Source organism: Ischnura elegans, chromosome 3, assembly GCF_921293095.1.
Source record: "Ischnura elegans chromosome 3, ioIscEleg1.1, whole genome shotgun sequence".
NCBI lineage: Eukaryota > Metazoa > Arthropoda > Insecta > Odonata > Coenagrionidae > Ischnura > Ischnura elegans.
The window spans coordinates 19,500,692-20,077,407 of NC_060248.1; the positions used below are offsets into that span (position 1 = coordinate 19,500,692).

At 41.5% G+C, this 576,716-nt stretch overlaps 2 protein-coding genes and 1 non-coding gene across 3 annotated transcripts in view; 1 reads left to right on the forward strand and 2 right to left on the reverse strand.

Moving 5' to 3' along the window:
* Positions 1–314: 314 nt before the first annotated feature.
* On the reverse strand, positions 315–371,466 carry LOC124154924. The gene is made up of 20 exons (XM_046528699.1): positions 370,221–371,466; positions 367,537–369,133; positions 175,482–175,824; positions 143,491–143,792; positions 141,326–141,695; positions 106,411–106,584; positions 105,130–105,237; positions 104,462–104,518; positions 101,605–101,657; positions 100,825–101,131; positions 98,815–99,635; positions 84,169–84,272; positions 11,878–12,055; positions 11,673–11,788; positions 10,735–11,060; positions 10,122–10,338; positions 8,369–8,559; positions 7,162–7,980; positions 6,122–6,562; positions 315–5,400 (listed from the first exon to the last, which is right to left on the reverse strand). Exons 2-20 carry the CDS (start codon positions 367,629–367,631, stop codon positions 1,657–1,659), a joined length of 8,766 nt encoding a protein of 2,921 aa, XP_046384655.1. The 5' UTR covers positions 367,632–369,133; positions 370,221–371,466; the 3' UTR covers positions 315–1,656.
* A 178,688-nt stretch (positions 371,467–550,154) lies between these two features.
* Positions 550,155–550,227, reverse strand: Trnar-ccu. The gene has a single exon. It is a non-coding gene; the product is annotated as a tRNA-Arg (tRNA).
* Positions 550,228–574,081: 23,854 nt separating this feature from the next.
* LOC124154976 (transcription factor Adf-1-like) overlaps positions 574,082–576,716 on the forward strand; it is a 3,595-nt gene continuing 960 nt past the window's right edge. Inside the window, exon 1 of the mRNA XM_046528723.1 lies at positions 574,082–574,857. Coding sequence (XP_046384679.1) covers positions 574,710–574,857 — 148 coding nt within the window. The 5' untranslated portion in view covers positions 574,082–574,709. The remainder of the gene's footprint in view (positions 574,858–576,716) is intronic.

A 576,716-nucleotide genomic window follows, 5' to 3' on the forward strand; every position in this document is an offset into this window, starting at 1 on the left:
TGATAGAGACTTGGATCCCATGAGGACAAGTGTACACAAAATATTAAGAAAAAAATTAATCACTGTCGTTCATCATGTATTCAGCATTAAGGTGTGGTTAAAAATTTACTATGGCACATATATTTTCTGATGAATACCAAACATGGCATCACCTGACGTTGAACGGCGTAGACTGTTCCTCATGAAAGTATGAAACACCCAGCAGAGTTAGGCCTTCATTGCTATGAGTTTTTCAATTTTGTACCCAAGTAAGAGCACACTAACTAATTCATAAGGTTGAAAATCAAAGACTAATAAATGACAAGGTAAGGGTATCTGATTTCAAAGAGATTTTTATTTTTAACGGACACTTCTTTTATTTTCAACAAAAATAACAATTTTTTAATACACCAAAGTTCACTACATATCTTTTTCAACCTATTATCCTAGACGCTCTTGGGATTTTGCCGGATAGGGCGTAGCAAAAGCCCCTCCCACCATTATTTGCAAAGGAGGAGGGTAACGAGGGTCAGATGTCAAGGGAAGTTTTAAGGTTGCAGGAAAAGGGTTATGGAGCAAGATGGCCACATGAGGTGGGCTCTTGCCCAAATATCTTTCACTCACTCATACCCAAACAGCTCGGCACGCAACAACAACTCACTCTTTTGCAGTAAATTTCACCAAATATGTAGCCAGCAACCCATACCGATGGGTATATATATGTTTTGGGAACATGGCAGGCAATATAGATCAAGCGCATCCATGGTGAAGCAAGACTTCACAGGCTTCCGTGAGAGTCTTTTCGCCAAGTCTCTAGTCATTGAAAAACACCAGGTTATTAAAAAAAAATGTAATGGGCATAGTGTCCCTATTCCTTAGTATGCACAGGTCAGAGCAATTTAATTGTTTGGAAGAAGGATCTGGTGGGCAGGAGGCAGGAATGGGGCTTCTTAAAAACCATTTCCGGCATGTCAGCACAGAATCACATCACAAATCACATCAAAGAGTGTATTTTTTTACACCTGAGTTTAAAAAAGTTTCTTCATGTATTCGTCCTTCCCACCAACCCTGCCAAAATAAACAACTCCCCCACACAGCATCACACCAGTTAGTAAGTTTGTTCACATTACCAAAAAAAACAAAACAAATATTTGACACATCCACTCATAGAAAAGATTTTATCCACATTCAAGGAGAAACAAAAATTAAACAAGTCTGAAGCCCTCCTTTACCACATACATTCCCCAATTCCACTTCTCAGGACTGAGACATTACGATCACATTGATCAAGTTCTTTCTTCACTTGACACACAAAGGGTACCTGGTCCACCAACTTTTTTGTTTATATTTTCCCAGGACAAAACATGGATGTTCCAGCCATTTTTTTAAAAAATACAAAAGATTCTAAACAAAATGTGTGGAAGAAAAATTCGTATCTTAAAATCTAATTTTCACTTGGTAAGCGTGTGTATTCACGTTTTTTCCTTCCAACATTTAAAATCATGTTGCATCACACAACAGTCAACAGAATCTAAAGAGCCTGAGGCTCAGATCCATGCTAAGTAGCACATTGTCCTATTAGTGTTTGTCCAAAGAGTTTTTCCTTCCCCCATCCACTCGGCGACGTTCCCAACCCACCGAGGGTGCGAACGCTATCACCGAGCGAGGGGGCCCGTTTCAGTCTTCATCCGAGAGAGGCTCGTACTGCGCCGAGAGCAGAGGGGCCGGTTCCTGCCCTCGGACCACGGGAGCATCCCGGGGAGATCCCGTCCGGCTCGGGGGTCTCCGGGATATAGGGGACGGCTGCGGTGGTGCCGGAGAGGGGACTGGACCTGCCCCTTGGGGCGGTGCGGGGGACGCTCCTGGGGAGGCAGATGGAGAAGATGCAGGTATGGCCCTGACACTCAGGGCGGAGTAGGGGTAATAGGGGGGCGCCGAGGGGAAGGTGGATGCCGTTGCTGGAGAGGGCGTGGGTGGCGACGACCTAGTGTACGGCTGGAAGACCCCTCCCCCTGTGGATGGACTACCCGAGGTGGGGACTCCCTCCCTGCCCGTATCCGCAGGGGACACTGTGTCCGGACGCGATGAAGGGGGAGCAGAGTCAGCCCCAGGGGCTCCGCCAGAAGCCGCAGATGACGCTCGTCCCTCGTCTATCACCATATCCCCCGATTGGGGACTGTCAACAGTCTCAGCTGCCCTCTCACCTCCCCCACCCTCGCCACTCTCCCCACACTTCCCATCCACTTGGCATTCAGGGTCCCCAGAAGGGCTCACTTCATCTGTCCTCGGCCTCTTTCCCCCACTGCCATCCTCCCTCTCTTCCCCCCTCTGGCTCATGCGCTTGTAGTGCCTTGCACCAACTTCTTGCCTTGTACCATCACCACCACCCTCGTCCGATGTTCTCATCACCTCCACAATCCTATTTTTCACATAGTCCAGGGGAGAGAGGTGGGATTGCGACTGCTGCGTCTGTTTGGTTCGTATCTGATCAGCAGCCTGAGATCTCCTGTCAGCAGGAGATGCTTCCTGATAGAAACGCCTAGAGAGGAATGCTATATGGTCCCCACCCAGACCACCTCCTTGCATCCAATGATTGCCACCACCACCAGACTGAGCTCCGTGACCATCATTTCCCCCTGATCCCGGTGGTGACGTCGACCTAACACGATGGGTTGCATTTGCTCCTGCAGATGGAGGTGTCTTTCTTCCAGCTGGCTGTGCAATACGGATTATCTGCCGCTCGTCCAAAGCTAGTCCTTGAGCTTTTCCATCTGCAGCCATTCTCTCCTTCATTTCCATTTCCTTCTGCAGCGCCCTCCTCAGCTTCCAACTGTGGTGCTCAGCTGCCGCTCCATCAGGCGTACCATCTGAGATCGGAGGTGGCGTTGACTGGTGCCTAGGAGGGGTGGGTCCTCTGCCAGGAGGGGGTGGTGGGGCCAAGTTATGGTGTGGATGGTGCTGGTAGGGAGCTGGGCGCACTGAGGGAGGGTAACCACTGCTACCCGACTCAACAGCCATGTCTTTTGTTATGATTGATGCTATGTGTTCTCCAAGCGTCTTCTCCCGACTTCCCTCACGATTCTCAGGCCCATCTTCCTCAATGGCAACTGCGGGAGAAGATGTCGGAGGGTTACCTCTCTCAGTGGGTCTCAAAGGAGAGGCCTTACCATTTGACTCCGGGCCAACTGATTGAACTTGCATAGGCTGTGAAGTAGGCACACCACCCCCACCACCCCTATGAGAATGATGAGGATTGTGATCTCTATGAAATCCTTGGAATAGTCTATCACCGGGACGAGGGGCACTGGGCCCACCTGGTTGCAGATTGCCACTATCTTGGTCTGAACCCTGGTTGATTTGTCTGGTGATTATAGCATCAATTAAGCTAGCAGCAGTCAGAGTTGAATCACGAGATCCTCGTGAGTCCACGCCTCCAGCACCATGGCGAGGTCGCACATCCCTGGGAAAGCTACCGACCAGCATCCTTGTGGCCTCACGCTCAAGAATTTCTGCATTGCTATTCTGCCTACTATCCTGGGAACCGCCACCATCTCGAGACATCTGCTGGGGAGGCACAGACCTTTCTCGTGCCTCTCTTTCGCCAGCCATGTGGGCATAATGCGACTGTTCTCGATACGCCGCTGCAGCCATGTGCCTCTGCCTATCCTGCTCTGCCATCCGAGCAGCTTGCTGCTGTTGCTGTTGTTGTTGCTGCTGCTGTTGGTGCTGAACCTGCTGCTGCTGATGGTGCTGCTGCTGTTGCACATGCTGAGACTGTTGGTGCTGTAAATGCTGCTGGTGGTGAGACTGCTGCACATGCTGTTGTTGCTGCTGTTGTTGTTGTTGCTGCTGTTGCTGTTGTTGCTGCTGTGCATGCTGCTGTTGCTGCCTATGGATATGCTCCCTCTCTCTCTGCTCCCTCATCTGCTGTTGCTGCATTTGCTGATGCAACTGCACCTGGTGGTGGTGATGCAGCTGCATCTGTTGCTGCTGGTGGTGGTGGGCTATACTGTGTGCCATGCGCTCCCTTTCTTGCTGCTGTTGTTGTTGTTGCTGCTGTTGCTGCTGCTGTTGTTGTTGCTGCTGTAGGCTTTGTTGCTGCTGTCTCATGTGGTGCTGGTGCAGGTGATCGACCCTACCACCGCCACCCACCATGGAGTCTGCCATGCTTTTCCCTAGGCCCTCATGCTGGGGACCAGGGCCCTGCTGCACTTGGTGGTGCCTGTGTGAGGGATGGATGGGACCTGGAGTGGCTGGTCGCCTCTTCTCATCTTTCGGGACAGGCAGGCTGGGTTGCTGTACCGCCAAGTCAACCAAGGAGGAGAGGGCCTCGTGGCCTGGAGGGTATCCGCCATGGTGTTGGTGAGACCTCGGAGAGCCAGCAACTGAGAGGTGGTGCTGCTGGTGTTGGGGCATCTGTCCAACCCCTTGCTGCTGCTGAGCTTGGGGAGACTGACTGCTTCCTGGTGATTGATATCTTTCAGGTGGAGACGCTGGAGCACCCTGCTGGATGACCACCCCGCTCAAAGGCTTGCCACTTCGACTTGTGGGGGTGTGATGCCTCTGGATCACTCCTTGTCTGGGAGGGGGAGGTGGCGGTGGAGGTGGTGTTCTTGAGGGAGGCGGTTCAGGAGCAGCAGGTGAAGGGTGGCGTGAATGTCTCATGTCAGCGGTTAGGTAGACTCCACCAGGAGTGGGTGCAGGTGACGTTCCAGGAGAAGGGTAGTAAAGGGACGCGGAGCCATGGTGAGGAGGGGCTGCATTACCCGGAGATAGACGGGCATCCTTTTCCCCTGCTGATGGTGGTGCAACGCCTCCACTGCTTCCTCTCCTTCCATGCATCTGCTGCGATGTGATATAATCACTAATGATCTGGCGAGAGCTCAATTGCTGTTCAAGGGCGTACGGTGGTCTGGCAGCATATGGGAACCCAGATGTTGCATTACCGTATGGGTGATAAGCATCGGTGGTGGTAGGAGGAGGTGGGGGAGGTGGATGGTGACCCTGCACCCCACCCGGACCTCCTGATGACGGTCTCCCATAGTACGGATCATACGGAACAGCTGGAGGGGCCACTAGTGAAACTCCTCGGGAGTCATAAGCCTGCGGCCTAGAGTCCTTCCCCCTTGACTGCTTGGGGTCGTGATGAACTGGAGTCCCTTGAGTGATCGAACCTTCCTTGGGCTGAGCAGGCTGCGTCGATATCTGCTGAGGAGGAGTAGGCTGACGAGAAAGACCGTCATAACGGGGTGATGCATGCTGGGGAGGTGGAGGCGCTGCCGGTGAGACAGGCGTACCATGCGTAATGGACCCAGTCTTGGAGATCATTGGCTTGGGTGATATGGAGCCCATCTTGGATGTAGGAATAGGGTGAGGCCCCTGTGAACGGACAATAGGCACATCCTCAGCATTCCACGGAAACTTTGGTTGAGAGGATGAAAAGAAAGAGAAAAGGTACAGATAAAAAATGGGAACACATCAACTGACTACCACTCGACTCTGAGGCAATAAGTGCCCATTTTTTTTCACCAAAAGGTTCATTAACTCTCAAAGGTATGCTAAACAAGCATGTAAAATTTACATTCTAGAAACAAAAAGCAGTTAGCAATTTTCTAGACATCAAAAAGCAGAATTTTGCTCTTTAACAAATAATAAGCACTGATAAATTATCTCTAATGCTAGGAGACCAACGAAAGCACTATTTGTGCTACTGAAATTTTAAGGAAATGCTCCTTCTTTAAGATATCAAGAAATTGATGCATGCAAACATGGAATGAATAAGTGACAAACAACTTAGCTAAATGGCAAGATTCACCAAATCTCTACATTAAGTTGACAAGATTCTACCTGCAAACGCATTAATGTGGAGGAAAATCAATAGTATCCCTTTCTGTTGTATTATTTAAGTCACAATTAAGCCAGAGTTCTGTATTTTTAATTCCTATTCTCATTTTTTTCCTCAAAATGCAATGCTACTTTTACTTCAAAATGCATAAAGTAACCTTTCCATAAAATCATTTTTAAATAGGAGTTCTACCACATGAGGCAATCTTTGACCAAAATGCTAGTTAGAACCTGTCAAAAAATGCAGTGAAATGTAAAGATGCTAATTCAAATAGGCTAAATATAAACCAAAACTCACTTTTGGAGCCTTAGGTGTAGGATTGACTGATGTTATCTGTGCTGATGGAGGCAAGGTGGTCCCTCGACTTGCAGGACTCATCACGAGGTGAGGAGAACGCCCATCAGGCACATACAGAGAGGGAGATTTGTTGCGAGACTGCTCGGGTGGGGGAGGAGCAGAAATTGGCTGCGGCGACTGGTGATGATGGAGATGATAATACGGAGAAGGAGAGTCTCTATACACAACCGGTGGAGGAACTTCTCGAATCATCACCTCAGGGAGCCTCAAAGGTGGTGCTTTAGAATGCGCTGGTGGTGGGTGCAGGAGATGAGGGTGGGAATCGCGAGTGCCTTGACTCGATGGAACACTAGTAGGTGGACTGTCATCTCGCTTTTTCAAGCTCAGGTCAAGAGTCACGGCTTCCGGCTCTCTCCCGCTCTCCCTCAATGCTTGCTGTACCTAACGGTCAAATAAAGAAAACAATAAAACAAATAATCCAACAACGATGCAACACCAATTTCTCTCCAACTGCTAAACTGTAATATATTTTATGTAAGGTGAAACATTTCTTGACTTCAGAAACTGGCAACCCATTACTCACTCCAAGAAATATAGTGGAATAAGTTAAGATTGAGAAACAGTCAATTAAAATGGACCACAATCAAAATCAGCTGATGGTTACAAAATAAAAAGTCACTAAAATCAGCACTAACACACTTGTGAAATGAATCAACTTCTGATTACATCCTCTAAGTATAAATATTTCATGAACCTCTTCATATTAAAAAAAATTATCAATCATCCTTCTTCAGCTAGTTCCAGTTTCTCATAAAGTGATAAGTTTCCACATATTAACAAAACTAGAATTATGATCAACAGGAAACCAAACCAATCAAAGAATATAAAACGATTCTTAGATCTTGGATCAAATCAGCCATAATCACAGAAAAGACTTCTATAAAACTTGGATAATGAAGATTCTTCCGTAAAACACTAACTCAAAAATTAATCTGAAATCCTAAATGAGCAACCTTGAATTGAGAGATGAGAAAACATACCTGAACGACTACTAGTCCTTCCTTGGGTAGATCAGCTCTTCCAGGTGCTGGAGCAGGCACCATCATTGTACTTCCCCCTGGTAGTGACATGGGAGCCAGATGGTGTTGCATGTGATGAGTTGGAATTGAGGAGGGCTGACTGTGATGCTGTGGCAAGTGATGAGAGCTCACGTTGTGGATGGTTGGGGGAGGAAGCACAGACAGCTGCGAGTGAGGAGTAGTTCTGTGGCCATCGGAAGGTTGTACTGGAGGAGTCCGACCCCTCTGATGCATTGCCGGGCCCACGTCTTGGGAGGAAGCAACCTGTCGCCTTGAGTTTGGAGGATGCTGCTGCTGTTGCGATGCCTCAGGCTGCGAAATCCTGCTAATGGTCGAGCTGTTCTTTGCATCACGGAAATCCCTTCCGTATGACATGTCTGGTCGCTCGGTAGACTTGAGAATGGATGAGATGGTTGGTGATGGCTGGTGCTGAGAGGAGTGAACGGACGTCATGTGGCCAGGGTGCGCCGACTGCCCCTGTGGTCCATGGGGAGTTTTCTTCAGCTGCATCTCAATCACGCCACACATCAAGTCCTTCACCGTTAAAACCTCCTGCGTTGTATTGTCACCACCAGTATCTCTTTCTCGATCACTCGCACCATTGGCTTCCGGTGCACTACCATGACTTCTGTGGACCTGATCAGGAGGCCGTTGCGTTGTAACAGTCGTTGTCTGCTGCTGGTGTTGGGGTAACTGCTGGATGGCTGCATAATTTTTAGGTGACCCTCTAGCACCTGCTCCATCAGCCTCAGAACCACCCTGACCTTCATCGGCAGTCTCCTGAAGGAAATAAAAATAAATATGATTCACCTCACCAACTGAACATTGGGCTTGATTCATAGAAAAGTTGGTAATTTTGCATAGCATTTGATTTAACCATACCTGAACCATGTTAAACATTAATTTAACATGAACATAACAGGTCTCTTTGGTAATAAATCTTAAAAAAACTAAAAACTATCTTTAGTTGAACACGATATAGAAGAAGCAGTTAACTTCAGTCAGTAAAACCAATTGAAAATGACTCTGAAGCTTAATTTCATATGTTTATTTGAAAAGTAGAACACATTTTACAGCACTTTGCTTTAGCTGAGTATGTTTTTTTTAACTTTCAGTTTTCATAGCTCCACAGCGTAATTGTAAACCTATAACACGCAAAAATACATACCGTAGCAGAACTGTCATAATCCTCCTTGGTAGATGATGGTGGAGCAGTGGAAACTCCAGGCATGGGCACAGTAGAATTTTGCCTCTGATTATCTATTGATTGAGGGCTTTGAGTCGCCATGCGCTCTTCTTCAACAACAGTAATTAGTGATTTGTCTGCTTCTGCATCTAATGACTCAGAATTTTTCCCAGCTGAAAAAAATTGAAATTAATATGAAAATCAAAAAATAAAAGTACAAGTGCATATAATTAAATACCACACAGAGAATAATCAAGCATAAAAGGTGCATTAATGTAAAAGAAATGCTTCAGTTCTGCTATTTTATTACCATCTATAATTATAAATTTATAAATTCAAGAGTGCAGAAAGAGAATTGGATGAAAATTAAGTTCTTGTTCATGATTAATATATCATTGAAAATTTAGCACATGCATTGCTTATAGGCAAGTGAAGCCATCACAACAACACATGCAATGAGGAAGCACTCAGCAATAATTAATACAGTTGAATTTAATTTTGTCTCGCAGAAGAAGAAAGAGTGACTGAAAAATTATAATGTGGCTAATTAAGTGTAGGATGAGTCATATTTTAGACAAACAAAGCCAATTAATCAACTTTGACCAATCCCAAAATCATCAATTATAATCATATTTAATATTTCAGGACAGCATTTATTAATTGAATGAAGGCAAAGCAGGCATTATTTATTAATTAATTTATGGGAAATACATCACAAGCACTTAAATTAATGGCAACCAAGAGGGCAATTTTATGTCACACCATTGGAATTAAAAATTTCTGATCCAATCATTATTAATATCAATGGATAAACAGGAATGTTAAATGTCAAAGTCAATGCATGACCCTCTCGTTCTGCCTCCCTCCCTCCCTCCCCAAAACCGAGTTGGAATAAAAACGACCAAACTCAGTGAATGAATTTCGTAACTGATGCACAGCCCAGGCCCTCCTCCCCTCCCCATCCAATACACCCCTCTCCCATACACACACCCTCACAAACAGTTTGGTGTATTTATTTGGATAAGCTTGCATCAATCTCCAAAATTGGGAGAGAAAAAAGTAGTTTTAGTCTCCACTATATTCAATTACCAAAGATGGATCAATATGATGAGTTGGAAGAGGGTGGGGGGGCAGGGATGGGGGGGAGGGGTGGGGTGGGAGGAAAGGAGAGGGGGGAGAGGAAGCGTGAGAGCAAGCAAGTGAGAGCGAGAGGGACAAGTAGGCTCAACATATTTGTCAAATGAGATTATTACTACCACCCGGCAGAAATCAATTGGCTAATCCTGTTGCAATGTTTGGCGCAGCTTCAAAAAGGGAATGACAAAGAGGACTCGAACACACGGAATTTCAAATGAAGGCACTTCGTTACAAATTCAATTATGATGAGCAACTTAATACCGGACAAATATTTGAAGTAAACGCGGAATCAAAAAGAGACGCATATATTCAATTTAATCTTTCAATTGAAAACTACATATAGACCAGTTTATTTACGATCAAATTCTATGAATATGTATGCAAAAACGTGTCTTCCCCAAGAACAGTTAAATTGAGCATGGTAATACATTTATTTCCCCTCGTGAAATTTACCTCACAAAAGGCATGACATGTAATAATGTGAATGACCACACATTTCTGTTGTGTCATCCGCACAACCTACCCACAACAATTCCAGAGGAGATCCCTTCATTTATTTCAGTGCCATTAATTGGCATATTATTTTAGGGTTACTCACCTATATGGTCATTTATAGCACGGTTTTCTGTTGTGGGAGTTGCCGAGGCATTAGTCGGTGGGTTTGGTGAGGCTGCACTGGCAGTATCACTGCTATCTGGTGCCATTCCCGCTTCATCACAGCTCGACGTACTTGACCCGGATTCCTCTTCATCGGTCACTGTAGGAGGAGCACCATCACCCCCACCCTTGCTTCGACCCTCTTCCCCTAAGTGGGTCTAAAGAAAGTATGCATGCTCATAAATGATCATGGCCTCAATGGGATGGCTGACAAATAAAATCATAGGCAACTAACAGTACACAACAATGAGAAATGTTTTACGTGAAGAATGGAAATCAAACAAATGTATAAACAATGAGGTATTTTCATGATTTAGAACATCAACCATCTGTTATCGATCCAAAATAAATCAGAATACAAAGTATAAAGAGGAGGTGAGACAATCTAATTTTCACAACAAAATTACTAGATCAACTTCTGGCAACTATGATATTATGCATCAAAATTCTCAAAATTTTATAGGATAAGTCAAAAGGTAATACTATATAGAATAATTTGGAACTTCAAAAAATGAAAGAGTGAATGGAAGGATAAATAGCTCATTTTTACGTACCGCATTGTATTCTCTAATTATGGCATCCAAGCCAAGCTTTTTACGATAGTTGAAATAGAAGTTCTTGCACTGATGCTCTGACTTGGTACCAACACGCTCTGAAATTTTAGCCCAGTGGCCCAACCCGAACTCTCCCAGTGCTCTCCTTGCCAAGTCTATTTCTTCGTCTGTCCATCTTGATTGATCAGCTGCAGCTACAGCAGTGGCTGCTGCAACAGCAGCAGAAGATCCCGAGCCATCATCGCCAGCACCATCATTGGGGGACAATCGACGAGAAATACGATTGAAGCATGCAGAGCAGCATTTAGTCACTGATGAAGGGATTTCTGGAAAAACAGAACATAGTATAAAAAACAGGAAGTCTCATGTTATTTTTCTAATATCTACACCATCATCATATAATCCAACAAGAACACACTATTGCAACTGGTACCATAAAAAGATCCCCAAATAATAAAAGCACCATATTAATGTAAAATTATATGTAAAGAGTAATGGATAAAAATGACTTCAACCACATCATTACAGTTTACCAGCTCAGGTAAGTGTAGGTACATATTTTGTAACCCATCCAAGCCAGTCTTCACCCCAAAACAAAATTTCCTTCTTCCATTTGAAATATGTAATGTCAAAGGCCCTTCTTTAAATCCATGAAATCTGTTTCTCCTTCCCCATCCCTAACTCAAGCAATATTTTTACCTCTTTCAGAGATATGATAAGGAAATTAATTATTAAAGCCAAGTGGATATGCCTGTGATCCATCACAACACCCTTAAAACCTTTCTATCTTCTCAAGCGACAAAAAATTCTGCCCTCTATCAAAATTTTGACAAGAAAGAAAAGGACATACCAGAACAATTCCCACGGTGATAAGAATATATGGTAACAGATCATTATTTCATGTATAGGAGTAGCTTATTTCAGTATGAAATACTTACGAAATTCTGCAATTATAGGATCTTTAATCTCTGGTGGTAAATCAGCCCATTTTCCTGGCAGGGGGCGCAAGCGTTTTGCTCTGCCCTTGGCAGTAGGACACGTGGGAATGGGACACCTGAAAAAATCAAATCGTGGATTACTGACGGCTCAAGTATTGACTACATTTGGGAAAAGAGAGTGAAAAGTTTGTTTTGGTCCACTTACTGAGTGTATCGACTGCGGACGGACTTGCAGCGGCAGGAGTTACAGACACGAGCACCCGGGGGCACGTCCTCGTCTCGGAGACCATACTGCGCTGCATGGTTTCGTGACAGCGCTCGAGAGAGGGGATACTGCTCCACTGTCACTTTGCACACCACGCACGGATGAGGACCTCCTTTTTCTGAAAAGATAAAAGAGAATATTTTCAAATAACAGTCTTTGTTGGACGAATGAATAAGTGGCATCAGAGCCAGGATTTCCATGAGTTCAATGCAGTTTTTTCCATGCTAATTACTCTCTACAGCTAGCATTGGCCAGAAATAAGAAGAGAAACACTAATCAATTGATATATATATTAGTGAAGAAATTAGCGAGATTTGAAAGCTCAAATTAGCCCCAGCTAATTGTACAGACAATAAACATAAAAATGAGTGCCAGCATAGGATGTTAAAACTTGGCTCAGATTGGTTTTAAAATATACACAATTTTATGACGAATGCACACAGCTCATTCATATATGCACCCAATGCATCTGGCGAAATTCATACAGTTCTCTTTCAAAACCAGACATGAAAGTATGACGACACATCATGGAAGTTGTAATTTAGAATCATAACTATTTCAAAAAATGTTTTACTTGACATCACTTTTATTTACTTTTAAATGCACAACCCGTTTCTGGTGTAGTAGTTGGAGTAGTCCACAAATTAAATTAAGTTTAATAGAGTTAAATTTGGTGAAATGCGTTGTACAAGTAATAAACATGTGTATAGACAATTTTTTAAATTGACGTTTTATTCGCTATGAACGCAAAATTGTTAATAGTTCTACGTGAGTAACTCCTTCGAAAGGATGACTGCATTAAGTTGCCGCACCTGGCGACACCAACCCTATGTGACACCACTGGTGGGATACCCTTGACTGTCCCCGCGACCATAAAATCCGCGGCTAGCGTCCACACACATGGGTCATGAAAAATGGGGATCGCGGGGATAGATGTCGCGCGAGCAACTGACGTGAAGAATAACAAACGAGAGGAGGAACGCGCCAAGGGAACCGCCGGAAGGGTGACACTCGCCACCACTCTGGATTACGACTACAGCGCGAGGGATCCCGCTACTTCACACTTCTTCGATCGCCGCTCTTCAATTATGCGCCGCGTTCCCGTTTCTGTCGAGGAGATCGCCTGCTTGAGCGAAACAAATGGAAGCGAATTACTCGGACGGAGAGTGACGGGAACGACCAAGAGCCAAAACCCTTCAGCCACCCGTTTGTCACAAGGAGGACTTTCCGACGGCTGCATCAACGGCTCATGACACATAGAAGTTGAAGGCACCCTTCCCGAATCTTCCAGAGCAAGGCGCAGTGGCGTAGCCAGGAATTTCGTTCAGGGGGGGTGCAAAATCATAGGGGAAAATGTTTGAAAAAAAGGGTACAAAGTAATGGTTTTTAAACTAATTTTAACACTTTTAATAATCGAAAAAACTTCATTTGTTAAAGAAATATTTTCTTTAATTCATGATTTTTCAATATTTCGTTTCGTTTAATGAAGGGAAACATTTGCGTTTTTATATTTCGGGGGGTTTCGGACCCCTTGGACCTCCCGCCTGGCTACGCCACTGGCAAACGAAGTTATGACACCGCGAAAAAAATGTACCACGCTTGTTAAATTCTAGCTTGCATTCTCTAGACTGGTATGGTAGATAATCGTCACAGAGGGTTGCAACCCATAGGTTGGTTTGGTTAGGCGAGGGTAGAGCTCAACCCAGACTTAACAATAGCCGATCACGCAGGGTAGTAGTAGTTGTTCTTTTCCCTGGCCCACCTTCGCACCGTGAGGATTTTCATTTGAGGACTTTCAACCGCTTCGCCCAGATTATTTTCTGGGTCCCTTCAATGAGTAGCCATACGCCCGACTCACAAGAAAACCATATACCGATAGGTTTTAATTTCGACTAACCCTAAGACGATTAGGAGAGAAGAGGAGCCTGGTGAAGGCCGTCATCACCGTGGCCAGTCCCGGTATACTTAAATTCCTTCATAGGAAAACGTAAAAAACTTTATTGACCATATAAATGAGGCATGAATGATGCCCGATGAAGACAATCATGGAGGAATAAGTGGATGGCAAGAACGGAAACGGAATACCTCGAATAAAATATATTGACCAGTTGATCGAGGATGATAGAGCGGAGTGAAAATATAAGTAGATAAGAAAATGGGGAGGAGAGCTGCATCAAACCAATGTCTGCAATGCTGACCAGTGATGATGATACCATGGAGGAGAGGAATTGCGCATTAATACTCCACAAAAAAATCAGAATTTTTCTTTAAGTACGCATATTTTTAAAGATCTCCAAATCAAAATATGTGTCTCCGGTCTCTTGTCTTCCTCCACGCATCTCTTCATATAATTGGCATCACATAAATGTAACGCTCGGCACCAAATTCGAGAGCATTGCCGAATCCGTCGACCCTCCAATTGTCCGCGCAAAATGCAAATTCAGACAAGGGACAACCTCACCCCCTCTTCCCATTACATGCATGGATGATCTCGAGGCAAGGTAAGGCGAAGAGAAAACGACATGTACAAGGCAGGGAGGATTGGAGCAGCAAGACGAAGAAGACCCGCGGCACGGGAAACCAAATCAACAACTCACAGGAATGACTCCCTTTCGGAAAGCACACACAATAGTCTCGGGCAGCGGCGCGGATAGCGGCCACCCCTCGGGGGGCGGGAAAGGAGAGGGGGAGGGGGCGGGAAGGGAGAGTGGGGGACGGGAGAGCCCCCCCACCCCTCCCTTCCCACACACATATACACAGTGTGGAGGTCCCGCTTGAATAATTGATACTTTCATCAGGTGCACAAACAATTAGACGTGAAGGACGGGCGGGATGCTGGGATGGGATGGGCAGGTAGCCACTGACGGGCATGCATCCACGTCGGACGGGAGAGATGAGCCGCGATGAGCGGCGGGCTCCAACCGCTCAAATATGCACCCATCGGCGGGGGAAGGGGAGGGGAGGAAGGAAGTTTCCCGATCAGACCGAAATGTGACCCCGCGGCGGTTCCCGATAACGGGCACGCGGCAAAGTTTAAATAATGGAAATAAATACGGGGAACAAACGAAAAGAGGCGCTCGGGGAAGAGACGGAGGACGAGATACTGGAGGAGGCGACGCAGAAGGGATGCGGACGGCGTTGGTCTTGGAGCTGCACATATAGCATACCAGCGGACGGCGTGAGATGGTGCTACTGTGTGGCCCTTCGATCATCCGAGGTTACATATAAAAAAAAAACATTGCTTCCAAAAAACACTTTGGGAATCACATCCGTTTCACGTGGAACTTGACTCCAATCATGGGCGTCACACTTTTACATAAGCCAGAATCGTATTAGCGCTATATGGGGCGCATGCGGGAGTACGAGCCCCAATGTGCCAAGGATGCACAACAAAAAACGTCAAAACATTATACCCAAATTACCTCATCCATGGTAACGTCAGTATTGTTAAGTCAATGAAGACATGATTTTGACGAAATTGTTTGAGTGCAGTAATGACGGTACTTTCGACGACAGCTTAAGAGAATGGTAATACAAATATATTGCACTACAAATAGAGAAAATAACAATATCAATGTTGAGAATGTTTCTGTCAACTAGTTAACAAAAACAGAAAAGGAAAAGAATCGATAAAATGTTTTCCGACTCGATACAAGGAGTGGCGATTCTATAATAACGCCGCGTGATAAATAACTACATCTACACAGCACCCGTGTGATGTGCAAGGTACTGGCTGATTTTGGCACGATTGTGAACCACGGTGAAGGATACTCGCGGGCGCATCTATTAATGCACATGATCGAAGGTGTGTGCGATATCGGGCGATGGACGGATGAGGCATTGCGGGCGGAGCACACTCGCTTGTTTGCAGAAATGCGAGGGAAAGGGAAAAAAACTCGGGACGGGAGGAGCCCCTTGGGGGGGGGGGGGGATGCCCGCCTCCCAGCCGAGCCTCGGATACACGGCTCCGTTCTCCCGAATGTATAACGGTGCGAAAGCGAGCAAACAAATGAGCGAGAGCGGCCAGGAATGCGTTCTTTAGCGTCCATTTTGAGGAGGGCGATTGTGTAACCAAATGCCGCTGACGATACACAACTTGGGGCGCTCAATTCGGCGACGGTCGCCCTTCCAAAGAAACGAACAACGAACATCCCAAATAAAACTCTCCGTGAATCATTAATGACGACACGACTGCCATATTTGTCCTCATTTCGCGTTCATTTTGACCCATCTCCCCGTACTACGGATTGATTTCAATAGGCAATTTACGTATACAATTTTTTTTCATAATGATTTCTATTGCGCAGCTATTGTGCACCGATTTCGATATTTCTGCATTATGAACACTTTTCTGTGCATGAACTTGCTTTGATGCTAAGATATTTTTGTATTTCAGTGCTTCCACAAGTATGGGATGGCAATCCCACAAAAGAGTGTTCCTCTGCGGTGCCTGATTTAATTTTACCATAGCTGATGCATATTACATGCAGTGAATTATTTAAATAAATGAAATAAAGTCGTATATTATTATGATTACAAACCTCACCAGAAATTTCAGGAAAACTGCTAAAATAACGAGGACACAGCATTAATACTTATATCAACGATTGTATTATTTCACACCCCCCTCTCTCTTCTATTTTTCTAGCTAACTAAGGCATCTGTTATCATACCTGTGAATCACGTGCCGATTCAATTAAGCTAACGCAGAATTAGACATTAACATTTAAATAATCTTAGCCTAACAAGTGAAAATACTAATCAATACAGTCTCTATTCCGACACGAAGGCTAAATATTTAGCGATAAAACCTAAAAATGGAGGAAATTATCATTTATAATTTCAGTTTCCTTTTCAAAGGTTGCGTACGATAAATTCTATGAAAGGCGAAAATGACAGAAATTCACTTGAAATCAAAATACACAACCTTGGTAACTTTTCACTGGAAAAATATTTATTGGTACGACGCGTTTCGACGCTGAGGAGTCATTATCAGGTACACTCTGTATAATATCGGCAATCCAATATATACCCAAATTCACTTCATTCCCCAGGTCGCCCGAATACAATCTTAATTTGAATATACTCTCATTCAGCGATCAATTTGCCGATAGATTTACAGAAATTCGCCATTCATCGCGTCTGTCTTCCTTCCAATGTTTATTTTTAGTCAATATATTTTGATTACTAAATACATAACTAAAAACGGCATGAATATTCATGTATCCATGAAAAATACGTAACTGCAAGGAATAATTTGCGACAGGCAACTTCCTTAGAAATATTCTCATCAACAATGGTGTCTAATTAGCGACGAAAAGTGAGATTCACACAAAAAGAATTCTTAGGTACCTCCGTCAGCTCATTCTGTACGCCGAGTGTCCAGACTAACAGCAGAGGTGCTAAAGCCCGGCTATAATCGCAAGGATCCGTCCGCGTGTGTGCAGAGGACGGCGGGAGGTCTCGGAAGTGACAGTTGGGAGGATTTGATGCGATTTAATCGTGCGCATCTTGGCCGTCGGCGGCCGATGTCGACTCCCGGTGGGAGGCCGACTCATTCCCGTCACCCGAGCTAACCGGCGGGCGACACGGGCGGAGAAGGATACTGAGTACGCAGCAGCTCATCAGATGAGAGCAGTTCTACATCAATGGATCCTAAAAATATTGGGAGATATTCCAGGATGGCACTATATACTGGAATACACTGGAAATTAATGCACATTTAAAAAAATCGTATCCGTTTATCATGGAATTCTAACATAACTGAAAATCATATAGATATATACCAATTTTTTATGCATTAAAAAATCCACTAGAATTCGAATTTGAAAAATTTTCACTTTTAAAATGAATTAATCGAGCTTGAGGTCTTTCCCAAATCTATGGTTGACATACCGACACTCATTATTAAAATTTTTGTCTTATCGTGTGACAGAAGAATATAACGGGTTAATTACACTGAAAATTTGTAGAATAAGCAAGCACCAAAATAAACTGCATAGGGCTGAGTATAGACTCATATCGACCGGTAGCAATAAATAAAAGCACACTGTCGAAAAAAGAGGAAGGAATGAACGTGTTTCCTACCTCCACAAAAAGACCACGGCAAGGATATAAATGCTTGCCATGGAAACCTACATAAATCAGTAAATACTTTCAATTATAACTAATCTTAAGGACAGGTTACTAATTGCGATTCAATCGTCGAGAACTTGCAACAAAATAATTTACTTCTTAAGTCGAGTGCATTAGCGATGGAACAAAACAGCTATGCTTTTCCGTAGGCAACTACTCCAACAGCGTTTTATTTTTCGATCGAGCTAGAGTTCTCAAAACAACGAAGTGCTCAAGCACCAAGTAGCTTCTAGTAGTATCGGTCGAGCGAGGACTGTGACATTGCCGAGTGAAGTCTACGTGAAACTAAGCGCGTTCTCCACATCCGTGATCAGAAAACCGTGACCGGAGTGATCCGACTGAAACGACAATATCGAGTGGCGTCCCTTCTGGGGAATCGGTGGCCTCGACATGCCGCTAAAGTCACTCGACGCGGGAGAGCGCATGATTAGGAGCGCACATCAAAACTAGCGGCTGAAAAGGCTGCTAGGCGAGCGGATGAGAGGCGGATTGACAACGGCGTCTAGGCGAGCGAGACAAATGACGGCGAATTAAGCGCTTCGAAAATAAAAGCCGCATTCCTCGCGCACTCCAAACATCCTTCTCTTTTCCGTCCTCGAGTGCCCACTCTTTCCGCCCCGAAGCCATCTCTCTCTCTCTCTCTCTGCAGCCGTGCGCTTCCGATGAATGCCCATCCACTCGTGCGCCGAGGCATGATGAATCACAAAACCGATCAATCCCTTCGATTCCACCTAATGCAGGTGCCTCTCGAGCAAAAAAAAAAAGATTATAAGAGGGAGTGCTGTCCGATGGCTTGCACGACGCCCTCGAACCCTCCCATCCACCCACGCCGTGGTAAGCGCGGAGCAAAGCTAGCGTTCAGATGACCTCGACCGGCCACAGACACTACAGGAGTCTCCCGCATCACCGGCCGCAGAATGACATCGAATCATTGGGGCAAGGGACGGAAAGTAAGTGGGGGAACATATCACCGAGAGCTGATCTCGAAATCAAGACATATTGGCATAAAAAAATACCACGAAGGAAGAACTCAAAAGGAGGTAATAACTCCAGGGACAAGGAAGGTAAACCAATATAACGACCGCACTTGGGCCGTGGACCACAGATCAGTGCAATAAAATCATTAGAAAAAGCGCATTGCGTCTGCAGCGTGGATAAAGATAGCGAGTGGTTTCGAAGTGAAATGTCTCCGGCAGGACGTGAGAAAGGGCAAGACAAATTGTATCCCTAGATAGCCAAGCAACCCGCCTGCTACAGATAGCAACATTGTCTCTAGAAATGGGCCCGGATGGTAGATAAAATACTCTCTGTGGTGTGCCACAACATGAATCGTCGCATCATCGCCCGTAAATCGGTAACGAGTCGTGAGGGCAGCAAGTGGAGGGGGTAGTGACGGCGGGTTGTAGGGTGGGGGATGGCATAAGGATTAGCAGGGCACGACCAAGTGGTCATCGAGAGCTTTACCAATCACAGCGTGGTTTTGATTCAGAGGAGATAAGAGGAGGAATGAGGTGGAGGAGCAGCCCGACTCATTCAAAAAACGCCAGAACATCTAAGATGAAATCAAATAACTAGAGCTACTATTGTCCAAAATCTTACACATTTAAAAATACTTCTTTCACCAAAGCCGTCAAGCAAGAACAGTTTTGGCAATAATTATTTGTTGAAATGCAAAATCTGCTTTCTATTTCATACGACATGGGGACACATCTGATTTAGTTGAAGTCTTTTGGTAAAGATATGTTATTTCTTTTTTTTGACTACCCAAATCACTAGTTTTTACTTACTCAGCGAAGGTTTGGTCAGACTTATTTTTTATTCATTTGGAGACAAATTTTCTCCTTTTTCTTCAGGGATTAAAAAATACAAGCAGCTGATAAATTACGAGACATTAGAAACATTAGATATTCCTCCATGAACGCAATTATACATAGTTACATTATATATACTTCGATATTAATTTTAAAGCGTGCTAACAGCCTTAGGCAACGAGAAAATTTATATTTAAGAAACTTCATTCATTAGAAATTTTGGAAACCCAAGGTTACACAATCGCGAAAAAGAAATTACCTGAAGTTTCCCAGGCAAAAATAGCCACTTTCCCTGACACTTTCCTCAAGTATTTTGGCGTCCAGAAAACATTTCTAGATCGCAAGCAAGTGAAATAAGACGTATCAACATAATTTTTAGTCAATCAACATCATTGGCAACTTTACGAAACGTGTACAAGTCGAACAGTCTTTTCTCATGGGTGAAGATCGTCGGTCATATACCGGTGCATTGCCCTGAGCCTATCCATTTTTTTCACCGGCAAGTCGACGATTTTACTTGACGTTTCCCTGAGTTCCCGGAGACCGACTACAGAGACATACAACCCCGCAAGTCGCCTCAATAGGCGTGTGACGGGTGTGGTGAGACACCAACCGTTAGCTAATAAAAAGGAAACTCTCTAACGAATATCCGCCTAGCATTTATTATAGTCCTTTATTGTTCGTGGGAAAAATGAATTAAGTCGTATGATCCATACCAGTGGGCGAGCCCGAGTGTTGACGTCACCGGGGGAGTGGGAGAGGAGGAAGGGGGGGCTCGACCGACGGTGTGCTTTGCGGTCAGAGAGGAGTGAAGTTTGTTGGCAATCGGGCATGTTGCGACAATTGCGGGAGAAATCATCCGCGGCTGAAAAAACTAAGGGAGTGGGGGGGGGGGGGGGGAGAGAGAAGGGAAGGAGAGGTATAGGAGTCATGGCCAACCGCCCGTAAGAGAGATTGGCATAGGTCAAGGGGTCGCCTCCTCCCACATACCCGTCCATAACCTCTCATAACTCGTGGACTCTATAATCCTCCGTCCCTCCCACCACTTGAGCCGCAAACTGTCCGCGGCGATGCATGTCAACGAGAGCCGATTTCCTTTTTTATTATTTCCGATCAGGTGGAGATTATCGAGAGGGGTGGGAAGCCAAAGTCGCTACATTCGCCCGCTTGGAAATGGACGTATCGGGGAGGTGATGCCCTGTCTCGAGCGAGAGAGATTTCGCTCAAACAAGGGTAATTTGAACGGAAATATTATTTATTTAACACGAATTGCTCCAAGTAGACTATCGCCTGATGCTAACATGAGAGTTATTATTAATGAATGATAATTCGACCTACCTAACAGCGAAGGAAAGGAACAGAAAATGCACCTTGAGGACACAAAAAATACACTAATACGACTGCCATACAATTAATAAAAAAGACATTTGAACCTAATAACCCATTTCTAACGCTCCCTAATGAATCACAACGACATCAACCAAGAATCGAGGAACGCTTACTCTTAAATATTTTAATATTTCAGGGGAAGATCTAAAAATTTCCTTCATGTAGGTCATTCCGCTCCTTTATTCTTCCAGTCAAGAAGGATTTCTTCAAAATGTCTGTTTTCTACTTCATGAACTTAATTTTGAATTTGTGATCGTTCCTTCCTATGCTTTCTCAGATTTTGTCCCCATAAGAATAGTGTTCAAGCGATAACTTCAGCTCTATCATCTCACAAAAACGAATGAATAATATCCACACCAACCGATAATACAATGAGGGGCAGGCCAGGCATTCGAATTTTTACATAGAACAAGACCTACCAACCTACAGAGAGAGATTCCTGTTTTCACTTTAAGGTAAAATAACCAGTAATTTAATTTTAAAATTAAAACCAGTAAACTTACTTCCCGATGGAATTTAATATATCATTAATGGTAATCATGGCCTGTTTCTTGTATCGTTCGTCGTTATGTCCTTCATATCGATGGAAAACTCATTCCTTGTTCCAAAAACTTCCCTCATCCAGTTCATCTCACATCTTTAACCATAGATTTCAGTATCACACCACACGTACAACACATTTTTCATCCACACCCTACGTCTCCTCCACTCCTCGCTGAGAAGTGCCCGAACCATGCCAAAGTTTTGAGCGTTCTTTTGTCCCTTTTCCTCTTCCGCAGCCAGCAGAGAATACAATAATGGCCTTCGCCCTTTCTCATCTATTATTCGAATGACCCTAGCACTAGCACTACGCAAAGGAGCACTTCAAATATGAGTTTATACAAAGATTATCAATCATGAGTCTTCGTATGATTCCACGACAAATTCTTATCCAATGTTATGTACCTCCTTTAACAGCTCTACCTTTCCTTTACAGCAATAGCAGGCACGATCATTTTAATTCGACTCACATTGAAAATGGCACAATCGATCTAATTCCTTTCGTTTGAGATCCTCAACCCCTATAATGAACTACGTATCCCTTGGTAGGAGGCCATGCGACTTCAATTCCCTCTCGTCTGATTCCATTCCGACGATTTCACATTGGGAGGATGGCTCAACCACGCGGAGTCGGAATATGTATTCAGGGGATTGGAGCCATGATGTACGTCACACAGGGGAATCGTCCTCCCTGGCACGGGGAGGGTAGAGGATAGAGACGGAGATTTTGATCGACACACGCCAAATGGACACCTCCCATTACGACAACGTGCCTCACATCCCGAGAGCTGCTCCGAAAATTTAATCAATTACCGGCGGCGTCGCGACAAATAAACTCGGGAAAGGGGTGATATCTCAGGGAATGGGCCAGAGGCAGCGGGGGGTCAAATCCTAAAAATCCGCCGATCCTCTTAATTCCCACGCTCGACCGGGCCGCTTCAAAAAGAGCCACTGCACTCCTCCCGATGGCTTCGGCGATCGAGTGGGCGAAACGGAATCAGATTCGGGGAGCAGCGAAAAGTGGGGGTGGGGGGATAAAAAACGCGAAAAGGGATACGAAAAGATGACGGCAGGCATTTGTTTTGTCGGCGGCGGGGGGAGTGGTTGGGGGAGGAGTAAAGGGGGCAGGGTTAATTACTTACGCTACGTGCGAACTCAGGGCGGGAGAAGGGTTCATATTGGGGAGGGGTTACCAATCCATCCGATCCTCTCAATAAAACCGACATCCAACTCGCAAACTTCAAAAATGGGCGAGGAGAATGAGGGGAGAGGGGGCAGAGCGCAAGACTTGTGATCCACTGATGCAGATAACTGGTCCATGCAACGCAGCAACCTCAGTCTGCTCGAAGCCACAGCAGTGTGACAGTCAAACTAATAAAACCACAATATCATGGTTTGCACCATTCCAATTTCATTAATAAGTGAATATCAAATCAATGGTTTACGAGTTCACCTCGTGTAATGTAAATAAGTTTATTTATGAATCTATAGACTAAGTCAATATGATTCAACATACTGAGGTATAATCCGCACTAAATTACAATACAACCCCTACAATTCACTAGGAGATAAAGTAAAGAAAACTAGGTTGATAGGGGTTGGAGGGAAATACTGCACTGATGAATCCTGGTTAAATAATGCAGTAAAACCTTGTACTCAGCAAATAAATGTCTCCACTGGATACCTTTCCATTTCCTTCAAAGGAATTCCACCAAGTATCCTCACCCATTAATTTATCACCGAAATTCACCAAAATGCTGTATAAATTATCAATATTTTATTTTCGTTTTGCACTTCTCTACCCGATGAGTTCATCATTTAGTTAAGGGTGCCCAATGCGCTCTGCAGTCATTATGGGCGTAAGGGCCGCCGACAACAAATACTATTGTCCGGGGACACGTCTACGCGGATGGCCCTTTCCTTGATAAACTTTTGGTTTCCACGTTTGGAAGAGAGCGAGGTGGGGGATTTGAGAGGGGGGGAGTCCACTGATCAAGCGGTGGGGAGGGGGGACGTGGCACAACAATCGCTCTAAGTGCCCCCCCGCCCCCAATCCGTCATCATCCGCCGGTGGGCAATCATTCGAGGGAGGGCGGCGGCGAAGGCCGAGGACGTCCCCAGGGGAGAGGGCGACCCCTTCTCCCCATTCCCCAAAGGGATGGACGAGGGGCACCCCAATTCAGACGCGAAAACAACGGCGCGAGCGGATTGTGCCGCCACTAACCGTCACGTGGCGGAGGGGGAAATTAAAGGAAATCGACTCGGAAATCCAGTGACACAAACCAAATCCACCGATTTTTGAAAGACATCGCAATTATGAATGAACTGGCTCGATGTCTGGAGCAAAATCTCTAGATCATCCTTCTCTTAAGTTGGACTTCCCTTCCTTTGAGAACATCATGCCATTATACATGAAGAGACTGTTTGAAATTGAAAAGAGTGTTAGATGGTATATTACTGGGTAAACGAGGGAGCGGAAGGAAGTGAAAACAATTTTTAGCTAGAATTAAACGGAGAAGGCCTTTTTGTGAATTTAGGAGAGAGATCTATGAAGAGAGGGGAGACTTCGAGAATACTTTTTAAATACTCCAAGGAAGCCTACCTTAATCGGTAAAATATTTAAATAAAACAAATTAGTCACTTCGCGTTTGTTTCCAAAATAGCCCACCTAAGCTCCATTTGCATGCAGCTTGAGGCCGAGAATACCGTTTCTATGGCGGTAAAGCAAGCGATCCATCCCCTGCATCGCAACCTTTACCAGACCAGTAGTGGATACACATGGGGGGCGTAGGGGGAGCGCCCCCCCCCCTTGAGGGGCCGCCCGTATTGCCAAAATTTGCAGAACCACAATTTTAACTTTTTTATTCCATAAAATGGCATTGTCTTGTATTTTTACGTAATCACTTTAACTAAAACCTTCTTAAACTTTGAATATGACTTGATTATTTTTTATGACGATACAATTAAAGGTAACTCAAGGTATATTTTGCGCCCCCACCCTTTGAGTTCATTCTGTATCCGCTACTGTTGTTCCAGACGCGGCCGCCGATACAAAAGGTGGTCCCAGTGACGGTTACGTTCCTCGCGGCCTTTCCCGCGGATTCTCGTCCACTCGGGGGAAGCGCGGCAAAAACCAACCGCGGCGTCGCGGGGCGGCCGAAGACGCCTGATTGGATTCTGTGACGCGGGAGGACGGGACGAGAGAGCGCGGCTCATGCATTGCACATAAGAAGGAAGGGGGGCGGGGACGCACAGCAAGGCTTGCAGGGTGGCGGTAATTGGATTAGATTCGGCCGCCGCGGGGGGGCGGTGGGGCCCAAAGGTTTGGGGGACTTGTGGGGTGGCGGAGGCCCTGAGGAGGCGTCGACGGGGGCGAAGGTTCGCCCCACCCCGTACCCCCGCCCTACTGGGACGGAGGCGTCCCACCGCAGGAAACATCGCAAGGGGTGGGTAGAGGGGATGAAAGGCATGGAATTTCGCTTACATTAGAGATAACTAACGTTAAGGAAAATACTAAAAACCATAATATAAGTCTTCAAAACTTAAAATACAACAAAAAGGTGTGAAATTAGGCGATTCCAAAAATGATCATTTATTTATTCCTGTATCACCGGAAAATGCAACATTGGCCTTTTCCGTTTATAACTTAACAATTAAACATACACGAACATCCATACCGTGGATAGAGGCAACCTACCCAGGCGGAATTCGAATCTATTACCTCTTGTGCGGCAGGCAAGGACTTCATCCCGCCACAACTGAGGACGGTAGTTACAAGTATTTCTTCAATTTCGAGACCTAGTTATTTTCTGATGTCTTTGAGGGAAGAGGGAATACTCGCGAAAAATTGCATGATAGAGATGAAGATGCATTAGGACATAAAATGAAGAAACGACAATAACTTCTGACTGAATAATAATTGATTGAAGGGGAAAATGTCAATACATCACAGGGAGGATCCGAATGCTACTATTCCAAAAATTTTACCCGTAAACTTTCGTACTAGGCCTGACCAGACGAAGGGCGCAAATACTCAAGGAAGTAATTGTCGATCCATGAAATAAATAGAGAAAAATCAAGCTCTATGATACTCAGTACAGACGCATTCTTGAAAAAATAAAAATCAATACCCGAGTACAACAAAATATACAGTAATACCTAGATTATTATTATTATAGTGTTCTACCGATGAAGGTAGGTTTCCATGGAGTGTTCAAGAAGTGATCTGGAAGCCTCCCTTTCCTTCCAGCACTGCCTTCTTTAATTCACTGTAAGGCCTAATCCCTTTCAACCTATCTAAAAATCCTATTCTTTTCCTTCCCCTACCTCGTTTCCCTAACATTCTACCCTCGAACACCATTTTCAACATCCCCTCCCCGCTAAGCACTAACTCCATCCATACCTTCTGTCTCCTCCGTATCTAATGGAGTGTAAAAAAACTACGTAGCTAGGAGCATAATAATATTCAGAAGAGAAAACGAATCAAACTTAACGGCGTCTATACGGACAAACATACCTATTGCAATGCACACGCGAGTCGGCATACCAGCGTATATTATGCTTGACAGAATAGAGTGGATGCAAACAAATATACAGCTCGTGGTACGATTCAAACTCAATAATCCTCAAATGCTGCCGAAGAAGTCGGCACCTCGGGCACTGCTTTCCCCGAGGTGGTGGCGTCATGTGGTGGAGGAGGGGCGCGCACATCCCTAGCAGCGATGAACGAGTGGAGAGGAACCCAAGAATCCACACGGGCCGCATGCATATTCTACCAAACCGGCACTCTCCCTCGGCAGCAATCTTCATCCTAGAAAACCACACTTGTTCGGGGGAGAGGGAGGGGGAACTGGATCCACGACCCCACCCCCCTCCTTTTACACTCCCACATCCACACACTGTTCCGTGTTGACTCTATCATTTGCGAAATTAATCCACGCATTTCCTGAGGGAGTCCGCCGGCAGGGCGCGGGAGGTTAGAGACGTCGGCAGGGATTGGGGGGGGGGGGGGGGCGGAGGGGTGCGGGGGAGCGGGCGTTCCGGTGCACAAGGTTCCTTCCTTGCTTGAGCGGCGCAGTGGTGCGGGAGGAGACGCCGGGATACATAACCAGAGTTTGGTCAGTATGTTGCAACATTTACCGAAGATATTTAGTGCTATTTGGTAAATTCCCCGTCGAAAATTATCATTATGTTATTGGTTTGGCCGTGGATATTATTAAACCCATGCGATAGGGTGACTTGATGAAGATATTAGTTGAAAAGTAAGTGGGTGGCAAGAACGGAAAGGAAGACCTCGAATGAAATATGAAAGGTGATGAAGAATATGAAAGAGAAGAAACCAAGCAAGAATAAAAATATTTACTAATAGGTGAATTCAGAGGAAAGCTGCGCCAAGCCAATCTCAGGATCGTATATCGGTGGTGATTAATCAATTCAGTAGTAGAATGATAAATGAAGCAAGAAGAACGATGAATAAGGCATGGACGACGGAACAAATAATAAGGAATTTTTATGAAGACAATCTAAGACATGCCGGTCGCAGACGGTGATGATGACGAGAGAGACTTTGCATGATGAATTGCACTTGGAATAACATTTTTTATGCATATCTTTATAGAAGATGGCATTTGAAAAGTGCTCGAGCCTTGCCTAAGCCAGAAGAATTAATATTTTAAAATACATTTTCACCAAACATTTAATTTTCAACAGAGTTTATATGAAAACTTTTTCTCATAAATCCAACCTTCAAAATATTGTATACAAGCATTTTTTATGAATAAATACTTGTAAAGATTACTGCGCTTTAATTCAAAACATTAACCGTCAAAATTGTACACTTCATAATATTTTTCTGCGCCGAGTAATAACAACAATAAATATCAAAGCCATACGGGAGAAATCCCTAATCTATACGGAAAGCATCGCCGCACGATTCCCCCAGGATACATTCAGATGACCCCTATTTGTCGATCTTGGCAAGGGCAATAATATGAAGGGACGCTATCAATGAATGTTTATCACGGAAAAGCCCTGGCGAAACACTTTATCGGGCGATGGGTGTTGACAACTGAGAAATTAGTTTGTGTAACGGAGCCATTTGTTCAATTAGAAATTACGGACGACTATAATGGGGACGACAAAGATGGAAATGATATAGGGACTCTCCTCATTTCCCCAAAGGGATGTCATCGGGACGGCTCAGAAACGGATTGTATTTGTGGGTAAAATCGATTACATTTGTGGCAAAATCAGCTCACCAAGAACAAAAAAATGGGAAGAGATCATATATCGTCATGAGGAGACTCTTGAAAAGTAATTCAAAACCTCAAGCAACAGACATGTGTCAAAATTCTATAGCTCAGCCCGATAAAAAAAGATTGAACCAAGTGCAAACCTGAAGTTCGCTAAATCAAGGTTATTGACTCCAAGAAAATCTGAACAATTGATTCAGCGTTATGAATGATCAATCTTCATGGGTTTGATTATATATACATATATACCCCTGCAATGAGGATATTACTATGAATTAATTAAAGCGCCCGTATTATGCATTAGAATGTGTTTGCATCCATCTGAGAAAATATACAGGTGTGCTGTAAGTGTTGAGAATGACGATGACTTTTCTTTCGTTTTGAGCTTGTATTCTAATTTATTCAAATAAATGAAATCCCGCGAATCGCCGAACAAGTTGACTTTGTAAAAGCGTTCCGTAAACACCCTAATAGCCGGGTCTACACATCAGGTCTTGTGAGAAAAAAGGTTTGTAAAACTTGTGTCCTGCATGGGTGTGGTACGGGCAAAAAGACTTTTCCTATAGGTGCACATCAGCGTTCTTCTGTATGAGTTTGTGAACTTAAAATTGCATCATCCTCGGGGAGGTGACGCAGTAGGACGAATATTACTCCACGGACAAACGGACCATCGCAAGACGCGGACGAGGCGACGCGCAAGGATCGCCCGACGCGGCAGCGACTCTTTCGGGGCGATTAATCACGCGAGCATCGAAAGTTTGCCCGGCTCACTGAAAGACTGGACGAGGAGGGAGCGGATATGAAGGGGAGGGGGGAATTTTAAATACAGGGGGAGCGCGGAGGACGAGAGGGTGCGGTGCAATAGCCGCACCACCTCGAGTGGCCTCCCACCGCAAGCGACCACACACGACGAGCGGGCCAGCCCACATCCAACACAGCCACCGCAAATAGCCTGTCCCCCTTCAGCATGCCAAACCCCAACCAACATCACCGCGCCCCCTGGCAATGGACCATTTTTCAGTCCGATAGCGGGAAGCGCGACAACTCTTCGGAAATTATGAAAAATAGTCGAGATCTAGAAAGCGTTTGGGCCGAGGAATATCCTTCCAGTGCCTTACCAACCCTTCGCAAAAAAGATACTCCTTCCGCGCAAGATAGAAACGCTTTTTAATTCTGATTAATGAATTTTCTGGCCGAACGAAATGGATCCCCATGAGGCTTACTCCTTAAAAAAAAAATTCTCCCAGTCCTCTCGATGATTAAAAACGGTGCCCATCCTCCATTAAGGAGTACATGGAAGCGAAAAAATTATTTCATATTCTTCGGGAGGTAATGAATGAAACCTTTAATATTTTCAGGCCTTCTAATTAATTTACAGGTATTAAATTTTACTACCTCAACGTTTTGGCCTTCATAACTGAGGACGCAGTCACAATACGGAGAAAATTGAAGAAGTAGTAAAATATGTTTCGCATTAAAAATATTTGAGTCAAATTTTCAGAGCGAAGTTATTGGCTTTAAAATTGCAGACAACCCCTTTGGCAAAATTATGTAAGTAGATACTCGTCCCACCATTGCAAAGATATGCTCCTCGTGTTTGTGTTATCTCTTCCGTATATGATATGTTTCGGCAGCTTACTCTACAACCATCTTCAGAGGTGACGTAATTATACATCCCTGAAGTAGGAAGTAGAGTAGGCAGCCAAATACATCACTGCCCCAGATGAGAAGCAACGACCCCCATCAACATTCCATCCACTCGGAAAGTATTTTCTTGTGACAACTTTCGTTGAAACGGCATTGGGATCCGACTCAGAGACGACTCAAGGATGGATATAAAATCGCGGAGAAAATTTGAGTAAATCAAACCAAAGAATCGATCATAGTTGCTTCAAGAATGACGATAAGAAATTCCCTAACGCTTCCCTAACAAATTCCGAAAACACACCATTGTAAATGTTATCTACCGAATTGGAACTATGAAAACGAATGAAAAAGTAACAGAATTAGTGATTATCCTTATGCTGGGGTGCAAAGGTAAATGCTCAGTTAACCATTGTCCTAATCATAACTTACCCCGATAGCTCAAAAACTATTCCTGACATTTCTCAGAAGGGTTTTTGATCCCCCACATTTCCCAGATATTCCTGACTTCTGACATCCTTGTCGATTCAAAGTAGCAGATTAGCAGCGAAGCAAACCTCAAGTTGATCGCATTCCCAACTCGTCGGGAGGAAGCTATTTCCATCACCGCCCGTGGGATAGGAAACCCTCCCACTTAAATATTCAGAGATTGAACGGCAGTTGGAGGGGGGTTGAAAAGAGAGGGTGAGAGCATGGGGAGGAATGGAACTTGTGCCCACCCCTTATCGCACCGACCACCAGTCGGCAGCTTTGGGACCGCTTCACCCATGACTAACCGCAAGACGCTTTAGAAGTATACCATCGGATCCAAACCGTCTGCAATCGGAAATATTCTCAGTTAATTTCAGCATTAAGTTTGATAAATATGGCGTCTTCATTTCAATACTAATCATTTATTGTAAACTGGATTGAAAAACATAACAAGGGATTCCCTGGATGCAAAAAAAAACTTCCTTCAGGCAAGAAATCGAAGTTGTGAATGGATTGTCAGATCGAATGGCAGAAGAGAAACAAAATTAATAGTTTAGTCCCATAGTTCATACTACCGTGGTCCATATGCCATCGAAACCGACTAAAAGTTGCATCCCAAGCAGTTACATATAATATTCAAAAGAAATCAATCACAAGTTTCATAAGAGGGAATTCATTTTAATGTGAATACATCTGTAAACTGAACATGCTCGGAGGTAAAAAGGAGAGATTACTTAGAAGAGAAACGCACACTGAACGAGCAAAAAAAATCCAAACGGATACCATAAAATGATTTGCTCTCAGCAGCGTAGGTACCGACTCGTGGCTGCTCTTCACGAAAAAAGTAAACCAAATTTTTAGTAGGTACAAGTGTCGAGAGCGTTGGCCACACACTTCGGCATACCTTTGAGCCAAGCACCCATGGATTTTTCAACCGAAGGATTTCTGAAGTGTTTTTCAGCGAATAATTAATTTCAAGATATATATTAATCAGCAGAGTGAGAGCAACTTTTTTTTTACCAGAGCTGCTCTCCGCAGACGAACTCACTTCAGGAATTTGTTTTCAAAACGCGGCACTCGGTAGAGTAAGGAGGGGGCAATCCGCCATTTTTCTGAATTTTTTCCACATGCGAAGTTGCACGTGATTACTTTAATTAATTTTCCGGCGATTCACTCTCATGAATTAGTTAAATTGTAACGGCCATGGGCCGACTCCACGATTTTTTCCGCCCAGAGATGAGAAAGCTGTATTTGTTCGAACAATATTATCTCGTCAAAATATTTGAATCTCGAACTTGTTTGCGTTACAAAATACATTACTTAATTTGTAACCGAGTGGTATTCGCATGAAAATAGAATCATTCTCTGATTTCGCTTCCACGGAGAGGATTTCGTAAAAAAGCATTCTAAAGGAAATTAGAATTAAGTGCAATGCATTAAGAATTGAATGAAAAACGAAAAAATTGCCGAATAGTACACTTAATATCTCATACGCCACCTTTTTAAGTACATACATCGGTATAAGGCATTTCAATTAATATCTCCCTTTAACTTTAAAACAATAGAAAATATTGAACCCTCTGGTTACGGAAAAACAGTATCAGGTCGAATTGAAAGAAGCCTGAAACCTCAGCAATGTGACTTGGCCAGATTTTCGACTAGAGAAGTTCTTCCTTTCTTTGGATAAGCAACTATGGGCCATTTTCATAACACCACGCATTTAGCATCTCAAACACTGCATTTAACAACAAATCTGGGTAGATTTTATGATTACGAGGTCTCCTTCGTTCTCGACAACAGATTATCAACTTAATAGTGAACAATAAAAAAAAAATCCGATGATACAGTATCATCCGAAAACAAAGAATATGATGCGACACAAAATCTACAGCGCATAAGACGGATCACCGAATTTTTAATGCAACCTGAAAAACTTCACTCATGGCTACGATTCGCAAAGAAGGTGAAGATTCTTAAAATAACAAAGAGGAATTGCTCCTTGGCAAAAACAGTACTAAAGGAAATACACATGATAAACACTGGGAAAATACAGTAAATCAATTCAAGACTTAGTTGTAACACGGATGCACGCTATACACGTGAGAGAAGCAGGAGCACAAGAGCGATCACGCGGGAAAATGGACAAGGCAAGGTATTACCTTTCTGAATAAGGAAGCAGCTAATAGCACACGAAGCTCATCCCGAATTATTTAAATCAATGTCGCGCACAAAGGATTAACGGAGACAACAGCTGAAAGGAATAATTGAAAGCGGTAAAGCGTATTAAATGATTAAAAATATGAGCCGATCGCCGAGTGATTAAAAATAAGGGCAGAGATCCGGGCTTCCGCGGGGTCGCATTGGCCATTCATCCCAATTGCAGGGGCCTTTGTGCGCCATAAACGGAATCAGTGAGAGCCCAAGTGGAGGAGCATCAATTATTCCCGTCCAGTACACCTCAACAATGCGCGCGACAAACACGAAAAGGGACGAATGGAATGGCATGGCCTCCCGAATTTTGCAAATTCTTTCGTCGACTTCCTCCCTCTACCATCGCGTGGATCTAATCCCCAAGTTCCCTGAGCTCACGGAAGGTAAAAAAAATAACGTAAAAAATGTTCGAAACAAGAGAAAACGACCGTGGCAAAAAAAAAAAAAAAGGAAAGCGGGTGGATTCCGAAGTTCACCGATTCTGTTCCCGATTCTCTCTTTTCGACCACTTTTCAATTCGCCATCGACTCCCGAAGGACCTAATATATATCCTATTCTTTGAAATCAACGCGTGAGCGAATAAAGCTATCACTCAGTGCAAAACTCTGCCCAAACAAAGTATTTTTCCCAGAAAAAAAGGACCAACAAACGCGCGTACTTAGAGAACAGCCTCGTAAAAAAGTAATATAGCCTTAAAAGTCAAACATTTGAATCAAACAATTGGCAATAATGCCTAGTAAACTCAGCTTCGAGCTTTCAAACGAAATGTATGGCGACTGAAAGAGGTTGGTATTGATCTAACGAGAAATGTTACGAAAACATGAGTGATCTCTGGGAGCTCATATGAGTAAGAGCTCATGGTTTCAAGCGTTAGCGGCGTGGAGATCGATGTTTCAATCTCTGAAGTTCTCAATTCATACTCCGATTCCAGGCCTCCATCGAAGAATCGTGGAACTGACAAATCGTGTCGACCCATCCCTAATAAAAAGGAAAGGTGGGTGGGAGTGAGGGAGGAAATTTTTGAAAAAAGCAGGCTCGGGAAGGGCTTGAGGGAAACAAAAAAAATAAGATATCGCTTCTCATTTACTTTTCCGTTGGAATGAAAGAGATGGCATAGCATCTCGCGCGCTCCCTTGCCGGTCCGCTAATGAATTACTTGGACGGGGTGGACGTGGGGGAGGGGGCGGCCCCCCGTTTCGGTTACATCGCCCGAAAAGTGTGTCCGCGGCGTCCGACAAATGGCGTTGAAAGAGACAAGAGTCATTTCACTAATCGGCGTAATTACCGCACTTCGAAATAAATCGAACGAGAGTGGGACTTTGAGAAGCGGGATGAACCCGTGGGCCGTAGACTATAACGGGGAAGCGGAAACGGATTTGGAACGAAACATTCCTCTTGAACCAACCACCTCCGATACACTCATCAAATCATCCTTCACGCGCACCAACTAGAACGATCTCCTCTACAACGCTGGGTGACGTGGAAATATCCCTCGCGTTGTCAATTAGATTTTTCGGGCACGTGTAAAGCGAAATGTGGGGGTTTCGAAAGACCCCAACCTGTACTTGAATTGAAGATGAGGCTATGATGTAGTAATCATATTTTAAGCAATACCTTCCCGGAAAACCGATTTTATCTTTAAACCTAGCGAGAAAAATAGGAACTAATAATCTACTGGTAATAATTTTTTGTCGTTTTGTTGAAGATTAGTTTTTACTACGATTTTTTGAAGATTTTTGTCGTATTTTTTCAAGTTTTTAATTATGGAGTTTTTTGTCGTGCTACAAGTAAATCCACTCATTCCAGCACTCCATTCGTTCTCGGTATTTAGGTAGGTGATATAGCAAGAAATCCTTTGTTTATACACGATAATTGATGCTTGACTTCATTTATCATTAATACAAACGCTACATGAAATCATATTTTTTTAAATCTCAAGATCAGCATGGTATTAGTCAGATCCCTGTCAAGCAACACGTAACATTTACCCAAACTGCCTCTAATCTACAGAGCAAATAAAAATTGAACTTCAGAGAGAAGGAAGGCATTACGAATTATATCCGCACGTCGCAGGAGCATTAACGGCCTCATAGGAGTCGACTGAAATCTTAAAACAAACATTTTCAGACGTCACAATGTGATCACGGTGTGATCTTCGAGTTGTTAAACTAATGAACGGTTTCAGTCGCGAGGAAAAAAAGAAAGCTATAAGCAGAGCTAATCTTGCCCGTCTCTCTCCTCGATTACATCAAGCGAGCAAATCCGATGGAATCGTCGGAAAGGGCTTAAGCCCACTCCACTCACTCGTCCACCAAGGATCCTTTTATTCCTTTCCTCGCGAATTAAGCCGAAATCGATGACGTAATTGAGACGCTTGACGGAACATGACCAAATGAATCCCTGTTTAAGCAAGCAAACCTTGACGCAGTTAAAGAAGATGCGAGAAACAAGTCCATAATAATCCCTTTCGTCCACACGACCGACCTCCTTCCAGTTGATCCCAAGGGGGTGGGGGGAGAGAGAGAGGAAAAAGAGAGAGAGAGAGAGGAAAAAAGGGAAGGGGCCGAAAAAAACCCGTCGTTCGGAAAACCACCGCGCGGACACGAGGAGGTGGGAAGGAGGGAAAGATTCAATTAAAAATTCTCCGGCGACGGGAAGGAACAAGGGAGTTGAGAGCACTCTTTCTCTCCCCGCACCCTCCTGGTGGGAATAAATCGTGGGCACACAAAGACGACGAGTTCAGAAGAATGGCGAGGGGATGAAAAGGAAGGCGGGGAAACAGGTGGTGATACATTGGAAGGAAAAATGAGGAATGGAAGGTAACGAACCCCATCGGCCACGTATGACATTACTCTAGAGAGTTGTTCCATCTTTTAAGCCTCATTTTTCATTTCATTATTCATTCATTTAGCCTTAAAAAAAATCTTTAGAACTTCCTTGGAAGCAAAATACATATTTCCCATTCCTAACATAACTATCAAATAGCAGTTGAAAAGGAAATTAAGGCAATACTCACTTCAAGCGAGTAAAATGGCTATTTGAATGTCATGCTTTTCAAATATAATTTCAAATAGCAATTCACCGCTTTACACGACGCAATTTTGACTGCGCCTTCGTACAAACGTCAGAATGCGCAATGACGTGCCCCGTGTAAAACGGCGTTGAAGCGCGAAGCGCATTTTTTTTTAAAAGTATTCGCTACAAATTAATGAATCAGGTTTCAAAACTACCATGATTTTTAGGCAAAATTTCCGGGAATTATTTTGCGCCGAGCGATTGCATTCACAGGCGTATTCAACCTATCAGATGCTTAACTTCGAGTGTACTTGGGAGTGCGGAAATGGGCTTAAGTCACGCACGGAAAAAAGGTTTTTACGACTTTTAACTCATTTCACAAGGTCGACCCTAGTTTCGAAAAGAGTTACCAAAGTTATCCTGACATTGATAACGATACGCTTAACAGGGAAGGAAATAGAGTCCTCACAGAAAAGGTTGATTTCAGGAGTTATATGTTGAAAATCACCATTAAAATAATATTGGCAATACGCAAAGATATTAACTATATAATATACACCATCAAGTTCCCCCCGACACAAACCTATTGATGCGGCTTGCGGAGTAGCATGTACATGAGGTCCGGTTAGGTCAACTGATGATGATGTAGTACATCGAAACTGCTTGTCACTTTAGTTCACATTCGGGGAAAAATGCCAATATTCTTTTATTTTGTACCACCCACTTATCCTCATGAGGCCGACCCAAGGTTCAAGACAGGTTATGTCAATACCAAGGAATTAAAAACCTTAATATTGACATTCGGTGTGTACAAACTTGTATAGAAATAAGTGGAGAGTACATAAGTGCTTTTCTTTGTGACTATGTTACCTTTTAGATGTCCGAGGCACGAGTTGGAGGGGGAAATGTGAAGGAGGAAGGGTAGACACGGAGAAGGAGGGTTCCCGTGGGAGCGGAGGGGTGGTATCTCAAAAAATTGCTCGCATATTTTGAAAGATGGCGAGGAAAAACGAATGGTCCGGGAGGCAACAAAAAAGAGAAGAAGCTGGTGGGAGAGTACGAGGGGTTGGGAGAGTGAAAGAGGGGGGGGGGAAGAATGATTTAAGCCATTTATGATATTTGCCATGCAGCCGAGGGCCGAAAGCGGCGAGGAACCGATTCTCTGAAGAAGCCCAGGGGGGTGGAGGGCGGGGAGGCAGCACATCAGGTTGAGTGTGTGGACAGAAGGCCAATTAGAACGTCAAAGCGGAAAAATAAATGCTTCTTAGTCCGGCGGGAGAGAAAAGAAGGCGAGGGGTGAGGGAGGCTGAGTCAGGGGTAGGCTAAAGGGAGGGAGGGGGGTATGATGGGAGGGGCGAAAGGAGATCGCACTCGTCTCGAAGGGAATCCACCAAAACGGCATCTCAGCGCACTCCTGTATCTATCGAACGCATGCAGACGACATTCCAAGCAGTGCGAGCGAATGAACTCCTTCAATCAACAGCACGGAGCACAAAGGCCGTTTTACACGGGGCACGGAATTGCGCAGGTTAGAACTGCATTAATTTCGTGGCATCGCATTAATGGCGTGGAATTGCGCGAATGCATGAACGAAATTAGAACAGGGGCTATTTTGCCATCTCACGTCCTTGCATTCAGGCATGTGTTCTAGCAATTCACCGCTTTACACGACGCAGTTTTGACTGCCCCTTCGTACACACGTCAGATTGTGCAAGTACGTGTTCCGTGTAAAACGGCCTTAAGATGTTCCAAGATAACCATTCCCTAAGAAAACATATTTTAAAGGTATAAGTGGCTTTATCACGGTTTTTCATGGTAATCGGGTAGATAGGAGAATGAGTTGGGTAGATACGAGAATGCCTCACCTCTAATCAAGGGCGTACCCAGGATCAAAACTAGAGGGGGGAGGCAGCCGTGGTCGTTCAAGTTGCAACATAGGAAAGGCTAAGGAAACTAAAATTTCAAGAATATATAGCAGCGCATTATTAGTTCTTAAAATGATTTCCTCGAAAAAAAATGCTTTCGATTTGAATTAAATTTCCTTTTGCTTATACAGGGGCAGCTGCCCCTTGCTGAGTGCGCCAAGGCCTATGGAAATATCGTTGAATGCCCGGAAAATTTAGTGATTCATAGTCAATCCGTGAAATCATGTTATCTGCTATGCATACTCCTGGTTGTTCTAAACACCTAATACATAATAAAAACAATACACTAAGTAAATACAACAGTGGCATCGGATACCCTACATTATCCTGAGGAATACATACATTTTGAAATGATTGTAGTTTTGGTCTCCCAGGTATTGCATTTAATGCAATCATTCTAGCCAATGGTTATGTTAACGACGATAAAGAAAGTTATTCCAAGGTTAACCATATAAATTGCACGAAAAGTTCCGCTTGAAAGAAAGGTAAAAACTGGAACTGTTGATTTTTATGAAATATTAGACGTGGCGAGAACTTTTATGCATTTTTAGTGCCATTTTGCTGTCAAAGACATAGAATGCGGTTGCCTTTGATACTTGTAACAATTTTAACAAGAAGTTCAGCCGGCGAACACAATATCTCCTTGTTCGTTTAACAGTGGAAAATGGCGTTTCTAACATTATTTCAACTACCAAGCTGACGTCTTTTTCACTTACGCTTCGAATCCATTATCTTCACCCACGACTTGTACAGGCCAATGTCATTTTTGGATGAAATCATCTTTCCTATATTATTAGTGGCGCACGGTTTGGCAGGGGGCCATAGGTTTCGCAGCCGAAAAAATATACACACATCCTCCATTAACCGAATACTCAAACGCTCTCTTCAACTTTAATTCGAGAACACGGAAAAACCAAGGAATAGGTGCCGTAGATTAAGAAAACACTAAGTAAGCAAAAGGATTATCCACGTAATTATGAGCACAAGCATTAGCTGTGATGTTTAATTACACGTTGGTTGGGAAGAGGAAATTAAAAGTCAACGATATGTAGGCAAGGAAGTGGGAGAACAAACGCATTACTTCACGGTTGAAGCAATGAACAACTCTTGAAACTTGAAGGACATTAGTGAAATAAAGAACATTGCTTCCTAAAAGCTTCTGCACGGAAATTAAAACCTAAAAGCTCTCCCGAGTCGAACGATTTCTCAAAAACAGAGATAGGGAAACGATTCACTCGAGCCTAGACCAACACGGGGAGTCGGTTGGGAAAACGAACGAATCTCCGTAATTAACTCGTTAGCGGCGGCGACGAAGCGGACGGCGAAGGCACCGCAGACGACGCGGGCGAGGCGCGAAGACGCAGCCAGCCAACGCATGAGATCACCGCGGCCGCCACGACGACGCGGAGAATACACACACACACATCGCGGTCGGAAAACCATCGCGGCACGGAGAGCAAACAAGACGGGAGGACGATTTGCCGACGATTCGCGCGCGCCTGACGGCGATGTCGCGAGGGGGTGCACCGCGAAGATGAGGAGAGAACAAGCGGAGCATGCGAGCGGGGTCGAGGGAGCCAGTGAGAATCACGAGGAGCAATTCATTTCTTCAAGAGAAAATAGGAAACACGTTAAGGATGAGATTGATTAAGAAGCTGTCCGTTTGAGTTTCTTTTCACGTTGTTTTTTCGTAATGCTAAAAGATAAGTATCGGATTATTTTCACTTTTGTTCTTCAGGGCAAACAGAAGGATGGGGAAAACTGAAGTTTTTGAAATGAATTGAACTTAATTATTTCCAAGATTAAAAACCTATTTTTACCGACCCAAATTCTAATTACTTATTACTATCAAGCCTTTAGCTAGACTTCAACTCCTAGAGTCATTATTAAGACCATTGTCGTTAACCTGGATGGGAAAAATAAAAAATATATGGCACTTACTTAAAGTATTGTCTTTAAAATGATATTTTACAATGTTATGCCAAACGGCACAGGCTCTATCCGAAACAAGTACATCTACCACATATGCTTTGATTAGTTATGAAAAGATAAAATGGTTTTTAAAGTACACATAACAAAACCTTGAGTTTAAGTTGAGATTGGATCAACATAAACAGAGACTTGAGTTAACGGATGCGTTCATATTTAAACCTTAGAATGAAGATGACTCCTACGGTTGGAATTGAGCCTTGATTGGAGCGCAAAGTGTGAAATTATCAAAACCACACGTGGCAAGGGCGACAGTAGGTAATGAATTAAGTGATTAACAAGACCTTTGCTCTAATGTTGACTTCTTCACACAGCCGAGAGATAACTTTCGGGATGGAATCATCTGCAAGCAAACATAATATTCTCGGTTAAGAGCATACATCCGAAGAAGTTCCAACTGCGGAACACCTCTTTCGTCACTTCTAACTCTCCAGCCAACGGGTACCCTTGTGTTGAATCAGCCTCGAAGACGGGAGCGACTCAATCCCCCAGAAACGAAGCGCTGCTAATTAAAATAGCGAATATTCTTCGACAAGACCGACACAATATCCGAAATCCTACCTCCGAAGGGTAAATCCTTAACTTTACATTTCCGAAGTAACGAATTTCAACACGTTTATCGTCGAGTGTGAAAAGAGCGAAGAATTACGAAATCACCACTGCGGAATCCAGGAAAAAACTTAAAATTTCCCTAGTGATATCCAAAACCGAAAATAATGGAAAAGTTTTGTTAGACAAACAATATCGTTGGCGAACAATATGAATGTCCTTATTAAGCGAACGATATGAAATTCGCAACTCACGGTAAAATGACACAGGGCCAAAATAAGTAACTGCAATACGACATTAAAATAGACAATTACTTAAGCATAGTAAGCGCAGAGTGACATTGAAGGCCTGATTCTTAGGTACAACAATAAAGTCTAAACTCCCTACTTGATATAATTAAAGCAAGGACTTCGTACGCTCGCAGAAGATCATTACAAGTAATCTGAGTGAACAATTCAGGAAAATATTTTAAGGGAAAAATAAGCTATGAGCACCCGATCCATAGACGTCAATGATATGCACAATACGTAATAATCGGCCCTAGAAAGAGGTATTAGCACACTATCAAATTTTTTCGCATGCTTTCCGTTTTCGACTCTCCAAAGCTGTCGATGATAATTATTTTGAGGACAGTGAACGACAGGTTGAATTTATAGTAATAAATCAAGTAAATATCTAATACAATTCTCAATTCCTAATAACAATTTTAAGAGTAAAGCGGCAGACACATGACAAACTGGATAAAAGAAATCAACGGGGTTACGGATGAAAAAAATAATAAAAAGAGGAAAGGAGAGGGGGGTGGAAATGAAAGAAAAACTTGACGGCCATTGCGAAGAGACGGCGCCACGGAGTGAAGGGCAAAAGGAAAGAAGACACCTCGCCACGGAAGCATTATCGACGAGAGCGACCACGGAGAGGGGGCGAAGGGTTGTGTCCAGCCTTTAAGGCGGTTGTGAAGGGCGGAAGATGCAGGAGGGGGAAATATGAAGTGGCGACGAGGAGAGACTGATAAGATTGGTAGGCGACACGGATGAACACAAGGGGAGGTGGAGAAGGGCCAACGGATACCGTTTGTCGAAGGAGGAAAAAAGAAACGATGGTCAAAAGGCGAAAAAAACGAGGAAATACACGGCGGGAGAAAAGATGAAGAGGTTTTTAGGGCCGGAAAACTCTTAGGTGGAGTGAGTGCAGTGGTATGAGGGGAGGGAGTTGGAAGGGGAGGCTGAGATTCCCACCAAACCGCCTCTCCCCCCCGAACCTTGCTTGTTATCCGAGAACAGCCCAAGGTAAACAATGGCATGGATGGAGTCCCCCTCCCCAAGGTCCTTACCCTCCTTCCCCCCTCCTCCTCCTACTACTCCGCAGCACTGTTTACTCCCGACTAATTAGCGTGAGATGATTAAATCCCTCCCGCCCCTTCTCATCTCTCTAATTCCTCCTCCGCCTCCGAAATCCGCAGCAGACAGACGCACGGCCAGGAGCCGTTCTCAAGACGCGAGAGCGAGCCCAGAAGTTTTCGCGCGCAGACGGCCGCGTCCACTCCCGCGGGGCACGCGCCCTTCTTCCTGGGGGGGCGGCGCGAGATAGAAGCATCGTTGGCGGCCACGCCGAGGCACACGTCGACTCGCAACACTCGAGGGAAACGGCAATCGCGGGGATCGCACGGAGAGCCCAAAGCAATTCCCGGAGAGCGGAAACTTCGCGTGAACTTCGCTGGAGTTATAATAGATGACTATACAGTTAACATTCACTTATAAGAAGTTGGCGCTACCTGTACTTAAGAATAATAAGCTGGATATAATTTAAATTATATTTTCATTAGAGGAGAGGACCTGAACAGATCCAAAGAACTGGAGTAAGTTCTCATCAAATGTCCCATGAGGCTCTTATTCATTACATAGCTATTATTTTTCGTTGGCTTGAATTTAGTTTTTCTAGTATGTATTATATTGCCATTGTACTAACACAGATGGTTTATCACCCATTAATAAATATATTATCATTATATATTATTACCAATGAGGATTTTTCATGCACCCAAAAATCTATCAAACCAAGGAAGCCGAGAAACTTTTAAACCAGAGCATATCATAATTGCATGAGACTATTTCACTATAGACTAGTAAATAAATAGAATGATATATAAGGATCGAATTGTTATGAAATCGACCGGGACCATCAAAACTGGCATTCGACCTAGATGAAGGACTGGTTGAAAGAGTTAATATCGAACGTCCATTCTGGATCGACCACACTTAATGTCAAGAGGAACCAAAGCTCCATCAACAACAGTTGAAGCTCGAGCTCATGGGACGTGAATATTTGCAGCCAACAAATTAATATTCAATTGAAATAACAAAAAATTAATACCAAATAAAGTAACTCAATGGCTTAAAATCATTACAACTCACTACAATTAAAATAAAGAAAGATGGATCCAAAAGAACCCATCATGAATGACAAAAGGCAATTACGAATAATTAAGTGAACTTAACTATGTAGAGAGAGAAGTTGACTATTGATCAAAAGGATCTGGGCTCAAACCTCGAGCGAAGTCCTTGGTAACCATTAACAAAACCCTCGCGGTTGGGATGATCCAGAGAAAGGAACTGTACTCTCGAACCAGAATGTCCGAATATCATATATTTCTTTAGTAACTATACCTATTAAGGTAGGTAAACAAATCCATGTACCAACTATACGAATCAACCTACCCCGACGGTTCCGATCATATTGAATTCTGTCCTTGAAGTTAGGCATGAAGACGACTCACTATATTTATTTCCATTCATATTTTCCCTTCCTACGATTCGTCGCTGATTCAATTATTCTTCAAGATCACATTTTCAGAATGTCTTTGGTCTTCATTACACTAGCTATCCATACTCTCCGTCTACTTATTTTCGCTTTATCAAGTGCACTGGTATCAGGAAGTTTTCATTGCTCTTCTCATCCAAAGATTCGATCTTCTCCAAGCTCACATAAAAAAACTCATACCTCAAATATAAAATGATTTCCGAAATTTCACTCCGCAACATGTAATGCATTTTACGGGATTGGGGAGCAATATAATTACGCTCTTACCTTAGCTGAAACTTCGGATGGACTACTAACTACAAAATTCCGACTCCATTATGAACTGAACGAATTGAGATCGGCATAATTAATCACTAGGGACGTTCAAACGATCACGACCGCTTAATTAAACCGAGAGTAGTTGTGCGACGGAAAATGAGGGAATGGGCGTAATTAGATCTCGGCAGGAAATGGACCGAATCACGGAGGAAATGCAGCGGAGTTGAGGAGGGCGCGATGCACTTCCTCCGCGCGAGTGAGTCGGCAGCGCCCCCAGGGGGCCCTACCCGCCGCCACGCCACCGTATTATGCGGGTAATTAGCAGCGCGGGTCACAGGCATTCGTGCCTAGCCGACGAGAGACTGCGAATTTACCTAGCTCTCCTTGTGGCCTCCGTCCCACAAGGCAACGATCAAAGGAACACTCCTATTCCTGGATCACATTTCCTCGGCTTTTCAAGCGGGTGGATACGGGGAGTAATACTTTCTGCGGAGGAAACCTCGACGCTGCTGGTGGGAGGAAAAATAATAGGGCGATAGATGTTTGAGATGAAGTGACGTCGGAGAACGGAGAAGATAGACGGGGAGGAAGAGGAAAGAGGAATGCCAAGAATGGTTGGTGAGCTGAGGAAACTACAACTGGAGTCGGAGGGCATAGGTGGAGCGATTGCTGATGGAAAAGGGTATTTAAAGATACCACACCCCGCGAATACATACATTGACTGAATATGACCCTACTTACACGCAGCAGAGAATTTTCAACTCAAACGCCGAAACATTTATTTGTCAAAATGAACCGAAATCAATCTGAATAAATTTGAGACGAGGCAGCAGAGAAAAGCAGTAGACGGATTTTAAGATTCTGAATGGGCTGAAGGGAAAAGAGAGCTATGTCACATTGAAGACAATGGCTTGGGACGGGAAATGGGGGAATGGAAATGTCAAGGACATATGGTGGTGATGATCCTTCGCAACTACCAGAAAATCATCCCTTTCTAGAGAGTCCTCCGTGCTATTCAATCGCACGGATGAACAGAAGATTGGCATCTCCAATTAGCAAACTTCTCTTCCTATAGGACGAGCGAGAATAAGGAGCAATGTGATAACGACCGAGTCGCATCGGCACCTCGGGCCGCTCGTAGATCAACGCATCTCTCGCCTTCCAACGCACCCCACACATCCCGGGGCGGCCAGATTCCCACCCGAGCCAGCGAGACGGAATTTATGTTTATGCATATAACAGAATCCGACGTTTGAAAACTTCATTTTCATCACGCTGATGAAGACCGCGAGCTCCGCAATTAATTCAATACTCACCGCGATTAATTACGTAAAAAACCACCACGGCCAGCACGCCGCCACCACCACCCACCCACTACAACTTCCCCCACCCTCCCGTCGCATGCCTCTCCACGGCCACCCCACCCCACCTCCCCCGTTACCGCCCCCCCTCCTACTCACTCATACGTCCGCTCATATTTATTCGCGTAAAGAGCGGTGAGGGAGGGTTGCGGGGTGGAGACCCTCCCCTCCTCCGCCCCCGAGGCGAGCGGGGGGCGGAGGGGGGAAGGGGCGTCGGCCAATCCCGCGGCGGGTCGGCCCCCGCGGGAGGGGCGGGAGGTCATGAAATCGACGAGTGAAGCGAGCGATTACTGTAATTGAGGTGCGCGCGGGAGGGGAAGGCCGAGACGCGAAGATCTGCACACTCTCTCTCTCTCTTCGCTCGAGTCCTCGAGCAATTGCCTCCACAGTGTACTACTCGCGCCTTCCACATACTCGATTCTCACTACGAGGCAAACGATGGAGTACTTCTGATCGCCGCGCGACTGAAATCAATTCCGATTGTCATTACTTAAAAAAATACGTACGAGATGTGTTCCGAAGACAGGAGGAATTTTAGTTTTCTGAAAACAATATTTATTCGTCCACATTAATTTTTCCGCCTTCAAAATATGCACTTATTCGTTATATATTATGGAATTGTACCAGCGTTTCTTCCAATCTTCGAAACACTTCTCCAACTCGATCTATGGGATAGCATTTATCTCTACCAGCGATTCGATTTTAATTCTTCTGTGCTTGTAAAACGACAAGCCTTTAAAATTCCCTTTGTTCTTGGACATGGTAAAAAGTCACAAGGAGCCATGTCTGGAGCATACGGAGGCTGGGGCATCGTTACAGTATTGTTTTTGGCCAATAATTTACGAACAAGCAATGAATTAAGATCCGAAAATTGTCGAGCTCATAAAAACATGTCTAGCGTTAGAGGGTGCAACAGACAAAGTAAACAATGAATGCAGGAGATAATTTTATCACACTTCAGGGGCATATATATCAATCATACCAACTTCATAAAAAATTGAAAATCAAACACTCCAAAATCGCAAAAAATAAGGTGTAATCTACCCAGGCGGGACTTGAACCCGCGTCCGTTTGTTAGGCGAGGACTGTACCCCGCCGCAACTGAGGCATGCTAGTTATGCATGGCAACCAGGAGCCAGCTGACGAGTATTTTTCGAGGGTGAGATTTTCTCATAATGATACAGGATACATACACACCGCCTTGGACACTATTACACACATACGGCCGTATTCATAGTTTCCTTAGTAAGCTACTAACGCCTAAGTAGCGTTCTAAGTAGTAGCATACTAGCAAAATGGTATTCATAGATCGTTAGTAAGGGCTACTAAGCCTAGTATGCTACTATCTTAGTAGCTGGTTCTTAGTCGCCCTCCGGCCTTGTTTAAGGGAGCTACTAAATATGGCGGACCGTTGTGGATGATCGAACTCCGGTTTTATTTGTATACTGTCATAGAGTTTTTATGCATTTGTGCCAAAATGGAATACGAGAATCCATTCTTTAAGCAAGGCAGGCAACGTATGTAGTGTAATTGTTGACAGGAATTGAAAGTTTTTCGTAGCTGCGAGGAAGCTACGACTTGCAGTGAACTTGTGCCTCTAGTGTAAGTGAACACAATTTGTACATTCAATGCGACCCTAAGTGAATTGATTGCATATAGACGATGAAGTAAAGAGTGAAGCGACAAGTGAAGTGATTTGTGAGTGTATGAGCTTCGACAAAATGATTTATTTCTTTCATACTGGTTTAACCATTTCGATCAAAGGTATCTACTAGCTGTTGCGAAGGGGATATGTTTTATATTTAAAGCAGTTGTTCTTTAGGGAATCAGGAAACGCTTATAAATTTTCATTCGTTTGTACGCTTATAATTTGTGTTTGATTATATTACTTATTCTAGTCACTTTATCGTGAGCTTTCGGCAGTATTTACATTTCGCGTATTTCGTTGCGCTGTTGTTTTTGTTTTGGTTACGGTACGAGTGATAGCGGAGAGTGAGATTGGAAGTATGTTGATGTTACAATTTCTGGTTTAAAAATTTGTTTCAGCATATTTATTTCATTGTCCACGTAATGGTAATGTGAAATAACATCAACTGATTCTAAATCATTAGTGATGAGTGGGAAGTGAGATGTGAAGAATTCTTTCGAAAGTCAACGAGTGCAAATTCTTTTGGTGTGTGCAGAGTGATTGGAAAACTGATTATCATTGTTTACTAGAGTCACGTTAAAGTGTTTTAAATTATGTGTGAGTCAAGCTTTTCATTGAACCAGTTCATTCAGAATGTACGGATTATAAGTGTCATAAAGACAGCTCGTGAAATGTTAAGTGAAATGTTGTGTGCGTTGTAGTCCTATTTGTGATATGATCAGCAATAAATAAGTAAAACAAGTTACGTTAATTATGCTTTGTTTTTTACATTAACCACCTCTAGTAAACTATATGCCGTATATTTCCACACGCTGTCAATGTTTGAAATATTTAAATGTAGCGAAGCAGATTGTTGTTTCCTTGACTAACACTTTAGGAGTTGCAAACATATGTTACTAATTGCTCGCACGTAGGTGTTTGTAACGTAATAAATGTGTGTCATTCACACATTTATCTCAACGTTATTTTCTTAACGTTTCATTTCTGCATTGCAAAAGTTTTCGTTTCTACTCCGACATTGAGGTGTATTTCTGCTTTCCGAATACAGATATGTATAATACTGACGATGCTAGTTATGTTTTTCCATACTAATCACGCATACACTAATGGAAACAAATATCGGAAGTGCAAGCAATACGCAATTTATATGATCAATAAATATACGGCCGTTTGTAAAGCAATAACTGCATCTCAAACATACAAATGCTTCGGTATTACTCATAAATCTACCCTTTCCCAAAGGTATTGCATAATTTTTGAGTACAGCAATAAAAAAATATATCTGAGATGCGATATCACATCGAATTATCCATTATGAAGTAAAAATTTCAATGCACTTTGCTGAATCAATTTCTTTTGTTTGATAGTGTTACGAATTTTCCGCGCCGCGGAGGAGTCAGATGCAATGTTGTCAAGCTTAGCCTAGCGGGTTGAACCCAAATCGCTACCGAGTATCGGCTGCCGAGCTGGCTAGTAGCATACTAAGTTTCTTAGTAGCTCACGTAATACAATCCATGAATACCATATCTTAGTAGGCGACTAAAAGGTCTTAGTAGCCGACTAAGTTAGTCGCCCTACTAGCGTGTTTTAGCGGAAATCTATGAATACGGCCGATAGTCTCGGGAATTATAACACAGATCGACATGAACGCGCAAGAACCTAGGGTTCGATTTTCTGCACCGCATCTCGCAACCCTCACTAGGGATGTCGACCTCCCTCCCATTATCGTTTACACCGGCGCCATCACGATCCGACGCGTCTCATAAATTCGCCTCCACAATATTCCCACTACAACGCCTTCCCAACTCGCTACGAGCTAAATGATCATGGCATTGCCATTGCTACGCAATAGAGAAATACGGACGACTAATTAAACTTTCGACTCATTTTCCAGATGTTAACGGAAGTTTGCAGCAACGACCAGGAGGAAGGGCGAAAGACTTAGAAAGATGAAAACTGCATGATTAACACACAAATGGTAATTTCCACACTATTTTATTAAACACTTAACGACCGACCACGGTTTCGACACTTTGTATCATTTTCAAGGGTTTGTGATATTTTATACGAAAACTGCATGATTTCAAGTTATTAACAGACGAGATAAATTCCAATTGCAATTTCTTACAAATATATAATAATAATGAGCTTTTCACGGGTGGAAATGCATAAAATCTCCAAGAAAAATGTACAGCTACATTAGATACAAATACATTTACAGGTACGAAGAACTGGAGTCGGCTCTCATCAATAAAGTTTCCTTGATCCCAATTGCTATCAAACAATGGAAGCCGGAGAATTTTTAAGCTTAAGCAGATCATGATTACGTGACCAGTTAACTGTAGAATTGTATACAGGTAGTATGAGATATATAATGATCAAGTAGTTATGAAATCGACCGGGACCATCAAAACTGGCGTTCGACCTAGACGAAGGCCTGGCTGAACGGGTACATCTCGATCGTCCATTCTGGGTCGACCACACCGAATTTCAAGAGAGATCAAAGCGCCATTATCAACGCCCGAGCATTTAATGAAACATGAATACATGCAGTCAACGAATAAATATTAAATTGAAATTTCAAAAATCAATACCAATTAAGGCAATTCGATGGCTTAAAATCTTTACCACCCATTCCAATTTAAATGAAAAAAGACGAATTCAATATTAACTTTCATGACTCACAATAGGCACTTACAACCCAATACACCTCAGGAAGAGAATCCTCTATATTATTTCTACTGTATACATACCCTTTTCTCAACTTATACGCAACCAAACTCTACAAATGAGGTACCAAAATGCACAAAATTTATCAGATAACATGCGACGGCATATCTTACTTCCTAAATATTGCTATTGTTTCCTAAAATTGGGTTTTAAAATTTTTAAAAAATCGATAAAAAAATAATCGATTCCAGCAAGATTGTCCTCATCCCAAGAATACCGTTAACGCCGTCGGATCCCTCCATGCCTTTTAATTTGACTCTCAGACAATTTCCCATTAAGGTTTCCTATGCGATGACTATTAACAAGGCTCAGATTGAGACTTAGCAAAGAGCTGGCTTATTCCTGCCTGACCCTGTATTCTCTCATGGCCAACTTTACATAGCATTTTCTAGGGTAAGATCTTTTCAAAATATTTTTGTAAATATTAAGGAAAACACTAAACAAGTATTAACAGAGGATAGTGTAATTACTTCCAATGTTGTGTTTAAAGAGGTCCTTTCACCTCAATTTGTACATGAACATTCCAATTAAATTTGTACATACGACCCTGCCTTTTTTCCTACATTTTAAAATTAGAAATGCGCCAATCCCTCTGTGGACCTGCATTGAAAAGAGCGGGGGAAGCCCGCTGGGAGCGGGCGCATCACGCTCGTTTATGAAATATTTTAGAACAATCCAGGTTCATTCGAGGAGTGCGTTTCGACGGACGACGGCTGCGAGGATGGCTCGTTGCGTTTGCGGCCCATCACCGTTCACGGATCGCCAGGCCCAATGGATGGACGGCACGGGCAAACTCAAAAGGCGAGGCCTCCCACTCCCTTCTCCGCTCTCTTCCCGCGCTCGTGATACGTGCGTGCGTGCTCATTGACCCCTCTCCATCTCGGCTGCTGCCGCCACGTTTTAATAATTCACCATTTTTCGGGCGGTTTAATTCATCGAGTGCCTTTTGGCGGTGGGATGGGAACGCCACTCGAGTCCGCGCGGTGCGATATATGTACCGCGGGTGGGTGTCATTCGCCGTGTCCATCGCATGCCAACGGCACCGGCAAGAGATGTTCTCGCGGCCCTGACGTTTAGCGTATCCGTGATCAAAGCGGTCGGTTTCGGGGGGGAGGGGGGGTTGGTTTGATCACAACCGCTCCTCCCTCCCCACGCGACCGTGCTCTTGGGTCAACCCTTTTCGACCCCCCCCCCCCTCCCTTTCACCAATCACTTTGATTCTCCACCATATCTCTCCTTGTGAAGCCACAGTTTGCGGACTCTTTTTTTTTCCTACGGTTCTCAAATGTTCGGCGGGGAGGATTGGGACTCCTCCAAGAGTGGTTGTGTGGGTAGGGGCGGTCAGCCCTTTCCTTCTTTCTTCCTTCGCTGGCGAGTTCATTCCCACTAGCTGGAATAAGGTAATTAAACCCTTTTCAGCTCTTTAGTAAAACTCATGACCAAAGCTTCTTGAGACCAGTGCAGTCATTTTACACGCAGTCAAAACCTCTTGGATACTTTTTTTTATCATCATGTAAAATAAAAGGTAATTATTATATTAACATCCATATCAAAGGCGAAAAGAATTGTTGGATTGGATTCAAAACTGTACATTGTAATACATCGGCTAGTGAATGTCTGGATATTTTTAATGAATTGAAGTATCACAGCTGGTCTATTCCACATTACGAGATAAAATATTTTTTCCAAGCAAACATTTTTATAAATTTCCTGTAATGATATCGTATCCATAAAATAGATGGCAATAACTTTGCTCGTGTGATACTTTCATAATCATTGTCAAGTATTTTTTAGATACAACATCATAACATGACAGTTGTTTAAATTTTGTGAGGGTATTTTTAAGGACTTGAAAATTTTGTTATAGCACTCATGTAATTGTTTTTACTATTAAAGGTATTTCATCGTATAGGGTAAGTTAGCTAAGTACCCAATGTGTCATGCATGGTGTGTGGCACGAACTTCCACCACATATCATACGAGATACTCTAGGTAAACTTACCCTATCCGGTGGAATACCTTTGATAGTTAAAAAAAAGAGAATCGGGTGCGGGGGAGAGGAATTCCTCCGAGTGTGTCTGTGTAAGTAAAGACGGCCGATTCAGCGCTTCTCTCTCCTCCCCTCTCCTGCCCCCCCCCCCTCACCCTCTCCTTAAAAGTGACCGAGTCATCATGATCATGATCGATTGGGCCGGCCGCCACGCCGTGTAAGTGTATGTGTGAGCGAGATAGAGAGAGAGGGGAAGGGTCGAGGGCCAGGGTCGCCGCCGTGTGTTGGGAGGCTGCGAGAGGAGCCCGGCCGCCCGCTTGCCGCCCAATTGGATAGCGACCACGCAAATAAAGTGAATAATTGCAGCTGTGCAGTCGTCGAAAGGAACACGCGGTGTGCGGGTGGAGAGGTATCATTTCGGAGTGGGGTGGAAGGTAGGGGGGGGGGGGTTTGGCGCCCCCTCGGTAGCCTTCCCCCTTCCTCCCTAATTAGCGCACTACCCCTCCCCCCACCCCCGGGATGCCCAGACTCCACTCAATTTGCAAACGCGCGCTAATCATCGTCAAATACGGAGTCATCAGAACTCGATTGTTGCGCACAAACTGCTTCTTCCCCCCATTTCCCTCCGCCCCAGCAGCCCAAAGGACTCGGCGGTCTGAGCATGTGTTTGCGGCCTTTAAGCGACGCGCGGACGACCGACGATTACGGGGCCCCCAAAGCGGCGTTTGTCTTTCGCCGTCCACTCCGTCTCTTTTTTTTTCACGAATTATTCCGATAATTCCTCTTTTGCGAACGAGAGATGAGCTTCCAGACCTGTGGGCACGTCATCGCTTACCAATGATTTCTGGTCATCGATTGCACGTTTACTCATCGACGGGATCTTAAAAAAATTAATTCATTGCATAATAGTCTCAGATACCCACTCCTCTTTTGAGAAGCTTCGTTATCCGATGTTTCTCACCCACTGAGTCATCGTTTTCTGTCGTCAAACAGATTAATCACTCGTAGGTTGTTCAGGTGCTTTGGATTGAGAGGCGGTATAGCTACGCTTGGAGTCGCGAAACATCCAAATATCCATGTAATGAATTGGTCAAGCAAATGTCCTTTCTATCATTAACGTAGGAATCTAGGTAATGGAGTCGATTCGCATTTGAGTGAAGGTAGAAAAGACTTCGCTGGTGGGCAATACCTCAGCTTGCAATAATCGGGGCTGGCTTCTATATTATACGTTATCAAGGATTACGTATGGGTGAATTTGCAATTGTTCTCGCTGCGTGGGAAATAAAATATTTCTTTTTTTGCAATCACTGCACTTTAGGGGTAGATTCAGCACAGTGCACTATGGATATTTGTACACGCAACAGAATAAAATTGAAGGATATCATTTCCATTAACTAGAATGAAATGAATTTAGTTTCTGAAAGCGTTAGAGGCACTCACGGGTGGAAGTCTATTTTTTGCCTTCAGGTGATACTGGATATTAGCCAAGCGAATAGATAATTGAGCGAGCTTAGCATGAATGAATCCTTCGCTGAAAAATAAATCCCTAGTACTATCCACAGCGTCTGGTGATCGGTTATTCTAACTTTTGGTATGTTCTTAAAAAATTTGCAGGGTTTTAAAAGGTCGTAAGGAATGCATTAAGTATGATAAAATGAGAGCATAAATGGAATTCTAAAATATAAGAGCGTCATTCTGTATGATTGAGAATGTAAACAAATGGTTTAGCAAGCTCTCAAAAGGTAAAAAATTGGAGAAAAATCTCCCACTTTGGCCCATCCTGCTTACTCCAGATTGCAAATTATTCTGGCCTCTAAAACCTTTTTCCATTTGAACCAACTGCCGCATCATGTTCATTTTAGGCATATTTTAGCTATAATTACAGCACTGAGTAATCATCGGTAAAAAAATAGTAAATCATGTACCAACATTTTATGAGTCATTGTAACTCTTTAGTGATTTTCACTACTTCAGGCATTGTCAAACGCGATCGGTTAACCCTCTATTAGTAGTAATATCCCTGCAACTAACTAAACTAAACTTATTATCCTTGCAACATTATGGGCAAAAATGTATTCAAAGATAAATACTTCGCCATAGAAGTTGATTGCGGAATAGATTAGCTCATTTGGAGCATAAAAACAACCGTTTGAAATGGAATGAATCCCACACGCTGATCAGACGGGGAGAAAAGAGGCCTTTTCATCTCCGCCGACCCAACACCTTCTTCCAAACTACCCCATTTAAGAATCGGAAAGGAGGAGAGAGAGCCAAGTATAAGTTTGAAGCAGGGGGAGCGGAGTATAGCACCGTCACGACGATGAGGAAGACGAGGTGCGGAGAAGAAAAGGAAGTGGTAAGGGTTGTTAGAGCCGAGGGTGTTGCTTGGGGGAGGGGCTCGGGAAACTCGCGACGTGGGAATGAAAAAAAAAGTTTGTGAAAAGAAACAGCGAAAAAGTGAATGCCATTTGCGATTCGCAGGGAAGACTCCTTCCTTCCCCACCCACGACTCTGTCACGCATTCTTCTACCTCTCGCCACCGCTTAAACGCCACGCCTCGAGTGCATTAGCGATCCACACAGCATTCTGGAGAGAATTGAGACGGAGAAAAAAATGCGCGAAACAATATCGACGGAAATGCGCCACTCGTCCGAAGAATATGAAGGAAGGGTTACAAAGGCGCTGGAATCGCGGCGGGGGTGAGGGGGAAGGAGGACGAAACTGACAGGAGAGGGGACAAAAGGGACCAGCGAAATGGGTGGGGAACAAAGCCCCCCTCCCCCAGCAAGGGTAACGGCAACGGCAATGGCGAATTTTCCGGAGCAGGAGAGGCAAACAGCATCAAGCTAATTACAGCCTAAGTTAGTAAATAAAAACACTTTCATAAAAACGGCACCCGAAACGCAATAAGAAATGCATCAACGGTGAAAAGAAGAGAAACCGTGGAAGGTAAATACGTTGCAAGAGTGAAACAAATACTCCGGAAAGACGAGTGCGCAAAAGGATCTTCACCATGGGGATGAAAAAAACTAATGAGCGAAATTCCCATTCTCGACATTAAATGGGATGGCTGCGAGAGAATCCACAGTTTTCACATCTTTCCTGCAGCACTCGAGAGAGAGAGAGAAAAGATTATAACGGGTGATTGTAGTTGTGAAAAAATTTCTCGCGGAATCGCCGCTGAAAACAACCCACGAGTTGATTAAAAATACAAGTTGAAAAGACTGATGACGCGCGAAATTCTCGGAGGGAAAGAGTGGCACACAAGTGGAGCTTTTTGTGCGCGGACAACACACGCCACAAGAGTCGTCGTTCGACGAATGGACGGCGCGAATCGAGGGCGCGCGAGCAAACAGGGCCTGCATCCGCACTCGCAGAGTCGACGGATGAATGCGTGAGGGGCTGATGGGAAAAAAACGGGGAGGAGTCAAGATGCTACCGCTGTGGAAAATTGAAGACAATGCAGAGGTAATGACGGTGGAGGTCGATGGATATAATTGAACCACAACGTCCAATGAAGCATTCAGAGGCCGCATCAAAAACAATACTAACGACACATAATGGTAAAAAGTACTTACCTATCCAACTGACGCCTACGATAACCTATCCCTAAAATGATATCTCAGCAGGAAAATCAGATTTGTAGTGCGGAAATGACTGAAATTTCAATAATCTGCAGAGATAAGGACAGGAAAAATACATTCATTGGTTCGCTTTATTTCAGATGAAGATGTTTGCTGAAAAAGGAATAAGCATATAGGACGGCTTAAACTGATTACTGAGTAATTCATGGCATAAAATTTTAATGAGAATTAAAGACGTTCAAATTAAAAAATTAATTTAGTTTGCTCGCAAACTTAACATCCTACCTTGCTAGAAAAAATATTTCCAACAGAAAGTTATATTTCTTCCAAAAACAGTATTTCCTTACAAGAAAAGTACTTAACATTCCATATGGCAACGAATTATTAGGACATAATCGTCCACTAGCGTGGTCCTGTCTCCATCAAAGCCCCGGTTACGTTGCGAAATAAATACGATGCAGACTGACGCGGCCTTCTCGAACCCCATGCGACATTAGTCTTATTTAAAGAACAAGAGAAACCGAAGGGTATGGGAGTGAGGTGGACAGTTGTCAGTCGTGAGTTCGCGATGATCCACCACATCACCCGCAGTGGCCACCACACGAATCCCCCAAACGGCGGGGAGGCAGTGACAGCGCGGGATTAAGTCGATCGCCTTCCAGAGATGGGCGACGGCAGAGCGGAATTTAGTCAGCGCTGCATGCACATGTGACGAGGATGGTTTAGCGGAAGGGTCGAGCGGCCGTTTTGGCGCGTCGGCGGGCAGGGAGGCACGGGCGGTTAACGAGAAATGACGGCACGACCACCAGGAGAAAACTCCAATTCGCCATGACGCGCGCCTCTCACTTCTACGACTAGGGGGATTCGCCAATGGAGCACGACAGCTGGCGAATTCTCCCGCGGCGGAAACCGGGGGACAAAGCATTAACATCCCTTTTCTGACTAGCAAACCGGTATCAATTTTCAGTGTTACGACTGAATGCCGCATAAATTCTATACTATTCCTCAATGCATTTCCACGCACGTTCATTTTCAAGGCCACACTAACGCGATTAATAAAATGAAAAAACCTAACGCTATTAAATCATAGATTTATCATCCCCATCCTATTAGACCTACCAGTATTAATAAGGTCCAAAGGCATATAAGTGCAGGAGGTTAAAACGGATGGCGTTTATCAAAAATCGAAACACAGCACAAATTGCTGAGCTGCAGAACGGCGAGATGATTACAATGAAGAATAGAATAACAACAGGCTAATGAAGAGAAAAAAGTTAGGTAACTATTCGGAAATTAAGTGGAAGCCATTATCAAGGTAAACTATTTTTTTAAATGCCTTAAAATTTCCCTGAAAAACGAAGGTTGTGCGACAAAAAAAAAACAAGGGATACGAAGAGAGAAAGGACAGAGAAATACGAAGCGAAGATTTGAAGATTTTCGTGGAGCACCAAAAACAGGGAAAATAACCATCCACAGTTTCATTTGCGAAAGCATTCACTCGAGTTTCATTCACGGAGAATAAGCCGAAGAACATTGCGCCCGAAAATTCTGGGTCTCAAATGTAGACGCATTTCGTCATAAAATGGCAAAAAAAATAACACGGGAAAGGAGGCACAAAACCATTACAAGCGAATAACGGCAATGAGCGAGGATACGCTGATTAATTACTACCATCACGTTCGCTAAAATCTCACCAGCCTACCTTTCTCCCTCTTTCTCATCTCGTTGGAACTGGGTCTAAAAACAGTACGCCACGCTTTATTTAAAACGAACGCAAGCAAGTTTCATGTATCATTGTCCGATGGCTAATCCCCATTACGTGGATCGGAGGAAAACAAAAATTCGTGCTACACACTTCTGTGGTATAAACGAGATTCAGAGTTCCTCACCTGAAACATTTGATTTTTGAAAAAAAAAACGACAAAAATCACGGGCCTTTTCACATGATAGTAAAAGCAATACATTGCTTTAAAAGTAATTTAAGGTATTTTATATGCTATGAGAACAATCCTACTTTTCCGCTTTAATTTAACCAAGAATATACAATTTTATGGGCGAAAAGGCCCAGAAAACTCCTTTAGCCACAAATGGTCTTTTCAAATAATCACCCTCGTAATTGGAGCTTATTTTGCATTACGTAATAATCAACGGATAAAGCAACTGAATTTTGCATCAATATTATATTGGCCATAAAAACAATACAAATGTCTTCTCCTTTAACAGGCCGTTTCCTAGCAAGTTCATTATAATTTGGCTATAGCGAAGGCCGCTGATGCATGTCAAGTTCACTGGTACGGTTAGGTACCGTTAGGTGGATGGCGAATGATTTTTTTAATAGAAAGACAATGCGAATTAAACAAAAAAATAATTTACTTTACCATTAACATCTGCATGCGATTGTTCTAAAATTGTTTTGATTCGTGTCCTCCATGTTTATTTTTTAAGCTGCTGCTAACACAAGACAGATAAATGAACACTGACTACATATAATACAATGAACTTATTGTATTATTGACTGGATGGTTGGCGGGAACAAGATTCACCGGGATATCTTTGAACGAGCCTCCGGTGGGACAAATAATGAGAAAGAATGATGATCAGACCTTTTCTCCCATAACAATTTAATTTCACGAGCACATTTCGAAATCGCGAGAAATACTCGCCGGCCTAAAATTTCACCAGCCTACCCCGGCGTGGCAATACAGGAGGAAATAAATTTCGGGGGAGAATCGCTGGCGTTTCGACCTCCACGGATCCTTCACGAGGGCACCTCTGCACCCGCGCGCGCGAGAGAGAGAGAGCCGTCGAGGGCGCTAAGTGCATTACACGGCGCGGCGCCCAAGATGAGAGATCATCTCCCATCAATGCACACGGCGCCACACGGATACCACCGATTCCCACACGCCCCGACATATCCCCACAGGAGGGGAGCACGGGAAATTATTACCAATAAATGCAAGTCAATCGCATAACGACATAAACCGGGCAGCCGGGGCAACGCGACGTAACTCGATATATGGCTCGGGCACCGATATGCACTCCCATGAATAATCGATGGGCGAAGGAAATGCGAAACGTTTTTTTATTCACCTCCCCACGCGTTCGTTTTGTACATTTCGATAAAATAAAATGACAGGAGGAGGACGCGAGAGGCATGCACGGACGACTCGACGTTCTGTGTTCTCTCTCTGTTTTTTTTTAATCCTTTTGCAAAACCCTCTCTCTCGCAATGTGAATAAACAACGGGCTGCACGCTTTCATGAATGCATGGCAGAAAGGTGAGGGCGGGCGGGGGGGGGGGAAGGGGGCAAGGGAGGGAGCTGCTCTAAGAACACCCCATCAGCCATTCTCGCGAATGAACACACCCGCGGATCATATTTAACCGCAACTTGGGAGGATTTAATATTTAGCGAGCGCACTCCGCCATCATTGCACGGCACGCTCAATACGGCGCCGAAAATTAACGGAAGGACAAAGTTATTCAACAACGCCGGGCGGATGATTCACCGGTACAAAAAGGGACGATTGAAATATTCAGAACAATCACGTATTCAACGTCCAAACAAGCTCGTGTTCTCTCGAACTGCTCACGGCGGTATCCTTCCTTTCTTGCCTCTAATTCGCCCAATGACGAGGGGAAAAACGATTGTGTATCTATCCTCCCGCTATAAACACGCATATACATTCATATTCCTGGGTATAACGCATTTTTCGTTTATAAAACCGCCCATTCAAGGGTGAAAAGCAATGAATGGAGCATATCAATTCATTTTCCGACTGTAACATCAGTGGGTACCACGCATAGATAAACCCACACGGACGTATCTGAAGCTGATAACTTTGTTTTTGCCTTCCCCAGCATCCCTGCGACAGTGAAGATTCACTGCAACATGAACATCCACTCCAACGAATTCCAACATCGCCATTCGCTACTTTCCGCGGATCGGGAGGATTCAATTTTTCCGGCAGATGCTTCTTTATCTCGAGCTCCAACTGGGGAGGCAAACTCCAATCACTCAGACAACTGTTTGCGCTCCATTGGAATCCTAGAATCAGATATGTACTTCCCCGACCCTATTCCCCCACGCGCACGCGGAACGAGATCGGCGATCAAAATTATCCACGACGAGCAAACAATTCGCGACTTGACTCGCAATATTCCTTTCCAGAACAACCGTAACATACCTAATGCCGCGAGGACAAGAGGAAGGCAAGGGAAGGTTGAACTTGTGTCCTACTTGTCGGACGAAGCTTGTTCCGCTGTCTCCACACTAGTCGGCGCGGATACTCCAGGGGTCGGAGTGAATGCAAGCGAGCAGATGATTAGCACGCCCCGAAGGGTGCGTAACTTCGAAAAAAAAAAGTGTACACCTCATTTCCCCATCTTCCATTTCCGAAAAATTCCCGTCCCATTCTATTTACATCAATTTATTTCATTTAAAAACTATTCCATTCTAGTCTAAATCCGTAAAATTCCGACGTTATTACCAATTTCTATTTACTTCTCCCATTTCCAAGCCATTTTCTTCCTCCTCCGTCGCAACCATGAATATTACAAAAGGGGATCCCCAAGTCAGCCTCTAAATGTGTTGCCAACCACCGTGTATTTAAATGGGTTTACAGAAGTCGCCACTCGCGTCGCTGACGGACAAATTGATCCGAGTTTCACGAGCAAGTAAGGTAGAATTAGGGATGCCAACCGAAGTTTACATTCATGAGGGATTGATTTTATGAAATTCATATTTCTTCAACGCCATTTCTCGCATTTGCAAAGACAATACTTAAAATATTGGAAAAAGTGGATCGCATTGCACTCATCACCGCGCGGCGGACATTTTTGAAAGCCGATTAAAATGCGACCGAGGTGGCAACAGAAATGAACCATCTATTGAATGGAATCGGGCCTCCTCTATTCTGGTCGCAACGCAAAGGAAATTTTGCTACCTGTGTGTTCAGTTATTTTTCAAGATGTTCAGCTGTCGCTAGTAATAGTAACGTGGCGTGAAACTTGTATTATGGCGGTAGTAAGTTATTTGGCTATTTTCGGTGCATTATTGTTTAAGATGCGTTGTTGCCGTTTTCGATCTATTGTATCTGAAGAGTGGATTTTCGCTGTAATTCCTACGTGGTTCTCCTAGCATTTTTGTTTTGTGTAGAAATTGTTCGAATGATTTAGCTATTTCGTTCCGATATTATGTATGTGGTATAATTTTTCAGGTTTTTCAGTACGTACGTGTTGCGCAAGAACCATAGATTGCCCCTAATGTCTTGTTCTGGATTAATGTCAGTCTGCGTAAGGGGGAATTCACTATTGAGTCCCAGGTCAATTTCTACCAACCTATGAATACATTGCCTTCCATGGCTATTTCACGGGATTTCCTCCATTTCGTGACCACTTCTCCACTGTACTCCAACAAGCGCCCACCATATCTGAGACACTCACTCCCCTGGGCATACAACCTTTTGACCCCACGTTTCCCTCTACCCACCACCCAGACGACTGAAAAGGCACCTCCTTACCGCGACGGCTCTCTTTCTGAAGCCCCTGACACTGGCTGGGAGAGGAAAACATTCAAAGACCCCATATGCATAACGGGGAAAATGCTATCCTTTCTGCCCCGGTCTCTCTTTTTCCCCGAGGGCGATATCCCACCCCGGAGGGGCAACAGCCCAGAGCCCCACAACCGGATTATCGCAATTTTTCACACTCGTCCCCCCGCCTTTAACGCATTATTTACATCATCGCGGAACTCTCCCCTCCCTTCCCACTTTAGGGGGTGGAGGGAAGAGGGGCGGTGATCCTCCTCACCTCCACAGGCCCATCCCCCACAGACACATACACACACACACCAAATGATTACTGCTAAAAATCACAATATCACTCCGGCCTCATATTTCAGTCCCTTTCATACGCACTGGACGGCAAGAGCACGCAAACACGCCAATCGCCCGTTCCCACCCACGGACACGCACACACACCGGGCATCTCCCTCTTCATTCCGACAATTGGTGGGCTAATCCAAAGGAATCCACCGCCGCTGACGCCAAAGCAAGCGACCCCCCAATCCACACCCCACTCCCCTCCCTCACCTAAACTACGAGAAGGGTCTGAGAGCAATAGGAGAACTTTTTAACTCTTAAAAATGAAAAAAAAAGTGGTGCACTATCTCTACCAACACGACACCCAAATTGGATGGTAGCATGTCCGCTCGCGAATCGTACGTTAATAATAGGATACGTCAGGTCAACTCTTTCAAACGTTCACGGAATAGTATTGGAAAAATAAACAATGAGAAATAAAAATACTCGATAATGATTTTTTTGACATACAAAACACTAATATCAGATTTCGTCAAAGACGATTGACGGCGCTTACTTTACTTGCGTTTTAATTTTCAATGATAAGTCTGACAACGATAAATGAAATTCCTATAACCAATGAACTGGATATACCTCCACGAGGATTTTCACGATTATCTTTGAGGAAGTGAAAAAACAATTGAAATGCTACACGAAAAGTAAATAGAAAGTGCCACGAGAAGAGATACCGTCGAATTCTTCACACTAACGACAACTTTTAAGTTCATCTTCGTATTTTTCAACCCCACCTCTCCTTCAGAATATTAAATTTATTTAACTTCTATTTTATTCTTGCCAAGGAAACATGAGTTACTATACCTATTTCATGGACTCAATGGCCAATGGGCAAATGTCGCCACCCGCTCGGTCGCGCCCCTAGGCTACCGAGATGAGCTTAAACCACCCCACCTCGTCACCTGTCTCCTGGCGAGACAGCCGAAAGGATTTGAGAAGCGCCGAACACGACACAAACTCAGTGGTCGCGTGTCAAGCCGAACACATCAAAGGGAGAACATGTTAGCGCGCAAGGGTCTACATCCCTGAGAGATCCCAGCAGGGCCACCGAAAAATCTTCACTCCAAGAAATAAAACGAGAACGACGGGCTCAGCGGAGAGCAGGACCTCAAAAGGCAATCAAAGGTTTAGAAAGATCAATATGGCCTGAAAAGGTAGTTCAGCCAAGGTAACTTATAGCAATCGAATGATTAGCGGAGGGCGAAACTCTGCATTTGCAGAAAAATTTACGATAACTACAGTTTTCTTAAGAATTAAGTCATCAAACCACAATCAAGAAGACGAAATTCGTAAAAACACATGGAAGCATGCTAAGAACATAAAATGAGAACTTATCATCAAGCAACATTAATGTTGAGGTTTCATTACAATTATTTTCTTTTAGTTTGACATTGATTTTATTAGACAGTGACAATGATGACTATAATCAAGACATCCACTTACAATTGACGACACTCATAAGTTCTGGATAGCGCTCACCACACGTATAAAGGAGTCATCATAAGGTCAATCACACTTATCCGCTGGAAGCCAATAATATCTCCTACATCCACTTATATTTGCCAAATGCAGGATTTACTAGCAAGTTCGCAGAAAATGCAGTTTTAAGATGTCACTTCAATCGCGTATAAACACGAGGTGACAATCTAAGCAATGCTAATAGACGCAGGAGAATCGAAAGAGAATAATACCTTTTCCTAATGATAGGAGGCAATTAGTCGAAATTACCGCCATCACGAAATAGAATTTTATCCCTCGCTTCAGACTGGTCAAGCACTATTACGCCCGACACGATCAAAACGTAAAAAAAGGGATTACATAGCCAAAATAGAAATAGATGGAAATAAGTTAATATTCAACATGCAGGACCAAGTGATTGAACGAGTCATTAATATATTCACGATCACCAGAAAAAATTCACTGCTGACGTTAGCGCGAGTTTAAACGAGGCGAAAAAAGGCTCCCGCGGCGGAATATAATAAGCACTCAATTCCAATGAGAGAAAAAAATTACCATATGGAAAACAGTCGAGAACAATTAACAGCGAGTACGAGTCAATAACTAAAATTCATGCGTCATCAAAATGAGTGCACACGGCTTTTTAAACGCAAATTTTCAAACAAAGGACGTTCAGGAGATGCCATCATTCCCAATGCCGTCAACCTCGGAAGCGAAAAACGTCCGACGCATCGCGGTCCAGGCGTTTCTTTTTTCAATCTTCTGGCATCCTCGGATGGACAGGTCCAGTGGCTCTATCCCATACACAACGGCAAACATAGAAGTAACCAATCAATCAATCAGCGAGGAAAGAGTCCGCGCAAAAGCCATGTTTGATCCCGAAAGCGTTAATAGTACCGACTGAAAAGTCAATCCAATCCAAAGGGTAAAAGAGGAGTATAACCCACATTCGAGTTCAAAAGCGTGAGGACGCTCGACTTCCAAACCGGACGGTGGACGGGGAAATAAAAGACGCGGGGGCCTACGCAATGAAATGAAAAGATTTTAGAGGGAAAACATAACGGCTAGGACCAGGAGGGACTCGAACCGGCCCGAGGACTATAGAGGAACGCGTGTTAAGCCACGGGACCTCCGGAAGGGCCGGCATTAATCTAATGAGAAACGTCGCGGGATGGAGAGGTAGAGGAGGGGATGCTGGGAAGAGCGTGTGGAGGCGAAAAAGAGGGGAGTGTGGTTTGTATGTGAAGGCGCATGCATTAAACATGGGCTCGGCACGCTAAACAGATAGAGAGAAGAGGGGCAGGCCATGTGCCTCATCTCGTATTCCGTTGCAGAGAGAGACCTCCCGGCCGACAGCGCGGCGAAAACCTCACGCAATGAGCGTCTGTATCTGAGTGCATGTGAGTTCAATGGAGGGAGATATGCGAGAGGAGGATGGGGGAAGAGGGTGGGGGAGTGGAGGACCGTATAAAGGCCGGGAGAGGATGAAAATGCGACAAAGGACCCTTCATTAGACTGATAGAAGCGATTAGGATCCATCAAGCGAGTTCGAATTTCCTCGGCTATCGGCGGAGAGCGATGCGTTTCCGCGGGAGGCCCTCGAGGGGTTTGGTTGCCGGATGAGCTACCTGCCGTCCCTCGACAGAGGGACTCGATGTTCCCGTGCCGTCTCAAAGCCTCCGATGATTTATCCCTCTTCAACTCACCATTCAACGCTTTGGGATATAAAAGGGAATTTCTATCAGAGATGAAAAAAGCAAGGAAGCAATTTCCCTGAGGAGAAATAACTTCGACGACGTTTTTTTTACAAAGTGAGATGGGACAGACCAAATGAATATGGTAAATATTTAATACAAATCAGTAGTAATAATTTTCTGCACTGAAATTAAAGCTAATTTTCTCTGACCCACATTGAATTCGACATTTGCTCCAGCAAAATAAATATTAAACTATTTGGACGAAAAATAAAATGCTAGAGATTACTTGAACACAAAGAACGTTATCTACATTACCTATAAAAGAGAAAATGGCTGATTCTTGTAGAGAAGGCCAATATAATTACTCCATGACGCTAAATGATGATATAATCACGCGGAAATGAATACGCATCAGTTGAGCACATTTTTATAATCCTCTCCCTGTGGACCAAAAGGAGGTAACTTCAAGTACTCGGAGACTTCAACGGTCGATAGGAAATTTCGAAGGAATAATTGTGACAACTCAAAACGACGACGCATTAAAAGTATGTGGAAATTCGAGATTGAGCGCGCACGATCGAAGGGAAGCGAGTGTGTAAGAGTGGCGCAGAGGCCCATATTAGAATGATTCCATGAATGTTGGAAATGGAAGCCGAAATGTAAATGCAGCAGCAGCAGGTCTCGAGGCGCTACTCAACAGCGCCGCGGCCGCAGCGGAGTCGTCGGTCGGGAGGCGATCCCCACGGGAGGAGGCGAACGATCGGAGCGCTTTGCGAGTCATCGGCTGATAGATGACGAGGCCACACAATGCGGCGGCACATCGAGAGCGACTACGGACGAATGGAAAAAACAAACCAAAACGATACTTCACTCCCACAAGGAATTCGCTCCGTAAGTAAATCCATTCAGTCGATAACACTACAAAAGTTTACCCATTCGGACGAAAAAATAATTTTCCAATTGGAGCTATTGAGAGGCTTTCATTCCATGCCAATTTTGCGTGGATTTATTCCTTTCGCCATCCCTTGCGTAGTTTTACAAATCGGTGGCGTGCCAAGAAAGGCGTTTTCCAATTATTATTCGAGAAACAAAATAATTTTGAACTTCAACATGGGTTAAATAGTTTAATGCTACACTTAAATATTTAACTCGCCCATATTTTATTAGCTACATTTCTCTTCTTTATCGCTTCTTTTCTGACTACACCATGGGGTTTTCCCGCATAGCTTATGAATAAGCTCCCAACGGTTTTTCACCTTGTTCACTGAAAAAACTTGAATTTATTCAACTCATCTTCTTCACTCTGCTGCATTTTTGGAACAAATATTTTAGGTCAGAGAAAGATTTAAAAGGCTTAAAACCTCACCCGAGAATAGAGATACTTAACCGGTGATGAAAACTATGGCTACAGAAACTTTCTATGACCGCTTCAGTGGCGTAAGGCATTAACCTTACCCTGGTAATGATTAAAAATTTGAGGATATAAATTATACGTGTTATAATTATGCGCAGAAAACCCGGTCAAAATCAGCCACAGCGTTTCTTAAAATCTAGTACCCAGCCCGTTTCTAAAGCAAGGCATAGAGAGAAATGACGTACAGCGGCAAGCCGCAGTTCACAAGCAATATCGCCGCCGAAGTTCCCCTTCCACGCACAGAATGCTTGCTCTCCGAAGACAACCTCACGGACAAATTGGCCCCGCGGAAGCCCCCAGTGAACGAATTCAATGCGGGAAGGAAGACATAGGAACCCCTTCCGCCCACAAATACATACAAAAACCAATCCGTCCCCCGAGAAAGCGACGGGGGAGTGATGTAAAAGGGAGCAGAGATGGCCGCCACAAAGGGTGGGTTGAAGCATGAGGAAAATAATAAAACGCGAATCGTCCCAGGGTCGTGGATAATGGAGTGGGTATTGGGGAGCTAGAGGGGACAATTCGTGGCGCTCATGTTAATGGCTAATAAGGGAGGCCAATTAGAGGGGAGTGATCGACGGGGGGGCGCGGTGGGAGGGGGGGAGGGCCGTGAATAGGCCGGCACGCGTGAATGGCACGGCGAACCAAGGGGGGCACACAAATATTATGAGGGGGGAGAGGGGTATTCGTACTAGGAGAGGGTTAGGGATCCACGTCGGATATATATCCGGTGGTTCGACGACCCTCAATCCTCATGCCAACTTTAATGAACCGACGGTGCATTTTGCGGGGAATGCAACCCCGGTATCACTCGCGTGATTAAAAAGAATGACCCCAGCCGAAAATTAAATCAAACGTAACACTTCACCCTTTCCACTCCCCTAAACTTTTGCAACGTCGACTCAAAATTTAATGATTTCCTCTCAAAATAATGAAATACTCGCCCGGTGTCAACTTATTCAGGAACCATTACCGATAAATAACCATTACTTCCAGTGCACCGAGAGCAAATCAGGCCAATATAAAAATTTGACGGGCTCCGAGACAATGACTTCTGGTACCCAGAGTATGACTAAACTTGTTAGGTTGAGAGTTAAATAGTTATTAAACAGTAGCAAATGCTAAGTAAACACGCAACAGCGGCTGGCAATAGAATTACTGATAGAACCCGAGCATTTGGACACTTTCTCCTTATACAAGTCACTGTCCCCTTGGATGTATGCAGCCACTACTGATATGCGTCACACATAACTTTCAGGATAAGGAAAGAGCTGAGGAACAGATGTGAGGTTACGCTTGGGGGACAGAAACTCGAATTCCTACTTCAACCGGGTGGAGAACATTGCACAAGTACTTGATAAAACGTATTCCGTAAAAAAAATTAGGATCACCCCATATTTAGCAAATTATAATTACAATCCCCATCGAAGGTATGCATTACGCTTTCGATTGGCAGAAATCGCTATAAAAATTGTTTTTCAACAAGAAATAGACTAAATAAAACAGAAAATAAATGTTTTACTAAAATAATCACCGCTAACCCAAAAGAAAAGTCTCTCCCAGCGATTAATTTTATATTTCGTCTGATTAAAAACGGCCCATGCATCGCGGAATCGGTCCCGGTCAATCGAGAAACACCAATTTGGAAATGGATTGCCGTTTTCAAATCAAAAAGTTTCACCGAGGCAAAAAAATGAATGAGCGCAGTCCCAAATTGAAATAGAAGAATGGAAAAAATGGCTTGACGATACTAATTCCCATTCGAAAAGCCACGACCACATCTCATCGCAGCGTCTCCATCACTCACGATTGAAGTCGTCACCACAGGGAGAAGGCAGTGGGAAGGGTGGGTGAGGCAGTATTCGAGCCCCTCCCACAACAGGGGCGCCTCCTACCAGCTAAACCAAGACTCGTACTGCTCATACCTCCGACTCCTCTCCCACCCACCCACCCTCCCCCAACCTCCACCCAACCGGTTGCCTTTCCGAACCACAGCAAAGGCGTCCCATGAGAAATATCATTCCAGTCATCCCGAGCCATCTTTTCCGGATCCACTCTCATCACTCAGCTCCCCACATTGTTCTTTCAATAACAATAATGAAGAGCGGTTCAAAGAAAACAGTTCGCGAAGAAATACGTAAATAAAAAAAAGCTCTGAGTCGGACGGCCGGGAGGATGAACGGAGAAGGGAATCGAGGAAAAGGAAGAGACGAAAGGATATACTGGAGTAGGAGAGCGCGAGAAACAGAGAGTAAAGAGGAGGAGGCCGCAAGACAATTGGAACGGGGACGAGGGAGGGGGTGGGGGGCGGAGGGAAAAGTGGGCGGGCTGTGGGATGAGGAGGGTTAGGGGGAGAGGGGGAGAAAAAGAAATTATCGCGGCCCGGAAACGAGGTAATGAGCGCAAACAAATTCTTCAGCTCTTTTGCCACTTCAAAAGAGAAATATTCTTCCTAAAAGATCGCCATTATAAATGCAAGGTTATGAAAAAAAAGGAAAACGTTAACGCATGCACGGTCTGAAAACCAGTCCAAAGGAGAGAGCGAATTATTGCGGGTGAGCCATTAAATATTTATCCGCCAGTTAATGGCAAAGAAATCAAACAGTGCGAAGGGGTTACAGAACTAATATTCCAAGGAAATTGCTCTGAAAATTGGAAAAGATGAAAGGACAAATGTACAAAATTGGGAAATGACCACGTCCCTACAGAAAACGCGACGACTGTCATGGCTACTTACAAAAATAGCGGTTCTTGTGCGATTATGGTATTCTTTAATTATAATTTAAACAAATGAATCAAAATAAGCTTCAGTGTGTTAATTTGGATAAGTTATTTTCCACTTTAACATGCAGATACGCATCCCTACACCCATGGATGTCACTGGCCTATTTTTTAATGAAAAATGCGCATTTCCAGGTTCCAGTATGTATTTATATTAAATAACTTCTTTCATCCATAGAAGAATTTCTTCCAGCATTCGAGGGAGTTTCCTGCTAAGTGGTGCACAAATATGCTCTATTTATAAACGTGTGATAAATGTACGAGAATAAATGTAAGGAACGAACTAGTACTATTTAAGTGACGGGATCCATTTCCGTAAAGGCAAAAATGGCAAGTACATACGTAGTTTCCAGAAGATACCATTCAGATATATTAATACGCATAAAAATGCCACAAGCCGAAACTTTCATTGACGTGCGATGAGTCGGCTTGTTATGATTCCTTTTCTTTCATTTCTGCCATTAAAAGCTCTCCGTCACATCAGGTTTACAGGACAGATTTGACAGGATAAATTTTTGCTATTAACCCCCATCTTCCCGTCCCCACCTCGGAAATAACCTTATTCAGCTCGGCGTATTGCTCTTCATTTTATCCATAAAACCTGTTTAATTGAATGAGCATATCTGAACGAACACTTGCGCAGTGAAAGGTCAGTAAGTGAAGGAGACATCAAATAATTAAACGCTACGTATTTTCCACAAGGTTTTACAGTAAACCAATTGGTTAGCGTACCGACTCCTTTTTGATCTATCAAAGGAACAAAGACTTCCCTCGGTTAGAGAATAAGGGATCCTTTTGAAAATGGCATTGAAGTTTTGAATCAGGCTGAGTAAAATAAAAGTTGTGGAATAATAATCAGTATTTAATTACTAGAAGTAATGATGTTCCGTCAAGCATAAGGTAAAACAGTGTAACATGGGGGAAGGGTAGGTCGCACGTGTAGCAAAGACGTCAGGGAAAAAGAGGTCCGCGAACGTGTGTGGCATTTGAGCTGTGCCGAAGACGAGGCAACGAGAGAGGAGCGCTGCCCACCTGCGACCTCAGAGAGGGCAACAACCACTCACTCTCTCGCAAGAGGAGAAGACGGCAACGCAAGGAAAGCAAAGAAGAGGACGATTCTATTTCGCTTTTTCGCTCCCTTTGCACTTTTGGGGGATGCCTACCGCGAGGTAATTATGCGATTCATTTTTTGGCTCGAGGGCTGTTCAAATAACATCTGGCGGCCGGGCAAAAGGGGGGGGGACGGTCGATGGACCCCCAAGGGGGAACGGGAGGTGGGGGGAGGGAGAAGACGGGGGAAAGGAGAGGGGAGGGGGCAGAAGGAGATGGTTCCCCGCTTGAGGAGGAGCGGACAGCGGAGAGGAAAGGGGAACGTGCTGAAATTGGGATTTTTATCGGGCGAATTTCAGAGCGCGTACCGATATTCCACCTTTGAATATGTTTCCAGGGATACCAGAAGGGCTGAGAGTTCCACAGAGAGAGAGAGACGGAGCTCTTCACGCGGCCGAAAGTCCGATAAACCTTCTCAAACGCTGCGCACTGGTAAAACCTGTGATAATTCATAACAGATCCCATCATCAAATGTCAGAGGCGATGTTATTGCATGGTATTTGGAGGAAGCGACCGACAGCCAGATCCTTTACGCCGTGAGGGAAGGGTAGATGAGGATGGGTGGAGAGAAACCAGGCGTCGACATTAGCCTACTCTGTTTAACGAATCAAGCTGGGAGCCGCTGGAGACTCGGGGGCAACGCGCTAGGCTTAAATTGCTTAAGTAAACGAGAATAGGTATCTCATGTAAGAACCCTACTACATTTCCAGGCCCGACAGAGACGTTGAATTAAAAGAGATATTTTGCCGAACACATATGTTATGGAATTCGTTCTTCCCCCGAACAATAAAGGAATTTTATACATCTTATCCGGAACATTCTCAGAGCATTTCCTTTTCACTTGCTAACGGCTGATGTCGGAATACCCCCATCCAAATGCCAATTGAGGCGGCTTGCGGTCTTTCCTTTCTTTAGGAAGAGAAAAAAATCCTGTTTCGCAAGTGGTAGTTCGCACCGCCTTAATGACGGCGCGAGATTCTTCAACCCTTTCCTTCCCTCTCGCCCTTGGGCGTCGTCAGGATAATCAACGCAGCGGCGCTTATTCCCTTTAAACAATTCCCTCCTGGAGGTGTAAAAGAGAAAATACTCAGAACTGTCGACCAGGTCTGAGGGAAGTAACTCCGCTAAGTTTTAGTACTTCTTCACATCTGTAGACAGTGAGGTCACGCGTGCCTGTGTCCTCGGTAGGACCTACCATCGACTCGAGTCTCTCTGTAAACTTAGTGAATGAGGCGTTTATTTGAATCGATTCAGATTGTTTCTGGGAGCTATAACTGCAAAAAAAAAATGCCTCGAAGGGTTCCATTAAAAGTAAGAGACGGAAAAATTCTTAGCTCTTTAATTTTTGTGCATCTCTATAATTATGATGCATTTAATCTTCAAGAAGAGCAGGCGAAATTAATACGGGATGTCGGCATTTGAGTTCAAACGGCTGGGAAAAGAAATTACAAGGGAGAAAGAGAGTTTCCCAATTTGTTAATGCAAACACGCTTCTTCCCTCGGAAAGAATCCGCTCCGGGCCCATCCCCTCCCTCCCGCCCTTGAAAGCCACCCCTTCCCCGCATTGATATTCACTAATTCTTTTCCGGCGCCGTTTTTCGTAATCGCTTCCCACTTCTTCCTCACTTCCAACGACGACTTCCTCCCCACAAAGGCTTTTCCGTCTCCACTATTCGTTTCCTTACGCCGCCCCTTTCTCCCTCCTCCCCCTATCTGCCACTTGCGGCCTCCTCCCCACCCACCCCTCCCACCACCACTCATTCCAGTTTCCCTTTGATTCGGCACATCCCGTGGGTTGGCGAGGAGTCTCCCGAGCGACGGCTGCTGGGAACCAGGAGGAGGCGGGCTTGTGTGTGTGCGTGTGTTCAGTGTGTGTGCCGTGACGTATACGAGAGGATTGGAGGCGGGTTAAGTGCGGGGAAGAGCAGTGGGGGCAGAATCAAAGGAGGAGGAGGGGGGAGAAAAGAGAGGCGACTCCCACCTCGTCTTCTGGCCAATTAAGCAGCCGCCCGCGTTGAAAATAAAGCGCATGAAATATAAATCGCAATTACCGACGGACTTTTCCCGTTCGCCGGTCGGGAGGAGGGGTCGGAGCGGAGAGAGCAAAGGAAGCCGGAGGTACTTTTTCCTCCTTTTGGACTTGGAAGACCAGGCCCCGTGTGGAAGAGAGAGAAGGTGGAAGAGTAGTGTGGAGGGTAGCGGCCTGGCGGAGGAGGCGGGAGGTTTTTAATGTATAAATGTGCCGAGAGGTGGGCGGCATAGATACGAGTGTGGCGCGGAAAAGAGAAGGACCCCTAAGGTTTACTCAAGAATAGATGCAATTTAAATAAAAGGTTCGCCGTCAGAGAGCGCGCGCGAGTTCTCCTACTTTGCTCTCCGCGTGTGTTCGTCTGTGGGAGTCTCAGGAGAGGGGGGGGGCAGGGGGAAGAACGGGCGGGGAGTATGCATGAGGGAATAGTCTCACGGGAGTCCGTTTTAGTTGCGATGGAGGACTTAGTTGGGCGAATGCGGGGTGCGAGACCCTCGTCTTTTTTCTAGTTCGATTTTTGCCTAAAAAAGGGTAAGTCCAGAGGAGCATTCGCGTCGCCTGGGAGAGATATGATGTGGAATGTGGAGAAATCGGGTACATTTTGACGAAGATATATGGAACAGACGTAGAGGCTGCGGGTACGAGTATATTCCGCATTAATTTCCGACCCCTGTGCCATGAGAACGTGCAGAACGTGTAAGGATAATAGAAAATATAAGATTGCGTACTTGAAATATGTAATTCAAATGAGTATGTGCGGTAGGTATCTGGGAATAGAGATATGTGATAAAATCACAAGCTGTAGCTAAGGAAGCCATCTGCGCCAATAATTACTTCTCATAGACAGATCACCAGGCGGGTAAATTAATACAGAGACGTAGTTCATCCCACTACAATTAATTTAAGAGAAACTGCGCTACTTTGGTTACACCTGCCCTATCTTGAGATCGAGTCATCTTTATTTTGCAACGGTTGCACGTTTATCCGCAGCCAGCTAACTACAAAGTAGGTACACTGTTTGAATTTTTTTAAGGTAACAAGAAAAAGGTCAGCCCACTGAAGTAGGCCGATCATGACAATGGAACTCGAAGAATATCCGAATCACAGAACACACAGTCAGAAGAGAGAATTACCTAGATAACTCCATGGAACTGGGAACGAGAAATACCAGCAAACTGTTTTAGAAAAGTCAACATTTGAAACTATACCGAAATCATGACCCAGGTGATGTATAATGATTGATAAGCGCAGAGCAGGAGGAACGACAAGGCGCCCCTCCCAGGAGAGAAGGAACGGCACTCCAAGTCCCAGAATGAAGCGATCCGCTCCAACTGGCCAGTGGGTCCACCCACTGCCTCTTTCCCCTTTCACCGTCACTCACGCACGGGACACCAATCATCAGACGAACGATAAAATTAAAGATCGAGGAGTATCGAAAGGTCAGCGGAGGAAGGAGAGTGGCATTCATCAAAAGGAAAAACGGGGTCTACCCTCATTCGACTAAGGGCAGTAACCGAAGAGATGGAAATTATGAGACTACAAAAAAGTAAAGATTTATTTATACATGAAATTGGCCAATGAAAGGTTTGGTTCCGGAGTGAATGAAAAATCTAGTCAGATGATTTGTCGAGATGAACTGAAGAGTAACATGCAAGGATAATAGACGAAGATAGAATTGATGATTTCGAAATGTATAATTCGAGAAAAATGACGAGACACCATGAATAATACAGAGATGAACGCATACCCTAACCAAAATTAAAGAGTGGTGACAACGATGGATCACGTGTACTTTCTAAGCGAAGGCAAGGGAAGGTCTAATATCTATTATTGGAAAAATTAAGAGACTATAAGGTAGGAATGGGACAGTAGCGAGAGGAGAGGACGGAACTGCAACTCGGCAGAATTCCAAATGATGATGAATTGATTTAGAGCTCTCAGAGAAAACAATGTAAGAAACATTCTCGGACGATCTGAGGCATTGATGCAGAATAAACAGAACGAGTAATCAGTCTTAAAAGAACGGTGTACCAAGAAAAACTTCCCCAATGACAGCGAAAGAAAATATCTTGAATGGGCGCCATTCTGAGGGCAAGGAATGATTTAAAGAAATAGTTTCTTGAAAGAGAAAAATGTAACGATCCCGAGTAAAAAAAATTGATTATACGGCTCCATAAATGGATCGTGCACATCTTTTCCGACGATACAATAAGGATTTTCCGCCTCCGCTGAAGTGGATGAGGTCGCTAAGGTAGTTTAATAATTCATTTGTTTGCCAAGCATAATGAAATGTCAACAGCAGGATACCTGCTATGAAATTCAATTCCCTGCGATTTATTTGAAAGTTGGCTTAAATATTTCTTTGCTTCACAGGGTCCACCGATGCAAACGAAAAATACTTGAATCTTCTTCCCTCTCTGGGGAACACACCGGTAAGTTCTTCTCCGAAAATAAATCGAGTATTTGTCCCAGGCCATGTTTCGTCATCTTCTATCACAACGCTCATTCAACTCTTCCAATTACCAGAGAGACCTTAAGAGAGGAAAAAAGCACGAGTATCGAGAAACCTCCCTTGGAGCTCATTACGAGACCATTACCCGCAGAAATAGAAAATTATTTATACGCAACAATTATTTAAACGAGTTCACATCGGTGAAAGATATTGAAAGAAATGAGGCCTCCGGTTTCAATTTTGAGCACAACATTACCAGATATTCGAGGCGATAAACTGCATAATCATCCACAGATCATCACGCCAGTTAGGTGGGAAAAAATACCTGCCGTGTGACGTCGTTTAAATAGCATTTTCGATACTAATGACTGACATTCTAGAATCCAATTAAAGCATAACTGGCGAGGGAACTGTTGAACGAAACCGCCAAAAGAATAACCTCGAGAAACCATTCGGTTAGAGCATTAATAAAACGCATTGAAACGTGTAATGTCTGCTGTCCCGTGCCCACGGTAACATGAAGTTCGTCCTCTCGTTTTACGTTCACAAATCCAGTCTAATGGGTCACGCCGACTCTTGTTTCAGCCTTTGACGTACACTTTTCATGACAAGCCCAGACAATTGGGCAGTCCCACCTACATTACCACTTATAAATTCCCGACCTAATTGACACCCGTTGAACGTGGAAATAATGAAATGACACGATCAGGTTGAGAGGATGCTGATATCGGTATATGCGGAAGAATACAAGTTGGCTACACAGACGATTAAGAGACTAGGATTTATGAATAAGATGGGGAAGAACTGATTCGGGCGTATGCCCAGACATGAATGAGGTAGGTTTCCCTGCTTTCATTTCTGAACTACATCATATAAATGATAATATTTATATTTAATCGATTCCTCAAATCTTTCCCTCCTTCAGTCAAATTCCTTCGATCGAATCAGGACTTTATGACTTGAAGATGACCGGAGGATACCCAGTGACGCTGTTGTCAACATATCATTATAATAATTTAACCCGGTGAGAATTCCGAGAAGAATTTACCAACATGCCAACATGTACGCGGTGGCAACCCGAAAGTTGGACCCCCATCATTCAAGTCTCGAGGAAGCCTACGCCAAAATATTTATTCACTTCTTTCCATAATAAACCCATAAAACAGCTCGCAATAGCCCTTACATCGAGGATCCCAACAAATAACAAGCACGAACAACCATTCCCTGGATAGACCTAACTTACTCAGGCGGGACTCGACCCCGCGATCTTATTATTTGGCATCAGCAGGCATATCATAACTTAAAATTTGCAGATTATTCTGGGGTCAATGGCGGGAAAATGATTTTTATAAAGAAGATGCTTATTTCCTGGATCGTTTACTCTCGTGTGATAAACACTACTGAGTCCGTAAAACAGCAAGGCAGATGGCCGTCCCCTGAGAGGGTTGTGGGGGGAGTGCACACTGGAGCCCACGATAGGGGGTTGGGTGGATAAGGGTTCGGTCAGTGAAGAGTAGATAAAATAGGAGCCTTAAACCCCTCTGCTGACCAGGGAAAGAGACCACAGCGATAACCACATACAGTGCAGTGCAGTGTGGACCGCTAAATCTCACATAAAAATATAAATCTATCTACAACCTTATGCAACTCAATACTTTTTGGATTGTTTCATAAATTGGTATGGGAATGTAGAAGCAACTATTCCCATTTGTAAGAAAAAAACTCGCAATAGTGACAAGTAAAATAACCAAACCAGAAGGCTGAGGGGATGAAACCGCACCGGATCACACCGACATGCAAATTAATGCTGTCAATGCCTAAAAGGCCTGTGCACGGCCCAAGTGGCGAACGCGGCCGCGTAGGGTGAAAAATGAAACGATCCAATAGGGTGGAAACATATTTTCACCCTAACGAGGGACAGTTAACAGATGAGAGTGATAAACTAACCTCTGACGCCATCATTATTTATTTATTGCGGGTTTTAAGGAAGAAATCCCGTACTACTACTCTGGAGCAATAGTATAGACGAGGCGGGGCGTAATATTCCTCGTTTCTATACGAAAATGCCAAGAAATTGGCCTGCGTATATCCATCTAAGTCACCATTATTTGCCTTGGTTCAGCCCAGAAATGAATTACATAGCAATACCTGATCTCTTAGTAATAAACATAGGAAAGTTCGATAGTTTTGACCGCATTTTAATTCCTCCAGAAAGGTGACACTGGTCTCGCGCGGGTTACACTAAAAGTAACCACAGTGGGAGAGACCAACCCTAGTGATTCATATTCTTCGTTTACCGTCGAACAAATGTAGACGTGATCACAAGAAGAAAATTAAGGAAAGATACTGCAAAAGAGAGATTTAAAATGTCATTCTTTCCTCGTAAAATTAAGGATAGCATCGTTGCCTAGATTAATAAAAATTACTGGCGTCACTCGCTCGGACGTCTCGTTGCATATTTATTTTTCCATTGTTATAACCTCACATGGATTTGCTAGGAATTACTAATAGTAGGCAAGTTTTGCCTCTGCATGAATGTAGACTTATATTCTGCTATTATGCATAACATTTTTATCACCGAGTGGTGTGCATTTGGGTTATCCTCTCATACACATAATGGTGATTGATCACGCCCTGCCGAGCACCCTAGAGGTGGCTCACGTAGACGTGGATGTGATTCCATTGGCGACCGCATTCCTGCCTCTACGGATGGTTCGCAGGGGAAGGGGCTCCGTCGCTTCAAAGGGACTGATGGCAGCGAGAGGCCCCAAACGACGACGACGATGACGGAGGATCCAGGGTGCATATACAAACGGCGAAGGGATATCAGAGAGAGGGGGCTCCCAGAGGAGCGGTGAATGTGGTTGATGAGCTCGATTGACCGCGAAGGGTAAACAAATGAGGATCGGGCGGTAACGTGGCCCGACCGCTTTGGCACATCGGCGGGAAGGGTAAATTGGCGGGGAGCGAACGGGCACGAAGGAGAGGATGATGAAGAAGGAAGAGAGGGTGAAGAAGATGTGATGGTGACGATGAAGGCTCTTTCACCGGGGGAGAAGGGGGCTCTGCTATTACACAAGGAGAGGGGAGTAGATTTTAGCACGATTTTCTTACCTTATGCCTTTTCAGATGATTTGTTACTATAACATATTTTGTAACGAAAAGGTTAATATAATGCTCGCGTTTTCCGTCGCCTTCTTGTAAATAATGTTGGCATAAAATAAAACGCTTTACTATGTGGAAATTCAGGATGCCCACGATAGTTTCAGCACATAGTGTCTTCTCGTTATCTTGCTAATGACACTATGTCATGATACCATGATCGGTGTTTAATAAACGTTCAGCTTGGAATTTGACCAGCTTTCTCATTTTAATACGGATAATGTTCAATAATGTTCAACCACGAAAATTTCTATCATTGACCAATTTTTACGGATAGATGATATTCAAGATGATTTTCTGATGCAGAACATTTAAAAATGATAAACATCTGAAAACTGTTAGAAACCACTCCAATCCAAGCAGAAATATTGAAATATTAGTCACAATTCAGCCATTAATTTTTGGACGACGCTTCAAAGAAACTTTTTTCTAATTCACCTTATCCCCAAGAAAAACTTTTCGCAGTTATTTGCGTCATAGAGTTTTTCTTTGAGATTGTCTCATTATGATTTATTTAAAATGCCATCGGTACCATGGGAAAACGAAATATTCTTTGACTTTTTCACAGAAAAATGTCTAAATAATAAAACATCTCAAAGGCATCTGTATTTAAATATTGTGGATAAAAATCTGTACTATTTCCCTGCGTATACGACATTTTATCTTTCAGCGGCTCTTAGTTGGGAGGTTCCCCACAAACTACGAAAGGGAGCGTTGATAGAACTTGCCTCCTTGCTCGTCCCGCGACGAAGCAGAGAAAAGCAAACAAGCGGGAGAGATCACTCCATTTTTTTACCACAGCCCAGGATTCGCAACTAACGGGAGGAAATTGAGAATCATCACATTCCATTTAACGGACAAATACGCTAAGAAAAGATGTTGACTCAGGAATTTAAGCAATAAGGTATCCCATATATTTTTAAAAAAAGGAGACATTTAAGTGTTATGTAAAAGGGAGGAGATTCTTTCGCCAGAAAGCATGGTATTCAACCGAGGATCCAAAGATGAAGGTAACAATATTTACAGCTCTAGTTTATGCTGGAAATGGAACGTTAATTTCCATAAACTTGAGAAACATTTATAAACAGGGGTGGACTGTAAGAATATGTTTACTATTGAGACAACGACTGATACTGAAAAATAGAAGCCTATTTCCTCACCGAGGAAGTTTTGACATGATCCTTGCGACTGATATGACCCCAAGGTAGGTACATACGATATAACCCCAAAGCAAGGATAACGATCTCTTCCGACTGAAGGTAGAACGTTACAGCGACATTTCGGCAAGTAATTGTACTGTGCACCAGCATTCGACCATTTTGCCTGGATAATAATCAGCAGCGTCTGCAAAAATGCACTGTCCCACCCAATGGCATCTCTGTGTTCTGATGCTTCATGAGGCCAACATAATGCTATAATATATACAGTATTCCAACGATTAACGTAGGTTTCCATGAAGTATTCAAGAAGTGATCTGGAAGCCTCCCTTTCCTCCCAGCACTGCCTTCTTTAACAAAATTTAGGTAAAAAAATAAATTGAAATTTCTAAAAACCAGTTTGCAGTCGACAATACCGGAGCATAAAATTTGGAGATTTTTTTCTTTTCACAATATTGCCATATGAACTAGCTAATTTTTTAATGGATATTGAGAAAAATTTACTGTGAGCAACAATATCAACAACGGTATTTTCACAATATTTTCTTATAAACAGGCTAATTTTAAAAAATGGATTCCAACAAACATTTACTGTGAGCAACAATATTAACAACGGTATTTCACGGGGACTGGCCCCGCTGCCCGTCTGGCGGGGGTGTCGGGCGAGAGGTCTTGAGGGAGGTGTTTCGGGCGGCCGCCGCGGGGGCGTGGAAGCGAGCGGAGGCCGCGCCTGCGCCCCGGGAGTGGGGGTGCGGCCCCACCCCTCGGAGCCGCGAATGAATGGAAGAGGGGAGGGTGCAAGGCGAGGGAGAGGGTGGGGCGAGAGACTACGCTGCCGCCACGCGGTCGCACGCGGAAACAGGGGAGGACACCAAGACGCTCGAGCGAGGTCCCATCAGAGGAGTGGAAAATTCGCCAAATGCACAGTCGGCTATGAAAGGAAGGGCACTGTGGAGCACCTAAGAAGAACAAGGTGGCTTGGCGACGTCACGGGACAAAACACTCACGTGGGGCGCACCACAGGCAACCTGAAGTCTAAGGCGTGTTGACGAGAAACATTTTATTAATTACCCCGGCCATTCCCCACTCGCACGTTTAACTTCAGTCACTGATTCGGCTAAAGACTTATTACTCCCCATTCTACCCATGAACCGATGGTAATCATCCCCTACCGTTCATGAACAACCAGCATCTTTCCATTCCATCATGTACTTATCCGAGCTCACTAACGGAGGGAAAAATTGAAGGGAGTGCCCCTTGAGACAGGCCAGTTTACAGGGAAATAAATAAAGATACGGGAATGAAGAACAATACGGAATTGGCATGGGATAATTCCTGCAGCATATATCCGCTTAGCCTAGGATTGTAATATTATTTCAAAAATACACGTACGCGGTCGAAAATAAAGAGCGATCATAAATGGTTAGAGACGTAGGTCAAGTAATATTTCGAATACAACATCATATCCGTACACGAGTAACTTGGGACGTCATTTAATGTCAAATGGTTCATTTACTCCGTCAGAGCAAACGCCGAGGAGAAAAACGTTCATAAAATGGAAGTCGACATTTTTAAAAATTATGTACACAAAGACACCTAAAGCACTTTCCGATTATGAAAATGAAAGTTACCGATGGCTTTAGAAGTTTGACCAGATAAAAAAACCTTAACACTAAAATTTAAAAGACAGAAAAACAAGCAAGCCCAAAACCAGGCCATGTAAGAACACTGACGCATAAAAACGGACTCGGGTATAGAAGTAAACAAAACCTCGAGACCAATTACAATACATACAAGGGAGGCAACCTCGTAATGCAGCGAATCAGCAAGATTCCGAATTCCGATTCCACCATAACACCGACACACTGATCCCCGAGGATTAATGTGTCACGACAGCTCATGCAACAACACATTCAAATTTGAATAGCGAATCGCCACTTAAAGGCAATTAATTCCTTTCACAGGCAGTTGGTCCTGCGAATTTTCCAGTTTAACTTGCCATTCACCCCATTAATCATTTAGACCACATTAAATCTTTAGCAAACGAGAGAAGATTAATATCAATAGTTCATGAAGTGAGTTCTTTTCTAAAACCTCTGGAAAATATCTTTTCGTGATTCACAGAAAAAAATTGTTTGATATGCTAAGTTCCTGACAAAATAATTCGAAACATTATATTGATTTTTTGCTTGTCCAATGTCATTAACGTGAATTCAAAATCATATCACAAAAGTTTCATTTAGACGCGCTACTATGTACCTCATACACTGTCCAGAAAAAATTAATTGAGGAGGGAAATATTGAAAATTACTTTGTAACAGGGATTATAATACATCCAAACATCAAAGATGAGAGAGGTTAAATCGTTAAAATCGAACTGACTTCACAAACTCGCAATTACTCCAGAAGGTAAATCCTCGTTCTTAATACCCGATTCAATATTATGTAATTAAATGAGCAAGCAAGTTACAAATCATTAATACAAGATTCGGCAACATAATGCGAATACGAGAACAACAGTCGAAATACAATACTGACTTTAAAAATAGAACATAAAAATTATTATTTCCCTCGCTCCACGTAATTTCGTCGGATGAAATGAAGTAGCACACTGAATACACAATTGGATGGAAAAATATAACCAAATAAACGCGTTTAATAAAAGGTAAGTAGCCAATTAATACAGCTGTCACTCCGACCCAGCTCATGATATTCCTAAAATCGCACATTCCGCATCACCGAGTACTGGGTCAATTGGCAATTTTCAAAAGTAAAATATATATTGACACTGGAGGGCAAATACTGTCAAATAACGTATAATAAAATTTTAATTTAATTGAAGGTACAACCAAAACTTTCTTACTGGAAATTAAAATTAAACCTGGAAAGCTAATAATGTAGTATAGATTAAAAACAGCAATTCCTTTACCCACACGCGGCATGAGGCGAGAGAGCACAGATATATATATTGTATACATGGAAAACGCAGACGCATGAGACACTCTCCGTTAAATAGTGGCGGACTCAGAGGAAACTAAGGCGTTATATGAGATACTCTGCACTATTTCAAAAGATTACGAATTTCAGAGATTGAAAGGGGCGAGATGACACCCAGGAGACATGATGCACACCACCCAACGAGGAATATCATAGAAGAGAATCAGGGATGTTACAACCTGATGAAGCTATGAAAGAGACGAGGCAAAACGCTTCTGGAATCCAGGGTTGTACGTGAAAGGCATCTGGCTTACGAGCCTGGAGAATCGTGCTTGAGATCATGAGGGAGGAAGGCAGTAAGACGAGGCTAATGATGGCCCTCATGAGTTTGGGAGTCGTCTAGAGTGAGCACAAAGGAAATCGCGAGTCACAACGGTCAACAGCGGGTGCGCGGATGCTAATTCCCCATTCGAGACAGAGGCCCGTACCAACCCAGGCAACTCGCACATACGCCTCCGCATTCTCGTACACACATTGCCCGCCCGCCGGCATTCCTCCATCAGGGCATATTTCCCCGCGGACCACGGCACGGCGAGTTGGGTGCGGGAGGGAGGACCCCTGACTCATCCCCACGCTTCACATACCCTTTTTCTTCGCGCGAGAACCCCCCCAAAAGGATGAACCCGCGTAGAGGGGGAGCGAGCGAGAAGGGGGCCAATGAGAAGCGCCGGGGATCGTGACGCGCCGTTCCGACGGGCCAATGAGCGCGGCGAGTGCGGTGCCGGGGTGGAAGTGGCGGGAACGGCTCCGTCGCGGGAGAAGGGATATGCGGGTGTGGGAGGGGAGAGTAGGGGTGCGGGTGGGAAAGGGTTCGGCGCGCGGAGGGCGCGGTAGAGAAGGGAGCACTCTGCTGCAGGGAGTGCAGGGCGACGGGCGTCAAGAGTATTCCGAAGATCACCCCGTGGTCTAAACGAGGGAACAACAGCGGCAGTTCATCCATCTTACATCCTTCGGACAAAATACCTACGAGTCTCTGCAGTGTTAGTGTCAAGATAAATATCTATTTAGTGTGACTGTTAGCGGAGTGCAAATGTTACAACTGGATGATGTCTCTAGTGATGAGAAAGCTGCAGTCTTCGATATAACCACTAACATCGAAAAAACATAAATGATCGACGATAAAACTATCCATAACGGAAAACATACCCACAACCAATTAATTTCGGGTATATCATACGCGATTACTCCTCAAAATTTCGTCACTTGGATCCGCAGTAGACAAATCAGCTTTTAAGAATAAAATAGTTAATTAGAACTTTTCAATGGCAGACAAGCGAAATTTGCTAAAAACTTGATGAGTGCTCCAGTTTTAGTTCAAATCGTAGGAAACAGGGAATAGCCTCGCCCCCGAAGACCCATCCACGAGAGAATGCAGCACGCCTTGTCCCATTTAGGGAGCCCGGCGGGCCCGGGCGTGGGCACGAGCGGCGCTGCGGCCACGGCCGCGGCCGCCGCAGCCGCAGCGGCAGCCGCATGCTGGCTGCCCCCGGCCGACGTCGTCCTGAGCGTGGGGGGCCGGCCATTCGCTGCGCACCGCGCCGTTCTCTCCGCGCACAGCGGCTACCTCAAGGCCTTGCTGGTGGCTTCAGACGCCTCCGCGTCCACAATTTCAGTGCCCAACGTGAGCCCAGAGTCCTTCGCCCCACTCCTCGCCTTCATGTACTCCGGCTTCCTCGACCTCGGCCCCGACAACATCTACGGCGTGCTACTCGCCGCGCACCTCCTCCACATGCCCCGCGCCCTAGCCTTCTGCCGCGCCTTTCTGCTGCACCAGCAGCAACGGAGGACGGCGCTGGCTGCGGCCCTCGCCTCCACGGGACACCACCTTCCCCCGCCGCCTCCACCACCACCGCCTCCGCCTTCCACGCCCCCAAAGCCCATCCTCAAACCCATCCCGAGCCGCAAGATGCTTCCGGTGCTGGTGCCGCCGCGATGGCCGCCGTCCCACCGCCCATCGCCCCACTCCCCGCCGCACCTTCTCCACACGCCAGATGCGAGTCCCTTCCGGGCCGTCATCTCCACGTCCTCCTCGTCGGGGGCGGTGCCCCAAGGGCTGTCGCCTCTGCCGCCCCCGCTGCCGCCGCCCGTCCCGCCGCCAATCCTCCACGTCCCGTTCCACCCGGAGAGGCCCTATTCGCCACCGCCCGGCCTCCATGCGGACCCCGGGCCTTCAAGCACCCGCACTCCATCCTCTCTCTCCCCCTGCCCCTCGTCTGCGCCGTCCTCAAACTCCCCGTCGCCCGTCACCTCCTCGCCCTCGCTCTCCATGGCCTCCAACTCGAGGACCCCGCCTCCTCCCACCTCCCAGCAGAATAGCCATCCGATGTGCAACGCCGCCACCTCCGGGAAAGCGCCCTCCGCGAAGACCGGCAGTAAGGGCGGCGAGGGCAGCGTTTCCGTGCCCGCCTCCTCTTCTTCCTCCTCGACCGTGTCCTCCACCAATTCGACGGCGGGGCCCAAGGTAGTGCTGGACGTGGCGTGCTGCGACGGCCCCGTCCGATTCCATCGCGTTCTCAACGACAACTACGGCCTAGAACTGGGACAACTGCTGGGGGAGAGCGCGGCGGACGGGGATGGCGGGTCGGAGACTTTAACGGTGGTGGGAGAAAGGCCCGTCCTGCTCGCTCCAGCGGCCGACAAAGGGCCAGTCGAGAGGCCATCCATGGGCCAGGACGTGGGCGAAGCAGCGGGAGGGGTGGAGGGCGCCAGCCGGGATGACTCGTCCTCCGTGGACGTCGATTCCATTAGTTCGGACGCCTCCAAGTCCAGGACCTCAACTACGAATACCACCACCGAGCCTCTGTACCGATGTCTATACTGCAACCACACCTTCAAGAGCCACTACTGCTATCAGAAGCACACCAGACGGCACATCAATCCCGTGGCCCTGGAGCTGGGCACCGCCGGGGCTCCTGGCTGCGGCGTGGCGGGGAAGCTGAAAGCTCAGGTGGTGGTCAAAGAGGTCAAGCTCCTCGATATGAACGTCCAGTACTACCCGTGCAAAACGTGCGGCTCCAAGTTCCCCTCATACTACTTCGTGCACAAGCACCGCAAGATGTGTCACGCGGGGGAGACCGGCGAGGGTGGGATGCAGAACCAAACGCCTTCGCAACAACAGCAATCGCAGTCGGCGCCGCAGGAGAGCTCTTCGCAAGCGTCGCAAGAGGGAACGGCGGCCTCGCAGGGCGGAAAGTCGGAAGGAGGCGAAGGGGAGGCCCAGGGGGGCGAGAAGGCCTACCCCCCAACGTCGGAGGCCTCGTCTTCGGCCGCAGAATGCCAGCCCAATGTTCCGGACTTCAGCCCCGTGTTCAAGGCTGAGTCGGGAGGAGGGAAGTGGTGACAGGGCTGGCCACACGCGAATAATCAACACGATAGCGCTTAACGACCAAAGACAATTGAAATAAAATACCACTAACTTTTCGAACTATTTCATGAGAACGAAACTATCTTGCCTCTAATGAAGAAGGCGATCGGCATTATTCCCATGTTCAATGTATAGAGCAGTTAAGTGACAGTGTGACCAATGAAGACGATGGCAATAAAATTCGTTTAACCGATGCTCCCCTCCACGATTAATTACAGACCCGAGTGATTGACGAGTATCGCATAAGTTAGTTCTCTGTGAAAATAAGTGCACCCATTTCGTAGTGCAAAACGCATAGGGAAGTGCAAACCGATTTGGAAGGTTTTCGGGTGGCCTACGAGAATGAAGAGGAAGACAAGTGGTACTCCCGGGAAAAATCCGTGAAAGGCAGTGAAGTGAAATGAGTGGTACTCACCCTGGTTGTCGACACACTCTTCGTCGCTGCTGTCGACTTCCTCCTTCTTTTTCTTCTTCTTCTCCTCTTTCCTCCTCTCCTTTTTGGTCTCCAGCTTCCCTTCACTGCGGGGACGAAAGACAAGACCACTCAAATACATCGAAATGACAAATGTGTGCAATGCTGTCGCTTAACCTCGTTTTATTCGGATGGATCGATTAGTTGTTCATCGAGACAAAATTTACCGCTTAAGATTTCACCGTAGGTCATAGACGGAGTTCTCTCAGATAGCTTTGCAACTACCGTGAAAATGAACAAAATTTATCAAATTAGTGAATCATGTTAAACTGTTATGGATATTTACGCCTCTCATACATGGAATTCAACACGTGTTGTAAATATATTCTGTTCTGAAAACATCATTATGCCTTTCATTTACTACAACTTTAAGTGTTCAACCACATCCAACCACCTCAATTTTTCACCGTCCATTTTCTCATCGTGAGTACCTACCATTATGAACTAGCGTCTCTCACAATTTACATTGGGTTGCCGCTGCTCAAAAAGCATAAAAATTTCTTATCAAGAGCCAACTTCTGATCCATTTAACGATCACATTAATTCATTTACATTACCTAAAAACAGAGTAACTGGATGGTATTCTCCATGCTCAATTCTTCTTGCTTCCTTCAAACAGAAGAAAAATAATTTTTCCAAAATTTTCATTCCTCTAAAGCAAGCCAAACAATAAGCTGCAAGTCTAATCTTGCCCAATTGGATATAAAGGTGCAAAATCCATCATCACTGCCTGAATCAAGGCAGAGTAATTCAATCAAGGATATGGTAACTATCCTCTCTTCATCCTGCTGATTCTACCAAGCATCAGCGGATGAAGTTTAGAAGGATGAGAGCGAGCCATGCATTTGCATACCAATCTCGTAAATGGAGAAAATTTGAATTTCATCACTTCGCAGAAAGTAAAACTTCCTCAAAAGAGTTTCATCGAAAATCTCTCGGCGATACCCTTAAGAATCATTCAATTACTGAAAAACGAATGTTTCAATTAGGGAGCATCTTAAAATGAAAAACTTGTAAATTTAACCATTCCCAACTTCATAAGAATACTGAGAAAAATTTCCCCTTCAAAGTAATCAAACGATCGTTTTTCAATCAGGAATGATAATATGACTACTCACTATATGAATACTTTTATGAGTACTCAGATGACAGGCAAAATTTCAAATCTATTTCCACCTAAGAATTCGCTCTTACCGGCTACTTTGTAATTTCAAATAACTGATAAAAATAAAATTACAATTATTCCCGATGAAGTGAAAAATAGTTAACTTCGCATGCGAAAAAATTCAAATAACACATGCATAAGAAAGACAGCACACTAGATTCCACAAACTGACAACAAATCCGGCGGCACGAACGGCGTAGATAGGGTTACAGTTACCGCCCGGAAAATATAGACATGTGAACATTTTTTTTCGCAAACATTCTAGAAGTAGAAAATAGAACTTCGTATCTTGATCAACATCGAACGTAATCTCGTGGGTAAAGAAACGCACATCCGAATTTCAAAAGGTTATGCGGGAAGTGCAAGAATGCATAATCCATCAAATCAGCTCACACGGGAGATTTGATTAAGATTTTCAAGCAAAATAAAGCATAAAATGAAAGTAAATCGTATTTCTGTCGCTGGAAATATCATATCAATTTTTAGTAACGAAGTCTGAAGTTACACATACCCCCTGAATGGGACAGAAAGATATCCCAAAAGGGAGACCATTTCATAGCTCCAAAATAGGAGGGACTCGTACGAATTAGCGCGTAAGTAAATTACCGAAAAATTAACCACAGTTTTTTTCTGTCCAATAAGGAGTTCCCAATCGTCTTGGTGCAGCCCAGGGAGTTTTAATTGATCATTTAAAGAACAAAAAATCTAGCAACGAGCAGTATTACAAAAATTAAGAGTTAATTAGACAACTAGAGACGTCATTTTGCTTTACGTACATTTACTTATTTTCCCTTTCGATGCGAGTAATTTGAACGTAAATACGGAAAAATCACTTGATCGAATGAAATAATTGTCCTGTTGAGAGTTGTGTATTTAAATTATTTTAAAAACCAATGAATTGTAGACAATTGCCTACAGAAAAATTTTCGACTCCTACCTCCCACATCAGAAATTAAATACATCGTCATCTCCTACGGGTGGAAGTGCTCGAGATGAAAAGCTGAAGCAGCCCTCGGCGTCCTCTATTTTCATCGAAGCATCACTTCATTCTCCCTATCTTACATTCTTGCCGGTGCCAAATTTTCGATGAATTAAATTCCATCATAACAAGTGTGCATGATATAATAAAAATACCCCACAAAACGCCCAGTTGGGTAGTCGAAAACAACAGCATCCCATTACCACACAAGATACGCATCATAAAAATAATCCAGTGAGTTATTACCCTTAGGATACCACAATTAGGGCTGGCCTCGGATTAAAGCAAGCAATAAGAATTGGATCGCATGAAATTTGGTAACACAGGGTGCTTTTTTAAGAGACCCAATAAAGAACAAATCAATCTATTTTCTTACCCTTCGTTTATGTAATGTTACCCAAGGATGCCACAAGTTAATTCTTAAACATTTTAAAAGGAAATAAGGCAAATGGTCACTCAAATAATACAGATTTACCTTTAATTAGAAATTAAGGCTCTAGAAAAGCTAAATCTGCATACGTAGGTACATCATGAATCGGATTTCTATGCACGAATAGAAGTTTTGAAATTTGAAATGCAAAAAGTAGTGGAATAACATACGTAGCAGAGGAGTTTCCCACTGCATGTGGCATATTATTTTAAGTATTTATAGAAATAATACATGATAAGAGGGCTAATGGGCACAATGTTGAGACCAACAAGGCATTCAGATAATAGACTACAAAATATTGTAAAATATACAATTTAATCGCATGCACATTGGTGGTTTCGGTGAAGTAGAAAAATAATAACTGAATAATATCTTTATACTAAACATTGCAATATATGACATGGGATTTGTTCATTGGAAAGGGAGCAGATCCATTGGCTCAAGAATGTGGGTAGTCAACCTTGGAATTAATACCATAAGCATGATCCAAACAAAATAAAGAATAATTCCATCAACATATCATCTTGTGAAGCATAAAATTTTATGATATCAGTTGAATTATGCAACTAAAAGCAATGATAATCTGCTTAAGTCAATGCAGTATTTACAGAGTGCATTATAGACAAGAGCTTTTCATTAAAATCTGAGTTAGCTACAAAAATTGAGAATCCCTGGGCAGAAGTTAAATGGCTTCAACAGGTCTACTAAAATAAATCATTCTCGGAGGGATGTGCAATACGTAAAATTAATGCATATTAATTACAATGGACTATTGAGCCAGATAATTTAGGATGGCAAGTCGCCAGTAACCACTTCTGTCCTACAAAATGGATATCATTCAAACTGATGATTTGAAAAAATATATAAAAACTGAGGTGTACAATAATTCTACCTGCTTTTCCAATAGTGATAAAATAGGCTGCATATAGAAGAAGCAGGGGCACAGCTAAGAATTAAGGCTAGGAGGGGTTTGAGGTGCAACTAATACTGAGGGATCTGAGGGGGGTATGGAAAATCCACCAGGGTAAGCGAGAGGTACAGAGGCCCTCTCCAAGAAATTTTTTAGATATTTCGCTCAAAAAGGTGAGTTTTTACAGCTTCCTGAGGGATATTTTATTATTTATCATACTATTGTGTAAGTAATACTAATACAATTAAGTAAAATGTTCTTAAAAACTTAGAAATTTCTCTGAGCTCAGGGAGGGGGTTTTATCCCCCAAAACACCTCCCCCTCCTCACTGCACCACTGTGAAGAAGGACGTATCAAATATGTTCCACATTACCACGAGTAATTAGGGCTAATTAAAATGCAAGCTCATTGAAAATGAACAGATAAAACTGAACAAAATCAAATTTCAATTAACTATTATTACTGGGTTAGGGTACAAGTAGAATCCTGAAGGGAGAACCTTAATTAACACAGTCAACCCATTGTCATGAAAGTCGTCAGAATCGGCCGTTAAAATAAGAAAGAAAAATAGAGAGAGGTTTCGTGCCATAACTTCCGTTCAAATACTGCTATTTACTAACAGTACACACGGTTCAAAAGAGGGAAGTTTGCTGAAGGCCATACACACAATCAGAAGACTCGGAAGTGGATATTATTCACGTACGGAGGAGGAGAAAGGGCTGCCAGCCCAACCGGCAGAGCATGTCAATTGACGTGCTCTGTACTGAATGTGTTAATCCATCACACAGAAAATTGAAGGATTTTGTCAGAAGAAGCAACAAATAAAAGGCTATGCATGTGTCGTGACATAGAGATAGTGTGTTTTGAAATAGCTCTATGAAGTTGGCATATAATCAAAGAAATGGCTTGGGGAGATGAATAAAATACACAAAATTCCCGTTTCTAGCAAATCAATGGTGTTTCACTCAATAAATTTTCAAGAATCTATAGATTTAATATAATCTAATACTGAACATTAACTCAATACACCACAAATAGTATACCATTATAAATAAAATTTTAAAAGCTCAGGCTTCTGAAATAGTCAATCACTCTACTCAGTCTCTCTGCCTAAGCTTAGCATGAAAGATGTGCGAGGAGCTCACAGGGAAAAATGCCACCGGCATGTGAAACTCACACATTCAGACCCTCTTACCCTGAGCTATCGGAAATTTCTTAACTCTTCAACGCCCATTTAATTAAAGTTGGTATTTTTTTTACAGCAAAATAGGATAGTTTTCCAAAAGGAGACGGGAAGAGAGGTCTTGGCCAGAGGATTTGTTGAAAACCACACAACTTCCATAGCTGAATAAGAAAAAAGCAGTGTGACACGAGGATTAACGGTTATACACTTCCCTACACTAGCTTCAAAAGTACCTCTCAGGGCTATAAATCAATTAATTGAAACAAATGTTACTAGTACTCGAACAGTAACCAGTTCTGACAGAAAATTTAACATGCAATAGAAGTAATGAGGAATAAGGTTGGAGACAAGACTGTACCAAGTTGCCTTTGGTGTTTAATGAATATAGAGAGGGAGCAGCAAGGGATATGTTGGAAAAGCTATATGTATTGGAGGTGATGTAAGTTATGTGTTATGGGGATGATGCTAATGTCAGCTGGATTAGCAAATAATGGGACACTGATTAGCCTCTGTTAATCTGAAATATGAGTAATGGAACCTTAAAGAGAGTGCAGAAATTTATTGCATGAATGGATGAAGTCAAAACAATCGTGTGGGTAGTGGCTGGGTTGGCTGAACATTCTGAAACTTAGAAAACAGGAGAAGGTGACCACACAGGAATTGAAGCTTCAAGACCTGGTACTGGCGACAGATTCTGAAGACCTTATGGACCAACAAGGGTAAGAAACTAAGTGTGCCGAAGAATTAGAGAAGAAAAGGAATTAAGGAGCACCATAACCCAGGGAAGGATCATGTGGATAGGTCATGTCTAGAAACATAGCAATTAGGTATGCAAGGAATGTAACAGAGGGAAAAATTGAAGAATAAGTCCCCTGAGGAAGACCTAGGTCAGATGAAGAAGAATACAAGGAAGCAGAACATCAGAGGACTGAAGGAACTAGCTTTGGAAAAGAAAAAATGCAGGGCTGCCATGAACCAATCTTAGGATTGTTTTACCATGATACTATGACAGATGAATTTTTGGCCCCAATAGATACAGACACACACAAAGGGTTTGAAAGACATGGAATTATCCAATGAGAATTAGCTAAGGACTTCATTAGAAATAGTAATAGGAAGTGGGTGAGGTTATGCTTATGGTAACAGTAATGGAACATTTAAAATGTCAATTCTAATAAGCCTTTGGAAGGGTGAGTGGGTGGGTGGGTGGAGGAGCTCACACATTGTATGAATGACATCTAAAAAGCAGAAGTAAGGAAACTCAAGTGCATTAGGCTAATACAAAAAAGCCTTGAGAAGTCAAAGAAAAAAATGGTGCCTTAGTACTGAAATAAGAAATATGAGCTGGTATTTAGATGCTGAATTCAAGAAAATAAGCACCCACTCTTTTGACAAAAATTCTAATCAATTCCTCGATTTATTTCTAAAATATGAGGAAACTCAATTCATAAGACATGACTGACTGAAGAATACAATCACAAACGATTAATTGCAGAGGAAATTAAAATGGAAGGCTCAGTATTAGATGTTGATATGGAAAGATAAACTAATAAGATATTTGAGTAGAGAGATTCATTAAACCGAAGATAGTGATGAGGAAAAATCAGATAAAATGTATTCTTAAGCTGAGATAAATAACATTTTCTACTTAATTACTACACCACCAGCACCACCAAAGAGGTTCAAAGGTAGTGACTAGAGGAAGGGTTATCCTTGTGATAGTCATGTAAATGACACAGATTAAATAAACTTGGGAGAAAACCAACTATCAGTCACAAAATGATTTCTGAGCCAAGGAAAAACATCTAAGAGATCATACCATAAATGGTAAATGCCGAAAAAGTGCAAGAGGCTATAAGAGAGGCTTAGTACTCCTTACATTTATTATACAAATTCCTACACACAGACTTAAAAAATTATACAAAATCCTTCTCAGAGACTTATTGGCATCCAGGAGAGTTAGGAAGAAACCAAGAATAGGAAAGCAGTTTTGTTACTAATAGCAACATTGAATGTAGGTGGGCGAGTGAAATTACAAACAGGAAATATACAATTAGAATAAAATGACAGAACAGAAAGCAATGATATGGAAGGAGAATCGGTACAAATGTTGGGGCAGTGCAAAAACAGATGAAAGGGAGTTGGGTGCAACCGGAGAGGTCCAAGTCAGGTGACATTTACAGCACCAGATACAGGGGTAACATGTAGAAATTAGCTTTGGCTTGGATGGAAAACTGAGTAAGAAGATATCAGCCACAGATAAGGAGAGAAACAAAATAGGTGGTGTAAATAGAAGCACAACCCAATGTGGTGGAACAAGGGTACAATCAATCATAAGAAAGAGGATTTAAATACAGTTTGAGCAGCTAAATGAAATAATTGGGGAAACCTCAGGTCAGAGGTAATGGAGAAAGGAAATAATGCAGAAAGAAATGGATGAATATCAAAACACAGAACATGGACTGAGAGTAAGAAACGACAACAGGGAGAATATAAAAGCTTCTGCAATGAGATATGAACTTATTATCACGAATGCTTGTTTTGAACATCATTTATATGCAGCCATAACCGTAAAAGTCCAGTAGGAAAATTAAAAACTGAGGTGACTCACAATGGGCAATATCTTTCTCGAGCTGAGTTACCCCAGGTGTAAACAGAAAGTAGCTTTTAAATAAAAGGAAATAGCCTTAAGCTATTTGAAGTACAGAAGGCACTGGAAATCGTGAACTAAACTGTACTTGAAGAGCTCAAAATATCCACCATGTTTCTTCAGTAAGGCTTGTACAGCTCCTACGAATGCCTTCAGCTGTGCCAATACACTTTGTTTTGGTCGTTAAGTTCACCACAATTTGAAAAATGTGACACCACTTTCAGAAACGGAAAATTTATGTACCCCTAATATACCCCAAAGTGGATTGGGATTCGGCCATAGTCATTATATTGAACCAGCTGAGATATAAATTCTCTTGTCATAGGGATTTTAAAAAATCAAAAAGAGAAATAATGCACCTTAGCTAAGTCACTGTTGTACACCGTAACTGGCAGATACAGGATAGTGACAAGGGGGGGATAAGTAGGGGTTAAAATTCCAGCAGTAGCGCGGAAAAAAATGCTATCTAGTGTAAATTGGATATACAATGGGGAGTTATATCTCCCTTAGTCACCCCCCCCCCCATTGATCCACCACTGTACACCGTTAGCATATAAAAATTTAAGAGGTCACTACTAATCAACCCCTTGGCTGACAATGAGATCTCAGTGATAGTTTCTCAAGGTAATGGGGATTTGCCTGAAATATGCGTAAAGTAAACACCCTACAGGATGAAAGGGAATAAACCAGAGATATAACAAAAGGGTAAGACATATTTTGAGGAACAAAGTGATAAAATCTCCCAGTCTCCCAGCAGCAAATGCATCCTTGGACCACCATCTTATAATAATAAAATCCAAAGTCAGATTTGATGGGTTTGTAAAGTGAGAGAGATTTGAAGAAAAAGAGAGTCTGAGTAAAGCTCTGCAAGGGTTGAAGAGAAAAGAATAGCAGAAAATGGCAAAAGAATAGTATATATGTAAAAGGTAGGCAACGTGGAGACCATAGAGGACTAGCAGAAGGGAGAAATAACAGGAATGGGCACACCAATTTCATTTTACTATCAGTTTTGTTCAAAATTAAAAAGTAAAGAGACCTGCATTTTTATGCTTTCCAATCTATCGCCTACTTCTCAAGCTAATCACAACAAAAAATGAATGAATTTATCCTTTAATAGATAAGTTGATGACAACACGAGCTAACACTGAGTGGGCCACTGCATCTCAGATATTCCTTGGCCTTTTTCATCCGGGCATCATGTGGTTTACTGATGTTTACGATCTTATAAATGATACCTTCCCTCAATTCCTTCCTGAATGAGTATATGAACTAGTACATTGATGACATATATAAAAGAATATATAAGTTGATGCATAAGCTTATTTTTTACCATGTCTTATTCTTCCCGTTTAATTTATTGAACTCATTATGTGAACTGTAATTTCTGATCTCAGAGAAAGACCCAATTTTAAAAGTGGCAAAGATAATTGGATACACAGAGAGGTAAAGAAACCATTGATTCACAAAAGAACTTAAAACAGAAATGTAGAAGAAAAGAATCTGGAAAAATGTATACTTAGATATTGCAGGAGATGGTAGAGAGAAATAAATGAACTTCAACAGGAAGCAAATAGGGATAGATTAGCCTGATGGAACAATATCACAAAAGGGATTAGCCATAGGAGGGAGAGGTAAGGGTTTGGTAAACCAAGGTGAAAACATAACCAGATGGTAAATGGGGTCGAGCAAATTCAAATTTAAGAGCATAAGGTTAATATGCTCAGCAAGTTGAAATAACCATCAGAATACTAACAGAAGAAGGATAGGCTTTGACGGAAGAAGGAAAATTTTAAAGATCTTTATCATAGGATTGACAAAAGAATCAGACAGTACGATTAAAAATAGAGGAAGGAAGTTCAGAGAATAATATTCTCACACTTAGAATTCTCAACACCTTTTGGGATATGAAAGCTAAAAAGCAGACAGGATAGGCAAAATCCCACCTGACCTTTTTTAGAATTTTCAAAGTTTGGGAGACTGAGTTTTTCAACTCATCAACAGGAAAGTCCACGAAGTCTGGGACTGGCCAGAAGATTTTGTGAAAAATGCTTATGTCACTTCCAGAGCAAAAGAAAGCCAAGGATTGTGCAGAGTATAAAATTATCTGCATACGTTTTAATTTGGAAAAATTAATGCTGAAAATTTACATAGACAGATGGAGGCAAGGACTATCAATTAACAGCCTGATGAACAGATCAGGTTTAAAGGGAGGAGGTCAACCTATGATTGGATAGATGCCATGAAGATTCCAAAATAAGGATGGAAGAACAAATTATATTTATATTTTCTATATGGACAGGACTGCAATAGTGAGGGTAGATGATATAGAATCAGACTTCCCTTGGTCACCCAAGCTGTTTATCATGTATACCTAAGAGATTTAAAAGATGCCTGAGAAGAGTTAAAAGGCATATGTGGTCATCCTGATGTAAGATATGCTGATCACCACACACTGGCTCATTTTGCATCAGGTTAGCGAGTGCTGGAGGATGCATTAGAAAGAGTTAAACAAGATTTGAAAATGCAAAATATTTGCCAAAAATGTGTTGCTGGTATTGATTGAAGTCTCATACAAGACAGAATGGTACAAAAATAATGAAAACATGTTTAATCTCTAAAACCAAGTGAGAATAAGGACATGGAGGCATTGAATAAGAATAGTGTTGTAGAAGGCCATTTGAGTGATTAAAATTGAATGGGAGGGTACACACTACATCGTAATCCAAAAGGGAACAAATGAGGTTATGGGTATGACATAAGAGGGATGATTCTAGAAAAATATTGGATTATAAAACAAGAGGTCCAAAAAAGGAACACTAAAATTCAGTCCCATCAGTCACAGACTACAATAAAAATAGATCAGTCAAAATATTATCATGCCTTTGTTGACATGATCTTATCTAAGGGTGTATTTTATCAGTTTTACAAGATGAGATACATAATGAATATACATACAATTTAATCAGATTTTTCAAACAATACATTGACCATTGAGATATGAGACAAATTTGTCTTTATAAAGAACCAGATAATAAAAAAAGTTAGATGATATTACAGGCGTAACTTAATTCTCACTAACTCTGATAGCTTATTGGATGATAAATATAATATGAAGAAATGGTACCGACTTCATCTGCATAATTTAATGCAACATAAATTGCTTTATTATGCAGAGTATGCATTGTCATGTTTACAAAGCTCTTTAGAATAACTTTCCCACAAATTAGATACCTAATTTGGGTAGGACTCAAAGTTACAAACCTACTAGCAGTGTGTTATAATTGAAGCCCAACAGAGTGTCTTTCATACTCAGCTTGAAACTGCCTGCTGGTTAAGAGTCATAATGAATGCTATCTTGACAAGAGAAAAAATTGGAAAACCTTCACCCTGACAGAGGGGTTTCCTAGTCCCTGGAGATTCTCTCCAAGAACCAGCTACTGTAAAAGCTGATTTATCTGATGTGTTAACTGGTTTAGTGAGCATATACCCATTAAGCAAAGAAGAAGGGCTTCAGCGAAATGGTGAAAAGCTGATAGATCAAGTGGAAAATATAATGCTTTCAAGATAAAATAGTTTAATAAATCAAAAATCCTTGAAAGGAATAGAATCTCAAATGGCAAAAGTGCCTGGGTGAATCCTAAAATGAATGGATCAACAGAAAAATACACCCTGTGCAAGGCATCACAAAGAGAGGATAAAATGAGAGAGGAGATGGACGGAGTGGGTATTCGACAAAAGAGGCAAAGGTGGGCCTCGCTCAAGCACTGATCATCAATATGTTCTGAAGTCTTCTTGAGTTTGTTTGAGTGATATTGATCAATAAATTCAATTTTCCGTGCGTTAAAATTTTTATTAGTGTTTAGCAATAGCTTTTAGGAACAGCAAAACAGTTCAAAACCTATGGAGCCAACAGTGAATTTGTGTGGATGAAGGGAGGAGACTACCCAAGGAGGAAGGAAAGTCAAAATGACATCACTTTGACCTCACCATGACCACGAATGAAAGTCACAATTAAGTCATGACTGTGAAGGTGACTTTTTGTGGGTCATTCAGAGGTCAAAGTGATATCATTTTGACTTTGAATTTATTTTTAAAAGTTTTCACTGTAAGAAGAACCTATAAAAAAATTTTATCAGTTCAGATATTGTCAACACTACTGACTCCCTCAATGCTTCAACATGGAGATTGGTTTGGAAAGGTGAGGGTAGAGCTCACCCCAAACCCTTCACACAACCAGGCATGCGAAGGGAGAGGGGCCAGTTCCTATTCCCTTTCCCTAGCTCTACAGATGATTATTAACCCTCTAAGTGCTATCCTTATTTTTGGTGTACTGGCGATAAATGCGGAGGATATTTTAATAAAATGTAGCAACTAGGAAAAAAAACAATACAAAGCTATTTTATTACATCTGCAGTCATTTTAAATCGACGAGGTTAAACTGGTTAATTTTGGCACAATATACCTTTACTGAAATATAAATCTTTTTAATTCAATGTCATAATATTAAACAAAATTTTCTTAACAATAATTTTAGAGCCGAATATATCGGCCTGCCGCACTAACTGCCGCACTAAAAGGGTTAATATTGAGGAGTCCTAAGTTTCACCCCAGATTTTAACCTGGGACCCTTGGGCCAACAGCCAGTTGCTACATCCATTAGGCCACTCAGTGGCATAGCCAGGTTTTAGGTTTAAATTTACAAGGTGGCGTCCCCTGAAATATCCACTCCTACCCCCACCCCCATTGGTATTCCAAGACGTCACTTCATTGCATCCTACAGAAAGGAACTGGTACCTCAATTGTAAATTAGGAAATTTGTAATTTCAAAAAGCACAGGGTGGGCTATATTACAATACACAGAGAAAGCTCATTTTAGTTAGCATGGCATATAATGAGAATGTCATTAAAACGAACAATTGACAGTGTAGTATCAAAACGCCTAAGATTTACATTTTTAAAAGCATGGATTCATGGAGATTTATTGATTTTACTCCCTACCAAGGTTTGCACTAGGTATTACAAGGTACATATACCTCTTAAGAATGGTGCGTAAATAGATAACTTAAAATTGAACGAGGGCACCAATTTTACTTGTAAAAGTGAAAATTGTAACACCAAAAACAGGTGTGTGATGTTTATTTTGACAGATAATCAACGTATACACATCAAAAATAAAATTCAAGCAATGATACAGATGAAATTGCTAAGAAAAACTCATCTGGAAGACTACCAGCAGCTTGGAGTCTAAACGAAAGAGCTACAACATGATGGCCAGCATAGCTTCATGTAGGAAGAAGACTCTAGTCTACACACCAGGCTGCCTGTCATTGATCAGGGGCATCGTAGAGAGCTGGCATAGGCCATGTGCCGGACTTATCGGTACAATGTCAGTGTGATCAATGCCGCACCAGAACTGGGTAGAGATCTCTCGAAAAACTAGGGTGTTTTCTAGGTGTATTGTTAGTAAGTTAGACCGCTAAGTTTTGTAGCTCCTTTTCTTCAAAACACAAATGACAAATGTGTAGGTGACATCTCTATGTGTGAACTGATTTCTGAATAAGTTGTTTTCCTTCCAGACTTTTTAGGTCATTCACTTGCAGAGTGAAAAGAAAATTTGAGCAACACCAATTGATGAAAATGACAATGAGCAATGGCTAACTCACCTACGAAAATATCTGCTGCCTCAAGCGCCTGTATCCAATAATATGTGTCTATGGATACATGATGGAATCGTTGATATCTGAATTTAGGTGGAAGGGAAGGAGCCTCATAAAAGCCATCTGGAGCCATTGCAAAGAAAAGTGAAATCACGGAAAAAGAGGATTTTTTTTAAAGCAAGTAAATTCCGATTTCAAAAATTACTTGATTGGCTTGACTGGATGTGCTACTGTAAATAACCTGTATTTTGGATTGCTATTCTTCTCATTATGAAATAGTATAACATAGATTATTTGAGGGGAATTCTCAATTTCTAGTAACAAACCAGATCAATTACAACTTCATGGAATGTCACTTATTTAAAGAGACAACTAAATCCTCATTTCAAGGCTATCTATCCTGGGACACATTCTAAAATTTTCAAGGCATCACTCATAATGCAGCAAAATATTTAGGCCTATTTTATCATATTGTGGCATGCATAACCATAGGTTCTCATTGCTAGGTTATACAATTAGAAATAAGAAATTAACAGTTCCTTACACTCCCAATAAACATAGAGCTGGGTACTATTGGTTATGCATTCAATGAGTCAAAGTGTTTTATTATTCTGCAAAGGTTGATGCCAAGACAAAAAGTTTTCTACTAATGAGAGGATTTTAGTGATAATTTGACAATATCTTTCAGCTCCTCTCATTTTCATTCTGCAGCCATTTTGCTCCATTGCTGCCTGTTCCACTTTGGAATTCAAGTCTAACGTTTTTCAGCCATCAAATGGAAGATTAAGAAAAAAGAATTGGACAAGGTACTACATGCAATTCATCAATACAAAGGATGGACTGACAACACTGATACATTGGCTCTTCATTTTTCACCAACATGAATCAGCAGTAGAGAAATCAAGGGTGAAGTCATTCAAAATGTGGTGCCATGGAGGATTAACGAAAATCAAATGGACAAATTAAGTGAGCAATAAGGAATTTCTAAGAAGAGTAGTAGAGAAGAGATACCTTATAATTGCCTTCATATTAAAGGGGAATAACGTAATTGGCTATATCTTAAGGCCTCATGAAGACAGTCAACAAGGGAAAAGTGAATGGCAAGAATAGAAAAGGATGACAACTCAACCTTGGATAAAATATGTATGGAGCCAGTAAAAGAATTTGTGAAAGACAAGAAACATGCAAATGTGAAAAGGCTATCCAAAAGGATAATTGAGTGGAGAGCTGCGTCAAACCAACCTTGGGATTGTTGACAAGTGATGATGATTTATAACTGTGCACATCTAATGGATTCTTGATATAAAGGGTATAGCCTAGATAAGTAAGTACTCCATTCATGAAGGGTTCAGTTAATAACTTAATATTACAGGAGGTCCTCGACTTTCGTACAATTCACACTTTCGTATGTTCCAAATTGAAACCTATTATTCGTTTTTATGTCACATATTGCACCTAGTGAGCATTATCATAAAACATGTAATTACTACCAAAATCTGCTCCCAATCACTTTGAACACTTGGGTAATGCAATAAAAGTTCAACAGAAAAAATGCAACCTTCTTAATATTCAATGCAACTAGACAGCAATTGAAAATAAAAAGAGTAGCACTCACCTTCCACTTTTGTTTTCCTTATCCATTTCCTTGTCAGCAACCCCTTCCTTCATCACAGAACAGAGACTATTTGCAGGCTGTGCCCCAGATGAATTAGATGGCGAGAGTATTCCTGAGCCACCAGTCGAACAAGGCGGCATTGCACCACTAATCGACACCATCGTCGAACTACCTGCCGATGGAGCCACTGTGGTCGTGCTACTACCCTCCGTGCTCGATTGCGACACAGACACTCCGGTGGAGGGGACTGGAGAGGGCTCACGGGATACAATGGAATTTGAAATGCTATCAGAGATGCTATGGTCACGCTCCCTTTCCTGCTGTTGTCTCTGTTCACGCAACTCACGCTGCTGCTGTTCCCGCTGCAGTGCAGCCACAGACTGTCTGGTTGTGACTCCGGTCGTTCCCGGGTCTCCCGCGCCACCGGCAGCCCCGGCCAGCCCTGCACCCGCCCCCCCACTACCTGCAGCCGTGGGCTTTTGAGGGTTCCTTGACGCTCTAGTCCTTTGTCTAGATTTTCTGAGCAGCTGCCTGTAACCCTCTGTTTTCTTCGAGAGGTAGTAATGCTGGACACAATCGCACACACTTTTACGCTCGAGGTAAGAAGCAACAAGACCAAAGTTCTTCGGATGCTGGAGGTATTTTTCACGAAATACCTCCCGCTCCTGATCGGTCCAAACGTTGAGCAGCTGTCGCTCCTTATATTCCGCTACAAAGTCCTCTATAAGTCCATTGTTATTCAGGTAAGTCAACTTCCGCTGTTTGGCATCCAAGAGTATGGGAGGTATGACTGCATACGATCGCATTTTCTTATCCTCCATCTAAAAAAAATCATGAAAGGCAAAATTAGAAAAAAGAAATATGTACATATCACATCCATAAGAACACTCGAATTGGATTGTAATGATAGGCTCTCGAGAATAAAAATTTTAACTATCAGAGAGCAGCAATATAATCTCATAATGTTGAGTAGAATGTATATAATTCAATAAACAATTCATAATTTTCCAAGATAACAATTTTTGGTAGAATTTCAGCAAAAAGTCCCTTCTGAGATAAGTGAAAAGTAGATTTTTTTCAATTATTGAAAATCCCACCAAATATGCAGCAGTGGAATGTGGGCAGTAAAAAATTGAAGCACACAGATTACCAGTAAAATTCCATTTTTTCAAACACTAGAGTCAGGTCAACACTTTAAGGATTATAAACATCAGATATTATTGATTGAGAAAATTCAAATGCTACTTCATATTTCAAGTTAATGATTCGTGCATTGTGCACCCATTGAAGTCAACTCCGAAACGCAACTCGATGAATCTGTACTGATCAGCAACATTTCCTTCATGGAAACGTACGTGGCACTGGATAGAATCAGACTTACAGGAGTCAAGTCTCAACAAAAGAGATGCTATTTTCTTGCTTCAAGATAAATATGAACAGGTATGCAAGAAAGATGATTTTCCAAATTAATTAGTGAAGGAAATGTTAGGGGTATATAAAGAGTTCCCTATAGAGCACTAAGCAAGAAACAAACTACAGTGAATGTGTGTTCCGTATAAACAGACATTATTAGGTGACACTGAAACAATTAAAGGTAGAGGGGGAATGCAGAAAAGATAATAGGAGTGAGCTACCACATTTAATACAATGACTTTACGTATGCACAATTTAAAATACTCACAATTATGTCCCAAATACGAAGTTGACACAAAAAATTTCTCAATGCTTACGTAAGATAGCAAGCAATAATGATGCATACTTTCTAAAATGTTCATACTTTTCCAACATACAGTACCTCCATATTGCGATTAGTGAGAGCACAGGGGGGATACTTTGACAATAATATAGTACTGCATACGATGAGAAAATACTATGCCGACTATCAACTACCTTCTGATTCCAAAAGTAAAGCCAAAATTATATGCTACCAGTGATTCGACAATAAAAGCCTGCAGTTCAGCATAATATCAGTAGTAAAATGTAGTTCGATGATAATTTTCTGAACCTTACCTCTTGTTCCTGTAAACCATCCATTATTTCCTCAAGGTCTGCCTCACTCTTGATCCTGGCTCCTACCCTGTTGAACCTCTCTTTGTCTTCCCGCTGCTTCCGTAACTCAGGGAACACCTTTTCAAAGAATTCTCTGCTTTTAGCTTCCTTCGCTTTCCGCTTTGCAGAGGATTCAATCTTCTCAACCTTCCTGAGCCACTCCTGCATTAGCCGAGAGTACGTTGCTGTCATATACTTCTCTCTGCTCTCCCTTTCACTATGCTTACGTTTGAAATGCTCCATGAGCCGCTTTTTGAAAGTAATGTGCCTGAAAAGTTGAAAAAATCAAAATATTTTTAACAAACAGTTCATCAAAATAACTGGATAGGATTGATTTCAAGAATATGATAAGAAAAATGATACATCCTCAACTAGCATTTATCATGACTAAAAACAGCAATTAAAAACAAATGAACTAACATAGAATAACTTATCCTTGGATATAGATTATTCAATGGAGAAAAACACTCCCTTCCCCAAACAATGAATGGGCAATAAATCTTTCCTCAAAATAATAAAAAATTGTCTTTCCCAAGAAAATTTCATATATGTAAATAGGCCCAAAAGCCTAACTTACACTGGTATTTTTCAACTGATGTAAATCATAGGGTCAAGGTGAGCTTGCTATTAGTTAGAATGATAAATATATTAAAGTTGTGAAAGTATAAGAACAAACTTTGTCACTCCTATCTGAGTTACACAGCTAAAGATGAAGAAATGTGGGGGCCAGAATATAATTACCTTCTTTTGTTTTCATGGTAAACAGGGGTATCTGATGGCTGATTGTAGAGTGGCTGAAATTGAAAAATAAAAAGCTTCTTTCAATCAGACAGCTGACCAAAAATAAACTAAGAGGATAAGGTAGATTAATACAACACTAAATTGCAATGCACAAATAGAACTTGACTGCACCTTTCATTGACAAGAAAAAAGTGTCCGTCCAGTGTCTAAAGTTGCAGTCACATACACATATTATCCACAAAGTTTCACCCAAAAGTCATAACTGACAATAATTACTATATTAAATTTGTAAAATACATGTACCATCTTCATTCATTGCAGGTGGCTACACCCATCTACCATGTTAATACATGCTTTTAATAATGAGAATTGACCTTAAATAGGTATCTAATTTCAAAACCAGTGCTGACTAATTAAAAATGGTATGTATATGGGCACTTGAAAACATAAAAGCTTATCTACATTCGCAATATTAAAATCTTAACTCAAATGCACAGATAATTTTACACCTAATCACAAAATCACTCATTAGCAATTTAAAAATCGCAGCAAAAATCATACACTAGTTTTCATTGTAATTATTCATGATACCAGCAATTTTATTCTGATTTTCACTCTTCTTGAATATGTCTTAATAATTACCAAATGAATAGCAATTTTGATCAGAAGTATAACAATTCACAAACAATTTTAACTTCTCTGCTACCTATGATTTACTCACACCGTAAAGAATGTATTACCCTTGAATCATCCCCTTATGAAGACCATTAAAATCCTATTTGATAATGATTGAAAAGTGGCATGGAGCAGTTCGAAGTTGCTGACTACAGTATTCCAAAGGAAATAATGTTCGAATTACAAGAGAAAAACAAAATTTGTATAATTACACCAGCACAGTGCAGTACCCCTGTCTAAGACTTCATGAAACTTTCCTAGTTGGGAATAACTTCTGCTCTGTGGTAGGGCCAAGTCCCGCCCTGGATGTCAAGTCATGTCAAAATAGAATTGGCAGCACATGTAGCAGTTTCTGAATGGGCAATCAAGTTTCATAGGAGTAACGGTGAATCCTATCGTCTTCATGCGCAACAGGGAGAATTTTTGTTAAGAATGGGAAACAATTTCAGCAGATGAAGGCGAATGAATTTATTCCACCAGAAATTACCTTTCCTGCAAAGCACGCCTAGGAAGAATTGCCAGATTTAGGGTGTTCCTGGATTAGGATTTCAGATTAGGTAGTCAAAAGAGTATTTTTGCATTTTTCTGAATTGTAAATGCAAAAGTATGTTTACAGTAGTAAAATGGCTAACAACATAACCTTTGTGAGTGATTTTTCAAATATCTTCCTAAGAAATTCTCCCTCTCAGGTAAATTTTAAGGAAAGGCCCCAAATTATGGAAGAATTGCTAAGTACAATATCCTCATTCAAACTTTTGACATGACTCTAGGACGACTTTACACATCGCGAAATGGTTAAAACTTGTGTTGTTCATGACATACAGCAATACGATATGATACACACCAACATTGGTATTCATTTTAAAACTATGATGCCGGTTTACCCAAAAGAACATCGCAAATATAATAAAGGTCTGAATATATTTGCATGACACAAACATGATCTCCTTGTTTGTCTTATTAGGAAGGAATGTTTTTACTGCATAAGGGTCTGATTATAAATCATGCACAAAGTATTTACTGGTTGTGAGGGAATGCATTTTTTGTGCTTCAGTCAAAAGATGAGCATAATATGTACCTACAAATATTTGTATTATGCCCAGGTGTGAAGCCCCTTTTTATAGGAAAAGCTGTGCATGATAACAAGAGCAGCTACAAAAAAATAAGTTTGTAGAAATTGTAACTGGATTTTAATTAAAGATGACTAATTTATGATACATTAAAAGCTAAAATATTCTACCATTACAATGGATAGCCACCTGTAATTTAGGATTGAAGACAAAATTTCCTTCCAAAAATATCACACAGCTACACTTTTTGATTGAAAGGAGTCGAACTACAATTTAAAAATTTTATGCCAGGATCATCATCTCAACGAGGAAACCCTCACCTACGCAGCTAAATATTCTTGACCAGGAGACTAAAATGACACAAAATCGTACCACTGGAAGAATACTGGAGTGCAAACTATAACAGGTGACACCATCATACCAGTGAGTAAAGTAAAGTTGCCGTTAATACTTAGATGTGAAATGGCTATTGAATTATTGTCAAATATTTATAGATTAACCTGCCGTTTAAATAAAAATTCTCTGTTTTGTCAGCTACTAATTCAAAATTTCCTTATAGTTTTCGGTGAATTATAGCTCCTATTAAGGTATGAGGGGGTGATGTCATCAACCATTACACAGAGTGACACCAACATTAGTGCTGCTACTGATAAAACAACATAATTTTTAAAGCTGAATGATTATATCAAATGTTTCTGCATTGGCAGCACATAATTAACTATCACAATTAACATTTTAAATATCCACAATGGCAGAAATAAGTTAAGCTACATAAGTGGCATAAATGCATTGAAACATCACTGGTTCAAAATACCATGATATACCACAAATATTTACTCATCAACTTCTCATTATCTTATTACATTACATACTATGGCACTGCCAGATTTATAACATGGTAATCTACCACAATCACTGTTAATATTAAATATCATCATTTGATATGCTTGGGAACTACAGAGGTCCTTCCTAACTCTGATTTAATTTCAAAGTATTTACTAAGTAAATTTTAAATAATATGATATACTTTAGGTTATCATTGGCTAACTAGGCTGGAATTCCAACAACATAATCATCAATTTTAATGTACTTCACCACAACTATATACTAACCAGATCAACTTTTGGTCCCAGCTTGTCAAGCAGGCTGTGAGCTTCCTGAGCCCTTTTCTGAAAAAACAAATAGAAAAAATTATAAACCATCAGTGAGAATTTACTATGGAATGCATAGCATTGAAATACAAAGAGGCATAAAATTATTGACCGAGGAGTGAAATAGAAATTTAAACATGAATTTCACAAGTTTTTACTCTCGTCTCAAAAATAACTTTTTAATATGTAAAAAATGTGGCATTGAAAGTAAAACAAAATTCTGATTTGAAAAAATTTACAAGATCTTGATATATAAGTCTCAGACTCAAAGAGATGAAAATTTTATTTGAAATATGCTTTCTTAAACAGAAGCAAAAAAATTTATCAATAAGATCAAGTGTCCAAATAAGGGTGCAGAGGAATCACTCACTCACTCAGTGATTCAAACCCACAGAATGGATTGGAGGAGAATTTAGACTAAATAACATCATCCATTTTTTTAGAACATCATACAGTTCAGCTTATCATTAAGAAAAAGTGATATCACATAAGGAAATTTAAAGATCACCACAGATAGCTGATAACTTAAACCAATTCACGTCAATTCACTGGGAACTTTACATCTGAAGAATCAAAAAAACAAATATAAAGAAAAACTGACAACTCAATGTTCCAAGACCATTACATACCCTATTATCAGCATAAATTTTCTGAGCTAAACTTTGATGCTTGGGCTGGGCTATTTCTTCCTCTTCTTTCTTGATTGCTGGCTTGCTAGCAACCTCCTCCAGTTCTTGCTGAAAATTGAACCCACAGTTGAGTGTTCGATAGCAGTGTTAACGCATAGGAGTAAAAATATCTTTTAGATGTCGACCTGATTGCTGAGGGCTCTTCAAAAATAATACCTTCTCAGTTACTAGGATTTCATTTGATAAATTTCTACTGTGTTTGCCTTGTGGCGAAAAAAGACCAAAGAACAAACTCAGCTGTGGCACCAACCAATTCAAAATTTGGCACATGAGCTGAAAAACCAACTGTTTTCTTGATTTTTAAAGATCACAGCACAAAAACAGCAATTACACCAAAGATATATGTTCTCTTCTTTTATGGTAATATGTACTAATGCCAATTTAAAAATGACTCTTTCTCTACCATTAATCCAATGACATACTCCAAAACAAATAGTATTTCAAGTGCTTTTCAGTTAAACAGATTCGACCAACAGAAAACCAAAACTGTACTCTGAGATAGCAAGAGTTAATTGATTTGGATCTATTACACAAGGATAAAAAGTTGTGTGCATCTGCAAGATCACGAAGTGTAACTACAAATACGTAATATGGAGCATATTAGCATATGAATTTTACCAAATTATGCATCGACAATTGAATCCAGATTACCAAGAATAACCGGATTTATAAAGATTTTATCTGTCACCACGAGGAAAAATAACAAATGAGAAGGTAGGGAAAAAGAAATTAAAATATGGAATAAAGCGAGCAGTATGAAAGAAGGTGGCTAAGTAGAAAGATTTTAAGGGGGCATGGAAAAAGAAATTAAGCCAATGAGAAGGAGCAAAAAGAGATGTTTTTGGTACTGGGGTATTGCCTTCAATAGAGATCATTTTGGTCTCAAATGAATCTGCATGTAAACACATGGGATCCAACGAAACTGTTGATTTAATAGTTGAGATACTGAGGGAGGTATGTCTTTGTGTGCCTACTTTGAATCAAAAAAATTACTTTGCAGAATTTTTTCTTTACCCAAATGGATAAAACAAGTCATCAACATCGAATCTAATTTGGAAACAATCAGTTATATCGTGAAATATGCAGTGTGATTCAAGGTTCACCCATGAAATGTGAAATGATATAAAATCCAAGTAAAGGATAAAGAATCACTCACACTTCCTCATGCATGATTTAAAGAAAGAAGGACGTATGGATGCTTGAGAGTAGTCTCACACTCACCTGTTTCTTTTTGAGCTTCTGGATCTGGGATTCTGCCTTGGCAATCTCGCGATCCACCTTCGCAATCTGCTGCAGGAGGTCATCCTTGGTGGAACGAAATGTCGAGTCCTCCTGGAGGGAATCTGGGGGCAATGTTGGGGAAATGGCCTCCACCTGTGGTGTATACGCTGGCTCCTGAAACAAGGGAACTCACTCATAAACCCGGCCAAAAGTCAGAGGAAATAAATTTAAAGTGAACTATAGAACCACTTCTTTCATGGAAAAAATATAGAACAGAGTACAGAAACATCTGAAATATATTAATTGTAATCTTGGGACTTTCATCAAGACTGCTGTCTGTGCAGCTGAAACAGGCAAGATTTGATGGAACGTATCAACATTAAAGTTATGCTTTCGAAATGGTATAGCAAAAGGATAATATGAGAGAAGCTTGCAACACCACATTTATAGGTTTCTCATTTGTGTCAGTCAATCACCCACTAATTATGTGCCCATTATTTTGATACTTGACCAAGTTGAAGGCCAGCGGATTAGTGCAAGAATTACTTAAAGCAAGACTCACAAATATACAAGGATATCTGAATCATAAGTGATTATTATGAATAATGGCTGAGCTTAAGCTATTTATTTCCTAATGGAACTAAGATGTATGATCTTCAACGATTTGAGTACCATGAATTGGGGAATACACCAGATCCAAAACTAAAAATGAAGAGATACAAATCCTATTCACCCAACAAAAGAATCTGAATAGATGAAATATCTCACTGCAATAAAAAAAAATAGGTAGGTTCGAAAATTCTCCATGTCAATATGACACAGTATCAGCTGCGCAGAGTGAGAATGCTAATGAATGCACTAGATGCAGATCTCCACATAGTTTACTAGTGACCTATATGTTATGTGTACAATATAATATAATATCATCCTCAATGTGAAAATACCCAATACTTACGAACAAATTCTCTATATCCACCTGATTCAGACTAAATTCATACGTTCTGAGAAAGTAAAAAATAACTGAGTGAACATCTGTTAGTGTTTGTGATATTTTCCAACCAGTGTTTCCCACCGTTACGTTAACAGTTCGTATTCAATTTTTCAAAAAGCTGAGTCAATTTCCATGTTTATCTACAAACTGGGAGGGAGGACAGTTAAGAAATCCAGAAGTCCAGAGCCAAACATGGCAATCTTCAACCAACTTCATAGTAGACTCGCACCTTGAATAAAATGAGCAGTAGTTGGTAGCAATGGAGTGATGTCATAAGAGAGAGGGCGAGGGGAAGGAGGCGGAGTGGGCGGCGTGGTGGGCAGACGAGGCGGCGGTGCACGGCCGGTCATCGTCCCAGAAAGCAGCGGTGGGGGAGGGGGTTGAAAGCCACTGCACCGAGGCGGGGGAGGGAGGATAAAGGCGGCCGAACGTCTTTTTCAAGTGACGCTCGCTGCCTTCTTCACTACACAGCACCCGAGTAACACCAAACACGCGCCTCAGTACCTAAATGGATTGATTTTAAAGTCGCACGTGAAATCAAGCCCTACGCCTGAACCAGCTGTACACTTATTTTGATAGGAGGAATTCTCTCAAAAGAGGGTTCCAACACAACAGCTCGTTTCAAAACAAATAATGATAACATGAAGTTGAAGATCGACTACAATTTTCCCATGTTCAATTTCATTTATTACTACCCAACCATCGTTACAACCTATGTTAGGACGCACATTAATTCAGCATTGAGTCAAAACGACACATATTCGCCTCAATCTAAAATGTTATAAGCATTGAAAAGGCCAAGCAATTCGAGCCAAGAGGAATTAAAGGTTTTCTTCAAACACAAGACATGGAAGGCGAATATTTTTTAGCGCCACAATCATTAACTTTCAATAAAATGATACTTCGTACTTCATGTGACCAATCGAATCTAGAGAAAATACACCTTCTACAATTTTCGATAATTTTAAAACACTTAGAGAGGGTATTTTCAACCCATAATCAAACCTGTTGGCACAAATTTTTGCCCTTTCGGAGCCGATTTTAAACATATTTTTAACCTATTAAGTGACTCAGGGGTGCGTATAAGATGTCTCGTTTTGCTACTTTTTTCTCGTGGCGAGTTTTAATATCCTGGAAGTAATTCAGGTGGGATATTATATTTCTAGAGACTTTGTTTTTTCCCGTTTTTTTTAATTTTTATTTTATTTTTTATTTGAGTTGAGTTTTATTGAGCGATGCACGCCAGGTGGGATCCCAATTAGTTCACATATACATATTTCCACGCACATAAAATGCTTTTTCCACAGCCATTAAGTCGCATATCGGTACATATAATTTACTGCCTATCGGTGGACACTCAACCTTTACAGACACCCTTACGTTCCTCATGGTCCCATGAAGATGAGATTCAGCACTTGTTAATGATCAAGGTAATAAATGCTATGCATGAACACGGTGTGTTTCACAGAAGAGTACATAAGGAGGATGCAGTCTCCTCCTCCCAAAAATGAGGAAAATAAAGCAAAAAATGAAGTACCGTCGCCTGCATTTGTTGAGTAAATCATTCGCGAGGCCATGGTCGTGGTATTAAATGACAATCCTCCATGTTTAATATTACCCGCATACATTTAAACATCATCGGGCGAATTATATACATGGACCGTGAGTGCTCGCACAATTCCCCCGAAATGAGGATCTGTGAACTCCACCGGTGATTATGCATCCTCATTTTGGAGGAGTCCTCACGAAGGTAGGCATAACCCCCAACCAAACATCCTCAAAGTGTCTCGCAGGGTGCAACGCTGATGAAGATTTACGCTACGTCACGCTGAAATTTCGCGGACTTAGATTGCAGCTCAAATTCCCAGCTGATTTAGCTGTCTACTAAGAAGTTCTGGACTTTTGATGGTTTCTAGCGTTTTATTTTCGCGGTGTGATCGTGGCATAGTGTCGTAGGCTAGATTAAGTGGGGGTGGGCATGTGGGAGGGGATAAGGGCAGTCTTGGGGACTTTGTGCTTGGCGTATGGTGATGTGGTATAATCCTAAAGAGTTGTTGGGAGTTCATTTTTCGTGGCAGGGAAGGATTTATCGGAACGGGGAAGGTATGATTCCAAAACCAGATTAAGATTTAAACGAGATTCAAGAATTGCTCATTACTTATGTAATATAAGTTACAAGTAATTTGGTGCCTACAGCCACAATGCCAGGGGTGTGGAGGGCAACCACCAGCCATGCTGTCTCGTCCTCTCCCGGCCACCCCGTCCCCTATTCCCCGCCCCCACCTCCCTCTCCCCAAGCGGCAATCGTTCTTTCTCACCTGCAGCAAGAGGGTCAGCGAGGCGACGTTGCCGCATCGCCCGCGTACCGAAAAGAACTCGCACACTGAGAGAAACCGCGAGAGGCAACGTCGGCTGGCGACGGGCAATGAAACCAAAAGGGCTCGCGTGTAGAATTGCGGAGGGTGGAGGGGAGGCTGGAATGATGGAGGGTGGGGGGAGGAGGGGTGGCAAGGAGTTGGCGTAAAAGAGAAGGCCAAGTACATACATAACACACGCAGACACGAACGTTTGCCATGAAAGAAAATGCACGACAGGACGATGAGGAAGAGGGAGAACGAGTCCAACCTTCGATGAGTATGTCGGTGAAACGATAGGGGGGGGAAACAGACCGGGGATCGAGAACAGCAGATTATGGTCCATGTTTTCATTCCTGATTCCTACAATAAAGAAAATAATTTTTTTAAATATATTTTCCTAAAGCCATATTGATTTCATAGTGTATTTCAAAGAAATTTTATCGGTATAATGGGGAAAACAAAAAGCTACAATCATTTGAGTACGACCGTAAACCCTTTAAAACTGGAAACATTTCTATGATTAAGTAAACTGCATGTTCACCGTGTTCGGAAGGTAATTTCCAACGATCAATGCACACACAGCAAAGGTAAGACGAAGAAAATTATGGTCCGAAATCTGCCACAATCTCCGTGTCTAAATGATGAAAAAACCTGAGTCATACCCATGGAGGCTAAACAGGAAGACAAAAGGCAAATGTGTCCACAAACATATGCGTAGGGAATGCGTATACTCGCAAGGAACGGGGCGGGGAAAAGACATCTCGACCACGCCACTCGGACGAGAGTTTAAACATTCTCCCGAGGGAGGCAGGCGTACGATGGAAAGAGTAAAAGGAACTTCAATCCCCAGTCATTTGTTCTCCTTGCTGACAGATTTCATTTCCATACTTTGCGGCATGCGTCGAGGTTCGCCGAACGCAGGGAGAAGTATAGCCGCAGTCGCGTCGCCCATGAGGTAAGTGAGAAGAATGTGGAAACAAGAGACTAGAAATGAGCGTTCAGCGTACGGCAGGGGGTGACCAATAACCAGCATGCAGTATGTTCCCTACAGGCATACTCATCAAAAGAAGTCAATGTTCCTAAGATTGGTTAGACGCAGCTCTCCTATCAGCTAACCTTTTCATAGAGACGTATTTCCACCCTTTTAAATCTTTTATAACCTATTCTATGCAACTCATTCCAGGCCGTCTCTTGCCCTTCTTCCCTTCCATCTGTCCTTCCGTTCATCAGGCCATCATGTCTCACAATGTGGCCAACTAAGTTGTCCCATCTTCCCCTGAAGGTTTTTAGAAGACTTCTCTTTCATCTCATTTTCTTCGGACTTCCTCATTACTTACTCTGTCGATCCATTTTATCTTCATCATTCTTCGGTAGCACCACAATTCGAAAGTTTCCACTCTTGACATCACTCCACCAGTTGAAGTACAAGCCTCGCTCCCATTGTGAAACAAATTAACACATTTCAACTCTCATACTCGATTCGAAATATCATATTAGCAGATGGCATAGAAAAGATGGTTTTCCAATTTAATCACTGACTCCACCATGAGTCAATCAGAGATTCCACCCGAAGGTTGATTTGGTTAGATTAGGGTAGAGCTCACCCGGACTAGGCCACAGGCGCGTGAATTTTACATATTCCTTTCCTGGGGCTAACTCGCACTTCGAGGATTTTCGCCGGCCTCGGTGGGGTTCGAGTCCCGCCTGGGTAGGTTTCCCCGGTCCAGGGCATGGTCGTTTGTGTACGTTTACTTGTTACATTTGTTGAACACCCCGGTGTAAAATGGCCAACAAGAGCTGTATCCGGTGGTTTGAGAATAAAATAAAATAAATAAATAAATTTTGTTCGAGAGTATCCAAAGGCTTCACCCAGGATTCCATTCAATGAGAGGATACAAATCGCTGACGTATACTGTGCACGAATATCCATCAAACGTATACTAGTATAAAGCATTCATTTTTCCAATGAAACGGAGAGAGGGAAAATGCGGAATTTGTCGGCGGAAGTTTGCCAGTTGGATGCGGACGATTTTGTACAGCAGGGAAGGGAGCAGTAAGGACGTTGGCACCACCGCCGAAAAGATCAAGGGATATAGAGGCTGCCAGCAGGCAAGTTGTTGGCTTTGGACTGCATTAATTCGCTATCGAAATAGCCCGCGGTTCAAGTCGCGCTGTTGCCAATGTTACGAGTTTCCTGCACACAATTCTTTTTTCTTCCACTAGACTCCTTATCTCCCTCAGTGGAATATTTATTTTTCTTTTTAACTGGCCGAGTCGCCGACAATTCTCCAAATCAAAGCGAAACCAAAAGGTGACACCACCACACTCACAGTTTTAAGGTGCGAGGAACGAAGTAAACGTCGTCTTCATGATAAAGACATTTTTTCCGAAGTAAAGTCTACTGTTAGTACAGGCCCTTTCGAATGAATAATAAAAATATAGCTTACTGCTATATATGTCATGAAAATCGCATTTGAAACCCATTTTAATGCACGTCTTAATAGAGATACTTGTCCGAGCTTAAGATTAATTATTAGCATAGTCGATTTTATTTGCAATACATATGTCATTTTGACAAAGAAACTGATACCAGATGAGCCATAGCATAAAAATTATGATTTAAAATAAGAAGTGGAGACGTCACTGCACTACTGTTCGTGAGCAATTTAAAAAAAATTCTATAAATAAAGTCAAAGTACGAAAATTGAACGAAAACGGCACCATAACAGAATCATAAGCCAGAAAAAATGCGCAAATAATTACATACACATGCTTCGCATTTTTCAAATTCTCATCACCCTAATTTTGCCGATCAGCATCGGAGGACATTTTTCGACAATGTACGAGAAATGCAATCGTCAGGATTTTGGCAGTCCATAGATTTAACTCCTTAAAAAGCAAGACAGGCACGGCTCAATTTTTTTATGCCGCATAAATACGCGATTCCACGAAATTCCTACCGAGACGAGTAAAAAAATAACAAACGAGCAAGAAAAATGAATGCTACCGGATGGGGGAGGGCACCGCGGAAGGAAGATCTGAATTCTCATGCGCGCACGCGGCAAGAGGTCATGCAAAGATCTAAGCTCTCTCTCTGCCACTAGACCCAAGGGGAAAATAAAGAGGAGGGGGGGGAGGAGATAGCAGCCGCGGATGTGGCCTTGCCCGACAAAATGCTTCAGCTTTGACATTAACCTTCCGAGAAGGCCTCGAAAGTGAGTGAGGAAGGCCGTCGACTGGAGTTAACTGAAGGGGGGGAAACAGTAAAAAAAATTGAATTCGAATAAGAGGGCATGGTTTAAATGGATTCACACTGGTCGTAAACCCAGCTAGATGAACCGAAGAGTCATCTCTTCGTCTTCTTATCTTCAATGACACTGATAGTCTTCCGCGCACTGACGCAATTCTGAGGAGGAAACGGACAATAAGCTTCAATACTGTACGCAGTCTACATAGGCAACATTCCAAGAGAGGTCGCAGTTTTTATAATTATGGTGTCCGAAAAACGTGAAAAAAATTAAAATATATTTATCTTACGACAAACGGGTTCCACCTGAAACTGCACGTAATGACAAGCTGAATAATACGGATGACCCAAGCTTAAGGGCTTCCTCAGGCAGAAGCTGAAAATCACGAGGTTCAAAGGTAGCTTGAGAGCGAAACAGCTAAGCCCACTGCAAACGATAACCGTGGAACACAGGAGTAGAAACTTCGGGTTTGAATAGGTGACTACCATGGAGAAGCCAGTTCTCCTTTGCATACAAATATTTTAGCAAAAAAAAAATAAGATACGAGATAACCCATGGCAATGGAAGAAATAGCCTGGAGATAAATTGAAGCTCAGAGTCTCACTGCGTCTCATACACGGTTATTATTTTCCAGTATGACGCTTTATTTCGCTATGGCGATGACGATGATGATTTTAAATCGCCACCATGCGATACAGGCTGAATTATTAGTCGAGTATTCGTTCATCACCACCTCCATTCATCACTATTTATACATTTTTGAGGTGCTTCACACGGCCCAATATTTTTCATCGAATTCTGTTTCACACCTTATGACGAGTTTTCTACATTTTGGCGTATTTTATCCTCCTCGGGATATTTTACCCTATGATGAGAGTTGCTCACCAAAACGAAGGACCTATAGGAGACATCACCGAGAGAATAATACAGGGGGTCCATCACGCAAGGCAGGCTTGTTTCAGGAGAGGAGGAAAACGAACGCAAGAATTACAGAGAATGGGAGAGGGAGGCTGATGGCTGATGAGAAGGAGGAGGGGGCAGGCGGGTGATGTTGCCGATGACTTCAGAGTGACGAGGGAGAGGGGGGAAAGCGGAGAAGCACGAGGATGGCGGGACCCACTCAGAGCGTTTCTCCGCGGCAGAGGACACTCAAGGTCAGCCCTGTCACGGCGAGACGTGACGGCAGCCGTCAGGAGGAGAAGGCCGAGGAAGGAGAGGCCCCGCCCGCTCACAGACGAGGGCCAAGAAAGGAAGAATGCAAAAGTGGGGAAGGAGAAGTTGATGCACGAAAGAAGAAGAAGGATGCCCTTTCTCCCGCCCACTTCCACGCAAGCGAGAGTCTAAACAGATTGCCACTCCTCCCCTCGCGAAGTTTCGGCTCCGCACTGCCGTCGCACACATCTTCGTGACAAGCATTTCTTTTGTTTCACCCCCTTCCCTCGACCACCTTCCCCCCCCCTCCCCAGCGCCATCGTGGCAACGTTCCCAGCAGGTAGAGTATTCTTCGGAGGTCCGTGAACCTAAAATCCAAGCGGGAGTGTCCGAAGGCACTAAATCCCACAGTGATTTTCAAGGCAGCATGACACGATTATTAAAAAAAATAGGGTTTCCAACAATTAGGGTGAAGGAGTTCGAGGGAAACAACGTTTCGATGGAGTGGTCTATCGTTGTTATCAGGGTTGAAAATTAATAATCAACCCTGATGACAATTGGAAGATCATCGAAACGTAGGTGGCTAGAAATACCACTCCTCGGGTGGAAACCAGCGAATCTTTCACAATCACAATACGCCGGCAAAACCAAAAACCTTTTTTTCGTACGCTTTTTTTTAAATCTCTCTCAAACGACAGTACTGAATTTATATATGAATTTTCCTGGAATAGTGGCAAGCAACGTGGGGAAAAATTATTTCTAACTATCACCAATCATGGCAAACGCATATCCTGCGATTGCCGGAAAAACTTCATGGGTCATGGAAAAAGTGACGTCTTAAAATTTAAATTCTCTGCGAGATAAAAGGAGAATCAAGGTGTGCATTCGTGCCTTCATTTGTTAACAATAGTGTAATTAAATTAATCATCTATCTACGAAAACCTGGACCAGAAAACGGGAGGGCGACACGAATTACATATCACAGAATATGAAATTTGATGTGTGTGGGTTCAATATTTGTATGTGTTTGATGTGTACAGGTTTTACCATTGCATAGGGATGTATACCAACAAAATACCTAGGCTGAATATATTGAAAATAACCCAAAAACAACACAAAAACCAGATAGAGAATACCACTACCGTCGAAAAGGCGTCGAGCAACGCCGACGTTTGACGTGACATTAGTCTTGAGTAAAGAGAAGATTGATAGAGCGACTCATACGGAGAATGAAGTTGCAAGGTGCAGAAGACGAGCAGGGATGATGAGAATACGCTCCAGGCATTCGAGATGTGGTTAGAGGAGAGAATGGAGTAGGTGAGATGGACGGAATGGAGGACGACTGCGGAGGTTCTTGACATTCTGGGTGGGGAGAGGCAACTGCTGGGCGAGATAAGGTGAAGACAAAAGGTGTTGACATATGTATGTACCACAAAGACGGCATAGTCGAGGGGACACCATGATGGCGGCAAGGTAAATGGGGGAAATGGAAGGAAGATAACAGGGTTCATGGATAGGATGAAGAGACGCAGGCCGTATGACGGTATGTTGAATCAGAAAGGAAGCTACAAGAGAACGTGAAACTAGGGATACGAATACCAAAATGCTTGCTTGAGATTTGGGCTAAACTCAACCCATGGATTATCTCCAGTGAGGTGGAATCTGAATAATTCATCATTCTCAATTCAAGTCTCACTAGCCCACTAGCGGTACTTTTTATTTATAGTTGGACTCGAATATTTTACGAAGAGTCGAACAATCAGGGTGTCCACAACACTCAAGCTTAATATCAGATTTTCAAGGTTAATTTTAATGGCCTTTAATTTTATAATACCACGGATGCTATTACTGAAGTACTCTACAGATTAAGGTTGGTTTGCATGGAGTACCAAGCATGCCAAGGTAATACTTTACCAAGCATGATGATTTTCCGAACTAAACCCATAGAATTATAAAAATTAGTTAATCTATTATTTAGAATAAGTGAGAAAACAGAGTAATCGAATATGTAGTCCTTTGTGACAGTGAGACTTACAATTCAATGATCCAAAATAAGAAAAGGTGTTCAATTTTCGCATTTACTCACATCTACTGTAATTCCATTACATGATGCAAAGTTAATATGTAACAGAAACAACTCGGTCTCGTTCACTAAATACTTTTTTAATAATGCGGTGATAGTTTGGAATTTAACCGGAAAAAATAGCCAAAAATGTAGAAATAAATCGAGAAAATTTTCCGGAACTGGAAAATTCACCACTGAATCACGAATTTTCCTGCTTCCCCTGAGCCTGTGGACACCCAGAACAAAAACTTGAATATCGAACAAAGAGGTAAATATTTTTATGTGTGAATAAAATATAAGTGGACGAGGAAATGTCCCGGGAGGGCACCAAGGGGTAAAAAGAAGGAGAGGGGAGAGGGTTGTGCGAGGCCTTCCTTTTGGGGCGCGGGACGGAGGGGGTGGGGGGCAGGAAGAAGAGGTGCGTGGACGCAAGTCACAATGGCCACCGAGGAGGGTGTGTTTGTGTCATGGGGGAGCGTGGGAGGGGCATTGTTGCGAGCCGGACAATGGAGGCTCCGCATTCTGCCTTGGAGAGCGCCACGTCGGAATGAAGTGGGGGGAGGGGTGACTATTTGAAGAGGGAGGGGGGTATATGAGGGAGGAAGATGACCAAACAAGCGGCCCTTAGCTGAGAGCGAGGCGTCTCCATCACCAGGGAGTTTCCAGCGCACGACTCCATACCTCGTCATGACTCGATTACGAGTAGAAGATTTTATTTTTCATCATTGTTCCACAGGTTCAAGTGGTTTTATATGGGGCACAAAACCCATCAATCTGGACTGTTGTCACCCTCGCACAGAATTTCCCCCTTGCAATTAGACCTGTTCCATTCCATGCTTTCCATGAAGCCTGATACCTTATTCTTTCTCCACAGTTAAGTTAGCCTTAAATTCACCTCTCTAGCACGGGTTGCACTATCTGTTTCCAGTTCGATACAGCACCACTCCCCGAGAAAAAGATATTCACCTAAGAAGGCGAATTTAGCTCGGAGTAGCAACTCTAGCGAAAGCCAAAGATAACTTCAGTTAACAGCTTTCCAAAAAAAAAACCTTCAGAGCAATCACTCAAAAGCAATTTCTTCACCCTAAGTGGTGAAATATTTAGAACCCCATATAATCCATTCCATGAGGCAAGCCAGTGAGGTATACACTGTATAAACTGAGGTATACTATACAGTAGTAGCATGAACGAGAGAGAAGTGAGGAATTTAACAAGTGGAATCACAGTTGAGGACATATCCAACTAGGATGGGTTTCGACGATGAGGAGATGCAGCTTTTAGGGCGACACCCGGGTACAGAATCTCCGAATACCCTGAGGAGGCCCATGAGTTACTGAAGCGCCACCACCGGACGCACAAGGGAGTTTGTCCGCCCGGAGACTTGAAGGATGCCGTCGCCAAACACGAATGGAAAATGACCGCCGACTCAACTTGCCTCAAACGACAAATGCGGCGGACAAAGGAACGCAGTGAATGACTTCCCAGCCCTTCCTCCCCGTCTTTATTTGCAGTCCCATGCAAACGCACACCGTATTTCCCAACCGGGGCGGCCGCTATGCTGAGCTCATCAGGGGGATACGAGATGATACGGACATGAAAAATATCAGAGGGGCACGTAAAAAGTTAAATTACTCACACTCTGGCCAAACTGAAACGGATACAAAATTCCGATACATTAATCCCTTACTGGGAATATGAAACTCAATTATTTCCAATTAGCCTTTTGAAAAACTGATGAAAGAGCATCAAAATGTATTAACAGTCGCCACGTACTTAAACGTTTGGAGATACCAATGTGCATCATTTTCGGAAATAAATACCTACAAAGGAAATGATTCCATCTTATTCTTCGGAAATAAAGACAATAATTCTATCTGACGAGAAAAATATTTTCAAAATAGATTCTTAAATATTTTATGCCCCTCTGCGAAGAATAAGGATGATTAGAGGAACTCATGCGCTGATATGATAATTACTATGACAAGCAATAGCAGTTTATGGTAACTTAACATCGTACACTAAACACGAGTTCCCCAAATATCTCGCCTGTCCCTTTGCCCACGCTTCAACTCGGCACCTGAAACTTCTTCCTTTCCACGAACCCCGTTCTCTTCCTCCTCTATCGCTCACCCAACATCAATCACGATTTTCAGCATCCTATCACCTAATTCATTAATTCATAAATTAAAACGCATACTCTCCGCAATAACTCCAGAAGATCTGAGTCTATTTAGATATAGGATCGGAGTATTTGTAAGCATGAGATTTCTATAAAAGATACAGTGTCCGGCGTGATACGATGGAAATCTTTGATATTCAGCTTATTAAAACCACTTGTCTGTTTCCACACACTTTTATTTTCACCGACCATGGTTTCGGCAACTTGTGCCATTATCAAGCCATTCAAGCAATCTTGTGCCATTACCTTGATAATGGCACAAGTTGCCGAAACCATGGTCGGTGAAAATATAAGTGTGTGGAAACAGACAAGTGGTTTTAATAAGATGAGATTTCTACTTGAATTATCAGCAACTGAAAACTGCGACCAACACTGAACCACTCCACAACGGAATTAAGTCGACAATTATTATGGTATCGCGTCGGACATAGATTTTCAAATTCAGATTCCTCTTAATCTCCCAGAGTCCTATATTTCATGAACAAAATATCTCTCGAAATATTCTCGCCACTTACATCACAATGATTCTATTCATATAAGCAGCCGATCAGCGGTCTCTCCAGTCACGGAAGCCTCATGGCATTTCGGTTGATGACGAAGGCCGAGGCCACGGTCTTTCATAATTTCAACCGCTAGCGTTCGACCTAAAATCGCTCTCTTGTAGCCTTTCACAAAGGGGGGAGTAAGTATCGTAATCTTAAAACACTGTGAACCATTCGCAGACATTGCGGTCGAATGGATGGAGAGTAAGAGAGATCCCGAAATAGCGAAGAGAGCGCGGAACTCCAGCGCGGGGGGAATGGATGCGGCGCGCGTCGGGCACTGCACCCGGCGAAGGCTTTCGACGTCTGGAGGATGTTTCCTCGACTGAGGGCCACTCCGCCTCTTGAGTGCGCGCCTCGGCGGCGTCGGGGGCCTTTCATGCAAAATCAAGCAGATATGCGGGGGCTGAACGCAATGGCGCCACACAGTACAAGGGGGGGGGGCTCTTCATCACATCCATGCAGTGGCGTAGGCAGGAATTTCATTCGGGAAGGGGGGGTCAAAAATTAGGGGGAAATTTTCGAAAAACAGGGCACTAAATAAGAGGGATTTAAACTAATTTTAAAACTTTTCATAATAAAAAAAATCTTCATTGCTCAAGAAATCTTTTGTAAAATCATGATTTTTCAATATTTTTTCTTTTATGAAGAAAAGTAATTGCGTTTTTATATTTCGTGGGGGGGGGGTCCGGAGGTGAAGAACTGAGCGATTGTTACTCATTGAACCATAGCAACAATAAATTAAACGACGTCCCGAAAAGAGAGGATAATCTTGACCAGACGAACTTCATAACAAATAATAAGTAAAAATATTCACTTAGTTCTATTCATTGGTATTTTTCGTGTAAATCCCTCGTTTCCATCAAAATCCCAATCGAAAATATAAGGAGAGGAAGTCTACGATGAATGGCAAATCAGGCAACCGAGTGAGCGAGGGCCTAAATTTAAAAGCACGGGCGACACCCTCCTCCGATTCGGCAACACTGGAGAGGCCTTGGGGCGAGGGGGCAGGGTTCAAGGGGTGAGGCAGACGACCCTGCTTTTTACGTCTCCCCCGACACCTCCTCCTCCTCGCTACACATTTCGGGGACAAAAGGGGTGAGGATCCATCGTGATGAACGGAAAAGGGGTCCCCCCCCTTCCCAGCTCCTGGAGGGAGTAAAAAAAAAAAAACTCCCAGCTCTGTGAAAGGCCGCACCCCCACCCCCAAATGGGACAGGCGGCACGGGCCTCCCCACTCTCTTCGAGAGCTGTCACCGAGAGGTGTGAAGGGCAAGACGGAAAGAATGGAGAGCTGCAGGGTCGCTCCCACCCCAGCCAACACCTCCCCCCCTAGGGCAAAGATACAAAAGGGAACGAGTCCACTCGGGTCCATCGGGGGAGCCTGGGGGAAAGGTGGGTTTCCTAGGAGGGCAAGGCCCCTCTGGGTGCGGAAGGGCCTAGGGGTAAAGTATGCATAGGTCGGTTGTAACTTAGGACCGTTGTAAACGGAACACTTTAATGTGCACTCTGATCATAGCAGTCACTTGCGCAGCCAAAAACTCACGAAAAAATTCAAACACGCACAAGGGCGTACCCAGGATCATAACTAGGGCGGGCAAGCCATTTTCTAGGGGGAGCAAGCCAAGTTGTGACATCTTAGCATAGAAAAGGCGAATGAAACCAACATTTTAAATAAACTATAACAGAGATTTATTAGTTTATGAGATTATTTCCTTTAAAAAATAGTTTTATTTTAGTTACATTCTTATACAAATACAATCATTTTTCGTGGGTTTAAAGAAAATTTGTTGAATACTTTCGTTTCAATTCAGTACTGATTTTGCTTAAAGACTTTTGCGATTTTTGCTTCTAGGGGGTGGGGGCAGCTGCACTCCCGTGCCCCTCGCTGTGTACGCCCATGAACACGCACTCATCTCAATCATGCGCTTGTGCATTCTTTTCTATATATTTCAATAAATCCCGAAAAAAATCTCGCAATTGCATTTACATCGAGGATTCCAACAATCAACTACTTTGCAAGCGCGAAAACCGTTTCCACGATTCAATTACTCTGCGCCTCATCACTCACATCCAAATTTATGTACTTACGTTAAGATAGTCGACGTGAAACCGCCAAGAGATCAAGGATAGCACACTGCGGTCAAATACGTATCACAGCTTGAGAAGATAAGGATGTGAGGCCTTGGCGACATATAATTTACACGAATCTACTCCTGCCCATATGCCTGTAAAGCGTTATAAGAGGTAAGAGGTGTATCTCGTCATCGAAGCATGATTAGTGAAAAAGTCAGCAGAAATTAAGACAATGACACGACGGCGATCCCGAATAAAATTTACCATCTTGCTTGCAATTCGACGATTTTGATGTATTCAAATGGGGGAGATAAAAATTGGAATACCTGAAAGCTAGGGAAAAACGAATATAAGTAGGAAGCGGGATATAAACACGGGAATCATAAACACGAGCTCCGCCAAAGAGGGAAAACTGATTTTCTTCACTTACCCAATTCTTTTCATTTTAAATTCAGAAAAATTGAGCACCACAGCCATTAACCTCCAAGCGCTTCGGAAAGAATATAGATTTCGGAAAAAAAAACTATAGCAGGAAAAAAACACTGCCAAAGTCTGCAAATAATCCAACATAGGGAGATAAAAAATAGCGTACCAAGTTGTTACCTTCAGCACAAGGGGTTCAATACATTCCTCGTCCACGTCTTATGACGTCAATGACGTCCGTTTCCATCGGCTAAGTTTACGAAGCATGCTCGACCGTGAGTTCTTTCCCGGCCAGGATCTCAACTGGGACGCATTCGAAGATTATGCAGGCTAGACAATGCTGCGAAGTCTGGGGTGGGGGAGTACGTGCTGAATTATTTCATTAACGATTCTAAGAAAATTACTTCCTGCTATACACCATTTGCCATGAATATTCAGGGGGACTTCCTTGCCAGCAGACTGATACGCAGTGGCGTGTGACTAATGAACCAACTCCCCGAAGCGTTAATCCATTAATAGCCGCTATGGAAATTACTTCACACGCTTTCACGCCGCATATTACTTCGGTCATCGGCAAGTTATAAACGTTTTAACGCGGACACGAAGAGAACGGGATGTGGCCTCGATCCATCCACGCGTTAATGGATCACAATTACGAAACCTTTCAACTTGTCACAGGACATCAGCTAAGCCCATGGTAAAATAAAAATATGAGATTTCCACACATTTTTTTCTTTTAATCCATACAAGTGAATGGTTTTATTCATTTATGCCTCCTTTTTTCCCTAGGTTCCATTCGATTGAGAAGAGACATGGAAGGCAAATAGTCCATTACATTACATGATGTCTCTATTTCAACCAGTGAAAATTCCCAGGTGACGAAAAGGCGACGAAGCGTTCATTATGTGAAAAATATTAAAATCCAGTTAAGTATTATAAAATCCTAATACTCGAAGAACTATTCAATGATCTGAATAACTTAAATACCGTGTAAAGGAGGGACAACCTCAAGAAATAAATTAATAAATACGAAACTTCGTCCACTAAGTACCTGACATTGCAATAATTTCAAGGAAATCAGGTGAAATATTCCAACGTTTTATTTAACATATATTTATGACTTTCACCACATCGTGCCACACATCACTCCAGATATTTACCTGACGATGAGGATAAATCGTTGAAACCAGGGCTCAATTTCTAAAACTTTAGCAGGTTTGCCATATATTTGTATCATCACCTTTCTTAAAATTCATAAGTTCACGTGAAGCTGTAGTCACCGGAACGTATACTAACACATTTAATCCACACGATTTTCAAACATAAGCACTCCTAAAACTTCCGATTGTTATTAACTCGTTATAAAAGTTAAAATGAGGAATCGTGTATCACCAAATATAAAAAAAGGTTTAACTTATATGACATGACCCTATGTTCCCTATGAGGTGGCGTTCCGCCCGAAATTAAGCATTGGTTGAAACTCATGCGGCTTTGTCTTTCTTCAATATGGCTTTCAAAAAATTTTATTTTATAATTAAAATCGTTGACATTGTAGTGCCATTCGACGTTAGTACATTAATTACATCGTCATGAGGCACCGCTATAGCAATTGGTGCGATTGCGCTCAATCTGGTCCAGCCACGATAGCAAATGCTCCCAAGGATGTCGTTCGCGGGACGTTCTTAGAGTCACGCCCGACCGTGACACGCCCCTTCCGAGTCCCCCTCTTCCCCCCGCCGTGGGCACCCCTCAGGCGATCCTTCCCACGCCGAGAAACTCGACCTCCGAGCCACGAGACCACGACCCACACAAACGGGCGACAACCCAGCGCACCTACGTCGACTACCACCACCGCGACGTCAGTACACCACCACCTTCACAGTTGGGTCCACGGATACAATCAGTCGCTTGTCTCTGATGATTATAAACAATTTATATGATACACCATGAAGCTAGAATACAGGAGTAGTACGCCACCGAAAAGGAAAGGAAATTAAAGGAAATTTTTTTGATTCTCCGAACACTGTAATACTACTGGGAAAGTAAAACTCTCAGAGGCCCCTTACTCATCCATGAAATTTATTGGGGAAATGAGTAAAGGAGACTACATACTAAAATTAGAATTTTATAAAGCGCTGATGGACTAAAATAATAAATTAAAGGACCAAAGTTAGATGAAATCACAGCGGAATTACTAAACTACTGTGTAGGCAAAGCACTGGAAACAATGTACAAAATGATATGTAACACAAATGAAACTGCAGTAGTGTCTCCCGATTTTAGGTGCATAATAATTCCAATCCTAAAGCAAGCTAGGGCACAAACTTGTGACCAATTTAGAGCAAATAGTTTAACATCCCATGAATCTAAAATTCTTACACGTATTACCTTCTGAAGAATGGAGAGAATTCTTGACGATCGTATAAAAAAACGACCAGTTTGGATTGAGGTGGGGCAAATAATTGAAAAAAAGGCAAGGAAAGACAGCATAAATAACATTTGTGAACTGAAGAAGATTAAAAGAGAGATAAGATGAGCATAAAATGCCAGTGTTCGGTAAATATAACATTGACAATCTGACCTGCACGCAATGACACAACAAATACATTTTTTTAAATTAGTACCAGTGTCCCTAGGGTCGAACTATACTTATGAGCATTGAATATTCGTCTTTCGTTTAATTAAGAAGACCCCGCTCGCAGGCTAGGGCGTTGTTCAGCCGCTGCGAATCCACAAGGCAGCATGAGGTAATAGTCGAAGAGAAATTTGAATTATGAGGATTACAATTATTTTTAAGGTGGGGTCTTGCAGCGAGGAGCGACAGCAAATTCGAATTCATGAGACCGGGATGACCTGAAGGGCAAAAATGTTATAGCAAAAGGGAAACTGAGAACATAGGGTTCCACCCAGTGTTCACCAGCATTGAGTAGAGGAGCGGCTAGGGACGGGGAGGAACGGAGCTAGGCTTAATGGGTTGGTTGACCGGATGCCGAAACATGATCGGCCCGCAAATGGCCCCTCTCTCTCTCGAGAGAGAGAGAGAGAGAAAGAGACGGCTCGAGGGCAACGGTGAAGGGCATCTCGGAATAAAATTACTCCGCGAAACACGCAATCCTGCCCGCGAGATTATTTACTCTCCGTGTAAGCGCCCGTGGACGGGGCCAGTCACGAGGGAGGGAGAGAGAGAGAGCTCAACGCGATCACGTCACCTCAAGGGCGACGCTAACCACTGGGTGGGCCACGAAAACACCACCTCACCAAAACTCTTCACCCCTCGCTGTGCCAGATTAGACCCGATTCACGTTTTCGGCTCACGTCAACGGCATATTATACAAACCCAATACGCGACAAGGTACAAAACCAAAAAAATATTGAAAGAGGTATACTTATGTCGGACACTTAAGGACAGTTTTATAATGTGTTATTACCTTTTTCGGAGCAAAAAAAGCAGAGTTTAGCTTGTCTTCCATTTATGGCCACATGTTAAGTCAATCTCTCTGATGAAATATTTCCAAGTAATTTTTTTTCAAGCAAAGGTTACGACGGTGTCATGTTCCGGTTAACAATAACTAGACATTATAAAACCGGCTATAAATAATTAGGTTGCACTTCAAAGGTTCCATAATCAACAGCGTCCCTACCAAGTACAAGGTCATCCACTTCTATAACCGTTGGGTATTACTTTAACATCGACCAATCTTTAAGAACGGAGGGAAGTTGGCAACGTAATATCCATTGTATTTACTTTAAAAGTCTTCCAAAAATATTTTAACAAACATATTCATTTCAGTATCATACCAATATTAAATGAGTAGTGAAACTGAACCAAACTTATCGATTTGAATTTCGGTTTAATCAATTTGATTGCTTTGGGTATGATTAGATTTATACCTTGTTAACAATTTTAGGTAACTTTTATTCACCTAATATGTCCCAGGATTGATTATAGGAGGGTTAAAATGATATTTATGAACATAGCAATATACTTTTTGTCCATATTCAATTTTAAAGAAAGACCTGGCGATTCGCGGCTCCTCCTAATACAATGTATGGGAGTCCGTGAACGACAGTGATGGTAGAGGTGGAAGGAGGGCTGTTGGGAGGGGGGGGGAAAGCAGTTGAGGGGAAGTGGCCGGATAGGGGGCGGAGGGGCGTATCGCGTGTCTCACCCGTTCTCCCCCCCTCCCAAAACCCCGCAGGGAGGTGCCAAGGAATGTCGCCGGTGTCATTCTCACGGCCGAAGGCGCCACTTGAGCCGTCCCCGAGGGGGAGCAGCTGAGATCATTGTCTCCCCCCCACGTCTCCTCGCTTCCTTGGGATGCTCCGCACGCAGGGATGGGTGCTACAGTGGACCCTTCCGGCAAGAGTACGGGTCGGGGACCCGGGAGAGGTCGGGCTTGCGAGAAAATCATAGTGGACCGACGCTACAGTCAGAGACAGGTGCGTAATGAAAGAAAAAAAATCCCAGGAGGACTAAGCTATGCGATAAGTAAGTGGGTAAAATATTAGCTTCTTACCAATGAGCTTTAACGCATCTACACGGGCAGTGATACACGTTATGTATCCCACTTAAGTCATTGATTTTTCCATTGATACGTAGCCCTCCGGAAACGTCAATTCGAAGATCTTTTCCATCGGGATTTAAAACAGGGTATTAATAGACGACCATGCACACTAATGCGATGGATAGGAAAAAACTACCCCAATGAGATTTTAACCTGAGACTTTGGCATGACCAGGCATGGATACCCTTATTGCCGAAAGGATGAATATGGGGATTCGGACATCCTGACTATCAATGCGAGGCATCCCGATTGGCCAACTGACTCCTTCCCTCCCCAAAACACACAGCGCAAGCTGCATGCGATTACTCATTAACTTTTTAACATTCACAATGATATGCCGACACAAGTAGGCAAGATGTTGGCAAAGAAGAACCTTTAATTTTTTCGCACATAACCGTTAACGTTTACTCCTATAAGAAAAGTATTGATTCTGGTCGCGGTGTTGCCGATTTGGTTTTGAAATTTTTATGTGGCCACGCCACACGGGATCTTCGCCGCGACCACAGATGAGTCAGCAGCCGGGGAGTGCCACTCGCGGACGCGAACCGTTCCGAGAGAGAGAGAGAAAGAGCCGAATCATCGCTTCTCGCATTCAGCAATCATCCTTCATCCCACCACCACCCCATCATCACGCCGAGCCGCTTTCTCCCGTTGGAATGCGAGGGTTATTTTTTTAATCTTAATTGAACAATCGGTTAAGACTTGACAGATAGGGGAACATTGTTGACGCCCAAGCAAAAGCTATTTCTGGAAGCGCCCAAGTCGCAAGCCCAAAAAGCATTTCAAATATAGTTAGGAATTTTGATTTGTCTCCTAAACACGGCGCGTTTCTTGGTTGACATAGCATTAATTCATCTGCATCTAAATATTACTCCGCATGCCGCCTAAAAGGCGAGTGGCGAGGAATGTTAGGGCACCAGCCGTTCACATATAAAAATGACATGCGTAAACGAAATAACGGCTAGCATTTGTTAAAGCCATTTATTTTTCATTGGTAAAACTAATTCCCATACCTACTCGTTCGGCATAATACCTCTCTTGATTTATCGTTTTTGTCGGAACTGTAAGTACTGTGAGGTTCTCTATATGATGTTCTCCGCGTCGCTCTGAAAGATATCTATTCTCAATTGCTCAAGTAATCTAAGCCGAGAGCGCAGCCACTTAGTCTCTAGCGGCTCCCAACCTAATTCGTTTAACATCTGTGTAAGGCTTTCCAAACGATCGTGAATTTGATACTTGATAATAACACTTGAAATTTTAGCAACGCTTTAGTTTTATTAACAAAAAATCTCAAACGCATAGGAAATCGAAGCACCCGTGGAAAATGTAAGTGTTTTGGTATCGCATTATTCATATCCACTATTGATTTACTCTAATCGTATATCATCATATCTGCCTTGATATTACCCCTAACCATCCTCATCTCCATGAATTTGTCATCTGCGACTCTTTTGGTAGAACATCAGGGTTTTCCCCGTCTCCATTCGGTTCCTCATTTCGTCATCCAGGGAAAGAATGGCGACCATTAAACGCGATCATTCTTAAAAAAGCCGTGTGAGATTTCGCGAGACGATTATGACCCGCTTCCGTATCCCTTCACACATGACGAGAATTTACAAAGCTGACGACGGTTGGCTCGTCTTTCAAATGATATTCGCTAATGAAGTTATTCCCCGCGCAGTCTCCACGAGAGGTGCTTCGGACGCATGAGGGGCGAACGCGAACGTAATAATGTCCACATTATTACGTCCGCGTTTACGTCACCCGTCCACGACCACATTGAACGACCCCGCGGGCTAAATGAAGAGCGGCGATCGATGCACGATGCTGCCGACCGACTCATTGCCGCGGGTTTGACCTCGGCGTCGAGCACAAATACCCCCGCTAATTGGAGGGAACCACTAATTCAATTACCGCGCGCCCAACACTCTCTAGCCCACCTCGGGAAATTGAACGGGTTGGCGACGATCACGAAAGCACGGAGATGCGCCGAGGCACGAGTCTCCATCTCACTGATTTAGGTTGGATTCTCGAAGTCCATCGTCGAATCCCGAAACCATTCGTAAGAAGCATTGGCATGGCAAGTGTATTCCACGGCGATAGCTACGATGCCAATATGGTACGAAAAGTGGCTGATGGTCGAGTTTTATCGAATGACCAATTTTTGTCGGATTTTCACCAAATTCAGAATTTTTGCACTTATTTTACTTTCTAAATATTGCTAGCCATGGACGAAATCGCTGCGACCACGTTTGTATTATTGGTAGATATGTACTTATCTTAATAAGGGAATAATACATCGTTTACATTGGCTTCCTTAACGACAACAGACGGTCGAATCAACAAGCGTATCTGCGATATGAAAGAAAGTAATAGCAAATGTGCACTTTACGGCACCGTCGGACGAAAATAATTTAACTTGAACTGAAAAAATAATTTTTCGATTGTACACTTTGGACCGATGAGAAAATACCGTCCTTTATGCAAAAATTACGATTTTGGCCAGCACTCTGAATTTGAAGTAAAATCACCCGCCGAATACCACTTTCCATATTGAGTAATGCGACGAAGAGTTCGATCAATTGCTCTCAGCATTTATTGTTGATTCGATCGTCTGTTGTCATATTTTATCGACGCCGATGTAAAAGATATGCCATTCCCTCATTACGATAAGTACCCTGAATACAATTAATTTAATTGTTGACGCTGCGCTATCGCCTATCGCTTTCGCCTAGGATTGTTTTGAAACTCGACTGTTACCAAAAAGTGAGCGCCGTGGGTATTTATGCATACCTATTCCACACCTTTAAAAGTCCACTGATTATTTTTTCTATCCTTACCAACCTTTGGGTTGAATCACTGAGGGAGGTGGCGTGACATCCAAGACTCAGACAAGCTCCTCATGAAATGGATGTAAGGATGAGATAAATATTTCAACGTAGAAACGGGACAATCCTTGAATGGAAGAAGCGCCGCAATCGAAGGGGGTGGGACCGGAGGCGGGCGCACGTGGAGATATTATTGCCTAGCGACCGGCGAGGCGAGACAAAAGAGCGCGTTTCCATTTCGTTGCCATGGCGACCGACGCACTTCGTGCCGCGAAGCTCACAATAGGGAGGGTGAGTGTGCAAGAGAAAACAGAGGACGGTAATAAACAAGAGAACGGTAATTTCGAAGCTCCATTATTTTCACCTTTTCAAGGAGTTGATAAAAAATACTTCTCCTCAGAGAAAAACACGAACAATTGCTCGAGGCTACATGGAAAAAATGAACTATCGACCACGCCACGCCGTAGAATAAGCTTCTCGACTCCGGCGCCACAAGGAAAGGTCGAGGGGGCAGCACCCTTAAGGGCATTTGCAATAACACGGGGGGCGAGCGGGGTGGTGAGGGAGAACGTTTCAGAAGGGTGACACACACATGAGAGAAGCAAGTGACAGAGGATGAGAGACGACAGTGGTAAGGTACAATCTGCGCACGCCAGCAGCCCTTGAAACTTCCAAGTATAAGTAGTTCGATTCTACGCGTGATGTGAGATATTGATTACAAAATACATCGAACCCGAAGGATTTAGATAGATGTCTCACGGGGAAGGGGATGTTTCATTTACGAGAAGTTGTAATTAGTATTTATGGATCCAGAAATCGGACCGGGCACTAAACTTAAAAGTTTCGTACCGGATCACATCCCTGGTAAGTCGTTTGGTAGAAACAAATGGTAAAATAAATTATCTCCATGGGTACAAAATCTGAAGATTGTTTTGATATAGCTCTCCAATGTGCTCTCACATCAACTAATCTTATTGTGGGGAGAAGATATTGAGGAATTAAGGCATGGTGAATAATAAAAACAAAGACAATTCCGAAGAATTTTTGATGCGATAAAACTGATGATAACAAATTTCTGGACATTCACTGGAGTCGAGCCAAACTGAGGAGTCTGTGCACAGAAAAAAATTTTGATTTTCCACCATTCGGTTTGAAGGGAGTAGCCGCAGCGGACCTAATTTAGACCGAGCAAAGAAAATTAAAGAGCTGGATGAGGCGAGATACGGCGCACGCGATTCGCTGGATGGTTGGGGGGACGGGAGGAAAGAGGAGAGACCGCTAAACCCGGATTAAAATGGCAGAGGAGAGAGAGGAAAAAAGGGAAGAGGAATTGAAAAAAATGGGAGGGAAAAATACCTCGAGCCCTGCTCGGATCGCTTTATCCCGCTCCACCCGCACAGTACGCAATCCCTCTCCCCCCCAGGGCAACTCGCCACCCCCCCCCTTACCGCCAATTGCCACCAACACTAGCAATTCCTTCCGCCCCATCACCCGGCCCACATCTCGCGCATATAAAAGGGAGAGTGAATAGTGTTTCTTTTTTTTCCCCCCCTCCGTAGTAATCGCCGATCCGCTAAATGGCGCGGATGCCTCCGGAGGAATGGCCCAAATGAGACGACAAAAGCCGCCCGAGAAGAATGAACCTGATGAGTCCGAAGGCTTTTCGCACAATCCCCGCGTTCGGGCGTCGGGGAAATAAAAAAAAGAAGAAGCGAGGAATAAAAACGGGCGAAGCGGAGAGAAAAGACACGTGGCAATGCCAATCCATCTCCGCATCGCGTTTTTTTTCCTTTCGCATGGGGGGGGGGGGGGAGGGGAGGGCGTCGCCCGGAGGATTGACGACCACGCGTGAGCGTGAATACGCAGGATTATGAATCTCAGCTAATAACAATCACCGAAGTAACAATTCTGACTTCAACAGGAAACCCTCGCATAGACGCGAATAACAAAACTCAGATTAAAGTAATGTATTCAGCTCTCGGGCCACTTTGTAAAAACCGTTGTTGAAGGGGGACAAAAACTTTCTAAATGATTGCATTTAATAGTAAAAAAAATGCATTTTAGGAAAAAATAATAAATTGAATTACATAAAAACAATAAATATGACTTAAATAATGGCCGATTCACGATACTTCACGTTTTAAGTAGTTCATACCTATCCGCTCAGCAAAATATCTCTCTTAATTTATCGCATCTGTCGGACCGAGAAGTGTAATGGGGTTCCAATATGACTCTCCCCGTGTCGCTATGAAAGATATACAGGGCCAGAGAAGAAAATTGAAACAAACCGCATCAACCATAATAGCGTGTACCTACGATGATCGAGTGCATTTGCGGGACAATCTTTTGGGAAAATAAGATGCGAATCTCCGGCCGCGCAATGGATGGAAATATAGGTTTACCAAGATTTTATCTCAAAGGATCATAAAAAAAATTGGGAGTGAACAAAGAATAACAGTACTTCCAATATGAAAACAATCCAATGCCTCAAGAACCTCCTCGAGAAAATCAGCGTGCAGTGTGACTGAAGGATACAGGGTAATTCAGCCACAGTGGGAGTTCGGAATACAACAATGGCTGGGCCGACTTACACGCTTCAGGTTTGCATTACTTTGAATCCCGATGGGAGAGGAGATTTCTCAGAGGAAATCACTTCCCCCTTCGCTATCCACCGAGAATGTAAGTGACCGTCCGTAGAATGAGATATTACTCCGTTGACCACGGGTCTTACTCATAACGTAAAGCACATGGACCCTCACCATCTCCCTATTAATAGCAAATGACTTTAAAAAGCTAATTAAATTACTTCAGAACTAGAAAATACCGTACACATAAACATCCTCTTTCTGGATCTCAACTTTTCGGCTGATCATCCCGATCTATGTTGCCTAATGTATGAACACTGATTTGAAATTCAAGTAAGATCAAAGTGCCAATACACCAGCGAGGGCCATGGACGCCTATCAAAGGACGGATTCATCACAAAAATAAGGTAGGCAACAGCAATTTTATGTCGCACTCAAATTATAACTTTGCCAAAAATAGAAAATTATCTGAAGGAGGCAAAAAGATAAATTTAACCAACCTCTAATGCCAACTCAGAACGGAGAGGGCAGCAATATTATTAAGAGGAAACATTTCTGATACGGTCACTGACGACGGAGGCTATTCGCTCGAGATTACTAGTTATTATTAAAAGGGATTAAATGAAAGTTACCAAAATATTGCTAATTACATCGTTGGATCCGAAAAAAACACTCCCCCAAAATACTTAATCTGTCAAGACAATTATTAATTAAGTGTCGCATTACGTCGCAAAATATCAATATATATGTACATATTGTTTCGTTTACCCTTTTCATCCATAAAAAATCCTCTGATTTCAGAACTCAATTAAAATAAAAAGCTATCGTTCGGTTAAACTAATAAAAAAACTTAACACAACATTTGATATTAAAGTCTGGCAAGTATATCATAGCAGCAAAAGGGAAAAAAGCATCGCCGCAAAGCGCCCTCGATACCCAAGGACCAAAATTACGAAATCAACGACTGCGGACTGCCGTCTCATCCATCTCCCACCCGGAAGCGAAGGGCTCAAGCGAGAGGCGAGGGAGGGATGGGGGGAAGGGTGGGTGGGGCGAGCCAGGGGGCCTCAGAGGGGGCTGCGGGGGCGTGTGGTGCTGGTGAGACGCCCGTTTCGGGGGGAGGGGGGAAGGTGCGTGTATGGGGGGGGGAAGGGGAGGTTGGGAGGACACGGAGGAGAAGTCGGCAGCGGCCTCAAGGGCAGGGCCAAGGAAAATTAGGAAAACGGGAAAATTGTTGGAAGGGGGAGGCGAGCGAAATGTAGGCCAGCGGGAAGATGACGGGTAATTTACGACCGGGAGGGAGGGCGAGTCGTAGGCGGAGGGGGAGGAAAACACCCTTAGCGAGCGCAACCCTCGCTCGGAGATGCAACAAAGCTATCTCTCGAGCCTTCTTCCACAATCGACGACGAAACGACTCAAAAATCACGTACCTACGTGATCTCGTCGATGCGAGAGAATAACGGTGAATGCTTACGGAATAATTGTGAGAATTAACTAGTATCTCGCGTCCCACTCGCAATGTAAAAGCCATTCCCGCGTCCACCGTCTCCCGACATTAATAGCAAATGCATTTAATGTGCTCATTTAACTACTTCAGAACAAGATAATACCAATCTCGAGTAACACGCCACGTAATAAGACTCGTTGCCGTAAACTGAACTAAAGTTACTTTCATCGACTATTTTCGTCTTTCGAGTGTATATGAAAAAAAATATCTCTGCTCATATTCCATAGTTTATAATCAGTTATAAGCGCCAAGTACATTTTTGAATGAATTGATTACGCTTTAAAACGGTTAATTCATTATTTTACAGCAATATTTTGTAAAATAATTTACTCGTTTTTCGACTCAGAAGAACATTTAAGCGAGATAAATGTTTTTGGAATATTGCAGTATTATCAGGCAGGCATTTTTAAAACTGGCACGTACGATACACAATTAATCAGACATTTATTTTTAATTTTAAAAGTGCATTTTCTCAATTTATTTTTCTCCGGCGGATTAGACAAAGTACCACACTAAAACAATAAACTGTAAAATTAAAACGTATACCCAAATGCATACAGGAGTCTTTCTTCTGAAGTAGCTTTAATAAACATTATCTTCCTCACATTACAAAAGTGCGAGAAAAATGAACCTAAAGAGAAATTCCCAGCACCAAAGTCATCCGAGACATTATTTTACTTAACCACTCGCCCCAAGCTACACACAATATGATCACACGTCGCATTCCAGGAAGGGCATTCCAGGTAAATACGATACAAAACTCAAACGAAGAGAGCAGTGGATTTTGGTTTCATTCAATATTGATGCCTTTGAAATGTCTTAATCTACGTAAATTATACCATAAAACACGTCAAAATATTTTTATTTTCCGTGCCCTTCATTGAATTTGTCAGTCCAAATGAAAAATACAGTGCAAATAAAATTATTTGTAGAGTAAATACTGAAACCTGACAATTTTTCTTGGGAGTCACTTTTAAAGAATATGCTTCCGTTGAAAAAAAATTAAAAGTTAATATTTATGTGGTTACCACCATTTTAAGGCTGAAAAATATTGCAAAGCTTGAAACTGTATTAAAATGAATGCCACTTTTAAATTTTAATTTCTCTGTTTCGTTGAATTATTTTTCATAGACCACGGCAAGCCCAAACATAATGACTATTTTGGTGCCAAATATTTAGAAGGCTATTTTGTTGCAAAATATCCAAACGGTTATGTATTTCCAATGCTTAAGTAAGAAAATCATGGACCAAAGCTTCCACCTCGCCGTGTGCTGGGGGATGAGAGAAGGGGCGGTACACGAAGAAGACAAAGACCTGTGAGTGAGTCACGCTGCGGGCACAACGCACCTCAGCCCTCGGAAAAAAGCGCCGCTCGCGAAGCGCAGCCCCGCCCGCGAGGAAATTCCGCGTCACTTGAAACGCGCCAACCCGCCCTTATCACACGAAGCTTGTCGGCGAACAACGCGTGGAGACTTGATGGGGATATTCGTCAGCCTACTCTATCGTGCATCCTTCACGCAGCATCGTGCAGGGAGTGCGCGATACCTCCTTATTTTGAGGAATTTTACCACAGAGTAACCCACTGATTTTATTTTGATACAACCGGTTTCAGCGATAGCGCCATCATCGGAAGCATACACATATATTCATCCGATCACCGGCATCATCAGGAGCATTCATCACATACCGCCTACCGCCACACATCGCCTAACGTCCAAAACTGGTCGCAAAATTAAACCTTTGGCCTTACACAAACCTGTATATCTACAATATTAAAATAAAAGACATTTCTATTCACACTAGGAGGTAATTTACTCTTTCAAAAACTGAAATAGCACGCAAAAGTGAAAAATAAAGAGCAATAAAAACTCCCTACTTCACTATTGCATTTCTCTCACCATCAAAATATTTCAAAAATAAAAAAATACATTCCTAATCGCTGATCACGAATTCAAGTACTATTACCTCCCGCGCCTGTCTATTGTGCGTGCACACGATAGGGTATGCAAAAAATGACAAATCTGAAAAAGTTATGAGGGAATGCAAAGAAATCATAACGGCATCATCACTTTCCCGACTAAGCATTGAGGGAAAGGTAATACATGCCCAGAAGCAATCACAACATACACTTAACAATGCGATCATGAAGACACTCGCGATATAATATTTTCATTAATGATACCATAGAATAGATGTGAGTGAATGAATATGTAAATGTAGCCAAGAAGGGACGTTGCGAGGCCAGAAAAATGCTATTCTATAGTGCCCAAAATTGACCAACTATGACTAACTGCGAATTATTCTAATTTGGATAACAACTCCATGACTTGTTTCTAATTTCTGAGGCATGAATGAGCCTGCATTTTAATGCATTCACCGAAATCAAATTCAGAAAAAAAACGAGCTGTTACGTCGCTGGGGTCGGTGTCACCCATTGCGATAACTCCGGCTAACTCACTGGGATAACACCTTTATCATTGGAATTTTAATACACACAGCACCATAGCACGCTTTTGCGTTAATGAATAACAGTTAAGAGACATTTCGACACTCAAAGGGTATGCTTTCGGATTCTCATATCACAGAAGAATAATACATATCAAATAGATAGACAGTGTGAATAATGTGTAAGTATTGAAAAGTAGGAGAGAAGAGCCTAACAAGATCCGTTGAAGGACAGGTGGAAGGAAAGAACGCCAGAGAAAGGTCTCACATGAAGTGCATAGAGTAGATGATTAAGGTGATATCTAGAGAATAATGTAACTGCTTTAGACTAGCTGATATAAGCATCAAGCGGCAAGCCTACTTTCAGATTGCCAGCTGATAACGATTTCATTTGCCGGGCTAAAAATGCTACGCAATGATATCATAGAGTGACTGAATATCACAGGCATGTTTGTGTCACCCGACACTGTATGAAGGTATCACTCGGAGAGGTACTCAGCGACTCCACTGACGATATGGTAACGTTTATAACCCCAGGCAATCATAGAGTAACCGTCCGCGTGGCAAGACAACTATCGGCAATAAGCAACGACGCGAAGCCCGCGGCAACACCCAGCAAACCCTCCGGATTAACTTAAGACGATGTTGCAACGCCGCCCTCCGCTGCAGTTCATCGCTCACGTGCCCACGGCAGGCACGCCCCTCACTTCTCTCTCTTTATCTCCCCTGCCGGATTCATATCCATTGCACCGCCCATATCTGCCATACGTCCGAGGACTCCACTCCATCGGGGCCCTGGGGGAGCGTGGGGTGGGGTGAGAGTGGGCGTGGGATGCAGGAACATCTGCCTCGATCGCCTCTTCTCAGACAGTAAACATACATTATCGTTCAAACAATATGACCCAATTTTTGAGACAGAGATATTCCCAGTAATCCCACTAGGGTTTTGAACGGTGAAAAAGAACTCCTTTTACTGAGTCACTCGCTTTACTTTACATCGTTACTGAACCATCGGTGCCAAAGACTATCAGGGATCGGCTGTCTACAATACCCAGGAATAATTGGCGTGATATCATTATTGAATCATGGGAACAAAGACTACCGAGGATCGGCATTCTAGAATACCAGGAATTTTCTGTATTAATCAATTGATTATGAAATGGAGGAGTGTCAAACACAGGGGTAGGCAAACACGAGGCAATTTTGAAGTGACAACGGCCGCTCCTTGCCATCCCCAAATAACACCTCTGCACCGAGGCCAGCATGTTTTAATTCCGCTGTTTGTCCATGAACTTTACGAGCAACTGCCGGGAATCATGGCATTTTTTAGACAATACATGAAAGTTTAAACGCTATTCCACGGACAATATAGCAATTCCAAAACACACAGGAAAATGAAGTAATTATAAATAATGTATCTCTTGAAGATTACCGTGGTCGCAGAGAACTCTCTTGCAATTGTCTCGATGGGATTCTCAAGACTGCATTTTTGTAATATTCTAGTCTGCTTAGAGAGGTACTTCAAACACTGGGAAGAGGGAACAAAGGCAAAGAGCGATCGGAGGCCGGAGGATGAATTCCCGCATCGGGCGAACAAGACCGTATTTGTCCGATGGTAATATTTACGCGAGTTGCGGTCTCTCTTTGGTGCTAGGCCTCCTACATGCCTGATCCACGAAACATCCGATCTCTGATGAACACCACAGCAGGCTTCGGAAGTCTCCTGATCGGACAGCGGTCTACACTCTATTTCGATTGATCTGCGGGTCGAATGCTTTACAGTGAAAAGGGGCGACCTATCGGTTTAACGGAAACAATGGAACAAAGCCTGAAGTGCGTGGAGCCATCGACAGACAAGATATTCGAGGCCGCGGAAACTATCACAAATGAGTATCCACAACGCTAACAATTACGATTGTGATCAACGGTTGACTCATTCCCAGGAATGCCACCGTATCAAGACGTGCATCCATGCCAACAGTAATGTGAACTTCACATATGATTCAAGGATAATAAATTCGCTGCCACCGCTGAGACAGTCAAAGACAGTAACTACTAACAAATATTAGGGAAAAAATGGAAAAATCAACGAGTAACTTTACTACCTGACAAATACCAGGTTTTGAAATCCTGGTAAAATTTGTTGTTATCAATTATCGGACACGGTAAAAATGAATTTTCATTCCTACGTTCTCGAATTTACTTCCCTACTTCCTGTGATCATCATTTACATTCTACCGTGGGTAGAATCTACCTAAATTTTTCCAACCGAAGAATCGTATGAAACGAGCAAATTTGTACACAAGCCTTTGACGCCACCTAAAAATATTTCACCTAGCTAATTACAAATATGACATGATTTAAACGGCAGTCAGGCAGTAGTGCCTACTGAAATAGCAGCTGTGATAGATTCATGACGATTATTAAATGATGTGAACCTCATTTTCGTATCCGCAGTGACTCCGGACTTCGGAGCAGAAGAAATGAGGCACCCAGTACGGTGGACGGAAGTAAACGGAAGCCCCATCTCCCCAGCTCCGCCTCCTTAAAGCGGATGTCCCCTTCGCCCAAGCGCTCCATTGATTTTCGGCGCGTCTCGCCGCCCACGGAAGCGATGTTGTGAGAGGAGAGGCACCGGGGAGGGAGGTGGGGATGGCGGTGGGGGTGAAGACGCACCCCCAACCAAAAAGACGGACCACGCACGGGCAGGAGAGGCCACAACAAGCACCTCCGTGATTAGAGGATGCAAGAGCAGGGCGAAAATATTCACCCTTGCATTCACAACACAACTTATTAGATATGAGCCAAACAGCGACGGCTGTTTCAAGCCATTACCAATGGATACTCCCATGATGACCACACGAAAGTAGCGCAACCGGTAACGTATAGGACACTGTCAAGGAATACCACCACGGAACACGGTTATTCCAATAAAAATCCATGAAAAAAATCGTTCACATTTTTACGGCGGCGACATGTCATAAGTCACCCGAGTGATCTTATATGCTCTTAAGGCCGTTTTACACGGGGCACGGAATTGCGCAGGTTAGAGCTGCATTTATTTCTAAAGTGGCGTGGAATTGCGCGAATGCATGAACGAAATTAGAATAGGGGCTATTTTGCCGTCTCGCATCCACGCATTCTCGCATGTGTTCTAGCAATTACCCGCTTTACACGACGCAATTTTGATTGCGCCTTCGCACGTACATCAGATTGCGCAATTCCGTGTGCCGCGTAAAACGGCCTTTAAACACAGATCATTTGCCACGCGTAAGAAAATTTTCAAGATGATCGTATTGTTTTAAGGACAAAATTTGCAAATAAAAAAATCGTACATTCCAGTATCTCTAAAATAGCTGAAGATGCAGTGTTTTGCAAAAGAAATACCTATGGAAATAAACACTTCAAAGTCTAAGTGCTTTCCTTATCCTAAATCGACTGACATACATAAAAAAAGCCAATTTACATGATCAGGTTGATAATAAGTCGCCGGGGAATATGAGAGTGCACTATTACAAACATCGCTTCCTATCAATATTGTCTACAGAACCAACGTTCAACATTACACACAAATCGTCTTAGGATTTATTGTACAACAAGCTCAATAATCATCGCATCATTTCTTTAAAAACGCAATCAAGTGCTTACGGCTTCCTGTGCCCCGCGCTTAATGGTTCATCAATTACCCCAAGATAATATTTTCCAACTTGTATGTATTCAGGCCAACTGAAAGTAATGAGTAACACCTTTGGCGGAGCAAGAGACACCAAGAAACAGCAAGAAACTCTCATCTGACGACATAAAAGTATTAAGTATATAGCCAAGTCCTCCCAATAAAAAAGGTCACAAGCAGATACATCAGAAAAATCAAAATAAAACCTGGCTCCGACTAATAGGAAAATGTATGACCCGTGCTTTTAAGTCAACGATGGCAGTGCTTAAGAAGACGCATACCTCCCGCTCGACTAGTTTCTTTTTTGTCGACCGATTACTAAATTGAAAACCACGATATCATCTTGACATTAACAGGATACTTTAGCAGACCCTGGGGTCAACATTTTTCCATCACAAATTGTGAACTCAAACCTTAAACTTCAATATTTTACCCCATTATGCCTTGATCTGCATTTTATTTATATTTGAGAAACGAGCAATCGTTGAAAAATGTCTACACCATATGGTCTGAAAATTTCAACATGATAGTGTAATTGAATAAAATAAAATAACTTTGTTTTATTCTATTCAATAATGACGCAATTCCACAAAATTACGCCTGAGACCGTGTCTTATATGATAGTGTAAGTTTGAAAGGCGAAATTCGTCCCAAAAAAAAAAGAAAAAAAGCAGCGTCGGGAGAGAGGAATGTGTCCTCTTAACAAATTTCATCCGAGGTACTCGGAAAATTTTCCAGCACTTCACAGCACCGGGCAGGAAACGCAATCACAAATTGAGCCGAGAGAAATGGAATTTGCGACTGGAAGAAGATAAGTAATCAGACTCATTCGAGAACGAGGGTGCACATGTGTTCTCGCGGTTGAGTGGAGTGGCCACTTGAGAGTCGGGTGGGGGCGGAGGGAGAGGTGTCAAGGGGTGGCATTTCGCGGTGGCACGTCGAGCGATTCTATTCGCCTCGCGGTGGTCGCGGAGTTAATTAAAGCGGTCGCCAAGGCGAGGAGGGTGTGGTCGGGGCGGTACATTCTCGGCGGGGCCGAATGAATATTCATGCGACACCAGATTAGAAAATCCGCTTCATTGGATATCAAAGTCGAAAATTAACAGCAGGCCTCTTCCCACGCTCGCATAGGCCGTCGAGAAGACTCTCCTTGGATGCGAGGCACAAGACATGGGCTTCCGACCCACGTCATCACAAAGTGAGCTGCGACGAAATTTGAAAACAAGTCAAACGGTGCCTATATAGAAGAGTGTTATCTACAAGAAATGCTAGAAAGTAGCCGGGACAGTGAGCAAATTTATATACACCAAGAATGAAATTCGCCATTCGTGTACATAACTCTGTACACGTGCGCATGGCTACCTACTAAGATAATTTTATCGTCTAGTGCTTAGGATGCTAGGTTATTTATAGTGAATGGGAAGCCTTAACCGTTCACCAACTAATTAACGAAATAAATGAGATGAGTTCTCTGAGTTGAGGACTACATTACAACTACATAAAGTCTCATAAATTATTATTGTCTAATCATCGCCATCAGGGTGGCTAGTTACATGTACGTATAGAGATGAAATTCCCAGTCTTTTCTCGACTTTCAGGACTATTTCCATAACTTGACAGAAGGCATCACAACAGATATCTTCCGAAAAATTAAAGACTTTAGAGATGTAAAATATTGCCAGGTGGTGTTAACGACAAACACTAAAATAATACAAAGAGTACAATTGAGAAAATAAATTAATTTTTATAAATTACGGATCGCAAGACAGAGCAGACATTCTAACATTTAATGACTTAATTGACAAGCACTAAACCATCGTAAGAAACGCCAGTCCCATTCCGAGTGAGACTTGAGTCTGGCTATATGATAACTTGACCTAATATGGATTTTAAATTACCAACAATAGGTAATAAGATTATCTGATTTTCCAGGCATTCACCGTTTAACTCTTGCGGCTATGCGTCGTAAAACAGAGTCGTAAGAAAATAAAACTCACCGAGTAAGTTCCACATTGACACTTATCAACAACCATGCATCCTCCACCGATAAGTTCACCTTGATTATTACTTAACAGGGTCGAACCCATGGTCAGTACTAAGGTGTTTTTGTGGCACGAACAAAGTGAATTTTAACGTTTTTCTTAACAGTTTTCCAAGATGAGGGGCTACCAAAGAGAGATTCATGATCGGAGACCTAGCGTAAATATGGATCTGGTGTGAGGGGCATATGCAAGTCGAAAGAAGGCTCTCCCCGTGGGTGCAGAGAGAGAGTTACTCACCCGCGTGTCAATTCGTAGCGGCTGCTGCAGGTCTGGGGGCGCGGCGGAGGCCGTGGTGGGTGCCGTCGCCGTCGTCGAGATGCCGCCGATGGGGGCGGCGGCGCCTCCGCCCCCAGCCGCCCCCGCCTTCGCCTCGCTGCCGCCGCCACCCGCCGCCGCGGCCGCCGCCGACGACCCCAGGCGGATCTTCTTGAAGGGCGGGCCCAGGTCCAGCTGGGCGGCCGCCGCCGCGGACGCCGCCCCCGCCGCCGCGGAGCCCGCGGGGGCCGGAGGCGGTGGGGGAGGCGGGGGAGGAGGGGGCTGCTGCACCACGGCGGACACCATCGGGTCCCGGTACGCGGGGTCCGTCCTGAAAGAGTAGAGCGCCCTGCTGCGGCATAACGACATTACTTTAGTCTCTCGAGGTGGAAAGTGGTTCAGAAAAGAAATCAAAAAGAAAGCAACCGAAAGCCATCGCCTCAAGCACCACCTCTCCTTGCATGCAGTACGCCGGCTTCGCGCGCGGCGAGAACATTTTTTTCGCTTTCATCGAGACATATACCCAGAGCGGAAGCACCGCAAGTCAATTATGAATTATTCTCTCCCCGTGACTAGAAACCAAAAGAGTACATTTCTCTTGGGATGTGAGGATTCGATGTTTTTTGCGTATTTTTTTAGACTCGACGAAGATAAACAAATAAATGTTATCATAATAACTCCCACTGTTTTCACCACATATTTCTTCGCGGATTTGGAGGGTGCCGGGAATGGAGGACGCTTTGAATGGACTTCATACCCAGTGCCACTCCAAATATAGCACCGAGAAATGGACTTCATGCTTCAATGTCAACAATAATGAATATCAAACTTTCGGGCTGAGTCCTTTGCATAAAATAATGTACGGTCTATAAAGTTTTCCTAATACTTCCACGAAGCCAAATAAATACTCTGGAAGTTTACGTACTACACTCCAGCAGGGATGGATATGGAAGACTTACTGTTTCAACGTTCGAATCAGAGAATGCAATCAGCAAGCCAACAACCCACACAGAATATTCCAAAGGCAATAAATTTCACTACGCAAAGAGCCGCAAGCCATTTGAGGCTCCAAAACATGGAGCTACTCACACACCCTTCAATTAAAAAATCGCATATCCCCATACGCTATCCACACATGCGGTAATTTTCAAAGTTTCAATTTATGACGTTTGGCATTTATTATCCACATTAATGACACCAGAGTAATGAACTTGGCCATAAAATGCATCAAAATTGCCGATAAAATGTTGACTCCTTTCCACGCTTGCGAGCTAAAATCACCAACGAAATACACATTGATAATTTTTTTAGCAAAAGCCATTCATGCAACCACCAACTCAATGGTCAGTAATATGGGGATGGTATACTCAATACGTTCATGACAAATATGATTCATGAAATAATACAACCAATTATTAATAGCTACGTGTTAAAAATACAGAATGAATTCATGACGTCCATAATATATCAACAAAATAATAATACAGATACGCTTTCAAAAATACAGCACCTAATTAAAATCCTTAAACTCAATCAACTGTATCCAATTTACTATCAGTTACTAGCATTCATTGTGTGCCGAAGACTAGAACGTGAACAGCAGCAATTGCTTTCACAGACAGCTCATTCGGCGAAATCATAAAAACATCCTGATTGAGAGGAAACGTATGATTTGAAAGGTATGGGTTCACACAAACATAGAAATGTAAGCAACCAGCGAGAATATTGAAATTATTGAGGGCACCGCTGAGAAGATACATTGCCTAGAGTATCTCAGGTACGGTAGATTAGGTACAACAAGGAGCAAAGAAGCGGATTCAAAGGGCTGTACCAACCACTCAGCAGTAAATCATGAAGGACCTCATTGGCCGGGTTGGAGACATAAAAATAATTTTCCGAGGAAAAGTTTTTCTTTGCTTTTAACACGTATTTTGACTAGGTTATATTGCTGGGTAGATTCCCTGGGAGCTGAGCTTGAATCTCTCCAGAGTAATTCCGATACGTAACGAGGGACTCACCCAATGACAAAGTAATGACCGTTCGGGATTATCTCGCACCGAATCGTCGAATCGAATATTAAATCTCGAATGATTCAAATAGACCCCTCTCCCTCGATTGGAAATAGGATGGTAGGGGAAGGTGCTTACGACTGTATCCGGTTCCTGGGCAGTTGGGTGAGGTACTCGGGAGCGGGTTGCAGCAAGGATATCCTCGGCCTCATCTGCGGTTGGTGAGGCTGCTGGCTCTGGCTGTGAGAGGGAGGCTGAGGGGGCTGTTGTTGTTGCGACGGTTGCTGCTGCTGCTGTTGTTGTTGCTGCTGCTGCTGTTGCTGCTGCTGGTGGGGGTGCTGCTGGGAGGAGGGAGGCGGTGGGGGCGGCGGGGGCGGAGGGGCAGGCGGAGGCGGCGGCGGAGGACCTTCGCGGACGAACTCGACCACCGCCCGGTCACCCTGCACAAGACACAAGAGAAAGAGAGAGAAACGTTAGATTGATCGGCCGCGACAACTGTGCCTCACTTACTTTAAGGCAAGGGATTATATCATATAAGTAAACAAGTTATTGAATTTACTCCCGTTTTTTCAATTATTGCAGGTGAATTCATACGCGGCAATGCGGCATCCAAGAATATAATACCTTCATGATTCATAATTCCTGCTGTTAGTCCCCCCCCCCTTTGCAAATGTGCATGGCAACTATCTTTACAATGGCAAATAGCATGCCATTTATATCCCAACATTTTACAATAAGATTACATCCTGTTCCATTTGAAATAAAATTTATGACCTCCAACGAACTCTGTTCAACACAGTCCCATCCAGTAAGTACTGGGCTTTTTGAGAAGTGCCCAAAATGTTATGCATAGATTGAAAAAATCTTATCAGGAGAAACATTCATACACTACATAGATTATTAATTAGAGATTCGCATTGGCTGGCGACCAATGTGACAATGTGACCGAGTACACATCCAGTAAGATGGCGCCAACGGTTCCACGGCAGTGTCTTCCTGGTAGGTAACCTATCCGTTTTTAAGGCGCACTCTTCGATTATGAAAGGCATACATTATTCCTCCACAAGGGGGCAGAAAACGGAAATTGGGTCTGACATTTCGGTTGTCGAGGGGAGAGAGCAGAGGGAAGAGGATCAGGTCGCATCAACATCATTCGCCTCGTCGGTCGCTCTAGCAACAACGGGCAGAGGACGGAGGGACACATTACGGGAGGAGAGAGGGGAGTCGCCGCCGTCGCTGACGTCCCACCCCCAGTGACGACCAAAGCGACTCGACAAGGTGCCGTCATGGCGACTCGGAAGCAATCGATTAACATGAGAGCCCTCAATGGGAGAAAACAGGGAGGTACCAGTATGTTGAACGAAAAACAGAAATGAAGTATCGCCTACGAATTACAGATTTCATCGAAAGAATTCGATTGAACCTAAAAGACACCGTTAAATCGTAGAGGTGGGATTTTATTTTCAAATAAAAAAGAACGGTTAAAAACACCTTCATAAACGACTAAAAAATTCTGTAAACAGTGGTGAAAGAAACTCATGGACACAAGAGACATATTATTCATTACATAAGAAACCACTCGAACACACTGAAATGATTTACAAACAAAACTGGAATAAGAATTCAATGCCCATCTCACCTAATTGACATTTCATTATAATAATCCTCCTGCGAGCCTTTTAATAGAGGCACTCCTTCACATTCTTAATGATTATGTCCCATGGGACTCATTCGAGGCCGACCTCTTGCCTAGCACGAATTTGATAAAGGAGTTTTTAACCGTTGGCAAGAACTTCGCATGAAAGTGGATACATAGTTTATTATGCGATGGTGGATATATATTTTTATCTATATGTAGATGTAGATAAATTTTTCTGTCCATATGGGGATCCTCCCACATGATGAATGCTAGTTACTGATCAACCACTGTTAAACACCTTAAGGCCTGTTTACACGGTACATTAACACGTACGGATTAATGTCTAAATTTATGAATGCGAGAATGAACGCCAAAATGCACCGTGTAACCGCCCAACTTGTGCAAATGCATCCACAGAAAATAGAACCAGTTCTAACTTGGTTCATGCATTCGTACATATCCCGTTCCGGTCCACAAAAACCATTCATGCAAACGGACATTAACTCGTACGTGTTCATGTATCGTGTAAACAGGCCTTTATATGCTGCTCGCGGGGTAATATGTAGATGTCGATATTTTATTTTCACATCAACGGCTGAACAAGAATCTTTAAAAAAAAAAAAATAATCTCCGAACACGGGTGGCTCCGGAGCCCCTTTTCCCGGTCTTATCAAGAGCCAAGCACGTTTTTCCCGGAAAGAGGAATCTCTCGGCGAGTGGGATGGGGAGGCGACGGCCCTGAACGCTCTTTCGCCACGCGCCAATGACCTGAGGGCCCCACGTCTGCAACACCACGCATTGTTCCTCCCCCTCCACCGGCATCCCCAAATGGGATTATTTTTCTCCGAGACGCAGCGGTGTTTTCCGACATCTAACAACCCACTTGTTTCGACCTCAACACTCTCCACGCTGGCCGACCCCGCTGGACCACGCAATTACTCTCCTTTTAATCAAGCGGACCCACGGGCACAAATCAATGGAGCGGCGTTGCACGCGAGAATTCGAAGAAAAACAAAAATAAAAACTAACGTCGAGACAAGGAAGGGAGTGGGGCCACACAAAAAAATGAGGCAAACGAGGCACAACTGATGCGGGAAAACATGAAAAATTGGATGGGCATAATGAACGCGCGGCGGGGCGTCACTGTGACGAGGTGGAGACGGAGTTGAGGCGTGGGAGGGAAAGATGAAGAAAGATTGCCCTCCGGATGTGGAGTAGGATAGGGAAACGCACACAAAAGAGCACTTTCCCGAGGAAAACAAATTCTACCGATGGACCAGAAGGGATGAGGGTGGACATACGAGGAGTGGAGGAAATAACAGAAAGGAGGGAGGGGAGGGGGGGGTTGGAGATTTACGGGAGGTCCAAAGGAGGTACAAATTGGGAAGATAACGAACCATTTGCGGAGGGGAGAGGGCCAATTTGCGGAATGAAAGCAGACGAGTGATTACGAGCCCGTGTAACCCAAACCGAATGGTCCATCTCCCCGCCGTGATTACACGGTGGCGCGGAGCAAGGAGATCGGATTTTATATAAAAGACGAGGAGAAGAAGGAAAAGCGATCCGCGCACCCACGCTCCGGTCGGCCCGAAACGCCCGCCGCCTTCGACGCGGAAATAGGAGCCCACTGCGCCGAAATGAGAGCCTGGGGGCAAGCACGCCGTTCGGCGCAGGAACCTCTTACAATGTCTCTCATAGAATGGGTGCGTACACTCAAACCCGAAATCGCAGTTCATTCTAAGAGTCAGGAAGGGAAATATAATTTATGGAGAAAAAAAAATGTTCTCCTTTCAGCCACTCTCTCTTAAGTTTAAACTAAGAAAACGTGAAAATTGCCCCAATTTCCATGAGTTGGTGAAGTCGGTAGAGTTGTCGATCGTTTACTCGTTCAAGGAGAGCCTCCTTATTAGTGAAGATATATCTGAAAGGAGTAAAAACTACAAGGAACCATAAAGAGGGATAAGGAGTAGCGGGAAAGTGGACACGCGCTCGGCACGAGTTCATGATGTCATCAACCTATCTGCAAACGAGTAAAGGCTGTCAATTTTTCGTCGCGAATATCTTGAGAAGTGGGAATTCTAATTCAATACCGAAAAATGCGAACGCTACTAAGGATAAGTTTCAGTTTTCTACAAAGCCTCGCCTCACACGATTGAATTTGTTCGCTAAAGTCGATCCATTAATTCAACTTTATGTCGGCAACCACCAGAAAAATTCACTTATGGTATCTTATTTCACCTCACCACAGGCCGTTTTCCAGAAAATTACGGAACTACAAAACAAAAAGCAAATTTTTCTCTACAAAACGTCAGCACCGAAGTGGACTAGTGACAGCTCTTAAGGTGAATTGAAGCGCCATCATCATCCTCAAGATCTGGTTCCACAAATAATCGGAATCGGAAAAAAAGTTAGCAAATGAGATCTGACCACTAAGCCTATAGTCCCATATTCAGGCAGCCCAGAATAACAAAGAACGAAGGCTTACGTGCTACGTGTAAAATTTGGAGATATAGAATTCCTTCTAGACCATTCATTTGTCAGAGTTAGTAGGCGGTGAGCCTTATCTAGGAGAAAGGTAGAATGACTGAATCAATTTATCGACCAACGTTTCCTGGTCCACCAATTTTATCGCCGACATTGAAGACGGAAGGGAAAGGCGAAAATGTAATTCGCGCAAGCATGCCACGATCCAAGCCGGATTGACCAAAATCATTTGTTTTTCTCACATCCCTCTCTTTGCCTTTTATTCCTATGTTATGGGGAAACACGAAAGAAAAGCATTTACAGACAAATCCATTTGAAAAAGGTCCGCCGCCTTCCTCCAAACGCGAAAAGAAGCTGTAAAGTTCAGGTGGAAACTTCTCCCATTTGGAACTTGTACCGAAGAAGGATCGACGTTCTTTTACACATAAAGAGAGAACGAAGTCTTCCATACATCAATTCTGGGTAATAAAACCTTAGTTTCCAATGTTACGGCAAAGCCACCTATGACATAAACTGCAAGCTTGATTAATCACATTTTCATTCAGCACGGGAAGATATAAATTACACGAAATAGAAGAAGTTCTCTATTATTCTCGTAAATGAGTGAACACATCTTTACGATAATTTTGAGGATAAAGTATTTAATCTTCATTGCTAAACTTTTATTTACCAAACAAAAGAATAATTGAACTGAAAACGGATCTTAAGATGGGCCTCACCCATACTCTATCCATGACCGTTAACAGCAATGGCACACTACAAGAAGATAAGTTCCAAAACCACGGAGGAGAAATTAATGCGAAGGTAGAAAGTCCCAAAGTAATACGGTGCATGTAACATAAATAATAAAGACGTCACGACACCGATGCTGATAAATCAGATGGGGAACTATTAGAAATCACATAAAAGAGGCGTTATAATTGAGGGATGCGACAACAGCGACGTCCATTTGCGCGATGAAGCAAGCAAGGATGAACGGAAACCCGCTGTCATCAAAAGCCAGCTCTCAGCGATGGTGGCGTAGGGGATGTCTTACTGTTACATCCAGAGAACGGGGTGCTGGGCTAAAATTGCTCTCCACACAACATGCAAGGACACCCGATCAGCTCACACTCTAACCACTACACTAACCCCATCACCTACTTTTAAGTACCCAGAATTATTATTATTATTATTATAGTATTCTACCGATTAAGGTAGGTTTCCATGGAGTATTCAAGAAGTGGTCTGGGAGCCTCCCTTTCCTTCCAGCACTACCTTCTTTAATTCACTGTAAGGCCTACTTCCTTTCAATCTATCTAAAAATCCTATTCTTTTCCTTCCCCTCCCTCGTTTCTCTAACATTCTACCCTCTAACACCATTTTCAACATCCCCTTCCCGCTAAGTACTAACTCCATACCTTCTGTCTCCTCCGTATCCGATCTAAAAGCTGCCTCTCCTCACCCACCAAGTCCAGAACTTCGTCGTTCCTTTTCCTCTCCGTCCATTTCACCCTCTCCATTCTTTTCCATACCCACATCTCGAATGCCTCCAATCTTCTCTCGTCTTCTTTCCTCGAGGTCCACGTTTCCGCAACGAAGAGCGCTACACTCCAATTCAAACTCTTCACTAACCTTTTCTTTAAACTCTTACTCCAATTACGTCAATACACAAGGTTCTTAAGAGAGAGGAAAAACATTGAAAATTATTGGAGCCTAGATTTCAGAAGGTCGATTCTCAACCGGAGCGAGACAACAGAGTGAGGGCTGATGATAAAAGAAGTACTGGCTGAAAGATAGAAAATTTCCTTTCTGCAGACGAAGGAAGAATGACTCTCCTTGGATACGATGCAGGATGGGAGATTGGAATGGGGACGAAGAGGAGGAGGCGAGGGAAGCGGGGACTTCTGAGAAGAAAGAGCAGAGGCATCCTCATCAGCCCCCTCTTTGTTTCTATCGTCCCTCAGGAGGAATGGAAAGAATCGGGGAACTTTGGCCAAGGAAAACATCCCGGCTCCACCCTTGTTATTGTTTGCCTCGGAAAGCTTTAGGAGATCTTCCGTAACAGGTAATCCACAAGACGATAAGGTAGGGAACATTCCAGGCGAGAGTTGAACTTCAAGAGCAGGGGAGAGAGAGAGAGAGAGAACGAGCTTGAGTTACGGAGATGGATTGGATTACATATATTCTCCGGGGACTGAGCGTAAGCATTACTCCGTTGCGGTTCCGCACAAAAATTCGAGGCATTCATCAACACGCTAATACCTTCCAGAAATTTATATCATTACCAACCTGATATCAGTTACCACATAAAAGCTGCGTATGTGATCTCCAAGGGGAAAAATTCCGAAATCCTAGAATAAACAAAAGTTCTTTGAAAGGGGATCGCTACGTTGCGATAACAGAGATGGAGTCACTGAAAACAAAATGTATTTACGCCCGATTTGCGTTGCCCTGCTGGAACTCGGATGGAGTACTTGAATTTATATGAACTAAACATGATCAGTGAGGTGTAAATTGAGCCACACAAAACTTTCAAGTGAAGAAGATAAATTGGTGGCTCAACTGGTGGAGCAACTAGATAGATTCGGGACAGATTTGGTGATCCTCACTCGAATCAAGGCCAAGGTAAATGAATTCTTCCGTGGAATTTGCGCGTATGAAAAGTAATCTCATTCAGAAGATTACAAAGAGGATAACATACGGATATTAGGAGTTTACTTCCAAACATTTTCGGACTGTTTACTCATAAAATGCATGCTAAAAACAAATTCGAATATAATTAATGAACTCGTACAAGAATTCACAGAGGAGATGAAAATGCCTCTATCAGCGTCAATGGTGTAATACCCTATATACACCATTGGAGAGAAGACGATTACATAGGAGAGCGGATGGAGAGCTCTGTTAAACCAATCTTAGGATAGTTGACTTATAATGATGATGAAAGTAATCTACCAGTTAGGATGTGTTACATGAGGCGTTTTGCGAGACACCCCGGCCTATGATCCCTCTGGAATCGTGCTACTCTCTAAAATTCACAATAACGCCTGCTCCCATTAATTGAATTAATGTATCCTATTCTCTTCCTTTCCCTCCCTCCCTTACCTAACATTCATCCCTGCGCTTCAGTAAAAAGCCTGCAGATGTACAGAGCATCGATAATCGCAGCGTTTGCGAAGGTTCTTTACATCAAACTTCTGCAGACAAAGTGTCGGGGATGGCAGTTGCGACGCAGCTAAGGCCTGGGCACCGCAGCCGCGCGCCAGGCACCCGATTGCCCCCCGACGGGGACCCATTCACCCGCCGCGACACATTGTCCCCAATCGGCTCCATTCCGCCAGCCACTGGATGGAGACCCCTCCATCTCTCCCCGCTCAATGAGAGGGCACCATAGCGCGAGCACCACCCACACACCCATCCCGCACCCGCTCATTGTCCATTTCCTACGCCCAGCCACTCAAAACGGTGCTTCCTCCCGCGCCTTTGTCCGCACCGCCACACAAAACGCTCTCTCCCGGCGCAAAGAGACATCTCGATTCGCCGATGACGACCGCTTTTTTCCCCTTCTTGTGTCGCCAATGAATGCCGCTCGCACTCCGCTGCCTTTGACGATGAGCCAAAGGCCCACGTGAGCAAAGGACGGAATCGTTTGCACGCCCTCGGGCGGCCACACTCGAAGCTCCTCTGTGGCACAAACCACCCACGCAATTTCGTCCTATAGCAACATAGGAAAATAAAATTCACACGGAAGAAGATAATGAGTGTCGTCACCACGGTAGGAAATTAAGTGTCATTGCGGATCGTACCAAGTGAAATTTATTTCCCTATTTCGTGGTTCCGCAAAGTAAAGCTGAAACGACAACAGGAAAATCCCAAACCATCCGAAATATAATTTCTATAAATCAGTTGATCAGCCTCGTAATTGGAGCATTCGTGTTCTATCATTTTAAAATCATCTTTTAAGATATCCTGAAATATTTTTATAATATTTTGCTAAATGCAAGGGTGAAGGAACTCATTATCCCCCAAACAATAAATGAATAAATGCAGGTGCGAGTCAGTAGTCCAGTTACTCCAATGCGCACCTTTCCTTTTCATTTTATGGAAACGGCCGGAGGCCTAACAATCTCCGCTCCGCCACATTGTGCCGGCTTGCGGGGTAGCATGAAGATTCCATGGACATCATCCTACTCTACAGTCAACGAGATGGGACGTGGAAGTCCAAAGTACCAGCCAACAAGTCACGGGAGATGAATGGAAGCATCTTCGCTAGACTTCCACCTTGCACAACTAGCTCAGCCGCGGGAATCAAGGTGGCCGACGCACAACCCCAGTCACCCAACCACCCCCTCGCAACACGATATAAAAAAGAAAAACAGCGGAAAGGTGCTCCCGCGCCAACGAGCAATCCTGAAGGCCGCCATAATTCAATGCCGAGGCGGAATTAATGGCGTCGTTTAAGCGGGCAGGATATTACCGAAAAGGAGGAAGATAAAAGGGTGGGCGGTGCTGAGGATCTCCTTCGCCTGAGGGGGCCGCCGGTTCGATCCCTTTCCCAACCCCTGGGATAAGTCCGGGGGCGGAGCAGGGCAGAGATGAAGAAGAAGTTAGGGGCTTCCGAGGGGCAAAGGAGAGGAAGGGAGCTGAGCAGTTTATTTCCTGCCTCGCAGTCACCCGAAGTACGGACGACCCGCCCGGAGAAGAAGTTTTATTTTATTGCCAGCGGCACGGGGATAAAATGATAACGGGATAAATCACCGAATACGGCAACCAGACACTCATTCGAACATCAAAAAAGAGTGAAAATAAAATACCGACCACTCTTAATAAAAAAAGTACTAGACGATCGAAAAACACAAAAGGGTTCCCTTGGAACTAACGAGCTCCACATTGCTTAGGGTAGTCGAGGGCTGTATTTCACGATTTTACGGCGATCCCTGAAATTTAGGCCCGGAGTAAAACAGAATCCCGTGATACCGAAAAAATACAGGACGTGGAAACCATCCAGGCTCTTGTTCTCTCACTAGTGAGGCACAATCATCAGTAAAAGGCTACCAAAAATAAGGAAGATAAAATATTTTTCCATTGAAAATATGTATACGTACGTATGATATCAAGAAAATGTCAGAAGGTACCACTCAATTTGCTAACACACAATACACGAATTCATGCGTATAGAATGAGTTTGAACTACAACTAGGGGCGAATACATTGATGAATACGATATAGAAAGCTTTTTTTCTTTGCATTGTCATCTGGCTTTTGCCTTAATTGCGCATTTCCATCTGGCTGCCTGACGTAAATCAAATCTATTTCTTCGTTCAATTGTTATGACCTGGATGAATCCGCGAAGAACAATGACAGATATTTTTATTTCATCAGCACTCAGCTTCTGAACAAAAAGATAATTGATGACTAACTACCGGAACGCGCGAAGGAAATTATTACTGCGCCTTGAAAGTCCTCCCGAGGAGAAAGGTTGAACATTTTAGCGCTTAATTTCTCGTTCAAATGCAAGTGCAATGAGCTCGCTCTAGCGACACACTAAATTTCCATTTTCCACGAATACAATTGACTGAACATGGGGGTCAGATTACAAAAATTTTTATGAAAGCAATAAGTCACGCAGGGAAACTGAAACGTCGCGCATCCCAGTAAAAATCTTCACCACGGTACTGCTGTAAGATAGACCTCTACAAATCACGTTAGCTACTAATTTTTAAAAAAAACAGGCCTTCCAAGTACATTCTGGCACCATATGGATCATCATTTGAGCCAAGAATGTCGCAGAAATGCCCATCTACTGACTGACTATGATTATTTACTACGAAATAAGTTGACTTCATTTTAGAAATATGCACTATGCACTTACCCTTTCCAAACACGAACGTTAACGAAAAAAAATCACACTCATGTCTGAGACGACTCTGGCTCTAAGCAGGAAAGCGTAGCCATTTTATAGACGGAATTCAAGCACGAAATCATTCACTCCATGCGAAGAATTCCTTGTGCATACGAGTACTTTCATGAGAAATACTACGATGTTTACCCGTTCAAGAACGGCCTTCCACGAAGTACAGCATGAAAACGCTCTACCGCGAAGCACGTTTCGACGAAACTGCTAAGAAAACCATTTGCTCAGTAATTACTCACAGAAAGTACACAGAGAAAATGCGTGAACACACAAGAGTGCTCTTTCCAAGTCTTCCAATCCAACACTAAATGCCTCGGCATGGAAAATATTTGTTTTTCCTAGTACTGATGCCACATGAAAAATCATTGTTTACAGACAGAATCACCATCTCCATTAGTTTAACTTCCCAGAAAATACATGCTGTCACACGGTTACTTAACCAAAGACAACAGTAAACATAAAAGATTTGCGCCTCGAACGACGGGTAAAGACTAAATAGGGGGACGACCACATTTTCATCTTTAGAAAACCCAGTGAAATTCAAGAGAAACTCAACGTGGAAAAAAGAACTCAACCTTTAACAGCGATAACGACGTTCCAGAAGTCAAATTCCACACTGTCGTTTTGAAATAACACGAGATATAACAGGAAATGGCCAGAGGAAATACAACCGATAGCATTAGGTTAAGAGATTAATTGACGTGAAGTTGGCATAACTTCACGGCGAAAAGCTTGTTTAACAAGCTAATACTGTAGCCTTGCTCGCTGAACACATTGAAGAGAAAACAAGCAGTGGAAGCGCTAACCCTCAACTGGAAGTGCGTAAGGTGGAGAGACCCTAATGAATGAAAAACACAACGGAAACGTGTGACTGGAAGTGCACTCTGGCAGAAGGATGGGATGAATTCACGCAGACGGCATTCACGATGAATGCAGCGATGGTCGAGGGGTTGGACCAAGTGGGTACCAACGGAGAAAGAGGGTTGCCATGAATTCAAAGCTTCCTTTTTCGCCAGCACTACTAGCCTGCCAGACATCAAACTGACTTTCCAGACAAAAACTCAGGATTTTCCACCGACTTCTAGATATCCTCTCACTTTCAGAAAATGCCCGACATGACAAGAATTACGGTACAAGATAGCAATTATTACTGAAACCACGACGAATTTCATGGTGAGTACCGACCAAATTTTCACACTACCGTTCAATCATGAAAATAGACATCTAAGGGATTTAAACATTCTCCTTTTCCGAATCACGAAACATGCACCCAAACACCTGCGAAACTGTCGTCACCAACAGATACCCAGAGACCATGTAGACAATTGCGTTCGTAACAATTTAAAGGTTAATATTTAATTGTTAACAGCCTATTAACTGCTATAACTGTCACGGGCAATTTACAAATATATTAAAAATATGAGATAAAAAGAGCGCCCTATTATTCCCTCAAAGCGTTTTACCTATTCATGACGATAGGTAACCAGTATTGGAGGTGCGGAGACGGCAGCGATCTTTAGGGAGACGAGAAACAAGTTCCCCTTTAATGTCCTTCTCGCACATACGCGCCCCCTTCCCCCACCCCCCATCGCACACTCTCCGTTTCTTCGCGACCAACTCCCCCTCCCACCACCCCACCCCACCGCCCGTCCCGAGCGCCACCCGCGCCTGCGCCCTATCCTCTCCTCCCCCGCCCCCAACATAGAGCCACATCTCTCCCCCCGCCAACTCCCGCGCCAGACCCCGGAAATGCCAGCTTCCATCCCCCGGCAGTCGGCCCGAGGAGGAGCCAGGGTGCAGGTCGGACCCCCAACCCCCGGGAGAACGGCCGCAGCGGAGGACCGAGGGTTTGGGGCCCCCGATTCCGGGACGGATGTGCGGCGGGGGTACCGCCCCCCCCCTCCCCCACCCACGCCACTCTGGGCGGACAATGGACACCATTACCACGCCCCCACATGGGATGCGCCACTATGCTCCTCATATAAAGGACCATCTCCCGTTACTGGCGGCGCGCGGGAGAGCTAGGAACTGCGGCCCTGGTGTATGAAAGGAAATAAAAAAAGGAGGACCGCAGACGCAATTTCGCCGCGATCGCCGAGCGGGGAATTGTAATAGTCGCCGGGAGGACTGCTAAGGATGCGATAAAAGTGCTTGGGCTACGGGGCCGTAGGGTTGGGGAGGGGGGAAATCCATACATTGGCGATGCGATATTAAGAGCCCTACGCTGAGCGGCGGATCCGCTGGGGAAGGAAAATGGGGAAATTTTAACCTCAAACTTACGAAAAAAAAACGTTTCTCACCGAAGCCATTAATTTAAACTTTGAAACCGAGTGACATCTTTAAATGGCATGCCAAGTTTCTACCCGGCCCGAGAATCATAAAATAAGAGGGAATCTCCCGAAGCCTCGATAGTTTTAAATCACTGCCTTTCCATTTTACGGTCACAGGCTCCCTTATCGATTCAAAAACGCATAGCAGCATACAAATAGATTGAAAATAAATTTCAAGCCAGCACATGATAAATTTTTACCGAGGACATTACAGTTTAGTACCTAATTCCAGGTGCACCAAGCTCTGTAAGATTCACACAAGTCCTCAAGCTTAAATTTATTCTTGAATCAACCGCCCCCGCTGCTTCTCTCACCATTCTATTCCAGCCGTTTCAGAGGCATTTCCGAAACGTTCCCTGAGTGAATTGTTTCACTCCACCAATTGATCTATCTCCTTGGTTATCATCCACGAAAATGTTAGCAACAAGAAAAACGGGTGGACGAGAGACAGGGGTCTCCGCCACATGGGCAGTGCGGAACTGCCGAGATGCCGGGGACATTTGGGTCTCCAGGCCTCCCATTTGCATATATTTCGGTCGGCGGAAGAGATAACGAAACGATACGCGCGGAGAAGTATCATTTTGACTCAAGCATTGGAATGACCCTCCGAATTTCCTTCCAACTATCAACAAAAACAGACCGTTCGGCGAAAGACCTTTCACGCATCAAAGAGCGTAATTAAATTAATGGGATGACGAAAGTACCAACGCCCACTGTCACTTCCCGATTCCACAATAAAAAGGGTTAATCAATACGCAGGAGATGAAATCAACAGCCATCGGACAGTACCTAATTACGAATTCCTTAACCATAATGTGCGCTAGAGACCAGGTATTTTAATCCGTATACAAATGAGGAACGGAACATAGTGGAATTGTTTCATTAACTAGCTCACATTTCCTCTTAAAGGAGTAGAGGCAAGGCATCAAGGAGAAGAATTCCATCCACACGGCAGACGCGCAGCGAAAAAATCCCGCCACAATCATAAGCGCGAAAGCGTTTTCCCATTAAGCTGCAAGACGTCGGCGGGGGAAGAGAGGGACGGGGCCATAAAGGCCGTAATTAAACCCATTCACAACCCCACGTCCTCTCCCTCATCCGTGCGAGGCACTAAAATGCTGCCCACGACTCAACTTCCTCGACTGCGACACAAAGACATCTTGCGGAGAGGAGGGAATCACGCGGCGAAAGGAGACCGTATCACGGAGACGGCATTCCAGATATAGGTATCTCATATCCGTCGCCGCTCTCCCGAGCAACGGGTCCCCATGGCAACGCCTCTTTTCCTGGGAAACCCAATCTCCCCCTAAGACACTTCCCTCGCAACCCCCGAACGATATCTGGCCAGGGGCGGAAGAAGACTGTCGCCAGAACTTGAGACAGCCGCACCGGAGGATTTCAGGGACGCCTCTATCTCTCCCTCTCCCTCAACTCAAGTCTGCCGCTCTCTCACAGCAATAACAATGCTCGCAACATTGATACCTCAAACCTTCCCATCAAGAACATCCTTCCGTCGGCTACGGTTACGAACTGTCTATCAAACAAGTCGCATGCTACTCCGCAAACCGCCTCAATAGGCATGTGGCGGAGTGCGCTAGAACACCAGCCGTTAACAAATAAAATAGAAATCCTCTAACGAAGTTCCGCCTAGCACTTTGTGGTCCGGCGGAAAAACGAATTCCAATATTTCTCCGTTCGGTAAAACTTACTTCGGTACTTCGGTAAAACTCTTACTTTATTGTTTCTGTCGGACCTGGAATTATAGTGAGGTTCGCAATATGATGCTCTCGGTGTCGCTCAGCAAGCTATCAATTCTCAATGTCTCATGTAATTTAATGTTCAAGCAAGAGTTGTTATAAGAAGTGGAGCAGCGAGGGGGGGTTTTGGGGGATAACCCCCCCCCCCCAAGAGCTCAGAGTTATATTTAAGTTCAATCTATTTTACTTAATTGGATTAGGATTACTTACAGAATAGTGTTAGGATTAATCAAATATCCCTCAGAAAGCCGTAAAACTCGCCATTTTGAACCATTAATCTTAAAATTTTTCTGGAAGAGGGCCCCCGCTTACCCTGGCGGGTACACAATACCCCCACACTCCTAAGTAGTAGTTGCGCCTAAAACCCCCCCTGCCCTTAATTCGTAGCTGCGCCCCTGGTTATAAGCCCTTTAGCAGATACTATACTCAATCAAAACCGAAGAATAAAATAGATCGATACGCATGTAGCTTTTTAGCAAGTCGTTGGTAGATCTGGGTCTAGATTCTTCAGAAGCGGAATAAGTAATGCATCAGAGCCGTAAATCTTTGCACAAATGTGAACGTTTCATTATATTTGCACATAAAACTATGAAAATCATAGCGTAGAGTATATTGGGTAAAACACTTTGCCTAACTTACGATGCCTGAAAACTTAGAAGGCACTCGCGGAGCATAATTTATGTAACTATTGCCAATCACAAGATAATAACTGTACCCTTTCCAGCCTGTGAACAGCGTGTAGTGATTTCGATAACATTTTCTGGCGTGCAATCAACTGCAATGACGTTAAGCAATGCTACCAAGTGTAGATCCAGAGAAGCCTTCGCAAGTGCCTATCATTATGCGTATGTCATAAAGCATTGAGCAAAGATCCTCCTACAGACATACAGGCGCAGTCACAAATGGAAAGAAACGTTTTACATCGCTTAGATATTTAAATTATGGGCTTTGAATAGACAAAAAAAGGCAAAATATTCATTCCACTACTTCTAAATTTCAGTTCTTCGTCCAAAAAGGGCGAATGCAGCTGAGTACTGACATTCAAAATGTTTTGAATGCACTTTGAATAACCAGCACAATCAAAATCATGGACAAGATTTTTAACGCTGCTTTCAGGTAGAAATGTCAAGGGAACAATTTTCAAGATAGAAGGTTTGTCCAACCTCACGAGAAAAAAAGAATTCTCTTCCAAACTGACAACCCATAAACACTATGGTTACTTAGCAATAAAATCATAATGAAATCATAATATCAATGATAATATAATCAATAACATAATATCATTATATGATATTATATAATTATATGATATCATTGATTATATAATGATATCATATAATCAATGATATCATAATAAATCATAATGTATTCCATTATCGTCTCCGAAATTTGCGAGACTATCGCGAAATAATTCGACAAATTCGATGAGACACCCTTTCTTGGGTAGATTGGGTAGACTTTCCTTGGGTAGTTATGCAACCCGAGCGGTTTCCCGCGTTTCGGGTGGTCGGCCCAACAGGCGCCAACCAAACGTTGACCATGAAAAAGGAGGTCTTCCTTGAAGTAATAAAATTTTCTACAAATAAGAGGTGAATGTATAGATATCTATGCACGGGACAAAACAGTGCAACATTGCCGTTCACGGCTCAAAATATATATTTGAATATTAAATGGAGATCCAGTCAAATGAAAACCTACAGCATCATATGTACTTCGTCATCTTCCTTACGAATAGAAAGCGAAATGGAGGATAAACGAGGAATTTAGCTTCGTGAGATGAACATAACTATCCGCTAAACACATCACTGCAGTCATCAGAAAAGGAACGACAGCAAATACGCGGTTCAATACAAAGTATTAGACCATCAAGGGATTGGTGACAGTTTCACATAAGACTATGGAATGAAGAAGTATTTGCGCGTAGAAGTAAATAAGATGTGAACTACACCAGGGCGGTCTGTCTAAATTAGAATCGAAATAGCAGAAGAAAAAAATTACTATGTTCTCTGCCATGAAAAACATTGAGTTGAGGACCCCGTTACGCATACATAAAAAGCAATCATTAACGTAGTTATCTAACACATGTTTCTTTTTCACCCACACAATACATACTATGAGATTCGTGTCTATTTCATTTTCTAAGGAGACTCTCCTCAACTCATTTCATGAGATGCATAGCATACCCAAATAAATTAACCCTATCAAAAACGAAGACCTCAATTCACCCCTGGGTTATCGCCCATATGATGGCTAAAGGTGCAACTTTCAAAACGATAGGATACTCAATTCCAGCGAGAACCGACGTATTATTGGACGAGATGAGCGGAGAAACTCCCTGGCCGGCGAGCATCTGGCCTCCTCATAGCAATGTTATTACTTGAGTTTCCTCAGTTCCAGTTACCACCGGCCTCACAGACTTAATAAGGCAAGGGCGAATGGGGGACGCGAGCAATTCGGCAGCGGAGGGCAACCACACGCCTAGCAGTAGATCCAGCAGAAGGGTTCAGGGGTAACGGGTAAGGGCAGCGACTACTCATCACGTGACCTTTCAAAACGCCAATCTTCTATTCCCCGCATACCCATCAAACAGCCACACCACTCCAGCGCAAGAGAAGGCCGGGAGCACTAGAATCATCCACTCAAGACCCTCTCCTGAATAACCAGGCTCCTTCGTAGGTGAGCGAAGACCCACGCTGCCTGCACCATTCCCCCCGTCATCACACCAAATCTTACGCCCATCCGCCATCAAACCATCAAACAACTAGCACAAGATCCACAACCGAATATCAGGACGCAGAAGTGCGACCACCCTATATTCTAACGGCCGGCACGAAAATCATAAGCTTCCTACCTGAATATTTAATAGACTGCTCGCTCCATTTATTTCCGAATATCTTCTTACTATGAAATCAAGACAATTCCCTTTTTGTTTTCTATGTACGAGGGATACGTAAATTTTACAAATCTTTTCTTACGTTTTCGTGACTTTATGCCATTTGTACATTCAGAACTAAATAATAGTTAATTATGTTCTGTTACAATAGGGTAGCTGAAACCGCGTCTACTATACTTGCTCATTCTTATTTTAATCATTTTTACACATCAGCACCCCATTCCACCCAATAACATATCACGTCCACTATATATCCTATTTCCAATATGATTGGACCAATCTAAATATTACACCTAAATATTTATTCGACTCGTTAATACCAGGATAAGGACAGTGTCCCACTGTATTTTCATTTAAATAATCCGTCCATCAATTTACGAATCAAATCAGTACAAAATAACGATCCCCATCCGGCCCTTTTCCTTACACCTCCTGGGATTTTTCCCATGAAAAATGCGCCCTGCGACTCGCCTTCCCCGGCCAACTTTCTCGCTAACGCTAGACACGCCAAGGGGGGGGGGATGAACCTTTTATGGAGTAGCAAGAGAAGGTGACGGCGTCACCTGCGGCAACGGTAAGAGGCGCCCATGGCCCTCGCTGACACACGCCGCCCACCACTCCCAGGATCCGCCTCTCGCAAAAGGTCGCTTAATTTGAAGGTCAACATCAACCATTGTGACGAGAGGTGGGCCGCCGCTCCTAATCAGATCCAGCCCATTCATGTCGAAATGACATCTCTCCCAGGAAGACACAGCGGGTCGTTATGCAGGATCACCCTCTTGTTTGCATTCATAATTTTCTTTCGTCTATTTCATCTAAATAACATCCAAACATACGCGTCAAATTGCTATACCTACATGTGCACCGACGTGCTACTCAGCAAGCCACCAAAATAGGCGTGTGGCTGGGAGCGTTACGTCACTAGCCGTTACTCAAGTATAGATTATACTTCAACTGTAACATAGTAAGATTGCATTGGACGCGTTCCGATTATATTCTAATTTTCACTAAGACCGTTTATTATTCGCGGTAAAAAAAACTCTATACCAATCCGTTCGACAAAGCATCCCTCTCATTCTACTGCTTCATTCAGACGTCATCCACTCTTATTAAATCGTTTCTATCGGACCTCTCATATTGGAATGGTAACAAAATAATATCCTCCGAGTCAAACGGAAAGATATTGGTTCTTAACAGCTCATAATTAAAACGTGACGCTTCTTTATGCTATTACGTAGGGCTCCGCGCCAGGGGCTTATTTCCTTGATCGGTATAAAAAGCCCACAAGAGATCCGAATTAACAACAACAATGGATTTACGAGTTTTACTTCCTAGATCTTTCTCACGGTAGACAGTATGGAAAACAGGCATGTGACACTATGAGACACCCATGTTCACGACATGTGGAAAATCGTAATGGATATATTTCAGCGGCTACAAAACATGAAAAAATTAATTTAGTTTAAGTTCCATGGAATGAAAATGAAAAACGGTAGTGTATTTCCACACATTTTTACCTAATTTTACCGACCCGGTTTAGACACCTTCTGTCATTATCAAGTTATATGTAGCTTCTTTTAAACCTATATTTATACCGGGACGGTCAAAATCAAAATTGTTTGGAAATTTAAAGCTGTCTTTCATTCTCATTCAATGGATATTAGGAATTTCCACTAAATTCCAACGGATACTCTTACATACTTTAGTTTAAGTTGTTTAATACAGTTGAGGAGACCGAATTCCATCGCGACTCTAGGCTAACGCAAACACAAAGATAAAACTCGCAAGCCCCTTAAAGCGTGGACCCAAAACTGCGCCGGCAAGAACACTTGGAGCACCAAATGGCCTTCTCAAGAGTTTCCACGATAGCGCCAACAGGAACCCCCAACTGTCAGCCTAAGTTGAAGTTTCCTGGGAGCAGTATCATCCTCCGCCAACGGAGCAAACTACGCTCTCCGGGATCTCCGGTCGCAACGCAAACTGTGCCATCAAGGGTGGAATTACTTACTCACCCCGCACACACCGTCACCCGTGGAACGGCATTTCATCCTGCCTCCATCCCATATCCACGCCTTCGTTACTTCCGGGGTAAAACGCCGAGGCGAGAGCACTTCCCTCGCCCGAGGACCCACTCTCTCCACGGCGACGACACACGAGGCAAGACAATGACGGGAAAGGGGAGGGTCCCAACAACCCTTCTTGGTCCCCCCCTCCCTCCGCTCACTTCATTGCGATATCTAGTACGTATAGCCCAAAAAGACTAGCAAAAAAAAACATAATATTCAACACCACGAAGGATATCGCCATCGCAACCATAAAAAACAATGGAGCTTCCATGAAAAATTGGCTCTCTGATTAAGTTCCTATTTTGATATTCTCTGAGTTAAATGATTCTGTTTGTAAACTGTTCAACATAACAAACGACTTTTTTTCAATGCTTTTTAATAAAAAATATCTATTATTATCATGTACATGCTCCTCCGTCAATTTCGTTGATATGATGGTAGCCAGATGGCTAATTAAATGGGTGATATGTATATGCTGTGGAGAAATGAAGAGAGTCAAACACTTGGCAATAACCCCGCATATGCCCCTAAGGCTCTTGAGCCGCGTTAAATTGCTCGATGGAACTCTGTCCCTCAAGAGAGGGTAATGCAGGGGTCTAACAACACCCAGCCACTCCAGAGGGTCCACACGGGATGACGACGAGAGTTAACCCCATTACTACAGCAAACATTCAACGCGTTCCGCGTGAACATGGCACAACTGACGATCCAATTAGTATCGCACCGGAAAAATATCAAGTCGTCACCATATTGAAATGATCCATCACTCACTGAAATTTCAGGTTTGTTATGTAATTTGCACGTGAATTATCCTTTGGATATTCAATTTTTAAAAATGAAAATAATCTTTATTATCCAATACGGCGTGAAAATTCGCCTTCTCTGGTTTCACCCATTGAGGGCACGATACAGAGAAATTTATATGACCTGATAGCACCCCCACGGTATCCATTACTTTATGTAAGACACTAACAATCCATTTTAAGCTGCACCATTTGATATAGTTGCAGGTCAGAATCATCGTTTACAAATCAAGCAATAAAGCTTCTTTTTAAGGTTCAATCATGACGCTACTTCCCGTTTGTTTACGGATTGAAAAAAAAAAACACTTGGCACTTTCGGAAACGGCCTTCGTAGAGGTTACGACGCAAGCGGAGACCGAGGAAAAGAGATGGAAGCGAGGGATGTTTTGAATCATACGCAAAACGTGGAAAACCCACACGGAGAGAGAACGTGGCGGAGCTGACTCGGCGGCCGCTACGACACCTAAGGAGGAGGCTGAAGAGAGGAAAGGAGGAGACGCAGCAGACGGGACGGGCGAGGGACCCTCCGGGAAATGGAAGGCGCACCACGCTGGCCTCCTTTCGGGAAGTGTCGCCCGCGCGGCATTCCTCCTCCTCCTCTCGTAAAACGCTTCCCTTAAACTCACTCACCGCCTCCCCCTTGCGCCCATCAGAATTCCACGCACCACGTCTCCTCCCGCACCCTCCCGAAATATGCAAACCGCCACTCGCTTTCACGCCCGGGCAATTCATCATCTCCTTCCCGCGCGCCCACTCCCTCATATGCCGGAGAAGGACGAGCATCAAGCGGGCGAGGGTCGGCGAAGTACTGCTCCTCCGAGGAATGGAATATATTCTTACTCCACACTTTTACGCCGACGACGTCCTCGGCCCGAGGCAAAAATTGCCGGCGAGGGAAAGGAAGAGAAGGAACTGATCTGACGAGAGGGGTCGGGCCTCTGGCCGCAGTTTGCACCGACGACACTCACCCAGAAAAATATCTTTCAATTTCAAGACGATGATGCCCTAAACGTAAAGATGTTTGCCTTGAAGGAGACACTCGGTGGAGGTACATAAGACCAGAATAATCTAATGAATTATTGATAAATAATACGGACGTGAAATAATTTTTTTACGCTTCACGGAATGAGGTGATGATGAGTGTGATTAAAAACACACAGTAATTCTATTAATATACATATCAGATTCTACCGCAGTTTATTAAACTGAAAATATGCTCAGGACGGTGGAAAAGAAGTGAATTTCGGAATTATTCACATGCCTTAAAAAAATTCCATGAGCAATATACTCGTAGTATTTGTAACATAAATTTAACCAACATCAAGGTTTAAAGGCATTTCTTTGTCGCGATATTCACAGGACCCTGTTGGTCGCCTTTTCCTTCCGCTGGACGTATTATCTCATGTTCCATATTCTTTTTCAACATCTCGATCGAATGCTTTGTTTTCTTGCCCAACACTTTGCCTTTGAATAAGTTCGCTAGGGAAGGATATTGCCTCACCCCTCCAAATTCACTCGACATAATCTGTATAAATAAATTAACAAGGAACAGACTAAATGAGTGATAATCACTCACGAGCCACAAAAGCACTCATGATTTCTTATTCAAAATAAATATAATTGCCATTTTCCACAATTATTTTAATGCGTACAACGCGTTTCGGCTCTCAGAGACAGATGATCACGGCTCTTTGAGCCGAAAAGCGTATTACACATAAAAACAATTGTGTAAAGGAGCAATTACATTTTAATTTAATAATCGAACGTCTACTACAGCACGTCTGAATCGGTTGAATTTACTCATGATTTCGCCTCTCCAAAATCTCCAGAAAAGATTTCTTGGGGAAATGTGAATCCAAACATGCCGGCGAAAAAAAATCCACTTCGTTCTCAGCGGATTAAAGACTGCGAAGGGAGCAAGAAACGAAGTCTGGTGAAGCGAGACGCAGGAGGGCAAGGGGGAAGACGAAGGTTGGACTGGAAATGAAACTGAAGGGGGATTAAAAGGAGGCGAGGGGGATATAAAAGAAAATGGAAAGTTTCCACACACAGACAGAGCAAGGTTTGTTCGAGGAACAAGCGGTGGCCAATTTTCTGGAAATGCCCGTCAGATGCGATGGGGCGAAAGGGGTTTCAAAGGAGAGTGAAAGCTCGATAATCGCTTCGATTGAAGGAAATGACAGGCTTCGCTGGCGAAGAGGAGGAAAATAAATCTCCGCCCGCAGGTGGGTCGGGCGGGGGAAGGAGGGCAATTGGGCGACCCATAAGTCGCGTTTCCTAAGGGTCAAAAATCATCCAAAACTGGTGAATACTCTGGAAATTCAGCGCTCGCCTCAATGGCATAAAGAACTCAAGAGACCAGTATTGTGTCCAACTTACGATATCGCAATTCGGAAGCACTAACGGCAACGTATTGATGTTTTACAATCATTATATTTTTGGGGAATTAGATTTCCCCTGAAAACTTAAGAACTTTAATGAATGCTGGGTGGTTCTTCGTAAGAGCATTTCCTTCTTATTTATTTTTATTTTATATTTATAACGTCTGGTGTACTAACTCCCCACGCCACAAGACTGTCGAGACGGCTTACGGGGTAAAACGTAAATGTTCCTATCTTTCACGATTAAACTCGCAAAGAAGTAAGAAAGAACACAAAATTACTTGGTACATGACAAAAACATACCTGTCGATGGATTTTGCGACTCGAGTCCACCGTTTCCAAAATTTACCTTGGACTCCCTCACAGTATTCCATCATCGTAACGACTAGGCAAAGCCTTGCCACATACTACCTTCTCAAAATGCTCATCCAGGCAATGATGTTGTGATACGTTCAACCCACCAAACAGAAAATAATGGAAGTACCCCACCGGAACTTGTTTTACCCCCGAACAAGAAAACCTTCCCGATAGCCGCAGAGATTGTTTCACACACGCCTTATGAAGACCGGCTTGGCTCGCTCCCAGTAACACCGGGTGAGCATCGTTGCATTATTAAAGTGACGAGAATAGGACGCCACAGAGATATGAGACCGCCTCGCTGTATTCGTTATCATCTCCCACATGCGTCATACGTACCAGTGGCCAGCCTAGAGCACGAAAACAAAAGGAAAAAAAATATATATGGGAGGATGAGGGTGACCAGCTGACAGACTGGCGACCTAGCCTTGTTACCAGCCTTTTCTTTTTTAAATGGCGCTCCCGATTATGCGCAGGACCGAACCTACTTCAGCAGCGGAAAACACACAGAGATCCCACGAATACAAATGCTGCATCTTCGTTAAAAGAGGGCGCTGCAGTGTTCCATGCCATCCACATCTCGAGAGCTGCTAAAGGCGTAATCTGGTGGAATTCTAACGTATTTTCAAATACACAATAAAAAGTTACGCTACTTTTTCACACAATTTATTTAAGACGACCGGTTTCGTCGCAGAGGCGACATCTTCAGGTACAGAAATCCTTATTTTTATAATTATTTTGTCTGCGACGAAATCGGTCGTCTTAAATAAATTTTGTGAAAAAGTACCACAACTTTTTATTGTGTACAATAGATTTTCACAAAGTTAAGACTGAAACAATCGAGTATTTTCAAATTCTAATTTACCGGCAATTTTCCAAAAATAATATAATTTCACTCACATGAAGAATTTTATAAATAAATTGGCAGTTTACGTACAGCCATGGGATAAAATTGAAGCATTTGAAAGGTAAGTTTCGTGATGAAAGAGGGACAGACGACGGACATCTAGTACACGGGAGAGAATAACGTAATACTGCACGGATTTTCAATAGGAATTACTGATAGTTGGAAAGTTTTGACTTTGCATGAATAATGACGGAGGTAAGCGACAACTTTCCCCATTGGCCCCTAATGGAAAGTGAGGGAGGAAAGAAACCCGGCGTCGGAATTGGCCTCCTCTACACAACAGGCGCGAATGGGTTATGGCTTCATGTCCCTTCTGTCAAACACAGCTAAACCTAAGGTACCTAAACATCACCTAACTAACGATCAGGCTAGACTGAAAAATCTACACTGGCGCAGGGGTTAAAACTACGGACATGGGACCTACGTGGAGTGAATCCAATTCCTTCGCCACCAAACCACCCCAATCCTCGGAGGCTTCTTGCTTGTAGATTGCTTGAACAGGGGAGAACACATGGACTTACCCAGCGAGGGGCAGGGGGGGAGGGCAGCTGCCCCCCTAGAAGCAAACATTGCAAAGGTCTTTAAGAAAAATCAGTACTGAATTGAAACGAAAGTATTCAACAAATTTTCTTTAAACCCACGAAAAATGGTATGTATTAGTATAAGATATGTAACTAAAATAAAACTTATTTATCAAGGAAATAATCTCATAAATCAATGTCACAACTAGGCTTTCCCCCCTCCCTAGACCATGGATTGCCCCCCCCCCCCCCCTAGTTATGATCCTGTGTACGCCCTTGGGAGTACATATATCTTTCAGAGCGACGCGGATAAAATCATCTTAAAGCCTCAATTTGCTAAAAGGTCTATAAGCCATAAATATTTCTTTTTGCATCGGACGACAAATGCTAGGTGAGACTCGATAGTCAAAATCAATCCAATTTGCACCTTCTCACCTCTTCTTTGAAGACGGATGGAGGCCTAAAGCATCCCCCGCCACTCATTTTCTGAAGCGGCCCGCGGGGTAGCATGTAGATGTAGATATATTCGTGGCCGAGCCCTTTCGGGGAACGGACGACGACGTCTGGACGGGCTCGAAACGAGGACGGGGGCGTCTTTAATTCAGTCTCCTCAGTCACCCGAGCTCATGCATTGGATTAGCCATTCACCAGGCTAGATCCTAAGTCCCGACCGAGAAAAGGCACGGGGAAGGAGAAGCAGGGGGGAGAAAAAGGCTGAGGGGGAGCAATTTGTGATTGAGATGCGTCGAAGGTGGGAAGAAGAGGGCGGGACGATTATTATGCCGCAAACAGGGGAACGGGAGACGGGAGTTTGAGGGTTGGCTGCGGGTCCGGCGTTGCCAACTGCCGATGTAAATATATATAGATGTATACCACACGCGACGATGGCACGGCCGGATATTAATCGAAATGTCCACCGGAGGCGTGCATCCGGCGACGTCCGTTTTGTTTATCCCGGATGCCTGGGATGTCCCCCATGACGACCCGATCCCTAAGAGAGTTATTTTTTTTTTTCCCCGAGGAAAAGCGGAAATTGAAAAAAAAACACACCTGCCTTCCAAGCTTTTCCTCCGGATCGATGATCCACACGCACTATATCTCAGCCCCGGTACATCTAATAAGAGAGGACCATACCCCAATTTCATTATTTTTAATTAGCAAAAAAACTCCTTTCTAAGCGAAACTGCGGGGTCTGAAACTTTTAATTGAACTCGTTCGATTAATTACGCTCCGGTTCCTCAGATAATTCTATCGAGGTGACTTGTGCCGTGAAGAACATTTTTTTACTCCCGCTTAGATAAGGTACGTACCTATTAATCGCTTAAAACCGATAAGGGCTTTCACTAAACAGAATTTATTTTTATTGAAGCAAGGACATATCGTGAGGCGACATTCTTATTCACATATCGATGAGGACAGGCTGATCTTGAATAAAGTACCCACAAAGATGAGAAACCTTACACAGTCATATCCGCAAATTATCGTGATTTTCGGGAAATCTCGCAACCACACTCATTTAGATAGCTTTGCTGTTAATATCCCTCTCTTTTACCTACGCTCCCATTTCTTGTGTAGAAAATAATAAACCATTAGGAATTATTAACTCCGTGATGGATAATTGTCTACGGTAGTAAATTGCATTGCTGCGCATGATAATATCCATCTTCACACTATTTTCAGATGAAAACGGAAGGATGAACTTAAAAAAAGCAATATCATCTGGTATTTTTCCATTTATTCTGATTCGCTAACAATAAGCAGCTCGAGTCCACTATTTAGCTCTTTCATTATCATGTCATCTCCATGGGATAAATAAAATGGTAAGCTTTCGGCTGTTATTTTGTAGAATTAAAACATACCCAATTTTATTCGCCTATAACGAAATATTCAGAATGATAACTTAAAGATTTCTGGATCACAAGATGCAAGTCTCACGAGGTCCTTATAGTGTGTATCAAATACAATTAAGTCTTCATCCGCCGTCGTTTGCCAGTTATATGCAAATTCCTTGAAAAAAATCGATCCCAGTTAATTTTCTGATCACTTTCTGGGGCACGATCTCGGCGAGGCTTGTTTTGGCAGGGCGGGAGAGGGGTCGAGGTGGCATTAGAGTGATTCGAATGCATGAAACCAACCACTCGAGGTGGAAAAACAGGAAGAGGCGGCGGCACGCTCCAATATGCACGCCCGTCACTCACTCACTCACCAACAGACTACACTCCCGAGCCTCGCTCGCGCTTGACGCCATTAGCATTCCGTGTTTATGCGACGAGATCGCCCCACGCATCATCAAGTATGATGATACGAGGTCAAGGAATCGGCAGTTTCAAAACCCCAGACGTTTCCTTCCGAACGGAAGAAATGAGGCACGCGAGAGAAGCGTAAAACGGCCGTGGACCAACCCTCAAAGTACATGCATGCCCTTCCTTTCCAGATGCTAGAGAGCGTTACACGTTTGCGAAGCATCTTTCTCTCTACCCGAGGCACGTAACACGTGATGTAATTTGCTATTACGTGTCACTTATAACTCACTCACATGAAATGCTCAAGGATAACAAAAAATCTGAGCATACGTAAAAAGCAAATACAACAACACCAACGTCAATTCCTCACCGTACATGTTAGGTAACGGTCAGACTGTAACGGTCGCTAAATTCATATTCGGAGGACGAGAGGCGTTCGAGAAGTGGGTCAGGAGAAGAATGGAGAAGGTGAAATTAACGGAGAGGAGGAGGAATGACAAAGTCCTGGATAAAGTGGGTGAGGAGAGGCGAAGATGATGAGATACGAAGGAGTCAGAAGGAATGGATGATGCGAGTACTGAGCGGGGATGTGATGTTGAAAACAGTGAAAACAGAGGGTAGATTTCAGGGTAAATGAAGCGGAGAAGGTAAGAGAATGCGTTTTTCAGATAGAATGAAAGGGGAGTAGGCCTTATTGTGAATTAAAAAGGGACGTCCATGAAAGGATGGAAGACAGCCAGAATACTTCTTAAATTCTCCATAGAAACCTACCTTAATCGGTGAAATACTTTAATATTAATTTTTAAAATCAGCCAGTATCTTCGAAATAAAATCGACATGTTCACAGGACACAAGTGCGTATACAGGATCTGTCACTGCCTAAATTGCTGGGTAGGGAAAGATGCCGCAAAAATGAAGTCATTCTAAGCATTAGGTGAACTTCTCGATAGAATTTGAGAGAAATTTATAGCAATGAAACAATGAAAACGTAGTTTTGTCTTTGATATAAATAATTATAAGAGCAAAAACATCAAATAGCTCATGAAAATCATTTTTTTTCGGAAAGGAAGAATTAGAAAAGTGGAAAGGGCTCGAAAGAAACGTATTTGGCCGCACGTCGGGGACGAATTAGACCTCAGCTGCGTGAGAGGCGCAAATAATCAAACCGAGAGAAAAAGATACCAGCGTAATAACGAAGCTGCCGACGTAAATGAACCTCCTACCGGCACAGCCACGATAGCAAGAGCTTAAAAACCATCCGACGCTAGGCAAAAACGGTAGGACGAAATAAAACGGAGACGACAGTTTCCTTATGGTCTCTCTTATAAGTAGGAGGAGATGGGAGACGGGTGCGCGGACGGTGGTAAATAGGAAAACCATTGCGCACACAGTGGACGGCATTCGCAATGGCGGGGGGGGGGGGGGGGGGAAGGGGGGACCAAAAAAAAACGAGCGATAATGATCCAGGGATGCTGCATCCATCGCCTTCCATTTGGACTGACCCATGTGCGTTTATTTTTTTGTCCGCAGAGAGTAGAGGGAGGACAGGAAAAAGAGCCCTTCCTAATTAGAGCGGGACACAGCGGGGACGAGAAGTGGTAATAGGGCCCCGATGCAAGGAAGAAGCCGGGCGAGGCCTTCCTCCCTCCCACCCTCAACACACGTAAGGACATGGGCCGACGGGCAAAGAGGGATGGAAACGCTGCAGCCACGACGGGAGGACGAGGTGGAGTACGATGAGTGAGTGTGCGGTCGCCAGTGCAGGAGAGTCTGCGGACAACGGGAGGAGGCAAGTGGTTGCGGGGAAACGTTTATTTATTATTATAGTATTCTACCGATTAAGGTAGGTTTCCATGGAGTGTTCAAGAAGTGATCTGGAAGCCTCCCTTTCCTTCCATCACTGCCTTCTTCAATTCACTGTAAGGCCTAATCCCTTTCAATCTATCTAAAAATCCTATTATTTTCCTTCCCCTCCCTCGTTTCCCTAACATTCTACCCTCTAACACCATTTTCGACATCCCCTCCCCGCTAAGCACTAACTCCATCCATACCTTCTGTCTCCTCCGTATCTCATCTAAAAGCTGCCTCTCCTCACCCACCATGTCCAGCACTTCGTCGTTCCTTTTCCTCTCCGTCCATTTCACCCTCTCCATTCTTCTCCATACCCACATCTCGAATGCCTCCAATCTTCTCTCGTCTTACGTACGAGCAAAATAGACCGATAGATCTATATCGCTCTGGAGAACGCTTTCACTTACCCCCCAGCCATCAAAACTGTCATTGCACGATTACGAGATAACGAAAGAGAACCCCGATCAAAGAGTGCGTAGTATAACAACTAAGATTTTTGTCACGCCGCTCAACTTTTAACTCGTCCATTTTTTAAGCGTCTCCGCCGTATTTGCGGGCCTCTGCAGAATTCATGTCGAAGTCTGAAATTGACCGATAGAAGAGAGCCGAAACCTAAGTCAATATGGTGACGTGAAACGGAGAGAAAATTCTTCAGATTTGAGTACCCAGTGCCAACGAGTCGTTGATGATATAAGATAAGTCACACTTAAAACTTCAAGAGAGCAAACGTTTGGATTTTTGCGGTGAGAGGAGAACGAAGAACCAACAAAAAAAAGCCAAACAAGCAAGGAGAGAAATGTACTCCATTGACGAACTTAAATCATCGTTGTAGCCTACGGCTAATTAAATACAGCAAAAATCAAAATAAACGCTGAATTTATTATTGATTTTTTTCAAATCAAGTGGCGCGGCACTTGCTTTCAAAATATTTTATTTCATTAACACACCTTAGACATCGTATAGGGAAAATTCCTAGAAGGTTTATCCTGAAACATAGGGTACGGAGTTATTGCTTTCTTTCGGGAGTCATTTTTGGAGACAGAAAACCAAGAAATTGCAGCCAGAGGTCACAAAAACCAGCAGTATTAATTCAGGCGTCCGTCGAAAGTTAATTTCTTGTACCAATAATTTTCTGACAAGGCGAAACGCGCTAGAGAATTTTGTGGACCGTACCTTTTTCCACCCCAAAAACATCTAAAGCGATTCTTTATTTGCACATGAAAACGGGAGAAAGGCGACGAAGCGATGAAATTACGGGTAGAGCGAGAAAAGGTTAAAGATAGAGAGAGAGAGATGATGATAGAGTTCAGTAGGGAGGGAGTGGGCGCTAGGGACGAGAGGGAGGGCAGACTCCGCGGGTAAAAAAAAATACAATGAAGTTTTCGTCTTCGGGAGGAGGAGAGGAAATTACGGCTCTTTACGAGAAAAGTCTCTCTCCTTTGGACATTTTTTATGCCACACTTCCCGAGCCGAGGGGAAGTTGCCGGATGGGGGACGAAAACTTCCATCCATTCGCCCTTCCGCCCGCCCCGGAGAGAGAGACCACGCGGACGTCGACGGGGCGCCAATATGGGGCGGCGCGCAAAAAATATACTGGATGGGCTCACCACCCCAAACTCATCCCCCTCTGAACTATCCATCCTCCCAGTCTGAAACGAAGGAGGCCCCTGCTCCCGAAAGTTGCAAGGAGATACGCCGCCTCGGGAGGAGAGAAAGATAGCTTCGCAGACCATGCTTCCTATGAGAGGGCTGCGGATCCAGGCACTGCTTCCCAGCACGGTGAACCTCTCTTGGGAGTGGAGTGAAATTTTACCTTCAAGGTGCTTTACGCATTATTTTTCAATTATATCCGAGCGTTATTTTAGAAGAAAGAATACGTAAAATAAAACTTCGACCAAAATGAAGAGCAGCTGATAAAATTCGGCAATTTCGGCGCCGGATTTAGGGTTCAGTCTCGAAGGGGTTGCCTTTCTGGAGGCCCGCCACTTCCTTGATGCAAACATTTCTCCGCATTAGTTAAAATGATGCATTCTGACTTCACTCTTTCAAATTCTGACCGTTAACCACGCTGAGGAAATGAGGAAAAACTCAGTTCAAACCCACACATTTTATTTACTACCCAAATATTTTATTTACTTCCGATCCATTTCATCGACCTTTCGTCCTTCACTCGAAAATGTTCTTGGAATAAATAAGGCCTACTCCCTGACATTATGACCAAACATGCAATCATCATACGCTCAATCCCGAGACTGTACAAATTCTCTCCACCATAAGACGATCCTAACAAACATCAGGAAGGCCGAGACTAGCTTCAGGGAGCAAGCAACTCGCCATTGCCAATCTTCGCCAGGAATCCGCTTCTTCCACTCCCCCAGCATATACCAAGCGAGCCCTACCCTGGCGCTTCCCCCAGACCCCTGATAACTCCGCCCCGCCCACATTTCTCGAAGGAAAAATTAATTGCTATCCCACTACAAGCGCACCACCTCTTTCAGCACTCCAGTCCCCCCCCCCGTACACGACCACCGCAAGGCTTCGCCCTGCCCAACCGCAATCCCTTTCCCATTCCACAAATCCCTTGGGATGCGGGGGAGCCACGCTTTCAGGCAGCCATACGCGTGGATTACACGTAATAATGTTCATGGAGCCATGTCATATGCTTAGGATAGGATACTTCGAATCAAATTTTTTTAACGAAAATAGGCTTATCGGGTTTGCGTCTCGCTGAGTGCACAAATCTGACGGCAGCGCTAATGCTGCATCATTTACGCTTCCCCATCACTTAATTCTTTTAATTTATTTTCTTTTGGGAATACTCCATCTTCAATATATTGCATTACGTCCAAGAATTCCAACATTCAACCGTAAACTCAGAACACATGAAATCAGTGATTTCTTTACAATATGACACACTCCAACACCAATCCATTAAACGGTATCGACGCCACGTGAAAAAAAATTTGATGAAATCTATTCAGCATTCGTCTCCCAGCACTGAGCCCGTCAACCCTGAAGAGGGAAGCGTAGTACCCTGCCGATGCACGTCGGAGAAAACTAAATTCACCACAAAGCAAACCAGAAATATCACTTATGCCCCCTGGGTCACTACCCATCTGCAGCCTATCTTACTTACTCCTCCATCTCGTCCAACAGTACCATTTATTCACCTCATAGCTTCTTAATTCATATAAATTGCACATATTACCTACGCAACCACCCTCTAGTACCACCACAGGCTACAGTGATTAGTACACATACATATAAACACTGAATAACACAGAAAAATGAACTATTCGCCCGGCGTTTACAATTCCCTATTACCCTAAAAAACTAAACATTCATTTGAATAACCTGTCCAAAGTATGCCTTCAAATCACATAAAAGAGAGTAAGTACAATTCTTAAGATCCACGAAACAGATCATTACCGCATCATTCGGGTTCCAATAAATGGCAACAAGGAGAGTTTCAATCTATCATAATAACATGGACAAGAGAGAATCCAACGAATCGAGGACGAGAGAAATGACTCTACAAACACTCTCAAAAGGTTAAAAACTCTGAGCGTACGAATCATCTCACTGGCGAAGCTTTAAAATGTTGCTCTCTTTGGAAACACAGACATTTAATGTAGGCTCATCGATTCATCTCACGGATTAGCGGCTGGATATCTTCAAACAGTTCGACAACTGATCTATTATGGAACTCTAAGGAGTCCTGCATGTTCCTCAGGGTGTATTTCTTAACAACGTTCACTATGAGGATGATAACAGAGTTAAGCAGTCGAAACGTTGGGTTAAACTTAACCACGGACCCTTTGGGAAACGTTAGTGGCCATCATCGTTCCACTAATTCACCCGATGAGCCAGAAATAATTCATCACGCAGCAGGTCACGTTACTGAAGGGCTGTTGATAAAATGGACAGAGGGGGGCGTCACGTTACTGAAGGGCTGTTGATAAAATGGACAAGTTCAGGAAAGATAGGAAGAGAGTACTTACCCTGGGCACGGAGTATATGCTCTCTCGGTACGGTAGAGAAGCGGCGTAAGGTGGTTGCGATGGGGGCGGTGGGTGGGGCGGCGGCGGAGGCGGTGGGGGCGGGTGTCCGTAGCGTAGGGAGGTCGCCTCGCCCCCGCCACGGGGTTGCTGCGAGGAGAGACCGTAAATGGGCCCGCCCCCACCTCCCCCGCCCCCTCCCGCCCCCGGCGGGGGCGGATAATGTTGCGGTGGGGGCTGCTGTCGTCCTCCGACCACGGTGGCTGCCCCGCCGGGAGACAGGGGCGCGGGAGCCGGGGGCTGTCGCTGGGGCTTGTACGGCGAAACTTCCCCCGGTTGCGAGGACCTGCGGAGGAGAAAAAGACGATTAGCAACTCATCTGGAAATGAAGAAAATACTACCATCTAGAAGTGTGCCAAACATATTCGAATACATGTAAGGCAATACCCAAACACAGTCGAGTACACTTGTACACATCCTAATAGGTGGTTTCCGTACCCTCTCGGCACCTCTCCCTAATATTCACCCAATGATACTTAAATTAATGCGAATATCATCATATATTCTCGCGTAATTTATTTGGTTCAGACCCGGTATTTCACTTTCTCTCTATTTTACGTATTTCCTGCCCCCATTTTTGCATGTACGCCCCTGCACAGAGAGGTATTGGAGTAGGTATCCAAACAGGTGTCCACCTATCCATGAATACGTCTGGGTACTCGAATTTCCAGACGAGTACATGAATACCCACGCGATTAGACAAAAGCCTCCAAATTTTATGGGTATATATGAATTCCTCCATGAACACTTAAGTTACCACACAAAACTCAAAGTGGACGTCCTCTTGAATACCGCCATTCAAACATGCGTTCGTCTGATTATTTAAGCCTCCAGGCCATTAAATGGGTACTGAAGTACATCTTTAGCAACACGAGTATGTATCCCTTTCGGTGAACGAATATCATCCGGGTAACTTTCAAGTGGAGTAAATCAGAAATACTTAAAAAGTTAACCACCGAATCGTCCTCATTCGCAAGCATGGATAATATAAGGTATTATGACCGTACCCGTTGCGGGCAACGTAAGCGTCCACACAAATTAAGGCAGGGTTACTCCAACGATTGTGTACAATAGCAGAGGCGTGGCCACAAGGTTTGGAGCGTGAAGTAAATTAAGAATAACAATTTATATGATGCATAAATAATAAGCATAATAATCTCGGCAGTAGCTCTCGAACACGCCCAAAACAAAATCTTCGGAGTGCGAGGTGGCCTAGGGTAAGGAACTGGCTCCCCTACCCATAATTTGTAAAATGCACAACCCGGAGGCCTAGCCCGGGTTGAACTCTACCCTTAGCAATCCGAACTAAAATTCCGGTCACTGAGCGAGTGAGTGAAGTATAAATAATTATAATATACACGCAAGCCATATAAGTAAACAATTAATGATATAAATATACTTAGTAAATATATAAATGATAATATAATGATTGAGATGGGTTAGTAGGGATAGGGTGTATTCCCTAGGACGGCAGTCCCAAAACATACCATGTGCATAAAAACAGTAGTAAAACTTCGATTTGTAGATCTAAGCTAGGGGTAGGTAAATGAGGAGGGTCTCTCTCGCTATGGCAGGTACGGTTTATCACCTCAGCGGAGGATGACTAATATCAAGTTAATCTTTTGTTTTTATGGGGGTAATGTCACCAAATATTGTTAGCAGCGAGCTTATAATTGTTTTCGCAGTCAGGAAATGTTTGTGTGGGACATAATTAAGATAAGAGCAATGTGATTGTATTACTTAATTTGAAAACTGATAAAAAATTTGCAAAAACACATGGAAAAGGAGCAGCATCAGGCCATAGGAAGAAAGTAAAAAAAATTACGACTACAAACACTAGAGATTCCACCCTATCTCATCTTAGAAGTTATTCATACCAGTGAAATATGTTCAAGTAAAACTATCAAAAATATACGATTGAAAACACCACCAATATTTAGAATCGGCGATACAAAGAGATGTTAACTCCCCATAAGGATACTGCAGGCAGACGCAACACTTCCCCAAACGTCAAAAACAAACGTAAATGCGAACGATAAAGAGGTCCTGGAAACTTTTTAAGTGAGACGACGTTCCGCGGCAGCCGATTTTATTCTGCCAACCCAGCGGATAGGACGAAAAACCATGCACGACTACCCTCGGGCAGATATCCGATTCCTGGCGCTTAAGCGAGCTAAACGGCTGCTCCGTTCAGGGACGCGAGGAAAAAGCGATACGTGTCCGACACACACGAGCGATCGGGAGCGGAGACAAAAGCGTAGCGCAAGAGCGCATCCCAGAAGGGAGTGGAGGTTTTCGGTATGGGCCCGATGCAATGCGAGGAACAAGGGGTTGGGTCAGGGATAGGTTTACAGGCTGTCGTGCGTGCTTTTGACATTCCCGTTGCCGGGGGAACGTCGAAACAACACCAAAACACTCTCGGCGGTACAAAAAAAAGCTCCGTTCTCTTCATTCGCTAATGACCGGTGAAGGGGGGGGGGGGCGCGGAGTTAGGGAAGAGGGAGTGGACGGAGGGGAGTAGCAGGGGCATGTTCCGCGAATATATATGCGTCCTCGGAGAACAGAATGGCACACGCATAGTCGAGAAAAACAAAATAATGCCCTTTCCTCCAAATCTTGTTTTCCTGCGCTCTTATGCGTAAGTTCCACTTAAAATAGGACGGTTCTGAAACCCGTGCCCTTTACATGACCAAAACATGTGCGTGAACCTACCCGTCTCGTTTGAAACCACCCAAATTCTGCCACATTTTCTACAGTACTGCGAATTCTCAGAGATGTGTACCCAACGGGCACAGTTTCAAACAAGTCAACGGTCGGAATGACACGAGACATGACCTCTGAGGAATTACATTATGTGATTCGTACATTCATCATCATCATTAGTCAACGATCCCAAGATTGGTTTGACGCAGGTCTCCATTCCTCTCTACGATCCGCTAGACTTTTCATACCGACTTATTTCTTCTCTTTAACACCCTTTAAAACCTGTCCTATGTAACTCATTCGGGGCCGTCCCTTGCCCTTCTTCCCTTTCACCATTTATCGTATCAAAGGAAAATGTGGCTCGTGTGCCGGAGAATGTGGCTCGAGTTCTCGTGGATTTATTTTGTAACTCAGCTTGATATAGCTTTTATCATCAAAATAAGGCTAGTGCCCTTTTTTTTCTAGGATACAACATGTATCTTCGACTTATTTACAAGAGGATGTAAAGTGGCACCTGCTCCTTCGATAAGTAGCAATGAGCGAAATCCACCTCCCTTTCCTCGTGCCTTCTATTTTGTTCCTTACTATCTTATGCCTGAGCTCTTTGTTCAGATTTTTTATGCTAAAATTTCATGTTTGTTACTGCGTATCTATAGAGAAATTCTGCATGTGAGCAACTCCTTAAATAGATAAATAAATAAATAAATAAATTTCGCCCGGGTAGAACAATAAAAAATACACCCACTAAGTAAACAGTAAATCCTGCAAAGAGGAATGGAACGAATGCGTGAAAATTATGTAGATAGATTGTAGTTTGAGCAAAGGCAGCACAATATGAAATAACAACCGTATTCCAGTTCATTTCGAAGGACAATGACCTCGCCGAATAAAAAACTACTCGCAAAAGCGTCCGACGTGAGGGAAGGGGCCCATAGATGAGCCTTGACTCGGAATGGAATGTCTTCATGGCCGCGCCCTCCGTTGGGCATGCGACATGGCGACAAAGGCGTGGCGAATATCATGTACCAACGAAACGGACTAATTGATTTCACAGTGTTCTCAATAAATGACAAAGAGGTGGTTATAGGGGGCGCTGAGGGCACCCTCGAAATTTCTGGGAGGGGGATGGACCCGTGAAAAAGTAACTTAGAGAGCAGAATAAAATACATAATACATTTCCGAATAAAATGAGGGGCCATAGAAGAATCATACATTACAAAATTATGCCAACAGCAACCCGCTATGTTAAGAATTTTACCTCATTAAATGAAGTTTAAACGAGAAATTGGTTTTAAGACCCACGTAAGGTTAGTCACGAGAAAAGGAGAGGTTTATATGCAGAATATTTAAGATAATAACACATTTAAGACTGAAAAAAGAAGGTAACTGCAAATTTGCATATAACTAGAGGCCAAGAAAAAAGTCTAAACTACTTTGGCGCCGAGTTCGATAGCAAAATTCAAACAAAGTTCCTATGAGCCAATCTTCTTGAACAGTCAATACTGCACACGATAAGTTCACACTAAATTGGAATTGGGGAAAAAAACCTCGTATTCAAGCAAAATGTAGGATAATGAGTTGGATTTCGCTCTGCAACATGCAGCATTAAGCCATTAAGTTTTATCTTTCGCACCCACTAATATGCAAAATATTGAACCTAAAATGGTCAAAGGTACATTCTATGAACTGCGTGGAATAAGTAATCGCTTCAAGTGAGAATGGATCGAAGGTTTCGTGCCGAGAAATTTCTGCTTAATCCATGACCTCACCGTCAAGGAAGACAAGAAATAAGTCATACGGATGGATTAGCGGTTCTCACGGAACTTTCCAGAAAGTCATCACCTGCGCCCGCAAAGTACATTACTCACAGCGAATTCCATACTTCACAGGGTGGGCATCACAGAAAAGCTCGATCAGTCAGTTACGGCGTCGTATCATGCCGACAAAAACCTCGGCATAACGTGACTAGTTCTAAGAAGACAATTCAGGGCTGTTTTGTCGATACCGTTTGTCTTTATGTTGTATATTTAGATTGTAAATTTCATTTTCATTGAATTTAACTATCACGAAGGAGGAGAGATATTAGAGTTCGAAAAAAATCAATGAATGAGCATTTAATTTCCTACATCTCCGCATACCCCTAAGTAATAACGGAATCGGGATTTATTTGAGCGTCCCATGGATTATATCCGAAGTTGCCACAAAAAATACAAAACAAGTCCCGGTGATGCTTCAGTGGTTTGAAAATTGATGCTGGAATTATTGACCAAATATTTCTTTATCATTCTTACCCATTGAAAATCCATTACATTTTAAGTAAATTTTAAAATTCGTAAATACATATATCACTGAGAGTAAAACTCCACATTGGCCATTTCCGAAATGGAATTGGTTGCAGAGATTTCTTCCCGATAGGTTTTTGTCTCCAAATCCAGCGTATTCAGAAATCAGAGTATTCGCTAGCGTAAAATCAAATTATTCGCCAACATTTAAACTTTCGGACTCGGGAAGCAGGGGCAAAATAAATTACACTAACAGCAGAGAAGGGATTGATGAAAAATTAGATTCAACCACATCTGTGCAACTATCTTAATCCGCTGCATCTCAATCACACGGGCAAATTTCCACAAGGAAAGGGAGGGGCGTTGGAAAATATTATGCTTTCGTTGACATAAAAACCGCTGCACAGTGGTATGAAATCGGAAAAAGTCGGACAAAAGTCCAAAATGGCTTTGAGATAGAGACTTAAAACTTAGCATATATACTCAAAAATTATGGCTGACTATGGATATGTATGCCATTTTACATACATTTGATCCGTTGCTGAGATACAGCAGCTCAAACATGACCGATTTTTAAAAAACGCGCGCGACCTCTTTTTTTACGAAAATCTTTGAACTTAAGCAGGTGGTGTTGTAGTTGTACGATTTTTATGGAATAAAAAACACACTATTCCTTTGAAAAGATGCTTCGGCTATATTTTTCATGATTTTTGAAGATTTTGTTTCACATCTGCATGGTTTGACAACACAAAATGGCGCACCCATTTTTCGCGCCGGACGAATCCATCAAAGGTTTCTGTGAGCCCTACACGCGCGTGTACTTCGAAACCGCCAACCCTTGAGAACACCAGCCGGCAAATAAATGCGGACTCGGGCTGTATCTCAGCCTTGCTAAAAAGCAAGGCCCCTGGGGGAGGAGGTTGGGCGAAGAGGAGTCGCTGTGACCTCGGCGTGAGCCTCATGAAAGTCCGAGGAGGCGCAGCATCCGCAGATAAGGAGTGGGCGTGGTCCGGAGATATAGGGGCCGCTTTCATTACAGCTCCCTTTTCCTCATCCGCGGGCGCACGTTGCAAAGGTGCTTCGCCAGGGATCATGTAAGCTGATGCCTTATTCCAGGTCCCCAGACAGGGTCGCGTGGAGGTTCATGAATTCAGTTTCCCTTACATTTATTTCCCTGACAGAAATATTCTCTTCTCCGGATATTTATCACTCGCTTGATTCAGTCATTTTACAACATTTTTAAAGAGTAATAAAAAACACGATACGATACGAACTTATTCTTGATCTTTAAATATGTATTTCTTTGAAACAGGCACAAAAAAAAGAAACTTATAAATTTAATTTCAGCGAACAAAAGTAAAAATTTTGTCAAATTGTTGATAGCAAAATCGATACATTGAACACAAATCTCCACGATGAATAGGCAAAAAATAGAATTTCTTATTATAGAATTAAATTTCTATCTACACTACAGTCGAGAAGGAATTGGTAGATCAACAAAAACGCAAACCCAGAGCGAGCCGATAAACACTGCAGTTCTTTGAATAGGCGCGTCAAGGCAAATTCTCCATGACACCATGATGACAGACATAGACGAGACTCCGTGGCATTTACCCGTTATCTCTAAGTTCGTGTAACAACCCTGCCAGAGATGCCACGTAAAATCAATAATAAGGAGGCTTTCGATGGCGGTACATTCATAACACAGTGGGAGTCATTAGATATAACTTCACATAAACATAAAAATGGATTTAAAACGAGGATCAACGGAATAATATTGAGAAAGAAACTCACACTGAGAATGATGCAAGAGCAGTCAAGTCCAGGAAACAATCGCCTCATTGATAATATCAATAAATACCTAAAACACAATAAAACGTTACCAATCTAACAGAGTTACCTCTATTACCGTAACCGTAGTTGGTGATACTATGTGGAATCAACCTATGCCAATTTGATAACCCATATTGATGGAAACCTTGAAGTGAACAATGAGAAAATGAAATTTTGGGTTCTTATTTCTGCATCACACGGTAATTTAAGCAGTTCCTCTTTACATCAACTTTCGCTGTAGAACAAGTTTAAAAATACCAATCCTTTGGAAGGCAAACGCGAGGTTACAATCGCTATCGTGAACTTTTGATCAAGAATGTCTGTCCAGCTCTACAACGTCTTGTTAATAATTTGCTGAGAAAAAAAAACTACGCAAAAAATTCTTCCAAAGACTGTCGTGCCGAGCCATGTTGCTCTCCTTTCACTTTCCAAAGTTCTCTTTTCAAGGTAACTTTTATTAATTGAAATCATTTTTAGCATACAGCCGTAACGCCAATTTAAAGTGAAAAAAACACAAAAAATGAAATAAAATACAATACAAAGTCAAACAAAGAATAAACAATAGAATTAAGGAAACATTCATTTAGCTAACAGCTATGAAAGTAAACGCTTGGCTGGGGAAATCCTGCAAATATGCAGATGGAAGTAGGGAGAGCCAGCGGGTTGATCGAGGTGGTATTAGAATAGTCCACATAGACAAGAGTTCGGGGCAGTCGAGTTTAGGGTATTATGAAGTAATTTTGAATCCATTTTAAATCCTAGATTCAAGAGAAAAGGAGAAAGAGGACACAACAACATCAGAGGACACATTGGGTAAATATGATTATACATGCCAGATTATTTAGGCAACTATTACCATCAGCATTTTACTATCGGTACCAATAATCATATCATATTTAAAAAATTGAAATTTTCGAGTCGTTGGGACTTATTAGACTCATGGAGGAAGAGTTCTTGGGTTTCCAGCCGGGTCCAAGGGTTTTTTCAGCACCGACGTTTCGAAGGCAAAGTCTGCCATCGTCTTCACCCTGGAACTCGGCTGGAAACCCGAGAACTCTTCCTCCAGTCCATTCGCCGGGAAAACCTTAGATCCTTCATTATTAGACTCATGACTTTAGTAAGCATTGTGCCTACATCTCCAAGGGAAGATCGTGTGATTCCCGCTTTAGCTGCAGATATTCAGCGGCGGGTCTCCAAGGGCTTTTGCTCTCCCGGCGTGGCAAGAGTGGTCCGCGAACACGTGGTGCACGGTAATATGAGAGTGCTGGTCGTAGTATACGCGGCAGGCACCCAGGTGTACGAGGGGCGGGGGAGGGAGGACACACCGCACAGACCACTCCGCAGCACGGGGGTCTGGATCCCTCCCCTCATCCCACCCACACACACCCCCCTCCTGCCGCCGCCTTTTAAAGCTCAAAAATCGCGCATCCCCAACCCACCCGTACTACACGTCGTCTGTGGGAAACATTCCCGCTCGCCACTTTCACCATCTTGGGAAGAAATTCGCTCAAGGTCATGCGGGAAGGGGGGGAGGAAGGATTGTGGGTGGGTGGGTGGGCGGGCGGGTGGTACAGCAGCCGGCGGCACTGCTGCCGCAAGAATGGAGAGGCTTGGCAACGCAGCATCCAGACGGAGAAGCACGAGGGAAGAGAATGAAGCGAAAGAGAAAGAGAGAACCGGCGATCATCACCATGGATATGGAGTTGGGAGGGTGGAGGGGAGGGGGATCGCATTTGGCACTGACCGCGTGTCCGTTGATGGGATGTGGGGGAGGCGGAGGGGGGGTGCTATATTCCCGCGGTTCGCACTGCGGAGGCGACTGGCAACAGCGCAGACAGTTCGCTAATCCAATTTTCTCCCAGCAACCGGAGGAAGATCCAGACATTAATTTTGCTGTGGAAACTACCTGGTAACATAAGCAACATGAAATACGTGCTACTTACGGATTTCCTTCCATGAAAACCTACTATTCTTAGATATGAACTTCCTCCACTCCAAAGGATGACTTAATTTTATTATTGGTCCTGTATTTCACCGAGGGGAGCGCGGTGGCCCAGAGGCTAAATCGTTGGGCTGAAGGAGCCTGGGTTCATTTTCATGGCGAAGATACCCCCGAACAAAAATCCTCGCAGTTAGGTGACCCAGGAATAGTAATTGGATTCCCTGAGCTGAGTACATGGATTTCATGCACCGATGCCTTAGCCCGTGTGATCTCTACCCTCAGTTATGAAAAATAACACTGAATGAGAGATATTTCCACCTTTGCATGATGCTAAACCTCAATAAGCTAATTTTAATAACAAACCCCGACTCATTCAATAAATTCCGATATAAATGTATTCTAATGGTTTTCCTGTGTTGCATGAATAGATGTAGGCTTGTTGGGGGCTCACACCGCCGGCATACATGTCTGCCTATTATTTGCACAAGTAGTGCATTGAATGCTGAATTATGGTGAATATTCATCCCCAGCCAAACATCATTGCGATGGCACGCAAGGCATTATGTAGATTTGGGGAGAATATGTTTCTCTCCCCAATGATATAATAATCTACAAAATGAAATATATTTATAAAACAAGGCCCCCTGAATTTCTATTCAATAAAATCCTCTTAATTCAGACCCGAAAACCGTTCACCACATAGAACAACGTAATAACACCCGAATGCTATTCCTTACTTCACGTACTAGAAACTAACTACTCTAAACGTCGGAAGTAAACCAAAGTGCAAGGGAGATAGAAATATCATAATATAAAATAACGATCACATAATACAAGCATCGAATTTTATATCGAAAAACCAATTAAAGGTTTAAAGATAATCTCTACCCATTTCTTCAAGGACGAGATGATAAAATTTGCTGATAAGGAAAAGGAACTCATTCTATTTCCAGCGTTAAAAACTTGTACGTACAGCCATTGACGTCAAGACACACAGCTCACCGAAGTCGCACATTTCAACATTTTCCGTTCATTTCCTTGAATGGCTTCCAACGAATGCGTATGAGGTTAGGTTCGCACACATGAGCTCCTTTCCCTACCGACCATACTTCCACTGGATTATTATTTCCCCCTGGCCCCTCGCTGGCCACTTCGAGTGAAGTCAATACGCGAGAGACAATCTTTCAAGACGTGCAGTCTGCATCACACGATCATTTATTCGTCCCTCAGAGTCGCGATAGCTTTTCAGGGTCCAAAAAGTGATCTCTCGAGCCATTATTTTCTGGCATGTCTTACGATATCTGCGGTAACACCAGAGTTATTTTCATAAATAACGTATTTGGACATTTAATACTTAATTATCGATTCATTTATAAGTACGGGTGGAATTGTCAAACTATGTCATGCACAGTGAAATAGTTTTGAATGACGTTCAATTAAGAACATTTAGCGGAGTTCATTTAGAGAATATCCTGAAAAAACATAATTTCCGTCATTTCTGGGGAGAACTTCCAAAAAATAAACTCCGAACAAATAAATGCATGGCGATGAGAAAGAAAGCGCCCGAGTCCTACGACAGCTCTGGAGATGAGAATGGTCGTCAAAGCGATGGTTGACATAACTACGATAGCCACGGGGGTGGGCAATTGTGGGTGGGGGCGGAGGTCACGAGGAGGAGACCATGAGCGTGCAGGCGAGGGTAGGGCGGGAGGCAGAGGCGTTTCGGGGGGGGGGAGGGGGAGGGAAGGGGTGCGTCACGCCCGCTCACGCGAGTCCCCATGGCAACAACAACAGTGATTGCATCCGGCGACCGACGTCTGCGAGGCGGGACGACGGACGCGACGCGAGTCGACCCCACGGACAGAACGCGACAAAAACTATGGTCGGAGGGAAAAAAAAATCAGCCCCTTTGAACCACCCATTTGAGGATCTTCTCAGCATAAAACGCGTGCGGAAACCAGACCACATCAAATTTTACTGCAACAAAAAATTATTTACATCATAAATGCTGCGTTGCTTGCAGCTATGCATGCTTGGTGGGAGCTTACACCTCCTCCATTTTCTCCCATTTTTTATGTAAAGACGAAGTGCACATGTGATACACAGCATGCTGGATGTAGGTGAAAACTTAGCCACTGCCAAACACCCTTGAGATGAGATCTTGTGCTTTCCCGTCGAATAAACTGAATTAGTTGTCTTAGGTTTCCACAAGGGTAAGTGTCCATGTTAATCAACGTTTCGAGATCCGACACATAGAAGAAAACACATTATATAGATTCACTCACCCGGCTGGAAACCGAAAAAACATTATTCACCTTTGAGGTGGTTTGCATGGTATACTGCGAATTCAACATGCCGCACCCATTTAAGGCTTTACACATCGGTGTACTATGGTTTGTTACAAATAAGTACAGTGGAATTTTCCCGAACATAAATTCGAATTCAACTGGTCCTCAAATCGAAACCCAGGTCCTATGAGGAAGTCAAATTCTTCACTTTTTACTCGGTATCTGCACGAGGTGTAATGGAAGTTTTGTTAAAAGATCATTCTTTAAAAAATCGAACCGAATTCTAAAACCATCAAAGCGGACCGTAAGTGTAGCCCCACGTTCGGGGAGAAGTTCGCTCTACAAAATGTCGCACCTTTTCCTCATACATGAAAATCATGCTGAGTCGGAAAAATCCAAAAATTCACTGTTGTTAACAGCTCTCCAAGACAAACTACGAATTACAGTAAATCCGCCATCAATAATACGTGCTACTATCATGAAAGGACTTCGTCACTCATGAGCGAAAACACTTCCTACATTTTTATCTAGCCTTCATATGAAAGACAGACGAATTCCAGTTATCACAGGATTTTTGCATAGCATATCGATGAGCAAAGAAATCGCAGCAGAGAGAATATACTTGGAAAGTACACATATACACTTACACGGTGGAAATTTGATGGATAATGTATTTATTTATTTATTGCCATACCACCACTTCATAGGTCTTTACCTCAGGATTTTCATAATGTGCTTTTAAAAATTTAACGTACACGAACATCCCTGCCCTAGGTGCAAGCAACCTACCCAGGCGGGACCAGAACCAGGGATCTTCGGTGTGGCAGGCGAGGACTGTACCCCGCCGCCACTGAGGAAGAAGGTATTTGAAAAAAAGGTGACTCGACATTAGAACAACATTCGATGCAATTAACCAACTCTGCCTCTTTGTCTTACAATTAGTAATACCTACACAAGCCACTACCCTCTCTTATTCAGTGATCGGCGACACTCAAATATTGCAAAGGGAAGATGAATGCTAAGGTCGTCGCTCTGAAATCACACGATTTAGACAGTCTATTTACCAGATCATTTCACCAATATGCATTTTCCGAAGTTAAATAGATGACTCTTTACTCATCAGTAATAGAAGATCCTCAGTTTCACAAATACATCTACATCTACAAATTACCCTGCGAGCCACCTCTAGGGTGTTTGGCAGGGGGTGATCAATCACCAGCATGCAGCATGCATTTGGACTCCCACATGCACACCACACCGTCCAAGAAACGTCCCGTATAATAACAAACTATACTACTATATGCAGTTAGAAATAGAATATAGAATAGAAATTCAGAAACATGCATTAAGTTTTACATAGGTTAGTAGGCTACACTACAAGTCATGCAATCTATTTACGCGTTCTATTGCTGCCGTTATAATCTCTTATTGATCGTGGAAAAAATGACATTCGGAATCTGTCTGTTCTGCAATATATCTCTCTTATTTTATTTATATGATCTGATCTTCCGTAGTACGTTGGCGTCCGCAAGATATGGTTAACTTCGTCAGAAAAGACACTGCTCTTGAATTTATCTAAAAGGTTTAGTCTATTTTTCAATCTACGGTCCGACAGAGATTCCCATCCGAGTTTATCTAAGAGGTCAGTTACACTAACAAGACTATCGTAACGACCTTTCACATACCTGGCAGCTCTTCTTTGCACGCGTTCTAACTCTGTTATTAAGCCTTTTTCATGAGGGTCCCAAACACTGGCAGCGTATTCCAAATGTGGTCTAACGAGGGAAAAGTAGCTAATTTCTCTCACTTTGTCGTCGCACTTTCCTAATATTCTTTTAACAAAACCCATTTTACGATTAGCTTGACAAATACGTGACGAAGGCACGGATTCCACACATAGTTTCCATAAAAACATTCTACTGCACGCAAGATTCACGCTGAATCGAAGCAAAAAAAAAAACTTCCTCGCCCCCCCTTGTGTCCAAAATGGAACAAATGAGGTTCGGTAGCCACAGGACTGGTGCGCCCAACAGGGGCTTCCTGCGCTACTCCGGCAACAATCGCTCAGTCCCACGGCGACTAATGCCACAACACTGACTGGTAAGCTGATGGTTAGAATTCCATGTGGACGGAAACGTTTTAAGATCAGTAGCTGGTAATCCGTAGCACCCAAGCGGAACTAAAAAAAAATATTGAGCTGCCCATTCCACTTATCTTATTTATTTCAGTATTTTTACAGGATGCCAACAAACAAAATTTAGCGCATCGATTATTTATTAAAAGAAATTCCTTGGAAGTAACCCGGTATCTGTGCCTAACGTAGAAAGGCCATAATGAGTGTCAGACACGCAGCACGCAGCCACTACAAGGCTGTAGTGTACTACAACAGGCGAATAAATTCACCAATGACTTCTCATCGCATAGCAGTATTCTTCACAAGTCTTCATCAAGTCGTTTATCTCTACAGGGATGCTTTAAATACTTTTTTAAATAATTTGCATGTTGGATTTTCATGACATCTTTTATAATTTGTGCGTTTTTTATTCAAATTACTTGTATTACTTTCACCGTACTTTGGCCACGTGTCCTTTTTGGTCATTCCTCACGAGTCGAAACCCTTCTTGATACGATTCCAGCGAAGAAATGAGCTGTGACGGGTCGCAGATGTCCAAACCAAAAATAAAACGTAATATACGCCCGTAAGAGCTTCCAATAGTCATTTTGAGCCGCGAAATTTTTAATCAAGAAAATTCTCGCCGCACGTCACCAAAGTTCTCGACGCATGGAAGCGGTGATATTAACCGCGGTCGGGGACGTCCACCCTCATATCCCTACGGTCACAGGCTCTCTCCAGCCCCATTCCCCCACAGGAAATCCGCGCATCCGCCAAGGGAAAAAGCTCAATCCATCAGCCTCGCCACACCCATCAGGAGCTCTCACGCGGCTCATAATTCATTTAAAAGGATCTCACCGCCTCCCTCGGCAGGCATTTTGAGTCCCTTACCCGAGCCCCTCTCAGCGAACGATGCCGACATCACTGCGTCATCGCTGACTGAGAGATATTCGCGACCCTTGCGGGAGGGAAGGGGGTGGAGGGGCGGTAGAGAAATGGGGAGGGCGCAGATGGAATCCCGCCGCTGAAAATTTAACTGGCACCCGCCCACGAAACCCCCCCCCCCCCCCTTCGCCCCCCAACACACAGGAATTTCTCCAGAAACTGCCGTCTTTCTTCGTAATCGCAGTGGAATCTTGAAATTTTAATTCATGGAACCAGTCCTACCACGTCCTTTGACCCCGCGGGGGTGGAATACTTCATCTTCGGCGCTCTCTTTTTTTTTTTCGAGAAATTTTCCCATAAATAGTCGGGTGTCCAAAATAAGATTTTTTTGGCAAAAGTTCTCCTCTCTTACAAATTATGGGAACATGTGATGCCACTAGCAAGCCCGTGAGTTCATTTTGCGCATGAAAACTGAATGCTCGTCGAAATGCAAAGGGTTAATACTTTAGAACGTGGAGTGATGCAAGCAATGTAGGCCACTTGGTAGACCTTGTAGTGGGTTGATAAATAAAGGAGTAAATTCATATTTTCAGCAATAAAAGCTCCTCCATTATTCGGAATAGAGTATCAGAAAGAAAAAACATTGTCTCAGTCTGAGCATCTTGCGCCCTTGGCCTGTGTCCGGCGAACAAGCGCGTTTCTAATTACGGCTGGGATGAGTGCAGCATGCCTGATGTGGAACCACCACGTGCCACACACCCTGGACGTAGATTGCACAGTACCTCATTGATGTAGATGAATTAGGCATCCAGGAAAAAGTGGTGCCCAAGACAAAATTACCGACTGAATTTCTAGAACCAACTTCACATGGAAAATTAGAATGATAGGATTTTATAAACCCCTAGTTATTAAGGTAACATACAATTATTCTGAGTCCAGCCCACAAAATTAACTTATCAACGGTGCATACCATAAAAGCACAGAGAAATTAATCATAGGAAATCGACCCATAAGGATAAATAAATAATAAATATATTTTATTCCGTGACACACAGAGCTATGAATCGCTAGGAACTACAAGAATATAACATTCCCGGACAGGGTAAGGTCTCATCAATATATTCCTCGACCAGGTTACACATCCCCCATTGCGATTCCAGCCTGAATCATTACCCCGTACTAAAAACTTCCTCAGATCCTTCATGAAAAATCGATCACTTGCCTCCGAATATTTAGGGCCGTATTCTCAGTGGACCCTGTTGGGCCAACCGATCCTGGATACGTCATCAACCCCTAAATAAACCGAATTCGCCCAATATACGCCACATCAAGCCCTACACATGGCCGTTTTTGGAATTAAACGAGCCTTACTTGATGTAGGGAACCTGAACCAGCCCTACACCCCACAAAAACATGGCGCCCAAATTACGTCTCCTGATCACTTCGATTAAAGAATCTACGTTATAATGCATATTAAGGGAGACGAGCTCACACGAACCACTTTAAAATATACAGAAACACAGCAGAAAGTTAATAATACTGCCAAATTATACCCATCAAGTGAAATAAATACATGTAGTATACATGTAGTATAATTGGCTGAAGGATAATATAATTCATCACCTTGTTTCTGCGAGTACATATATATGTATTAATATTTTTCACGTTTGGCGCTTGGTACACTTTAAAAAATCAATACTTCGTTCAAGTATAGGCATAGAAAACATATTTTCATGCCGCTATTAGCCACATAATAAACTTACCTACGGAAGGTAAAAGCGAATGACGAACCTTGATTATGCAACGGAAGTTCCCACGTCAATGATCATATTTGCCCCGTACTTATCACTATCTTGAACAGGTCGCTTTTGAAGAAATTTGAAGACAATATGGTTCTAATTTTGGCTCGATATGAGAGTATTTTAGCGATAATAAACGTAGCGACATGACATGGCGGAAGACACCAATTGTTTATTAACCTTGAGCCGTTGCCCTAATGCGCTGTCTTTGGTGGATATGATGTATCGCCAGTGAGGTGTTGGATTTAATTGCTCTACGCTCCTTCTTCCTTTCCTGTGTCTCTCCAGTCCTAGAATACTGCAGTCAAATCTGGTCTACGGCCCCACCTTCTTCATTAAAGCTCCTGGAACGTCCGATGAATTTCTTCCTCTCTATTGTCCGCTACCGCCACTTGCCTTTTCGTAACTTTTCCCTCAATAAGATTAGATCCTCTCTTGGCATTGCAACTTCAGCTGATCGCCGTATCCTAAATGACCGGAGACTTCTTAAATATCATCAATGGCAACAACAGATCATCTGACCTTTCTTTTTTTCCGCTTCGTGTTCCTTCGCGCACGACGAGGTCGAGTGACCTATTTAATTGTTTCACCCCCCGCCTTTCTGTCTCTAAACGTTGTTTTCTTTTCAGACTTCCTTCTTCCATTAACTCCTATGCCAAATGTGTTCCAAATTTTGATCCTTTTTTTCATCCCTCATCCATCTTGCACCATCACTATCGTAATTTCCCTCTATTCCTCGCACCACCCGATGAAATTTACTATTCTTTTTTTTATTTGTAAATGCTGTTGAATATTTTTTGTTAATTATTGGTTAAGTTGCTTAATATTATTAAATTGTTTCTCCTGTTATTGTGAGTCCTCTGTAATTGTTCTCGTGCTGTTTTTGGACTGGATTAAATAAATAAATAACAATACGCCCGAAAATTATCGGACGTCTTTTCTTTGTTTCATAGTTAGGTCCCATTACGCAACCATCAAACACATTTTTGATTACAACTACCATATCTTTTTTTCAGGTTCAAAAAAGTCTCTATTCACACGTCCGCACAAATGAATTCCGCTAACATCACCCCTCTACATCGAGAAAGGCTATTCAACCCTAACACGACAAAATGTTCTCAAACGCGAGTATTCGAAGAAAATATCCACCTCGCCACCAAAGAAATATTTGCTTAAAAATTGTTGACATTTCGAATTACTTGCGCAATCATTTTCCACGCTTCTCGTCCCATTATCGATGCATAAAAAGGCAGGCACGGTGAAAAATGAGAAGCTACAATGCCTGCTGCTTGGTCATTATTTGTTCAGCCAGCGCGTTACGAAATGAACCAACCTCACCATGCGTCCTTCGCCACCGGATGAAACATGTGGCAAACGCGGAGATTAACTGCACACTGACGCCTATTCTTGGATCTCTTCGTTCTCTGTGTATGCACTGCCAATGTAATAACAAGGCAGCTAAATTAATGCCATAGCCTATGGCCAAAAGGTCGAAGGAAGTCGACTTCTTGAACATGAAAGCCAAGAAAGGACTCGCATTCTCAGCTTGGCCTCGTCAGCGAGAACGAGTCAGCTCCCTTCCAACGCCGAGCTTCACACCACAACGATTAATGGCCGTAGGGAATCAAGCACCGGTTCTCGAGGCAGACATAATGCCGGTTTTCATAATTCTAACATTCTAATGAACACCCGCGAGATATCCGCAGTGAAGTTAATCGCTACGCCCATTAGCCTGTACTATCCAGCATGTACAGAGGAAATAAACATAAAATGATTCAGAGTCCGGCCGATGTAACATTCAGGAAATAATGTACGCTTCATGAACCATGCTAAGTATCAAGCCAAATAACAAATTAAATTACGTATATGAATCGTCGTAGCATCAGAATTTACATTCTTAGTGGGTGAAAAGAACCATCCATTTGTTACAAAAAAATGTCTCAAGCATTTCGACAAAACAACTATCCATAACGTTTCCAAAAATATACATAAAAACAAACAACAGCATACACCCATAGCAAAACAAAATGGAAAATAAATAAATGCCGAATTCACAAAATCACGACCACAAGCACTTGAATACCGAACATGAAAAAGGAGCCCGCTTGAAGAGGTCCATTCAAATTAGAGAGAAAAGAATCAATATGCGATGTGATAATTATTAAATCAAAAACGAATATATTTTACATTGTCTGAATAATCAACTTTAAATGGTTCATCTGGATCAATAAATTATTTGTTATATATGTTAGATTAATAAATATTATTTGTTAGTATGCGTGACGTTTTTTGTACTGTGTGGTGTGCATGTGGGAGTCCAATTGCATGCTGCATGCTGGTGATTGATCACCCCCCGCCAAACACCCTAAAGGTGGCTCGCAGGGTATTATGTAGATGTAGATGAATAAGTTACTGACGTGCTAGAGATAAGCAGAGAACGCATACGCCCCCATGACTCAGATCATAGTAACACTAATTTCGATAGGTACGATATGTCAAGTGTCAATGATGAAGGTCATCCCCGCCGATTCTCTTCTAAGGTAAACTTAACCTGTGTCGAATCATCCTTACAATGCAATGTCTTTCGTGCCCAAAGCAGTAATACTGGCGACACAGACTGACTCTGTTTTACTCATGAATTGAATCTCACTTTTTTTTCCAAAACAAACGGCTCCGAATTCGAGGTCTCCGCTACGATTTTCGCTTCTGCGGCGCATCAACTCCCGCCCATAACAACTCCCATCAGCTTAAAAGTGGACGGGGTATGAGCAATGCGGAGATTCAGGGAATGCACGACGGAAAGATAAGGATACTCCTCCTCCCTCGTGGGCGGGGGGGGGGGGGGGGAGAAAGCTCATAAAGAAGAGACGAACCCGGAAATCTCCCTCTCGCTCGCCGCTGTTTTATTTTCTTTCATAAACCCGGCGTGACTCACTCTCTCGGGTTGAGTAATCGCAGCCGAAGACGGCACAACCTTTCCCATTTCTCCCTACTCCTCCTCTCCCCCCTCTCCAACACCTCCCTTCCCGGCGACCCGCAGCGGCTATCCGAGGGAGTGGGGAGGAGCACGCCCAACACTCGCCCTTTTCAAGAGCACCACGGACAGAGATGGGGCTTCCGTAGAAAGAGCACTGATAACTGCTTGCGGCTAGGATCCGAGTCAAACTTCCGTAAAAAAATCTATCAATAGGCGAATAAGGTTTTCTCGGGAATCGGCAGGATGAATGCATCGATTGAAAATGGACACAATAACCAGGCTGGACACCCGAAAAACCCTAATTCAGTCTCTTCATCGGTAGAGCAACAGAACTTTCTTCCATCAATATTTGGTTGAATTTTCTTACGATAATTTTTGTGAACTATAATCAGGGTTTCAAAATACATAAATTCTGCTGCTTGGACGTGGATGAGTTTTATTTTCACGGAACATACACACCTCCCCCGATCACGCTAAGGAAAATATGGGCCTTCTAGTGCAAATAATAGCTATTAATATTACTTCTACATCTACATAATACCCTGCGAGCCACCTCTAGGGTGTTTGGCAGGGGGAAAGCACTTAGCAGCACGTGACTTACCGCATTCCTAAACTAACCGCAAGTACACTTATAACGTGAAAGAACTACCCTTCAACGTCAACCAGATACCTGTTCAGACAAACAACTTGTAACTTTATCTTACTCATTATTTTCAAAGCTTAGCTTTAGCTCAAACCTATTAACTTTTCTAGTAACGAAAATAAAGGAAAAAGACTGCAAAACACAGAGATTTAAATTTTCATTCTTTCTTCGTACTATCAGGGAGAGCAACGGTCTCTCATCAACGACTCACAGCATGTTTATCTTTTTTTACATTGTTCAAAAATGGCATAGATTTACACAAGAAATTACTAGCCTCTGACAAGTTCTGCATTTGCATGTATGTGCAAGTACTTTTTGTTATTACGCGTAATATTTTTATGACCACGCGGAGCGCATGAGGGGATCCTCTTGCATGCTGCATGATGGCGATTGGTCTCCCCCTGCCAAACACCCTAGATTATCAATAACAGACACTTTGCTGCTTCAACAATTTTTTTTTTTTAATCGATGAACGGTTTCGGCTATGACACCATTATCAAATACAGAAAATATCTTAATACTTTATACAATATATATTTTCTTTAAGTATTTGATTTTGGCGCAATAGCCGAAGCCGATCATGGAAATTTTTATAAATATTTTGTGGAAGAAACAACGAGTCTGTTGTTGATAATATGGAGCCCTTCCACCAAGTCCAAGTTTCAAGTTTCGATTTAAACATCCCACAGATGGCTAGCAGGGTATTACGTAGACGTAGATCTTATGCGAGTGAGTCTGACTGACCCCGCATGTCCTCTCGCGGAGGAAGTCCTATCGCTAGCTCACCACCGCCGCTCCTCCCAATCCTCTGGACACAAGACTGCAAGGGGAGCAGGTGCAGATTTGGGAGGTGATGGGACTACGATCCGCGGAGATGGATGAGGCGGCAGCCGCGGAGGATGAGGATCAAGCGACTCACACCGACCTGACGCAAGCTCCCTCGTGACTTACGGCGGTGGACGTTGCGTCATCCACTTTCTTTATGACGAATAGAGATTTCAAGACCAAGCGGTAAAACGGAAACAAAAAAATAATAACAATGTCCCACTCCCTATGCCTCCGCCTGAGGTCATGGCTAGCTCAATCGAGAGAGCACATCAGTCATCTGGTATGTGTTCTCCGCAGTAATGTAGAAGCATAGAATAAGTATAATATAGTAATATACTTACTATATGGTAGAAGCTATAGCATAGCTTCTAAATTACTTCTACTTCGTGTGTACTTAATAACTTATTTGCATTTATATTAGTAATAACTAGCTATCTCGATAATTTTTGGCATGTCATAATTAACCCATGATAGTGATAGCGTGGTAAGTGATTCATGGGTGATAATTATCGTTGTTCTATTACTAAGAAGTAGTTAAAGTTTTATACCTTGCGGATAAGTTTTATATCTTGCAGATATAGAAGTAGCTTAGGCAAGCTTGACCATAGAATTACGCCACCCCCAAGAAAAAAAATTCCAATATTGTGCATGAGATGCGCAGAAGTGTCATCATGACATACATTAAATGTTTCGAAAAACAAGGGTAATAAATACACCCAGAAAGAGAGATCCAAGTTATGACAACCAGGAATTCAAGGTAAGGAACGTCCTCATTTCACTACAATTTAATGCCGAAAAGAAGAAATATTTTTTTATTTGAGTTTTTACGAGGAAGGCTACTCCGCTTCAGCTTCATAGTGTTTTTAAAGGATTCTGAAGTTCACCGCACTGGAGATATGCTGTCTATTGACATGCATACTTGCTACACAAGTTAGCTATTTCATCAGAAACTCCTTTCCAACGAAGGTATTACGCACAAAATTTTCAAGTGCCTTTTAAATCAATAAATACCGCCTTATGTGTGCAAAACAGGAAAACTTGAACTAACGCACATGAAAAGAATTATACAACGTTTCGTTTTCCTTGTCGAGCAATTTACGTAATATCGTGAGTCTTATACGATCACTTTCTTGGAAGAATAGGAAAAGACTTCACAGATATAATCACCGATGTCAAAATTATGACCAGTGAACATATCAGCCGTGCTAGTCTCCACAAAATAAAAGAGGTAACGCAACCAATTTGTAGAAGCTTATTATTAGGTCAAATATGAGAGAGTTCTATACAATATTTTCTGGTGTAATTAATGAAAATGACGCAAGGTTAAAGAAATTGATGGAAAATAATGGATAATTTCCAAAAGTTATTCTCTTTCATTTCACCACAAACCCCTTATAGATATGCTAAACATATTAAATTTGGCCAGCATAAAAACTGAATTTTCTGTAAATTACACTAGAAGCCAAACATCACGTGATTTAATCCATATTTTCATGTTATAAAAAACTATTGCACACTGATTCGCCACCACTGTAAGATATACTGTGCAACGTACCTACTTTAGAAGAGAAAAATACGCAAGCTCCTTGAAACCGAGTAAGAAATGTTCCTATACGTTTACTTTCCCAATAATGACTAAAGAAGTGGCTAAAATACAGCAGAAAATACACGATTTTCTTTGATTTCTACTATGTGCCCGTACTTTTGATATAACTTGTTCACATTGTGATTGGATTTCGCTCAATATGATCTCTGAAAATGAAATAGTTACTCAAGACCTACTCGTAAAAACTTCATCCACCAAAAAATAGATTAGGCAACGATTAGATTAGTTTGACGTGTATAGAGGGAAGGTAACTTAACTAAAACATTTCCATGTCTTTTATTTTCCACTCAATTATATAAGATTTCTTTGTTTACAAAAACTTGCAGCTATTTTCGATTAAATAATTCTATTACACTTCCAACGCAAAAAAATTATCCTCTACTTATACGGCTTGAGCAGCGAAAAATGTGACGGTGACAAAGCGAGTACCGCCATTTCTAGTCGATAGTAATTTCTGCATGCACGAGGTCCTTCATCAATTCCCACCAGATCCCCACTGACGTCAGACACGCGCTGATGGATTGTTGTCGCCGGTCGATTCCAAACATGGCCGCGGCATGATGTGAGCCTACAACGAGATAGGCAAACCGAAGAACAGGACATTAGCGATAGCGTTTGGACCGGGTTGTGGACGTAAATCGATTTCAAGAGTGAGGTCGCAGACGAAATAAAATGCAGGAGATTCGACGGAGAAACGCTTTTCTCCATAGTTTCATATTATGACGTTATAACCATATCGACCGTCGTTCAAAAAATTGGTTTTCTATTCCATGTATTTTGGTAGCTTCACAAAAAAATCAGCTAATTTCTGCAGACAGCAAATGTCCACGATTGTTGGCGATTGAAAATGTGGATTAGTCCTAGGGTTTAAGCTTTCATGGTCAAACGGAAATCAATTTCTCGATACACATTCGAAGCTGTCACATAAATCGACTTAATGCAGTATTCAAAACTATTATTCGAAAGTTCAAACCGTAGAAATGCATTCCTCCATTGCTAATAAAATCCTTCGATGAAAGACACAGAAACGTAGGTCGTCGGAAGGACGCGTACATTTACAAGCATTATACAAAGAAAAATAAAGCTCATTATCCGCGAGTTCCACATTAATAGTCAATCATCTACAAAATCTTCTTTAGCATTTATTAACCTTCTAGTAAAGAGTAAAGTTGCACTGTAAAACAAGCAAAAATATTACCGATAAACAACTATTCCAATAAGTAGGTACGTTCCCACAACAGTAAACAGAAACGCAGAAAAGGATTACGAGAAAATACAGAAGAATTGACGAATCTAATAGCTTTTTAGACTAAATGAAAAAATTGCCTCTTATATAGTAATTTAACACTTTCTCCAAAGTATCCAAATCCTAGAGATTAATATTTTGAACATAACGTCCCTCGTTTCGTCATAAATCGCTATTTCACCAAGGAGGAAGACGGTTAGGTTCATTATCGCAGAATCCTTCTCTCACTCAATGGGGATTGCTTCGACTCGCGCACTCGTAAAAATTCCTCGACTACCGACGAAACGAAAAGCATCGTCCGCACGAATGGACCTTGCGCCGAAGTAACTCCTCCGTTCGGCTAAATCCGATTCCCCGCTGCTTTGGGCAAAGGGGAGACAGGAGAGGAAATGGCTCCCTTCGAGCGATGGAAAATCGCAGAATTAACCCGAATAAAAGCGCCGGATTACAGGGGAAAATCATTACTATGGCCACCGCCGAAAGGGTTGGGGGAACCAGGGACCAACCGTCGGCAAAATGCGCAGTGAAATCGCGATGGGAGGAAGGGGCTTAACTCATCCACTCGCGACCTGAAAAAACAACATCGCCCCGAGTTCCAAGCGGCCGAGGTGGAGAACAGACCAAAAAAAAAAAAGAAGAGACGAGAGCGCAAGCAGATGGCGAAAGTCGGTAGTTTGAACGACAAAAGCCGGAAGGATTGCCTCCCACACATTGCCTCCACGGCACCGAGGAGACTCCTTTCACGTTTTTACTGCGCCTTGTCCCCCCCCCCCCCCTCTCCAACCTTCCGGCCGCTCCCCGCGTTTTGCTTTTACGGCGCCTGTTAAATGGACTCGGCCGTAAACAAACGCAAAAGCTCCCAGAGATCACCGAGACGAGCAAAAGGCTTCGAAAGGGGGGGGGGGGGGGGGAAGAGTATTTTCCATTCCACTCGGAGCGGACTGATTGAGCGTTCATCGATGCGGGGGCAATGAGCTGGGTAAACAGCGGACTGAAGTGGGCGAGGCCAAGGGGATGCGAAAAACCCCCGCCCCACGAGCCCACTTCCGACATTATTTACGTCGTAGCGCTCGCTGCTAATTCAGATAGGATGGAGGGATAGACGGCATGGAGTAAAATCATTAAGAATGACCACACGACGCACCCTAGCCAATTCCTGCAACTAACATCGAATGAAGGATCGGGGAAAACCGAAATCTCCGCTCCGCACTTCATTTAGCGCATTCCTTTTTGCCGGAAATAAGGTGGCTTATACCTGCGAATTTAAAATCCCACAAGGCCGACGCAAGAAAAAGATTCAGATATATTTCACTAGGATGGAGTAAACATAAGACAGCATCTTCCCAGAATTTTGGGGGAGCTGACTCCGAAGTCTTGACCATACCCCGCCGCGGCTATCTATGGCCTTTCCACGAGGAGGAATTTTCGAGGACGTAGCGCCACATCCTAAAGCTGAATTTAGAAGACTAGGGTGTTACATTCACCCTATAAAATAAATGTAGCAAACCGTGTAAAAGCAATCACAGGATCTTTTGCGGAATCATCCGCTATAGTATAGAACTAGTGAATTTAACGTCCATGGTCATCCGTTTCGACAAATAACGGATGACCACGGACGAATCTGCCGCTCACTGTATGGTGGGAAGTAGTGAATGACAGTTAATTGAGCGATAGCGGTTTGGTGGTCGAATCAGGCTGCCATCCAGACAATTAAAAGAGCATATCGCAGAAATTTTCGCTACAAGATAAGGCTCACAAACAGTGGGTATCAATCTCATTAAAATACGAAAGAAATCGTGAGGAGTTCAAGTTGATAGCAGTCACCGATTCAGTCGATACTCGGTGGAATACAATGGCATATGAATTAAACGCCTGGTAATGATTCGCAATAACTGTATTCTCCCCGAACCGGTTTCAAAACAAACACGCCATAATCAAGGGGACTCAAAATAACTGTGGAGTATAGCTTAAAATTTTAAGTGCACATGGCTTTTCAAAAAAAAGATTGATGATTTCAGATTATACTATTAATGGACCAGTAATGAAAGAATTTTTTCCATCTATGACCATTTTTATTTACCCATCACCAAAGAATTAAAACCGACTCGACTGTATTACTTCGTCTGTTCCGTGAAACTACCACATTGTAACAAATAAGACAGATTACACTTAAACTACAGAAAGGTAAGCTAAATTCTGTGCCTAAGGTATTGTTTTCGCCATCCCTTGAACTCAAAAACTATAACCTCGGAAAGCAGCAGAGGAATTTACAAATCAATGACACTCGCTCATTGTGAGAGTTCATTCGTATTTCCTAAACATCACATCATTCTCTTAACATTCGCGTTGAATTCGGAATTTAAAGGCTAAAAGCGAAATTTGGACTCAATACGGGGAGAAACTAGATCAAAGTTAGATATTCCCCAACATACCCTATAAAGCCCAATGAATGGAATAATTCAATTCGTATTAATTCATTTCAAAGCTTCTGCCAATTTTATTTGAGACCGGGTCAGTGGGTAAAAAAATGTGGAATGTCAATAAGAGAATCGTTTTCTCACTACTACTTTGCTTCATTGAGCGTAGCCGTCGTCAGTTCAATTTGTTCCGTTTTGTTAACGCTGCAAATTTTTGTTTAAATATTCAATTTGAAGGCCAAATTCGGCTGTTTTTTACTTAAAATGTCGTTCACGCAAATTTCGAGGATGAAACACAGCCATGCCAAACGAACTACAAGGATTTGTCTTTCATCCATAATTGATCCATACCCAACAGAAAGATACATATAACCGTAAGCAATGTCATTTTTTTCAAGTACCATTTTTAAGATGTAAGCGTTTTCTTGTTAACTGATTACAAAAAGGGAAGTTGAGGTTATTGCTGAATATAAAAAGTTCCCAAAACGAGTTAGGATGTCTTTTCTAATTGTAGGAAAAAATCAAGTAATACACTCGATGTTTAAAATGCATAAGGTGCGTCATAGGTAATTCTGAACTAAATCTATAGACATAGCAAAGGGTTTCAGTGACGAATAATCTCGCATTTGAAAGGTTATAGGCCAAAACAGCCAAGATAGAATTGCAAACAAAGCATTTAATTATGATTAACAGCTCAAAGCTAAAACCACGATAGAACTGAGGGAGAAAATATGCGCATGCGACAACATCATTAAACTGCAGCAATCAAAGGAACAGAATGAAGGAAGCGGAGCGACCACGCACTGATGACCCTTCAAATAACACCTTGACCACGATGCAGAAAATAACAACGGATAGCACCAAGCCACAGACCACAGACGATACTATCGCATATCCAACTATCCCCATGCCATCCTGAAAAAAAACACGCCCATAGTCTTTACGGTGGGTGGTTGTATTTCATTATAGACACATACTACAATCTTCCTATTTTCCTCTTTTTCTGTTAACACAACTTGCATATTTCTAGGAAGTTATAACGTAAGAGAATGCAATCGCATACGATTCGGGCGATGAACGGGATAGAAGCAATAAATATAAATACATACAGCAGGTTGTATACAATTCTCTGTTGTTCATTATTCATACGAAACTCGAAGTATCAGGCCAATTTTTTTCTATTTGTGTTCTTTGTTATTTTTGCATTTTTTCTTACATTATCATTTTTAGTTATCGTTTTACCTTCATTTATTTACTTTTCCTCCTTTGTTTTATCAACCTTTGTATATATGCACTAAATTTAACAACAGACTGTTAGCAAATTTTAGAATTCCATGCAAGTGTATTTCTATTAGAGTCATGCGTAGCATGAAGCAATGCACACTTGGTGGGAGCTCACATACATGCACGTAATTTTTTACGTTTTGATCATAACATACATATGTATGATAACTGGTAGCATGACATGTACCTAATGCATGCTGGATGGTGATGATTAGTCACCTCCTGCCAAAGACGCAGGAGATTTTTTCCAGGGTACTGTGCAGATTTAGAAATCAGTGGATCTTGAGGACTCAGAGAAAAAAACAAGACGCGATTTGCATATTCTTCTCTACTATCATTAAGTCTGGATGGCAAGAGGTGATTGTGTGTCAATAATACATCTGGAAGCATAGCGTTCAATCTAGGCATAACTAACTTCAATTTATATCTATATTCAAGAGCGGTTTGTATGAAAAACTGCTGCTTTCCACCCAAATTTACTTTCCGCTTCCATCTGGACCCTAAGGATAGCAAATTGTGCTAAATCTAGATCGTTCTGGGATTAGAAGAAAAGCTACATATTTCAATATTAATATCCAAGCACATAAAACCAGGTGGGTGACGCAGTCCATGTTGAGTGAAAACGCTCCAATTTTCACGGAACCGCTACTAGGGTATCACGCAGGTGTCAACGAAAGGAATATATGGACATATATCTAAATTGACACCCTTCATGTAAATGTGAATAACTCAATCCAGCCAAAGAATCCAACGCCAAGGAGGATGGCTTGTGATTATATTTCGCGCACACTTGATGCAGTGGTACCTAATTTCCCAACCAACCAGAGTGAAGAGGCCTTCCTTCGAACGTTGGACCGGAGGTAAGGAAACAGTATATCAGACGGTACCATGCACCAACCGGAGCGAATGCACTACAATACATGAGGAATGTTGGGCGACCCGCCAAAGGCAAATAACAACAGTATACTCTTTAATCGAAATAAAACCCAAAGAGTGCTGCGTAAAGCCCATTGCTGACGGTAAATATCAAATTAATTACATTGGAGAAATACCTCGTTTTCCTTGATATATAATGCAATATTACAATCCTTGTATTATTATTTTTTATGAAAATAAAGTCGAGAATTTCTCCAAAGTAAAAAAGGCAAGCATTGGAAGGGCATCACAATTCAATAAAAATATTGTACTTCGGCGTCCAAATAAATACTCTTCACTAGAAGGCCGATGAAAAGGAGGAATTTTACACAAACCTTTTCAGTTATAAAGTTGGTCAACATCAGAGTGAGATATCGAGAATGCACAAAATACTGTTTCCTGCATTCTTACATGCCTACATTTCATGAGGGTGCATCACGAAAGCGCGCAGTGGCATTTCGCGATTGTAACGGAAAATCGCCTATTCCACTCGCGACGGACAATGCAAACTGGCAACGTCGCTCCGGCGAAACGACAAATCCCCCTCCCCCAATTTCGCCTCCCTCCCACGCCACCCCCTCTTGTCCCTCACGAGGCGCGACCCCCCCCCCCCCAATCTCCATCCCCTTCCCTCGGATATCAGAGCTTCCGGTACACGCAGGCGAATGCATTATAGAGGCGGAGGCGCTCGGCAACACACACAGCTGTCGGCCGGTGACACTCGCAGGGTCCCCACTTCGAAACCCTCCCTTCCGTCCGTTCGGCAACATGCTTATTAACGCGGTCGAAACTCGGAATTGATCACGCCTTTCCTTGCATGGATGTACAGATATTCTTCACTAACCTTATCCCTCTACCTCTTTTCTTTTTCCTACAGGTACTGGGTGACATTTCCTCATAATTTATTGTATTTGTAGATAGGTTTACATTAGCTCTCTCAGTAGGTTTTCGTAGATTTTTCACGCCCCCCTTCTTTTTTGGGCGTTTTCCTGCAGTGGGTTTTTCCAATGAGGACGATAGTCAATATCCTTAGGTTTTTCCCACGTTTGCAAACATCTTTTTACACTTGGTAACTGGTAACCTTTTCAACTTATAATCTTATTTGTTGATTGAAAATGGAACCTCTATGTCTCTTTATGTAATTTCTCTGCATGTACTTTCATGAGTAACTTAACAATGCATTTAACTGCATATATTTCATGTTAGATGGAAGATAGGACTATCTAGTTCCAATCTCGCCCAATAAAGACATTGTATTAATATTATTATTATTATTATTACCCCTCTATGCCTAATTTGCAAAAAGAGCAGATGGGACGGTCTTACTAGTGACAAGACACGTGATATCTGAGTTAATTTCAAGTGTATTTTCCTTTTATTCACTATTATATTTAACCCTTTGTTTATAAATCCAAAGTAAAGTCTCCCTGACTGTTCGTGGTTCTGACGAAAAAAAATGAACGCTAGAAAAGTAAAGCTTTACATGAAAACGTATTTGTAACCTAGTCTCGGGTGCATGGATGCGATGCACGCTTCGTAGGAGCACCACCAGGAAAAATATGTACCTGATATTTTGGCTATCGCATATTTTTTTACCGTGTCGCGTGCATGTGGCGAATCGAGAGCAGGCCGGTGATTGGCTCATGCCAAACAACTTAGAAAGGTGACTCGCATGATATTATGTAGATGCCATCACATATTAAATCGGAAAGCATAGGGCCCGTTTAAGGAATCGATTTTACTATTAACACATCCTGAGAGAGAAGTAAATACGACCATTTTTTGAAATCCCTTAAACGAGCAATTAAAATTATGCAGGATGATAAGAGTTCCAATGTAAAAGCAGAGGCGGCGGTAAAAAAATATCATAAAGGCGAGTTCCAAATAGCTTCCAGAAATTTATTTTATTTATTTTAATTTATTTATTTCCATTACCCCATAAACAGCACATTTTACGGCCTTTGCAATGGGGAATTAACAGTTAACAATGAAGGACATTTACACACGCTCATATTTCATACAGAAAGTTATCCCGCAAATAGGTAATAGTAATGCTTGATTCTGCCACAAAGAAAAGGCGTAGCTTATTTGAGTTGGGTAGTTAGGCGAATGACCGCACAGCAGCACAACGCAATGAAGTCAGTATCGCTTAAGCAGAGGCTCCGAGGGATCGAACTCGATGAAGCCCAGAATTAGTTAACTGATATCAGCATTTCAATTCAGAGCATACCTAGGCATGGAGTGGACCGCAACGTTCATCCTAATCTGCGATAGTGAAGCACCAGGATATCTTGAATCGGGCTTGGTAAAGTAGGCTCTGCATGTGTAATTAAAATTATATATCCATGACTAAGTTCTAACAACACGTATCTCAAAAATTGCAACTTTTCAGGAGAGCAAAAAAAACGATTATTCTTTCTAATTGTGCGCCAAAATTAAAAACCAAAAATTCATAAAAGTGAAGAAGAAGCATACACTAGCCAACAAAGAGTTTTTTTTGCTTGAATTCTATTTTTTAATGCTATCACACTTTGATTAAGATACCTGTGTCAAACCGGCCAAATTTTGAGATACGTGTTGTTAGAGCTTAGCCATCGATATAATACTTGTAAAAACTAACTATGTGCATGAAAATTTTATCACTTTCAAAATCATTCATGATTCACTTACTAAGCTGGCTTTTAGATTTTTTTAAATTAAAAATTGATAGTTTTATTTTCATGAAAGAATGTTCACGTCCCTAGCACTTTCCCAGTTTCTTGTCTGACCATGATGAGTCGTCGTCCTCAGTGCTTGGTCTGTGTCCGGCGAACGAGCGCGTTTCCGATTAAGGCTAGCATGAGTGCTGCATGTCCGCCGTTAAATCATCCAGTGGCACACACCCGGGTGACGCCGTACCTCATAGATGCAGACGAATACCCAACCAAAAGCTTTGGAGAGGCGCATGTCCCGAACTCCGGCGGCAGCGGCGAATCCACCGATCCATTCGGGCCGGAAGAATATTCAGTTGCGACGAGGAAAAGAAGAATAATGGGGCATGGAATGAGGGTGGGTGTCCTCCGTGAAGGACAGGTGCGTGAGGGCGAAAGGCAGGTATTGCACGGAGAGAACAGAGGGAGTTCAAGATGACCACGCAAGGGAGCAGGCGGTCGAGTACACTCACAAGGAACAATAAGGTCGGAGAACGAAAGGCACTTGTCAATTTCATCACTTTGATCGTGAACTTATTCAGCTCTGAACTTCACTTTTATGCCCCGGAATACTGCTATATTAAAGAATCCAGGAGATAAATAGTACTTTAATAACGTGTTCTCAGGCTAAGCGGTGGAATCATGCTTTACTGAGGGGCCATTTAATGAAATTTAGAAAATGAGATATCTATGGAAATAGTTGTTATCGTGTATCTCAACGTTTATGCAATCCAAGCTCACCACAGATATTTTAGGAGGCTTACTGCATCATCCAAACTCCATGATTATGCTGGGAAGGATCCACAACTAAATTAGTTTACATAAGAGAGCCAGGAATTGGGCAGAAGTATGTCCTGTGCCTTCTCGATAGCCTAATTTCTCACAAATAAAACCCGCTGTTGAGTTGAAGTAAAAGGAAGTTGATGGTAAGAATGTTGACTGCATTAATAATGGAATAAAGATCATGAGGGCAGAGAATTAATCGATGACGTCACACCATAGTACTCATATTACAGCGCTTCAACGCAAATCATCTGATATGGCATTGAGAACAGGCATGTTACTCCCGCCAAAAAACGGAGGGAAATGCACCAGCATCTTTAAAAAAATAACGGAAATACAATGCCATAGAAATAAAAAATGGATGCGTATAACAATATGCTAATCGAAATCACATCAAATACTTAGCCCCACAACAGATAAAAGTGACGCTTAACGGTGGGATACACACATGACATTGAACCAAATTAGCAAACATAATGACACCGCAGTTGTAAACCCAAGAGTGAATTCAAAACCTCTACAAAACTGATATTTCTTTATTTCAATGTCTCAAAGAGCTCATAAAATTTCTCTTAATAGTTTAATTTCCCCATGGCAAATATCGGCGACAGAAATCTCATTACCTTTTCAAATTTTCTCAGTAACGATGGTGGACAAAACACCAGTGGCCGGGCCAAATTCTTGGGTAGGATAAAGAGCCACTAGTAGCAAATTCCTTGGTGGCTAGCAGGGTAACATGCAGGATGTGTAACTCTGTAGTTACATGAGGCCTGATTGAATACGAATGGCGAACGAGGCTATTACGCATGAATAACACAAATTGAAAAATACAATAAAACCACAATAGCGTAGAATTCATAAATCGCACGCATTCAGTGAAATCACTCAAACGAAAGACAACTGGATTTAAAACAGTTTCCGCACCTTGAAGCCTACGAGGGACGAATAGCTCAGCTAACAAAATGGCGGTCGCGAGATCCGTGTATGAGACCATCGACGAATGTGCCGAAATGCCGACGGCTAAAGATGTACGAAAAGAAAAACGAACGAGGACGCAAATATTGCGAGAAAAATCAAGTACATCGCATCAGGAAACGTTAATGTGTACGATAAAAGCCTCAAACTTCCAAGCTTTGAAGGGGATGTACTGAAACGAAACGGAGCTTCTCTGCGGTTGAATCCAAGTTCGTTTGCACAAAACAAGAAAAAAAATCCCTGATTTTTAATTAGCATTGAACTCATAACGCGAAAAAACAGAAATAATAAAGGGAATATTAAAATTTAATTGCCTCCATATCCTCAATGCATGGAGTCAAAGGGGCAAACGATCCATTGATTCCACGCACCACTCATTTTCAAACACATCGAAAGTAGTAATTATTTGAACGGCAAATTGCTAACCTCAACCGTGATAGAGGGCGTAAAACAAGGATAAACCCGAAGAGCAGATGAAGCAATATGACTTCCATGAAGCAGAAGGATAAAAAGCCATTCCTTAAATGCACGCCAGCAAGCAAGGAAAACAGAGGTAAAAAACATATCACGATACCACATCACCAACGTCTCGCAGTTGACTACGTATTAACGCACAATTATAATGAACTATATACGCAACAACCCCTATCTTCATCGCATCGGCAGCGAAAAAAATAAGCAATTTACTTGATCGATACTTCCTTAGATAAAAGGGGAATATTACTTATATTAGATACAAGTTAGAATAGTTATAATTGTCATGATAACCGTCATTAAAATACATTTCCCATAGAACACAGAAATTGGGGAAGAGATGGAAAATTTATTTGGATAATCTAGTTGACAGCAACAATTCTGCTGCAAGGAAGAGATAATTGGCTTTGAAAAATATATAGCTACTCACCCACTTATTTTAATATTACATACTTCCAATATCTTGATTTCATGCCATGTGTTATGAAAAACTGATCTTTTGTAACGTTACCGAATTTAATCCGTTCCGTCAGTGTAATAACAATTTTGAATGGTGCTGACGTTCATGTTATCCCTGATTATTAATGGCTGTTGTTCGTTCCTTCTGGTTATTTTTTGCGTAGCCCTAATGATGGAAGAGATCAAAGTCGCAAACATTGGAAGGGGATAAGTTTTTTTAATTAGATTTAAACTCTAGATATTAGTGTTATTGACGAATATATTTCAAAATTGACGATAGTTTGCAACGGTGTATATGCATCTTCGGCTTTATTCACGACGAGAACTTGCGTATCTAAGTGTGGTGGAGTATCGACCACGAACGGATCGTCGGAGCAGTTCCCCTTTAAATGGAAACATTTATATCCAGCCGACGTAGAGGGTGGGGCGGGCAGGAGGAGGTCATTTGACATACGCGCGCCCCCAACTGGCAAGAGAGGCAACTGCATGCAAGTCCACATTCGCAATGAAAAACTTCTCTTTCATGCCCACTACCACCTCCTGGGTGGAAGCTAGGGGTTCTACATTTTTTTGTCCGCAAAAATAACGCCATTACGAGATACAGCACTTCTCTTTCTCTCCCGGGCCAAGTTTAATGAGAACTCGGGCTGTTTCACAAGAAGCAGAGGGGAGAAGCCAATCTTAAGCATAGGCAAAACATCCCGTATACACTATACAGCCCCTGCAGCGCCATCTGTGGGAAGAAGAAACCTCACTACTAATATTTCGAAACAGATCCTCCTCCCGACAACAGCAAAAACATTTTAGGAGATGTTGGCAGCCTTACTGCGGAAGATATAACTATCTCCCTGAGCAGAGGAACAAAACACAAGATAGGAGAGTTCATCAAAGTTCATCTTCCCGAGAATTTCAACGGTTCGATCGCTTTCGCCGCGATCTTGAACCAGGCCGCTTGTCGGGCCGCGCTGCACATAAGCCATTTTTTTGAAGCCAAAACGATATGCCCACTTCATGAAACGGCACAATGTGTGAGACCCCTATGTGTAAATATGGATTAAGATGATAATTCACAATTCTATCACGTTTCTAAGCAGCGGTAAAATGTTGAGTCAATTTACATCTCAATCAATCTGACGACAAATCCAAGTTAGAGCCAGTAGTAGCCACACAGTAACCCACTGTGCATTACAATTAGTAGGCTAATAAATAAAATGGTGACTATCGAACTAAGAGGAATCAAAAAATCGTGCTGAACCGACAATAAAAACTTCCACACTATTAAATTATTACATAAACATGGTTTCGACGAACAAGTCCGGTCAACCTGAAGTGAAATAGAATAACCCTGTCGAAGAGCGCAACAACGTCTTTCTTGTTGATTGAACATGATAGGGCAAAAACCTAGGTATGCCCCATGCCAATGATTTCTTTCCATTCTAAGATTAAGGTATGACACTTCTTCCGAATGGTTTATCTTCCAAAACTTTCCCATACACTCGGAGACATAGTGATAAAATTCAACTTCAAAAACCACCTCAATTTAACATATTACCCTCAAAGCTCTCTCGTAGGTGATATTCGCGGATACATATCCATCGTCATGCAAAAGAAGTACGTGCAGTGTTACTTATGGTATCGAAAATTAACGAAATCAACACCTCCTATGCAAATTTCCCAATATTTTGAGCATTTTAAAATGGATAAAATCGGTAAGAGGAGGGTAGAGGAGCTTTTTTTGGGTTGAGGCCTGAAGCAGTTGACAGGGCAGTATCCTAGACGGCCCGGAGAAAGTCACACTTCAAATGGTTGTAGCCTCGTCCGCGGTAAATTGGCTTATTATAGCCTAGATCGACAAGTACACCCTTCTGAAAGTCAATCATGGTATCGATTCAACAGAACTTCCTACATAAAGATATATAAAGGATTCCTACAGTAGGATGGACAATGGTTACCTCATTGTAGAAGGTAGAACGTATTTATTTCATTCATTTTCATCCCCCCGAAAACAGCTCATTTAAGGCCTTTACATGAAACATCGACCATCAAACACAACCACGCCCTAGGTAGGGGCAACCTTCCCGGGCGGGACTTGAACCCGCGACCTTCGATTTGGCAGGCGAAGACTTTCGATTTATTCCACTAATAATTTGTTCGGAACAACACTTACGTTCCCATAACCAAAGTCGGGGGAAGCGAACCCGTTGCGAGGGAGGCTTCAAACTTGTATCACCCCCTCATAAGCGGGGGGCCGCACTCGGCATATGTGAAAAGGATTATGGGAGTGCGCCTAGCGGAGTACTGTGCTGATGAAAATGGCATGGGTGAGGGAGATGGAAGACTCGCTCTAAAACAATTGCACGCACGCAAGCGCACACTTGACGCATCTACATGCACGGGCGGCCTCGCTCGTCCAGTGCTCCGAACCACCGTCCGCCGCGGAATGAGTCTACTCCGCGATCGACCGCGAGTCGCGGCACTTCCCCATCCCCCTATCTACCGGTCGCTGCAGGGCGCATGCCCACGTTTCATCCTCCACGTCAGCCGTCGTCCCATTGGTCGAGCGTTGCGCGCCACGTCTCATTATGAGACGCGGCAAGCCGACGCAAAACGAGCCCTCGACCAATGGGATGAGCCCTGCGCGAAAAGATGTGCGCAGGAGAGGAAGCAACATCGCCCGCCCCCACTACTTCCATCATGGAACGTTGTTACCTTCCCCTCCCGCCCTCGTGAAAATACTTCAACTTTTTTCTCCTTTTTATACATTTATTTCTCGCGCAGAGGTTTCCTATTGCATTCAACCTTTGCGCAGTCGCCCCCAGAGTGAGGAAGGAGGGTGGACAATCATTTACGGTATTACAACGTATGCCAAACGCTATTTAACTGGGGATAAATTGCAGTGAAAATGAAATAACTTCCTTCAAAACATATCATTTTCAATTAAAACAAAAAAAACCAACCCCCAAGAAAATGTCACAACCACGCACCGATGCCTTCTGGGAAAAGGTAACCGTGCGATGTCAGTGATACGAGGTGACTCGTATAAGCCGAAGACGCATCACGACAACTACCCGACACCGTTATGTTGAAACACTGTTTGAGCATGTCTTGACGCAATCTGTAAAGAAGGAATGCATCGCGGAACTGACAATCAGTCATTTCAAAATCAGGAAAAACGCAATGAAACGAGAAACACGACGCCCTTGCAAATTTCTCCGCGGTATTCACTTATCATTAATTTAAGAAAATTCGCCTTCGCACACACGTCCCTGTGTCACTGCTAATTAGTAACGGAGACCATTTTAGAATTCGTCTCAGGTGAAATTCGCGTATTTTGTCTATCTTCATTACAAAACACTATGTAAACGCCACACTTCTTTTATTGTAAACCGACCCGGGTTGGTGGTACAAGAACAAAGATACCATTAGTTATGTTACTTGTAAGTTTGACTTTTTTGCATGTAATTTATTAGCCCTTTCAGTGAATAAGGTGCAGAAATCATGAAATCAAAGCAACATGAACAAAGGGCAGAGAATATTCACATCCCATGTCAATTACAACACTGAATACCACAAATCTACGGTGATAGTTCATACACATACAATGAGATGGACAAATTGGATTTATTCTTCACAATTACCCTCTGCTATGACTCCATAGATACATCAGGGTCCAAAATGACAAATTGAAAAACAAGAGGAAGAAAACTAATGATATTCATTTCAAAATCATTTACCAACAGGAGTGAAACTGGAAAATTAACTATTTCCCCACCTAAAGATTGTGACTCTTATACGTCTGGGTTAAGCCACAGTAGTACAAAATAGGATGAATAGTTCTTCCTAAGACAGTCTTAAACCCTGTCACGTACAATTGTGGCAACATTCGAAGTACGTGAGAGTGGGGAGAAATACCTCTTGCCATTGACTCCTGTGGTGGACCGCGGGGAAACACGTAAATTTACAACATCAGAACTGCGGAAGAATGTGAACTAAAATCGAAGCAGAGCAATCAATATTAGAAATGATTTTGATTTTATCAAATCGAATAAATACACGACATTAGTAGATAATCCGCAAAGAACTGACAATTCGCCCAAATGGCCGGAGAATGAAAAGTGAGATGTGCACTAAGATTATCGATCTAATGTATTCTCCGACATCACTCTCATTTATGAGCGTAATTTCGGGAGCGAAATCCTTAGATTATCTACCTTCCCAAACAATGCTAAGGAAAACAACGCTGGGACATAAGCATTACTTGTATGAACAAAGGCACAAGACCAGCCAGCTGAAACAAGTGTTACCGCTGTTATCAATGCCCCTAGATACGAAATATCACAAAAACAGCAAATTTTTCGCTCGTATCGTACGGACACACGGAATTGAGACGGATATTTGAACAGAAAATATAGTACTGAAGTGGGAAATGAGTGCGCCACGAATGGTATGGGATACGATGCTTATATCAAAATCAAACTCCTTAACTTCAAACAGGCTAACTCGATTGCGTTTCAACGGTAAAAATTGATATAGCAACACGAACCCACATGCCGACGGAAAGCATTGACGAAGACTAAACAACATATGGTCATTTACACATTAGCCCTCCGCATTTATAGCCAAATGTGCGGCATGATCCATCAGGGCATCGCTTCAAAATCGACTAGTTTTAAATGATTAAGCATATTTAACAATTGCATGCTTGTCTTATAGCATTTCAGTAACGTAAAAGAATACCAAATGAAAACAGCTTGTACATGGAGCATTTTTCATTAAATATCCTGCTGTAAACTCACATGGCTTCCTCCTGAGGCATTGAAACGAGATGCTATAAACACAACAAATAAAAGCTATTTATGCATAACGCCGATTACCTACAATAAACATTACTGATCCTATTATCGTCGTAGTTAAAACGACCACTTCCCTAAGAGATAATTTCCCCAACTTGGCAACAGCGCAGCAAACGGGAAAACCGCGCCATGGCGGAGTAGGGAAGGGGGGGGGAGGAAGGGGACAAGGATGGATAAATAGGAGGAGGGGGAGGAATGACTCGACAGCATTGGGATGAGAGCGGTAGAAGGAGACGGGGGGGAGGGGGGGGGGGCGGGGGGAAGCTGCATTAAAAAACAGAAAGAATACGGACGAGGAGGAACTTTGTTGCCAGACTGCGCGCAAGATTCCCACCCGATGCGTCGAGTGCGTAGTTGCAGGGGATACTCGGAGTACGTGTTAGTGTGAGTTAGTGCGTGAGGAAGGGGGTGAGTGGAAAGAGGGGAGGGGAGACGGGGTCGTTTGAGGGGCGGAAGAGAACGTAGGAAAAAAAAGAAAACGTTCAGAGGGGAGGTAAGTCTGAAAGGGGCGGGGGTAGTAGGGGAGGCGAGGCCTGAATGGCTGAAAGCCCGGCGCCACCCACTGCCTCCCTTCCCCCCCCCCCTCATTACTTCCCCTGAAATCCCCATCCTCTCCCAGGCAGCCCCATCGCACGAACCCAAATTCCCCCGCCCGTGGCCTTGGGGCTCGGGAGGCCCTCCGACCCCACCCCACCCGCCGCCTCCGCCACACAAGCGCCCCCGTCCCCGCTTCCCCACGTCCCTCACGGCGCTGGAAAACACCCTTCCCGCAACCCCCTCCCCTCATATTCTGTCGATCCCACTCACCCACGCCTAGGCCTCCGCCACGCACAAACCAACTCCCATCATAGGCTTCACGCGGCCCGCGAGGAAGGGTCTCTGTCTGTGCCGAACCATACTTGACAGCCAGCCCATTTCAGCCGTTCATTTACAACCAGCTTCCTCGTGATATTTACTGCACGAATGATGGAGGCATACTAAGACCAGGATGAAGGATCGACCATAAATCTCTGAAGTACTGGTCACATCTAGCAGTGATAATCTCTATCACCAAGTGTCAATTGGGAGGGAGCATTGACGAACAAGCACTGTGTACATATATTAATAAAAATTCTATAATTTCTCTTGCCAACAGCGTAATCTGCTGCCGAAGTGTTGGCAGCATTGAAAAAAAACAAACTGCCAGCAAGTTACATCGAGAAATCACAGCCAATTGATCATCACATAGGCAATAATAAACAACTTAAAAGTTGCCTGAGAAGTTTTAACAGCATGAGAATTATTCAGCTTACTGCACAAAACGGCCCAAAGAGGAACAAAGAATCTAAGGAATAAGAGTAACTACAGCTGTATTTCACGCATCGACAGGGAGAGAGATCTACATCTACATACCCTGCGAGCCACCTCTAGGGTGTTTGGCAGGGGGTAACCGAGAGAGACAATCCGGTATGAATTACCTGAACTACCGCTCGTTTATATTACATGGATAGAACAACCTGCAATGCTTACACATACACCTTATCCATACGCTCACCTGTAATTACCTATTGTATGTGGAATGAATATTAAGACGGAGGTATAAAATATTCAAGCTGGAATTCCATAGTGCCTAAGCAATTTAAGACCGTCATGTTCAATAGTATGACCCGATTGAAAGTCAAGAAAAACATGAATAAACCCAAAATTTAAACCATGGTTGCGGATAATACAACAATGATGACCACAAAAAGAGAAACAGTGGCTCATATTGTTACTGTATGGTGACTGAACATGAAGGTTGGCAAACGGGGGAACAAGCCTAATCAGGTGACCGAAATAACAGCCAAAATAAGATACCATAGAATAAGATTTAACAACACTTAATGAAAAGAACACGTAACAAACATAAGAAATATACGCTGGAATTTCGAGGAGAGTGACCACAGTGGTAAAAGAGGAAGATCATAGGGGATAACTTTCAGTTTCACTAGTCCATGCAGGTAGTAATACACCTGCATTCAGACTAATATAACTTGAGAACAGATATCACATTTATATATTCCAACGACGAAACTATCGGTAACCATAAGCAATACAGTACGGATCGGTTCGAACTTACATAATAGACGACATAATTATTACCAAGGGTAGGTTGTCTATGAGTACTAACACTTCATTAATTTGATATGGGTACCTTAACTAAATAACATCATTTTTCGGCTCAACACCTATACAAGGCTTTTATACATACACCCATTTTTCTCATAATTATCTATTAAAAGGGAACATATCTGGCTTCCGTACGAAGTGCACAGAGATAAATACTTTATTCTATCAACCATCTATCAACATAGACTGATAATCAGCCATGGACATGGGCCAACATTGAATTTAAAATGCGTCATTAACACGCGTAGAGGAGTAGAACGACGCACAATTCTAATAAACTGATTCAATCAGTGGAGTACTAGAGCGTCTCCTTCAATACGATAAAGAAAGCCCGGGGTTATTGCACATACAAGCTGATAATTGAGTAGCTCTTATTTAGAATAAAGCCGAAGAACGTTGATGACTTCGCCATAACTTCATTATTCCCATACACAAATACGAATTTTTAATAAGGACAAAGTTCAATTGCTGTGCGCCCAAATCCATACCTACGACAGTACGGAAGAAACGAAGGATTGGTGAACGACCCAATAATTGAAGGAAGTAGGGCGTAAAAATGGCCCATAGGTCATCGCAACGGCAATACGTACGTTCAATCATTAGATATGACCATAACATTTTCGCATCTGACATCGTCACATCTTCTTCGTCACATTCTCTAAAAGAAATTCAATTTCTTTCCTCGAAAATATAATGCTCCAATTATTACCAGTACTATTAACGCCACATGAGAAACCTCACTATCTCCAGCAGACTGAAGTAGATCATCTATCATGTTTCAAGTCTAACCGAACTTATTCTTGTCTGGTCTATTCAATAACCTCACACTACCCACACTTCTTTCAGTCAATATATTAATATTTTCCCGCTCCAATATAAAGTGCATGATACTCCACCACCCTCGAGATGAATCACGTGATTCCATGCAGACACTAATAATTTTAACACATTCACGGGAACAAAAGCCTGTCATGCAATTAAAATTTGCTGATGGATTATTAATTTAAATAAAGGTAGTAAACAAAATAACGCCGCGAATGGGGGAAATTCATCTTTGAACAACAACGAGAAAAATCATCCGGATTATTTCAGGGAAAACTGATGAGAAACGAGACAGACTGAGGACAATTGACTGTCTGCCGTGGGGTATATGTCGGCATTGATACGAAATGATAGGACTATAACTGGAATTCCATGTGTCTCATGTGAAAAACCATTACTTTCATGAATCTTAGGCCTGATTCTAAGGTCTCAAGCCTGTGCCTCTCCTCGAAATACATCTCTCCCCTGGCTTCCCCAACCAATTCCTGCCACTCACTCCTGCTTTCCCCGATCCCTCCCGACCACATGATTTCAAAATAGCGTTCGTATCTATTTCTGAGGGGCCCCTGCCTCCTTCCCCGCCCTTCCTTCGTATCCCGAGCGGAGTGGAAGGGGGGGGGGGGGCGAAACTAGCGCAATGCCTCGGAGAGACCATCATCCCCCATTACACCGCCGCTCCCATTCCGCACAAATAACACAAGGCAGGCCGATGCGTCTCCCAAGAAAGCCAACGACCACGTGCACTTTCAAGCCTCTGAATCTCAACATCAGTTTTTCCGTCCCTCATAGATTCCATCGATAGGGTTTATCTGGGACCAAAAGACTGACCGCTCGAGCCATCGTTTCCGAATCACACATTAGAACGCGTGCAAAGAAGAGCTGCCGGGTATGTTAAAGGTCGTTACGATAGTCTTGTTAGAGTAAGTGATCTCTTAGATAAACTCGGATGGAAATCTCTGTCAGACCGTAGATTGAAAAATAGACTAAACCTTTTAGATAAATTCAAGAGCAGTGCTATTCTAACCAAGTTAGCAATATCTTACGAACGCCAACATACTTCGGAAGATCAGATCATATAAATAAAATAAGAGAGATAGACTATAGAACAGACATATTCAAAATGTCTTTTTTTCCACGATCAATAGAGATTATAACGACAGCGATAGAACTCATAAATAGATTAGATGACTTGTAGTGTAGCCTACTAACCTATGTAAAACTTAATGCATTTTTCTCAATTTTATTTTCATTTTCATTTCTTAAAGCATATGGTAGTAAAATTTGTTGGTATGCGTAACGTTTTTTGGACGGTGTGGTGTGCATGTGGGAGTCCAATGCATGTTGCATGCTGGTGATTGATCACCCCCTGCCAAACACCCTAGAGGTGGCTCGCAGGTTATTATGTAGATGTATAGATTCATTTCCAACTTTTTCCATTGCCTATTCCATCACCTTAGGTACTTACAACTATCATTCCATCTAAGGGCAACCTTGGCTTCACAATCGCCGTCAGCGGCCGAATTAATATTATTTGGTGACTTCATTGAAGTCTTCCCTTTCTTTTACAAATCCTTTAATTCACGTCATGGGGTGTTTTCACTTGATACAATTTTGCAGCACCCGCGCTAAACGTTGAACACAAAATAAAAATATTAACAAGATCTGCCAAGCCGTGAAATCGAGTGCACAGAAAGGTACAGACATGTGCGGAATTGAGAGGGTTATGCAAAAAGCTTGCATTAGTAGCTTTTTGCAGAGTTTCGATACTCATGAAAATGGGCGCATTCAGAGGGAGTGAGCGCTCAGAGCGCTTACAACGCAGCAGAAAGAATTTATTCCTCGATGCGACCGCTACGTAGTAGCTCAGAGTGAGCGCTCAGTCATTTCGCGGAGCGGAATCTTCGGTGGCTACTTGTCTGATGAATGGCGGGAGCTCAAATATCAGCCGTTAGCGGCCAATGGTGTGTTGCTAGATGATCAAAAAGTTCCTACCTATGTAGCGCCCGCTATTTCTTTTCCATTCAGAGAGGCTGAGAATGTGCTGCGTAGCGGTCCGCTGCAGTGGTGAGTGAGAGCTCTGATCGCTCACTCCCCCTGTATGCGACCAACAACAGCTAATAGTAATAAGTATTAAGTTTTCACCAGGAGACAATTCAGGAGAATATACAGCAAATGGAAGAGTTGAACCCGAGGTCTGCGAAAATAGGCACCCCATTTCGCAATGATTTCACGGAACGACTACAATTTCCCCAGATTAACGCCAAAAACTCGAAATACTTCTTGTTCAATGGTTGAAATCCACACTGTAAAATGCAAGTAATGAGAATTCCTCGCTTTATACACGTTAAAATCTGCATGAAATCGATACACTTCCCCGAAAATATCATGTCCCAAAATGGGACATATTTCTTGCAGCGAGAATGATAACTAAAGCCGTTATAAATCGATGCCGGCATAGCACTGCGATCCTAACATTGGTATACTGCAGCACTCCACTTCTCCCTATCCCAAGCTAGATTTTACATCATCTTCAAGCCCTTCTTAGCTGAATGGTCGTATTCGGACGTAGCCTCCCAGCCGTCATATCTTCTCAACAAATAAGCGATGTATAGTAAAATCAAAAACGTAAACAGGATTCAACTATAGACTTGAACATGTTCTGGAAGTTATTCTTGGGAGGAAAATAGGAAGGTACAAATAGGGCAGCGGATATGCCACAATAAATATAGATTAGGCTATGCTCAATTAAAAAAATCTCATTTTCGGCCATAACCTAGAAGGGCAAGACCACAAAAATCTTGGTAGAGCATAAGGGAGCACTTTACACGTGGGGGATCGAGGCCTCGAATGAACATGGTACTCACAGCCACCACCAGTGCATGGCGTGATCCGTTTCAATGCACATCCAGCTCAGTCGAAAGGATTGGATCACTCACCTGAAAGGAAGAAAAAAAACATCAGTCAATGCGAACGTGAGTGAAGAGGCAAAGAATAAAATATTCTACGAGTGAATATTACAGTAAGATTCATAATAATAGATACACAATTAGCCTCAATTCAGAATTGCATTGGGAGTCCAAAGCAAAGCCATGACAAAATGAACGAAGCCATGAGGAAAACCATGGATTCCTCTCGGCGGCGGAAAAGGATATGAGGGAAGGAACTGTCATACTTCATGAACGACCACATCACGCCCACAGGCAAAATGCCATCTTGGAAGTATTTTATGACAGTCCACGTCAATTGATCATTTCGTAGAGCAATCCAAGTTATGAATGACATATTAAGGACAGCATTCAAGCAAAGCATCTAGGAAAGAAGAAACATTCAAAGGACTGGCACCATCAACTACATGGTATGACTAATTCTCAAAGTAGTTTTCAAGAGGATTTGTGACTTAAACTTAGGTTGCCATACTCATAACATAGAGTAGAAGGTATGTATATACCGTGGTTGAGGATTCAATGAGTATGCAAACAGTTCAAAACACAAGTATCATGAGTACCATAGCACAGCTTGAGTCAACAAGAAGCGAAAAAACATCGTAGAATCACTGGGGCTTTGTATAAATACCGATATACACGCAAGTGGTTGTTGAAACACGTCAGTTTCTATCTAAAAAAAAAATTTCTGTGGTAATTAAGAGTGGGTACTACTTCATTATTCCAGCGTTTCAACGTTGAAAATGCCACCTCAAAGACTATAAACGAACTTTACGTTACGTCGGCTATTTAGGAATATAGGCAGTTGAGCGGTCCAAACAATAATGTAAACACGCAAGGCGAGTGAGCCTGAGAATAAAAAACATCCTAGAAAAGTCATTCCAACGTTTCCAATAGAAATTACATATGCAGCACAAAAAAGTTAGAGGGAGACAGACCCTTAGCCCCAAACAGGATCAGAGGGGGAGGGGGGGGAAATTCGTGAGGGAAGGGGAGACAAGGAAAGAGATTGTACGTGGCTGGGGGGGGGGGGGGGGTGGAGGGGAGGATGGTGTACATCCGTCTGGTATTGATCATTCCACTCCAGGGTGTGAGATGCTCAGGGGAGGGTGAGGAGGGGTGGATGGGGGAGGTGGGGGTGGCCGGGATGTATATTGTCCTTTCTCCCTCTGGGGGATGGAGGAGGGGGTGGGGGCGGGAGATGAAAGTAGCGTTGTCCGGGAGATTTTCCTTGCTCCACATTCTGGGTTCCTCTCTCGAACAGCTGATGACCCTCCCCTCCACACCTCCCCCCCCCCCCCCCCCGCTTCTTTCAATACCATCCCGCAACTGCCTCGCTGCTCTCGGCATCAACAACACAGTGACGAGGGGGTTGGGGGGCGGGGGGTAGAGGAAAGGGGGAACACCACACGACGACAAAGGCAGAGAGAGAGAGAGAGAGGATGTATACATGCAGCAGCTAGACACGGCCGTCTCACGTGCAGAGAAGCGTGCGCTGCAGGCACGGATGCACCGCCGTCGTGCACAGAGCTAACTACGCAGAAGACACGAACAATGCGTGCCCCGAAGGTGACGACACGCAAACGAGCACAGAGCTCTTCGAGGACACCGTATATGAAATTAATTAATTATGGAGGAAGCCGGGAAATTCACATTAGTTTGCCGTACCTCTGATACGACGACAATTTCAAGTCCAAGATACCCAATATATATTGTAAAATGAACACAATTAATTACATTCCGAGCCACAGACGTACCCAGCGGGGGGTATGGGGGGTAGCTAGAAGCGAAAATAAATTAAGTTCAAAATAAGAGTTTTGAACAAATTTTCTTTTGAAGAAAAATATTATAAGTATAAGACAGGGATCTAAAATAAAAATCATTATCCAAGCGAATGATAGTAATAAAAACTAATAAATTGCTGTCATAATTTCCTTAAAATTTTAGTCTCATTAACCTTTTCTGTGCTAAAATGTGACAACTTGTACGACCACGGCTTCTCCCCCTCCTAGTTTTGAACCTAGGTACGCCCTAGTTCCAGGCATTGGTAGTTCTCATTGGTGCTGGATAAAACAGTAATGCTGTGCAGGCCGTTGTTTCCGGCCTCCAACGGTACACAACTTTCAACGGTTCATCAATTTATGGCCAATACGTAGGCGCTCTCAGCGTTAACTCCAGTTACATCGTCGCAGAAGGTTACCTGTAGCAAATATTAGTAGCCATAATGTGATAATGTAACAACTGCAGAGAGAATCACTTTTTCTTTCCTTCAGAATTAGAATTTCTCCGTTAACTTGAGTTAGGATAATCACCAGAAAAATCAACCAGATTTGCGTGCTGCATACTGCCCAATCAGTTTACTGATACGGTAAAAGTAATCACAATACACACTCATCATTAGTTATTCCATGTCATCCCTCACATTCTTCGATTAGCTATCGCATCCAATGGATGCAGAGCACAATGGATAGGTGTAACTTGGTAAGAGGATACCATGAAGAATACAACCACCCAAATTTATCTTAAATATTCGGTTTCGGCACACCTGACTAGTGAATCTAATATTAATGTAAATAATATGAAGTGCTTATTGTGCAAAATGATTTGCCTTTCGTTTTTAATTCAAACGAAAAACATAATGTATTTTAATTATATCAAGGACTATTTGTCATTAAATGCATTGTGTCATGTAGATCAATTCTTTAAAGAATGCAAAATGTCAGTCATTATTTTGTCAATCAGCAGTATATATCTACACTTTTAAATTTTTTGTATCCAATGGTTTTTTTAATGGCCGACTACATTTTGTGTATAATTTTGATGTGTCCTGTATTTTCATCTGCAAATCGTTGAACAAATAAAATTATAATCAATAATAAATAAAAATACATGGTAAATATAAAAGAATGGTGTGGTTTCTGTGAGGTTCAATAATTCATAGGAAGAAGGTCCACTCTTTAGAGAGTAACTGTCAAAGTATGATGGGGAAAAGAATAGACAATCGAAACCTCTAGTTTACTATATTCATTATAGAGACCGGAATACATCCCATGTATCAAACCAAATTCTCTGTTCTGTTCATTCCCTTTTTTGCTTAATGATAGTCTTAAATTCAACATCTCCTTCCCCTCTGAACCTCCCTAATCTCTTCCTCCAAATTAATCTTATCCACCATTTACTTCTGTCACTTCCCAACATAAATGCATCTCTCACCACTCTCCTACACTCCCTCATCATAGATACAACGCTACACAAAAGAGAATACTCGTCAATTGCATTCCCTTCTCACTCAAGAGCTCGTGGATCAAGTATCTACTGACAATGAGTGTAAAAGTAACCATGTCCGGCGAATGGTAGAACGTCTCATGAACCAACAGCAAGTACGCGCAAGTAAAAAGTTAATCCACTTGTTCCACATCGCGGCGACCCCATTAATCAAAAACACGAAGTTCATAGTACGTGCACAAAATTAAAAAATCGCGATGGCTTTCGTCTTGTAGCTACCCATTGTAGACACTGTCATGGTGGTTGGCTGGATATCTTGTAGAAGTAGATATATTAATTGCGTTTTGTATATCCACTGACAATTCTCCAGTTTCGAGCTTTCGAGCTCTGCGTAGAAACGTTGGCGGTGATGGGAGAGCTCACCCGGAGTAGAGCCCGAGAGAATCTAATCCGCCGCATGTGCCGGGAATGCACTAGATACAATACGAATACACTTACTACTACAATGGGTAGAGCTTATAATTTGCCGCAGTGGGAGTAGATGCGGAACGTCTTCCCATCTGAGTTCATAACACACACATACCAGCTAGCTTCTGTTTCTCCCCCCTTCGCCCTCCACCCGCGGGCGCCCCCACCCACCCCCCGTCCTCCTTCCACCACGGCCTGACGATTCCCGCGACATTCGCGACAAGGTCATTCCACTTCCGCCACACAATGTTCAACCATATTGTTCCTTCGATTGCGGCGGTGTCGCCCGCCCGCCCACCAGAGCATCCGACAATGCGATAGGGACGACCACGGAAGTGCGGCCAGACTCGCAGACGCCAATGTTTTGAATACGACCGCGTCTGATATCCACTCCACACAAACAACGACCCGGATTCGGCCAAGGCAAAAAAATGCCAACAACGTGAATCATCCACCAACATGCCTGCGAAATAGTTCTGACTCCTTCCTTTTCTTGCGTTTCGAATGGGTTATACGGTCAAACCTGAGTTGCTGAATCGCTGTCCCATGCTTCACTCAAGTAAATTAGAAATACTATTGAAAAAAATTACATAAACTACATTAAATTAAAAATTCCATACATTGAAAAAAAAATTACAGAAAAAAATCAAATAATAATCTTTTTTACCCCCTCGATTGAAAATATAAAAAGAATATGGAAAAATCTTGTCCACCAACTGTCAACTTCAAAGCAAACCGCCTCCAAGCTGTATTTCAGTTGTGTATTCCTACCGAAAAATGCGCTTGTTGAAGACTCGGCGAAATATCTAGAGCCAGCAACCAAACCATACTGTGTCTTCGGCTAGAGAATAAGATTCAAGATAATCATACTAATTCCTACGAAACACATAACACCTAAATCGTTAGCTTTAATATTATCATCGCCTGTGGATGAACATAACATAGTTATGCATATGTAAATTGATACAAATAATATCGTTCTGATGACAATGAATATTTATTCAAAAGAACATTTAATATTACCACGGGAGAAGCCTACGGCCGCCCCAAAACGTTTAATCTTCGAAGTGCGATATGGCACAGTGAATGGAACTAACCCCCTTCCCTGAATGTGTGGTATCACACGCCTGTGGGATATTCCAGGGTGATCTCTACCCTAACCTCCTAACTAAAACAAGCTTCGGATTGAATCACCAAACGAGTGAGTGAGAATTATAATTACGATCAAATTCCGAGAGCAAGAAATAAAGAGGGTTGGCGTCAGACGGCACCGGATGTATTTACAATACAGAACAGGTGGACAAGGTCGTTCAGAAGAGGACCAAACACAAATGGATGAGAAAACTGGAGGAGAGAGACATCCCCAGTACAGCTATTTCCAACGAATCGCATACCACGCTTTCCATCGTCTGACCCAGAAGAGAATAGCAGCATAGGATTTCATTGAAAATATGTCCACAATCAACTGGAGTCATGCATACTCAGAGTTTATGACATGATTATGAAAATAAAATAAAAGAAATAGACTGCAAAACAGAGAGACTTAAAATGTAATTCTTCCCTCGTACTATTAAGGATAGCAACGTTGTCTCAATTGATAGGATTAATGGCGTCATTCGCTAGGATGCCTCATTGCATGTTTTTTTCCATAGTTCTAACCTGCATGTATTTGCTCTAGGAATTACAAACCATTAACAACTAAAAAAAATGAATATGCATGTATATTTTGCTAATATGCGTAATATTTCTATGACCGTGCGGTGTGCATGTGGCGGTCCTCTTGCATGCTGCATGTTGGTGATTCGTCACCCCCTGCCAAACACCCTAGAGGTGGCTCGCTGGGAATTATGTAGATCATAGACGAGTGTCGTGCATGGACAATTACCAGGGAGACAAGAATAACAAGCAGCTCTTGGGGACATAAAAATCTATTATATGTACTTATTTCCCACGGAATGAATGACATTCGAAAGATAAATAACACAACTGACTCCCATAATAAATAGAAATCACAGCAGATGGTTGACCTTTCCACGCTAATTACCGAAATCATCCTCTGTGTTTATGCATAGCACATGTTACCACAAGCCGTTGTTCACTACATACTGATAACCGAACCATGTTACAAATACTATTTCTCTGATTGAGAGGCAAGGAGAAATCATGAATTCTACCAATACGCCAGTTATTCCACTGTTATTTCAAAGAAATATTAAAAAAATAACGATTAAATTGGCCGAAGGGTGAGCATTTCTCAAAGTAACCCTATAGCCAGGCACACAAAAAAAACATTCACTCATTCCAAAATCCGAAACCCGTCTTTCAGGATCGCATCGAAGTTGACATGGCTTTCTATAAATATGACGATCATAATTGGCACTTGCCTCGACCAAAATGCAAAACGGTAACTATTAACTTCGCATGGCAAATTTAGTCCACCTGATATAAAGTAAGCGTACCACCTTGCAAAGAATCGTTGAGTTAAGGTCAACAACCCAGAGCACGGAAGCGGCTACTCATGAGCGCGGGACTCATTTCCTCGGCTCGTTTGTCCCTCGAACGGGTATTGGGGGGAGGGGAGAGAGAAGTGGGGTGAGGGGGGCTCGGCCTCTTTAGAAAGTAAACCCTCGTTCGCAATGACACATTTTAAATGTGGGCAAGCCAGCTCTATTTCAGACGGATGGGTTTCCCCAGCATTTGGAATATAAAGTTATACTTAGTGTCACAAGAAAGTTAAGAAGACTCAGCAGTTGACACCTGATCCACCTACATGGCCAAACGTCTTGCGACCACGTGCGAAGCTAACGACAATCGAGAAGTCATAAGGTGGGATTGCAATAATGAAGAATGCCAGATGAGATTGTAGAAGTTCAACTACGACTAATCTCAATACGGCAAAACATGGCTAAATAATACATACTTTATGAAATGTTGCATGTTGCAACAAATCCCATTGCTGGATTTCAAGCCACGTCTAGAGATTGAAATAGTGTTTCCATTGGCTACTTATCATAATTTTTAAGAGGAGCTATCTTCCAAGTCGTCGTGTTACTAATGTAAGTGACACTCACACTGATAATGATGAAGTCAATACATTGCACCCAAAATGCATTAGCACTTATTGTTAGTAAAGGGGTCAACTGACATGAAAACTAAATTAATACCGCGAGTTTGACGCTCGTATTTTAAGCTGGCGATGTACTCGTATCCTCCAGATCTCATACTTCGAAATAGAGTGAAACGCGAACTTGGGAGAGAAGTTATCTTACGTGGCAATAAACTTTAATCTAAAGCAGTGGCTTCCCAATACATTACCTTCGAGCGTGAATTTTGAAAGCGCTTCAAATTGAATTGACGTAAAAACCAAGATTAGAAGAGCTTGCAGAAGGCTACACCGACTGTAGGGAAACGCAGGATCCCACGGCATACGGAGAAAGTGAGAAGCACGCTTCGCTACTGCGCATTCAGAGGGAAAGACGGATCGAATGGAAGGGATCAATGACACCACCGCATATGCTCGCGTCGATCACCTTGAAACGACGAAATTAATGAAACGAGCCAGCATTCGGTCGCAGCACCGCACTCGAAAAACGACGCAGAACCACAAATAGCGGGATCCAAGTCCACGCTGGCAGTCTTCAAAATTACAGATAGCTGAGAATGAATTGGTTCACCTATGGCTAGAATAGGCAATATAAAGGAGGGGGTCACCGTGGACAAGCAAACACTCACACTAGATCCATTCCACCCATTGGTTTCTGGAGGGCATTCCTCGTGGTGGCGAAAGCAATCCGATAAAAATACACATCCCGATGACATCACATCACTGACACAAACACACAGACACTCACTAAATCACTTGAACACTGGCACCACTGATGCACTGTCCTTCGTGATAATACTCTTCGTACGGACACGATTAAGGCCAGAGCCACGGCGCACAAGACAGGCACGAACTCGACTTGGCTCGATCCGAAATGATTGCGTGACGCACTAACGGTAGTTCCTCGGCCGAGAGAGCGAGCGGCTGCCGAAGGGGGCTGGCTGATGGTGGAATATCCCGGGAGATGGCCCCACCGAATGGGCCTGCCTCGAGCCGTGAAGTCCCTGCAGCAGGGAAACAGGGGCAGCACGGAGAAAGGGGGGGGAGAACCGCCGTGGGAGGGGGTGAGAGGATGAGAAAGTCGCAGCCGACAGGTCAAAGCGGTCCTCAGCTTGCCCGTCGCCTCCTCTAGAGCCATCGGAGACCGCTTTCCGGCAGCTCGCAAGAGCTTAGCAGTCTCTCCTGACGCGCACCATATGTTCAAAACACGCTAGTCATCGCAGTTATTGTATCACAGGAGTACACAAACATGCTGGTTGAGAGACGGCAGCAGGATAGGGCAGAGAAAGACGAACAGAGTACCCTGTAAACGATGCAACTACAATAACAATCAGCAGCTAATCACAGGGAATTGCTGGATATACAGCGCTAAACGGAGGGTGTATTAGGCGACGCTGAAACATGAAAAGTAATGGCAAACATTGCAGACATCCTCCATGGTATCAGAGCTGAAAACTAAGATGGTTGGTTTCCTGTGATGATTTTGTTGGATGGCATATATAGAACATAGAAACAACAATAGATAGTACATCAATCTTCGGAAATTCTTAACAGCATCTGAGAATTTATTATTATTGCAAGAAAAATTGCGTGAATTAATGAATATTACAGTTACCACGTAAGACAGTTCTAGACGAAATTATAGTAATCCACTAATTCACCATCACACCGGGCTATATTTACAATTGGTCTGGAAGTATATTCCTACGAAGTTTCTGAATACAACATCAACATTCCGGAGCCAATACTCTAAAATAAATATGGATAAAATCTTCTCACACACTGCATCTGTGCATTTGGTTCTCCATATAATTCGCCAATCAAAAACATTAAATGCAGCATACATTTTTTATTCGTAATCAAACTTGTGTTCAAAGCACTTTCCGCTCCCTCGCGGAGCAGATTCTATCTCCGAGGATAATTATGATCATAGTACCCAATCCTCATAACTTCAGTGATCATGCGATCATGGGAATACCACGCAAAAATTGTATTTCCTACCACACTTGAGGTAGCCTCGTGAAAGAAAGCAGTACCGAGAACATGAAAGAATACAACCCCTTCGATGAGAATGAAAGATGAAACAGCCAGAGAATCGAGGATTTGGTAATATGTACACAGTTAGGTAATCAATATGAAGATATTACAAATATTTCAGTGGAGCCTAAGCTTCGAGATTAATTAGGTTTTTGCCGCAAAAATAAAGGATATGATCCAGGCATCTTCCTCAAAATTGTGTAGTCAAAACATTCAAAATCGGAGACACATCGCATATGAAATTAAATAAGCTAGCCATCAGGATTTTCCCAAAAAGAAAACGATCAATAAGTCCTCCGACTAAATCCTGATCTACCGTTGAAGTCAGTCCAGCAACTTTACACGGGGAATCCATTCAAAGAGTTAGAACATATAACGAAAGATACGTTTTGTAAAAGAAAACTGGGACAAACATGAGAGGAGCGAAACGTATGTAACGTGATTGTTTCCGGACTTCATTTGTTGATGACCCATACTGAGGGTGTTTCCCTCAAACACGAGAGATATCTAACGGCAGATCAGGGTTAGGGTTTTCAATTGACTTAAGGGTGACTAGATAAAAATGATTATAATGCTTGAAAATAGAATTTAACACAAGACAAAAAAAGGAAATATATTATCTAATAACGCCACATACAGCCGGTAAGAAAAATTAGTAATCTTTTTTACAAAATAAGTACCAGCATTGTTTCAGGGTAGCGTCGTTTAAGGTTAGTCATCCTCAAACGAATTATTTCAAGGCCCATTATTTAGTGACGGCTGTTCAGAGCAAATATCACGGTCATACCAATCTCCAATAAGAACTTTATCAATTTATTCCCATATTACCTACCACCGAAATTCGTCAAGCTATGTCTCCTGTTGGAGAATATCACAAAATTTTTTTATGAATAAGCATCTATGTGTTGCTAGTATGCGTAATATTTCTATGACCGTGCGGTATGCATGTGGCGGTCCTCTTGCATGCTGCATGTTGGTGGTTTGTCACCCCCTACCAAACACCCTAGAGGTGGCTCGCAGGGTATTACGTGGATGTAGAAAACATGAGCAAAAACATTCAAACAATGAGCAACTACTCTTTCCTTAGATTCGCCCCGTAAGGCCTCTAAAAATGAAAGTGACAGGCACAAAAACAAGAGGGAAAAGCAAATTTTGTTAATTAAGTTGCCGCTACCGTTGCTAAAATATCACCCGACCCAGGGAGATTGAAAGAGGTAAAGTGGAACCTGTAAAGTTCATTACCGAGCAACACGCCAACCAACCACCGAGTGATCTCGTAACACGTTGCCCAAGAGGCCAGCCAGAAGTTAAAATAGGATTGCGAAGGAGAGAATCTAGACATGGCTGCCCGTTTTATGCAACGACGAGCGATCGCGGACATCCGACATTTACTCACTAACACAGTCCTGGGCTGACACTACAGAGCTATGCTGATATAAATATCTTGTCTCCTGACAGTGACTGTCGTTCCTCAAATTCACACGGAGATAAAGTATTCCTCAGGTGACACAGGACCCGAAGGATAGAAAACAATGATAGATACTAGTGGAAGGATGATGAATGACCACACGACATGTTGCTTGCGATGTTTTATATAACCATTCAATATAAAACATAACAATGCGATCAGATAAATACAGAACGTGGCTGCAAGACTTTCATCAGGGAGAGCATGTATTTCGTTCACAGTCTCGTCTTATGGCCTAATAATGTTCTCAATATCGACTTACAAATCGTCATATACGGAAATAGTTTTCTTTCACGTCCAAAGTCCCACCACAAATGTAAACGAGTCTTCGCGGTAGCAACTTTAACAGTATAACACGTAGCTTAGAAGAGCACTACGCACAATAACTCACCCACTGCCGGATAATTTGATTCGCCGGTTTGAATAGTGTAATTAGCAAGTCTAGCAATGCATTTTTTTAAGCAAGCAGTGCAGTTGTTCTAGGTCAGCCTACTTTGGTAACGGGATGAACGATACAGACTTGTAAGTGCAGCTGGCATAATGACAAAAAAACGTTAGATAAAGGTAGAAACAAATGGTGCACAGAATTTTATTAACTGACCCAGTTTTTGACAACTTTCATCATTGATATTATATCACTCTTAAGTTCGTTGTTAAGAGCACACCTCCACCACAATTGTAAGGGAGTCATCGCTGTAGAAACCAAAACAATATAGCCTGGAAGATTTAGGAGAATATATCTCCCCCTCCTAATAACGTTGGGGCTGTTTGCAGTGTATAATGAATTTTTAGATTATGAAGTGAGAGGAAAATAACATTAAGATGCAAATGAAAAAAAATTCTGCATGGTCAAAAGGCCGTTAACTTAGTCATACAATAAATAATGTACACCACTCAATGTGGTCGTTCAAGGCGGCATTCAGAGTAAGGAATGAGGAGATCAGTCCGTCAACACAACAGTGTGAGAAACATGAAGCGCCACAGATAAGACAAACTGCTATCGAACAACGCTCCCTTTCATTGCTAGTGATAACGAGAGAGAGAGACGGGAGGAGGAGGAGGGTTTCACAAGACGCATAGACACACCTACAAATCGGTCGTGTCTCTTCTTCTGCCGATGCGGCAACGTCGCCTCCACCGCCCCCGACCGCCCCGCCGTCAGTCCCCCAGTTCCTGTCTCCTCCCACCCCCAGCGAACAAATACAGGGAAGGGAAAGGCCATACCCTACATTTCCACTCGTATTTTCAAAAGCTCCTACCCTCCCCCGGACTGCACACACCACCGCAAGCACCACCCCTGGACTCGTATTCCCCCTTCAATCCCCGCAGAGCACCTTTGCAGGGAGACCCGGCCGGCCGCCGTCGGCAGGACTTCGCCGTCGCAGCTGGCAAGCCGCAAGGGATGGGAAAAAGAGATTTTCGTGCAGAGGGAACTTGGGATGACTGGTCCATCCAACAACTAGACCCGTAGGGAGGCTGTGCGTGGGTGGAGGACGGCACGAGTGTGGAAAGTCCATCGTAAAAAGCACTTTGGAAATCAGTCACAGCCTCACGAAGGGACGCAAATTCGAAAATCACGCGAAGGCTTACACTAAGCCTTCTGATTTAATACCGGTATTTTGTTCTGCGTTTATCGATTTAAGAATAGTATACCTTTCGCACGTGTAACAGCGAGATTATTCCTGTCAATTGTGTCATGAACGAATTCAAACAAAACTCGTGTTTTTCAAAAATGACTCACCGGGAGATTCGTAAGGACTTCTCCGCTCGTATATTTTTTCCTGTTCTGTTCGCAGCTATTATTTATCACTTCACTAGCCTTTTCCTATAACTCTTACATAACGTTAGAGGAAAAACCCGAAGAGAATGCCGTAGACCCATTTTTGTTCCTTTTTTACATTAATTATCTATATTACCACCGCGATCAAGAGCAAAATCTGCCTCTTGGAAGATGATGTACAGAGGAATGGATATGCATGTACAGATAGATAGATTTGCATTCGAAAAGGATCTCGGTGCCATTAATGAATGGTGCAGTACTTGGTGGTGGAGTTAGAATTAAATCCGTTAAAGTGTACTGAGGTGAATTTAGGGGAAAAGGATATCTCTTTAGGATGAAGTTACAACGCGAAGGGGATTCAACTATCGAATGCCGAGTTGGTGAAATACCTGGAGGTCACGATTAATCGGGATCTTTCGTGGAGTAAATGTAAACACTAAATATACGGGAAAGCTAATCGTAAGCTGGAAATTGTGAAAATAATTCTCGGTAAATGCCAAAGAAAGATGAAAGAGATAAGATGTGTAGCTGAATGTAGTTAGGCCTCACTTGGAGTATGCTGCTGGCGTTTGGGACCCTTATGAAGTAGGACTGATAGCTGAAATTTAGAGTACAATATCGCAGGGCGGCCAGATTCGTGATGAGTTTCTAAGATAAAAAGAGCAGCGTTCCCAATACCTTGGGAGAGTTGGGATGGGAAACTTAACAGGAGCGTAGAGCGCAGTGTCAGCTAAATTTACAAGAAGAAAATAATGGAAATAGAATCAAAAACAGATTTAGATGGTCACTCTTTCCTCGTGCTAGTACTGATAACAACGGTGTCTCGATTTAAAAAAATAATGGCGTTAATAGTACAATAAACTTCCATAACATAATGTAACCCAACCATAATTTATTTACAGCTATATTGATGGCTATTCAAATAAATAGTCTGCAACATTTGCACGATACCACCCCTGTCATGTAACTATGGTAACAAAAGTCTTATAGTTTACCACGAATGAAAATATTAACAACTACTACATGAGACCTTCCGCGTAACCTCTGAGTAAGTAGAGCAAGGAGTACTTTTCTTCAAGATGCACTACATGTAGGCGCTCATCATTCACGTGAGTTAAAAATCCGGAGATTGGTACGATGCAACTTTCCACTCCCTCTAATGCTAGCTAACCCTTTCATAATCACGTAATTCTTCTCGTTCAAACCCTGCATAATGGCAAGTGAATACTGCTCTTAAATTGGGTTCCGAGAGAAAATCCAACCTTTTTAAGGCACTTACTACTACTACTCTAAAGACACAAACCTAAGCATAAAAAGAAAAAAATGAATACAAGTACAACAAAAGACGACATAAATAGCAGAACATAAAAGACTTTTCTTTTCACGTGCAGCATAAGTCAAACTTTTCAAGTGCTGCAACACAATGCACACGTAAGTTTTGAATTATTTCGATGCTTCATACATTTCAAATGCCTTCCTCTTGCATGCAGCATGATGACTGGTCAATCATTGTTATTATTCGTAATATATTTATGATCATGTGGTATGTATGTTGCACGCTGGCGATCGATCACCCTCTACCAAACACCCTACCGGAGGCTCGTGGGGTACCATGTGGATGTAGATAGATGTACATTTGTGCCATATTTCTCCGCTAAATTGAGCGATGATAGCTTGATGAGAGTTCACACAGCTCCTACATGCATGTGCACGTCTTACGGATTATATGTTACGACACCATCAACCTATTATACGCTGCACTTGATTGAAAAATAGACTAAACCTTATAGATAAATTCAAAAGCAGTGTCTTTTCTAACGAAGTTCTTACGGACGCCAACAAACTACGGAATATCTGATCACATAAATAAAATAAGAGAGATAGACTGTAGAACATACAGATTCAGAATGTCTTTTTTCCACGATCAATAAGAGATTATAACGGCAGCGATAGAACTCATAAATAGATTAGATGATTTGTAGTTGGCCTACTAACTTATGTATACTACATGGCATGTTTCTCAATTTTATTTTTATTAATAACAGCATATGGTAGTACAAATTTGTTAGTGTGCGTGACTTAGTTGGACCGTGTGGTGTGCATGTGGGAGTCCAATTGCATGCTGCATGCAGGTGATTGATCACCCCCTGCCAAACACCTTGGAGGTGGCTCGTAGGGAATTTTGTAGATATACTATAGATGCACGTAGGCGCTTGGTAACAACTCCCTAGAGGTGGCTGAGAAGGAATTGTGTAATCATCAAAAGGACTCATCTATTTCGCAAATGACTTCGAGAAATGAAGCGTCGACCTTTGGTGCATGAATTTAAAAACGAAATAATCACGAATCCCGTGCCACTTAACTTAAAGATCAATAAATTGCAGAAGTCAGTTTAAACTTCTTCCAATCGTTACAAGTGCAAAAACAAAAAGTATATACCGTTAAAAATAACGAAGTTGAGGTATTAGCCTGCATGGTCACGGGCGGAATATAAATAGCATAAAAAATAAAGCGATTCCAATACCTCTTACGATATTCAATGCTCTAAGTGTCTCTATCCTCCTCCTACATATTAATAATTATCAGTAAAAATTAACCTAATTTCCACTCCAGGGATCCTCAGCCACGATCTCTGAGCCTGCTATAAGAACAAATCTAAGAATAATTTTTACCGTGATAAGTTGCTGTGTATTTGTAACAGTTTTTAAAATTTTAAAACTTCACTTCATTTAAAAAAACGATATCTTTCTATAATAACATTAATAATAAAAATGCAAATACGTTGGGGGAACACCACTACTCTGTAAGGTTTAAGAAAGCAATTTAAATAATTGAAAAATAATGAAGATAACGTAACTTTGAATGGAAAGATAAATATTATTATCGAAAATGACGTTACTTAAATCATAAAATAATAAAAACTGGGAAATTACAACGGAGAATTTTCGGAAAAAGCTGACAACTATTAGACCGTCCCATTAAACAAGTACTCACTATCTTCTCACCGCCGGGTCACAAATAAAAACTCATTTACGGAGATAAATAGATGAGTCACATTTATGGCGTATCTACGAAACAAAAATACCAGACAAGTAGTAAGTCATAAACGGGAAATGGAAAAAAAAACTGCCAGCGTGCTGATACGTAACTACGGGGCCCCATTTAACTCGTTACCAACTTAACAGCAACAAAACAGTGCCTCACCTCTTCCGCGTTGTAAATATCCCTTCTCCCCCGGACAGTGGAGCGAAAGAAAACACAATCGGGTCTCCTCGTCACCGGACTATACCGGAACAACCCGAACGATTTTATTCTAAACGGAGGAGTAATCCCGACATCTGGAACTAGAAATAACCAGTTTTCTTGGGCCGGGGTACGAACTATAGCACACCATGATGGAAAGAAAACTGTTGTGGCGCCGGGTAGGTCTGCGTTCCAACACCACCTCCTCCTCCCTCCTAAACAGACCCCTCTCTCCCTTCCCTAATGCCAAGTCCTTCCCCCACCCTTCACGACCCTCCTCCCCGTTCCCTTACACGGCCAGCAACCCCTCCCACGGCTTTACACAGCCCCTCATTCCCTCGGCTCGCCCCTTCCCCCCTGTGAGTGCGTGGACTGAGGGGCAGTGAAGGGGAATGCAGGAGAGGGTGGGGAGGAGGGCGAGATGGGGTTGGGGGTGAAGGCAACGCGAGGGAAGGGGTCGGTTGGGCGGGCACAGGTTGCCGAACTGGCAGACGTGCTTTTCGCATACCTACGCCAAGAGCTCCGCTCCTTTGCGACGTTGCCAAGCCTTCGGTCTTCGGCCGCGCCGCCGCTCGGCTTGTCCCTCGTCCACGCAGCCACGATTTCCTCGTTTTTAGCACCCTTTCAAGGCTTTACTTCCAAATATATTAAGCCCATTTCAGATTTGGAACCAACAAGGATTGCGTCACTACAATTAAAGAATATAGTGCGACGCACGATAAACCGGCAACGAGTATGAGCGTGCTCCATGGTATCAGGGCAAGACATAAAACTTGGAATAAGTCAGTGACCATTTCACTCCGCCTTATTTCCAATATTATAAATCCATTTAGGTTTTTGAGTCCTAAAAAAAGAATAACGGCGATTAAAGAGTAGCATTCGGCGCATGAATACTCACATTATGTAGATGTAGATGTCACCTTACATGCTCTCCAGCAAGGTATCAATTCACCGATGTAATTTTCAAAATACGTTGCGTGTGTAGAGAAATTTAAAGATAACATTCATCTTCATCATTACATGCGAGCCACCTCTAGCGTGTTTGGCAGTGTGATCAATCACCAACATGCAGCCTACCTGCAACTTTATTAGCGTCCTCGAAAACGCATACATACGCAAATGACAGAACACAATTCAATTGAACGCTAATTTTTAACTAATATAATATAAGCTAACCTCGTTTTTCTATTTAAAAAGCAGATTTCTTTCATGACCCGACGAGGACTTCACAGCCTCTGAGATGAATACAATTCCCACATGCACATATACACAGTAAGGAAGGATTCTTAATGCAGAGCAAACCTTTAATTTAAAATAAATAAAAAACACTATCCAGTTTCATCATAATTAATTAGCAGAGAATGTTGAAACGGCTCTGCCTACAAAATAGCAAGGTCGAGGAACGTTGGCTAGCGAACAGTGCTGGATTGTTCCCATTGGATATCACTCGATTGAAAACAAACTCCTACAGCTAGATGCAGTCGGTACCTCAGTGGATACGGGACACGCGGTGAATGCAGAAAAAATCAAGAAATTCATTAATAAGACTACGGCTCGAGTAATTACATTGATGGTTGTACAATATGGAAAGCATGGTGGGAGCGTCAGTAAGTCGCGATTCTAGACAATGGTGATAATCGTATGAGAGGAATAAAAAGTCTTCTCGTTACCACCTTAATGCAGTAAAACTGCTTCAGTGAACAATCGAGAGAAGTGGAGCTCCCATGGTTTGCCTTAAAACTAATTATTTACACGAAGATATACATACGGATGAATGGCACCTTAAATTAAAGATCGATGAATATCATACACAATTCGGTACAATGTTAAAGAATACAAAACCTTATAAGAACTGTTAACCATCGGTCTCAATGGAAAGACATGTCAGTCGAGGAAGAATCATTCAACGAGATCATAATTTGACTGTACCTAAAGAACGATTACAGAAGAGATGCCAATAAAAGGAATACATTCTGAAACTTAAAATTGAATGAAACGAGGCGAGCCACTAGGGCAACGTCCACCGGTGAAGTCGAAACGAGTGTCCCGAGAAACAAAACAGGTGAACAGTCAGATTTGAGTTACCTACCTAAATAATAACTCCTTCAACACTCCTAGGCAAGTTCTAACCGTGGACGGGCGGCAAGTGTTTTAATAGACTGTTTTCATGCCCACGCAAACGATATGGGAAAGTAAAAAGTTCAATATATTGAATATTGAAAATGTCTGCATTATTCAAATTCAATGAGTCACGATCAATCGCTTAACTCTCATTTATCACTAAAATATAGCATTAAAACGATTCAGAAAAAAAGACTTTAAAATTGTACATACCTAAAGACCTAGGTCGCTAGAATCCCTTCTATCATGTCACCAAAACAAGAAAATATTTTGTATTTTCAATGCTGTAAAGCAGCTACTTCGGGCCAATTATTTCATAATTGTCACAATAAAATTATCCAACAATAACCTTACTGCTGATACGCTTCTAGAAGCGTACATTTCCACAATTATTTACTGTCAAGTCCTGGCACACAAACGAAGATTGTTTGCCATACCTACTAATCACCCGGAAAACCAGTCCAATGACGATAGATTTCGAAAGCATTTCCGATTGAATGCACTCACATTAGCTCATTAAATTGTCTCAACGCTGACTATACATGACAATATTTCTCATGCTTTCCTGTAATGGGTATTGTAATGGTTGATACTGTAAGCATATCTTAAAGTGGACATGTAGTTTAACTTAATCCACTCGATGCGTCTAGATTTGATGGAAATGTCTGGTAGTTGCAGACCTCCGCTCATGATGAGGTGTCACGATGTCATGAATAACAGTAATATTATCCCGATCGGTACTTTCAAGCCTATGAAATCATAAATATCGATGATGCATGGTAGCACTAGATGGCCACCCCTTTCTTGGTTGACCTGGGAAAGGAAAGGTCATCGTGACGCGAAAGCCCACTGGCATTAATGATAAGATTGAATAAACTGGGAAATAATCTCCGTAAATATAACATCTCCATAAAAATTCCGTAATCTACTCTACTGCCTGTCCCTCCATCCTGAAAATTCTCGAACGCCCTGTTATTTTCCTTTGATTTCAGTAGTCCGACACCGTGTTCCTCTCCTCCGTAATTCTTCTCACTCTGAAGTAATGTCTGCCCTATCATTGGTACCACCATCCACTCGTAGGAATATTCATGATCTTTCCTTCATTTACAATGCCTTAAATGGCAAGTTCTGATCCTCAGAAATACACCCTTTATTTTCACTCCACATTCCCACCAGCTCCTTTTGCAATAATTACCTACCTTAATTAAATAACTAAATAAAAACAACAACATAAATTCCACCTTTCTCTCTCCCAGAGATCACTTTTTTTTACAGACTCCCTACCTCTTTCAATACCATTTCGACTACTCACCCTTCCCTGGATCTTTCAATGCCCATTAGATCATTCAAGAGGCTGCTTCGAAAAGCCATCTTCAATTTTTTTTAATGTTTACATTTCTGAAATCAGCAGAGTTTTAGTTTTCTTTTCAATGTAAGGGCCGTTTCCGCTGTTTTTGAATGATTAAATAAATAAAAAATAAACCATCATAGCAATGAAGTGGCACAACCCAGAGAATGAACTGGTTTATCGATTCAAAAATTTCACGCCGATAAATGTGGAAAAAAAACAGGAATAGCAGGAATTTCAAGAGCACCGCGATACTGTGAAGGTCTATTCCAAATGACCTGAAGAATTCTTAAATTTGAATAAAAGCAAAATTATCAATACGGATAAGTTATCTGCCAAAGCGGCTGTAATATTAGGTCACCATTTCTTACGACAAATTTAAATAATTTATCCCTAAAAGCATTATTGCAAAAAGCAGTGGTGGATTGCCTTTTCTGAATAGGTAAAACAATTAATGATAGTTATAGCTACTTAACAGTGGGAAATAACGACGGAATGACGTAGAACAAACTAAAAATTTAGATAAAAAAAACAATGAAGCTAAATTAGCATGTTTACTCCTCGTCTACCGATTTCTTTCACCGGAGGAAGCACATTTTGACCAATAATCAACAACTACATTGGTTGGATCAAATTTGTCAGTGTCTACTAATATAAAAAACAAATTAAACATAATGCAAAATTTTATTTAAATATTTAGATTTTCCACGAAATCACGCCTGATTCGGTCAAATTAATTATTAAAATGAGACATTGCAATATTTCCACATATAATTTTATTCTTACACAACGCGTTTCGTCGTTACAAACGGCATTATCAAGTGTTTGTAACGACAAAACGCGTTGTGTAAAAATAAAATTATATGTGGAAATATTGCAATGTCTCGTTTTAATAATATTACGAACTTCCACCACATCGTGCCTAACATCATACAAGATATACGGTCAAATTTAATCTAATAAATAATGCAGTCAGGAATCCACATCGCTGTCATTAGTTTCTACGAAAAATATTATGTTAGGTGGTTGGAAGACCGAAGAGTTCGGTCTCAAACCTGAAATTGGTGGGGATCGTCAAAAATTTCTCTTTCAATTATGATATACATTCCTCATATGAAGTAATAAAGAGCTTAAAATTCGTCCTAAGCTCTCTTACAATCACTTTCGTTGAAACGCTGGCTTGAAACACGCTTTAACGGGTGAAAAAAAGGCATTCGGTAGAATGTAGGAACACGTGAATAATTACTCGACACATTTAAACGGTGGGAGACAGAAAAAAGATCGAGTCAGTGAATGAGACTCTTCAGCATATCTTCATTCATAAACACTTTCTTTCAATTAAGACGCAGAACTGCTGAAGATGCGAATTTACAAAAAAATAGTCTCTCAATGCGATGCTCCATTGTGAAACGTTGTGAAATAAAACGTACCATTGCGTATAACCACAACTAAAACGATAACCTAGTCTTTCCATTAAAGAGGTGCCCACAATTTCTTCCATGAAATAACAGTTCTTATAACTTAAGATATGGAGATGAATTATAACGACAAAATATTTTTCCGTCGGAAAACTTGAATACACACACTTCCTAAGTAGGCAACGATTTGTGCTACCCTTTCGCTTTTATATACCTTTTCTTAATCCTTTCAAGAGGTAAAAAGAACTTCATACGTTCGTTCTGCGAATTTCTGTATCGCATACCAAAACAAATGCACTTTCGAAATGGACATTATTATCTGTTTATTTATATAATGTGTTTATTTATATAATGTGGTGTATGTCCATATAATGTGAAAATGTAGAACCAATGAAGACAATGACAAGGCTTTTTTAAATCCCAATTAAAGATCTATTTTAACAAAACTCAATAGCATTACATGCATGGTACTGCATGAACATAAAATGTACTTTGCATGGAAAATTTACGACAAAATTTTATCCCTATAAGGCAGTAATAAAGGTTGATAAAGGAAATTCCTGTCTTATCGTAGAAGCAGGCCATCGTAAGATAAGGTTAAAAGAACCAGCTCTGTAATCAGGATTGATACACATTTCCACTTTTTGTTCTCTTTCGTGACTAATACAAAAACAGAGATTTTTTCCCCGACTTTTATACAAAAAATCGTTTAGAGAAAACTAACGACGTGATGAGAAGCATATATTTATTTTATTACCACGTTATGAAGAATTTCGTAGCGGCAGGCTAACGGTGCGGGTACAGATACAATTGCTCGACCTTTATCACAATTTTGTCGAACCGACTCGAACCTCAGCATGATATATGATCCCTGAAGTAAAACGAGTCATATGCTAATTAGCATGAATTCCTGGCTTTCTCCGAGCTTCTATTAGAAGGCGTACCAACTTTAGCAATTGATACCCTAAAAATGGTGTATCGAGAACAGATTCCGTGAAGGGTGGTAATTCAGGGGCTTCACAACATTGCCTTCAAATGCATTGCATAGTTATGAACGTCTTTTAGCTCTGCCGGTTTATGTCCTCAATAATAATAGAAATCGGCATTTTAGCCAGCCACCATTCGAAGATGGATTCGAAATTCGCTCATAGCACCTAAATAAGGCAAAGCGGTTAACCATTAAGATATGCTTCACCAGGTTATATAATGTGACTGTTCACTACATAATATTTCGCTGGGATTATCATTACAGTGAACTTCGCCTCCAGATTCTTTAACCGTTAGGTAGAATAATGTCCGCAGATAGAAATCATCACAATCACAACTATTTAATTCACCTGAGTCTACATTGGAGCACATATAATGGGAGTCGCAGGAAACAATTTATACACAGTACCTTAAAAAGCCATTCGCTCTATCGATCCACGGTTGGAAGTAAAATGAGGCAACGGTGCAGGATGAGTTGTAAATAATTGTGCCGCAGATAAATATATAATTTTGGGATTAAATAACTCGTTGCGACGACAGACCAGAATGGCTATTATGGCTACAAGCCCTTCTCCGCCATCTTTTTCATTGGCTGATCTACTGAAAGTTGCGGAGTTATGATTATGCAAGTAATGCTCCAAAGTGTGACGCAAGATATGAAAATCTTCATGCCTATTATTGATATTAGTTTGTGACAAGATCTGGCTGCGCATTTAAAAACTCCAGTAGTGTCCACGAGACAATAGAACAAATTATAAGTAGTTTTACAATAAAAGTATAGAAGGTATTATTTACAGAAAAAAATTAGTAATATTCTTTGACAATTTTCTAATGTATTGGATTCTTTTTGAAGAATCGCTTTTTCCATCTGTAATCAATTTTACATTTAAGGTTCTTTTTCTCACAAACACCACGTTAAACCCACAACAGTACCCATGCGATATTTTTTCATATGTATAATTGTAAAATGGCTGGTTGGGGTGAGCCAAGGGACAGAAGAAACTTCGCCCCTTCGGCGCAATCATATCGCGAGATAAAATTTAGGCATAATTTGATTTTCTCGAAATTAATTAAAATCACCCAGAATGTCAAAGATGAGGGTGGTCGCAGGGTATTAAGCAGATGAGCATGTGTGGAGCCGAAGTGAACATCCACATATCAGGAATCGCTTTCCTTTCGGTCTTTACCCTGAAAAGGAAAACTGGAACTTCCTCGAAAAATTTAAGTCGATGCGCACTCAAGCAGAACAACGCGGGAGAAAACCCGACCGAGGACTATCTAGCTTCCAGAGAGCTACGAGACTGATACGGGGGGGGGAGGAGGAAGGGGCCCGTGGCACATGTTCCTCCGGCCGCATGACAATCCTTGATTAACGCCCCCTTCTTAATTCGCTTCCTCGGAAAACTGACGCATTCTCCGGCGGTTTCCCCGCGCGCTCCACGGACAGCGCCCCCTACGGATCTCCCCTCCTCCCTCCCTCTACATAGAGAGAGAGAGAGAGAGAGAGAGAATTCGCGTCGACCGGGGGCGCCTGTTTTCACACTCGGATGCAAATGCAGCGAGGAGATATGGCCGTCAAGCGCGAATGGGGAAAACGAGGTTAGTGAACCCGCGGGACGGCCGAGAGCGTGAAGACGGAGAAGAAGGCGGGGGAGTGGGGTGGGGGGGGGATGGAAGGGGGCGGAAGGATGACAAAGAGGAAGGGGAAGAGTGAAGGGACCGTGACTCGGCCTCTGCAGGGGGGGGAGGAGGGAGGGGTACGTAGGAAGGGGTAGGGGGAAAGGAGAGAGGGTGGGGGGGGGGAAAGGAGAGAGGGTGGGGGGGGGGGGGAAAGGAGAGAGAAAAAGTCGAACGGACTGCCGAATGCAGCAAGATACGCGCCCCCCCGGAGGATTTCGTAAAAAAAAATAAGCATCGGAACGAAAAACCCCTCGTGAATTCCCCAAAAATTTTTCCGGAAATGTAGTGGAGGGGAAAAAAATACGTTCCGCCGGGGGATCGAGTTAATACGACGGACCTTCCTGGAAACAAAGTCGATGGAAACTTTCCAAGGATAAATAAAAAAAGAGCCCACACACTGATCACATTGAGGGTATGTAGGGCATCCGCTCCGCACGGAGTCCACATTTTCCTCCGCTCTGTACGAGTTGTAACTTTTCGAGGGGTTCCTCTATCGAATCCGAGCCGCCAAACTCAGAAGACAGGACGATCCAAATCGCAGGATGTGATCCAAAGCATGGAGGTTTACAGCAAGGAGAAGGATAGCTGGATGAAACGTCCACCATTTTATGAACACTGCACCCTCTCATCAATTTTCAACTCAATGCCGTTGCCATGAATACTAAGATAAGTATATTTGTGACAAGACACAATCAGGAGACTTTCAATTTTTATTTCAAATGGTTTGCCATCCACGAGATAACAAGTCATCGGTCGCATCAAAAACAATTTGAGAGAGAAACAGCAAATACAATATCTTCAACAAATCCACCAACGGCGCATTAACTTCCAAATCCTTAAAAGAGCAGATAAAAGCGTTATAACTACTATCAATAAATATGAAGTAAATTATGCGTATCACTACAAACTAAATAATATTATCCTGAGCAACGACACTTCACGAGATAAATATAACTCTCTACATATTTTATCATGAAAACAATTGGCATCACTCTGGTAATAAAATTTCGGATAACTACAGAGAATCAGGAGACATTTAAATTTTTGTCATAATAAGGACATGGTAAGTAAACTGACATTTCTGCAATACGTATACCTCACATCTTACTATTTCCGACTACATTGCAAATTTAAAAATTTTGAAAACGGAATTTATAAAAAGGCAGCGATTAGTCAAGTATATAAATATTTTATACGGCGGAAAACATGTGTTTGCTTTCCCGGTTCCACTGAATGAACCCTGAATAGCTATTACGTATAGAATTAGAAACTTCGTTCAATTATACGATAGTATTATGAGTCTAACGCATCAGAATATAATACTTACCACGCAATTACCTTAATTGTCAATCTTTGGCAAACAGAGGGATATTCACGTTTTCATACAATGCTTCCATTCGATGACAGAAGCATGAATGACACGAAAAAGTTGGGTTTCGAGCGCATTGCACGCCCCGCGAGCGGATTCCACTCTCCGATCCCGGGGACTTTCACCGAAAACATGGGAGAGTGAAAACAAAAATAGAGGTGGCAAAAAAAAAACGCGCTAATCGGTGGAACTCCTCCACTAACCCACGACTACACGGGAGAGTGGGGGTGGGGCGGAGAGAGACTTACGAGACACGTACGAGGTCAAGGTCGACCGATGGAAATCAATTTGGACAGAGGAGGAGGAAGAGAGAGAGGAATCGGGAAGAGAGGGACGGGGGGGGAATGAGGAGATAATGCAGAGGGGCCAGAGATTGGCGCGTAGGCGGGAGGAGAAGGAACCAGGAATGAACCACGGGGGGGGGGGGGGGTGAGCAGAAGGGAGAGGGGGAAGGGGACACCCAAACGGAAGATCAAGATGAGAAAGGAAAAATTCAATTACCCACTCCGATGTCGTACAGTTGTAAATTGCGGTGGAGCTGCTGATACTGCAACATGACCTCAAGTTGCTTCTGAATGAAGCACTGAGTGAGTTAGCCAATACATCAACACGCTGGCCGGACGAATCACAAGTAAGCACTCGCTACGATCTGGGTAGATCATGATTAGGATGTCACTACACTCAAAGAAACCCAAAAGTGCTGGTAGTCTGCTCTCATTCTCAAATTCCGGTACAAGTTTCCAAGTCGAATTATAGTATTACGACGTGATCCTTAGCAAGGGACCACTCCCTTAGGATTTCACACTACTGCTTGCGAGTGAAGATGTTTGGAAAAACAGCGTAATTGAAAATGCTCATGCACTATCTCTTTTCCTACTTCTTCCAACTGAGAAAGTTCTTTAGGATCTACTTACAATTAACTCCTGATCAATCCTCCAAATTTAACAAAAAGGAAAGGCGAACGGTAGATTGCTATGTAAAGGTTAAACACGACAACGAATAAAGAAACAATAAACACAAATCAATTGAGTGACACTCCATGCACAAAGATTCCTTACAGAGTACAATTTATTACTGCCTCATAATGGGGATTATATCATCGTCTTTTATTATTATTCCAGTATTCTTCCAATTAAGGTAGGTTTCCATGGAATGCTTAAGAAGAATTTCGTGAGCCTCCCTTTCCATCATGCACTTCCCTCTTCTATGCACCATAATAGCAACTCCCTATCATAATCAATAACATGAGTAAAAAGTGACCTTTATGAGAGATACAAGACTTTACTCTAGATGGGTGGAACCGAAAAAATATCTGTTCTAAAACCTTGGCGTACAAGTGCCCTTACATGTACGTTTGCGATCTTCTCCTTGTTTTTTAAGATAGTTGTTCGATCGTTTTTCCAAGACTATAGTTAGAAGCAATAGCGACAGTATTGACGAAATACTGCAGCCTTAAAAATTCGTGAGACAGACTTACCTGTGATACATGGCCATTCCTCAAATTATTGTATCCCGTAAATACTATCCAAACATGGTTTATAAGAGAGCCGTAAACCCTTGGGCCATCGAGGGAAACACAGGCGTCCAAGATCTGAAAAACAACCGCGAAATAGAAACGAAAGCCGTTAATGATGCTTATCTAAATCGAACTAATATTCGGTCGATTCGTTCAGAGTCGCAAACCACTGATACTGATTGATATGAGTTAAGAAACATAAAAATACACTATCCCTCAAAAGAGCTACTCCGGCGAAACAAAGAAAACCGGTGTAAATGTGGGAATTGCTATGATTAACAGACTACAGTCCGAATATTACAGCTCTGAGAGAGGATTTCCAATGAAATTTGGTTTAACAAATGAGAGAAACTTTAGGAAATTAGATTTTTTTAAACTTAACCACTACTCGTTTTTATATGTTATACACACTTTTAGGTCTTAAGCGTTAAATTCGTAAATTATTTCAAAAACACTATAAAGTGCAAACTTGCTCCCACTTCCACATCATCGTGATGACAGACGATTGAGGGAAATGACAAGCGATGGATAAAAGATACCACACCTTAATCACTGCTACTTCTCCAGATTTGATCCCGGTCTTTCCGAAGTCGTCGTCAGTAACGTTGAACGACGAGGAGAATCATACAGGTTATGGCAATGAAACCAACTTCTTTGAAAAACACCAAAACATCGAGCCTTCTTGTAATCACAGGCGAAAACCAAATGCACGAAGAAAGGAGAACACAGAGAAGCATAAGGGGTGTTTGCACACACGCCAAGGTACACAAACTGAGAGAAGGCACGAACGAACCACTGGCGAAATAAATCATTTTTCACAGCTGCCCACAAAATGTACTAAAACTCAGAGAACTCATACTGACAGAGAGTTGGGGGATCGAATTCTGAAAATAGGACGGAGAAGCAGGAAGCCAATGTCACCTGAATCACTACCAAAATTGCCCACCATAAATGCAGGCATGAGTGCAATGCAGCGAAAAATGAAACGTGGAGCAAGGCTTGATGGAACAGCAGAAAATTTGAATGTACTGAGCGAGTATATAGATAGCCCTGAATTTTCAAGGCTGGCCAATTCCCACACAACATTCCGCAACTTCCCATTCAAATGACACAAATTTACACCCTCGCGATAGCTACAACACCGATCAGAGACTAAAATTAGCAGCCGCAGAATTTAATGCTTAATTGAACTTCAGAATCCCAAAAGTATGCTTAATATTCAACTGATGGCTTCTTAGCTGCTAAAAAAAAGGTTGTTTTAACAAATTGCGTGAGGTGGGAAAAGCAGGGAGAGTAGAGGAGAGTGGAGCCATCTACAAGAAGTAGAAATTTGGAAACCAACCCCTCACCACACGCAGTGCCATCTTCCGATAAACACTTGGCATTTATATTCGTGATTCTGAGAAATGATGTAACATACAGGTTTCACGAGGTCGTCAAACTTTTTACTGATCACGTAGGTGCCGAAATCGTGCCAGAGTAGTTAACGCATCCACTTGACACTGTGCTAGGGAAACCAATACACGAACAATTTTAAGAAGATAACATCCAAGGATATCATTGACATTCGCTTACAGCTATCCCCTCCAAATGCTATACGAAAGTTGAATATCCTTAGGATCAAAACTTTAATCACGCGTAGTTTTTCAGTTTCAGTTCACGTTTTGTCAAGAAAAATACCACAAGACGTCCGAGTCATTCTGATAATTGTAATGAATTATCTAGGTAATTATTTATGTGCTAAACTTATAGAGAATCTAAACATACCTGAAAAGTGTCACACTCCTCAAGGTAAGCGACAATCATCACTATTAAAGCAAATTTTTCAGTCTACATGAAACAAGCGCAGCCAGTATAATGAGAATTTTTCATGAATGGGTCAGAATATTCAGGGCTCCGCAAAAGAAGGGAAGATAATGATGAGGGAGGGAAAATAACTTCTAAATACCTGGCAGGGTATACAAATTTGAAAATATGAAAAATCGGCACTTGAATATGTTTTTCAAGAAGCCTCCATAGAGAGAGCTCAAACAAACACTAAGTATACATTGTGATGGTGGAAGTCTCTCAGGATTTAGTAAACATTCATTTCATGTCAACATATGCCTGTGACGATCCACACACGCAATGAGAACCCTGCGAGATGTACATTAACAATATCACTGCGCGATGGAAGCTACCACTAGCACAATTTTGCTCCAATTTGGAAGTCATCAACACGAAATTTACCATCGCGAAGATAGAAGAAACCGATGGGAAAGATGACCAACATACAGAGAATAGATAACCCAAATCAAAGGCTTCTTTTCTGAAGAAGAAATCCGTCCAGCGGAAAGGAAGGACAGTTGCTGCCGGGTTTCGATCCCCCAGCTCAGGTCCCAGAAGACAGAAAGATACGAGCCACGGTGGAAGCCAGGGGGGGAGGAAAGAGATGGGCAGTGTTGGACGAAAGAAAGGAGCTCTCACAAAAGGAAGAGGCGAAGAAAGAAGAGAATGGGGAGGAGAGACGGAAAGAGAAAGAGGGAATTGCAGCGGTGGACTAAAAGAGGACAAAAGAAAGAGAAAGAAAGAGAGGGGGGGGGGTCGCAGCGGAGATAAAGACAAGAGAGGAAAGATGGACCAGGACGATGAAAGGGCGGAAGCTGGACCCAAGAGCTGCGGGCACAAAAATATGGCGACGGAGCGGAGGAGGAGACGAAGATTTTACTCGGACGAAGCGAGCACAAACACGCCAATCCCCCTCTAACACACGAGCGCATGGAGAGTGATGGCCGGGTGGGGGAGGCGTCACCAACCCTTTGTGTGTGCAACCCTTTCGACATGGCCAACCCCCCCTCGATTCTCCAACCCCCCCCCACCACCAATACGCTCGCTCCAAGGGAGATCTCCGCACTTGTTAACCACAACAATGAGCCTCTTTTCCCCCAAATAAAACCCCCGCGACGAAGCGGGTGAAACGGTCGTCGGGAATAAATGGGAGAGGTCGAGGGGGGGAGGAAGGGGCGTATCGGAATCAAAAGAATCGCAGCCACATTCCCTCCCGCATCGCAACCACCCACCCACACTCCGACCGCCGGCAGCCCATTCAATCCCGCCCGGTCGCGGATGCAGGGAAGGACTCTGAACGTGGGTGGTCTCCCGACGGAACAGAGGTTCGACTCTTGCCGGCACCTTTGCAAAGGGGCGAACCGGCAGAAGCGTAAGTCTTCAAAGGCAGCTTTTTTTCAAAAGAGATTTAAAAAAGTTGTACAAAAACACAAACGAAGTGAGGCGGTTATGCTTTTGAATTTACGGTTAAAAACAAATATTATGTCTACTTAAGATTACTGTCGCATATATGACAACTTCATTTGACAGAAAGTAATATTTGGGCAAAGGCAATGCGCAAAAATCAACGAATCTGTGTTTAAATGAGAACTTATCAAACATTTTTAGCCGGTCGCAGGAACATTTTTCTTTCATATTTACTTACAGCTACCATAAGTTCAGAAATATAATTTTAGGAATAAAATGGCAGGTTATGATAAACAAAAACACACTATAAGTAAATATATAAAAAAAACTTGTCTAGGACAACAAAATTGCTTCATCACATTAATCATTGCAAATTTGATAACAAATAGGTTTTGTTTGACTACATCAGGTTACAATTTGTGGAAGTTAATTGAATTCATAATTATATATTCGTACTTTTCCAAAAAAATTTAATATTTGTACTACATGTTACACCGTTAAATAAATTAAAGGCTAAATAAATACCTTATGATGCAGCCTAGCGGTGAAACTTGTTGCACAGGTATTATAACTTATATAGGTAAAGTAAGAATATATAATTATGACTACGAACTGGATTCATAAATAAACATCGCAATTCCAAGGGGTAAAGAAAAACAAAGTTGTTTGGATGTAAATGAAAGTATGTACGTCAAATGCCGGGAGCTTCCTTAGTCTGTCTCTGATCTCCAGACTTGCGTCGTATTTCCAGCGTACAAGCAACCTTCAAACCATAATTCATCGCAGGCAATTGCGCAAAAATCACACGACGTGGCTACGAATTAATGCCGCGGCAAAGCCAATCGGGAAACGAGCAGATCCCGACGACTGTCGAACGATCGAGCGACCTCGGAGGATGAAAGACCACTGAAAAAAGCCAGTGGTTCGTGATTCATCTGCGGTCTGAGCGGAAGGGAGCGCACCGCAACGTTGCCGTCTACACTACTGCGCTCACCTTGTCTGCCAATAATGTAGCGGAAGAATAGAGAAGTCATCCCAGTTATACCTGCAATAACGCTAAAACAAATGGATGGGACAGGGATTCGGAGAGCACCCAAAATTTTGATAATAGAATCGATGGCATTGGTTTAAAGATAGAACACCATCAGGTGCGGATTAAGCATCAAATTTGGGAGGGAGGTCATGATCTGGGTCGAGGGAGTATGTAATACCCCCTGTTCTCCCGCGTAAACTTTTTAAAATAACAATGTTTAACGCATCTGGGAGCCTGAAATGTCATTTTTATTCTTAACAATAGATAAGATTGAACACTTTTAGACATTTAAGAATACCAAAGCTCAGTCGTCGTGTAATGATACCAAACGTCGTGCGGTGATATCCACCAAAAGGATGTAAAAATATTAAACTAAAAAAAATTAAAACTTTTTGATAAAATTTGGGAAGGGTATGACCCCTATGATACCCATGAATCCTTGAAGGAAGCAATATTTATAATAATCTTCTGGCAAAAGGAGATATGAATGAAATGAAAATATGGAGACTTTCGATCATGTTTCTTGGAATCGTTGGAAATAACTAAAGTAATATTCGGGTTGGACATTCAAAGAAATCACCTAAATTCCTTTAGAATGTTGTTGCATCAACGAAACGCGACGTACTAAAATAAATTAGGTCGAAATATTACAGTCTTATTTAAAAAACAATTAGAGGAGTTTCAATAACATGTATTAATAGTGATAGTAAATGTACTTCTTTGGAATACTTCATCGAACCCAAATGACTCGATTTAGCGGCAGTTCCCTGTCTCCATTTGCAGCGCTCAGCTATATTGATAAAGTTAAAGATCACGAGTAGCATTTAAGAAGTCGAAAAAAAAATGTTTAGGGTGGAAAAGTAAGCAAGGATGAAGATAGTTCTTAAGCGAGTGACTCCGAAATTTAATAACAAACAAATATTGCCATTTTTTTATAAATTAGCATCACGACTCCTCACAATAGCAAAAGAACCCCCTGCCAAACACCCTACAGCTGGCCCGCAGGGTAATACATAGATGTAATATACGACAGCAATTTTAGCTATTATCTAACATTCCGCAGTCGCACGCCGATTCTGGAGAGCTGGCACAGGGTTGGGAGGAGGGATACACCAAAATTGAGCACTATATATCGATCCTCTTTCATTTTACTAAGTGGGTCAACAGCAAGCAAAACAACGCCATTCCCACATACATGATGCTTTGGGTAGCAAGGCCGCAAGCCCCGTTTGAAAAGGAACAAGCGGCCCTCAGAGGCCGTTCTGCCATAGCCATGCATGAAAGTAATGGAAAACGATGAAGGCTTATATTTTCCGGCTTTTCTCAGGATTCCTATGGGCACACGTGATTCTATAGCTCCGAAGCAATCACGCAGTCGGCCCAATTCGACATTCGGAAATCGCCAGCCGGGATTAGGCTCGGCCATTAGGGACGAATCACTACGGCAGATGGCGCAGTGCGTCACCGCTCCCTCCCTTGGCCCCGCCTCGCTCCAGAGAAATGCATACACACACACGAGTGGGCTTTTGTTTGAAAACGAGAGCGGAAGGAGTTGATAAGTCACTGTGCACATCGCTTCCTCGTCGGATTTTTCCACGCTCCCGACATCCGATGAAAAAATTATCTCTTCATGAGGGTACCTACTATCAAATTTGCCCAATGGGTAGAATTTGAAACCGAAGCAGATCCCATGGATGCCTTGACATGCATTATCGCGAACGACAAGTAAAATAGTCAATTTCTGTCGTAACAACGGTGGCTAATTCCCAACCACCGCTTATAAATTACTTCAGGGGCGGTTATTTTGGTTCTTTCATCGCTGAGTGTTCGATGTAGCAAACATTAACAAGCCACAAGAAGATGATACAACAAAATGTAGTACAATTTTCCCTTTTCATTCCTAACTTAACTAATAATAAACACGATAAACGGGCAAGCTGAGGACATATCATGCCATTCGTCATAAAAAGTTTAATTGGCAAATAAAACAATCAATAAGCACAATGATATAAAGAATAATAAGTTAATTAATAAATTCGATGTTAGAGAAAATAAAGATTATAAGTAAATTCGGAAAAGATTTTTTCTCGAACGACGCGAAAAAATCCTTCGTTTACCGTCGTACTGCGGTAGACGTGGTCACGAACATAAAAATAAAATAGACTGAAAAACAGAGAGATTTAAAATGTCATTCTTCCCTCGCAGTACTAAGGATAGCAACGGTATCTGGATTAATAAAATTTATGATTCACTCGTCACTCGCAAGGTCGAATCATTGCATGTTTATCTTTTTTTTTTACATTGTTCTAACACTGCATGGATTTACTGTAGTAATTACAAACCAACAAGTTATCCCTTTCCACGCATGTGCACGTATATTTTGTTAGTATGGGTAATATTTTAATGACCGTGAGATGTGCTCGTGAGTGATTGCACGGTGGTGATTCGTCACCCCCTGCTTGAGGTGTCTCGCAAGGGAGATATAGATGAATAAACAATGAGAGAATTAGTTTTAGACAGACGAAGAGGAAGGGTCTTTCAGCCATGCCACTCATTGACCTTCAGACAACGGGCAACTCGCCAAGCGACGCCCACTCACCAAGGCGCTTGAGGGAAGCGACGGCTAATATCGAATGGGGGACGACAATCGTTCGGCGGGGGAGTGATGTGGGTGACGTCTCGGATGTGGGACCATCACACAGCATGCCGGAAGCGCGGAATCGTTCGAACTCCCTGTTAATTTTATTCCGGTCGCGGGGGGAGGGAGGGAGATAATAGGCTATGATGCGGGCGGGACTCGACGCCCGCCGCCGCCGCCGCGGCGCCTCTCTGCCGGAGCAGCGCCGGCGGCGTCCTCGCTATCGAGGTGAACGCGCGTGGTAGGGCTGCTAACTTCGCTCACATTGATTTGGCTCTTTATTAGTAAATTTGGACACTGAGTTTTATTTTAACACTATGCGTTTCGTTGTTACAAACAGCATTATATAAGCGTTTGTAACAACGAAACGCGTAGTGTCAAAATTAAAACTCATTGGAAATATTGCAATGTCCAATTTTACTAATATTAAGGACTTTCACAACATCGTGCCTCACATCATACAAGCTATTGATTTGGCTCGTTCGCCCATTGTTAATTTCTGCCGATTGTAATTTAGTTTGAAAAAAAACGAGGATCGCATATTTCCACATTTCGATTCGTCTCCTGTTTCTCGAGCTATTCGCGGTTTTAACCCTCTCCCAAATAATTAGATTAAGTAGGATGACGTACACAGTTTCTCGTAACCCCCAGTCCTCGAGTATTGGCATTTCGTGGTTCGCTGTTGTTTACCCTCTTGCGGGCGAATAATTACCTCGATGAGCAGTCACCCTGGAACGATATATTTTTTGTCACAAATCATTTTCCCCTTCTCTTTCATTTATTTTATTATTTATTTATACATTTATTATTATATTTATATGTGTATTCGGATCGAAACAACCCCATTCCGGACAAGTCTCGGAGGCGAAAATATTTCCGGTACCATATTCCTCAGCTCATAATTTTCACAGAAAGAAAATGATAGGCATTCAGAAAATAAGGGAATTTACGACTGGCTTAGACTGCAGACAGACGACTTCACTCAAGAAACTACTCATTATTCATAGGAACAATCTAATGCTCCGAAAAATTCAAGGAATATATATGAAATATCTCACAATGCCTGAGAAAGCGCCGTTCACAATGAGGCAATTCCTCTTCCCCGATAAAGACAACAGTCCCGGAAAATTATAAGCGTTTGGCAACCCTAATGAGTGAGCAGCTGGGGGGGAGGCTTCCTTCTTCAGAACTGCAGAGGGAAAGTGCAACAAACTAGGCGTGAATGCTAATGCCCTCTGCGCTACCAATGGTTGCAGCAGATAAGGCCGGCAGGAGGTGGGGTGACGGGGGAGTGCACGGGTATGATGATCCCCCACGGGGTCGCTCGTCAACACCGCTCTACGGGCTGCGTGCATCAACCACCAATCCATCATTGAACTGTCTGCACCCCTACCATGGAAACACGACTCCGCTCCATCTCTCACACGCATGAAAGTGCAACGCAATCTTTTTTTTCTTCAAATTATCTCACCTATGAACCATAATATCGCCAAGGGAGCGAATTTAATAAATTGAAGCGTAACCTACGTGAAAATAGGGGTGGCACATGAAATTTTTTTTTTTCTACGAATCACGATTAAAATACAAGACGAAAACCATGATCTAAAAAGAACAAAACCGTCCTACACAGATATGGATATTTTTTCTGCGACTTAAAGAAAAGGTTAAATAAGAGTCTGATCTGGAGAAGAAATAATGTCCCAAGTGAATACTGAATAATTTATGCGAAGTAATGAATGATGGTCTCATCAATGAAAGCATTGAAAATTCATATTTGTCGCAGTAGTATTGTGTAAGGAGATGGTTAAACCCATAAAAACTATATTACCCACAGCCCGAACTACGTGTTGAAGAAGAAGCATACAAACTTTTATATCAAAAAGGAATAATTATTTCTACGCACAAAATTTCACGTAACAACTCGAAAAAAATGGAATCTCAAACGTCAATATAGCAGCGAATATAATCCCAGCACGGGAAGCAATAAGTGGAACCAACTGCGAAGGGAAATACGATGACGAGGAGTTGCCTGTGAGAAGGTGGGGTGGGGTGGATGAGGGTGGGGTGAGGGGGCAATTGATTTGACCCGCATGCATTAGCGAGGGGAGGCGAGGTTTGTGACCCTTGCGGCGAGGACGCAGGTGAGGAGGCGGGTGTGGGCGGGAAGGGTGCGGTGGGGCGAGCGCCTACGACCGCGCTCTCGATCGCTGCACAGCGGAGAGAAAGTGAAGGGCGCAATGGCATGAGAACCGCGATGTGCTCGCCACGATTAGGAGAGGTCGTGTTTTCGGCTCCATCCCACTCCGTAACATCTTTCCTTGGCTGAACCTCTCAATAAATATACATATACAATAGAATCAAATCAACAGATTTCGGCGTTACTTGACGCAACGACGTAATCTTCATGCTAGAGCAATGCAAAAGGACTGTTCCACAAATAATTTAAACAGCGTCATTATCAAGACGAAAAGAGAAAGACCGCATGCAATATTGAACCTTAGGCATCCAACAACGGGAGGAGGATGACTGATTGAGGTAAAGGGGGTTTTAAGGAGGTGGGTCAAAGATTATAAGCATGACAGAGGGGAGGGGAGGCCTAATTTAGTGGCTATTTTGCAGCTGATCTGGCAGGATTGCGTTGTAGGGAAAGCAAGTGCAAGTTCCACGCAAAGGCGCATAAATATTTTTTTTCTGAATGTAGACCGCTGAATGGCTTTACGGACAAAAGCCAGCCATCCAGAAAGATTTGATAATATCACTGGAATTAAGTTACTCAATTTAAAGTTTATCTGAGTGCTGGCTGGCTATTTTGGTAGCAACTAAAACTATTTATCATGTTTCGCAGAGTATAATACGAGAGAAATCGTCAACCAGGAGCCGAAAAGCATATAGGAGGCTTGCAGGGTATAATGTGCATGTAGATATATTCCATTCCCGATTCAAAACTACAGCACGACATGCAAGCAATCATAAAGAAATTGCGTGATGCTACAAGGAAGGCGAACGAAATGGAGTCCTTCCAGCATTACTAAACTTATGCTTCCTTTCAACTATTCTCACATGAGGCGATAAATTATAAGCTCATAACCAATTACTGACCAATTTGGCATTGACAAAGATAGTGACTGGAAGGAAAGCTCAAGGTAATGCCATAACCATTCTTGGAATCTTGGCTGGAAAACCGAAAGGGCATTCAAGACAGATCAATGAATTATTTCAAACCATAGGTCTGCACGACTTTAAAGATTATACGGAAACAACCACAGGCGATAGTTAACATTCACATTCCTTTAAGTGGCGTATGTCAACTCACAATGAAAGAGCTGGGTTATATTTTTTTCCTGCAAACACGCATACACTAACAATTCATGGACAGTCGCTAACGCATAAACCTCATAGTATGCATAGTTGTTACCAAAATTTCGCAACAAAAAGCCATTGACATTTACATACGATAACTGTTTATGTATATCAGACTTTGGCTCATGCACGATGACAGCGTAAAATTAATTGCCACTCAAAAAACGTAATGGTTAAATACATACACATTCCTTTCTCAACCGTCTTAAAAAAGAAAAAAAATCTGTCACTGCCATAAAATTCCATAGCAATTGATACTAACATTTCTTAAATCTTCGATGGTTTTATTAACTGATTAGTTGAAAACAGTAGCAATTTCTGCAGTCCCTCGCTTTTGTCCCACAAATCGTGCTCTGAACCATCACTGTGAACCTGAAATGTCACATTTGATTCAAAAATTGTTTATCAAAAATATGAAGGAGTTCCTTCAAGAAATAAGTTGAAAAAAAGCTAAATTTGTTAATACCACCTATTCATTTGAAAAAAAAACTAATATTAATTTTGTGAATCTTGAACTTCAAGCGCGAATTGAATCAAGTTTCCGAAAAAAAGGACCATTGTATCATCTACGTTATTATGAGTGAGACCCGACTTCTCTTCAGGCACATGAAGATATTCTATGCCGGAGCACTGAATGTTCCTCGGGCTTCCGTTCGGGATAAAAACTCGATCCCACGTTTCGAAGACCGCATGGCCGGAGAAGATAAGCAACGCGCTCTTCGATACGATGGAGTTATTAACCCGAGCATTAAGCCCGAGAAACATTCAGTGCAATACCCCTGGAGACCCTTCCATTCCCGCAATATTTGGTGACGCAATAGGTAAACACATTTAAGACCCGAAACTTATACGGCGGCACATGGACTGCTATTAGACGAAGAAATGCGTCACAGTCACTTCAATAGACGACGATTTCAAAATAATCCGAAATTTCATAACACGCAGCCCTCCCTTCGCTCGCCCCTCTCACGCACTCGCTCACACGGGACGCACGCACACACACACACGGCACAGTGGACGGGGAGAGCGGCGGAGTGCCCTTGGCACAATGTCAACGACCCACATAGTTCGAACGCACTGCGGCGGCGGCTGTGAAAACCGTGTTTACATCTCAATCAATAGCGGGAGAGAGAGAGAGATTGGGACGCGCTGAAAATAAATGCGAGCGTGGAGGGATGGAGGGGATATATATCAGATGTGGTGAGGGGCGGAGGGGGGGGGGGCGTGACCCCCCTCCTCCCCACTTCCCCCTTACACGTGGTCACGAATCGATTCCCGCGAGGACCTATCTTTGAGCGAAAATTAGAAGAGGGAGGATGACGTCACTAACTTAGTCCCTAGATACTTAAGAGCGTATCAATGGTTAGTGGTACGGAGTAATGTTGTAAGGGAATAAAATAATTCGAAATAATCAAAATAAACAGCATATAAACAAACGTTATCGTCGGAATAATGCTATAAGACACATCACATGACCTCAGAGGAAGGCATTTTAATCTTGTTAACATATTATAGTAGGAGTAGTAGTAGGGGGGAGTCGTCACTACTTTAGTCCCTACATACATCCAATGGTAACGTGACGTTGAGTCATGTGACTTGCATACGACCAGCGAATGGTTACATTGCGTTGCTAACTATTGCAGTGCATTTGGGTGCCAAGAAAAATCACCCAAGGGAAGCTCAGTGACATTTCATAGGTCAGTTAAGTTTATCATATTTTAATACGTAGTATTTCTTTTTGATCTGCTTAATTTTCCTTCCCAGGCTCATCGACGTTTAAATTTCCCACGTCACGTGACACATTTGATGGGTACTGGTGTTTACCGAAGAGGTTGCTGGCCTTCCGCCCTTAATCCCCACTCTAAGGAACCTATCCCCACCCCTCCCAGCACGAATACTTCTCACCCCAACTTACCAGGTCGTGTACGTCTTTTAACCGGGGGCATTACTTTGAGTACATACGGTGAAGTGCCGCTTTCGTGAATATTCGCAGATCGAGGATCGTAGTGAACTTGTCAGAGGAAATCTATTTTTTGCCACAAAATACCATTCCATTAGATATACCCGTCTTCATAATAAATAATTATCTCAGGAACATTTTTTCTTCAGTGCTTCAAAAGTAAATAATATATTTTTATAATTCACCATTGATGATTCCTAATTTATTAAAAAACCAGTTGTCACACACCAGAAATACAAAAATTGACTCAAGAATTAGCAGTAAAATCAAGTAGGCTTAATGAACTCATTTCCTACAAAAATCGAATTGGTTTCTTTCCATTACCATGCATGACTGGTGTGACCACTCGCTTCTTCCCGCGGGGTTTCAAAATACATACACATCCTGGCCGCAAAAACGGAAACGACTAGGAACTTTTCAGAAAATAACATCCGCCAGAGGAATTAAAAGCGGCCATGGAAGAATGCGGCAGCCAAGTCTGCTGCAGGGTGGCGGGTGCACTGCTTTCCAAAACGATGCATCAAAGCCGTTCGAAAGCAAACAATGGCTATTCTTGGAGCGCACACGGACATCTGAAACACTACAAACGAGCCACACATTGCGGCGATTGAATCACGGTGGACAGGTGAGCCATTCCGAAGACGCTTCCACACACGAGCAAGTCGTTAGTTCTCATCGTAAAAGCGACCCTGTGTCTACCGCAGTGCGTTTTACAAGAAACATAATGCGATCAGAAATTGAAAAATAATCCATTAAACTTCGCAGGTTAATGGCGCAATCAATTTCCGAAGAAAGAACATATGAATGGGTGAGAAGCCAAGGGGTAAAAGTGATTTCTTTTTTCTATACAGAGTTAGGTACAGAAATTAGGTACATAAAACAAACGAGATCAATTAGACGTTTGGCAGGGCATTTGATTTTACACTCGATGGCAGCACAAAACAGAGCGATACCTCCACTGCAGAAAACGCTCAACAAACGCCCACCGAATCAAATCCGCTCATCTAGTAGCCCAACAATACGAATCCGCTCAGCTGGCAGTGTCCGGAGCATAAACGCTCACCTCCAAGCTAGGAGAATAGGAGATGAGCGTTTATGCTCCGGACACTGCCAGCTGAGAGGATTCGTATTGTTGGGCTATTAGATAAGCGGATTTGATTCGGTGGGCGATTGTTGAGCGTTTTTGCAGTGGAGGTATCGAGATACTCACTTGTATGCCTTGGCAACAACGTTTTTGTGTATTTCTTGTAAGAATTAACATTAGGTACCGGACTCAGTTGAGAAAAAAATCACGTGTACCCCTTGGCTTCTCGCTTCCTCATTTGCTTGCAGTAAACCCTTATGATGCAAATACTAAAAGAATCGTGAAATGATTATTATGAATTGATGATCACCTTAATGACTTGAAGTGAGCATCGGAATCACTCCAAATACGAGAAATCACCTTTTCGCTCTAAAAATCACTCGGGCCACCGATTCCTCACCCGAGGAATAAGTGGAAACTTGCGCGATACGGAAAGAAAAACACACAAAATACCTCGATCTTTTATTTCAAATACCATGGTTTGTAAATTTTAATCATGATTCTCGTGCCCACAGTCGCCTATAAATGTAAATATCTTAGCTAAGACTCACTTGGGTGTGATGCACAAGAAAAATATTCTATGGAAATGTGAAGTAAGATGTTATTATGAAGACTGTCATACGAAGTTAAGGTTTAGGGATTAAATTTTGGTTAAAACATTTGATATTTTTATCGCCATAGGAATATCTTAGCTAACTATAACAAAAGTAAAAGGATCAACTCAAAACTCATTAATACCCAAGTATTCAAAACTTTAATTATTCATAGAAACTTTTGTTTACACAAAATTTCTCGATATTAATTACGAAAATACTAAAGGGAATTGCTTTCTTTGAAATGCAAAATCTTGTGGGTCATACGTCAATCATGAAAGATACCACAGGTTAATAAAATTTAGCAGCGAAAAGCCGAGTCAAGGGAGAAAGGGGACCCACTTTATGTCTTCCCAATGCAGGAACGGAAGAATAGGAAAATTAAAGGCTGATGGCAGATGGTATGCAACGCATGCCAACCAGTGAAGGCCGCTCAAGCATATGGCTTCAAAGACCTGACACGAAAACGACCACAAGAGGCCGCTCGGCCAAATCATTCATTGGAGCAGAGCAGAACCTGAAGGAGCTTAACGCCAGCTGCCCCTAGGCACAACAGGGTTGTCGATGATGTAGAACTCGCACACATTTACTCATCCCTCCGAGGACTTCTTCAGTCATAAAATTTGTAGCTCAGCGAATTCTAGGAAGAAAAACAGGAGCTGGCTCAAGGGTACTATGTACATCAAATCTTTTCTTATCTCTGGTTGCAATCTCTGGATTTCCCTGCTGTTATATTTAAAAAAAATTCCTCTTCTCTGTCTACTAAAAATATTCCATTATTACCTAAGATAGCTGTTACGTCAATAAAATAAATTTATGTTTATGGCATGCTATGACAAACTATCCAGAAAAATTTTGCCTGTTTTTTTTCCTTCTGGTTATCACTGTATATTCCCATTATGTACTTGTTCGACATTTCTTCGGGATAATATTTTTGCTTATTATTATCGCCACGAGAATGACGCCAGGTAAATTCTGACTGCTCGAGCAGAAATTTTTATATGCATTTGATCTTAAGGGGAAACACAGAGCATAAATAAACTTCATTCATTCCTTCACTTCCTCATAAAGAATACGAAAACAGAAATAGAATGAATGAATTCCGAGTCAAAATATCCGCACCATATAGTGATTTTATCTAGTTGAAAACACCGCAGGCAAAATAGAAAATCTAATTTAAAAATTCACCGAAGAGATATTGTTTAATGGACATAAAAGTTTCGGTAATATACATAGATAAAGAGTAATTTTCTAAGATTTCCTGAAAGACCCAAAATGCAACAAGAAATTGTACCTCAATGAAGTGTCAGGAGGGTGAACTCTACTAGGTAACGTGGGGTGATCATTCGAATCGTAGTACCTGTAAAGACAAAACATGAGAATTAGCCAAAAAGATAACTGAGGAAACAAATAAACATTAAATTTTTCTTCGATTTAACGTTTCCATATATTCAATTTAAATTATTGATAATACAAGCCATAGCTATCTGCTGACAACTATGCCAACATTTTAATGAAGAAATGGACTTATTAAAAAAAACGGGAGGCTTCTTCGTAATTAATTATTCAAACTATCACAAAATAGCTTTCTCAATGACGGCTTACTGCACTCATTTGACTAGAGAGATAATTAAGATATTTTCACAGAAAAAAATCGTTGGAGAGCAATTAAAAATAAAATGACACTAACCATTAGATTAATTTTTGATTTACAAACTCTTATTCAACGAAATCCATGGTTATTTTTCTAACTACTAGAAGCGAACAGGTAAGTTTTTCGCGGACTTGCCTTCCACAATTGCATACCGTATCATTACAACTGAATCAGAGATAGCGAGCACAAAGAGCATATCGAAATCAGCATTCCCAACTAAGATCAAGGAGATGCCATAGGTGCTTGAATGTCTCAGACTTCGGTCCAGTGAATTAGTTGAGAAAGAGGTGGATACTGGGTGAAGAGCTAGGGAAAACTTAGATTATTTGTTTCCTTTCGTCGCTAATCTTATCCTTTGGGCTCATTTCGCCGTTACGCTCACTTGAACAGCCTTTCAAGATATGCTGCAGAGTAGACACGTGGAGGCCAGCAGCGCGCAACCCTTACAATCAGTCAAAAACTGGTCCCAGTTATGCCAGCTCCTCGGATTCCAAGTTCCCCCGCTTAAAGAGATGAGAACTGGAGCAGGTTTTCAATCAGGAGGAATAATTGTACTCGTGTAACCTTCCTTGCGCAATCTTGAAAGCATACGATTTTCCGTCGAGCGTTTATTTTAAGGCCTTCGCTGTTCGGGGGGAAAAACGAATTCGTACACCAATCAGTTCGGAAAAATATCCCTATGAATTTATCGTTTTTGTCTGATCTGTTGAAGATATGAATTTCGCAAATGCCCCGATTAAATACTTCGCTCCACTCAATCGCCACAATAATTGGGTCAAGTTCCGTTAATATGACCTTTCCCATCAGATAACTGAGCAGATCATGTTCGTCGGGATTCGAACCTCGTCCAGTAAGTGCTCGCTAACCGACACTACCACTCACAATCAACATATGAGTTCTCACGGTTCGTAAATTCTAGAGATGTTCCCAGTTGTACACGAGGCTACACTCAGGTCAATGCACCTACAGACGTTACAATTCACGCAATTGGTGAGAGCAATTGATTCACAAGCTAAACCGCGATAGACATCGAAATTGAATTGACAGCCGACACAGAAAAATAATGAGTTTAACCTGATCTACTAAAATGAAGTGAGAGTGAATTGTAAATAGTAAATATTTTAATCTTGATCAACCCATCTGTAACTTCATTGATTTTTCTAGAGATAAGGTCCCCCAAAAAAATTAAAACTCTCGCTTGTAAGCATTGAGCCATGACAAAGGGTATATCTTAACCGCTATAGTTAAATATATTGCAGCATTATTAATTTTCACACCGATGAGAGTTACAAAAAGGAGAAGGCGGCCTACAACGGGGAAATGGAAAAGGGAAAAATGCAAAAGGATTGTGGACGGGAGAATGAAAGCGGTTATTGGGTAAAATTATATTTATGGGCTTTACTCCAAGCATGGGGCTAATGCATGATCACATCACAGTTCGCTTTTCCGTCGAAATTCAGCCATCACACTCAGCAAAACTGATCAAAATATAATCAATGACAGTAATCGCAAATACCCAAAATCTCTAAAAAATCTCTGGATACATTTGGCGGGAGGGCTGGTGGAGGGAGATTTCCAGTGGCGTGTTGACAAAGGAAATGATCACAGGGGGGTTCGTGGTTGCGTGGAAGAGATGAGATTTCAACGGAATGGAGTATTGGAAGGCGACCTCGATTCCTCCAAACATCTACAAATGCTTAAATTGACTATCTCTCTCTATGGGAAGCGAGACCCTTTCTTCAGCACCGACGAGAAGGGTAAGAGCGAACAAATGCTAAACTCGGAATAACCAAGATTAATAGTTACAGGAGAAGAAAGGGGGAGGGGGAGGTGGGAAGGGGAGGTATGGAAGTGGAAGGGGGAGGAGAAAGTGGGCTCCGAGGAAGAAGGGGTGGGGAAGGAGGGGCGCATGCGCCGAGATTCGTATCCCTAGCGACCCTTAATATCCCCCTGCACTCTTTTATCAAGCCCAATCCCTACCTCCACCCCCCCCCCCCCCCACGACACGCCCCTGCTTCGCATTCTCCAGGGACGAAAATAAATGAATCGCCAGCCCCGCACCAGGGGCGGGCCAGAGAGAGCACTTGAGCACCCAGGCCTCAACACCATGAAAATGAAGCCCGAACGCTGTCGAAGCAGTCCCAATATATGTGCAAATTTTCCGCTCGATATTTCGTGAACTCTCATCAAATCGCAATTTATGGAGTGACTAATTTAACACCATCTCCACCACCGTCATTTAGCCTTTTAATTACCTATAGCATCGCTACTAAGCAGCGATACCCTCTAGCCGAAGTGAAAGTCACTTATATTGCATGCAGATTTTTCAATTCAGTACTAAATAATATTTTTACCAGATTGAAACGTCGGGACTCTATTTTGAACTTCCATGACCTGAAGTGATACCACGTAGCTAGAGCACGAAGAATAACGGGGGCTTGTCGAGAATACCAAGGGAGGACGTATAGGTATGGTCTAATTCTCCACAGATCGTCAGAGAGTCAGTAAATGTTCCTGATATAAACATTAAAAAGTAAAAATTATACATAAAAATAAAACAGTGATTATTATCGGAATTTCGACATTAAAAAGAGGGCGAAAAAATATATAATTGTGAGACAGGGTAAGCGCAGAAGAGTGATTTCCTAAGAAGGCAGGAATACTCGGTACATCAATTTAATTTAGAACTGGGGGAATGAAGCATGTCATTTATTTGATAAGCGTGATTCAAGAATAGCATTGTGACACTGACGTTACACAGGGAAATCAGATGAGAGGCCGCGGGCCAAAAAGAAATCACAAAATGTCAATATTACACAACCGACTAACTCCACCAATATTGCATGCATCACCAATCTGACCAAATCAATGCTAAGGACCGGGAATCCAGGCAAATAATATTCGATTAGTGTCGCCCAGTCCCACTATGGGGTCTAACTTTTCCTCGCAGTAACAATGTCCCCCTCCCAGGAAGGAGCTTAATTCCCCTAGAGAGAAACAAATTAAGGAAGGCTCGTACATCCTTCCAAACATGTCGAGTTATTTCTAAAAAAAAAGCGAGCACACCACAGCCTCAAACTTCCATGACCCTAATTGCGACCCAAGAAGCGTTATTGGATGTCGTAATTAACTAAGTTCACATAGCCTTTAAGAGCCAAGTTCCCAGGGGATTCGTAACTCCGTTCCTTCGTAGGTCCTCTGTGTGAAAGGCCTCTTTCAACCGAACAGTTTCCGATACGTACGCCCGGGAATATTCGCCTCCCGGGGGCCTGCGGGTCGATTTGGCAGCAGTTGGCCCCCTCTCCCCCCACCTGAACCTTTTTCCCTCCCACCTTCTCATCCAACGAAGGATCCTCGTGCAAGGGCACCGGAGAAACATCGCTTCTGGACAAAGTTCATGGCTACAACCCTAACCAAACTTGCGTTCACACAACATTGGGATGATCAGAATGGCACAATGCTGCCGCAAGCTAGACGTGCGAGGACACAAGCTACTAGCTACTCAATTATAAGCAACAAATTCATACATGAATGTCCATTTACAAATTTTATCCAGGTAATAAAATAAGGATGACAACGCTGTTCATTCAGTTTGCCCTACTTTTCTCATTGGCGGAAGCGGAAGTGAATACTATTACTATACTAGCAGTTACCATCGTACCATGTTTTAATTCTGGGAATTCCTAGGGGCAAAGAAATTCACACGACGAATTCGCCCTACAGCAGTAAGGGCACTCGCTTTTTAGATACCAACGTAGCCTGAAGCGGATAGTAAAGAGAGAGAGAGAAAGAGAATGTATCGGTGCGAAGGGACCGAGCGAGGGGATGGAACCTCTCTAAATTTCACCAGTGTCAAGTGAAGGGGGGGGGGGGAGTGGAAGGGGTGGGTGAGGATGCGTGAGGGTGGCGATATGCAGAGGGAGGGGGGGAGAGGGAGGGGGGCCCGAGTGCGTACGCAGGCAGGAGGGGATTTCTCCATTCATGCCCGACCACCGCCGCCGCCGCCACGGTTTGGCCCGGGAGAAAGGACGCACGGTGGGGGATGGCCGACAGGGTGGGGGGAAAACAGATGCGGTGGAGAAGGAAGGACCGCCACCCGAATGAACGGCTTACGAGTTATGTGCAATAATATCAGTGAGGGAATTCTAACGGATGAAGGCAGGCTTACGTGGAGAATTTTGCGAATCAAACCGGCTGGTAGCCCCTCCTATTTTCAACTTCCCTCCTCAATTCTTGCGAGAGCCCATATATATGCTGTGGATGCTGCCAACATAAATGCGACGGATGAAGTGAAGTATCAGGGAGTTACAATAACTTCGAACCTATCGCGGGGAAAACAAGTAAAAAATATTTCTGGCAGAGGCCTGAAGATGCTAGGTATCGTCGAGCGCGTTGTGGGAAGATTTTCGGATGAAAAAGTGAAAAGGAGGTGAGTGAAAGAGAGGAACTATTCCGCACTCGTCCGGCCACACCTTCAATAGGCAATGAGCATATGGGAACCGGTGTAGAAAGACTTAACGTAACAAAATACAAACAGACGCTGCGAGATTCGTGAAAAAACTGCTACGGGCGTAAAGAAAGCGTTACACAGATTTTATACGAATTACGCTGGGAGCCGTTAGAGACTCCGATGATGCGCGTTAGACTTAGATTTATTTTCTTTTTTAAGCATACCGGGGCTAACCACGGTGATATCTTTACGGAGTCACCCGCAATGCACAAATTGTGCGAAAAATCCACAGAGAAAAAATCATTCGCCTAGACCAGGATGACGCCTCGGTAGCGTAGTTAACTGGCTAAAGTACACGACCGGAAATCGGGGGATCCTGATCAAAGCGAATGATTTTTTCTCTGCGGATTTTTCACACAAAGGCTTAGATTGCTTGAGCAATTGGGAATAAGTACATATCTTTCATAGCTACACGGAGAACATCGTTTTCGAACTCCATTTTTACATTCAGGTAAGACAGAAACGATAAATTAAGGGGGACACTTTTCCGAACGAATAGGTATGAAAATTCGTTTTCCTCCGAATACTAAAGGACATTAATAAATATTATGCGGGACTTCGTTGAAGCATTTCCTTTTTATTTTGTATAACGGCTGGCGTCCGAACACCCCCCTCACATCCCTGTTGAAGCGGCTAGCGGGGTAGTATGTTAATGCACCCGTCGAGGAAGTTGAGTTATAATGTAGCTCATTGTATCTATATAATTTTTGGTGGAATTGCTTCAGAATGGAAATTACGGGCATATATAATTATTTGTTCCAATTTGGAACAACTAGTGCCTTTGCTCATTTTATCCATTGTGAAACTGAGACATCTTACATCAGGATATATAGGATACTATTCAGCGAGGACTGCGTTTAGGGCATACAAATAGACTCTGGTTAATGTTACCTACCCATTCTTGAATCAGAATTAGTTTTGAGGTAGAATTCGAGGTCCAAACATTAAGTACGATGGCCAAGGATTCAAAATAACTTTCAAAGTGTTGGTTCAAAAAGTATAATGATACACGAGGCATCAAATTTTAAAATATCACTCCCTATTTGCGCGAGTTATTCGTATAATGCGTATACTTTATGGGGCATCGCCCTTAGCTATGGAAGAGTGGGGATGACGAATTTAAAACCAATTCCTACCCTGCCTAGTCCCTGGCCACAAGTGATAGGATGATCTGATTCCACCAAGCGATGAACCACACTCGATATAGCTAAAATTTAATTATCTGCATATGAATTGTGTTATTATTTAGCCTTCTACAACACGTAATCTAGAGTGGTTTTACATTTTGATTAATGTTCGTCAATATTAGCGGCATCGTAAAGCAATTTTATTTGCATGGAGGTGAGAAAAGGAACTCATTTCAAACAAAAAAGAACCCATAAATATGTTAATATAGAACACTGCCACGGAAGACCACTAACAACGTCGTCAACGATTACACATGCTGCGTGTGCATATTAGCTTTCCTCCGGGAACAACTTCAATTTATCGAGAAGGGGTATTATTCAAGCTCACCACATTTCATGAGAAACGACTTTTTCATGCATATTCAATGGACGTTTCATTGAATATGGAAAACGAGACAGCAGAGATTGCCACACCAATAAAATGTATGCTAATAAGTCACGCGGTATTTTTATCCAAGTTTGTCGCCCATAAAATCACCATCATGTTTCCAGCTAGTATTTTCACGTATGAGAATATTCACAAACTAAAAGTGTCGTGCTTCAAATAATGATAATTTTATAAAGACCGTTAATCTATGTTGTTGAAATTCCAGAATCACGTTTCTAGCACGAAATAGACACATGATCACCGTGTTTTGTAATTTTAAGGACAAAATACACTGTAAATAGGCATAAAACAACAATCCAATTTGATCAACTTCCGAAGCAGGGTATTATTTGGAAAAAAATACCTTCTTCCAAGGCTTGAAAGTTTGGAAGTTTGAAATACATGGTTCGAACCCAGAGAAAACATTTCTAACATCGTAATGCGGTTGCACCGCGGCACCCTTTAGCTAACGGCAGACGAATAATCAGCGCTATTGCAGTCACGGGCATGAAAAAAAGCACATCGATAAGCAACACGGCTTTATAAACTTGAACAAAAACGGAATGCTCCGAAACAACCATAATTTCAGAAAGAAACACAGAAAACCTCGCAACCCAACGGCATATCATTTATTACTTCGATTCAGGACGAACGATATCCAGTCAGCCTATTCTTTCACACCCGATGGTGACACGAGAAACCACAGCGGAAATGGAAAAAAAGGAACGTTGGAGGGAAAGGCATAAAAAAGCGCTATAAATGAGGAATAAAGGAGGGCGGGGAGTGATAATTACGCAAGCGAAGGCAACCGGTCGTTGCAGTGCGCGCAAAGGCCCGGAAGCACCGGCCGAAACGCCTCGTCTTTGTCCAGGCACGATGGACACGAATTATTGCCAACGGATCCGGACCATATTCAGAAGGCCGCTGTTATTTCACGAGGCACGCCCGCACACATCCCTACCATAAATAAACTAAAGCTTCCAAAAATTCCCTGAAAAGATGCTCACAACTAAGCGATTGTTTTTATGTCAGGGTCAACAGTCGCATCGAATATGCTCGCAAAGGCGAGGTGCTGCCAGGAGGTGGTAGTTAGAAGACTGGACGAGACGTCGGCGACCTTGGAGGAGAAAGCGTAGGCGCACGGCTCTTTGGTTTGGAGGTCCCTTCCCTCGTCTAACAGAGAGAGAAAAAATCAAAGGGAGGGGTGGAGGATGGGCGTGAAAGGAGGAGATGGATGTGACTCCATTGTCTCCTCCAGTTTCCGTCTCTTTTTTTTTTCTTCCCGAGACTGAAAGAGAATGGTGGGATTCGAGTGCTATGATTAATATGCACCGCGTTTGTAGTCGTGATCTAAACTGGAACCGCTCCGGGCACTAAACTATGAACGGCTGGAGGGCATTCACAGCAAAGCGGAGCGAAATTTATTCATTTTGGTATTTAATTATTCAAAAACAGACGATTTGGCATTTGCATTGAATATAAAACTTATAATCTGCAGCTTCAAAAAATATGAAATACATAAAAACCATAACCAGGATAAAAAATTAATATTCAGGATCTTACTCTTGAATGAAGGATCTAAGGTTTTCTCAGCGAATAGACTGGAGGAAGAGTTCTCGCGTTTCCAGCCGGGTCCAAGGGTTTTTTTAGCACCGACGTTTCAAGGGCTAAGTCTGCCATCGCCTTTACTCTTGAATGTTCCGAAGTGCGTTGCTCAGGAAAATGCAAGGGAACGCTAAAATTCTAATCAAGACAGAATATACGTGGCATGGCCCCCTGTTACCCTCTATTTGCACTCCATACCATGGCGAGGTGGCAGAGCATGAGCAGAGTGTTTGGCTGCAAACAGGAATTTTGGATTATTACTCGTCATTTTACGATGAAGGTAGACTTAAATGGGACAGGACAATCAATACATCTTCTCGAATTCGCCATCGCCACGCCTGTCCCAACTGTAGTCTGGATTTGTTTTCTTCAAGACGGTTAGGGCCTCTTCATCTTCAATTTCACTATGGCTCCAGCTTCCTCTCTCTTCTCTACATATCCAACACCAAGATCAAACTCTTCTACATCCTTTCTAGACAATCACCATGCTCTCATTATAGCCATCTCTTCGCATGGCCATCCTTCGTGGTTTCCTTCTCCCTATGTCCGCTTTCTTTGCATGCTCCCTAATGGTTAAGCTGTTCAACCTGTTTTTATTCACTGCCATTCACCTCGGTTCAATTCGAACATATCTCTCACAACTCTCGACGTGCAATTATACAAATACCGGATCTCGGAGGTGGCACTAAGAAAGGAAATGGGCTTCCTCGCCTGAAGGAATGGGCAAACGGTTATATGCAATACCGTCACTGTTAGAACCTCAAGCCAATTAACATGAGACTACCACTAAAAACTCTGTAAATGTGGACTCTTCAGGATTGCATACGTTCTACCTCACGTCGCTTCCAATAAGAAACTTTATTCCTCCTCTCATACATTCCAAGAAACATCGAACGTTCCAGCATCGCATCTGAATTCCATGATTACTTCCTCCATTCCATTATCTCCCCTAAAGGTTGTCTCCTTTCTTCAGCAGCTATCAGCACTTCCTCTGTTTCTTTCTGTCCGCTGCTTATTCACCATTCTCCTCCTTAATAGCATACGGAGACATTCACCTTATTCTCCGCATACATCCTCAAGATAATACGCATTTCCCTCCAAAGCGACACGGAAAGCATGGAGTACAAATATCGTGAACAACTCACAAGCACTGGCAAATATAGTTAACAACTCCGCATCCGTTTTTCAGAGTTTTTTTATGAGTAACAGTTATTCCGCGGTCCTTCATATATTCTCACGGCTTGTTTTTGCTCGGGCGAACGGTGTATTTTAGTCCAGATTCAAAATTCGAGGAGAGCGGCAAATAGGAAGCAAAAAAATGAAAATTAATGACCGGAGGAGCATCGATGATAAATTACCCTCCCTTATTTCCAATGGAACACAAAAAAAAAGATAGTCGAGGGACAGCCGCAGTGTCGGGAGCGTGAGGATCAAATGAAAAGTGAGGAAGAAGAAACGGTCGGAGGCGTCGCCGATTCCAACACCACTGCCTCACCTTCTACCGCGCCCCGAGAGAGCGGGTGGGGAACGGCCAACCCCCGCAAAAGGTGCTCCGTACACTTCGAGTCGTCGCATCTAGAGCGACACACGCTGAGGCGAGCGATGAATGGAGGAAAGACAAAGATGGATGGAGAGCGACGGAGGGGAGATTTCTAGCGCCTTGCATGAAGTAAAATCGATGCTTTTTTCTGATTTATCCGTGTGACCATGCGAAGCCACGTCAACGCTGCACTTTGAGTCATCAATTACGGGGAGAACAATAATCCGTCGCGTAGTCCCATCACATGGAGACAGGAGACGTGGTGCGAATACAACAGGAGAAAACTGTGAAGTGTTTGTAACGTTTGAAATTCCATTCAATTCTTTATGCATATTCAATAAGGCCTCCGTTTTAAATATAATTTAATTTATTTCCAACTGGAAATATTTTGATGATTTCGGAAAAGTTATGGTTGAGAGGCAATGTTGTGCTAGGAGAAAAATAAAGACAGCAAAAGAAGAAAGGGAGAAGAAATTATCCAATGAAAAAAGCGAGCAGTGTAAAAGATTTAAATATAAAACGCGACAGTTTACTAGCCTATTGTTAAAATTCTCCACAGATACTTTGCTTACACGACCGGTTCCAATACATTCCTTACTACTTATCGTCAGAAATGTATTGAAACCGTTCGTGTGAATAAAGGTATCGTGGAAAATTGCTAGTAAGTTCTACTTTACAATATGTTCATTTCCAAAAGATTAAGCTGAATCAACTCTCGAAAGTTAGAAGCAAGAACCTTCTATGTCTTCGTGCATACCCACTGGAAAGGCAGTGCCCCCCTTCCACGGATGTGCGGAATTGAAACGTCAGTGGTAATTCCTACGTGAGCTCGACCCCCACCACTTTAAGAAATCTTCAGATTTAAGCGCTGAGTGAGTGCGGGAAGGCTACGGAGAGAAGACTGGAAAGGGCAAATCAAGGTGATTACGGATAAGGGATAAGTGAGGTGAGTGGACAAGTTCTCAGAATATTTAGCTGCTCCCCAAAGCCAACAACCAACGCAGAGGACTCTTGAAACAAAAGAACATTCTTACCTTCATTACGAGGGATAGCTCAAGCGATACATTTTAACCCATGATTCAAATGATAGTTAAGAGCTATCATTTTCAAGATCACAAGGTTATTATCTCTACCCCTTTTTCCATCGGTTGCGAAGTCATGTCAATGTTTTCTCGGCATAGCAATCACTCGTTGCGATATTCGAGCTCGACTACAGCCTAAAACATACGACCATTTCTCCGCTATTTGCAGTCTACGATTTGAGTTACCCTACAAAATCACAAGAGAAATATTAGCAGAAAATATTTACATCACATAAGCATCTTTGCCACAACTGGGTTCATCGTGCAAACCGGCGACTTAAAATACCTATATTATATCTTTATTAACAGGAGCCAGCACAGCAAGGCGTTGTAAATATAACGTCCAATATTTTTAGCACATACTTAGCATCAGTTTTCAGGGACGGAAAACTCGAAGGTGTGAATGATGTTGAAAACGGAATAGCTCTTTCATTTCGACTATCGCTGAAAATGATGTTTTGATAGGGATATCACTAGACCGCTATCCCTGAACTTGTTCGAGTAAACTGATCAGGTGATTTAGAATTAAATGACGTCTGAGGGCAAACAGAAAAACTGACATTCGCGACGGTGCAAAAATCGATCGGTTAAAGATTAATAAGTGGTCATTGTCAAGCGATGGTTCGAGCAAACCTTGGCGCTATCCCTCGCAAGACACGGAAAAAGAGACGATCGTTCGAACTCAGGTTTAAAACGTTGGTTCTGGGAACTTCGGGCAGGCCCTGGGTGGGAGGAGAGTCGCGGAGGAAGGGGAAGAGCATTAGGGTCCCATCGGATGACTCACCGGAATATTTCTCCCGCAAAGAAATGAATAAGAGGCACGAAGCCCGCCTGAGTGTTGGGGAGGGTGGGGTGCGGGTGGTGCTGACAGGTGGAGAGGGAAGCAGGTGAGCGCGGGAGCAAAAAAAAGAGGGCTTGGAGATAATGAGGGCGTGGTGGGTGGAGGGACTCACCGGCAAGGTGACTCGCGACTGGCGAGAGGAAACGCAAGCTCCCCTCCCGACCACCGAGAGCTGTATAGCCGCTTTTCTTACTCCATTCTACACAAGAATTACGACAAAAAGAAGAAAAAAAACACACACTACTACACTAAAAAGGGTAGACACAAGCTTCTCCCGTTCTCTCTCAACGTAGAAATCAGTGATAGGAAACGACGCCGGAGGAAGTTGTAATTCCATAAGGAGCAATAAAATAATTTAGTTTAACGATTTAGCATTGAGAGAAGAGTAGAATTGTTTTTTTTTCTGGAGGAGAGATGATTGAATTGCGCGACAAAAAAGATGTCGTTGAGGAAGTAATATCGTGTTTCAGCTTCACAATAAATATTTTTGCCAACTACATTTCGTTTCTATGGCTTGGGGGCTGAGGGTTCGGCCTCACTCGTCAGCTCCCATTGACTCCAGGAAGTTCAGGAAGGGAACTATTCGGATAGCAATAACAATTATTAACGAGCGTGATGCGTCCGCTCCCAGCGGGCTTCCCCCGCTCTTTTCAATGCAGGTCCACAGAGGGATAGGCGCGTTTCTAATTTTAAAATGTAGAAAAAAAAAAGGCAGGGACTTATGTACAAATTTAATTGGAATGTTCATGTACAAATTGAGGTCAGAGGGCCTCTTTAAACACAACATTGGAAGTAATTACACTATCATATGTTAATACTTGTTTAGCGTTTTCCTTAATATTTACAAAAATATTTTGAAAAGATCTTACCCTAGAGAATGCTACATAAAGTTGGCCATGAGAGAATACAGGGTCAGGCAGGAATAAGCCAGCTCTTTGCAAAGTCTGACCCCGAGCCTTGTTAATAGTCATCGCCTAGGAAACCTTAATGGGAAATTGTCTGCGAGTCAAATTAAAAGGCATGGTGGGATACGACGGCGTTAACTGTATTCTTGGGATGAGGACAATCTTGCCGGAATCGATTATTTTTTTTTACCAATTTCAGGAAACAAGAGCAATATATGCCGTCGCATGTTCTCTGATAAATTCTGTGCATTTTGGTACCTCATTTGTAGAGTTTGGTTGCGTATAAGTTGAGAAAAAGGAGTAGAAATAACATAGAGGATGCTGCTACCTCGTTCCATCCTGAGAGGGTCAACGACGTTCGGCGAGAAAAGCCACGCGATATGAAATTCACATTTGCCGGATTCTAATACTGGACTGTTTCACTATGCCACCAATCGCGTAGTAAAATGTGCACGGTTTGAAGCTTACCTTGGTAGAAATCAAAGCAATTATTTTTAGTTGAAACGATGCATGTATTGTCAAGCTCTTAAAAGCATCACCAGGGAATTATAACGAAACAAACGAAAATAAAGATATTTACCAAAGACAACTTTACGGTCATTACAAAAACTTTGTACAGCACCTGAAGTTACAGCGCCCATGCATTCTACCCCACTAGAAAACTGGAAGAAATAGATAGCATTACATTTTACGCAGTAAATACGTTCTCGCCTCAGGCAACAATATTATATTCTTCTTCCTTCTATAACTTCTGACCGTCATAAAAACATTTTACCGCCATAAACACGTTTAACGTTTAGCTGCACGCGAGAGCACTCTCTAGAATCAAAAGAAGATTTATACTGCGATAGAAGAAATTACACTCACAATTCAATACGACTGGCTAGCGTCATTACAAGGAATGCATTTGTGCAGAGTCATCCTTGTTTCAATTATTCATAAGCATTTTAACTCTTAAATGCGTGATTTGAAAACTTTGTTCACCAGCAGGTCGCCATTTATGACTGAAGAGGTCAAAATGAAAGGGATGAATGATTCAAATTCCTAGAAGTAAGATCTTATATCACGTTAATCACGTTACAAGGAATGTTGTGGAGTCATGAGTCCATAATGCTCAGTGAAAAACGTGAATCCGATCGAGTAGATGATGAAGAATGGGTATTTCTACGTTAGCAAGTACGTTACACACAAATCAAAAATTAAAGAAGGCTTTCCTGGATTTCCTTAATTTTACCTGTGTTTTGAGGTATTCTGTTCAATTTGCTTAACTTTATAAGATGGAATAATAAAGCAGCAATATGTAACATGTCACGTCAACAATAATTACGTAATTTACGAGGAAAAATTAAAGACATCACAAAAAGTGTACACTAAGGACATCATGTGGTCAGTGCGACTCTCCTGACTTTGATCGTGAAAGCTTAATTAGAACACAAGCGCTTTGTTTCCCGGAAATAGAGAAAAAATCAAAATGACCTACAACTCTATTCAATTCCACCAGGATGGAAAAACAAGAAAACTTATCCTCAACCGAACACAACGAAAACAAAACCTAGAGGCGTCCGGAACAGGTGACTCAGGCCTGCACAAAGGATGATAGCCCTGAGGATTTTATCGGTGCTTTCAAATACTTCCCAAGCGATAAGTTGTCTCAAGCCACGAGCGTAGAATGTGGGATAATGAAAGCACAGCGTAACGCGAGAGACCTACATTAGCAGGCCTCTGAACAAAAAACGGAAAGGGGACCAATATTGTCTGCTATCCCCAGGTGACAGAATGTAGCATTCAGAAATGCTACACTCACAAATGCCACCTAAACACGTTGCAACATAGCAGCAAAATCCGGTTCGAGGAATGGTAAAAATCTAAATAATGCGGAATCACAATCCACGCTACATTTTCATTACAAGTAATTACTTATTTATTTACTTAGTATTATAATTGCCATATATTTCATTTAGAGCCCACATTAAACTACGCCCATATATGCTCAGAAATGTGTATCAGTCACCAAAGGAAAATAATTGCAAGATTTAGGTCCCATTTAAGCATGCGTAGGCGAAAAGATTGCCCACCTTCGTTATATCATTAAAGAAATGCCAGCATTTCACTTTCATTTTCCCCCAGCCGTCTATTTTTTATTTACTCCAGCTCGCCAACGCGATGACTCTCTAGAACAGCTACGAAAGAGGATGGGGTCGCGGGAGCACAATAGGGGCACAGGCAATGGACAGGGCGCAGAGGGGAAGAAGGGAGCGGGAGGCCGATCACCCGCGCCCTTCTCCACTTGCGGCGCCAACCGTCCACACACACATACACATGAAAACAGACACCGACACCTGGTCCTTTTGGAACGGGAATCAAGGTCTCCTATACTGAATGATTCTGTCCGATACTTCAGGTATATTAATACGTTTTATATTCCCTCATGGTTCCCATAGAGAAAGAAACATGTTCCATATCTAGCATGTTTCTCTAAGGGAGCGAGTCTTGGACGTTGACAGGTGCAGGGAAGTCAACAGTGGAAGTGGCATTCGAAATGTGGTGCAACCGAAGGAAGAAAACGGTCTATCCATAACACCCTTCGCCGAGAAGAACACTCTATGTTGACCTAAAACTACTGTAAGTATATTGGAGGGAAAACTAAGGAATAAGTCGCACTTGAAACAATTGAAGAATGATACAGGGCGAAAAGAAGAATCACAGGATACTCAAAAACCTAGCATGAGGCATAGAGAAATGAAGGGGTGCAATGAGTCAAGTATTTTGACAATTTGTATGTAAACGATACTTCGCTCCACAATTGTTTTAAGGCACAAAAAGAATTTGTTTCATCGAATGATAGGACAAATCTTCGCTTGACACCATTCAACCCTCCTCCCCGACTGATCAAACGACACTGAATATATGCCTGAATAGGGGTTTAACGAATTCCAAAATCATGAATGAATGCGTACCCATCGCCGAAGAAAAAGGAGGTTCAGACAGCTGAGCAAAATGAAAACGGGATCATTATTCAAAGTAACATATAAAGAAATTACCCACAGCATGGAATTATATAATATTCGAATTGCCTAATTATACAACAGCGTCCGATTCTTAAACTCGCAGCAAAGCCAACAAAAGAAAGAAATACCTGATTAAGTCAGTTTAAAATGAAAGCTATCTCCCTCTACAGTAACTGACTACAAACGGTTCTCATCCCCATTGACTAAATATTCGATGAGAGACGACGACGGCAGTGCCAGGAACGAAAGCTTATTTCCGCGAAAGCTCCATTTAAGAGACGGATGAGGGATGGGGATTTCCCGTGAATGTCGTGAATACCGCGTCCGGAGTTTTCACTGACTGATAATGTTGATGGCTACCGAAGCGCCAAGACGTTTCACGGCCGCACCCGTCGCATAAGAGCTGCCAACCTCGATTTGAAATTTATTCTTGAGCCATCCCGGATGACAAGTCAGCCTTATTCACATCAACCTAAATTGGCGCAGCTTGACTCACTTTAAATCTACCCGAGTAATATATATTACACCAATTACACATTAGACAACGCATCATTCATTAAATCGATTATCATCAACGTGATACCTTGACATATAAGATACTACACTGCACCTGTCAGCCATTTCAATACAGATAGGTAGGGGATAGGGGCAGGGGATTTTAGAGGACTTCGTTTAAAGACCAAATTACGACAACAAGGTAAAATACGATTCACTTGATATCAATTAGGATTAAGACAGAACTCATCTTTGATCGACTAATAGTAACGCCAGCTTACTTCAAATTGAGCAGTCGCGAACGTCCGCATCCATGTTGTGGCAAAACTTTACAACGGTTAGTAATTCCTGGAGAAAATCCATGCAAGATTAGAACAATGAAAATATAAAACATGCTATGTGTCGTCCTAGCCAGTGACGCCATTAATTTTACTAGTCGAGACACCGCTGGTGTCCTTAATTGCACGAGACAAGAATGACGTTCGTAACCTGGTTTGCAGTCTAATTTCCTTTGTGTTCCCTAAGAGATCATTTGTATCCCAGTAAGACGGTAAACTAAGTATATGTTTCACGTCGTTTAAGGAGTTAATTTACCATTAACTTAGCTCTACGCTCCTGTAAAGATTATAAAGCAGGGTTGGCAACACTGGCGTGGCGGGTGCGGGGAGAGCGACGGCGCCAGGTGATACGACGAGTGCGGACTTCACGGGGGCTTTTGAGTAATCAAAGACTGTAAGGGGGAGCAGCAGACAGAGGGGGATGCGAGGATAAGGGGCAAGGGTTGGCCGTCTGCATTACTGAGAGTGACAAGGAGGGTGGCGTGCCAAATGAGAGAGCCCTTCAAACCATCAGCCAGCGTGATCAAACCAGCCAGTGCTGATTACTGGCAGAAAATGTTCCCTGGGAATTCTGGCCACTGCGCGAGTTGAGAAGGATGCGGTATGAGTGCCCCACGACATGTTACAGGTAGTGCAAAAGTTTTGCTCCGATTTATAATTGTAAGAGTAATGCAACAACTTCGTAAACATAATCATCATCACACAGCGATTCAACCCGAAGGTTAGTTTAGATGTGAGTAGTGCTCACCTAGAACTACGCCAAAGGGGTGAGAATTTTACACATTCAGAGTACTTAGCGGGGGTAGTTTCCCTAGTACACCTCGCACTTCAAGAATTTAGTTTGGGTGATATAAGATACGGTCTCAGATGTTATTTTGTGGAATTGCTTCATTATAGAATAAAATAAATAACTTTGTTTTATTCCACACTTTATTTTAAATAGCACGACCCGGGTTTCAACAACTAGTGTTATCATCAGGTGATCATAACCTGATGATAACACTAGTTGTTGAATGGGTCGTGCTATTTAAAATAAAATGTGGAATAAAACAAAGTTATTTATTTTATTCTATAGTTTGGGTGAGTCCAAGGGCTTAACCGGGGACTTGAACTCGGGACCCCTATATCAGCAGCAATACGCTATACCCACTAGGGTATAACGCTCCCCACATAGTTCTATAATATCACATAGTTTATTCAACCGACCATAGTTATGACATTAAAAACGTCACCATCACGTATAAAAGTCTTAAGTAGCATACACACATGTACATACCTGTGCATTTATTACATCGTCTTTATACCTAATGATTACGATGTAGGTCGAACCCGTGGTCGGTAAAATATATTATGTGGAATTGAAGAGTCGTTGCTTTTCGATCATAATTATTATCAAATTCCACGAAGGCATACTAGAGACAAGTGTTTCCGATTTATAATCTATTTAAAATATCTAGGGAGATAAAAGGCAGTCAAAAATCTACAGTTTTACTCTGATTTATGGAATTTTTCACCTTGCGAGTAGGGAAGAAGGCCTATTTATTTTCTGGGAGATGGGGTCGGACGGAAGAGAAAGATATTCCACATGTGGATTTATCAAAGCCAACTGCGATGCTGCAGGCTTGCGACGCGTCGCAACGGTGAGAATTCTTCCTGGATTTCTACATCTACATCTACAAATTACCCTGCGAGCCACCTCTAGGGTGTTTGGCAGGGGGTGATCAATCACCAGCATGCAGCATGCATTTGGACTCCCACATGCACACCACACCGTCCAAGAAACGTCCCGTATAATAACAAACTATACTACTATATGCTGTTAGAAATAGAATATAGAATAGAAATTCAGAAACATGCTTTAAGTTTTACATAGGTTAGTAGGCCACACTACAAGTCATGCAATCTATTTACGCGTTCTATTGCTGCCGTTATAATCTCTTATTGATCGTGGAAAAAATGACATTCGGAATCTGTCTGTTCTGCTATCTATCTCTCTTATTTTATTTATATGATCTGATCTTCCGTAGTACGTTGGCGTCCGCAAGATATGGTTAACTTCGTCAGAAAAGACACTGCTCTTGAATTTATCTAAAAGGTTTAGTCTATTTTTCAATCTACGGTCCGACAGAGATTCCCATCCGAGTTTATGTAAGAGGTCAGTTACACTAACAAGACTATCGTAACGACCTTTCACATACCTGGCAGCTCTTCTTTGCACGCGTTCTAACTCTGTTATTAAGCCTTTTTCATGAGGGTCCCAAACACTGGCAGCGTATTCCAAATGTGGATTTCCATGAGAACAAATCCCAACAAATAATCGAAGCACCTCAGGAGCCCCTAGATTTCGAAAAAAAATTAATTGTGCTCTTGATGATAAGCTAATTGGATTCAAGTGAAGATTTTCTAACAACGGAACATTCCGAAAGTCAATCAAAATAGTAAATAAAATCACCAAACTTCCGGCTTTCCGCATGATCATACTTCCAATTTGAATTGGCTTAATGATTATTCGTTTCCTCAGTGAAATTTCTCACATATCTGCTACTTAATGGTCAACAAAAATACGTGTTGAGTAACAAACGATGAACCCAGGGGGTACGCAAGAAGAATTCGCTAATCACTGCAGCCGATGTAAGACCTCGTGCGTTCTCGGAGTGTGAACAAATTGAATTTTTCCGGCTTTTTTCATCATGTGAGTGAGCCCGTAATTACAAAAATTTATGGGCCCTGATGAATGGGGTGAATACGATCATAAAAATATCGTAAATATGAAGTTTTTAAATATGCAATAATGAATTTACTTATATTTTTACTTATTTACTTTAATTTCTCACTTGTTCATTCGTGGAGAACTCTGAGATGGTTGCGGGACGTAGCAGAGCAGCCCAAAAGTTTTCACACTCCTGACGTGACTAAATTAAAAATTTAGAAGCTATGAATTTTGATAACTATACCATTTTGCATGTGAATTCACAATATTTGGTTGCCAATGAGCCCGAGAAATTATGATTACTGATAAACTTTCTTATGCCACGTTTCTCTTACTATTGCCTTACTTAGCTTATATGTAACAAAACTTTGGCGATAATGGACAGTCCTTCCCACTCTCCTCGTCCAATGCTTGCCCACCCAGATTCTCCGTCCGGTACCCTCAACTCGCACCGCTTTGCAGAATGAGTTGACTTTCCTTTTTTGAAACCAAACTGATCTTCGCCCTAATTCTGTGAATAACCAAATAAAAGCATCAGTGCGCCTCGCGTTCAGCTTCCCGCTTAGCAAGGTCGACCGCCCCCACCCACCCAGGGCGGGATCCTAAGAGCCCAAGGCGGCGGATTCTCAAGTCACGTAACACGGCGCTTGCTTAGCGCCACGGCCGCTCGGCCGTCGGTTGGCTAATTGGGCATGCCTATGCTGCTCAGAACAGTGCTCTCGAGACGGGAAAACCCGAGCAGCCGCTACTTCTCTGCTCGACCGGAGCGACAACTGGTTATGCAGACATCCGGAAATAGAGGTGACCAATTTAAAAACGGATACCGGGGAGGAGGAAGGGTGTACGCGAGAGGGTGGCCAACCCTGACGAAATGGTAAGGGGGGAAGGAATGGCGCACAAGGCATAAGGAAAGAGTAAATGGGAGGAGCCAAGGAAGTTGAGTTCAAACAGACTGAGGAGAAGACGGCGACTGGGAAAGCGATGTCCAAAAACTCTGATCCGAAAAAACAAAGCCTTTTCAGCACTAACTGCGTGAAAATCACTCAAATACTTTTTTATTCATTCTACAACAATTAGAATATGTATCCTGTATTACGTTCATATTTTTTGCCACTTCTCAGCCTAAAATTACCGTAACCTAGTAGACACAATGCTCCAGGGAGAAAACTTCACGACAGTTTTTTTTTCGCATATTCAAACAAAGCATTCTCACAAATTATTACACTTGCACAGAGAAGATTGAAGCAATAATTTTCGGAGGAAGTAAAGAAGGAATAAGATATTCACAAAATAAAGTGTCTTCACCAGCCTAAAGAAAGATGTGTTGTTTTGGGCAAGTGTTTAGCAATATTTCTATTTCTTGAGTAGAGGTATTTTAGGTACCAAAATTTATAAAATTCTAGAGGCACAATTTCCACGTGAATATCAGAGGCAAATAATACATAACTGATTATCATTATCTTTCTCAATATTTGTGAGTAATGAATACGGTAATATACAAAATGGACTAGCTTTCTTATCAGAGCGCACATATTTTTGAAAGCATACCGGTTCAAGCGAGGTTAAAAACATTGGTGAAGAACTTTCCCGCGAATGATAAAGTTTATGAGCACGGTCGGAAATAATTGTCGGAAATAATGGTGATGGATTGTTGGGTTTTACGTGGAGGGTCTGGACATTAAAGGCTTCCCAAGAGAGACGGAATGGGCGAAATTCCCAAAACTTCCAGAAGATTCTACGAAGGCAGAGATCCATAGAGACATTTCCAAGAAATCAGGAAATGAAAGATTAATGCGATAACATGGAGACAGAGCAATGGCTGGGTTAAGTAAACGCCATCAATAAGGTACGAGAACGAGAAAGTACAATTATACATCTTTAAGTATGTTCATCCTCCTTGGGTAAGTATGAATTGCATGAATTTACAGGTAAGTGCTCCAAATATGCCGTTATTTTTCACCTCATGCTTACACATCCCACGACTGGTATTTTCCCCGTACGCTAAAAAGTGAAAAAAATATCATATATAAATTGGTTGAACCGATGAGAATCCAGAAAAAAATATAGAAGTTATTGGTTCTTTGAAAGTTATTAAGCTGGCAGCGAAGTCAACATTAGAAATTAAAATAAATCGCAACATGAAGTCGTTGCAAGAGTGCCCACTTAAGAGACACTGACAGAGAAAAGGATCCTCAAATAAAAATATTCTTTATTATTAGGGAAATAGAAGTCTTAAAGTCTTACCGAAATAAAATGAAGGAAGTAATCCTTGAGCCCTTTACGAGACATATTCACGCAATCTCGTCTCTAACATTAACTGAAAGGTATGTTTCGCATCCATAACGCAAATCTGCATTCTGACGTCTCCCATGCACACTGATGTTGATATGACCTTAAAAAAACAAATACGAGCCATCTAAATTAAATATGCGAAATCGAGCTCAGTACGCCAGGAATCCAGCATTGGAAAGTAGAAACTCGAAAGGGATAAGGATTGACGGTAAATGCGAGAGAAATGAAATGGCGCCAATGGCTCTTAGGCAACTGGAAAATGTTAAACGAAGGTACTGTAAAGCTTGGAAGAACTAAAACATATTCTAAGTTTCTAAAGAGCGAGTCATTTTTTTTGCGAGGTTTTTGCCACGCAGCTGTTTTCGACACGATTAGGAGCCTGTGTGCGACGTCAAAATAATAAAGATTTGATTCACGAAACAATACGATGAGAACAAAAAAAAGTATTTCCCGACAACCTTAGCCTGAATAACAGGATCATTCCCAACTTACTTTTGAGGAATTGCGCCAACAGAAGCTTGAATAATCCCTTAAAATTTGCCGTTTTTCCGGCCTCAGTGGCAACGGGGTACTGTCCTCGCCTGCTAAATTGAAGGTCGTGGGTTAGAGTCCCTCCTGGTTGGGCTACTCTTATCCAACACATGGGTTTTTACGATTGACTATTGTTAGTGGTCGTGGCCTCCCAATATTAAGGTGACCGACATCTAGGCGTGACGAAATGATGTGACTGGATTCTCGTTCGGCATGACGAAAATAAATAAATTAATTAAAATGACTGCTTGAGCATAACGATTTCAAGAATTGTTTTAAACCGTTAGGATCCCCTTCGCTAAACGTGTCCCTTCGTGTTAACTCCAATCAGAAAATCAGGCCTTAAAAGCGATTGTAACGCCGAGTTCATATTTTAATCGAATATAGTTGAAAAGATTGAGGAGATACCGAAAAAGATGGAAAGAGCAACGGCCAATACGATAGTGCGTTCAAAACACTACATAGAACCATAACTTTCGCAAATACTAGAACGTTATCACTGGTAATCATTGCACAGAAATAGTAATTGTGTGATTCAGGCTGAAACGATCCAGAATGTACCTGGGTCAACGCAACATTTCTGCGAAGAATGGAGCTTAATCTCACTTCACTCCAACATCTACGACCGCACACCAGAATAAATATTTTTTTATTCTGTATGCGCGCGTACCCATGCTATCGCAAATGCTATGCTGGAGGGCATACGCAGTCTCCCACCCGTTGAGCCGGGAATCGCCTCTCCTTCCTCCTCGTTGACCTGTCCGACCCAGGTGACCTCGAGAGAAACCTCGCTCCAAACCAGGAAACGCACATGTCATGTTGCTTTCCCACGGCCTCATGCCGCCGCTCACCTGAACATTTTCCAAAGGAAAGTTCACCCCGTATTCTTTCATGAAGCTCCGATGCCCAAAATGCAAACCGGCGGAAAGTTCAATGATAATATGCCATATATTTCTCGAGGATTTTTTACTTCAAGAACGCTTTGTACTCCGCCACTTTTAGGTAGATGGGACAATGGATTCCTCACACATGAGAATACAGCAAAAATATTGAATTTGATAAACCAACGATTTCTGGCAGCGAAATCGATATTAGGAATTAAAAAGCATCACAAAGTGAAGCCATCATTCGAAGAGCGCCTAATTAAGAGATACTGAGAGAAAACGATATCCACAAAAATATCCTTTAATATTAGATGAGGGAATAGACGTGTTATCAAACTAAAATGTTATAAGAATCCCTCGAGTTCCATCCCAAACCTACTCACGCAATCTCTTCAAACATTTGGACAGAAAGGTATGACGGAGCATCGTATGAAGATCAATTGGATCGACCGAGTAGCGAGTGTTGTGCGAAGAAGTAAGAAACGAGAGGTCTCTAAAAAATAACGAGAATAAAACGGGATGAATCAATCGACAATCGTCGAAGGATAAGTGGACGAGGAGTTTGGCAAAGAAAACCTGTGGATGATGCCTCTAACTTGGTGCTTGTACTTGGAAAATATCTATAATCATCAGTGACATTGTAAGTAACATAATTATTAACAGAGCTTTCACTCATTAACACTTGCAATGCACATTCAGATTTACGAAATTACGGAAACTTACTACGGTACACAATAGACCGATCCCTCGTGGATCAGATTCACTTCATTGCACTTTTGTCACGAGGAATTACAATAACTGAAAATGAAAATACGCATTAAAATGGACGAGGGATACATATATCCATCACTGTAATTCGCGTTAAGGAATGGATGACACTTCACAGTAGAATTAATTTTCAATATGGTCTTCACGAAATACAGTACAATGCGCATAAAATATTATATAACTATTTTTAACTAAAATTTTTGATACGGGAATCACTAACGCAAAATTCAAAGGTCATTCCAAACAAGCTCGTGAATAGATAGGAAAAAATAATGCCACACATGCCATAAAATCAATCATTACCATTGCTATTAACGAGGAATATTGGTTCATTTTTTTCTGAGATTCCCAGAGGTACTTAAAAAATTTCATACGCAAGAGTGGAGATATTGACTGATGTGCCATATTTACGCTTTGTATTACACTTTAATCATCCAGTCACATCCGCAATTCTAAACATATACGAGGCCAGACTTTCATTTGTTTCTATCTTGCTCGGGCTTATGAACGCGATGCGAAAAAAACAACAGATTATTAAGCTATCACCGTCTCTTACCATAGTACACAGAGAAAATCGAACACGGAACTACTCCAGTGATCCCTATCACCATGCAAGGGGTAACGCCAGAACTGAGCACTACAAAACAAACACTCCATTCCAAACCTTCTTAAATATAGAAAAATATTTGAATAAAAATAATACGACTGATTTGACATTGGGCATTCTCAAATAATAAAATTGACAGCATGATTTATACATTATACAAACAATGACTTTAAATTTACACTGATTCCAGCAGCTTAAATCGAATGCGGCGTTCTTTACATCCAAATTTGCAACATATTTGAACTTACGTTACTCCCTATAAACTCCGGAAGTAGAAAAATGAGATGTCGGTTCATTATGAATTTTAAACATGAAGCAACTTTACCACCGCCTTAGTTTCTAAATTTCACCTAATTATGTTCTATTTGTAGCCATCATTTTTAGTAAGCATACGTTTCGTGTTGGGGTAAGGACCGATATGCATTTCAGATTTGTATTCAATCTCCATAAAATAAAAAAATACAATAATGTACAGAGCATAATATAAAAAAGGTCTGAAATAATAATATAGATTAGGCAGTCATCCTCTGCGGACTCTCAAAAGCCGTCTTTCCATATCAATCCAATTCATCTCCTTCAAGCTCTTTCTCACTGGCTGGCCCTTGTGCGCAAGGCTGGGAGCCGGTAGGCCTAGAATGCTCGAGAAATTGAAAACAGATATCTTGCAGAGCATAGTATTAGAACCCAACTATATTTCCAGTTCCGACAAAAACTATTTATTTACTTCTACTATAAATTTAGAGATATTTTGCCGAACGGAAAGGTAAGGGAATTCGTTTTCCCCCGAACAATAAAAACTTAAATAAATTCTAGGCGCAAACTCGTTATAGTATTTCCATTTTTATTTGCCAACGCCTTGTGTCCTAACACGCCTGTTGAGGCGGCTAGCTAAGGGTAACATGTAGATGTAGATCACTTGTTCATCTATTTTATGATGGGTCTCCCTTGACCGCAATTACTATTTATTGTACAATGAGGGAATATTCATAAATCTCACGAAAATAATATTCACTGCGGTTAAGCGCTGACACCTTCGAAAGGGAGAGGGTTAGGCCGATCGGTCGAGGAGTCTGCAGACGGAAGGAAAGGACCGCGTGGAAGCGAGCACAAGGGCCACTCCTCCGGATTGCAGACCGAGAGCGAGGAAATCGAGTCAGAGGCGAGATAAGAATACAAAAACCTTTTTCAAGATACACACACATGGCGCCCTGACGTCAAAGACGGGGGAGAGGAGGGGTGGGGGAAGGCCGCGCTTCCGCCCGCAATCCCCACTCGCAATGCCGCGCTCTCGATAGGGAGGAGGGGTGGGTGGCAGGGGAGAGGGTGGGGGATGAAAGAGAAACAGCCGCTCTATTTCGCACCGATATGGAGAGCTCAGTAGCGAGAATCGGAAATTAGTCATCATTATCATTATTGACCTTTTCTTTCTCAGTTCGTTCACACCACCTTGGGAATATTCACCTATCCTAAAGGTAAATTAGGACTACGCTGGGATGTTACGGAAGACAAAACACCCTATTCTACTTTTTCCGACCATATCTGGCACATTACTTGATACTTCTGTTCTCTTCCTTCACATATCCCGCAAAATCCTTTCATCCATCAATGACTCGGAGTCTCCCCGCTCCTGAACACCTCTTAAAATGTTCTGTGCCTCCTCTTTATTCCTTGCAATGCATATACCTCAACTCGCCAATCACATTAAGTACTTCCTCACCAGTTTTCCTTATCGCTCATTGCACAAACTACAATCTCTTTCAAACAGCATATCGTAAGACGATTCCCATCTCCTTGATAAGAGACTAACGACTTAAAATGATAGCGTATTTTTACTGCAGGATCACGAAGGGTGCCCCCTCATCAATCTATCTTGTTGTTAAACGGCTTGGATGTCATTAATTCGTGAACTAAGAAATAGAGAAACGAGAGTTCGCAAGGGGAATAGGTGGAGCCAAAGAGATCACAGAAAACCTAAAATACCCCGTGAGCTCAATTCAAGCTACACATAGACGAGATTTATCTAGAGAAGTGGCATTACACTTGACGAAGAGTTAGAGAGAAACTGGTGAAAGGTGATCAAATAAAATCGTACAAACTTTGGGAAATTAAACTCGCTCACGCCTTCAAAGCCAAATACTTCGAATGAAACAACTTAAACGTCCCAGTTACCAAATCCGCTAAAGTAATATGAAATGGGCATCCCGTGTCAAGCGACCCCGGGGAATCCAGAGCTTCAGCATATTTTGATCGGAAACTGAATACACAACACAGCCGATGGCTAGAGGCACCTAATTTACGCAAAGAGCGAAATCTCCGAATCCAGTTAAACGATTTGTGTTTACATGGCTGTGATATAGACAACATGTTAATCATAATCTGTAGACATTTGTAAGTTTTAAAATTACGGGAATGAATAATTCTGAAATAAACTCTACTTAAAATTACTCTTCCCGAAAATTCAGAGCCTTTACGGATGACTTGTAAAGCCTTGACATGCTCCCTCTATCATTGTTACTGCCACGTAATAGCTGTTCAAATATTCAATGTAAACGCTTATATACCAACATGTAAACATTAGATAATCCATTATATCTAAGTATATTCCAATAATTCCATGCATTAAAATTCTAAATACATAGTTGATATGACATTAAAAATGTCAACCGACAAGGAAAAATAAACCGACAGGCAGTTGGGAAGAAAAAAATTTAAATTGATGCGCGGGAAGAATTGAAAGGAAGCAATTCCTCCCTTCTATTAAACAACCTACGGTACGGTAATATTGGAAGCGGAATATTGGAATATTATATACGGTATTCTATACATGGAGCATGGAAAGTCAAAATCCCACGTCGATGAGTAGTATCGATTCTTCCCAAGACAGTATTACTTCACAATCGAAGGGGATTCGCAGATTTCATTAATGTAGCGCATCTCTGAACTTCATTCCAGACTTCGTGGACGACGTAAAAATACCAGCTCTCTCTGTTGAGGGACGATGAACTCGTGACGGTCACGAGAACAAAATTCAAAATGCTCAAGCAGAAGGAAATGACTGTCCTTGAGCACAATTATCTTAATTTAAACGAGATTGTAAGCAACGATGACGGCGCTTGGTGTGAGAACTAATCCTAATCTATACCTCGCATCTCCCCGAATGTAAGCCTGGCACTTCCGTTCGCTCCTCGACAGTAATAAGTTATCCCACAAGGAGCTCATTGTGACGCGGGAAGGAAACCACGGAGCTTATTCGAAGAGCTTTGGGGATGAGGGAACTAGTTCGGAGCTCGCAATTTTGAGGAATAAAAACCGTAGGAACGTATAAGAACTGGCATGGGATAAGGAAATATTGAAGGCTCACTTGTTGTTCATTGTTTTGATTTTGTTTCTGGTTTTTAAGATCTTTCAGTGGTGATTGTAATTCGGCTATTGAGATATTATAAGATTTCTTGGACAGTGAGCTTTTACTTATACCACTACTTTGGTAGTGGTATATTCTTATAATGAAATACCACAAGCTTAAGAAGGAGTAAGTGAATTTTATTGAGATATTCCTTGAAAAAATTCTTTGCTCATAGTGCGAACAGTTACAAAACCGCTATCCACCACAATATTCTAGGTGGCTATCCCACAGAAAATTAGTAAAAGCTTCATTTTTATTATTTAAACATTTTATCTCTTGCGTTTAAAGTTGAGTTCAGCTGTTTTCTTTAATAATTAGTCTATGGAGAGTAACTGTCCCACAATAACGCACTTGTCCCAGTAATGAATTTTTGCAATTTTGGAAAAGTACCTTATACGCTGATTTTTTTTGTTTCGCTCGGTATAATTTTCATAATAGAAATAAATAGTGAACAGGCATTTACGGACATCATCATATATTTAAATGCAGCAGTAAGTTCTAGGTATTAATTTATTTTTTATTATTATTAATTAATTATTTATTATTTATTTTGATGGCATGTGCTCTTCGGATGTTGTTATTTAATGAAATGGTCATACGGTCAATGATGGTAATTACCACAACTATTATTTAAATTGTATGTGTTAGAACCAGCCTGATCCAGCTGTAGAAGTTGAAGGAATGAAAAATTTAGTATTTTCCCATGGTGTTTTATTCTTTCCGACCATGGTTTCGTTACAGAGTAACATTATGAAGGTGATAATAATACATTTTACTTCAGCTATAACAATTACGATATAAAAAATTGATAATATTACTCCTTAACAAAAACATTGCTAGGAAAGAATAAAACACCGCGTTGAAACAGCAACGTTTCAGCAAAAGGACTTCCACCAAGTCACGCCCGCTACAACTACTCACTGGTTCAGAAGATAACTTACAATAATAACTAAAATCACTAATGTCGTCATCACATTGTGGAGAATCCACGTTTCCGTATGACGACATACAGCCGATATGGTGGTTTCGGCGGAGGAAAACTGCCCCAAAATTCCTGGAACTGAAGAGCCGTCACTGGGGCGGCATCCTCGATTCGGTGGGGGTGCAGCCGGCACGCCCTTCTTCCCCCGCGATGAATTCAACTCTGGGAGAGAGAGGTAAGTGTGCCACGTGCACGAAAGGCGTGCCTTGCCGATGCCGGAGGTGGATTTTAGGGGGGGTGGAGGGGTTCGTTTCGACGAAACAAGAAGACGACGGAAGTTGAGTGTACGTCCCGTTCGTTTTCTCCCCCGATAGAGGGAGAGGGGAGAATTAAAAAATTGAGGGAGACTCCCCACGCGGCAACCCTTTACACCTGTGTCCGTGCCCACGGCTGAGGAGGGGTGCGTAAGCGTCTACGACAGGGTTGCCAAATTTGTAAACCCATTGTTGGGCTAATGGTGACGAGGAAGTATTACGTAATCTATTATTTTTCATCTAAAATACAATGTTTGAAAAATAAATAAGATAAAATATAATTACATTTCCTGACTCATATAAATTTTGATGCTTAAACTTATTATCTCGCCATCAAGTATTATTCTGCCGAAAGGAAGTTCTTAAAAATGCAAGCCGTCCGCAATTCCTTTATCCCAGGGATTCACCCCTATTTTTCTCACACTTCCCTTATCTACACACAGTCTTATTCTTCCTCGTCTCCAGTCTCCTTACACGACCACGTTGGCAAATTAATGGATAACATAATTTTCTTCCCTCGTAAAATACGTCCGTTAGTTTCCCTTCCTCCTATTATGGTATTTTCAGTACTTATTTTCCCTCTAACTCTCACCAGTACCTCCCTAAATGAATATCTATCCACCGATTTCAGTCTCCCTAATCTCATTCACAACCACATACCTATATTACCGCGTTCTCTCATTTTCCATTAAATCAAGCATGAAATAACGAACTATGGGGTACATATTTTAAAATATTAAGATCGTTTCATTTACAAGTTTTCAATAGCTTCAAATGGGTGGTGACTGTTCGTCCCAAAGTTATAACCCACCCACTTCTGAAATTGGCTAATTTTAGTCGCAACTGGCATCCTGATCTCCAGGCCTGTTCACTCGGCTAGCGCCATCCAAGGGAGGCGGAGGGAACGGAAATGCCGACCGAGTCAGCCGACGCTCAGCTCCCTCGTTCTCTGAGATTTCCGGCTTCAAGGGAATTGTGTACACAAACGATGGGAGGATGGAGAGGAAAGAGAGTGACGAGCAAAGCTCTACAAAAGCACTATAATACCCTTCCATTATTAGCCAGAATGCAGGAGGTTTCACACCACCAACCTGCCAAAGTAGAATCCAACATAGAATGGCATGCATGTGTACGTGATCCCAGGGTGGTGTACGGAATATCATAGAAAAGTGATAATTGTAAGCAGTGGAAATAAAAAATGCAAAGCTCGACACAGGGTTTAAAATTAAGTAGAGAGAGCACCGATTTCAATATTTCCAACTTTTCATTTATGAACTTCGCCTCGCGTCGTTGGAGGAAGAGGATAGTAAAGATTAAGAGGCTATATAAGTTATATTAACATTTATATATCTTTTCATTGTATTTGAAAAAAAAATACATGCACTAGGATTGTGCAATGACAAGTTTCCTTTCACACAACCTTAAGATTAAGGGGTAGTTAGAATCTGTAATTCGGCAGTCTGGTAGATGGACAGGCATTGCCGTTAATAAGGCCACGTTCGGCGTGTGAAGATGTTGCGATGTTGAAATGATGCGATAGAAATCAAGACGAGACCAATCAATGGCGCGAGATACACAGAGCAGATTACCACAAACATGTCATTTTGGAATACAGGGCAGTTTTAGCTAAGTGACCACAACAAATATGGACTGTAAAAGGGACTTGTTCAGCTGCAGCAACAAAAACATTGTTATGAAATTCGGTCCGTCATCCACCTCAGTCGTAACAACGAATTGAATCGAGGCAATTCCTCGTACATTAGGAGGACTACGTGACTATGTAACGACAACGACGTATCTTGAAGGTGGCTAAAAAAAACACTGAATCTGGTCGCCGATGTGTGAACTGGCCACCATGAAGAAATCCAAGGTTGATTCTTACTGCCACCGTCGAGGACAAGGCAGTTATGTGGTGGCACCAACTCCCAAAAATCTCTCCTTGAGTCCGTCTTTACCGCCCCTTTATTTTCAACGGCATGGAAATAAATAACTCCGCAGCACTTAAACGATTCGGTCACACCCGGCGGCACACAAAGATAATATCTGCGGCCAATTCCATTCTTTTGTTTTTCACGAGAACGCGCGAAAGTTCTGACCTTGGACCGTCGGCACGCAAAAAGATTTCAAAAACGAGTCCGCAAAAGTTCACCCACCTCCTCGGCGACAATCGATAGCGCATCAGCCGGACGAAGCCAGTGAAATTTCCGAAGGGGATTGCTGCGAGAAGCACTATCGAATTCCAACCATATCTCCGTCCGAGACACACGGGGCGGACACATGCAGAATTAAACGTTACGTCACAGCTTGGGGTAAGGAAACGTACTAATCGGAAAGATACACCTTTTTAGACGCAAAAGTACGCCCTAAGTTTCAAAGAAAGATCTAATTCTCTGCCGCATCATCATACTTCTTTCGCCAGCTGTCACGGACTACTTTCTTAGATGAACGAAATTCACATTTTTCTCAATGATCATACGAATATGATTACATGAGATGGAGTTGTGAAAGAGTAAACTTGATTGAGTTAGAAATGACAATTACTAACATTAGGGATGGTCGGATCGGATACCTCGGATCCAAATATCCACGGATATTGCCCTTCATCGGATACAAAGTCGCGGAAGACATCGGATCTGAATCCGAAATTTTGAATAATAGCTTCAGTGAATGCAACGCGCAATAAGGGTGGAAATAGTTCCGATTCTATCTTCAAATGCTCCGTCGCATGCGATTCTTGTCCTACTCATGTAGAGTTTGAAAGCTCTCGCAGAGGTTACGTTGGAGAATTTCAGCCGTGGAAATTAAAAATAGCAAAATACGACTGGCACATAGTGTGACTCTTTCCAAGAGATTGAAAATCATCGGGGGAATCTCAGCGACAGGAATTTGAAAATGCATTTGGATCCGAAAATATCCGATCCGAAAGATCCGGCTCCGAAAATCAAGGATCCGATCCGAATCCGGATCCGATAAAAATCCTGGATCCGTCCATCCCTAATTAGCATGATGGAATTCGAAAAAGATATAGTCGACGAGGTAAAAAGGAAGCAACTACTCTGGTTCGGCCGAGTGAATAGCATGCATGACATAAGATGGCCGAAGCAAATATTGGATTGGAAACCCCCAGGAAATCTGAAGAGAGAAATACCAAGCGTGAATCGGAGAGAGAGGGAATACAGAGAGCAATGGAAACAAAGAGGAATTGGGGACGAGGAGTGTCGTGACAGAGAGGAATGGAAGCTGAGAGCCGGAAGATGACGACAGTCGTAAACAACCTGCTATATGCATGTATCATATGAATAAATATGTATGACCCGGACGATGTACGCCGAGTCGGTTAAGAGAGAATAGAGCTCACCGCAGACTACGCTACAGGCATTTGAATTTCACGTGTGCAAGGAAAAAAACCGCGGACTGGAAACCGGTACATCTTTACAGAATTTGAAATTCGAAATTAGGAGTACCAGGGCCAGTCAACACCATAATCTAGATGATGTTGGTCCACTGTCTTTCCACGAGCGAGAATGAACCACAAAGATTTTTGTTCGGGGCACACTAAGACTTTACACAGGATCTGAACCAAGAACCCTTCGTTCAGTAGCAAAATGCTGCACCCACTGGCAGCCACGCTCACCTGGTGTTAAAACTTTTATGATGACTTGAGAGGCATTAACAATTGTGAGTGAATAAGCAATTACAACTTCTCAAGAAAATTCCCGGAGAACAAAACCCGGACGAAAATATTACGGTTCAGTCACTTATCATGACGAATTCATCCAAGAACTGGCCGAACGGAAGTGGGAGTACAATGGAGGGACTTGAATAAGAACGGAACAGCTATGAATCGAAGTAGAGAGAAGGAAGTGGGTGAGTATTGAAGGTCTCCACCCACACAATGCAATAAAAATAAAGCTACACTGCCCCGACGCTAAAATGGAAGAGGAGATGCATTCTCAAACACGGTTGAAGGACAAACGTCTCAAAAATAATTTTTCGCAAAACTTATCAATGATGACTTAACCGAACCTCATTGGGTTAACAGATTTTAACTATATATGAACGACTACAATGATTTTAAAAGTGAAAGTGAAGTAACGTCTAACGTCGTCTAATTAAAATCAATAATAAGAAACTAAGGAATGAGCAAGAATGAAGAAACGAACGCTCAAATTAAGTAATATATTAAAAGCCTTTCAATGAGTGACGAAAAAGTGAATATGGTAGCAACGTAGGCTAACATAACAAAAGGACACCAGTCATCCGGAATATTTACTACACTCACCCAGATTGAACGATATCGAATTTCTTAGGTGTCTATAGTTCCACAACTCGGGCGTTATAGATGTACGTATCAGCCAAGAGTGATTTCATAAACATGAATCACGGTATTTACAAGTTCGATGCCAAGAACATGGATATAAAGCGCGATAAAAACGATAATTCCGCGGAAAAAAATCAAACTAATCTGGATTTCTCGAGAGACAAATTTCATCTCTTTGAAGCCCTGGCATCTTGAACTGTTGGACTTGTATTATACCACTAGCACCACTCAAGTGCGCAGTCAGCCAGCGACTTGAATGCCAGGGGAAGAAATTAGCATGCTGGAATTCACGATGGCAGGCGAGTTGGGCGGCGAGATACGGATCGGAAGCGGAGGGAACGGCATCAAACGAAAAGGATTCGATTCTTGGCAATGGCGCGAGGGAATTCTGAAAGCGAAAGGGCAATGAGGCAGGGAAGGAAGGCCATCGCCAGTAGAGATGAGCTAGATAGGCACGAGGAAGTATTTGAGAGAAGACTTCACGGCGCAAACAAAAACCCACGCGGACCAAGGGAAGACTGCCAATGCCATGCTTCAAATTGTGATCAACTACGCGGCCTCACTTTCGAAATCCCTCCAATGAAGTCATTAACACGCAAAAGGGGGAATAATATCTACGTGAAATTACCCACGGACCATTTTAATCATAAGCATAAAACTTCTTCCCTAGCCAATTGAAGGTAATTCTTCTTTATGATAAGTTCATGACACAAGATACTTCATTGGGGAAAATAATCCAAGTATCAAAGTACCAAGTATCCAAGACTCTTAGGCTACTACTTATCTTTAAGTGGGTAGATAAGTACGGCTGAGAGAAAACCTACTTAGATCACTTACGCACAATCCAGCCACTTCAGAGGGATGAAGATATTTATATTCCTGCAGCGTATGCTCCAACTCCAAGGTTGATTGCGGACTTCGCCGTCTAAATGTAGTCAGTTACTTGCATCCAGGGGCGGATCCAGGATTTCCTTCTTGAGGGGGGGACACAATCAAGGCCGTATCCAGGATTTTGTTCTGAGGGGGGGGGGGGCACAAGGATACCACGTGATACAAAACGAACGCAATGATAGTGGGAACGTATTAAAAATCTTGCATATTTTTTAAGGGTCTGGGGGGGCACGGAGCCCCCCCTAGATCCGCCTATGCTTGCATCCGTGCCACCCAATAAGGAACCCCAAAACTCCTCCAGTGAACAAAACGCAGGGAAAACTTATTGCTTAATAAATGCAACTGTCTACATAGTTTGCATTGTAAAAATATTAACTCCAGGACTTAAAAAATGGAAAAAATTGGCAACGCTGCCCCAGCTCGTCCCCCACCGCACTCCCAGACAAACGTAACCCCTTCTGCTGCACATGCTCTTCAATGGAATGGCCTTGGGCAAGGATGAGGGGCGGGATGCATTGGGAGGCGGGGGAGGAGGGGCAGGGAGGCGGCGACCCATGGGGGGCGGAGATGATGAGACAAGAGGAAGAGGTGGATGATACCGACGCACAAAGGCCACGGGTGACTTATCCGCTCCGCGGCTACGCACCGTGGATACCATGAATGCCGGCTAGAATATTAATTTAAAATTCGCCACTCATTTGCATACGCCACCAATGCCTGATATCCTCATGTGGAAGGCTTGGTCGCAAAGCCAAAATTGCGTGCGCAGAAGATTAAACCTGAATAACATGATGATTTTTTTCCCGTCCATTCCGAGCAATAGCATCATTGATGGCGAAAGAATGACCGTTCCACGCAATCATTTTTCGCAACCCCTATGAAAAAATTGTATAAACCTGTTTCAAAATTTTATACAATCTTATACATTGCCATGGCAATTGTATAAATTGTATAAAATTTTGAAACAGGTTTATACAATTTTTTCATAGGGGAATGGATCCAAGAATGGAAATTCCATACCTTTTTCCGTCACTGCCTTCAAGCCAACCAAAAACGCGCAGACGCTAACCGCGATTGTAAACGCCACGCTTGGCTTTTTATTGCACGACAGCTGTAAGTAGGGAAAGATACGGGATAAGCAAAGGAAAAACAGACGGTGGGGATGATCGTATGATTCACAAAATGATGGGCGATCACACTTCTGGTCCTTGAAAACCTATCGCTGTAGTTATAACTCTGAGGGCGGGAATAATTGATCGCATGATTCAGGCTTTAATAAAGTAGGACCGAAGAACGATACAGTGCCATGATTATTCTCGAGACTCGGAAGACACATCTTTGATATCTATGATGATAACACGCCATCAGTAACTCCGATTTCACCATTTCAAGAAGTTACGAGACGTAGTCTTATCGCAAAGATTATCACAAAACCAGTTAAACTCCTATTAAACTGTACCATATGTACACCATAAGAGATGGGAACCTCTGGTGAATATTATTTCTTCGAGATACCTTTCGTGATGTCTAATATTAAGGGCGGATACTAGAACTGATGGCATGCAGTCATAATATCGATCGCAAAAACTTAATGCGGAAGAATAATCAGAGGCAATCATCTATATGGGAGTTACAACAAATTTTCATTGGACAAAATATTCCTCAGCACTTCTCTTTTCCCCAGGCGAAAATTATTTCAATTCGTATGTTACGAGAATAAGATTTTGGGTTATTTTTACTGACAGGTCAAGTTCAAATAACGTCTCGCCACCGGTATTAAAACACCAAGAAAGTATTTGAAATCTCCAACAAAATGTGTAAACCTTCAATTCACTACTGCACTGAAAATAGAACTTACTGATTAGAGCTGGATTTTCAGAGAGGTACACTCCAACAATAGAATTCCGAGAAGGTAACTAATAGTACCATGTTTGCTCAAAATGAGGCAAACACCTTGCCAAACACCTCAGCTGACCAAAAATATTATGACTGACTGGTACAATAGGAACTTCTTCATAGAGGCTATGGGAGGATCCTCAAGGTTGTGCCTCCATCCTGACAACACTATGATCACCATCGACTCACTTACCTGAAAAGAGAAAAATTCGATTCATTAGAAAAAAATAACGAAAGCTAGAATCAAAATAGTAAAATATAGCATCATAGAATATCAAGAAAATATTTCAGCAATCAATTTCTCTAATGCTCGATTACATCAATAGCAATTTATACATACATAAGAGCCACTAAATCATTATTTCATACGGCATCTCATGAAAGACAATATACTGTGACTATATTATTTATATTTTAATGCAATATCGAACGAAAACATTAAGATCACACCATTAGCAATCAATTGTATGCCACACATGATTATAACCTAAAATTCTCAAAAGCAATTGCCAGTTAATACTATCGAAACATTAAACGTTCTCTTTCAGTAAGTTATTTTTGGGTATCTGGTTAATTCTTAGGTTTGTCTTTATAATGAGTAACATAAACCAATTTTCATAAGTTCTTGGATTCGCTTTCCTAAATACGCATGAAATAATGACGTGGGAAAAACAATAATGAATACACGTGGGCTAAGTATAAATAACTTTCTGAAAATGATTAGGTCCAGGTAAGGGAAACAGTAATAAAAAGAGCTAGAACGAAAACACGATAAATCTCACCTACAAAATTACTCTTTTTTACGATCTACTTCTCTTCCCACGAGGTCTCTGAAGTAGCAGCAAACGAGAAAGAGGCAATAGGGTTTCCAGTTCAAACGCATTAACTCTTGGAATTCGTTCATACCTACAAAAAATACATAGTTGGGATATAAAAAGCGAGTTTTTTTGCGTTCCCTCGACCAAAGAGATTTATTTTTCGATCATTTACCAGCAGCGAGAATTCATCCGGTGGAATTATAACGGTTACGAAAGAGCTAAGGGAAAATAAGAACTTGAAAAATGCTAATCCTACACTTCAAATAAGAGCAAAAGAAGACTGACCACATACATCAAAATGATGAGTCGAGCTCAATTCCCATGGAGAGATATTTAAAGGGTTTTTAATTTCGGAGAATACCACTAGCAAAAAGAATATAGCAAGGCATTAGATAGGAAGTTAAAGGTGCAAGCAATACAAAGACGCACAACATCAATTCGAGAGCTCAATTTTTTACTAATTTCTAGTGAAAACAAGCTACCATGTTGTTCGTTAAAATATTTTAAAATTACCAATGGTAGTGAGGAGGCAAGAATAGTAGTGAGGGACGCGGAAAAGAAATACACAAGGGGAGTGGTGGGTTGAGAGAGTTACTTATAAGACGTGTTTTATAAGATCGGCAGAATAAGAAAAAAAGAGAGGACGCAAAGAAAAAGGAGGCGCCCACAAGTGAGAGAGAACCGATAGAAGGACGCGTGAATAAAAAAAAGGGTGGAGAAAGATCGAGAGAGGGATCGTGGAGGAAGATATCAGGCAGAGAGTGGAGTTGTGGAGTACTGTGCCATCCGGCAGTGTTTGAGTGGAGACGCGAGCAGTGAACCCGATAAGTAGACTTGAATGGTTATTATAAATACACAAGGGGAAGAGTTAAAAGCCCATTGGAATATAAATGGAAGTTTTGCAATCTGTTTGTTATAATGATCGATTGTAAACTGGGCCCAATTAGTCTTACTTCATGATATTCTGAATAGTGTAAAAGTGATATTTTGTGCATGATATTTCATAATTAAGTGTGTTTCTATACCCTAAGATAACACGAAACCAAATAAATAGGAGGTGAGTAGTGTTACATTAATTGGTAGTGTTACACTAGAAATCAGCAAAAACTAATTCGCTGTTAAGAAGTTAGCTAATAGATACGCAGATTTTACTAGGGCTGACAGGGCTCTCTAAGTTCTAACTGTAGTCCTTCTCTAAAAAGGTGACATTTCTTCACCGTTTCAAAGAAAATTCGTCAAGCCGTGGCTTGGATACATATTCCTCTCTCATAACTCATTTCCGTCGGATACATTTTTCTTCGTTGTACACCAATTTTTTTCATGCGGAGAAAAAATGCTACTACGAGTAGTCCTTAGGAAAGCATTTGCTATTGAGTGGGAGGGGTGTACACCACAGAGAGCCTTTCTCGAAGGCGAGAATAGAAAAAGAAATAGGAAAGGATAAAATCGGGCATTACCGCCGAAAAAACTACGACGCCCGATGACCAGCTTAAAGAGGGGAAAGAGGAGAGAGATTTCGAGGGATCGTTAGCAAGAAAGAGTGGAGTGGGGAGGGGAGTAATCTCGCCTTTCATTGTCGAGGGTGGTCGTTCGTTGGGGCGACCACCCTGCGCGAGAATTAAATAATACGTACAATAAAAAAATACGAAATATAACACTGGCATGATTATTTTGACCACTTACTCCGCTGCGCTGTTCCTATGGCTCACTAACCACTCTCTCTACATCAGCCATTCAATCTCTTGTGATATTTATTCACGGATGGATCTAGGCTAATGCCCCCACGGTATTTAGAATTACGTCACTTTCAAGAAAAGACATTCTATAAGGAAGTTTTCAAACAAAGACGTTCGTGATCTCAGAACACTTATCACAGCAAAATATTTACAGAACTTACCAAGGCACAACTTATTTTCAGAATCGTAAAAGATAATTGAGGAAATGTAATATACAGCTTCGAAAATAATAAAGTAGAAAATAAATGGTGGTGGTGCTACGATACATTGCAGAAAGATGGCACTCTTATCAATGTTATGTTGTATCGTACATCAGAATTAGTCCATATAAAAATACGATTTGCTAATTTATGTCACAAGTTTTGGCTTCTGCAGAAGAAAGTCAGTTAATAATAATTGGAGTTAACTACTTAAATAAGATTAGATTACAGAATGAATAGCAAAATTTATCACCCTAAAATTTACGTTAACATGGAAAATCATTATCGCACATGGCATACTGTAAAAACGAATAAATAAGTATTATTTTTATCCGATTTTTGAGAAAGATTCCATCTATTACTTAAAAACATTACTAAATAAAAAGTAAAAATTCGCAATCGACTGGCAGCAATAAATGCCGCTTGAACTGAGATTGCGGATATTTTCCTTCATGCTGTTCGCAACAACGAAGTCTTTAAATACAATTTATTACCCACATTAAAATTTTAATCAAAATATAAATCAATGTCCGTCAATTCACACGGAGGAGACAGAAGGTACGGATGGAGAGAGTACTTAGCGGGGAGGGGATGCTGAAAATGGTGTTAGAGGGTAGAATGTTAGGGAAGCGAGGGAGGGGAAGGAAAAGAATTGAATTTTTAGATAGATTAAAAGGGAGTAGGCCTTACAGTGAATTAAAGAAGGCAGTGCTGGAAGGAAAGGGAGGCTACCAGATATCTTCTTGAATACTCCATGGAAACCTACCTCAATCGGTAGAATACCTACTATAATAATAATACTAGAAAATACTAAACAGGCGTCAGGCAAGTTCTCTGGCAACGCTGCACCTTCCGCAGATGCCTTGAGTGAAGTCCCCCCCCCCCCTCCTTCCCCATACTCCAGCGGCACATTGACCGCCCCCACCTCTCTGGCTTCGGTCAATTCCTCTCGCATTAAAGGAGAAGGGCCGACACATTCTCCTCGAGCGCCGACAGAGCCACCGATCGCCAGGGGCCGGCGGGAAGGGGATCGCGCACACAACGTGACTTCGCTAGAAATGGAAAATGGGGGCAAGCCAGGGGTCCGAGGGAGGCAGGGGTGGCCGCAGAGAGGGAGGGGGGAATAGGGATACACGACCCACAGAGAGAGATATTGAGAGAGAGGGCCGACGCTGGGTGGCGGCTGGGAGGATTCGTGAATCGATGCAAAATAAAAATAAAAACAAAACACAGGTAGATTCCGCGAGGATTTCGCTCGGCGTGAGGCGAAGGATGCACGAGTCACGTTTTCAGTCGATATAAATTCGATCGATTTTTATTTCGCTTCGACCATCCTCCGAATTGGAAAAATAGGGTGCCATTCCCTCCGTTTGCATAAGATACGATCACGAAATCATCAGATGCCAAATCGTCTTGCGACGTATCTTCAAACCCAGAGCAGCCGAAGCGTATGCAGATGTGAAGAAGTAAATGCTGCTTCAGTCCGCTTTGAACCGCGCTTAAAGGCGAATTGCTTAAATGATGGATCGATATCATTGATGTCAATAAAAAAATTAGTCTTCCAAAAAGCTGTATACTAACGACGCATTTATTCACAATATTACGTCTTCATTTCATTCAAGTGATAAAACAGGCTGACGACATTGCCCATTAGGCTCAGGTAGGATGTTTTCATGTCGAAATCAATATTTTTCATTCTCTCTCTCACATGAAGTAGTTTTGGAATCTTTGAAGCTTTATAATGAGGAAAAGATGCCATGAAAGGTTGTGGTACATAAAACGATACTTTCTAATACACGAAATCTAAAATGCAAAGCATTTTACACCAGAGAAGAATATGGATACTCTGATAAAGCTATTCTATACCCCCCGCGTGTGTAAAGATCATTTGCAGCTAGTGTATATTCAAATAACAGTTGTGATCTAGAGAGTATTGCTGAAGTATTTCAGCAACAATAAAAATTGCAATGCTTAAAAAAAATTATAAAATTCAGTTTCTTCCTTCTCGACCCCTCGATTAAAAAATATCGAGTGTAGGTCCTCAGATTAGATGATTTAAAAAATCATTCTTTGCCAAAGTTTCGGAATTAATTAATCCCATCTTCAGGGATACATAGAATCATATGATGGTACAATGCCTGCAGCTCATGACTAATTAAGTAAAAATTGGTTCTTTTTTAAGAGGAATAATTTCCTTAAAATTTCTGTTTTACACTCTTTGCAGCCCTGAAGATGGAGTTCATTAAATTCCGGAAGGTTGGCAAATAATGATTTTTAACCACCCAAACTGAAGATATTCCCGTTATTAATCTTGACACCGATATACGATCAACATACATCTACATAATGTCCTGCGAGCCACCTCTATGGTGTTTGGCATTATTTAATGGATATATGTTTAATGGATAAATTATAAAATCATAAAAAAATGCGGATCTTTTTCCACCTGCTTCATGTGAATATTCCCTCACGGAGGTTACCACGATGACTTCTTCATGCCACCACGCCAGTCCCGAAAGTGAGCCGAGCTGACGCTCACGTTCGGAATAGCTACGCATCGACCGCGAAAGGAGCGCGAGGCACTGCGGCACGGAGGCAGCGGCGCCTCGAACATCCATCCATCCATCAATCGATATGTATGGCCCAATGGGTCCACCGAACATGACTCACAATCCTCTCTTTCTCTCGGGGAACTCAGAAAGGTCTGCATTTTCAAACCCTAAATATAAAGTTCCAAGATCTCGAGGATGAAATAAAAAACTTTTTACAGTTAAGAGACTACTCAAATTGATGATTCTCACATATCCGTCAAAATAACGTTTAAGAAGAGGGAATGATTCCTGGAATCAATCGAGTACAGCGCAATACGGCTAGATTCGTAATTTTACCATAAAAAGAGCCGCGTTTCCATTATGCTGGGTGAGTTAGTATGGGAATATTCACGGCTGAAGCAAAGTCTAGTCTCAGCCGACGCGTGAAGTATCCTATGTTTACCGTCGTATACTATGGTAAACGCGAATACGAGAAGAAAATAAAGAAAATAGACTGCAAAATATTGAGGGATGGAACATGTCATTCTTTTCACGTACCATTAAGGATGGCAACGGTGTCTCGATCAATACAATTAATAGCGTCACTCGCTACGACGACTCAGACCTTAATTTTTCCAATGTGCTAACCTTCAATGGATTTACTTTAGGAATGAATAACCGTTGTTAAGTTTTGCCTTCGCAAGAATTTCTACGTATTTTTTACTATTATGCGCCACATTTTTATTGTGTCATGAGACGATTCACCTGCATGCTGGTGATTGGTAACTCCCAGCATCAAACCCTAGAGGTGGCTTGCAGTGTATTATGTAGATGTAGAAAACAGTGAATTGGTTGATGCTGAAAGATGACACCGTAACCTTTCACATTTTTTTGCTAAGATTGCGGCACTCGTACATCCTCTGACTGCACTTAAAAGAGGTCTTGCTGATACTAAGTCCTCTCAGATGCCAAGTCACCGTAGAGGACGCTAGATCTAATGACGCTCTGAGTGTGTTTCACAGAAAAAAAACGATTGTCATTTTTGTACAACAATACCTTCAAAAACATGATGCATCATACGGCTCCACCTCAATTTAACACATAATTTATTGCATTTTAGGTTTATAGCTACGTAACATGTTACCAGGAGTGATTACGAGAAAACAATAATGAGGAACAGCCATAGTAGCCTACAAGGCACATCGAAAATTGGCTTGGGGAGCGCATTCCAACAACATCACGCTGAAGCAAAAGTCTCCGCGCGGAGTCCGTTGGGTTGGCAGCAATGACGACGGATCGTGGTGGGGGACAAGATGGCCGACCATGCTACTAAAAAGTCATCACATGAAAGGAAGATGGAGGAGTCGGGAGGAGAGGAGGGAGGGGGGGTGGATTGCTGACTGCGGTAGGGGAGGCTGTGGTAGGAGGGAAGGGGATCGGAGGAGAGGTGATGGAAAAGAGTTGGGTGGGAGAGAGGAGGATGACGGGAAGGAAGGGGTAGGGCGCGCGAGAGAAGAGACGGAGAACCATTTCAGTGAACGCCGAGAGCGCGGCACGAGGGGTATGAGAGGAGCGCCCGGCTCCACTGACCTGGAATCATCGCTAAAAGAATGAACTAGATACACTACCATGTGTACCTGTATGAAAAAGGCGGATGGGATGGTTGGTCCCTGTACGGCTGCGGTGGAGGAAGACCCTTACCAACTACTCGCATTCATCCCACCCCATCGCCTCACACTAGGTCCCAGTGCGGGGTGAAGCTTATGAGTCTAATGTGCAAAAACATTTGACTGGGGATAGAGGAGTAAAGAAGACGATTTGGTGGCTAAAGAGATAAGTATAACTAAGATTAATCCCATGTTATGTAGAAATTTCATTCAAAGACCCAATTATCAGGTTTCCCTTCTTCCAGTACTACTCTCACGTAAAATCCTACTAGAAATTTAATCGCAAAATCTTGTTAATCTCGTCAATCGCGGTTTAAATTTCTAAATTTTCATAAAATTCTTCCCGACCAACGCATATTACGCCAACTGCAGCCTTATCATTAAAAAAGATATCTATTTAAAAAATGGAGAAATGAGCTTCGAAAAGCAATGTATGGCGTTTAGATATATCGAAGAGAAATCGATAAGGAATTTTTTCGATAAAAGCTCTTTTTAAAAAATTCGACTGTATGAACCTTAGCATCCATTCCCTGATAAAATGATCACGCTTAAAGTTATTATTGCACCGTTGTAGGCAAATTACTGTTGATCAACTTCTAATACGTACTAATACCGGCGTTGTTGAAGTAACATACAGATTGAAGTTCTGTAAACCGCAGTATGTTTCGAGAAACCAGATTTGAATAGTAATGAAGCACATATTTGTTCGGTAGAAATCTGAGTAAATGTCAAGGAGAACGCCCAAGGGGTATACGCAGAGACCTTTGACCATCATTGAAACCCCCAACTTAACGGGCTGAGAAAAAAAATGTTGGCACATGAAATACTAATACAGAGATTTTATAAAATATCCTGTTTCTTCTGTGTCTTCGTCATATGATGAATGAAAAACAATTGATCCAAATGAACATGAAAACAAAAGCAATCTTCGGAATCAGTTAGGCAGACCCAAGTGGGATCACGCGACCTGAAATTTTGCCGTTTCAACCTTGCCCGATAAGAGAATAATTGTTCCTTTTTATATTTACTTTAAGGTAAAACCGCACAAAGCGAGGAAAGGGATTCTCGAAATGGTGAAATAGCTCAACAATGGAATCTTGGCTTTTAGCAGCAGTGAACCACCCCCCCTTCCGACCCACTGTGCACCATCTCTCTTTATTTCCTCCAGTTTAGCAACGGCAACGGACGTGAGGAGAGTCACGGGCGAATCGTGAATCACCGAGGGGCATGCAGGGTCGTGGGTGGGGAATGGTTGGTCGGTAAAGGGGAATGCGCGGTACAGACGGGGGGCGGCAGCGATCGGAGGAAGGAAGCACGCGCGGCGCAGAAAAAAAGCAGCATATAATCCGATGAGGCCGGCACGTGACTTTCAACATATAACTGGAATTACGACGCGTCGACGCACTTAAATGCGTGCGTCACAAACACGGATAGCAAATTAAACCCGGGGAAGAGACATGAGGCAACTCTGTTTACTTCAACGCCCGCGAGCTTAATTTTATACAGATGGCGGGTTCCGTGATATTTTCGATTCGCGGAGGCTTCGATGTATCCCCAGAATTAGTCGGAGACGATAACGAGGAATTTCCCAACCGCCACTTTCAACATGAGAGGGATAACAGCGATGCGGTGCCCTTGAAAACATCAGTAACTCTCTCAAAGACTAAATCTTTGCATGAAAGAATCGATTTTCATTGGAAATCGATTGATAATCGGCATATGAAACAGTGCAGCACCTTGCATAACATATAACTCTTCTCATAATACTTTCTCCCGCCCTCCCCAAAAAAACAATAGACGTTTCTCCATCCACACTTACAAAGTAAAACTAAAATAAATATCCAAAACTCGGGTTCTTTCCCTTCAATTTGAATGCGGAAATTGCAAAATATAGCTCTCAAAATACATTAACTTGCGACGGCCAATTTTACCTAAGTTATACCATAGAGTAAGGATATGGTTACTCTATGGTTATACATATGGAAATACGCTTATTCTTGAAGAACAGATAGGTGATACATACACGCTGAGCAGAGAATTCTTTCTATACAAAATCATACACTGAATGGCCGATGCAAGTTATCAGTTTGAGCGAATGAGTGGTCGGAGGGAGAATGCAACCTCCATTCTCCAACGACAGCGTCTCCCTTCACTCTGCCCTCGAAGGGTGCATGAGGACCGAAGACAAAAGAGGAAGAAAGTGAAGCATAGAACACACTTATTAAAACTGGCGTGCGTTCGTAATGATACCCCCGCACTGTCCAAGCAGTTCGCCTCATAAACACAAGCTACGGAGGCCTTGTCCTTTCGAAATTCCGACCCAAGCCGCTCTTTCCGAAAACCGACAACAAAAGCAAAACGAGACGCGAGATATAATTGAAGATTATGCCGGCCGAACGGAGAGAAAAACACGAGGGCGAAAAAGGAGAGACTGCGAAAAAAAGGTATGCTGGGAGAAGGACGACGTCCGAAGGCCAGCCGGCCGGCGAGGGCGATATTCGCCTGCCGCGCGGCGGCGGCGCCTTCCCCGGCCTCGGCGGCGCGGCGCGGCGGTCGACTGGGACGAACGCGAGCGTTTAACGCAATCGCACCCAGAAATATTGAAAGTGCACTAAAAATTAAATAGATAATAAAAGAAGCGTCACGTACGATTAAATAAAAAGTAGCCGGTCTAGTTACCTTACCTAGTATCTACAGCCAAATTTCTCATAAAATTTTTCTAGAATTTATAAAGAGGTTTTATGAACTATACGCACGCTTTGGAAGCAAATATTCAAATAATTATAATAATAATAATATTTTTATAATAACGACTCCCAACACTTACAGTTTACGTACAATTTTTAAAAATACCTATACTTTCAAAATATAATAAATATGTGGAGGTTACAACGATTATAACACATTGTAATAAATATAAATGGTCCGTGAAAACCTCAGGAGTGATCAGAAGAAAAAAATAAAGTAACCTTTCGATGGGGACCTTGAAAGCTATTAGCGTTGAACGAGATGGGGTATATATTGAACTATTAATAATGTGTTATTTATAGAACTTTACCTCAAGAAATATATTTGCCAATTCATTGCACAGAGGTCAAGCACACTCAGCCATTTATTTTTCTAAATAATGTTTTACTGAGGGGGCCAGACGGCTTGTCCGCAACTGGTTTAATTTCAGAAAAATGTGACCCGCAGGCAAATACAAATTCGTAATGTTTGATTCTGGAAACGAAGAAGATACATCTTGAGGGGAAAACAAGAAATAAAAATATCTTCTTAGTTTCACTTGGTTTGTAAATGTTTCCACATATACCGTGCGGCAAATTACTCAAGTGGTCCGCCTACAGTGTCGCAATACCAAAAATAAAGGCATTTCCACCTTCGGCCTAAAGGATCTGCCTGAGGAAATGTAGGCAGGATGGAAAACAGGAATTCCGACCAACGAAAAAGAGCCACGTATTCTGATAGATACCGGACATCTCTGAGTCTTATTTTGGGCCATGACACACGTGGTTTCGATGCGACACACAAGGTGAAGATTCACGAAGGTTGCGACATTCCTCCGTTCTCTTATGTACAATCACGAATTCCTTCCACCTCAACGGAAAAATATTCTTAAGAATCCGGGAAAAGAAAGTTTTCCCCTACGCAGTCAAGCAAAGAAGGGTCTCCTCAAAAATCTTAAGCATAACAAGGGCGATTAAAATTAAGAACGTAACTTCGACGAAGAAAAAAAGAGGATAAGAAGATTATTTTAGAATTAAAGAGGTGGTGGGTACCAAAGTAAATAATTTAGAGGTACCGGTACCCCGGAAAAAGAAGTGAGGAAGAGTAAAAAGTAAGTGGAAGAAATGACAAAAATATGACGCACATTGAGCCGGAGGATGAAATCGTGTAATGTGTTGAGATCGACTGCAAACTTCAACCAAGAAGTACCTTCACTCATAAATCACTTTCACAAACAATGCCTGAATAGAGCATTTACGCCACAACTATTGCGAAACACTCATGTATATTTTTAATGGAATACCCATATTGATGAAATATACAACCAGAAAACCAGACAAAGTGTGGAGGAGAAGCTGAATTAAATATAGAGGCGGGATAATTTACAATTCAAACGATAACAAACCCGATAACATTGTAAATTTAACCACCAAATAAAGGAAAAATATCGATTTAAATGCAATCATAAGGCTATCCCTAGCGTAGCTATAAGCCCATGGTACGGATACGAGGCAAAATGAAAGACCGCAAAGAGCGCGAATAAGGAAGGGGGGGCGGCATAAAATGGACGCAAGAACTCGACATGGCCATTAAAAAAATCAAAGAAGAAAAACGATGGCCGCAGAAAACCGGATAGCCGAATTATACAAGTGGCTGCAATAAATCGAAAACAGCTTCAAACGTTAAGTATCCTAACACGCGAAAAAAGCCAGCGGTGCTTCTGGAGGGCGAATCAAGGACGAGGTCGAGGACCTTAGGAATACCTCAAGGGCTGATGGTCCTTTTACTTTCTTGGTGCAAACAACGCAACGCACCGACAAATAATAATAGCACAGTGAACACGGCCCTTTTATAACTGCGGTCTATTCTCCTCCTACTTCCCCCATGAACACTCAGCGATAATGTATCCAGGATTTGTATCACAATTACAATATCCAATGAGATCTCACTTTGGCCGTTTATACGCACCTGTTAGTGAGAGATTTTCAATGACAGAAGACCAACACATCACTCAGCACAAATTATTCAACCGTACCACTATTTAAAGGCTTTTAGGCTGACATAAAGCGTGATGTTAGGAATTATTATGGTAGATGGCTCATGCAAGCCACCGAGGTACTGGAATGTTTTTCAGGCGTGCAAGATCTAGTGAATTTAATCTCGTTTGGAAAGAGCTGAATCATACGATTCCCGTTTGTTACATAAAACACAAAGACCGTTCGGCAGATTTCCCACAGTAGGCTATTTACGAGTCCTGGGTTTGGGAGAGGAATTCATATTGCGGCTGATCTGATTGCCATATGCAGCACAGATTGTAAATGAAACTTATACAGTAGAGGATTAGGATTTTCTTGAATAGACTCGCAACAATATCAACTACTCTCGGAACGATACAAGATCTTGGTTAGTAACACCGTAAGCGTGATGATATACGTGATTAAGTAACCTGCAGTATGGATGCCGTTCAATTACAACAGCTTAAGCCCTTCATAGACGAAGAACGCCTAATTTGCACTATTCAAAATGTGAGAATTGTTTCATTTGTTTGTTTTATTTATATTAATCACCATGAAAATAGGACTATTAGGCCTTAACCACAGCGGGCTACAACAAATAACAGTGGACTGTCGCAAACATCCATTCCCTGGATATGGACAAGCTGACCTGTCGCGACTGGAACCCGCGATCGTCGGTTCGGTGAGCAAGAATTGTACCGACACCTAGGCCAACAATTTTTCAAAATAACAGAATACATAGAACGCAGGTATTGGAAAGGAAGTTCCTGAAACTAGGTTTTCGGAAGAACGTACTTCCCAGAATACTTTGAGAGCAGCAAAGAATGCGAGGCAGGAGAAGTGAGGGATAAACCTAACAGACAGCGACATCCACCGAGCAGGGAACTGTGCGGGCGACCCGTGCGACAGAGAAAAAAAACGTGGAGAGACCAGGTCGTTACACCGGTCCAAACCTGCTGCGGACGGCAAAACACGTCACGAACAAAAAATGAGGCAAAAAAATGCGGCGTCCCCAGTGTAGTCGGATCTTAGCAGAGGGGGAAGGGGAATGGAGAGGGGAGGAAATTGGGAGGGGGTGATCAAGAAGGAGGCATCTCCAACAATTCCATTCCCACTTGACGAGCTGACGGTTTAAAAAAACCTGATTGTGAGTCACGGTAAAACCAACGATAGTCCTAACCTCAGTGATGGTCTCGCATTTAACTTCGATTTCACCTGTATCCACGATTAAATAATAATATTCCCACTTCGTTGGTAAGCCATGGTACAAGAGAAAGTCGATTCCATCTCGAGACTGAATAATAAAGAATATATCAATCACACTTTGCGCCCATACACAAGAACAAAGTAACCACTCGAATAAGTAACAAACAACATTGCCTAATGTTGTTACCAGAGCCGAACCAAACAATCGACATTGTCGGTATACAACTTTTCAAAAATAATTTACCGTTCCTGCCTCACAAACATGGACCAATCTATCGACACCAACCATAGATTCTTCATCCCAGCAAAAAAATTGTACTTATTCCTAACTAGTCCGACCTAATTACTATCTATCAGTTGCATAATCATATATGCATGCTCTACATTGCTGTTGTACATATTTCTTGTTAAAAATTTCAAATAATCACTACACAAAGACATTAAACAGAATGCTGATCTTTTAACTGTTTGAAACTAACGTTCCAGTAGGATTTAACAATCTGAGAACAATAAATTATGTTATTATTATTATTATTATAAAGAGGTTATTTTTCGATGGTAGAAATATTTTAAATGAACTAGCATAATAAAATACACCGTGCCCCCCATAATTTCGTATTTTGCCTGTAACGTTCCATACAGTTCCATTTTTCTACCGTCAGCAGTTAGTTGTCACAATTTGGAGTTGTAAACTGCAAAAAGCGGGACACTAGGCGCATGCTTAAAAAACCTACACATTTTTCCAAATTAATTCAATGAAACAAATCCATGTTCCATCGAAATTGCTTCATTTCGCAACCCAAACCATCCTTTCGCAGTCTCCTTACTATCCACATCAATAAAGTAGGAACGAATTGTTCAAGCAAAATACGTTAGCAGGCCTCTAAAGATATACTAAAGATAATGAAATAATAACGCTGATGGTCAGGAATGATTCGGAACTCGCAACTTCGATTATCATCAACAACCGAACAGTGATGCAAAGCCGAGAAAATTAACTATACCGTCGATACCTCAAATTTCAAAACCATTAGGCCTCAAATGCTTTCAGCAAACAGCTGGACTTAAGTATGATCTTAGGTTTTACCGGCGCATCAGTTTCAGAAAAATTTCTCGGGTTTTCCACCGGTTGATGTCGTCCATGTCTCCCGACGTTTCGATCCACGACTTCCTGATCGACTCAGGGAATCTTACGAATGCCGTTCTTCGAAAATTTTCCAGTATATATGCACTCCATCCGAGGTCAGGTGTAACATGATTGGTTCACGCTTGCTGAGGTTTTCCCGCCATTTTTGTTGTATATAATGGACTTCATTATAGGTCTCCAAGCATTGCTGATTTGGAAGCCAGTGTCCCTGTTGAAGTTGTTGCGGTTGATGCGCATCTGAATGGCTTCCTTGACAAGGCGGTCCCAGTAGACATCAACCGGTCCCATGGACGACATCAACCAGTGGAAAACCCGAGAAACTTTTCTGCAGCTGGACTTAAATTGCGCGTTTCCGTGGGGCAAGGTGGGGAGTGGAGTGGAGGGTTCTCAAGTATGACTCAATTCCTAAATACCATACCACTAACCGCTGCATAAAAAAGAGACGATAGATATAATAAGGGGGGTCCTTGTCGGGGGGGTCGTTCTTAGGCTTACGCCCTCTCGGGTTGGAGTGGCGGCGCGGTCGAGAAAACGAAGTAGGGCTGCGGGGGCGGGGACATGTGCGTGGGAGGGGGCTGCAGCAGAGGGGAGAAATTCGCCAAGGACGCGTCTAGACCTCTTGCATTTCGAGAGAGCCTAATTACAATGCCAGAAACGATCATATCGATACGATTAGGGAGATAGATTGCAAAACCGATAGATTTAAGATGTCGTTTTTACGCGTACAATAAGATGCCATAATACTTGCGATAGTTTACTTCTAGAATCGCTTGACTAAGTTAAATAGACTCTGCGTGTTTATTTAATAGATTATTACCATTGTAAATACTAATTGTTTGCCTGGACTTTTTGGCATATTATAACTCATCCACGAATAATTCATTACGCTAACTTTTCGTGTTTCTAGGACTAACTAGTAGTTTTATTTGCATGGTGGTAAGTACGTGTACTTTGGATTCTCCTAGTTTCTCGTCTGACCGCGTGTCGTCCTGACTGCTTGGCTTGTGTCCGACGAACGAGCGTGTTTCTGATTGAGGTTTGTATGAGTGCTGCATGCCTCGTGTGAAATCAACCCATGCCTTGGCTTGCACGGTACCTCGAGAATGTAGATGTAAACCAAATGTACAACACTACGTATTGTATTGCTTTACACGTAATCATAAGTGTGTGTGGGAAGCCAAGGGGTACAAGTGATTTCTTTTTTCTATGCAGTATCAGGTACAGAAAACAAACCAGATCAATTAGATATTTAGTAATGCATTTGATTTTTCACTCACTGTCAGCACAGGACAGATACTCACTCGGTTCCCATGGCAACAATGTTTTTTAGTATTTCTTCTAACAATTAACTTTACCCAACCATGTTGAGAAATATATCGCTTGTGCCACTTGGCTTCTCACCCTCTCAATAAAGAAGGGCATAATATGAAATTAAATGCAAGCTGGTTAAATATTACCCCCATCTAAACACCCTTGCTATGGATTTCAGGGAAAATTGCAGTCGTAGTTTATACATGCTAGGCGAAATCATGAACGTGTAATGTAATACAGACAACGTTCAAACAGAGGATTTAAACGGGAAAATTGTTTTAGAAACACAACCGCCATCATTAATCATCAGATAATATGTTACGCACATAGTATAATTTCACATGATATTCCAAATCATTGCATGTTTTCATTTTTCCATTGTTATAACCTTGCATGGATTTACTTGAGGTATTAATAACCGTTGGTAAGTTGTACCTTTGCATGAATGTGGACGTATTTTTTGTTACCTTATGTAATATTTTTATGACAGTGTGGTGCGCATAGTGCGATTGTCTTGCATGCAACAAGCTGGTGATTTGTCACTCCCGACCAAACACCCTAGAGGTGGCTCGCAGGGTATCATGTAGATAGGCCCTAGCAACTGAATTCACGGTAATTCCAAAAACCGTACCACCGCAGCAAAAAAATGGAAAGCTAGATGGCTGGTGGAGCGACCGCCCTTCCGCTTACGTTAGTCCCCGAGGGTCGGAGAGCGAAACAGGGGTTTGGAGGGGTGGAAAAATGTGTGTGGGGTGGGGGGCAATTCGCCAAGGACGCTTCCTGCACCCCTCTCAGCGTCCCGACGCTCCTCAGACGCCCGGTGACTATCTCCCACACTCGCCCTCCCTCCCGAGAGAGACCTCTTGCCACCCCTGCCTGCTCAGCCCCCCCTCAATTCACTCCTCCTCCTCCCCCCCCCCTAAGAGAGTCCTCCCTCTCCGTGAGCGCAAAAGGACGCCGAGGGGAGCACGGCGCCCCCGCCACCCCCGCACGCAGCATCCCGTGTTCCCATGGCAACAGAGGGAGAGAGAGCACAAGCCACGTGTGCAAGTGCAGCAGACGTCTCTTCGCCACCCCCCCCCCCCCTCCACCAAGTACTCCGTTCCTCGTGGCATGTCAGTATCACGCGATACTTCATCCAGCACAATAATTCGCAATTCCTAGATATTGCTATAAATTATTATTCAACTGTTTTACTAAATAAGGTAGGTTTCAATCGAGCGTTTCGCGAGTTAGCCTGATATGTCACCCCTCCCTAGTTGGAATCTTCTTTTAAATTCATAACTCATAATAAGGCCCCTCTTTAGTTCTATCTATAAATCCTACTCCCTTCCCTCCACCCCTTTGCCTACCAAACATTCTACTCTGAAACATTATGCTTAACATCCCTACCCTGCTCAGTACTTCCTCCAACCTATCTTTCTGCCCCCTCACTATCCCAGCATGCCCAGCACTTTCTATCTTTCTCATAATCTTCTCCTTTCGTCTCTCATATACGTATCAAACGTCTCGATGTTAGAACATAATTACAAGTTGTAATTTATAACTACTCCCATCATCAGTAGGTGTTTCATTAACTTGTATTACTCAATCACTAGAGACTTCCATAAGCTATGAACATCGAATTCAGTATTGAGCCATAGGTGCTAAGTTATGTTCCGTATTGTGTGAGGCATTTTCGCATATACTAACTCACTATTAAAGGCGGCTTGCGGGTAATTACAGAGATGCGATACCATCCCCAGCGTAATCGCATGCCGGTCCAGGCCCCCGCTCCTTCGACAATCCTTCTGAGTCGCATACTACGATGTGCGATGGGAAGACAATCACAAAAGGAGTGGGGCAATAGCAACGCGACTTCGGTTAGGGAAGGCGCATTAAATCCCCGCACACCCCCAGGGGTTCGACTTCGTCTTGCTCTCACCTTTGCGGCGGGGGAGGGGGACGCTGGCCCCGATTTCGAACGATTATACGAGGGGGAGGGCACCCCAATCCAATGCGAGCAGGCTTCCCTCAAGACGCCCAAACCCGGTCACAACATCCGCAGCATCCTTCAAAGAACGAATAAATCGGCAAACGGTGCCACTTTGAATGAAATTCAGGCATCAACGTCTACCTAGCGGACCATTTTACCTCAACATTTCAACAGTACTACATGCATTGTACACGCAATGACGAGAGCACTTAAAGGTAACGAAGACTGGAGTACCATGAGCTAAATTTCGAGAACAAATGCGCCAAATTACTACGCGAGGCACTAAAAAAATAGCCCTTGATCAAATTCACCCCATACACGATGAACTCGGCAATTGCTGATTCATCAGAATGATGAGTCCCGAGTCTCAAGTTAGCGACCGACCACACGAACGTCTATCTTTATATGGCGTAACGAATTAAACTGGCGAGTCTACGGGCACTGTTGATCCATACTGCGTCATCATGGTTGACTCTTTCAAAATTTCAACGGCAAAATAAAATATGAACGCAAGGGAAGTGAATTGCCACAATGGCGCTACAATATTTCGAACTTTACAAATAATCATAATTGAAAAATATTGGAGGTATAATTTTCGTAAGGCGGTGAAATTATCAGCGAATGTTACTTAATAGAAAGACATAAATATGCTACTCAAACACGCACCAAATGCTGGACGCGTTTTGGGTAAATGGAGAAAATATCCCAATTGAAAGGAAATAGGAAAATTTTAATAAGACTAAACACATTAGATCCTTTCTCCCTCGGACATAATTTACAATCAAATATGTGATGTTCATTAAAATAATCGCTTTTCATCTTAGGATGATTGAACCGCGAATTAACGTTACTACGACGCAATTAACATAAGCTATAGATTTATTGATATAACTAATAATCGATGCAGTTAATAATCTCGATTTTTCTGTAAAAGTTTTCATCGTTCAAAAGATTTTCTATGGCTCAAAACAATCCCGTTATGTCCGAGTAGCAGAACTAAAAAAAATGACCCGTTCTGCATAATACAGGTCGGGTACATTAATTCCCCTCGAAAGCAAAACCGTATGCCGCATAACGTGCACGAAGGTGCAATGGAGAATCAGTGAACTTCATGAGCAACCATCATCCAGTTCACTTCGCTTCGAATCCTCACAGAGCTAAATGGAGAGAGCTTCGGAGTGCACAAAAGCGCAGAGAGAACAAGGAGTGGTAACGTACGTATCGATAATCGATATTAGCGTCTGAACCAGCTCCGCGCGACTCCCGAGGCTGCAGCGCGGACAACGAACGATGGAGAGAGAGAAAGAGCTGGTATGAGGGGAGGGGAGAGAGGTATAGAAACGGAAGGAGTACATTCCAGGCCACGCAATGAAAGGGATGCACCAGCCAGCATGGGATGCACATCGCGCTGCACGTAACATTTTCAACAGCCCACGGCCGTTATTCCAATACTGATGTTACAAACGACCGGCCAGAAACATTAAGTTTAATAGATAATGATTGATAGGGCACACAAGGAACAGTGAGAGGGAGAGATGTCTTTTTAAACTGCCAGTTTCTCAATGAAACATAATCTTTATCCTTGGTATGGCCATTTTAGCCTCCTTAACTGTCACTTCTCCAACCACGTCCATATTCATTCATGCCGTCTACCACCTACTTTAAGTCAACGGAAATAATGAATCCTCATAATTGACAGAACGATGGTTTAAGTTAATTTAATAACCATCATCAAGACTATGGCGTGGTTCAGATCAATATAAAATGTCATATATTGGCCTGGCCCTCGGCCACATCAATCGACATCGCTATTTTAGGCGAGATAGAAATTCAAAATAAAACGATGGGATGTCACTCCAGGAACAGATGGAGTGTCTGAGCATAACGACGTCCATCGAGCAGAAATGAATTTCCAGAAAAGTTAAGCCCCGAGTCACTGAGGAGGAGGTGTGGGGCAGTGTTCCGGTGTGGGAGGAGAGAGACGAAGACACGATGCATGAAAAGAGCGAAAGAACTTTTTCCCACTTTCCGCGCGGTGGAGGGTGGGGATAATAACGGAGAGGAAATAAATTGTGCCTCGAGTGAGGGTAGGCGGGCGCAAGGGGTCACGAGGGCTGCAAGTGGCCACTCGAGAAAAATGCAAAGGCGAGGAGAGTGCATCGGAAGAGGAAGAAGGATTAAGGAGACGCTTGAGGTGGGGGAGGCGCGCCAAAGGGAGGGGGGGACCGAAAGGACACCAGCGAGAGGTAGAGGGAAAAAATAGAAGGAGACGAAGATGAAAACACGAGGGCAACGCCGGACCAAGTCCTCTCACTCCGTTTATCGATTTTCGGCATTCCAACGCTCGGAGAAATATTATACTGTAGAAATATTTAAATCCATGGGATATGAAGTGAAATACTTAGCACTTTCCACATAAAAATTTTTTTGGAAAGTGCAAAGTGTTTCACTTCATATCTCATAATGGATCTCCACAAAGTATCTGCCTCGTCCATCCAATTCATTAAATCTACGGGTTAGCACGTAAGCATCGTTGGATATTTACTCACTACATCCACTCACAATTGTCATCATCATAATTCAATAATCCTAAGATTTGTTTGACGCTGATCTCTAATCCCCTTCTCCTATCAGCTAGCCCATTCGTAGCGACGTATTTTTTCTATTTACAAACTGCCCTTTTATACCTGTCCTCTGTAAGTCATTTGGGGCGGTCCTTTCTTTTCTACCCGTCCACCTGTCCTTCTGCACTTTTTTTAATCGAAAAGGCAGAAAAAGGCGGTAGACATATCCGAAAAACAGAATGCCACAGGATTGCTCCACCAAAATTCTCAATTGAAAAATATGAATTATCCAAATGATTCTAGGAGAATTACTATCTCGAAATAGGTTGGTCAGATACAAGTGGAGCCAAGGGTACACGGGCACAGACACACTTCCGCGTGCGGAGACATGCGTCCACTTCACATTCCCGCCAATGCCTAAAAGGAGGGTGGCGGGTGAGATAAGGGTGGCGGTGTGGAGGGGGAGCGGCGTTTTATGAAGATCTCGAGGTAAACACTCGCGCTTGAGCCACCCGACCCCGACCTCTCCCACCGACACCCCATCGCTTCACCCCCACAACGGCACAGTCCACTGGCAAAAGGGGGAGGGAGGCGCAACGCTAAGCTCAGCGTTACCCAGATGTTAGGCGAATTGGGCTGGGAGCCGCTGGAGACTCAGAGGCTGCGCGCTAGGCTCAGATTGCTTGAACAATTGAGAAGGGGTATCTTCAAGAGCGACACAGAGAACATAATATTAGAGCCACACTATATTTCCAGGTCTGATAGAAGCGATAAATTAAGAGAGATGTTTTGCCGAACGGACAGATATAGGAAATCGTTTTCCCCCGAACCATAAAGGGCTTTAATAAACGTTAGTCCCAATTTCGTTAGAGCACTTCATTTTTTTAATGTGTAAACGGCTGGTGTCCTAACACCTCCCCACCACACGCCATTTAGGCGGCTTGTGGGGTATTATGCAGAAGATGTAGATTTAAGCTAATAGCACCGGACGGTTTTTTTCCAAGAGAGGTGAGTCCTGAAAAGCACGGGGGCGGGATTCAAAACGCGTTCTTCTTAGGAGGGACACTCAGGTGGATGTGGGTCACTAGCAATCATGATTGATACAGACTTCCTCAGAGGAATCATAACATGATAACAAGTCAACAATCCTAAAATTTGAAAACGGGCTATGCGCATTTAACCTTTCAGAGCGACAGAAGAACATCATCTAAGTAACCCATTATATTTCCAGATCCGACAAAAACGATCAAATGAGAGATATTTTGCTGAACGGAAAGTCAATGTCAGAACGGATAGTAAATTCGAAGAAGATATTTTCTCAGACGACGTGTATCATATCCTTCGTTTACCGTCGCACTATGATAGACGTGATCATGAGAAGAAAATAAAAGAAATAGACTGCAAAACAGAGAGATTTAAAACGTCATTCTTCCCTTGCACTATTAAGGATAGCAACGCTGCCTCAATTAATAGGATTAATGGCGTCACTCGCTAGGATGACTAATTGCTTCTTTTTTCCATGGCTCTAACCTTGCATGTATTTTCTACAAGAATTACTAACCATTAGCAAGTTTTTTTTATGAAAAAGCATGTACATTTTGCTAGTATGCGTAATATTTTTATGACCGTGTGGTGTGCATGTGGCAGTCTTCTTGCATGCTGCATGTTGGTGACTGGTCACCCCCTGTAAAACACCCTAGATGTAGTCATGGGAGATCGTTTTTACACCGAAAAATGGCGAACCTTTTATAAATGTTAGGCGGAACTTCGTGCGCGCATTTATTTCGTATTTCTAAACGGCTGGTGTCCTAACACACCTCCGCCACATGCCTATTGAGGCAGCAAGGGAGGTTCGTATATATGGACGTAGAACGTATTTCCACTAAACCCAAAATACACGCCATGCATTCGAAAAAAGCGGAGGAAAAAATACACTGACGCCACTGCACACCCTCCAATCGAGGAGCAGGGAACGAGAGATTCAAGGTCTGAATCGTGAGCAGAGAGAGCTCCAAGACAAGTACCGGAATCGACCCTCAGAACCTGCACGAAACCCGTTTTCCCTCATTTCCTTCGCCAGCGACGGAAACCTCGAGACCTGTCTCTCCATGGGCTGGGAAAAAGAAGTTACACTCCGACCTGTTTCGTATACCTAACCCTGGTTTTCGTGAAGAGATCGAAGATGTCACATGAAACAGAATCGCCACGAGTTTTCCTGGTTTGCACAGAAAAGTCGAACTGCGCCACTAAGCAATATTTAGTGGGCATAGCGAGACTTGATTGCTGTCGCCGTTCCAACGATAGACCTTGGGAAAGATTCAGAGGAAAGGTTTGCGGGACAGGCACCGCGTGGGTTCATTTTTGTATCACAGAGATGGACACACATGGTGCATATCCCGTAAATATCTCCGCTGGACTAGTATAATGAATACCAAAACACGCTTCAATACAGTTCCCTTAATTCTTGGAATCGTTTTCCAAAAAGCAAACTAAAATGTAACACAAAATACAAGGAATGACAAAAATAGGACGCATATTAAGCCGGAGGAAGAAATGGTGTAAAGTGTTGAGATCGACTGCAAACTTCAACCAAGAATTACCTTTACTCATAATTTATATCATTAAATTCAAATATAATTTTTCAGTATAAAACCAATATTTTATCCACAATCTAATCAAGTCCAGGACTGGTGGCATACATAAACGGCAGATGAGAGATCCAAGTTGCATGGACAAAAACTAACAGCAAACGTCAACCTCGGTGAACGTTGCTCTGCGCATGGAAAGCGGATCACAAATTATGTCGAAATGGAGAACATCAAAACTCAACAGACGCGACAATAACTTAAGTTACGAAGACTTCGAAATCCATACGGTGAAATAAGTATGACCAAGCAAAACAACATAACTATATTCAAAATACTGTAATTGTATACTTCATTAAGAGAAGCTTGCATAAATATGAACGTGCGGCTTTAAGAGAAGGAAGTAAAACAGAAGAATCATTGGGACAATGACAAAAATCTTCCTGCTTCCCTTTATGTTCGTCATTCCACCAACCTAGGCAACATCCCTAATGATATAAAACGGGTTGGTCGTATACCTAACTAACAATCGGGAGATTCCGGCTTGAATCCAGACAAAGCTAACTAATTACTTCATGGAGAATTTCATCTATGGTGTACTTATATTAAACGGTCTTTAAGAATGGATCAAGGAATAGGAGTTACTAAGGTACTAAATATTTTGTTGATAGAAAGGTGACTTCATTCACTACGTCCAAGATGTCATCCAGACAATCCATTTTAAGATCAGTTCCATAATAACTCGCACTCCACTAGGAGGCATTAGGCATGAACTACCGACTGCATATTGCATTGCGCATCAACTGCAAATTTACATCCTTTCTCAGGACACGAATGAAGTGTTCTCGGTCTCTTGTAGCCCATATGAGGAAATCAGAGGATGTCCCCTTAATGCCAGCACGAGCTTATGCACAAACTCCTTGGTTGGTGAAGTGTATAGGTGGATTTTAGACACTGAAATGAAATACTTCATTCCTCTCCATCTTCATTCATCTCCATCAAGGGGGTTGAACCTCTTTCAACTACTGCTCGTTATTCGGCAGATGACGTGCGATAACTGAAACAGATTAGTTCTTATGTATAAGCTTACGGCGAATCTTTGTGTTAATGTCTCATTTTTACGTGATGAGAATAAAAGGCAATAGTGAATTTCCATAAAATTTTAATGTCGAATGACCCGGTTCCGACATTGTATCATTCTCTTTTGCTGCTCGCAAAGCACATGTTATTCTCTAAGCAAAATAAAAAAATGATATAATATAATTTTAAAAATTTGTTAAAATATTTCACGACCTTTCCTTTTCCACAGAAACAATCATTTACACCGACAACGATACACATGCGCCCATTTTAATTTTTTTCTTTGTAAACTGGCTGGTTGTGGTGCGTTTTGTTCTCACCGGTACAGCAAAAGGATACGCGCCTACGGCGCTGACAATTAGTGACTTCCAAAAACATGAACTGTTTGAAGTGCGAGAGGACTTTCCTCACAGCGTACGTGACGAGGGAATCGGATCCTAATATCTCAAGGTCGGCAAGTGATTTGAGGCAAAACTGCTGGTTTCGAGGAAAATTCCGGGTTCCGAGAACAGTCCTCCGCAAAGCGGATACCTGAGGTGAGCTAATCCAATAGAGGATGAGTGGCGGATGGGTGGGTGGGTGGATGGAGAGAGAGAGAGGGAGAGTGGAGTGGCAGACGACCCGAAGCCCCATGCGGCGAGACCGCGAAAGGGGGAAAGATCAGATGGGTAGAGTCACGAGCCGAGGGAGCGAGCGAGGAAGCCTTGGGATCGCCGGGCACACTGAGATGCATGCGCGTCCCGCGACCGCGGATTCCGAGAGAGGCAGCCCCCAAAGGGGGAAGGGGTGCCGTTTCATAACCGGCATCGGTGGGGAGGGGGTGGACGGTGGCGTCCCCGCAGTACAGTCGTGAGGCGGAGGAGAAAGGTAGGAAGCGAGCGACCACGTTGAGTATCAAAATAGAAGAACAAGGATGGGGAGGAGGAAAAAAAATCCGGAGAGGTGATCCGAGGAGATGACGGAGAACATCACGAAAGGGTCCACGTATAAGTCGTAATGTTCATTGGCTACCTTGATCGTGCGTCCAGAGCTTAATTTTCTAATATTCTTCGTCATTGCTCATTCAGAGACCCTTCGCGAATCACGGCATAAGGTAACAAAACGCAGAGGAAAAGCACAGAAAAAATTACAAAGGCACCGCGCGCACTCGAAAATTTTCACGATAATTTAAAACAGACCAAAATACACGACTCCATTTTTCCGTTAATTACACCCGATCCTTAGTTACTTTTTCTATAGCCATCGCTTTTGACCTTGGAGCACAGTAACCTCACGATTAGTGATCCCCGATTTTATTTTGCCTACATACCCGCTTTAACGTCACGTAGCAAATTTTAATTTTGATTCTGTCCTTGCAGAACAATGTCTGTATCTCCATGTTCACTAATATTCAGAAAACTGAAAAAAAAAATCTCTGGTCACTACTGGTCATACAAGTGGACAGCACCTTCCATACTGTTCTTCCTCGAATAATTACATCAGAGGAAACATTGGAGGTTACATGGCCAAAGATTCCATATTAAGGGTACATCACGAGAAACATTGAAAAGGGAAACCCTATCATACAGGCAGTTATCAATGATAAGGTGCGAACCAATTTGGTAATATGTAAACTATAGCGTACTCAAAGCATAGTCAAATATAAAACCTGATTTCGATGGCACTTTGAACGCGGCTTTCTAATATCAACATCCAATTCTAATGTTTATAAGATTAAAGATTCCCTAACTATGACCTTTACCACCAGACACTCATTACCATCAAACTTCATCCGACCACAAGAGAAAAATGAAACTATCGGAACGGATTGCTACTCAACGGAAGATGGTGAGACATCACGGAGTTGTCATTTCAAAATGACGACCAACAAATCAACCTTGGGGTGGAACGAATCATTGCGTCTGAGAAATAGAAAGGAATATCTCAGGCCCGATCATATTCTACAGTCGATCAATAAAACTATTGGGAAAAATATTTTATCAGGAATACGGCAGTGCCACATTAGTGGAGACACAAAAGAGAGAAGCCAAGTGAGCAGCCGGCTAGTTTGGTCGGCGTGGAACCGTCTATTTGCGGCTCGCGCCTCTATTCCCGTCTCGCACCGAATGCCCGCCCACAAAGGCCCCCCATGCGCCTATATTTACCCCCGGTCGCCGATGAGAGGAACCGCCGAAAGATGGAGACGGACGAGACTGCGCCGAACCCGGAACACGAGAGTGGGGGGATGGGACCCGAAAGCGAGGGCCACTCTCGGGCAACCATTGGGATCACAACCTGCCAGCATCTCACTCCTTACTGCGACTCATCATCCGCCGTGGACCAGTCGAGGCGAAGCCCAGGGAGAGAGAGACGAACACCAACGCTCACCCAGCGCAACTCAGAAGGGTTATGAAGAATGCGACGGATTTCAAAAAAATTAGGGCCACAATCATAGACGTATCCTATGACGAATCCAGCCCCTAGCGTGCCTCTAGAGCCAATGATGAACTTAAACGTAAATTTGGACCGTCACGGCATCGGGACCAGTAGGATTCGAGACAAATCCGAGTGGAAAAACATAGTGACTTTGATTGCTTTAACCTGAAGAGCTATGGATGATTATAAAATAAACGGGATAATTCACTGTGAAACATTATATAATGAAATTGCAATTTCAAATGGGACATTTTCCTCAGCTAATCACAATATACTCTAAACAAGGAGGACAACTCTTCAAATTTCCCATTTCATCCACATATTTAGTATTTAAAAAAAGGGGTATGCATAGTACTCCTGTATATGTTTTTGAGTCGTTCAGTCGGTGCCATTATGAAATGCATGGTCAGAAATGCGTAGTAAAACTATTTCAGAGAACTGGCACCTCAAACACTTTCTTGGCATTTATTTCTACTTCGGGAGAAACTTTTCGGGTCTGAACCAATTATTATTAAAGTATTCTACCGATTACTGTAGGTACTTCAGAATAATTCAATGACGGACTTAATAAGTATTCTTGCACAATTCTCTTCCTTCATGGACTTCTCTCTACAATTCACAGTAAGACAGGCCTTCTCCCTTTCATTCTACATAAAAGTCCTATTATCTTCTTTCCTCTCCCTCGTTTACCCAACATTCTACCCTCTAACACTGTTTTCCACATCCCCTACCCCGCTGAATACTCACTCCATCTCTACCTTCTGTCTCCTCCGTATCTCATCGAGAATAAACTACGAGTCATAAAAATACTAACCATATCTAATGGCGTAGATAAACTTGAAAAAAAAAACTGCGAACGAACGGCCATAGAAAGGATAAGGGCTGGGTAAGATGAGACAACTGGGATAACAGAGTCTGCGTTGAATGCTCGAGGGAGGAAGGGTTTGCAGGCTAGAGCGAGAGAGTAGGACTAGAGGCGCAGAGAGGTGTACGGGGGGGGGGGCAGGGGGTTGGAATGGGAGGAGGAGGAGGAGGGTGGGGGGGCCGGGGAGAGCCACAGGCCATTTTAAGGCACCGCCGCTCGCCCCGCTCGCAGCATCCGATATCTGCGCCTGGGGACGCCTCCGCCCCGATCACTCTTCCCTCCACCGCATCCAGCCACGAGCAGCGAATCTGGGGCGATGCGCCTTTCAATGTAACAAACACGGGCGTACTGAACGTTTCTCGGGCTTCCGCTCGGGTTTAAAAACTCCATCGTCGCTCACGTTTCGAAGAGAGCGTAGCTCATCGACTTCAGGGCAGTCTGATGTAGAGATCGAACAATTATTATGCAATTTCCCAGGAGTCAAGCTGGATGTGATTTGCCAGTAAGGGCGTGGATCCCCAGGAAAAGGACGATAATGCAAAGGAGTGAATGTATTCCTATTTACGCCTTTCTGCAATACTTTCTTCGCCCTTTGATTGGAAGTTCACTGATCGCGTTACTACGGCCACTGCGGAACTGCAACGGGAGAAAGACACGGAAAATCAGCAAAAGAAATTCGCCCTATTACAAGGCCCAACTAATGGAGGTTTCAGGGTGGACCAGAGCAGGTTTTTCTTTTAATTTGGTGTTTTTGACTCGAGCGGAAGCCCGAGAAACATCCGGTGCTCCCTTACGCTTAGAAAGAGTCACTACGTACATCAAACATACCTAGGCGTGCTAAGGATTTTTTTCGCATGAGCTCCAAGAGCAACCCCAGCTAAATTTAGCCTCACACATGACATTATGAACCAAGTGTCTTAGTCGATATAAAACAGGTAATAAAAAAATAAATCAAGAAGTTAAGCTTTTGGCTATTTCTCATCTTGGATTTTCAATGATTAGAATTCAAAATTTAGATGCGATTTCTCGGATTTTAATTAAACTTTGGCGCTCCAAGATCGCATATGGGTGCTTTGGGACCAACTGAGCTGGCCTGACTACCCTTCTCTTCAATACACTTTACCTCTCCTGTATATCCCCCTGAACATTATAAAAACGCTTAAAAGACTCGGAAAACGAATCCCCCCTTCACCTACTATAAGGAAAAACTTGATTCAGCCACCGAATATTCACTCACGAAAATATGATCGGGTGATTTCCGTCGACTTTTAAATGTTTGCCCTATCACGAGCGCGTGAACCCCACTCCACCCCTCTCCTCCTCCCCTCCGTCGTAAAGGATGTTCCGTCATGAACATGTGTCTCAAAACAAATAATCATGCCCATCATTTCGTAAATATTATTCCTGAGATATTGCTTCCACGCGACACATCCTCCGATGAAAACAGCAACTTACGCATATAGATGCACATTAGTCAATGAATATATTTTTACAATCACACTTGTTCCTGCTACAAGAGTAAATAGCAGACTCATTTTTTACCTCAGTTACATCATAAATTAGTTTATGCGTCCACAAATGGTACTATGGAGTACTTTTTTAATTATTTTTTACCATAAATCTTACGCTCCCGCATCATGTTCCATGTTTTGCGAAAGCTCCTCCACAAATATAATCTTCTCTTTCCTCGTAGGCTAAATATTTCCATAACAGAATGCATAAAATTGCAACTTTTAAAAGTAGATTCTAAAAAAAATTACCTTAGAAAGTCAATTCTTTCGATCAACGCTCAATAAAGCATTAGTAGAAGCGCATGCCCCGATATTTTCTTAAACATGACATCACATTCCTTTCTTAGAGAAAATCTTGGTCCAGTATCTTCTGCGCCCATTGGCAGCGCAGCAGCGGCGAAAGAGGAGAGGCGGAGGGAGGAGTGGGAGAGAAAAGTCCGGAGGAAGTTCCGCCGAAGAACTCTCTGCTTTCCCGCCTTTGAGGCACGTGCTCCCAAAGGCCGTCAGACGGAGACTCGAAGCTAGGCAGGCAGAAGACGTCCACGCCATATGGCGTGACACCAAACTTTATGGAAAGCTGAAAAGCCTTCCATAACGGATTACGGAGGAATATTTTGATGCTTGGTAATATCGCAATGCCGCCATCGTGAAGGAGTTGAAGACCTAGTAGCCGCGGAGTCGAATATCTGAGTCCCGCATCCCCAGATCTGAGCATCGAGAAAATAGGTTTCATTGGGAGTGCGAGTCCCCACAGCAATGAGAACATAGTCATCCACACGGTTCCGCAGCATCTACCTCCAAAATAATTGACAAGGGGTGTGCTTCAACGTAATATCCACCACAGTAGATTTAATATAACATAGCTTCTCGTGCAGGGGGTAAGCATGAGAGACGAGGTGAATACACACGGCAGGCTGGGGGAAATTTTTTGAAGCCATCAAGGGACTTCCGAGTTTCAATAGTCACGCCGCGCGTGAAGCGATGGGCTGGAGTGGGGGGGACGGGGGCAATGCGTACGGCTATTGGCGTCTGGTTTGGGGGGGAGCGATAGTGGGACTTTGATGAGGAAGGAGGGGCGATGCAGAGAATGAAATGGATTCAAAAATAGATCCGGCCCCACGCTTTGGGATGCACCGACGAGCATTCTAAAATCGTCTCGCCCGCTTCCACTCTCCACCGAGCGAGTCCACGGTCATCACACAAACAACGGCGGAAAGGTTGAGTGGCGTGGGAGGAGGAGGAAAGGGGGGAGGGGGATTTTTTGTGTCGGGAAAGGTGGAGAGAGAGAGGCCATTGTGAAAGAGTGGAATAATGAAAGGGGGGAGGGAGGCGTCTCAGACGAGAGGGGGCACGGCCGGGGATAGGGCGGAAATAGGTGCGATAGCGCGGCGGGGAGGATCAAGTGAAGCGGGGGCACAATGGAGAGGGAACCACGTGGAACGGAGCCGTCGCCGCCGCAAAATCCGCCGTTGCCGCCGTGCCAGTCTCCGCCCCGCGAACAGTGCCCGCCACTCCCCCCCACACACTGACTACTCCAACCCACCCACCCACTGCGTCTATCCACTTCCAACAACCTCGCCCCCCCCCCCCCACAAATAGCTAGTATTCCCACCCAACGTCTATGATGGCAATCGAGGCCAATGCACGAAGACAAAACAACAGAAACAATCAAGACAAGTATTTCTGCTTTACTCTAATTGCAAAGTTCAAATTGTGATTTAAGCCTGACTAGAGGGTGGCCTAGTGGCCAGAGAGCTTCTGATAAAGGGTTCCAGGTTCAAATCCCGGAAGAAACCTTTGGATATCCCAAGATAAAATCCTGGAAGTGCAAAGTGGCCTAGGGAGGGGATTTGGCTGTTCCACACAGATTGTGTGATATTGACACGCTAATTACCTAGCTGGGAGTTGGTTAAATAACATATTTCACCAGACCCCAATTATAAGTTACCAACCGTGAAGAAGCGAGGGTGGGTACAACACACACACATACTCATTATCTATCCACTCTCTATTAGGCCTACCACGCCACCAACAATTTCCATTCCCATATAAATTGCAATAACGTCCTATTACGGTAACTGAAGCCAATGCAAGATGAAATACACCATAACTAAGTAGAAAGAAAAAATAATGGTATGAAAAAAAACTAGGTGGTAATTGGCCTTGGAGCCCAACAGGGCGTGAAGTTGAAACCAATCCCCTAGAAGATGGGAAAGCTAGCAATTGCCCACACAAAAAAAAAGTTTATTTAAAAAAATACTTTTAAATATTATTTGGACACAATAAAGTTAGTGTTTTCTTCAGTAGACTTTCGTTTCATTTCGCTCGTATTTCTCGAGTATTCTTAAATATCCAAATCAATTATCAGAATTCTCAATTCTGCAAGGACATTAAGCCGTCCAAGTCACAGGGAGACTTTCGTCAAGAGCTAATGCCGCCGAGTTTCTCTCCACCCTTCCTTCCCTCACAGCACGTGTGACCAAAGCTGTCGCTCACTTCCTCCAAATATATAATACCTATCTGCAGAAATTTTCTCGGCGACTTGCTGATCATCCTCAGGGGATCTTCCGATCTTCGGATGACCCCTTGAGGACGATGAGCAAGTCGCCGCTCGAAACGTTGGGAGGCATGGACGACATCAACCGGTGGAAAACCCGAGAAACATTTCTGCAACTGATACGCCAGGAAAACCTGAGATCATACATCTACCAATCCAATGACCGTGAATCATGGCAATGACTTCACCTCTTTCTCGATTAACTTAGAGATGCATCCACAGTCGCAAGCCCTTGAGCTCATGGAAAGTGTTCCAGGAAAATTTCATTAACGGAATGGATGTGTCTCAAAATTACTCTAGGGTTTGGACGGAGTGAATACTGGGCGTAGAGGGGAGGTTAACAGTGCTAGATGTAAGAATGCTTGGTAGGCGGGGTCAGTTGCGCAGCGAGGGGGGTGTTTTGGAGGATAACCCCCCCGCCCCACAGTTCAGAGAAATAGTTTAATCCATTTTACTAAATTGGATAAGTAATACTTATAAAATAGTGTTAGGATTAATCACATATCCCTCAGAAGGACGTAAAACTCGCCATTTTGAACTATTTTTCTTCAAACTTTTCTGGAGGAGGGCCCCCGCAACTCCTCCTTACCCTGGCGGGTATGCAGTACCCCACACCCCCAAGTATTATTTGCGCCTTAAACCCCCCCTAGCCATAATTCTTACCTGCGCCCCTGAAAAAGGAGGAGACTGCCTGGTTAATATTTTGTAAATACTTCATGCAAACCTATTTCAACCGGTAGAATACTTAAATGATAATTTAGCAGGAATCCGCACACGGTAAAACATTACATAATCACTCCAAATTCACTATCACCACTGCAAGCACAGTCCAACGAAGGGCTACGACCTTTTAAACATGTTGCAACTTAGGGCCTGACATCACGAAGCCTGGTCACCTCGGTAACGTCATTAGGCGAGAAAAATTGGGTGAATCAATTTCCATTAACCATAAAATCGAAGTTAATTTCTCCTTCCACGTTGAGGTAAATGCCCAAAAAAGGTGAAAGAAATAAGCTACCTGACCCTAGTGAGGCCTCACTTAGAATATTCTACTAGCGCATGGGACCCTTACGAAGTAGGACTAATAGCTGAAATCAATCGAGTACAGCGCAGGGCGGCCAGATATGTGATGAGTTGTTAAGACAAAAAGTGCAGCGTTTCCAGTATGTTACACGAGTTAGGATGGGAATCTTTACAGGAGCGTAGATCGAAGTACAGTCTTAACTCACTTAGGAAATTCGAATAAGATATTTTCTCAGACGATGTGAATCATATCCTTCGTTTACCATCGTACTATATTAGACGTGATCATGAGAATAAAATAAAAGAAAACGACTGCAAAACAGAGTGATTTAAAAATGCCATTCTTCCCTCCTACTATTAAGGATATCAACGTTGTCTCAATTGATAGGATTAATGGCGTCGCTCGCTAGGATCACTCATTGCTTTTTTTTCATAGTTCTAACCTTGCATGTATTTGCGCTAGGAATTACTAACCATTAGCAAGTTTTTTTTAATGAATAAGCATGTACATTTTGCTAGTATGCGTAATATTTCTATGACCGTGCGGTGTGCATGTGGCGGTCCTCTTGCATGCTGCAGGTTGGTGATTTGTCACCCTCTGCCAAACACCCTAGAGGTGGCTCGCAGGGTATTATGTAGATGTAAGGTCTGGAAGCCGCGCACAATGTTTTGCATCTCCATTGAGTGCACGTTAAGAAGTATCCGCGCACGCCACCCCCAGCAGAAGTGATGAGAAATGGAGTATAAGGATATATTATCTCTCTCTCTCGCGCCGACTGAGCTAAATATTTCCGCACTCCTTATCGCCGCACGCAGGACTCTCCCCCCCCCCCCCCTTCCACCCACCCGACCCATCCCCACTCCCTGATAAACAAACACAGTGAGTCCTTTTATTGTGGTTTGAGGTCGCCTCGTGACCTTCAACGGGGCGATTCGACCCTTTCATATCTTTTATTACAAATGCGAGTCTCGGCTTACGCTGCATTCTCCCGACATTCCCCTTCCACTTCCTCGCTCTCCAAGCCAACCACTTCCACGTCGCTCACACACGCCTTATCAACAGGGCTGCCACCATAAAGGCATCATAGAGTAAGCACTACCACCCCCGAAAGAAGTGAGAAGTCGTGGGGAAATATGAAAACGATTTTCTATTTTTCTTTATGAGATTCTTACAAGAACAGAAAAAAATGAATTTCCGGTTTACAGCAAAAGGTGCTGTTCTAATTGCACATTATTGAGGTTAGACGTAAATATCGTCATTTCCGCAATTTATTTTATGAAACTTACATTTAGGATTCCAAAACATTCCGTGGAGTCTTACGGCTATGCCTGTCTAAGCATGAGGAAAATGCTGGTAAAAAATATAAAGACAATATTGTTCAGACAAAACACTGAATTTTGATGCATTATAGTAAACGAGTGATAGTAAAATAAAACTCAATGAAGAGCGAAGAATGCTGGGAGAAATGGAAGTCTTATTAAAACTAAAAGAAGGCGGAAAAGGACAAGTAGGCAGTCCTCACAAAGATACATGTTTTGATGAAGATAAAAAAAAGGGCAAGTGAAATTGGGGACCACAATGAAAGGGCTAGTATGAGATATATAAAAGATAGTTGATGGACGATGTAAAAATAATGACAGAATAGAATACGGAAAAGGATGACCGATCGAAGATATAAGTCTAACCAATCTTATGACGGTTGTGAAGCAATAGGGTGGTTTCCTTCACCAAAGAAAACGAAAGGCATTGATTGCGATTCGTTACCCACCATTAGTGTATTCATAATATACAAATTATTTTGTTTTAGAAATACCGGGTTAGACGAATGGCAATGGTCCATTTTTATCCTCATTTGAAAAGGGCCAGATTGGCGCCCATGCGATGCCACTCCACGTGACGTCACAGGGACCTAGTTTCTATACGAGAAGATAGGAGTTATACGTCGTCTGAGGTTACCATTGCATGCATGAGGCGCAGAGCTCAGGGAAACATGTCTTAACAATCACTTATTAAAACTGGCTAAGGTCGGAAAGTTTTCCTCGCTTGATTAGTTATTAATAATCCTTATTTAAGCCAAGCGCTACCAGACATCAGGGTACTAGGCTAGCCGCTAGCAGCCTGCGTCGTATCAGCGTTAAGCCTCGCCTCAAGGTCACCTCGCAGGGCGGGAGGGGGAACCAGAAATACGTCACGCGGGGAGACTTCCCGACATTCATACTTAAGCGTCGCGTTTTCGCGCGCTTGAAAATTTTCACTTTTCATTTAATCGGGAAAAATAGATATCGTCATTTAAAAATCTAAAAGCGTGAAATACGTACTCCAGGAGTAATAATCTTTCGATTTAGGGAATAAAAAAATAATAGGAAACCACCCTATTAGGCGACTTCCTCTAATTTCAGGGAGGGAAGCGGTCTAAACCAGCAGGGTATAGAGTCATCGATCCTAACTACTCATCCTGGCTACACCCCGATATCGGTGTTTAGGATTTTTTCGCGTGGTTTCCTCATGGTTCACCCAATAAATTTAGTCTCCAACGCTAATGACTGTTAAGCGTCCTGATGAATATCCAATAAAATTTTGATTTAAGACAGATTTTACGGAATTTTAACCTTTAGAATCTTATTTAAAACGTATATTTTATGATGGAAAGTTCTGCCTTTGCTCGAATGTGCACGTCTCTTTTGCTATTATGGGTAAATATATTTTTATGACCATGTGGTGTGCATGTGGGGATTCTTTTGCATGCAGTGCGCTGGTAGGATAATGATTGTTCACTCACTCCCAGATATCCTAGAGGTGGCTTGCAGGGTATTATGTAATAGGGTGGCTTCCTATTTTATTAAATTGCCTAAATCGAAAGATTACTATACCTGGAGTATGTAGATTTTTAGATGACAATAACTATTTTTCATGATTAAATGAAAAGTGAAAAATATTAAGCGCGCGAAAACGCGACGGCTAAGTATGAATGCTGGGAAAAGCCCATGTGACGTCGTTCTGGTTCCAGCTGTCGCCGTGTGAGGCCATCTTGGTGCGAGCCTATAGCGCCGCTACGATACAGGCTGCTAGCAGGTAGCAGAGTACCTTGCTAATAGGTAGCGCTTGGCTAAAATAAGGATTATTAATACCCTATCAAACGAACGAAACTTTCCGACCATAGGCAAGTTTAATAGGTGATTATGAAGACATGTTTCCCTGAGCTCTGTGCCACATGCATGCATTGGTAATCTCAGACGATGTAAAACTCCCGACTACTCGTATAGCATCTAGGTCCCTGTGACGTCACGTGGAGTGGCATCGCATGTGCGCCAATCTGGCCTATTTCAAATGAGGTTAAAATTGACCATTAACTGGGATTTCGAAAACAAAATAATTTGTATTATATGAGTACACTAATGGTGGGTAACGAATCAAAATCAGTTCCTATCGTTTTCTTTGATGAAGGAGGAAACTACCCCATTGCAGGCGTAGGCGACCGCTAACCGACTGAAGAGACCACTCTTCGCTCCCATGAACGCCCGCCCATTGCTCGGATTAGAGGGATCGATGTACGCCGATAAGACGATCACATGAGCCGGCGCCCGATAGACACTTGGATGTTGGACTGGTCAAGATGACCAGCAGAGGTGACCACGCGTGCTCCCCGTAGCTGAGACTACTCGTGACGCTCGTTGAGATTATGAGGCCTGAATCGTCATTGTCCACACACTGAAGAAGCCACAATCAAAGAAAATGACAACTTTCAACAAACATTTAAGAGTTCACAACTCTCAATCGACTATTATCGAGAAAGGGATTAATTATTCTGACAGAACACTCACACGACCCAAAGCTAATCATATACAACAGGCCAATATTGAGCCCTTTTAGCACTCATTCTATGGAAGTCCGGATCAGGCCATGGCTACCATTCATGCACCCATACAACATTTTAGCTATTATCAAACGAAAAAATGGTGATATTTACTTTGAGACAAATGCTTACTCAAAATATCAAACTCACTCACTCAATGGCAAAACCCAAATTTTGTTTTAAATAGGTGAAGATAGAGCTCACCCAAGACTAAGCCACAAGCGTATGAATTTCCCAGACTCAGAGTATATGTGGGCCAGTTCCAATCCCTGAGCCACCTCGCACAACGAGAATCTTTTGTTTTGGGGTGTCCGAAGGCTTGATCCAAGATTTGAACCCAGGGCCCCCTGATCAGCAATCAAGCGCTCTTACCACTATGCTACCACACTCCCCCAAAATGTTAAAAAGCAAGAAATTTAAATCAGGAAATGAATGCTTAAATAATCCCAAAAGTCTTAAGGCGCAGAAAATTGCATCATCCACAGGAGATAATGCGAGACGTCATTCAAGATTACCGAAAAAGAGCGAGGGAACACAGACCGAATGCGATACGGAAATGCGATCTGTTTTTCAGGAGATCCCATGGCTTCTGACTTTCTCTCCAACACAATTCCTTAGACGATGAAAGCAGCATTTCTCTCCTGCCCGGCTTGTGGTCTTCCTATCTCGGCTCGCAGTGCACTCAACTCGTCAGCCGTCGCGGCAGCCTTGCCCTTCGTCACTTGGCTTCGGTTTTCGTCATCCCATTCCACTCATTTCGAATGACGTGCTGCCGGGACGGCCGCCGCGCCACTGGCTGTCGCAAGAGCTGGGAGGGATATCACATGATACGGGAGGTCAGACGCGTTGACTCTGTTTCACTCTTTCTCTCACGCCTCCGAGACCGACTGGACTAAATGAGATCAATAGCGACGGCTCAGTTTTTCGACCTTCTCTTCACCAATACTCACTCCCACCAGAGCATCAACCTGCATTTTTGGCATGCAATAACTCATGCACGAATCACTTACAACGCTAAATTTTTGTTTTTTATGACTAACTAGCGGTTTTATTTGCATGTTATTGCCCTTAGGACTCTCCTACTTAATTATTTGACCGCTTGTCGTTGTCCTGAGAGCTTGGCCTGTGTCCGGCGAACGAGGCGAGGATGAGTGCATGCATGCCTGGTGTGGATTCACCCTGCTGGTGGCTTGCGCGGTACCTCGTACAAGTAGATAAAGGTACGTTTGGATCTAGATAAGGATATAGCGTATTCCAGACTCTTGCGGAGAGAACAAACGATGATATATTTCTAAATTACTTTCCTGTTCAAAATTGCAGGCGAAACAGAACCATTGATCATAGGTGTGCCCACAGTGGCAGAAGTGGGTCCACAGACTCCCTCGTTCGATCTCCAAGCGGTGCCAAAATATGCTTGAAGCTACAACAATGTGGTAAATAAAGCTCTAACATTATTCGAGTAAACACAAAATAGAAAAATTGTTAGAGGTGTTACTTCAAAAAAATGGGAATAGAAATCTTAAGCACTCCATAACTCAGAATCTGAAGTAAATAAAGCCTTCAATTCTTAAGCAACAAGTTTAAAAAATTGCCCATTTTTATTTTATATTCAATAACGCACTTATTTCATGAACGTTAAATTAAAAGGCTAAATTTATAGTGGGTCTGCTCTTAGGCACACTAGGAACACAAACGAAAAAATAATCCTGAGCATGCCACTACCACCGCTTGCAAGCAAAGGAATTCGTCGATATCGTGGATAAAGATGCTCCCAAATATTCGTACCTTCATTTCATGAAAACTCACTATTTTTTTCAAAATTTAACCTAGTATTTTGACCAAGTTCCTATCGGCGTAAAAAAATGAGGGAACGTTCAATGTTGTGGCAATTATGTCATGAACTTGAACATAAAAGTCACTTTCGGTGAATAATATCCATTTTCATACCCTCTAGGAATTTAAGACGAGCTAATGGGAAAAAAATGAAACGTAAACAGAAAAAAAAACAGGTCTTCATAGGCTTGCGCGGACGAAGAAAAATACGGCAAAAATCGAGATGCAAAAAAAAGAAGAATCGACCGAGGGGAAGGAGCAGAACGAGGTGATTGGCGACTGTGTGGGTGGGGTCGAATGGATGATCTGAACCCGGAGATGAAGACGAGGAAACAACGGACGAGGATGACTCCTCTTGGACGTGAAAACGAAAGGCTGCGTGGGAGTTGTAAAAGGAGGTGAAGTATCCCACGGACCACGCCAGAAGCGATCGTTGGAGGCGGACGCAACGCGAAGGCCGAGTCGGCGCGGGGATGGGGCGTGGAATAAATAAGTGCTGACGCGTAGGCATTGGGGAGAGGTGGTAAAGTCATTGCCTCGCAGAAGAAGGACTTGTCCATTGGCTGGCCTCCATCCGCACCTTGCTCGTCCCCAACTCTTTCAACCGGACGAACCGGAATGGACGATTGTTGTCCCGAGACGCCCGGGGAAATGAAAACAATCGGACAGGGCCGAGGGTGGTTCTACGCATCCAGATTCAACTGACCACCCCCCATCCCGCCTTCCCTCCCCTCCTGGAATATAAATACTGGATCTTTTTCGAGAGAGGGCGCTCTTTCGGAGGGACTCACGCACAAACTTCCACCTCGTGTAGATAGCTCCGAAGTTTTCCCGGCAAACTCATGCCCTTCTCGCAATTTGCCGAAGCAGGTTTTACACGTTAGATTATGAACCCATGGGGGAATAGAAAAATTAATACAAGCGGTGCGAAAGAAATTATATTAATTACCGAATTATCTTAAGTATGAATATACTAATATATACTTATGATATAGAAGATTTAAGCTTTTCAACAGAAACACAGGTATGGTAGCTATCAACGTTACATATCATCGTTTCCAACAAATCGGGCCAGACTAAACAAACCTTATTTATTTTATTCCACGTTTGAGGAAAAAGTAAAATTACTATATTAATTTCAAAATTAAAGACGCTGACATGAATGTGAAAAAACACAATTACATATTTTGACTGCAGCTCATGCCTGTATTGAAAATAAATCACATTCATTGTCAGAAAAATGGGCTGCTGAGAACGCTATAAAAACAAGATTTCTACGAATTTCTGAATATTATAAAACACTTACAACCCGTATATTTAAAATGATTTCTCAGAGGACACAACGCCTTCATATCGGCGATACAGAAAAAACTACCAGTCGGTGACCTTCATATTTGGGGTACGGGTTCTATCACAGATTGAAGATTAGAGTCTAAATACTCATACAAGGCTAATCGGCTATTTTACGGTGACTTTTAAAGCCGTGAGAAAACCTCCTTGAACTACTTGTCGTACGTCAGAGCGAAATGTCTCGATCTACTGTCCGCCATCTTGACGGCGACGACCCCTACGAGGCAAGCACGACAAGCACGATTCGACGCCCTCGACTTCCTCCATCCAAACTATTTTTCCGCCGACAATACTTTTATTCCCAGCCTTCAAGGTCCTCCGATATCTCTGGGAAGGTGAGCTACGTTTCAAATCGGAACCGAGTTACGCAACTGCTGGTGAACGATTCTCGCAACCTTTACCTCGTCTTCGATTTTATTCCCTCCCTCCCAGCTATCACAGATGGTGTCTTTTGTGAAGTACACTGATGGGGACGCGTCAGACTTACGATTAGTCCGAAACCACTTCAATTGATTACAAATAAGCATTAGTTGAGAAATTTTTCTCTTCTGAGTAGCCACTGGCAAGGAAGGTATTAAAGTCCATTGGCAATTATAAGAACTATCAAAAATTCTCCATCTCATGTTTGATACACATTCTGAGCTGCAATAGATGGCATATTTCTCACGTAGGTCTGGATGAAGATAGGTTAAACTTGCAGCGAATGGGGCTCTGAGAGAGAGCATGAAGCTTCCCAGTTAAATAATAAGCTTTCTTGTCGGCTTGTTCGATCGAAACAAAAATTTTAAGGCAAAGCTCAATTTAACATTCCGTTGAAGAAGAACGGGGAAATATGAGTGACCAGATGCGGATTCGAAACGGCTCAACATGAAATAGAAAATCGCAACACCAAATTCAATGGGTTCATCGGGAGTCACCAAAACAATAGGGAGTTCAAAAGGATTGAAATACGTCCATACTCATAATTCACTGCAATTTTGATCGCAGTCACTTCCATGGATTGATAATATATGAAGCTGGGATTAGGGAAGGCGTACCTTGAGGGACACTGGCACACATGGGACCGTAAATTTTGCATTTGGGCAAATGGTGCAATTATCCGCAGGAAATGCGACAGGTCGTAAGACGGAGGTCTAGCTGGTGCGCTTGAAACTAATGTTTCTTTCGACGAAATGAAAAAAATATATAATTCGGAAGATGGAATTAAAGGAAAAACCTAAATCATACTAGATTACGAGTACATGATCCGCGAATAAGAATATATATGAGGAGAAGGAATAAACTGACATAGTTTTCGTACCTAAACCTACTGTCGGTGATGCAGTAAATTTTCCCATTGTATATTTCTTCGAAGCAGCGCAAAGAATTCTCTACCATTAACTATTTCTACGGAATAAATCAATCTTCACAGCTTTCACGATGCTATCAATTTATATATTAACGAATGAAATAGCAAGATAGCATGCACTTACAGAAGGTAATACTACCCCGAAGCATTTTAGCCATGGAAAGGCCTTTAAGGCACACAATATGTGCAACGAAGTCAATCAGTTCATTCCTGGCGAAATAATCAGACCAAGGAATGTGTTACAACGGCTACGCATGAGGGTAACAATCAGAAACCACACTGGTACCCGAGAAGAAGATGAAATTCCTACATTGCTTAGGATGCAGGGGTACAAGGACTAATTCTCAGAACAGGTGCCACAGTCGGGCGGTTAACAATAGGAGCGGCATTCTTCCGTCCCACTCCCCTCTCCGTACAATCCCCCCCTCCCGCCCCTACCCCTCTAATTCCCCTCCTTGCCGATCCAAAACGGTTGTGCCTCCCCTCAACTTCCTCCCCACGCCCCCATTCCATTCCGTGGGCTGGCAGCCTCGCTCTCTGCCGGGAAGGTAGGTAGCAGCCAGAGCAGAGGGGCCTCGCGTTAGGTTCTCGCAGCACACGTTGAAAGGGCAGTATTTGCTCCTATAAGTAAGTTTCCGTAGTCGAAGTACCACGGAGAAACGATGCAAACGTCTTCATCACGAAATTTCAAACGTACGATCTTCTATTAATATCTAATTGAAGTTAGAGTTTAAAAGTGCCTTCCATGATATACTGTTGGACACTTCAATTTATAAAAATTCGTAAAAGTAAAGTAAGTAAATTGCAAAAGTACATACAAACAATATTTTTAACCAACTCCAGAAGCACCACCACACCGCTTACTATTTCTCTACTCTTGTCAATTAAGAAAAGTAATGGCAAACAGAAATTCTTCGTTTCTTCTTGCAATTTCATCATTAGCTGCCAAAATCCGTTAAGTATACTGAGGAAAGGCATCGCAAGAATTTCGAAAAACATTATAAGAGAGCAAATTTAAGACATGTGTGTGTTGTAATTGAAGTTCTTGAAAAATCGACAGGACACGCTCCACAGTTGAGTTTTTAATCGCCATACCTTCATGGAAAATCGATAGGGCACAGTTTCACACGTCGTCCCAATCCCTGGGTAATGAGATAAAACACGATCGCGTACTAAATGAAGTGCACCATTCCAACTCGGAGAGAAATTCACACGATCACCAATCCACCTTCTGAACGTACCCTTCCAAGAACACCATACTTTCCGATCGCCACCAATAGAATACATTAAAAAGACTTCGAGAGATATTGAGCCCATTTAGAGCCTTTTAAAAAACTTTCCGTCACAAAATTGCCGTAAATTACGAAGGACTATTTTTATGCTATTCCATATAACAACTGCTTTTCAAACGTCATTCTCTATGATTGCTATTAACTTCCGGACTTATCTCTCTGTACAGTTAAAACAGAAAGGCTCCAGAAATGCAAGTTTCAAATATATAATAACCATGACTCAGCTCAGAGCAATATAAAGCTACGCGTACTCATTAATTTACACCCTTCATATTGTTATCATCGCTAAAATTCAAACATAGTTTCCTTGCATTTCCTCTTTATGTTTTGCTTAACAACCATTATCTCTTCGTTTTCATGGATTAGTATTTTCGTGAGCATAACGCCAGTATGTAAAAGAAATTTGCTCCAAGGGTGACAACCAGAGTATAGTGAATTTATATTCCATTCTAAATTATCCGTTACCTCACGAAATGTCCAGCAAGCTCTCAATGCGAACATTTAAATGTAATACAGGAAGCCGACACGATATTTTTCCAAATAAAACCCAGGAATTCCAATTATTAAGTCACACCTCAACGCCAACCTTTATGGATGAAATATGTACTCCCAAGCAGATTTTATCCTGCATAAGGTAACACTTCTCCTATTCCACCACGTCTGGCAACATAATTATCCAAATTGAATGGCTCAATGCTGAAAGAACCCCTTAAACCGGAGTCCGTTGCCATATGGTAATCAACAAGGAATACTTATACTATTATCAAGAGTTATTTAAAATAAGGTCGCATCACTCTCATCCATCTCCTCGGGCATAGAATCCCAAGGCAACGTATTTGTATACCTACTTAAATGATCTCCATTTTCCGCATTATCAAACTAAATCCTACGACATTTCGGAAAATGAAAAAGGATAAACTTTTTTTCATTTTCATAATGATTCGCTTTGACAAAGTTACGCCTCAAACCATCAATCCTACGACATTTATTTCAATGCATGGACTTCGGCAAATAGCTTTTCACGGAAGATATCGAAAAATAACACTAAAAATGCATTTACAGCGAAGTATATCATAAAAAGAAACACATTTAATATCAAGAGTTCGTCAAATTAATATTTTTTCGAGGAAAAAAAACTAGAGTACCGTGCATATTAGATACATTTTGCGCAAGGATTCATGAAACTGGTGGGATATAATATGGGCACTAGTTCATTACTTTCCGGCTGGATATGGAGAAAAATATCTCTTCTAATTCTTCTAGGGCAGAGTCATTGAAAGCAATAGCGCCGTACGCACGGCCGAGAGCAAACGCATCGATTTTCCTTAAAAGGATTGATTGATTTCCTTTGAAAGATTGATTTTGCCGTGGTCGGAGGCGGAGAGGTAAAGTCCTCTCCTGCAAACCGAAGGTCGCGGGTTCGAGTTCTGCTCCTATGCAGGACATGGGAGTTTTCGATATTAAATTGTTATTGATTGCTAGAATTTTCAGTTGTAAACGTTTCAAATGTGATGTTTTCGTGGAGGTGAAGATAGCAGGAGCAAGAGGGTTTGTATCTTTTCAATCTCTTCAGCCTCGCTGCACTCTTTCCCCAGGGTGATGATGGTGGAAAGAAAGAAGACTTTCGTTCCTCAACGCGCAGCGGAACGGCTCGATCGCTAGCCTGCTTCTCCCTCGGCTTTCCCGGACGAACTTCATTTCCAAGCACACGCTCGTATCAAGCGAGATGATCCGAAGGAAATATCGCAGATAAGACGGATCGGGCACTGTACTTGGAAATAGGTTTTCCCATCGGCATGAGTTCTTTTTTTTCTTTTCGGTGAGATAGAAGGATAGCACCGGCTTGTTATAAGCGACTGCCAACGCGACGTAGCATATCTCCTCGGCAAGATGGCCGCCACGCGAGGAAGACCGATGCAGTAGGGAGGTATACATACATCAGGGCCGAAGACGATAATTAGGAGAGAGGCCAAAATGGAAGAGGAATGGTTCAAATGTCGCAGTATTATCTCAAAGTTAAACATATAGCTACAAATTATTATTAGCGAGGCAGAAACCAACAGCCGACACCTTCGACTTGAAGACGCTGGCAAGATAGCCAGCGAAACTGTTGTCTACAAACAAGCTGACGCGGAAGAAAACCCTGAAGAAATGCAGAGATCAAACCATCGCCGCGGAAACTACGTTCTAACAAATTATAATTCTCATTTTTTTCACCTGCACTTTTTCCTTGAGTTTCTACCACTTGACTTTCTACACTTGATCTATCACGGATAAACCTGTTTTCATGACTAAACATCGGTGAGCATTCCATCTTATAATAAAAGCATAACTGCCTTGTAGCCATACGAAATGAATGGAATTTAGGAGGACTTCACATTTTAAGTACGCAAAACTGCACACGTTATGGAATGATTTTTTTTGGTAACCAAGGAAGTGTAATGGATGTCGGTAATAACTCATTCCATGGCACACGCCTGACTTGGTAGGTAGTTATTATGTGGATGCAAAATGATGGAAGAATTTACGGCGTCAATGGGGCCAATAGTAGATATTCTCGCAAGGACCATGAATCCACCTCTTCGGCGAGAAATTATGAAATATTTTTAATTTGAGGTATAGACAAGGGAGATTGCCATTACTTATAATGGAGAACTAATTTGATGTGATAAGACTGAAGTTTATTACTACCTCAAACAGATTGTAGTAATTAATATTCAATTACTCCACGAAAATAATATCACGAGCTCAGGTTTTCATCAGATGGTAACACACTGAAGGTTACCTGATCCTGAAAACAATCATTCACTTTTCTACCTAAGACATAATGAAGGTCGACATGCAAACATATACATATATCTGTTCCAACATATCTCTGCCAAGTGCCAACAAAGCGAGAATGTCCAAGAGGACAACAGGGATGTGAGGTGACATGGCAGAGGTGTGGGAAGCATGCATTTATAGGGGATGGTTTTCCCGAAGGAGAGCGGGATGCGGTTGAGGTATCAGCAGGTGGCGATTGGCAGAGAGAGTTTTGCTGCTGGCGGTAACTTAAACCCACCACAGCTAACCCCAGGCGGGAATCGAACCGGCGGGACTGCGTGGGGAGAAATCGCATAGCCGTGAGCAGTTGGGAGGAACGTCCACGGGAGAAGATCGCGTACGGCGTTGCCGGTTTTACAGTCGAGCCGACACAGGGCAGCCAGCGGTGGGTGCTTCCTTCTCTTTCACAAGCGCAGGATACCCGCTTTTCCTTGTGGTAACACATAGCCCGTGACTTACAAAAAGAGTGTTTTCAGGCATTATCCGGTGGAAGTCTAACATAATCGTAAAACTAACCAGCAATTTTCCACAAGCTATAAAACATTTTGTGGAAAATTGCCAGTTATTTTAATTAAATTAAAGTGATGTTTGGCCACCGATAAATGAGTAGAAGTCACACACCTGAAGCTAAGTTTTCAAGTTTTGTAAGTACCCCGAAGACGATAGAAATTTTAAAAGAGAAGGAGAGGGGTAAAGATGAGAGGAAAATTTTGATTTTCACCGTGACTAAGGCATCTCAAAAATACGTATGCAATCACAAAGCGACTATTGCTGTACTCGTCGAGAAAAAAGCGAAATTTCTGTGGAAATAAAACCCCCGAAGCAGCCTTGAACTCTTTGAAGTATTACGGATATTTATATCATTATAATCATTAAACTAATTCTTAAAAGTCAACCATAGTAACATAGTAGGTAATAACAGTAGTATTAGGTAGTAACATAGAGGACAAGAATATATAAGGTCCAAAATATAAAATGCCAAATACAAATAAAAAATAATTCAATTTTTTCAGCCTCGTCATAAAAAATCCGAGAATTAATAGGAAAGGGCTCCAATATTTCCTCGAAAAAACAATTCCAGTCTTCTATCCCCCGATGAAGAAAATTTTTTTTAAATGTATTTGAAAAGTTTAGCGGATGCCGCCAACAGAAATGGCTCTAAGTCAAGATGGAAGAAAGATAAAAACGTTTCCCCCTGATTACCCAACCATCGGCGAATAAAATAGCCAAGCGATGGAACCAAAATGGCCTAGGGCAAGTCGAGAACATCATTTCCCGGAAATATCAGTGGGGATGGGAAAAATCTGAGTGATATCACCCGAAACCGCAGCAGACGGACATTCCGTCCTTTCCACGCCTCAGGCCACCCCATCCACTGTCTACCACGCTCACCGTGCAAATATCAGTTGTATTGGAACTCCGGCATCATCCACATCGACGCACTCCCCAATTTTCCCCTCTTCAAAGAAGGAGCCCTATTATTACAGTGGTCATCAAGTATACATACACCAATGACGTTTGCTCACACACTTCGGCGATAAACTTGGACAATGAAGTAACTGAGAAGGAATAAGTACCTTACGTTAGCACAAATCTGCGGGCCGCCATTAGGGTGTATTCCTAACTTCGATGCAATAGTATTATGAATTTTCCTCAGATTTAAAAACCTGATGAGTTGTTTCATGATAACCGGCGCTTAGAGAAACAAACTCGATCCTCCTCATCAGGGTAAATTCGACGACAACGAGTCTGTGCGTTCATACAAATTGAGGAAAATGAGAGCTAGTTCTTAGCGACAAGAGGTAGACGAATAATTCACCGCCTGTTAGAAATGTATCGACCCCAAGATGATAAATTTCCGGCTTTAATGATTTTCCTTACGAAATTATATTAGCTCATACCTATTCAGTATAGCTAAAACATGATTTTGCCCTTGCAAAAAACTGGCCAATCCAAACCACCATATCTCCAAACCTTTTCCCCGATGATTACCACTCAACAGTTCGTCGAAAGATCATGAAATTTCTAATCTCCGCGGTCAGCCTCGGTGCTGGCGAGGTGACGTCCGCGCCTGCCAAACAAGAGGTGGCGGGTTCGAGTCCACCTGAGTAGCTTTCATCTATACAGGGCATGATTGTTCGTGCACGTATAATTGTTGAATTTGTTGAACACCCCGACATAAAATGGCCAATGTGAACTGTATTCGGTGGTTTGGGATTAAAATAAATAAAATAATCGATGAGGAACGATTCGACTTCTAACCTTTGGTCAATATGTGAAAACACAACCACATGTATACACGAAGAAAATAAATCATTCGGTTAAGACACCGGGAATGTTAGAGATTTTTCATCGTTTACCCCACATAATTCTCCGAAATGGAAAATTGGGAATCATGATAGCATTCACCTTGCAGTCAGCCGATGAAAAAATCGTCTTCCGAGAGTCCTCATCCGCCTGGTCGTTTCCCGAAGGCACGGAACTCACAACTATTGACCTTCACCGCGACCCGATGTAGACCCCCTTCCCCATACCTTCTTTCTATCTCAATACTAGTCTCTCTCTCTCTCTCTCCCCAATCGCCCAACCTGCGCTTTAAAACCCCCGCCAACCGAGAGTAACGGTAATCGTCACCCCCTTCTCGGCCCAGCAGCCTGCCCACATCCCCCCCCTGAGTCTCCTGTCGTAGAAAAAAAATCTCCTCCCCCTTCCAAAGGAAGAGAGGGCATCAGGATGGGGAGAATTTTCTGAGACGGCATTCCAGAGGGAGGCGGTGGGGTGGGAACGCCGTGATTGCGACATAAAGAGCAGGCTGGCCCCTGCAGACGATGGTTTCGCCCCCGACTGCACCTGCAGCATCAGCTACATCATGGAGCAGTGTGCATCCGAGCAAATTGAGTTCTCGAGGGACAACAATGAGAGAGACCCATCCATACAAAAATTTTATGGCTTGATATCAAAAATTAAAAAATAGCATTTTCCGAGGACGTAGTCAGGAGAAAATTTCGGAGGAAGAGGGTATCATTTGTAGGTAGGGTTCAGGGCGCGATTGTTTAGCTTTAGCTTAAGTCAGAGTAGATAAAATAAATAGGCTCTGCAGTTATTTTTTGAGCGTATTTCAAACCTTGGCTTCGGCTTTGACTTTATCCAATATAGCTCTATTTGTCCATACTATTGTTAGCTTGGGAATGCATGGTTCATGCTCAGTGAGAGCTATCCACACTGCCTAATTACAAGTGCAATTGCAGTAGCAACTATATGTGGGTGGTGCATGCTGGGGAGGAATATTCCCTTCCACATACCCCAGAGGATCGTCACCACGAATTATGTAGAATAGATGTAGATGCCTTTTTATACTTCTGCCTGAGAGTCTATACAATCCTTCTCCCATAACCTGACACTCGTTGTCAGCAAATTTATATTACATTTCTATATTATCACATAACGACAGCGGCGAATATAAGATGAACATAGGGCAAAAAAAACATTCAATGAAAGACGAGGATGAATGTCCATTGCAACCGGATCGTGCAAATAATCGGTGACGCAAAGGTTATTTACAATGAAAAAATGTAATACTTCCAATAGCAAGTTCCGATGTAATCTCTATCATATAACATTCGACAATATTAAACAAGAGCCCACTTGGGGAAGGGTATTTTTTCCATTCTTCTGTGTTACCCTGCGGATTTCCGTCCCTACCGCCCCCACACCAACAGACCCTGCTCGACAACCTGCCACGATAATCCCTACTAATGTCGCGGGCAATCACACATGAATCACGTACTGAGGGAAAAATTTAGAGGGACAACTTTAAATATATCATTCCTTTACCGCCTTGCTATGGTAGACATAATCACGAGAGGTCTGCAAAACAGAGATGTTTAAAATGTCATTCTTTCCTCGTACCTACTATTTAGGATAGAAATAGTGTCTCGATTAACAAAATTAATGGCGAAAATGAAAGGGAGACTTCGTTGACTTCCACAGATTTATTTCGTCCGTACGACATGTTTCGAACCATAGAGGTCATTATCAAGTACCTTGAGCCTAATACCATTGAACGAAAAATTAATGGCGTCACTCGTTAGGACGACTCATTGCATGTTTCTATATTACCATTGCTCTAATCCTGCATTGATTTACTGTAGGAATTACAAACCGTTGGCAATTGTTATCTTTGCATTTATGTACATGCATTTTTTGTTCCTATGCGTAATATTTTTATGACCACGTGGTGTGCATCTGGGGAACTTTTGCAAACTGCATGCTAATGATTGGTCAAACATCAGCAAAACACCCTAGGGGTGGCTCGAAGGGCATATTGTAGATGTAGGCCACCTGGGATGGACACGGGAAGATGTACACAGAGCCGGTCACAGATCGAGTTCCCATAGAACATGTCAAGCTCACTCAAGTAGAATTGATAAGAAAATGCAAATCAATATCCAAGTCCTTGGCTACAGAGCGTTCCACACTTCTTCAGGTGGGGAAGGGCGGAAAAACATTAACAGCCGCGGAACTAAATCGTTTAAAAATCATCGACAGAATTGGCTCTTTTGACGATACAACGACCTTTCGCAGAGCAGACAGAAAACTCTGGTTTCGCAGCAGCAGTCCCAGCGCAGCTGTTTCCCGAGGAAGATTAGATTTGTGAGGCACGGGGAGGGGGTACAATACGTATAGGAGGGGCGGGAGACGCAGGGAGGGACGGATAGAAGGGGGAGAGTGGGTGATGGGCGGCTGGAAAGATACGTTAGAGGTCGTTCCTGGTAGTGGGGGTCGCAGCGGCGCTGCCAACTTGTGAAGTTCAAAATACAAAACACGAGATTACACCATATCTTTTCCTTCCCTAAAAAAAGGAAACTAACGAATTCCACACTATAGCAACGGTGAGATAAGCGCGAGTAATAATGTGTAATATTTCTAACCCTGCCGCGTGAACGGCGGTGAAATATACCATGAGAATAAATTCCCCTGTACCGGGAATCGAACGGACCTTTGGCTTTCCGGGCCATTGCGCAGACCACTATGCTATTCAGGTTATTTAATTCCCATGGCAATTATACCGAAGCTCATGGTATCTCATGGTAGAGGCTCCCGAGGTTAGGAATCATGAGGTTCGGTTCAATTAGTGTAGATATATCTACATACCAATAGGATATACATGCATATATGCTTTACCAGGACGTGCATCTACATAATACCCTGAGAGCCACCTATTGGGTGTTTGTCAGGGGAGTCCTTCACGTAAATCGATGACATAGGCTCTTCTGTTAGCATTTAGAAAATAACCACCTAGTACCATATAGCGTACCATGTCATACTAAATAGCAAGGCTGGCACATACAGCTACGTCAGTTCACTGACGTGAAACAGTAAAACTGACCATGAGGGACGTCATTTCTCGAAATATAGAGTGACATAATGGGAGTGAAAATCCAGTTAAAATCGCGATTTTTCCGATAATAGAGAACGTAGTATTAATAATTCGAAGGTTACAATACGTCATGATTACAGCGAAATGATGGCATATAAAATGTATTACATGACCAATCCATGCATAGGTTGTGATCAGGAAGGCGTAAAACCGATGAAAACGTAATATTATAAACAGTTTGTAAATAATCTGAACAGCGACCGTTGAAAAACGAACACGAGTTATTATATTTAACGAAAACGACAAAAGAATTCGCAAAATCGACTACCATTATCTCAACCCAATTATATCAACTGCTCGGATTATAACATTACCCACGACATTTATTTTTATCAAGTATTTCTACATCTACATAATTCCCTTCAAGGCAGCTCTAGGGTGTTTGGCAGGAGGCAGTAATGTCGGTACCCCTGATATAAAAAAGTCATGAATAATAAAGCAGAGACAGGAGACATACAAAAACAGAAGGATATTAGTTGAATAGTATTTACGAGGTACCTAGTATGGCTTGTAAACTTCGAAACGAAGTAGCAGAATGGCGAATGAGAGAGGAGGTCATGATCGGCCGTACAATGACGAGTAAGGACCCCTTACGTAGAGAGGGATTCTATTTTCTAGTCTCCACAATAACTGTGGGGTCATGACTTCAGTTATTGTGGTTAGTAAGTTTTAAATGTAAGACGGGAGAGAGTAAGGGAAAGTTGGAATCTTTCGTGCATCGACTGAGCGAGGGAATACATGAAGAAGGGGAGAAAGGTGCAGTTAGGGTTCACGTGGTGCAACCCCCACACAACACCCTGGAGGTCACAGCCCTCAGGTCTCACGAATTCCCCCCCATCCCCCTCTGCTTTTCCTCTAAAAGAACCGAGGCAGTGTTGCCATCTAGCAGGTTCACCCTTTCATCACTTACTGCATCACCGTAATGAGTTACATCACTAATCACAGCCAAATATACTGTTGTTTTTGGCTCTGCGCATAAATCATCGGTGACCATTGTGAAACCAAATCCCTTTTAAATTTACACTTCGTCTCTGCGATTCGACTGCGTAGAAGTAATTATTGGCATTTCAGTACGAAATTAGTGAATGTTCAGTGGAAACCTAATTTAGATTAAAAAAAAGCATTTGCTAATAATTAACAGGAAGTAGGTTTGCTCTCCGTGCTCTTTCATCAAGAATTAACATTTGCCCAATCGCCGAAAACGCCCAACTTGGTTATCTGAGCACGATATGAATATCGATAGCTTTCTCAGATCATCGGAAGCATTAAGACCAACATTCTGTCAACTCGCCTTCCGTCGAACACCCTCAAATTTGTCTGTTCTATTAAAAAGAATGAATATATCGTAAGGATTCCAAATATAAGGTATCACTAGATAATAACTTGAAATGGTATGATCCCTCGTTAGACCCCATTTAGAATACGCTGCCAGTGTTTGGGACCCTCATGAAAAAGGCTTAATAACAGTTGGAACGCGTGCAAATAAGATATTCCAGGTATGTGAAAAGTCGTTACGATAGTCTTGTTAGTGTAACTGACCTCTTAGATAAACTCGGATGGGAATCTCTGTCAAACCGTAGATTGAAAAATAGACTAAACCTTTTAGATAAATTCAAGAGCAGTGTCTTTTCTGACGAAGTTAGCCATATCTTACGGACGCCAACATACTGCGGAAGATCTGATCATATAAATAAAATAAGAGAAATAGACTGTAGTACAGACAGATTCAGAATGTCTTTTTTTCCACGATCAATAAGAGATAATAACGGCAGCTATAGAACTCACTAATAGATTAGATGACTTGATGTGTAGCCTACTAACTTATGTAAAACTTAATGCATGTTTCTTAATTTTATTATTATTTCTGCCGACATATGGTAGTATAATTTGTTAGTATTCGTGACGCTTTTTGGACTGTGTGGAGTGCATGTGGGAGTCCAATTGCATGCTGCATGCTGGTGATTGATCACCCACTGCCAAACAACCTAGAGGTGGCCCGCAGGGTGTTATGTATATGTAGATGATGAAAATTCATAATTATGGAGTAATTATGGTAAGTATGCAACGAGACCTCAGGTAATTTATGTCTAGCCACTGGAGGGGTCCTGAATGTTTGGATGCGCACAATAATCTTCAAACACAGAGGTATGAAAAGTTTAAATAGTGTAAACATACGGTTTGGAACAATGAATTTTACACTTACAACATACTCCTTAAGTTCATGGATTCAGACGCAACTGGGTGGAAAACTCGATAATATTGTCAAATGAAAACGGTACTTAATTGATCCCAAAAAAACTCAACTCTGACCACTCTCCGGCAGAATTTACAATAACCCTATAATATATTGAGATGCATCATGATATGCAATCGAAATGAAAACCACCAAATGAGATTTATGGACTATGGAGTAAGGTAAAGCACTTCTTAATCTATAAAAAAAACAACGTCCATATATACGAACTACGCTGGCGTTGGCCAATAAACACTCCTGAGACAAAATAGTGTAATGCCCGAGGGAAATTGGTTCCATAAATAATGATTAGAGCCGTTGAAATCAGCCCAAAAAACCTCTAATACTTTAAAAAGAATACCAACACAATCACAGCGAAAGGTTGTTGTTGTTAAAACGTTTGTTGTTAAATTGAATAAGGTTGACGAAAATTGACTAAAAGATTGGAAATAGCACTAAAAGAGGTTATCCAAAACACGTCTTGAGGCGAGATTTCATACAGACGGCTGGAGTGGAGTGACTCAATTTTATGGGTCTGTCCGGTTGATTCGGGTTTCAGAGTCATTTCCAGGAAAACGACGCCATGAGCGGACGTTGGTGTTTACTAGAGATAACGAAGGAAAAAACACACCACATATCCAGGAATTATTTGTCTTTTTGGCGCGTAAAAGCTGTAAATTAAGGCTGAATGAGCGATCATTCACTTTTAAGGTAGAATGACCACCAGCGTTAGATCCCAATGGAATACGCAATATTTTCAAACTCCAAATGACTTTTTCCATAATAATATCCGGCAACAGATAAAAATGCAATTCTTGGAATTCCATAATCGTAATGCCATAATACATAAATACAAACACGACAACACTCAGAATCCGCTATGAATGCAAATACCGCTCCTGCTAATCCACATCAATTTTGCCAAAAGGTAGTGATTCACTCACTTCAGCTATAAATAGAAATCTCAAAATCGTGGAAATTTTTTAAGCCGGGATCACTACAAACAGAAGCGCATGCAAATGTGAGTAATTAAACAAAACAAAGCTGGGAGCGGGAGTCGCGCTAATACATGGTGTAGTATTTCCGGCTTCGTAATAAAATTCGCCCAGAATATCTCGGATGCACAACCACTTATGAAGAAGTGTATACATACGAAGCAGCTGTGTCCAATCATGATTGTCAAAACTAAGACGGATAAAACCTACAAAAATCCGCGGTAAAGTTATAAAAAAAAAGAAATTCTACCAGCTATTAGCATCTTATCTACTTCCAGGTAGGACATCGCTCTGACAAATCTTAATATTCCAATTTTATCACCACTTTGAAAATATTTTTCGAGAAAGACTCTCCTAAACTTTATACTCTCCGAGGGCTATTTCATAACCTAGTGCCCCGAGTTCAAAATCGAAATTTATCCACGGTAGACACACACATGTATTCTACATGAATTGAAAGATTATAAATAACTGGGCGAATTCGCCGCTTAAAGCAGCGGCATAATCCTTCGTATATACTGATGACATGGATCAAGGCATTGCTTCAAATTAAACTTCGGCATCGAGAAAAATATAATGCGATGTCGCAGTAGAAAGGAAACTGAGAATAATGAGACAGGACGAGAGAGCAGGCGACATAAAGAAAGGACGGCAAAATCAACGGACAGCAGGATGAGAGGAAAAAAGTCAGCTCCAACGTGAAGGAAGAAGCAGGGGAAGAGGAGAACTCCGAGAGGTAGACGTTGGGGACGTGGGGGGCGAGGGGAGAAGTTGGAAGGCAAGAGCAACCAACCGACAGAGGAGAATGCGGCCGCCATTTTGTGAACGCTGGCACTGAAACGACAGTGCTGCCGGTGCGGAGGGCAACACTACTCCGCTCCTCGTCTCACATGAAACTGAGCTAAGAACGTATCTAAATCAACGAGGTACCGAGCAAGCCACCACTAGGGTGCAAAGGAACGGTCTCACACATCAACAGAGAAATCACATCATAAGCTCCTCTTATAAAAATCAAGACGGCGATAATGGTACCTGACCGCCAATAACATCGACAAATTTCATGAGACAACACTCACATTCACCTATTGCAAAGCATGGAACTGCGACGAGCTACCCTGCGAACCACATTAAGGGTATTTAATGGTGACGGAGGGGGTTAACATCAACATGCAATGAGGACTTCATGGATGTAAAAAAATGTGATCAATAACACGAAAATGCTGTTGAAGTGCTCTCCCGTCAGCCATACATCGCTCTATACTAAACGACATACACTTTACGTACAGCCTGAAGGGGTTATAATTTGATATGGAAAGCTATTATGCCGACACAGGATAAATAAAAGTGATCAAAAGTACTAAGTGATTACAAAAAAACTAAAAACTGCTAACAAATAGAAACGCAATTGAGCATATTTGGGGCGCCATCCCCATACATGTCTTCGTGACGCTCTAAAAATTAAAGACAAAATATAAGGCCTTACATAATCAGGGAATACGCTCACTAACGCACACCGAAGGCCATCATAAATATCTAGTACTGAGCCTATGAAGACAATTTCGAGGAGAATCAATCAACTTCAACTCTAAATCCATTGCCTAAATCTTTGACGTGGTTATCAATTTATGCCGAGAGGCATAAAATGAAACACGTATCGTGGCTGGATCATAAAGTGTACCGAAAGCAGAGAAATTTGGTGCCTTTTGACAGAAGGCGCCTTGAATAGATCAGATACATGATAATTTGCACTACGTTCTATTAAGAATCGATTAAGCGATCACTAATCAGTGTTATCGCCATAAAATGACAAGATATCTTTATCTAAGACTTTTCGATACGAAGAAGGGAGATGATATTACCTAATGAACAGGATTTGCACGACACATCCATCGTGCGGACGAAATTCAAGGGCATTAATATCAATGATGACCACATACATCTTACTTCCTATTTTCCACTAGAAGTGATCAGCTAAGCTGACGACGTAAAAATATTGCAGGAAAATAAAGTAAAAGGGAAGTAATAGTTCCAAATTTCCCAAGGATTAAGTACTGGAAAAGAAAACAAAAAAATGTTTCTGATAACTACATATTGCGATAGAACTGATATGTTGAAGTCTCAATAATACGATTTAAGTTCAACATGACTTGTACAAAAAAGCTATACGCTCTGGGCCAATAAATACAACTCACACCAATTTCAAACTAGTATAATCGCAGGTGCAGCGAACCCTAGCCCAATTCTACGCGTTGGGAAGCATACGATCGTAAATTTTCACCCCCTTTTATACACCTAGCACGTTACGCCGTGAAAGTCGATTACCATCACTGAGAGGAACACCCGGCGATTTCAACAGCGATATAAATAAAATTAGAATTCCAAGAATATTCAACGGTCAAACGAATTATGAAACAAAAATGCATGTGTTTGTAATACCTACCGGAAACTGTTATGAAATACTACGAAGAGTATGATGACCATGATTTTAGTGAGTTCGTTTGAGTCTGGTGTCTTGCGTTATCAACAGAAGTTAAACTAGCCCCTCAGTGGTACCTCGGTGGTGGCAACTCGCTGGGAGAGCCTGAGGTATGAGACCATTAGGAGCAGACGTACAAACCCTGGACCTAGTAAAAATATTGCCCGATAAATGCCTAGGCCGACATTATGTCGGCATCACGATAAAAAAATCCCCAAACAGCCTGAAATCCAAACTGCAAAAGCAGTATATCCACTCCAAAATGCATTTCTAGGTACCAAGACTCATGGCAGTTGAAGCTCATTGTTATATAAGCTTAAAACGGATAAAATAAACAAAATAACGAGTGAAATCAGTTTGAACGCAGAAGTGAAGCAATACTATTTTTTGCGACGCAAATAAATTTCTGACGGTAAATAAATTTCTGCTCAACACCATAATAATGACTGACTGTGAGAAAGTAGTGAGCAAGAACTGATAGAACGCAGTACACATTCAAACCCTCGTATTACATTTGCAATGCTTTCACTGCTCAACTAAGTGGATCCAAAGATCCCACTCAGCCTATGGCTGGCTGCTTGGAAACCGTCCTCTAAACCTCCTACACGGCCCCCTCCCTACGCTCCCATTCCACTTCTACTCACTCCAATGGCTCCCCCTCTACATCGTGAGAGATAAAGAGAGCCACCCCTCCATCTTCCCTCCGCCCCCCTCGCCGTGTATTTGTATGGGAAAGTTGACAAGGCAGGTTCGGGAAAAGCAGCAGAGCACAGCAGAGCACAGCAGAGAGGCAGCGTTGCCGCCCTTCCCGCTCGCTTCCTCGATGAGCGTTCCCCCCCACTACACGACCTCCTCACACTCCAGTCCTCACGATTCCCCGTACATCTGGCACCGTCGCCCGACCGCAAGATTGCCGCTTCTTGCAGCAGAGTTTCCTCCAGCCACTCGGGACTGCGACGTTGCCGCCTCGCGCGACCTCCCCCCGCAACGCCGCAACGATTTCCCTCCCCCTCGCCCTTCCACCTCGGTCGAACCTCCGCGACCCTCCAACTCCGCAACCAGCGCACCCAGAGATACCGCGTCAACAGGAACAAAGACCGGTTTGGTCAGGGTGGAAGGAAAAAGAAGAAAGAGGGATAGAAGAGAGCAAGATAGAGTGTGTAGAATGAAAATGCGAAAAAGAGGTTGGCGGAGCTGAGGAAGATCTCGGAGTCCTCATGGGAGCGGAGAAGCATAGACAAATGCCAAGCTCCCAATACTGATTTCATATTCATGGTAACTCAAAACCAGTGTTTCACGAGCGGGAACGATCGTAAAAGCTAGTCTTGACTGGATTTCCAAAGCAAGCACCGCTAAAAGAGTAACTTACGCACCTCAGTTACATTTTGTAGCCGATATAATCCACGGCCGAATCTTAATAAGTTGGATTTATGAGAAAACGGTTACGTAGATCTTTGCTTTCACTCCAAAAAAATCATAGATACTCCGATAGTTTGCGTGAGTACAAATTACTTATGCTCATTATGGCAACAAAACAACTCCGCTTAGATTGCAATTATGGTATAATCGCGTTAACGTTTATTATCGTGTGTTTCTGTTTACATTTTTAAGTCTTACAGTTCATAACTGTACGCAGGATAAGATGCAAGTTGATACCTTTGATCACCTGCCATCTTATCCGAAATGCATGAAACTTTGACCACTACTTCGTCAAAAAAAGGCGAGTTACGACGATTGAAGAAAGCTAGCTTGAAGATTTGGAATGCCGGCTCGGTCATCGAGAAAATCCAACCAAGTTTCAACGATAACGGTGAGGGAGCCAAACGTACCAACAATGTAAGGATCAAAGTAACGTTCCCAAAACCGCGAGTGAGACAAGGCTTATCCTTGAAGACAATGGAGAGAGAAGCAAGAAGTGGAGGTCTTGCGCGTTCTTTGATGGGCCCTTAACTACAGTCGAGGGACCCGCATGCTATGGCTGACCGGACATGAAGGTAGGGAAATGCTGGAGAGGAGCGGGGGTTGAGGGACCACAGAAGCTTAGTATAGTTTAATGAGAGAATGAAGGTCAGATTCTAAGACGCTTGGGTTAACACGAGGATGTCTCATTGTCAGAATAGCTCAGGAGGTACATGGCTAGTATCGACATCTTGGGCACAAAGGGTGAATTTTGTGCAAGTACACGGCCACTCACATAAGGTGCGATGCAATTCTATAATTACTGAATACCGAGTTTGTACAATATGTAGGGGTCACTATTACTCAGGATTTCTCGTGGGGTAATCACATACGCGAAATATGCGGGGAAGCCAACCGGAAACTGAGATTTCTAAAAAGAATTTTCGGTAACTGCCATAGGAAGGTGAAAGAGATAAGCTACTCCGGTAAGGCCCCTTTTGTAGTACGCTGCTAGCATTTAGGACCCTTGTGAAGCCGGACTGATAGATGAAATCAATAGAAAACAGAGCAGGGCAACCTGATTCGTGATGAGTTGTTAGCGATCAAATGAGCAGTGTTTCCCAATATGCCAGGTGAGTCGGAATAGGAATCTTTACAGGGGCGTATATCAAAGTATAGGATACATTAATAGGAACATTCGGAGATTTCTCTCACGCGACGTAAAAAATATCATTCGTTCAACGCCAAAGAAACTGACTCGGAGGTCGTAACTGCCCACGGCTGTATTGGGGGGTTAGCTTCATCCAATAGTCACAGCGTTTGATATTAACCGAAAATTATAGCCTTAAGTAAGTTTATTTTAACATATTTTCTACGTTTTCTCGATCGCCGTTCCTGCCCTTGTTACATAGTTTAGCGAAAAATACGAATAAATAAGACCCGGGGCTGATCCAGGATTTTTTCTGGGGGGGGAAGGGGGGGATTTTTTTCACAAGGGTCTAACTGACAAACGATCTTATCATACTTGAGATTAAAAACAACATACAACAAGTACTGTGCGAAATATTCTCTTAATTTTAACATGAAAGATAAAAATATGAAATTAAATGATTGAGTCTTCGTGATACATTAAAAAAAGACGGGCGTAATGAAAGCAGTATAAAAAATGTTGTCAGTATTTCTATGCACCTGGGGGGCACGTGCCCCCGCCCCCACCTAAATCCGCCTATGAAGAAGACATTAATAATAATTTTTGGAATATTAGAATAGTTAATACCTCCACACTGGATGTAAGTAATGCTGAGGCGTCACTTTGGGCGTTGTTCAAGAAAACACTTCGAAGTTCATCGATTAAATTGAATAAAATTTGCTATAACAACTACCGCGAACATAGTCCATCAGCAGAATCACTGATAGTGTATATCAAGTATCTCTAAAAAGAAATTATTGAAACATTAAAAAATATTCTCGGGAGATTGTATCGCACGGTGGATTTTAGGGTAGTAAAATGACTTTAAAAAAGGCTCGAGAGAAACTAATCGCATTTAACAATGACTCGAGAGAAATCAATCGCACTCAACACAGGGCAAGAGAAGTAAGAAGGCGAGGCAACACGCATGACTATTGCCATTAGGTGCGTATCAGCAGAAGAGGCAGATATAAAGAAATAACTCTGAAGACGAGATAAACGATAGGATGGAGTGCACCTGGCGCTTGACTCCCTCAAAAAAAAGGATAAGATAATTCTGACGATAAGGGAGATAGATTCTAGAGGGTAAAATCCCCTCCAGTAAATAAATGTTTACGCTAATACCCAATCAGAGAATTACGGGCGATCGGATACGGTGAGAGCATAGGCCACAATGTCCTCTGCGAATAAATGAAAAAATCTCAACCACGACCGCCGAAACAAAATCTTTCAATTGATGAAGGGCTATCGCGATAATTTTCAACGGAAAAATGTCCATTTTAAGACCAGTTTCACCGAAAATGGCAAGGGAAATTGCATTAAGAGTTGGTGCGTGGTGTGCTGGGATAGCTGCCATTTTGTGGCCGACCGGTTTGAGATAAGCCGCCGTAGTATTCGTATCACACGATGCAATTCTCTAACCAAGTTTAATACGCCGTTGAATACAACCCGACCTATATGACAGGACTTAATGCTACCTTTAGTGGAGATATACAAAATTACGACAAAAAAACTGGATTAGTCATCTTAAAGCACAAGGATTTAAATATCAAAGTATTCCAAATTAGGTCAATGGAAAATGCCATGGATGAAAAGAAATACGCCACGTGCTACATTATCTTGAAATTAACTCTCAAAGATTCATACCGAATAAAAAAGGCAATTCATCAGGATTATATACACGATTAATTAATTGCAAGAAAAAGCAAGCTACCTAATGAATGTCTTACATTAGTGGATGATTTTCTTCAACATGCACCAAGAGCACTATGATTCCGAATCTACTGTAACAAACCACGGATATCGGTGACTATGGTCATACAATCATCAAACATTCTAAAATTAATGCGACAGACATAGATGCAATATCATTCGGACCCTTACGCTAGAACTAAAAAAAGTTACGAATGGGCGAACCACCTTCCTAGAATGTGAATCTAATTCTTAGCGCAATGCATATAAAAGCACCGGATGTATATTCACATGAATGCATTAAAATCTCGCGTAAGATGGTATACCGATGCTAGTTCTCTGACAGTACCCAAGTACGACAAACGAGAAGAATATTTTTTCCATGTCATAAATACATAAATCACGACCATTTTTAAGAGCTTTAATCCAAGTCTGATACGTATACTATGGCTAGAGTAGAGAGAGACTATAAAACATTAATTAAACGATCTCAATCGTTTTGAAATATAAAACAACACTCATAAATAATAATTGAAAACGAGCTAAAACGATTGGACAAAAAGAATTACCAAAGAAGTTTTAATCATTCAAATACCTTCCATGAACTGTACTAGCGCAGTCGGTTAACAAGGAATACATCTCTAGCATGGGACGTAATTGTGCGATTATCCACTCCTATATTACACCCTGCAAGCCGTCATAGGAGAGTAAGCACAGAATGAGCATTCTATAGCTTGCAGCAATGGATATGATCAATTTCTGAGCAAAGAACTATGAACATTTATTTTACATGGGAAAGCTTAAAACAAGCTAAGTAGGAATATCATCCCTGCAATGGAGCCGGGATCCAACCATAAATTTGCTTTATTAATGAAAATATTGTCGAAATAGGCATATATGGAGACCGAATGCAATCTACGTCATGAAGATGGCCACTAAGTCAGACTTAACCAAAGAGATTCCAAAACGGGACAGCATCAAATGCCGAAATAAAAGTTCTTCCAAAATATCTGAATTACAGAATCGACTGAGTATGGGTAAGTTGCTTACATCACTTCAGTCTTAAAATATAGCAACGCTGAAAGCAGATGACTTCGGCAGGAAGTGAGTTCACACCGCCATGCAATATGCGAAATTCATGGCTAAAAGAAACAAGATTTTAAGAACATTTAAACATACTTATGGTGATGCAAGCTAAGGTCAAGCATGTCTATACCTTTACGCCACTTAAAACTACCTAAATATCCTGACCACTACCACAAATATATTAAGCGAGTTATAATGGGAATGTTTACAGGACCGTATGGCAAGGGATAAGCTAAATTGGACTTAGTAAAGTAGAAGTAGATATTTTATCAGACGACGTGATCTCGAGAAGAAAATGAAGGCAATAGACTGCGAAACAGAGAGATTTTAAAATGCCATTCTTTCCTCGTTCTATCAACGTACAATAAAAGTAATGGCGTCTCTTGCTAGGACGACTTTTTGCCTGTTCATCCTCTTCCATTGTTCTAACCTTACATGGAATTACCAAACGAATTTTAGCTGTTGGCAAGTCTTGGCTTTGCATGAATGCTCACGTATTTTATGTTATAATGCGCAATATTTTTATGACTGCATGTGGGGATTCTCTTGCATGCTGGTGATTGGTCATCCCCTGCCAAACACACCAGGGGTGGCCCGAATGTCATTGCGTATATGTAAATTCCTATTCCAAACATATTAGAGGTAAACTACGTACAATTTCCTCCACCAATATGGCTATCTAAAACCGATTCGTAATATATGCGCCACCGAAATTAATCTTTTGCAATTATAGCTTGAGATTAGATAAGAATGAAACGATGAGTCAGCCTTGGCGAATACTTAACAAAATTTCGACACGGTAACTGTTTTGCGGCCAATGAAATTACGGATCGAGCCCTGCGCGACGCCGAAAACACCTTCATCGACAAGAAGTACGCTTGGGATTCTCCCTGAACATCATCTAAATTGCCCGGATTCAACCCCATAAACTAAAATATTAATGACAACTCCAAAATTATTAATGAATTATCTCGTATAAGTTGTGCTCTAAAAACAACGAAAACTCACAGACTATAGATCTAAATTCCCACTTATTACCTCAACTGCAACGGCGATATTTTTTAATTGATGGTTTCGAAACAATTTTCGTAGCAAAACAATAACCGTTAGAGAACAGCGTTTATATATTTAATATAGGAAGACTGATGCACATTAAAATTTTAATGAAACCGTCTGAAACATTTCATTTACTAACAAGACTGAGTGCATGGGACTAAGAAGCTTATGAAGTCACACCTCACATCGCATAGTACGGCAGGAAGGACACAACTAATCTTACTAGGTTTTAAGGTTATACATAGATATTAATACGTGGGTAGCATAAATTTTACTTCCCAATTAGGGGGTATCCATTTTGAACTCCTAAACATAAAAAATAATAACTATACATATACCTTGCATTGTTGGTGATGGTTCTAGAGCGATATCTTCTCAAATATATCGAGTTCGAAATGATAACACATTGAAATACACGACCACATTCCTATTTCATTGCAACTGATATAATATCGTGCGACGGCAAATACGAAAACCTGACATAAATCGATGCCCTGAGTCAGCCATTTTCGCCCGGGGATATAAAAGCTGACTGAGTCACATTTCTTCGGACCTGCGCCCTTCTACAGCAAGATTGAAGAATGGCTGATAAAACCAATTTCTTTGAAAAAAACTGCATACAAATAATGCATGAAATTTATGCCAACCTAAAATGTTAACTCGCGGGCTGAACAGTGATAGAACGCACAATAAAGGCTCAAACGCTTACTATTACCACAAATAGAGTTGTCAGAGCAATAACAAATAATACGCTATAAAGGTTTTAAAATGCAAAGTTTAACGTAATAACTGTAGTATTGTGTCATAAAGTAACGACATCAAAACTTAGGAGAAATTAACGGAGAATATTAGTTTTTCTAAAGTTAAATGACCTTACAAGGTTGGGAAAATTAGGAGATTAATTAATATCCATGACCAATTCATTCAGCACAACATCTTTCACATACTTTCTTATTCAAAGAACAAAACTCACGAAAATTTTGGGTTATTGACTATTCTTCAGCTAAGTACGGTGAATTACGTCACTACAGCAGGCGACACCACCCATTAACGTGAGCACTTGATCGACTAAAGTAACAATATGACAGTATCTTTCGCTTGGCCAGCATTTGAGACTTTTTTAAAAACTCCAATTGCCTTCTAAACTATTTAGACGCGAATAACTGATGGAGGGAAAAATATTTTCAGACGACGATTCCGCCAATGGATAAATTCTAAATCACCAGGTATAAGGTAAATGGAACTGAATCGATTTGTAAATCGTCATGTTCTACTAACTACCTGGATTCGAATTTTAACCAAACAACACGGGGAAATGATCAAACATGACCGAAAGCACTCGACAAAGCAGTAAAGAATTATTTGGAATATAAAAAAACCAACGGCATTCGACGTCTCTGATGTGATAGAAAAGTTTTCGCAAAGCTCAAAATGAAAACGGAAGTTATTTTTAGGTATTTACAGCTGTATCTTCAATGGTTTCAAAACTTTAAAACTTGAAGGAAAAAAATGAAGAAAAAGGCTAAAAGCAACGAATTTATCCACACAATGCATGGGCAATGCGTTTCTTTGCGTCCTTACTAAATGGTCATTTAACTCTATGAAAATGAAGGTAAGTAAAGATAAACAAGCACTGATCAGAAGTTTTCGAGAATGCAAATGAAATGAAGGTGAAAGTCTCGTTGAATCCTCAGTCCAAGGTAGCCATATTTTTTCAAACAAAAATGAATTCTTGAAACGCTCTTCAGCCATCGCCAGCTAAGTTCACCATTAAGGTTAGAGTATGAACATATGCTCGAGATAGACAACTACTTTGCTAAAACGATGACCTAACGCAAGCTTAAAAACTTAGGAGGTCATTTTCACACTCACCACGACGGTAAATGAGATTCACTGTGGCATTAGATACGTACAGAATAGTAATTAGCTTTTGCTGCTTGCAGAGGCCCAACTAATCCTTTGGGCAAGAATAGCAATCTGAACCAATCCAGAGTAAAATTAGAGAAAATACAACATTATAGGAGAGCAAGATATTCTGTTATTTGCTTTCTCGTTGAGCTCATTCAGGGTCCCAAAAAGTCTATAAACGCAACAAAATACTTCATAAATTTGGTTCAATACGATTTAAAAAATCGTTAGCTTCTTGCCAGCACGGAAAATTATTCGGATTATCTAAAAATGACCGTTGAAACAATACCCAACTTAAAACATCCTGTTAGACCTTGAGAAGTTTCATAAAAATAAGAATTAACGCCAACAAAATCAGAACAAATCAAATGCAAAAAGGAAATGGAGCCAAAGTCCAATCAATTCAGCACCTTGCTAGAGTAAAATGGGCACCGATCAACCACTGCGAAGAATTCATGTATAATTATCAGGAATAGGCGATCAATTTTATAACAACAAAGATTATATAGGTATGACACTGAAATAGGGTCAGAACATAGATGGGAAGTGCAATGAAATGTTTTACACAACAATAAGTTGTTAAGAGTTGAGAGATCTTCTCATCCATTAATGCATTGCATTTACGAATTCCGCTTATATGGGATAATTTTTAAAAAATCACAAGAAAAATGTCACGTACATTCGTCGGAGTCCTACAAGAAAGACAAGGCCAGATCCTACGCCATGCGACTAATATGTTCCATTTACAGATTTGCATCGCCATGCACCATAGGCTCCAAATAAGCAACACTGTTACTGAAACTGTGAGCACTGGTCGACCTCCATCATAATCATCCTCATTTTAAAAATATGTAGCTTTTTCACGGCGAAATTAAACACATGGTACAATATCAACGCACAGCCAAAGTAAAAAAACTCAATTAGAGGCTAGGTCCAAACCACGTAGTTGAAATACCACGAAACAACATAATGCTCAAGATAAGAACGAATACACTTACGATAAATAATTTCCACGATGGTCAAACGCAATAGTTGTAAAAATTCATGAGGATACCGCAGTCCACTGATAACAATTTATCCAAATACGCTTAACCATTCCTTTTATGTGAGCGGTTGTTTTAAATGCCGCGTATTAAATTCATTATCCAATGCCTAAGAGAAACATATATCCTCCAGCAAGATTTCTGGTATCTGCTGTAATGAAGTTATGTACTTTCAATCTTCAGTCAGAAATACACCTCATGATGGTTGCTAAGCAGCACTGTGTGAACTTGACCGATGTCAATAACATTAGTTGCCATAGCAACGCTGTGTTCGAGTTAAGAGAAAGGACATTAATTAGTGACTTCGGATGCCATAAGAAACGGCAACACAATCTGGATGCGAGAATTGAGAAAGAGAGAAGCATTGAAAATGTGGATATAAATATATACCCACCATTGATTGTGGCTGTAGATCAATTATTTGGGGGCAAAAAGGTTATGCCGGGGAAAATTTATTTGTTAATGATCATATAAGAACTCGCTCAGAGCCGGATACCGGAGTGTATAAGAAACCTAACCTTCCAATTTCAAGTCTTTCAATAGATTTAACAAATATTCCCTCATTCCATACCTTTCTCTCTTCTTAAACTTGTCTACATTCATCCGCGTCAAATTAGAATACCGTAAAATTGAGAAAAATCCACTCAAAACGCTACCCTAATACATAAACTTTACTGAGGTATTTAATTATTACATCAGAGGGAGTCCAAATGCATGCTGCATGCTGGTGATTGATCACCCCCTGCCAAACACCCTGGAGGTGGCTCGCAGGGTATTATGCAGATGTAGATGTAGAGGGGTATATTGGCACTGGAATGATCATTTTAGATTTTCGGACCCCACAGTGGTGATAGTAACAATTTTAAATCAATGACCCACATCAATATGCAAAAGTTGTCAAATTAACGATTGAAGGCACGTTTTTATGAATAATTTTTAAATTTTACAAGGTTTTTCTAACACGATAGATCACTGATTTTGCCTTTAGTTTATCCTAGCATTACATGGTAAGTGTAATACCAACTTGAAGCCAAAAACTATTATCTTCGATTACAGTTACTTTTCCCGTAGCCTCATGAAATGGGTGATCACACCCTCATTAGCCATATAATGCTTTTACCATTACAAAAATTGCGGTCATATTGTATTGAAGGCTTGTGGCCTCAACACCTTAACCACCCCATAGCCGGCAAAAAGAGTGATAAATGGACGAACATATTCGTGAAAAAGTCGTTAAGTTTCGTTATCTTGGAATAAGACATCCAATAATTCATACTCCGAGGGAGTGTGATAAGTCATCCCTTCAGAATTATTTCCCACTCAAGTATGGTTAAATAAGGGCCAGTTTTATGACGTATAAGTAATATTTTGGGGATAAGAAAACCGAAATTAGAGTATACTTTTACATGAGGTTAATTGTTTAGCTGACCGTTGCTCTTAACTATTTTCCTTCAACGCAAATTTCAACTGTTTTCAAGTTAAGGTTACTACACTTACATGTCACAGTTAACGATAATTACTAGACAGGCCCGAAGCCTTTTTAGGATAATGACTCGAGAAAACTTTCTCGTCATGATGCATGACCTTAAGCTACGGTATATCCCAGCAATATGGCCACTAGAACCAACAGAAATATGCGTATATACTAGGTTTCTGCATGTCTGTAGTCGCAAAAATTGAATAAACTATTCACCACCTGACATGAATATCTATGCAAAGTACTGATTAGGAGTAACCACTCCTTTTCTTTATGAAAACACAATAATTAACATAGACGAACTATCAAAAACATAGTTTCGTAAATAAGACAGCATAAAACTGATTCCGAAGTAATTTCAAATGGCCTAATTACCCGGATGAAAAAAGGAACCACGCCTAAATTTGACGCCTTCGCAACTTTGCTAGCCTAAACCTAATGGAAAGCTATTAACATTCATTTTCAATAAGCAAACATTAAAGAAGGATGCGTGAATAATTTGGCACTAACGAATGTAACAAAAATAGCTGCATGCTAACTTATCTCGCGCTCTCCAAACGGTAACAAAAATTCTCGTTGGCTCAACTGCAGCGATCGAAGTGTGGAATTGAGGCATGGAGCATATGGCAAACTATTTCATATCAATATAAACATATTTCAAAATCAATATAAATTCCTATGATGCAAAAAGGAAGGGGGAAGGCACGTCGCAACTAAGATTGAGGAGTCGAAATATGATCAGCTTTCAGCACAAGTTAGTGGTCGTACAGTATAGGAATACGGACTGGCCCTACTTGGTGAATTTAGTGACTTCTTTAAAACATATCCAAATTAGGAGTTTCAAATATAATTTTATATTAACATTAATTTAATGAATCACTTATGATTCACGCTGAATCTTTCTTACAAAAACCAGATTCAACAAGGAACTAACTAAATGGCCCCTCAAAATCCTCAGCCGTAAAATAGATTAGGTTTGACAACTTAAAAGCATGACTTTAGAAGGTATACAGGGAATCTACAACATCCCAAGGCATCATTATGTGCTCAAATACTAGGCTTATGCATCCGAAATGTAAATAAAAAGTGTTGACACACAATTATCAAGCAGGCGAAGGCTGAAGCGCATGTTTTATGATTGTTTTATAGCTGTGGAACAAATGAGATAAAACGAATATATAGGGGAAGAGCAGAGAATTGTAACAGGATGCGTTAAAGTCATACGTAATTATTAGACAACAGTAATGAGTCTACCTTATACACGGAAAAGGAAATCTATCGCACCATCCTGTCGTTTATATTTATAGTCTATGAATAAGATTTCAACTAGATATATCACCAATACCGTGGATATCATCTTAAAATACTTAGCTAACTATAGTATATGGGACGGTAACCCAGTAATAGATGGCAAATAAGAAAATTTAACAGAGTCATTTTTCCACGAGCATGAAAAGTCACATGTAGGTTTTTTTTAAACTCAGTTCCCTCGTCAGGTTGTAAATCAATGCACTAGACGGCTTCGACACCGACTGTCACTAAAATGACCAGCAGCAGAAGCATGCAAGCAGTCTTCCTTAAAATGAATGCAGGAAGGGGTATAAAAACTTCACATTGCTTCAATAGTCAATATCCTTTCTGCAACGCATGAGAATATTTTATGAAAACAGTAAAATGTGTCTTTCGAGCACAGGTTTCCCTAAGGCTTTTGCACCGGTTTACTTTGTCGCGCAGTATGTATAGGATGCTAAATATGGTTCCGAGCGTGAAGTAGCTTCTTTGTAGACAGTTCATACATACATAGTTCAAAAGAAAGTAAAAATCTACGTGTCTTCCCCTAGGTAATTGCATGCTAGGACGACTCTATACGCAATAACTTAAGATAAAATGCTGAACACTCAGGTAGACCAGAAGGCTTTCTTTCCTCAGAAATCAAGTTTCAGCAGAACAATTTAAGACTATAAATACGATGATAATATTGATTCCAAGTTGCAAAAAAACAGCTGCAAAAATCAGGTTTTTCTGTCTTCTAACAAATATGACGTGACAATCTGAAACCAATACTATTTACTGATTAGTCTAGTCAAAATATGAAGCAGGTAAAAATGATAAATCACTTTAAAAAGATACGAAGGTCGTTCCTCTTCGAAAGAATGCTTCTTTGATAACGGCAAACGAAAACTCAAAAATTCAACACAATGGTCAACATCTTATCAGAAACACGCCTTCCGAGCCGAAATTTTAAGGAATTTACAACGTATTTGCTCAATTTAGCTACGAGTATTGATGGCATATGAAGTGGCATGTGGCCTAGAGTAGTTCCACGGCCTCTTCGAGAAAGAAAACGGAATTGCTGCCTAATTGTAAGAGTATTTGCGGGGGGGTAAAGGACGCAATTGGCATTTTTAAGCATAACACACGTAAAAATGTATCCATAGAATCATCAAAACTTGTTCAAAAGTTATTCGACTCTTGAACATTCATAACCTATACATAACCCTAAACTCCTCACAACCAACGGCAAATTCTATTAAATGCACTACATGCCACAATCGAAACACGAGAAAATACGAAAACATCTTCTTCTGCCACCACCGCAAGCGCAGAGGAAATATAAATGCTTCCCTGAAAATGTTCGCCCGTCTGAACTGTAGACAAAGAACAATAGCATAAAGCAAAGCATACAACAAAACAGATTTTAGTGGCACATGATGAACAACTACTTAAAGACACTTCCCATTTTCCAACGTTTGTTTCCATCATAAGAAAATTGAACCTTGGAATTGTCAGGATTTGGAAGAAGCAGTCAAGCAGAACACAGCCAGGCATCGGCGAGCAAGGAAAATTATGGTGGAGGCGACCGAAAATTTCATCCCAGAGAGTAGGTGTGCTGGACGGAATCAAAATGGCAATGCGACTTATAATTCCCTGCCACATGCGATGCAATTTTAGCTAATTGTACAAAAGTAAATGCCACGATGCAAATATTGTTATCCATCACGAACACCCGATAAAATTTTCCATCCCATTTCATAGCATAGCATACTCGAGGATAATTCTGCTCGAACGACAGAAATTTCCACAGCTCGCGAAATCGAGGCAATGAAAGATGTCGACTCGCTATCGCACGAGACGACGAAGCACGGAACACTGATTCCGATTGCTCAACTGACTGTACAAACTGGCACCCATTTCGAAGGGTTACTACTGCCTCATGCAATACAGTACACGTTCATCCATAAGTATATGCGAGATAGATTACAATTGCAGCGAAGAATCTATGAGACAATTGGGTCCTCTCTGATTTCGTCTGATCTTAGCTTCCCAAGAATTTCATAAAGAAGCTCGTTGAACCATTGCAAGTATAGGAGTGATATCGGTGGGTCTTACTTACATTTTACTTCTCTAATTACGATGACCAATTGCTTCGTGAACCACGTCTAAAGCTGGATTTCTAGAATAATTGTCGAAATTAACTCAGCTGCTTACACAATCTGATGTGTCAAAATAATTTTGAGTACCTACTCCTGAAGTAGATATATTTCAAGAAAACTCGACTTTCTAGAAAAAAATGTCGAAACAGTATAGAAAACTAATTTTCGTGATGCATTATACTCCATGAGACAGAAAAAATAATATACAGAGAGAAAGTAGCTAAGTCTGCTTGCAAAACGAAAATTTTAAACTTCATTAGTCCATGCGTGAAGGCAATGGGTCCTTCGCCCGTACGTTGCAAAGCATCCCGACCTCTAATCTACATTGCATTCATACAAGACACCGCAACAAAATTCATTGGAGGACGTACGTACCAATAAATTGAAAAATAAATTAAACGAAAAACTATATTTTACTACGCTGCCGAGTGGCGAATTCCTGCGTCAACTGTCAGCACAACGATTCAACCATTTCCGAAGCTCATACTGCTCAGCCCATAAAAATGCGTCCATTCTCTTGAAAATCACAAAAGTATACACGTTCGGCATCATGAGCTATAAGCCATAGGTAAAAATTCAATCTTTCACAAGGTTTAGCCTCGAAAATTTCATACATACATTCGTAAATGGAAACCTAGCCTTGCTGATTCCCAACAACTAGCCGATGCGTTGATATTCTTACAATCGAAATCACTTTGAGAAAACAACGTAAATTGAACAGATTTCAACATCGATGTCCATAACTAGAATCTTATCTTCCATCGTTCGCCTGAAAAACGACAGTTAATCTAAGTCGAAGAGGCAGATAAAAACGACACTGATGCTTTCCAAAAGAAGTTAAAAGTATTCAAATAAATACTTAACAGGAACGAATTGCCTAACGATAAAAACTCATTATTTTATGAAGAACCTCGATTTTAAATAACATACACGGAAACGAGAAGAAAAACATTCTCAGAATGAAAGAGGCCAATGTTTCCTAGATCATCCTAGCAACGTGAACTGCGGCATTGGAAGTACTGAGAATGGACATTCCCCACTATACTGGCCTGAATATAACAACAACGCGAGCTTATGCAGGGAGAAAAACCGTGGAGACTACTGAATGAGCAAAATTAGCATAGTATCACCACGGAAATTTAATTTTTTTTTTTTATCTCATCCGAAAAAATTACCTCTTCACAAAGACTGGTGCATAAAAAACAAGAAGAAAAATTGATACGAATAGGGGTGCTGAGTAAAACGAATTGACATGGCAACAACGATACGTTTCGAAGTCACGTCGTTATTCGAACAATAAGCACCGTTTCACACTGTGTGGCAGATATAAAAACCATCTGACTAGTGGCACTATATTTCTTGACTGTAAACTCATTATCTCGGGAAAATGACAGAACTTCATGAGGTGGGATGTGTGCAATTGACATTAAAAATTAAAATCTCACAATCTCACCAAACTTGGTGACCTTTGGTGCCAAGAAGGCGATGAATTTACCTGTGCAAAGCGGTGGGCCGTTGTGAGTACGCCATCTGGGACTGGGGAGCCATGCTCCCGTGGTCAAGGTGGCCAACAGCCTGGACGGTCTCCATTTTCTACGCCAACACCTAAGAAACACCTTCAATCCCGTCTTCTCCTTGCCCGGTGTCTTTCTTCTTCTCCAGGATTTTTCAAACGCACAAACTTCTCAACCTATGCGAATTCTTTCGACGTGCTCCCTTGTTATGGACGTCGGCATCGCCAACACATCGAAGGCACCAAAGTGGAAGCTTAATTACAATATGCAAGGTCTTTCCAAGCAACCTTTTTCTACTCGAATCCTAGATTTAAGAAGTGAACTGTTTCCGATGATTCGGGTCTTCCTAATCTACAAAATGCCTTTCCGTATTAACTATTCCCTAAAAACTCACTTGATGAGCATTTTCATGATTTTATTCTTGAAGGGAAAAATGATTGGGAAGTAAAATGAACTCCGAGCTTCACATCCCAAATTTCAGACCAAAAACTATTGATTAATTGGCCTTAATCTCCATTCCTATTACCACACATATTCCACACGCACGGATAGTCGTAGTAGTGTAAAAAATTATAAAAAAATAAGCAACTAGGTAAAAAAAAAGTTTGAACACACGCTCTAGATTCCCCTGTAGAACGAAGACACTTTAAAAACACAAGAAACACTAAGATGAAGTAGACTCAGCAGTAGCACATCCTTGTTTTCTCTATTTTGCCAAATGATACGCCTGGTGTATACTACATTCGTAGGTGTAAGGAGGAGAATGGAGGAGAAATTTGACAATAAAGCTATGGCAAATCCAGATACGTAAGGAGCAAAGTTGATTAAAACTTTAAAAGGCAAAGGACGCATTCATGCAACAGCAATGCAATGATTTCCTACTTTTTTGAATAAAAGATGCAATAAAGCATCAAACGTTTTTATTAAAGTAGACGGAAGGCAATGGGGTGTCGCAAACGAGGATAAAATAGTCTTTCCTCAGAATATCCTCGCCGTTACACGGTTTGTTCACAGTATCTACCATACCATCAGATTACATATCCTTCATATTCTCTTGATATCCATGTAACTCGAAATTTATTCCTAAGAAGATTCCGTCACGTCACCAAAGGATACTAAGGGCCAAGAGGGAGCCCTTCCACGGATTAGGAGGTTGCAAAAAGGGTATCGTGAATATTTTAAGAAATTAAGGGGTTTCTGGAACCCCTCTCCTGCCCCCCTAACCCTATCGAAGTCTTCTTCCCTTCCGAATATTCTATCCGTTGCTCACTGTCTGGCCGACGAAAGCACTAATTATAAAACACGATGGGCTGATTAGGACACAAGGTGAAGGGGAACGATAGGCCACAGCATACAGCACTAGGTGTTCCTTTCTTTTCTCTCCTAAAGCACTTTCCCTTCCCTCACTGAAACCATCTTTATCCGTCTTCTTCAGCAAGAATACGAGGGCGATGATTCTCCGCTAAGTTCCGCCCCGGAACGGTAATCCACACCCGACAGGGCCCGGGCCGAACTCGTGGACTTGGCTGGCGCTGGGGCTCCGGCCGCACTGGGCGCCATCCCGCAAGCAGTCAACTCCTGGCCGAGGGAAGTCAGTAGCCGTGATCGGTAGTCGAAGGCAGCAGCGAAGCAAGGCCCGACGTGCGAAAGAAGGGAGAAAGAGCACACATCAGTAACGGGAAAATTACTCGGTTATGAAATATGCAAAAAATAGTCTTTGTGAATTCATAAAAATCTTGAGTAATGACCACGCTTCAATTCGCAAAATGCGGAATTAATACATTCGGGCCGTGGGATCAGAATTAAAATCAAGTGACTTATATGGCAATACGAAGGAGAAATATACCAGGGTAGTTTACAACATACAAATTTATAAGAGACCTTTTTTAGAACAGGGGATGCTGATAGGTAGAGAAATATAATAGGCTGGTGGATGGGGAGAAGAACGTAAATAGACAAAGAGGGTAGATTGGTAGAATGGAGGGGGTTGTCAAGAATAGAGAATACAGCATAGAGTGGATCTAAATAGGGATGGGGCAAGGGGTTACAGGAGAGTATCACTAATTCATCCACCCGAGACTTTCTATCACGCACAAGATAATGTAATTCAAACCCATATGATGCCATACACATCATGCTTAACGCTCAGCCCGAAAGAGCATTGTTCATATTTCTTCCTGTAAAACTAAAGAAGAGAAATCAAACAAGAAAACACCCCCGAAAATTCTTTCATGCTAGTGAGAGTTTACTACCATAAAAGGAACCTACAGTCACCGAAGGGGACAAATAGCAGCATCAGCAACAACATTGGCGCGGTGGTGGTACACACCTACGCAGTCACTTGCGCACACACCAATTCACACACACACACACCGACACAAAACGTGATGACGATGCTTTCGGGGTCTCGTGGACCGACGTGAGCACCATTTTCCCTTATCTCCACGCTGCCGTCTCGTAAGAAAGAGAGACGCGTACCGCGTATTCTCTCTCACACATGCGGCCCCCAATACATGAAAAAAAATTCCGGCTCCGGGACACCCAACTCCGGGGAACCGTTGGTGCAAAGCAAAACAGGGCGAGGCTTCCTCGGTGACGCACCACCGTATCGCCAAAAATCCGGAGGGCGGAAAAAATGGGAAAATTCCAGTGGAAAATAGCCTACCTATGTCGAGACGACGGTCCGCATGCTGCATGGCTTTAAACGTCACCACGCCATTTTGCACGACGCCTTCCACGTCCCCCGTTCACAACAGTCAGGAGGAAGTCGGAGAGGGGGCGGCGAGAGAGGAGTGGAGGGAGGCGGAGGGAGCCGGGGGCGGGAGACGGCACGGAGGAGGAAGAGAGGCGGCCAAGTTGGACCGAGTCGCCGTTGCAACAGAACCGCGAGAGGACCGCAGCCTCCTCCTGCAGCAGCTCTTCTTTCCCGGCTGCTTCTCACTTCTCGGGACTCGCCGACGCGCGCTGCCATGCAGTTGTCGAGAAAGGGGACTCCACTCTCGGCGCCACGATGTATTCCTCTACAGAAGAGTTGAGGTATCCGACGATGCCAGGAAAGCTTTCCGCTCAAAATCCTGATACTCCCGTTCCGTCTACAGGCCTGATCGCGCGTCCGATACCTTTCCCACAGCACCGGGCACGCAGCGCGTTGAATCGAAGGTTGTTCCGTTTCTTTCCGGCCGCGCGTATGCCGTCACGTGGTGAAGAAGCACATTTTCGCGAAAGACCTCCTCCAAGAAAATGGCAATTGAATTGACTGAATGTACCAAGGAATTAGAGGGTATTGGAGAGAAGGTAGCGGGAAGGGATAATAACAAGAGGCTGGGAGTTCATTTAACGGACCGAGGATGATGCTGTTTTTGCGCCCAATTTTCGGTTTGGCGCCGATAGAGGGTATTTGGGTCGGAGAAAGTCTTCCAGCTCCCTCCCCGTTCACGACACGAGGTCCCGCTTAGGCACCATCAGATTCGAGGTTGCTCCCAGGCGAAAACACGTGGATCGAACATGTCGCTATTACTACCACGGGCGGGAGCCGCCTCCAACTCGGGAATACACAGTTAAAAAATATAAAACACGCTTTCTAAATACACTGACGGGGAGACTAGTGCCACCGCTGCAACTGCTCTCCCATCAGCCCAAAGAACACAGTCTCACACACACATTTGCACTACAAGCCGAGAGAGGGACACACATACACACAAAACTTCCCCTTCGCTCCCCATCCTCCTCTCCCTCCCCTCCTTCGGTTCGCCCCGTGTGGCCCACCGACCAACGACGCCTTTCTCCCCGAAACTCGAGCTTTCTAGCAGTGCGGCCAGGCCGCCTCGAGGACCCAACTCCGGCAGTTGGTACTCATGGGGCAAACCTTCGCCATGTGACCGTTTTGGGTGCGTAGTGGGAGGTAACGCTTGAAATGGCGAGGTACACGAGGTATGCCTGCATCAACACAATACCTATCCTGCCAGTCATTTCTAGTGTATTTGGCAGTGTATGTTGTACTACCCTGAAATACCTAGTATCTGTACTTCATGGTAACAAAGAACCATCCCATAAGATGCTCACATACTCTACTCTCAGATGTACCCAGCCTGACACCCTAGCGTTAATATGTAGATTTAGGTGTTAGGCTCCCAGCCAAATACCCTTGAGGTGTATCTGAGGATATTACGTACATGTAGATTCGGGAGGTATGGAATCCCGCTAGCCAAGAAATGATATTTTCCACACTGAATATTTTTGCAGGAGAAATAATGTCATGAAGAATGCTGAAATACGCACAGGATGTTAGTAATGAAAATTAGGCCGTATACTTCTGCATTAAAACCTGCGAGATTTGCCCAAGACTACGATCTTCATGATACTTTTCCAGCTGCACGTGAGGTAGGTGGAATTTGAAGCTATACTGATCAGATTTTTACTTCAAACGTGATCGTTTACGGAAAGTTTCCGATAAACGAAATTACATGTGTCCGTTTATGAGAAATCGTCGTTTCGTCTTGATTATATCACTTTTTTCAATCATTCTGTGCAGCTAAAGAGGCTCTTGACATGTAGCCGGCACGAAATAATCGTAGCCCAACTCGCAATACGGCATTCCAAGTTCTTCATATATCAACATCTACATAATACCCTGCGAGCCACCTCTAGGGTGTTTGGCGGGGGGTGATCAAACATACGAGTAAGTGCGGAACACATCTCTTCTTTCGATCATCATATTTAAATTCTTTCACCGAATCCTCAATTTTAGTTAGCTGCAAGTTTCGTATAATAATAATAATAATAATATCGTTTATTTTCGTAGGCACTAGGGCCCATAAGAAAATATAGGTACATCTTTCTACATTTCACATTGAGATAGATAAATAAAATAAAAAGTAAATATATATATATACATATACAGTCAAATTTGAACAGTGCATATCGCCTAGTACATGAAAGAAACAATACAATATTTTCGACAAAAAAAATAATAATAAATAATCGCACTTCGATATAACACACTAATTACAAAATTAAAGGTGACAAACAAAAGAAATATGAACAAGAGATATGAACATAAGAAAGTGAATATAAACAAGAAATATGAACATAAGAAAGTGAATATAAACAAGAAATATGAGCATAAGAAAGTGAATATAAACAAGAAATATGAACATAAGAAAGTGAATATAAACAAGAAATATGAACATAAGAAAGAGAATATAAACAAAAGAAATTTAACTTGGGGATAAGGAGGCATTCTTCAGAAACCCATATGTGCTGTGTTTGAACCTATTGACATTTGTACTGCTTCTTATTTGGGCTGGGAGAGAGTTCCATATTTGTGAGGCGGTTACTATGAATGATTTGTTCATATGTAGCGTATGATGTTTTGGAATATGGAGGTCAATGTTATGATTTCGGGTAGGTATATCATGAACCTCAGATTTTCTAATGAATTTCTCATACAAGTATGGCGGATAACCGGTCGTTAAGATACTGAAGGCTAGAGTTATTATGTGAAGGGTGCGACGCTCTTTATACTTAAGCCAGTTGAGGTGATTGTAATAGTTACTGATATGGTCCCATTTTTTTAAATCGTAAATAAACCTTACAGCTGAATTCATGGCCAATTGGAGTTTATTATTGTTTGCGTCGTCTTGGTTAGTGAATAAGGCTGCGCAATAATCCAAGTGAGGGAAGACTAGTGTTTTAACTAATGAAATTCGTATGTCGGGTGTAAGTATTTCTCTGGCTCTGACAAGTTGATGTAGTGATCCCAAAATTTTACGCCTCGCATAGTTTGTTTGAGGCTTCCAACTAAGGGTTCGATCGAATATGACTCCAAGGTTTTTTACTGTTTCCTCATAAGGTATATTGTGGCTACCGAGTGCATAAGGTATATTGTGGTATAGTCAGTGCACTCTACCCAATACATATAATAGAGGAGAGATATTGAGTAAATTAGCAAAGTAATTGAACAGACTATAGCGGTGCCACGATGGAGGATGGGATTCGCACTAGGTAAGGAGAGGAAGGGAGATGTAATACCCCGAGTGGAAAGGGTTATAGGGGAATGAGGGGGCAGGAAGATGGAAGGGGTCGGTGTATAAGAAAGAGAAAAAAATGTGCGGGATTTGTGGAGAGGGAGGGGGAAGGTAGGAGGTGATGCGGAAAGGAGAAGGGAGGGTTGGGGAGGAGTGAGGGGCGGCGGCGCGGATAACGGTGAGGGGAAGTGAAAGGGGGGTGGGGTGGAATGGCCCTCGAGGTGCGGAGGGGAGGGAGGGGGGAATTTTAAACCGCTCTCAGCGGGCAGACGGCAGCGCCGCGTCGAGCGAAGTGCACGCGACGCGGGGAGCGGCCCCGCGCCGCTCTCGGGCGATCGAAGCAGGCCCAGAGCCGCATCCGCCGCCGCCTCTCCGCACCATTCGTGTCCGTCCGCATTCAGTCGCACGATAGTTTTCCTCGCCAATGTAAGCAATCCAGTGCAAGGAGGAAGAATACGTCGTGTTCTTCTCGCGGGACCAATCCTTTCTTTTTCAGTTTTTTCTAAGGAAATAACCGCGGATTAGCAAGCGGTAAACATTAAAGGAGTCGCCAGCAAGTGCACAGTAAGTGCGAGAATTTTTTAAGGGGAAAAATGCATTCGACTCGACATGGACTAGAACCAAGATCCATTGAATTTTCGCCGAGTGCTCTTATCACTAGTGTTACGTAAAACGTGGACAATATTGCCTGGATAGCCTTAAATGCTTAGAGCACCCGACACGAATTCGAAAAATCCTTGTCAGGGAAAACGATCACCTCACTTTTTTTCAAGCTCGGAAATTCGAATTTCAACGGGTAGGTTTTTTTTTTGAACGCTCATTTCGTCTAGAAGTGACTGTGAAAGAAATATAATGGAAATTTTTCTGGTTTCCTTATCTTTCGCCACCCTTCCCCAGCATACTCATTGCACAATGGGCTGATTTCTTCCCAGCGTGTACTCTATTATTCGTTCTCTGGCGTACGTATCGACGTTAGGGACATCCCTCCTCTATGCCGCTGTGCCTGCGGCATTGCGAAGTGTAGCAATGATTGCCTAGTGGAATTAAGGAAGTATAGCGGTACACATTCGATTGCAATGGAGGTAAGATTGAGGTGGAATACGAGAATACGGTAACACTAGAAGAAGGTATTCGGGAACGAGTGAATTGAACGCATTTGGCGGACAGTCATCGAATCTTCGGTTATTTTAGTTCTAGAACTAATAAGAGAGTAATTAGTCTGGAGAGTTGTGTCTCGAAAATGATGTTGCGAAACACTTCGCTTCAGCAGGAAGATAGGTGACGTAGTTAGCCACTTATTATGGTTTGTTTTTATGCGAGAAATCTGAAAACTCGCCATTACCTGTGCAACCCTTCGACGTGATGGAAGTCTAACGGTTAGTATGTGTCCCGTCCCCATTGTCGGCAGTTTATGCATGACTGCTGGAATGTAATGAATAAAGCTTGCTGCACTACTTATATGGATCCATCGGCAGTCCTTTGTCCATGGGCGACAAGGCATCGTACCACGCATCATAAGGTGAGTATATCCTCCTCTAGCTACGGGGGTGGTTTACAGAGTAATTTGTACGTGCATACAGGCTATAATTAAAGATGGTGCAACTAAAATCCGCAGTTAATAGTAGCATATCACCGTCGCTGTGTCTTTTTTGTGCTGTGCGTTGGTAAATATTTCAATCGCTATGGACTCGAGAAAGTCTAGGAATCTTGCTTTCAATAAAAAGCTTAATTTTTTCGCTGTGATTTAGCATATTATCCGCAGATTCGGTTGTGGTGTTGTGGAATTTAAATTATATGAGGAGGCTAATGATCACTGGCGGTTTTCCACTGTTCCGTGTATTGAGAATTTACACAGCAGGTAACAGTTCACCGTCGCGACAACGGTATTGTATTTTGTTCTCGTAATGATGATGTATAAAGCGTCGACAGTACGCTAGCACCGGTTTCATAAGAGTGACTTCGTTTAAAAACGGTGGAAATTGCCGATAAAGCTCGTAATATTTAACTGCATTGAACTTAGGTTTAGATTGTGGATGACTTTAAGGGGTTGGTGGGCTCTACGCGTGGACTGCTGCGATCCATAATTTCCAGGTCTGTCTGCTGCAAAGTTGTCATGTTGGCATACCTAGCTACTGAACACGCAGGCGGCGGCGGCGGGGAGGTGTTATAGGTGAGGGGGAGGCGGAGATAGGCCCAGCAAGACCCCCCCCTCCTACGGTGGGTGCCCTTGTGGTCAAGCCCGGGCCGAGGTGTTACCTTCGCCTTTGACGAACACAGTGTTGTGCATTACGAAAACGCTTACATTAACCAAGTTATACGAAGAGGAATTCGACCGATGGCTGTGCATAGCTAGCGAACGAATGACCTTAACCTTCACTCTCTCTCGAGACGCTGAAAGCTTTCTTTTTCTGAAACGAGGCACTTCGAAATGAGAGCGAAGCCAAAATGCAACTGCCGACGCTAATTCTTCATCTGAAATTCGCAATTTTTATTTGCAGCCTACGGCGTCCTCCAATAGCTTATTCTCATCTGGATCATTTGGTCTCACGTAATGGAGATCAGATGGAGCAAACAGGACGATGATCAGAAAAGGAATTCACAATAGTTGATTTAAAATTTTTTCTTTCCTTCCTAAATTCGTTTCAACGAAACGGTGGGGGTTTCATAAGGAAATTTTAGCTCTCTATAAGGTTCAATATTTTTTTTGAAGCCACTTCCTCGTTGCCACGTCATGAGGGCATTCCATCGATGAAATATTTTCAAAACGTGGCAATAATTGGCAAATAAATCTGATGGTTAATATTGATTCCAAGCGAAACAGCTAGCTAATGGGAATACGGCTGGAGATGACACATCGCGTGATTAGTGCTCTCATGGTTTGATTTATAAAATGTTACGGGAAAGCATTTACCAAACGCACAAGATACCCCGCGAGGAGCCTCTTCCAGGGGATATGGCAGGGAGTGAGTACATATCTCCAACATTCTTTTAGTCAGCTACATGTTGGTGCTACACAATTGCAATTACGTGGTAGGGTCAAGCTCTGAGGATTCGAAATCATAACACTATCAGCTACAATGCTTTGGTGCAGTTAGACATCAATCATGAACTTACAGCGGAGAGCTAGTTATCGACTGCGAAGCGAATGAAACTTAAGATTAGAAAATGCGATGGAATCCACTACAACTAAAACGAACTAGTATGGCAATGTAACTGTGAAAACGGCATATTATAAAGGTGGAAAATGTAATCGATCTGATCACGAAAGATTTCGTCGATTTTTAAAACAATGGACTAGGTTCCCTTGCATGAATAATGAACCGAACATGATCAAATAGCGTGACACATGAAATCAGTGGATAGGTACACAATAATTTAAGTTTAGTTTCATCAAGGTGAGTGGCTTGTAGCTCTTTTACTCTCAAACAACGACATTAGGTGGATACCATCTCGTCAATATTTGATACATCAGTAGGCGGGAAGAAAACTATAGTGACGTAGAAAAAAATCACGTAAATACGATGAAGGTGTGTCACGTGACCGATGCAATTAACTTACCAGCAAGTGACCCACGACGTATATAAACCCATTTCTTATGACAGCTTGGATAGTGTAAGTATATGCTTTCGTTTTGGGAAGAGAACTAATAGAATATATGCATTCGTAAATTTTGATTTTCTAAGCTATTTTAATACCCAGGGAAGAATATAATTTTTGAGAATAGTAAACTACAATGGGAAAGACGCATTCCAAAACTCGAATGCCATGTATGTCTGGTGGAAGGAAAGAATATGGAGGCTACGGTTCTCTGTCACACGACTCAGCGCTACTGCAGTGCCCCTTGAGGGAGAACAGGTCACACCATCTGTTGTCAAGAAACTTCACTCAAATGGAGTCGCTTCTACGACTGAGAATTCACATTTGCCGCCCGTGAATGGCACCGCGCTGGCTTATGACCGGGATCGTGCTCATAAATTTAGCTATATGCTCATAATAAACAGATTGAGACTATGAACTGCACTAATAAGACCTAATGATTTCTCAATTGACAACACCGCATAATTCGAGGATGGCTCCATCCTATCGATTTTTTACAAATATTCAAGAACGTTACTTAATTCAAAATGCCATCATTCGTATGATCATCAATCCAGTCATGGGCGTATCCAGCGAGGGGCAGGAAGGGGGGGCAGCTGCCCCCCCTTAGAAGCAAAAATCGCAAAAGTCTTTAAGAAAAATCAGTACTGAATTGAAACGAAAGTATTCAACAAATTTTCTTTAAACCCACGAAAAATGATATGCATTAGTATAAGATATATATATAACTAAAATAAAACTATTTTTCAAGGAAATAATCTCATAAAATAATGTCAAAATTGGCTTGCCCCTCCCCCCCCACATAGACCATGGCTTGCCCTCCCCCTAGACCATGGCTTGCCCCCTCCATCCCCTTGTTATGATCCTGAGTACGCCCTTGAATCAAATGTCTAAAACATCACCAGCTAACTTAGCCTTCGCAGGAGAAGCGGTCTAATTATCCTGATTGTATAATCTAAGCATACCGATAATAATATTAAAAGGTAAATGTGTATAGGGTAAATAATTATACTTACTGTTAGTTTAAGGGCCTTCATTATCAAGGATTAAAGGAAAACGGGGACGTCAAAACCGGGTTTACAAAGATAATTATTCTCTGTATCGCAGAGCGGTGTTCGTGGAATAACAGCGCTAGTCTTTTAGCTCGTTTGTCATTTATAACCTGGTGAAGAACGTCGCGTCGCCGCTGGACGCGAGGCGATCGCGCGCCTCGTTCGTATTTGCTCCAGGATGGTGTGCCGTAAGCATTTCGAAGATTGGAATTCTCATATAATTTAGCGACATAGAGCCAAAGTTTGAGTCCTCCCGGGGAAGAAATATTCGATAAAGAATATAAACAACAGAATCCACAGTGAATTTCACTTCGATTCTCCAAAAAACATCAGCTAAGACGAACCATGTTTCGAGAGAAAATGGTGGAGTTGTCATTGGCTATTTATGAAGATGATTGCTTCTACAAAGATAAAATTTCGTTAAAAATGAAGGTTTTTTCATAAATGGATTTTTTTAAACCTTAGTTCCATATTAACCCTTAAGTTATTTAGTTAACATAATAGTTTTCAAATCCCCCTTTTATCTTCACCATGAGAGGTGAATTTTAAGCATCGATAAAAAATAACATAATACCATCATAATTCTACCCCATTCTAAACTTTTCCGTCACTTTTCTTCGTATATTCACTATATAGCGAATGTTATGAATCTTTATTGTACTTTGTTATTACAATGGAGGGTACAAATTTATATTTACTTGTACACAGGCAATATTTTTAGTTTCACCAAATTGAACCATAGTTGACAATTGAAATGATATCGAATTTATATGAAACATTGTCTATCAGAGAATAAGCCCTTCTTTTCATATTAGTTTGTTATATTCAAGAAATAATTCAAGGATAATATCCAGATAAAATAAAATATATATATATTCCGATTTAATAAATAATGAATTCAGTTACAAAGCAAAATTATTTTTGATTAATTTTATTAATAAAAATATCATGATGTTCAATAATTATAATATGTTAACAATGAAAACATTAAATATCAATGAGAGTAAAAATGTTGACCACCGATTTTTATTCCCGCATGAACCTCTCATTTATTTCATCATTTGTGCTCTAATTGCAATCATAATCAACTTTCAAGCGCAATTGCTTATGACGACAGTTTACCTACACATTTACTAAATCCTTTTTCGCTGAATTGATTGAATGAAAAAAAATTGCTTTCACGAACATAAATACATAAAATTAACGAGCATTCTATTCAAGAAAGTCAGTCACAACGATATAGGGGAAGGTCGGTAGGTATCGGACAGTAGCAGCTTTCATTAATAGGCGCTAGGGACAGCATCAGTGACGCCACCACTCTAACCACGTGATTGAACTGTCTGCACCATCGCCACTTTCCATCCCTCCCGTAGGTAGTTTGGTTTGTGTAGTGAGGTTTTGGATAATTTAGTGGTGTTATACTGCCCGAAGAAGCTTTGCGAAGCTAGAGCATCCTAAGAAGTAATTGTATTAAGTCGTAGTTGTTTCTAAAACGTTTTCTGTATATTTATTTACTTAATTAAGCGTTTAGGCGCAGTCGCTTTACCGATGGTGGCATGAGAGTAGGCTGATATCTGTTGTCAGGCGGCTTGTATCGGACAACGGGCAATCGGGCGGTACCTATCGGACAGCACGCTGGATGGTGAAATTCACATTTTTAAAACAGGACCTTGTTTTTTTTAGGAAACAATGGGGAAAATAAGAGGATATTGGAGTGAGGAGAATATGAAAATTGCCATTATTTATTATTTCTTAAGAATTGACGATAAGATCAGCAAGTGAGAGTTATCTGTTTCCAAGAGTACGTTAGGAGATAGTGTTAAGATAATTTTGAAGGGTGGTGAAGTGACTACTTAGCCTTGTTGCTCCGATAACAAAAGGGTTTTTCACCAGTACTTTTTCAAAAATAATCAACCACAAAAGAGAAAATTGCCGCCCAAACCAATTATCAAGAGATCCTTTAATTTCGATGGCAGCGTGGCTTCCAGGGGCGGTCTGGGGTGATTGGGGCCCTTGGCTGGAGCTCATGATGGGGCCACTCTCATCGGAGGATTCGAATCCCCCGGAAAAATGTTTGGAAATTGAATGCCCGAAAATGAATTTGTACGTTATTCTGGTTTTATAAACTGGATAAAATTTAAAAAAAATAAAACGTAAGAAATAATACTGTGAAAAGTGAGTACTTCACAGAGTATATACTTTAATTATGTTCTAGGTAAGGTTATTTTATGCATTTACTGAATTCGTTCATACGCCTGATACCAGAGGCAGACTTAGGTTTGGACCAGAAGGGGGAAGGCTTGCGGGGTAGATTGAAGAAGTAGATGACCACCATAAAAATTTTACTAACCGAACGACCTGCTACATGCTCACAATAGTGTCTTTCTTTATCAAAATATTAGCCAAAATTAAGTTAATTATCAAAAAAGCCGTTTTTGAGTCTTGAAAATTCCAAAGTTCCAATATCCCCAAACCCCCCTTCGGCAGGGGAATTCTTCAGACCCATTTGGACTAAACCTAGACCCGCCTCTGGTATCAGGCGTATCACTGCAGGTTTTACAATAGTAGATATTTTCATTTCTGTGGTTGTGTTTGGCGAAGTATATTGAAAATAGAAACTGAACGCACAAATATCAAAATATATGTACAAAACAAATAAACGTGATTATAGAGAGAAGAAAGAACCGCACGGCAGGTTCACTCGGAGCGCGTCGCAAGGTGGTATTTTTTTAAACTATTAAAATGAAAATACGAATATTCCAACGTAAGTACCTGAATCTGCATCTAAACTCTCATAGTGTAGTGAATCGGTATAGGATCCACTGTTTTTGTTCAGCTAGGCACTCAAGTTATTTGAGATGATATTAACATAAAAGATTTTTGTTTTCTTCTCATTTCTTTTCAGCGCCCCGCTTTTGTAAACACGTTTCACATTAAAACTTTAAAGAGGATGAAACTATCTCACTAACCAAACCGGAATTTATTGAACTGCTTAGTTTAGGATTTCGCAATATTTGCGAGGAAGCTATCCCATGGCATAAATGTGGCCAGGGGTGGATCCAGGATTTCTTTCTGGGGGGGGGAGGGGGGGGGCACAAGCAATGCCGATTCCAAGATTTTGTTCTGGGGTGGCACACGGATACCTCGTAATAAAAAACGAACGCAATGATAATACGACCGTATTACAAATCTTGCATATTTTTTAGGGTCGGGGGGGGGGGTGGGGGCACGTGCCCCCGTGCCCTCCCCCTAGATCCGCCTATGAATGTGGCAATACTGTTGTTTGCCAGGATATTATCACTTTCCCCAGTGAAAAAAAAATCGGCACTGAGTCCCACGGTAAATGATACCCCTTAGTCAAAGACTCAAAAAAATGAGTTGCGTAACTATACCCATACATTGTGATCTGATATTTTTTTTCGAAGAATGAATTGGGATATCAATTTTCCAGAAACATCTGCGGGTATATCGGGTTTCGCTAGGGAACTGGATACTTCGGGTGGAGTGGATGAGGGAAAAAATGGCATGTCACATGATCCGTAGTTGTCCCGAATATATGCTGATTACAGACTAAAATATATGTAGCGATAATACACGGTCACACTTGCGGTTGCCACCGTGGTCTCATCTTACGAGGGACATTCACACCATCTCGTCGTCGTTTTTTGCCTAAGCATGGGAAATAGATAAGAGACGCGACCAGGGCCCCAGCGCATGCCGGCCGCTTCATGATGCACGCAAGCGTTATTGAAGCTCGGGGCCCTCGGCGACCGCCGACCAGCCGAACTGGCCAGACTGGCAAGTAAGGCCTGGTGGCTTACCCAAGTTCGTCTTCCATAGCCTGTATCATTTGTGGAGAATGTTTTGACGAAGATTGGATTCAATGCAATGGTTGTTAAGGGTGGGCACATGAGCCGATTTACACGGCAGTCTGTTTTATTACTGTGGCATCTGAAAAGGGAAAAAGGTCATTAAATTTTAATGATTTTACTTACAGTTTACTCTTAACTAGATATTCTTATTTTTGACAATAATTATTTACAGTATAGGAAACAAAATAGATATGTGATTCAGTAATAAACTGTTTGATTAAATGAAGGGCCAAGCATACATTTTGTACTGTTTGACATACGTCCGATACCACCGTCCATTTTATGAAGTTAACCTAATGTAAGGGACATAATTTTTGAAAAATCTTCTAATAATACATAAAATTCTCGTGTCACAGTTTTGTAGACAAACTCCTCCGAAACGGCTTGACAGATTCCTGTGAAATTTTGGGTGTGTATTCAGTAGGTCTGATAATAAGGGTTAAACTAATTTTCATTCATCCACAGGGCCCATGAGGTCCTCGAGTGGGACCTGAATCATTTCCATAAGAAATACATGTAAAGCTGGTTATAAATGCCTGCGGGCCTTCTTTTTCTTTTGCATATTTAAATTAGTGATAATAATCACATATAGTTGAAACATATACCATTGGAAAGAAAATAAATATAGGTACGTTTTTATTCTTGAATTCGAATTTTTAGCACGTGATTACGGCGATATTTGAAAAAAAAACATTTAAAAAATGCTGAAATTTTAGCGTTTTTGGCTTACTATCCCCATGACGACCGTCAGTACTGTATATGTTGTTTCCGGGGGACTTGGAGTCATACAAATCTATCGATACTGCTTGCGATACCAACAAAGCAGTAATTTATCCGGCCGAGTTTTTGAACTCATCGGATATGCCAGGCATGCCACCGCACCATTTGCAACTGAAGGTTGGATCTCCAGTTATTTTGGTTCGTAATTTGAAGCCGCCACCGCTGTGCAATGACATTATTATTATAGTATTCTACCGATTAAGGTAGGTTTCCATGGAGTATTCGAGAAGCGATCTGGGAGCCTCCCTTTCCTTCCAGCACTGCCTTCTTTAATTCACTGTAAGGCCTACTCTCTTTCAATCTATCCAAAAATCCTATTCTTTTCCTTCCCCTCCCTCGTTTCCCTAACATTCTACCCTCCAACACCATTTTCAACATCCCCTCCCCGCTAAGTACTCGCTCCATCCATACCTTCTGTCTCCTGCGTATCTCATCTAAAAGCGTGCAATGACATGCGATTAGTCATTAAAAATTGATGAAAAAAGTTGTCGAAACAAGTATTTTGAATGGCAAGTTCCAAGGAGAAGATGTATTACTACCACGAATCTCCGTTATTCCGGCAGATGTGCCAATTGAATTCAGACGGGTTCATTTTCCAATTAGATCGGCGTTCGCTACGACAATCTTTAAGTCTCAAGGTCAAATGATGTCTGGTTGTGGCTTGGATTTGGATACACCGTGTTTTTAACACGGACATGTTCTCGCATGTGTAAACCGTCCAGTGTGTTTTTATTGGCTAAAGATAGACTCACAAAAAATAACGTACACTCCATTGCACTAAGAGACTGATAATATTTCTTTGTTTATTATCATTATTCGTCGTAGAAATGTAATAATTATAAATTTATTGATTAAGATAAGAAAAGTACAATGAATTAAAAAAATGAATGTTTAGTGTTTGTTATTTTCATATGTCGTCATCGCTCACAACCCGCCATCCCTCTTTCAGTCATATACCACATCCCCACACACTTAGAATAAGTTTATTATTTTTCATTTGACTACAAAAATACTGACTAGAGATAATTTACAAGGCAAAACAACACGTTTGCCGTGTCAGCTAGTACTATATACTTTTACTGTTAAATTTTTTTAAATCCTATGCAGATAAAACATTAAGGTTTGAATTTACGCGTAAATTACTTAGTTATGATAATATATACACCAGATAAATGAAAAAAGGTAAGATGTCCGATCACAGCCGACCTTCCTCTACAACCTATACATCATCAGGTAAAGAAAGACGGCCGGTGATCAAGGTGATGAGGTTTCAGTACTGTTTATGGTGAAAAATATCAATACGATGTGTGATACATTTATAATTTTAAAAGAGGTGATGCTATATCACTCGTGTAAATATACACCTACATACTACTCCGCAAGCCGCGTCAATTGGCGCGTGGCGGGTGGGGAGGGGGAGAGGGGTTAGGTGCAAAATATAAATCCAGGTGCTTGTTGCGAGTGATTTGACTGCCTAAATCAAATTCAGTCTAGCATTTATTTGAGTCGTTTATCGCTCGGTGTGAAAAGGAACACCCACAGCTCTCCGTTCGGCAAAGACTTCCTCTAATTTTATTATTTCTGCCACACACATATATATTGTGGGGTTCCGACATGATGCTCTCTGTGTTGCTCCGGAAAATCTGTTCTCAATCGCTGAAGAATCTAAGCGCAGAGCTTAGCTACAGCTTCCCTAGCGGCTCCTGCAATAGTGACAACGATGATAGAAGACACTTTTTGGCCCTTAGAGGTTTATAAATATAAAAAGGGTTTTTTTATGGCAAAAGCGATATTAATATTTATTAATCGATTAAACAAAGTTATGCTCATACCTTTTATTGAAAAATATAGACTTTTGATAATAAGAATAAGAGATATATAATAAGATAATAAGAATACGTGCACATTCATGCAAAGGAAGAAAAGTATTAACGGTTAGTAATTTATATGGTAAACCCACCTAAGGTTAGAGCAATGGAAATATAAAAAACAGGCAGTGAGTCTTCCAAGCAAGTGACGCCATTAATTTTATCAACCGAGACTTTTCCTTAGTACTTCGAGGAAAGAATGACTTTTAAAATCTCAGCGTTTTGCATTATCATATGTCCTCTATTTTCTTCTCAGGATCTCGTCTACCATAGTGTGACAAACGGAGGATATTCTTCTCGTCGTCCGAGAAAAAATCTTTCCGGTATTTACAAAGGAAATTTGCCTACACTTTACCATATGCTCCTGCGAAGATAACCATTATAACTCGCCCAACATATTAAAACGTGCCGGGCTTTCTTTTTCGTTCTATCTATAAATCTGACTTGGAAATCTATGCATTGCACCAAGACAACATTACCTTTTACAAGATGGAGCCATTCACTGATATACAATTCCATGGCTTTGCGAAGGACTGCATTGAGATCGAACATCTGGATGGTAATTGGTAAACACAACTGTCCGTAATCACCTGCTTTCTGGACGGTGAGTAGGTCCTCTAAGGGAATTTTGGCCATCATGTTAACATCATTTCATTGTGAAACCAGTGGACAATCCAAAATAGTCATTTGGTGGGAAAAAATCTGAAACACAAGAATGTGTGAAGTGTATTTAAAACATTTGGATAGGGATTGACTTGATAAGAAATTTAAGTATCCACCAATTTTTTTTCTTATAATAGTTTCTATTTTTTCAATTTATACCTGAAGAATAAATGAAGTATCAAGTAAAATGAAAGTAATTCATTGTTTCCCGTTGTTTCATTATGTTATGACGTTAAGTATAATTGAGGGTTGTAGTGTTGAATGACATTGTGGAAAATGAACTCAGCGTTCTTCGTAGTACACGAATAAATTAATTTAGAGACTTCGCCAGGCTCAGAGAAAAGTTTTTTTCTTTTTTGTTCCTCAGCAATACGTTGTTTTGAGAATATCGAGTTAAAAGTGATTACAAGAAAAAATTTTCTGCGTAAAATTGTTCTTGTAATCACTTTAAATTTTTCTGCGTAAAATTGTTTTCACATAAACAAGCCACGAAAGATTTGACATTTCAGAAGTTACATTGTATATTTCCTACCTTATCTTTCTCCTCCTTTCGTTTTAGCTCCTTCTTCCTCTCTTCCACTTTCCTTTTTCACTTCTGTCTCTTTTGTTTGGAAATTTTAGATCAATAAATTTTTCGATACACATTGATGTTAATAAATTTATGCTCATATGTAAACAAGCCATGAAGAATTATTTGACTGTACCAAAATCACATTGTAAACTTCATGCCTTTTCTCTCATATTTCTCATCTTATCGTTTTAGTTCCTTCTTCTTTCTTTCCACTTCTCATTTTTCCATTTCATTTCTATGGCCATTTTTCAGATAATCCCCATGTTTGATTTTGGAATGCCATTGTCGGCCAAGGTCAAGACTTAATGATAACTGGAAAATATGGATTAGGAAACCGAAATGAAAGATGAGAAAGAATACTCGAATTCTGCACTTAACATACGCTAGTGGTTGGTAATACATTGTAAAAAATCCCATACGAAGAAGATACACGTGGAAGATGCCAGGAGACCTTAAAGTATTCCAAATAGACTATATTCTAGTGAAAATAACATTCAGCAACCAGGTGAAGGACTACAAAAGTTGCCCAGCGGCAGATATCGACAGAGACCATAATCTAGCTATGATGAAATGCCACCTTAAAATATAAAAAATGTATCAAGCCGTGAAAAACAATCGACAGGAAAAAATGACATATGGTTGAGAAATTGAAGGAGACGAAGTATTAACTGGCTTTTAAAAAAAATGCAGAAAAAAGAATAGGGATGGATGTGACCAACAAATCAGTGGAAGAGAATTGGACAACTATTAGAAGTGGTGTAAAGACAGCAGGTGAAGGAGTTCTTGGCAGAAGAAAAGTTCTTATGAAAAAACCATGGAACACACAGGAGGTCTTAGATTTCATTGAATAAAGAAGAGAACATAGAAAAATGGTAATACTATAGAAAAATAATAAAGAAGTACAATAATAATAGGTAACATAGGAAGGGTAGAATGGTTACAAGAGAATAAAAAACGTGATATGCTGTATAGCGAGGGAGAAGCGTGGATTAAAAATATCTTTGAAGATGTTCATGACAATCTTGTGCATGGAAAAATAGCGGCCGCCAATAGGATAGTGAGGATACACTTCAAGGAAAGGAGCTTAAGATGCAACCTAAGGGAAAAAATGGAGAGCTAATGATTGAAAACGTCTAGGGGAAAAGATGTAAAGAATATATGGAAGTGTTTTGCAAAGGAAAAAACCTAAGAACGATTGCTATCAAAAACGAAAGGAAAGTGGATAAAGAAACATAGGAGCCTCAATTTTAAGATCAGAATTAGATGTGGCAGTAAGAGACCTGCGGATGAATAAACCATCTGGAATTGAAAATATTCTCGTGAAGCTATTGAAAATGTAGGAGAAAAAACGTTGAACCAGCTGCACAAAATCATTAGTAAAACGTATTTATTTATTTATTTATTTATTTATCACATCCCCCGTAAACAGCACATGACGGGCTTTTACAACGAGGGTTTCCAACATTAACAAAGCACAGCACAAACATCCATGCCCTGGATAGGGATCACCTACCCAGGCGGGATTCGAACCCACGGCCTACGGATTGGCAGGCGAGGACTTTACCCCACCGCCACCGAGGCCGGCAAGTGAGATACCGAAGGACTTTGAGAGGAACATTATAATCCCAATTCCCAAGAGGAAAAGAGCGGGGAACTGCGAAAATTTCAGGAATATAAGCCTAACAACACATGCGTCGAATATACTGAAAAAGGGTACTCTATAGAACTATAGAAAGAAGAGCAGAAGAATACTTGGGTAAGGACAAACTATTGTGCGAAAAAAACGAGGACCAACTAGTCCTAATTGTCCATATTTTGCTTATTTTGAGGATCATGTACCCGACGAGAAAGCAAAGGCGTCCTTCGCTCGATAGCGGCAGACAGTGGAGGACCGTTAGAGCAGACGACCCACCGCGGCTGGAGGCATCCATATAAGTCCGACCATTCGGCGCACGGACAAACCAGTTGCCACCGGCGGTGGAGATACCGCGAAATCCTCCAGCAGTGCCCTCACCGACCACCCCTTCCCCCGGAACCCTCTCCCTCGGCGGATAACACGAATTATTTGCGACAGACGAGTTTAATCGAATGGACATTTTGATATTCGTTTTGATCTCATATAATTTATTGATTTAGATGAATTATTGTGTAACAGTATTGAAATGTAACATTTTATAAAAAACATTTTTCTCGCGTACTAAATAAATTTTATTTGAACTTCACCTTCTCTAGATTAAAATGCTTCCTAAAACAACGAAAAACATTGTTCGTATGCTCCAATTTCACACTCATTTTATTCTTAGTATCAATTAAAATGTAATTCAGTGTATTTCATTGTATTTTGTAGTCTCTCTGCGGTAAGATGCTAAGTACATAATACACATTGAGAGTTATAGTCAAAGGTTTTCGTTGCATATGAAGAATTTTATTTAGAAACCTTGTCAGGCTTATAGAAAATTTATATTATTCCTTTTAGTTCGCGAGAGAAACGTTGATTTTCACAAAATTTATTTTTATGCTGCTATTTTTATTTCGCAATATTATTTCTCTTCTTTTTAGATTTAGTAAAATCTTGTAATCGATCGATTTCTTCTGAAATGCTCTTTATGATTTATTTTCTTTCAAAACGGTGGTACTCTATCAATGATATAATGGCATAATACTATCAAATAGTGTCAATACAATCAAAATTATAGTAAGTATATATATACAATTTGATGTATAGTCATTAGTAGGTACCCTAAAATACCTACTTTCTTTGAGTAATACTTGCGACGCAAAAGAATATCGATACAGGGACGTGAAAGATATTAAATACGTAGATGTGGAAAGATAAGCTGATAGGAGAGTTGAGTGGATGCCTGCGTCCAACCAATCTTAGGATTGTTGACCAGTTGACCAGTATTGTTGATCAGTGTTTTCACATCTAGATGCCGGGAACATATACACATAGCATGAAAATATAGCTAAAAATGGTATGCATGGATAAATGAATGCTGCATGAAAGGGAAAATTACTGGCCCATTAAAACACCTTGCATACAATTCTTATATATAATCAGTGAATGTAATTTTTTTTATATTCTCTAGAAAGGAGATCCATACCTTACAGAGGGGGAAGCAGGTGTGGACGTGAGAGGTCATTCAATGCGTGCGCCGAAAATGCGCGGATCAAAGTGAATGGAGAGAGGGAGGGGAAGGGGAGAGGGGGGTGGAAGGAGGAGGAGGATGAGGTCAGCGGAAGGGTCGCCCGCACCCGCGCGTCCTTGGGCCCGAGAGCGAGTGAAGGGCCGCGGAGTGACGTCACTCCCATGCCGCACCCGTGGAAGGGAGCGGCACGGGAGAGCGGGGCTGGAGGAGGCGGTGCTGGCGAGGACGGCCTGGAATGATCTCCTTCTAATTGATGAGTGGTCGTGTCTGATCCCACGCAGCTGCTCTTCACCCTAAGAGACAGACATACAAGGTGTGTGCAGAAAAAAAACGGGGACTTCAGTTTTTTTTCTTAAATATTTATTTATTCGTATTCATTTATGCTGTTGCCTTCAAAATTATCCCCATTAGATACTATGCAGTAGTGCTAGCGTCAGTGGCGTAGCCAGGAATTTCGTTCGGGGGTTGGTTGGAGGGGGGCCTAAAACAATTGGGAAAAATGTTAGAAAAACAGGGTACAAAGTAATGGTTTTTAAACTAATTTTCACAATTTTAATAATCGAAAAAACTTCATTTGTTAAAGAAATATTTTATAAATTCACGATTTTTCAATATTTCGTTTTATTTTGTAAAGGAAAATAATTGTGTCTTTATATTTCGGGGGGGTTCCGGATCCCTCTGGCTACCCCACTGGATAGCGCTACTTACTATTCTCGAAACACTTCTCGAACTCGATCTTTGGGATAACCATTAGCTCTTTCAGCGATTAGATGATAGGTATGCTTGCAAAGCGACGGCCCTTTAAGGTTCTTTTTATTTTTGGAAGTGGAAAAAAGTCACACGTGGCCATGTTTGGTGAATATGGGGGCTGGGGAATCGTTGCAGTAATGTTTTTGGCCAAAACTTCACGAACAAGGAATGAAGTGAGAGGCGAAAATCGCCGAGGTCATAAAAACACGTCTAACCTTTGAAGTTGCCACAAAAATGTAAACAATAAATACAGATGAAAATTTTATCGTATTTCTGGGGCATGTATGAAAACAAAATATAAAAAAAATAGGACGATAGGACTCTCCAAACTCAAGAGAAAAAAATTAGTTCCCGTAATTTTCTGAGCACACCTCGTACATCGGGCTCCCTGGATTACGGACCAGGTTTGTTTCTTCATGTGGACAGAGGATGCTATACTTGCCATATAAAGTACCCTTCAGGTAACTTGCAGGGCAGCAAGTAATATTTACAATCTACAAATTTCCCCGCACTGTAGTTCAAAGGATTAAGGGGGTCTGCCGCTCCCAAGGCAATTTCTTGAGTAAATGAAAACATGGCATTCTTAAGGTGGCTCTCTAATGTAAGTTCTTCTTTCTCCATCTTGATAAATAATTTAAGAATAACTAAAAGTAAACCTCAGATCCACCATCGCTGCGAGGTCGTGAACTACCAAACTTCCGAGGTAAGTAATGAAATGACCACATCCATAAAAAAACAACGTACTTAATACGCCCCTAGGAAAGACTTTTTCCTTCAAAAAATTCATAATGGCAGAATATTCTCTTTAAGCCGAGAAAAGTAGACAAAACACTCACTAATTTTAGGAGGAAGGTTACCTTATATTCCACTAAGGATAATCGGATAGCCATCAGGATCAAGGGAAGGCTAGGAAAAGATAAGAGGATGAGGAAGAGCGGATGAGTCTCGACTAAGGCCTTCTAAAATTAGAATTTAAACGGCGAGGGAAACATTATGCGTCTTTTAAACAGCTCATGGGCTGTAACTGATCTCATATAATAGTTCTAAGTTAGTGTATTTATAGCTGTCTCCTCCAGCAAATGTACTTCTCAAATCACTTCATCGAGGAAGAAACTTGTAGAATATTTTGAGCGCTAATAACCCATGACTCTCCTTCCCTTTCTTCTCATAAAATTAGTTCAACACATGCAAAATCACATGTAATTGCAAAGGTTTGCAACGGTTTACAGAGATCAAGAAGTTATTAAGAATTTCCTAATAAATAAGACGCAGAAGGAAAGAATCTAAACAAATATATTCTGATCCAGGAATTTACTTGTAAGAGCGTAGCAGTTTTTACTTACTAGTAGAGTAGGACGTTTGACTATTTCGATTTAAACCTTTATTCCACTTGCTATCAGCAATAGAAAATATTGTTCGAGGTGGTAGGTATTTTCTCTTGATTACCGATAAAAACTCCATGATTATTTTCAAGGATTATTTACAAGCACTTAGCAGACAACCCATACTAGGGAAGCGTATGCCCTTATCAGTGATACCTGGCAATTAAGTCTCGCTCCTTTACGCCTTGCCTCGTTGCTTTGACCAAAATTATGCAATGCAAACTTTTCCATTGATTTTGCTATTGTACACGATGCAATATCATAAAAACATTTAAATATCACAAAAGACCCTAAGAGAGATGGAGATAGTGAATGTTGGAGTGGAAAAGTATCCTTTGAATTATGCACCCCTAATAAACCCCTAAAGCTTCGCTCTGTACCTGAATGGACCGAACGTCCACTTCACATCTCCGCGCCTCCTCAATACCTTGAATATATAACTGTAATATTTGTAAAACAAAATATTCAACTGTCCAAGAAAAATAATCCCATACATCCACATTTCACTAGAAGGACGTATGACATCCATGTCATTTCCCACAAGTTACAACTCTATCAGAAAGGTCCAGATTATTGATTTCGTAATATATATAATGCTGTTCCTCAGGTAATTAAAAAATTACTAACATTTATGACTTTAAAAAGGTATCTATAATTTTTTACTAAATCATTTTTTTTAATCCAGGGAAAAATTTCTTATAAATAAAATGTCTAACTGATTAGCCTTTGATTACAAGCTAATCTCGGTAAAATTTTATACAGGAAATGGACGAGTTTAATGTTTTTGGTAAAAAGCCATTATAAAAAATAAAGTAATAATAATAATAATGATAATACATATCATCATTATCATCATCATTATTATTATAGCGTCTCTTTCGGTTAAGATAGTGACACAGTGGCAGAGCTGGTAAAAGAACTAAAGAATTTCACTAGAGGAAAACACCACAATTTGAGCTGCCCAAGCCAGAGAGGTCTATGAATATACGCCCTTCTAATTACAACCGATGTTGGAGTATCAGATTAAATATACTGTCCTCAATGGTGATGGCAAACAAATTTTCTCGTACATTGAAGTCAGTAAAAAGTATTGAATACCCCGCAAATGGGCTCGGGTCATTAAATTAACCGCCACACAGTCATTAAGGAGATGAGAGAGCAAAGCGCTAAAAAATTCGTAAAAAATGAGGTTTCTTGTGATTCACGGCAGCGGTAAATGGAGAACCAGAAATTGTAGAATAGTTACTGCAAGTTTGGGAAAGTGAGAAACTATGGCAACGAGAAGCAAGTTTCAATGGAGTGTAATTAGAGAAAGAGAGCACATATCTTGGTGCGAATGATGGGCAAGAGTGTTTCTCTTGTTTCCGAATCAGGTTAATGGCTGCATATCCGCCAAAGTTTCGACTCGGAAACCAGCTCTAAATGAAAAAAAAGACAACACCTGATGGTTGATGATGATGCACCTGTTGGACGGAGAAATGTATGCAAAAATGTTAGTTAATGTTCTCCATGTCACCCGACGTTTCGATCAGCGACTTGCCGTTCATCCTCAGGGGATCCCAAGATGAAGGCGGGTCCCAGGGGAAGCCTTTGAGCATCCAATACAAAATCCTCGAAGTGCGAGGTGGCCCAGGGAAAGAAATTGGCCCTCCTACCCGTAATGTGTACAACTAATACGACTTTGGCTTAGTTCGAGGTGAGCTCCACCCTCACCTATTCAAACCAACCTTCGATATGATTCATGAAGTGAGTGAGAAACCTACCTTAACCAGTGGAGTGCTTTTAATAATGAAACGTTATGAGTTTCAAATAAAGAGATAGGATATGAATATTAATTTTTTCCATCTATGAATAACGCTCTACACCTTGCTTTTCCCCTTTTACCCAACACCTATCGCGGTTTTCAGCATCTCCTCTCCCATTAATACACGCTCCGTCCACACCCTCCACCTGCTCTTCACCTCCACCAGCACTCTCTCCTCACCCAGTATGTTTCGAAATTCCTCGTTCCTTTTCGTTCATAGCACCTTCTCCATCTACCATTCATACCCACAACTGTGTAGCATAGGCACAAGTTTGGAAGGTAGCGCTTTACGGTGCGGAATTATAGACACTTAGGAAGGAGGACAAGAAGCGACTGAAAGTGTTCGAGATGAGGGTACGGAGAATAATGAGAAAGTAAAGTGGATGAAAATGAGGAGGAACAACCAAGTGCTGGACATGCCGTGTGAGGAGAGGCAGCTTCTAGATGGGATACGGAGGAGGCAGATGGTATGGATGGAGCGAGTACTTAGTGGGAAGGGGATATTGAAAACAGTTTTAGAGGGTGGAATGTTGGGTGAACGACGAAGGAAGAGAAGATGGATTAGACAAAATGGAAGGTAGTAGGCCTTATTGTGAATTGGAGAGGGAAGTTAACGATGATAGGGGAGACTACCAGGATACATCTTAAATACTCGATGCAAACCTAACTTAATCGGTAGGATACTTTAATCAGTGAACCCACAACTGTAATGTGAACCCACAACTGTAATGCCTCCAGACTTCTTTCATCCCTCTTTGCATCCAAGTTTCCACTAGTTACAGCACGACGCTCTAAATCAAGATTTCCTCCAGTCTTTACTTTAAACTTATGCACAAATATTATCTCATCAACTTATTCCGTAAGTCTCCTTCGCCAACTCGATCCTATTCTTTCATTTATTATGTATGCCCTGAAAATCCCCTGCCAAAAAATAAAAAATAAAATTTCATCATGATAACTTTCCCGAGAATAATCAGATATAACTCCAGTTTTTCCCAATTATTTTGTTTGATATTTTGACTCCCTTATTACTGTTTACCGTTTTTGTAAAGTAATGAATACATGTGCTCATACGTTGGCATATTGCCACAGGTACAAATTCATTTCCTTTTGTATGATAAATCATTAGTAAATTTACAATGTGTAAGGACTTATAAGTTGACAATAAATAATGTTTTGTGTTTTGTTGTCACGTGCTTGTACACCATCATAATTATTAACTTTTTGCTCTCATGGATTTCTTCCGAACAATATATATATATATTTTCCCCATCTATCTAAATAAGAAGAGAATGGTAGCTTGGTGCGTTCAATGCAGACGTAGGAGGATTATTGCATGGTAATAAACGTACCACACGATGAGGTATCAAAGCGATAACAACATGGCTCAATTCTAATCTCTTGGGATGTCAAGAGAGTCCACCAGAGGGCTCTGCGCGATCTAATGCGACAGAGAAAAAATGACGAAGGACTTGTCTGTGCTCAGAAAAGAAAGGCGTGATGGATGGCGCACCTCTGCAAATGACCTCAAACGGCGCAATTCCATCGTCGCATCGAGCGGGGGATGCCGTCATCAATCGCGGTCTTGTCCATGGAGAAAAAAAAAATATTCAGCACCATTCGTCCTCACCGTTCTAAGTTTCCCTTCGTCAGCCTTTGAAAATACACCTTCCCCCTCAGCCAATAAATGATTGGCGACGTATAATGAAGAAGCCATTTGGAGGAAACGTGAGCTCACGTAATGGAGTCATCTGAGCGGAGAGAATGCAGCCCGCCGCGACTGAATGACCGCTGGCCACTGACTGATTGATTGATGGACACTGGCATCGCTATATCTCGCGCATATCGCATCACACTCGACCCTTTACGCGGAGACGGCGCTCAGGTTCTTTAGATGGCCAATCTCTAGGCACGAACTACGACCCGAGGGGCTTGAGTGGGACTATATGGGGAAAATGTTACTTGGATTACTATCAGCAGTCATCCGTCTTTGACGATTGAAGTCGTGGAAGATTTTTCTTCAATACATGGCGAAAAACATAAATTATTTATCATTATTCAGGTAAATGCATCAGAAATGTGGTGCTACCGAAGAATGATGAAGATAAAATGATTGAAATCAACGCACACGAGACGTAAAAACATGCATATTCAACTCGAGAGATACGAGAATTGCCTTCGTAAAACGCATTTTTGATTCACCTTTTTCTATTAAACCAAGAATTACGGGTGTGGTGAGGGTAGGCTGGTCCTTCTTCAAATTTCCGACATCCGCCATTGTAGGAGGGAACGTTACGTAATGCAGAGTAAAACTCGCTCACACAGTTTCGTTCTGAAATAACGAAAATGACTGGCGGGGAATCCAGACCCCATAAAAAGCGTTCATGGTAACGCTGCTGCGGGTCTGCACGCTTCTTGGAAGGAGTTGAGAGCGGAGATGATGATGAGGAGAAGAGGATCGGCCGCTCTCTTTTCAACAGAGCCGAGTGGCGGAAGGAGGGGGTGGCTTAGGGAGGGGATGAGTTAGGGGGGAGGAGGCGGTGCGCTAGAAGCGGGGAGGGGACGGAGGGAGTGGGGCAGCCGGGACACGAAGTGGAGACCACAGAGTAAAGGCTAGTTTATTGAAAAAATAAAAAGAAAAAAAAATTAAGTGTCTCACGTGACGAAAAACTACATCCACTGCTCAAGAGGGGTTGTTTACAAAAAAATTAACTTTAGTCTCCAATTCATTTTTACATCCATATTGTTTTTCACTCAATGATATCATCTTCCAAGATTTACGGTTTCAATTAAGGAAACACGGAAGAAAAGAGTATGAAAAAATAACTACGACATTGCACATTCCGAAAATTTCACGCGAATTCAAAATCGACCAAACGACACGCTAATGTTCGCGTTAATTTCACCAGGTTCCGAGTAAACATTTTGAATAACTGCGACCATTGAGCTATGAATATTGGTCCCATGTTTGTTAGTAGTCTCAAAGGTCAGTTTAAATCTTTTTTCTAGAAACCGTGTTAAAAGCCAAGTCCACAAAAAACTCATTGTGCCGAACATGGTTCATTTTCTTGAAGACCAATCCACAGAATTTCCCCACAGCTCAGGTACTGAGCCAATCTCTCAATACATTTCATAGGACATTTGATAAGTCCTGAGGGCCCTTTAAATCGTTGTGGACCAATAGAAACCTTTCCTAGAGGCCTCCCATCCAAATCCATGTGACGCCAAGATAGGCAATGAATGAGGCTTAACGCAGTGCAGGAAAATCAACCTCCATTTTTGTTAACAAGTTTTAGGCTGCACGGTGTTATTAACGCACCTGTTGTGACATACATTTTTGTACGAAAATAGTGGAGTAGATCAAAAGTCAGTTGCAGTCTTTTGAAGACGGCGTAGCATTCCGCCGCGCTAATGTCCGAGGATAGTGCAGGTATTAATTATATTGTGCATATTATCGAATAACAAAAATGCCTTTTACATGAGCTTTTGATACATAAATGTACAGTAATGATAAAGTGGAGAAAAACAATGGAATTGAAATTTAATTTACAAAATAAAAAAATGGAATATGGTTTGAAAATATTTCTATTTTATATATCCCGAACAATTATGCTTTAATCGATTTTCAAAAATTTTCGCTCAGTTGCGATGATTGCAGACCAATCCTTTTATTCTCAATGTTGGCAATTTGATAATCGCGAGAAAATAGAATTGAAACGTGATAAATTTGACAAATAACACCATCGCAAATATGTATTTCAGTTAACAGCCAAATTACAACTTATTTATCCGTGAATTTTGGATCAGTCTGCCAGTCAGCGACGCACGTGGTGACTTGAAAACTCATTCAAATCCGCATTGGCTGACAACACATTTAATAGCCGACTGGAGGATCCTCCATTGTAGCATGTGTGATAGCAATATTCAGCCTCACCGGCCTCACCAAACTCTTTGAAGTTTCATTGTTTTTAGCATCACTTTTTAGAAACTGGACGTCAGATGGCAGTGGGGAGCAATCCGAAGCCACTGTGATCGTTGAGTTGCATAGCGGCTTATAGCGGATATTTGTAGTTGGTAAAGGGATTTAGAAATATCTTGGTGTTTTATGGGAGGTATTGTGTTTTCCCCTGGATGCTTTAATTTATTTATTAAGGCATAATTTTGCTGTAATTATCTATTTGATGCGAAGATAATTGATTTCAACTAGTTAATGTCTCCAGATATGATCTCTTTTATACCATCAAAACACATAAAATTCGCAATATTGCCCAAATGGCACAGCCATAATTTACGTCTGTGCAGGCCATATTTATCTTCTGTTGTAAGTTAAAATACTACGAGACACCATAAGTTTACAACCATAAATTTACATAGAATCCGTCTATCAGTAGCCTCACATGGACTGGTGGCGCCGCGCCCTGGCCGGATTCAGCGAAGGTGTCACGGCGAAGTGTGTAGCCTGCCATCCTATAATTTTTAATATTTATTTTCATTTTATTTATTGCCACTCTACTGAAAGAAAAAGCGCTACTTGGCCTTTAAATCGGAGCTAATATAACAGCTAAATGTACACAAACATCCACGCCCTGTACGGGGGAAATCTACTCAGGTAGAACACGAACCCGCGACCTTCGGTTTTGCAGGCGATGACTTTACCCCGCCGCCACAGAGGCCGGCAAAGTTTCTTTATATTTGAATTCTACCGTCATTCCAGATAGTTCTACTACACTTGCCTTGATGTGAACAAAATGCATTGTTTTTGTATTTCTGGCAAAGCAATTTTTTTTTAAATGCATAAAAAATGTACGAAAAATCCATAAGTGTGCTCTGAGGGCTGCCGGGGCATGAAGTGGAGACCTGTCGCGACGAAACAGTTGGCAACGCTGCCTATTCCCCCTTCCTCCTCCCCAAGTATCTCTCTTTGTCCTTTTCTTCTTACGGCGTACGGTTCCTCGACTCCGACGCGACCCCGCTCTCCTCCCCACCATCCCTCCCCTCCTCGCACGGCACTCGCGAAAGGATCCCCCGACTGTGGACTGCATCGGGATAACGGTTCGCGGGTCACATCACACGCCCACACACACAACACAACACGCATACAAGCCTCCTCCCACCACTCCTCACAGGGCAGCGTAACGAGGGACGCGTCCACTCATAACAGGCCGCCAAATCAAAAGCGACGTGCTCGAGTTGTCAAAACAAACGCCCGCGTTGTCTCCTATTGCCGACGGAAGACACATTACTTATACACCGCGGTAGGGGAGGATGTTTAAGGCGGGAGGGTGAGAGAGCCCCTTCCCCCCAAAAAAAAAATGAGGAAAATAAAGAAAATATCGTGTAGGTACCGTAGTCTACATCTATATGCTACCCCGTGACTAGTTTTGAATAATTTTTTTAAAGAAATTTTGATGCATCTGATTCTATGAATAAGATTTAACATATTGACTTTGAGTATCTATAAATTTCATATTTGGCGTATGTTCACCACCAAAGTAGATTTTGTTTTTAATTTTCAAACGAGTTATTTACGATTTGAATCTGTTCCGGATGGAGTGAGCGCATCCTTGATCATGGGAGACACCTGATTCTCGTCTCTCTCACTCTCGATCTCTTTGGTTGCTTGTTTGTAAACTCATTTGAACTTGTTCATCGCCAAATAAATATACAGGGCGTTTCAAAAAGAATATGCGCATTACAAAGTATTATTTTGTCCAACCTACCAATCGTTGCGCCTCGGCTCGATTAATTTAGAAACGAATACGTAGTCTAGTTTATATTAATAGCCGCTAGATTTTTAGTTATCTTCCGTTTTGCTTGGTAATTGTCATATGTTTGAAATAGCTACTCCGCAGCAGAAATCATTTTGTGTCCTCGAGTTTGCGAATAGTAATTCCGTAATTACAGTGGAAAGGCGTTTCAGGTTGAGGTCCAAATTGATTTGCAAATGCATCGACAGTTTGTAGATACAGGACGTGCATGAAAAAGAAAGAGTCCTGGCCGCTCTCGTGTTTCTGAAGAAAATGTTGTACAAATTATTTCTTTGTTTAATTTATTTCCAACTTCCCCGTAAACAGAACGTGGAGGCCTTTACAACGAAGGAATTAACAAAGAACGACACAAACATTCATGCCCTGTATAGGGACCACTTACCCAGGCGGGATTCGAACCCGCGACCTACGGCTTGGCAGGCGAGAATTTTATCCCACCGTCACCGAGGCCAGCGCTGCTTTCCAACTGCTATCCTACGTAGTCCTTCAAAATCAACTCGTCGCGCCAGTCGGAAGTTACAACTGCCCCGTATCTTCTTTCCGTGGGGTTTCGAGAGAAAAAACGTTTATTTACCACCACTCCCACTGCACCCCGAAGAAGAGAAGAACCGGATTCGTTCTTCCATATCATCAGTGACGAAGGACATGCTTGCCTGAGTATGGGAGGAATTTGAGTATCGTGTCGCTGATGGAGGACTTATTGAACGTGTGTAATCTAAATTTGAGAGGTTCGTAAATATGTCTGTGAATTTTCATATCCGTGTGTCTTGAAGTTTAATAAATATATGCATTCGAAATACGTATAATCGTTTTGAAACACCCTGTGCTGAAAACTTTATGTATTCCCTACAGCTTTATTCGGTTCAACGTCGACTTAAAAACTCCCGTCTCATTATCAAGAGGATGAATTAACTCATGTCTAAAGAACTTCATCAAAGGCACGCCACTCAATTGCCGTGATACTCATGGCTTTTACTTTTCTGTGGCTTGTTTTGATCTTGTGGTCCGAGATCGAAGACAGTCTTCTAACTGTTGATAAAGTCTTCTCGGGAAATCAGCCGGGTAAGGATGGACATTGCTGCCAACGTTTCAATGGCTTTCTCTACCATCGTCTTCAGGGCGAACATTCGCTGTGCCCCGAAAGCACCGAATCAGTCTTCTAACTGATAATGCACGCGATCCTGATTGTGCAGTAAACTTCTGCCCCATTTCCATCAACATATTGCCCCGCAAGCCGCATCCTTGGGCGCGTGAGGGGTGTTGGGACACCAGCTGTTAAAAAAAAAAATATTTTAAAAAACGAAAAGAAGGAGCCCATTTGAATACTTCGACTACTGAGTCCCACCTAGCGCCAATCTAACTCCATTTTTGATTGGCGGAAAAACTTATTCCTGTATCGATATGTTCGACAAAGTATCTCTCTTGTGCGGGGCCTATAAACATCGTCAGGTTCCAAGATGATATTCTCCGTATTGCTTTGAAAAGGCTAAATTAGTTTGATGAAGGGGAGTGACGAGGGAGTGGCCACCGCTGTCCGTGATTTTCCTTCGTTAAATTTACTATTAAGTATTAAAAATACTATCAGGTGGTGTCCTCTTTAAGATGAGTCAACATAAGCTTACTCTGATCTTGGCGCCCTAATATTATCGATCCATCATCTTAAGGTTTGACCAAACCCTTTTGGCCCATAATGCTCGTCTATGCCAATCAAGCTGCGGAAGGTTGCGGGAAATTGTTCAAAAACTGTTTGCAGGTAAAACAAATACTGAAAGTTAAGTACAAAATAGGATTTGCGCACTAAATTTCATTAAGATAGAAAGTAAGTCTTTTAATAAGACCGATAGTGTCCTAGAATGAATTTCAGTTAAACGACAAAAAAACAGCATGCATACTGTGAGACCTTTCAATCAAGAATGAGTTTTCATTTGACCTTCTATGGCCTTCTTTAACTGCCATTAGAAGAAAAACAGCTTCACTTATAATAATTGCAGCATTTCCCACAAAAAAATGAGGAATCTCTTTCTAACCGTAGTCGTAAGCACCGGGAGAATAAGAAAGGAAAATATTTATTTAGATTAAAGAATCTTGATTCGTAAATGCACATTCTGTTTCCCGTCGATGGCTGTCGAAGTCAACAAAAAAAACAGTAATCGAAGAGATAATCTCTATTAAAGGCTAACTGACGAAATTCGGATGCTTGTTTCCAACCTTTCACAAGAATCCTACCGACAGATCATCCGAACGCACATGAATTGACAAGTTTCCATATTCCAAGTCCGACAGCTGAGGCATGAGGGTAAGAAGGTATTCCTCCGAGCAGAGCAACAATAGAAAAACTCATCGATTTTGAATTTTCTTATGGGAAAAACCTCATTATAACGAAACGAAAGAGATAGTAAAAGATAAAATTTCGGAATTAAAAATAAATTTTTAATAAAAAACTACGTTTTTCTCCCGATTTAAGAAAAATAGAAAAGAATTTTCTATGGACATCATAGCCTCTAAATAAATTGCATCGCATGCAACGTAAAACGTTGGACGATCAATAACACTCAAGTTACATTGGGACATGCGCCCAGCGTTTTTCGTAGCATACGATGCAATTTATTTAGAGACTCTGACAGGCTCAAAGAATATTTATTTCATTCTTTTTTGGTTCACGAGAAAAATCTTATAAATCATAAAATTTATTTTTATATAGTAAAATTGTTTTTCTTCTTTTTAGATTTAGATAAAATCTTGTCGTCGACAATTATTTTCTGATCTGATAATTCTGATTTATTTTATTTGAAAAGATAATACTCCATCAATATTAAACTTTCGTATCACTCTAGAAGACCAAGACTTATTTGGAGTTGAAATCAAGTACTGATGGATGAATGGAAGTAGACTTGGAGCAAAAAAGATGTGATGAAAGCTAGGGAAGAATGGAGGCGGGTCGTAGGCGAGGCCAAAAACCATCTTAGGTTTAGGTGGCCACGGGGGCAATGAGTTAGTTTTTCTGTCCTTTTTGCCGATGTAAGATGGATATCATTTTTGCGTAAGTTGGAATAGGGAAATAGAATAAAACTCTCAGAAAGTGTCCTTTCCCACCAACCCTTTATATGCCCGTTTCTTTTCTCTTTCATGACCAAGGCTAGCAAAATTAGAGCAGTGACCAAGGCCAAGTGACATTAGTCATTTGACAAGTGAATTGATCACATAACGTCAAAGCCTCATTTCAAATTAATTTATCTCTAAAACCAACCCAATCTTGATACTGAAATGCGCTGCTAAAATTGTGAGTAACCAATTGTACTCATACATATAGCATATAGGGGCCTATTGGGTGAACGACTATTAATACGGCCTTGAGCTTGTTTCATACGGGGATCGAAATTGCACATCTTGAAGGTGAACCTTCTTATCAATCGGGCGCGCAATAATTTTATGAGAACATTTTTACTATAGCTAGAATTTATTAGAGCAAGGGTTGTTCAGTTACGATGTAATTTAAGTATACTTATGACAAGGAAGGAAATAAGGTAAAAATTAAAAGATGACCGATTGAAAAATGATATCGTTCAAAATCAAATAAAATGCATTGAGCGGAAATACGGATAAATTAACAAATATTGTGAACGAATAAAAGTGTTACTTTATATTTTATAGTGCATTGATGTTGTATATATCATTGTATATCAAGTATTTAAATTGTATATTTTTTGTATATTGAGTACGAGAATGGGGTCATTTACATGAAAAATGGAATATATTCTAAACATTACGTATTTAAATGACGTCTCTAGCTCCGCGTGACAAGTCCTTAACGACTCGGCGCTGAACTTCAGATTCCTTTTATTTTATGCGCATGAATGTTTTGTACTTTTTGTGCTAATAAAGACACATTACTATTATTATTAATAATCGATTCAAATTGCGTTCAGGGAATTTATGGCCTCACAATTACACATTTTGAAATACCATTCCGAAAGAAAATCAGGTTGCACTATCACGTAGCACCCCGGATGAAACGAGCTTGGGGCATTATCCAGTTTCTCGCTGAAATGGGGGACTCTCGCAATAATTGATTGGGGCACAGAGCGAGGTGCAATCAATGAGGGGGAGTTGGGCGCGAGGGAAGATGCGTCGTCCTTGGCCGCGGCTGGGCGCACCAGCGACGTCCGCGGCGGCGACGGGCATTAATCACGGGAAATGTGAAGAACGTGACCTCAGGGGAGAGCGGCGTGTAGTACGGCGAGCAGGCGTTCCCTCTCCTTTAAGGTCAAATCTCTCGGAGGAGGAGAGGGAATCAATGGAGAGCCTTTCCTTCCTTCTCGGCCTGCGTGTTGACGCGACCTCATGGGGGCGACGTCATCGGGGGATGGGAGTAGGAGGGGAGTGAGCTCATCAGCACATGGCCTCACAAGTAGATTAGATGACTTGCAGCAGTGGCGTAGCCAGGAATTTCTTTCGGGGGGGGGGGGTCCAAAACCAAGGGGGGGAAAATTTTTGAAAAAACGGGCACCAAGTAATGGGTTTTAAACTAATTTTAACACTTATCATAATCGAAAAAAACTTAATTTGTTAAAGGAAATTGTTGTAAATTCCTGATTTTTCAATATTTTGTTTTCTTTTATGAAAGACAAAAATTGTGTTTTTATATTTCGTGGGTGGGGGGTCCGGACCCCCCGGATCTCCCTCCCCCTTGGCTACGCCACTGACTTGCAGGGTAGCCTACTAACTTATGCATATCTCAATACATGTTTCTGAATTTTGTTATTATTTCTAATAGTATGTGGTAGTATAATTCGTTAGTATGCGTGACGTTTTTTGGACCGCATGTGGGTGTGCTGCATGCTGGTGGTTCATCACCCCCTGCCAAACATCCTAGAGGTGGCTTGCAGGGTATTATGTAGATGGCGAAATACGAGTTGAGTGGGATGAGCTGAACGCGCGAAATAATTGCTGCTGTGGGCAAGCGGGGAGGCAAAGACGTCGATCGTTATTTGGGAAGGTATGGGCTCTTTCCCCATGAAAAAAAATACTATCCATTGAAAAGGTCATAGGGATCGTAAGGGAAGTCGCAGTCCGTCCCGTTGAGGCTGATTTACTTTGATAGTGGACCCTAGATGGGTCCTCTGAAGGTTACAACACACCGGGGCCCGAACACAGTAACTTAACTGATATGCCCGGAGAGGGGAGTGGAAGGGAAGGAAAAAGGATGGAAGCGCCGCCGCGGTAAGGAGCCCAACGACGCCGCTAGGGTAGGGTAAGATTATTCCATTCCCTACATGCAGTAACGGTAAATGATTAGCTGTAAATGACAGTTCGGTGATGAGGTATAACAAGACTGTGATTCCCTCTTGTGTTTGCCATGTGGACAGTGTCAAGACTCCTGAACTCGCATGATAGGTAAGGAGGGGTTTTTATGTTTACTATGTGCATACTATGCAGCCGGTGTCGAGAATCGAGTTTCAGCCATGACAGTTTAATAACAATTTCCTAACTTGTTCCTCTAATATTACATTTGCATTTGAATCCTACGTTCACGTTCCATGGTATGCTATTTTCGTCTGCTACGGTGCCAATGGCATAACCTTCCGTTGATAACATTTATACGGAACTTACTTAATGACAACTATATTACCAAATCATGAATAAATAGCATTATACGGAACCAATATTTAAAAAAAGAAACTACGATCTCAAGGATAGTTTCAATAATTCATTCCAGCAACAACAATCTCCATCACATACAAACTTTATTGTGATGTTGTAATATTGTTTCCTTCGATTCTGTAGGTACAGCATTACTACCACACATTATATAAGCTTTGTTAACAACTTATCCAATATCGTTTATCTTAATCTAGAAATAAGTCGTAATTTCCGCAAATAAAAAGATTGAGAATGACGACAACAAACTGTGCCAATGAGTCTTCTCTTGTTTTTACCCTTCTTTCATTGGTGGAGACACGTGAAACTTCGGATATAGTCGGATTTTCCCTGTTTGGGAAGGAGAGGGGATCGTACCGACTGGTTTGAAACCGACGACCTTACAGAATCGCTGAAAGTGTCGTCGTCGGTGCGGAATACGTTGTCGGTACGGTTTGATGTCCAGTCGGTGGGCTTGAAAGGGAAACCGACCGGTGCGGCACCGACGAAATACAGAATACGGCCCCTGGTCCGATCAGGAAATGGCTGTCTGTCTTCATCTTACGTTGTTATTCGTGAGATTCTATCCGCTGTAAAGGCCTTAAATATGCTGTTTTCGAATAAAACCGTCAACCGGAGTAACTTTGTCTACCTCAGGTTGCCTTTATCGCATTCGTTGGAAAAAAAGATAAAGGTGGTTGTATCTTTTTATATCGTGGGTCTGACTATTCTACTATGAGTGAGTTTGTTGAACTGATTATTGTACTTCCTGATAGACAAAAATAGTAGTTGTACAATTGCATATTACAGTGAACGGGCACCTTAATGTATTTGGAACTTAGCTGCTTTCTTCCTCATGACTTTTTTGAGAGATTTAAATTGACTACGAACTTTGATTGCATTATGTGGTTGTGTCTATCAGAGAATAACAGTGAACAGTGATTGTAACTCCATGGACCATTGCATTTTAGAAAATATAAGAGTCTGTAATTTTTTACGTTTCATAACTAGAATGTTTTGGAAAAAGTATGAGGGGGCATATTTGACTTAATTTTGTGGTAAATTTGTCCTACCGTTGGTAAAAGGTTATTTTACCAATTAAAGTGATTGAATATTATATTTAACGAAGAAGTTTGCTAAAATCGTTGTGGAATATATCGAGTAAAATAATATAAATACTAGTAACATTTAGGTTATTTCAAAGTTAAGAAGGCGTCATTCCGAGTCATTAATGGTCAATAGGTTGTCCCCGAGGAAGTTAATTTGAGCATTGATGGATCCTGGAATATGTGTAGGCTAGTCTGATAAGAAGGATATTTATTTTGGTGACAATGAGAGGAATGCAGGAGATAATAAATGAAAATCCACCATTGTAAACTCGTCTTAACCAGTATCAGACTTTATTGCACTGCTTAATTTTACAATCCATCGATTGAAGCCAGGTTATTGGAAAAGTTTGCCGAGCAAGAGAGATTTAATGGGAGAGAAATTTGCGTTGGCCCATACCAGTCTCCACACCAGGATACTGATAGCATAGCTATTTTCATTCACGAGAAGAAAGTAATTTAATGTATGAGGTATCCACGAATAATAACAAAAAATGCAAGAATTTCTGAAGAATGCACAAATTTACAAGTTATATTTCCAGGAATAGAAAGACACAAAACCATTGCAAACTTCAAAGCTCAAGGGAAAAGCTTCTAACGGATTCAATCAATGACGGATTAGTAAAAGATCAGATTCAGAGAGGGAGAAAATAAAATAATAGATAATTTATTAGAGATGAGCACATTTGGCGCTTCAGCACAACTGATACCTTTGATAAGATGGAAATGAGATGGTAAAGAAAACAAACGAAGAAAATTTGTGAATTTGGAGGATCAACCAAGTGTGCAAATAACATAATAAAATAATCAACGGCTAAAATATTGTTAAAAATGGTAAATTATTCAAAAAAATATCTAGATGCGAATCGTACGGAACATTAATTCAGATAAATAAAATAAAATCTTTAGAGCCTAACAATTTGAGGAAAAGGGCAGTTTATAAAATATTTAAGTTATGAATAATTTCATAATAGAGATACAAGTAATCTATTTTCTATGAACGTTATTCAGTTTTGTATTTTAAGCTAAAATTTAAAAATTTCTACTTAATAAAGAGGATTACGTTGACGCAGATCCATGTAAAGGTAACTGCTTGTAAATGACTGATATTCTATGAAACAATCTATCTATGGCAAGCCTTATTTATGATCACACTCCAAGCCAACCTTGGTTCTCTATAAATAGCAAAGAAAATGATCAATATCCTAGTAAGATGATTGATAAAGGAATTGGACAAGGTCAGTAGGAATAATCTGAAGGAGCCATGGCAGCCGTAGTTTGAGAGATGACAAAACAGCGCCCCACGCAGTCACGATAAGAATCAATTAGCTCCCGCAAAGCCCACGACGAAATGACTCGCTCACACGCGCAAGCTTGGCCTTGCCTCGTCTTTTTCGGCCAATGGGAGACGAGGTCAAAGCCCTCCACGATGACGCAAACAAATCCGATGGCTAACTTTAGTGACCCGAACGCGGAAATCTTGCCCCGTGACGAAGTCGCTTCGAAATTATCCTCGCTGCTCCCATAACATTCTCTGACAAGGCAGCGAATGGTGCAGAAAATTTTTGCCAAAATTGGAAGATAAATTCGATTAAATTCTAAGCAAATATAACTGCCGCCATCACGCAGAGAAATAAGACCAAACATAATGACCTTCCAAGTACAGGATTCCCATCTCGTTGCACCGTATAATCAAGGATTGGCAATTCGGAGTGATCCGCACTCAGCGTTCAAATTCCACCAGTTGTAGTTTACCCAAAAGTTTATTATTTTACCGCTTATTTTCCATTTCAATACCCTCTTTAGCATTTGCCCTGTTTTAGATATTTCTGACTCGCGCATTTTTTTCAACTCACAGTCATAACGCCTTTTCATATATTAACTTAAAAGTTTATATAAACACGAACTTGATATATTTTACCGTTTACTTTTATTATAAATATTTACGTGTTGGTAATTATGAGCGGAGCGTGGTAGCCGAGTAGTTGGGGCACTTGGCAGCTGATGGAGGGATCCCGGGTTCATATCTCGGGTGGAGCCTTCGAACACCCCAAATCCAAATCCTCGAAGTGCGAGGCTGCCTAGGGAAAGGAACTGCCCCCACCCCAAACCCTGAATGTGTGAAGCTCACACACCTGTGGCCTAGTCCGGGGTGAGCTCTACCCTCATATAAGCAAACCAACCTTCGGGTTGAATCACAGAGTGAGTGCGATACATGTTACAGTAGCGGATCCATGATAGGGACAAGGGGGGGGGAGTTAGCTCGGTAGTATGCAGTGACGGATCTAGCAGGGGGCTATAGCTCCATTAGCTATAATATCCAATTTACACTAGATAGAATGATAATTTTGTTCGGACCCGCAATACCACTGGGAGGCAACCCCCTACTTAGCCCTATTAAACCCTACTAAGTAGGGGATAACCTCACAGTAGTATTGCGGGTCCCAGGCCCCCTACTTAGCCCTACTAAACCCTACTAAGTAGGGGGTAACCTCTCAGTAGTATTGCGGGTCTCATCCCCCTACTTAGCTCTACTAAACCCTACTAAGTAGGGGGTAACCTCACAGTAGTATTGCGGGTCCTATGCCCCCTACTTAGCCCTACTAAACCCTACTAAGTAGGGGGTAACTTCACAGTAGTATTGCGGGTCCCAGGCCCCCTAATTAGCCCTACTTAACCCTACTAAGTAGGGGGTAACCTCTCAGTAGTATTGCGGGTCTCATGCCCCCTACTTAGCTCCTCTAAACCCTACTAAGTTGGGGTTAACCTCCCAGTAGTATTGCTGGTTCGAACAAAATCACCATTCTATCTAGTGTATATTGGATATTCAAGGGGGGCTATAGCCCCATTAGCCCCTCCTTAGATCCGCCACTGCATACTATCGATGTCGTTTATTATTTTTTTATTAACAAATTTACTGTTCTACAAGTGAGTAAATAAAGAGTATATCCAGAGGTATCCAGAGAAATAAGGTGATGCATGTGGTTATTCTATACGCACGGTTATAATTCTCTCAGCGGCTGGCGCCAAATGGCGTTTCTACGACGCAATATAATGTTGGGGACAAAGCAGCTTGAGATGAGTGCGTTGGAAACAAGGCATCAACGAGTTGAACGCTTCCCGAGTCTGGCCAAACCAGTCGATCTTGTCTCACCCGCTATCGCGCAAAACCACCGCCAAGTAACCCACTTGCGAAGACTTGTTTTTGTTATGCACCATTAACGCTATCCGAGCGAGATAAATGAGGTCGATTGCCGTTCGAGAGTGGGAATCGATACGGGGCATGCGCCGCGCGATCGTCATTTGCGGCGATCATCGGAATTCTAATGCCTTGTTCATTCCCCTCCCTCCTAGTTGGCTATCCGCCCCCATTTGGCCCAACTAAGTGCAAGCGTGCAGGCCTCTTTGAAGGTGATAGGCAAGGGTTATTTTCATACTCGATTTTAAAAGCACATCGCAAATAACGATTTATTCTGACAAATAATTTAATCGATAATGACGCCGTGCAGTTGACATCCGAGGTTAAAGCCTGTAGTGTTATACGTAAAATAATGTTTCTCTGCATTGAGGAAGAAAATCAAAGGGCAAGTAAATTAATTAAATCAAGTTTGATTAAACTGAGCCATAACAAAAACCGAAAGCCAGTGAAAAAAATAAATTTTCTCTGAAAAACCGGAGTAAAATTTTGAAATTTGTCGAGCCAATTCAGGGAAATGTTTTATTACCGATGCTAAAGCGGCAAAAATATTGCCGATGAAAAGCACGATATCATTAAAAGCTAAGGAATTTAAAATTTTTGCATGACGCCAAGGTTTTAATATCCTAAACTGTCCTTGTCCATTTCCAATGCACTAATAATCATCCGCATGATGGAAGGAAAAAGGGAAACGTGAGTTCCAGAACGCCTAGCATAAGCTTTTCTTTCATAGATTAACGTTCGTTGTGTTGCCTAAACGGCAGGATACTAGGGACGAATGACCGTAACAGTACCAAATGAAATCTCTGCTTACGTATTCGTTTAACAGGAACTTATGGACTGGTATGAATTAGACTTGCCAAATATTAGAGCTCACATTGGATAGAATAGCACATAATTTGGTATTTAACGTTTTCATTCAAGGGCAGCAACCCTAATGAAGACGCTTAAATCCTTTCATGATCATGAATGAAAATATATGTGCTTCTTAAGTGCTCACCGTTTATACATCAGAATTATATGCTTAGTTAGTCAGAGATAACGAGTGATAAAATTTTAAGCTACTCGAATAATTTTCAGCGTACATGCTAGAAATTCGATGCTAGCTGTTATTCAGCTGTAGGCATTTCCATTTAAAACGAAACTGGATAAATTACCAAAAGGATGAAGCCATCTTTCCTTTGTCAGAGAAAACGATGGATTCACGCAGTAATATACGGATCAATGTTAATTGGAGAAATATAAAAATCAAAACAATGTTTCTTATCGTTTTACTGCTTCTATGACGCAAAAAACACAAAGTTTTACTAATATAGTCTTATAAAAATCCTATGAAGAATGGAAAAATTAGTCGGCCACATGATGAGCATGATGACCAGACGAAGACAATTACCGAAGGGCAGGTGGATAGGAAGAAAGGCAAGGGAAGGTCCCAAATTAGTTATATGTACAGATCAGATTATTAATGATGTAAAGGAGAAATACGTCACTATGAAAAGTCTATCAGATTGGAGAACGGAATGGAAAGCTGAGTCAAACCAATCTAGGGATTGTTGGCCTGTGATGATGAGTTGCTATAAAGTGAGCTGCTATATATGAGTACATACTTCGAGTATTTTCACCATCGAGTACTTAGCATTAATTAACAAAACTTGGAGACATACATTTGCACATTCCAAAGATGTGGACTTGAATTCATAGAAAAAATATTCTGCACTATTTTCTAGAGAAGATGAAAGGTCAATCTTTTCTGCCGTAAAGATTCCGGATTTACAGTTAGAGCGAAGGTAGCGAGCTCCTTCAAATTCGGAAATACCTTCAAATGAAGGGTCATCGGCGCGAGAGTTCAAGAAAAGAGATGAGCATTGAGTTGACCGGGGACGTAATCAGAGGTGCTGTGTTCCTTCATTCGAAAGTCCACACTGCAGTATTCCACTATCCATCGCCCTTTAATGCCAAACACACACAGGCACATGCCTCTTCCCGACGCTGCCTCACGGAGGAAGGCACCGCGGCGACGTGTTCCGCCGGGGCCAAAGGTCGATGCCTCCCCCTCTCCTCTGCAGGGTCTCGGGTTGGCTCTGGGGAGGAGGAGAGTTGATGCGGGCGGGAGAGGGTGGCTGTAGCCTCGTGGAAAGGGGGGGATTTAAGGGGACTCTTTTCCTTGCTCGAGGAAAAAGGGGTTAGGCAGGGAGGAATGGCAGATTTCGGTCCACGATCTTATTTATGCCCTCGATATTTAGTTTGACGTGGACGTTTTTTTTTATTACTAATTGAATTTGTTTTTTTTTCACGTGGTCATATTATTATTTGACCATATCAATGAAAAATTGCGCAAAAAACTCAAAGAAAAAGACGCTATCTACACATTCTTCATTGAAATTAAATTGAGTTAGCGATAAAAGTTTTCCTTTTCAATAATGATGATAGCTGAGTAGTAAATATGTAACTATTAATGCTATAGTTTTCCAGACCTATTATTCAATATAGAGTATTATTCAGTAATATTGAAAAATCAAAAGCTTTTTTTCCCTCTATCGTTCAAAATAAACATTCACCTTGCATGAATGAAAATTATCAAAATTAGACCCATCAATTTTTATGATTTGTTTATAAGTAATGTTTATTAACGTTCTACTAAAAAAATTTTTTTCAGGCTTTCTTGCTGCCAAAATTCGAAAAGCGCCACATCTGAGAGAGACATGAGAAAGAAAATAGTTGCCCGAAATCTACTATCTCCTGGGGCTGATCCGAGTCAAGCACTCGCGGGGTGGGTGGGTGACGGGCCAGGGTGGTGGGCCCGAGTCGCGGTGGGGCTGAACAGGGCCCTCCACCCACCCCCCACGACTCCACTGCTTTTGCTTTTTATGCAGCCCGTCCCCTTTGCGCTCATTTTTCCCCCGCATGTACACGGTCGGGATTCTTGCTTTCGTTTTCCATTAAAATTATGCGGGGGGAGTCGAGGGATGAGGATGGGAAGGGTCGGGGAGAAGTACATATTCGGGGCATCGGAGGCAAACTCTCGGGTCGATACGGCAGCAGCCGAACGTACTACAGCAGTTGGAGGGAGGGGAGGAGGGAAGAGGAATTTGGAGGTGGGCGCTCGTCTAACCATTAGCCAGTGCAACCGAAATATTCGGAGCCGTAACTCAGGGGAGGGAGGCGGGGTCATTTCCGGAGTACGTCTCCCGAGTGGCGGAAATTCAAGTTGCGAGCACTGCAGGAACTGAACCGGCGGCGGCAGTCACCTGGGAAGGGGGAGGAGGGTTGTGGTGGTTTGTGAAAGGGGTGAGGGCAGGGGGTGCGGAGGGGGAGGGCGAGAGGACTCGTTCACCGAGGTCAGGGAATCTCCCCCCTCTCTCCGCTCGGAGGGCAGCGGACCGGCCGGGATTGAGTCTTGTCGCACACGCTACGATTAAGCACGTCTGTGTAAATCGCACAAAGAAATGTATACACGAAAATGAATTAGAAACGACAGAGAAACATATGCACATCGCCCCTGCTGCATCTGTCCAAGTAATGGAACTAATATGAACTGAAATGTGCTGTGCATTGATATTGGGAAAACATATTGCGGAAAATCAGGATAATACCAGTACAGGTATGCAGCAAAAAAGTGTATACAGCTTTTGGGGCGTTGGCTTTCATACAGAGGTAGAGGGATTATTTTTAGAAAGAGAGGCTTGCACCTCCAACAGGAAGATTTGTTTGACTTAGCTCTCCATCCCGCTCTTCTATCTGCTAGCCTTTTCACAGAGACGTATTTATCATTTAAAAACGATGGTTACTCTTTAGAAATCAGTTTTGTTTACGAAAATCTCAATTTTTTGAAAAATCAAAGAAAGAATTGCAAACAATATTACTCTCACACCATTTTCGTACAATAAATTGACCTTGGATATGAATGGAAAAAAGTGTGACAAAGAGCAGAGTATTTTATAGGGAGAGCAATCTTTTCCGTATCAGAAGATTTTTTTTTCAGCATATCCAATGTCGGGAGGATTCTTAAGACTACATATCCTTAAAAAATATGCTCTGTTGTAACTAGCCAGTTATTTTACTTAATGCAAGGAAAAGATACCGTGATCAATGGTCTGAAAAGATCCATTATCCATTTTCTCTGTACCTGATGATGACTGCAAGCCAGTTGTAACACGTGCTGTAGAGTATTGAAATTAAAATAGGCATACAGTACGATATCTTTGTAATTCTTTCCACTACGTTTTTCTGCGATATCTCTCCCAAAAAAGTTGACTTCATTAATATAAGGGGCGCAGGGTGGGTGGAAAGACCTCTTATATCAGAATTACCATTCCATTAACATATTTGCGGGGGCGCTCGCTGCTGAAGGATCTCCTCGAGGGAGACCACCTCTCCATCCTCCTCATCAAGAGCCGACGCAAGCCGCGGTACATCGAGACAAGAGAGGCGGGAGAGTAGATACGCGTGTGGTCGGATCACCCTATTATCCCTCGGAGGGCAGCAAAACGATGAGGCAGCCTCCTGAATAGTCGACTTGAATGTCGAAAACACTTCAGAAGGTAAGGTAATGCGATGATTAGCAGCATTTCTGGTAGAATACAAGGTATTTGAGGCTCCTGGAAACCAAGAGCACTGTCACACAGTTGAACTGGTGCGCCTGCTCAATAATTGCATCTCTTCTCTATGAGGGTAAGCTATCAAACTCACAAAAGACTATTGTAAAAATTGGAGCACTTGTGTTTTCCTACTTACTTTAAAATAAAAATAATGGATGAATATTTGAACAACAATGAATTTCATTGAAATTCTAACACATTTTATTACTTGCTCCATTAAACATCTGTGATACCTTTAAAAAACCAAAGTTTTAATAAAAATTCAATTACTGTAGCGAAGTTGGTGAGATTCAAAGATTTCCAGATCCAAAATGGTCTAGAATGGAGGCTACTTTTTGATTTTTCTGAGGAAAGCTGATAAAAATATTAAGGCAAGCTTGCAAAAGAAGGCACACATGAAGAGAAATTAAAAAAATATGCAGATATATTCTCCACTTCAGCGTATATAATTACTTCACTCGAAAAAGCATACATACACAAGTGAGTTTTTAGAAGCAACTCTTCAGCGGTACATCTGCTCTCCGTTGTTCTCCGCTTCCTTCACACGCAAAAAATCTTATTCATGAGGCTCAAAAAATACTGGATTCTTACTGAGGTGCAAACAGGTAGAATCGACATATTTCATGGACATATTTTCTCACATACTCAAGGGAAGGGAAGGAAAAATTAACCGAGAAATATTTTAAAAAGGTACACTTACTGGATGAATATTTGAACAGATATCCGAAGAGATCCGACTTCCAATAAGTCTTCGTCACCGAGTGGAAACTGTTGATAGTTTATAATTTCTGTTTCTTGTGGGACACCACATGCAACATAGCAGAGGATATATTGAAAAATACATTTTTGAAAAAAATTTCCATTGTAAGACCTTTTTGCTTCTCACGCGCTAGAGGATTACAACTGATGACCACTTATTTATTCAAAATCTAATTCACACGTATCTTCAACTTGCAATTCTTATTTTTCTACAAAGATTTTATCTGGCTATATTTGAAACACCGTTTATGCGTCCTCCGAAATGTGACAAAAACATTCACTCAGAAATATTTAAAAATAAAAAAAATTACCATATGTCTCATACAATAATTTTATTATAAGAAAAAATGGATTATTAACACCAAATACAATATTTATCCGCAATATTTCTTTTCTTTGCCATTCAAAATACCATTGCTTTTGTTTCCCTTCCTCAGGCGTGGTCAACTTAAGTTAGAGTAAATTTTTGAAGCTGAAGTTTCGACTTTTACTACATATATCCTTGAGGTAAAAAGCAAAATTATCAAATGGTTTGCATTAACAATTTTTCCTGAAAATTTCCGCAGATTTCTTTCTTCCAGTTCTTCATGCAGTAACCTGTCAGACAATAATGCTTTAAATTCCTGCGAATTCCTGCATTAAAAGCTTAATTCTGGATAGAAGAGAATAGCAATTATGTGTATAGTCAAAAAGGAGAGTTAAGGTACGTTTTAATCGAAGGAAATAAATAGGCCGACTTTACGTTAATGAAATTTTCTTGCTCAAGAAATAATACATATAATCCTGCTTTTCCGCCATCCTAGTTCATGGCCTCCTAAATTAGAGACAGATTCCGGGAGGAAAAAGGAAGATTGAACTTATTGATAATGGACTAGACCGTGCACTACGTCCGTGTTTAGCTGGAGAGAGCGAAGCAGCGATGGACACGACTGGAGGAGAAAACTAGGCAGAACATATTGGTAATTAATTTCCACAGAGAGGTTGGCAGTGACTCTGAGACTCATCATTGATCTCCACAATATAAGTTAAAGTTTATAAAATCAGGAATTATTCTGTACAAAATATAAAAATATTCGTCAGATCGCAGTTAACGAGAAGGCCGCGGTCGGATCAAGCAAGCGCACATAAAAAAGGGAAGACGAAGAACACACCTTACAGGCAGTATCTGCAAGTTTTGCGGCGCAGTAGAAAAAAATGAAAATCCAAGGAACCAGGCTAACGACCTTTCCTTAGACCAAGCACCGCTTGAGCTCCTATTGTGAGAGTTGAAGCAACTTCATGCCACACCGAGGTAAAGAGCGTTGCGTCGAATTTGTATAACCTCTCATAGATGTAATCGTTAGAGTCTGTGAAAACGATGAATGAAGTCAGTACAAGGATTTTGCAGCCAATGGTGGGATTTTTATAGAGTTTAAATCTATGCTAAGAATTATTCAGCTCAGCGGCGGATACAATTTATATTTTGGGAGGAGAAAAGGCCAAAATATGTCGCGCTAAGTAATTTCGAATCAGGAAATCCTCATTATCATCAGCATAAGTTAAAAATCGTAAGACTGTTTGACTCACCTCTCCTTTCCGCTCTCCTATCCGATAGCATTTTCACATTGACGTATTTCTTCTATTTTACATTCTTAACAACTCTTAATTCAACATAACTTTAACAACATTACTTTTAGGGGTCGGATGGAAGATGGGACTCCTAGTCCCAATCTTGCCCAATAAAAACAACTTATTATTATTACTATTTTTTATAACAACCTCTATTATGTAACTCATTCGGGACCGTCCCTTTCCCTTTTTCCCGTCCACCTGCCCTTCTGCGATTGATTTCATCAGGACATCATGCCAAATTTTTGTATTAGTAGCTGGAAAAATTTTGAAATTCGAAATCAAATAAATATCCCGTTTTCTCGATATTACATGAAATTTTCTCTTTTGCCTTCGTCGTTCGAAACATGTGTAAGATTTTCGCATTTTTTTCGTATTTTTCTTAGTGCATTACTCACTCCCATTGAAACTTTTGATTGTAATTTTGTTTATATCTAATTGTAACACTAAATTACAATATTATATTCATAGTATCTCAAGGGCCGGAAAGGCCCACGGTAATAAATTGAATTGAATTGAACTTGCAACATACCCACATCCATCCCGTGAGCGGCAAAGGGAATCATACCTTCAGAAGGCCACAAAAAATATAACAAAACATGTTATGGAACTGAGAAAATAAGTGCCGCTGTAATGTGGAAAAAAAAATGTTTCCGGTTATAAATCACAGTAATGGCACTTAGTGGCATGGATAATTTTAATAATGTAAAGTCTGAGAACATATCGGGAACAAAACTTTTAAAATTATGTTAGCAGAGTAGGTACTTTTATGTAATTTGAACTCTCAGAAAGCCATTTGAAGCATTATTTTTCATAAGTTGACGGTATGGCATGGCTAAGTTCCAGGTTTCTCATCTTTATTTTATTATTTGCAAGTCATTGTTAGCAAAATTGAATTTTAATTTGGAATTTGGGAAATTTCTTTGTCGTACCTGTATTTGATTGCTTAGATTACGTTTAGAGCCGGTTTCATAATGTCTCGTTAGTGCTATCCATTAGATGACATGGCCTTTCACTTTACCTGATGATGGCTGATAGTTCTGGTTTGCTCAAAATAATTCACCTATCTTGATGATGATGGACGAGTCGTCCGTAGAAACGTTGGAGATATACAAGGGAGGACCCAATAAACAACCGGACACAATTTAAAAAAGTTAAAAATTTAATATTTAGGCTCACAAACGTTAGTAACCTTCGATGTAGTCTCCATTTACACTGGTAAAATTTTTCAAACGTTTTTTCCACGAGGCGAAACACTTTTGGTACTCGTCATTTCCCATGCCTTGCGGCGCCGACTTCGATATTCTTTTCACCTCCGTAATATGACCAAACCATTTCCCTTTCATCACCATTTTCAAACTCAAAGGAACTCAAAAAGTGCGAGATCTGGTTAGTAGGGTGGGTGAGAAAGCAGTATCATGCATTTTTTTTAACCAAAAACTTAAGTCGCGGCAATCAGCAACACGTGCCGCTTTTGATCAGGAGGAAACAAGCGGGGGATGAATTTCGCCGCGATTCGTCTCAATCGCTAATTTTCAGCTAAAATTCGCTGAAACGAACTCCACGAATAACTAGATTGTTCAACGAGTTCGTCAATAGTATTCTAATAGACTCTTTTCCTTATGTACAAGGGCACGAGTTTTTTTTCCACATTTTCATCAGTTCTGGACCTGGAAGGCCGGTCCGGGATTTGAATGTCTTAGATCGACATGTTACCACGTTTTTATTGCGAATACCACTCGTGCACTTGAGCTATTCTTAAAGCGTGTTCTTTATAAGCCGTAGATGACATAATAATCGTGTCCGACTCAATTTTACCGATCAGAGAGCTATAATTTCAACGCTGCACGACGTCATCGAATATATGCCATTTCAAAAATCGAAGAGATCAAAAAACTCTTCCAATATAAACTGCCACAGAGGCTCGATACAACCGTCTATATCCACGCCGTTTCGCATACTGACTCAGAAATGATGAAATAACATTCGTGTACTACGAGAAGCCCAAACTATTAGAGCGACGCGCGCAGCGATTTCCGTCCACTTAATTTAGGATACAATGATTCAAGCCGATGGAAACCCCAGGAAGATTTCGCGAACGTAATTCGTCGGAAAAGAATAAATACATATTATAATATTTGAATGATTTGAATTTGACTTCTCCCCTATTTGGGCTCGCTTGAAATGGAATGGAACTCGAGAGTAATTCTCCCGCATTAAGATTCGATAAAAATACCGCGTCGCATGGGTCGATTCCTCACCGCCCCCCTAAAAAGGAGAAGATACCGTTCCAGTGACGCAATCTTCATACTCGAGTGGACGGCGGCGTGACTTGGAATAAGGCCACGGGAATCACCTGGAATGCCTTTCGCGCCGCATTGAATGCATCATTATTCATTAAACTCCTCTTAGCGTCCACTCGCAGGCATCACGGTCGATGCAAGGAGCAATACAATAGACGTGCACGTGGGCTCGTCTCGGAGAAAATGAAAGTAAACAATGCTTAATGTGGGGGACAATAGTTGTGCAACTGTTGGAATCGTTACAAGGAATCTCATTAATAAACGATAGTTATTTTTTACGCCATCGTCATCGTAAGTCAACAGGAAGTCGAGTATTCGTCTGACGCTGCTCTCCATTCCGCTCTCATATACACAGCCTTGTCATTGTGACGTATTTCTTATCTTTTACATCATTTTTAATCTGTCCCATGTAATCCATTCGGAGACAGCCCTCACCCGTCTTCCCCTCCAGCTGTCCTTCTGCGATTATTCATTGATGCATCCGTGGCCAATTAAGCACCCGTTCTCTCCTTAAAGTTTTAAGGAGAATTCTCTTTTTCCCACTCTTCTCAACACTTCTTCATTACTTACTCGGTCGATCCATCATATCTTCATCATTCTTCGGTAGCACAGCATTTCGAATGCTTCCAATCTTGACTTCTGTGCGACTGTCAACGTCCAAGCTTCGCTACCATACGTGATATGTATCGGTCATGAAGGAGCAGCATGACGAACACATAGGATTAAACTGATCGAATCGCAGAAGAGAGATGAAATACAACATGGGTTTTTGGAAAGGTTAGTGAAGAGTCTGGTATGGAGTGTAGCGCTTTACGGTACGGAAACGTGGACACTTTGGAAGGAGGGCGAGAGAGGACTGGAGGCTTTCGAGAAGTGGGTATGGAGAAGAATGGAGATGGTGAAGTGTACGGAGAGGAGGAGTAACGATGAAGTGCAGGATATGGTGGATGAGGAGAGGCAGCTTCTGGATTAGGAACGAAGGAGACAGAAGGTATGGATGGAGGGGGTACTTAGCGGGGAGGGGATGTTGAAAACAGTGTTAGAGGGTAGAATGTTAGGTAAACGAGGGAGGGGAAGGAAAAGAATTGGATTTATAGATAGAATGAAGGAGAGTAAGTTTTATCGTGAATTGAAGAGGGAAGTACATGAAGGAAGGGGAGGCTACCAGGATAGCTTAAGTCCTACGGGCGTTAAAAATTAAGTATTGCTATGGACATTACCAGCACATACCTAATTAGTCTGATGCCAATATATATACAGAAAAATATTCAGGGCTGTAAAAAAAATGTAATTTGAAAGAGGCCGACTGCGTCCAAAAGGTGACTACCGAACATTCTCTCCATGCAGAATGACTGTCAAGGATTTTATTTAATTTAAACTCAATAGCAAAGAAATAATTGGGAAAATATTAGAGGCAAGAAAACTAATGAATTGGGCACCTCGGATGTGACTTTATCTTACAACGAATGAATATTCAATTTCTCTTACATTGAGAGCAATATTTCGACATATCTCGGAAGACCCATTGAGCATTAACCCCATCTTTATCCTCATCGACAATAAAAAATTGAACTGCATAGGAAAAGATAGGAAATTCGTTGCTAAGGGCATCTAATATGGTGAAATGAAAGATTGGTTCGACTTTCATAAATCCGAAATCATTTCCCAAAGTCATTAAACTCCTCTTAGCGTCCACTCGCAGGCATCACGGAGATATCACGTGTAAGACAGCAAATAAGAAGCACATATAACAATATCCAGGGCGAAAATGAAGGTGATAGCATTAATTGATTGATCTATAGCTTGCTCTATAGCATCTATAGCATAGATCTATAGCATTATAGATTGCTCTATGCATGTGATCAGATAGTATCATACGCGTGCGGCTAAGGAAAGAAGAACCATGAACATCACATATTGAAAAAGGAAATATTTCCAACAAGCACTTCGTAATCTACGAACACCTACATTGAGAAATGTGAGAACAAGATTCATGGACACCATACTTGTTTCAAAAATCAGAAGCTACCATCAATAAGAATAGCTATAAAGAATCGCAATATTTTAAAAGGGTATAAAACACTCCGTAAATGTCAACGAAAGGGTAACTAATTGAAACTACGAGGGAGATATAATGACTTGCGGAAGAGTGATATGCATTTTGTGTTGGATAAAAGCGCGTTAATGGCGACAACAGGCCGTTTCGATGTCACAAAAAATGGTCACAACTCTCTAATTACTTTTCTAAATATCTTCACATTAATATCTCGAGGTTATGACGCCTGAGAAGTGGCAGATGGGAGCAAATGCATTTGCTCGCATAAAATAACGTCGTAAGGGTGGAATGGCAGACAAACGAACACGTCAATTACAATACTCACAGTGTGAACGGTTTGATGAGGATGAGGCAAGATATCCCAAGTTTGCGTAAATCACAATAATTTGAATAATTTTAGAGACATGTAAAATCTGTTTTAACAAAGAAGGAATAAATAGACCGGGCTATTCAAAATTTTAAGTTATAGACGCAAATATTGATATAATGCCAAGTGCTTAAAATAGGGCAACTTGATTTTTCACGGTAAAAATATACACTTATTTTTTTGAAAAAATAAGTTAAAGAAATAATAACTGGTAAAATATTTTGTGAAACATGCAAGAAACGTAAAAATGAACTTCTCTTGTGCATAAATTCAACCGATTCAGGCGTTATATAGTGGAAGTTCGACGTATTAAATTAAAATGTAATTCCACTTTTCGTAAATTATTTTAATTCGTACAACGCGTTTCGGCTCACGGTGCCATCATCTGTTACAAGACCTGAGAAGGTCAAGACCAAGAAGGTCTTGCACCAGATGATGGCTGTGTGAGCCCATGCGCGTCGTACACATTAAAATAATTGTGGAAAAGTGCAATTAATTTTTATTTAAATATCTCTCATGCATTTTACCTACTACATCGAAATCGGCCTCCTCGTTAGGACAATGAATGCTCTCAAACACGACCATCTCGCAATTTTGCACAAAAAGTGTTGCTCATCGAGGTAGGATAAGCGAAGAGACAGCGCTAAAAATCCCACCCCATCCCACCACCCCACCCAAAGAGACAAACATCCGTGAGGGTGGCCTTCCACGTGGCGAACAGGGGCGAGTCCAGATTAGATAGTGTGTGATGGCTCGTTTTTCATAGCATAGGATCGCTATCAAGCATGAACACAGAAATAGTACGATCATCGAGCCATGAGCGTGTGATTCCGTAACTCCCGGCGTGAGCAAAGTGAGCCTAGAACTATAACTAGAGCCTAGAGCCTAGAGCGATTGGCACGCAGCTCCGCGGAAAGAAGCGAAACCACTCATGTTAATAAGTATTTAAATATGAAATAATTATTTCCCATGTTGATTACTTGCGTGAAGTCTTGTCGGATTTTCACCGGTTCAATATCTAGTATATCACCGCGTTTCAACGGAAAGCGCTGTACTCCATCTCAGACTCTTCACTATGTGTCTCCAAAGTGTTACTTAGTGATCATATCATCAGCTCCTATAAGTATCTCAGCTAAGCAGCCACTTTAGCTAACAAAATTCTGTTTCTGAAGTCTTTACTGCTGTGTCTGCTTAATCCATTATGCTGCCCAAATAGTTGAACTGATCTAACTGGTCAAGTTTGTGATCAACTACCAAAATCTTGATCCTTGAATTCCTTGTTCGTTATAGACAGAATTACTTTGGGTTCTTATGACCGATTCCATATTCCTCAAACGCTTATAGAATACAAAAAATGCGTTTCCCAATATTTTCCAAAGTTTTCCAAATTTTTCAAGGTAGCGCGTTAAAGTGTTTGCTTTTTCAATCTCATTTTATAATCACAAAAAGCGCTTCTCCTAATATATGAAAAAAACTCATAAGAAATTGTGAAATTAAAAAAATTATATTTATAAAAACAAAATAAGCTAGATATTTAATATAATAAGTTTTGGCAACGAGAGAAATTGATTTTCTCCATGGCTGATGAATTAACCCCAGACATTTACAATTGATTGATAACTATACAGGATCGAGAATTTTTGTGAAAGATTTAAAGGTTTAATATAATTAACTATGGTTAAGAATGAATGAATAAAATTTTTATACATTGCAGTCGTAATTACTTCGAAAAATTGTTAAACCAAAGGGAAAAACTGGAGGGTCCCGAAGCATCTCAGATTTTTGTCTAAAAAATACACGAAACTCGATGAGAAATGTTCAATTCTTATGAAGTAAGATTAATAGATCCCTAGTAATCCTATCCTCAAAGAGTTTTTCCATTTTGTCGCAACCCATCTTAAGTTGCACACAGCGGAAAATCTGAATTTCGAACACAGTGATTTCTTTTGAAGATAAAAAGCAAGTTTCAATTTGCCAAAGAGTGCTTTTGTGAATAATGGAGTTGATTCATTTAAGATTCCAGCGTTCTCTTTTGCCGAAGAGGGATATTGACTTACGTCTTAAGGAATGTGGATTTTCCAGTAAATCAATCATCCTTGGATTATACCCACTGAAAAATATTTCAGAGTGAAGTTACTTGGGAAAAATGTCGGAATGAATCGTTAATAAAATCCATTGGTATCAGAAAATGTTTATTTGAAGAGACTCAAGTAAGCTATCCTTCTTATGAAATGAAATAACTATTAATTTGACATATTTAATTTCACTCTACCGGTTTCATCACTGTGCAGCATCATCTACTGTACATACAGGTAATGCCAATTCTTAAATATATTAGGCTAACTACCGTTCAACCTCCACTAACATAATGTATTTTAGAGTTGGTATTTCCTGTACCAGATGATGTCGCGCCGAAAAGAAACCGGTCTTGTAAAATTAAATATGTGAAACTAAAGAAGTTATTTTATTTGATACAAATTTAAATAAGAGAATAGTGCCTTCCCGGATGAAGTTTACCAAGAAATTTGAACCAAACACCAAAATACCTCCTCCTTGGATGAAGCAATCACTAGGCCTTATTGAAATATTCTTAAAAGATTCTTTAAAAGTTCTCGATTGACCGATATTTTGTAAAGCAATTAAGGGCACCAATGACAAGGTATTGTCATGAGAATGCTGAAAGTATAGAAAACAAGCGTCTTTACCAAAATTTTGATCTGGCCAGTCTTTCGGCTGCGAACGCCATGACCCCATTCCTATAATGGGGATATTTTATAAACCACTAGGCTTGAAAAGATATTGCGAACAACAATATCGATCGTTAAATCGACATCCTCCCGTTATATTAACAGGTTAACATGAAAACGACCCACCGATATCAGCGTCAGCCTCATGCTTCCCCGGTCAATAAATATTTCAATTCGACATTCGGGCTGGGAATATTTCTTCACCCAGTTTATGTTGAAAGTGTTTATAAAAGTTATGGCTAGGGATTGATTTGTTAAGCAATTCTACATCTACATCTAAATGATACCCCACAAGCCGCCTAAAAGGCGTGTGGCAGGGGGTGTTAGGACACCAGCCGTTTGCACATAAAAAGGAAATGCTCTAACGAAATTACGAATAGGATCTATTGAAGTCCTTTATGGTTCGGAGGTAAAACGATTTCCCGTATCTTTCCGTTCGGCGAAATATCTCTCTCAATTTATCGCTTCTGTCGGATCTATAAATATAGTGGGGCTCTAATATTATTTTCTCCGCGTCGCTCTTAAATATATCCTTTCTCAATTGCTCAAGCAATCTAAGCCTAGCACGCAGCCTCCGAGTCTTCAGCGGCTGCCAGCCTAATTCGCTTAGCATCTGGGTAACGCTGTCTGTACGCCCGTAGCAGTTTTTGACGAATCGCGCAGCCTTCCTTTGTATTTTATTCAGTTCGCGGATTAAGTCTCTCTGCACCGGATCCCATACGCTCCCTGCATATTCAAGGTGCGGTTGGACGAGTGCGAAATCGCACCTTTCTTTTACTTTCCCACAAAATCTTCCCACAACACGCTTGACGAATCCTAATTCCTTCAGGGCTATGTCACAGATGTCCTTCATATGTGTTCCGCACGAGAGGTTTGAGGTTATCGTAACTCCTAGGTTGTTTGCTGCCTTAATATTATCACCATCAACAGCATTAACATGGTTAAAGTTGGACTTACTGTGCAAAAAATGCACCGACATGCATTTGTTCGGATTAAGTTCGAGTCCCCACTCTTGGATCCACAAGTAAACGTAAATTCATCATAATTTCATCTTTAATCTTCCCATGCTTTCATCCCACAAAAACTTATCCTCCCTCACCATGCCGAGAACTTCATTCTTCGTCTTCCTTTTCGTCCATCTCGCCTTCTCCGTTCTACAATTCACACAACCACTTGGAACGCTTCGAGTCTCGTCCCATCTTCCTTCCCTCATGTCTGTACCCTTGCTCACATGTCGAAGTTGACCACCATAGCATTCGAGGTATTAATTTCGACTCGAACGCACGGACAAAGACTGCGAAGAGAGCGCGAATCGATTGAGGACGTGATGGATATTGATCCTTTCCTGCGACTATTAGGGATAGTAACAGATGTGCCAACAATTTGAGTAATCGTTGAACTCCCCTATGTCAGCCAAATATATGCGTTTTTCTCTTTTTTCCCATTTTCTGGTTTGGTTTTGCTGGTCTCTGTTTTCCTTTTCGGATTGTAACTAGTTGTATGCAGCTGCATGGATATTTATTCGCTTAAGAATTTTTTATTTCTTTCATGGTTGGTGTCACCTTGCACGGTGCAATTCATGCTCAATGAGAGATCACACCACCTGCTGACATGTGGACGTGTTTTTGTCTTTATCCGAACACGATGATGTTGTGTATTTCACGCTGCATATCGATTTACATTAACCCCCTGCCATATACCCCTGAGTTAACTCGCAGTATATAATGTAGAAGTAGATTCGATCCATTAGCGAAGCTGATGCTGCTCTAATTACACACAGAGGAATCGATGGCTATAGATACATCGCAAGTGGTTATCGCTGATTCAACTAAAATACCAAATAATATGGTTTGAGCTGTTTTTTCCTATTCATTAATGATAAGGGATCAATGGTAAGCCAAAATTAATCATAGGTAATTTTCACACAAAGATGAGGGGATGAAAATATTTCTTTTGATTGTCTACTTCTGCTATTATGGAGCGTATTGGAACTCATGGGACAATTCTAAGCTGATAATATCAGCGAGATAAAGTTTTTGAGCTAATTCTGTATCCGTCTACTTCGACGTGATAAACATGCTTAACTTTCCGAGCTATAAAACAATACTTTATCAATCAAATATTACCCTGCCTTTCATCTTTCCCTCTTGAACTTCATAAATAGAGACTGGAAGATCTTTCCTCCATTACCCTTATTTTTATTTAATCCTGTACCAACGAAAACAACACCATTGGCCTTTTACATCGGGGATTTTAACTTAACAATTAAAAGTAATCGATCAAGGCGGGACTCGAACCCGCGACCTCTCGTGGCAGGTAAGAACATTACCTCGCCGCCACTGAGCAATACCGAGCAATATGGTAAACCATATAAGCAGACCGGTTTATATGGCAACACCCATGCTTATGATGTTTTGCACGAAAATGCTAGAGACTTACCTCTCTCAATGATATTTTAATGCCAAGCTTTCATTCATCTTCAAATTCAGAGGGTACACTAGCGTAAGTTTTAAGCTCTTAGGAACCGCCTTAATTTTCTGCTCTGACATGATTCATCACGAAGTGCTTCCGAAGTACGATTGCAGTTGGCGGAAAGTTATCTACCGACGGTTTTGCAAATGATTGTGCATGCGCAATCCACACATGCATTATATTTTTGTGAGCACGTGCGAATTATTCTTATGTACATGCGGAGATCCTATTGAATGCTGCATGCTGGTGATTGGTCACCCCCTGCCAAACACCCAAGAGGAGGCTTGCAGGTTATTATGTACATGTAGATGCAGCGGAAAAAGGATCAACCATAGCAAGGCATCATTAAGAATTCGATTCATGTAGCATCGAAGAAGTAAATACCGTGCAATGAAAGAAGTGCAGTCATATTTTAAAACACGAGTTAAAGGGAATAGATTTACATCGCCCAGCGGTTGGTATCTCTGCTATCGACAGTGTTACGACGTGGGCGGTTGGGAGCCCTCACTGCCTTCGATCCACTCCTCCTCATCCACCACCCCCCACAACCCCCCTCCCCTCTCCTCCCATCTCGTATCTTTCCATTTCCCGCCATTTTCTCTCCCTCCCTCTCATATCCCGTAACATTCCGTAGTAACGTCGTTACCGAAACGCTTTCGCCTCAGCAGCGGTGGTGACGAAACAGCGCGACACGCACCCCGGAGGTGTGCTGCCGCCGCCCATCTCCCAACGTGCGTGCTTCCACCCCCATCCCCCTTTACACCTCCGCCAATTTGCGTCGAACACAACCAGCCGCGATCCCGCGCCATTCTGTCGCTACCAACTCCCTCCCACCCGTCGCGTCGGCGAAAACTGCGATCACGTAAATGGTTGATGCGTTGCCACGGCAACATTTTGGTCCCAGCACGAAAACTTCTTCGCACGAATATTACAAAGGTCTCGTTCATCAACTTTTTATTTCTGTTGAACGTGTTGGAGTTTGAAAAATTAAGAGGCCCATATTTTCCGGTTTTTTCGATTCGTCTCGAGTATAAATGAAGACGGATATTTTGCCGAACGGACAGGTACGGGAGTACGATTTATCCCGAATGAAGGACTTGAGACGGAAGTTCCACATTACGATTGCCGTTGTAGGAAATTTTTGTATTGATGATTTTGAAAATGAATGTGCACATAGGCGGATCCAGGGGGGGGGCACGGGGGCACGTGCCCCCCCCAGATCCTCAAAAATATGCATGATTTTTAATATGGTCCCATTATCATTGCGTTCGTTTTGTATTACGAGGTATCCTTGTGCCCCACCCAGAACAAAATCCTGGATACGGCCTTGCTTGTGCCCCTTCCAGAAAAAAATCCTGGATCCGCCCCTGAATGTGCATACGTAATCCATACATGCATGATATTTTTAGGAACATGTAATAAATGCTGGTTGGAACTTCTTTACATTTCTTTTTTATTGGTATCCTAACATCCCCGGCACAAGCCAATAGGGTTGTTTCCCTCATCAAAGAAAACGAAAGGCATTGATTGCGATTCCTTACCCACCATTAGTGTATTCATAATATACAAATTATTTGGTTTTGGAAATCCCAGTTTAGACGAATGTTAATGGTCAATTTTAACCTCATTTGAAAAAGGCCAGATTGGCGCCCATACGATGCAACTCCACGTGACGTCTCAGGGACCTAGAATCTATACGACTAGTCGGGAGTTTTACATCGTCTGAGATTACCAATGCATGCATGTGGCACAGAGCTCAGGGAAACATTTATTAATAATCACGTATTAAAATTGCCTTAGGTTGGAATGTTTCCTTCATTTGATAGGGTATTAATGATCCCCATTTAAGCCAAGCGCTACTTGCTATCAGAGTACTCTGGTACCTGCTAGCAGCCTGCATCGTAGCGGCACTCATAGCCTCGCACCAAGGTGGTCTCACACAGCGGTATCCGGAACCTGAATGACGTCACACGGGCATTTCCCAACATTCATACTTAGGCGTCACGTTTTCGAGCGCTTGAAAATTTTCACTTTTCATTTAATCGCGAAAAATAGATATCGTCATTTAAAAATCCAAATGCGTGAAATACGTACTCCAGGAGTAATAATCAATTTAGGCGATAAAAAAGGGTAGTATGTAGATGCATAAAAAATCTAAAAAAATCTAGGGCCTTATCCGTTTCGCAAATAAGTTGATGGCGTCATCGACTCTTATCGAGCGGCTCACCGCTTCTCCGCTAATCCTCGGACTCGTGCATCAGAATAATGAAATCCAATACAATTAAAACTCTTGTAAGAATTTCTTTCCGTCAATGATCAGCCTCCCTGCACGAGTTAATGAACCAAAACTACATTAACATCATCGACTCATGCAGAGTGGGCGACAGAGTTCCCGTTTTCTTTCCTTACCATCGACCGGATTTTTTCAATAAATTGCGATTTCAGGTCCCATTGAGGATTCTCTGGACGGCCACTACATTTCCTGTCACCCAATGCGAATCAAAATGGGTTCACAAAAATCTCCACTCACGACTCTGCCGTCGGAGCGATTCGAATTACGTGGTGAAATAAACTACAGGATGCGGCAACATAACTTACTTTCTAAAAATACATGTTATTCATTAGCTTGATGTCGTAGTGGAGCACTAGTGGTCTCGTTCGAGAGGCGTGGCCATCATCTTAGCTCTTCGATAGTGATATTTTTAACAATTCATAAAGTTAATAAAAAACAATTGACTAAAACAAAAGTCCGTTCTTAATTAACTAAAAGAGTGGTACTATCAATAAATATCCTCAAAATTTCTGAATTATTAACTGTATTCCTTTGCATGGGGAACAAACGTTGAACTTTTTCGTAGAAATCGCGTACTCACGATTTCATGGATTTTTGTTGATTTTTGGTGAGCTATGAAAATAAAAATAAAAGTTTTGAAAAAAATGAACTTCAGTTTTACATGCCCTGGAAATTCTCAAATGATGATATATCATTCCCGGTTCGAAATGAAAAAGTCGATATTTTGATATTTGGCTAGCTTTTTTCGATTTCAGCCCACTGTGTAGCGCCCCGACGTAATCCGGGGCAATTTGAAGTGGTCGGACCACTCTCATGATCTGACCACTGTGGTATTTTTCTTTTTTCTTCTAATTTCGTATTTATTTGAACCATCCAAGGACCCTACAAGCTTTGAAGACCGATATCGAGGAAGAAATTGCCACCGTAACCATGCTATCCTGGCAAGAGTCATGAAAAATGCCAGAAATTGGATTGCTCAGTGTACAGCTCTATTCTGCAATCTTTAAAAGTGACGTAGAGCAATTTTCTCGTGGACCAGGTGCTCACGACAATAAATGAAAATAATATTATTATTGTCCTGATGACCATCCCAAAACATTTTATTGATCTCCAATACTACAGTGCTCTATGCGTTTGGCGACCACATGGAGACATGTTTCAGGCTAAAAATGACAAAATATTGAGATAATTAGCAAAAAATTGGTGAAAAAGCCCAATGAAAACATCACTTTATCGGTGAACACAAGCAACAAAAATATTTTTTACCGCTCTCTCTATGCACGAGATTGAGAATATTTCTCTAACATCATAGGCGTGTCCTCTCCCCCCAGCACGCAACTTGTCCCCGAACATTTGCATCTCCAACCTCCCTCTCATCCGCTGACAGGAAACGCTGTGCTTTTATTTTTGCCTGCGTATGCCAACTCAAATGCAGAAGCAATGACTGATTGCATTGAGATATCAAACACTCCGAGTGGGCGACACACTGATCGCCCGTTTCCATCGCACTGATTGCTCTCGCAAACTTGATACCTATACTTGATTTCTAGCCGACCCGATCTATTTGCCCATTTTTTTATTCCCCTCTGCATCCACGATTCCCATTAGTGAGTCCGCGGTGGTTGTTTTGCCGGTGAAACTCATCTGCCGCGTGAAATCAGGGGAAACTATGGATACGCTTGCGGTTAATCGATCACCCGCATTTGGAATCACTTCCAAACACCGAGCATCCAGTTTTCGACGCATGCACTGATAACCTTCCTTTTTTTTTTTAGTCGATCAAATTTTCATGGACTGGGAATGCATTCTACATAACAACAGGCCTTTGTGGCATTTCCGAAAAACAGAATACACGATGAATTTTAGATGCTAGCCACGATTTTGCGGAGTTGGCAGGAAGTTCTGCGAGGAAAACTCAATACAATTTGCTGCTTGATTTTCGCGATACTAGGCTATCAGGTCTTGTGTCGAGTTGACAATGAAATTTCAATACCTAATACTTAGTGGGGGGGATTGGTAAAAAATATTCTTATTATTTTCCTCCGTTCCCTCTATTCAAATCAAAGCACTGCCTAAAAGTCATAGTTGGCAATGAAAATAGCGCTACAATCAACGCAAACCTTCATTTAAGGTAATGAGATCTGAGTCTGGTGATACATCTCGCCCTAATCGTGCGTCATTATGTGTCTTTTATCATACATGATTTGAATCACAATGTGGTGGGAATTATTAATATTAAGTGCATTATATATAAATATTTCAGAAAATAGTATTTTTGTGGAATTATTCCCTATATATAATTATTATCAATATCTTCTAAGGGGGGGAGTTGGATCCGCAACACTCCAGGAAATGTTTCTCATCCAAAGTGGGAAGAAAGACAGGCCGGGGAAAAAGTAAAATGTTCAATGTAAATCTTCCTTAATCAACAGACCACATTTCATTTATTTATTTTTTATTATAGTACTCTACTGATTAAGGTAGGTTTCCATGGAGTACTAAAGAAGTAGAGGGTAGCATGTTGGGTAAACGAGGGAGGGGACGAAAGAGAATAGGATTTTTAGATAGATTGAAAGGGAGTAGGCCTTACAGCGTATTAAAGAAGGCAGAGCTTGAAGGGAAGGGAGGCTCCCAGATTACTTCTTTAGTACTCCACATTTTATAACTACCAAGTAAATCTGGTGAAAAATAAGAGAAGAACAGCATGAGAAAGATGTAATGAAAAAATATTAAAAAGAAAGTTTTTGCATGGCTCTCAAACAAAACGCACTATAGGACCACGTCTAACTGAACTAAAATCAAACTTCACGTAATTTTTAATAGAACTACCACGCTGTATGGGCGCCAGTAAGGGTTTAACTGCGATAAAAATAACAGAAAAACAATACAAAAATGGGAGATTGCCGAGGGAAAATTTATAAGATGGATTTTTAAATTGAACCGGTGGGTTAAAAATCTTGAGACCTATCAGTGCGGTTGCCAGGATTTTGAAATGGGGGGGGGGGTTTACAGGAGATTTTGGGGTCCTTCCGGGGTATATGGAAGACACTCCGGGGCAAAAGGGTGTCCCGGGGTCCCCCTTTGCCTATTTTTAAGACTCAAGGGGGATTGTAACCCAAAAATCCCCCCCCCCTGTGGCAACGTCACTGATACATATGCGAATGAAGGGTACAACGCTAATGAAGGAATAATTAGAAGGAAGGAAGGAACTGTCAGGAGAATACCCAAAGAAAACTTCCACGAGCAAAATTAAATTAACATTAAAACATGTATTTGTACTAGCAGAGGAGTCAGAACTGTTCCATAAAAACACATAAGGCCGATAAACAGAATGATTTAATATGAGTGCAATTAAAATTATCAGTATATTAGAAACGAACGAAGTGGGGTTATGAATCGCACAGGGCGAGAGATAGTTTCAAAATATAGCAATTTATGAAAAAAAATCAGAATGAGCAACGGCGTATGACGAAAAAATCTTCCTTTTTAGCTTTTGAGATTTTTGGTCAAAATTAAAAAATATTGTCCTTCCAATGTTTCGCTTGATATTTGAAGCTTCATCAGTGATTATAAATAAAAAAACAGCATCATATAAAACGAGAAATATCAACCGTATGGTGTAGTATTGTATTTACCAACTTTTATTTACTTGTGTTGTTTTTGGATTTATGGTCCCTGATGAAGATTCAAATATAAATCTAAAGTTTAAAAGGCATTTTTTTAATTTTGACCAAATCCTCAAAAATTAAAAAGGAAGATATGTTATTTTTCGTTCTGTGTCGATGCTTATTCAGCTGTTTTTCAGGAACTGCTATTTAAAAAATGCCCAGTGCCATTTATAACCGCACTGCTTTTATTTCTAGCTAATTGAGGCCTCAACAACTAAAAAGGAAGATGCATTAAACAGTGGCCAAAGACAATTAGCCTTTCTGAGTGGCAGCGGAGTGAGGTCCTCGCCTACTATTCCGAGGGTCGCCGGTTCGAGTCCCCCCTGGGTAAGTAACTTCTTTCCAGGGGATGGGTGTTCGTGCTTGTACAGTTGTAAATTGTTGGGATACTCAAAAGGATAGTTCCCCTCATCAAAGAAAACCAAAAGCATTGATTGCGATTCGTTACCCACCATTAGTGTATTCATAATATACAAGTTAATTGGTTTTAGAAATCCCAGTTCAGATGAATGGCAATGGTCAATTTTAACCGCATTTGAAAAATGCCAGATTGGTGCCCATGCGATGCCACTCCACGTGACGTCACCGGGACCTAGTTTCTATACGAGTGGATAGGAGTTATACATCTTCTGAGATTACCAATGCAAGCATGAGGCAGAGAGCTCAGGGAAACATGTCTTAATAATAATCACCTATTAAAACTGCCTAAAGTCGGAAAGTTTCCTTCGGTTGATAAGGTATTAATAATCCTTATTTAAGCCAAGCGCTACCTGCTAGCAGGTTACTCTGCTGCCTGGTAGCAGCCAGCATCGCATCGGTGCACAATATCCTCGCTCCAAGGTCACCTCTTATGGCGGAAGTGGGAACCATAATGACGCCACACGATGATGGGGTTTTCCCAGCATTCATACTTAGCAGTCGGGTTTTCGCGCGCTTGAAAATTTTCACTTTTCATTTTATCGCGAAAAATAGATATCGTTATTTAAAAATCTAAAAGCGTAAAATGCGTTCTCCAGGAGTAATAATCTTTCAATTTAGGCAATAAAAAATAATAGGAAACCACCCTATTAAAAGGCCAATGCGAGCAGTTTTCGGGATGCGTGGAAAAATAATATTAAAACATTTAAAAATAAGACACCCATGACAATGACGCAAATCAAAGGGCATGCAGCAGATATTTTGAGTGATCACGCGCGGATGACCCCGACCCGCCCTTTCCAACCACGCCCTTTCCCCCCTCCCTCCCACCCCCCACCCCACCCTCCTCCTGCAAAATCAATCTCCCACTAGATTCATTTCGTTTCCTCCGAATCACACGGCTCCACTCGCAATTACCTCCAAAACCCCCCGTCGCCCCAATCAGTCACAATCCCCAAATGCCTCCCACCTGGGAAAAAACTCATCCACTCCGAGGTGACCCACCCTCCCTCTCATTCTCACGAGCACGTTCTTCCTTTCCGAAGTGACGACCCAGAAGGGTCATCCCTTCGTCACGGCCTAACGCCATTATCCTTCAATGTTCATTGATTTGGTATTGTTGATTAAAAAAATGAATTTTGGACTTTTACTCTTATTTTGCGATCAACTTTGCGTTGGAAAAACTCGTCCATGCCTTTGGGATGTAAAGCCTACTCCAGCTAGGATTCGTAACCACGACTTCAAGGAATTAATTGTGGAATTTACCACTTACCGTTCAGGGCGATAAACCGTATAATTCACAAGATAATCGCTATCTTACACATACTCTGCCCCTGCAATTGGTTCATTTTATTGATTTATTTATTTACTTGACCAGTTTCCTCAGCATATTTGAAAATTAATTATATGCCTCGAGGACAAGTATTATTGCGTGGAGCCAAAGGATTTGGAGACGCAGTCGAGAAGGAAGCAACTGAAATTAATCTTTAATGGAAGAAGATGAATGGAGATGGCAGCGGTTTCCACCTTGACCAAGAGGGGACGGGAATCTGGGACTGAATCGGACAAGAAAGATCAAACACGGAAAAATGGAGGCAGAAAACTCATTTATAAGACCAAAGTATTGCAATACATGACACTTATCAGATCCCTGAAGAGGATAACAAGAATTTCGTTTTTTTCGTATCGTAGGAAGAAGATGGAGACAATGACTCGAGAGTTCACCAAAAAAATCTATATCTATGCTATTTTTTCTATTTGTAGCTATCGAGCGTTTAATTATTATTTAATGATGGAGATAATGTAAGAAGAAGAAAGAAGTAAGAAAATATAAAAGGGAATGTACGAGATATGTATTTTACATCGCCAAAAACGGAAAAAATTCAAAATAGCTACAATTTTTCTTCTTTAAAAGGACGGTTCAACACATCAAAGTACTATAATGGGGGGGGGGAACCTTAGCGGCCATAAAAAAATTAAAATTATGATCAATTAATATTGAGAATAAAATAAAACTTGATTGCAAACTTTGTTGTCATCAAAATTCGTAATCACGTCAAGGTACGACGAACTAGAAGTGTATCGCATAGTATCCACAGCGGATAGAAATGATAATTATGACGGTATGTCCATGACGGAGGGCGGACCTGTGCATCGAAGGTATGAAAAAAAATAGACAGGACTCTAACACTTCTTTCCACAAATGGGAACAGGAGATAGACGAGGAGAGCTAGAGTTTGGAGTCAATTATGAGACAGCGAATCTCTTGCGGATTATATGGTTTATCGGGTTCAAATGTAAGAGGTAAAGTCCGCAATTAATACCTTGAAGTCGCGGTTACGAATCCAGGCTGGAATAGGCTTAATTACCCCCTGGGCATATAGAGGTGTTTTTCCAACGAGTTGATTGTAAAATAGGAGTAAACACTACAAAATTCACTTTTTAACTAACAATACCCGCGCTACCAACAACTCTAGCCACCAGTATTCTATTTTCTACCTTAATAAATTCTCTCCCAACTGATCCCTTTTTTTATCAATGAAGATTTTACCGACTTGGCAATACCTCGGTTAATGTATAATATGCAAATAATTTGCTAATACTAGGGATATGACTACCGTATCGGTTTTATGTTTTGTTTAGCTACTTTTTGGTTTGTAATTTCATTAGTTTGTTTCATATTTCTACATCTACATCTACATAAAACCCCGCAAGCCGCCTAAATGGCGTGTGGCAGGGGGTGTTAGGACACCAGCCGTTTACAGCTGTAGAAAAAAATGAAGGGCTCTAACGAGGTTGGGACTAGCGTTTATTAAAGTCCTTTATGGTTCGGGGGAAAAACGAATTCCCATATCAATCCGTTCGGCAAAACATCTCTCTTAATTTATCGCTTCCATCGGACCTGGAAATATAGTGTGGCTCTAATACTATGTTTTCTGTGTCGCTCTTTTAAGGTAGCCATTCTCAATTGTTCAAGCAATCTAAGCCTAGCGCGCAGCCTCCGAGTCTCCAACGGCTCCCAGCCTAATTCACTTAACATCTGGGTAACACTGACTGAACGCTCGTAGCAGTTGTTGACGAAACGCGCAGCCTTCCTTTGTATTTTATGATCTTAAGATTTACTGATATGAGTGCACTTCAAATCGACACTAACGCTCTCTGTGCACGTTTTCTTTAAAATAAATACCAATACCTCTCATCATTAAATTTTAGACAGAAGATGCTCAATTGCTTATTATGGGTAATCCAAGATTAAAGACAGGTTTAAATGCAAGCCAGATAGTCAACCTTAGCCTACACATTCGAATGCCTAAGCCACTTGATTGTACGGTTGAGTTCTGCTAAATCCGAAAAGCGTCAAGACGAAATCATTTGCGCACCCTAATATCAGATGACAAACTAATGGGGAATGACGATTGGCGGGCGCGCCCATAAGTCAGAGCGAGTGTGGTGCGTCGAAGAAGGGGTAGGGCGAGAATAGTCTATTCCAGTTAGGCGGCCCTATGCATTGCATTCCCTTGTGATTCGTTCTTCCATTTCAAACTGGTTTTCTTTATTATCAATAATAGACACTTCTTTACTTCCAAAATATATTTTTTTAATCCTATTTTTTGACCGGTTTCTGTTGTTACACTATTATGAAGAACAGAAAATGATGAAGCACAGAAAAAGTACATTTTCTGTACCTCATCATTTTCTGTACTTGATAATGGTTTAACAGCCGAAAACAGTCAAAAAATAAGAAATTTTTTTATTATATTGTGGAAGTAACAAAGTGTCTGTCATTGATAATATGGAGCCCTTCCACAGCGTACAAGTTTTATGTTACCATTTGGTATTCTTTATTATTATCTCGGCTAATCCGAACATTCAAGTACCTAATCTCGAGTCCATATTAGTTCGGATTTGCGGGACTCCACTGCAATTTAACCCGTAGCGCAGACATTCATTTACACATCGGCATAATACCCTGCTAGCCACCTCAAGGGCGTTTGGCAGAGGGTGATCGATCACCATCATGCAGCAGCCAAGAGGACTGCCACATGAACACCGCCGGTCATAGAAATATTACGCACACCAACAAAATATACTTCTACATTCATGCAGAGGCAAAACTTGCCAACTACTCATGAAGACAATCTGCCCATGAAGCTAGAACATGCAAAGCATGCAGTTATACTGTTAAAAATACTAATGAAAGTATAAAAACATGCATATATTAATCAATGGACCTATATTCTTCCTAACTCTTCGCCTTTTACGCAATATTCTTCTACCTGCAAGTGTCTTTAGCATTCTCTCGACCCTACGTTCAATATTCATTCGCACCTCCTCAATCTTCTTCATATCTTCTAAAAAACTTACTCTCCTCCACCCCCTGCCAATCACTCAACCCTTCATTTTACCCTCCATCCATCTCACCTTCTCCATCCTCATATTCCAGCGATGAAGAAGTAGAGATGAGGGGAGAAGAAAAATCCCAGACCTTCATGCCCAACCCCAAAAAACTTTTTAATATCCTCTCGCACCTCTCAATATTATTATTTTGCATGTACAAGGCAGTACCCTTAAAAAAAACAGAAACACTGAAATGTTGTCCCTCATCCCTCAGGGGTGCTGGTGGAGGGGAGGGAATTGGTGGGGCCGATGAGATGGGGAGAAAGAGTGTGGGTGTTCTCGCTCCGCCCGCATACCGCCGCCACCTCCTCCTCAGCCCAACCCTCTTACCCAGCGCCCCAAGCCTTCCGCCATCCTATTCCGTCAGCGAGAGAAACCCAATATTTTGCGCAGACCCCACCCATTTTAAAGGGAAACTGGAGATATTAGTCAATTGGAAAATCAGAATCATTTTTTCCCACCACAAAATTATATTTTACCGACGGGTTTTCTGTAATCATGGAGAACTATAGTTGAAATCTGAGGTGGAAATCTTATTACTATTTTAAAAGTTTTCTACCGGTTAAGGTAGGTTTCCTTGGAGTATTCTGGCAGCCTCCCTTGATAGATTTTTTTTATCCGACTCCTCTTTTATTCACAATATGGCCTACTCCCTTTTAATCTATCAAAAAATCCCATTATCTTCCTTCCTCTCCCTTGTTTGCCTAACATTCTACCCTCTAACACTGACGTATTTGATAATATTTCGTGGTATCAAGAAATGTATACATTAGTGAATTATTTTAAAAGTATTCTAACGTTTATGGCAGGTTTTCATAGAGTGCTATAGAAGTATTCTGGTAGCCTCCCCTTCCTCCATGTACTTCCCTCTTCAATTCACGATAAAACTTACTCTCCTTCATTTTATCTATCAATCCTATTATCTTCCTTCCTCTCCCTTGTTTACCTAACGCTCTACCCTCTGACACTGTTTTCAACATCCCCTCCCCGCTAAGTACCCTCCTCCATCCATACCGTATTATAGAAGTATTCAGACAGCCTGCCCTTCCTTCATGTACTTCTCTCATCAATTCACGATGAAGCCTACTCCCTTTCAATTTGTCTAAAAATCCTATTCTCTTCCTTACCTTTCCTCATTTACCTAACATTCTACCCTCTAACACTGTTTTCAGCATCCCCTCCCGCCATGTGCTCGCTCCTTCCACACGCTCCTCCTTATCTCATCTAGAAGCTGCCTCTCCTCACCCACCATGTCCAGAACTTCGTCGTTCTTCCTCCTTTCCGTCCACTTAAGCTTCCACATACCTACATCTCGAATGCCTCCAGTATTCTCTCGTCCTCCTTCCAAAATGCCCAAGTTCCCGCCACGTAAAATGCTACACTCCAGATCAGACTCTTCACTAACCTTTTCTTTTAACTGATACATAATGGTCCTCCCACAAGCTCCTTCCTGTTCATAAGAGCCTCCTTTGCTGACGCAATTCTCCTCCCGATGTCCTTGTTGCTGTATCTGTTTTCTTCTCATGTGCTGTCCAAATATTTGAATCTCTACCAAGCGGAAAATCATCGAGTAAGTGAGGCTACCTAGAATTTAGACGCATATTAGACAATCATAAATGAACTCATATGAAGCGTGGTAGCCTATTGGGTAGAGCTCTTGGCTATTGATCGAAGGGTCGCGGGTTCAAATCCAGTGTGAAGCCTTCGTAAACCCCAAAACCCGAAGTGCGAGGCTACATAGGGAAAGGAACTGCCCCCTATCACCCAGAATGTGTCTTATCCATATATTCGTGAATCACATGTGTGTAGGGTGGTACGTTTACAATATAAATTCAAGGAATTCCGACGTCAATGCAAGAAATCCATGCTAGAAATCGAAAGATATCCGTAAAGTCTTAAAGTGTGTGATTTTCTCGTGATGAATGAGATGGATTCGTTCCCTTCAAGCGTTCGCTCGTTCGAGCTCCTCCCGCGACACAATCCGCTCTCCATCTCGACGCAGCACCACCAAAATAGGCACTCCTCCATATTACCCCTTCCCCCTGCCCATATATTCCCCCCCTCCTCTTCCATCGCTTGCCTCCATCGAATCGCGAACCAGCATCTCTGGTTGTGAGGGGCAGGAAATGGAGTGAAGAGCTGCCTGGGGAAAACGTCTCCTCTTCCAGATAAACAAGCAATGCTTCATATAACTGCTACTCTATTCTTCAGCAGCGGGTATCCGCATGGTTTGCGCTGCCGAACCTCAGTTGGTGATGGGAGGTAATTTACCCGCTACGGTAGGTTCAAATGAAAACCAGCTCACAGATAGTGTTCCCAACCGTGGGATAGCATTCTCGGATTATATATACTTCTTTCTTTCCTTGGTCCAATGCACGCCTTAACTCTCTTAATGCAATACACAAAGCCCACTCTCTTACCCATTTTAACTTACTATACCATACATTTTTTAAATTTTAATGTTGCTCCAAGCAAAGGCCATATTGTAAAAATATACTGTTTATCAGAGAAGTTGATTTTATCTTGTGCCTTATACAGCCAAGGAAACCTGATCATAAAGTGAACGCCAAGGCTGTCCTCGAAGCACTGCGCGTTATTTTTCGCTTTGTCATTATCTTCCAATGTGACTAGCAAAAATATTCGTTGCATGAAACTTTGGAGCAAAAATATTGGGATTCATTGAATTTAGTTCAGCACTTGGTGTTTAGAACGAAGATTGGCAGAAAGCCTCGGCGTCAGAGAAAAATTTCATTAAATAATACAAAAAAACATCGAACAGACGAAAAAAAACAAATAAATTATTAAAGGCATCATTACAAAAATATACCAGAGGAAACTAGTGATTCTTAAAAAGTGGCCACTTATGCAAGACTGTGGCGGACGGCTGAGAAATCTCTCTCGAAGTTATTTACGACGCGCATCCAGGCGGTTCAACAGACTTGAATGATGCAGTACTTGTCAAGATTCTCATCCTTTCAACACACCTGCAAGACGAGAATAGATTTCCCAAATATGTGCTCATCTCTCTGACTGACGAGTATACATTGGGATGGCCCAATTATGACACAGAAGTATTTTTTTCGTAGTTCAGAGGAATCGAAAGGAAAAGAGTCACACAACATTAAGAGCTTTCCAATTGTGATTAAAAATTGAAGATAGGTTTTCCATTGCCAGTTTGTTTTTTAACGTTTTCTATAAGGATTCCTAAAATTGCACGAGACCATATATGATTGCTTAATTCTTCCACAAGAATCCGAGATGAAAATATCCATTATTATAGACGATTTTAATTTTTCCTGGTGAATACTTCTGACGAATATTTCTCGGGTTTTCTGCCAGGTTAATGCTTTTATACAATGCATGCCTTATATAGGCTTGTATAAAAGCATTAACCTGGCTGCAAACCTGAGAAATATTCGTCAGATCCATTATTATTATGATGTAATGTCTTTTGAAACCTAATACGTAGACTAATGTATAGTGTGGCCATTTTTCTTCCTTGCAATCGTCTATAATTCAGAAACTCTGTTACCGCATCTTGTTTAATAGAAAATAAGTTAAAGAATAAATGCATATAAGTACGCTCGGCCGGCCTCTGTGACAGCTGGTTAAAGTCCTCGCCTGCTAATCCGAAGGTCGCTTTTTCGAGTCAAGCCTGGGTAAGATATCTCAATCTGGGCATGGCTGTTCGTGGTTGTTTGGTTGTGAATTATTGGGAACATATGTGTAAAGGCCTTTGCGATCTGTTTTCGGTGTAAGAGTGTATTAAATAAAATGAAAATCAATTAAAATCAAAATTGAAGCTCCCCAATGGTCAAGTAAGTATCACTAGGAGCTTATTTCAAACTATTTTAGGGATTTTTAGTGATGAATAATGTATTGTACACGGCCTTTGTGATACTTCTGATTTGAGACGTGAGTTTACGGTTCCAGAAGATATCTCGAGGAGTACTCTCAGACACTTCCTCGACGGAGTTGGCCATAGACTACTGATGTGAATCCTCCGCACTCCAGCCGTCAGCGGCTAACCACGGAAAGAGCAGTGATGTCGACGGCGCCTAAGGAATGTTCCCGGAACAGACGAATGCCTCGCGGATGGGCGCACTCTCACATTGGCGCGTCTGTTTATGCGGCCAAAGAATCGCTCGTCACTCGCGCCTCACTTCGTCAGACCATTCGGGCCAGTGATTGAAGAGTTAATTCATCGTAAAATTAAGCATTGGTTAATCCAAAGAAAATACAATGAAGGATACCGTTACAGAGACACAAAAAAAGGTAATTTTCACCGTGATTTGAGGACACCGTGATTTAAAAAATAGTAAGACACATTGGGACAATTTCAAATCGATGGAGAAGCATCCACGAACATTATTTTTTCAACTGTAAAAGTTTTAGTTATTTTTTATAGAGATAAAATAAAACGATGTGCCTTAATTAATGTTTTATCTTGAAATCCTATGTTAGAGAATTATACTTTGAAAATAAGCGATAGTTTGGTATTAATATGATTCACAATGGCCCACTAAGCCTCGTAACACTGATGCTATCCTTTAAGACGAATATTTAAACTGTTTTTAGATCACAGCTGAGTTCATTTTAGTGACTACACGTAAGTTCAGTGAGCCTGGTTCAGTTGAGGTTAAGAATTTAGACCAATATTGAATTACTTTCGGCACATACATGAGCCTACTCGACACGCAATGGGAGAGCATGTCCTGGGAAGGGGCTGAAATGGGATGAGGAGGGGAATCCTGCGCCAAATTCACCACCCCCTCTTCCTCCCACAACTCACTCCTTCTCCTTGAGCGATAACCTCTCTTCCCGCAGCACTTCTCCTCATTCCAGGAAATGGAGCTCCGCGCTATCTCCCTTCCACTTCCATCTCCCAACTTCTTATCTCTTTCCCCCGCCTTCTCATCCTCCCCGCTCCGAAAAGCAAGAAGAACTGATGGCATCAGTTTCGACCAAATCAAGTCATTTGTCAGTCCACCCTCCCCCTCCCTTCAAACCTGGCGCCTCCCTTCAAAGTCCCAAGGCGCCCCCCGCCCTCCACCCAACCACATTACTCCCACGCTCCACTCCGCCTCGTATTAAATCCATAACCATGGAAAGTTTATTTCGCCGCTCCACTTTGATTTTTGAAGTGCTTGGAAAGCGTCCCGCGCCCGAATGTTTTGGTTTTGAAACCGCGTTTTATCCTTCAGGACGCTCCTTTTCTTACCCTTCAATAAATTGGACGTAACGCAACAATGATTTTAAAAAATAATTCCCGGAATTCTGAATATTGCTTCAAAAGGTAAAACCTATGGAAAAGGAGAGTAGACTCGGTATTTAGGGTAACGACTGGCTTAATTCCCTTTTCTATTTTTGCCATTTATTTGATGAAAAATTGTAACGTTGAAGACATTTCCAGCATTCTCACAACAAATCAAATAATATTTTTTTCATTTGACGTAATCTTTACCTAATTTCCTCCTGATTATCTACATCAACATCTACATACTGCCTCGCAAGCCACCTAAAAGGCGTGTGGCAGGGGGTGTTAGGACACCAGCCATTTTCACATAAAAAGGAAATGCTCCAACGAAATTACGACTGGCATTTATTTAAGTCCTTTATGTTTCGGGGGAAAAAGGAATTCGCATATCTATCCGTTCGGCGTAATATCTCTCTTAATTTATCGCTTCTATCGTACCTGGAAATATATTGGTGCTCTAATATTATGTTTACCGTGTCGCTCTTGAATATGTTCATTCTCAATTGTTCAAACAATCTAAGCCTATCTCGCAGCCTCTGAGTCTCCGTCGCCTCCCAGCCTAATTCGCTTATGTGCGGATTTACGCCATGATTTTCACCCTAACTGTCAATTGCATCAACAAAAACTAACAAATCGGTATGGTGGGACTTATATTCAGGCTGTGCAGAGGGAATTTCGATTTCTGAGCACTTCATTCAGCATTGGCAATTTCACGTGCTGCTCATGAGTTGAAATATCTCCTTAAGAAATTTTCATGAGCACCTGGGAACCGCAGACATTTTTTTCCGCACGAACTCCATGAGACACGACAGTTCCCAATCGACCCTCTCATTGTGCCGAAAAAATGACAGAGATTTTAATCGACTAATTAATCTACATCTACGCACTACCTCGAATTCCGCCTCAATAGACGTATTGCGTGTTTTAGGACACCAATGTAAAAAGAAAAAAATGCTCTAACGAAATTCCACCTACGATTTATTAAAAGTCCTTTATTGTTCGGGAGAAAAAAGAACTCCCATACTATCCGTCCAGCAATATATCTCTCTTAATTTATCGTTTCTGTCAGACCTGAAAATTGATGGGCTTCTATTATAAAGTTCTCCTATCACTCTCAATTGCACAAGCAATCTAAGCCAAGCGCTCAGCCTTCGACTCTCTTGCGGTTGCCAACCTAATTAGTTTTAAATCTATGTAACGTTTTCTGTACGCACATAGCGGTTTTCTTCCAATTGCGCTGCGTCTCTTTCTATTATATTAAGTTCACGGATTAAGTTTTTCCACACCGGATCCCATATGCACGCTGAATTTTCAAGACGTGGCCGGACGAGTACGAAATGTCATTTCTCTTTTTGTTTTCCATCCGAAAATCCTCCCACAACACACTTGACGAACTCTAGCTTCTTCAGGCCTCTGCCTCAAAGGTTTTTTTTTATACGTATTCCCAACGAAATAACTTCAAAATAGCAACTTCGTCAATCAAGCACCAACTCATATTATTAAAGTATTACCGAAACAATAAACCAAAGCATAACTCGGGAACGAAAAAACAAAAAAAACTACGCTATAAGTACCATAGTGCAATTGATTGACACAAAATGACAGTACTTAAAATCAAGAGTCAGTAGTAGTTCTCGTTACTCTAAAAAAAGTGTTAATAATTCTATTGATTTAGACCTTGGGAGTACTTTACATCATTCCAATATTATTTGAAATTAAAAAAAATATTTTCACGATAAATACTAGGCACGCAAAATGTGCCAAAAGAGGGAGTAATGCTATAACTGGTACGTATATCATCTGGGAGACCAAAGGCTGCATCTTCTACAATACTATTGGCACGAATACTGCGGCAGCGATGCGGAGGCAACTGAGGCAGCCGTGAGTCTCGTCCCTGGATGAGGGCGTGGCCGGAAATACACAGCATCTCCATCGGCTGCGTCGCGCGGAGACAAGTTGAAATCACTCTCACTGTGCGACAAAAGTCTCGCTAAGGGGGAAGGAAGCCTTAAAGCCAGGTAAAATGTGGTCGGTAATGCACCCGCAGCGGGGTAGAAGTACTACAAAGGACACTACATGTTTACTGTAATTTGAAATTGCAACATCTCAGAAAAATAATATTAAATAGCGCACATAAAAAGATGCGTGGTTTACCTTTTTGTTTACAAAAACAGATAACTGAAATGCATTTAGCACACCCCAATTAGTCTTACTGCCCTAAAATCGAACAAATGACCAAAAAGTCGCTCGTACAACGCCTAATAATTATGCTGAAAGAAAAAGATGAAAAGCTGAAACAGAACAATAAAAATACGGGAAAATTTAATTTATTATTCTATTAGATGCTCGAATTTTGTTTTTAGCATGGGATGTGAATGATTTAGTTTCAAGCTAACTTTGCCTCTTCCGATGTATAATTCTGGCATTGGACCTGAGGAAAATTTTGATATTTTTTCATAGTTTGAACGTGAAAATTTATGCACAATGACTTCACTAAACCACACGTTTTCAATGCATAAAATATATAAAAATTGAATAGAAATGAAAATTACTTTTATTTTAACTCTTAGCTAGACTGTAGTAAGTGGTTTAGAGATTATAATCCTGCCGAAAAGGATGGTTCATACCGTCATAAGTGCACCCTCCAATTAAACTCCCCGCATATTCATCCTTTCCCAAGGGAACCTTTCTCGATTTTTTTTTCTGGCTACGGCTTTGAGTCTGAGCAATCGCCACTATAGATTTCACTTCCCTTCTGATGCTGGCAAGTTGATGGTAAAATATTGTCTGCACATCAGTGTCACACTGGCCACAATGACAAAACGTAGGCAATTAATAAAGACACAGACTGAAATATTTGAAATAAGGAAGAAGCGAATGACACCCCTGTTGGTCGCTGGCCGAAAGTTCTACTACAATAAATCTTACTTCAATCAAATAAGAATAAATGGAAGAAAGAGGGAAAATTTTGTGGCGAAAATAATGAAAGAATTACTGATGATATATGTTCTGTTATTTCAAATGCTTGACATTATTCCTACAGTTATTCTTACAGTTATCATAGCTGAAGAAACATAAATGAATTTGAGATAATTTGCTAATTATCCATATTCTACCTTAAGTAAAAATTTTGGAAAGATAGAAAGAGCATTCAATTTGTGAGAAAGTTTTGCTTTTGCTTGTTTATTTAGCTTCATTTATTCACTTCTTTTGCCCCTCCATCTTTTCTGATCAAATGAAAACGGAATAACTGTTAAGGGAATCAATTTATGGACAGGAGCGAAGAGTACTCGATGATCATCTGACCGAGAGATTTCAACGATTGGTACGTGTTAGTACATATTTATGTGTTTTAATTAGTGCATTAATTCATCATTTTCTGCATGAAAATTTTCCAATGGAGCAGCAATACATACTACTCATATGGATTACAGCCAAAGCAATTGCTCAAACTTGAAGTACTGAATATAAATTCTGTACGAATATCTCTTTCCGCGCAGTCATCGAAAATCTTTTCCAGTTTAAAATTTTAAACTCTTTAAATAGCCTTAATTTTATTATAATCCTTCATTATCCACGAAAAAATGTTTCCAATATATAACCGTTCGGCAATGTCTATGTACCTACCTTATTTCTGAGTAATTATCTGACCTGTCTGCATATTGTGCGCGGTTCCATATAATGGGAATGAATGGTTGAACCAGCCAATTTATGGTATTCCGGCCAAAAAAGTTACTCTTAAGTATTTTTTATAAAGATAATAGCCCATTTTTTATTAAGCGTGATTCTGCCCGTCGCATTATTGTTCGGGAGGAAATGCATCCAATTATACAATCTGTCGCCTCTTTAGGGACTTTCCGCGCGATCCCAGTCTTCCGTTCAAATATACCTATAGAAGAATTGACATATGGATTTCATCATCGCTTCACTCCGCCCGCGAAAGCCCCTTCCAAACGGCGCAAGGGATAAGAATAACTGCGCGGCGACCATTAGCGTATTTTGGGCGCACTAATCTTTTTACGGCTCGCCTCCGCCCACGAGAGAATTATTTAACTGCCTCGACCACACGGCCTCGAACTACTTCGCATGCACTTCCAAGTCAATGGGAAAGTATCTCAGAGAGAATTTATTTACCTTCCTGGTTGGCACTCGGAGATAAATATTGATTTCCCAGAGCACAAACGTTTCTTCAAAAGAATTCGATGACGACATAGACATTGTTTAGTGGCAGTGGAGAGTGGTCGGGGCAGGGTTATACGGAAAATGGAATGGTAAAGTATTTTACAGACGGAAATATATGGAGTCGGTTGGGAAGGGAAGAAAATGCAAGAAGGATTACGACTGTATGCCGTCGAGGATGTTGGAAGTTAGCAGTAAGATGGCATCTCTGCCTAATCATTCCGAGCTGGGTTAACGCAGAATGTACAAAAAATCTAAAGATTCTACAAAGCTTCTTGAGGAAACAGATTACCAATATTTAGTTCTACAAAAAAAAAAATTAATATTAAAAAGAGAAACTCGCGAATTATATCTACGGAACTATTAGGGAATACTTTAATAAATAGATTTTTCATTATTTTAAGGAATTACTTCAGAATGTCTTTATGGTGCTCTTTTTAGGATTATTTTTCGGAAATGGTGTGATCCCGAGTGGACATATACCTGCTTTCATGAACATTTCCATCAGTGAATAAGGAATAAAAAACAATCATCGGCAATAATTCTGAATTAAATGTTTTTCATATTCAACTGACATATACCTCACTATAATTCGCGCGTTCGGTTCTAAAACTGAATATCAATCGAACAAATAGTGTCTGGAGAGCTCGCCCAATTCTAATTCCTCGTCTAAGACTCAGCAATGCATGATATTTTAGATCTACTATCACTGATTTACATAGATATCCTGTCTCCAGCCAATTAACCTCTTCCGTAACTCTCCACAGTGTAAAGACAGTACGAAGCTCTCGCACATTTTCAGATTTTACATTGGATGCTTCCTCACCTAAGGCTATGAGAAGAACATTTCACGTTCAAGGAGGAAAATACACCGCTACATTCTAGCCAGAGTAACCAAGCCCTGAATCTTTTCACCAAAGTAAAATTTCCTGGAATAGGTAGAGTAAAGAAGGAACTTATAAATCAAGTGCTGCGGAAAGCAATAGAATTCTAAACAAACAGAAGAGAAAAGAATAGAAAAAACTAATTGGACAAAGTTAACGAAAAGGAGATGACACCTTTCCAAAAGTTTATTTCGTACCATACAACGCGTTTAGACGTTAAGCCCATCCTCAAGTGCATTGCGATATTCTCAGTTTCTGAAGCTGTATTCTATAAATAATTGACAATATTGCAGAGTACTAAAGAATGACCTAACGTTCAAAACGCTTTGATAAACGACCTTTAAGAAACGCCTCTCTTTCTTCTCTTGTTTAAAGTTTAAACCACCAGGGTCATCTAATACTAAGATCCGAAAACCGGGTCGGGATAGGGTCCTGATTCATTACAACCCTCATGTCTTCATTCAGATAGGCTTAAATAACACGCAGTACCTCAGAAACAAATTACAGTCATGCGGACTAAACGAGACAGTTGTTAACTGGATACGCGACTTTCTCAGAGATCGTAAACAAAAAGTAGTTCTTGACGGAATTAGCTCTGATGTTGTAAAAGTTACATCAGGTGTTCCACAAGGAAGCGTAATCGGCCCCCTGTTGTTCATAATATACATTAATGATCTCTGCCCCCGCATTAGCAGTAAAATACGCTTATTTGCTGACGACGCTGTCATCTATCGCGAAATTAGTGATAACTCTGACTATGAAATTCTATCATCTGACCTAAACAACGTTCATTTGTGGAGCCAAGAGTGGGGACTCGATCTTAATCTGAGCAAATGCATGGCGTTACATTTCTTGCGGAATTCGTCCAATTCTAACCATGTTTATGCAGTGGATGGTATTAACATAAAGGCAACAGACGAAGTGAAATACCTGGGAGTTACGATAACCTCGAACCTCACGTGGGGAACACATATAAAGAATATTTGCGGCATAGCCCTGAAGAAATTAGGATTCGTCAAGCGTATTGTGGGAAGATTTTCGGATGAGAAAGTGAAAGAAAGGTGCTATTTCGCTCTCGTCCTACCGCACCTTGAATATGCAGCGAGCGTATGGGATCCGGTGCAGAAAGACTTAATCCGCGAACTGAATAAAATACAAAGGAAGGCCGCGCGTTTCGTCAAAAACTGCTACGGGCGTACAGACAGCGTTACCCAGATGTTATGCGAATTAGGCTGGGAGCCATTGGAGACTCGTAGGCTGCGCGCTAGGCTTAGATTGCTTGAACAATTGAGAATGGATATCTTTAAGAGCGACACAGAGAACATAATATTAGAGCCACACTATATTTCCAGGTCCGATAGAAGCGATAAATTAAGAGAGATGTTTTGCCGAACGGATAGATATGGGAATTCGTTATTCCCCCGAACCATAAAGGACTTTAATAAACGCTAGTACCATCCTCGTTAGAGTACTTCATTTTTTTTTTTTTTTTTTTTTAAAGCTGTAAACGGCTGGTGTCCTAACACCCCCTGCCGCACGCCTTTTAGGCGGCTTGCGTGGTAGTATATAGATGTAGATGAACTTCTTTATTTTTTGTATCAAAGTAAGCTACGAAAGACCTCTAACCATCAAAATAATCTCCGATACTCGCATCTCTAATCTTTTTGAGGGTTCAAAAACGACATCGAAACGCTTATCCTCGTAGGGGCTTCAAAAGGTTTATGCAGAAAACATGCCTCGCGAATTAGGGCCGTGTCTATCCCAGATGACGAATGTTTACTGGTTCAAGCCGCCATCAGCCGGCGGTGAGAGGCGATGCGTGGTGATGCATTGTGGGAATGAAAGGGCGAACGAGTGTTTGCGACAGAGCAACTCCTCCGCAGCGAGTGCGCTAAGAGCTTATCTGGAGAGCATCGAGGCGATCCCCGCTGCTGGGAGACAGGAGTGGGGAAAGAAAAGGGAAATACGAGGCATCCCGCTCCACACGATTCGAAACGAAAATATTTAAGAGTCTACATCAACATGCTACTCACCAAGCAACATCGATAGGCGTGTGGCGGGGGATGACTGGTGGGGGGGGGGGGTGAATCCAGCCATTAACAAATTATTATTACAGTATTCTACCGATTAAAGTAGGTTTCCATGGAGTACTAAAGAAGTGATCTGGGAGCCTCTCTTTCCTTCCAGAGCTACCTTCTTCAATTCATTGTAAGGCCTACTCCCTTTCAATCTATCTAAAAATCCCATTCTTTTCCTTCCCCTCCCTCGTTTCCCTAACATTCTACCCTCTAACACCATTTTCAACATCCCCTCCCCGCTAAGTATTCGCTCCATCCATACATTCTGTGTCCTCCGTACCTCATCTAAAATCTGCTTCTCCTCGCCAACCATATCCAGCACTTCGTCGTTCCTTTTCCTCTCCGTCCATTTCACCCTCTCCATTCTTCTCCATACCCACATCTCGAAGGCCTCCAATCTTCTCTCGTTGTCTTTCCTCAGTGTCCACGTTTCCGCACCGTAGACCGCTGCACTCCAAATCAAACTTTTCACCTACCTTTTCTTTAAACTCTTCCATTAACAAATAAAGAGGAAATATTCCAACGAAGTTTTGCCTAGCATTTATAAAAGTCCTTTATTGTTCGAGGGGAAAATTGATTCCCACACCTATCCGTTCGGTAAAATATCTCTCTTAATTTATCGCTTCTGTCGGACTTGGAAATATCATGGGGTTCTAACATGAGGTTCTTTAAACTCTTACATAATGATCCTCTCATAAGCTCCTTCCTGTTCATGAACGCCTCCTTTGCTAACGCAATTCTCTTCCTGGTTTCCTTACTGCTGTATCCATTTTCCTCTCATGTGCTGCCCAAATAGTTAAACTGCTCGGCCTGGCGGAAAAATTTCAAGTGCGTAGAATTTAGACGCATATTAGCCAATCATAAAAGTAGTCACACGATCATGGGATTCTAAATTGATGTTCTCCGTGTCGCTCCGTGATCACTAATTTCGCAATAGATGACAGTATAGTCAGCATATAAACTTATTTTACGGCAAATTCGGGAGTAGAGGTCATTTATGCATGCAATGGGGACACTGATGTCACTTAACTAAACTAGGATAATTCCGTCAAGAACTAAATTCTGCTTACGATCACTCAGAAAGTCGTGTCTCAAGTTCAATAATCTTTCGTTTAACCCGCATGAAAATTTTCGTACAACCCGTTATGTTTGAATGATTTCGTTTAACATGCAAAAAAGAAGTAATTTCCGCAGATGTATCAAAGTAAAAGTTTTGCCTCAAAATACAGCACCAATTGATGCTGGAAAGCAAATATTTTGTACATATAATGTGGATGATTCAGAATCTTTGTTTTTATATCAATTATTCTTCCAGCTAATTTGGTCGACAGCAGCCTATTTCATGTAGCTGACGTATTTTGACTTCAATAATAGCATTCATTGACTGATAACTGAAAAAGTAATGGAGATAGTAAGTAGTAACAGGCTAAGACTGGAAACTGTGTCTTAATCGTGAATGATATATCATGACTCATTATAATAATTGCTCTATCTCAAAGACATAAATCCAAGAATTATTAACAGCTTTTCTATGATTAGGCAAGTGTCACCAAAAGGGCTTACAGATAAACCAGAAATGAAATCTGCAAAGGAAATACATCTTAAACTTCCGTCCACTTTAAAATATAACCTGAAAACCCGTACATTCTCATAAATCACGCGGTCTCGTGTAAGACAGCGCAATTAGTTTTGTCACCGATGAATTTAGGAAAATGATAATTTATAAAATATCCGCTTAAGGTAACGAGATTACGGCAAGGTGAATCGACGGTATTTTATAAATTATAAAGAAACAGCATATCTCTGATTTTACAATTGGTGGTTGCCAACCTCTGTCACTTGCTTGGACTAAAATATGCGGCGACGATTGTGAGTACGGTGGGTCACCTCTGGCGCCGCCACCGACAGGAAAAGATTGAAGAATCTTAGTAAGAGCTCGTTCGGAGTTAGTTGATGAAATTGCTGTCATGTGTACTTCCTATGGATACCATTACGAATGGAAATAATCGGGCGACCCGTAAATCCTCGAGTATGTCGCGCACCCCGTTAAATAAAAACGCGTGGTAATAGAGAAAATACGGTGATTTTAAGCCTCAAAGTCAACAAAAATGTTACTTAAACACGATTTTTCGACATGTAATTGAAATAGGGAATTTATCTGTTTTTTTACACATTGATAGCAAAATTTTACGAATATGCACAGCTAGAGAAGTTATTACTAATTATCGAATTTGAAAGGTTGTATATTTGATTCTAATCATCTTCACGAGAGTTAAACTAATGGCAGAAGAATTCCGGATTGAGGACCATTTCGGATATAGGATATGCAAGGGTACAGGAAAAACAATTTTGGCTCTTAAGTTGCTCATGGAGAAGAACAAATCGACTTCCGATAGCATTAGTCGACTTGGAGGCCTTTGATAGAATTCTGAATTCTGAAAGAAATTAGAGACTCTGCGATGGTGGTAGAATTGTGCACAGTTCGTATAAAAACCAAGTATCTGCAATTTAAAGTGGACCCAACTGTGCTAAGGCAATAATAAGACAAGGAGAGAGACTAGGTCGTGCAATGCACTGTATCCCATAATTTTTAATTTTTACTTTTAGAAAGCCATCAATGAACTCAAAGAGAAGACTTCGGGGGTCAATATCCACTGAAAAATCATTAGTACGCTGCGATTTGGTGACGACATAGAAGTCCTAGCGGGGCAGGGAATGATTTAAAGAAGACAATATGGAAAGAGGAATGGCCAGATATCAGCTGAAAATCAACTAGAAGAAGACTAAGGTACAAGTATGCAGCAGAAGAGTGGAAGCATTTGAGATGTCGTTCTACCGAAGAATGAGGATGATAAAATGGATCGACCGATTAAGTAATGAGGAAGTGCTAAGAAGAGTGGGAGACAAGAGAAGTCTTTTATAAGAAGAAGACGGGGAAACTTGGTTGGCTACATTATGGGGCATGATGGCATGATGAAGACAATCGTTGAAGGACAGGTGGTAGGGAAGAAAAGCAAGGGATGGCCCCGGATGAGTTACATAGGACAGGTTATGAAGGATGTAAAAGAGAAGAAATACGCCGCTACAAAAAGGCTAGCGAATAGGAGAGCAAAATTGAGAGCTACGTCAAACCAATCAGGATTGTTGACTCACGATGATGATGATTATTTTGAAGAGAACGCGCGTTGAATATGCCTTCAATGGCGATCAAATTTGTCGGTGAACAGATTTTTTTTACGATTCTCTTCCGAAGCAACACAATATCCGAAACTCGGGTGTCTGGGATCACATTTTTTCTATGCATAAAAACCCCTCCGAGCCGCTCTAAAGCGTCACCTCGGAGGAAAGCGACGAATGTAATTCCAACTCAGCGGATGCGCATCAAAGAGTCAAAAGATTCAATTTCAAACGTGGAAAACCAAAGCGAGCGAGAGAGTCCCGTAATCGAAATGAACTCTGGAAAACTTTTCGAATTTTCTAGAAATCAGACCGATCGGACGGGTGGACGGGGGAGGTGGGGTAAGGGAGGGCAAGAAAAGAAACTATATCATCTCTTCGAAGGATAGAAATCTCCAAAGCATCGCGTGAAAGTAGTAACTTTGCACTGCAAAGTTATTCACACTAAGGATGAAATTCGCTCGGAAAAAAAAATCATTTGGCTTAGCTGAGATTCGAACCCAGATCTCCGTGTTGCCTGTCAGGTACGCCGCCAGTTACACCACCAAGCCATCTTCCTTCTTGTGTTAATAACCTTAAACTGGATACCAACCAGAATCCTCCGATTTTCAGGCCAAGAGCTATAAACAAATAAAATTTTCAATTATGTCGAGAAAATAATTATTTAACAAATTGCTACAAGCCGACCACGCGGTTGGGTGACAACGTACAGCACAAAAAATAGTCTACAATATAAAATAATAAATGCAAACGTAACGTAAAGTGAAACAAGCTATCATACCTTACCGACAATCGGGAGATCTGGCGTCACATCCCGACTAAGCCAAATGGTTTTTTCATGGCGAATTTAATCCTTGGTGAAGACAAAAATCTCCATCTACAATTCTCATTCAACATCCATTCGTCTCCGTTCGCCCATCGCATCACATTACTGCGCGCGCAATAAAGCGGACTCACAGAAAATTACTAGCGAAAAATTACATTATGCACTAATCGACAAATAAGGTTCATGGATCTGGGGCGTAATATCAAAAAAACACTCGTAATAGCCGCCATCTATCATCCTCGCCCTGAGGTAAAATCAAATAAAATTTTCTATCACGTTCTTTATATTAGCATTTACGACAAGTACCCAAGGTATATTTATACTACCACGTCCGTCGTCATTATTTTGACATTTCGTTCTTTCTGTTTACCATCACCACCGTGTAGTTTCATTAATTACGAGCCGAAATTTAGAGTATGATTAAAAATATCCTGTTACTTTCCACGAAGAAAAGTCAATAACCTTAAACTGGATACGAACAGGATGCGATTTCCACGCTAATAGTAATAAACAAATAAAATTTTCAATTAATCTGAGAAAAAACTATTAAAAAATTGATACAAGTCAACAATACGGTCGGGTGACAACGTGCAGCACAAAAAAATAGTCTGAAATACAAAATACAAAACGATAAATCCAAACGTACATTAGGGCCCGCACAGTTTAATTTTAGGAAACGTTTAGCGTATTTGAGAGGCTTTATCTTAAAATTATGATCATTCCTCGCCAAATAACCAAGTTCTTTTAAGCTGCCTGATTAATCCCTCCAAGCTGGATGCCCTATCTATATGGATGCTTTACCGCGATAAAAATTATGAGAAGTACCTACGATGCTGAAATGAATACTTGCAATTTTCCACGGATGTAAAATTTATTACGACCTAGGTTTCAATGATACTACATCATTCATCCCGGACGGCACAGAATCCTCCGTATCTAATTCGTATGCAGATAGTATCCATTGACAAAAAGCGACGGGGCGGTAGTCAATGGATACTATCTGCATACGAATTTTGATACGGAGGATTCTGTGCCGTCTGGGCATGAAGATGATGTAGTAACGAAGCACTGCAGGAACAAGCGACTTTGTACGCAGTGACGCGCACGGGTGCAAAGTTAAATACACCAAAGGATGAAGTTCGCCATGAAAAAATATTTGACTTAGCCGGGATTCGAACCCGGATCACCCGAAATCCGGTCAGGCTTGCTACCAGTTACACCAGAAAATGGCTTGGTGGTGTAACTGGTAGCACGGCTGACCGGAAATCGGGAGATCCGGGTTCGAATCCCGACTAAGTCAAATATTTTTTCATGGCGAACTTCATCCTTTGGTGTATTTTATGAGGTAGTAACATCCACATGTACTTAGGTCGAAATAAACTTTATAATCGTAGAAAATTACAAGTATTTATTTCAATATGGAAAAATCCACTCCATAACTTTTGATACTTCGGACTTAATGCCTACAGTACATTTATTCTTCGAAGAAGCGCTATTGGATTATGATGTCTTCATGCGTGCGATATTTCACTCCTTCTCAGACCCCCCGATACTCCGACGTTACAGAATATTCCTGAGTCTAGTGTGTGTCGATTGATATCGACCGGGGGGTCCGCACCCCCCTCCACTCCTTCGGCTGCCGCTCCCTCCCCCTGCCACGCCCACCCCTGGCACACACCGCCCACGCGACGACCTCGCCCTCCTCCCCTACTCCACCCTCCTCACCCCCCAAACCCTCTCTCTCTTTACGGAGGTAAACTGCGTCGTAAAGGTGTGTGCCCGCAGTACCCGAAAATGACCATTGTAGGGAGAAGTGAAAGATGGTCGAGACGCAACTTTCTAAGTTGTGGACTGAAGATTTTATTTATTGGAAACCCCATCATGAGAATTTTTTTTCTCTCAGGGATGCCCGTATTCCACTTTTGTGTCCAATGTTTGTGTATGTTTATGAAATGATGTGAATTGGAATGAAATTGATTCTTGATTATTATTTTGGGGTCCGAAAAATGAAAAAATACGTCAAAAATGGAACTATTCTCATCCTTCCTCTTTTAAGCATCTCATATGAAGAGAGATATAACACTTACAGGCTGTGTAAATATTTTGAATTATAAGATGCGAATATATGCTGCCCAGAAAAATTAATTTATTTTGGTTTTCATAAAGAATTTGTTCGTTAGTTAAAAAAACATTGTTAGTGCAGAGAAAAAGGAGAATGGCATAATAATATAAATAAATGAGTTGGTAAGATGTGGTAAATGGATATAGTTTATTATCTTGCCTCTCTGAATGAAACCCTAGAAATGATATAAAATAGCGAATAATACTTATGATGGTGAAATGAACTGATAGCAATTAAAAAGTTCCAATAAATGTCTGAGCAGAATCATGGCGCATTCTTCTTCAATGGAAGTCTAAACTACCGCAACGCATGCTAAAATGCAATTATAACCACGCCTCCTTTTTAATAGGAATAGGATGATAACACTATAATTCGTTCCAGCGTTTGGAATGCGCTCGAAGGCAATCTCAGTGAGTTCCTTCATTTTCACCGCATTCGATTATTTCAGTAGAGTTAGTAGACTCAAAGTAATAAATATGCATCAACATACCTGGATCTAATTGCAATTCCAAATAAATGACCGAATGAAGAAACGAACGATTCACCGTACCAGAATGAAAACGGAATAATAAAACTCCAACCATTTGCAAGCTTTCATTTCTTCTTAAAAAGTAAAAGAATACGAAAGTTTTCTGCCTTTGCCAAGTGAATACTTATCCCTTCGGTTTTTACTAGTCACAGGTACAACATTAAGGCGTTATTAATTTATGATTGCTGTAAACCTCTTTTCTTACCCTCTTAGTGCCTCGGGCCGATGTATCGACTTCAGATCCTCTACCGATAAGGAACCTCGAGCCGAAATATCGGGATTGAAATAGGTAATTGTAGAAATTAATAATTATGCAGCAATTAAACTCCTGAATAATAATATTAAATACTGAATTAAAAATAAATATTACAAAATAAAAATAAAAAACGGCTTGTTGGTATACAAAAAATAACATCACAAAATTTTTTATCGAAGGTGATACATTTTATATAAATAAACTTGGAATTTCGGAATTTGGAACAGTAGAGTGACTGGGTTTAAGTACTACGCCGTAAAAGTAACCTATTTCCGCCACAACCACCTTTAGGAGAAAAGAAATAAAAGAATATAAGTTCAATAATATTTTATAAGTTCACGTACGGCCTTTTTCTGATATTAATGAATCATAAAACGCAAGAAGGCTTAGTTGCTTCCCGGAAGCAAGCATATGAAAGGTCGTACTGAAAAATAAACAAGGAAATCCACCAAGCTCAATTTTATTTTTTGATACCGCTCTTCCACCCAGCGAACGCATAAATCTTTAAATTTATGATAAATTAAAATAAAAAACAAAGTCAATTCACCAGGATTGCGCAGTAAATAATAACATTTTAATGAACTTTGATGTGCCCCGGCGCGGGCATGTCCTAGGAATGTCACCTCCACAGAACGCCAACCACATTGGACTTACACCTTTCCATTTCTTCCTGTGAAACAAAATTACGTGAGATGAAGAGAAATGGAGAGTTTGTTTCAATTACCTCGACAACTCCTCGAAGATCAAACTTGAGATCCACCATTAGGGGTATTAGAACAAAGTAGAAAATGAAGATAAAGCACTCTAGGTCCAGGTGTAAGTCAGCATTCACCAAGCCTTGAAATCAGCGTGTGAACGAATATTTCAATGCACCCTTCGAGAGGGCCCGGATCAGATGAGTGACCGACGAAGGAAGCGGATGGACACATATTCAAGGCTTCGGAATCAATCACGATAATAGGGAGCAAATATTTTTAAGAACGTCAAACACATTATGAATCTTCAATTCATGGAATCACATTAAGATATTGGGAAATGATTAAAATTAGTAATGCTCAACAGAAAGTATGTAACATGTTAGTGCCATATTTACGGTGGAAAATTACCCCGTGAAATCATTTGCTAACATCGTAATTTTCAAGATGAGAGATTTAAGCACGCCTTAAATCCAATCACCATTTGCACCAATCACATTGGGCACCATTGGACCCACCACTCCACCGCTGGACAGAATCTCTCCATCCGTGACTTCACATACCTAATAATTGGAGTAAGACTGGGACTCGAGTTGGGCTCAACTCGTATTGAAAATAACGCCATGTAAACCAAGGCGGAGGTGAGGGGAACAACATTTTATTCTGAAGAAAAATTGTTTCTTTGTTACCTGATGGTATCATATGGACGATTTTCTATCCACTGTTACTTTGTAATACGACGTTCGGAGTTGGTGGTGCATAGTGTTCCATTCCCAGTTTCTAGTTCTCAATAGGTTTTCGCAGATTTTTCACCCCCCCCCTTCTTGTGTGGGCGTTTTCTTGCAGTGGGTTTTTTTTACAATAAGGACGAAAGTCAATATCCTCAGGTTATCCACGCTTTTTCAATCTTTTTACACTTGCTACATACAAATTTGTTCACTTTGCATTTTTTTCGTTGTTTTTAGAACGTAGTTCTATGTGTATTTTTTACTAACGAGCGTGCTGCGCCCGCTCCCAGCGGGCTTCCCTCGCTCTTTTCAATGCAGGTCCACAGAGGGATAGGCGCGTTTCTAATTTTCAAATGTAGAAAAAAAAGGCAGGGTCTTATGTACAAATTAATTGAAATGCTCATGCACAAATTGATGTCAGCGGACCTCTTTAAACACAACATTGGAAGTAATTACACTATCCTCTGTTTAACGCACATGATGACTCATATTTACGTATCAACAGGAGACTTGAATGTGGAATCAGCCGCATTTTGATAGAAGTTATTTGAAGAATGCGAGATATTGTTGCAAATGAACAAATGTATCAGTTTGTGCGCCGTTAATGTCAGGAAAAATAACAGTTTTTTTTAATTATTTAAAAACCAATTTTAGGAAACAATAACAATATTTAAGAAGTAAGATAATCCGTCGCATGTGTTCTGATAAATTCTGTGCATTTTGGGACCTCATTTGTAGAGTTTGGTTGCGTATAAGTTGAGAAAAAGGTATCTATACAGTAGAAATAATATAGAGGATTGTACCTCATTTAATTTGAAGAGTAATTTGAAAATGTATTCGTCTGAAAATATTTTATATATGACGAGAGGTTAGTTTGAAGACGGGACTTTCTGGCCCCAATCTTTCCCAATGAAGACGAATTATTATAATTATTGTTATTATTATTTCCAAATGTTACGCTATAAACGTAATGTTTCCTTCTCTTCCGATGATCAGGGAGGAGAGTGAACAAGACCAGGGGAGACGTTTATTTCACTGCAGAACTCACGGGGGACGCTCCACCCCAGGCCTGAACAAGCACGGAATGCAGCAACTGCAAAGAATGCTTCGCGTGCAGAGCGCAATATCCGCCCTGGGACCACGGTCTCCCACTGATATATCGACGGCTGCGGCGCCGTGGAGGACAGCACAAGAGTAATGGTCCAGCATCTCCCTCCATCTCAGAAGTGAAGTGGGAGTCGGTGGTAGCAGAGGCCCTTGCTTCTTCCCGACTGGGCGGTGACCTCCTAGATCGAGTACTGTCCAGTACGCGGCGATAAGAAGAGCGGGGGTCGTCCGGGGCAGGCTCCGAAATTAAATGATGAGGGTTACGTGGGCAAGCAAGCATCCCGGCAATTTACGATTGCGAGACTCGTCCGTCATACGCAAAGGGTTGGTCGCGAGTCACAGGGACAGAAAAAAAACAGACCAAGAAACGGCCGAAAAAGTTTTAGCCCCGCGGCGTTTGAAGACGAAAAAAATGTTCAAGACTTCACATCAATACCATGCAGATTTTGATTATACATCCAAGTATAATGCATTAGCATGAAATAGAAAGGGCGATTATATATGGGAATAGAAAGAGAAGATCAAACTATGCTCGAAACACGAGATCTGTATTGAAATCGTATAAATATATAGTGGAATATTCTCTCATCCTGTAATGAGTGACAGCAAATGCTTCTGAAAATGATCAAATTGAAAAATACAATAATGAAACGGGAGGTTCATTTAGTTTTGTACGTTATATTTCGGTGAAATTAAGTAATAATTGTTTTTTTAATATTTGGAGTCTATAAATATATATACATTCACACCAAATGCACTTTTCAAATCGATTTACAAAGAGAGTTAAGAGAGATGAGCATCAATGTGACGAAGAACTTAATATAATTTACATAAAACCATGCTCTCTTTCTTTTAATTGAAAAAATAAATTTGCGTGGGACATAGAGAAATTCACTCACTCACTGCTATTTTAACCATCGCTGATTCTAGGAAAGCTGAGAAATATTATATGGTTCCAACTTCCAAAATAGCAAATTTCCAAAATGAAATTCAATTACTTGTGAGCTAAAAAGGACAATATAATATCATATTATTTAAAGCAATTACGCATAGCCTGAAGGCTATTTACACGAAGCAGAAATGTAAATTTTGTTTATGGAATGAATCACGATTGAGTGAATATATATATAAACCGAGATAATAAATACATGCACAAATAATGATTGAAAAATTTACGCAGAATGATGATAATTTGATGCGAGACCATTCACTGTTTAATTATTTATGATGCATATGTGTTTTTTGCGCATCCACGTTAGTGCATTTGCATATTATTCCTATCAAAATATTCCACAGGCTATAGTTATAAAAAATTGAATAAAAATTTTAGTTATTCCCCTATTTCGTGCATTAAGTAAGGGATCAGAAGAAATACCGTCGGAAATGACCTCAGTTGTTACTTTTGATTGGCCAACTAAATCGAGTAAATACATCTAATGTATTGTTATCTAATTAATCTTTCTAAACATGCAACAACTGAGAAACCTTAGCACATTGACAATTAATATTCAAAATAAAAAAAACAATCAACTTTCTAGTATCGGCCCTTGGTTACAAGGTGTTAAAGAAAATAAAATCCATATATTTTCATTAACACTATGCCATAATATTTAGAGAAACTATTTCCACGGAAAGGACGAAAATCGGTGATTTCATAGTTCACCAAATTCAAGAATTTTTTAGGCTTGACACCAAAAATAACCGTTTCCTCTGATTCAAGCATTTGAAAAGTATTTCGCCATAATATTCCAATAATTTCCTCCATATCACATCCAATGCTTAGTACCTTTACTAAGTCACCGAATTGATAAAATCGAACTTATTTCCATGAACAATGAGTAATTAGAGAAAAATATTGACAGCAGGTATTGACAGGTAAAAGGTTTTCTACTAGACTCAGCCAGATAGGTGATGTAAACGGAATTGCGAATTATAAGAATTATGAATTCAAATTAAAAATTAGGATAACAACAATAAATGAATCAACATTTTTGGGTGAGATATTGAGACGCTTCATACCGTATATATTCGTGAAAAATGATCCAAGAAGCTTTGCTTAAAACATCAAAGGAGGCGATTAAAGGAATGGTATATCTTGGGAGGACTGCTATCCCCTTTAAGCAAAGAAACGTGGGGGCTTGTGGATGGCGCATCGCGAGGGACACTCCAAGACGGGGAGGCGAGCAGGAAGCGCCGACGAGAAGAGAGGCTGCCGCCGTCGCCGCCAAAAAAGAGACTCCTGGCACGGCGGGGAGGAGGGGGGCAAGGGGGGTTGTGAAACCCTCGGGCACATGGCATGGATGCACTTCACAGGCCGAGGGACACCAACGCGCATGCGCAGTTTCCCTTTCTTTCCTTCCACTGCCAATTCTCCTTGCCTCCAGTGTGGAGAATGTATGTGATAGGAAAAGGTTAGCGCAGTAGAATAGTGCCGGCGTCCTATCGTACGGATCCGGATTCAAATCCCGGAGAAAGCGGAAATTTATCAGAGGTCGCCTAAATTCTATGCCCTGTAGCCTAGTCCGGGGCGAGCTCTACCCTCACACATCAAGCCCAACCTTTGGGTTGAATCTCTGAGTGAGAGGCCGATTCCTGCTTGAGTGCAGTGTAGAAGGCGCTTCAAGTGCAGGCCTCCGACCGTCGAATGGTACGTTAACTCGCGATCACCTTAGCGTCTTTCGTTATTGGCAGGGTAATGTCGAAGACAGGTTACTTTATGTCTTTCCTCCTCAACATTCCGTATGGTTAAAATGACGATAACTGCCGGTCGCCTCCTGCATGTACCTACCTTCCTACGAAGCGGTGAGGAAGGATATGCCTTTTGAAGTGTAAGCGTAGGTATGGGCGAATTCATCTCCATTATATTCGCTGACATCGCCTCATTATATACCTCCCTTCTCCTCAACTCTACCACTCATTTGCTCCCTCTCTTTTCCGTCCATTTTACTTCCTTCATTCTCACCATTTTCAGCTCCTTAGGTCAATTCTCATTTACCTTCCTCAATGTACACGGTTTAACACCACAGTGCGCTTCCCCCAATAACAGGCTCATTATAAATACTTTGTTGAAAATCAAACCATACATTACGATACTCTCACCATCTCATAAACGCCTCCTTCGACAGCATGATTTGTCTTCGTGGTATGCTAGCCTCTGTAATCTAATGCTATAGGTACTGTACTATTTATTCATGACGTTCTTCAATGTGATGAATCGAAAAGACAAGTTGACGCATTATTTCTAGATTCAAAGAAAGATTTCGACACAGCACCTCACAAAAATTTTCATTAAAATTACCGTCATACCGGTTAAACGAAACAGTAGCAAACTGGATACGCGACTTTCTGAGTGATCGTAAGCAAAAAGTAGTCATTGACGAAATTAGTTTTTATGTAGTTAAAGAGACATCAGATGTCCCTCAAGGAAGCGTCATCGCCCTCTTAATTAAATACATAAATGACCTCTGGTTCCCAATTTTTAGCAAAATAGTTTATTTGATGACGGCGCTCACATCTATCGCGAAATTAGTGATCAAGGAGCGACACTGAGAAAATAATATTAGAGCCCCACTATATTTCCAGGTCCGACAGAAGCGACAAATTCAGAGCGATATTTTGTCGAGCATGTGTTGTTGGCATAGGAATTCGTTTTTCCCCCGAAAAATAAAAGATTTTAAGAAATGCTAGGCGGATCTTCGTTGAAGCATTTCTTTTATTTGTTAACGGCCCTACACCCCCCGCCAAACGCCTATTGAGGCGGCGTGTGAGGTAGTATGTTGATGTATTTATTCTAGCGCTAAGTTATGTGCGAGAAAGAAGCAAGGATATCTTAAACACGGAGTTTCTATTTCTCCAACGTACATGCAATCCAACCAATTTAATCGCTGCACCTACTTAAGTTTACGACCCCTCCCCTCAGTCCAAATCCTCACTCCTTTCTGCACAAATCCATCCTCCGAAAATACCCCTCCCTTTTACGGCTACGAAGGGTTTTGAGGAATATTTTTAGAGCGCGTTACCCCATCTCAAATATTGAGGCATCTTTCAATGGGGAGAGTCGGAGAGTTTTCATTCTTATCGCGATGGGTTTTTAAATCCCAGAGGATTCTGGTGAGACGTCTCAGGGAGGAGGATGGGATGGGAGGACCCTCGGGTGAATGCGCACGAGAGATTACGTCGGGTCGGTCGCCACCGAGTGGAAAGGGGGCAAGGCGGACAGGGGCGGAGGAGCAGGCAGGGAAATGTGAATGAGTCTCGGGAATCCGAGAGGAGGATAAATAATAAGGGGGATCCGCGTAGTGCGGCTACGCAAAGTGTTTGGAAGTAGACAAGGTAAATACAATTATACGGGCAGACAAATGCTTCGGTGAGGCCGTGTAATTCAGCCCTCTGGCATCGTCATCTCGAGGTTTTTAAGTTTCAACCATCTCACTTGATGTCCCTAAATCTCCCAGACATTTTGATGGTTTCATTTCGTACAGATTCTCCACATACACCTGCAACGAAAACTTATTTAACGAGTGTTATTCAGAAAGTCCGCTGATGAAATGATAAGAGAGGCGTGGGATGACTTGGAAGATGGAGTAAAAGTGGGGGAAATGACGTTTAAATCATTGAGGTTCGCTGATGATCAAGCGTTGATTAGCTAGACAGCGAGGGGGCTGCAATTTCTATTGGATGTTAGACAAGCGTTGCAAAGAGTGTGGGAAGAAGATTAGTCGCAACAAGAATGAGATACGGAGGAGACAGAAGATATGTATGGAGCAAGTACCGAGCGGGGAGAGGACGTTGAAAATAGTATCGGAGGGTAGACTGTTGGCTGAACGAGGGAGAAGGAGGAAGATAATACTTTATAAATACTCCATGGAAACGGTAGAGTACTTAAATAAAAATTAACGAAGTAAGTTTTACTAGGGTCACTTAATTCGTTAACAGGATTTTTCTTTCGTGATTCTAATAAGAGATGCGTCATTTTCACTATTTTTATACGAAATTAACGCTCAAAATTTAGCATCTTTTGCACCTACTGCAAAGGCTACGTATTTGTCGTGGCGTTATATCGTTTACTCTGCGGGTATGCACAGGCGTTTTTATACCTATAGTATAAAAATTTTCCGCCCGGCTGGTGATGCAGTCCCTTGCGAATAACTTCCCGCAAAAACCATTATATCATGTTGGGGGACAAAATAAAATTGCTAGGGGAAAAATATTGGCGTTATGGTGGCTGATTGAGAAGTTATAGTAGTACCTAGAGACATCATGCTATAATTTTTTTAGTTCTATTTTATTTTTCTTCCATTTACTAACTGTTGTAGGATTCATCCAAATATGAAGTAGCAATAATTATGTACCGATATAACAAATTCGAAGGTAATTATTCCTCTAAAAATTGTATCGATTTTGTTAAATAAAGCGATGAGATTTACATGAACGCTGTACCCTCATATGATTCTTTCTTTGTAGCCCTGAAGATGGAATTCATTTAATTCCGAAAAATGGTAAAGAATAATTTTTAATCACCCAAACGGACTACCTACACACGATATTTTATTATATTAAGGCATCAAATAAACAAATCCTCAAAATTACTAGAGGAAAATCCATGCTATTGCCGATTTACACTTCGTGCCATGTTGCGAGATTGCACTGACAACACCTGAGGTCAAAATTGCTTCGCTGGAGTCCTTCCTACGTCACAAAGATCTCCTCCTTACACCCCCACCCGGTCATCGACGAACGGCCGTGACTCTCGTATTCTCAAGTTTTGCGAATCATTACTCTTTGAACGATTTCCTTTTAGCGTGGCCCTTTTGTAAAAACTTTCCGTCGGTCATTCCACGGTGATTCGACATATTTTGGCAGTGACGCGGTGGACTCGGAGGTTGAAAAAAACAACAGCTTGGGTCTGCAGTGAAGCGTCTCAGAGTTCAAGATGGATGAGATTTCTCAGAGGGAGTGTTTTATTGCGTGACACTGAACGGCCGAGCGCATATGATTCTTCAGTTTTCCCGCAGCAAGTTCTCCTGTGAGCGTCTACTATTTTTTTGTAATGCCTTATTCAAGACGTTCTGAGTGACTTTACACTGGTGGAGTACAAGCTGCTTTTCACTTTAAACTGTGTTCTGTGAAACTGTATTGGGAATTAAAACTGTGTTCTTTGAATATCCTATAATTAATGTTTTTAATTGTCTACGTGCTTCCTGATAGAGGGACTTCGCGCAAGAGTACTTTCGGCACGTCATCAATAGATGAATCAACACTTGAAATTATTAGCCTTAGAAGTGCTCTATAAAATCGTATAAAGGGGTTTTTAAGGACTAGTTTGACGTTGCCAATTGTGGGTGCAATTCAACTCTATTTTATTCAGTTTTCACAAATAGATTACAATGAATACTCGCGCGAATTCCCTCCGGTCCCAGAGACTTACTATTTTTATCGATTGCAGTTTTTTGGTTATTCCATCGCGTTAAATAATGATTTCTTTCATCAGTGAATGGAACGTCTTAATTACACCCAGTGTATGTCGTATGTAGTGCATTCACTTTCGAAATGGGAGTTTAACGAGTTAGCTCTTTCAATATTTTCGGTGATAAGTGCACTATCTAAAAAAAAACGAATCTACGGTTGAAGATTTTCCCTGAAGCTCTTCGGAATATTACCAAAACTATTTAGGCTTTTCTTCGAGTAATTCACAGAGCACTTTTTTCTGGAAATTTCGCAGTGCAGTACGCATTGATTTCTTGGTTTTTGAGCGTTACGCAGCGTAACTTTCTTTAAGATCCTTCGACCCAACGTAATGAACTTTTTGAAGCAGTTGTACCGTTTTCTGTGTTCCATGTTCCTAACGCCGTTATTAAAAAATGATAATGGTGAGCATCGAACGCATGTTCCACAGCTTATGAAAAATTTAACCTAACAACTATACCAGCTCATCATGGCATCAAATTATCATCATCCACGCATGAATTATCTTAAAAAAAGCATTGGAATCGATGCAATGGTTTTTGAAATTAATTCTCACTTTAAATACTCAATCTCTCGATGCAATTTTTTTTAAATTTGCTCCTTGAAAATATTGATAATACATAGCTCTATAATATTCGATATATTGCTCTATAGTACTCAACTAGAGGGAAGAATGATATTTTTATCTTTTTCTGATATTATTTTGATGTATTATAATCGTATTAATGATACTATGATATACAGTGGCGGATCCAGGATTTCTTTCTGGGGGGGGGGGGCACAAGCAAGGACGTATCCAGGATTTTCTTCTGGGGGGACACAAGGATACCTCGTAATACAAAACAAATGCAATGATAATGGGACTGTATAAAAAATATTGCATATTTTTAAAGATCTGGGGGGAGGGGGCACGAGCCCCCGTGCCCCCCCTAGATCCGTCTATGATGATATAATGGTATTATATTTTTCTACCTTGCACTTATCACGTCTTGTTTTATGCATCACATATCCTTAATCACTGTTTTATTACGCAAAAAAAAATATTTTTTCCTAATTCAGTAGAAGAGCATTTTGAAGGTATCTAAGGCATTATCATACATAGAATCCACCCATATTAAAATGCCTTTATTTGAATGTATATGAGAAATATACTGTTATTGAAGATATCATTATGTGCGCTTATTATCGCGGCAAAAAAACTTAAGAATCTATCGTAGAAGAGAACTTAACATTTTGGAACGGAGACGCATTACTAATTAGAATTTAAATTATTTGAAATGAATTACTGGGCCATTTTTTAAGTCTTACCCTCCCGATGTGAATCAACCCTCTTTTCAGCTTAAACAATGTTATTCTCATTACCATTACATTCCGGTCATCATGAAACCTGCCATGTCATAAATCTAATCCGATATTTTTCATTTAATGATGGCGGAACTCTGTTAATTAGTCTACAAATTCCAATTTCAGTGCTAGCTTGCGATGGACTTGGTTTCGTAAATGGACAGATGAAATTTAATTGCATTTTTAATAAGCTCGGTATGAGCCATTAACGAAAATTACTTGATAAGCTACCCGAAAAGCGGTTCTCATACAAAAAGAGACGCACAAGCCATGTGCTTCGCGATACGCGATTGCCATACCAATTTTGCCAAGCGCAAAAATAATTTGGTGCTTTCAATTTGTGACAATAGCCATCAATAGGCGGCGCAAGCATCGCCTCAGTTTAATCTTTCGATTTAGCGGCGTGTATGTCGATCGACGGCTGCAGATGGTTTCCCTCTTTGAAGAGAATCGTACAAACAAAGAAAAATGTAAAATTAATGGCGTTACTTCACATAACATTCGTGGAATCTTGCGATAATAATACGAAAAGTATTCGATTCCTATTCCAGTTGAAAGTAAGACGTTGCTTTTCGCTAAATCTGCAGCCTCGCTCACCACCATTCGTAGTTCGATGAGTCGGAAGAGACCGAGGAAGGGAGGCTGACCGAAAAAAAACCTCCCCGCACAGACATTTTCTATTCCCTCTAAAATATGACACCACTTCTAATCAGCATGCTTACTTTTCTCGACCGACCCATTGAGTCCATCTCCTTACGCCACCGTCAAATCCCCTTTCTTCCCAGTTAGGCTTTCCACTGGCTGTAGCGACCACCTTTGAAACTAAATTTTGATGGCGGTTAAGTCGAAAAATTTGAACGAGTGTAGAGTCCCCTTAACTATAAAAATCTTCTTCGCTAAGATTAGGAGGGAGTAATGAATTTTCCCTACTACTCCTTCCTTGATCCATCACTTCTTTTATCCCTCTGTATATGTGATAAAAATTGAATAAATACATGAGCCAATTTTAATAGCAAGAACTGTGTTTTTAAGATATTTAAAGCACTAATTAAACATTCATAACTACGTGAATGCTAAGTCAAAATTAACTGATAAGATTTAAAAGTATAAAATCAAACAGCTCCATGGTGTGTATCGTCAGACGAAAGGCTAAATTACCCCTGAAACGTGGCGCCATGAAGCTCCCCGCGATAAATTTGGCACATCCTCCGCAATATTACCACCCATACTATTTGCATGTTCAGGTAACAACCAATGTCAATGCCCTTGGGATGCTGGTGCACCAGGGAAACATTCTGGAGTGATATTTCAGGTCTCAATCACTGCTGAACCACTAATATTGATTTCAAATATCGACTGGGTTTCTGAATCATAAAATACCATCGATTCTTACACGTACAATGTTTTGATTTTTTCCTCGGGAAAATAATGTCGTCAGCAAATCGAAAAGTGCTTAAATATCGATAAAATCAAGCCTGGTTTACAACCGGGTCAGGCTCCCATTTATTGCCGACGTTCAGATGGCTAAGTTGTCCGTCATCTTCAGGGCAGGATCCAGTCCTGAAGATTATGTGGATCCAGTCCTGAAGATGATGGACGAAAAGGCCATAGAAACATCGGCAAAAATGAAGAGCCTCACCTGGCCGCAAACCCGGCAAGAACTTATCAACAAAACTTTATATTTTCCTATATCACCATCATAAGGAAACAATACTGAGATTGGTTTGACACAGCTCTCATTTTCCGCTCTCCTATCTGCTTGACTCTAAAGGCCACCCTTTGCCTTTCTTCCCATCCACCTGTCTTTGTACGGTTGTTTTCTTCGGGCCACCATGCCTCATAATGCGGGCAACTAAGTTGCCCTGACTTTTCCCATGGGATTTTAGAATATTTGTCTTATCTCCCATTTTTCTCAGCACTTCCTCATTACTTACTCGGTCGACTCATTTTATCTTAATCATTCTTCGGTAGCTTTGAATTTCGAATGCTTCCACTCTTGTCTTCTCTGCACCTGAAAACTTCCAAGCCTCGCTTCCATAGAGACACATGCTCCATATGTAGCCTCTGATGAATTGTTTCCTATCTTCCATACTTTTATTTTCAACTGTACGTATATTCTTCTGTTTGTGAAAGCCCTTCCCACCTGCGCTATTCTACTGACTATTGCTTTCTTGCTTCGTCCATCGTGGATACTTTGACTTCCTAGGTATCAAAACTCTTTCACCTCTTCAATTTTTTGTTTTTCTAGTTTAATATTTGCCCCAGCCTCCTCTCTTTCGCTAAATATTAGTATTATAGTCTTACGTTTCTTGTCCATAAATATACGGAAAATTTGCATCCGTGGCTTATTTCCAGAAGCAGCGAGTGAGATTCCAACCATTGAGATTCGGCGATCGTATCGGCTGCCTTCGACGTCCACGCAGAGCGACCTTCCGGGAAGGGGTGGGGTGGGGTTACAGGGGGGAGGGGGGGGGGGGAAGAGACGTGAAGGCGGTCGACCCTTCGAGTCCATTATTGAGAGATGCGCGGCCGATATTGCTTCGTGCGCAACTGGCGGTGGGGTGGGGGTTTATAAGGAGAATGGCACGCGGGCACGCCAAAGCACTCCTTTATTATGAGCTGGACCACTTCGGCGATGGACGAGGTTTAATTAATTCTTCAGCGGGAGGGATTAAAAAGGAGGGGTGGAATTGGAAATAAAAGAAAACAATATCGATTGATGGGAGAGAAAAGTAGGAATTACCTGTGGACTTGCTCCAGCTCCAGGGAAAGAGAGAGACCGACGTACGTATATTCAGATATTCAAAAGTAGATGTGGGTATTAAGAATGGCGCAGTCGCTGCATATTTAAGCTTGAAGATATGGCTAATCGTCATCAAGTATGCCTTTCTCCCGGAACGGGAGGGCAGAGGGAGCTTCATTAATTGAAGAAGCCACATAAATTATTCACAAACAACGGGGAAATTTTCAAAATGAAATAGAGTAGTCTCCTCCAATTTAAAAGACATTAAATTGGACGTAAAATTATTTCTCAAGAAAATAATGGACGCAAACTTTTAAAGATTAAAAATTCTGTTTGAAAACATTTGGAAGAAGGAAAGAGAATTTTTTATGAGAAAAAAGTCATACCTTCGGGTGATTGTTGTAATTTGAAATAAATATAGGGCTTAAAATGCATAGATATCTCTTCCTCTTTCTACTCTTCTCTATTATCTAATTTCATTGTTCCCGATATAATTTACGGAAATAGAGGAACACGTGCTAAAATATTCAGTTAGTAGAAAATGGCACACAAAAATAATTTTAAAACACGATTATCTTGATCGCATGTATTAAATCCAGAGCAAACTGATTGTGAAACCATGAGTAGGCAAAAATTGTATTATTTATGTGATTATTAAGCACTCTAAGAAGGTTTACTTTGAAAAAGACACATCCATTATACTGTCAACTCCGCCTGTCGCTCCAACGACCCGATCTGGCCTGACTGATTAGACTCGAGTCTTGAAGAAGCTCGAGAGCGTAGCTCACTCCTCCTCCCCCTAAAAAGTCGTCCTGCCTCTAATCTAGTTAATAAACAAACCCTTTTTGGCTCGGAAATAGCTATTGGGTGCGAGCCTTCCGAAAAATCGGGATTTTACGCACCAAAAGTATTCCCACGCCTAAATTAGCATTTCCCTTGTATGCACTTCAAGGGGCATTCATTAAGCAACGAAGTCAATGTAATAATAACGATATTTCCTAATTTTGCTCTCTCAATTATGCTGCATTGAATGGCGATCAAAAATGAGGGCTTTCATGCTATAATCTCAGGAGACTGCTTTTACAGGAGACTGGAGAGAAATAGAATTTTCAAATTTGCTCTTATTGCTACGTTGCTCTAAGAATATAAAAAAAAATTATTGCGACAACGGTCGGCTGCTGAAAACGCAGTTCAAAAATATCAAAATGCGCTGAATTCTGCCGATTGTGAAGACATGTTATGTATAATTTAAATTTGATTTTAATACCAATGGATTTCATCTATAAAGCTAAAATATTGCAATAAAATATGTGTGTTTAAGTATTTATTTTGAGTAAATAATAATTGCTTTTGGGGTAACCCGCACCAAGGTTTTAAAATGGAACGGGGTATATTCTCTCCTATACCGCTCATCAGGGCCAATGATAATAGGGTCATTAGCCCTGATGAGGACTCAAGCGTAGTAAACGTTAGACATTTTAAAATATTGACGCGGGCCACCGCGGAAGCCATTAATATTGACGAACATGGACCGCGAAAGTTTTAATAATTTGTTTTGAGTTGTTCAGTCGCGATGGGATCTGGAAAAAGAATTGGAATAAACCCCAGGTTTTGATATGAGTCACGCGACGAGGACTATGTCTTCCGAGGTCGGGCAGTGACGTGCGCACGTCTGGCGGAAGTGGAGCAACCACGGGACACGGCTCTTCCCACTCCACGCCACGGCACCCCCATTCCCACACCCCCCGCTCCCTCTCCTCTCGGATTGGCCGCTCCCTCATCACGCCCTCGTCAATATTTGTGCAAGAGGGACAATTAACGCAGCAGCCCTCCTTTTTAATGCCACCCCCCTCCACGAACACCTTCTTCCCTCCACGCATTTTTTTTGCCCCTCCCTTCCCACTATCCCTTCCTTTGCCCGCCGTCCATTAATTACTACCATTTATATTTGTTAGCCATCCTCCTCCTCCCACCCTCATCCAGGCGTTGTCTCTTTTCCCCCGACGGCCGCAGCGAACAAAAACTGCCTCCCCGCTCTGGCCATATCCATCAACCCATCCCTCCGGTCCTTCGCAAATTGCTCCGACCCGCTTTAAATGCTCGCTCCCTCCCCTTTCTTCTCCTCCCTGCTCCTCGCCTTCCCCCTCCTTGCTTTACCTCCACAGACGGAGGACCAAGGGAACTACGAGGTGTGCTCAGAAAAATAACGGGAATTTTAAAATTTCGCGGATTTGGAGAGACCGATTGTCAAATTTTTCTTATGTTAGTGTACTTGCCCCTGAAGTAAAATAACATTTTCAGCTGCATTTATTGCTTACTTTGTCTCGCGCATACGCTAACGTCTGACGTTTTTTTTTATGAGCTGTGCTATTTTCGCGTTACAAAGTGTGTGAAATGTTACCAACGGCCCATGGAGAGTCGGCTATGAGTAAAAGAAGAATTCACGAATGGAACAAACGTTACCAAGATGGCGGTGAAGACGTTGAAGATGACGAACGTCCCAGAACATCTACAAACGATGAAAACGTGGGAAAAGAGAAAGAAATGGTCTCTTCGATCGCACTTTAGTCAGTTTTCAAAAATATCCGCAGCACGGCGATGAGTGCTGGACGATCCCCTTTTTTTCAATATTTTGCAGAAGAGTATTTTCAATTGCGAGGAATATCATTGAAAAGTTATGAGTTTGATCGATCTAATAATTAGAAATGTTAATTTTGGTTAAAGCTCGGGTAGTTTATAGGACATGTCTCCGTAGAATTCGGATCGCTTTGACCGTCAGTGACGCAAGAGGCGACTTTTGTAAACCGATTGAAATGAGTTTTGGGTGACCACAGGCCGACTAAATAATCCTCAACTGTAATATACGTGCAGAGGACCGTCATTTCTGCCGCCCGGGTGGGAATCTTTTGGCCGCTAGATGTCGGGTGGTGCGGGCAGATCCATAGAGAGAGAGGAGCAGATATTGGTCCAAGTTTCTCTTCACTGTATCTCCGTTATCTATTCTAACTTGGAAATTTTGCATGAAAAATAAAATTTTCGGGTTTCCCGGAACCTTAACAGACTTGGTAATAATAATTACAAAAAATAAGTTTTTTCTATCGACAAAACAAAATTTTCAGTTTAGAATGAATTTATAGGATGGTTCTTTAAAATGACAGCAGGAAAAATACATAGAAAACTAATAATAGAATATTGATTGGAAATTTTCCATACCTGGAAACGTTAAGACGCTAATAAATAAGAAGGTATTCATTTTCCAAGTACTTTATATAAATTCAACCCAACATAAAAAATGTCTATGAAGCGATGATCTTGAAGATTTTTTTCATTATTATCGTTTATAAAGGCTACGAGGTCATTGGTAATAAAAAATCCTAATACTTGATCTGTAAAATGTCCATACATTAGCCATTGGCATAGGTAGTAAAATCTTGGGCCAAAATGTGCTCCTATGTATGTAGTACCCCCTTATCTATATCCTATGTTAGATGGCGCAGTTATCCGCCGTCCGCCATTGGAGGCGCGGTCGTTCGCAGGGGCATGTGGAGACCGTTAAACGCAAGAGCGCGATCTCGCGGATGGGTCCAGCCAACGAGGTGGGGGCGGGGGGAGAGGGCGGGCGATTGTTTGCACACACACGCCCAAAGGTCGAGGGGAATTCCGCCGGGCATCGCCTCCAGGCAACGGGGAATGAGTGTGTTCGGCTCACGAGTATGGGTGGGTTGCATACAGCCCACGGATACAACGGAGAGTGCCGACCATTTTTACTCTCTCCGATCCCAAACTATCCAAGTCCTTAAATGTCGGATTTTGTCGTTATATTATTAGTGTAGAATCTGAGTTTTTCCCGGCGTATGCTCTGCAGGAATATTTCTCGGGTTTCCCACCGGGTGTCGTATCGGGTTGTAGTTCCCAACGTTTCCATGACTAAGTCCGTCATCGTCATCAGGGGTTAAAACGCTGGGGTTTTACCCCTGGGGTTTAGGGGTTTAACCCCTGGGGTTTAAAAAGGGGTTTAACCCCTGATGACGATGACGGACTTAGTTATGGAAACGTTGGGAACTACAACCCGATACGACACCCGGTGGGAAACCCGAGAAATATTCCAGCATATTATTAGTGTTTTTCTTCATGCTTGTATTGAACTGTGATTTCATTGGATTCTACAGTTTCGTGTTTTGTGTTCTGGTCTTTATCTACATTTATTAATTGAGTTCGAAGCAATAATTTTCCGTAATTTTTTTTAACCTTATTCAATTAAATTTTCCTCGCTTTGCTCTTACCTGAATTTTAAGGAATTAACATGTATTTGACTTTATAATTTTGTATAAGTTGAACCCCAGAGAACTACCCGGCCTCATTAAATCCAGATTTAAAAGATCCACACAATAATATTTACCATGCACTGTTCAGAACCAAGGAGTGGGCACAAAGGCACTACAATAGTCAAGATTGTCGAAATGAATAATGAATTGAAAAGTGGAAAAATGGAAAAGTCTTAAGAAAACCCTTAGCAGAAAATGGTAATGCTTGGGCCATACTATGAGTATTGATGGCCCGATGAAGACAATTGTCGAGGGGCAAGTGGACGCGATGGCCGACGATGGAAAGCCTCGGATGAGATACCTCAACGGAACAGATCATTGAGGATGTAAATAAGGATAAGTACGTTCCATGAAAATTTTATGTTTACTGGTGAAATTGAGGATTGCGTCAAACCAAACTCTTAAAACATAAACAGAAGCAATCCGACCCCTATTTCAGACCTCTCCCAAACGCAAAATCAATAGGGAATCGGGTGGCTGAGGAAGCTTAGTTGCTCACTTGCCATCCCCAAAGACCCGATTTAAATATCGGCAAATATTTTTAAGGAAATCGGATGACTACTTATGTGCTCCGTGAAGAGAACTTCACATCCACATGCCTCGAACCGATCGGTGGATTCGTGAGAGTTTCACGGCGGGAGACGGTGACAGCTCCGAGAGTCACAATCACAACTCCCCTTCAAAGGAAGGGGCCCCAACCCAATGACTCCCACCCATTCATTGGGCCAATGGCATGGGTGGCGTCGGAGCGGGGGCAGTGACACTTGGAATCACGCGAACTCCGCAGAGCAATCACAGCCATTGTGGAAGTCACATCGGCCCAAACCAACGCCCATCCAAGCCCATGTGGAAGTAGAAATGAATAGCACCTGGAATGTATTCGATGATTGCCACCGAATGCGTCACAATTCCAGTTTAAAGGATACCGAAAAGTTTTATTTTCTGCAAATATTTTAGGAGATAAATCAGGATAAATATTTAAAAATGAAATCGGTGGTATATTTTAAAATTTCTTCGCATTTAAATGATAATTATTGTTATCCACGGTGGCATATTTTATTGAGAAAAAACCATAATTTTTATTTTTATATAACCTGAATTAACTCGATCAGTAATTCTCTTGACATTGTTATGAGTAGGGTTTATTAGACTTTTACTCTTACGAGCCATCGTGTAATGGATTTAACTCTTAATACGGAAAAAAATGAATAATATTTAACTTATCTTCGGCAAAATGTTTTCTTTTATCTTAAGAGTACTACAAAGTATCTTAACTTCTTTCAGTAAATTACATTTAAAAAGTCTCAAAAATGAGGTTCAACAAGTAATTCCGTAATTATTGAATCATTAATAGTATTGGTGTAAATTAAACATTTTTGAAAAGAAGTGCCAGAAAAAAGAAAGAGCATAAACTATAAGTTCAAGCACAAATAATGTGAAAATAGATAGTAAGGTTGGAACTATCGATGGAGATTTAAAAATTTAAGGAAAATATTACCGTCACTGCTTACCGGTTATCACAAAACTAGAATTTTTACTCTTGGCGTGTGCTAAGAAGGATCTCAAATAATAAAGCACGCAGGTTCCGCAATAGCCATCAAATCACCATTACAAAGCGATGGGAGCATAAATTATTGGCCAAAGAATCGTCCAAAAAATTTTGAAAATCTAATTCGAAAAGGTCGGGTACGTGCCCCAAATCATGAGAACGGTTTCCTCACGCGATGCAACTCGGAAACGATTTGGGTCTCCACAGACATCATTCCAGTAAAAATTACTCGAGCCGATTATTTCGGGGGGCAGGGAACTATTCATAGAAGGCGTTTCCCAAAAGGCATAAATCTATTTGCGATTGATCGAGAGGACGAAATGGAAAGCTTTTCCGTGATACACACTCGTGAGGGTAAAAGGGAACACGGTCGGAGAGAGGGTCGACGCCCCTTCGCGTTTCTAGGAAGCATTGAGCAGCGGCGTTTATTGATTTTCTCGGATCCGAAGCGAGGAAAGATGAGTCGTTCGCGGCGGTAAATAGGATGACGGCTAGGAGGGGGAGGAGGAGGAGGGATGATATGTGGCGGAATTCCTCGCCATCGAGAGTGAAACTACAATAAGAAAGAATAAAAGACGGGAAAAATGTTCCCTTGGAGACCTGACTACCGGGAGCCCACCCCTCCCCCCCCCCCACCCCCCAAACGGCAATCTCGATCAAAATATCTTTTGGAAAGGTAATTACGAACCAAATACCAAACAAACGCGTGATGGCCAAAACGTTGTGGCATCTGGGAAATACGAAATGGGATTTCCGTTTCATTTTCCTCGTATTGTTTTCCCATCCATATTACTTGATTCAAGGGCAAATGTTTGATGCAGATAATAAGCTCCTGTAAACCGATTTTAAGCGAGCGGTGATCCAGATTGACATTAATACAGTGATGTCGTATTGAATTTCAAATGGATGTTTGTGTTGTGCGTCGTTGATGTTGAAAAACCCGTTGTAAAGGCCGCAATGTGCTGTTTACGGGAAATAAGATATAAATAAATAAACAAATAAATGCTATTATCGAATCCCAGTAGCTGATTGCGGTTGATAATGGAAAAAAACCCTCATTATATAATTACTTTCTGTTAAGCCATTAATTTTTTTCTTCTCCGGCACATATATTATTATGTATCTCTTGTTTATAAGAAATTAATGATTTATCAAGCCATAATTTATTTTTTAATTTAAAAATCAATTTATGAAATAAAAAAAAGCTTTATTAGAGAAACTACCATTTTCTGCCAAGAAGTGAAGGACTTAATGAACGGATTTGAGTTTACTTCCTATTTATAAATTATTTTACTATTGCGTCCTGTAAAGAGGGCATAAAAACGAAGATACCTCTACTAAAAATGTACTTGAACATGCTCCTTTATAATTAAACACTGGGTATTTGAATCCCTAGTACATTAAATTACGTTATTTAGGAAAGGTAGCAACAAAAAATTACAGATAAGCTCATAAAATCCTCAAAATATTAAGAATAACACATTTAGCACAAGGGAAAAAATGAACAAGAGTTCACTACTATACAAAAAATTGTATTTATCCTGAATTTCCCTGATGATTCGGAGAATAATATCTTAGCATTTAAATGGATAAGATGCTTTAACACTGAGAACACATTATACTGGATGACATCAACTAGATTTAAATGAAATTCAATTGAAATTGGAATGAGTTTTTGAGAATAAATTTCTGACAGCTTGTGCTAATACAGAAGATCCTGCCAGAGGAAAGTGCGACGAAAATTCAACGGCTTTGTTCATATAAAAAAACTGAAGCTCAAATAATGAGCAGTCAGATCATGCAACAGGAAAATTAAGAAAGAAGAGAAAAAAATTATATTTCAATGAGAGTGACACAAATAGTCAAATAAATATTCCAAATCGTCTTGAGCGACCTTATATAATTATTCCTGAATGGGCAAATGTCCAAAGAGGTGAAAAGGGCAGCGAACTAAAGAAAAAATCTAGTATTAGTTTTCTGAGAAACCTGACCCAATGAGAACATGTCAACGGTACGGATTTAAATAAAAGTAAAATAAATAGAAACATCATGGGAAACAGCATGGTTTTTGGCTAAGGCATTTAGATTTCGAGCCATCATAATATGCTAAGTAACCGAAAGATGAGGAAAAGGAATGGGTCACTGAAAGAGCAGGAATGTCAAGGTGGAAAGAACATGCTGTCAGAATGGTAGGTATGGAAGAGAGAGTGCTTTTTTCCAGGAAGATGATCATTCAGCAGGCCACACCCCTGGAGTGAGATGATACGTAATTCGAAGGCATACGTGACAGCGCTCCTCCAACGCAGCGGCAAAAGCGCTAACTACATTAGAAAAGAAGGGGATCCCAGTAATGGGGAAGAGATACCTGAGACGAACCGTAAAGAGTAAAGCGAAGAGAAATCAATCATGCAGTAATCTTGTGACAGGAAAAGGAATAAAAGTAGGTAGGTACCTTTGGATTATTTGAAAGGAGAGACTTCTACTGAACGTACTCCAATATGGAATGAAATATGGCAAAAGTAATGACTGTCGGTAAGAGCTGAGTGTATAATGGATGAGTGAAAAGTCGACCAGATAACGAGAAATCCGAGGGACGAAAATTTGAGAGGAAATTACGTGACTAGCAAGGAGCAAAAGAGATTGGACTTCTGGGGAAAATGGATAGGACTACATAGTCAAAGAACCTTAAAAAAATGTGATGCAGCTGATAAGAGAGATATCCCCAGCAAAATCGTACTCAAATATGGCAATGCAGCTTTATGTCATTGAATTTACCGGAGATATCGTAGAGGATTTTAAAAGAGAAGAGGTAAAGTACAAAGACTACGTATTAGTTACATGAAGTAGAATTGAGGACGCATATAATGAGTAAAAATTCTTTGCTCGTAAAGGGTAGAAGGATAAAAGAGAGTTCTTGGAAAAAACATGCAAATATGGGGATAAATTTTATTTTTTCATCCTTTTGAAATAGAGGAAACTGTCATAATCAAGATTCCTAAAAAGATTCGGGACGCAAGGTAACCATCTAGGCTAATTAAAGCCGATCTTCGATAGATCCGATAAAGACTTTATGAAACGTTTGAAGCTGAACTATACCAATTATTTACAAGTTGAACACCTGGATTTACCAAATAAAGTTGACTAGTACTCGACCTTTACCGGAAGCTTACCGCAAAACGAAAAAAACATCAAGATGTTAGCCATCTCAGATCTGCAGCACAAAAAAGTTTACCTAAAATACTTATATCAGACTTAAATTTAATTTAAACAACCGTCATGATAGAATGCGGCGTCGCACACTGAATTGAAAGACAAATGTCATAATTCAGCAGTGATATGTTCCTTGGAATAAGCGTTTCGATTGGAGGTAAAAGTAAAATTGTTGTCTAAGAATAAAGGGATGCGCTTCAATTTCACTTTCCCCACCGAATCAAATCAGTGCGTGAAATAAAGGCGGCCAGCAGGCGTCCAAAGAGACGACGATCCGCTGCCCTCGTGGATGAAGCAATTAGGACGGGGGAAGTTTGCCTTTTCTCGGGGATTAGGATCAAACGCTCTGATTAGACGCAGAGGAGGGCCACGTAGGCGTGTAAAGTTCGCCGGGCCCAAATTGGAAACGGCCAAAAACATCCCCGGTGCCGCAACGAGAGATGGCACCAGCGATTTTCGGAGTGAGATTGGAGTGTAACGAAGCGTTCGGGGCGGAGCAGGCCGATAGCAGGCCGGGGGGAGCGGAGATAGTGAGAAAAATGGATGAATGAAAAGGAGAAAGGGTCGTTTCTGCACCAGAGTCCACGCCCCGCCGGCCCCAGCGGCGAGAGTATCGGCAACTCCGAGGCCAACCAAAGGAGCTCAAGCATGTTTACCCACCTCCAGTGGTAAGGAAATTCGTCTTGCGTGTATTTCTCAGTGTTTATTTAGATGCAGTATTCCAGCAGTTAACCTTACTTCGACTGTCTCTTTAACACAAGAAACACTGATGTTGTAACGGGTATTTCCTGGAGTCATAAAAAAAAACAACTTTTGATTACTCTTCCCTCGAAATTACGGTTGACATGAATAGTTTAAAAGGTACAAACATTTTGGAACAAATGGAATCCCATCGAAATCTGAAAAAAGGCCATGAGAACCGCTGTTCGCCACGTAAAAAATATTTTAACACGTTTCACAGGAAAATCTGACTTGAATATTCATTCTTAAAGTAATTTAGCAACTATTTCCTCAAAATTTATAATGCTGTACAAATTATTTTAAATAAATAAGGGTGATAATGATGAACACTATTGCGGCGGAAGAAACCCTATGTGAAGAATATTTGTGTTGCGGGGGTATTTTTTAGTCTTTTTATGGAGTCTGTCAGCAGTCTCTACTTCGACGGTCTCTTAACACAAGGAACTCATATAACATTGGCTTAAAAGCTATTTATTAGAGTCACCAATTTATTTTTTTAAATATTTTTAGTGATGCCAATTTGATCAAGATTCTTGTGGCGGTAGAAACTTTATTTGAAGAACATTTGTAAAGCGGGTATTTCTCAGAGTCGCTTGCATGGTATTTTAGTAGCCGAACCTTCTTTGCCAATTTGTTTACATGAAAAACGCTGATGCTGACTTCGGAATTAATTCGAGTCACCGATGCATTTTAACCAAGAAATCTCTATTGAATAAAGCAATATCATGATGAAAACTCGAGTTGCAGGTGTTTCCCAGAGTCACGAATTTCAAACACCAACCCTCTTTTGAATACGCCTCACTCCGAAAAATGTTATTCTTTTTCGCGGAAATTCTGAACTAAAAATAGGCACATTGCCAAAGCACAAATTATATTCTATCACGACTTGAAAAATTGCTTTTATTAATTGTTTTCCACCTTATAACGGAAGATACGGTGTGTCATGAACACCAATGCAGTTAGCATTTCCCATAGACATCGATGGTTTAACAACTAACCTTTTTAGAACTGAAGAAATTTCATTTTACTTCCACTGACATCCGAACCTAACTCCAGGAATCTCTTCCAAGACAAAATCGTAAATCCAAGAATTACCCTGGAGAAAATTAAATTTATCCAGAACTTAACTGATAATGTAATTTAAGAACTCAGGCATTACAGATCTGACTCTCCCTAGCTTGATAGTTTGCCTCAGCCAAAAGCGCAACTCGCTTTTTCCTTTTCCACCTCTCACAGATTAAGGTCGACATTTCATTGAAATATTCGTACTTTCAATTTGTATATCATCATTTTTTCAATATGTAAATAACTATACATATTGAATGGAGACAGATTATGAGATTATTCGCGCTTGTGGCACTAAAAATTCAATTTCTTACAATAATAAGTCAGTTTCTTATAAAAGCTGAAAAAATAACTGTCTGTAAATCGAAAGTAGAAGAACAAGAATAAACCAAAATTGTAATTCCATAATGCAGAAATAGATCTATGCCCAATATTCAAGAGAATGCTATTTCCAGTTATTTATTATTCAAGCACAGGTCCTGAAATTAATAATTGTTTAGTACCACTTCCCCACTGCGCAGATTAAGTCGCTGGTAAGACCAGCGTGGTAAAATTGTTTTCCCGTAGAGAAAATTGATTCATAATGGCGATAGCAGAAGTTAAACCAACAAAAATTCCTATCAAGAAGAGCACACGTTACCTGGAACAAATTGGCAGATGACATTTCGAAATCCATCAGCCTAAAGGTGACGTGGAAGTATCAGAGAAAATGTACGGCGTCTGTTATCAGCAAAAATGAGTTTTAACTAAAATACGCATTGCCTTATCCTTATCTGAATTACACCCCAGCATTATTTAATTTACTGAAAAAGAATTATTTAATTGAAAATGCATCCAAAAACGCCTTGCAGTTCCCGCGAACAGTTAGATCAAGCTCCATTACACTCTACAGTTGTATTGCTGAATTTTTTACATCTTGAAATTTTCGTCACACCTCCTTTCTTGTTTCTATTGACTCTATCCCCTCCTAGTTTATTTAAGCCAATAAATGTTGATTTTAATTCAACACAATAAATCGAGATAATATATTGAGTGACTACGCAGGCATCAATCCAATGAATTAGGCATCGCAAACATTTTTAAATCGCAACGTGACGGGAGCGCGGTTTGCACGTTGACAGATCAAGAGAAGTCAACAGTGGAGGCATTTCGAAAGGTGGTGCTACCGAGGAATGATTAAGATAAAATGGATCGACTAATGGAGGTAATGAGGAGGTGGGATAAAAAAGAAGTCTTCTAAAACTCTTTAGGAGAAAACGGAGCAACTTCGCAACTCAGGATAGCCTCATAAAAACAATCGTACAAGGGCAGGTAGACGGGAAGAAGGGCAAGGGACGGCCCAAAATGAGTTACATAGGACAGATTATAGAGGATGTAAAAGAAAAGAAATACGCCACTATTAAAAGACTATCGGATAGGGGAGCGAAATGCAGACCTGCGTCAAACCAATATTAGGATTGTAACTTATGATTATGATGAATATGATGGGATTTGTTTCGATAATAATCAACAGGTTTGAATCTATTTAATTACCACCGATGAAATCAAGGGGAATGTCAATATTTAATTCAGAGATTTCATTCACAGTGAACCAACGGAGTGTCGTAGGACAATGGGTGGGACGGCCTATTTCCCGTCATCCTCCCGCGAGGAATCGCCAACCTTCCCATTTTCAGCTCCCAAGTTTGCTTCCGAGCGACCAAGCGAGGCTTCCCTAATTGATAAAGGAGAGTGCCACGGAACTTTCGACAACTCGAGGGCAGACTGTGGGCCGGGCTTTGTGTGGGTCATCTTGGCGGAGGCCAGGGGGGGCAAAGGGCTCGTTAATTTCCACGGACAGAGGGGGAGGGAGGTGTTTAAGACTTTTGAAAGAAGGGGGACGGGTGATACGCTACGAATACGGGCGTTGTATTCAAAGAGAGCCCAAATACGGGGAAAATAGTTGAATTATCGGAGTGCGATTCCAACTTCAAACACCCACATGGACTTCAACCCCATACAGACGTCAGAAACCAAAGTAAGAATAATGTTTTTCGCTAAACGATAAGATAAATTAGGCAACATTCGGATTACAACAGTGCGCCACCCGGAAGAAATTAAAATGCTTTGGACCGGGAAAATAAGCTTAAATATACTTTGTCATCAGTTAATAGTCACAAAGAATTACTATAATAATCTTACTGATACTGTTATAACTATCTATCGTTCAATCTATCCACAGACACCGGTAATCATGTTTATGCCATTAAAATATCATTCGTGTAAGGCTAACCCGGTAGCAATGTTATTCACACTGCAACAGTACTAATAATTCTTTTCACATTAAATTCAACGAAGTAAATTAGCTTCATTTATGCTCATTCAAATAGGAATTATCGCGTGTATTATAGTATAGTTTTTTAAATAGACTTAAAAATGTATTCCCTCGAAAGCCTCAACCGGGCAAAATGCAATGGCATGATCTCTGATGGTGGGCTCGCGAGTAAACCTGACAAAGATGCGACGGGGACAAACTTTTCGCCGCTTTGCCGGATGGAGGGGGGAGGAGTCCGAGAGAAGGAAGAAGGTCCCCAGGGGACTGGAAGGCTGCCCGCCAACGAACGGCCCCTGACCCTCGAGGCCATCCCGCTCTGCACACGCTGTAGCCCCCAGGAGGAATCTCTCCCGCTACTACCCCCAGAGATAGAAGCAAAGTTTGGTCCAAGATTTCCTTACTCATGCCTCCGAGGTACGAGAAGGCGTGTATTGTCATTAGGACTATTTGCATAAATACAGTTAAGAGCATCTTATGGCTTTTCCGGGAATTTCGCAATTGTTTATAAGTTATTGTTATAACTTGGTTGAACAAAATTGATACTAATAATTATTAAATCGCATTTAAAAAAGTTGAAGTGTATTTGATAGGTCTTCACTTGTGCCGCCGAGATATATTGCCAGTAGAACTATTTGCAGCAATACAGTAAAGAACAACTTAAGGCTTTTCAGGTATACCGAAATTCTTAATAAGCTATTTTTATTAATGAGTAGAGCAAAATTGATACTAATAATTATAAAATTGGCCATTAAAGTCAATAGTTTAATGGGTAAAAAACATTTTAGAACAGCTTGAATCCTATCGAAAAATGGAAAAAATCCACGGGAAGGAACCAATAGGCAACAAATATTTTACCACAACGCTTCACAGGAAAATCTGACGTGTAAATATGATTCATTCTTGGTTCAAGTAATCGAGCAAGTGTGTCCTCAAAATTTACAATGTTTTAAAATTTATTTCAGATAAAATTGATTTCTTAAGTTTTACCTTGGTGTATATTTAATACATTCATGATTGAAGGACAAATATTTGATTTATTAACTGAAAGTTACACTGCAATGTAGCAAAATCACGGCGCAAATAATTATGCCACAGAGTGGTAAAACGCGTAGTACGATCTAGGTTCATTAATTTCAGAGAATAAAAAGGTTTTCCTCTGATCATAAAGATTTTAAAAGTTATTCTCTTCAGCAGTCCATAAAGATGCCAGCAAAACCAATAATTTCATGAGACGTTTTAGCATTAATAAGTCCAACTAACACTCTATGTATCTCAAAAAGGCAGGTAGCAGGAAAGACAATGCAGTCAAGAACAACTAATGGCTTTTCCAGGAATTTCGTAATTCTTGATATGCTATTGTAATAAATGAGTAAAACAAAATTGATATTAATAATTATAAAATCAATTTTTAGTAAGTTAAAGTAAGTTTGACATAGAAAACCTTCTACGTAAAGACGGTTAAAATGAATAGTTTAAAATTTAGAAATATATCATAACAGCTTGAATCCCATCCAAATCTGGAAAAAGTCAACGGACATCACTACGAAAGAATCACTACGAAACAAATATTGCATGAAGGTAACCTTGAAGTGAGATGCGTATCTACTTACTGTAACGAATGAAGATTCAGTCTTTTAAATGTAAGATCCGTTGCTACGAAAAATATTATTTCCCACATCACTCCGAACACTGCTATGAAGAGCTTGCTCCAGACCAATTACGTCAGGTAGCATCGTATCCAAGGAGTTACGTGATGTTTTCCCCCTACCGAATGTAAATAAAAGCACTAAGGGCATTTCATAACTGATAAATAAAAATTGAAAATGGAAGCGTTGGAATAATGGAAGAGAAATAGAATTTATGAAAATTACAATCTGCATTAAAAAAAAGAGCAAGTTCCATTAAAATCTCAAATTCAATGCCCCAATAAGTAGCTCTGTGATGCCATATGTTGGTACCAAGTGCCATCACAAGAGTCATATGTTGCTACCAAGTGCGAGGTATACGCATAGGTGCAGAAATGTTTCTCGGGTTTTCCACCGGTTGATGTCGTCCACGTCTCCCAGGGAGACATGGACGACATCAACCGGTGGAAAACCCGAGAAACTTTTCTGCAACTGATACGCCGGGAAAACCTAAGATCATACATATACGCATCGGTATTTCAGTTCACAATTATTTTCGACGATAAGTATTCCGGTTTTCGCGTGTACAACGATGGCGCTTTTAGGCAATAGTTTTCATACTGGATATCGGGGCAGATAATATTAAGTTCGTGCCATAAATTTCAATGCGATGACGATAATTTGGAAACGACGATGATAATTTCCACCAGGATGGTTATAACAGTTACGCGGATTGTTTCGTTTTATTTTACGATGAAGATTTTTGGATTGAGAACGAGGAAACACTCATCATTTCACGCAAAATCTCATATTCCATTCCTAAACGGTAACTGCGTGAATAGTTAAGTAGCATCGTGGACGAAAATCCGCCACTATCTAGCGGTCTATCTTCCGCACCCGGCACCGCCGTGGATTCTCCCTGGTGGCCCTCCTCAACCCCATGCGCCAGTTGACGTAGAGTGGGGGGGTGTGTTCCACGGTGGTTTCTTTTCCCTCCACCCCTTCCCCTTCTCTCTTCCGTGTTCATCCTCAACGGTTCCAGGAGGGGCGGAGGAGTGGAAGGGGAGTGAGGAGGGGAGGGAAGGGGGAGGTAAACCCTTCCAGACTCCGGGCGGCGGCGCCGCGATCAATAAGGGGCGTCCTCCACCCCCACACACTCTTTTTCGGCCCCCCCCCCTCCAACCCTCTTCTCCCGCTCCCCCCGCTCGCCGCACCCCCCTCCCCCCGAGCACACAAGCGCGGCTGAGTCGCACGGGTCGATACTCCCGTCGCATAGGGCGGGGAAGGGGGAGAAGAAATGGGTGGGGGGAGGAGGGGAGGTAGAGGGGAAGATGGGACTTATGGGGGCGTAGCCTCCGAGATGTTCGGGACTGTATATCGAAATTTCGATCGTCATCTGTTTTAAATTAAAAGCTGCAGCCGCGGTAGTCAGAAACAGATGTGTTGCTAAGCAAAAAGATGGTTGAAAAAATATAATTTTCCATAAAAAATTGAAATTGGGAAAAGAATTACACTGGTAAAACTCATTTTGCCCATGTATTCAAGAGCATCCGTCATTTTCTCTTTTCCAATAAACAGTAGAATTTGAGAACTATCTGTGATCCATTGCCAACCGATCTTCAGCTCGTACATTCTAAGGTTTTTAAACAATACAGTGTAGGCATGGCATGACTGGAGGCCTCGATTGTCTTTCAACCCCATCATAAGTAGAGTCAAAACCATCAAGCCTTCACCTCCAAAATTTACAAAAATATTGGTCCAACTGAAAATCGCAGTCCTTTCACGAGCAGCTAGGACCGGACCAATTGCGGAGGCTAAGATCGTATGCAAAGAGCTACAAAAGGTTTCTCCAAATAGAATAGAATTACATGGGCTCCTCAAATCTTGTAGTTAAGTATTGAATTGTAAGGAATTGAAATAATTTAATAAGTTAAAAAAAAAACATTTTCCGATTTCAAACAGAGAGTAGTTACCCAAGGAAATATACAAATATAAGAAGAAATCACATTGAAAATCAGTCTTTCCATGAGGAGCACCACCTAGCACCTGTCAGATAGTATCTCAATGCATCGTATCGTAGGAGCCAAAAGAGGTTCTTTCCTTCGATGATGTAAAATAATGCTCCCAGGATTTTTCATATACATCCTATAAAAATTGAATCTCAACAAATGGGAAATACGGAAAAGAAATATAAATTAAAATAAAAACAGTTTTCCGTGATTCAGGCAGTGATTCAAAGAACGGAGAGAGTCATGAACAGTGTGTAGCTGGAAAACGTTTGCCGTAAGTTTGTCCCATATGATGCTTGGAAAAAATTTCGATACTAAGAAACATATAATAACGCCTCTACTTAGCATAATGATCGAAAATACTGTTCGATGAGCTGTATCCGGTGGTTTGAGAATAAAATAAAAAATAAAATAAAAATAAAATTGGTATAAGACACGGTCTCAGGCGTTACTTTGTGGAACTGCTTCATCATATAATAAAATAAAATTACTTTGTTCTATTCCATACTTTATTTTAAATAGTACGACCCAGGTTTCTGCATCTCATGCTATCACTTGATGATAGCATGATATGCAGAAACCCGGGTCGCACTATTTAAAATAAAATGTGGAATAGAACAAAGTAATTTTATTTTATTCTATGAAAATTGGTAGATCCTTTCTCCTAAATATAAGACCCGTTGAAATCAATAATATTATTTTCTATATCATTTGGACATTCGGACATAATTTTACGTTGGTCCCATACATTTCCAAGCGATGATGATAACTTGCATACAATCATGATCATTTCCATTATTATTCTTATAAAAGTGTGTTACGTTAATTGTTTCCATTGATTTTACGATTATACATGGTGGAATTAACATAAGGAACCACGATCCAAATGAAGATTATTATTGGCTTTTATGTATCAGATTATCCGCCTAAAATGCACCTCATCAAGTAAACTGTGACATCAGTTGTTACTTGTGTTGCTCCGAAGAGAACTTAAAGGACTCTCTGATGTAAGTCCCATTCATATAATAGATAATCTCCGAAAATGAATCCTTTTCTGGGAATATTTGCGAAAACTGTCTTGTATAGAACTAATTTTCAATTCTCTATGTAATCGAATGTTATCATTGACTCTTATGGTTATTAAATCTTTATTTTTTAATGTGGTTCTTCTTTGACATTATTTTTGAGTTTTTATTATTTTAGTTTTTTTTCTGTTTAATACGATTTAAAATTTGAAATGGGTTATAAATACCCGTGAATAAAATATAAATTATTATTTTCAATGCCGATCACATCGAATTGATACATCTATATGCACATAATACCCTGAGAGGCAGCTCTACGGTGTTTGGCAGGGGGTATTCAATCACCAGCTTGCAGCATGCAAGAGGATTTCCACATGCACACCTGACGGTCATAAAAATGTTACGCATACTAACAAAATATACTTCCACATTCATGCAAAGGCAAAACTTGCCAACTACTCATGAAGACAATGAACATATGAAACTAGAACATACAAAACATGCTGTTGGAAATACTAGGAGAATTCAGACACATCCATTAAGGAATATATAAGTTAGTAGTCTACACTACAAGTCAACTAACCGATTAGTAAGTCCTAACGATGCCATTATGGACTCAAAACGATCGTGGAATAAAGGACATTCTAAATCTATCTGTTCTACAGTCTCTATCTCTTAATTTATTTATATGATCTGATCTATCGTAGTACGTTGGCGTTCGTGGGATATGGCTAACTTTGTCGGGAAATACACTGCTCTTGAATTAATATAATAGGTATTGTCTATTTTTCAGTGAATAGTCTGACAGAGATTCCCATCCGAGTTTATCCAAGGGGCCAATAACACTAGCAAGACTATGGTAACGACTTTTCACGTACCTGGAAGCTCTTCTCTGTACGCGTTCTAACTCTTTATTTGAGCCTATTTCATGAGGATTCCAAACACTGGCAGCGTATTCCAAACGGGGTCCAACGAGGGAGAAGTAGCTAATTTCTCTCACTCTGTCGTCGCACCTTCCTAGTATTCTTTTGACAAACCCAATTTTCGATGGTAGTGTGCGTGAAAGTGAATTGACCCACAAATCGTGGCGTATTAATAGGCATAATCGTTCAACTTGACTGCACCCTGTCTTAAGAATGCCGGAACAATCGCATTGCACGCAATTCGTGCAGGACGCCTAGATAAATAAAAGCTGGGGAGGGGTGGGAGGAAATGTTGTTACTGCTAGTACATCTCGGAGGTGGGGGAAAACCACGTGGTCCGCCATCCCACTCGCGATTCCGCCCCTCCCCCCCCCTTCTTCTGCCATCCCTCCATGCACCTTCCCTCCCCCTAGTAAGTAATCGATAGCTAGGGAGAGCAAACATCAGGGGGGCGGGGAGAGGACATGTCCCTCGGAGTGGGATGTGGTAGGGAAGGGAAAAAATACATCCATAGGGTTGGGTCGGACGAAAAGGGTAAATAGAGAGAGAGATATGAGCGGTAAGAATAAGCGCATGCGATATATAACTGGCGTAAGAGGAGGACGGGGACGCATGCGATATATATGACTGGCGTAAGAGGAGGCGGTGGAGGACGAATGGATTTCGGGGAAACGACTGTCTGTGGATAGAGAATGAGAGCGATGGAAAGACGGGGATGGAATTACGCCGGAGGGCGCCACTGCATTCGATTCGCTGAACCAAATTCTCCCGTCAAAGAATGTTTTCGTACCCATGTATCAACAACCACTTTCTCCTCGCAAAAATACTCTGCGTGGGTTAAAACTTAAGTTTAACCTAGTGGACAGATGCCATTACCACTCAGTCAGTGATTCAACGCGGAGGTTGAATTGGTTCGGCGAGATTCTAGGGGAGAATTGAGAGATTTTCCTTCTCCGTAGAAATATCCTCCCCTTCCGTAAATACATGAAACTATGGTTTCGCGAGTAGTGGCCCTCGTTGTCCTGATGACGGCGTGGGGTTTCCCCATTCCATCTCAGCGGCGCCTCCGTTCCTTTCTCTCCATACCCATCCTGAGGATGACTGGGCGAATCAGTTTTTGGTACTTGGTTCCCGGCCCTCGTGTGTCTTACCCTTCTAATGACCCACCCTGCGTCCTCATCCGCTGGCTATGTGAGGGTAGAGATCACCCCGGACTCTTCCGCAGGCGTGAGAACTTTACTCATTCGGGGTACAGAGGCCGGTTCCTTCCCCTGGGCCGCATCGCACTTCCAGAATTTTTTTTGGGCTTCACCCAGGATTTGAACCTGGGAACCCTCGATCAGCGCCCAAATGCTCTACCCACTAGGCTATCACGGCCCCATATACCATAACCAAACTCGGAAATAAAAATTACGTCGCTTAGGAGAAGTCTATTCGCTCAAGGTAATAACATCTTGCAACGCAATGATACTCGTCACCACCGAGCGTCTGCTCTTTTTCATGGGAAATTTTTCAATTTCGCAAGCAATGCGTACAAATTCAAGCACAGAACCCACAAAAAAGTGCTTGCTCACGGAAGAAGCTACGTCATGAAAATTAATCACAAAGGAATCGCTCTATTACCAATTGCAATCAGAGGGTTAATATAGTACAGACCGCTAGTGGTACTGGAGAGGGAGAAAATGACAGATTGTCAATGAACATAAATAATCTAGAAATCTAAATTGTTATTTCAAAATACTGTCACATGAACCATAGTAATATACGATTAAAATAAATAATAACATCCGAAATATATTACTTGTTCTTCACACGAATTCTACCTATGTTTTTTGTTTAGTGAGCCCATGACATTACAAGAATGAAGTCTACAGAATGAAAAAATAGCATCGGAACTCAGGATAAATTCCATAATTTTAGAAATAATATAAAAATAAATATGATACGATGTTTAGTATTACATTAAGGCAAGCCATGAACGCAAGGACGATATTGATGACATGTACAATATAAATCACAGTAAAAAATCTCTCCTATTACCAAATACGATTAGGGCTCAATAATTTCACAATTAGTGAAATTTTTATCAATCACCGAGATTTATGCAACAAAGCCAGCGTTTTTAAATAGGTGATAGTATCCCATAGTTTTATAGTGGAAACTTATAATGGTAAAATAACATTAGTTGAATATCTAGGTATTCCGTGCTTCACACGGAAAACAGGCTCATATGTGCATTTGCGTTCATCCAGACGGATTCATGTAACTACACTCATTGGAACAGCATTACCAAATGCCAATCGAGTTGAATGTTTGGGCTTATTCACGATTCTAAGTGGAAGGGAGTTGAGGCATCACCTTGAGACAGGCACTCATTGAGATTTCCAAGAATAAAACTTCCGAGTTTTGTTGCACCAAGCAATTTCGTCTCGTCGACTTTCAGTTACGACCATTATCATCGATCGCTCTCCCAATTAACACTCCTTCCACGACCCAAGTCTCAGAAGTCGCCCTTGAATGTTGTCTCCTTGGATAACCTGCGGCGCGAGCATCAATGGGGCCGGAAATTATGACGAGGCGGAAAACAGCAAATTGGAGGGGAGTGGTCTGATGCGAGTAAACAGACAGCGGAATTGTGACGACGGCGACTCGTGAGGAACATGCGAGCGCTGCTCTTGAGTGGGGGGGTTGTCTGTGCAGGGGTGGCGCGAAAATGGCGGGAAGGGTGCGTACGTGCTCGGAGTGACAAATGGCAGGGGGTGAGACCCTTCACTACGCAGCCCCGCCTACGGATAAACATAGACAAACAAACAAACAAACAAACAAACACGCAGAGGACTCCTCCGTGTGCACCCGGCTCACGCGTGATTCCCCCATCCCCTCCTATACTTATCCTGCCTTTGGTCGGGGTGCTGGTTTTGGAAAGGGTTCAGGGTGTTGTCGTCGGGTGGGGTGTGTCTAGGGTCAGGGGTTGGAGGAGGTGCAGCCAAGGTAAGGTTTCTGAATTCACCACGTCTTTCTTCGAGTGGATTGTAAAACCGGTAAGGATTTATAACTTGCATGATCCAGATTTTCTTTCTAATTCGGTTATGAAAACGGTGCAAAATGGTCCAGTGACAATTTTTCCCACTAGTTATAATATTTCGATTGGAAAAACGAAATTTCCAATAATACCTTTGGCTGGATTCACCATATTTCCAGGGAAATAGATTAGTTACGAAGACAGTTGGCATCAGAACATTTTTATGCAAACTTAATTCAATTTTTCCGCGATTCGATGACGTTCCCTTGTGTCAGCCTCTGACATCTTTGTATGCAGCAGGCAACCTGCAACGCATTCCCAGCTTTCCTCATTGCCAGCAGTAAATTAACCAACGAAGATATATTATCAAGGATATGCCGTAGAAATGATAACAATAAGTCCACCACACACAGAAACGGCCCAGTCGGGGATTAATAAATGCCATATAATCGATGGAAAAGAGCGACTTGAGCTTTAGATGCAACTTTCATGCTATTATTATCTCTCCACTAAAGACGATTGCTGTGGTGAATCCTACTCATTGGTAGTTCTGACTTCAAAAATTATTATTAAAATTTCGATGAATTCAATAGAAATATCTAAACAATTGGTTACATAATCCCCAAGAAGGTAAACTATAGTTCTATAGAAAATCAGATCGATAGTAAGCACACGGGTTGTAGACATTCACCGGGTATTGAAACTTGTAATGGGAAAGAGGCGATAAAGCGAGACACCTCAGTGCACAGTAACGAGTGCATTTCAATTTGGCGAGGACTGTTTGCTGGCCGCCGCCCCAAAAATAGGGAGTGCAGAGTTGTAGACACTGTGCTCCCTTTGGACATAACCGCCCGGGCGTGGCTCGCCCTGGACGCCTGGATTAATCCACGGAAAGTATTCAAAGGGGAAGAGCGATCTTTCGACCAAGACCCTGTTTTAAATGGGGTCGGTGCGGTTCATGTTTTAGATGCGCCAGTAAATTTGATACATATGACCATAAAAAAAACTTGTTAAAGGTAAATGTCATGATGCGACATGTTCTGTCAAATTGTCGGCGTCATCATAAGCTCATAATCTTAGGATTGGCTGGACGCAACTCTTCACTGAAATCTACAATCAACAAGCGTGCAGGAAACCAATGTTTACGAATGTGTTCCTTTTTTATATCCTAAGTAACTTGTATTAAATATCTTCTTGATCTTATCGTCCACTAGCAATTCACAGACTGTTCATGATATGGCTAATTTCCATGTTCTTCTTAGGGTATTCAGAGGATTTCTTCCTTCTTTCCTCTCTCAAGTAAATTATATCGACATTTTAGATTTAAACTGGGTTTTTTTAATATCTATCTAATCGATTATCCGCCTAAACCTGGTCTTAAAATAAATTATTGATAAAACTTTTACCATGAAATTTCACAGAGTTGGGTCAGAACAAGTTGCATTGCCGAGTGGTGTGTTATTCAAGCAAGAAATTCGTCTGAGGTCAACGAATTGAGGAAATAAGGTGGGGTAGAATCGCCTGTAATTTAGTTAATACAAGGGTGTCGGGAAAATTACGGGATTTTTTAAAAATATTTATTTATTCGTCTAAATTTATGTTGTCAGCTTCAAAATAGATATTACACACTGTTGCCAACACTTCTTTAAATCCTCGAAACACTTCTCAAACTCTATATTTGGGATATCATAGCTCTTTCAGCGATTCGTTTCATCTGTGCTTGAAACGCGACGGCCCTTTATTATTATCTTCATTTTTGGGCATAGAAAAAAGTCACACGAAGCCATATCTGGCGGATATGGAGGCTGGGGTATCGTTAGAGGACTATTTTTGGCCAAAAATTCACAAAAAAGCGATAAAGTGTGAGTCGAAAATCGCCGAGCTCATAAAAATACGTCTAACCTTTATGGCTACCAAGTAAACAACGAATACAGCGGAAAAATGGTATCATATTTCAGGGGCATGTATACCAAGATAATATAAAAATTACAATCAAACTCCAAACTTACGAGAAATTAAAAAATCCAGTTCCTGTTATTTTCTGAACACACCTCGTGTGATGTGGTGCTCGCAGACTGACATGTTTAATCGAAGAGACAAGAAAGGTGAACGATGATCGCAGCATAGGATAGTGAGTCAACGTCGTGTACATTTGAAACTCATCAATAATGAACCAAGTGCTGACGAAGAATGGGATGAAGGTCAGATAATTGAAATTTAAGTGAAAGTATTTAGAGCAAATCCAAGCTAATTTTGAAGGAAAGACAAAGGACATAGCACTGGTTCACCAAAAAATATTGGCAAAAAATGCATAGTTTTGATTTTCCAGTTATGTTGTGGAGGTTATCAATACCGCAACCGATAAACAAGGCGAATGTAAACAAAACGTGCAGCAACTAGCAACAAGTGCCTTAAACGTTTACTAATGTCACAAAATGAAGAAAGAGACCATCGTTCGTCTCAAATAAATATCTGGATCAACGCAGAATTAGTACAAAATACACATAAGTGAAAATTTTAATATGGAGTGTTGCTACCTCAAATATTTTCTATCATTATCGCCAAGAACTCTAAAAAATATTCCATTCATGACTGGAGAATGGATAGTCAGGGATGATTTTATCAAATTTTAGTTGCTGCATCGTATTCCATGGAGACGTAGCTCAGCAGGTAGAGTACAGGTAGTAATAAAATCCAATGACGGAGAGACGAGCGTCCCTTTGGTGAGAGAGTATTTGAAGCGGTATCCACGTATTATGTGGGTGTGCTTGACGGGCAGAGATAGATAGAAAGAGAGAGAGAGATGTATGCGATAGGTTGGCTCTTCAGTGTATCGCGAGCGGCATAAATGCAAGGATCAAGTGTGCTCCAATTTGTGCTCTCCGACTGAGGACGAAAATATTTTTATCCTTGCGAGGCTGGCACTCGAACATACTCGTGCATAAACACACTCGCACGCATGTCGCGGCGGAACGAGAGTGTGTGCGTGAGCGTGTGTCTGCAAAAACAAACAAACGCGGCCACATACACAGACGCGAGCGAATCCGCCGTCCTTGCATTTCCATTTTTCCGCATCGACGCCGTATCTGGGGGGTAGGGGGTGGGTGGGTGGGGAGGAGGGCGCCGGAGGGGAAGAGGGTTGCCAACCGACCGGAATTTAACACCGGCCGGGCCAGGTTATGTCGCCTTAATCCGGAGAAAGGAATTACTTCTTCTGGGACTACATCTCATCTAGATTCTGTGGAAGCGTCACATTTGCAAATCATTCGTTTAATTCCATTCAGGACGCTATATTTTTCCCTGAATTTGGTACAGTGGCGCAGATCTTAAAATAAAATGATTTGTTGCTATAGTCACCTTTCCGCAGCCCGAGCTGGTTGTGTCTTCTAGGTTTCACAACCCTTACCCATTACATTGTAGATGGTTTTTTTATCATGAGCCATCAATCAAACAAGTAAAGTAAAGAAACTGTTTAAGTATCATATCAGCTAATCTTATCATAAAAACATTTTTCTGATATTTTACATACTCACTCACCTATCAACACATCTCATCTGCGGCCTACCTTAGTTACCGTCTAAGATGGGGATAGTGGTGAAACGCTTGGTTTCTGACTGAATAGTCCGGGTTCAAACCAAGGGTGAACCCTTTGGTTCCCAACAAACATCCAAAACCAAGTTTGACGTGACCCAGGGAAAGGATCTGGCCCCCTATGCTGAATGTGTGTTATTCACACTGCTATGGTTTAAAGTGGAGTGAGATCTCCACACCAACCACCGGGTTGAAGCATGGAATGAAATTGTTCACATAGCTATAAGCAGCAATTTACACATTGGATAAAACTGAATAGGACATTCAACTTCCATATTAACTGACTGAAAACCTTCGGCTTTTGGAGGAGAATTACTCGTCAGTTAAACAGGGTTGTCATGAAAGATTCTTTGCGGGCTAACACGTGATTTAAATGAAAACAGAATTACTTGCAGTTCATGTGTTTTATTTTTCGATTTTTTTCTCCAGCAGTTTTTTTCACATGATTAATTCATTTCAATACGTGCGCCCTCAGTCACTCCACCAATTTCCAAACGATATTCAATTTCTGTCCAAGCATTAGCTAGCATTACTAAGCTAATGATTGTCATAGCTTCAATAATCCTATTCATTCGCGAATATTTGTCAATAAACAACGCTTTTGATGAACCCTTACATGAAAAAGGTGTGAGATCTGTTTTATTCTTATAAATTACTAAAACAGCATCATACTTTTATAATAATCCTGCATTATTACATCGTATTATTACGCTAGGCTTCCACCAGACAGGGATTGAAAACATCTACTATATTCATTTTTATAACTTAATCCGGAATTCTGCTGGCTATATTTACCCGCCGTCCTGAATTGCATTTGAACCAAGTTGGTAGCCCTAGGCGTGGAGCGGAGTAGGGGAAGGGGAGGGATAAGAATAGGGGATGGAGTGGGGGAAGGATGACTGGAGGAGGGGATGGGAGGGGAGGGAGGGTGGCAGTTGCAGATTATCTGTGGCGCCCCGAGGGGGTCGAGTTTGGGGGAGTGGGGTGGGGAGAGGGGAAGGGTCTGGGTGCTCCCAAGAGAGGGAGGGGAGGGGAGCCCCCACCCCTTCCTCCTCAAATGAGACGAAATGCTGCATGTCCCCTCAATCGATCGCATTGCTAACTAACGTTTTTCATTTTTTTTCCATCGTGTTAAATTATGGATGGGCGACGGGGAGGCACCCTTCTCCCACCAACGACGCTGAAGAGAATGTCTCCAGCTGGATTCCCTTTTCAGGCTGACGAAGGTCCAAAAAATGAAAGTTCGAAATTAGGTTTTCCAAAAGACATTGCTGAATAGTCTGGTGTTTTGATATTCATAATGATATAGAGCACAGGCTGAAATCACGTAGACATCATCGTTAAACAGCAAGATGCGTGTAACAGCATAGCCACAATCGCAGACTCAAAACTGGCCATTCGATCTCAAACTATTATTACAGCACATTAATTTAATTAAAAAAACTCAAGAGTCTAATCAAGGACGTAATTAAATACAGTATGAATTTTATTCTAATGTAAGGAGAATATTCATGTATTATTATCATATGTATTTGTGACAAGGAATTCCCTTACATCATAAATAATAGGTTATGTAATCCAACGGAATCATCGGATTATTTAATCTTTAATTATGCATATTTATGCAGTGTTTAATGAAAGTATTACATGCCAAATGCCAAACGGGTTTGCAAACAAGTAAATAGTTGTGAAAACATGGATAGAAAATTCTAATAATTGAATTTTTAAGCTATCGTCTTACACAATGAGGAGTCATACATAATTTCACCGCAAGCACGGATGATGATAAACACTGTTGCGGAAGATATTACATTTGATCAATTTCAAGTCCTCGGGCTACACGCGTGGTTAACATTTTTTTTCGGTGACGCTTGCGGAAAGTATGTATTCTTATCTTTATTCCTCTTAGAATACTGTCGAATATTGTTGCAAAAAACTGAGAGTTTTGGGTCATTTGAATCATCATTTACGTCTTATGTGAAATTTAAGCGCAGAAGAAATTCAAAAATTAAAATTTCCAGAAAAACTAAATGTAAGTAGACGAGGCAATATTACTTCCAAGTATTTTTTTTATCTATCCCCATATTATTTATTATTTATGACGATATACATATATACATGTAAAATCATAAAGTGTATTCCATATCATCCGATTCTGTAATCTTAACAATGGTGTATCTCCGCAAATATAATATGGGAGAAGGTTTTGGCAATCAAATTCCTGACACGGCTATCATACACAGAGGATTCATTTGTGACATTCTATTACCGCTTAAGGTGGTCCAGATTTTAGGACTTGAATTGTTCTCTCTCATTTCCGCCGAGAAAAGTGTCTGAATGCGATTTTGAAAATATTTTATTGCTTCGCTGCCATGGCCGTCTTCAGTAATTCTTTTAAATATTTAGGTGACGAGTTCATCTAACAGTTTTCTCAGAACGATCCGTGGCCACATGCTACACTGTAACGGCGTCAAAATCTAATGTGATTACCTATAAACTATTTTTTACCGGCATAAAAATGATTACATCTTCAGGAAAAGCATAGTTTAGGATGAAGGAAAGTTAAAATCATGTTTTCAATTTTATCATAATTTTACTTCCATTATAATTGCATCTTATTTTCAGACAGTGAAGTCCATATTGAAGTTCCGATTAGCATCCGTATTTTTCAGCAAGTGGGATTATTTATACCAACAAAAAAACTAAAAGACAGATTAGGTTGATAAAACCTTAAGCATCATATTTGTGACAATTTGAAAAAAAAATAGAGCGCAGTTTTTCACCAAGAGCCTCATTTGCCTTGGTACGGTTGAGTGGCTAGGGTCGGCGGAAAAGGGTTACGTAAATGCATCATTCGATTTGAATATTTTCAATTTTGGAGCTGGTACATAATATTTCATGGAGATTATGAAACTCAAGGTGGAATATTTATGAAGTGAAAACTTAAGAAGCCAGGAGGATGTTTCAAGCCCCAGCGACGGGCAAGAGGCAGCCTTTAAAGGGGAACCACCGATCGAGAATCCAACACCACGGTCTCCCCTCTCTGCTTCTCATAAAACACTCTTAATCTTCTTCTATTGGATATTCAAAATACTCTAGTCAAACGAAGCAGTTTTAAAAGGATTAGGCATGTAGTACCAGATAGTCTGCTCCTTTTAAAATAGCCCCAATAACGTGTAAAACACGGAAGGAACCAACCTTCGAAATCAATAATGTTTCCGGGCACCCGGGTTTATCATTGATCTTACTTCTCCACCTCTTGATTAATGTATTCTTTAAAAATATCGAGTGTAGATCTACTATTTAACAATATCTATTCCATTTACTATATGTTTTGAGGGATTCATTGAAATATGAAGTAGAAATAATGATGTACACATAAAACAAATTCTAAGGTAATTATCACTCTTAAAATTGTTTAGATTTTGTTAAATAACCGATGATGTGTGGGTATTGTCATATGATTCTTTCCATAGAGCCCTGAAAATGGATTTCATTTAATTCCTAAGCTTTGGTAAAGAATGATTTTTTTAATCATCCAAAATGACGACCAACACTCGATATTTTTCATATGTACAGTATATCTCTAGGAGTAAAACTTAGACGGTAAATGGAGTTATTTTCCTAAGATTTTACCGCACATTACCGAGGGTAAACACGAAGGTGTGCCATGGAAAATGAAGTCGTCCGTGCATTTTCAGACAAACTTATCAGAAAAAGACATTTTATTCCACTCTTGGATCAAACCTCTGCTAATCTTAAGAATAGAGCGGCTATCTCACGGTTGGGTAACACCTATAACGACCGCAACATGGAAAAAATATCTGTTCACTTAAGCCGCAGGCCGTGAATGGCCGTAATGCCCTCTATTGATCAACAGTGCACCATTTCCGTCCATTAGCTCTCGATCATAACGTGGCTGCTCGGATTAAATGCTATTTATTACCTCGATAGGATATTGGAAAAATGGCCACTTTCAGCTATAGAACCGGAATCCATTTCTACGCATCTACGAAAGTTCAGCTTAAGATATGCAATCCGTCAGTAATTGCGTACCATTCGGAGGAATAACGTGATTCGCAGCGGAAACTGAATTGGAGGCGTAAAGTTTTCACGATAATCACGACTCGTTTGAGAACCATTGCCCAACAAGGCGATGTCCTTTCACACGAAAACGTCCGAAGTTTTTTCGTCCGTTCAATAACTCAAGCATGGGAAATGTATGCACCAAAACTGCGATTTGAAAACTACGAGTTGATTGGAAGGGCAAATTTACTTACGCTAAATGATGAAAAGTATTACCTTTTAATTGATCGATGACAACAGGTTCATTTCCACGATGCAGAGGAAATGTTTTTTATGGCCGCCAGGGAGAACTTTTCTATCGCCATCCTGCAGAGGATATGACGGACGAAATCTTGTTAGTTGCAAATTATTAGCAGTCGGGAAACTCAAACATGATCTTTCATCGAACTCAGCACTAGAATTGTTCATGTAATCCCGATTCCTTCCCCTGAAAGAGAAAATTAAATATTTTAGGTGTTAATGTTATAAATTTTACTCTCGTTATGCTTGTAGTTCATCATGAATTTAAAAGCACATTTACAATGACACTCCTTCTCAATATACAACCACAGCGAGTAAATAAATTTACTCGCATAATCGCTTGGACAGCGAGGGTACACGTGGAATATTGGGAAGAGATGAGGCGTGATGCCCACTGCCATCACAAAGGCAATGGTGGACAGAGGAACGCGGATTCACGTCGGATTCTACGGAGTACTCCAGAAACTACAGTAAAACTCGCCTATGAAGAATTTTAGGAGACCAGCGTTCTATATCATTATAAACTGGATTTCGTTATATCCATAATAAAGGATGTTGTTGTTTAAGGATTTTCGGCTAATATTCCGCAAATCGTCTTTATAAGCAGCAACTTGTCTGCAACAATTACACAAGGGACCAAAGACTATGAACGATTATTGACGAGTTCACCCAGTGGAAATTCATCGATATAAATGATAAACATCTGTAGTAATTTTCCAGCTAATTGGTTCGCTCAACCGTATTTAACGTCATCATCCAGAGCTGTCTTGACAATCGCGTGTAAACAGAGACAGCACTTGATAATGACGTGTAAACGTTCAAACCGGTTGAGCATATAAAATAGTGTGGAAAATTACTACGGCTGATTATATCATTACTGAGGACCAAAGAATAGTTCTTAATAGCGAGGATCTCGTATCATCCGCACTCGTTACATGGGGGGAAATTAACATTGTCTATCATTGGAAAGTCCGAGACACCGGAGACTCAACTCGTTATAGGCGGGATTTCGCTAGATGCGTGTTCGTTATAAGCGAGTTTTACCGCGATAGTATTAAATTATCTCCGTATCTACCGTATTCTAGCTCGAATCCCCACGTTTTTAGCTCCACCGTAACAATCCGGTCCCCGTTTATAATGGTATACATAGATGAGAAACTGAGATGGCCAGATATTTTTACCTGGTGATAAGAACGTTTAGATACTAGTAGCAAGGTCTCCAGTTAAAATCTAGGTATAGCTTTTGGGTCCCATATAATATAAAATTTATTTTATATATCTTGCCTTGATAAACGGGCGGGGTAAAGTAACTCCACCCACGTGAAGTATAGTACCAGTGACTTGGTTCGGAGTGAGCTCTAACCTCACCTCCCCAAACCTTTCTTCGGATTGAAGAATGAGCAAGTGAGAAGTGAGTGGAATATTTTTATGTAGACATAGAATCACCTAAGGCTTCAGAATTCATTTATTTTCTTTAAAAAATGGTCGAAGAACAAGGAGGAAAATGAGTTCATACTTAGCATGGTAATATAATAAGGTACTAAATAATCATAACCTCTATCATTATCTACATAATACCCTGCGAGCCACCTCTAGGGTGTTGGGCAGGGGGTGACAAAACACCAACATGCAGCATGCAAGAGGACCGCCACATGCACACCGCACGGTTATAGAAATAACACGCATACTAGCAAAATATACATGCATATTCATGAAAGAAACTTGCTAATGGTTAGTAATTCCTAGAGCAAATACATGCAAGGTTAGAACTAAGAAAAAAGAAAACATGCCATGAGTGATCCTAACGAGCGACGCTATTAATCCTATCAATTGAGACAACGTTGCTATCCTTAACAGTACGAGGGAAGAATGACATTTTAAATCTCTCTGTTTTGCAGTCTATTTCTTTTATTTTATTCTTATGATCAGGTCTTCAATAGTACGACGGTAAATGAAGGATGTGATTCACGTCGTCTGAGAAAATATCTTCTTCGAATTTCCTAAGTAAGTTAAGCCTATACTTCGATCTACGCTCCTGTAAAGATTCCCATCCTAACTCGTGTAACATAGGTACTGGAAACGCTGCACTTTTTGTCGTAACAACTCATCACAAATCTGGCCGCCCTGCGCTGTAATCGATTGATTTCAGCTATTAGCCCAACTTCGCAAGGGTCCCATACGCTAGCAGCATATTCTAAGTGAGGCCTCACTAGAGTCAGGTAGCTTATTTATTTCACCTTTTTTGGGCATTTACCGAGGATTCTTTTTACAAATCATAGTTTACGGTTAGCTTTCCCGCATACTTCACGTATGCGGGATTATCTTGCTCGTTCATAAATTATTCTGTAAATAATAATTTGATTGAATACACCATCAATTATTATAAATAAATTTGTATAATCAAGTCATTTTTCGATTGGTCGAATGTGCAGCGGATCTGGCATTCCAGAGGATGGTAACACAAAAAACTTCCCATCAATTTACTACTCGCAAAGAAGGAATAGTATCAGCATTTTAATAAAATCTAATTATTTTTTGTTGAGGAGAGGAAGCTTCTATTTGAAGGCTAATTACTAATTCTAGCTAAGAGAAGAAAATGAGACTCGAAGGAGAAAGAAGGTTTGAAATGAGTGAGTATGGAGTGGGGAGGGGATGTTAAAAACCGTGATAAATGGAATAATGTTTGGTAAACGCGGTAGAGGCAGGAAGAGATAGGGTTCACAGATGGGACGAAGAGAAGTATGCCTCACTGAAGAGGAGTATCCATGAAGGGAGATACTGTCAGAATACTCCGTAATTCCTCCATGCAAACCTACCTTAATCGATAGAATGCTAAATCATAATTCATAACTCTAAAAGTTTCTTGGTATATTAGTAACTGTATCAGTTAAAACGAAAAAAAATCCAGATAGTAGCGGAAATCTGAAAACTGAGTACTTTTTTAGATTCCCTCTTCATCATTATTTAATTTTCCACTAAATTTTTTAAACATAATGTTATTTTTAAATTTAATGCTATTCAGTATTAAAATATGAAATGAAACATTAAAGAAATTGCAATTATCAAACTTTCGCCTGAAAATTTGCCAATTTAGGGCTTTTTTCCTTTGCCTCTTAAAGCTGGGAGTAGATATAGGCCGGGTAATCTGTGAAATGCTTCATGTATACCCACCTTAACAGGTGGAGTACTATAAGTATTTATTAACTTTGAAAACGGTTTCTATGTCTCACAATGATTCTAAAGTTGGGGTTTCAGAGTTGGCCTTAGTTTTTCGTTTCTGTGTAGAAATCGTTCTCACTCTTTCATGCATTCCCTCTGCAAGTTACGTCAAGTTAACTTGCTGCGACTGGGGCTCATTGCGTGGATGAGAGTGTTGACCCGTGGCGGAGCGGCGGCGTTCGGAGCGTTGACTCGGCGGCGGCGCAGCGGCATCGCCGAGGATGAACTCATTCGCAAAAGCGTCGGGGAGCGCGGGCTCATTAGCAAAATGGCCATTCTCCACACATATACACATCAACTGGCCCTGTTGCGACGGAACGCGGGGCACTTCCAACGGCGGAAAATAATCACATTTTCGCCGCATCGCATCACCGCAGGCGACACCACTGTTTGCACGCAACACCGCTGTATTCTTAAAGGCGCATTCCACGTGAGATTGACTCCATTGCGTAGCAATAATTTATTTTCGAGCGGAAATTTGAAAAACGTACTCCGGAAAATTAAAAAGTCATGACCTGGGATTGAACGAGGTAGGAGGAGAATCATGAGGAGAATCAAAAAAACTTATAGCAGCAACAAGGGTGATTTCTCTTGAATAGTAAGTAGAGGTAAATATGCAGGGGGATACTGAAAGTGTTTTTGAAACCCTTAGCTGCGGATGGATTTGAAAAGCCTATGGATGTGGCCATAAAATCACATGCTGTAATGATTTCTATTTTTTGTTATTGTGCATTGATGTTGTATTTTAGTAATAATGAACACTTTTGTGTTTTTAAAATAGCCTTGATGCTTTGATATTTTTGTTTATCTATGGCGCCATATGTATCGGATGCTAATCCGATCAAAAGATTGCTCTTCTGGGTTGTATAATTTCATTCTATTATACCTGATTCTAAATGTACACTATGCATTATATTTAAATGAATGAAACAAAGCCGTATATTGTTATTAATTTGAATAACAATTGAAGTGGTGAAAAGTGATTTCTCTTGAAGCGGAAGTTGAGGTTAACTTGAAGAAATTTGCTCGATAGAATGTAAAAATATACTATAATGCACTATGAATCCATTCCGTCCTGCAATTCATGCTCCTCCAACATCTTCCAAGACAAAGTCACCCATAGTGAAAGATTTGACATTTTTTTATTGCAGCACCGGGTTAGAATGGGCAGCAAAGAGGGAGGTTACCAACAATAATGGAACTGACACGAACGTGTTTGTCTTATTTCAGACGAGGTATTTTTTTCTTTGAATACCCCATAAAATTGAAAGAATTTTAATGAAACTATTTATGCCATCAATCATCATAACATAGACCGCACTTGGTAAACTGTAACTATATCCTACAATTAATCCTAACAATCAAGTCACTGAGTACACATTATAGTGTTGTAATCATCATTAGGCGTTGCATAGCGGAAAAGTTACTAGTTCTGATAGAGGCGGAGCACTGATATTTGTGAGAATTGGCTAAGGCTCGCCGATTCTATATCTTTCTTCATCTCATTGTTTTAATACCCCTCGTTATGTTCATATAGCCCCTATTTTTTCGTCTGCATCGAATAAATATCGTTCCCCTTATTCAACAACGGATCTCAGCATCTTTTAGCCCATCTGAACATTAATCATTCACACTCTTACCTTGTTTTCACCTTTTAGTGTTACTGTTCATGTACTACTAGCGAAGAAGGACTAGTTGAAGGATTGTAATAAAATCAATTTCTTCGCGTGTGGAGAGAGGACGCTTCTTTTTTAAAATCAATTTCTCGTTTAAGCCTAGGGAGGAAGATGATTTGCGGAGGAGGAAGAAGTTTTGGATGGAGTGAGTATTGAGCGGGGAGGGGATATTATAAACTGTGTCAAAAGGAAATACCTTTTGCTAAACGAATGAGGGGCAGGAAGAGAATGTAGTTCACAGATTCGATAAGAAATAGAAAAAATCTGTAGCTTCAAAATCGTAGCTAATAATTTTTGAGTTTATATTCATCACTTTATTCCTAATCACGCATATTAGAGACTAAGTTTATGGGGGAGAGGCAGTTATAAGCACTCTTTAAACCCATGCGATAAATCCATAAACACGCTTCTGCTCCCTGCTTTCGATTTTTACCCTGATAATTTATTCTAGCTCGATGATCACTAATACACAAGCTTCCTTATAAGCACGCTATAAGGAAATAATAAGCCAATTTCAAAGTCTGAATTTATGCCACCATGAATCAGCATTTTACATTATGTTGTTATTGTGTCACAGATGTTTCTAAAAGCATGAGATGTCGTATTGCGTGACCCATAAATTTAACATAACATCAAGGAAAGTTAAAAGGTCATCATAGAGTCACACTGCGAAGTAATGATGCACGCTAAGCCATGAAAATCTTTCTTATTTTCAGTCCAATGAAGTTTCTGACTCATGCAATTAATCTATTCAGGAAAAGATCGAGTGAGGTGCGGTGTAATTCATGTGATGCGCAGTATGATCTAATCACGCAAAATCCGAGGAAATGAAATGCATAATATTTAACCACCATCATATCTCTGGTCAAAAATCCTATGATTTATTAATAACTTCAAGCTTTGTTCAGTGAAATATTTCCACCGTGGAAATTAAAATATTATACTCCGTTCGCACGAAAGGCCGTAAGTACTTCTTCAGACGTAACTGTGGTCTGGAGATGTAACTATATCATATGGAATCCGAGTCGTTCCCGTTAATTATAAATAAAGAACCTCATAATCTTCATAAGTTAACAATCCTAAGATTGGTTTGACGCCACTGTCCATTACACTCTTCTATCCGCTAACCTTTTCAATAGCGACGCATTTCATAATCTGTTTTATGTAACTAATTCGGAGCCATCTAATGGCTGACTAATACGCAAGATAGACGAGTAGGCGGCAGTGACCAAACACCGTTGAGAAGATTTTAAATGTTTTATTTTAACATAAACAAATAGTTACATCTCTGATATGACGATTCAATTCTGTATTTTCATCATTCTCCGGTAGCACCACAATTCGTGCCCGTTAAAAATAAATACAGAACATCATCATCATCAACAAACAATCCTAAGAATCATAAAGTACCTGAAAAAAGTACTATAATTGTATTTTCCCCCCTAAGATATGTTTGACGCAGCTCTTTACTCAGTTCTCCCGTGAGCCTATCCTCTCACACTAATACATACTTTTAATGACATTCTTTCACGGGGTCAAGAAATTCGATTCCGAGCCTCAGAGTGAAAGGAATTTCAATTTTACGCGGAATACCTCGAGAGGTGAGGGTAAAAAGACACAGATGGACGTGACTTGGCGCATTAGTCCAGAGAAGGGAGAGGATTTTAGTTTCTGATGGCAATCCAGGGAGAAGGTAGGATTTTGGGGATGGGAGCATACCTGACTACAGGGTCGGCTTAAGAACGCAGTCATTCACCTGACTATTACTCCCACTACTTAAGCGGCACTTTAATTCATGATAAATCGTTATTAAACCGAAAATCACAAACTTCACGCAATAATTTCATTTAAGTTCACCTTATTTTTTTTAATTCAAGAACATGTAACTTCAATTACTTTTTTCGAATCAACCTTATCCAGTTACTCTCTTTGCGAATAGTTTCCTAAATGTCCGGAATGGGTGTGATATCTGAGTTGAAATAACGCATAGGCTTGAGGCTAAGCCATCTCATTGTTTTAAGAAAAAAATGAAGTGCTAAAAGCATTTAGTAAATCATGAATAAGCCTCAAAAGATCACAAAACGACAGAATGAACTGTTATATACGTTATCAAAGGGAGAATGACGGTAAGTCTGAGTTCAGATGGTAAATTTCAAAAAAGACAAGAGAGGAAATAAGATTTCACCTGCCCACAACACTCAAGAGAAACATTATGTACCCTGGTAAATCCAAGGGCTATCTTTCAGCCGACTAATACGTAAGATAATTAAACGAGTCGACGGAAGTGACCAAACACCGTTGAGAACATTAAATATGTTTCCTTTAAGTTAAAAAAATATTCAAATCGCTTATATGACGAGGATTTCTATCCTAGAGAAACTATTTAAAATATCATTGGGGACCTTTTAACAAGATGCAATCACGGAAAAATAAAATTTTACAGCAACGGCCGACCACAACTATTCCGCATAGTTACAACTATGTAGGCAAGGAAGTCATCATCTGAGCCATTCAAAGAATCGTAGCGAATTGGGGGTCGAATCATGACCATTAAACATTGGGCAAAGAAGCAAAGAGAAGATTGGAAAGGACTTTGATACAAAACATACCGTTGTAAGTGGCACAGAGTCGGTTCTCGAGGGAACATAACGTGATTCGATTTGTATCTTTTGAGATGTGAAAATGAAGAAGGATGGAACATATAACCGGGACGGACAGGGGACTGATGGTGTGGTGTTACGTTGTTTTGGAGAGAAATCGAGGCGAGTTTCGGGAGAAAATATGGCAAATAAAAGACTTATACGAGGGGCGAAGGGAATGAAATAAATAATAGTAATAGTAATGTGATGGAAGGATATGGGAAAACTATTTCAGGAGAGTATTTTATAAGTAAATGAAAAAAATAGGAGTGAATCTGAAATGATAAATGAAGTGAAATAGGCAGTAAATATGGAGAACGGAATGGACAAAAGCAAGGAAGTAGTGGGGGGCGTATCCTAATGTCCTAAGTAATAATATGATGGGAGGTACTGTAGGAAGAATGAAGTCTTCATCAATTAATGTAACTCTGATACCATATCCTCACTAAACACAGCATTCATGGTGAAATTCATTTTTATTGCTCGTAATAATGGTTTCACCAGAGAGCACCGTCTGGAAAACAGTTTTACGACCAATAGCACTGTCTATTGCAAGGTAAAAACTATTGTTATGACTATCGAATGCACTTCCATGAATTCACGCCAAACGTTGTCGTATAAAACTATCTTTTACGATCAAACACACACATAATTTTAGAGATACTTGGGTCACATGAGAGGAGCAGTTTTTGAGATAAAAATCGCTTAGGACGAAAAAGGATAAAATACAAGCGCACTTTCGATGCTTGATCTTTTGTTGAAGCTCTTAAGATGGTGCATCGCTCGACATGAGAGAACGACTAATTTCTCATGATAGATTGTGGAGGGGTATTCCCTTAAATTCACGAGATGGTGACAGGGTTGCATGGCGACGAAAGCAGTTCCCTCGCTGTCCGTCCATTCAAGTCTACGGGCTTCCATCTTCCTCCTGGAGCAAAACGAAAAATCCATTTTTAACACCCATTTGAATGCTCCTTCAGTGAACTGCTATCGACAGTCGACATGGCTTGGACGACTGCCAGAGCTGCACGGGAGGACGAGCGAGCCTTTGTCGCCGCAGCGGCGGCGGATGCGGGATAGAAGGGACAAGCGGCGGCCACCACCGCAGGCGATGAGTGTCATCATGTCGATAGCTGGCATCTGACGGTGAAGGCCCCCTTCAAACCCAGATTCACTTCTAACCCTTCCCGCATACCTCAACCCATCTCATTTTCCATCAAGAAGACGAAAACATACCTCTTTTTATTCAATAAAACGAAACCTTCATAAAAAATATATTTATTGAAGATAGAATCATCGTAAATATGTTGCGTGGCATTGTGAATACCTCGAATTTTAATTTACAGAGATTGATAATTTTTCACGCGGTTCATGGACTGACCAGTTTCGGTGCTATAAACGAATCATCATCAGAGAGACATTTTATCGATTCAGGCGTGAAATTGTGGATGTTAGACATATGAAAATAAAATATAATTGCATTTTTCCATAAGAAAAAATTGTGAAAAAGTAAAATTACATTTCATTTTAATATCATCAGAGTTTAATAAAGGGAGTTAATAACTTTTAACGATATGCTTATAAGATCGAAACTGGTCAAGACAACATGCAGGGTCAAAAAACTACCAACCAATTGATTTCCCCCACGTCACCAAAATTACAGTTATTCGCCCCAATTCTTCTCAATATCAATTATATATTCTCAATATAAAGAGCACTCAAATTTTAATTTCATGGATGTTCCACGCATCAACGATTCCTGCAACATTCATGCTTTTTTTTTATTTTAACCTCGCATCATATTTTGTAAAAGTTGTCACGTGTCTCCGTGGCGCTGGAATTTTATTGAACCGATTAATTTATAAATTTAAATAGAAATTAAATTTGCAACAGCATTCGTTACGAACGGGACGATTTTAGCTGAGAGAAGGCAGCAGTGACTCAGTGAAGCTCCACCAAATTAGATGGCTACTCAAGGCCCGAAAAGTTATGCAATCAGCACAATAGGGTGGTTTCCTGTTACTTTTTTATTGCCTAAATAGAAAGATAATTACTCCTGAAGTACGTATTTCACGCATTTAGATTTTTAAATGAAGATATCTATTTTTCGCGATTAAATTAAAAGTGAAAATTTTCAAGCGCGCGAAAACGCGACGGCTAAGTATGAATGCTGGGAAAACTCCGTGTGACGTCGTTCTGGTTCCCGCTGCCGCAAGTGAGATGACCTTGGGGCGAGGCTCTGAGCACTGATACGACGCAGGATGCTAGCTGGTAGCAGAGTACCCTGCTAGCTGGTAGCGCTTGGCTTAAATAAGGATTATTAATAACTTATCAAACGAGGAAAACTTTCCGACCTTAGCCAGTTTTAATAAGTGATTATTAAGACATGTTTCCCTGAGCTCTGTGCCTCATGCATGCATTGGTAATCTCAGACGATGTAAAACTCCTATCTACTCGTATAGAAACTAGGTCCCTGTGACGTCACGCGGAATGGAATCGCATGGGCGCCAACCTGGCCTTTTTCAAATGAGGTTAAAATTGACCATTGCCATTCGTCTAAACCGGTATTTCTAAAACCAAATAATTTGTATATTATGAATACACTAATGGTGGGTAACGAATCGCAATCAGTACCTTTCGTTTTCTTTGATTAAGGAAACTACCCTATTCAGAAGTTATGGGTAGATTGGTGGAAAGGGAATTATTTTTGGATTGAAGGAAGTGGGATGAGAGCACCAGCATCACGGTCATTATCACTGAGCCCAGGGGACAGCAATAGGAACGAAACCCTTGGGTCGGGTTCGCGGGATACACTCCTGGGGCAGGGACTATAAGCGATCAGCTTTTTTCCTCTGCCACCAGAAGGGGAAGGACGGGAAGGAACAAGGAAAGGAGGCGCCGCACAGTGGTCCCAAATCGAAAAAAGCTGGCCAAAAGTCATTTTTTCGACTTTTTACGAGGAAGTTTTGAATTATGTATTCGGATTCTACAGGATATGGCCTATAATATTTCGTACCTGATAGGTCTGTGTGATAATTATGTTGAGCTGTGTAACCCGTCAAACATGGGCATGTTCAGCCTAAAACGCCCGAGGCGTAGAAATAGTCGATTTTAGGGTAATTCAACTTAATAAATTACTATTTTAATTTCAAGGGATTCATTTGTCAATTTTAATACGGTAAGTTTGCATATTTTTTATAATATTATAGTATTTTTTGTTCGTTTCAGAATTTATTATAACAATATTTAATTATTTATAATGTTAGCTATTTTTAAGCCTATTTTTTGTCAAATGTGTCGATATAGTTTTTTGCCCCTCCGTGCCCCTCAAAGATTCCCATGCTGAATCCTTAGAAAGAGTATATAAAACAAGATGGAGAAAAAAAATCTTGCCTATACTTGCCTATCCGACATCTAGAGGGTTTTAAGTTGAGCGGTGCACCGCTCCGCTGAGGGCGGCTGGCCGGCGGCCGGCGGGAGACAGTGGCATTATCGCTCAAATATTCTTGTATCGGTGGTCAAACTTGCATGGTGTATACTTAGCATAATTCTACATCCTGTACGATTACATAAATCAAGTGCTTCACGCCTATCGCATGCACACTTCTCGTTTGTGCACTCACCTTCAAATATTCATGAAACCAATGAGGGCCGGTTTTCATGCTCTTAATGAGAAACGTTATGAGTGATCAAAAGCGACTACTTAAGTCACTATGCGAGAACCTTACAGTAACCACAAGATGCTTTTCTTTGCAAAACGTTCCTCATATTTTAATAGAGAAGAGATCCCTTGCATGCCGTACAGCGTTGTCAGCACGTTATTCCGAAATAACGTATTGGCGATAAGAGAAATAAATGCTCCCTAATGCCAAGAATTATTCGCAGGATCATTTCAACAGCCCATAGACGTAGATAGGATTGAATTCGGAGGGAAAAATTCGTCTAAACCCACCAATGGAGCGTGCATCTTGCAAGTGCATTTTTTAATAATAATGGAATAAGGATGACGGCCTCCCTCACCAGAACCATTGCATGGATGTGGTAAATATTTCCCACTCAGTTTTATTTAATGATTTTCTTAGTGTACAAGTGCTGTGCTCTGAACTGTGTTAACACGGCTAACTCGAGAAACTTCTCCTGTCCAGATAATTAAAGCACTTGGTTTGCCAATGTTTGGTATTCAAATTTCAGGATGCGCTGGAAACTCAGAGGCAAGTCTATATAAGCTTTTATATCTTTTATTCAATGTCAATTCATAATTTCCGGTAATTAGTGGTTAAAAATAGACAACTTTTAGAAATCACATTCATCGTTTCAGCCGTAAATACACCTGTTAAATTTTAATTATGGGTGCCGCAAATTTTTTCGTACCTTGCGGTGTACAATAAAAATACAGAGAGAAAAGAATATTCATAAGCGAAGAAGAAGGAATATATCGTGGAATATTTAAAAACAAGATTTCGACAGAATTAAATCAAGCAAGCCAAAAATATTCTGACACGTTCTGTGCGAAGAATGTTTTCTCGAAATTCCTGAGGAAGTGGAATCAAAGCTCGAGGACAGATGAGCATTTCAAAGAGACGTTCAAAAGCTGGTTGCAGAAGGAATTGAAACTCCCTCCAGAAATATATCAATATCTCCCTCTCACATCTAGTGAGTGCAAATGATTACCGTGTATGCATAGGCGGCGAATATATGCAGTGTATAAAAATAATCACTCATTACTCTCAATCATCATATTTTTAAAAGTGGAGTTTTAATTCAGAATTTCATTTCAGACAAGATGAAATTACGTGTAAATATAAAATTATAATCAATAAGTAAGAAATATTGGACCGGTTTCCATAATTTTGAAAAATCTACGAACAAATGCTTTATGTATATAAAATGTAATTATTTATGTGATTTGCAATTTTCACGACAGGTATCTATGAAAGACTTGTCTATAGACTTACAGTGATATTAAAATCTCTATCCTGCGGCTATGAGATAAATAATGAAGCCTTCGGCCAGTATTGCATTGAAATAGCTGAGCTGTGCATCGATTATGGTTGGTACTATATGCTGCCTACGGTACATAAAGTGCTGATACATGGAACAGCAATTTCCAAAGAATCCTTTCTTACAATTGAAGTTTTAACGGAGGAAGCATTGGAGGCCAGGAACATAGACATGAGGAAATTCCGAGTGCAACGTACAAGAAAATGTTAAATTATGAAGATATCTTTCGAAGGCCCCTTAAATAACTGAATCATACATTTTAATAATATCTGGAGTTACAAAAAACGAAGTCAGCATATCAGGTGAGGTGAAAATTTACTAATTTTAAGTGATATACAGAGCGACAATGAGTCCGATGCGGTGACATCGGACGACTATTCTTTTAAAATTCGTTTTTTGATATATATGAAAGCGATTTTATTGCAATTAGAACATTATTTTCCTCAATGTTCTAAATGTCAGTCATTTTATTTCATCTAATGTGACTTATCAAATACATGGAAGCCAAAAATGAGTGAGTGTGAGTACTTTTTTCCGATTTTGGTATCTCACCGACTATGCCGATGGTCGCGGGTTCGAATCTCACCAATTTCATTTCGTAAATCCTATAATGGGTTTTTTAAAAAATTTGTACATCTTTTGCCTTAAAGTTATACTATTTTAAGCTCTCCATGAACACCAAGTTATCGCCAATCGCAATGACATCTATATCGAGATTTTCTAAAAATTGTTTAAATAATAACAGCTCAAATAATGATAAAATGAAGAGACATCGTAAAAATAATGCCAAAATCAGATTCATACGATCAAAATCAGTTAGGGACATCCACTTCTGTTGCTATTTTAGGTAAAATTACGACGTTATTAATTTTGGCCAGCTTTTTTCGATTTGGGACCACTGTGCGCCGCCGCGATAGGAGCCCGACGACGCCTCCAGGGAAAGGACGGGGAAGGAAGGAAGGGACGAGGAATCCTGCACCGTCACAAAGGCGGGCAGGTCCTACTACTAACGAAACCATACTTACGCAATTAATATGCTACCAATTTTAGTAGATTTTCCTATGAGGAAGAAAAATCGATCGAATCGGTAGATCCAGGGGACAGCAGTTCGACTTCGAATCCGACGGAATGTCGCACTTCAACTTCCTTCCACATAACACCAAAGAACCACCAGAACAAGAATTTCAACTGGACACTAACTCTCGAACTCCCTAACTGAATAGCCAGACGCGGAAAACAACACCGTAATAAAACTGAGGCCTACTTTGAAAATTCTCCACTGATGTTCACCATACCTGGGATAAAAATGGGAGCCTAACACTATAAAAGTAACCGTATCCGTTAACTTACTCAAATACTTATTTTTCCTGATCTACACATTTACAGTAGAGCTCTCATCATTTATTCATCTATATAACATGAAGCCCCTTAACGACCACTCATTCATTCATTCACGTATACAAATGTTTGGGGTGAACGAGACGAGATACGGCAAAAAGTCTAATGAAGACCCCCTCTAAAATTGTCTGAAACCCCAGGAAAAATTATGAAAACACTAAATTTACAATTATTTATCCGTCTATTCAATTAAAAGTGAGTATAGGGATTAGTTTAAAAAATGGCCACCAAATTCCAATGGCGGCGCGGCAGTCATACAAGCAAACAATCATAGCAACATAAACAAGAGGAGCTAAACTGGGAAAGAAGATAAAGGAAATGAAACGAAAAACTGATAAATATAAGGTAGGAAATTAAGAAAGTAATAATTGAAGTGTCTATTTCTTTGCGTCTTCTTTCCGCAAGAACAAACATCTGTTTAAATCAAAGCGCATTCAAATCAAAAGCGGAGAAATGTAAGGTAAGAAATTAGTTGTTGTTTTTGGTATATTACATCGAGAGTGTGGTGGTTAATAATTTCAAAGCTAAAAAGTGCTCTAAATGCCATATTAGAAATATGATTCGTGCTGTTGACTGTAGTTCGTATCTTGTTGGCGATACACGATTGTAGTAGAAAGGCTTTTAAACAAGTCTTACATAATATAGGTTGGTAAAAATGATTTTATTATCGTGTTTTGTGATGGTGATAACTTTTTATTTTTGTTTACGTTCTTTTTTCCGTTAATTTCCTTTTTAATGTACAATGTTATCCGTGAGCTGCAGGTGTGAATAGGCAGTGAATAATACAATATGGAAGATAAGTGCAAATAAAGGTATTTCTTATTCAATTATTTGTCTTGCGAAAATCACGTTTCCTTGAGTGACTAAGTTATTCAACTGTGAAAATTATCGAAATCTTGACATTCACAATGTCTTGTACACCAAAGGCTGAGATCCGTTACTCACCAGATTTATTGCGCATTGCGTTGGATATTAAAGCTGAGATATTTGTGTATCCCGATTCATTAAAACTTTAAATAGAGGTATTTCTGAAGTGAAATCATTCGCGATCACGATAAATAATATTTCGATAAAATTCGTCATACTAGCCCATATTCATGCTAAGGCGCATTTGTTTCTAGATATTTATATTCAGTCCCAACGTAATTCGCTAACGAAGGGGAACAGCTGTTACATGTTATTCGTGTATCAAGAATTTGGTTGAGTTTTGTGGAAAATAATAAATAAACGTGTTTTTCATTGTAATTCGTTAAGTGGTTATGTTATGATATTACGTATGCATTGGGTGTTACATTGGAACGTGGTCTCAACGTTTTTTGTTTTTGAATTGAATAAGTTAGAGAAACTCGTAGAAATTTATTTTACTTTTTTAGCCCCTCAGAAAAACGTTTCTCTTTATAAATATTTACATTCATATTGTAGCCTACATACCATGCGCTCGTTTTACGTGAAAGTGGAAATATTGCTTATACCTAAGCTAGCCAGCTTAAAAGTAAACGATCCTTAAGTAACAAGTAGCAAACAAAAAGTGTAAGACCTCCCACAGTGAGCGTAACAGGCCGCAGGCCTTTTTCGGGGGGGCCTAGGGGGGGCAGAGCCCCCCCAGCGAGCTAGGCGAGTAAAAATGAGATATAATCCATGGTTAAACATGATGAATTATTGGAAAAAGAAATAAAAATACGGAGAGTGAGAGTGTGCTTCCTGAATCGCAACCGAGATATTTCTATACTTAGGGAAGTGAAGATCCTCCCAATTTAGCCATATCGTCATATTAGTATTTCGGTGCTGTGTTTCGAGCCTGAGCTTCCAGTTAGTGTCCTAAACGGTCACTTCAGCATTAATCAATGCATGGTACAATACAGCATGTAAGAAGGTCCTTCTGACTCATGGAAGGGCATTAGGGTGAAAATGCTCCTAATCTACCTGGCTCACGCAAAAATGTGCAAAAAATCATTGAAATGAATTAAATACTTAATCTATTTTTCCAGTTCTGATGGATTCAAAAGATACATATATGCCCGATGTGATATATTTCTTACTCTATTGTGTGATTCAACAGCAAAACACTTTTGTGCGATATTAAATAAAGAATTCTCTCACTTTGCGTTGTGAAATATAACGAATCGAGGAAAAAGGGGCGATATTCAACAGGAGCCCTAGAAAATAAGAACACGGCCTCACAATGAGGACCTAACTCAACGTTTGAGATAATACTTCTCTTTGAAGGCGCAAGAAATAAGCCACGTTATTACTCTCGAAATGAAAAAGATGTATTCCCCGAAACAAAGCTTCCTTTGTTTCGTCTTCACATTCCAACGACTGGTGGGATAATGCGTAGTGTCGTGGTATTTCTCCCTTTCAATTACGAAGTGAGACTTTAAAGGATATTCAATTAGGCCTGGCGCCATGAGAGAATTTTTAGGTGATAATTACTTCTTGCCGGAAGTAGAATTTAACCGCGTAGCTTAAGTTTGTTTGCATACCAAGATTGGCGCCTACCCAGAATGAAATATTTAATAAAGCAGTAGAGAATACAGGTTATAAGTATTCATTACATAGATTGTGAACAAAATAATAGGGACGGAAACGAAATATACTTGTTCTCCAATAATGTAGACGAATGTCTTTTTATTCTACCACAAAATGATTTTCAACAGATTCATGAAATTTCATCATAATTATTTTAAAAGTAACGTGATAAGAAGTACAGGACAAAATTTTACCTGAGGAACGATACCATGTAATAAAATAATACCCTGTAATAGGTGAATGGTGTATTACAACTTCATGAAAGCCTACCTTACACTAAATGTCACTTCAAGATAATAATGCGATTGGTATTCATCCATGTGCTTTGGAGTAATATTTTCGGTTTGCCAGAAGTTGAATAACGTTCTCTTAGAATGGAAGGAGAAAGATATAAATGAGTTTCTACACAATAATATTATCTTAATGAAGTATAACAGTATTAAGGACCTAAAGGTCCTATGATATTAAATCAACGTATAGGTCCTATGATATTAAATCAACGTATATTGTAGACCAATTTATATCCTACTATAGATCCATTCTCAGTTAAACTACCAAGCAAATTTATTTCTTTTTTCATTTTCTTTTCTTAACCGCTTTTTTACTTCTCTCTATCTAATCACACACAAGAGACACCATCAATACTTAAGTTTACTCTGGTTTCATCAGTGAGTGCCAACTCGAGCAGTGAATATAGTATAAGGTCTGCTTAAGATACAAGATGCAATTTTATTCGTGCTAAACGGCTATTCTAAGACCTTGAATGATAGGCACTATCCTTCCACTGCAATTTAAAAATTATAATTTCGTTATTTCACTACTTTTTGAGTAAATCTTTTTTATAACGACGCGTAAGATATTTGAATAGGTACTTTGGAAGGGAATCTAGCCGTAAGGGATTGAAGCGTTGATCTTCACGTTGGAAATCGAGAGATTTTACCTCCATTAACGAATAGAAGAACGGGTTTTAGGTGATAAAGGAATAGAATGATAGTATACTGACTCAAGTGCGATATCGAGTAATAGGGCACGTGCTACCGAGCGAAAAGGAAGCCTGGCTTTACCTTTACAATAAACATGGTATTCACCGAAATTTCACAGGTAAAAACTTCCTTGTATACGGGAATGTGATAATCTAATCTATTTTAATATAATTTCTGATAATCCAGCGAAAAATAATTTTCCAACCAATCTCCGAAGGTAGATTAGTGGTTCAGGACGGTATTGGGCAGGGGAAAAGTAAGAGAGGCTGGCAGATGAGCGGATGGTAGCCGGAGAACACGATAGCGGAGATCAAATCCAAGGGATAATTGAAACAATATGAAGAGAAACCTTCTCGGGTGGAAATCAAGCAATATTCCCGGGAGACAGGAGACAATCTGATGTAATCAGGAAAAAAGGAAAGATTTGGAGACAATCGTGGAAGATTGAGGTCACCTTGCCGGATATATGACAGACGGAAGTCGAATTGAGAAATCACAGCCAAGGTCTCTTTGGCCGCTTTTTACAGAGGAGAGCCAATAGAAAATAAGTATATCGTAACCGAGGGTAATAAAGAATCTGATAAAATAGTGACCATAGAGAACATTGGAAAAGAGCAAAATTGTGGAAAGCTAATGGGGAAATTCAAGATTTAAGAATTCATTTCATGGGATGTGAATAAAATGATAGGTAGAGGTAATGTAGATAATTATTCTCCAATAAAAGAGACAAATATCCTTGATTGTCTATATTTCTAACAGACACATCACACTAAATAATATGATAAGAAGTGCAGGAAAAAATTTTACCTGAGGAAAGAAATGGTAAGATAAAGTAAATACTTACAATAGTTGAAGGCTGTATTGCAGCTTAATTCCGCACCATTTATTTACATGCAACAGCTGCAAATAAATAAAAAGAGAAAAATTAGTAGATGATAATGCTGAGAGGATAAAAATGTACCTCTGCATCTGCACAACCTTTTCCCATTAACTGATTTTAGTCTATTTCTTCCAACGTCTGAATTAGCTATCCTTCGGCCGTCTCCTAGGTGTGTTCTCCTCCATCATATTCTTGACGTACGCGTTGTCTTAAGTGTGTTCGTTCAATCTGCACGGGATAAGAGCGCATTCATTCTTTTCAATGAGGAACGATTCCGTTTCCCCATGCTAAGGTTTCCACGGACTGAGTCCTTGTTTTCAGCCTGGTCTATTCTCAACACAACTTGAGCGATAAAATTCTTAATTATCTTGGGCAATTCAGCTCTCGATGTGCATCTTCCAGTGCAAGCGTCATTCAAGTTGTTTGACGGTGCTTCCAAAGTAAGCTAACGATTTAACTTAAAAATTAAGCAATCTATCTCTTTGTCCCGCAATATTCACCCTCATTTTTATTCCACATATTAGCTTTACTAGTTAGTTATTTATGAGCGTTTAATTCTATATAATGCTCCAAATATAATTCTTACATTTCTCTACCGCAATGCAACTAGTCCTCACGTATAAAAAATTTATTTTTTGAAATAATCTAAAAATCAAGGTATTTTTTCTTTGCCATTCGACTTCGTCCTCTGAAATCTTTTCCTCTTTGATGCTTTTATTTGAAAGTTTTGATTTTTAGCATATGTTAAAGAGCTGAAACGAGAGATACCATCATTATCTTATTTCTTTACGCGTAAGAAATGTAGATGAAAAGACACATAGGATTTCCCGTCTTTCCTTTTGAGCGTGCAGAGTGGCAACTTGGTTTTTGTTGTGATGATTTTCTTTCTCAATGATTTTCTTCGTCTCTGAAGTCTACTCTTAGTTTTCAGGGAGGGTTTTCTCTTTCAAATTTTCCTGACGCAAATTGCTTAGTCCAGAAATGCGGTATGAAGTGGTTTGTTCAAATGCGCCATCTTTTCCGCCTTTATCCTCGAGCTAAGCTCGGGGCTTGTTCCCCTGTTCCGCAAGGATCAAAAGTGGTTATCCGACTTGTTTCCTCAGCTTTTCCTTCTTATCCAACTCATCAATTTTGTTAACAGCAGACCATCATCTCATTTCCGCACCATTTGGCCTCTTCTTTCTTCGGAGCTTCAATCATCTCGTCCTTTTTGCGGTTTTCCGGTTTCTCTCCGTTTGGGAATCTCATCAGGAGCATCCTTTGCTTTGTTTCCGAAGCTGTTGATGATTTCTCTTATGATAACGTCTACCCCCATCGCCTTATTTTTCCTTTAGCCTCTGCCAAAATTTCTCTTCGTTACGCCCCTTGCTTATCTTCTTCCACTTCGCTCACTTTTCCAATTATCACATCTTCTTAAAGTGCCAATCAATCAAATAGTTACATTATCTCCTTGCTGTCATCCTATTTTTTTCTCTCTAAGGTGCAAATTCTCGTTAACTAACCATGTGTAATTGACGTCAACTTTTTCGTTATGATTGACTCTTTACCAACAGACAAGCATTGTCATACTTATTTAAGGGGGCGCGCATATTTTGAGATCAATTTTTATCCTACTGTAGATCCATTCTCAGTTGAACTATCAAGCAAGTTGATTTGGTTTCCTCATTTGCATTTCTAGATAAGTTTTTTACGTCTCTCTATCCAAATACATTCAAGACACGCCATCAATAATTGAGATTCTCTTGAGACCGTTTTGGCTTCATCAGTGGGTGTCAGCTCGAGCAAATAGTATAGGATGTATTTAAGTTACAAGATACGATTTCATTCGAGCTAAAGGTCCATTTTAAAACCTCCCTTATCCTATTTAAAAGTTGTCATTTAGTCATATCACTAATGTCTGCATAAACCTATTTTATAACGACGTACAATAAAGATATGTTGCTAGACCCAACTTCCATCGCTTCACTGGATTATGTATGAACAAAGAATGTGGAAAGTGAATCCGGGACCAAGAGATTTAAGAAACCATAATTCCCTCAAACGATAAACGACCACTAAATACGACGGATGAAATATATTTACAGCATGTGACCTTAACATATAATACATGTATTCATACCTGATAGCAATATTTGGAACCAGATCGATATTAACTACTCTCGGTGTTCTATCAATTGAGATCTACCATTGTCGACTACGCGACGTTTCGCTAAAATACCTCTCTGAGTAATCAGAGCTAGCATTCAAAATCCCTAAAAGAGATGAGAAAGAATTCTCTCAAAACATAGGTCACAATGAGTCTGAACCGGTGGACAGAGAGCGTGAAAGAAGTGGAAAAATCAGGTTGTAATCAGCCATTCGCGCAGAAATATCCAGATAATTCATAACAAAATATTTCAAGACAAGTTTCTCAAATTTAATTGAATGGATAATTCCTAATTCAACAAATGCGTGTGTAATTTTAATAATATGTACCTACATCAAAATAGCCGATTTATCGAAATCAAATCTCTGCAAAGATAAAATGAGTTGAAATTTCACGCTCCGATGAATAAGCAGGAAATGGAATACCACGAGCTTAGATATCACATCTGGCAGCATATTTTTGCATGTGTGTGAGTGTTTATTACAAGACAGAGTATTGGATATGATGGGGAAATCTCAGCGCAAAACAAAATACCTCTTGGTGGATCTTTTGGTCTACTAGCACGTGGAAAATGATTTATAGGGTTCTTTTACATCCTTCTTCGAGGTTATTCAAATTCGTTCTTGAAAGCTAATAGCTTGTGCAATCTCGGCTTCCTATAAATATGTCTATTAAAACTATTATCGCCACTGTCTCTTTCTGACAAATTCGTTTTTCTTTCATTAGCCGTGTTCCTTTAAGACTTACATCTATAGGTAATGAAAATTTCTCTCAGGGTTCTACCATTGAAGTGCCAATAGGTAAATACGGTTTGAATCAGCCTTTTTGCGTTCGAACCAGAAAAAAATCTATTATATCGAGCCTATTGGCATTTTAAAACTATACGATGGCTACTGAGATACCAGTCGGTAACTGTGTAAATTGGTTTTTCTCAGCGAAAAGTTAGAAAAAAACGAGAGTCATCAATTACGGAATTCAATTTAGCTATCCTTAGGGATATACCTACGATTTATCCAGAAATATAATTTTAAGTGAGCCACCCATTGAGCTTATTAATTATAATTTTATAACGCTCATGATAGACGTTCCTTTCGAATAATTTCTTTAAATTCTTTCTCTTCTCTCTGCAATGACCTTATTGGCAAATCTATATCTCAACTCCCAAGAATTGAATACTTCCTCTTTTAATGGTTGATTTTAATTGAATTTAGTTTGTTTTCCAATCTCACTTAAGTGTTATTATCAAGTTATTTCTACACTTAATAACAACACTTAAGTTAAATTCTTCAGAGTAAACTGGCTCCATAACATTAATATAAACTACGCAGATAAATAATAACTAAAACAGGGTGGAAAATTACACTTAGAACCCAGCTAAAACATTCTGCGGATTTCTTGCATTCGAATTTAAAATCCTATCAGCACGAATTAGCTCAAATAGAAGAAATTGAAAGTAGCAAGACATTTAGAAATTTTAGAAGGTGGCCTAAATAGCCGAGCATATGGACGTAAAATAGGAGATAACGCAAATCGTGGACAAAGAGTCCTTTATTCCTTGGATCCCAGAATAAAGCCACAGGAGAGCGAGCACGTACTATATTGGACGAGTTATGCGCTCAGGGAATGCGGCACGATGGCCTCGGTGGGACTTCCGGCGCCCCTTGGAGCTTAAGAAAGTACGGGGAGATAAAAATCGAGAGCGAACTATTTCTGACATTAAAAATTCGGTCCGACGATTCCCCTGAGTGAATAATTCCGAGAAAAATGCTTCAAACGGAAAAGGATGGGGGAGGAATGGCCTGAAAAAATAACAAGAACAATAAAAGATAAAAGAGGGGTAAAGGGGAGGGGAGAAGGCGGAAGGAGAGCCTTTCCCCGCAGAGGGGCGGAATGCCCAAAGAGTGGTGATGGACAAAAAATGCTAGTAAACCATAAAGGCGGAAACCTATTGTAATACTCCTATTCTGAAAGTCAAGGAATATAAAATACTTATTAAGTATTAACGAAGTATAGACCTTTTACTATTTCTGGTAGCGTAAATTAGTTTGAAATTGGTACCGGTGAATTTATCGGTACGAGAATTACCGGTAATTGAGTAACATTACCATCTTATGAGTATAGGAACTGTCAATAGGGATTTCACAGATCACTGATCTCTTAGAATTTGCTGATCATAAAACAATGGTAATTGACATTTAGACATAAAAAGAGGCGATTGATGACGGAAAGGGTATAAGAAAACTGTATGTATGATGTCCCAGGAAAATATTATCGTTGTTCACTCGTTAAAAATGCCAGTATTTGGTGTTTACTGTACATGTTTATAAACTGGCGTACTGTTTCGTCGAAATAGAAAAAGTATTAATAATATTTAATTATTCGCGCAAAACAATTATACTGGAAATTTTCTGCCGATAGAATTGGAATGGAAACATCACTGCTTTTTGCGGGTCTCTATTTTTCAAACTCTCTTACGATCAGCGGCAATGAAAAATTGGTGAATCAGGCCATTTTGTGAGATTCTATCTTATCCTGGAGAATACTCTTGATACTGTACTCCTGGATTTTCCAACAGAACCTGCAGTTGTAACCACTCAGACTTTTAAATGATGAAATTTACCATCGTATTAGGCTTTTTTTAGGGTTTGTTGTATCCAACGAAAGAAAACTATTTATCTTGGTGTAGTCTTTGTGATAAACCTTAGTTGGTTTAATTTTTATTTTATTAGCAAAAATACGCTCTTGAATACGCACATCCGCAAACTTCAGCGGAAAATTTTTCGCGGTAATGAACCGAATGGGATAACAAAGGGATTGACACAGTGACCCGGGAAGTCAAAGTTCTGTGGTTTGATTTATGGGCCAAAGAATTTTCGTGGAATTCAACTTGAATATTCTGAAAATTTATTGGGTACAGGTAAAAAGAATTTCTTTGTAGTTCAATATTATTTCACATATCTATTACCTATCTATGGCATACGTATCCCATGTGACATATATGTATCGTAAATGAAAAAGTCAAGTGTTTCTCTGCCCGTATGCCCATTTGTCTTTCACACGATTCCAAAATTTTGATTTGGTCAAGTTAGCATTTTGTGGACGAAAACTTAACGAGAAGAGAAAAAATCATTTCAATACCATCATAAAAAAATATAGGAATCAATGCACAGGCTTTTTAAAAACTATTTAGATTGAATTATTCATTATTCTGATAACATCGTAGAACTTTTACACTTCGATGTATGAAAGAATGAAGTTTCCCAGTTCCATAATACAAAATTAATCTAAGAATAATGTACCCTTGAATATTGTAATTGTTCAGTAAAACATTTATTCTCATGCTAAGAACAGCATAATAATTTTCTTGGTGGCCACAGCATAAGTAGGGGAGACCGGGGCACGTTGGCCATAGGGGCAGGATGGCCCAGTCGAGCTAATTCATACAATAGACACTGAATCGTGCTGAGAATCTATCAGAAGGTTGGTAGCACACTTTCCCTTTCTCCACAACACCATTATGACTGACGGAGTAGTTTTTGACAAGTTGTAGCGATTAATTGTATTTGCGCGTGTTTCAGTAAAATTCTACACCCAGGTTAAATGTGTGTTATTTAAGTTTTGATCAATTTGGGCCCAATAGTTGAGTACTATAATTAAAGATCATAGTTTAAGGATAACTTCTGTGTGGCATACAATCTAAATTGCTTCAGTGAGTTTTGTAACTAATAGAATTTATTGTAAAAATGGCAATGGGGCAGGTTGGCCCAGCGACGACGGGGCACGTTGGCCATCCAGGCCAACATACCCCGCCCTATGCATTCCTTCGTTAAAAATGGCCTAATTTTGAATAGACGGTCACTTCCATCATCAAATGAGCTGTCATTCAGGTGTAAATGACTTAACATTGTTTCAAAGCGGTTACAATGCATGTTTGCCGACAAGAGTGTGGGGATATACCTTTTGTTAAGTTTTGTTACCTTTTTGGACCAACACATTCGTTTATTTGGGTATTTATCGTAGTACGACATTAGAATTACAGGTCATTTTACCTGATTTTATCATGTCATACGTTCCTCCTCCAAAGCTAGATTTACATTTTTCTGGTCAGCATATATGTCACTGTTTATGCAAATGTGCTTAAGCAGCTCATCCGAGAAAAATGAAAAAAAGTCGAGTGGACTTAAGCATTTGATTGCCTCTTCAGTGGGAAGAATTGGATTACAATTAAAATTGAGCTCGAAAGCTGGATTACCCCTTCCTCACTTACATGAATTATTTTCTGTTACATTTGAGGGTAAGCTTGCATCAATAGTCAACTCGAGAGGTTCCGCTGGGTCTGGGATTAATCGTCTTTGGGAGCGCTGGGTTGCGTCTGAACTGCTTATACACAAAGACTCAATTAAATTCACAGAGGCTACTAAAATATAAGCGCAGTGGTGAAGACATACTTCTATTTGAACGTAACATAGTATCACAATGTAACGGATGTCAACTGGAGCTAAAAAAAATAAAATACGCGCGTCCGATATAGGAAGATGAAGATTCACTGTGCCTAAAGTGTGCCTTTTTCGACGGTCAGCCTGGAGCACAATGTATTTAGTGCACAAATTGCAAGCATTGGGCTCATTAGACATGTGTGAACAATGAAATCCGCGTACTATTTCACAAGAGCAATAATTGTGCTGATCCTTTGTATCTAGGCAGTCACGAAAGTTAACTGGTTTGTATTAGTACGCCAGAAATCCTAATAATTTAAAGCTTTCCCGTTGTTTTGGTAAAATGATTACATATATTGAAATATAGTTCGTGATAACTATTAGTTTTATTTTGATTTCCTAAAACCATACTATCTCAGCTTAACAAAAAATACATGGGCCAACGTGCCCCAGCCGCTGGGCCAACTTACCCCGATGTAGGGGCAGATTGGCCCACCTGTCATATGCCCAGTATTTATTTATTTTTTTAAATTTATAACTCATATATTCATGTTTAATTATTGCCATCCAGATTTAGAATGACTGTTCTATAATTAGCAATGATTTCATAAAGTTAACAATGCATAAATAAAAAATATTTACAAATGTAAAAAAATCGGGCCAACGTGCCCCGGTCTCCCCTAGAGTCCTGTTAATAATATGCATTGCAACACTATTCAACCGATCACCATAAAGTTACCATATTTACTTGTTTTTTTGTATAAATTTAAAAAATATTAAATCTTTGTAAAAAAAACCTCATGTACCTCGCAGAACCTCCCTCCATTTGCTTAGGTTTGGGTTCAGAGCAGCAGTTTCATTCGTCGCTCTTTGAATTTACTTTCACTCAAGATAGAGGACTGAGAGTTTTTAATTGGATGGGAGAATAATTTAAATTTCTAATTATTTCTATCGAATTACATTTGTGATGTACATTTAAAATAATGACATTATAAACTAAAACATTTAACACCTTCTCGAAAATCAGTATCAACAAATTATCTTGAGAGGCGGTTATAATGTGTAATAGTGGTGGTGACTATGGTGAGTTTTGAGTGTAAAACAATTCCCATTCGCATTGGGTCGACGATTGACGCTTAAATAAATAATTATTGCTCTTTCGATTGGTGTTTTCACACATATACTGAGATAAACAAATTTATGAAGTGTCTTAGTCTAATTTCCACGCTTTTTTATTTCGGCCGCCTAGGTATCAGCGCAAAATAACTTTTTCAATGTCTGAAATGGCGTTATGTGATGAAACCTAGTACGGTAGAAATAAAATGATGAGGACTTAAGACTAATTAATTGCATTATGTCAAATATTAACAGTTTTCACAGATAATCTGTTGGTACTGATTTTCGAGAAGGTGTTAAATTTTTCAGTTTATAATGTTATTTTTTTAATGTGCATCACAAATGGAATTCGACATGTAACGGTAATGATTTAATGATAATACTTCGTTCGTGCAACCCAATACTTAAGAGCTGGGGAGGAAGTGGATTTAGAGAGAGAGAGAGGAGGGAATGTACTTGACCGAATGTTTTTGCCGCGGGAGGTGGGTGTGGGGGGGAAGGGGATTGGGTTGGTGACACGGTGCACGCAAACCGCAGGCGTGGGGGTGGGGGTGGTGCGTTGTTGGTGCCCGGGCGTGAACCCGGTGGAGGTGGAGGGGGGGGGAGGGGGGAGTGGAGGTCGCGGAGATGAGCGAGTGGGTGTTCGGGGGCGAAGGAGGGCAAAAGGAGCGGATTCAAGGTCAGCGCGCGCCAACGCCTGCGCGGTGCCTCATTCGGGGTCAGCCTCCCCCGCCCACCCACCCTCCATCCCTCCCCACCCCCTTTGGGAATTGGGTGGGGTGGGAGTCGAACGGGCGCACACCCGAATCCCAACCAAGCACCCTCACAATCACATCCCAGCGGCCACTCCCCCCGCGAGGACTCGAGATATATTTTTTTACGGGAAGATTTTCGGATGAATAAGTAGAGGAGATGTGCTATTTCACACTCGTCTAGATGTGCAGCGAGCATATGGGATCCGGCGCAGAAATACTCAAACCGTGAACTTAATAAAATACAAAGGAAAGCTGCGCCATTCGCAAGAAACTGCTACGGGCGTACAGAAAGCGTAGCACAGAGTTAGGAAGAGTAAAAGTTAAACGAAATAGGCTGGGACCCGAAAGAGACGCGGAGGTTGTACGCTAGGCTTAAATTGATTGAGCAATTGGGAATGGATATATTTAAGAGCGACACGGAGAACATTACATTAGAGCCACACTTTATATCCATGTCCGATAGAAGCGATAAATTAAGAGAGATGATTGCGAACGAATATGTGAGGGAATTCGTTTTTCCCCTGTGACACAAAAGACTGATAAATTCTAGGCGGAACTTCGTTGGAGCATTTACTTTCTATTAGTTAATGGCTGGTGTCCTAACACCACCCACCACACGCCCATCGAGGCGGCTTGTGGGGTAGGATGTAGATTCGGACATCCTTAGACAACGGACACTTATAACGGGGAGGACTCAAGCCGAGCCTCATGGTACTGTTAATATTTAATAAAACTCAGACTGCTCACGTCTTCACAGCTCACTGTGAAAAATGAAAAAAATATATGTATACTTAATCTGATCGGAAAATTACACGAATTCTACAAGTAAAAATAGGAAACTTCACGCACAACCATGGAGGACCGCTGGAAAGAGTGGAAATGGAGCAGTTTAATTTTCTGGGCAGTCGATTGGCGGGACGGACTAAGCATTAAAAATATTAGGAAGAGAAATGTTCCAGTAAAAGGCACATTTACCAGAGGAAAAATTTTATTGTAGGAATATTACGCGTGACTCCAAAGTGAAAATGTGTTCAAATTTGCCAGTTGCCGATATCTTGCGTTGGTGTTGTTTACCACTCCTTCCAACCATACAGAAAAGCAATATAAGAAAGACGTGTAGCCTCTGCATAGCGGTATTTGCGGAGCAATAATCCGATGTTACCTCCTGAAAGGTTACAGTATTTCAGTTGCTAATAATGCGGGCTGAACGATTTCTCTCCGGTGGAGATTACATCTTATACTGGTACATTTAAGTATCAAGTACTGAGTTGCGATTATCTCGTAGTCGCAATTCCTATCTGTATTTACTGACTTGCAGGATACCGGTAGTAATTGCGAGTATTTTGTATTCGATGCTTTAGTTATGAAAAATATATATGCATGTGGAAAGGCGAGAGACGATTTTTGGGCGAATACAGACACATGGACACATCTCCAATCATTAATGAATAATGAACTCCACGTTCAGCCATCAGAAGAGCGAAAACAAACACATTCATTCTTTCTCTAACGCGAGCTCATGTTGCTCGTACCTATACAAGCACAGTGCGAATCGACTAAGTCTTATCCCGAACAACCATTCAAGCTTTCACGACAAAATTCAGGGGACAACGAGCGACTCTCGCAAAGTTCTTCCCAAAAACGCAGGATTTAGGGGCTGCTTATCGGCAGGGCGTCATGTTCGTCGAGAGAGGAAACTTTAGGAAGGGTCAAAGGAGGGAAGGAAGTCGCTGGAGAAAGAATTGTGGGAAAAGAGAGAGGATGTTGAGAGGCGTGTTGGAGGAGAGTTAGTCAAGCGGAGGAGATGTCGGGGGAGTGGAGAATGTGGAGAAGAGACTTTGTGGGTGGGATTTGCATTTACACGGTGTATACTGTATACTCAGCAAGCTGCCTCGGGGATATTTCTCCATCATGCACGACGGCGCACGGCTCATTGTTTTAGAAACTGCAGCTCCAACGCATACACATATCCAAAGGATAGAGCTCTCGAACCACACATAATTACATATACTATAAGAAGTAATCGAGTCATGAAGGCTGAGGGTTTTACAACCACCATGTTATTCAATGAGAAGAATTCATGTTTAAAAATATATTTCTCCGTGCCTGCCGACATGGGGACATAGTAATTTTATATTAATAATAATATATTTTAAAGATTTTATACTTCTATACAAACAGTAATACAATTATTATTTATATTCATGGAAGTCTGACAGCCATTAAGGCATATAGCCTGTGATTAAGCCAACTTCATAGCAACAATATGTGAAGATAAATCACATGTAACTAATAATTAGACCCAAAAAGGTATACAAAATAAATTAAGTGCGTTAATAGTTTATCGCAATAGTGGTTTGTAAACACGCTTTAGGACACGAGTTGCGCAAAATAAGGCGAGTATATGAACGGGGAATGAGTCGATGGAAAAGATTTTTTGTATTACCTTATCTAGGAGGAGGCAGAGGAGGAAGAACGATGAAGTAGGTACTGGAAATGGTGGAAGAGGAGAGGCAGCTCCTAGATAAGATACGGAGGAGACAGAAGTTTTGGATGGAGCGAGTACTTAGCGGGGAGGGGATGTTGAAAACAGTGTTGGAGGGTATAATGTTAGGTAAGCGAGGGAGAGAAAGGAAAAGAATAAGATTTTTAGATAGAATGAAAGGGAGTAGGCCTTATAGAGAATCTAAGAGGGAAATTCCTGAAGAAAAGGAAGGCTCCCAGAATGCTTCTTAAGTACTCCATGGAAACCTACCTTAATCGGTAGAATACTTAAATAATAATAATCTATCCCTTTCACACACCGAATCCTTATAAGGAATTGCGGGACTAAGTGAAGGACCCCACTCCTCAACATCTGAGTCAAGCAAAATTCTTCATCAGAATTGCGGAATTGCTTGGCTACCAGGGTAGATTCATTCCATTCCAGTCCTCACTCACACACGAAGTCGTCAGCGCAGCCGCCACACCCTCTGCAAATCCTCTTATTACGTCCTCGTCCTCCGCTCCCTTCCCCTCCGTTGACCCAGCCTCGCCCCTCCAAACCACCCCTCATCATTCTCCATAAGGAAAAAAGAAAACAAGCGGGAAGCGTTCGTTTTTTGTTCTCAATGGAGTCCACTCCCTTTCACCGCATGCACACACACGCCCACGTGGCATCGAGTGGCCCTCTATTTTCGGCGTGTTTTGTATTCGTCAAATTTTGAAGGAAAAAAAGAGAGAGAAAATGTGGCCACTTACAAGCTGGAACAGACTCAGGGGAATTTTTTTTATGGGAAACAGAAAACCGCCTCTCCGAAAGTCCAAAGAAAAGAGAAATATCTATCGTTACTAACGAAGTCCCCTAACGAGGTCATTTTACTTAGATGCAGTCGAAGATAAGTATAGATGAAAGATCATGCAGCCATCATACACCCCCCATGGGCGTGCCCATCGAGGTGCAGGACGGGGCAGCTGCCCCCCCCCCCCCCAGAAGCATAAATCGCAAATTTCTTTAAGTAAAATAATATTTTTTGAAGCAAATAATTTTAAAAACTAATAAAGAGCTGTTACAGTCTCCTTAAATGTTGATTTCATTCACCTTTTCCATGCTTAAATATTACCAACAACTTGAACAACCATGGATTGCCTCCCCCCCCTAGTTTTCATCCTGGGTACGCCCTTGCGCCAGTTATATTGTTTCACAAATACAGAATTCATCCACCTCCTCCAGTTTTTATTTCCCTATTTTAATGTCAGTCTTGACTTCTTCTCTTCTGCTGCGTGTTAAGCCGTGTCCCAACTCGTTAGCCATTAGGCATCATGTATTTAGCCAGCCAGATTCTGGGCAGCCAACCACAAGGGAGCATGAATTGGGACATCCTTACGCAGGTGCTGCCATCTACTGGGCACTAGGCCAATGCAAAACAAGAGATAATCGGAATGATTTGAACAAATGATGAACAAAACCCACCCTAAATTGTTAAAATGTGATGTGTCAAGTGATTTTGAGTATTAGATGTCGGAGAAGAGTATTTAATCTTAATTTTAGTATCTTAGACAACCTTTTTGTAATAGTAAAGTAGGGGTATACTTTAAAATTCGTATTTTCAGTTCCGCATGGTTTTGTTAATGAGGTTTTAGCTAAGTTTGTGGCGAAATGTTAGCGTATATTCCTTTTAATTGGTTGGTAATATTTCAATCGTGTCTCAACCAAGTACTTTTTCGAATTCCTTATATTTTAGCAATTTAATTTCTAGTTTTGTATTATTAAGAACAGGTCTATTTAGTCTATTGAAACATTACCGTCTGACTTGGGAATTATTTTCAAAATTTATTTAAAGTATGGTTTACGTACATAAATCAGGTTTCGGTATCATCTTATGATCACTATAGATTTTAATTTTTGTTACTTATTCCGATTCCAATTTCGGAACTTTGTCCAATAACATATAATAATAATTGTTTATTCTTACGGGTGTTTACCTAATGTACAAAAAAGTTACATAAATAAGAATTTAGACATAGTGTTACATAATTAAGTATATATTAGAAGCATATAAACATCAATAAGCATTATTTAACACGTTAAAAAAGTAAACGGTACCAAAAGATAGCATGTGATCGGTATAAAAAGTTATTAAATAACATATACATACCTACATAAGAAGCATATAAACATTAATTAGCATTAAAATTAACGCCGCCTTCTCTTTAACTAATTTCTCCGTAATTCTTACACTTCCATTAACGCAATTTCATTATTATAAACAAAATAAAAATTAAAACTTATTCGAACAAGTCTCAAAATATCAACACTACTTGCAAACAAGTACTCTCCCTTGTTGACAGCCATGATGCCCTTTCTCCTGAAGACGCTTGGCACGCTTTGAATCATGGGAAAAGTGGGGCGAAGGATGCACTCCTCGATGCCTAAATCTGGCGGCCGCGTTAGCTGCCTAAATTCCCTCCCTTATGCTGGCTAACGAGTTGGGACATCCTTCCAAGATGGCGTCATGGCTAAATCCTGGAATTGGCATAGCCAAATGGCCAATTGGGACACGGCTTTAATATTTTAGTTGGTTAATGGTTGTTTCGCAAGGCCAAGTGCAGCCTGGTATGCCGGACCCAGCCACTGCTCGAGCCATGGGCGAACTCAGGGAGGCGCAAGAGGGGGCAGCTTCCCCCCCCCCCTTAGAAGCAAAAATTGCAAATGTCTTAAAGGAAAATAATATTTTTTCAAGAAAATAATTTTAAAAACTAATAAAGAGCTGTTATAGTCTCCTTAAAATGTTGATTTCATTCACCTTTTCCATGCTTAAATCTTACCAACATCTCCAACAACCATGGCTTGCCCTACCCAACTAGTTTTGATCCTGGGCTCGCCCTCGACACCCCCAAGTGTAAAACTCGAACTTAGAAGTGACCCTGAGAATTGAACAGGCCATCCTACTCGGAACATGTAAAATTCAAATACCCATGGCTTAGTCCGTGGTGAGCACTACCTCCTGCCATATTAACCAACCTTTGGGTTGAATAAATAAGTGAGCGAGGTTCAGTTCGTGTGTAGTGGCTATAGTGTTGACTTCCCACGTTATGAATCCTGGTTCAAATCCCAGCAGAGATTTTTGAGGGACTATCCAATCACTCATGGATTGCTTAGCGGTGGGAACTTCAAGTACAGCACTCCTTCCATCGGATGGGATATTATACGTTATGATACCCGAGGCAGTTTCTTTAATAGCAGGCTAGTACCATGCTTCTCTCCACCCTTCCTTCCACACCCTTCCCAACGGCGCAAATGACCTCATTTATCGATCGCCTCCTCCAAATATTATACCATCTATGAGTGAGAGGATACCCAGATAATACAGCTAACCAAGGTGAAATTTTTATTTTTAACCAAAGCTATAATATTGCGGATATTTTTTTGGGATTCCGCCGAGTAGTATTTTGTCTGATGATGATGTTTTGCCGGAAAGGTTAGACCTTAATATCTTTACGATGCGAGGCACAATGTGGTGGAAGTTCTTAATATTAGTAATTGGACTTTGCAATATTTCCACTGAGTTTTATTTTGACACTATGCGTTTCGTTGTTAAAAACGACATTATCAAGTGTAACACAAGTCTTAAGATCTCCTTATATAAGTCTTAGTGCTAGAGGGGAGGATGTAAGGTGGAGGATGGCGTTTGGGTGTCGAGGAGTGGGGATATTGAGGGTTGTGGGATAAAGTGTCGTTTTTTAGGGTTTCGGAAGAGGAGCAGGGAGGGGGAGGAAAGAAAGGTTCCAGGGTGGGTGAGAGTACCACGCTCGTCTTCTTTCGCGTTGTGGTCGTCGTGATGGAGTCCTCGTCCAGATGATCTTCTTCTCCTGGGTGGTTGACCCTGTGTCCTTCTTCTATTGCTCTTCTATGGTACGAAGCAGTGAGGGGGGGTTTGGGGGATAACCCCCCCCGCCCCCAGAGCTCAGATTTTTTAATAGTTTAATCCATTTTACTTAATTGGATTAATATATTAATATTACTTACAGAATAGTGTAAATATAAATAAAATATCGCTCGGAGAGCCTTAAAACTCACCATTTTGAACCATTTATCTTGAAATTTTTCTACAGCACCTCCCGCTTACCCTGGCGAGTATTCCACACCCCCAGACACCCCAGTATTAGTTGTGCCTAAACACCGCCAGCATCAATTCCTAGCTGCGCCCCTGGTGTGAAGGGGTGGTACAGCGTTTTTGTTTGTGACAATGAAACGCGTAGTGTCAAAATAAAACAGTGGAAATATTGCAATGTCCAATTTTACTAATAGTCAGACCTTAAGATGCAGAATCCCGTAAAACGTGAATCCTAGCAAAACTGTGGTCATCACACGACAAAAACGCAGTGGAAGGTCGGAAAACGTGACTGCATCAATCATTTACCGAGGAAGTCTTCGCAAGAAGTTACATTCATTCTTTTTCTCATCAAATATGTCTCATATATGTGTGATTAAAATTGGCTGTTTGGTCTTATTATAGTGTTCTTGCAAGGAATGCAATCGTGCAAAAATCCGTCTTAATCCAGGGAAGCAGCGTGGACCGTGTGCGCGGGTGAGGCCCAGGGGATGAGGCACTTTTCCTCCCCGGCTCCGGCGACCCAGCGGCGCGGCCACTCCCACTCCCACACCGCACCCATTCCCCGCACGCATGACGCGTCCTCTCCCCAGGGAGGGAATGGGTGCGGCACCCGATACTCGAACACCCTCTTCAAGGGACCCACCCAAATCTGCGGGCAACCATGGAGATTGAAATATGCTAGAAGTCATACAAGTCTACTGTCGTCGTCGAAATTACGTGTGATCGAGGCAACATGCGAATAACTGAACCGCTAGCCCAGGAAGATCGCATGATAATTAGATCTGTATAATTATTTGTCGATAAAAATTAAATTACCAAGCTGAATTTGTTGGAAATTACTCATTAGCAGCAATGATAACATGAAATCCGTCTAGAACGGGAACTTTTTTCACTACAACTAATTTAAAAGCTATTAAAATATCTTTTAAAAATTGAAACTTAGCACAAACGCAGAATAGAGTGTGGCTACGGCACATCTTGTTTTCGTGAATCTTTTTCGGTGTTATTCAGTTATTCGCATCTAAAATCGAGTACAAATTTGCACTGAAGATAGATGCATTGATGTACGTAGAAAATTAACACAGTCGTTTCATGAGGAACATTGATCATCGTATAGAGTTGGGCCCGCATCATTAACGTCCTATATTCATTTGGGGAGTATCGTATCCAAGGAACTGCATGATCCTTATTCTCAGAGCATTTTGATACAAGGGGGCGAGGAGGCTCAGTGGGTAGTCCGCTTAGCTAGTGACAAAGGGGTCCTGGGTGGATCCTTCACGAGGAGCCTCCAACGGAAATCCTCGCGGCGCGAGATGTCCCAGGGAAAGGAACTGGAAACGCACAAGTTTAGGTCTTTTGGACACCTCCGACGAAAATACTTGGGTTGTTATTTAACCAAAGGAAAGAACCTACGTTCCTTACTCATGATGTGTAACATTCACACACCTGCGGCTAGGTCCGGGGTGAACTCTACCCTGAAATATCCAGATCAACCTCTGAGGTGACGCACTCATTGATTGCTAGTGATATAAATACATGCTGAAATGGTGTAAATAAAACAGACTGCATTTTCCCACAATTATCATTTTGCTGGTGTGACAAGTTTTTCGACTTCTAAGTCTTTTCGAGTAGACTGTTAGCTTGATATGACATAGAAGACATAATGATAACACGAAGCGCATGGCACACCAGAAAAATAGAAATTATGTAAAAGTCCAATTTGTTTATTAATATCGGAATATCTTTCCACTATATCTCGCCAGCTTCAGTTACTCTGTAGGCTTTTCAAATGTAACGGGAATAAAGTAAGATAAAAGAGAATTTCTACATCTTCTCAGAATGATTTAAACACGAAGCATGATCATTTAAAAATATGGACAATATCATGTAGAAATAGCAACCGCCTGTGCATATTCACTGCGTTAAGTTCGAGGTAATTTTGGGTACAGTGGTCACTACGGATAGGCATGGGCGAATGTTTGAATACTACAAAGCTGCAGCATTGAGTAGTGACACGAAATGACGGGTGAAAGATAGGGGAGTTCTGGGCGATTATTGATAAGTCAACGGGTTTCTCATAGGGTTTACAGCTTCAATGGGCACCCACGTTTCGAAGCCGTAGACAACCATCATCTTGACAGCGAAGCCCTACACGCTATAGCATACTACGCACTCGAAATCTCGTTTCCTATCCTTGTTTAGGACTCAATGGAACACCCCGAGGTTATAACACCAACAACGAAAATTGAATAAACCAGCAACATCCACTACCTTCAGTACCGCACATGTATCAATCTAAAGATGATATACAAAGAGAAATGGATTACTGTTATCATGGATATCGGCTACCTATTTATTCATACATGAACAGTTACAGCGTTGAACCATATATTTATTTAACAAGACCACACAGTCTTGTACGAACCGTTGTTAATGTAATTCTGTATCTTAAATTTGAATATTTTCACCTCCGTGTTAATACTGAGGTAAACTTTTCATATTTCCAGGTACCTACTGAAAAGGGTATACTGTATATTCCATGAAAATTTTAAGTTAATGGCGTAAGTTTAAATGAATTTAATGCGTTGGAGGACCGGCCGAGTGAGGGGTGGGTCATAAGTCCTCCAACTGCGGCTTCCCTCGAAATCCCACCTTGCTCTGCCAACGGTTAAGTGGTTTCTCCTCGCTTCATCCTATCCACTCCACCCGTTCCGCTACGATACCACTCCTCGCTTGACCGATTATCCCACTTTACAGCGCGCACCAGGGATCATGGGAGATTTTCGAGAAATATCTCTTTCTCAGGATCCCTAGGATCACCTCTGTCGGCAGCAGGAAAAACATTTTTGAAATGCGATTGATGTATCTCCGTTCATTCAAGTCGCTAGCATGTGAGTTAGTGATCCAGCTTTAGTCGCGAAAAGGGAGGATTCGAGTTAGCCCTCACTTAGAGGGCAGAGTGACAATGTATCGCAGAAAACGTTCGTGGGCCCCTTGAAGTGACACTCTTGTAACGTGGCACTCTTGAAGCCCCGGTAGCAATGATAAAGAATCGCTGCTTTAATTCAGAATGATCGAGGAAGCTAATTGTGACGTTCAATGCGGGTACTACTGAAAAGATGAACGCCAAGCAATACGTGCGTTTAGGCAGACTTGCTTTATGTCCCGGTTAAAGGAATGGAGAAAATAGTACATTCAAACACTTCTTGAAGATCAATATCTTATTTTCCTGTTTTTTTTCTTGTTTTATTTTATTATATGGATGTTTGTGCACGTTTGACTGTTAAATGTTATCTTAAACCCCGATGTAAAGGCCGAACAATGCTGTTTTCGGAGGTGTGGAAATTCAAAAAAATCCCTAAAGCCTTAAAATATTTTAAAATTAAATATCCTTTGATTGGTTACCAGAATATATTAATTATAAGGTAGAACGGTAAGGTATCACGTTAAAATACCGTCGGAAAATGGTTGGCGCATCAGTGGGAAAACCTGATTTTACTGTTTAGGAGCACAAAAATTTGGGATTGAAGATAAATTAAAGTAAGAGGAAAATATTAATGTTATACACTGCAAGGCTCATTAAAATAGCTTAACGCCCTATGATAATAAGCAAAGTATGATAGTTATATTAAATGAAAGACGGCGTAGTGAGCACTAATTTAATTAGTTTTTAATTAACTTGAGTAGGGATCTTTATCCCACTTAATTATTTGAAATGAAGAGGTAAGCGAAAACAGCTAATCTGTATCTATAATGAAGATGGCGTAAGAAGGATGAGTAGAAGTAAGTAAAGTCGATATTTTCAGGCGTAATCTTGTGGAAAATCATGGCGAGAACAATAAGAAACAAAAAAAAACATTATGAATATAGCAACTATGTTTAAATCCACAGAATTTTTATTTGGTAATTCTAGTATCAACGCCACTGAGCTATCATCAGGAACCATAGAAGTTAGTAATATTTCAAACTAAAATAGAAGGTCATACAGCCTACTTTCTGACAAATACAACTATTGACCAACATACAGTACATAAAGTGAAACAAGCAGGGATGCCGACTTACAAAAAAATATTGGGGGGCCCAAACCGGGAATCTTGCCCCGGGAAATTTTATAAGTAGTGAGCTTTGAGTTCTTTAAGCATTTTAGAAGACTCAGATGATCAACATTAGAACCCTGATTACTCGAATCTCTACATCTGGACACGTTTTTTCCTCACATACATAACAAATTTTTGAAGGGGCTCGGGCACCCTCAGGCCCCATGGAGTCGGCGCCGCTGGAAACAAGTAATACACTTTTGATCGTGTCACTCCGTGATTCTACCTGAAAGTTGGTTTCGACAGGTGGAGGTAGATCTCAGCCCAGACTTAGCCACAGGCCTGAGAATATCACATATTTACCGCAAGAGGGCCAGTTCCGTTCCCTTGGCCACTCGCCCATACAGTGAATTTTGTATAGGCGAGTCCCAAAAAATGTACCATCACCTTCTGACGATCGAAAACTTTTGAATTTCCTCAGATTCTTTAATATTTAATGAAATCTTCCTCTCTAATCATTTGATAAGGAATTTCTATGTGGTCAGAGTTAACTACTAAGAATATTCGTAAATGTATTAACGCATCTCCTGAGATTAATTTTAAATGAAAAATTAAGAACTAAATACGATACTTTGCAACAAGTATTAAAAACATTTTTCGTAACTATACAGTTACAACTCATACTTATTTATTCAATTTAATCAATTACATTACCTCATACTTATTTATGGTTGAAAACAAAGTAACATTGTAGTAGGAATAATTAATTGAAACAAAATCGCCAAATGAATGATTCCATGAGAATGAAATCTCCAAAGTACATTCACAAATGTGTGGCTCACATATGCCTTTTCAAGCGTTTTACCAGTTAACAGGGGTCCCGGAATCATATTATGAATATGAGGAAAATTAGGCCAAAAAGTACACGACTCTACAAAAATCACTTCAATTCTCGTCAAACAGTTCGCTGGGTTCTGCCACATTTTGGTGACTAGAATGTTGGGAGAAATGTAAGAGCAACCAAATTCAATATATATTTCCACATTGGAGAATACATCCTATGCGCAAGCAATAAGAAAGCCCAAATCAGGAGAGGGCCCTTGTATTGATCACCGTAGTCAGATAAATAATGTTTACAATGAATTTACACAAAGCACTGATTTAAAGACCAGATTAGGTAACGCCTGACCCACTTCTATGACGTTACTGTTTTTGAAAAGTAAGATGATTGCATACCGAGATACTTTTTTTGTCGAAAATGCTGCAGTTTTCCATAATATGACGCAGAATTCCAATAAAATAATGGCCACATGTTTGAGGCAACCAATGACCGCCATAGGAAATTTATCAGCCACAGTATTCATCATATAAAAGTAACGGGAGCGATGAAAAAGATTAGTGTTCCATGAAAAAGAAAATGAGACACATTATTTTCGATGCAACGACTCCTCGGAGAGATACTCATTTAGAAGTATCCCATTAAAAAATAAATGAGATCCAGGCGAGAAGGCCAACTTTATAGCCAGCTCGCACATTAAGGTAACAAGAAATTCTTTTTAACGAGGCTCTGGGGAGCCGATGGCTCCTTTGTAAATGGCGCCATCCATATATTCAGCATTTCGCTATTCCAGGGCATCACACGAGGAAAAAAGACCTCATTGCGCTACAGATATTTAAATTATAGATGTATATTGTTACGACCACAATTAAAACTCAGTATAACGACGCGGCCTCCGATGGCAAAAGGAAATAAAGTCCACATCGATCCAAATACGAAGGGTGTATTGTGTGCGCGAGTGATCAAGATCATGGGGAGATAAGGCTTTAAATCGTCTCAAGTGTGAAATATTAAGTCTCGGAAAACATGAATTAAAAGCAGAAAAATTGGGAGAGGATGCAACATACTCAAATTAATACTAATTATGGCGAATTGATTACCGATTGCATGAGTTGTTCCTGCAAGAAAAAGACTTCCGGCCGAAAGTTAGAGCATAGTTACTTTTTATCTTTTTTCCATATTCTAATATAATTACTTAATTTCAAATTATTCGATTTCATCCAGGGTATTATGTCCCGAGAAAGTTAAGGAATGGGTACAGAGAATGATCTATGACTTGTAAATAGCGTAAATGGGTAAGGTATATGCTTGAAAAATATGTATAATCCATGATTAGATTATTAGATGCAAACATAAAGGAATGGGAAAAGCTAGAAGAATGGATACAAAACTTGCTTTTGACGTGAGTTTGATGCACACAAATTTGATCGATTTGAAAAAACTGGAGGACAAAATAGGAACGAGAAACAATTATTTTATTCCTAAATATTCAAATTATACATGATATTCAATATAAAATTATCCATCGTTTTTTAGAGCATGAAATAGACACCCTGAATGAATGCTCTCAATACAAGACTATTGCTCAATTTCCCGATACGCGGAATAATCTTAATATATTTTTCATTTATTAATCCACTTTCTCCCGGGTGTAATTTGATTTCCAATATTTAACGAATAAAACAAGAATTAAAATAATTTTAGACGACATTAGATATCGTACACGTTCCTTTCTCTTGAAATTTCTGTAGACAGTAATTTTCTCCTATTCCTTACATATTTTACTTCTGCTCTAGCTCAAGTAAAAGAAAAGAGGAGATGAAAAAACACCTATCCTCACCTATCAAAAATACTGGGGCGTCGTGCATCCCATTATTCATTCATTGCCCTTCTTCCAAGTAAACCTTCCACCACATCCATTACATATTTTTAACCCTTGGCATGGTAATAATTTCAAGTAGAATGAGCAAAAAGACTTACTACCACTTATTAGTAGTGTGTTTTCAGATTCAGACAGCAAATGATACACGTGCACGAAAAAGGCGAACGAGAATGAGCTAGCAGCTCGTCACATGCTCACCATGAAATAAAATGATCAGCACGTATCTCCATGAAACATTACTAAAACCGAGAGAGACCGAAAAAAATAATAAAACGCCAGTCGGCTCACAATCGAGGAATAGGGCGAGTCACCCTTTATTGAGGAAAGAATATCTGCGAACAGCGAGAGGAATAAAAAGCAAAAATTTCACGAAGCTCAGTCAAAGAGCGAGCTTCACGGTCGTAAACGGAGAAAATTAAATAACTCCCGCTGCGACTCAGTTGAAAGGCTCCTTTAAAAACAATCTCTGGCGATGCAAAACAGCCTTCCCACCCAAGCGAGGCAAATGCCTCCGACCGCCCGTTGGACACGCGACGCCACAGAGAAAGCCAACTCTCGTATAACTTCCACTGCGTTCGGGTAATTAAATTACAATCGCGGGGTGGGGGGAGGCTTTGGTCCGGCTTCTGGGGGCCGCTTCAAGCTGGATGGGGGTGGTAGCGGGACTCTGGGTGGGAAGGAGGGGAGGTTGGGAAAGGGAGAGGAGATGGAGGAATCATGAAAGCCGAAGGCACATTGGGAGCATTCAGTCACATTCAATTGTCACGCGTGAGACCAGTTGGGCATCAATCCTAGGTTTAAAAAAAAAGTACTCCGCAACATACTAAAAGGACACGTGCAGAGAACTTGGTCGTAAGTCGGAAAGGGCATGTATATACTTATACATACAGGTATCTACAGACCCTAATGTAGCATAAACTTTGCCGACTGACGTATGTTTGCTCTGTGAAGTATACATAGTTATTATTCACGCCCTCTAATTATTTCAAGAACAATATTACTAACAACCAAAACAAAATCGCGAACATTGCAACCCACAAAACAAAAAGTTTATACGGTATGACTTAATGGCAAATATTAAGCGAACTCACTGTCGTAGAAAGGAACAAACTAACTGACGTCCAAGATGAAATTCAGGGGATTTTCTAAAAGCCATTTAAAAATAATATAGGTGGCGAATTCGGTTGATCGTAGGGGGGAAGGTCGTTAGTCGGATAGCACCTATATGATTGTTTTGATTTTTACATTAAATATTTATAATAAAACTTTACATAGATGTGTGAATAAAACTTCTTCGACCTTCGGTAATACACTCATTTTTATAATATAATTGACTAACTTTGTTTTTAATAATAGCAGTAGGTAGGGGAGACTGGGATAATGACGGACACCTAAGGGAAAATGAAGCTTCACTTCGTTTTAAATCTGGAACGCAATCGTGTGGAATCGCTTACATAAAGTATATTTTACCTATTGCATACCCCAATTGAGACCTAATTAACCTTAGCTATTGATAAAATTAAAAATATTGCAAAATCAGCTTTGACCGGTATTACGCCTACCCTGGGGTAATGGCAGTCGGTAATGTCATTTTCGACTAAATGGTTGTAAAATAAGAAATATGAGGATTTTCGATGACATAGGCACGTTAAACTGAAATATTTACATTAATTATATTAAATAATTCCGCATTTAAGAAATTACAAAAAAGTAAATGGAAGTATGGACATAGTATGAAGTCAGCGATTAAAGAAAAATATCTTTCCATGGTAAAAAAAAGGGCTGAAAAATTTAAGGGCACTGCCAATATGCTTACATAAGTTGTTGATCTTTTAGAAGCTTTTCTGGGCTTCTGAAGTATAGAATAAAAAGTATATGAGTACTAATGGGGTGATGCCGGTCAGTTGCCAAAGCGACTGCCATTGCCCCAACTGCATCTTTTCATGCAACGGCTAAAAAAATAAATATCAGTGCTTAAAACCTTAATAAAACGCCACGTGATAGAAAAATATGGCTATCGTACTAAGAAAAGTAAACGGTAAGAGCTGATAGTGGATTAAACTATTGTCTTTCTTGCGAGGCGAAATTTCAAAACAGTCTTTCTTTCACAATAGGCAATTTACGATTGGCAAGATGGCGAGAACTCCAGAAGTACCTGTACCCATAAACTGTCGTGAGTTGACGACACCAATTGGTTTGACTCTTCGCTGTCCATTTCACGAGAAATCATAGCGACCGCCATTAGGTACCCCAGCCTCCCCTACTACATTGCCTCTACACTCTCTTCAACATTTTTATATAACCAAGATATACTTTTAAGAGACGATATGGATGCGCTAACATGTGAGGAGCGGGCGATACCACAGCTGTCAATCTAATCCGATCTGCGGCGATTATGGCAGACCAAAGTCATCTACGTAGTATAGAAAATTCATGCGTCATCATGTGGCAACGTAACATCAACAAATAAAAAATTCCAATGCCACTAAACGAAAAACTTTAATTACGACCTGAGTTAGAATATAAACAGGTAACCTAACCCAGGTCGTAACTTGTTTTTTTTATTTCGTGGATTTGACAAGTTTTTGATTTCTTAGTGATGATATATTTATATGTTTCAATTAAGAGGCAGATTTGTAAATAAACGAATCAGCTGTTAAACTAATATATATACCCTGACAACTCAGTTGTTGTGGTGGTATAAAGATGACATTAGCACAGGTAGTGTTGGTCTTTCAAAAAAGTCGAAATACCTACAATGATTATTGTCTAGCAGCTGCAAATCAGCGGATTCTTCTTTGATATCATTCATCAATTCGATACCCATTTGGTTTATTTTCTCCAGGCGTATCTTCTTTCCACATTTTTTATGTATATAACCAGAAGTATATATTTAACAAAACATTCCAGTCTATTTTCTACTTTCTACTTGTAAGTCTACCAATAGTTTCATCCCCCTGATCCAATGTGTTGGTCACAAACGAACTCACCATAAAAAATCAACACAAAAAAAAACACGGAAAAAGCGTATCATCCCACATATAAGGCAAAATCTAATTCTGTAAAACATTGTTTTCCGATTGTTGGAGTCACTGGTGGAGGATATGTCCACGGCTCAAATACAGTAGGCGAGTATCCGATGTCAGCAGTGCGTTGGAGAAAGAGTAGGCCGTTCGGGCGATGGGACGTGGGGAATGCGATGGCAACAGTGGAGGGACGTGGAGATTGCCGTTGTATGAAAAGGGGAGGGATTGCGATTTGCGGGGGGCGTTGTTGGGGCGAGGGGGGCATGTGATAACGGTGAATCGCCGCAGAGTGAGCGGTTGCGGCGAGGGATGACTCCGATGGGGGAGGGGGCGACGGAGAGAGTGAGGTGCGGAGTAAAAGGGACGGGAATCGAACACTGCGAGAGGCCATCCTCATTTGGAGGTACAGCACACAACGACACACGGCGATTGTGCGAACTAGGAGGCCTTTATTACTATTATTTAAGTCTATTGTACGAAATATCTCATTTAGTAATGTTCCACAAACTTTATCATTCCGACCCGATTAAACTTCAACCATAGATTCATTAATTCTCACTATAAATATATCGATGGCTAAGTTCTAACAACACGTATCAGGAATTCGGCCGGTTTGAGACGGGTATCTTAGACAAATAATGTAATATCATTAAAAAATAAAAAAAAGCAAAGAACAACTCTTTATTTGCAAATAAATGCTTCTTCTTCAGTTTTATGAACTTTTGGTTTTTAATTTCAGTGTGCAAGTAAAAGAAATTAATCGTTTTTTTGCTTTCCTGATAGGTTGCTATTTTTGAGATACGTTTTGTTAGAACTTAGCCACCGGTATGTGGTTCCACCAAGTGAAGACAGAGCACTTGATATGTAATATATAATTAAAGTGTTCTACCGATTAAGGTAGGTTTCCATGGATATTTCCGGAGCCTCACCTTCCTTCAAGCACTCCCCTCTTCAATTCACTGCAAGGCCTACTCCCTTTCAATCTATCTAAAAATCCTATTCTTTTCCTTCCCCTCCCTCGTTTCCCTATCATTCTACCCTCTAACACCGTTCTCGCCATCCCATCACCGCTTAGTATTCGCTCCATCCCTACATTCTGTCTCCTACGTATCTCATCTATAAGCTGCCTCACCTCACCCACCATATCCAGCACTTCTTCATTTCTCTTTCTTTCCGTCCACTTCACCTTCTCTATTCTTCTCCACGCATACATCTAGAAAGCCTCCAATCTTCTCTCGTCCTCCTTCCTAAGCGTCCACGTTTCCGCACCGTAAAGCGATACACTCACTGATCAGACTCTTCACTAACCTTTTCTTTGAACTCTTATATTGCGATCTTCTCATAAGCTCTTTCCTGTTCATGTACGCCTTCTTTGGTAACGTAATTATCCTCCTGATGTCCTTACTGCTGTATCCGTTTTCCTCTAATATGGTGCCTAAATAGATGAATTGCTAAATCTGCTCCAATTGGGCCCAAATACAGTGCAACTGCCACCACAGAAAATGTCGTGTTTTGCGTTTATATAATTAACTAAGATAATTATGAGCATTATAACCTGAAAATTTATACAACTGTTGCGGAAGCCTTTTATGACAACATAGAGACAAAATATTTTGATACATCCATTCATAATGTTACGACAACGCCCTAAATCAATGCATCCGTGCGGCTTCAGAAAAGTTATGCTGGTGATATAAAAAAACATTAAACTTATCGCCAAAATTGCGTTCTATGCGAACATTATCAGTGCCTCAGTCGCAGCAAGGTTTCAGTTTTACCTGGATACAACAATTTAAAACTCAATCCCTTATGATGTTAGCACTAAAGAATGAAACGTTAGCGATGAGATGTTTTTTTTTTAATATTACCAACACCCAAAATAAAGGTGAAGAAGGAAAAGGATTTTTTTTAGATAGAATAAAAAAGAGTAGGCCGTATTATGAATGGCTAAGGGAATCTGTACAGGGAAGGGAGACTGATACAATACTTCGTAAATTCTCCATGGAAACATACTCGATTAAATACTTTAATAACATGAACAAAACTCCATAACATTTCTGAAGTATTGCAGTTATCCAACTCTATGACCAAAAAGATAGCATCATGACAAAAAGGAGAAGCAACCAAGCTACACAAGAAGATTTCAATTCTTGGGAAAGGTGACAATTAAGGAAATGTTTCGGCAAACACGAAGGTGACCTTTCCTTGAAAGTGAAGAGGCAAGGCGGAGAGGAGGAACGGTATGGGAGGACCTTATGAGGGAAGGTGAACGGTGCGAATGCTAAAGTTCAAGAAGGTGTGAGTGCATCGCATTCATGCATTCATGGATTGGCACTGGATGTCGCGAAAGATGCGACACACTCCATGCATGCGAAACTCTTTGCAAAGGTTGAGAAAATCGGAGAATGAATCGGTCATAGTTCACGAAGGCGAGAGTAGAATGAAAGTCTCTCTATAAACAACTACATATGAAAAATGACTAAGGGACGCTCTGAATAACCCAATCACTGGAAAATTTAATGTCATTATATGATTAAAACAAAGACCTACAGAACAGGATTTACCGTAATCAATCATTTCAGTATTTTTAATGGCTGAGAACTCTTATTTTTATTACTTTAATTGGGTATGATTTAATGAAAATGAAAAAGCAGGAGCTATTTCCACAATTTTAAAATTTATTAATACTACCGGTTTACCTTTTCAGCATCATCAGGTACAAAAATATAGAATTAGGCCTGAAAATATAGAATAGTACCTGATGATGCTGAAAAGCGAAACCGGTATTAATAAATTTTAAAATTGTGGAAATAGCTCCTGCTTTTTCATTTTCATTATGTCACGTTTCCACTCCATCTCGCCTGAAACCTCAGACTATATGGGTATGATTTGATATACGACCGCAATAATCCTTGGTAAACCCAAATTGAATTTCTTCCATGCCCTGGTAAAGCCCTGATACAATCTCAAAGCAACCACTTACGACTTCGGCTGGACATGACGAAATCCAGTTAACACAAAACATAATTGCGCCATATATTATAATTGGCAATAAACCAGTGCACCTCCGGAGGTCATAGAATCGCACAAGCCTTTCCACCGCGGGAACGCGTTATGGTTGTAGCACAAGGAAAGGTATTTGATTATAGTGATATAAATTAACTTAAAAACTAACTTTTTAGACAAAACACCAAATTTTAAAGAAAATATCTCGCGTTCTAAAACAGTAAAAGGTGTTTTTGGGCACTCACGAACACAATTACCCCACTTAAAAACCCGCCAAACCTTCTCTATTACAATAAGACGAAGAAATTTGCGATTTCTATACAAGAATTTAATTCGCGAAGAATTCTCAGAGATTCTCGTGTGCATGAGGTGGTACGTGCGAGGACGGAGGGTTGCATCGGAGACTTCAATTTTCATGGGTCCAACCAACCCTCTGAGATTGCCCACCAATCCCACACTCCTCCTCCCTCATCCGCACCCCGCCTCCCAGAAAAAGTTGTGCTCGCCACCACAATGGAAGATCATCTTGCAGTCGTCATTCCTCCATCATCAAATATGCAGACGGCGAGGATTAGTTCTCGATGAGCTCCAGGCAACGATGCGAATTTCGGTCCGTCAAAGAAATACGCTGGGTTTATGTGCGGAGTGGGAGTGATGTTCCCCTTCCAAATTAGCCCATTAGCATGGCGTGCCGTAATCGCTAGTTCATTTGCTTCATTGGAATGCGCGGGCATGTATGGCGGAGCAAGATCGAGAAATGGGGGGAATCTTAGGTGGGCCGGACCTATGAAAGTTGGGTGGTAGGCGGAGCGTTAATCTCCAAGAAGAAGGTCCCCTACTCATTGGTGTAGCCAGGAATTTCGTTCGGGGGGGGGGGGGGGGGGGTCCAAACCCAGGGGGGGAAATTTTTGAAAAACTGTGTACTAAGTAGAGGGTTTCAACCTAATTTTAACACTTTTCATAATCGAAAAAACTTAATTTGTTAAAGAAATATTTTGTAAATTCTTGATTTTACAATATTTTGTTTTATTTTATGAAGAAAAATAGTTGTGTTCTTATATTTCGGGGGGGGGGGGGTGTCCGGACCCTTCGGACCTCCCCCCCTGGCTACGCCACTGTTCCTACTAAAAAAATAATACTTTGAGACGGAAGTAAGGGCTTATACTGAATTTCATGCTGAGAAAATAATGAATATCATCATGAATATTTCACTATTTTTGTAAAGCAATTAAAATACGGACCATTTAGGCTATCCATGACTGCCGAGGGAATATTCTCAATCGGCTAACTGATTAAGGACGGATTTGCAATCCCTCTGTTCCACCCTTTCTTACCTTCAACAATGGATTGGAAAGTCAAAGACTTTTGGTCGCTCATAAAAAAAATTGTGAGGAATGGAAAGTAGTAACGCGCACTATTATGTCGAAAACCTGTACGTTAAAGAATTCATAGTGTAATTTGCTCATGAATAAACCGTTTTCAGGTCATCATTTAATTAGATAAGCCTCTAATGAATTACAAAATTTAATTTAGCCTGTACCATGTAGAGAGAATGGTTGAGTGGTCGAAATAATTGAAAAACTGATGTTTAATTTTGCACGAACAGGGTGAGTCATGAAAATTAAGTGATGTAGCTGTTACGTTCCAAAATTTATTCAGTTAGCTACTTTGTTTTGAATTTCACGATTGGGAACATACATTACAATCTGAGAATATATAAAATAGCAGTATTTCATAATTATCCATTAACAAACTTCATGAGAATACTATCCAAGGTTAGCAAGGTATTACAGAGAGATGAAAATATCTGGACGTTATAACTACAACGGTTCTTTTCCAAGGTCGTTCACTCGTGCATAGGATTGACACAAGGAACTCTTACGTAATACAATACGATGCCAGTTCACATATCTCGCATAAAAATTAGCTCACTTCATTCACAGGCATTTGACACGTTCATAGGAAGAAGACCCTTGAGTCGACGTCGTAGCTCCAGTGTCTTTGAAAGTTCCAGTTGTCATGGCAGAGAAAAGTCTAAAGATTTTCGATTGTAAACTGTCATTTCTTTCGTGGTAATCAATCAACAAGCTTCACACAGGTTTCGGAAGCGACTTGATAGCTTTCCATTCTGAATTTTTTGTTTACATACTTCAATTGAAATACTATGGAGTACAACGTCATAAAGCCATAAAAGAAGTCAGCGTCCACCCGAATGTGTAATAAAAAATGAAATATAGCAACACACGGTTGCAACATAAAACGGTGAAGCCAGGTATGAAGCCCAAAGGTGACATTTACAAGCTTCATTCAATACAAGAACTGATTTCATTAAATGTAAATGATATAAACATTTGATTACGATGGGAATATCAGCGAGATAAAGTATAATGTAACTTATTATTGTTAATATGTGGATAAGAATTACAAAGCATGACTTTCCTGTGAGTAAATTTTTAATAAGACCGTGGCTTCACACAATAGTATTTTCTGGTGTGGTATCTTTTCACTTGTAAAGAAACTGATTTATCACTTTCAAATTGGGGGAATGATTCTACCGGTGAGTAATATATTTAATAGCGGCAATTAATAATGCTCCCGTGACCGTAAACGCGCGAAGCCCCGGGTATGGAAACAGGATTATCCAAGCCAGAACTGGATATTTGCAGCATCAGCCGAATATAAGAGAAAGGGCGAAAATGTTTACGTCACTGAAAAAACCTTGAACTTTTTGGGCAGTGAACGAAACTCCTCCGCACTTGATTTCAGAGGCTCCACTACAACTCCGGTCAACCAAACAAAATGAGCAGACCAGCAAAGTGCACTCGTTGTTAACTTTACATTGAAACAGAAGCACTATAAAGATACTGCAATATAAAACACTATGAATAAAATAAGCCTGCAGAGGGGGGAATCAAATCAAAATTCAGGACACACCATCGGTAGCTTTTGGAATAGAGTCTTAAGAAGAATACAAATGGAGAGTGGGAATCCAACGGTCCGCAGCTAAAATTCGATCGTCCTCCAGTCCAAAAATAGGTTCTAAACCAATTCCCCGACACCAGTGTCCGTATAAAACAAGCGGAAAGTCTAGATTCATGACATTTGTCTCGAGGATGAGTAACGAGTTGCTACCCGAAAAATCGGTAGAAATAAAGTCACGCGATGTAGAGCTAAAGAAGAGTTTATCACTTCAATTCACCCGGAAAGGCTAATTTTACAATATTTTGTAAATCTAGTAGTCCTACGGTTAAGAAATTTACGTTGTGAAACGGTTTTAGCGTGCTCCGCAGCAGGCTTTGCATTGGTGATATTATTTCCCTGATTTTTTTTTTAGGTTTCAAATTCATAAGAGGGAGATTAGGTACCATCAATTGATGCAATTAAGATACGGTGGAATAATGATAATTATCGTTGAAGGATAGGTGGAGGGTAAGAAAGTCAGGGTTAGGCGACGAGTGGAATACATAGATAGGGTAGGCGATGAAGCTTGTATGAAAACAGAAGAATTAATTGGGTGTTAGAAAATCAGCCGATATGAGAATTGAAGAGGGAGCTGCGTTACACCAATCTTAGGATTAATGGCTATTGATGATGAGCTCCTTAATTGCTGAAAGTCAAAGCACCATTAAAAAAAATAAACTTTCAATTCTGGGCCTATGCTTCATTCCTTACTGAAGTATTGCTTTCAAAAGGTTTGAAATAAGATCTCTCACTGAACATCATTCAGTCATATCGTCGTAATTAGAGTTAGCCCATTTCAATTACGATATATGAGATAGTATCTATTGGTTTGATCAATTGCTATATGTATCTCATTGATATATCAATCAATGATATAGCAATTGATGAAAGTTGTAAAACAGAAGAATTATGTAGGAGTCAAAAGATATTCCAATAGAAGAACTCAAAAAATGAGCGGAGAGCTGCGTTAAACCAACCTTAGGATTATTACTGCTGATGATGACGCAATATTTACCAGAATATTTAAGCATAGAAACGGTTTAACGGAGAAACTTATATCAGGAAGTACATCTAAAAATTACTGAAGCACTTCAATCGTCTCATTATACGATTTGGGCTGACAGACTGAGATAACACGGCGCTCCTCAATAGAAAGGGTGTTCCTTAGCTCCATGTAGTTTTTAAAAGGAATCCAAAGAAATTGATGAATAAATAAATTGAGTTATTTGTTGTGCTTCTGGCACAATATTCTTCGGATTTCATTGAAACGATATAATTCTAAAAGAGTTTCTGTATCCAGAGAATGCAGTCAGAACGGGACGAATGTATTCATAAATAAATGTACCAAAGGCAGAAATAGTTAGACAACTAAACGCATTTTAATGTTTCAGAAACATATTTATCCACTATTATCAATACCACTTTAATTCTGGGATTGCAGACGTAAAAAGACGTGGCTGTTTTCAAAGGATTGAAATTAATTTGCACTAAAATGGTAATACTACCTAGCGTTATTTGAATTATAATAACTGAGAGATGATAAATAATTAATTTAATAATTAACTGCTAACAATAAAGTGCATATATTAGGTGACCCGAAATCATATTCTAAACATAATTGAAAACCACAAATTGCTGCTGCACATCCCAGCGTACCACAGAAAATGATATTATAAATAATTCAAAATCTGCACTAAAACTGCGAACTGAATAATTAGCAAAAAAAATGATTCAAAATCGGAGCAAAGGCTGTAAAAAACACGCAGCTTAAACTGAACGACTTAATTTTATTTTTAATCACTCATTCTGTGCCTAAAAACGGATGACGTTCGAAAAACTGAGTATTTCAATGAAATGACTTATTAAACATCATCTGCACTTAGATTTCCTGATTAAGTAACACTATTCACGAGTTCGGATAATTATCAACCGAACGAGAAAAAGCTTAGTCGTAAGTAAAAGGTTCCAATTCTTATTCGATTCTATTTAGAAAAAATCGAAGTGTAAGGTCATCATTAATATTCGTATTGACTGATTTAAAAATCCAAGTACTTTTCAGCAGTCAATCGGCGCGATGTGAAAATTCAGCCATCAATGCCAAAAATTTCAGGATTTCATCACGAATATTTAATAGCTACTTATTTATGCTGCAATAAAAAGTCTATATTTGAAGGAAGACAAAAAAATGTAAACGGTATATCCCAAGTAAACATTTATGAGCACAAGCGTAACCCCTGACATAAATCTGATGAATTAAAATCGATGAATCATCAGTTCTACATAAATACAACGGCTTACAAAACAAGCGCCTAGGAGAATCAGGAGGGAAAAATACTACCGGTGGATCTCGATCCAACAACCCACGGTTCGGAGAACTAATTATACGTACCTAAATAAAAATACCAGCAACTCACCGAACATATGCCGTGGAGAATCAACAAGAAAAAAACTACTACCCTTGGTGGGACTCGAACCCACAATCCCCGGTTTAGGAGACCGATGCCTTATCCATTAGGCCACAAGGGCTTACGACACCTCCTTTCTCCCAGCGTCTTGTGTACAGTTCATTTGCACCTCGAACTCTTACGCATCGCTCATAGCCGCATTGCATTGAAAAGGAGAGTACCCAGGGAATTCCTTATCAAAGCGGATGAACCCCTCCGCCTCCTCGAACTATTTTGAAGTTAATGACCTAAGTGAGATCCCTACTGTGGAAAACCCCCGAAAACTTTCCCCTTCACCACTGGTCTCCCAAAGACTTTTTTCTCTGGCTACGGCCAAGTTACTAACAGGTGATGGCTCAAATCTCTCTTATTATTTTCCTGATCATCGTTAATTTCTTAGGCTCCGATTGACTTCACGTTCCATTTTATTGGACTAATTTGCATGACAATCTGCCGTAACTTCGGTGTGATAGGCTACAAGCCCCTACAAGCTAAAGCCTAAGCCTATTGCAAAACTTATTACGTAAATTCAAGAGCAGTTTATTTCCGATGAAATAAGCCATATCATACAAACGCCAAAATACTACGATAGATCAAATCACATAAATAAAATAAGAGAAATAGACTGTAGAACAGACAGATCCAGAATGTCTCTTTTTCCACGATTAATAAGAGACTATAACGGAAGCGTTTGGACTTAGAACTTAGAACAAATAGTTCAGTATTAGACTTGTACTTTAGCCTACTAACTTATGTGTTCCTTAATGCATGTTTCTGTATTTTAGTAGTAATTCTAACAGCATTTTCTGTTCCTTCTAGCTTTATTGGCCGATTGCCTTAATGAGTAATTGGCAAGTTTTGCCTTTGCATGAATTTGGAAGTATAATTTGTAAGTATGCGTAACACTTTTACAACGTCCGCAGTTCCGTGCTGGGCCACCGGGACGATACCCGGTGCACCCTCCTGCCAAGAAATCTTTGGCGCCCTCCTGTTCTGATACTGACAAATTTCACAGTCAGAATACCAACACTGAGCAGTTAACTTAATTTCAATTATAACTCATTAAACAGCATAATTAATACCGTCTTGAGCAATAAAATAATAATTTAAATTAACATATTTCAATCTAGTAAGATTCAATTCAATCTCAAGAGGGTAAGGAATAAATTTCAAAATATTTATTTGCTATATTCCAGACCCCTAGACCTCCCGGTAGTCCTATCCCTGCATAGTACTGGCGCTCACTGGTCATCCTTCGCCCTAAGAAGGGCTCAAGCACCGGCCTGACCGTCCGTGTGGTGTGCATGTGGGGATGCTCTTACACGCTACATACTGATGGTTGATTACCCCCTGCCAAACACCCAAGAGGTGGGTCGCAGCTTATTAGATTGATGTAAGCCAGTTTATTTGAGGAAATCGGATCCAGCATTATGGATATCAGGAAGAGAATTGCGTTAACATAAGATGCGTTCGTGAATAGGAGAGAGCTTATGAGAGGATTGTTATTTGAGAGTTATTAGAGAAAAGATTAGTGAAGAGTCTGATTTGGAGTGTGGCGCTTTACGGTGGAGAAATGTGGACACAAAGGAAGAAGGACGAGAGATGACTGGAGACATTTGAGTGTGGGTTTGGAGAGGAATGGAGAAGATGAAATGGACGGAGAGGAGGAGGAACGACGAAATGCTGAACATGGTGGGTGAGGAGAGATAATTTTTAGATGAGATACGGAGGAGACAGAAGGTGTGGATGGAGGGAGTACTTAGCGGGGAGGGGAATGTTGAAAACAGTGTTAGAAGGTAGAATTTTAGGAAACTCGAGGGAAGGGAAGGAAGGCGTTCGAGAAGTGGATGTGGAGAAGAATGGAGAAGGTGAAGTGGAGGGAAAAGTAGAATGTTGGTTAAACGAGGGAGAAAATAGAATTTTTAAATATAGTGAAGGGAGTAGGTCTTATTGTGAATTTTAGAGGGAGGTCCGTGTAGGGAGAAAAAAAGACAGAATTATTATAAAATACTCCATGGAAACCTACCTTAATCGGTAGTAATCGGAATACTTTTAAAATAATTCATAAATGTATACGTTTCTTGTTATTACGAAATATTAGGAAATATGTTGGCTAAAACTATTGCGAGAAGGGACCGAGGTCTCGGCGACACAGCAAATACTTTCAAACTCCTCAAGAATATCATGCTAGGCTTTGGCATCTGATTTGGAATCTGATGCCAACTTGTCTGATCTGAGAGATTATTTGAGTGCCTCCTCATCATTCCTCAAAGTCCCGCTAAATTATTTAAAACATTACTGTGTATCTGACACACCAGTATTAAAATTTAATACATCAATGAAAGGCATTGAAATAATCATACTTTCAACAGAACAATTACTAATTTAGGGCATTCTTCTTTTGCCCCTCACTTCTCCCTTACCATTAGATGTATGACTACCCTATTTTTCCCAAATATTTGGCTCGAACCTCATATACTGAAAAAGATAGGTCCAAAAAAGTTCGCTGGTAAAATGGAATTGTTAACTGGTGCATTCAAAGTCCCACTTACGCTACGTCACCGGCGGTAATCATCGAAGAAAGTTACAAAACCGAAAGCAGTGCATAAGTTGGTGACGAATTAGATTCAGCGAGTTGAGACAGTGAGACAGTAGAGTGTCCTGATTTGTGAAAGACAAGTAGATGATCACAAAAGGGTTGGCTTACCTTTGGAATACGACGGGTTCCAGAAGTTCGTTAAGCGCTATTCGACAAGAGAAGACTTGATTTGCATGCTTTGAACAGGACTTCTTCCGAGAACGGAGGAATTTCTTTTCCTTCCATGTGGAGAAGAATAAGTCGCTGATTAGGAGAAGTGCATGGACTCTAATGAAGTGGAAAGGGAACGGAATCATCCATTCAAATCACACCCCATCCCTCTGAATCTCATCTTGCAAGGCCTCTCCTTATTATCATTAAGGCCCTATGTTTGTGCGGAGCTCGGAACACTGCACACTTCACTCTCCCAAGGCGGACGAATTCCAGGGCAAGGATGATGGCGAAATGAGGAACGCGGAAAGAGCCATAGTTGCTAACGTCTGGGTGTTCCGACTCCTAGGCAGACTGTGGTATTTATACGTACAAATTGTAAATAGGCAAAATGTATGTATGCATTTCAAACAGGTAAATTTCCACAAATGGGATAACCCAATCGAACTGCAACCCGCGACTTATATTCACCGCGTTGCGAGCTGACACTGTTTCCTTTTATGTTTTTGCCTAGCGATCTACCGGTCCCTTAGCAAATATAAAGCTACCATGTCTGCTTACAAATTGTTGGCAAAGAAACATGCCGATAACGAACAGATAATTTATGGAAATTTCAAATTTAATTCACAGTTTCCAGAAATTTCTACTCTTTTATATATTGAGACAAAATTAATGAAGAACCGGAAGGTGGTATTTCGGATACGACTGCATTTCATCAGTTCAATAAATCGTAAAGGCATACAATAAACTCAGGTTATATTACGGGTTTGTGATTTGATTGAAGGCTTTAGGAGTTTACCCGGGACTTTTTACTTGTTGAAAACAATTGAGGGTCTATATCAAATGCAATCAAAGTTCACCAGACTTTGCGGCGTTCCTATTTTTGCTTCGGATTCAGTCGGATAAACAGCCAACCTCCATCATGCACCATCCTTTGATTTGAATGACTGACATAGAATGATCTCCACGAAGCAAAATAGGGCACGGTGAACCATTCGCTGGAATAGGCTTCCCAGTATTCCTCCATATTTTTTCTATTATTCCCTAGTCATCCTCAGATCCCTATATTTTGTTTCTAAAATGTTCACTCAGTTCGGTATAAGGCTTGTCCTTCTTTATCTCATCTATAAGACTGTTCTTTTCTTTCTTCCCCGCCTATACATTCCCCAAGTATCACATATTTCAGTGACCCTTCGACCCTGCATACCTGCCCCAAACATTTATTCTGACTCCTTATCTGTTCTTTCAAGTTTCAAGCTCTTCAAGCAGCCGCGCCGAAAACTTTTCCGTTCTTCCCTGTCCCCAGCACCTCCATCTCTCTTATCAATATCACTACCTCTCAAACGCCTCAAACCTATTCCCATCCTACATTCTCAACTCTTCCATTTCACACAATTCTGATATTCCATTTCAGACTCTTTGCATGCCGTTTATCGCCGCTTTGACCAATACCTCACGCAACAACACTTTTCTCTTTCTTTCGACAATTCTTTGCCTTTTCTGATTTTTTTCTCGCGCGAGCTACGACCCCCATTTGACTAGCCATATGATGCTTTACCTGGTCGAGGTAGAGGCTTTCTACCATGAAATTACGCCTTGCTTCCTTCGCCCTTGAACCTCAGGATTCTTCATTGACTATCAGAGACTTTTTACAGTAATTCGTAACTGTTTTGATGGCTGACTTGGGCATCCTCATCTGCAAAGGATCTTGTTCCGGGAAATTATATAAGTAGTGAGTTTAAGTTTTTTAATCATTATAGTAGAGTCATATGATCAAGATTATAACCCTGATAACTCGAATCTAGTTATCTGGACTCTCAGGGGAAAATCGACAAGCCTGACACATTTTTTCCTCACACCCATAACGAATTTTTGAGGGGGCTCGGGCCCCCTCAGGCCCCATGGAGTCGGCGCCACTGCTCATCTGCCCTGAGTAAAACCTCTTTGACCCAAATGGAACCGAGAGAAGTTGGTTGTTATTTCTGGCACGGGATTGGACCGATATTTGATCACTCACGACTTAGGCTCTCTAGTCACAGTTTTTCATTTCATGTTACTCGCATTTTTATCCCAACGCAGACAACGGCACAAGCCGCCGTGGCCAGACAACCTTTTGATGACTGACTATTAAACGCACGATGGGGAAACTGAGGAATGGAAAAACAAGTCGTCCTTAAATAAGGTAAGTGTCCAGACGAGGCAGCAGGAGTTTCCGCGCAGGAGAGTATCACAAGACAGCGCCATGATGAGGTGAGGCGGGGGGAAAGAGCCAAGAATTATGGGGATTGCAGGAGGAGGTGGAGGGGTGAACGCCCGAAAAAGTGATGTGGCGCCCCTACTCCGTGTTCCCTCCCTCCCCACCCACCAAACTCATGCCAGCCTCAAATCAGAGGTGTGCCAAAAGCAATCGCACTTTGGTACTACAGAATCGCATTTAAGTAAATACTTGGATACTGAAACGCAGGCGCACTTTGGTACTTCATTATCCGATTTACATACTCAAATGATTACTTGAGAACTCAACGTAAGATTATAATCTTCCGGGCGTAAGATTATAACATTATAATAACCGGGCGTATGAGACTTGACGTGGTAGAAATACGATATATCCATGACATATGAGAGAAATGCGACATGAAATGACATAAATGACGATGAATGCACCGACGAATATCACAGCAATCAGGTTACAAACTCGCGCATCCATCAAAACACTCGGGTAAATTCCGATGAATTATCCATGGTGAAATATAAACAACAAATTGTATATAAATCCATTACCAACCATAATTTCGACCCTTAAGTCAATTCATGTCGCATTTCTCTCATACGTCATGGATATATCGTATTTCTACCACGTCAAGCCTCATACGCCCGGTGTATTGATTTCAAGTCATGATATACTAATCGAAAAACTGCGGTATATGAGATTGTGGTTGGTATGGTACTCGCCTGCGATTTCATTGGAATCGTTTGGGAACTTATGTAAACATTTGAGTTCTCAAGTAATCTTTCGGGAACTCATGTATTCATGAGAATACGACGAATGAAAGATCCAAGTAATCATCTGGGGACTCGAGTATCTAACAATGAGCAATTACTTTTCGCAGACCCCTACCAAAAATGTTCGCCACCCCGAACACCGACGGTTACGGACTCGAAGACGAGTCCAGTCCATTCGGTGGTGCGCACGGCCGAGGGGGGGGGGGAGCAGTGGCAAGCGTCCACCGCCACCCCTTCCCACCGTTTCGCTCGCTTTCATCGCACGGCCGCCCAAGACCTTGACCGTGAAAGGAAAGTTCCACCCGCACGGAAATATCGCCGTCTGACAATCAAACGTTAACAACCGATTAGATTTTTCAGTCTCCTCGGCAAACTCGTCGAAGCATCCACAAGCACAATAATTCAAAACGGTAGTGTAAGAGAAAATAAAATATTTGGGAAAAAATGAGCATCTGCGTGACTTAATTACAGAGTGGTGTTATTCCAGCATTGTTATCAATGATCGCGTTGAGCGGAAACAGACGGGAGCTTTGCAGCAGCACACTCCATGCTAACTCTCCAATGAGACTATAAGATGTGGATTAGACGACTTTTATTACACCGGGGATACAAGGAAGGCTTTTTCACAGTAAAAAACTTATGTGGCGGGTAATCTACTGGTCAAGATATGTTTTAATGAGGATTAACAGTAATTTTAAAAATCGACCCCGCTGACTCCACTCGGAAATGGAATTTCCCTCTCCTGTTCGGTGTCTTCTTAGACTTCAATTTACCTATGAGCACTGTTCTCTTACCCTCTATTCACTTCCTACCAGAAACTCCGTATCGCCAAAATGACTGAATCTCATTTAGACAAATTTCTGGGTGAGAAACTTAATCAAAAAGGATCAATAAATTTAAAAGGAAGGTTTTTTTTAACAATTCAAGAAATGAGTGTAAGCTTTTTTTCCTGAAAACCACATCTTGAACAAAGGCCACATGATACCGTAAGTTGTAATATGCACACATACTTCAAATAAATGGTCTTTTTGCGTCAAGGAAAAAGGGCTGATGGCTAATATTAATCTCCCGCGATTGAAGCCACTTTTTCTAGACGTACGCAAATGAAGCTAGACACAAATCTTTCACGGAAATGCGGAGGCATCACTTCTATTGGAACGCAAAAATCAAGCTCACAGTTTCATTCGCCAACGTGAAAGGCTGGAGAAAAATTCTCCTCGCCTCGTCTACTTCTCTTTATTTTATAGTACGGATCTGATTTTTAGGTCAATGGCTCTTTCTGTTTATTCAAAGGCACTCCGGTAGCCGTTTAACTCGCAGTGCTCGTTACGTAAACTCGCGGAAATGCGCCGTGGAAACAAAGCAGGGGGAGGTTGCGTGGGACGAGTCTAAATGCTAATTGAAGGAGCGGAGCCGCCTCCTCCGCCAAGCGGGAAAAAGGTGGGCAAACTTGCTCGGCGATCACGGAGGGAAAAAACAAACGAGCATTCCATTTACCTTTTTCCGCCGTCCGGGGGAGTGGCGTCGTTGACCTCTTCTGCTGGATGCCTTGTACGGGAGAGGACACCGCGCCCCCGCAATAAGCTCCAACCAGCAGGGTGGCGCACGACTGTGTGGCAGGGAGGGCTTGCGCATCTTGAAAAATGGGAACACCGTAGATGAATGATTAAAATGATTAAAGATCATCATAAGTCAACAATCCGAAGATTTGTTTGACGCAGCTCTCCTTTCCTTTCTCCTATCCTCTATCATTTTCACAGTGACACATTTCTTCTCTTTTACATCTTTTATAACATGTCCCATGTGACTCAATCGGGGACGTCCCTTTCCCTTCTTCCATTCCACCAGTACTTCTGCGAATTCCTTCATCAGGCCATTAAGCCTCCTAATTTGACCAGCTAAGTTGTCCCGTCTTATCCCTAAGGTTTTTAGAAGACTTGTCTTTTCCCCCACACTACTTAGCACTTCCTCAATATTTTCTCGGTCCATATATATTTTTATACTAAAAATCCATCTTCATCATTCTTCGATAGCACCGCATTTCGAATGGTCCCACTTTTGACTTACCAGCTCTCGTCAGCGTCCAAGCATCGCTTCCATTAAGAAATATGCTCCATATGCAGCATCTGATGATTGTTTTTTCTCACTTATACACTTTTATTTCAGCAGTAAGTAGATTCCTATTTTCGAAGAAAGCCCTCCTCACCTGTGCTATTCTACTGACTATATTTTACTTACTTCGTTCATCGTTGGCAAATCGGCTTCCTTGTTAACAAACCTATTATAACGCTTAATTTTGACTATTATTCGGTGAGTGAACTCTGCTTGACATTTTCGCTGACAAACGATAGACCGAACCCACAAAAAAGTTCATTCAACTCCTAAACATCCGGCTACTCCGTTCTGAGCTTTTTCCAACTCTGATTCTGCTCTTTTTCCAATTTTAACCGCCTTTTTCCACTCTTAAAACAGATGATTCTGCTTTCCCTCGGCTTTCTTCTCGTGTAAGCGCGTCGACTACAAAACTTCCAGACCAAAATACAAAGCTCTGTTCACCTTCCGCTCGCATGATGATCACAAATTTGAACACGTTAGTGCTTAAAGCCCAGCCCAACCCTGGCGTAACCCCACTGCTATTGGAAACTCATTCATCAGACCAATAGCTGTTTAATCGTCTCCGTTAGTTGAAAATCTATAAATGAAAATTTAAAAAAATATTACGTTGCAACTAACCTCGAATTCCCTAAAAATAAAATGATAATGAGGTTTGTCTTACTCCTGCTTTTGCCGTCGCTAATCGAACTTTTGAAAAACTCCGTCCTGTATCCTAGATATTAATAATAATATTAATTAAATATAATAAAAAATAATAAACTTGATAATAATTAATAATATTTTTAATTAATAATTAAATATTCCGTAGTGTTGGGACACAATGCCGTTGAAGATCTCAGAAAATAGTTCGTCTAGGAGTTTAAATTCAAGACGCCCAAGTTCGAAAAAGGGGTCTACTAACTACTGCCGTACACTTATAACAGTAATCGGATTGTCCTATCGACTTACCAGGCTGCTCTTTGAAGGGCGCGTCTAACTCGGTAATAAAGTCAGCCTAATATGGAATACCAATATTGGCAATTTACCAATTCAAGATGACAAAGGAATGGGGCTTCATTTCCCTAACTTTATTTCTAGCTTCTCAATTATACTTTCCATAAATCCTAATTTAAGTTCTTACTTTGCCTCAATCTACAAACTTATCGAATAAGTTAGCCCCTGAAGAGGTCATATTTCTTAGTATTCAATCCATGCATCCCCGTGGAAATCCTATCACCGCATGCACTGAATGCAGTCGGTGTAATGAGGTCATTTCTCCTTTTTCCGAAATTTAATTCCCACATACTATTCCCAATTTAATTTGAGATGCCAATTATTACATCATTTAGTAATTGTCAAAAGATCCGCAATGGTGCTCGGATTAAATTAGTGGCGACTTTCCATATACAACACCGCGGAAATCTACACTTCATCGCTGCATAAGGAAGAATACGCATATTATATAAAAATATAAAATTCCGACGTGCGAGTAGATACCTATTATCTTTCTGATAAATAAAAGTCACCAATTCATCTACCTTCTTTTTATCCTCCTGATAGCGGACTGGAATTTGTTCCTCAGCCTCCAATATCTCACGACAAAATGTTCACTACTCAATTTCGCGTTCATAGGAGCCAAAACGTCAATCGATATTTATAAATAAATATTGAATGAAAGTACCGCCTTCATCACCAGATTTATGAAACCATAATTGCTTTCTATTTCCTCCAGTGTACTCAACCTAGGTTTTGTACTCACTTCAATCAGAAAATAAGAATTGCTACATGTTTTACAAAGTAAATTTACTCCCTTTATAATCTCAATGACGGATCTTATCCTCGTGCTCACCGTAATGATGCCCTCTACAGATTCTACAACAGATAATCTTCTGCATATCAACTTCCTAGTCGTATCTGAGATAATAATTTTTTAAATCATTCGGTAAAATGGTCAGAAATTGGCTGAGTTTTCATGAATATGTTCAATACGACAATAAAGAATGACCTGTGTGGAAGAACCACATAATGACCATTTTTAGCGACAAGTGAATTATGCGAGAACACCCAAGGGTAACGATAGGTGATAGCGAATTTTGGCTTCTACATGTACGACAAAGATAAAAAAGGAAATCCCCAAACTCAAATGCACCCCATTTACCCATAATTGAGTGACAAAAAAGCCACTGAGTTGTCTATATTGATTTTGGATTTAAACGTACAGTTTGTTTTTTATTATGAGAGACAATCTTATTTCCATTTAGTTTCTATAACTAATAGTTTCCGGTTATAAGGAAAAGTGAAGGGAAGGAACACAAAAAAGATCTGCTTTTAAGGCTTTAGCTATCTGACGTTTTCCCATTTTCGTAATCAGTTTGGCATTAATTAAAAAACACATGACGTCAATATTGGTCTCAGCTTTCGGTTAATATGCCGACATGTTAGGCGCTGTGTGTAAACTTACTCTGGAAGATGCATGAGGACCCTCCTACCATCTGCCACCAGAGACTATCATTTTTTATAGTATGTTTAAAGTACCCAAAGGAATAACAAACACTTACGAAAACAACAATGCCTGCTGGTAGAGGACATGAGGGCTTCGTGCGTACGTGCAGAAATCTAATTTTCGAATGATTGGTAATCACATCTGGTTTTTACAGTATGAGGTCTCTAGTTGCCTAAATTATTACAGACTTGGCGAGATATTCCATAATTGGCGTGTATGTAGTTTTTTCATGTCTTCTGTTGCTGGGGCAGCTTCGATGGCACGGGATGGTACCCTGGAGAGGGCCAAGGTACACAGAAGGCAACGTAATCTGTTCTCATTGTATTTTATTCTTAACTCCTATTTTCTATTTTGTTTTGCAAGTTCATGAATACTAGGAAAAGCAAGTGAAAACACTCGGGGAGGCATTCTAAGGGCCGGAAAGTTGGAAAATCGAAAACTCTGGCAGAAAAGACTTCGTAATTGGTGCTGAAGATAAAATGGACGGATCTGGTAAGAGTGACCCGAAATGGGAGTACACTTCGACCCAAAATCAATCCATCTAATTGTTTAGATATATGGAAGGAAAAGACAAGTTAAACATAATGCTATAAATTCAGGAACTCTGAAGTGACTACGATTAGCTCTAGACCGATTTTTTATATGCAACTAATAGAGATGATTTGATTGTACTTTAAAATAAAGAAACTTCAAAGTTTCCGCCAATTTTTATGAGTTGGTGACGTCATGAGAGTTCGATTTAATTAAATCGTTCAGAGTGAACCGCCCATGGAGGGAAGGAACATCGTTCACAAGTATAACCGAATCACGTGAGGCACTCGGTCAACGATGAGCTGAGATGCGGTGATCGGCTCGGCATGAGCTTGTGAAGTCATCAACTTACGCGTGAAAGGTTTAAGGACGTCGATTATTCGTCGCGAGTTGATCGAGAAGCGGACGATAGCGGATCGAAAAACGTAAAAGTATGAGTATCTCATATTTTTCAAAATCCATCGCAATTGACGGTAAAATAAACTTCTGAGGATCGGGTAGGTGTGGTAGCTAGAATATTGGCTTCCCTCCCAGTAAGTTTGGATTCAAATACCGACGTAGATTATTCAGATTACTCGATATTTACATGTACGCTTTGTGGAGGACACTTCAAGTTAGGCATTTATTCGGTCGGATGGGACGTTAAGCTACAAATTGTGGACGTTAAGCTGGTCTCTTTGTCGCCTATCGTTAACCGCGGGTTGATGCCAGCACCGGGTTTCTCTCCGCCCTTCCCTCACGGCACAAATGACCTCAGCTGCCAGTCGTCTCCTCCCAAAACCACACGAGCTCGTTATGATCAATTTAAAATTAATGAGATTACTTTATCTTAGGGTATAAAAACATTAAGATAATATTTTAGACACGGTGGATGAACTCTGCATTTCTCCAGGGTTTTCTTCCGCGTCAGGTTGTTGGTTGATTGACAACAGTTTCGCTGGCTGTCCTGCCAGCGTCTTCAGGTCGAAGGTCGAAACTGTTGTCAATCAACCAACAACCTGACGCGGAAGAAAACCCTGGAGAAATGCAGAGATCAGACCATCGCCGCGGAAACCTACGCTCTAACACGGTGGATGTAGTCAGTGGCGCAGCGAGAGGGGGTTTTAAGGGGATAAAAACCCCCCCGTAGCTCAGAGAAATTTTTAAGTTTAATCTATTTTACTTATGTGGATCAGTATTACTTATAGAATTGTGTTAGGATTAATCAAATATCCCTCAGAAAGCCGTAAAACTCGCCATTTTGAACCATTATTCTTAAAAATTTTCTGTAGGAGGGCCCCAGCAACTCCTGCTCACCCTGGTGGGTATGCAATACCCCCACACCCGTAAGTATTAGTTGCGCCTTAAACCCCCCATTAGGCTTAATTCTTAGCTGCGCCCCTGGATGAGGTGCGAGACGGGATGTGCACTGCAGCACATCCCCTTGAAGAGAGGCGCTCCTCCTTGGAGAGGCCGTGAGGAGAGGCGGAGGGACGCTCCGCTTTAAGGGGACTGAGATAGCGGTGACGAGATGGGGTGGGGAGGGAGGGGGTGGGACGAAAATAGAGGAAGTGGATGTGCATGCATAGTGGGCGGAATGAGTGCCCACTCGTGAATTGGAGCGAGAGAAGAGCGAAACACGACCGAGTGCCCCGCCCCCCCCTCCCCCGTGCAGCGTGGAGAGGGGAGCATCGTCATCATCAACAACATTTCGCATCGCCAGCCGAACGGCAATAAAGTCGGAGGGTAGGAGACTAGAAATTGAAATTCGACGGTATTTGGCCAGATGCCATGCAACCCACTGAACAGATAACTACACGAATTAATAAAAAGTTATCGCGAGAGTTCAAAAAGACCATTTTCATACAATGCAATTATAGTTTTTTTTTCCTGCATTGCTAAAAATATTCGGCTGTATTTCTCTTCGTAACTGTAGAATTTCGCCGAAAAAAGAGCAAAATTTATAGCAAGACAAAAATTTATAGCCTTGATCTCTACCACTTAGAAAAAATTATATATCCTCTACGTGGATAGAAACACTTCACTATTCTACATATACATAATACCCCGCAAGCCGCCTAAAGGGACACCAGCCGTTTACAAATAAAAAGGAAGTAATGTAAAAGGGTAAAAATGCTCTAAGGAAATTACGACTAGAATTTATTTAAATCCTTTATAAATCGTGGGAAAAACAAATTCGCATCTATCCGTTCGGCAAAACATCTCTCTTAATTTATCGCTTCGGTCGGACCTGGAAATATAATGCGGCTATAATATTATGTTCTCCGAGTCGCTCTTAAAGATATCCATTCTCAATTGTTCAAGCAATCTAAGCCTAGCGCGCAGCCTGCGAGTCTCCAGCGGCTACCAGCCCAATTCGCTAATCTGGGTAACGCTGTCTGGGCTATTGGCACGTGTACTATGCAATGAAATTGTAAATAACCTTGTTACCTTAGAATATCGCCGAAAGTTCTTCCCCGTATCGTCAAAAATTTTGCTTGCGCTATATTCTCGTTAGTGACACGATATCCATCTTAATTTTTCATTAAAATTGTAGATTTATTGCACTGAAGAAATCCATGTATTAAATGGTGTTGACTTTCCTATTTTTAATGCATGACAATCTAATGTGTCTGCTAAATGAGATACCTAAAAAAAAGATAAAAAAATTATACAGATACCTAATAGTTTTTGCCGGCATCGCTAAAAATTAAGACTATTTTTTTCTCTCACTTCAGATTTCAATGAATGGAGGACAAAAAAATCAATTTTATTTCAAAGAAATTCATTCAAAATCAGCAGATGAAGAAGTCATAATTTGACAATAAGAATGGTACTTATTTTCACATTTTCCAACTTTTATCACAAAAATAATAGATCACGGAATTTTTCCAAAGGTATTGCCAAATAATTTCTGCAATTTTTTCTCCTAATTGCAGAACCCCATTATAGTGAAGAATCGCAAATTTTATTTTCATTCAAACATTAGCTTTTCCATTATCAACGCGCCGCGGCGTTTGAAGATGATTAATCGACTCACACGATTGTTCTTACACTTTCTAGGTCAAAGCGAGTTTACATGAAACGAGATAATCAATGTTAAAAATCATCTCCACCTTCCTGAATCTCGTATTTACGTCTTCAGTTCGTCAAATGATCTATCGCTCCATGATTGAGAGAGCAGATATTTGTACTGCAACAATGGCTACCGGTGAAAAATTTGTCTGATTTCTTACGAATTATCAAAACCGGCAAGGAAGAATTTAATAATCATCAAATAACTAGTCAATCGAGAGTTGCGTCATAACGACTTTAGGTTCAAAACCGGGATGAAGTCGTAAAAGTGAGAAAAGTTCAAGGCCTTCGAGATTATGAATCCAAAAAGACAAGTCGCCTTGGATGCATCATTAGACTAACAGCTTATCGCTTCATCATACAAAATAAAAACAAGACGTGTTCCGTTTGACCTACTAATGATCACTTATTTCCGTTTCTTTTCACTCCATATTCTCACCAGCAAGCGATCGGTTACACTACGTAAAGGAAAACAAAAGTAATCAGTGACAAAGTCAGGAATAATGGATCGCGGGAAGCCTTGAACTATATGACGGCATGGAATCATATTTTTCCCTGAGGAAATGCCTTTAAAATAGCCTCATTTTTCATTGAATGTTTCCTGTGAATGTTTCCTGCAAAAACTTAAATATGATTAGAGAGATGAATTTCAACATAAGCAAAGCTTTGGAGCGTGGAATGAAGTAACATATACGTTATTATCAGCACATAAAATCTCATGAATGCGTAATTTTAAATAGCGAACGCGGTAGATCGCTGTCACTGCAAGACGATAAATTTTTTCAAGCATCGAAATATTTATTTTTGGCTTTTAGGAATATCCTGAAAATAAAATCGAGTAATGATATCCATGAAAGCGATTTTTTTGTGGAATTTATAAATGAACCTGGTCGTGTAACTCTCCGTGCTCTCCGCGACTCAGCATTCACATATTGGTCTAATTTTAACCGTTCTGAAATAAGCTTTAGCTTTCAAACGCAGGTTGCTTGTCTTGATTCCCAACTGTACTTCTACGGCTGCTTCCATAATCCTAGGAGAGCAGATGATTCGGCCAGTGTCCTAATACATATTTCAAGGAAGAACGCAACGATTCGATGACTCATCCCTCGAATAAGACGAGAAAACCCTTGCCTCAAGGCTGTCGAAGCCTTACCGCGTCGCGAAGGAAGGAACGCTTTCCTGGAATACGGAATACACGCAGCCATAGACCTCGAACTGTATAAACTGTATTTTTACAGCATCGATAGGCGGACACAAAATTTTTCCCTAAAAAATTAAGGTGAAAGATGGAAAAAGTGAATCTTCAATGAATGTAAAATGAAAATAATAAGAGTCTGAGAAACAATTTTCACAATTTTTTTGCAATTCAATTGATTTCATTACTTAAAAATTATGGATGTCGTCCGTAATACCCTTAATATTTAATCCTTTTCGAATGCACATAAATGAAATCAGGATTTTTGGCCATTGGCGAAAAATATTCGAGGAATAAAATATCGCAAAATAATAAAAAAATATACGAGCAAAGCCGAAGCCGGAAAAAATTAGGGGTTTTTGAAGAGTTGCATGCATTTAGTGGGGGTTCACGTATGACTGTATCGTCCAAATGCTTCGGGAGGACTTGGCCCCACGATCCTCCCAGCTGGTCGCGGCCTTAAATACGACATTATTCAATTTCCGCGGTGTAACACTGAAATGAAGAAACAGCAGAAGAAGAACAACTCTCAGCAAATGAAGGTTTAGGAGAGAGATACGAAAAAGAAAGGCCGATTGTTTTAGCTTCCATTTTATCATTAATTTGTATACCGATACCTGTAATATGTACGTCTTTTCAACTACACAAGGAGATATTATCACCCTTCTCTATATACCCACTTATGTTTATATCCTTATACTTTATACCCACTTATGCGAGTTATACATCTCATGAATTGATTGTTATTATTCCAAATTCTAGACCAATAAAATATTGTCCACACTTCTCATAGATATAAGAATAGGACAAAAAGTGACTCTGTGCGCTTGTGCATAAAATTGAACAAAGTAGGCCATTCAATAGAATAAAGGAAAGTGACACTGACAATAACCTTATTGGTCATATTTCCGATAAATTCTTTGAAGGTAAAGTTGGTCTCCAGTAACAGGAAGAACAGTAGGCAAGATAATTTTTATTTCAAATGAAGAGATTGTTACGTGAAGTGTTCCAGATATTTAAATTTTACTAGTTCAGTTTTGTTGCAAACCAGTTACAATTTCAACTTTTTCAAACAACAACCACGCTTTCAAAAGGATAAAGGTGTCTGAGTATTATGCCGGGATAGATAGCAAGACTTCTCTCGTCGTATTCCCAGTGGAGACAAGGGCGTACCCAGGATCAAAACCAGGGGGGGAAACCATGGTTGTTCAAGTTGTAGGTAAGATTTAAGCATGAAAAAGGTGAATGAAATCAATATTTTATGGAGACTGTAACAGCTCTTTACTAGTTTTTAAATTATTTGCTTGAAAAAATATTATTTTCCTAAATTGCGATTTTTGCTTCTAGAGGGGGGGGGCAGGAGGGGGCAGCTGCCCCCTCCTGCCCCTCGCTGGGTACCCCCATGGTTGAAGAATCAATGGAAATATTGCATCAAAACAAAGAAATTCCCTCAGAATGATGCATTTTCGGATGATTTCAGATTTCTGCTACACCTCACCGCCCGAGTCATCCATGACTTGTATAAAAGCGTGGGTGGTCATAAAGATCATCCCGTAAAGTACATTGGAATCTCTACGGAATAAGATATGATACAATTTTGCGTAGCTAACACTGAAATTGGTATCCTCCACCGAGGGGTACCAGGGGCCTCCTGCTGGGAACAACCCTGCAGATACACTCCGCTAATTCTCATCTAAGTAATGGAACCCATACATGAAAGCACTCAAAGGGGCGAAAAATCAGTCATCCATATTTATCCAACTACGTCACCCGTGTTTACGCCGACAGAATCAACTCTGAATCTTTTATGTCCCTCAAACTCCGCACTCACCTCAGACAACTCATTCAATTAACTCGAGAACTTTCAAGCATAACCGACTCAAGCATTGGTAACACCTCCGCTGAGCTCAGCACCTTCTCATTTCGAAATCGAATGAATATTTCCTGTGCCTGGAGGAGACGACAGGAGGTGAGACTAACGTATTTACTTCCGCCGGAAGTGATTCACCTCTCGAAGTTTTATTCGGCATTTACTCCAAGGAGGGCACGGCAATGACGCCTAGTGACTTTCGAGTTACGGCATCACGGTGCTGTCTCCTTGCAATGAGATTATCACGAGCGTGATTACTTCCTCAAACAATGAACAACTGACGCAATCACCTCCGTTTCTTCTACCCCCATCGCCGAGGAGCTGCGCCCTCTGCAATAAAATCGGTCTTAGTGCTGACGAACGGTATTTAACAGGTACTTATTAACCAGGGATCTAAAAAAAATCGTGAGTTACAATTAAAAAAATTACTGCCTACATGTTACTAAACAGCATAAATGAATCCCAGAAACTTTCCTTCAAAGCATCATATTGGCGCGTCTGTCCTCCATGAAACTAATTCCATAAAAAATCTTCCCTCAGAATGCAACAAGGGTTTAAAAGAGAAATATGGAACTACAGCGGTTCGAATTCAACCCTCGGCATAAATTTCTTAAGAACAGTTCATGTTGTAAGTCCCAGGTTTAGGTAACGAAAATTCTTATATTGTGAAAATAAAATGAAAATTTTAAAACAGAAAAGGGATAATTTTTCAGTAAAACGAACAAGATTGACGATTTTACCTTTCTTTTTTAGGATTTCATCTGCTTTCTTCATTACCTCTTCCATGTAGGAACCCGCTGTCCCATTCAGGGGACCCCTCCCATTTCCCTTCAGCCAATCCAAGGATAATTTTTACGACGACCCCGTCATCCTGCCCAAAGGATTTTACACTAATTTCTTTTCGGTGTATAGCTCTACTTTTAAGGTATTTAGAGAAACGGTTAATTTTACTCTGCTTTTTTGCCTTGAAAAGCTTCATGAGTGTATAATTTTCATGTGTATTTCATGTGTAGTAGGAAAAATACAGAAAAAATCCCTAGCGGGGAATGGGAATGTTATATAGGTGTCTGTTCAACGCGGAAACTAGGGTATCAAGTGAGGATTGGCTGGAAAATATTTTGAATAAGACGAGACAATGCGAAGAACAAGGGCCGTAAAGACGTAAGCTACTGATTAGTAGAAAAAAGCCCGCTAGTAAGTAAAATCCATTGCCATCAAAAGGATTGTGTACTAAGGCGAAAGTCAAAAACCAATATTACAAATGTCACTACCAATAAAGGAGATGTTGGCTCGGAAAGACAGTGCGAAATTGCGACAAAAAAGTTGAACATATAGAAGAAAATCTTCCGGAATATAAAAAAAGGTTCTCTTACAAATAAATTGAAGTTTTATATATTGGTAAATTGATTTAAAAGCTCGAACTTAAGATACCAATAGCTTATTATCCAACAGAAAGAAATGCGTAATATTCTACTTGTAATAGAAACGAATATCACTCCCGGTCGTCCCTACGCATAAGTCATTACAAGTCAGCTTCAATTTTCCAGTACAGCTAGCAGCATCATCAGAAAATCACTCAGTTAAAAATACTTATTCAATTAATAATTTGTGTTAGGATTGATGTGTTTTTTAGGCAGATTTTAACTTGAATATAGTTTTAAAAACAACGATTCCAAATTTTTTAGGAGGTTAGTTGGTCACAAATGATAACACTACAGGAGAAATGGTTGATTAAAATGAGGGGCCATAGGAAACAATAACAATTTTTCAAATTAAAACCTTATTGCAACAATATCCAATGCACCGCTCGAAGATGATTCCGCGGCATGGTCGCGGCATGAATGGATTCGTGCGTGCTACGGCAGATTGGCAGGCCTGTGCAGTAATCTTGCCTCTTTCCTCGTGCTGCTTACTCCAAGAGTAGACTTCAAAGTAGGAGATAAAAAGTAAGAAGAGGAAACCCGGCCAACTCCCGAGATTGAAAAAAATAAAGTAATAGCAGAATCCTCGGGGGGAGAGACGTCATGAGAAAACACGACGCCCAAACTGGAGGGGGATTGTTATTTTTTACGAGGTTGGCTCTGAAATGGTTTGGCAAACGGTTGGCGACGGGGAATGCGATGTTTTTTTTTCCTCAAAATCATTCCGTCCGGAGTGGGCAGGGTGTAAAAAATCGGAGCGGAAAGGTCCTGAGGTTTCTTGCGGGAGTTTCCTAAGAAAAGAAGGCACAAAATCTCACTGCTGGATGTGAAGACACCGAGGAGCCTTTTTCTTAACCGCTCGAATTTGTTTAGCCAACAGCAATGAAAGAAAATGAATGATTATGACTGATATTACTTAGCCGTCCGCAGCAAATAAACCGTGAATGATTCCACGGCCTTGCGCTGACGTATGTCACGACCTCGCCCTTGGAATACCTCCCTCTTTCTCTCAACTAGCCAGTTTATAGATAGAATAAAATTTCTTCTGCCATCTCGGATAAATGAAAGGAAAAAATTAGCCCACGACTCCATAACCCTCGGACGATAAATACTATCTGGTAGATCGAGTCGGTTTTCGAGTGGTACTTGGATGACTATGAGGTCAGCAAACTAAACGTATTTTACGAAGAAATATTATGTCTCAGGCTTGTTAAGAAGATCTCCTAATATGGTACGCTTATTAAAATCAACATGTATTAATTCTTTCGAAATCTATTCGTGTATTAACGTAGTAGAAAATATTATGATATTAAATCACATTCGTTTCTTTCATATTAAAATTACTCTAAACTTCGGCCTCTAAAAGTTAAGTAATGAAATGGTGTAAGCAATGATTTCATTGGGAGGTACTACACTTTTGGTTCACCCTACGGGATAATATATTCAAATCCGGCACTAATACTTGAAATTCACTTCTTTAACTCGCAGAAATGAACAGTGCTAAAACATAAAATGAACAGTGTCAAAATATAAACCATATTATATTATAAGTGTGAATGTTCAAAGATGCATGCATTTCCCATGCATTTCAGGGTAACACTGTATTCAGAGGTCCTTACCAAGAGGGTACTATGCGCACGTTTTTGGCTTCATTGGCGGCATTGCCATTGAACTGCATTGAGTTCGGTACGTTTACAATTATGTTCAAATCAATTAAGTCGAACCCGAGATCGCTTTTATCACTATAATTCGGTTGATGGATGGGAAAGATAAGTCAGAACGAAAAAAATCCTCCTTCATCCACGCTCTCATAAGTTTTAACTATTAAAAAAATTGAAAACAGCTAATGTGTTGAATAGAAACTGTAAATTTCACATAAATGATTTTAATAACGACCATTTTCGTCGTCGTAATTATAGTTTTGTTTCACTTATTGGTTCAGGGAGAACCACTCTTGTAGAGACCGAATCACAAAGAAGAGCGTGAAGAACAACGCATCGCGCGCGGCCGATATAGCGCTATAGCGTCATCGACTTATTTGGAAAAGGGCCGTCATTCTTACGTGGCTTGAGACGAAAGTTCGAAAAATAGAAAAAGTAAAAGTCCCTTTACTTTCCGAACTCAATACCAATCGAAAATCGGTAAACGTGTCCCTTCACGGACCGCATTCCGATGGAATACTCACTTTGAACTTATATTTGGCGCCTAAAACGCATTGGAAGCACCCATCAACCTACAAATCCTAATTACTCGCTGTCGTGCAGTCATCACAGCTCCTTTTTTCGGCGTCCGCACCTCTTACCTATCGGCCTCTCCATGAGATTGCAGTCGTAATACCATGAGCGCACGCTACGTGAAGCTAAACAGATGCGTTCTTGGATTGTTTTCCGCTTCATTGACGTCATGACAACGTGATTATAAAAGAATGCCACGTCCCGCTGATAGCACACTATTCCTGGGTACCACCTTGGTTGACTTAGCAATGAAATTAGACGCGGTTACGAACGTGTGCGTCACACCAAGCGAAGAAGAACGGGGAGGCTGCGCGACGTCGACAAATTTATAGCACATAACACACACGCGCGTGTTATCGTTGTTTCCCACGAAAATGATATTACCTCGTGCTTGTGTGGAAGTCGGGTACATAGTTTACATTCATAACTGCTCGCTTCATTTCCTGCGAACTCATTAGGCATCACCGAACGAGACAAATGATGTTGGAAGGCTTGGATACGGATGACATAACAGGTGAGAGAGGAAAAGAATCCGTTACAGCTCTTCTCGCACTCTCTTATAATATCCCTCTTCAATGGCCTCGTCCGCTACATTTTTAAATGCTATGTCAAACATTATTTCTCAGGGGTATTCCACGTGTAAAGGTAATTTTCATGAAAAAATTAAGACTTCTTGCGAAGTACAATGAACCACCGTTTTTTCAATTTCTTTTGTGACTACCATCAATTCATGTGCAGACTAAAATAAGTAAGTTTCGGCTCTGTGATGCAAAACTTGCCGCGATGGTATACAAAGGCGATAAATCAGTATCTTATTAAGTTTTACCATTACTAATGACTAAAAACCATTTATATTGCTGTATGCATTTCTTAAATAGATACTTTGGTTGAAGGGTGGCCATCCCCCGATTCTGATAAAGCATCCCACGCCCCTTCGAAAGTAAAAACTCCCTGGCCTGCCAATAACAAGTTAGCATTAAAAATCTTCAACTTGTGCCATAATTCCCCCGTTTGGCGGCGTTGCTTCGATTTTTTTCAAAATTAACCTTTCCGTGAAGTTTACCTTACAACTTTTCCTTATAAATTTTACCTTATAACTTATACTTTACCTGTAGTCCTACCTTATAACTGTTCGTGCGACGACTCTCCTTTTTGGTGTGAAAGTTGTATCGGCATCGAAACTGCAAAGTCTCTAGGTAAAGATAGAATATTGAGCCACAATACACCACCAGAGTGCTTTTAAATATCCCACGCCAAAGCAAGAAGTACAAGAAGCAGGATTCCATATTCTCGCTGCATATCGAAGGTGTGTCCAGACGAGCGCGAAATGGCATCTCTCTTATACTTTTTCATCCGGAAAGCTTTCCACAACACGCTTGACGAATCCCAGCTTTTTTTTTAAGGATCTGTCATATATATTTCCTATACTTGTTCCACACATTACCTTGCTCGCTATCCAGCGAATGAATCGAGTAATGAGTCAGAGGTCTGCTCAAGCCACAATTCGAATGAGTGGCAACCTCCGCGGCCTTGTCTTCAATTCACGAACTTTTTCACGCATTTTTCCATCGAATTCGGGATTTATTTTGGCTAAACATAGAAATATTTTATCCTGGTATCATCCAATTCTCCCATTTATCTTTCGAAATTAAAAAATTATCACAATTTCGTGTCTAAGAGAACAACTGGATTATTGTGTGGAATAGCGCATATCAAGTATCAATCGAAAATATTAATTAATATGAGAATTTCTACTATACCAACAATACAGGTGGTATCTCCGTATAAGAAAATGGCGTTTGAGTTATTGTTGGTAATTCAATGCTTTTTACAGGAAACCCCGATTGGGCTACACGTCCAATTAATGGGCGCAGGTGATTCATTACGAACAAGGATCGTGGAGAGGTTATTTTTATTATAATTGTTATTTATTAATGCAAATATTTTGAATATTCAATCCATCAATGCACCATGGCAAACCTATAATCCTTTCCTCCATCACGTTTTTTTCAGTATTAAAACCCAATATTTATACATTAAATTTTACATAGAGGGTTTGTAAATAATTGGAAATATAATTTTCCCCATATAGTTGGAGGACAGCGATAGAGAAAGGGCATAGATCGATCCTTCATTATTATTTATTTTCTGAAAAGGCATCCGACGAAAACAGTTGATGGTCATAATTTTGAATAATAATAAATACTACAAGTTCAAAGCGAACAATCCAGAAACAAGGACGGAGTAATCATTGATTTATTAAAAAAAAAAAGCAGTCGGTTTAGAAAGAAAAGGACCAAAAAGACTCAATTTCTGCTAGCATAACTGGTAAGATGTGAAGCTTGCAAAAACTATATCCATAACTATCGCCATAAACATATGACTTTACAATCTTGGAACTAAAAAAGATCTCACTAGAATATATCCATTAGACATATAAAATATTCAGTTAACAAATATGCTAACTAACTAGGTAGATTGATAGTGAATCCTAGATTTGCTCACGAAATGCGGGAAATGATTTGCGCCAAATTTCATCGACCTAATCATTTTCGAATTATTAATCCCATTCATCGAAATTTTTTTCGTGACATTTAGTAAAAAATATAATGCCCACACAAAACTCGCCCAAGTTAGCCCACATCCGACAAATTGAAGGAAATTGTAAAATGGAGACCTTTAATAAAATGCCCCTTTTCATTTCATTCTGAGATGAACTTTGTATCGTAAACATAAGTAGGAAAAGTTTCCAAGCACGATTTATCAGGATATTAGCCATTTATTAACATCTTCCGTACATAAAATGTAAAAATTAAGTAATTACATTAGAATCGACTCTTAGTCGACTCGACTGATTCGACTCTAATTCGCGATACCACGATACGATACCACACAACATGAATACCATGGTGTCAGCAATCAAGAAAATACTTTTTTTTAACCAAATTATCTATCTCATCAACTGGTAGCATAAAGTAAACACTGTATCGGACGTTTAGGAGTCGAAAGTATAGAGTTAATATTAATGTGGAATGGATCTGTAGCAAAAGATTTTACGATAACGATATCTCCCCTTATCGGACGGCAGACATTAACGGAGTCCTTGTGATAAATTGGGAAGTAATAACAGGGCACATTTGCGATAAGGTCGCTCTCCACCGTGAATCGTCTGCGCGATAGATTTTTCCCCGCGCCGCGAGCGCCTGCGATAACCGGCCGGAGGGCAGCCGCGATAAGGCGATCGGTCGCGCGCGATTAATCGCGGCACCCGCCAAAGCGAAGCTGACCACGCAGACCAGTCCTGCACGAGCGGTCTCGTACTGTGCTTCACGCTGTTGCTGCAGTCAGTGGTTGTAGTGGACCAGCGACTGTTTTCAGTTTACTCAATCTCGTTGTAGTGGGCCTTCAACAGTGCTCCGACCGCTATTGTTCGAAGCCAATCGAGGGCGCATGCGGTAGCTTTGGACAGGTGGCTGGTTTCCGCTCAACCTAACCCGGCTCTCACTCAGCCCACTGAAAGTTTTGGTCAGCTACGTCTTCACATTCACTTCACATCCAGAGACAAACCTCCTCACCATCCTTCTTTTACCGACAATATTTTAACTAGGCGTTACTTGTTTTTGAGTGACCCCGATGTAAATCATTCCATTGATCCCAGCTTAGACAGTGCATTCGTCATAGCGCAGAGTTTCATGGACTTGTATGGCATATAGATGTATTGTCGACATCGGTTTAGATAGGTGTGGCCATCATCCTTGCCATTGGCCAAACTTTAAAAGCTACATAAACTCGATTGACGCCAATGTAAGTCGTTCTGATCTTGCACACGTTCTTCTCAAATTCTCAAATCCAAAGTCTAGTCAAGCAAGGTTATACAGCGGAAGGGCTCGCCTGTTGGAGACCACTCGCTATGGTCTCGGAGGCGAGAGAAAACCTCACATTCGTGCAAATAGTGGAGAAGTACCCGTGCCTGTACGACTCCACCATACCCGAATACGCGAAACGGGATTTGTGTGAAGCATCATGGAAGGCTATAGCGAAAGAGACCAATTTACCAGGTAAGACTCCATTCATAATTGAAATCTATATTGAGAGAAACATTACTTGCAGCTTAGGATTTCTGTTTGCAGTCGATCGTTGTGCCTCGATGTACCCTCGTCTGCTGAGGCCACTTTTCCATTTTCGGGATGGTGCTAAGACAGCATACTAAAAGTGTTCGTAATTCGGAAGTACAAGTTAATGTATGGCAAATTAAATACATAAATGACAAAGGGAATAGAACTTATGGCGAACTGAAGAATGAGGCTCAATCCCGCCTGGCTCAACTAACTCTCAAAACACTCCTAGTAACTACCTTAACCGGTGTAACACTTCTATAAGTTGAATGGCAAAGCCGTCGGGATCCCTAATCCTTTTTTCACTTGCAAAAACACAGGACTGAAAGCCTGCCCGGGTAACCAAAAACGTAAGGAGGGCACTCTTATCAGTCTTCAGCTATAGCTTCTCAAACTGCGATGAAGGCTTGAAAGCGGCGAGCTGAGTGAGGAGATAAGGGAATCCCATCCACCTGGGGTTGTGTCCCTGCAACTTGGGCGATCAGTCTTTGGTGCAGGGTGAAGCCTAGGTGCCGGAATAATCTGGAAAGTGGGTGCCACTAAAACAATTACCAAGTAATTTTCGCCATGACACTAAGCCACAGTCACCAAGAGGGCCTCAGAAAATCTACCGGAGAGAGGCAAGGCAAATATTTTCATCGCTCTTTTACATCGACCAGCGGATCTCGAGAGCGAATAAGAATGCGCAATAACTGCAAGCACGATAAATGAACCGATCAAGAGAGAACTCAGGCAGTCTTTAGAGGAGTGTGTGAGAAGCTAAAATGTCTTCTGAAAACCCTAAGAAGAAGGCAGGATCACCTACATCTACGAGGTATCGCGCAAGCCATCACCAGGCTGTGTGGCACTGGGTCATTCAACCAGGCATGCAGCGCATATCCTAGCCTTAATCAGAAACGCGCTCGTTCGCCGGACACAAGTCAAGCATACAGGACAACGCCTTACAAACGCAAGGATAATTTAATTCATCACATCAAGACGAATGATTGTCTGACGAAGGCAATCATGGAAGGGCAAAAAGACTGGAAAAACGGCAAAGAAATGCGCAGAATTAACTTAACAGAATAAGTAATGAAGGATTTAACAGAAAATTCTACGTAAATATGAAAAGTGAAATATTATTATGATAAGATAGGTCCCCCTCCCATGAAGACATTTCTATCAGCACTTCCATCGTTCCATTGACAGAGAATAACTTCATGATTCAACTTGTACGTCTAATCCTCAATGAGTGAGCCACCTTTTTCGAATCCCAACGGTTGTCGGAACTTCACGGTTTCCACCCTGCTTCGTTCGTTACACCTTCCCCATCTATTTTCACGCCTAAACCTTAATAATTATTTGTTCATTCTCATTGATCATTTTTTGAATGGGGCGGTGGCACATCCCGGGTATATATACTTTATTTTTAATGCGAATAAATAGGCAAACAGTTTTAGATAAGTTTATCTTCAAAACTATAATAAGAATTATAACAAGTCTACGGTGAGGAATAATGAGAGAAACCTGGTGCAAAAATGACGACATGGCACTGGCTTTACGTAACGGTGCTCCGTTGCGCCTAAGTTCATACACTTGCATTACACCTACATGCGCTGCTATCTGCATGGGTCATAACTGTTAAGGAATTTCCATTAGAAACTCCATTCTCAATGCAGTCATATTGTTATGCTTTATAGTATTGGTGAGATTTTTTTTTTAACAAATCGACCGCAACAATTTTTCCCACCCATGGAGTCCAGGCCATTAGTCCATTGACAATACAGTACGCTCCTTGGCTCTCTTCCCTGACCTGTGCACTC

Bases quoted from the DNA above. Each gene is read 5' to 3' on its own strand.
- LOC124154924 (XM_046528699.1), bottom strand. From the start codon at position 367,631: ATGGAGACCGTCCAGGCTGTTGGCCACCTTGACCACGGGAGCATGGCT. The intron at 143,793-175,481 runs GTAAGTACTCTC...TGTCTTGTGCAG, and splicing joins GCATATACTCCGTGCCCAGG to GGTGACCGGGCGGTGGTCGA. The intron at 101,132-101,604 runs GTAATTATATTC...TCAACTTTTCAG, and splicing joins TACCATGAAAACAAAAGAAG to GCACATTACTTTCAAAAAGC.